This window comes from Salmo salar, chromosome 13 (assembly GCF_965601325.2).
Source record: "Salmo salar chromosome 13, fSalSal1, whole genome shotgun sequence".
NCBI lineage: Eukaryota > Metazoa > Chordata > Actinopteri > Salmoniformes > Salmonidae > Salmo > Salmo salar.
Window position 1 is genome coordinate 76,611,069 of NC_138303.1, and position 556,025 is coordinate 77,167,093.

At 43.8% G+C, this 556,025-nt stretch overlaps 11 protein-coding genes, 1 long non-coding RNA gene and 1 other non-coding gene across 24 annotated transcripts; 5 read left to right on the plus strand and 8 right to left on the minus strand.

Moving 5' to 3' along the window:
- Positions 1 to 477: 477 nt before the first annotated feature.
- On the minus strand, positions 478 to 240,734 carry LOC106568027 (homeobox protein cut-like 1). 5 transcript variants are annotated; one of them, XM_014138028.3, is made up of 24 exons: positions 240,623 to 240,734; positions 161,432 to 161,542; positions 113,901 to 113,948; positions 96,196 to 96,274; positions 92,393 to 92,530; positions 88,312 to 88,471; positions 86,250 to 86,326; positions 85,297 to 85,363; positions 51,811 to 51,859; positions 48,870 to 49,163; positions 47,785 to 47,843; positions 46,259 to 46,307; positions 46,082 to 46,175; positions 41,570 to 42,355; positions 38,849 to 38,929; positions 35,717 to 35,818; positions 35,194 to 35,283; positions 34,206 to 34,720; positions 33,039 to 33,416; positions 31,120 to 31,279; positions 20,247 to 20,546; positions 13,138 to 13,326; positions 10,753 to 11,056; positions 478 to 10,573 (listed from the first exon to the last, which is right to left on the minus strand). In XM_014138028.3, the coding sequence occupies exons 1-24, from the start codon at positions 240,683 to 240,685 to the stop codon at positions 10,126 to 10,128; spliced, it is 4,641 nt and encodes a 1,546-aa protein (XP_013993503.2). In that variant the 5' UTR covers positions 240,686 to 240,734; the 3' UTR covers positions 478 to 10,125. The 5 variants fall into 5 exon arrangements, with proteins under 5 accessions (XP_013993503.2, XP_013993506.2, XP_013993507.2 ...); XM_014138031.3 differs by lacking the exon at positions 38,849 to 38,929; XM_014138032.3 differs by lacking the exon at positions 35,194 to 35,283.
- A 6,919-nt stretch (positions 240,735 to 247,653) lies between these two features.
- Positions 247,654 to 252,233, plus strand: LOC106568026 (myosin regulatory light chain 2, ventricular/cardiac muscle isoform). The gene is made up of 6 exons (XM_014138027.3): positions 247,654 to 247,761; positions 248,964 to 249,129; positions 250,417 to 250,521; positions 250,739 to 250,817; positions 251,251 to 251,299; positions 251,995 to 252,233. The coding sequence occupies exons 1-6, from the start codon at positions 247,759 to 247,761 to the stop codon at positions 252,097 to 252,099; spliced, it is 507 nt and encodes a 168-aa protein (XP_013993502.1). The 5' UTR covers positions 247,654 to 247,758; the 3' UTR covers positions 252,100 to 252,233.
- A 2,495-nt stretch (positions 252,234 to 254,728) lies between these two features.
- On the plus strand, positions 254,729 to 257,339 carry LOC106568025 (uncharacterized). Of its 2 annotated transcripts, none has more exons than XR_001320217.3 (4): positions 254,729 to 254,805; positions 254,931 to 255,018; positions 255,124 to 255,190; positions 255,345 to 257,339. It is a non-coding gene; the product is annotated as an uncharacterized LOC106568025 (long non-coding RNA). The 2 variants fall into 2 exon arrangements; XR_001320216.3 differs by having other exon boundaries at positions 255,129 to 255,190.
- Positions 257,340 to 258,609: 1,270 nt separating this feature from the next.
- LOC106568024 (collagen alpha-1(XXVI) chain) lies at positions 258,610 to 303,670 on the minus strand. Its single transcript, XM_014138026.3, has 14 exons — positions 303,194 to 303,670; positions 302,420 to 302,542; positions 301,267 to 301,370; positions 272,473 to 272,534; positions 272,233 to 272,359; positions 271,935 to 272,042; positions 271,648 to 271,770; positions 263,884 to 263,967; positions 263,647 to 263,699; positions 263,451 to 263,513; positions 263,295 to 263,330; positions 263,145 to 263,189; positions 262,816 to 262,900; positions 258,610 to 262,629 (listed from the first exon to the last, which is right to left on the minus strand). Exons 1-14 carry the CDS (start codon positions 303,352 to 303,354, stop codon positions 262,472 to 262,474), a joined length of 1,332 nt encoding a protein of 443 aa, XP_013993501.1. The 5' UTR covers positions 303,355 to 303,670; the 3' UTR covers positions 258,610 to 262,471.
- Positions 303,671 to 304,262: 592 nt separating this feature from the next.
- On the minus strand, positions 304,263 to 319,904 carry LOC106568023 (matrix metalloproteinase-28). Its single transcript, XM_014138025.3, has 8 exons — positions 319,532 to 319,904; positions 315,431 to 315,507; positions 313,475 to 313,677; positions 308,013 to 308,234; positions 307,313 to 307,558; positions 305,674 to 305,823; positions 305,168 to 305,335; positions 304,263 to 304,950 (listed from the first exon to the last, which is right to left on the minus strand). Exons 1-8 carry the CDS (start codon positions 319,697 to 319,699, stop codon positions 304,553 to 304,555), a joined length of 1,632 nt encoding a protein of 543 aa, XP_013993500.3. The 5' UTR covers positions 319,700 to 319,904; the 3' UTR covers positions 304,263 to 304,552.
- A 2,630-nt stretch (positions 319,905 to 322,534) lies between these two features.
- Positions 322,535 to 341,462, plus strand: LOC106568022 (mitochondrial fission factor homolog B). Of its 5 annotated transcripts, none has more exons than XM_082960343.1 (8): positions 322,535 to 322,879; positions 324,185 to 324,412; positions 325,413 to 325,552; positions 330,423 to 330,514; positions 331,320 to 331,505; positions 333,502 to 333,576; positions 333,725 to 333,797; positions 339,959 to 341,462. In XM_082960343.1, the coding sequence occupies exons 2-8, from the start codon at positions 324,202 to 324,204 to the stop codon at positions 340,088 to 340,090; spliced, it is 909 nt and encodes a 302-aa protein (XP_082816469.1). In that variant the 5' UTR covers positions 322,535 to 322,879; positions 324,185 to 324,201; the 3' UTR covers positions 340,091 to 341,462. The 5 variants fall into 5 exon arrangements, with proteins under 5 accessions (XP_082816469.1, XP_082816468.1, XP_013993499.3 ...); XM_082960342.1 differs by having other exon boundaries at positions 324,188 to 324,412; XM_014138024.3 differs by lacking the exon at positions 331,320 to 331,505 and having other exon boundaries at positions 322,536 to 322,879; positions 324,188 to 324,412.
- An 814-nt stretch (positions 341,463 to 342,276) lies between these two features.
- amot (angiomotin) lies at positions 342,277 to 393,986 on the minus strand. 2 transcript variants are annotated; one of them, XM_045693545.2, is made up of 14 exons: positions 393,614 to 393,986; positions 370,355 to 370,564; positions 369,735 to 369,793; positions 369,546 to 369,606; positions 367,315 to 368,317; positions 359,582 to 360,164; positions 359,277 to 359,421; positions 354,151 to 354,243; positions 353,667 to 353,812; positions 350,843 to 350,992; positions 348,525 to 348,853; positions 347,966 to 348,201; positions 347,078 to 347,320; positions 342,277 to 346,413 (listed from the first exon to the last, which is right to left on the minus strand). In XM_045693545.2, the coding sequence occupies exons 4-14, from the start codon at positions 369,604 to 369,606 to the stop codon at positions 346,298 to 346,300; spliced, it is 3,105 nt and encodes a 1,034-aa protein (XP_045549501.2). In that variant the 5' UTR covers positions 369,735 to 369,793; positions 370,355 to 370,564; positions 393,614 to 393,986; the 3' UTR covers positions 342,277 to 346,297. The 2 variants fall into 2 exon arrangements, with proteins under 2 accessions (XP_045549501.2, XP_045549504.2); XM_045693548.2 differs by lacking the exons at positions 369,546 to 369,606; positions 369,735 to 369,793.
- A 9,411-nt stretch (positions 393,987 to 403,397) lies between these two features.
- LOC106568020 (phosphoglycerate kinase) lies at positions 403,398 to 420,956 on the minus strand. The gene is made up of 11 exons (XM_014138014.3): positions 420,779 to 420,956; positions 412,332 to 412,382; positions 412,046 to 412,201; positions 411,690 to 411,834; positions 407,371 to 407,474; positions 407,040 to 407,159; positions 405,769 to 405,883; positions 405,343 to 405,522; positions 404,789 to 404,966; positions 404,352 to 404,450; positions 403,398 to 404,128 (listed from the first exon to the last, which is right to left on the minus strand). The coding sequence occupies exons 1-11, from the start codon at positions 420,841 to 420,843 to the stop codon at positions 404,088 to 404,090; spliced, it is 1,254 nt and encodes a 417-aa protein (XP_013993489.1). The 5' UTR covers positions 420,844 to 420,956; the 3' UTR covers positions 403,398 to 404,087.
- A 6,292-nt stretch (positions 420,957 to 427,248) lies between these two features.
- On the minus strand, positions 427,249 to 428,843 carry cox7b (cytochrome c oxidase subunit 7B). Its single transcript, XM_014138012.3, has 3 exons — positions 428,578 to 428,843; positions 427,750 to 427,868; positions 427,249 to 427,504 (listed from the first exon to the last, which is right to left on the minus strand). Exons 1-3 carry the CDS (start codon positions 428,612 to 428,614, stop codon positions 427,421 to 427,423), a joined length of 240 nt encoding a protein of 79 aa, XP_013993487.1. The 5' UTR covers positions 428,615 to 428,843; the 3' UTR covers positions 427,249 to 427,420.
- Positions 428,844 to 428,898: 55 nt separating this feature from the next.
- On the plus strand, positions 428,899 to 429,009 carry trnal-caa (transfer RNA leucine (anticodon CAA)). Its single transcript has 2 exons — positions 428,899 to 428,936; positions 428,964 to 429,009. It is a non-coding gene; the product is annotated as a tRNA-Leu (tRNA).
- A 16,223-nt stretch (positions 429,010 to 445,232) lies between these two features.
- pgrmc1 (progesterone receptor membrane component 1) lies at positions 445,233 to 448,215 on the minus strand. The gene is given in 3 exon segments (NM_001146359.1): positions 445,233 to 446,215; positions 446,855 to 447,010; positions 447,888 to 448,215. Coding segments are annotated over 3 exon segments (546 nt in total). The 5' UTR covers positions 448,183 to 448,215; the 3' UTR covers positions 445,233 to 446,120.
- A 1,215-nt stretch (positions 448,216 to 449,430) lies between these two features.
- On the plus strand, positions 449,431 to 455,869 carry LOC106568018 (ras-related protein Rab-24). Its single transcript, XM_014138010.3, has 9 exons — positions 449,431 to 449,840; positions 450,583 to 450,763; positions 450,904 to 450,972; positions 451,171 to 451,249; positions 451,728 to 451,795; positions 451,903 to 452,002; positions 452,185 to 452,235; positions 452,357 to 452,416; positions 452,589 to 455,869. Exons 2-9 carry the CDS (start codon positions 450,650 to 450,652, stop codon positions 452,651 to 452,653), a joined length of 606 nt encoding a protein of 201 aa, XP_013993485.1. The 5' UTR covers positions 449,431 to 449,840; positions 450,583 to 450,649; the 3' UTR covers positions 452,654 to 455,869.
- Positions 455,870 to 457,823: 1,954 nt separating this feature from the next.
- nsd1b (nuclear receptor binding SET domain protein 1b) lies at positions 457,824 to 488,787 on the minus strand. 2 transcript variants are annotated; one of them, XM_045693551.2, is made up of 23 exons: positions 488,591 to 488,787; positions 485,638 to 486,284; positions 482,978 to 483,119; positions 482,566 to 482,738; positions 480,495 to 482,433; positions 480,149 to 480,261; positions 479,801 to 480,056; positions 479,502 to 479,599; positions 476,018 to 476,063; positions 475,587 to 475,789; positions 475,195 to 475,332; positions 471,852 to 471,975; positions 471,396 to 471,596; positions 469,346 to 469,525; positions 468,954 to 469,110; positions 468,433 to 468,638; positions 468,163 to 468,275; positions 467,111 to 467,380; positions 466,470 to 466,586; positions 463,715 to 463,856; positions 462,135 to 462,241; positions 461,690 to 461,891; positions 457,824 to 461,418 (listed from the first exon to the last, which is right to left on the minus strand). In XM_045693551.2, exons 2-23 carry the CDS (start codon positions 486,265 to 486,267, stop codon positions 460,697 to 460,699), a joined length of 6,279 nt encoding a protein of 2,092 aa, XP_045549507.2. In that variant the 5' UTR covers positions 486,268 to 486,284; positions 488,591 to 488,787; the 3' UTR covers positions 457,824 to 460,696. The 2 variants fall into 2 exon arrangements, with proteins under 2 accessions (XP_045549507.2, XP_045549508.2); XM_045693552.2 differs by lacking the exon at positions 488,591 to 488,787 and adding an exon at positions 487,032 to 487,404.
- Between the last annotated feature and the right edge of the window lie 67,238 nt (positions 488,788 to 556,025).

A 556,025-nucleotide genomic window follows, 5' to 3' on the forward strand; every position in this document is an offset into this window, starting at 1 on the left:
ACCTCCATGGGTTGATAAATTGGATTTCCATTGATTATTTTTGTGTGATTTTGTTGTCAGCACATTCAACTATGTAAAGAAAAAAGTATTTAACAAGATTATTTCATTCATTCAGATCTAGGATGTGTTATTTTAGTGTTCCCTTTATTTTTTTGAGCAGTATATATATATATATATATATATATATATATATATATATATATATATATATATATATATATAATATACACACACACACACACACACACACACACACATTTGTAAAAATGTCTAAAAACCTGTTTTCACTTTGTCATTGTGGGATATTGTGTGTAGATTGATGAGAAACATTTTTTATTTAATCAATTTTAGAATAACAAAGTGGAAAAAGTCAAGGGGTCTGAATACTTTCCCAAATGCACTGTATGTAAAACTGTTTATACCTGTTAATAACATGCAACAGACCAATATTATAGCAAAAAAAGACACCACACCAACTTTGTGTTTGTATAAAAGATATTTACTTCAATTATCACACCTAGGGTGCTAGTGAATAATAATAACAATAATAATAACAACAATAATACATTGTGAGTTTCATACAGTGATATTGCCTCTCCATATTCTATAGGGACTGTCTTACAGTGCTGAGAACAGACTACATGACTTAAATGACCAAATAAAAAGGAACCAGATGAAAACAACAAATGAGAGAACAACTGAAACTGGAAGAGATACATTTTTTTCTGTGAAGGAAGAGTCACCCTCTCATTGCCAATGATCATGAGGCCTAGAATCACGTCATAGAAAAATATATCAGCGGACAGCAACTAGCTACACCTCTCTCTGGACTGAAGAGGGGGAGGAAGAGCACTGTTGTGGCCAGTGATAGTGACAAGGACTCTGCTAAAAGTAGTTTCCACCTGAGCTTTGAGAGAGACACAATTAGACCAGCTGAGATGGTGGGAGTGTTCCTCACTTCAAAAGCAGTCAGTAAAAAGAGAGGACACAAACTAAAAGATAAGGAAACTACAGCCCTTAACTGCATAAGAGCCGCTCAATGCGCCACAGACATATACACACGCAACGTCATATAAATGCCTAAATCCCCACCGGGTGTCATTTTACCCCATGTCAAGCTAGAATTGAAAAGTGAAGTGTTGGAGAAAAAGTGAATTGCGCTGTAACTCTTCGTTTAGAAAGACACTTTTTTGGTTGAAGGGATTTTTTAAATTTATTTTGCAACATAGGGTAGCTTCAATGTAAAAAAAACTAATCACATAACCTTCAAAAATAAATGAAATTGCACAAATCAAATGTCTATGGAAGCCATATCTGTACAACTCAGGTCTCCAATCACACTGGCATTTATTTTGCCAAAACAAGAGCTCTGCAATAAACATATCATTCAAGGGACTTAAAGGTCTCTCCAGCAGTGGAAAAAGAATCAAACAATACGGTATAAAATCTTGATCTTCTTCCACCCATTTAAGGAAACGCAAACAAACAAAACCTGTTTGTCTCAGTTATTTCCGAAAATCAAGTGTCTATAGCAGTGTTTCCCAACTCCTCGAGTACACCTGACAGCACACATTTTTGTTGTAGATTAACTTCATTGAGGGCTTGATGATTAGTTGACAAGTTTAATCAGGTGTGCTTGTCCAGGACTACAACAAAGATGGGTACTGTTGGAGGTACTTGATGACTGGAGTTGGGAAACACCGGTATATTTTAACAGGCATTCTCAAGTTCTGCTATTGAATGACAGTTGACCAACAACATGACCTATGTATAATCAGATATTATATACAATGTACTGAAAGTCAGCAACTCGACATTACAGTAGATAAACTGATAGTGAGATGGCAGCCTGACCAAACACAAGAAAGTTGGAGACCTCTTGCACTTTGAAGGAGAGAGTGGGCACACACTCTCAGACTTCTCCACATGCTTGGTAAAAGTAGGGTCCCAGTTTCAAACTCATCACCTGAAAATAAAGGAAGGTTGCTTATAAACCTGGTAGGGCAATTAATAGTAAAGGCGAGGAGCCAAAACCATTGGCGAGTACGGCTAGCTTTGTTCTGAACGAAATTAGTCAATGAGAATCAGATTATACGACAACAAAATCAATTATCTTAGACTCGGATATAGCACATGGCTAAACAAAGGTGAATAGGAGTTGAGAAACCAAGACAAACTTGATGACTTCAGCAGTTTAGAAACATTTTGTCTGGTTCTAAATTCATACAGTCAGTTGAGGCTTTGGGAGCATGTAAATGTGAAAATGGAGACAGATCTGAACTTAGGGAGGGGACTCCATGGACACCCATCTTATATAGGTCTTAGACAATGCCATCAAAACATCTTCTCATTTGACTAGACAGCAAGGTAGCAGCAAAGGACTGTGGGTGATGTAGTTCTACCATGATTCCTTCACTAAAGCTCTAAAAACGCAGCTTTCAAAAAACACAATATTGGTTGTCAACTATAGGGAGCCAAATGAGTTGTCCATTTGGAGTTGGCCGAGAATGGTTCAAAACCCATGGAGAATGGTTCAAAACCCATGGAGAATGGTTCAAAACCCATGGAGAATGGTTCAAAACCCATGGAGAATGGTTCAAAACCCATGGAGAATGGTTCAAAACCCATGGAGAATGGTTCAAAACCCATGGAACACAAAAAACAGTTAGTCAATGTATCATATAGTTAGTTATTCATTGTAACCTATATGTCAACTACCACTGAGTGATGGATTCAATGGACATTGGTTGACCTGTAATGCATAGAGTATTATGAACCTTACTTACATAATCCAAATTGAATATGACATGATTCATGCTGTTGTTGTTGACCATTATTATAGTCTCCCTTTCCAACGTCACTGGCATCCAAACTCTATTCACATGCCACTTCTGAATCCTCACAATCACAATAAGCCTACTGTCCCTGGCTGACTTCTGAGACTAAACACAAACAAAAAGATACGAGAGTAAGAATGAAACGTATTCATGTTCAAATCAAATCTTCAATAAAAATGGAAAGGCAAATCAAAAGCAAATAAATTCAGATTTTCATCAAACTTTTGGCAAACATTGTCAAAAATCTTTTGTCACTACCAGTGGCTCTTGACATTGAATAAGGAGATCCAATAAGGCAAAAGGAGTGTATATAGTATAAATAAAAGTAAGTATAGATTGGGGATGGTGATGTACAATGACATTATATGATTCTGTATATGCTTCTATGAGAATCAAGGCATTGGTCTTAATGTGTACTAGGTTAAAGTTTGTCTCACAAATACCGCAAGGTTATGAAATGATTGAAGGGTCATATTAGAAATGTGAATTAATGACACACAAACACCATGAGACCAACGCTGGCTAATGCTAAAACTTCTGCAACAATCCTTGTAGTCCATCTTACAGAAGTGTGAGGTTTTCGTAGTCCTAATATAAAAAGAAAAAATTAAAATCCTAATGGACACAAACCCTACAGAGAGAACTACCAATACGGTGACAGTAATAACAAAAAACAAACCCATTGTAATGCTTAACAACTTGCTCTAAGGATATATTTCATCTGTACAATTTTATATGACAGTGTATATAATATTGATAGCAATCTGCTTTAGTTCTATAGAAAAATATTTGCAAAGGGCAAATTCCTGAAATTCGTCCAAAAGAATCGTATAGATTCTGCAACAAATTATACACTTTAACTGAACATTGGACTCGAATGGAACGAACTGTGTTTTTCTTAGCAACAGAAAAATAACATGAAAACACAGAAGGGAATTGTAGCACAAAATAACTGCACAAACACATGCAAAATGCCCTATTGTACTGTATAAACCAGTGTAGCTTTGGGTGCTTCCTCCAGGGTTCCACTGAAATCCCATCCCCTAATTCTTCATGATATTCAGAATCTAACCCATTCATTCAGAAAGCTACAGACAACTCTGTGTCTACAAAACTGACCAACACTTAAAGAAAACCTTTCCCTGTCAATAGCAGAAATATACACATGAACAGGAGAAGAGAAAAGAGGATCGACCTCTAGCTCTTGGACTCCCTACAACATAAACACTTTATTAACTTGTGACTGATAAGAGTAGCCTGTTCTATATGATCTTTACATGGACATGTGATAGACAGTAACTCACAGACAGGTAGTCAAGCCTGATTTGGTCCTCTTTCAGAAGTTGTATTGCTCATGTATTGGTGTGTTATATCAGTCCGTGTCTATGTTCTGTGCCTTTGTAATCAGCATTATTTCCATGACTGTGGCCTTTAGGAGCATTGTGTCCTTGAATACTGGAGTCTGACAAAGCAATGTCATATATGTGAACCAAACCTATGGGGAAAAGAGGTGTGGTACACATCAACAACAACCAATGACGTTCAGACGGTTTGAAAACTGGGAAAAGGTAAAAACTCATTCAAGCACTTTGCTTCTACTACAACCAGAACGACTTCCATTAGCTCAGAGTGCACAACCCCCCTTTAATGATCACGATAAAATAATAATCCAAAACACATTGACCTATGAATAATAAAATCCAATTAAAGTTCATGATGGTTGATCAAAAACATTTCCCTCTGGGCCAAAAGACCAAACTACACTGAACAAAAATATAAATACAACATGTAATATGTTGGTCCCATGAGCTGAAATAAAAAAATCCCAGAAATGTTCCATTCGCACAAAAAGCTTATTTCTCTCAAATGTTGTACACAAATTTGTTTAAACCCCTGTTAGTGAGCATTTCTCAGCTGCAAAGATAATCCATCCACCTGACAGGTGTGGCCTATCAAGAAGCTGATTAAACAGCATGGTCATTACACAGGTGCACCTTGTGCTGGGGACAATAAAAGGCCACTTTAAAATGTGCAGTTGTTGTCACACAACACAATGCCACAGATGTCTCAAGTTTTGAGGGAGCGTGCAATTGGCATGCTGACTGCAGGTATGTCCACCAGTGCTGTTGCCAGAGAATGTTAATTTGTCTACCATAAGCTGCCTCCAATGTTGTTTTAGAGAATTTGGCAGTGCATCCAAACGGACTCACAACAGCAGACCACGTGTAACCATGCCAGCCCACTAACTCCACATTCGGCTTCTTCACCTGCGGGATCGCCTGAGGGGGAGGTGTTGAGGACGATTTCGGTCTGTAATAAAGCCCTTTTGTGGGGAAAAACTCATTCTGATTGGCTGGGCCTGGCTCCCCAGTGGGTGGGCCTGGCTGCCAAGTGGATGGGCCTATGCCCTCAAAGGCCCACCCATGGCTGCACCCATGCCCAGTCATGAAATCTATAGATTAGGACCGAATTCATTTATTTAAATTGACTGATTTCCTTATATGAACTGTACCTCAGTATAGTCTTTGAAATTGTTGCATGTTGCCTTTATATTTTTGTTCAGATTACATGCAATGTTTCCAAAATGACTGACAGCAGAACATGATTTGGGGAGAAAAGTGAGAGAACTCCTGTTCAAATCTTCAATTAGCATCAAATGAGAAACAAATAAAGGAAAACAAATCCACACAAACTCAAAAAGCACTGCCTGTCAGGTATGTCACCTGTTCTAACCGGGCAATAGCTGGGAACAGTTGACATCATGACAGCACGACTTGACATGTTAGTAATAGTATCAAAGTGAAATCCCTCTGGGACCCTCGCATACCGTTGATCAACTCCATTAGTGCCTCTACCAGACACTCAAGCCTGCATCGTTCTTAATGAGGGCCATACCAACTATCTGCGTGGGGGCTTTTGATTGTGGACCTCCTACTAAATCTGTGGCCTACAAGAGTCTGCCTTGGCATCACCTCTGGAGGAGCCAGCCCAGGACTGTAGACAGTCACAAAACGGTCCCCCCCTTTGTTCAACAGCAGTGAAGTATTTCCAAACAAAATAACTTTGCTACAGATGTCAACAGCTAAGTTGAAGACGCAGCATGTGGGAGACCAATCAAAATGATTGCTTGTTTCCATGTGGTGCCTGCACAAGACTTGGAGAACAGTGATGAAAAGTCTCACGAGAACGACGACGGGATGGGCGCAAGACTTCAGTCCAAGAGACCGAGCCAGCTTACTGCATTCGTTTAAGAGCAATCCTGAAAAGAAAAGCAACACTTCGGTCTGGATCACTTTAAGGCAAAGGCAATCCTATGAAAATATAGACTGAAGGAAAAGGCTTGCAGACGGTTAAGTGCTAAGATGTCTCTTTAATAGTGCTAAAAGATCAATACATTTTTTGAAAGGTAATGTTTTTGGGTATGATCAATTTAAGCTTTACGTGTCAAAAGCCATTATATATAAATATTTTTTGCTTAAACTTGTCGATGTACTTGTGCTTTTATCAAAAGATCAACACTCCTTGATTTTTTTGTTTTTGTTCAATTGATCACATTTTTTCAATGAAATTCAGTAGAAAAGTGTAAGCAGCGGATAGGGACTGCTGTGGCTTGGCCAGACTGGCAGTGTGTCACTTGAGGGAGCGTGGTTTGGAACCATGCAGGACACAGGGCTGTTTAACAGTGTGCTAACATCACTCCCCTCCAGAGGTGATCCAATCACCACCAGCTTCGCTGTAGGAGGGGCAGCTGAGCAGTAACCATTCAGGACCCAATTGTGTTCCAAATGCTCACAATTTAAAAAGTATCCAATAATCTCTTTCTCTTTAAAGACTAAACTTATTGTAAAGTCAGAACGGCACAGAAAATATTCATGAGCGTGCAATTAAATCTTTTCAGGTAAAGTTGCCTCCCCCTTTTTAAAGAGGTTTTTGGTCAGTAGTGCTTGTGCTTTACACACCTGTTTGTGTTATTGTTAGTATAAAAATGTCATTTGATCAGTTTTTTTTGTTTGAGGGAACTAAACCTATATTTAGCTAATAATAATTGAGGAAATATGAATCTTCTAAATAGTCGGTGTACATAGTAGTAAGAGCTTCACAAAATGCCAAAGTCAAACTCCTGCTGGATCTAAGCACATATATAGTGATGTGATCACTGCTTATTTTGGATAAAATCTACCTGACTTTATGCATCTCAAACAAAGCTAGGAAATCTTAAGATAAATGTCAGATTCAGAGGTGATGCCAAAGGACAGCAGTTCCAGGCCTTCAGATGCTACTGGTTCTTGAGCCCCACCACAACTTCGGTCCTGTGCTGGGTTCAGTAATACACGGAAAATGTACAAAATAGAATATAAGTCAACCTGATTTCAATCATGCTTGATGAAATGAAAGAGGAAAATAGAAATGCAGAGACTCATTAAATCATGAACGGTGAATGCACCATAATGCTGTAGACGACGTTGTCGGGTTGCTCTCCCATTTCAGCTCAAACAACATAAATGACACTGTCAAAACGTCTTCAAAGATCACTAAATATACATGTATGACAACTAAATCTCGTACATATAACCCAATACTGCCGGCAGTCTATCAGTCAAAAAAAACATTATATGACCCCTTATAGTCCCTTCCATACAATAATAACAACAACAATAATGAACAGAAATCAAATAAGACATTAACATGTCAAATACAGCACCTATAAATAAGCATAACAAAAACATGAAACAAAAAAACGTTATGTTGAAGTGATCTACTGCTTGTCTTTAATATGGCAATAAAGGGGACCTACTGTATTTGTGAGTCTGCTATGCCGTAAGCCGTATCATTTAGAAAACAGCTTAGAAGAAACAAAGAGTGGCAGTTGTGCACTCTACGTGTGTGCAGGTATATACAAATCAAAGCCACACAGACTTATAAAACACACACAGACACACACACACACTCAAGGGTGTGTATGGCAGAGCAGGGAAGCTAGTCCTCGCTCACACCCTCACACCCCCTTCTTACGGTACGTGGATACAAAATCACACACACCTACTTAAGTACACGTACGTGTGTGCTCTCACACACTCAAACACACAGGGAGAGGCAGTGGGCGGGCAGGCACTGTGAGCTTGTGGCATAGGAGGAGGAAAAAGGGGAAAAGGGAAGAGGTTGCGATGTGTGCGGGGAAGGGGGGGGGGCTATTGTTCTACCATATCTGTGGAAGGGAGGGTGGGTTGAGGGTTAAGTATAAAACTAATGTCTTTGTTTTCTTCCATTGACCCGTGTCAAGTGATCTTAACCTCTGAGATATATTCACATGGGGCAGGCCAAGAGTTACAGCTGAAGGTAAGAGGACTTGTTGTGACCAGTGGAGAATGGAGATGCTACGTAACAGTCATGAATTGATCATAAAACTGGTCATAATATAAGGAGTGAGCGCATCAAGATTGGTGGGAGAATCAGCTTGACTTTGAAAGAGACAACCAAATTGGATGGGGGATGTCACATCGACAGTACTGTGGATATAACTTTTGGTATTGGTTATTCAATTAGTAAAAATGTACCTTGAAATATCTCTACTAAGCCTTGGCACTGTTTCGTACATTTGACCTCTGAGCAACACAACATGGCAGCCTGTGGAGAATATATGTCAAAGGGTTTTAAAGGAGTGTGACTGGTTGACCATGACCAGGTCAGTCTTGTAGCTCTGTATGGGAACACACAAGCAGAGGAGAGTCCATCTCTTCCTCAGACTCGTAGTGCATCGCATGTGAGGACCGACACGTAACAGCTGGGGTTTCTTGTCTTTCTTTTCTGTCTTTTTACAATGTACATATATACACACAACCGTAGGTAAAGAGTTGAGAGCAAAAGAGCCAGATGCTTGGAATATACAGTAAAGTGAGCTGTGCATCTCCTGGCTTTTTCACCCAATGAAACGCAAGCCTCCCCATCCGAGGGCCAGGCTGTGAAGTGCAGCGGCCGTCGGCTCTACTGTACATCCTGGTTCTGAGGTCTTAATAGTGTGGTTTTTGTGGTTAAAATAGGTTAAAAAGCAAGTTCGCACATTTTTTTTATTTTTTTTAATATCTAGACTGAAATTGTTTTTTTTCTCCATGAACTTGTATCCAACTTTTTTGTTTATTTTCTTTTTTTCTCAAACCTGATTTTGGCCTAAAATGGAGTGTATTAAACAAACGCTCCCGGTGCCACCAAAATGGCGTCCCCCGGAAGTCAGTTAAAGCTATGAAAGAAATGTACACTACTTATCAAAGAGCTTCTAGATCACTCACGAGAAAGAACACAAAGTAAGCTACCACAAGATGTTTTTCAGATTTTTCCTTTTTCCTGACATGACCGTTGCATTTTATGTTGGACGTTGAAAAACTGTGAATTAAAGTGATACTTTTTTTTCAAAGTTCCTTTCAACTGATAATGAGTATTTCACTTCAGATTTTACCCTTCCCAAATATTTAGGAATCTGAAATAGCATTGTTTAAAGTCGACCGACTGTGCAATCTCTTACTGGCAACCAAATTGCTATAAAGTTTATTTTTCTTTCTCAGCGGAGAAAAATAATTTGATAAAAATGTTAATTATTTTCTCAATAGAGTCCATAGCATATTAAGAGTTCCAGTGCCATTACATGGCAACTTTTGGGGCACAGAAAGGAACATTGCTTGGGAATGGGTTCTCCTCTCCTGCAGACTAATTTTCTAAATGCTTGGCTTTTCATTCTCTTTTTTTGTTTGACGATCCTATCAGATAGCCAAAGAACTGCAATGGAGTTATGAGGAGAAAGAACCTCTTACAAAACTGAAAAACGGGAAAACATTGTAACAGTTAGTCTACTAGATGTGAAAACTCACTGAGCGAACAAGGTTAGAAAAACTTTGAGGTGGTGAATAAATCTCTCAAAGGGAAACACACACACACACACACACACACACACACACACAAATAAAACACATAATTGCTTCTCGTGACATTTTCCTCCTGTGGAGTGACGCTTCTTTGTGAGTAGCGCAAGTCTTTCGTCTCTTTCGCACCTTTGGCCGGTGGTGTCAGGGCCCTGTGGCCAGCAGGGCTGTTAAGTGCTTTATCTCCAAACAAAGCCAGGTTGTTGCTGCTGTTTCGCTTCTTGAAAAAAATCTATGAACCCTCTTTGATATGAAAACTCGTAAAAGATGCCAGTTCTTCTCTGGCAGCACTGCTCCAGTCTTGGCCTTGGAACTGTGCAGTCAGGGCACTAGAAAAATAGTAACTCTCTCTCTCCCCAGCAGCAGTGGGTACCGTATCAGAACTCCCACTCGTGGGGCTCGTCTTTACCGGCAGCCTTCTCCAGGCGGTGGATGATATTATTGAGGTTGGCGGCTTTCTTCTTGCGCAGGCTGCTGTCGCGGGGGTTGCGGGCAGCAGTGGTGGTGGCCACAGACGCAGAGGAAACATGGGTGCTCTCGGGGAAGCTGAACAGGCTGTCCAGGGCGCCGCCCTTGTGGTGGCCGCTGGTACCTGCAGCGTTGCTGCCGGTGGCTGACGTGGTGCCCTCGTCTCTGTGGTCGGACCCCCCCTCGCCTTCTGAGGCCGGGTGGTGCTCGTGGCCGGGGCGTGTGCCCTCCACCGTGCCATCTGACTCGGTACCGTCACAGCTGTCGCCCTCACTGGCCTTGCCTGCCCTGGTGGACGGGGAGCCGCCCTCACCTCGCTGGATCTCCTCGATGAAAAGCTCCCGTCGGATACGAGACCTAGAGGCCAGAGAGAAAGAGAGCAGAGGAACCCCAACATCCCTCAGTCAGACACAGACACAGAGCTGACAGTCTCTCACATCAACACAGCAAAAAGCAAGTATTTGGAATAAAATAAACTATTTAGACCCAGGTCTGCATCCATTCCCAGCCTTCTCCCCCTGTTCCTCTCCACCCACCTATAGTTGTGGAACCAGTTGATGACGGTGCTGGTTTTGAGGTTGAGCTGTGAGGCCAGCTCCTCAATGGTCTTGGGCGAGGGGTAGGGCTTTTGCTGGTAGGCCCTCTTCAGGGCCTCCTTCTCCTCAGGGGCCAGCACCACACGGGCCTTCTTCAGGTGCTGCTGGGGAGGCTGCTGCTGGTGCAGGTGGTGGCCGAGGCCGTGCTGGGGGCTGCCCCCCTGGCTGAAGTCTCCCCCTGACAGGCCCCCGCTGTCCGCCGTCTGGCTCTCGCTCACAGAGCTGTGGCGCCGCTTCATGTACGCTGACGGGGAGAGACGGGAGGGCAAAGGGTTGAAAATATATGAGCCCTCTACAGAGAGAGATGGAAGGGTTAACTATAGTATGAGGATGCCATGTAAACTCCATGTAGACTTGCCTGACTGGGCTTTCAATTCCGCTTTAAATTCACACAGACAACATGATATCTGTCCACAGCAACTGAAATATTACAGCATTCAACAAATGTGGATGTGATCTTTTATAAGGTTCACAGGTGTAGCTAAATACACTAATACAAGAGTCACAAAATCAAAGATAAACATTGCCACCAGGGGGCAGTATTACCATACACATGCTAAGGAGACAGATTCCCTACCATAAAGAACAATTGAAAGAGGAAATTGACTGTTCGACTCCTCTTGAGACCTGCTTGATACATTTAAACATGTTCACATGGTATGTGTGACATGGAAGTAACAGATAAGTCACATTACGGACCAAAATATAAACATGATTTATGAGACGTCTTCATGTATATATAGCAGCAACACTTAATAATCTAAACAAAAGGCTCCATGACTGTACATTTAAGATGCTAGCTTCAACATGCTAATGGTTAATGGCTATTGGCTAACCTGTTACCCTTAAGCTTGAGATGTATGACGAGTTTACTTAAGTGCTGATAGGTCAGCCTTGTTTTTTTTTACCTCCAAAATGGTTTTGTGAGGAGAGGACTGGGTTAGTGTTAAGCTTATCCAAGATAATCTGTTAAGGGGAAACAGAGCTTCCATTATGCCTTAATAGCCATCCATATCAGCTGCCCTATCATTTGACCACACAATTTTAAGTGCTTTTAGACCTACCAAAAAGCACTATATAAAACACACATCATTATCATCACGCATACAGAGTGCAAAACCCCGTAGCCCTAGCTGTGTTATGAGCAGAAGTCCCTGTCGCCTGGTCGGGGGTCAGGCAGGGAAAAGAACATCCAGGCCGTAGCGTTAGCAGGCTAATGAGGAGTCTCCCTGCAGTTATCCTCCGTGCTTCGCTACGGTAACGCTACCCAACACACTTCGCCAGACTGGGCTTTGACTCATAACCAGCCTAGCATCAGCCCCAGCCCCAACGGAGGACCAATATATGCCACTTTTACCCCGGGAGAAGTGTTAATGGCCTAATCACTCCAAGAATGTTCACTTTGCTTATGGAGAGGAGGAGGAGTGGAGGAGGAGGAGTGGAGAGCGGGAAGGGGAGAAAAGAGGGCTCTGATGAGTGCATTGGACTTTGAATAAGCAGGCCCCGGAGAGACTGGGGCCCGTCATGTCTGATGAGAGCGTTGACGTCTCGTGCCCAGATTGATCTCGACAGCGCCGAGAAACACATATCCCCCACCCCTCCGACACACACACACACACACACACACACACACACACACACACACACCACACACACACACACACACACACACACACACACACACACACACACACGTCTCCACCCCCTTTTCTTTTTAACCAGGAGCACTGGGCATGTGCTGTTTGACTCGGCAGCCCGGGGACACATCTGGGCTGTTAGAGGAGGAAAAAGAGCAATCAGAAATGCCCCCCCATGCTCTTCTTCCTCTCCGTCCCTCCCCCTTGCTCGCTAGCTCGTCCTCTCACTCCATCTCGTTCTCTCTTGCCATCTTGTTTTACTTTATTCTCTCTACTTCAAGCCCCACAGAGTGTTTAGGACGGTTGCCTGGCGGCCTTGAGGGATGGTACACTCCCAGGGAGGGGTGCAGGGACAGATGTTGGTGGGTAAAAACATGGCCTATGGAGGTAGCTAGCTTGTAGCTACATCAGTGTTCTCTCTATCCTAGTCTCTGTCTTGAAAGCAAGGACATAGGACATGAAGGACAGACTCATGCCTAACTCTAAATCCCATCCAAGGACAACGTGGCACAAATTCTGCCTTTCAGAGTGCCAGGCGGGGAAAATGCCATACTGTCCCTTGGCTTTAACCATTTTATATTCAGATGTGTAAAAGGATAAGGGCTAGGTTACAGAGGTGAGGTAGGGAGGGAGGTAAAAAGAAACAGAGAGATGGAGGAAAGAGGGATGGAAAGGAAAAAAGGAGTACCTTTCTTCTCCATGCGTTTCATGTCCATGAGTTTCTCCACGTTGCGCGGGTCCTGGAGCCAGAGCTGCATGCGGACGAAGGGCTCGCGTCCCTTCAGGCTGAGCTTGTGCCAGGGCTTGGGCCTCGCCAGTAGGTCAGACACCGAGCCCTGAGTAAGACCCAGGATGGTTTCCCCAAACAGACGCTGACCTGGGGGGGGGGGGGTCAGAAAGAGAAAGAGAGGAGGGGGTTAGATTCACAACTCAGAGAAGGACAGAGAGGAACGTCACTAGAAGGCAACTAGAATCAGTAGACCACGTCGCCTGAAGTATGGATAGAGCAATATTTGTAAGAAGAGCGTACAACTCTTAAACAGTGCCTGAAATCACTTCTAAAAAGGATGATAATTAGGGCATGACCCAGTTAACAACAAGCATTCATGTGTCCAGTTGTTTTTCATTTTATTGAATTTTTTTAAACTTTTACACCTTTTTCATATCCAAATGGAAGTTACAGTCTTGTCCCATCGCTGCAACTTCTGTACTGACTCAGGAGAGGTGAAGGTCGAGAGCCATGCGTCCTGCAAAACACGACCCTGCCAAGCCGCACTGCTTCTTGACACACTGCGAGTTTAACCCAGAAGCCAGCCGCACCAATGTGTCGGAGGAAACACCGTACAACAGGCGACCGAAGTCAGCTTGCAGGCGTCCGACCCACCCCGCCACAAGGAGTCGCGAGAGTGCGATGGGACAAGGACAGCCCGGCTGGCCAAACCCTCCCCTAACCCGAACGACGCTGTGCCAATTGTGCGCTGCCTCATGGGTCTCCCGGTCACAGCCGGCTGTGACACAGGCTGGGATCGAAACCGGGTTTGTAGTGACACCTCAAGCCCTGCGATGCAGTGCCTTAGACCGCTGCACCACTCGGGAGGCCCATGTGTTTTCTGAGGGTTAGGAGAATATTCCACTAATATCTCCCCAATCACAAATTGTTCATTTATGTGTCCAAAGAAACATTTATTACACATCACGTCTTGTTACCTTTGCAGAGCCAATCAAGGCCCTGAGAACCACTGATCCAATCACAGCTCTTTGTCTGTTGGCAATGTTAGGGATACTCACACACGCAGTGCTTTTAACATAGTGTTTTCAACTTCCATATGTGACATACATAATTACATTGTGCATGTTCATTTATACAGTAATTATTATTCAACATGTCCTCACCAGGGATTTGAACTCACAACCTCTAGGTTCACGGTACTCCGATCTTCCTGCTATGCCACCATGTCCGTATCATGTATAAGTTCATCTGACTCTTCTCATCATTGATTTAGCCCATTTCAACAACTGAAGGGCTTTCTGTATAGTTGTTTAAGGTTGGTGAGGTATATTAACCTGTTTTAATGACTCCTGAATCACTATGATCAATAAATTATTTCCTTGAGTGTACTTTTAACAGAGCTGAGATTTTAAAAATGCATTTACCCTATTGCTTACACCTATCAAGTTGTTAGGGGTTACTTCTGGACAGAGCCTAAATATACTGGCCCATCCTTTGTTGGCACAGTGGTTATGGGTTCGATACCTACTAGGGGAGTCACCCTACTCTCACATTCTTAGCAATATACACTGCTCAAAAACATAAAGGGAACACTAAAATAACACATCCTAGATCTGAATGAATGAAATAATCTTATTAAATACTTTTTTCTTTACATAGTTGAATGTGCTGACAACAAAACACAGAAAAATAATCAATGGAAATCCAATTTATCAACCCATGGAGGTCTGGATTTGGAGTCACACTCAAAATTAAAGTGGAAAACCACACTACAGGCTGATCCAACTTTGATGTAATGTCCTTAAAACAAGTCAAAATGAGGCTCAGTAGTGTGTGTGGCCTCCACGTGCCTGTATGACCTCCCTACAACGCCTGGGCATGCTCCTGATGAGGTGGTGGATGGTCTCCTGAGGGATCTCCTCCCAGACCTGGACTAAAGCATCTGCCAACTCCTGGACAGTCTGTGGTGCAACGTGGCGTTGGTGGATGGAGCGAGACATGATGTCCCAGATGTACTCAATTGGATTCAGGTCTGGGGAACGGGCGGGCCAGTCCATAGCATCAATGCCTTCCTCTTGCAGGAACTGCTGACACACTCCAGCCACATGAGGTCTAGCATTGTCTTGCATTAGGAGGAACCCAGGGCCAACCGCACCAGCATATGGTCTCACAAGGGGTCTGAGGATCTCATCTCGGTACCTAATGGCAGTCAGGCTACCTCTGGCGAGCACATGGAGGGCTGTGCGGCCCCCCAAAGAAATGCCACCCCACACCATGACTGACCCACTGCCAAACCGGTCATGCTGGAGGATGTTGCAGGCAGCAGAACATTCTCCACGGCGTCTCCAGACTCTGTCACGTCTGTCACATGTGCTCAGTGTGAACCTGCTTTCATCTGTGAAGAGCACAGGGCGCCAGTGGCGAATTTGCCAATCTTGGTGTTCTCTGGCAAATGCCAAACGTCCTCCACGGTGTTGGGCTGTAAGCACAACCCCCACCTGTGGACGTCGGGCCCTCATACCACCCTCATGGAGTCTGTTTCTGACCGTTTGAGCAGACACATGCGCATTTGTGGCCTGCTGGAGGTAATTTTGCAGGGCTCTGGCAGTGCTCCTCCTCGCACAAAGGCAGAGGTAGCGGTCCTGCTGCTGGGTTGTTGCCCTCCTACGACCTCCTCCACGTCTCCTGATGTACTGGCCTCTCTCCTGGTAGCGCCTCCATGCTCTGGACACTACGCTGACAGACACAGCAAACCTTCTTGCCACAGCTCGCATTGATGTGCCATCCTGGATGAGCTGCACTACCTGAGCCACTTGTGTGGGTTGTAGACTCCGTCTCATGCTACCACTAGAGTGAAAGCACCGCCAGCATTCAAAAGTGACCAAAACATCAGCCAGGAAGCATAGGAACTGAGAAGTGGTCTGTGGTCACCACCTGCAGAACCACTCCTTTATTGGGGGTGTCTTGCTAATTGCCTATAATTTCCACCTGTTGTCTATTCCATTTGCACAACAGCATGTGAAATGTATTGTCAATAAGTGTTGCTTCCTAAGTGGACAGTTTGATTTCACAGAAGTGTGATTGACTTGGAGTTACATTGTGTTGTTTAAGTGTTCCCTTTATTTTTTTGAGCAGTGTATTTTAATGTCATATTGTATTCTGAGAACATTGCAACCACGTCTCATACTGAACAAAAATATAAACGCAGTCAATTTAAATAAATTCATTAGGCCCTAATCTATAGATTTCACATGACTGGGCAAGGGTGAAGCCATGGGTGGGTCATGGAGGGCACAGACCCACCCACTGGGGCGCCAGGCCCACCAAATCAGAATTTGTTTTTACCCACTAAAGGGCTTTATGTGTTGTGTGACAAAACTGCCCATTTTAAAGTGGCCTTTTATTGTCCCCAGCACAAGGTGCACCTGTGTAAAGATCATGCTGTTTAATCAGATTCTTGATATGCCACACTTGTGAGGTGGATGGATTATCTTGGCAAAGGAGAAATGCTCACTAACAGGGATGTAAACAACATTTCAGGGATTTTTTATTTCAGCTCATGAACACTTTACATGTTCAGTTTATATATTTGTTCAGTGTAGATAAGTTCTGCTTGACTTTAAGGGAATGTTCTCCTAACTTTAACACCAAAACACGTTAGAGGTTATCTTAAGGTTTTTGCTAACATACCGTAATTTCCGCACTATTAAGCGCACCTGAATTAAAAAAATATATATATTATTTTGAACATAAATAAGCCGCACATGTCTATAAGCCGCAGGTGCCTGCCTACACAGGCTTTAACGAAACACGGCTTGTAACAAAAATAAATAGGCTTTAACGAAACACGGCTTGTAACAAAAAATAAAAAATTAGCAGTAAGCTTTAGTTGTCTTTTTGCACTGAGTCAATTCCTCACGCTGCTGTTTCCAACGTCTTATCATCGACTCATTAAGACCAAGCTCCCGTGCAGCAGCTCTATTTCCTTTTCCAACAGCCAGATCAATCGACTTCAACTTGAAAGCTGCATCATATGCATTTCTCTGTGTCTTTGCCATGATGAGGGTGACAAAATGATTACCGTAATCAGAATGATGGGAAGTTTGAGAGCGCTCGATTTAATCTAAACAGTAAACAAAAAAGTTGTTTGACCTTGACCTGTTCGGCAATTTCATTGGTCTAATGAAAGCTTCATGCCGCCAAAAAACTGAGCACGTCACAGAATGTTTTTTTTTTTTAGAAAAAAAAATTGAAAGCGGGAAAAATCCATATATAAGCCGCGGGGTTCAAAGCGTGGGAAAAAAGTTGCGGCTTATAGTCCGGAATTTACGGTAGTTAGAATGCTCCCCTAACTAACAGAAAACTGGACACTCAAATATTAGGGTAACAATATGGGTAACATTAAGGGTAATATTACAAAAATGTAATCTGGAAAGCTATTGTCAACATTCAACATTTAATTCACCTTTTTTTCATTTTGCTTGCTATTGGAATAAACTTGAATTCCACGCACGAACACGCATCAACATTACATGTCCTTTAAGTTTCCAAGGTACAGGGCAGGGCGGCATTGAAAACTTGCCATCAGAAGTTGGCAGCGTTTAGTCTGTTGCAACTGTGGCTGACTTCAATCAGAGAAGAGACAGTTTAAATAGTCTTTGACTTGCGTTTGAGTGCCTGAGTTGTTTTAAAGACATTAAAAAAAAGGTCTGGATTCACATAAATAAATAAAAAACAACAACCGAGGCCTCTCTCTCGGTTCGCAGCATAAACATTCACCACAGCAGAACCTCAGGTTCTTGAAAGGCTTCAAAGCTGGCGAGCTCTCACACAGAGCGCCGTGGAGCTACATTTCAGCACACTATGTCCCAGGGGACCCCTCAAACATGCCTTTGGCAGCGAGGAGGGAGGGTGGTGTTGCTCTTCACTGTGCTTCTCACAGTGTTTCATGCCGGGGAGCTGAGCGTTGGGGCAGCTGAACAAACGCAGGCAGCGTGGCGGTGAGAGAGAGAGGCAGAGATGTGAAGCGCTACTGAAAGGCGCTGGGATTTGGGGAGCAGTTCCTCTAAAGGGAAGAGAAGTGGATGAGTAGACAGCATGAGGCTGGGAGACAGAACAGGTGACGCCAGTCCCGCTGAGAGAATCTCTTGGGGTATGTGCGTGTGTGTTGCACGGAGATGGAAGGGCTGCTTCACCATTCCCTTCTCTCACCGACTCCGACAGGGCTTTGTTTTGCGCCGAACACACACATTCTCTCTTATAGTACTTCCCCCCACACACACACACACACACACACACACACACACACACACACACACACACACACACACACACACACACACACACACACACACACACACACACACACACACACACACACACACACACACCTCAAGCCCTGTTCTTATTGCAATTGGATGCAGTGATGCACACAGCAGCCCTGTGGAGCTCAGCCTGTGTATGAAAGTAAAGTCAAGTACAAGGGGTAAACTTGTTCATCTATTCTTAATGAACCATTAAGGTCTAAATCAAATCACACAATTCCAACGCCATAAATCAAAGGACCTAAGAAAATACATTATTGACCACCAGCTAATATAATGTGCCACTAAAAAAGATTAGATTTGGGTACAAGCAGCAGGTGCAAACATGTTCATTGAGAGGCATCCTTTGTGCCCATATTTCCTAAAACGTGTGCGAAAGAAAAAATCATAATGATTGGCCACATTTGCACGCACCACTTCGAGTCCTATAAAACAAATCTGATTTGGCTGTGTGCATCATCGGTGTCGGTGTGAATCTCAAAACATGTGAATTACAAAGCTAAGAAATCATGCGCCTAATTCACCCAATAGAGTGCCACACCAAAATGGATACCTACATTGTTGATTGCCATACCGATATCAGGGAGTGAACTATATAAGGTAGAAGAGTGACTAGGCTATACACATTACTATTTGTATTACCTTTAAATATTCAGGTGAGGAAGTGAAAACATTGCATTTTACAACAACCCAGCCAAGAGGGTGCAGTGCTACAGTAGTTGACAGACAAGGGAGTTTAGCTGAAGGGAGCTGCTAAATGACACCATCCATCACTGGCCCTGGCCGCCTCACTGCCCTGACAGGGGAGAGGAGGTGAGCTGTGGCTAGGTCTAGGGAACAGATGGAGGGAGCTCTTCTCTGTGGGGCTAATTGAGAGGTCTGGAAACGAGGTGGAGTGCAGCCCTATGACAACCAGGCTTTGTCCCAATATTAATCTGGCTAGTATCATCTGATAGTATCGACCATACTGTAACTCAATGTTCAACAGATAAGTGACCCAAGTTATCCAACTGGCTCAGAGGCTAACCAGGAAACACTTAGTCTTGAAGCACGACCACATCCCAATAGTGCTGCTACACAGACTGTGATAGGAGCTAGCTCCAGATTTGGGTCCTCCCAGGACAGTGTGTAAACTGTGCTCTCTGTTCCTTTGCTGTGTGAGTTGATAGTTGGGCTGGTTAATTTTAGCTGAGGGAACAACTAACGAGCTAGCTGGCCAGCTTGTGGAACACGGCAACTGGTTTAATCCTGTTTGCCTTGGCAGCCCAGTGTGACGCTGGTGGGGTAAAGAGCATTTCCCCGTTCTGGAGCGGAGATACTGTGTAAAATGATGACACATGCACCGAACCCAGCACAACATTATTAGTTTAATGTGTTGCAACTCTAATCTAAACTAATTATTATCAGTGGGAGGGGAGAAAAGCTTGTTAGGAGTTTGTGCTTCTTGGTGAGCAGTACACAGTAGCATTGGCACAATGTTACAATCACTCCTCACCTCTCCACTGCGATAGCTCATGTGTGGCCACTGGTGAATGTTCTGGCCCAAAATGGCTGCCGTGGCATCACCCAGGTGGGCGCTAGACACATTAGTAGCAGACGAGGTGAATAAGGCGAGTTGCACAGCTCGGGGGAGAAGGGGGGAACTGAATGCTTTGTTGTGCTGATCAATTGGAAAAGAAGACTTGAAGGAGTGACTGTTGAAAGACAAGACCAGAGTGGTATGATAACGCCACTCCAACTCACCGAGGTTGTTGTCGGTCAGCACCTCCTTGACCTTCTTGGTGATGACATAGGTGTCCAGCTCCGGGGACATGGCCACCATCTCCTGGATGCTGAGACCTGAGTGGCCGGGGACGGGCAGTGGCGTGCCGGGCTGGGACTCAGAGGGCTCGCTGGGCTCCCTGGGGGGGACCTGGGATGATCCTCCTCCACATCCCCCTCCTCCTCCCCCCTGCTCCCCAAGGCTCTTCACGGACTCCTCGGCTGAGCTGAGGGGGGACTCCGGGGCCGGGCTGCAGCTGGCTGAGGTCTTTGGGGTGTTTTCTGTGGAGACATGAGAGAAAGAACCAAGGGTCAGAGAGAGACAGGCAGTTAAAAACAGACAACTTAATTTTTGGGGGGACACTCAAAATTTGCACATTTAAACCCTTAGGAGGGGGGACTCTCAATCTGCAATTGATTGAATTGGGACCCAAGTTATTCTCTAATCACAAGCAACTCAGTATGATGAGGTTTTTACTGTATTTCCTACAACATTACTACTCATTCTGTCTATCAGCTAGTCTCTAGCTAACTCTATGGGCTACATGTACTCTGCTCCAATGCTCCGTCAAACAAGCAGTCATTCCAGCATGCACACAGACAGAATGATTGGCGCTAACTTGTCGCTGTGATTCTGTCATCTCTACCAGCTCCCCCTCCCACTCCCCCCCCTCTACCCAATGGCTGTGTGATGGCCCATTGCACGGACAATCAACTCTCCCCATGAGACAGCAGTCTGTCAGATATGAACAGAGAGGGGGGGAGAGAGAGAGAGAGAGAGGAGGGAGAGAGAGAGAGGAGGGAGCGAGAACGTGGAGCAGTTGAGTAGAAAATCACCGCATGTGCAATTTTCTTCCTCTGCGCCGCCTCAGTAGGAAAAGTGCACGTTGAGTTGCATCGACGGGAAAGCGCCCGTCAGTAGATCAGATACGTGTGTACGTGTTGGCTGTATGCGTTCTGAGTGAGATTTATGATTCTGTTCAAGCAGCGTGCTTTACAGTAAATCAACTTGAACACAAAACATCTGACGTGAATTAAAATGGACTTGTCTGTCACATTTCAGAGCTGATGATGTGAGCATGTCCAACACGCTCGTCTTGGCACTCCTAGGCCCGTGACTACAAAAAGGAAAGAAGTTGTGTACCCTGACGTGTGTGTAGCTACAGTTGAAGTCAGAAGTTTACATACACCTTAGCCAAACACATTTCAACTCAGTTTTTCCCAATTCCTGACATTTAATCCTAGTAAAAACTCCCTGTTTTAGGTCAATTAGGATCAACACTTTATTTTAAGAATGTGAAATGTCAGAATAATAGTAGAGAGAATGATTTATTTAATATTTTATTTCTTTCATCACATTCCCAGTGGGTCAGACGTTTACATACACTCAATTAGTATTTGGTAGCATTGCCTTTAAATTGTTTAACTTGGGTCAAACTTTTCAGGTAGCCTCCCACAAGCTTCCCACAATAAGTTGGGTGAATTTTGGCCCATTCCTCCTGACAGAGCTGGTGTAACTGAGTCAGGTTTGCAAGCCTCCTTGCTCACACACGCTTTTTCAGTTCTGCCCACAAATTTTCTATAGGATTGAGGTCAGGGCTTTGTGATGGCCACTCCAATACCTTGACTTTGTTGTCCTTAAGCCATTTTGCCACAACGTTGGAAGTATGCTTGGGGTCATTGTCCATTTGGAAGACTCATTTGCGACCAAGCTTTAACTTTCTGACTTGATGTCTTGAGATGTTGCTTCAATATATCCACATCATTTTCCTGCCTCATAATGCCATCTATTTTGTGAAGTGCACCAGTCCCTCCTGCAACAAAGCACCCATACAACATGATGCTGCCACCCCCATGCTTCACGGTTGGAATGGTGTTCCTTGGCTTGCAAGCCTCCGCCTTTTTCCTCCAAACATAACGATGGTCATTATGGCCAAACAGTTCTATTTTTCTTTCATCAGACCAGAGGACATTTATCCAAAAAGTACAATCTTTGTCCCCATGTGCAGTTGCAAACTGTAGTCTGACTTTTTTTATGGCGGTTGTGGAGCAGTGGCTTCTTCCTTGCTGAACGGCCTTTCAGGTTGTGTCGATATAGGACTCGTTTTACTGTGCATAAGATACTTTTGTACCTGTTTCCTCCAGCATCTTCACAAGGTCCTTTGCTGTTGTTCTGGGATTGATTTGCACTTTTCGCACCAAACTATGTTCATCTCTAGGAGACAGAACACGTCTCCTTCCTGAGCGGTATGACGGCTGCGTGGTCCCATGGTGTTTATACTTGCATACGACTGTTTGTACAGATTAACGTGGTACCTTCAGGCATTTGGAAATTGCTCCCAAGGATGAACCAGACTTGTGGAGGTCTGCAATTTTTTCTGAGGTCTTGGCTGATTTCTTTTGATTTTCCCATGATGTCAAGCAAAGAGGCACTGAGTTTGAAGGTAGGCCTTGAAATGCATCCACAGGCACACCTCCAATTGACTCAAAGGATGTCAATTAGCCTTTCAGAAGCTTCTAAAGCCATGACATCATTTTCGGGAATTTTCTAAGCTGTTTAAAGGCACAGTCAACTTAGTGTATGTAAACTTCTGACCCACTGGAATTGTGATAGAGTGAATTATAAGTGAAATAATCTGTCTGTCAACAATTGTTGGAAAAATTAAGTAGATGTCCCAATCAACTTGCAAAAACTATAGTTTGTTAACAAGAAATTTGTGGAGTGGTTGAAAAACGAGTTTTAATGACTCCAACCTAAGTGTATGTAAACTTCCGACCTAAACTGTGTGTGTGTGTGTGTGCGTGATACTAGGACTTTGTCCTGTCCTGCTCTGTGGAGAGGGATAGCGGATAGAGCAGACAGACATCGTCCTACAGTGAGAGGGGTATCCTACACTACATTGTGCCTGGCTGCCAGCACAGCACAGGAGGGACAACTCATCAGTTATCCCCAGCCGAGGCCAGGAGGGAGGCTTCAGTTGTTTGCTAAAATGATTTCTGAAGTCTGGAAAAACAGTGACTTATTTTGATGAGTCAGAGGTTCCAAATGAAGCTCCCGCTCTCTCTTCCTCCATTCTCCCTCCTTCCCTCTCTCTGCCCACCCTGTGTGGCAGGGTGTATGTGTGCGTGTGTGGGGTATGTGTATGCTGTGTTTGTGTGGTGAGCACGCGTATGTGCGGGGTGAGTGTGAGGGTGCGTGTGCATGTTATGCGTATTTATGTGAGGGTATGTGCATGAGCTGTGTGTCTCTGTGTGTGTGCGGCTGGCTGCGGCCCTAAAGTGAGCAGCCGAGGGGAGCCGTCACTAGTGATTACCTCCCTGCCGTGCTGGGGGAAACAGCTGAGGGGGGAGTATGTGGGTGTGTGTCTGGGTGTGTGGAGGAGGGAAGCAGTCAGCTCGCATCTCCCGCCCGGCTTGCTAAGCCTACTGGTGACATTTTATCTGGCAGCGTGGCGCGAGGGGGACGAGAGGGGGACAGGGGAGGGAGGACTAGGGATGGGTGGGGTTCTCCACATGACAGGTTGTCCTGTGACATGGTGCCAGTGACCCACAGCCCAGCCATGTCACTACCCCAGTGGCCCCCAGGGGGACATTGCAATGGGGGAGGGAGGGAGGGAGGGAGGGAGGGAGGGAGGGAGGGAGGGAGGGAGGGAGGGAGGGAGGGAGGGAGGGAAGAGGGGGCAATGTTTTCTGCTTTCCCTCACAGGGCACTCTGTTTTGTCTTCACGCCAGAAGATGGATTGATAGTAGAGCGGATGAGGGAGAGAGAGAAAGAGAGAGATAGCTGCATCTGGATGTACAGCTGCTTGCTGCTTTTAACTCTGACACTGGTGACACTAAAAATACCTAAAACGGCTTTCGCTGGCTTTTAGATAAACACATTGTTCCATGACTGGCCCTGTTCAACTGCAACCAAAGGCTTTTAGTTCCAAAGATACTGTACCGTGGCACCAATTTAAATACCAATGTATGCCTACACTAGATATATATAAACATTTGCATATGCAAATGCAGCACTACATTTCGCCCCAAACTACATTTTTAGATCAAATATCTGTATGAGGTAACACTCAACTCCGATATACGGACAAAGCGTTTGGAAATAACGTTGAACATGCAACACGGTAGTCATATGACCCTTGGTTGGTGTCCGGGATAAAGCTGGCACCGGTATAAACAGTGTGTCTTCATGTTTCCCTTCCCAGTGAATCTATCTGTGTTCCTGACAGAGTGAGGGCATGTTAGCACTGAGGGGAAAGGATGAGCAGAGACAGATGAGGGGGAAGGGAACACTTCACCTAACACACACACACACACACACACACACACACACACACACACACACACACACACACACACACACACACACACACACACACACACACACACACACACACACACACACACACACACACACACACACACACACCTGGAGGGTGTGTACTCTGTATGTAGCTTCCACACACACCCCTGGGGAGGGCTACTTATAGCTGGGCAAACTGTGCTGTGTTCTAATGAGGGGCAGTGAGGACGTTATATGTGCTTGGTGAAGAGCATACACTGACACACAATAACATACTCCTACACAATGAGGTATAAACTAACACAATATGGCCTTGTGGTAGTTTTAAAAGCTTTTGATCACTTTTCACAGCTTTTAGAGGGTACTTTTACAGTGCTCCCACAGTGATTTTACAGTCCATTCCATATGCGTTCCTGAGAATACATTTGGATGAAGTAAATAAACAATGGAGCTGTCTCTCCCTCTTTCTGTTCTTTCTCTCCCTCCATTTCTTTCTCTTCCATCCATCTGGGCTGTCCTATTTAACAGGGCTGTGTGGCCTCCCCTCTGCCAGAGCTCAGAGACACAGATTGGGACAATGTCCTGTGAGAGATGCATTATGGGCTTCTAAAGCCTGGCCCATTACACCGGCTAGTCACATATTCCACCAAATGGGACTTTTTTTTTAACACACTTTGGGCCCCACTGCCATGATTGCCTGAGAGTGTGTGTGTTTGTGTGTGAGAATGTGTGTGCGATTAAGTGTTTTGATTGTGTTTGTCTGTGGGTGTATCTATTGGGGAGAGTGTGTGTGTGACAGAATATATGGGATTCTCCTCTTATTCCAGGAAATGCCTTCCCCTCCCCTGCCCTGTCTGCTTGCCCTGCTCCATATCTAACAAGTGTCCCATTAAACCCCATCCCAAGAACATCATGTACTTTGACATTTTCTGGCCAGCCCTGGATTAAGCAGACAGTCAAGCTGACATTTACATTTCTATCTAATCTACGGGCCCATTTTAAAAGCCATTAATTTCTGATCTTCTCTCCCTTCCTCTCTCTCTCTCTCTCTCTCTCTCTCGCTCTCTCTCTCTCTCTCTCTCTCTCTCTCTCTCTCTCTCTCTGTCTTTCCCTTTCTCCCTCCCTGCGTTCCCGATCTCCCTCTTCGGATCTAAAGTCTCTTTAATCTATATATTGTCGTGGCTAATTTGTGGTGAAAATGATGGAGAAAGGGTACTTAATGTAGGACAGCCAGTAAATGTAATTCATCATGCCTCTGCCCCGGTGCCGACAGAGAGGGGTGTGTGTGTATATATGTAAGAGGTGGGGGGTGATGTAGCCCTGCACAGCAGAGAGGCTGTGTGTGTGTGTGTTTATAAGTCGGTGTGTGTGCGTGCGTATGAATGTGTGTGTGTGCTCGTCTGCGAGGGGGAGGGGGTCTGTCTGGGAGTAGAGAGCGTGGGGGGGGGGGGGGGGGGGGGCTCATAGTAATTATCATACATCAGTGTTCTGATGCTGTAATTGATTACAACAGCTGCGGGAGGCCCTCGGGAGAGAGAGCGCCAACCCCCCACAATGCCCTCCCTCCTCATCCTGATCCCCCTTTGCCTCCCCCTCATCCCTGGCCTGTGTGTGTTTGTCATCGAGCCGCTTCCCCTCCTCTCATCTAGAAGGTGTGACAGCTCTAGAAACAGGGCATGGTGCTTCCTCACATTAGATGCTCATTAAGAGGCGTGGCTGACTATCCTCTGGTGCCACTTCATCACCACAAATGAGCTGGCGTCAGCTTAGCTAGCGCTGGCACGCTATAAAAAGATCAACCTTTACCAGATTCGGAGTGTATGAAGTGCGTACATGCTGGTGGTGCATATGTGGATGGAAATATTTATCCATGTTGTGTGTCTATAGATGTATTAGTGTGAGGTATGGTTCTACAGATACTGTGGATTGGGGGTGCAGTGTATGGTCTTTTTCTAAGATTGGGTAAATTAAGTCAGGTTTAGTCAAAGTCCAAAAACCACTCACTGTCAGTCTTTATCGCGGCTATGATATGTGTTTACACAGGACGAGTCCAGACACACACACACACCACAAACACCAGGCTGGCTAAGCTCATGTCGCGTCCGTTCGCCGTCATGTGGAGTGGGTCGCTGTGTGTTGCTCAGCAGAGAGCTGCCATGACGACTCCAGATCTACCCTGACACACTGGGCACTGCAGCATTCTGGGATAGTAATCTCACTGTCTTTCTGGAAGACTCCCCGAGGTGACCGGCCCGACAAAACAGCAACGGTCGAGAAAAGAGCTCGCAAGTTCAAAAGAGGCTTGGATTTTGAACAGAAAGAGTTCTCTTTCTTATCTTTACCAACACTTAAAACACTTTCTTCATCGCCTCTTAACCTAGTTTGAAAAGCCACAAAGACTTTGCATAAAGAAAAGCTCATAATCTTCGTTAAAAACACCAGTGCCATTTTAACTGATCTACCAAGGGTCAGCGATGCAAAAGAGGCCCCAAATTTGATTAGCCAGTAGCTTTATTCGCATCAACCTGGGGACAATAACAACACCAACACGGTGGCTGGCAACAACAATGTCCTTGGGTCTTCCTGGCTGTCTTTTAGCAGTCATCACTTCCCTAGCGCCCGCTCTTTAATTAGCTAGTCATAATTAGAATCCCTGTGGTAGCTAGCTCCAGCTTCGACCAGTCGGGACTCACTAGCTCAGACGGGATGGCGGCGTTACCCATAAACCCCCTCACCCTAGCACATACGTTATCACTCTTTGGCTAATGAGAAATTAGTGGAGGCCACAGGCCTTTGATTTCAATGGTGTTGCTAAGTCTTGCACTAGTCCTTTTAATGTTGTATCGAAATGAGACGGTTTATTGAATCTAGCTGAAATTATTTATTGCGTTTGATAAAGATGTATTTTAGGCTAGTTTTAAAGAGTCTGGGTAAGAGGCATCGGTTTCTTTCAGTTCTGAAAGCAGACTTGGATCAGCTCTTCGTGACCCATTCCAAACCTTAACCAATCAGATAACGGCTCCTGGGACCGCTTTTTTGCAACGAAATTGAGACTGGGAACAAGGAGAGTTTGAGAGTGAGTTAGAAAGGCAACAGAGAGAGCGTACTGTATGTGGTGTGTGTGCGTTTACAGTATGTATGAGAGTAGGTATGTGTGTGTGACGGTGGTGTCAGGAGGTGGACACAGACAGATGACTGTGGGGAGGCCTGACGGACAAGTTCACACACACCCCTGGCTGATGGATGAGTCCCTCTCTGTGCTTAAGCCCAATGCTCCAGACAGGGAATAAAAGCTAGAAAAGATTTTCATTTCAATACAAGGACAGCAGCCGGGGAGAATTTAATCGGTGGGCAAGGACAGAGGCTCTCCCTGCTCTCAGTGGCCATCAATCAGATCACACACTGGGACACACACACAGGCTACGAAACGACTGTGAGTGAAGAGTAAAATAATCCTAACATTTCCACAGCCTAATTGTAGCCTAACCAATATCCTAACGGAGATTCAACGAAAAGAAAAATCTGACATTGACATCAAGGGTGGATGGCATCTATTGTATTGAAATTTATTGGAAAGGCTGCTAAACTATTTCCACCTGGCCAACAGCGTTGTGGCGTACTTACAGTACGATGCCCTTTCACTCCATGCTCTACCAGACGCTTCTTTCTATTGTTGTTATCTGTTCAGTAACATTCCACAAGTAAATGTAATAACTAAAACAAATCAATTAAATAGATTAGTTCATGAAAATATGTGAAACCTTTTTTTGAGTTGTATTTTATCTGTGCCTAGTAGCCGAGGCTATATGACTGCGGCATCAACTTGTTTATTTAGCAGACATCACTGGCTGCCTATATTCAGTCAACACATATATTTTAAGAATATCGTGGAATATAAATTAACATTTTAATTTCACTTAGAATAAAAACCTTAGTGTAACAGTTTTAGTAAGTAATATGCTACAGTCTAGTTACAGCTTCTTCTGACCAAGTAGAAACAAAACAATATGTGTATTTTTTTGGGTGTGTGTGCGGGACAGAGGAATAGCAATTCTTACACTATTGTTCTAAATTGAATCACCCTCTTCCTCTTCAGCCTCATCATTCAGTTAATTCAAATTCAATTGTGAAGTCGTGGACAATTATACGTTTCTATTTGGTTTATATCGCCCATTCATTCGGGGAGAGACACCTTAGCGCCTTGAGACCAACCCTTTACACTGTACCCAAAAGCATAATAGCACTCTAACTCCCTCTTGAGGTGGTCTGGAGCAATGAAGCAGTGACACAGGGTAACGTACTAAACCACAAATTACCTTTAAGTCCCGCGGCATCATCTCAAAACGTTTAATTGAGGAACCACTGTTCATTCAGGAACCACTGTAGGTGGATGTATGCACACACACGGGCATGAACGCAGATACACACATATGAAAGTATTCATACCCCATGACTTTTAGTTGTGTTACAGCCTGATTTCAAAATGTATTCAATTATTTTTTTCCCCTCAACCATCTACACACAATATCCCATAATGACGACTTTAATTTTTTTTATTTTTAAGTTTGCAAATGTATTGAAAATTAAATACAGAAATATTTAATTTACATAAGTATTCACACACCTGAGTCAATACTTTGTAGAAGCATCTTTGGTAGCGATTACAGTTGTGAGACTTTCTGTGTAAGTCTCTAAGAGTTTTTCACATCTGGATTGTGCAACATTTGTGCAAAAAATCTTAAATCTCTGTCAAATTGCTAGACAACCATCTTCAGGTCTTGCCGTAGATTTTCAAGTAGATTTAAGTCAAAACTGTAACTCGGCCAATCAGGAACATTCACTGTCTTCTTGGTAAGCAACTCCGGTGTAGATTTGGCCTTGTGTTTTAGGTTATTGTCCGACTGAAAGGTGAATTAACCTCCCAGTGTCTGGTGGTAAGCAGACTGAAGCAAGTTTTCCTCAAGGATTTTGCCTGTGCTTTAGCTCCATATCGTTTCTTTTATATCCGGAAAAACTTCCCAGTCTTTAACGATTACAAGCATACCCATAAAATGAAGCAGCCACCACTATGCTTGAAAATATGGAGAGTTGTACTCAGTAATGTGTTGTGTTGGATTTGCCCCAAACATAACTTGTATTCAGAACAAAAAGCTAACTGCTTTGTCACATTGTTCACAGCATTACACTGAACAATATTAACCCAACATGCAACAATTTCAAAGATATTACTGAGTTGCAGTTCATATAAGGAAATCAGTCGATTTAAATAAATTCATTAGGCCCTTATCTATGGATTTCAAATGACTGGGAATACAGATATGCATCTGTTGGTCACAGATACAGTGCATTCGGAAAGTATTCAGACCCCTTCAATTTTTCCACATTTTGTTACGTTACAGCCTTATTCTAAAATTGATTAAATTCATTGTTTCCGTCATCAATCTACACACAATACCCCATAATGACAAAATGAAAACAGGTTTTTAGAAATATGTGCAAATGTTCTGCAAACCTTATTAACATAGGTATTCAGACCTTTTGCGATGAGACTCAAAATTGAGCTCAGGTGCTTCCTGTTTCCATTGATCATCCTTGAGATGTTTCTACAACTTGATTGGAGTCCACCTGTGGTAAATTAAATTGATTGGACATGATTTGGAAAGGCACACCTGTCTATATAAGGTCCTACAGTTGACAGTGTATGTCAGAGCAAAAACCAAGTCATGAGGTTGAAGGAATTGTCCGTAGAGCTTCGAGACAGGATTGTGTCTCGTCACGGTATCTCTGTGCATTCAAATTGCCATCAAAAAAATGCAGCTGTGTTTGTTGTCCGTAGCTTATGCCTGCCCCATACCATAAACCCACCATGGAGCACTCTGTTCACAACGTTGACATCAGCAAACTGCTCGCCCACATGAAGCCGTACCCGTGGTCTGCGGTTGTGAGGCCGGATGGACATACTGCCAAATTCTCTGTGAGAATGACGTTGGAGGCGGCTTATGGTAGAGAAATTAACATTCAATTCTCTGCCAACTGCTCTGGTGGACATTCCTATAGTCAGCATGCCAATTGCACGCTCCCTCAAAACTTGATACATCTGTGGCATTGTGTTGTGTGTCCTTTCATTGACCCCAGCACAAGGTGCACCTGTGTAATGATCACGCTGTTTAATCAGCTTCTTGATGTGGCACACCTATCAGGTGGATGGATTATCTTGGCAAAGGAGAAATGCTCACTAACAGGAATGTAAACAAATGTGTGCACAATATTTTTGAGAAATAAGCTTTTTGTGCCGATGGAACATTTCTGGGATCTTTTATTTCAGCTCATGAAACATGGGACCAACACTTTACATGTTGTGTTAATATTTTTGTTCTGTATACTTTATGTATACTTCTTGTTGCAACGCATGATTTGGATTTTTTAAATTCTGTACAGGCTTCCTTCTTCTGTTTACACATGTACCTTGTGGTCGGCCCTGTAGGTGCAGTACATTCTAGCAGTGTGTGTGTATGCCTGGTGTGCATGTCCAGTGTGTGTGTGTGTGTTTACCTTGTGGCTGGCCCTGTAAAGGCAGGACATTCTGGCCCAGCTCTCCGTTGAGCCAGAGCTGCATGCGGATGAAGGGCTCCCGGCCCTTCTGGGTCAGCTTGCTCCAGGGCTTGGGCCTGGACAGCATGTCGCTCACACTGCCCTGAGACAGGCCCAGCACCTGTAACATGCACGCACGCACACACACAGACAGACACACATACACGTCAGTCAATAAATATTTTAATATACCATCACAGTAAAACAACACTAATGTGTAACTATACCGCTCAGAACACATGCCAGAATAAAGCATAATATTAGCTACAGTAATCAAACAAAAGGATAGAGTTAAAAAGAAAGCTGAAACAATTGTCCTTACTGCACATTACATATCGACAATTGGTCGATTCCATGCCAGCATGGCCCAAAAATATATTCGTTCTGGAAATTGTCACATAGAAACTTTACTGGGATGAAGGACGTTTTTATACGCTTTTTATATTTGTAACAGAATTCTTGAGAAAATCATGATGAAAGTGGTAAGACCCAATGATCCGTGAACCGTACATGACATAGACAACCCCTTGGTGTCAACATTCTCATAATAGTGAGCGCTAAATTATGGAATATTGCTACATTCTGAAATACAAAGTTACTCATGAATTTATCCAACATTAAAACTATAAATATCTCAAAAGCACCCTTTTTTGACTTTCTTCATTTTTATACATATTGTTTTAAACAATATAATCTACAAGTACATCACATTTCCAGAGTGGGCTTTCTGCTACTATTAAAGTTATGATACATTTTATCACCACCACCAACACAGTGAATGGGAAAATGGGTTCAAAGCCAACTCCCTCTGCTGGTGATTTGCTGAATGTGCAATCCTACAGGATGGCTATGATTGGTTAATGACCTATAATGTCATTTCGATGTATAAAATGGGTCATATCATTAACAGTAGCAGAGAGTCATTCTGGAAATGTGATGTGTTTGAAGAGTGTATTGTTACAAACAATACGTCTAAAAATAAGATAAATCAAAAAATTTAGTTTTGAGATATGAATATTCTTAATGTTGAATAAATTCATGTGATACATTTTATTTCATATATAGACATACTCCATATTTGAGAGCACGCTACATGGAGTATAATGACACCAAGATGTTGTCTGTATCATGTACTGTTCACAGATCATAGGGTCTTACAGGAGGCATGTATAGGTATAAAAAGGTCCTAGAATAGCCTCTTGACTTTCGTCATGATTTCCCCCACAAAAATGGTGATACAAATGTAAAACACATGTTAAACACACCCATAAAAATAAATGTTTTATCTGAGAATTGCCAGAACAATCTGTGATACCAAAAATATTTTCGGGACATGCTGGCATGTAATCACCCAATTACAAAACACACATGCATTGAGATCATGCACTTATTCCTTCAAACCACTGAGATCTGTACTGTACACCCTGACACCATCTGTACCAACAGGGTGTATAAAGGAGTTTTTGTTGGTGGAATCCTGGTTGGCAGCCCAACACTATTAACTAGCTGACTGCTGAGAGAGACACAGGCTTGGATGTGTTTTAAATGGATGTGACAACTGAAGCTTAGAGAATCACATATGTTTTATGTCAAAGGTGACGGTTTCCTGTTTACACACAAATCTATTTACACACGTATGAATGGATTCATTAAGCAAACACACTATAACAGAGAGCTGAGCTAGCATAGTACACCCAGTTTTGAAATGTGCTGACTGAGGGTGGAAGGCAGCTGGGCGGAAATGACAGGAAGGGAGAGAGGGAAGGGGAGCAGTATTACAGGGGGGGATGTGAGTTGACACTATACTGGCGCAGGATGGGTATATTAGGCAGTATAAGGACACAGGTATGGGGCGGTAGGGCGGTCTGTGTCTTGCACACCTTCTCTCCAAAGATGCGCTGGCAGATGCCGTTCTTGGCCAGCTTGTCTTTGACCTGCTGCGTGAGCTCGGCCGTGTCCACCTCTTGGTACATGTAGAACTCGTACTGCTCAGGAGTGAGCGGCACCACCACAGGCTTGGCTTGTTTGGCTGCGGGGGTCAACAGGGACCCCAGAGGCCCCAAGCTTAGGGGAGAGAGACTGCTCTGGGGTGTGTCGGCACGGCTGGGCCCCTGGGTTTTGGTGCCCCCGCCAGGCTCAGAGCTGGCCTGGGAGTACGGGGACTCGGCCCGGGGCCAGTCCTTCCAGTAGTCCAAGGAGGAGATGGAGACGGAGGACGGTGCCAGCACCGAGGATGAGCCGGCCAGCCGGGGAGGCTTCTGGCGGAGACACAGAGAGGCACAGTCAGTGGGGAAGTGGGGATGGGGCTGGCCACTAAAGGCTAACAGCTAATTGCTAACGGCACAGTCACTGTGGAGGGAGGGCGCCACCCTCTAACGCCAGCGTCAGGCTGTCGCCGGCTATGAATAGGCATGAGTGGAAGGTAGGTGGCTTCTCTTCCCCCTATAAAGGAGTAGGACACAGCCACTGTCATTGAATGGATCCAGGGAGGGTATGTGGAGCAGAAGATAGGGGGGAGAGAATATGGCGATGATTTCAATGTTGTGAAGAAACGTAGTTCCCATGAGTTGCTGGGTTATGCCATGTTCTGCCTCTGAGAGCTGCGAGCCTAATATCCGGTTTGTGGTGTTGACATGGACCTCACACACACACATACGCACTACGAGCACCTCGTCCTGTCGGAGAAGCTGCACGCTACAGATGAACATAGACAATGGCCTTCTGTTTGTCTTCTAATACGACTTTCATGATACATTTCAGTTGCACAAGGGCTGTGTACACAGAAGCTGATTTGAGTGATGGCAACCAACAAAAACGACAGTAGTGCATAACAAATCTCAGCAGTTTAAGGAGAAGTAGCTAACAACTTACACAAACAGCATGTATATGTTCCATCAGAGGGAATGAGCCTTGAGTGTAGAACAGTGATGAGTTCTAATGATATGACACATTCTCAAAACATTTTGAACATTGTGGGGGACACCATGGTTCAGAGGTGAGAGAGAGGTCATGAAGGCAGAGAGTGTGTGGTATTAATGTTACTGTACCTCCTTACTGTCCTCCTGACTACGCGCATCGTCATTCAGGCTAGCTGTGGCTCCCTGCCCCCCGGGGTGCATACTGCTCCACCATTGATCCCTCCAGGAGCCTCGCCCCTGCTTGGTCCCACCATCCATTAGCAACCCTCCTCCCCCCCCGCCTTCTCCCACCACCTCTCCTGCCTCCTTCTTCACCATGGCAGAGTGGAAATCCAGGAGGGAGGAGGGCGAGGGAGAGGAGGTTGGGGGGATGGAGGGCTTCTTGAGGGAGAGGGCCAGGGGCGAGTAGGAGGCCGGGAGGATAGGCGCGCCCAGGAGTTTGGGGGAGAGCAGGGCCAGGTCGGAGGGGCCCATGGAGGATGCCTTGAGGATGGGCTCCAGGGCGGCCTGCTGGGCCTCCATCTCTCTCCTGGCCTGCTCTAGGATGGAGCGGATGGTCTCGTCTGAACTGGAGGATCCGCCTGAGCCGATACCACCTCCACCACCACCAATGCTGGACGAGGGAGGGGGCTGGGACGAGTCTACTGCAGGCAGAGACAGAGAGGATAGACAGACGTCATCAGACAAGGCTATGAACGCCATCTGCACTCAACCTCAGATGACGCTCCATGGCCACACTATTTGAAGTAGAGAAGAATTCTGTGAGGTTTTGGATTTTCTGTTTGATGTCTGAAGTTCAAAACAAAAGGAAAACGTAATATTTGAAAAGAAGGGATTTCTTACGAAGTCTTATAAACATATTCTAAGTGCTTGATAATTTATACAATAACAGTCCATCACTTAAGAATTTCAATACAGCCACATTCGTCTTTCTAATGTGTTTGAGGCGAAAATAACTGCTCCCTAGTAGAATCATATCCCTTAGATTTAAGACATGGATGGTCAGGGAAATGTTTTCTCCCTCCCTGACAGAAAAAGGTGGTCTTGCAGTCTGTATTTGGTTTGTATATTCCCGGTGTGGGGCCACACAGTGTGTAAGGTTAAATCCATTCCTCACCGAGTCTGAGACTTTGTGCATATTTTGCAAAATAGTTGCCCATGCCTCGGGGGTAACCTGTCTGTCGTCGCTGTCTGTCCTCCACACCATCTGTAGTGGGTGGCACGGCGTCAAGAGGGGGTTAGCACGAGGGACATCTCTAAGACATTCTAAAGGCAGTGTATGGGGCACTCACTAGCACTGTTTGGCATTAGCAATTTAGGAATAATTGTATGACCAATAAGATACAAAATGGGGAAAGCTTGAGTCAACCACATCACATCCTACTGTATGTTCATCCACTTTACGGGCTGTATGAGGTCAAAACACTGGGAAGGAAACTCTTTATACTGCAAATACCCACCATCCCTATCATTTCTGTACAAGGGTCATGCAGTGTGCTATGAGGGTTGGGGGTCAGACAAGAAGCATCAGACAACTATACAGCAGGGTTGAAGTTGGGTTGAGGTCAATTATTTTTGCTCTATCAATAACCAGCCCCTGCTGTAGAGTAGTGTCTGTCAGAGAGAGAGCAGCCACTCACCAGCCTTCTGAACCTGCAGCTCTCTCTTGGCCTGTTCCAGGATGGACTTGATGGCCTCATCTGAGCCACTCTCCGAGGTGCGGATCCGCGTGGTGATGTTACCTAGGGAAGGGCAAAAAAGGTCAGGGGTCAATGGACTGTACCGAAGGGAGGGATGGCAGGAGGCAACGGGGGTGATAAAACCTTTGGGTAATTAATATACAGTACCTTCGGAAGGTATTCAGACCCCTTGACTTTTTCCACATTTTGTTACATTGCATCCTTACTCTAAAATTGATTTAAAAAAATGTTAAATCCTCAGCAATCTACACACAATACCCCATAACGACAAAGCGAAAACAGGCTTTTAGACATTTTTGCAAATGTATTAAAAATAAAAAACAGAAATACATTATTTACATAAGTATTCAGACCCTTTGCTATGAGACTAGACATTGAGCTCAGATGTATCCTGTTTCCATTGATCATCCTTGAGAGGTTTCTACAACTTGATTGGAGTTGACCTGTTGTAAATGTAATTGATTGGACATGATTCAGAAAGGCACACACCTGTCTATAAAAAGTCCCACAGTTGACAGTGCATGTCAGAGAAAAAAACCAAGCCATAAGTTCGAAGGAATTGTCCGTAGAGCTCCAAGACAGGATTGTGTCGAAACAGATCTGGGGAAGGGTACCAAAACATTTCTGCAGCATTGAAGGTCCCCAAGAACACAGTGGCCTCCATCATTCTTAAATGGAAGAAGTTTGGAACCACTAAGACTCTTCCTAGAGCTGGCCACTCGGCCAAACTGAGCAATCAAGGGAGAAGGGTCTTGGTCAGGAAGGTGACCAAGAACCCGATGGTCACTCTGACAGAGCTCCAGAGTTCCTCTGTGGAGATGGGAGAACATTCCAGAAGGACAACCATCTCTGCAGCACTCCACCAATCAGGCCTTTATGGTAAAGGGGCCAGACAGAAGCCACTCCTCAGTAAAGGTACATGACAGCCCGCTTGGAGTTTTGCCAAAAGGCACCTAAAGGACTCTCAGACCATGAGAAACAAGATTCTCTGGTCTGATGAAACCAAGATTGAACTATTTGCCTGAATTCCAAGCATCACGTCTGGAGGAAACCTGGCACCATCCCTATGGTGAAGCATGGTGGTGGCAGCATCATGCTGTGGGGATGTTTTTAAGCAGCAGGGACTGGGGGACTAGTCGGGATCGAGGCAGAGAGATCCTTGATGAAAACCTACTACAGAGCGCTCACTTTCCAACAGGACAATGACCCTAAGCACACAGCCAAGACAACGCAGGAGTGGCTTCGAGAAAAGTCTCTGAATGTCCTTGAGTGGCCCAGCCAGAGCCCGATCGAACATCTCTGGAGAGACCTGAAAATAGCAACCTGACAGAGCTTGAGAGGATCTTCAGAGAAGAATGTGAGAAACTCCCCAAATACAGGTGTGCCAAGCTTGTAGCGTCATACCCAAGAAGACTAGATGCTGTAATTGCTGCCAAAGATGCTTCAACAAAGTACTTCTGTAAATGTGATATTTCAGTTTTTATTTTGTATAAATTAGCAGAAATGTCTTGTTTGCTTTGTCATTACGGGGTATTGTGTGTAGAGTGATGAGGGAAAAAAATATTTAAGACATTTTAGAATAAGGCTGTAACGTAACAAAATGTGGAAAAAGTCAAGGGGTCTGAATACCTTTCGAAGGCCCTATGTTGCTAGTATTTTACTTTTTTGAGTCTGACTACAGTATGTCACAGGTTCACAGTCATAACATAGCCAGTGAAATATAAAGCTGAATGTTCGAGTTAGAGAAAAGTGCTCCTTTTCCAATAAATATCCAGTAAAAAAGTCTGAAGTTTGAGTCTACTGACTGTCTCCTGTCTAAAAGGAACCCAAGGTGATGTTGAACCTTCTCCTTCAGTGAGTTCTGACATCAAACCGCCATGGCTCACCCTGGCAACAGCACCAGTGTGTGTGTGTGTCTGCTGGCAATACTCCCCTGGGGGCTCCCTTTACAACACAGCTCAATCCTGTTAACACAAGAGGCCACGGCTACACATGTTCCTCATGAGCGCTGAACAGAACACTTCCAGCAGCCAGCCAGCCAGCTACCCTACGCAACAATGGAAAACAGACTTTGGACAGACTCCATAAGAAACACAAGACCTGGTGTTTTGGATGGGCTTCAGAAGTGAGGGCTAATTGCTGTTTGGAGTTAAACATGGAGGGGCCTGACAAACGTGGCTCCCGAGCTTCCCAGCTTCCTCGCTCTCATTTGTCCTGAGTGAGTGGTCAGAGTAATTGGGCAAGGTCGCGCTCGCTCATGTGTGTGAGTGAGGGGGGGAGCAGCTGGGTACAGGGGGTGAACTGGAAGTAAATCATGACAAAAAAGGGGTCAGACAGGGCAAGGATGGGGGACTCCGTAAGCCCCTCCCAGCACGTTCTAACTCACACACATACACAGTGATACACACACGCACAACCATGGTGGTGTACAGGCACAGCTGCCGGGTCATGGGGAGAGGATGTTATTATGTTTTTCTAAGGACCTCTGTTTTTAAAGTTTTACAGTTTTGTCAAGGCCACCACCGCCTGTGAAGAAAAAGGGGTTGAAAATGATTGTGTATGCGGCCTTCCGAAGTGCCAAACTGCATGTAAGCACCACACCCTTGGCCATTTTCATAAGGCATGGGTTTGGGGAAAGTACATAGCAAAGCATATAAAGGAGCTTTTTAAAGCCTAAATTATACAAATGAGGTTTCGCCCTGATGTCAGACAGGGAGAGTTTGCGTGGGCTGGTTTGGACTGAACGTTTTAAGACGCACCCTATGCGTCAAAAGGGTGCCTTTATAACCCCCTTCACGTTTGCCTAATCCCGTGTTTCTGCCTGAGGTAGAATGTGTCCTTAACCACAGATCTAGGATCAGATAAACCAACCCCTTAATGGGGAAGAAAAAATATCTGACCCTGTATCAGTGGTTAGGGTAAACATCAACCTCCTCCCTCTATTTTCAACCAGACTCCAGGCCAGAAGTGGTAGAGTGACTTTGACAATGGCTAACTGACACAACAAATTGTACAACATAAAAGCCGACCAAAACACTAAACCAACCACGATAGGGAAGGCAAAGAACAGACCTGGCCTCGAGGAGCCTTCGGAGCCGGTTCTTCGCTTCGGAACCTCCTGAAACACTCTGTTCAGGTTCTGGCCTGGGTTCTCTGTTGGAAAACAAGTGGCGACAGATAAGATAAGTGTCAGAACCCTGAACTGCCACATGGAGGTGGATATAACCCCTAGGCACAGATCTAAGATCAGCTTACTCTCCCCAAATCCGAACCGTTAACCATTAGAGTGAAAACGCAAAATTGACAATTGATCAGTGTCTAGGAGCAGCTTCATTCTACTCAAATTGAGACAGGATATGGTGGTGGTAGTCAGGGCCTTAGCTATATAGAGCTATAGATCTACAGTTACTAGACCAACTCCTCAACATCTAGTCATCTGAGCAAAAACCCTAACATTTGGGCAAAACCAATTCAACAAGGACAAAACCTTTAAGTGACTTACTTAAGAACGCAAATATAGCTAGAAGCCATATGGTTCAGTATGTCAGAATACAATGCCTGGAAACGCACACATGCTCTTTGTTAACACTTCGGCCAAAGTAATACACACAGTAGTAGGCAACAGTATCTTATTGTCAAACAGCCAGAAACAAAAGTGGATTGAAGACCACTCTACACAGTCTTAAACTGCCTTCTGAGAACCCTTGAGTCAACCCACATGTTCTACCATTGAAACCCACATGTCAAACTCTCCACATATTCGAGAACAGACATTGATGGGGATTTGGACTCACTGGACCGTGAGTTGTGGGTTCAGTTATTGAGAACATAAATGATTGAAACGGAACAGAACTACTAGCTACAGCGCATAAGAACCACATTACATTTCTCCCCAGCATGATTCTATTAAACTTCTGTTAGACTTCTCCCCTGGGCCGACAGGTTTGGTGCTTGCTGCCAGACCAACTCCTTGAAGCCCGTCCAAACAAGTACAATAGACAAGAGTGCAGAGCAACAGTGTGCACATTCATCTATACTCACTACTCTGCTTAACACAGAGGGGAACAAATTTCACCCGAGCGCAAACTTTCACATCACCCCTGCCCTGACTGCCAAGTGGGCCTGTGCTGTTTAACGCAGAGAGTCTTGACTGCGGTCGTGTTTCCTAATACCCCTTCTGTTTCGCATCGCTCTCGTCCAGGGCTGCTGACGGCAGCAGCTCTCATCTTGCCTTGTGACGCTACTGACTGAGCACCAAGCTCCAAATGTATCAGTTCCTCACCCAGAGACAGAAAGAGAGGGAGAGCAGAGAAACAGACACAGCCAGAGGGATGGATACAAAGAGATCGAGAGATTTACAGGGGGGGGGGGGGGGGGGGGGCAGAAGGAAAAAGAGAGAGCAAAGAGGAGAAATATGGAGTCATTTAATAGGACCCCAATGTACAGGTTTGCGTTTTGTAATCTGTCTCAAATTTGACGTAATTGCTTGTGAAAGTGTCCGCATTATGAGCAGTTTGGGGTGAAGAATGAGGGCTTTGCAGCAGGGGGGGTGCAGCTACAGTCTGAGTCGCCATGTGTACTGTCACTACTGTGGGGCATGCTTTTTTCAAAGACTTAAAGCACTATCCTCAGAACATTCTGTTCTGCATGACTGGCACAAACACACAGTACACACAAACACACTACACACCCCTCTGCACCACTGCCTGTCCAGACATGCATGTTATTGACTGCTGTTTGAGCCTATTCAGACAGATCTTTCTCTGCAATCTGACGGGATCAGCTTGCCTCCCACTCACTGACTCAACAGTACAGGCTGCATTCCCAAGCAGCAAGCGGCAATGTGCCATTTAAGACGGTAACAAAATCAATAGCAAAAAGCAGTGGGCCGACAGCGCTAAGTGATGGAACCCTGAGTGGCGCGTGCGACGATGACATCTTGATAGACTAGCTTGTAAATGCTCCCTCCCTCTACTGGGTTTGATTCCTGGGACGGTTGCTATGACGACAGGCGAAAGACGATAACAACGGAAAGGAAACATGTCTGCGAGGTTAATCTGGGCATTTTAGCAGGCTGGCGACAGGAGCGATAAAGATCGCTGTCCATTCATCAAGGGCCCGGGCTATGGCCACACTGCTGAAGTGTGTGGGGGGGGGGGGGGGACGTCTAAAGGTCTGTTAAAGAGACAGCGCTACCACCAGTGACCAAAAATGCCCCCGTTTGTGAGGTCAAAGGTTTAAGGTTAGGGTCGTGCACTAACTGAGGATCACATTGAACGGGGACGTTCTGAATGTTGTATTTTGCTAATCTGAATAGCATCAGTGTGTCTGACAACATTCAATGTACCATTTAGCACCAATTTTCCCATTGAGTACATATATTTCTGGGATAGCACAGCATGACCATACTGAAGCTACTGTAACACAGAAACAGAACACCTGCCTGAACCTGGGGCCGTTCTACTAGCCTCGCAAGCTGCTTAATCTCTCGAGTTTACATGAATGGAATCAGTGGTAATCAGTCTGGTAATTACGAGGTTACCGTTCTATACTCATCAGAAATATCTCACCTAGGAATTGGAACTTGATGTATGATGCAAAGCACCTGGAGGCAGAGACATCACTAATATGTGTGTATATGTGATGTGCTCAGCTATGTGTGTGTGTGTGTGTGTGTGTGTGTGTGTGTGTGTGTGTGTGTGTGTGTGTGTGTGTGTGTGTGTGTGTGTGTGTGTGTGTGAGCAGTTGATGTGTGCTGTGTGAAGTGTGTGTATACATTTCCGTCAGTCTCACCTCTCTGCCTCCCCTGGATGCTGCGCAGTGCCAGAATGTTCTGCTCGTCGGACAGGAACTGCCTCATCTTGTGGAAGGGCTCCTTGCCCCGGATGGTCAGCTTGTTCCAGGGCTTGGGCCTGGCCAGTATCTCACTGACCGAGCCCTGGGACAACCCCAGCACGTAGTGGCCAAAGATCCTCTGCCCGATGTTGTGCTTGATCAGCTGCTCCTTGACCTGACGCGCTATCTCAGACGTGTCCATGTCTTCACCTTCTGAGACGCTCCCCGCCCCTTCTGACTGGCTGGGCGAGGGGGCTAGGCCGTTGACATCCGGGCTGCCCGCTGACGGGTGCTGGGATTGCGACTGCAAAGACTGATGGGGTGGTAGGGGGCTGGCTGAAAGGGAATTATGGGTGGGGTAGTTGGAAGGGGAGAAGAGCAGGGCCTGGCCGGAGGCGGACACTGAGTCCTGCAGGGCTTTGGAGTAAAAGGTCTGCATGAGCTGGCGCTGCAGCAGGGAGTTGAGCACCACCTTGCCCCCCAGGGGGAAAGCGGTGCCCGCCGACGCCAGAGAGGAGGGGCTGAAGAAGTCCTGCCCACCCAGCCCGCCACTCGTGGGCGAGAAGTGGTGTGTGCCATTGGCGGCAGTGACAGGGGTGGTGTCGGAGGAACCACCTGAGCCAGTGCGCAGTAGGAGCTGAGAGGAGGGAGGGGGAGGGGAGCCCTTCAAGTTGGTGCCCATGGGTGTGGTGCAAAGACGTTGTTGTCCCTCTGATGACTCTTTGACCTTTCGCTCTCTCAAACCTGTGTAACCAGACAAAACATGACACAGATCAATACATCATGTGGCGTCAACAAAGTCCAAAATAAAAAACTAAATATCTAGACTGGGGGGTGCAGTGTACTCCAGTGGAGTAGCATAACATTAGAGTGGAGAGGCACTGATGGAGTGTGTGTATTTGCCAGTCGGGCTTCTGGCTGTGGAAAGGGACACTGAGCAGTAGTGAAGGGAAGCATCTGGCAGGCATGTCCCAGGATATGGACACAGGCAAAGGTGCCTAGCTTACCTGCTGTGTGGTGTATGCCCTGCCTACCCTCCTTTAACCTGCCCCTGCATCTCACCATCTCCAGGCCACCACTCACTAAAGGTAGAGTTGGGATTCGCATATTTCATGTTGGGTTAACATCAGTGGTGTGTGTGCCTGTGGTGTGTTCATCAGAGTGTGGGGACAGTAGCAAAACTTACTATACAGCAATGATAAACAATGGCTGCCAAGCAATAATTGCTCTTTACGTACTTTTCCTTGTGCGCTTTGATGAATGTCAGGTATAGCCATAGGCCCAACACCATTGCAAAAGAGACCATGATCATCAGGCACATAACATTTAGTTATTCTCATGAAACTGATAACATTTTACAATCATTAACATGAATTAATCCAAAATCACATTGGGAAGTAACCAAGTAAGATGCTGGTCCGACCTGTAGCCAAACAGCACCTTTGGTTTCACAGACATGATCTGGTAGGACAACGAGAGATCCCATTAGGAATACAAATGAAATGCTTCATTTTCGAGGGCGGGGGAGGGAGGAGAGCCGAAGCCAATTGGGATGACATTTCCAGAGCGACCGAGTGGTAAAGGGCACATTGGTAGGAGAGACTAACGGGGCTTCATTAGCATACTGGATCACTTTGTCTCCACCAGCGTCTGACCTCCAGTGGCCCCCTTCTCCTCGCCCAGGGTGGGCTGCACTGTGCCCCTCCACTCCCCCACCCCCCGACACGCAACTGCAATCTGTGTTGTCACAGATGCACTACCCAAACAGCCCTGGGAAGCAAGCAAACTGACCTTAACCCGTAAAGATGAGATGTAGCCTCCAAACACAAGCAGGGGTCGGTACCTGTTTGTCTAGTTAGAGACCCCTAGCCTGTGGTGTGGTTAGAGACCCCTAGCCTGTGGTGTGGTTAGAGACCCCTAGCCTGTGGTGTGGTTAGAGACCCCTAGCCTGTGGTGTGGTTAGAGACCCCTAGCCTGTGGTGTGGTTAGAGACCCCTAGCCTGTGGTGTGGTTAGGTCATTTTTTGGAGAGGTCAAATCTTGGAGTTTAGGGTAAAATAAACTAAGGAGAGATTTTAAAAGAGAATACTGAGGTAAATTAGAACAGAAAGCTAAAGCTCTCCAAAGTGGAAGACACTTACTTTTTTTCAACTGAAAAAAGGCAAACTGATCACCAGCTGGTGTAAAACTAGTACCAAAAGGTTGGTATTGTACACCAAGGACCTACAAGTCCCCAATCTTTTCATCCCCAGAGTCTAAGCAGTTGGGTAGCAGATGTAAAGTCAAGGCGTTTAGAGAAATGGAGATAACAAGGAACTTCAGAAAGTGATCCTGTTGAAATGTATCACAGAAAATGTTACAGTTTCTCTCAAATCCCCATGTTTAAAGGGCTGATTCTCTGAATGAGATAAATCGAGAAGCCAGACAAGACGAGTACCGCGCTGAGGAAGCAGCAGCACTTCAATCTTAATGGTGTGAGCAGACTGTCTGCATCGAACCCTTCAATTCAAATCTATTATACATTAACAGGCCAGACAGATATTTGTTTTCTTTGTATCAAATGTGGGAGTGTGCCAATGGAAACAGTTGACACATTCTTTAGAAGTGTGTCTCTATACTTGTAGAAAAGAAAAAGCTCCAAGAGAGATAACTGTCTTTCCTTTGAGTCTAACAGTCTCTTCTTTTGCTGGCAGAGATAGCTGGCACTGCTTCCTGTTTGACTACTGGACTTCCTGTCTATAACCCCTCTAGGCAACTGACAGAGTAAAGAAACAAAAGGACTGTGTGTCCTTTTAAGTTTGAAGCACCCTGGCACACACACAGAGGCACAGGCCCATGAAGGCTAAGATGTACCTTTTCTCCCCATTACAGTCTGGTCTGAGGTAAATTCAGCTCAGACAATGTGTACACTATCAAAAAGCGCTTTGTGACAGATATCCTTCAGTCTCAGGATTGTAGACAAGGAGACTTAACAGATGAAAAAAGCCATTAAGTTTGTGAGTTTATTAGTGTACGTCTATGGGTCTGTGTAAGGCCACTGAATATGGGGTATGCGGTTCAAAGAGCTGGCATGTCGTGACAAGAGAGGACGATAAGGGATCATAGATCAAAGGTGGAATACTAGGGCTCTGTGTATCACTGAATTAGGCTCAATGAGTTCAACAAAACACCAGCCATCTCTTTGTAAACAACTCTATCAGTGCTTAAGGGCCTGTTCTGTTCCAGCCTGTGAATAAGACCTTGACAGAGGGCAGGTCACACCAGGAATTGACTTCGTGGTTGTGTCTACATGTATATCACAAAAAAAATGTATCTGCTGATATGTGATCGGCTGTTCTGATACTGGTTAACCCTTTACACTTGTGGAAATTGGCCTATAGGGCTAATTTAAATGTTTTTTTTTTACAGAATAAATATGAAATGCATAACCCTGGTAGAAAGTGAAAAGGAACAATTTGGAGATCATGGGAAAATAATTAGAGTTCACCAGACAAGACTAAATCCAGACATTACACTGTTGATTTTATGTGCATTTTACATTTACTGTACTTTTGCGCCGCATTTGTTAATATCGAAATCTGAAAATACTCTGGATACATTCAGTAACATCTGGGGTAGGTGCAACATAAGTAAGACCCAAAAAGACAAAGGGAACTGGTGTCAATGCACTTTGATGACTCAAAGAAGAGTCTTCATCTATAAGGTGTATTATTTAGCTCTCCTAGCTGTGCCGTTGAGGGTATCTAGAGCAACCTGGCATCCCCGCCATCACACAATTACTGTTGTTGCTGACGGCCTCCTGGGAAGGCCCACCCTCTTGGTAGCCAGGCCCAGCCAATCAGAATTCGTTTTTCTCCACAAAATACTACTCAATTTCATCAGCTTTCCAGGTGATGAAGAAGCCAGATGTGGAGGTCCTGGGCTGGCATGGTTACATGTGGTCTGCGGTGGTGAGGCCGGTTGGACGTACTGCCAAATTCTCTAAAACGACGGTTGGAGGTGGCTTATGGTAGAGAAATTAACATTCAATTCTCTGCCAACAGCTCTCGTGGACATTCCTGCAGTCAGCATGCCAATTGCACGCTCCCTCAAAACTTGGAGACATCTGTGGCATTGTATTGTGTGACAAAACTGCACATTTTAGAGTGGCCTTTTATTGTCCCCAGCATAAGGTGCACCTGTGTAATGATCATGCTGTTTAATCTGCTTCTTGATATGCCACACCAGTCAAGTGGATGGATTATGTTGGCAAAGGAGAAATGCTCACTAACAGGGAACACTAATGTCAGTTGGCAAGTTCCCAGGTTGCAAAGAAACACTACATAGTCCACAGCAGATGTCTGATTGATAAGTCACCTTCATACATCCTATACGTGCATGTGCATGTCTGTGTATGTGTGTGTCTGTGTATGCGTGTATCTGTGTATGCGTGTATCTGTGTATGCGTGTGTTGGTGGCTTGAAAGACTCACTACTCAGCTCACTGTTGTTCAGGCGCAGGGAGGAGCTCTCAGAATGCAGGCCTCGACTCTTCTCCAACAACAACTGCAGAGGCTTCTTAGAGTCCTGACACAGAGTACATTGTTAAACATTGTTTTGATAAGATATACTGTCTAAATATTGTTCAATGCAACATTCAGCCTCCATACCTGTGTTGAAGAGCAGTTTGAAGAGCTGAACTCTACGGACTTGCGGAAACTGTGAAGTGAACAAGGCAAAATGGACCACTTGATTACTGCACCCACTACAAAAAGGAGATCACAAATAGACACAGCACCATAGGACTGAAATATATCTACTACCAGCCCCAGAGAATATCTAAATCAGCGACAGGCAGTGGCAAAGCGATATGTCACAAAGAGAGTCGGCTCAATACAAGTCCTTCACTCCTCTCTGACCATCGAAATCTGATAATGCAATGAAATCCTTAGAGCCAATCATAGTAATTAAAATGGGTTATTCAATCATGTGCTGGGTGCCAATTGGATTCCAGGCGATATTATCTATAAAGGAAAAAGCATCTATGAAAAGGTTGGTAGGCAAATAAAGACACTTTGGTCTATTAGGAGAGGAACGCTTCCCTTTGGGATTCCAGGCGGGCTATCAATACACATTCACACAAACCACTCTTTGGCTGACCATCATAGTGGCTCGAAAAACTCTCACAAACAGAACCATTCACTGATACTACCTTTATGACTTTTTCCAATTGGGAAAATAATGCCTGAAAATCCAGTTACCAAATTAATGTCCAGACGGCCCCTTCCTCAGATGAGCGGAGACTGTTAAATCCTGGCAAGACAACGCCCCAGTTCCCTAAACATGGGCAATTATCTTATCGGCCAAACTTAACATAGTCAGCCTTCTTGTTACTGGCTTGGACAGAGATAACACACAGCACAACACCAAACAACGGAAGAAACTGTTCACCGTCTTGAGATGCCAGACCAGAAACGCTAGAGCTTATACAAGCCACTGACATAAAAAAAACGAAATACGCCGCAATAAAGCTAAGGACATGAATGTTGTTAATGAGTGAAGATTAAAAATGACATTTATCATAACAGATTTCCTTGGTTTATTCAACCTTTTTTATATTAACAAATATAATTTACTGAGCAATACACAATATATTTCCCAACTGCAATCAATGGTTTCAAAAGAGTTACCTTTAAAAGTAGCTATACTTTTAAAAGAAACGAGAAGACCATGTCAATAAACCCACATGTGGGGAGAAAGCATCCAGTACATACCTCTTTAATGAGTCTACAGCACAGCCATGTTAGCATCCCATCTCCAGACCCCAAAACATCCAAATCAGATAAGAAAGCAGTGGCAAACAGAGGTTGAACGTGAAGGCCTGCTGTCCAATCAAACTAGCTTCTCTGATGAGCACTACCAGTGCTTAGCCAATAATACTCGGACTCTGCACATCCACATTCAGGGGCTAAATCTAAAGGTTAATGATAGTCTTGAGGGTGGTTTGGCAGAGTGTCCGAATGGCATTAGAGTGAATCCGTACCGACCCGACCTTGGACGAAGCCACGTCTTACATACTTGCACCGGTGGCATCACAAGTTTAGGCTCGGAATGAATTTATCCTGGTTAATTTGTATGGTTTATTGAAATGACGCCTGTGGCTGAGGGGAGGGAGACAGAGGGAAAATGAATTAACCTGAGCTCTTTCTTGATGTCTTCGTAGTCTGCCTGCTCCTGCAGTTTCTCCTCCAGTTGCTGAGTGGAGAGAGAGACACTTCGTTACTCTCATAAAGTAGTGAGGACCAATGCATGGGGAAGCAAACATTTTGAGAGTCATGGTATACTCTTCAAAGAGTATCTTACCCCCCCAAAAAAAACAACTTGCACTTGTCTTTTCCTACTAGCACCGACTTTGCTGACTTCTTTATTGAGGAAAGATGTACTACAACTGTGATGTGGCTGTGTCACCTAGCTATCTTAGGTGAGACAGTCAGTCGCTCTGTATAAGAGAGTCTGCGAAATAACTCAAATGTCAATGTAGAATATGTTCTCGAGGAGTCCCAGTGTATTAGCATGTGCACATTTTCGATAGCTCAGTGCATTGGAACATGTACATAACGACTCTACTCATTTGTCTTTCTGCAGTCTCTAAAAACACATCACCATGAAGCTACACTTGTCGCGACAAATTCTAATAAAGAAACACTACAGCAGAGGTAGGCAACTACAAAAATCCTAATTGTATATATATAAAAAATAAATCACTCGGAGGCCGGTTTTGGCCCGCGGGCCGCCTGTTGCAGACCCCTGCTCTACGGTCTCTGTGCATAAAGCTCACTGGGTATGACATGTCTGTTCAGTCTCCATGGATACAAAGACGTGTCAGTCAAGTCCTAAATGTAGAGTCTTGTGTGAGGTGCCCTGCAGAGTTCAGTAAAACCACTGTGACGTTTAGGGAGAGAGGGTTCAGGGCTATGCATTAGTCAGAGGGTCCTGACATGTTTCATTTGTAAATGACTGTTGTTCTGAGTTCAAGCTGAAAGGTAGAGCTCATCTTGTGCACAATATCCAAATGCATTAACGGGATGCACATGGACGCATTATAAAGTACTACTGACAACTTCAGTTTTTCTTACCATGGCACACAGTGTGGTTAGGCCTACTCTTCATAACTGACTAATGTACAGGACTAACCAGGGCCCTCAGTGTTATGGGACTAACCAGGGCCCTCAGTGTTATGGGACTAACCAGGGCTCCTGGAGGTGGTGTGACAGGGCTGACCTTGAGTGAGCTCTCCTTGGTGCTGAGTTGCTGCTCCAGCTGGCTGATTTGCAAGGCCGAGTTCTCACGGACGTTGGCCAGGCTGGCCTGCAGTCTCTGCACGTCCTCAGCCAAGTGCAGTACCTCCCGCTCCTTGGCGCTCAGCTCCACCTCCAGACTGGAGCGTGACAGAACCTCCAAGGCTTGCTCCATGTCAGGGGCCTTCTGGATCTGTGTGGCAAGCTGGAGAGACTTGTTGGCGGACGTCAGCTGTTCCCGAAGAGCCTCTGCTTCCCTCTCCGCTACATCCGCTCTCTGAAGGAGAGAGAGTCAAGTTTCCCCATTATCCCACCATTCGCTGTCATGTACTGTCTACAGACAACCATAAGATAAATCACTGTAGGTCTCAAGCCATTCTTCAAGGACCAAATCTAAAGTTGAGATCTGCTAATATAACCTACATGTTTGATAGACATTTATGATTTGTGCTAAAATCTGAATTGCACACACACACACACACACACACACACACACACACACACCACACACCTCCAGTTCCAAGATAGTAAGTACAGAATTTAGACCCACAGCGATTTCTCTGTCATGGTGGTGTAATACATGCATACCCCCCTCCATCAGACAATCTCTGACCCACAAAAAGAAGACAAGGGGGAGAAGAACACAATGCATCCTAATGACTCATTACATGTTGAAGGTGCTTAAACATTCAACCTTTAGATATATCAGGCGCTAAAGCCTTCATCTTTATGGAATTATGGAGATTTAACATTTTTCAGGCGGCTAAGTTATTCCAAAAGTTTGGGTAATGAGGGCGCCATTTAATATAATGACAAATAATTGTTTTGGGTGATTCTATTTACAAATTCTAATCAGCAGGCTCCCTTTAATTACGTGGTAGCCAGAGAAAAACAAGGTAAGCAGACACACAGTAAAACCTTCAGGGAGATTTTACTTTTAAGTGTAGGTGTAAACTAATGTATATTGAAATGTGATGAAAACAGATAGCCATACATTATAAATATACTTTCAAAGAATACCATTTAACAGTGTGCACTACAGAAACATGTTTCTCTTCCATTGTCTCTCGCATAAACACTGTTACACAGCTACGTGACCATGATTGGAAGTGCTTGTACCACCATATATAGCGTGATGGAATGGCACTGCAACTTGCCCAGTCATTGGGAGGGGAGTGAATGAAGTGTCGTCTGTAGAAGGCTGACACCAGCGATTCTCCCCCCCCCCCCCCCCCCCCCCACCACCTCAACCACTCTGTCTCTCTGATAGCAGATATGAGGAGTGTGCGTCTGCTGCGCCGAGGTGGATGAGACGGGTGATTACAAGAACAAAGTGACAGCGAGTGCGTGTGCACACACAGACACACAGTGCGGATCCACAGACGGGTGAGGAGAAGAACGGGAGCATGACAGCTGATAAGGGGAGACACGCGCCCAGAGTGGTACAGCTGACGGCACGACACCGTACTGCTCTGTTCTGTACTGCGGGATGGGGCCCTCATCTGTCTTGTGAAGGGCGGGCACAGCGACAATGCCATAACTGGCATGTCATAGGGGGCTACAATTGAAAATGACTGAGTTAGCCCTGCTAAGTGAAGTCCTACCTGTACTATAAGGAAACCCTGGTGCTGGAGTGTTCCAGGTACAGCAGGGTTTTGTTCCAACCATGCCACCTGACAACTAATCACCTCACCAACTGAGCTAATAGATCAACATCAGCGACCGGCTTATTTCCAACAACCTGGGCCAAGATTCACAAAACATTTCATACACAAAAATTTAAAAAGCTCCTTAAAAAGATAGTTTGTAAGTACAATTCCTCAAAAATATCTTAAGATTATTTTTCTTACAAACTTCTCAAATATTTTCTTACGGAATTCTTAACTATCTTCTTAAGATCATTTTTGCTAGGCAACCGATCTAGCTTGCTATCCAGCTAGCAATCATGTTAGCATATTTCTTACTGATATTATACTGCTCTAAAAAATGTTTAGGGTTTAAAATAATCCATATTGAAACTTTCAGATGAAGTGTGAGAGTGAATGAAACATGTTCAATTGCTTTTATTAGCTTATTCTCTCATTGCCCTGAGTTTAAGACGAGGGTTTAGCCATCTTGGAATTAAGAACACTTCCAAGAAGAAATCCATTAACTTCATTTTCAAGAATCTAATTTCTTCTTAACTTTGTACTTAATTAGAAACATAAGAAATAATGTAAGAACATTTCCAATAAGCTTTTTGAGGAATAGCAACTTTGCTTAACTTTCTTCATAAGTCTATAGTTAAGGAAATAATTGCAGTCTTGTGAATCAGGCCCTGGTCTCCAGCAGTCAACATGAACTCCATGCCAACCTGCTTGGATGACACACACAAACGGAACGCGTTCACATTCTAACTAATCTGATATAAACAAGATCACATGGTAACGGCTGCGGCAATAGTTTTCAACTGCAGACCCAAAGCCCATATAGAGTAATTACACTGCTGCGCATTATCTTGCCTTGACTTCTTGGCTGATATCAAAGGGTCGTCTCAGTGTAAATAATGGCTAATCACCACCGTGATGTGTCTGGGCGAAAAACACGGAGAAATACATTAAAGGAGGCCAAAGATAGAGGCAACGCCAGATTAGTCACACTGCAGAGCCTCTAATAGTGTAGTCTGTGTGTCTTCATTGTTATTCAAGAGGCTAGTTTCACTTAGATATATTTCCTTCCTCATAAGATATTTATCTCAGACTTCAGTATGTTACATACTTTGTGGAACAACATTTGGAATGCATTTCAAACAGAGCAACTCCTGTATCAAGCCACCTCTACAGATACATTGAAACTAAGGCCAAAGGGTGTAAGAGTAGTATGTCTGTTTGGATCCTTCGATAGGACCCTTTGTGAAGAGGTGTTAAAAACAGCCAGGAACTCACCTGATTGGCTCTCTCCAGGTCTGACATCACCACCTCAATCTCATTGGCCCTGCAGAAAGAAGAGGCACGCAATCAACAAGGAGGCAAACAACAATAGGCTTGGCACACAAGCAACAAGAGAAGTGTTCACATGAGTGGGACTGAGTGTTTGCATGCCCTGTAACGTTCTGTAGGTGCATTTCCACACAATTGTGTATACAGGTAGACAATGTATATTTACATCCATGACTGGATTCTTACTGTGTAATATGTTCCTACTGTGTGTCTGTGTGTGTGTGTGTGTGTGTGTGTGTCTGTGTGTGTGTGTGTGTGTGTCTGTGTGTGTGTGTGTGTGTGTGTGTGTGTGTGTGTATGAGAGAGCGCGCCCATCCTCCAGAGTTGGCTTGCTGCTTGTTGCCTTTCCTCCTGGTCTGTCCCATTAAGCCCCTCTCAATTACACCCTAATCCTGCAGTCTCCCACCCTGCCACTGGGTCCCTTCCTGAGCCATGCGGACAAGCCCTGCCGTAAAACAGAGGGATTACACTAATATCGTCTTAATACACACTGATCTCATATCATATTTTTCCATTATGTTTAGCGCCGGGCTCAAGCTCACAAATGGCTTTCGGCTTAGGTGTTTATTCACATCTCTCCATGCTTAACCCCAGGGTTAAAGGGATGCTCTGAGGGTTAGTATTATCCCCCGCTTTATGCTCCTCCGCCAGCCACTGGACTAGTGTTCATAGTGACTCAATAGGATTTACTAGAGTCCGAACTGAATGGGCACGTTTGAATTTGACATTGATATTCACTTTTCGGCAATAGGGGAACAGGTGTTAAATCCACTCTCGCAAATAGAAACACTATGGCGTGTCAACCAATTGCAAGGGTGTGAGAGTGTGTTTGTTGGGACGACGGTGGTACTTCTACCCTGGGTTTTTTAATTACCCTAGCCAGTCAGAATTGCAGGGCTCAGATAACAGTCTCCTCTCAGTGGGCCCCCTACACTTAGGCAGGCTCAGGCTGTGGCACCGCTCGCACGCCGAGTGGAGCCAAATGTTGCCATGCTTAATTTAATGGCAACATCTAATTACAGATAATAACGTTTAAAAGCTTTTAATGAGGTAAATTGGGTTTCGTGTCACATTTTAAGTGCAAGGCATATTTGTAATGAGCGGGGATTATCATTGAGATGCATTGTTATTAATAATACACTGGAGATCAACTGCTTCTATTAAACATTGCAATGCTATACCGATACTGCTGATTGAGATACGGCAATAAACAAATAGTGTTGTGGATGGAAACGACACACACGGGCCAATAGAACCCTCTGGCTGCAGTCCAAATCATATAACATTACCTCTCCTCCACTGTTAAAAGCATTCTGCATTTGGACAACACAATCCAATTGGAAAAGCTGCTGGAGAGAAATATAAGGGAAGAGCTTTCCCAACCAGTCGGTATTGTGATATTAACTAGACAGCCAGGTATAAACAGTGTGTGCTGCTCTTGATACTAATGCAACCCAAATAGCTTTGGAAATTGATAGTTCAATCAAGGTACAGATGCAAAGTATTATTAAATACCTGTGTATTTGCATGGATTTGTGAATTAGGGAAAGGAAATGCAGCTGTAAGACAGAGTGGAGGATCAGTGATTAGGTTTAGAGGGAAAAATGATATGTATTACCAGCGTGTGATCTGTGGTCATGGCACCGATGCACAATCCCCCCTCCTTACCCAAGAACACAATTGAGTTTATGTCAGAAGTGGGTAAGTCAGGAATCCCTGATAATCAGGAATCTAAGGCTGAGACTTAGGGATGTAGAACAGACAGGCAGCACCTTGTATGGAACTTGCCTTGGCTGCAACCGTGCCGAGGTCTGGGAACCCACATCATCCCCACACAGTAGTCCACTACCTGATCGCGGTAAAACCTTAGTAAGACCACAGTGAGAGAGAACAAACATCTCCCTTCCCTGTGTACAGTGAGCCACAGTAAACCGTATTCACACCGTACGGGCCCTGACCCCAGACTACAGAGGACCGGTGAGGCCTGGGCCTCTTGAATCCACTCCAAGGTGTTTGCCCTCTGCGCCTTAAGATGGGCTCTGCTGTGAAAACACGCTGATTAATGAAGTCCTTAAGGACGGAGTGTGAGCGGCGGGACACACCTGAAAACCCCCAATATCCCCTTTCCTGGAGGGTTTCCTGTCTTGGCGTCTGGTGGGGCTCCCAGACGGGAGGGTTGAGTAGTAGAGAGTGGTAGCTTTCTCTCTCTTCAAAATACATTAGCTAATGGCCACAGGTTCAAGTTCAGGGGTTCGGATTCAAGTTTAAATTCACAGCTCTCAAGTGTTGAATATGGAACTCAAATGTCATGAAGTTATGAACAAGACTCCCAGCGACTTTGGGAACACTGCAGTAAGTTAAGGTGTTGGAGGCTCCACAATTACTCTACAACTCATTCAAAAAGCTTAATCATAACTATGCAAATGTGCTGAATATGGTTTAATCCGTTGAGCTCACCCTGGATGTATTTTGAACCCAGATAGCTGACATTAAAATGTCACCACCTCAGCTGACTTAAACTAGAGTGAACCAAAGTTGTGCAGATGACGCCTGTAGCAGTGCTGGAGGTATGTGTGTGTTTTCTGGACTGAACTAGGGGCCGGGGCCCTCTCCTCTCTGCCCTTTCCATCGCCAACGCCTGTCAGAAATGAGCTGTTAACCCCTCTGGTCAGGCTCTGTGGCCGGATGAGTCCGGAACACTATGATATGCCTCTGGTAATCCTTTCCTCTTCACCACTATCCCTCCCCCTCCATCTCTTCCCTTCATATCCTGTGCCCCTTTTCTCCCAGCCCAATCCCCCTGGGCCAGCACGACATTTCACAGATTTAGCCCATTAGATTTTCATTTTCCTCCCTCTCTCTTTCAGCACAGTCTCTGTCGGCTTGGAGATGTTTGCTTTCCTCCCTTCTCTTTTTTTCCTCGCTCACTCACTCACTCACTCACTCACTCACTCACTCCTCTCTCTCTTCTGGTGGAGTTGCTTAACCTTTCTGCGACTGGAGAGGCAAAATGGCCCCCGGGGCTTGGTTCTTCTCGCTCTGTGTGTGTAGTGTGTAGTGTGTGTAGGAGGAGAGGAAGAGAATAGAAGGCCATGATAACGCGGCCATTCTTCACACTGCTGTGGCCGGGCTGCTCGTCACAATATTGCTCTCTGCTTTTAATACAGTTTCCACCCACAACAACCACACAGACCCAGGAGACAATGGTACTGTTGGAGCCTTAACACAGCTAGCACAGCCAATGCAGGAAGTAACATTTAGTAAAGCACCATTTTGGTCAAAACACCCTGAACCATTATTTTCCTATGTGCCAGGTTACAAAGTCCAGCGACATGAATGGGACGGGATATATCATACATACAAACACTCCATATGACCCCATTCTTCCCGACATATGTTAACGTCTTTTTATCTGTCTTCAGAGGAAGGAAATAGCATAGTTCTGATAAAGTATTGTTGCCCCGTTGATGTGCTCGCCCAAAATAGCGCTCTCGCTAACATCTGGAGTGAAACGCTCCAGTTCTGTCCGGCTGGTGCTACCACACACACACACACACACACACACACACGTTTTACTATCCTTCTGGGGACCAAACAAGTGATTCACATTCAAAATCCTATAATCCCTAACCCCTAGACCTAACCTTAAACCCTAACCCTAATTGTAACCCTAACCCTAAACCTAACCCCTAAACCCAAAATAGCCTTTTTCCTTGTGGGGACCGGCAAAATGTCCCAACTTGTCCGAATGGTCCTTGTTTTACTAACCTGGTGAAGACTTCTGGTCCCCACAAGGATAGTAAAACCAAACACACACACCACAGAGTGTGTTCTGCTGCCTGGCCTGCCATGCTCTGCTGCTGAATCGCTCTATCAATCCAGTGCTGTGTTTATACTGCTCCAGCCCCGGTGCTCTGCTTACAGTGTCACCGTGGGGGTTTGCAACAATATTGTCAAGGTCCGCCTGTGCCGTCCTTCGTAGCATTGTAGAACACTATAAATAGGCTCTTTTGGGACGGCTCGCCAGTCCTAATGTAATAACTTAGAGGAAAAGTGTGTGTGGTGTTCATTAGCCAGTCCCTGTTCTACAGAAGCAGAAGGAGAGGAGGATATCTCATCTGCCAGCAAGCCATTCTGGGTGTGATGGTGATGAGTGCAGGGACATGGGCTGTGGCATATCATAAAGAGAGTGAGAGACAGACAGAGAGCAGTAAGCAGTAAAAAAGAGAGGAGAGAGAGAGAGAGACCGAGAGAAAGAGTAAGCAAAGCAGAGATAGGAGAGATAGAATTGAGCGAGAGAGAAAAGGCCCATCCTAGCACGATGCCAAATCACAACACATCAGGGCATCAGGGAGCGAAGGGGCTCCGGCCGAGCAGAAACAACCACCGTCGTCAAAGGCAACCGCCAGCGCGCCCGAGACCATGTCACAGCACTGTGCGGGTGTCTGGATGGGACACACACACAACCCGCGTGTGACGGGTTGGGGGGATAGGCGTGAACAAACCTGACATTTATCGGTTGAGGAAATGGGACTGACTGCTATCAGGGTTTGTGGCTTCTCATTGGAGCGCCTGTCGACATGCATCCCGAGCTCAACTCCCATAAATCCCCAGATACGCAAAAACAGCCACTCACAAATTACAAGGATAGGGCTGGGAACTGCCAGGGACCTCAAGGTACAATATTATCATGATACTTAGGTGCCGATACGATATGTAATGCGATTCTCATGATTTTATATGTATTGTGATTCGGTATTGTGATTTTATAGCGATTCGATGGTCCAAATATACCGCTCACCATATGTCTGCTGCAGAGGGACAAGAGAGAGCCATGAGAAAACGTTTTGATCAGTAATGGAAAGAAAAGGGCTGAAAACAAAACCGGCACCCTATCTAAAAAGAAGATGGAGAACAAGTGATGAAGGAAAAAGAGAGTTTTGATGCAGGTACAGCCAACTAGCGCAAAAATAAAATTGCAATGTCAAAACGATACAATATATCGTCAAAAATAATATCCCGATATGTAACTGTATCGATTTGTCCCCCCATCACGCGTGTACATACACACAGCCCCCCTTCTCCAAACAGATACGCTCTAACATACCACCTCCATCTCTCTCCTCCTATCACTTCCTTTCCCTTCTTCCGCTTCCTTCTCTCCTCCCTCTCATCTATCCTCTTCTGTTGTTCTCTCCCTGTCTCACCTCCCCTCCCTCTCTCTCGCCTCTCACTCCCCCCTCCCCTCTCTCTGTGGGCCTGTCATGGTGCTAGGCTGATGTTATTAATGTGCACAGCTCTGGTGAGACTGAGGCCCTGCCTGCACCAGCTCAACTAGCTCTGGGCTCTGTGAACACACACACACACACACACACACACACACACACACACACACACACACACACACACACACACACACACACACACACACACACACACACACACACACACACACACACACACACACACACACACACACACACGCACACGCACACACGCACACACGCACACGCACACACGCACACACGCACCCCGTCTGTCTGCTCCGCTAAAGATGGAGACTGGGCAGGAGTGGGTGTGGGAGAGAATGGGCTCTCCATAGAACAGCTTGAGAGCGAGCGTGTGTGTGTGTGTAAGACACACACAGAGAGAGAGGGGGAGAGAGTGTGATAGAGAGAGTATAAGCCCTCTATGGAACAGCCCTCAAAAAGTATTCATAACTTCACATTTTGTGTTAGACAATTTAAAATCGATAAAATGCTCACTCATCTACACACAAAACCCCATAATGATAGTGTTATTTTTATTTATTTTTTTACATTTTTTACATTTTAGTAAATGTATTGAAAATGAAATACTGAAATAGCTCATTTATATAAGTATTTACACCCCCGAGTCAATACTTTGTAGAAACACCTTTGGCAGCAATTACAGCTGTAAGTCGTTCATTGGTAAGTCTCTAAGAGCTTTCACACCTACTCTAGATTGTGCAACAGTTGCCCATTATTCTTTTCAAAATTCTTCAAGCTCTGTCAAATTGGTTGATAATTGCTAGACAACCATTTTCAGGTCTTACCATAGATTTTCAAGTAGATTTAAGTCAAAACTGTAACTTGGCCACTCAGGAATGTTCACTGTTTTCTTTGTAAGCAACTCCAGTGTAGATTTGGCCTTGTTTTTTTTTGAAAGGTGAATTGTGTGCTTGGCCCTCCTATGTTGAACATAATAAACGGCTCTCATTTCACCGGATGTGTACCAAACTCACTAAAAGTGGCAGTAATTAAGCCTCTCTTGAAAAAGCCAAACCTTGACCCAGAAAATATTTTAAAAAAACAAATCAGCCTATATCGAATCTCCCATTCCTCTCAATTTTTTGGGAAAAAGCTGTTGCGCAGCAACACACTGCCTTCCTGAAGACAAACAATGTATACGAAATGCTTCAGTCTGGTTTTAGATCCCATCGTAGCACTGAGACTGCACTTGTGAAGGTGGTAAATTACCTTTTAATGGAGTCAGACCGAGGCTCTGCATCTGTCCTCGTGCTCCTAGACCTTAGTGCTGCTTTTGATACCATCGATCACCACATTCTTTTGGAGAGATTGGAAACCCAAATGGGTCTACACGGACAAGTTCTGGCCTGGTTTAGATCTTATCTGTCAGAAAGATATCAGTTTGTCTCTGTGGATGGTTTGTCCTCTGACAAATCAACTGTAAATTTCAGTGTCCCTCAAGGTTCTGTTTAAGGACCACTATTGTTTTCACTATATATTTTACCTCTTGGTGATGTCATTCAGAAACATAATGTTAACTTCCACTGCTATACAGATGACACACAGCTGTACATTTCAATGAAACATGGTGAAGCCCCAAAATTGCCCTCACTGGAAGCCTGTGTTTCAGACATAAGGAAGTGGATTGCTGCAAATGTTCTACTTTTAAACTCGGACAAAACAGAGATGCTTGTTCTAAGTCCCAAGAAACAAAGAGATCTTTTGTTGAATCTGACAATTAATCTTGATGGTTGTACAGTTGGCTGAAATAAAACTGTGAAAGACCTCGGCGTTACTCTGGACCCTGATCTCTCTTTTGACGAACATATCAAGACTGCTTCAAGGACAGCTTTTTTCCATCTACGTATCATTGCAAAAATCAGAAACTTTCTGTCCAAAAATGCAGAAAAATTAATCCATGCTTTTGTCATTTCTAGGTTATACTACTGCAATGCTCTACTTTCCAGCTACCTGGATAAAGCACTAAATAAACTTCAGTTAGTGCTAAACACGGCTTCTAGAATCTTGACTAGAACCAAAAAATGTGATCATATTACTCCAGTGCTAGCCTCTCTACACTGGCTTCCTGTTAAGGCAAGGGCTGATTTCAAGGTTTTACTGCTAACCTACAATGCAAACAGCTGGAGGCAGGGCTTTCTCCTACAGAGCTCCATTTTTATGGAATGGTCTGCCTACCCATGTGAGAGACGCAGACTCGGTCTCAACTTTTAAGTCTTTATTGAAGACTCATCTCTCCAGTAGGTCCCATGATTGAGTGTAGTCTGGCCCAGGAGTGTGAAGGTGAACGGAAAGGCACTGGAGCAACGAACCACCCTTGCTGTCTCTGCCTGGCCGGTTCCCCTCTCTCCACTGGGATTCTTTGCCTCTAACCCTATTACAGGGGCTAAGTCACTGGCTTACTGGTGCTCTTCCATGCCGTCCCTAGGAGGGGTGCATCAATTGTGTGGGTTGAGTCACTGACCTGATCTTCCTGTCTGGGTTGGCGCCCCCCTTGGGTTGTGCCGTGGCGGAGATCTTTGTGTGCTATACTCGGACTTGTCTCAGGATGGTAAGTTGGTGGTTGAAGATATCCCTCTAGTGGTGTGGGGGCTGTGCTTTGGCAAAGTGGGTGGGGTTATATCCTGCCTGTTTGGCCCTGTCTGGGGGTATCGTCGGACGGAGCCACAGTGTCTCCCGACCCCTCCTGTCTCAGCCTTCAGTATTTATGCTGCAGTAGTTCATGTGTTGGGGGCTAAGTTCAGTCTGTTATATCTAGAGTATTTCTCCTGTGTGAATTTAAGTTATCTTTCTCACACACACACACACACACACACACACACACACACACACACACACACACACACACACACACACACACACACACACACACACACACACACACACACACACACACACACACACACACACGACCTGAGCCCTAGGACCATGCCTCAGGACTACCTGGCCTGATGACTCCATGCTGTCCCCAGTCCACCTGGCTGTGCTGCTGCTCCAGTTTCAACTGTTCTGCCTGCGGCTATGGAACCCTGACCTGTTCACCGGACGTGCTACCTGTCCCAGACCTGCTGTTTTCAACTCTCTAGAGACTGCAGGAGCGGTAGAGATACTCTAAATGATCGGCTATGAAAAGCCAGCTGACATTTACTCCTGAGGTGCTGACCTGTTTCACTCCCGACAACCACTGTGATAATTATTATTTGACCCTGCTGGTCATCTATGAACATTTGAACATCTTGGCCATGTTCTGTTATAATCTCCACCCGGCATAGCCAGAAGAGGACTGGCCACCCCTCATAGCCTGGTTCCTCTCAAAGGTTTCTTCCTAGGTTCTGGCCTTTCTAGGGAGTTTTTCCTAGCCACTGTGCTTCTAAACCTGCATTGCTTGCTGTTTGGGGTTTTAGGCTAGGTTTCTGTACAGCACTTTGAGATATCAGCTGATGTAAGAAGGGCTTTATGAATAAATTTGATTTGATTTTGATTTGAATTAATTTCCCAGTGTCTGGTGGAAAGCAGACTGAACCAGGTTATCCTCTAGGATTTTTCCTGTGCTTAGCGCCATTTCGCTTATTTATCCTGAAAAACTCGCCAGTCCTTAACGATTACAAGCATACCCATAACATGATGCAGCCACCACTATGCTTGAAAATATGGAGAGTGGTACTCAGTAATGTGTTGTATTGGATTTGCCCAAACATAACGCGTTGAATTCTGGACAAAAAGTGAATTGCTTTACCACATTGTTTGCAGTATTACTTTAGTGCCTTGTTGGGAAAAGGATTCATGTTTTAGAATATTTTATTCTGTACAGGCTTACTTTTTTCACTCTGTCAATTAAGTTAGCATTGTGGAACAACTAATGCTGTTGATCCATCCTCAGTTTTCACCATTGGCCTCATGTTGAAATCACGGAGCGGTTTCCTTCCTCTCCGGCAAATGAGTTAGGAAGGACGCCTGTATCTTTGTAGTGACTGGGTGTATTGAACACCATCCAATGTGTAATTAATAACCACAATGCTCAAAGGGATATTCAATGTCTGCTTTTATTTTATTTTTTTACCTATCCTACCAATAGGTGCCCTATTTTGCGATGCATCAGAAAACCTCACTGGTCTTTGTGGTCGAATCTGTTTTTGAAATTCACTTCTCGAGTAAGGGACCTTACAGACAATTGTATGTGTAGGGTACAGAGATGATGTAGTCATTCAAAAATCCTGTTAAACACCATTATTGCACACAGTCCATGCAACTTATTTTGTGAAATGTTAACTCCTGAGCTTATTTAGGCTTGCCATAACAAATGGATTAAATACTTATTGACTCAAGACATTCAGCTTAAATGTTTTATTTATTCGTAAACATTTCAAAAAACATAATTCCACTTTGACATTATGGGGTATTGTGTGCAGGCCAGTGACAAAAAAAATCTCAATTTAATCAATTTTAAATGTAGGCTTTAACACAAAATGTGAAGGCACTGTATGTGCAGTTGAAGTCGGAAGTTTACATATGCTTAGTTTGGAGTCATTAAAATTCGTTTGTCAACCACTCTACAAATTTCTTGTTAACAAACTATAGTTTTGGCAAGTCGGTTAGGACATCTACTTTGTGCATGACACAAGTAATTTTTCCAACAATTGTTTACAGACAGATTATTTCACTTATAATTCACTATCACAATTCCAGTGGGTCAAACGTTTATATACACCGAGTTAACTGTGCCTTTAAACAGCTTAGAAAATTCAGCTTAGAGAATTATGTCATGGCTGAAGCTTCTGATAGGCTAACTGACATAATTTGAGTCAATTGGAGGTGTACCTCTGGATGTTTTCAAGGCCTACCTTCAAACTCAGTGCCTCTTTGCTTGACATCATGGGAAAATCAAAAGAAATCAGCCAAGACCTCAGAAAAAGAATTGTAGACCTCCACAAGTCTGGTTCATCCTTGGGAGCAATTTCCAAACGCCTGAAGGTACCACGTTCATCTGTACAAACAATAGTACGCAAGTATAAACACCATGGGACCACGCAGCCATTATACCGCTCAGGGAGGAGACGCGTTCTGTCTCCTAGAGATGAACGTACTTTGGTGCAAAAAGTGCAAATCAATCCCAGAACAACAGCAAAAAACCTTGTAAAGATGCTGGAGGAAACAGGTACAAAAGTATCTATATCCACAATAAAACGAGTCCTATATCGACATAACCTGAAAGGCCCCTCAGCAAGGAAGAAGCCACTGCTCCAAAACCGCCATAAAAAAGCCAGACTACGGTTTGTAACTGCACATGGGGACAAAGATCGTACTTTTTGGAGAAATGTCCTCTGGTCTGATGAAACAAAAATATAACTCTTTGGCCATAATGACCATTGTTATGTTTGGAGGAAAAAGGGGGAGGATTGCAAGCCAAAGAACACCATCCCAACTGTGAAGCACGGGGGTGGCAGCATCATGTTGTGGGGGGTGCTTTGCTGCAGGAGGAACTGGTGCACTTCACAAAATAGATGGCACCATGAGGAGGGAAATTATGTGGATATATTGAAGCAACATCTCACGACATCAGTCAGGAAGTTAAAGCTTGGTCGCAAATGGGTCTTCCAAATGGACAATGACCCCAAGCATACTTCCAAAGCTGTGGCAAAATGGCTTAAGGGCAACAATGTCAAGGTATTGGAGTGGCCATCACAAAGCCCTGACCTCAATCCTATAGAACATTTGTGGGCAGAACTGAAAAAGCATGTGCGAGCAAGGCCTACAAACCTGACTCAGTTACACCAGCTCTGTCAGGACCCAACTTATTGTGGGAAGCTTGTGGAAGGCTACCCGAAACCTTTGACCCAAGTTAAACAATTTAAAGGCAACGCTACCAAATACTAATTGAGTGTATGTAAACTTCTGACCCACTGGGAATGTGATGAAAGAAACAAAATATTAAATATATCATTCTCTCTACTATTATTCTGACATTTCACATTCTTAAAATAAAGTGGTGATCCTAACTGACTTAAGACAGGGAATATTTACTAGGATTAAATGTCAGGAATTGTGAAAAGCTGAGTTGAAATGTATTTGGCTAAGTTGTATGTAAACTTCCGATTTCAACTGTATGTGTGTGAGATAGCGAGAGTATGGCCCTCTGTCAAAGCGCCAGAGCTGCTATGTGCGGAGACTTCTCAATCAATAGGACACAAACACACACAGACGGGCGCGCTCAAAGAGCCCAGCTCGCCATGATCTAAGACCTCTCCCATCCAATCTGGGCTGAGGAGAAGCAAGAGACTGCGCTTTTCTTAACCACACACACACAGCATTTGCAATGAGGTCACATAGGGTGTGTGAGCGTGGGGGTGAGTGTGTGTGAATGTATATGTGTGTCTTGGGTGAGGAGCCAGGTACGTCAAAACCCACTGGATGACGGATTCATTCTCAGTTCAAACACAGTATTTTACAGGAACATGATGTACTATGGGTGAAGTTTTTACCAGAACTAATTCCATCTAAAGGAGCCAAGTGAGCATGAAAAAGTAGTGCCTAGACTGAGGCACAGGTTCTGTCACCCAACGTCCTTTGCTCAGCAAGAGGAGGAAAAGTGCCCTGACAGCTGGAGCCACCTGGGCAGCTGAGTGTGTCTTCACACCCCCCCCCCCCCCCCACCCCCCCCCCACACACTTCCCCAGGTGTTCAGTCAGCCTCTCCCCTGTACAGCGGGCCTGACACTGCAGTCACTAGCTATTCTACTCACTGGCCTACTTTTTCTCTCACCGTCTCTTTCTCCCTCTCCATCACGCCCTACCTTGCTCTCTCTACTTATTCTACCTCTTACAGAATGGGACTGAGGATGCATGAAACACACACACACACACACATATATATATATATATATATATATATATATATATATATAGTCACGCAAGCACGCACATCTTGTACATACACCTGCACACACACACAAACAGCAAACACGCATGTACTGTACACACATCCGCACACACACAAATTCAAAGTGTTTCCCATGTATTCATTGAATTGTTGCGGCCATTATTTCTTTGGAAATACATTTTCGGGATAGAAAAATGCTTTACGTTTAAAACGTAAATGACTAAACCCAGACAGAGTGTATGTAGAAAAGATAATTGAACTATATATATATATATTTTATAATATCATATTTGGGAACAAGAAATCACCCAAATAAAAGCTAGACAAAACATTGCATTTAGGAATATTTTTGGCATGGCTGGATTACATAACCAGGGGCCCCATTGGTTTTCGTATAATGTTTGAGAACCAGCCATGGCCAAATGTGTAGAACTGCATGAAATTAGCGGTCACACCGCAACATTTCCTCTCGGCTCCACGGACAGCCCATTTTCCTCTCGGCTCCACGGACAGCCCATTTTCCTCTCGGCTCCACGGACAGCCCATTTTCCTCTCGGCTCCACGAACAGCCCATTTTCCTCTCGGCTCCACGGACAGCCCATTTTCCTCTCGGCTCCACGGACAGCCCATTTTCCTCTCGGCTCCACGGACAGCCCATTTTCCGCTCGGCTCCACCGACAGCCCATTTTCCTCTCGGCCCCACCGACAGCAAATTTTTTCTCTCTGCCGCCAATTCCAGACCTATTTAAGGCACCCCCCCACTGCACACACTTCCAAAAATCCTCAGTCTACATAGAACAGAAGGAAGCGTGCGATGGTCTGTACTGTACATCAAAGTACAGTTGGGTGTTTGGTTTTTTTCTAAAACGGACTCCACTGGAGCGATACACGGTGGCATGCTGAGAGCCAGGTGTGCTGTAGCCCTTAGCAACACTAGCTACCTTACATACATGAACAAGCACACACATACACACCTCCCTCCCTCTTAATCGATAGGACTGTAACATTTGCCTTCATGGGGTTCTCAAAAGCACTTTAGTGAGTCGAAAATGTGGAGTTGAATTCAAATGAGGCTTTCAACAGTTCCCCAAACAGTGCTCAATAGAAAGAGTACCAATATTTGTAGAGTCCCGCTCAACAATACTGGCTAAATACTTATTACTAAAAACAACGATTTTTAATAGAAAGATCTTGTATTACTGTAATATCATAAGTGATGAAAGCTAGCTGTTGTCTGTGCCCAATAATGTTTGTACCATGTTTTGTGCTGCTACCATGCTGTGTTTTCATGTGTTGCTGCCGTGCTGTCGTCGTCTTAGGTCTCTCTTAATGTAGTGTTATCTTGTCGTGATGTGTGTTTTGTCCTATATTTTTATTAAATATTTTATTTTTAATCCCCAGTCCCCGTCCCCGCAGGAGGCCTTTTAACATTTGGTAGGCCGTCATTGTAAATAAGAATTTGTTCTTAACTGACTTGCCTAGTTAAATAAAGGTTAAATAAAATAAATAGCTAAAAACACCAGGAAAGGCTAAGAACATTTTGACATGCACCTGTATTAAATGTAAGCAAAAGTCAAAACATAAATAGCAAGAATAAAGTATTTTGCGGTGTGCGGACAGCATTCATCTACTATGGGGAAATCAGGTAAGTCAAGTGTATCAGCTGTGTTTTGCAGGGTAAAAGTGTTTTTGTTTATACTGTCATGCTAGCCCACCGCTAGGAGGAGCATCCACTGTACACACACACACACACACACACACACACACACACACACACACACACACACACACACACACACACACACACCCTCACGAGTGACTCACAGCAGTGCTTGTTACTCTCTCATACACAGACAGGGCACACTAGAAAACAAAAGCAAGCTAGCTCCTCTAGGTGAGCAGGTGTGAGCGTGTGAGAGTCAGAAGGAGTGTGTGTGTGTGTGTGTGTGTGTGTGGGGAGAAGGGATAAGTCAGACAGTCTACGCCTGATCCAGGGACTGCGCCTGTGTCTGCGCCTGGGCGGGCGGGCTGCGGTGCTCATCCGAGCGGTAAATATGGAAGGCTCGGGGGAGACTGACCCAGCAGCCACCGCGCTGATAGTGTGTGTGTGTGTGTGTGTGTGTGTGTGTGTGTGTGTGTGTGTGTGTGTGTGTCTGTGTTGTAAAGCAGTGCATTAAAATTTCAGATCGCGGCACGCCAACACTGAGGCCTGGGCTTCTTTCTGCATCAATGGAGAGCCCCGGGCGTGAGAGGGAGGAGAGGGGGAGAGCAAGGGATGGGGTTGGAGGGAAGGGGGGGGACGATAGACACCTTGAGGGCCTGGGCCAAAACAGTGACATTCCTCCACAGACAAGGGATGAGGAAAGGAGGGGGAGGGGGAGGAAAGGAGGAGGGGGAGAGAAGAGGGAGAAAAAGGAGGAGGGGAGGTTTGGGAGGGGGTCGTACCCGAACGGCGTAGCGAATTGATGCGTTCCATTATCACGCTTCAGCAGTTCTCTCTCCTTCTCAAACACTCCTACTGTACACTACTCCTACTGTACACTACTCCTACTGTACACTACTCCTACTGTACACTACAGCAGTTCTCTCTCCTTCTCAAACACTCCTACTGTACACTACTCCTACTGTACACTACTCCTACTGTACACTACTCCTACTGTACACTACAGCAGTTCTCTCTCCTTCTCAAACACTCCTACTGTACACTACTCCTACTGTACACTACTCCTACTGTACACTACTCCTACTGTACACTACAGCAGTTCTCTCTCCTTCTCAAACACTCCTACTGTACACTACTCCTACTGTACACTACTCCTACTGTACACTACAGCAGTTCTCTCTCCTTCTCAAACACTCCTACTGTACACTACTCCTACTGTACACTACTCCTACTGTACACTACTCCTACTGTACACTACAGCAGTTCTCTCCTTCTCAAACACTCCTACTGTACACTACTCCTACTGTACACTACAGCAGTTCTCTCTCCTTCTCAAACACTCCTACTGTACACTACTCCTACTGTACACTACTCCTACTGTACACTACAGCAGTTCTCTCTCCTTCCCAAACACTCCTACTGTACACTACTCCTACTGTACACTACTCCTACTGTACACTACAGCAGTTCTCTCTCTCCTTCTCAAACACTCCTACTGTACACTACTCCTACTGTACACTAATCCTACTGTACACTACTCCTACTGTACACTACAGCAGTTCTCCTTCTCAAACACTCCTACTGTACACTACTCCTACTGTACACTACAGCAGTTCTCTCTCCTTCTCAAACACTCCTACTGTACACTACTCCTACTGTACACTACTCCTACTGTACACTACTCCTACTGTACACTACTCCTACTGTACACTACAGCAGTTCTCTCTCCTTCTCAAACACTCCTACTGTACACTACTCCTACTGTACACTACAGCAGTTCTCTCTCCTTCTCAAACACTCCTACTGTACACTACAGAACAGAGGGAGAGAGAAAGAGAGAATGTGGGTGTGTGAAAGAGAGGGAGAGAAATAAAGAAATATAGCGAGGTGGGATAAAGAGTGAGAAGGAGTTTAAAAGAGAAAGAAACAGAGGTAGAGAGTGAAAGAGCGAGAGAGGAACAAAAAAAAGGAGACAGAAAGAACGAGGCGGTTAAAGGAGAGGAGGAGAGTGCGAAGAACAAAAGAAGAGCAAAAAAGAGAGGGAGAGAAAGAAAGCCGTTCTGTGAGGACTAAAGAAGTAGAGTAGTACACTACAGCGGAATCAGCTCATCAAGGCAGAAACCCAATTGAGAAGTCAGACGTGGTCAGGTCTAAATCAAAATCAATAGCACAGATAATTTGACAGACATGAAGACAGCCAGTCACAGCTGCTCTAAGGACGTCAAACAGAGGTGGATGCTAATATTGACAGGTCTGAGAGCTGGTGTGATCTTTACCCTCTAGTGTTACAACACAGAGACAACACAATAACAGTGCAGTCATTTGCCACAATGCCACAAGCTATTTATGTACCAAAAGGTCTCAAAGCAAATCAAAAACGAGATAAAAAAAGACAGGATCACTTCATCTAATGCATCTAGACCTATGCAAACAAGAAGAATGCATTAACATAGACATCATATGGCCTTAATGTCAAATATCTCTATAAGCTGCAGATGGACAGAGTATGAGGCGTTGGGTGAATACAGAGTTCTGTGGGGTTGTGGGATTGAGGAGACCCCAGATCAAAGCACTGGGACTGGGGCCTCTGAGGACTCCCGTTCGTCTCCTCCTTTCTTTTCTGCTCATTACCACACGACACACACACACACTTGTGTTTATTTAACATACGGCTAGCCTCCGTTGAGACAAGTCGACAACAACCCTCTACTCTCTCATCTACAGCTCAACCTTCCCCCATACAACCACTACACACACACGACACACAGTATCGACTGAAGAGAGGTGGAAGTGACGGCCACAGGCAGACACACAGCGGGGCCAGGCGGAAGGAAAGGTGTCTAGTAAGAGTATGCGTGTGAATTTGTGTGTGCGGTTTGCTCGTGTGTGAGAATGAAGCTGCATGGATTACAAAACCTACAGAAGTAAGATGGACACCAGGAGTAGCGCAATCCACATAAAACATAGAAACTGTGTGTGTGAACGAAAGTATGGGTCTGGCTCCCAGCTGTGACCATTACTGCACCTGACCCCAAAGAAAGAAAGAAAGAAAGAAAGAAAGAAAGAAAGAAAGAAAGAAAGAAAGAAAGAAAGAAAGAAAGAAAGAAAGAAAGAAAGAAAGAAAGAAAGAAAGAAAGAAAGAAAGAAAGAAAGAAAGAAAGAAAGAAAGAAAGAAAGAAAGAAAGAAAGAAAGAAAGAAAGAAAGAAAGAAAGAAAGAAAGAAGAAGAAAGAAAGAAAGAAAGAAAGAAAGAAAGAAAGAAAGAAAGAAAGAAAGAAAGAAAGAAAGAAAGAAAGAAAGAAAGAAAGAAAGAAAGAAAGAAAGAAAGAAAGAAAGAAAGAAAGAAAGAAGAAAGAAAGAAAGAAAGAAAGAAAGAAAGAAAGAAAGAAAGAAAGAAAGAAAGAAAGAAAGAAAGAAAGAAAGAAAGAAAGAAAGAAAGAAAGAAAGAAAGAAAGAAAGAAAGAGAGGGGGTAGTTGGTAGGTAAACAAGGAGCCCAGAAGTGAGTAGTGGGTACCTGCAGCGTAAGTGCTCTGGGCAGGGATTTTAGGCTTGCTATCTCGAGCATGCTAACAGGCGTACCACCACTCCCATTGTTTTCCACCCAGGAATGCTAATGCTAAGCTTTAGCTGAGAAAATGTTCTCTAGTCTTTCTCCAACTTCACCTAGATCCAAGATTTTTTATTTATTTCACCTTTATTTAACCAGGTAGGCTAGTTGAGAACAAGTTCTCATTTGCAACTGTGACCTGGCCAAGATAAAGCAAAGCATTTCGACACATACAACAACACAGAGTTACACATGGAATAAACAAAACATACAGTCAATAATACAGTAGAACAAAAGAAAACAAAAAGTCTATATACAGTGAGTGTAAATGAGGTAAGTTAAGGCAATAAATAGGCCTTGGTGGCAAAGTAATTACAATATAGAAATGAAACACTGGAATGGTAGATGTGCAGAAGATGAATGTGCAAGTAGAGATACTGGGGTGCAAAGGAGCAAGATAAATAGTATGAGGATGAGGTAGGTAGATAGATGGGCTGTTTACAGATGGGCTATGTACAGGTGCAGTGATCTGTGAGCTGCTCTGACAGCTGGTGCTTAAAGCTAGTGAGGGAGATATGAGTCTTCAGCTTCAGAGATTTTTGCAGTTCGTTCCAGTCATTGGCAGCAGAGAACTGGAAAGAAAGACGACCAAAGGAGGAATTGGCTTTGGGGGTGACCAGTGAGATATACCTGCTGGAGCGCGTGCTACAAGTGGGTGCTGCTATGGTGACCAGTGAGCTGAGATAAGGCGGGGCTTTACCTAGCAGAGACTTGTAGATAACCTGTAGCCAGTGGGTTTGGTGACGAGTATGAAGCGAGGGCCAACCAACGAGAGCGTACAGGTTGCAATGGTGAGTAGATATCATACTAAGCTTTATGGTGTGACGGTGTGCCGTCTTGTAGAAGATGAAGCGAGGAGACTCAAAAAGAGGAGCACAGTGCATTTATTGAGAGAGAAAATAAATACTGTAGAAGTTATGAGAGGAATGGAAATGAGGAGGATGGCCCTGCCAGAGAGGAAGTGAGGGAGGAGGATGATGGCCCTGCCAGAGAGGTAGTGAGGGAGGAGGAAGAGGAGGATGATGATGGCCTTGCCAGAGGTAGTGAGGGAGGAGGAGGATGGCCCTGCCAGAGAGGTAGTGAGGGAGGAGGAGGAGGAGGATGATGATGATGATGGCCTTGCCAGAGAGGTAGTGAGGGAGGAAGAGGAGGATGGCCCTGCCAGAGAGGTAGTGAGGGAGGATGAGGAGGATGGCCCTGCCAGAGAGGTAGTGAGGGAGGACGAGGAGGATGGCCCTGCCAGAGAGGTAGTGAGGGAGGAGGAGGAGGATGGCCCTGCCAGAGAGGTAGTGAGGGAGGAGGAGGAGGATGGCCCTGCCAGAGAGGTAGTGAGGGAGGAGGAGGAGGAAGATGGCCCTGCCAGAGAGGAAGTCAGGGAGGAGGAGGATGGCCCTGCCAGAGAGGAAGTCAGGGAGGAGGAGGATGGCCCTGCCAGAGAGGTAGTGAGGGAGGAGGAGGATGGCCCTGCCAGAGAGGTAGTGAGGGAGGAGGAGGAAGATGGCCCTGCCAGAGAGGAAGTCAGGGAGGAGGAGGATGGCCCTGCCAGAGAGGAAGTCAGGGAGGAGGAGGATGGCCCTGCCAGAGAGGCAGTGAGGAGGAGGATTAGGCGCAGAGAGGCATGTTTTTGGGACACCCGGTCTTCACAGAGTGCTGTCTGGTACTGTGGCGGTGGGGGACTGGTTTCCAGGGCGCACTCTCAGCTCCAATGTAATTCGCCCTCAGAGACTGAACAAGGAGCCATTGATAAGGTACAAGGCCTTCTGTCTGAGCACTGAGACAGAGTGTGTGTGTGTATGTGTATGTGCGTGTGTGTGTGTGTGTGTGAGTGTACACACACAGGACGTGGGTGATCTGTCCGCGCTTCTGTAGGGAGTTTGATGGTGTGTGTATGTGGGCATTCTGTCAATGTAAAGTAAGTGTGTGTTAAAGGGAGTGAATGTATAATGATGAGGGGGACCTCCACAGGGCTTCAGTAAACTGTTGCCACCCCTGCTCTCTTTCTCTCTACGGGACCCTCTATCCCACTTACCCTCTTCTCTGCCTCAAAGACGACAACATCTCTCAATGAACCAAAGACTGGAAAAATATTTTCTTAGCCAATTCCAAACATCTTGTGTTTTCCCAACGTGATTAGTGTTACATTCTAAATAGCTGGACACTAACCGTTGTCCTAAATTGGCAGCTGTAACAAAATCATTTGGCCTATAATGTGTGTGTGTTTAAATCAGGGGTTCTTAAACTTTTTCAGCCTGGGACCCAAATTAGAAATTCTGTTTTCCTGGGACCCAAGCTTTAGGAAAATATGCTACTATACGTAAATATCGGTACATTTCATTGCCCTTATGCCTAAAAAAAGAAATGCATTATAGACAAAAACAAATAATAAAATATCCATAAATATCTTTTCATGTTTATTTTTCCACATTAAAAACACTTACATACCTGTCTAGGCTGGAACTGTTGCTGTTAAAATACAATAAATAATGTCATTCGGAACTGGAATAAACAGATTGATCACATCACACAGATGTTTTACGGAACACACAAACACACAGGCCTTTTGATCGTGCAACCCTAAGTAACAGTACAGATAAATATTCTGGCCTACTCTACATCTCACTGTATAAATTATAGTTGATAGAAAGTCTAGGTTGGAACTGTTGCTATTAAAATACATATTTTTTATTCTGAATTGGAATAAACTGATTGATCACATCACACAGATATAGACCAGAAAACACACACATACAGATGAAGTCGGAAGTTTACATACACTTAGGTTGGAGTCATTAAAACTCGCTTTTCAACCACTCCACAAAGTTCTTGTTAACAAACTATAGTTTTGGCAAGTTGGTTAGGACATCTACTTTGTATATGACACAAACAATTGTTTACAGACAGATTATTTCACTTATAATTCACTGTATCACAATTCCAGTGGGTCAGAAGCTTACATACACTAAATTGACTGTGCCTTTAAACTAGAGGTCGACCGATTCATCGGAATGGCCGATTAATTGGGGCCGATTTCAAGTTTTCATAACAATCGGTAATCGGTATTTTTGGCCACCGATTTGCCGATTTTTTTTTTTGTGTATTTTTTTTCACCTTTATTTAACTGGGCAATTCAGATTAAGAACACATTCTTATTTTCAATGACGGCCTAGGAACGGGGGTTAACTGCCTTGTTCAGGGGGGATTCGGGGATTAGTTTTTACAACCTTCCGGTTACTAGTCCAACGCTCTAACCACCTGCCTTACATTGCACTCCACGAGGAGCCTGCATGGCAGGCTGACTACCTGTTACGCGAGGGCAGCAAGAAGCCAAGGTAAGCTGCTAGCTAGCATTAAACTTATCTTATAAAAAACTATCAATCTTAACATAATCACTAGTTAACTACACATGGTTGATAATATTACTAGTTTATCTAACGTGTCCTGCGTTGCATATAATCGATGCGGTGCCTGTTAATTTCTCATCGAATCACAGCCTGCTTCGACAAACGGGTGATGTTTAACAAGCGCATTTGCGAAAAAAGCACTGTCGATGCACTTATGTACCTAAACATCAATGCCTTTCTTTAAAATCAATACACAAGTATATATTTTTAAACCGTCAAATTTAGTTACTATTGCCTGCTAACATGAAATTGTGTTCATTGCCTGCTCTTGCGTTCATTGCCTGGCTCGTTGCGAACTAATTTGCCAGAATTTTACGTAATTATGACATACCATTGAAGGTTGTGCAATGTAACAGGAATATTTAGACTTAGGGATGCCACCCGTTAGATAAAATACGGAACGGTTCCGTATTTCACTGAAAGAAAAAAAAAACCTTTTTGTTTTCGAAATGATAGTTTCCGGATTCGACCATATTAATGACCTAAGGCTCGTATTTCTGTGTGTTTATCATATTATAATTAAGTCTATAATTTGATAGAGCAGTCTGACTGAGCGGTGGTAGGCACCAGCAGGCCCGTAAGCATTCATTCAAACAGCACTTTCGTGCGTTTTGCCAGCAGCTTTCGCAATGCATTGCGCTGTTTATGACTTCAAGCCTGTCAACTTCCAAGATTAGGCTGGTGTCACCGATGTGAAATGGCTAGCTAGTTAGCGGGTGCGCGCTAATAGCGTTTCAAACGTCACTCGCTCTGAGACTTGGAGTGGTTGTTCCCCTTGCTCTGCATGGGTAACGCTGCTTCGAGGGTGGCTGTTGTCGATGTGTTCCTGGTAAGAGCCCAGGTAGGAGCGAGGAGAGGGACGGAAGCTATACTGTTACACTGGCAATACTAAAGTGCCTATAAGAACATCTAATAGTCAAAGGTATATGAAATACAAATCGTATAGAGAGAAATAGTCCTATAATTCCTATAATAACTACAACCTAAAACTTCTTACCTGGGAATATTGAAGACTCATGTTAAAAGGAACCACCAGCTTTCATATGTTCCCATGTTCTGAGCAAGGCACTTAAACGTTAGCTTTCTTACATGGCACATATTGCACTTTTACTTTCTTCTCCAACACATTGTTTTTGCATTATTTAAACCACATTGAACATGTTTCATTATTTATTTGAGGCTAAATTGATTTTATTGATGTATTATATTAAGTTAAAATAAATGTTCATTCAGTATTGTTGTAAATGTCATTATTACAATTATTTTTGTATTTATTTTTTAAACCGTCCGATTAATCGGTATCGGCCTTTTAGGCCCGCCAATAATCGGTATCGGCGTTGAAAAATCCGTAATCGGTCGACCTCTACTTTAAACAGCTTGGAAAATTCCAGAAAATGATGTCATGGCTTTATAGAAGCTTCTGATAGCCTAATTGACATCATTTGAGTCAATTGGAGGTGTACCTGTGGATGTATTTCAAGGCCTACCTTCAAACTCAGTGCCTCTTTGCTTGACATCATAGGAAAATCAAAAGAAATCAGCCAAGACCTCAGAAGAAAAATTGTAGACCCCCACAAGTCTGGTTCATCCTTGGGAGCAATTTCCAAATGCCTGAAGGTACCACGTTCATCTGTACAAACAATAGTACGCAAGTATAAACACCATGGGACCACACAGCCGTCATACCGCTCAGGAAGGAGACGCGTTCTGTCTCCTAGAGATGAACGTACTTTGGTGCGAAAGTGCAAATCAATCCCAGAACAACAGAAAAAAAACTTGTGAAGATGCTGGAGGAAACCGGTACAAGAGTATCTTTATCCACAGTAAAACAAGTCCTATATCAACATAACCTGAAAGGCCGCTCAGCAAGGAAGAAGCCACTGCTCCAAAACCGCCATAAAAAAGCCAGACTATGGTTTGCAACTGCACACACACAAAGATCATACTTGTTGGTTAAATGTCCTCTGGTCTGACGAAACAAAAATAGAACTCTTTGGCCATAATGACCATCGTTATGTTTGGAGGAAAAAGGGGGAGGCTTGCAAGCCGAAGAACACCATCCCAACCGTGAAGCACGGGGGTGGCAGCATCATGTTGTGGGGGTGCTTTGCTGCAGGAGGGACTGGTGCACTTCACAAAATAAATGGCATCATGAGGAAGGAAAATGATGTGGATATATTGAAGCAACATCTCAAGACATCAGTCAGGAAGTTAAAGCTTGGTCGCAAATGGGTCTTCCAAATGGACAATGACCCCAAGCACACTTCCAAAGTTGTGGCAAAATGGCTTAAGGACAACAAAGTCAAGGTATTGGAGTGCCATCACAAAGCCCTGACCTCAATCCTATAGAACGTTTGTGGGCAGAACTTGTTACGTTCCCTAGTTTCTGTGTTGTGGTTTTGTTTGTATGTGTGTGTTTCAGGATGGCTTCCTGAAATTACCCCAAGCAGCTGATTGGTCGGCCCCCATTGCTAATTGGAGCTGACCCTGCCCTCTCGTCAGAGGATACAGCTGTATCCCATTAGAGACTCCATCTGAAGCTAGAAAAGCCCGTGTTACTTTGTTAGTTGCTGCTGATGGGTTATGTTCTGTGTTAGTTGCTGCTGATGGGTTATGTTCTGTGTTAGTTGCTGCTGATGGGTTATGTTCTGTGTTAGTAGTTTCTCAGTTTTTTTTTGGGAAGTATTTTGTAGCCGGTCCTGCGGAGGTATGTTTTTATGTCCAAAGGACTGTTTTGATTATTGAAATTGTTTGTATTATTCTGTTTTAGATCCCAGGGGTTAAGGGGAAGGCACCTATGGAGTGCTTAGGCAAGAGGCCTGCGGGCATACATAACTCATAGTATTTACTGTCAATGCACACTAGGTAAGACCTGGGCGGACCACCCCCTGTATTTTGGTTAGCGCACCAGGTGGTGCTAAAAGATTAGGTAAGTAGTGGGTAGGCAGGTGGGGCTCTTTAACTTTTACTTTCTTTGGTTCCGTCCAGCCCCTTTTCCCCAAATTTACCATGTGAAGGAATAAATAAATTCCCAGTAAACGGTAAATTCTCTGCCTTTGTCATCCTTACCCGCACCTACAGTCCCATACCTCTTTCACTCCACGGGGAGTTGAGTTGTAGCAGGGTGTTGCGTTCCCTCTTCCTAGAGGCGTACGTAAAATAACTGAAAAAGCGTGTGCGAGCAAGGAGGCCTACAAACCTGACTCAGTTACACCAGCTCTGTCAGGAGGAATGAGCCAAAATTCACCCAACTTGTTGCGGGAGGCTTGTGGAAGGCTACCCGAAACCTTTCACCCAAGTTAAACAATTTAAAGGCAATGCTACCAAATACTAATTGAGTGTAGGTAAACTTCCGACCCACTGGGAATGTGATGAAAGAAATAAAATCTGAAATAAATCACTCTCTTATTCATTTCACATTCTTAAAATAAAGTGGTTATCCTCACTGACCTAAGACAGGGACTTCTTGCTAGGATTAAATGTCAGGAATTGGGAAAAACTGAGTTTAAATGTATTTGGCTAAGGTGTATGTAAACTTCCGACTTGAACTGTACACAGTTCTAATGAGAGGTGTGCGGCTGGTTGAAGTTTTCAACAAGCATGTCTATTCTGGGCTCAGTTTAACAGTGCAACACTGAGGTCATGCTCAGCATTGACACTATTTCTGTACTTGAGAACCCTGACTTGCATAGGAATGTGGTGCCAAACTGGCTCAGAACATCTCCTGCTTTCTCAGTCAGGCAGGAGACTGCTTCATGCTGCAGATGAGCAACCCAGAACTGTGTGAGTGTTTGTTTCAAAATCATCTTGCTTCAATCAATTTTTTCCAGTTCAGAATAAAAAATATTACTTGTAACAGGAACAGTTCCAACCTAGACTTGTTTTCAACAATAATTTCTACAGTAAAATGTACAGTAGGCCTGACAGTTCTTCATCTTCATAGTTACTGTTTCTTAGGGTTGCACTATCAGTAGCTAGTTAGCTGTGTAATGTTACAAGGCCAGGGGATTGTTTGAAACAGAAACTCACATCTACTACTATGAGATAGTACTCCCTTATTTCTGCTGATCATCACCTGTTATAAAATGACAACAATGCCTTGCTAGTTGACTTACTTTTCCACTTTCGAAGCACTGTTTCATGAAGCATTCTGCCCTGTTCTGAAAGAACTCCCTGGGTTTACCGTCATGTTGTGCCTGGATGTTTGGTCAGGACGTGTCGTTTTATTAATTTGTTCACAAAGATGCGTGAGGGAGGGCCGAGCCAACTCACTCAGTCACACACTTAGCAGCCAAGGAGAGAGAGGAAGGATAGCTTGAAAACAACAGCTGGAAGATGAGTCAGAGGCACAGTAGCATTTGGATGCATTTTAATAATCTAGACAATGTTAGAGCACAGTGTAGAATTTGCCAAAACAAAATCTCATATAAAGCCGGTTCTACGCACAACCTACACCGGCATATGTGAACTGTGAAGCTAGCTGTAGCAGAGCTTCGAGAAACTAGCGGGTCTGCTAGTGATAGTGGTGGAGCCAGTATCCACTCAGTCAAGTAGGCCTACTCCACGACCCACAGCAACGCAGTCTTCTATGGACCAGTTTATGCCAAAGTCTATGTCTGAAGCAAAACAAGACCAAATTGATATTGCATTGGCTAAAATGATTGCCACCGATTTCCAGCCATTTTTGATCGTGGAGGACAGAGGTTTTAGAAATTATAGCAATGGTCTAAATCCAATGTACACAATACCTAGCAGGAAAAAAACTTTCAAAATCACTTATTTCACAACTGTATGAGAGCACACAGGCTTCAGTGTGGGAAAGAGTCCAAAAAGCTACTGCAGTTTGCCTTACCACTGACTGCTGGACATCAAGGGTAACCACTTCTTACATGTCACTTCATTGAAGGTTTTTTGATGTCTAGCTGTCTTCTGGACTGCTAGACAGACACACCTCAGAGAACTTGGCAGAGGAACTGTTGAGAGTGGCAAGTAGATGGAAAAGTAGTCTGTTGTGTTAGCGACAATGCAGCTAACATAACCAAAGCCATGAATATTTTAAAATGGACCCATCATTCATGTCTTGCCCACACAATCAACCTGATTGTAAGAGATGCTCTGAAGGTGATGAAGCCCACTGTGGACAAAGTGAAAGCAGCTGTGGAATACTTACACAGGAACTCAGTAGGTGCTGAAAAACTAAAGTCTACACAACGCCAGATGGGGATGCCTGAGCTGAGGCCTAAACAAGACTGCACTACAAGGTGGAATTCAACATTTTATAAGTTGAAGCGGTTTGTTGAGTTAAAGGATGCCATCATCTCTACCCTGGCCATTGTCAATGCGGATGTTGATGCTCTGACCCAAGAGGAATGGGAGGTGGTGTGCAGAGTCCTGGAACCCTTTGAGCAGGTCACTGTGGAGATCAGTGGAGAGGTACAGTAAGCAGTTATTATTACATCATTATTTAATCCAGTATTATATATGTATATGAGCAGTAGATGAGAATGTAGTATCAGTAGACAAAACATGAACCTGAACTAATAAGTTACTGTTCTCTCTTTTCAGCTATGTGACAGCCTCAAAAATGATACTCCTGTGTAAGGGTCTGCAGCGAATCACAGCCAGCCGCCAGAGAGAAGCAAATGCAACCACAGGACATGTGACAGAGTTGATGGACACCCTATGTTCATCAATGGACAGAAAGTTCCACTGAATGGAATATAATCACGTGCTATCAGAAACCGCTGCACTTGACCCCAGGTTTAAGAAGTTAGCATTCAGTGATGCCAGAGCGATTGATGAGGCTCTTCAAAGAATAACCCCAGCAGCAGGGTGGGACAGCCCCAGCAGTCAGCTGGCTCAGGCACCAGGGCAACAGGAAGAAGAGGGATCAGATGGAGCAGAAGCACCAGCAGTAGAGCCACAAACGTCTGCTGTTTGGATGCTGTTTGACGAGAGAGCAACTGGGGATGCAGCACGAAGGAATCCCTCAGCAGATGCCATAATGGAGCTCCAATCCTATTTGGAGGAGCCCCTCCAAAGATCTGCAGATCCTCAGCTGGTGGAAGAACAAGGCCTCTGTCTACCCACGGCTTACTAAAGTCATGACAGGGAGACTCTGCATGGCCACATCCGTTCCCTCTGAGAGGGTCTTCTCAAACGGGACAAATAATTACTGAGAGAAGAAACCGCATCAGCCCTTCGAAAGTGAGGCAGCTTGTATTTCTGAATGCAAATCTCTCATATGCAAATATGGTCAGCATTGCTGTGTGCTGCTGGTTATAACATGGCAATAAAGAAGAGAGAAAAGAGGGACCAGTTTAATGTTTTAAGTGGGATGCTGCAGTTTTGCACATTGTTATTTATTTTTCTTTGATATGGTGCAATATTCTATTATTATGTTGTTCAGATTGTATTAGTTTTGAATGGTTAGATTTATATGCACTTTGTTTATATACATTAAAAAGTTATACTTTAAACGCAAATGTTTAATAGCAATCTTTTTCATAACAAACCAATGCATTTTTAAATACATCGTGGTTAAGGTAGAGTATGATTTCATTAAATAATTGAATTAGAATTGTTTTAACACCAATCATAGTCAAACTATCGCAAACGGTTTGACTTTTTAAAGAGCCGTTTGGGAGCCAAAAGAGGCGGAATGCCCATCACTAACAACAAGTCAGTGGCTTGAACGACAGCGCTGCAGCGTGTGGGTCACGGAGTGATCTTCAAGAAAAGAGAGAAAGCTGATAAGCAGAGACCGCACTGAACCAAGAGTGCAGTTGCACTTGGCCAAATCAATCCAGTAATTCCTGAAATAATTATACATTTACGTCGTGACCCACCATTAACAGGTCCGGGTCGCGACCCATACTTTAAGAAACGCTGGTTTAAACCCAACATTTTGAAACATTATGCGGACAATATTTGTACATTTGTTGACCCTAGATCCATCTTGGAAATAATATTTTAGATCCAGATTAATGAAGACTAATCAACCTGGATAGATTAACTACTGTAAGTCACTCTGGACAAGTGCGTCTGCTAAATGACTAAAATGTAAATGTAAGAAAAAAACAGAATAAATGATCCTGGCAGTTTCAGAGTCAGTCGGTCTGTGTGTGTGACTTCATCAGAGGTGACAGATAAACGCTACCTAAATGGTCTACCTCAGAGGATAGAATTCCTCCCTTCGTCAATCACAACGTCCTGTTTGTCAAATGACATCACTGCACTCACAAAATGAAGCCTTGTATTTCAAGAAACTAGCCGAAAGCCCTCTAGACCTCTAAGCCACAGAATTGAATTAAGTAACTTGAGAAGACATATTGAGAGTTACATACAAATATGTTATGAGTAAGTTATATATTAGCACATATAATGCTCCTGAACTTCACCACAACAATATGTCACCGTTGGCAGGAAAAACAACAACTATGATGGTCAAATGACCGGTAGAAAAACGTATTCTCTGCTCTGATAAGAAACACAAAAGAGTCAACGAAGCAGTATCCTTTTCCCTCAGGTGAGAGGAATAGAGTTCAGTCATGTCTTTGTAAAGATGGGCAGGTTGTCTGTGTGAGAGAGATTGTCTGTGTGAGGTGAGAGCCAGTCTCCTGGAAGCCCTGAGCAGGAGAATCCACTCTCGCCTCACCTGGGAGAGAGCAGTGCTTTTCTCTGACCACCAACTGCACTCTACCAGGAGTAGGGAGAGACAGCAAAACACTAGACACCAAGGTCCAGTTGCCCCCAAATTGATGCATTCGTTTCTGGGGGCTCGTCCGGGATGAGGAACTATAGAAGACTAAACGCCCAGATTATAGACTACACACCTCCTTGTGCAAACCATAGTTAACATCCCCAGACGACAGGTCAGCATAAGACTACCCACAATACTCTCTAGATTCTAGACCACATGTGACCTCACTGTGGCAGACACTGGCAGTGTCTAGATAAACTGCCAATGTCTGCCAGGCACTTCCACACTGTGACAATCTGCCCAGAGCAGTCGAGCTGTCACAGACCGCCACTAAGCACAGACTCCAGACCTGTAGCTACAGCCCCAACAGTGCTGGCCTGTCACAGAGGGCAACTCTAAACACAGACTCCAAACCTGTAGACAGAGAGAATTGAATGGTGGGTAGAAACTGCAGTGCAGCAGGGCCACTCCAGGACAAGAATACAGTGGCCCAGATTCAGCTACATGGTGAAAGGAAGGGGGGGGGGGGGGGGGGGACAGAGAGAGTCAGCTATCTGCAGCTCAGAGAGAAGATACAGTCGTGTGTGTGTGTGAGAGTGAGTGAGTGAGCTGCAGCAATAACCTGTCACTCTAATGCGGGAACTTGTTCTGTTCCTCTGAAACAGAGCAGCGCTGGTGTTTAGCGTCGAGAAGAGACAAGGTTCACTAGTTCTGAAAGACAATCAGAGTGACACACACACACACACACTTACTATGACAGCACTGTCTGCTAGACAGAAAGCACTGAACTCAAGGAGCACATTGTTAGTATGCAAAGCATGCGCAAATACACACACACACGGTCACAGACAAACCCATTCTCTATCCGAAGGACGCGAGCACGTACACACATACATCTCTATCCTGTGTCTCTCACTGCTGACCAGAAACGGTGTAGGTGTGACTGACACTGCAGCCCCGGCTGATACCATGGGGACTTGGATAACTTCAAAAGCAACCCGGGTGTGAGTGTTTTTATCTGCGTAGATGGCCTGGCAACAGCACCTTTCATTTGGTTAGCACTGCTATAATTAAGTTGCTTCCAGGAGCCTGGCTGGGTGGGATAGGGCCCCTGAAATAGCTACGCGAGACCAAGAGGAGGAGTGTGGGTGTGCGGCTGGGCGCAGCAACAGGCAGCATTCCACTGTGACAGGCTGACACGCAAATTACCGCCTCCTCACTGCCTGTCCCGGGACCACAGGCGGTGCCACAGACACCAATATTACAGTCAGAGAGTCTGCCATGTTAGTTCGTACTGTACACTGTATGGGCATAGGCACATCGCCATAGAGACACATACAGTAGCTGTATGCATGCGCCAAGGTTATTATAGTTATGTGATTTAATATTTGTTTTTATTTCTATTCGTTTTACATTTTTATTTGAAATTCAGTTTGGTTTCAGTTCGTTTTTTAGCATTTGATTTAATCGTTTTTATTTAGCTTCAGTTTGATAAAAACATTTCTATTTCGTTTTTATATGATTTAGTTTCAGTCTTAGTGTTAGGGACAGAAAGTAGCCTACGCACGGGATGCTAGGAGCCATTTAACTCCACAATGGCGCTGCCCATGCTAACACAGGCTTAAGCCATTACATAGGTTTGGTTAGGTTTAAATTATAAATCAATCCTAATCTGACTTGGATTTAAAGGATAAGCGCTTAGACTAATGGAAGAAATATGGTGGAAGGAAACGCTCTTGCCAGGTTGACACCTATTCAATGTTTTAAAAAAAAACTTTAGTAGTAGATGTAAAAAGAATCAAGTACCTTTACCTTTATCTGACAAAGAGAGAGGAAAAAAATAAATAAATGAAGTCATGGCACATTTGACATGATATGTTAGTTGAATGCATTCAGTTGTACAACTGACTAGCTATCCCCCTTTCCCTTTAGGTAATATTAAACATGCATCACTGACTAACCCCTTCCAATAGGGTTCTTAAAAACAGCTGCAACAGCAAAAACATAACCAACACAACACTTCTATTAGTTCACGGCCAGCCAGCCAGCTTGTGTGTGTGTGTTCCTTTTCAACCAAACAAGATTTTCTGGTTTATCTTCAAGGCTCTGCGTTCCAGATAGGTGGTCGTTCGGTTCCTCAAGCCTGATGACAGTTGTCCACAGAAAGAAAATTCTCTCTCCACACACGGTTGGGATGCAGGGGCAGAAACCAGATCCAGTGCCACAGGGCACAGCTTTGGATAAACAACCATCCTTGCCTGCCAGAAGTGGAGAGGTGACTCTGTACCTATCCCAGGTATTTCCGCAGCTCACACGGGACACTTAATGCCCAGTCAGTTTGACCCTCAGACACAATCTTTGTTGCGAGGAAGCTATTTCTGAAGTACGGTGGTCGAGATGCTTGCTCGATTCATTGTGCTGGCATCTTCCTGTGGTCCTGCTGCTACACTGCTGTACTCTTTGATTTGCTGAAGTACAAAAGACTCCATCTCTGTTAAGCAAAGTGCCAGAAACGCACTCGGGTCCATCAGGCAAGCTGATGCAGGGGTTGGATGGAAGATAGCTGCCAGAGGATTCAGTATGCATGCGAAGCACTCACGCAATGACTTCAGGAGGACCTGTGCCAACTGTTTTACAACAATAGTTGACTGCAAGTGTGCCTCAAGGTTGAGAAGGCACGGCACCAGATCAAGACAGTGACTTGCTGTTAGTTTTAAGTTGGTCGGTGTTGATTGCGACCGGCTCCAGCAACTTCACAAGCTGTTCTCAGTGCTCGGCCTCATATCTCTTCCCTGTTAACTAGTGATAGTGATGCAAAAGCTAGGCCTATTTGAAACATTGATACACGACATGGCCAAGAGTATGTGGACACCTGCTCATCGAACATCTCATTCCAAAATCATGGGCATTAATATGGAGTTGGTCCCCCCTTTGCTGTTATAACAGCCTCCATTATTCTGGGAAGGCTTTCTACTAGATGTTGGAACATTGCTGCGGGGACTTGCTTCCATTCAGCCACAAGAGCATTAATGAGGTCGGGCGATTAAGCCTGGCTCGCACTTGGTGTTCCAATTCATCCCAAAGTTGTTTGATGGGGTTGAGGTCAGGGCTCTGTGCAGGCCAGTCAAGTTCTTCCACACCAATCTCAACAAACTAATTCTGTATGGACCTCGCTTTGTGCACAGGGGCATTGTCATACTGAAACAGGAAAGTGCCTTCCCAAAACTGTTGCCAAAAAGTTGGAAGCACATAATCGTCTAGAACGGCATTGTACGCTGTAGCGTTAAGATTTCCCTTCACTGGAACTAAGGGGCCTAGCCCGAACCATGAAAAACAGCCCCAGACCATTATTCCTCCTCAACCAAATTTTACAGTTAGCACTATGCATTGCGGCAGGTAGCGTTCTCCTGGCATCCGCCAAACCCAGGTTCGTCCGTGGGACTGCCAGATGGTGTGATTCATCACTCCAGAGAACGCGTTTCCACTGCTCCAGAATCCAATGTGGGCGAGCTTTAAACCACTCCAGCCGATGCTTGGCATTGCGCAAGGTGATCTTAGGCTTGTGTGCAGCTGCTCGGCTATTGAAACCTATTTCATGAAGCTCCCGACGAACATTTATTGTGCTGACGTTACTTCTAGTGGCAGTTTGGAACTCGGTAGTGAGTGTTGCAATCGAGGACAGACGATTTTTACGAGCTATGCGCTTCAGCACTCGGTGTTCCCATTGTGATGTTGTGTGTCCAACCAAATTGTGGCTGAGACGTTGTTGCTCCTAGACTTTCCACTTCACAATAACAGCATTTACAGTTGACCGGGGCAGCTCTAGTAGGGCAGACATTGTGACGAACTGACTTGTTGGAAAGGTGGCATCCTATGACGGGGCCACGTTGAAAGTCACTGAGCTCTTCAGTACAGGCCATTCTATGCCAATGTTTGTCTATGGCGATTGCATGGCTGTGTGCTGGATTTTATAAACCTCTCAGCAATGGGTGTGGTTGAAATAGCCGAATCTACAAATTTTAAGGGGTATCCACATACATTTTTTGCGTATCAACTGGCAGTATTTACCCACCAGATTCAGAAGCTTGAAAACGCCATTAGATTTTTGCCCAAAGTTTAGAATAAAAAAACTAAAAGTAAACATAATTTATGAGGTTTTTTATTTTAATACATTTTGCTATAATAATTTCATTATAGTTTTACAAATGTTTTTCGTTTGTATTTTTATTTCAGTTTACTAAATAATTCCACTTTTTATTTTAGTTTTAGTTTACTATAATAACCTTGGCGTGCGCGTACACACACACACACACACAACTTGTATGTACATACAGTACATGTAACCACAGTATATTTAGTAGACACACACACACATACACACTAAACCTTGTAACTAACAATTTTCTACCCATCCCAGACTACTCCCAGAGTACTACTCCTCACTATTACAACAACAACTCTTCCCACTCATTCAGGTTGAAGAGAGCTAAGAAGCCTCCATGTCGATTATGAATACTTTGATATGAATCATAGAGACAAACAGTGATAAATCCTGGGGACTACTTTGTACTCAGCATCGTTATGGTGAGCAATTATAGGCATTATATTCCATTCCTTTCAGGGTGGGCAGGGCTGGATGACTAACAGCTCACCGATCTAGGATCAGATGAGAGAACATGACTGAGTATGAAAGGGTAATGTGATGTATGATTATAGAATGAGGTGGGTTATTACAGGGGATCAGATTTTCCATAGATTCAGGTGCAATTACTGCAGATGGCAACCACAGGGTTTTTATCTCCTAATCAAAGGCGCACAGCAACCAAGACTCTGGGGATTTCGAGAGTGTGTGTGTCACAAATGCAACAGCGTGAATCAAAGGAACTGGGACCTACTTTGATGTTGACTCTTTGTCATACTTGCTCTTCAGGTCCAAAAGCTCTGCCTGAGTTGCTTCAAGTGCTGAAAAAACAAATGAAGCATTTTGAACGAAGACCAGCGGTGGTTGGATGGAAGAAGTACAACTGCTATGCCCTAACATACTGCCCTCTATAGATTCCTGGAAGGACTGAGGGAGGCCTTTCTGCCTCCAGCTACATGAGGTGAGGCTTCTAGAAAAGCCACATCTTAGGTTTCACAACCTAAGACAACTTTGGTAACTTTAATTTACAGTCCTCTTACAGCTGCTATTTGTAAGTAAATTACATATTAGTAGTTAGTACTTTTCTGATAGTTTGTTTTTACTATTTCTTAAATACCCAATCAAATTGTTAGTATCTTCATGTACCAAATGGTACTATTTCAAAGGGTATCTATTATTAGGCTACAATAATATAACCATCATAACCATCTACTGCCTGATTGGCCAACCTGGCCACCAACTTCATATGGTGATAAAATTATATTTTAAGCATAAACCTCATAATTAAGCATGGGCCTTTATACTATAAGCTCTCTCTCTCCTCTCTGTCCTCAGCAGGCTACAATACTAGGGTGAGTGGCTGGGCCTGGACTCGAGCTGATGTGCTGTGACAGGGGACTGTCAGTCCTAGAGCAGGGAGAAGGCTGCATAGGGCGGGGACTGGGACAGTGTTGACAGGCCTGGATTAGTCACTCACTTGGACAGATAGAAAGAGAGAGACAGAGGAGAATCCACCATCTGATGCTACCTTCTGGGTCAACATAAAGACATACTGCCAGCTGAGGAGTGTGTTGACACCAAGCGAGCCTTAACTGTGCCACATTTGGGGCATTTATACAAAGGTTTGGGACAGTATACGTGTGGATCTCAAGTTAGGATTGGGCCTGTGAGACTATAACTGGGTGTAGAAGGTTAGCAACGGTTTACCTGTCTGTAGGGACTGGGCCTTACTGTCGGCCTCCTCCAGCTTTGACCCCGCAGACTCCTGGTTCTCCTGTCGTTGACTGTGTGGACAGAGGAAGAGATACAAGTTAGCTATGAGAGGGAACAGGCTAGCTGAGCAACACCTCGTAAGAAACATTTTCGCTTAGCAGCATTTCAAAAGGCTAATGTAGCATAACTTGGGGCTCCCAAGTTGTGCAGCGGTCTAAGGTACTGCATCTCAGTGCTTGAGGCATCACTAGACACACCATGGTTCGATTCCGGGCTGTATCACAACCGGCCGTGATTGGGAGTCCCATAGGGCGGCGCACAATTGGCCCAGCATCGTCCGGGTTTGGCCGGGGTAGGCCGTCATTGTAAATAACAATTTGTTCTTAACTGACTTGCCTAGTTAAATAAAGGTTAAATACATAAATAAATAGATAAATTATAGTGAAGACACCCTCTGTTCTGCTCTGTCTGTGGGTTATTACTTTCATTTTTATTCATTTTACCTTTATTTAACTAGGCAAGTCAGTTAAGAACAAATTGTTATTTACAACGACGGCCTACCCCGGACGACGCTGAGCCAACTGCGCGACACTCTATGGGACTCCCAATCACGGCCGGTTGTAATACAGCCTGGAATCGAACCAGGGTCTGTAGTGACGCCTCAAGCACCGAGATGCAGTGCCTTAGACCGCTGTGCCACTCGGGAGCCCGCTTGGGACATACGGTTTTATAATCTGGGATGTCTACCGTCTCTCTATATTTAGGTTTAATAGTGTGTGAGACACCACCAGATATTACATCTCCTCAACCTGGCCAGAGTGTGTGGCCTAAAAACAGAGCTGGTGAGATGCTAGAGTGTTCAGGGAGTTGGGCAGTGTGTCCAATCACCATATGCATCATTTTAGTGCCCACCACTCGTGACCCTGCGCCCTGTGGAGAGTTGTCATGCTGTAATCTGTCCTTACTGCTACAGTCACTACAACTCGCAACACCACTTAATGCCAGGCAGAAACCCCCAGCAAGACCCTGAATCAACACAACACAGCCGGCCCATGGAATGGTTGTGCAGATTTTGACCACTCTCTCTCTCTTTTCCTCCCAGGAAACAGAATATTTCAAGGTAGCAAAATGGGGTCGTGCTCTACGGTGGCGGCTTTGTAAAAAAAGGTGACAGCGGTGACAGGTTACAATGGCCTGTATTGTTGCCCTCTGACGTAACAGATAACAGAGCAGAACTGTGTCCCTGTCCGGTGAGTGACAGTCTGGCAGCAGTAATGATCAGGAGGCTCAGTGCGGTATTACCATCCATGCCGGGGGGTTTAGGAGTAAACAAACAGCAGTGAATTAAAAGGTATTACGGTGCAAAGGGATTATAGCTAGAGTTGGTCGGTCCCAATAAAATCCTTGTGTAAAGGCCGCATATGCCTCCATCAGGAAACACTGATGGGATCATATAATATTGTGTGACATTGAGGGAAAGCCGGTTCGAGTTGAAATCGGGATATCTCACATTCAGTTATGATTAGGAGCAAGTTCAATAGGAATACAATGGTAAAACAATGTAAAAAACAAAGTGTGCCAGTTATCGCTCATTCCGTGTTCAATATCGGCTCAGCTCCAGTGCTGAATGAAAGTGTAAATGTCAACGTGATAGGGAGTCCGTTTCAGTGCCCTTCACAACAACCCTGACATATCTGACAACCTTCCAGTGAGCCATGGGCGTAATTTGAACTAAAGTTGGTCACCCACTTACCTACAAAGCAAACATATAGGAGACTGACCATCGTTAAGGCCAGACGACTGAAGGGACAGAATTTAGAGAACCATTGGTTCACCATGGAAGTATGGAAATATTTAACTAAATGCTGCTATAGTACAAGAAGATATAATAGTTCTATTGATTGAATATGCAGACAACAGCTGTAAGGGTATTCCGTCTGGGCCTAACCATCGCTGTCTGTTGGCAAACACTAGTAAGCCTATCCTCCACAGCCAGTCCTCACTAGCAGAGTAGTGGTAGAGCACGGTACAGGCTACAGGGGGCGTTCCTGCTTACCTCTCCTCCTCTGCATGGTTGTTGTGGAGCTGCCCATCCTCTCCCTCTTTCTTCTCCTTCTCCTCCTCTCTCCTCTCCTCCTGACCCAGCTCCTCAGCCTGCTTCTTCAGGGTCTCTTCATACTCTTCTATCTTCTCCTTAAGTGCTTTAATTGTGACCTCTGAGAGAGAGAGAGACAGGGAGAGAGAGACAGAGAGACAGAAAACTCAAAAAGTCAGTAAGTGATTGGTTTCTCTCTTACCTGTTAACCTGAGTGCCAACATGATATTAGGTACCAAGCCATAAGCATCCTGATGTGCTCGGTCTGGATTGTCAGTAACACTGAGAGCGTCTGAGGGATCCTCCAAGTAGGAGAAGGACGGGGGGCTCTATTCCACCGTGTGCAGAGTGTGTATAGGCAAAGCCCTTGCGCTTGCTAATAGATCACGAGATCACAGTGTATTACTGACTGAGAGCTCTCAGTTTCCCTCCCACTTCGTACTTGTCTTGTCTTCCTTTTTTTCTCTAGCTCACTCGCTGGTGCTCTGTCTCTCTCCCTCTCTCTCGCTCTCTCTCTCTCTCCTCCTCCTCTGCGGTGATTTAAACTCCGACGTTTCAGCCCTGACACATAATCAATGGCGATGAGTCCCCTCTGAGCCCTTTTCCCCTTAACTGTTAAATTGAACTTTAAACATTTAGGTTGCAGGGGATCAATGGCCTCGGCTGGGCCGGGATGCGCGAGAGAGAGAGGGAGAGAAAGAGAGAGAGAGAGAGAGAGAGAGAGAGAGAGAGAGAGAGAGAGAGAGAGAGAAAGAGAGAGAGAGAGAGAGAGAGAGAGAGAGAGAGAGAGAGGGGGTGATTCTCCACTCCACCACCGCGGAGGTGGGAGATCTGCAGCTTAGCCGGAGCACAGGAGAGAAAAAAGAAAATCAATGGCAAAATAAAATATTGCCGCTATTGAGCTGGGTCAATTAGCTCTTGGTGGGAGGGGAATTCCAAAGACAGAGAGGGCAGCCCCCACCCACCTCACCCTTTATCCCCTCTTCTCCTCCTCTTCTTTCACATGCTATTCTGAAAAGGAGACAAAAAGCAGTGAAGGCTTTAAAGGCCTATACAATGGAGCTTCACCTGAAAAGACTGCCCAGGGGCTACTTTCATAAAGGGGGCTATGGAGGAGGTGAGCCATTATTAAAAAGGATCTATGCTGAACAAAAATATAAACGCAACATGTAAATTGTTGTTCCCATGTTTCATGAGCTGAAATAAAAGATCCCAGAAATTTCACATACGCACAAAAAGCTTATTTCGCTCAAACGTACATCCCTTTTACTGAGCATTTCTCCTTTGCCAAGATAATCGATCCACCTAACAGGTGTGGCATATCATGAAGCTGATTAAACAGCATGACTATTACACAGGTGCATCTTGTGCAGGGGACAATAAAAGGGCACTTTAAAATGTGCAGTTCTGTCACAACAATGCCACAGACATCTCAAAGTTTTGAGGGAGTGTGCAATTGGCATGCTGACTGCAGGAATGTCCACCAGAGCTGTTGCAAGAGAATTGACTGTTCATTACTCTACCATAAGCCGCCTCCAACGTCATTTTAGAGAATTTGGCAGTATGTCCAACCGGCCTGACAACCGCAGACCACGTATAACCTCTACAGCCCAGGACCTCCACAAGCGGCTTCTTCACCTGCGGGATCGTCTGAGACCAGCCACCCGGACAGCTGAGGGGTATTTCTGTCTGTAATAAAGCCCTTTTGTGGGGAAAAACTCATTCTGATTTGCTGGGCCTGGCTCCCCAGTGGGTGGGCCTATGCCCTCCCAGGCCCACCCATGGCTGCGCCCTTGCCCAGTCTTGTGAAATCCATAGATTAGTGCCTAATTTATTTATTTTAATTGACTGACTTATATGAAGTGTAACTCGTTGAAATTGTTGCATGTTGCTTTTATATTTTTGTTCAGTATTTACAGTATATTTTTGGGTTATGGAAGGACTTTGGGGCGACTGATGCTCCACTAACTTGATGTTAGCCGTTAGCTATTTTACGGCGTTTGATGCGAGGTTCTGAAAATTGTAGCTCCATGCACATCGGCCATTGAAACGGTATCTGTATTACAGATGATATCTTCTTCAAACTTTTAACATAGCACATATACTTTACTATTCTTAACCAGATCGCTGTGGTGTTCCATCCCTTTCCAAGACAGCTGAACATTGATAAATCTCTCAATGGAGAGTCTTTGCCATCGTAAGCGGGTCAGTGAACTATGCTTGTGTTAGCTCCCTGAGCTAATGCCTATGGCTTTAGCTCAGCAAGCCAACCATTTTTTGTGGCCCACCGGTTCAAACCCAGTTGATCACTCTGGTCCAGTATACAGTGCATTATGAAAGTATTCAGACCCCACAAATTTGTCCACATTTTGTTACGTTACAGCCTTATTCTAAAATGTATTTAAAAAACAAAATCTACACACAATACCCCATAATGTCAATGCAAAAACAGGTTTTTATTTTTTTTGTGCAAAATGTGTATATATAAAACTTACATTTCACATTGACATACGTATTCAGACCCTTTACTCAGTACTTTGTTGAAGCACCTTTGGCAGCAATTACAGCCTTGAGTCTTCTTGGGTATGACGCTACAAGCTTGGCACACCTGTATTTGGGGAGTTTCTTCCATTCTTCTCTGCAGATCCTCTCAAGCTCTGTCAGGATGGGTGGGGACTATCTCTGCAAGGCTATTTTCAGGTATCTCTGGGCTCTGGCTGGGCCACTCAAGGAGATTCAGAGACTTGTCCCGAAGCCACTCCTGCGTTGTCTTGGCTGTGTGCTTAGGGTCGTTGTCCTGTTGGAAGGTAAACCTTCACCCCAGTCTGAGGTCCTGAGTGCTCTGGAGCACGTTTTCACCTTTGCGCAGTTTGCACAGTTCATCTTTTCCTTGATCCTGACTAGTCTCCCAGTCCCTGCCGCTGAAAAACATCCCCACAGCATGATGCTGCCACCCCCATGCTTCACCGTAGTGATACTAACAGGTTTCCTCCAAACGTGATAATTGGCATTCAGGCCAAAGAGTTCAATCTTGGTTTCATCAGACAGAGAATTCTGTTTCTCATGGTCTGAGAGTCCTTTATGTGCCTTTTGGCAAACTCCAAGTGGGCTGTCATGTGCCTTTTACTGACGAGTGGCTTCCATCTGGCCACTCTACCATAAGGGCCCGATTGGTGGAGTGCTGCAGAGATGGTTGTCCTTCTGAAAGGTTCTCTCTTCTCCACAGAGGAACTTTGGAGCTCTGTCAAACTGACCATCGGGTTCTTGGTCACCTCCCTGACCTAGTCCCTTCTCCCTCGATTGCTCAGCTTGGCCGGGCGGCCAGCTCTAGGAAGAGTCTTGGTGGTTCCAAACTTCTTCCATTAAAAAATGAAGTCCACTGTGTTCTTGGGGACCTTCAATACTGCAGAAGTTGTTTTGTACCCTTCCCCAGATCTGTGCCTTGACACAATCCTGTCTCGGAACTCTACGGACAATTCCTTGTACCTCATGGATTGGTTTTTGCTCTGACATGCACCGACTATGGGACCTTATATAGACAGGTGTGTGCCTTTCCAAATCATGTCCAATAAATTGAATTTACCACAGGTGAACTCCAATCAAGTTGTAGAAACATCTCAAGGATGATCAATGGAAACAGGATGTATCTGAGCTAAATTTCGAGTCTCATAGCAAAGGATCTGAATATTTATGTAAATAAGGTATTTCTGTTTTCGCTTTGTCATTATGGGGTATTGTGTAGATTGACGAGGAAAACAATTAATTGAATCCATTTTTAAATTAGGCTGTAACGTAACAAAATGTGGAGAAAGTCAAGGGGTCTGAATACTTTTCTAATGCACTGTAGGTACAAAGAGTATGTGAAGGAAAATATACCTAATAAAAAAAAAAATTACAAAAAAATATTATATATATATATATATAAAAATGGATATGGGTGATTGGAAATGTTTCAGACAATTACATTGATAGAAGCCACAAACTGCAATATCAAAGCTGATCTACCCAAATAAAACCAAATAAGAGTGTGTCTCAGTCTCACCGTGGTTCTTGACCTCAGCGATCTCCTGGGTGTAGCCCTCCAGCGTCTCGCGGAGCTTCTGGTTCTCCGTCTCGATGTCGTGCATCCTCTGGACCTTCAGCTGTAGCTGCTGGGTAGCCTCCAGGGCCGACACAGGGTCTGATGGGACGGGAGAGGACACTTATGTTACTAATCATTATGCATCACAAATCACAAGAAATCACTAATCACTATACAAATCCACAATATACATTACTAATCATTAGACTACACAGGGTTGGGCTATGCACATCCACAAAACAGGTCTGACAGCAGGGTAGCCTTTCAAAGTGGAACAGCTTAGTGTATATATGACTAGTATTAGTGTAGCATGTTTTGAAGATCGGTTCATTGAGGAGATCCTAAGACCCACCCGTCCATTCATCCCTCCCTACCACTATCTCTCTGTCTCTAACCTCTCACTCCATTCAAACATCAATCCAGGCACTGCAACAATAAGGTGTATTGTGGGGTTTGTGTCCCTGGCAGTGACCATGAGTGGCCAGGGCGAGTCACGTGAGGCTGACTGATGATGAGTCCTGTGTGTGTGTGTGTGTGTGTGTGTGTGTGTGTGTGTGTGTGTGTGTGTGTGTGTGTGTGTGTGTGTGTGTGTGTGTGTGTGTGTGTGTGTGTGAGAGTTGGGTGCCAGAGCAGCAGAGCTATGTATAGCTGCCCCCATTCGTACAGAGTAGAGCAGGAGTGCTGAGACAGCGCTGCTGTGGTTGCAACACACACACACACACACACACACACACAGTCACGTGAACAAGTAGCCCAGACAAAGGAGATAAAGAGAGGCGAAGAGAGGGAGAGAAAAAGGGCAAGAAAGGGAGAGGCAGGGAGAATGAATGAGAGAGGAAAATAGAGATAGGAAGAGGGGCGATAGCTCGGATTCAGGACAATGATGATGACTTTCTTATCTTTGGGGCTTGGGCAGAGAAACCCATGAGACAACAATACATTCCTGTAAACAGACTGAAGTGGGTTTGTGTGAAAATAATATACACCCTTGCAAAACATATATTGCACAACTACACTCTTGACTGCAGCGCCTATTTGTGATAGGTCCTCAGCCAATGGCACCACCCACAGTGGTGGAAACTGTGGATTGATAAATGTATATATTGATTAACTGAATTAAATCAAAGCTGTAAAACACATTGCGGATGACTCGAAAAAGTCAATGACTGATTGTGGTCCTCTTATGAATCAAGGTCAGAAGTTGTGGTGATGGGGATGGTTAAGGGAGGCATTTGGAGACTGGCAGGGTATTCTAACCCTGAGCCCCCCCCCCCCCCCCCCACTCCCACGTTGGGCGCTGCCAGTCCTGGCCTCATCAGTGCCCGGCATCGACGCGGCCGCTAATTGCCGTATGACTAATTATGCCCCAATTCCAGTTGATTTTCTTTAATGAGACAGCTGGGTTAATTATGTAATCATATGATTACATTAGCCCCCCTGGCCCTGAGAGAGAGAGAGCAGAGAAGGAGGGAGAGAGAGGGAAAGGGGGGGAGGAAGAGGAGGGATATGAAAAGAGTGGTAGAGAGGGGTAAACAATGGGATATAAAAGGAGGAAGAGCGAGAGCGAGAGGGAGCGTATAAGAGCATATATTCCAGGCCGACATAATTCCACATTGACATTATGGGGTATTGTGTGTCGGCAGTGACCAAAAAAATCTGAGGCTGTAACACAACAAACTGTGGAAAGTCAAGGGGTGTGAATACTTTCTGAAAGCGCTGTGGAAGACACACACACACACCACGTCAAACACGCCAGCGCATTGTGAATCTGATAAAACTCCTCTCCCCACTAAGATAGTCCTTCTGTTACGTGAAACAAGGGCCAAGTTATCTCCACAACGTCCTTGGAGGGAGAAGCCAAACCGCTGAGGACACACAGCATTATCAAAAGATCTGTTATGTCAACAACGGCGCGCGCTGTTCTAACACCCTGCGTCATAACACAAAGTGTTCATCTAAGACTCTGAAACATTGGGCTGATAGAAGAGCTCTGGTCTGGCCATGGACAGCCTGTTCCCATGCTACACCAATCCCTATTTGATTGTGAAAACGTACTTTGACTTCTGGTCATAAGAAATTACAGTAGTACCGACATTCTTGAAGGGTTGGATGGGAACTAATCTTTTAATTCCATTTCAATATTATCTATGATGATACCCTCTCGTTAAGGGTGCTTTGAATGACCCCATATGATTAAAAAAACGACTGTCAATGTGACCTACAGTGTGACAGGAGAGAAGGTCATAATGTGACATTATGGTGATGAGTGCTGTATCACATCTAGCCTGTCTCAGTCGGCCTAGTCCCAGTGCCTACCCCTCTATTGCTACTCTCTCCAGAACAGACGGACTGACTACAGTGTGTGTCAGAATCTCTCTCTTCCTGTCCTCCCTGGAACTTATAACTGGGAGATTGTCCCTTCACTAGACAGGCAGTGGCAGCACCAACACTGTCTGGATGGGCGAGGTTCTGTGTGTGTGCGCGCGTGTGAAGAGGGCGAGTGAGTATGTGTGTGAATGAGTGAGTGAGAGAGTGTGTGTGTGCTCGGAGCAGGAGTGAGACTGAGTGCCAACTGCTCAGTGCAGCCACTCCAGCCTGCTGCAGAACACTGGGCTGTCTGTGAGAACAGTGTGAATATTAAGGCTTTATGAGAAGGCTAGAGAGGGAAGACAGTAGGTGGAGACACCTGTCAACTTTGACATTTTACTCCCAAGTGTCATCAGGGTGAGAGTCAGGTAGGGGTGTGTGTGAGGGTGTGTATTTTCCCTGGTGTGTTCAGCAGAGCTCCAAGGGGTGGATACACACTGACATTAAGGTGTGTGTGATTACACACACACACATCTATGAGATAATCAGTGGAGTAGTGATCATTCATCCTCAGACATACAGACGTGGAGACAAGAATGGACAGGCTCCAGATTACACTGATAATACACAGACATTCCTAGACCCCCCCCACACACACACACTTGGAACACGGACTGATGTACGGGAGCCAAGGCGAAGGTCTCTAGGTGCTGCTTGTCTGTCTTGGTAGGCGTTGAGCTGTGTGTGAATGCGTGGTGTGGTTTAGAGATCCTAGGCAGGGCTGGGATCTCCAAACCACAACAGCAGTCATTTACGCATGTACTAAGTGGTTCCCCAAGCAGGCCGGCTTGCTCCTACAGGCCTGTGTGTGTTCGCATGCGTTTCCATAAGGTTCACTAAGGAGAAAATGGACTGCAGGCAGACAAGGCTCCCAGACAGCCTCACACACACACACACACACACACACACACACACACGAGCTCAGAAGTCCCAGTCCGTCACAGACTAACACATACTCCAGTCACCCTCCCCTGTTGACTGTCCCACTATTAGTCTGCCTAGCCAGGAAGTCGCTCAGTGCTTTAGTTAGGTGGAAAATACACAGGAGATCAGGAGATCTCCATGGACAACACTGGTATTAATAGTGACTGTGCGTCTGTCAGTGTGTTGAAATCATCAATGTCCTCCCCATCCCTTCATTTTCCCCTCTGCCCACTGGCTCCTGGAGGCACATTGTCTCAGGAACATCAGGAAAAGAAATCAGAAGTGTGTGTGTGTGTGGCGCAAGAGACGTGTGTCTCATAAACATGCCGGAATTGTTTAGGGTGCCTCGGCTGCTGTGGAAATCCCTGTGGTGGATTCTCTATTCTCACACACACACACACACACACACACACACACACACACACACACACACACACACACACACACACACACACGGTTGAGCTGAGACTTACCTGGGACATCGATGAATCTCTTGTACACGCTTAGGAAGGCAGCCTCTGACTCCTTACTTCTTTTACTCACCGCGTCGATCTGAAAGGAAAGATGGAAATATTGCTTAAGAAAAGAGAGATGGGGGAGAGTAGTCGAGAGGAGATCCAACTTTTATCAGAGAACACGACAACAATCATATCAGTCAAATGTTTGTGTCTCTGTGTACAGTAAGAAGGAATTTAAGAGGTAGTTTCGCAAGCCAATGCTAAGTAGCGTTAGCACAATGACGGAGTTTCTGGGTATCTGCTAGCGTATTATGCTAGCAGATACCCATAGACTTCCAGTCATTGCGCTAACACTAGTTAGCAACTTCCTTCAAACTGCACGCAGACACATAATAAATGGTATCCAAAATCCTGAAGTATGCCATTAAGGATAAAAAAGAAACGGAATGGAGCTAAAGCACAGGCAGAATCCTAGAGGAAAACCTGGTTCAGTTTGCTTTCTACCAGACACTGGGAGATGAATTCAGCTATTAGCAGGACAATAACCTAAACCACAAGCCCAAATATACACTGAGCATATAAAACATTAGATCTGAAAACGGTTGTCTAGCAATGATCAACTCCCAAATTGACAGAGCTTGAAGAACTTTGAAAAGAATAATGGTCAAATATTGCACAATCCAGGTGTGGAAAAACTCACAGCTATAATTGCTGCTTGGGTTGCAGCTATAATTGCTGCTTGGGAAACTTTCCGGAAATTTTCCATGGGAAGTTAAGCCCGGGAATTTTGCTTAAATTCATCAAAAAAGTTAGCTGATAACAGTGAACCTTTTTTGTGGGATACACACAAGGCAATTCTAGGTCTTGTGGCATATTTTGGTTAAACTATCCCCAATTCAATGGAATTGCAACCCTCTGCAGGCACAGTGCATTCTTCCATCACATGTACAGCTGATTCTCAAGATCTTGCACACTAATGAGATGCTATTGAGCCCACACTACTACACTGTCTGAACCAAGGACTACATGCTTTCTGGTAACTTTTGATTACAATACTGGGTGGGGTGAATATATTTTATATGACACATTTTTTGTTATTAACTAGTAAATAGTAGTCTACAGCAAAGTGTGTTTAAATCATTTCTAACTTGTTAACAATTTCTGCTAGTTAGTTTTGCTACCTTGTAGGTTTTAGCTTGCTTGAGCCTGATAACTGAGGAGTGTTAATTCACCTGTTTCCATACATATTTCATTTTAAAACATTTATCTTACAAAGGAGTTGTTTAATCTAACTGCTTAACTATTCATCTGTACATGGGATTTTTTTTTTTGTCATTTCTTTCTAATCTTTACAAGAAAATGCCACGGGGACTATCTGACGTGTGGAGACATTTCACTGCAGCTAATGTAGGAAAAGCTGTGTACATTTGCAAATACTGTGCCAATTCATATATCAAGAATGCAACAAAGATGTCAGAGGTGAAAATGATTAAATCAGACATCTTATCGATAGCAACAGCTCATGATCCTCCTGGAATCATTTGTTTTTTTGACACAATGGAGGAACGTAGTCAGAGAAATGCTGATGAATGTCATGCTTGAGCTGTGTATGCAACTGGTTCACCTCGGATGCTCACAGGCAATGTGCGTTGGAAAAGATTTCTGAATGTTCTTCGCCCAGCATACACCCCTCCAACCAGACATGCTTTATCTACTAATTTGCTGGATGCAGAGTTCAACAGAGTTAGGGTGCAGATCAAGCAAATCATAGAGAAAGCAGACTATTGCAATCATCGCTGATGGGTGGTCGAATGTTCGTGGGCAAGGAATAATTAACTACATCTCCACCCCTCAACCAGTATTCTACAGGTGCACAGACACAAGGGACAACAGACACACCGGTCTCTACATTGCAGATGAGCTGAAGGCAGTCATCAATGACCTTGGACCACAGAAGGTATTTGCACTGGTGACAGACAATGCTGTGAACATGAAGGCTGCTTGGTCTAAAGTGGAGGAGTCCTACCCTCACATCACACCCATTGGCTGTGCTGCTCATGCATTGAATCTGCTCCTCAAGGACATCATGGCACTGAAAACAATGGATACACTCTACAAGAGAGCCAAGGAAATGGTTAGGCAGTCTGGCGAAGTACACTTCCAAGCAAGGGCTTTGGGATGGAGATGCAATATGGCAGTCGTGCCAACATATCTCATCAGCCACCTGGTGGAAGGGACTTTGTGGATCTGAGGCTTTTTCCCCTGTTGCCTCCACCATCCTCCAAATCCCACCAACATCAGCCGTCTCAGAGCGCAACTGGTCCTTGTTTTGGAACACACACACACACACACACACCCCCCAAAGCACGCAACAGGCTGACCAATACAAGGGTTGACAAATTGGTGGCCATCTGGGAAAATGTGAGGCTTTTTGAGCCTGACAATGAGCCATCCTCAACAAGGTTGGAAAGTGACAGTGAAGATAAGGCCTCAGTCTGATGTTCAAGAAGTGGACATTGAGGAGGTCCAGGGAGAAGACATGGACGCCTGAGGGGAAGACAACCAAAGTTTTAGTTTAGACTTTCAATTTACAGATATGTTGAAAACATTTTTGGGAGATGCGATGGATCAGTGGGGATCATTCAATATTCCCTTTCTTTTGTTGTTCAGTGAAATCATCCCATGTGAAGAGTCAACTCATTTAATTAATGTTCAATTCGTAACTATTTTTATTTTTTTTATTTCTATTGGAAGGATTTAATAATTTGCAATTATGTCTACTTATGATAAGGTAAAAGGTTTATGTTTGTCTCCATATGATATGGTATATATATCCAATGCAAAAAACAGCTACATTGAAATGGTATTAATATTACATTTCCATTAATTCCCATATATTCCCGTTAATTCCCATGGAAAGTTTCCACCTCTGAATATTCCCCAAAATGTACAATCCTAATTGCTGCTAAAGTGCTTCTACAAAATACTGACTCAGGAGTGTGAATAGCTATGTAAATAAGATATTCTGTATTTCATTTAATAGATTTGCAAACATTTCTAAAAACATGTTTTCACAGATCACTGCACCTGTACATAGCCCATCTGTAAAACAGCCCATCTATCTACCTACCTCATCCTCATACTATTTATCTTGCTCCTTTGCACCCCAGTATCTCTACTTGCACATTCATCTTCAACACATCTAACATTCCAGTGTTTTAATTGCTATATTGTAATTACTTCACCACCATGGCCTATTTATTGCCTTAACTCCCTTATCTTACCTCATTTACACTCACTGTATACAGACTTTTTGTTTTCTTTTGTTCTACTGTATTATTGATTGTATGTTTTGTTTATTCCATGTGTAACTCTGTTGTTGTATGTGTCAAATTGCTATGCTTTATCTTGGCCAGGTCGCAGTTGCAAATGAGAACTTGTTCTCAACTAGCCTACCTGGTTAAATAAAGGTGAAATAAAATGTAAAAAAAATGGGTTATTGTGTATAGATGGGTGAGAATTTGTTTTATTTCATCCATTTTGAATTCAGACTAACACAACAAAATGTGGAATAAGTCAAGGGGTATGAATACTTTCTGAATGCACTGTTTGTAGTTTTGGGCTGTCCCCGACTAAAATAAATCTTGGTCGACCGAGAGTCGCCTTGTTCTTTCCACCAATTGATTGGTGAAATTTTTTTAAACGTATTTTTCCATATATAAACACACACCCTATGTGTTTGAATAAATCAACTAAATATGCACTGAGCTTGTCTGATGCTTTAAGCACACAGTTTGATTAAATAATTAAAACACAAATTACTCAAGAAAGAGCCCGATGATCACACTGTAAAACAAATGACAGCGAGTGGCTGTGACTGGCACACGTTGTCTCGCTCTCCTCCATACTGCAGCGAAAAGGCAGCACAGGAAGTGTTTATTGAGCTGTCCGTGCTGAAGCTGCAACAACATTTCAGCCATTTAGTTTCTTACTTATTTCTGACTGAAAAGGTGTGTTACTGAAATCCCAAATTTGTTTAGGAAAAACATTCCCTCAAACCCTTGCTCTCTTTATGTGAAACATGTAAGCATGGCTTGCATGTGACCAAAAGGACCTGACCTGTCATAATCACATTAATAAATTGGTTATAACAAACTCCGAACACAGTAACCGCAAAATGGATGCGGAGGACGTGAAAAAGAAACTCGAAACGGGCGAATGTTTGCTGGTTGCTCAGGAGGGAAAGGGGAAGTCAGATCTGTGGAAGACATTTGACTTTTGTGGAAACTACTGGAGCTCCAGAAAAATGAGGGTATCAGAACAAGCTTTGCGTGAGTATTATGTGTACCAAACAGTTGCTGTTAGATTACAATATTATAATTTTTTCTGACCATTTGGAACAGTGTAAACAACTCTAAATAAATAAATGTACCAGAGAGTCTGTTCTAATGGGAAACAATGACAATTTAAAGCCTTTATTACAGCAGACTAAAAACAGTTGCATGCGTTCATGAATTGCAGTTTAGTTACTGTTTGGGCTAATTATTGAAAGCGGCCTTTGTTATTTAATTTTAAAACTAAAATGCTTGTTTGCATTTCAAAGCATGAATGTATCATATGCTGTGTGATGCATGAAGGAAGTAATGAGTGATTGATTGATTGATTGATTGATTGATTGATTGATACAGTAGCCTATATATTGAAATAAGCCTAAGTAAGTTATGGTATCAAGACTAAACAGGACGCGCTCTTAGGCCTACAGCTCGATGGTGGTTATATACAAGGATACTATATAAAGCCTACTAATGATAATGACATTACTTATTATTATGGTGATCATAATAACTGTAATAATAACAATAAGAAGGAGATCAAGAGAAAGGCGGATATAAGAGAGAGAGCTGCATGCATATTATGTGTGACAAACAGGTGCTGTTAGATTACAGTATTATTTTTCTGCCTGTTTGGAACAGTGTAAACACCAAATAAATAAGTAATACCAGTCTGTTCTAATGACAAAAAATACTAAAGCCTTTATTACAGCATAGCAAAGATTAAAAACAGCCCAATCGGTGAAATTGCTTTATCAGACAATTTGCCGTGGCATGAGGCTTGGTGCTCATGGAATCAGTAGGCTTTTAAACAAACACTCAAACAGGCAACAGAAACAAGACCTCTCTTATTTCTGTAGATATATATGGATGATTTATAAAGCCAGGCACATTTAACAGTTAGGCTATTGATTTTACAGTAGACCTAATTAAGTTGGGGTTTCCTCGCTCCTCAATTTTCTTAAACAATTAGGCTAAGGCAAGGGCTGTTTTCTCGTCAATGCTGCTGCTGCCTCCGCTGCATTGTTCTCAATCCCAATAGGCTGGTTAACGTCGCTATTAAGCACATACAGTAGCAACATAGGGAAATGCGCCAATTCTAAGGCGCACTGAAGATTATGTTTCAGAACCGCGGACAGTGACCGTATCCAACGCGAGAGGAAGCGCATTTGTTATAAAATAATATTTGATTTATTAGTGTTGCACCATTACTTTTTACATAATATAACCATATAGAATGTTAGTACCACATGGCCTCCGCGATGGATAAGTACACATACACAGGTGCTTGTACAGTTTTATAAGGTGCTTGTTTTAAATAATACAAGTAATATGATTATTGTGGCAGATGTTTGTGTATGTATTACATTTTATGTTTAGGTTTTCAATTTATCACAAACTGTTTCTGCATTTGTATAAAATAATACATTTTACAGTCTGTACAAGAATAATAGTTCAGCAGTAAAGTAAAGAGATACAGAGAGCCTGGGAAGGAGGGGTAGGGTAGGAGGGAGGGGTAGGGTAATAACTAATAATAATACAATAAAAAAAATAAAAACTCCATTGGATTAGAACTCATGACATTGTTTTTTTTAACATTGCGACTGAAGAAATCTCGGTCGACCAACAGGCTTTCGACTAAACAATCGACCAGTCAACTAAATGATGTCAGCCCAAACGTAGTTCAACATGAATGGGATTGCAGGTATATATAGAAATGAATTCATCCATAACAGCGTCAGCTCCAGATATTTTAGAGCTGTAATACTTCCACCACAGAATTTCTGTCTTATAAAGGCATTAATAGCAGTGTCGTTATGTCATTAACCAGTAACAACCTGCTTAAAGATATTGAGCTTCCAACCCTCTCAGTTCATGATGAAGACCGAGTGCTTCTCTGCTGTGGACTGGGAAGACAGACAGACAACTGGAACGCACCAAGGCAGCTAACCAATGAGTCATCAAGGGGGTGACGTGATTTGGCGTTGGCCCAAGAGGCACCACAGCTCTTGCATTGAAGTTCATCAACACTAAAGTATAGGAGTATAGTGCTGATTCATAGCCATGACATTGCTTTAGTATGCTGGTGATATGATACAGCATTGCTTTTACATTAACTACACTGTACTGCATCAGGCTCAAAAATCATAATATTTATGATTTAAATATGTTATGAAAACTGCTGTTTTTAGCTCCAAACCCACACTATACATCACAAATACCCGCCCATACGGCAAAAACATTACAGCTTTCACCAAGGTACTTCATATAGAACATAACATCAACAGTTTGTGTGGCTCAACATCAATTCCAGATTGCCTCTGAAATACTATACCGTCTAAATGATAAAGGAAACACACTCTGGACACGCGTCACGGACCAAGTCAAATACTGCATCATATTCCTCCGTTGCCCTTGGAGAGGTAGGGAGAGGTGGTCAAACTCAGGTCACAGATTACTCTTCCCTGAACCCTCTCTCGCCCTCAATACCACACATTGGACAACAGCTGGCGAGAGAGGAGAAAGGGTTTTGTCCAAACCTATTTAAATAGCATGGTTGGTTATACATATGACACAAATAATAATCCACCCCTCTCGCTTTGATGCATTTTTTATCAGCTTTCCTTTACATGGAAGCAGCTATATTAGTGGTGAGTACTCAATGTACACCATCACACACCCTTTTATATGATCTGTGGCACACACACACACACACACACACACACACACACACACACACACACACACACACACACACACACACACACACACACACACACGTAAGCCTCAAAGCCTCAGCTGTGCTCTATACATTAAACCACCTCATTATCATGCGCTGTCAATCAAATCATTTCCTCACGTATAGATAGCCGTTGTATGACGTTTGGATCTAATAGGAGCGGTACCAATCTTCAGAGGAAAATAACACACTATATCCTTTATTCAACAAGATTTCAAAAATATCTGTCAAAATGACCCATTGTACTGTTCTTCTGCAAGTAAACATTTTGTTGCACCGTGTATAGCATGTGTATCCTGTACATATGACTGATAAAGCGTAAAACCTACGTTTTACTCACCATTTAACCTTGGTAAACTTTTGTATACACTTGAGGACTTCTACCTGTAGTGTATCAGAGTAAGAAAGGTGTCCCATTGGCCTAGCTATGTGAGCTATTGATTGACAGCAGGATCTAACTCCCGCCTACTGTGGGGTTCAGAGGCTTCATGTGTATGGCTGTTGTTGAGGTTGCACCGAGCAGCCCTGAGGCAGCGTGTGTGTGTATGTATCTACTGAATCTGTGTGTACTGTATGCGAGTGTTTAGGTCTATGTGTGTGTGTGTGTCTGCGGAGGTGTCACATGTCTCCTGAGAGCCACGTCCGGGTCTTAGCATTGCTGCTGACTGCGCGTTCCTCCACTGCTCTGGGAGTGTGAGCAGCCAGCCAGCCAGTCCTGGCATTGCCGCTAACTGGGTCATCCTTCGGTAGAGGAGGGGATGGGAGGAGGATGAGAAGGGGAGGGAAGGAGGGGGGAAGCACGAGAGGAGGAGTAAAGAGCTACTGTACATCCCAAAAATATATACACTGAGTGTACAAAACATTAAGAACACCTGCTCTTCCATGACAGACTGACCAGGTGAATCCAGGTGAAAGCTATGAGCCCTTATCGATGTCACTTGTTAAATCCACTTCAATCAGTGTAGATGGAGGGGAGGAGACAAGGCTTAAAATTCCTTCTTTAACCTAAGACAAATTGAGACATAGATTTGTATGGTCAAGACAAAATATTTAAGTGGCATGGGCAGGCTCTTCAAGGTTTCAACAAGGTGTGGAAAGCGTTCCACAGGGATGCTGGCCCATGTTGACACACGGTTTGTGTCAAGAACAGCAACCCTGCTGGGTTTTTCATGCTCAACAGTTTCCTGTGTGTATCAACAATGGTCCAACACCCAAAGGACATCCACCCAACTTGACACAACTGTGGAAAGCATTGGAGTCAACATGGGCCAGTATCCCTGTGGAACTCTCTACACACTTTGAAGAACCCATGCCCCGACGAACTGAGGGCAAAAGAGGGAGGTGCAGCTAATGTTTGGTATACTCTGTGTGTGTGTCTGTGTGTGTGTGTGTGTGTGTGTGTGTGTGTGTGTGTGTGTGTGTGTGTGTGTGTGTGTGTGTGTGTGTGTGTGTGTGTGTGTGTGTGTGTGTGTGTGTGTGTGTTTGTTTGTTTGTTTGTTTGTTTACCGGACCCTTGCCAACAATGTGGAGAGAAAAATAGAAAAATAATTGAATGTTAATAATATCACTAGGAATAAATACACAATGAATAATGATCACTATATACACGGGGTACCAGTTCCGAGACGATGTGCAGGGGTACGAGGTAATTAAGGTAGATGCGTACATATACAGTGCATTCAGAAAGTATTCAGACCCTTTGACTTTTCCCACATTGTTACATTACAGCCTTATTCTACAATTGATTAAATCGTTTATTTCCCTCATCAATCTACACACAATACCTCATAATGACAAAGCAAAAATTGTTTAGAAATGTTTGCAAAATGTATAACAAATTAAAAACTGAAATGTCAACTTCACATAAGTATTCAGACCCTTTACTTTGTTGAAGCCCTTTGGCAGTGATTACAGCCTTGAGTCTTCTTGGGTATGACGCTACAAGCTTGGCACACATATATTTGGGGAGTTTCTTCCATTCTTCTCCACAGATCCTCTCAAGCTCTGTCAGTTTGGATGGGGAATGTCACTGCACAGCTATTTTAAGGTCTCTCCAGAGATGTTCGATCAGATTCAAGTCTGGGCTCTGGCTGGGCCACTCAAGGACATTCAGAGACTTGTCCTGAAGACACTCCTGCATTGTCTTGGCTGTGTGCTTAGGGCAGTTGTCTTGTTGGAAGATGAACCTTCACCCGTCTGAGGTCCTGAGCAGGTTTTTGTCAAGGATCTCTCTGTACTTTACTCTGTTCATCTTTCCCTTGATCCTGACTAGTCTCCCAGTCCCTGGCGCTGAAAAACAACCCCACAGCATGATGCTGCTACCCACCATGCTTCACCGTAGGGATGGTGCCAGGTTTCCTCCAGAAGTGACGCTGGGCATTCAGGCCAAAGAGTTCAATCTTGGTTTCATCAGACCAGAGAATCTTGTTTCTCATGGTCTGAGAGTCCTTTAGGTGCCTTTTGGCAAAATTCCAAGCGGGCTGTCATGTACCTTTACTGAGGAGTGGCTTCTGTCTGGCCCCTTTACCATAAAGGCCTGATTGGTGGAGTGCTGCAGAGATGGTTGTCCTTCTGGAATGTTCTCCCATCTCCACAGAGGAACTCTGCTCTGTCAGACTGATCATTGAGTTCTTGGTCACCTCCCTGACCAAGTCCCTTCTCCCCCGATTGCTCAGTTTGGCCGGGTGACCAGCCCTAGGTAGAGTCTTAGTGGTTCCAAATGTCTTCCATTTAAGAAGGATGGAGGCCACTGTGTTCTTGGGGACCTTCAATGCTGCAGAAATGTTTTGGTACCCTTCCCCAGATCTGTGCCTTGACACAATCCTGTCTCTGAGCTCTACGGACAATTCCTTTGACATCATGGCTTGGTTTTTTTCTCTGACATGCACTGTCAACTGTGGTACCTTTTTATAGACAGGTGTGTGCCTTTCCAAATCATGTCCAATCAATTACATTTACAACAGGTGGACTCCAATCAAATTGTACAAACATCTCAAGGATGATCAATGGAAACAGGATATATCTGAGCTCAATTTCAACTCTCATAGCAAAAGTTCTGAGTACTTATGTAAATAAAGTATTTCTGTTTTTAATTTTTAATACATTTGCAAAAATGTCAAAAAAACTGTTTTCAAATTGTCATTATGGGGTATTGTGATGTCATTATGGGGTATTGTGATGTCATTATGGGGTATTGTGATGTCATTATGGGGTATTGTGATGTCATTATGGGGTATTGTGTGTAGATTGATGAGGATTATTTTTTGTTTTAATCCATTTTAGAATAAAGCTGTAACACAACAAAATGTGGAAAAAGGGAAGAGGTGTGAATACTTTCAGAATGCACTGTAGGTAGGGGTAACACACTGCTTGTGTCAGTCAACAAATATCACTCCCACACACACACACCACCTCCCCCCAATATTTAAAGTTTCCTTCCCAACCCATAGGGTGGCAGTGTTTGCTCAACCTCACTAAAAGATGTGGCACAGTACAACTGCAAGTCAGCAACTTACACACACACCAAGTTAAAAGCGTCCAGAAGAGACATATAGTGTTTACAGACACCAAACAATGGGTTCCAAAAAGGAGAAATCAAATAAAAACAGTATTTTGGACGTCCGCTGCCAAGACTCTGTTAGAGGTTTTGTTTTATGGAGCGAGGCAGGCAGTTGCCACTGACAAACGCCAGTGAGCCCCAGTCACTTTTCGCTACTATGGGAGAGAGAAATTATACATTTTCAGATGGGCTTTTGCTTGAAAACATCTGGATCAAAGTACACAGGGCCAAGTCCCCCCCCTCTCTCGTCCCCCCCCCCACCCCTCATCCTCTCTCTCGATCGCAGATGGAGCAATTAAAGCTCACAGCTTACTGGGCAAAGGGATCTGCCAGACACCATTTTAAAAGGCTGCTTTCCGTCTTTGGTTTTCTATTGAAAGTGATGGGAAGGGGGAGAAGGTGAAGTGGGATAGATAGTTACTGGGGGGAGTGAGGAAGGAGGGAGAGGTAAGGTAATGGGAGGGATGGCACCGGCGTGTGTGTGAATGTGTGCGCCAAGGCCCTGCGTGACTGTGCGGCCATGGCAAAGTGCAGATTATCTGTCTCGCTCTCCAATGCAGCTCCATGCACATTCTGACAGGGGAGGGCATCTGGCAACGCCGGCTGGGCGGCCTTCTGAATGATTACACAAAAACACATATAATTGTGTGTGTGTGTGTGTGTGTGTGTGTGTGTGTCGAGCTCACAGGTATACCATAACGCCCCTCTAATGATCTGGACTCTTTAGGGGTGCGGGAACAACTTAAAATAGCATGACAGTTGCTAACCTAATGACGCTAGTAGAAGCTATATGAAACAAGCAAGGCTTTGGCACTGGCTTAGGGTCCAGGGGACACCGTTGGCCTCGTCTCCGTCTGTGACCTGGCCTAACCCTGTAATTGCAGAGCAGGTTTGAAGCTGTGGATAACTGATCTAGAGTGCTGTGTGAGTGACAGAGAGTTTGAGTGGGTTTCTTTTTGGGCTGGGTAGGAGGCATTACTGGCTTTGCAGCTTTCTTTTAAGCAGGGAATTATAGTCTGAGAGGATGGTGACTTAAGAGCATAGAGTTGGGCTTCCCAGGGAAACAGGAAACAGCTAGCTCGCTCCATCTCTGTTACCTGGGGTTGTCGTAGCTGCCTACACTACTTCTAGGCAGCTACAGTAGTATGGATATCTAGTTCTACTAACTATCCTCAACTCTGTAGCCTAACATTAGAAAAACAGATTGATGTTTCTCTAACCACTAGTCCAGGGTCAGATGTTTTCGTAATCCCCCTAATGCTGGAGGTGAGTATCGGGAGTTGGGTAATCTGATCCTAGATCAGTTATTACGAGTGACTCTAGGATAGGATGGGCGAGCGGAGCGGCGACACAGTGATGGTCTGTGACGGCTGACACGTCGCTCTTCTGGGGCAGAGCGGGCGTCGCCTGGCATCAGCGTCAATGTCATAGGGAGATCAGAGAGCGGGCACCACCCTGTGCCATCATCACAGTCACCCCTGTCTCTGTGTGTCGGGGGAGGGCCACTAAAGAGAGGCTAGCTAAATCTTATAAGGGAGGGACACCTTATTCAAGGATATGGTGGCGGAGAGGAGTGGGTTCGAGGACAGGCATGCATTTACACAATCACACACATATTGTATGTGAAATTCACACAATATCCTCTTGAAAAAACACTTTTAATGACCTAAAAGGTTGAGGCCCTTCCCAGTCATCCCTTTTTATTGTACGCCTATGCTAACACACACACACACAGTCAGTGAGTGTTGCACTAATCCCAGCGCTGTGAGAGCTGCCAACTTCACAGCCTTCTCCCTGGGCTCCCGGTGCCCTTACGAAGAGACAGCCGTCCAAAATTACACTGCAATTATGCAAAATCAGTAGTGACTTCCTGCATTTGTCCCACTCCTATGCCACTTTGTACATGTCTCTCTCTGCCACAGCCATCACGTCTCCTGAAGGTCTCGCTGTATCATTCGGTTGCCTGACTAGGCTTGGTGGGGTTTGAATGAGTCACACTGATTCTGTCTGCCCTTAAATAAAAGAATAGCCTACACGGCATACTAAAGATTTACTCACATTTAAACCTCATTCCTTAGCGACTGATTTCTTTCCATGCCGCTGAGTGACTCGATCTATGTTCTTTCTTCCCAATTTCATTTACAGTGACAATTTGTCATCAAGATACATTTTACTGCCACAGCAAATATACACTGCATGACCAAAAGTATGTTGTCACCTGCTCGTCAAACATCTCATTCCAAAACCATTGGCATTAATATGGAGTTGGTCCCCCTTTGCTGCTGCAACAGCCTCCACTCTTCTGGGAAGGCTTTCCACTAGATGTTGGAACATTGCTGCAGGGACTTGCTTCCATTTAGCCAAGGGCATTAGTTAAGTTGTGCGATTAGGCCTGGCTCGCAGTCGGCGTTCCAATTCATCCCAAAGATGTTCGATGGGGTTGAGGTCAGGGCTCTGTGCAGGCCAGTCAAGTTCTTTCACATTGATCTCAGACAAACCATTTCTGTATGGACCTTGCTTTGTGCACAGGGGCATTGTCATGCTGAAACAGGAAAGGGCCTTCCCCAAACTGTTGCCACAAAGTTGAAAGCACATAATTGTCTAGAATGTCATTGTACGCTGTAGCGTTAAGAATTCCCGCCACTGTAACTAAGGGGCCTAGCCCAAACCATGAAAAACAGTCCCAGACCATTATTCCTCCTCCACCCAACTATACAGTTGGCACAATGCATTGGGGCAGGTAGCGTTCTCCTGGCATCCGCCATACCCAGATTCATCACTACAGAGAACGCGTTTCCACTGCTCTAGAGTCCAATGGTGGCGAGCATTACACAACTCTAGCCGACGCTTGGCATTGCGCATGGTGATCTTAGGGCTTGTATGTGGCTTCTCAGCCACGGAAATCCATTTCATGAAGCTCCCGACTAACAGTTATTGTGCTGACGTTGCTTCCAGAGGCAGTTTGAAACTCGGAAGTGAGTGTTACAACCGAGGACAGACTATTTTTATGCGCTTCAGCACTCGGCGGTCCCGTTCTGTGAGCTTGTGTGGCCAACCACTTTGCGTCTGAGCCGTTGTTGCTCCTAGACGATTCCACTTCACAATAACAGCACTTACAGTTGACCGGGGCAGCTCTAGCTGGGCAGGCATTTGATGAACTGACTTGTTGGAAAGGTGGCATCCTATGATGGTCCCACGTTAAAAGTCACTGAGCTGTTCAGTAAGGCCATTCTACTGCTAATGTTTGTCTATAGAGATTGCGTGGCTTTGTGCTCGATTTAATACACCTGTCAGCAACGGGTGTGGCTGATATGGCCAAATCCACTAATTTGAAGGTGTGTCCACATACTTTGGTATATATAGTGTATCTGGGATAGACTCTGAGCGGTGTCTTAGAGAAGAAGAGGTGGTCCAGGGAGAGACCGAGAACACTCTGGTGGCGTCACACATGACATATACACGCGTCACACTTCACGCTACATGTAAGGACGGGTTCCCTCAGAAGTTTTGGCGACAGTAGGGGCAGAATCAGAAGATGCCGGGAATGTGTTTGTGGGCATGCATGTGTGTGTAAGTAGACAAGGGGATGCTACAGCCGCAGCGTGGGGGGGGGGGGGGTATAGTATAGCAGAAAGACCCACCCTCCTCTCCCCAAGAAGGGATGCCATTGAGCTCTCCACCGCTCCCTCCCTCCCCCACCTCCCCCCCCCCCGCTGTGGTGTGTGTCCACATGGGCCTGTGGGCGCCGCATGCTGAGCTCTGTTCCCCATTGTGTTCTCATTTCCTGACAGGAAAAGAAGCGCTCGCTCATTTCACAAATAAAAAAAACGGAAAGAGATCTGGCTGCCTGGCTTGGCCCTTTCCCTAACCCTTGAGGCCTTCCAGAAGTCGTGGAGCATCTCAGATATTCTAATGCACCGCACGTCATGCTCTGCCTTGTAGATAATGAACAGAGGGAGCAGAAAAATAACCTTATTTCTCTTGTTCCCCCTACGGAGAGCCGAAATGCTTGTGTACTACATCTTCTGCATCTGACAATCTGCATCTTTGAATCACACCAAGAGTATCCATTTTGTCATTTGTTTTCCTTCCTATTTAAGCAGTGAACAATAGTGCTTTCACACGAGAAGCAGTTGCTGAGCTCTACAGTATATCGTTATCTCTCACCCAGCTGATGCTCATGGAAAACAAAGTGGAACCCTAAATTCCCGTGATGATAAGTTGGGACTTTGCGAAGGTCAGGGACTTCTCCTGTCCTTGCCAATCGTCCTATTTATTCACAGAGGCGATAAATGAAAATGGCTGCAGGAATCTGACTGGTGCCTGTGAGCCGGGCCGGTGTGACGTGGGTGATGGGTATTTTTAAACCTGGGTTGATTTAAACAGGGGCGATTACCTCCGTCAATAATAGGCCTGGGGGCCCTTGCGCCAACCACAATGAACGCTAATGGGCCAGACGGGCTGCAGTGCGGTTCCGCCCTGCCTGAGAGGGGTGTACAGGGAGCCGTCTTTCCAGCCCCTTTAACTTCATGAAAGTTACATGGCGCTCCTCGCTGCTGAATTATAAAGAAATGCTTTTAGTGGCTTAAGAAGCTTCTTTACTGGGAGGCGTTGGCGAGAGCCATTTTGAGATGGTTCGAGGATGACAGACATTTGAAGCAATGCTGGGGTTACTGTACTTTATTTCTCTTCTCTCTTACTTTATTAAATCCCATCTGCATTCTGTTTCTTATTGGGCATTTCCTGTCCAGAGGTCTATATTTCGGCATCTATAGCAGCCACTGACCAATTACTGAGTCATGTCACGCAGTAGTAGTTAGGAGTTTTATTTAGCAGCCATATAGAGGGCAGCCAAATTCTTGGGCCTCTTCGTGAGAGAGTGGGCTTTGTTTTAGAACACTTAAAAATAATAATTTAAAGAGCCGACAGGAATATGAATATAATTAAGTAATGGTGACTAATTATGGTCAGGGATATGTATCTGACTGGGTTACTGGGTGTACTGTGGCAACACAATGGTTCTCATAGGGAGCGTTGGGAGATGCGTGCTCATCAAAGTGATCAAAACGAACATGTGTGACAGTTTGATTTCAAGACACACTCCCAGAATTATAATGAACGGTTTCTCTGAAGGGATTTCTCTAATACTCAAATTTCTCAGTGCAGTGGAATTAACTTAATATGCATCAAGTTAAAAGTAATAGAATATCTTTGAGCATGATAGCAATTTGTTGTAAACACAAATAAGGTAGCAAACAACCAATCAAAAGAAAGGCGCACCACAGGGTTCCATTTTAGGGCCATTTCTTCATCAAATTGTAAGAATGTTTGTTCCACTAAGTAACACTGGACAGTACTAGTAAATCCTCCTGGAACAGGAAAATTAGAAACAGGACAGTACTCCCTGAAGAGAGATTACTCACGGGTCAGACAACTAGTGATGCTCTGTCTGTAGTCTGGACACATCATCAGGGTGAGAGTTGTCATGGACACAAGTACTACACAAGGAAGAGAGCTCCAGACATAATTTAAATGCTTGCTCCTCACTTTATATGTAAATGTTTAGACTGAATTCAAAACATTTTATATCATGAATTAGCGCGGGAGACTCACAAACACATGTTCTGAATGTAAAATGCAATCTGACATAGTGATAAAATCTTACTGTCCTCCATCATTACCAAATTAAATATGCACTGAGCAAGACACATTTGAAGACGGCAACACTTGCATCTGTCTCCTAAAACGGTTGACAGTTTTACGAATGCCACTTCCTTTGGACGAGAAGAATTAAAGTCCCTCAAACAAACATAAACAATTACTTGTTCGCAACTGTGACCACATCAGTACATATTCAATACAGATTTTCCTTTATAATTGATTCATAGAATTTCTATTCAATACATCTCCTGATTTGACAAAGATATTAAAAGTGAATTGACTCAGCCGAGGCAGGAGGCAGGCCCAGCAGTAGCAGAATAGCAGTGAAGCACTCAGAGGAGTCAGGCTGGGCCTGTATTGATGCTCGCCATAAAGCCTCAAATCACTAAGCCCTTATTTACTGCAGGAGTGGCACTCGAGGAGGAGGAATTAAGAGATGGTGCCAGAAACACAGCTCTCACTCGCACACCCCTCCTCCCCCTTCCCGCCTCAAGTCTCACAGCTCACATTATTATCATTAAAGTCCCCTAAATCAATGCTGAAGTTACCATACTTTCGGAGCGGCACAAGGGCTCTCAGGACAAAATGTTAAATCAGCAGGGCTGCTCTTCCCTGTGGCTGGCCTAGGCTGTCAGGGCGTATTTTCAGGGTCAGGGATTTAAACCCGGTGCAGGCATAGTGGGCATTGCGCCCCCTCGTGTGAGCCCCCCACCCTCCACCAGACTAGAGAGTTAAAGTGCCATCAGCCCCCCCTCCCCCCGTGAATCCCCCCCTGGTCTGAACTGGCTCATTTACTTTAATCTACATACCCGTGTTCACATTTCCGAGGCAATGATACCACAATATCACACACACAGAAAGGCAGAGCCTCAGTACAGGAGACACAATAGGCAACAAGTTTCTCCCAATACGCAAGGAATGATTCAGGAGGCCAATGACATTCATTTTGGCAGATATCAAGAGGAGCTTTGCATCAGACGATGTGACACATAGCCATAATGGGGAGGTTGGGGGTGGTGAGTTATGAAACAGAGAAAGGCATGTCTGCCTGGACTTTCAGATTGCAGCTCTGATCAGGAGTGGTTTGGCTGGAATCTTTTAAGGGGATGCAATTTAAACATGGCTGGGAGCTAGAGAGCCTCATAAAAGGACACAAATAATGGACTCCCCTGGCGAGGGCTCCACTGAGGTAGGGAAAGCTCCTCCAGCAGGAGAGCAGAGCTGCCAGCCAGCAGCAGTCTGGCCAGGCAGAGACAGCACATGTCAGCCTTTATGGGGTACGTCAGGGAGCCACTGTTCCCCCGCAAAAACAAAATGGCCACCATCCCTCACTACATACACATTGTACTGTAGGCTACACACAAACTCATCCATAATGGATAAAGAAAAGCTAGGTATAAAATGATCTAGAGTTTTAAATAGCACTCACCTCCGCTTGGAAGCCTTTGAGCAACGGAGCTACCAGCTTTCGCAGATCCTGCAATACAAAAAGTGAAAATGATTAGCGTCTCATAACAATGCTACTTTGTGGGAGAGCAAAACACAATACATTCTCATATGGTGAAAAATGGCCAAATCCTCCGTTTCCATAGTCTTTAATACCTCAGACACTGGCTTTATCACCACAGTATTGAGCAGAAACCTCTTACAAACTAACCATGTGTTTAGTTTAGAAAAGCCAGACCCCATTCTCACTACATTCTAAAAAAAAATCCCTGCTGTCAACTCTGATAGATGAGGCAGTGTTACCTTTTGTTCCCAGATCCGGAGCATAGAAATACGTTAAACATATGAAATTGGGGTCCTGATTTGTCAAAACCCTCCCCGAGGGTAGGCTTGTTCTCTGGGAAAAGGTGGGAAGACAAAACAGAGTATATCACCTTGTGCTACCCTTGAATGAGAGCAGAGAGGACGCTCTGTGTACCCTTTTCACTCGTACCCGTATATGGGTTGAAAAAGGCAGATTTGGGGCCTGATAAATAACTAAATTGGACAGTAACAAGCTCTGGCTCTGCGTTTCACAGCGCTGTCTGGGTTTTGACTGACAGCCGTTCTGGACAAAAAGTTGCCCCCCCCCCCCGGGCAACTTTTACACATGTTTGGTTGTCTGAGTGAGGGAAATGCTGTAAATGAAGAGGACTATGTATTTTCAAATATGAGACGTTAACGATTATAATAAAATACAGCTTGATGTCATACAAGCAAGCCGTGAGTCCTACTGGGCGGGCACCTCAAATTTCCACATCATAAAACTCATGTCATATACAGTGTCAACGTTTATGATCCCCATGTTTGATATACAGTTACAAGATGACATGGCGTCATACCCAGAATGTTTGTCTATTGTGAAGAAACTTTGCCGCGGCACACGCACCTGAACGCACTCATGACACATTTCTATGCGTAACAAAATTACAATCTGTTTCCCTGAATTGCATTGTGAAAGCCTAACACTGTAATATCCTATTTTAGAACTTAGCTAGTCATTTCGGCAATACAATAGGCTTTCAAATGATGCCCACCTGACCAGCAGATTGCCATTTATGACAGAGCGTTTTTGGATTGCGTAAAGAACAACTGTAATTGTGTGATGGCAGGGATGCAGGGCTGTGTTCCAAACAAAACAACACGTGCGTTTGCACTAGTTCCTCAACAAAACAGCTATGAGAGCTTAAAGAAGCACTTTATATTTGAAGACTCTTCTTTGAGTCATAAAAGTGAATTAAAATGATATGTTGTATCTACCCCACATTTCCGAGCAGTATTCTTATGTTACTGAATGTATCCAGAGAATTTTCAGATTTAGTTATCAACAAATGTACAACAGAGCAATGTAATGTCTGGATTCAGTCTTGTGAACTGTTGTGTCCTCAACTTTGGTCTAATAATTTTCCCATAGTCTCCAGACTGTTACCATGATTATGCATACGCTTTTCATATTTGTTCTGTAAGAAACATTTAAATTTAGCCCCATCCATATAGGCCAATTCCCACGAGTGTAAAGATTTAAAGGAAAAGCGTAGAGGGCAGGCAGCATACATTTATTAGCACATTTTCTCTCTCTCTCTCTCCACACACACACACACACACACACACACACACACACACACACACACACACACACACACACACACACACACACACACACACACCCCTCTCTCCTCCTCGTGCCCTCTTTTCCCCACTGCACACATTCTGCATGACTCAGTTGTTTCTGGTTAAATTACCATTCATGCGAAAAGTAGCGACGCTACATGCAAATGTGAGCTCTGTTCATTAATTAACTTCTAAAAGCACTGTTAGGCCTGAAAAACGGGCCAACTTCAACAGCCGGCTATTTCTGTAGCATTATGTGCCTGCTTAACTTGTGAGAAACTGGGTTGAGTGTCGAATCTGCAGGCTGCGGTAGATGAAAATAAAACTAATTTGAAATGAAGTCACAAAAATAAGAGAATATAGAAGCGCTCCAATCAAAACAAACTGCTCCGTTGTTTCCGACCTTACTCAACCAATGATGAATCTCATCTTGGGCAGTGGAGCGACTGCAACGCCTCGCCATTAAAGTATATCTGATTATGGCCAATTTCAATGTCCATTTGAACAGAGCAGGCGTGTTTGATAGTAAAATTTAATTAAATACGTCTCTGAATAAATCTCAGCTGGGCACAAAAAGGCCTTACATGAGGCCTCCCTATTGGAATGCACAGCATGCTCCAAAACAGAACTGTCCACTGTAATGGAGTTAGCAGCAGCCAGTTAGTGGAGTGCATGCGCCTACACACGTGTGTACACACACACACACACACACACACACACACACACACACACACACACACACACCACGTACACACACACACCACGTACACTTCTAAATGACTGGCCCACATTAGACAAGTGGACATTTCAGTCACACTCAGGATACAGCAGAGGTGTACTCTGTGACAATAGCAAAGCACATGTGTCCTGTGACACAATATAACCTCTGTAACCTATTACTGAAACCTTGCGTCATATATTTTAAGGTGATCAACCCTAACTTGCAGGGTAGGCATAACAACTACGTGACATTAAGAGCTTTTAAATGCCTGGGTCTCTGTCGTATCCTCTCTCCTCGTCTCACTTTCTCACACTCCATTTTGATAATGTGTTTAGGTGTGCCTCCTTCGACTGGCTGTTGTGTTCACCAGTGTGCCCACTTTTCCCCCTTTCCCTCCCTCCCCTGTTCCTCCGAGGAGCCTCTCTGTCAGACGCTGGGGGCCGGCTGACACAGGCCGTGCTTTGCTGAGCTAAGCTAACGCTAAGCTAACGTTAGCTAGCGTGTTGGACTTTTCCCACTCCCGGGGAGGGAGCAGCTGGGCCTGCTAATCGCCCATCGGCACTGGCTACTGTACAGATGACATTTATGTAAGGGGCCACGTGACAAAGAGGAAACATCGCTCAACATCTGGTTTCAACATAACACTCCTGCCCTGGCCAAGAGAACTCAAGTCTTTTTGGATCTCGACAGGGACACACGCACTCACACACACACCAAGACAATCTGCTTGAGAACTGCAAATGCAATTGTCCCGAATTTGATAGACAGCCCTTCTGCATAAAACTGATCTTCACATTCTGACTGATGGATAAAAAGGCTTAATGGTAATGATCAAGTGACCAATAATGGCTAGCCCAGTAAACACTGATCTTCAGGCCAGAGTGACTGAGGACACACGATTCACAGCAGGGGTATTCAACCTGGGGTCCTGCAGGGGGCCCGCAAAAATATAGATTTAAATTGATTAATATTTATTATTCTTTCCTATGTGTTTTTATGAATATCGCTAGAAACAGAAAATGAATTTTGAATTAAACACCTACAGCAGAAAATAAGTGAATATGTTCTTCATAATGTCATCTTTATTTCTCAACTTCTAATATTGAGCAAACTACATTAATTGGAGCTAATTACACTTGGAGTACGTAACGTTGGCTTTGAAAAAGCAACCGCGTGTACTAGTCGCGGAAAGTGCCGCTGGCTGCTGCTAAGCTTTTTTGACTTGGACATACATTTTTGCCAAAACATGGCTAACCTTTATTTAACCAGCTAAACAGCTGTCATTAGTGAAAAGGTGTTGGGCGTTATCTTCCCAGATAATAGGCTGTTAGATTTTCTCAGAAAACGTTATAAAAATGTATTCGTCACACGCTTCGTAAACAACAGGTGTGGACTAACAGTGAAGTGCTTACTTAAGGGCCGTTCCCAACAATGCAGAGAGAAGAAAAGAGAAATAATAGAAAAGTAAAACATGTACAAATAATCGATACATGATGAGTAACGATAACTTGGCTATATACAAGGGATACAAGTACCAAAATGAGGTGCAGGGGTACGAGGTAATTGAAGTAGATATGTACATAAACTATGAATAAAGGGACAGATAGTCAACAGTAGTAGCAGCGTATTTGATGAGTAAAAAAAAGTTTGTGTAAAAAAGGGTCAATACAGATAGTTAAAGAGTTAACCAAATAGCAAGCCCGACAAACTATTTAGCAGTCTTATGGCTTGGGGGTAGAAGCTGTTCAGGGTCCTGTTGTTCCAGACTTGGTGCATCGGTACCGCTTGCCGTGCGGTAGCAGAGAGAACAGTCTATGACTTGGGTGACTGGAGTCTTTGACAATTTGTAGGGCCTTCCTCTGACATCACCTAGTATATAGGTCCTGGATGGCAGGGAGTTCGGCCACAGTGCTGTACTGGCTCATACGCACTGCCCTCTGTAGCGCCTTGCGGTCAGATGCCATGTAGTCAAAATGCTCTCAATGGTGCAGCTGTAGAACTTTTTGAGGATCTGGGCCCATGCCAAAACTATTCAACCTCCTGAGGGGGTGGAGGAGTTGTCGTGCCCTCTTCACAACTGTGTTGGTGTGTTTGGACCATGATAGATCCTTATTGATGTGTAGACCAAGGAACTTGAAGCTCTCGACCTGGTCCACTACAGCCCTGGTGATGTGAAGGGGGGCATGCTCTGCCCTTTGTTTCCTGTAGTCCACGATCAGCTCTTGTGTCTTGCTGACGTTGAGGGAGAGATTGTTGTCCTGGCACCACACTGCCAGGTCTCTGACCTCCTCCCCTATAGACTGTCTCATCGTCATCGGTGATCAGGCCTACCACCGTCGTGTCGTCGGCAAACTTCATGACGGTGTTGTAGTCATACGTGGCCACGCAGTCGTGGGTGAAAAGAGAGTACAGGAGGGGACTAAGCACGCACCCCTGAGGGGCCCCCATGTTGCGGGTCAGCCTGGCGGATGTGTTGTTACCTACCCTCACCGCCTGGAGATGTCCCATCAGGAAGTCCAGGATCCAGTTGCAGAGGGAGATGTTCAGACCCAGGGTGCATAGCTTTGTGAGGAGCTTTGAGGGCACTATGGTGTTGAACACTGAGCTGTAGCGAATTAACAGCATTCTCACGTAGGTGTTCTTTTTGTCCAAGTGGGAAAGGACAGTGTGGAGTGCAATAGAGATTGTGTCATCTGTGGATCTGTTGGGGCGGTATGGGAATTGGATGTCTGGGACGGTGTTGATGTGAGCCATTACCAGCCTTTCAAAGCATGTCATGGCTACAGATGTGAGTACCGCGGGTGATAGTCATTTAGACAGGTTACCTGTTTGATGGTTTTGTCGGCGGGCATAGCGGGATTTCTTATAAGCATCCAGGTGTCCTGCTCCTTGAAAGCAGCAGCTCTTGTCCTTAGCTCAGTGAGGATGTTGCCTGTAATCCATAGCGTCTGGTTGGGATATGTACATACGGTCAACAGTGGGGACGACATTGTTGACGCACTTTTAATGAAGCCGATGACTAACGTGGTCAACTTCTCAATGCCATCGGATGAGTCCCAGTACATATTCCAGTCTGTGTTAGCGAAACAGTCTTGTAGCTTAGCATCCGATGGAAAACCAGCAAGACAATCGATGTCCTTGTTCAGCAACATTTTTGAGAAACATAGGATATTACAGTTCTTCAGGTTCTGTTGATAGGATAATTTTGAATGGAGCTCGTCCAGTTTGTTCTCCCGCGATTGTATATTCGCAATAGAACAGAGGATAGAGGCAGTTTATTTACTCGCCGCTGTTGTTTCATCAGGGTGCCCGTAAGTCAGCCTCTATATATTCGCCGTCACTTTGTCTTCCGAGTGTCGAGGATTAGGTCCTGGTCCGGGGTGAGCAGTATGTCCTGCACCGCCGACTCATTGAAGTAGAAATCTTTATCCAAATCGAGGTTAGTGATCACGGCTCTGAAGTCCAGAAGCTCTTTTTGTCATAGGAAACGATGACAGAAACATTATTTACCAAAAAAGTTAAGATCAGTTTAAAAAAAAACACAAAATAGCAAGTTTGGTCAGGAGCCTGTAAAACAGCCTCTGTACATTCCAGCAACATTCTCTGAGAAGAAGGGGGTTAAAATAACGAAATACTATCTACCAAATCTATTAATTTTAAGATGTTGATTACTTCTCCTTTCCAACCACTTAATAAGGGTTGTTATGGCGGTGGCACTGGAGATATCTTTTTTTAATGGTATATGGTAGATGATGCTGTTTGATCAGGCCAGAAGAGACAGTAGGGTGAGGTATGCCAATGTATATGGAGACGAATGAAGTAGGGATGGCAGTTAAACCTGTAGGCAGCATACAGTACGCAGGCAGGGTAGTATGGTAAATAGCTCCAGAGCGCAAGAGATCGCGAGAGAGGAGTAAACAGCAGGGCTTCCCCTCTCTCTCTCTCTCTCTTTCTCTCTCTCTCTCTCTCTCTCTCTCTCTCTTTCTCTCTCCACCACCAGGGAGCTCCCAGTCCTGGAAACCAGCCCAGAACTCCAGGGAAGCAAGCCTGCAGGTCCCCACACACACACACACACAGTCTCAGCTAGCTGGAGGGAGCAGCGGGAGAGGAGGAAAGAAAGAGGGTGAGGAGTGTAAGGGAGGAGAAGAGGATGAGAGTCTGATACCAAAATGAGTTCACAAGCTTTACTTCAGACATGGCGGCCATCACCTAACCTTTCCTCAGGGATCCCTCCACTGGCTGCCACCATTTAACCAAATATAATCTAAGCACAACGGCCACGGTTTCTTCTAGGCCTGCCTTTCTTTCCCCCGGTGACAGTCCAGGACATAGACAATGGCTTCTTTTCATATTCAGCTTTTAAGTAACCCTCTCTCCTCTTTTAATAGTCGACCCACTGAGTGGCTCTCGTTTTGTGTTTGAGTGCACTGGACCTGTGCGGTCATTGTTCAATGAAATAAGCAGCGTACGGTGGAGACCCGGAGGGTGTACTACTCGGACCTACTAGCTCTCATCTCCACGCATCCCTGCTCTCCACTATAGAGGTGGGGCTACAGCATTAGTCTACGTCATGAAGAGGAGAGAGAAAGCGCCTGGGTTTAGGAATATTGCAGCATTATGGTTTTTTTGTTGCCTGTGTTGAGGGTTTCAAGCGAGGGCACTTGTTTTGTACAGAGCATAAAATGGTATTTGAACTGAAGTGAGAAAGAGGGAAATAGCATGTCTATTCCTTGAGGGTGGAGAGCTGCTCTCCCTCCATTTCTCCCTTTATCTTTTTTTCTCCCCTCGCCATCCCTACCACGGGGTTAATCTCGGTTAACCCAGAACTAAAGTCTTGCGTAACTGGTCAGCTTCTCGATTAAGTTCTGGGTCCATACGTGTTAAGAGAAGAGATGCTAGAATGATGAGTGGAACCGGAACCCTCTTTGTAAGTGAAGGGCACATTTTTTATTTATTTAACTCGGCGAATGTCCCCTCCCCTTCCGAAATTCGAAAGATGCTAACACCTGCGAAATCGGGATTTGTCCAAATAACCTGTGACGAAAAACTCAAACCCAGGAACTAATGCTGCTCGTTATCCCACACATTCCATTCCTTACCGACAGATTCTATGGTACCAGTTATGTTTACGTAAATCTGTCAACGAGAGATTAAAAATGGGGTTAGCACCATGGATGGATTTCTCGCTCTCTTCCTCCCTCTTTCCACCACTCCGTCCTTTTGCCACTGGGTCACTGTTGCACCATGGCAAGAGTTCTCTCTCTTTCCCCCACTCTCTGCCACTGGGTCTGTAAGCCAAGTGGCTGCTTGCCAAGCCTCACACTGGCTGTGGCCTGGCCTGGCTGAGGCTAACCCCCGTGTCTGGGCTACAGGCTGGCTACAGGGGGCAGACGAGTCAGCGGTCAGGGGCAAGGGGGCTCATGACTCAGCCAATGCCCTGCACATCAGTGCCCGCGAGAGAGGGTCCCACCGGCCCTGACATGACAGAGGGCAAAAAGAGGAAAGACAAGAGGATGAGACAGCGAATGAAAGAGGGAGGGAGGGAGCGAGAGAGAGATTGAGATTGACTGAAGATGAAATGGAAAAGGGGGAATATGAATGAGTACACAGGGAAAGAGTTGGACGAAACATCCTTTACATCTCTCTTTCCTCAGAGACCTCTCAGCTAAAACAATCTCCCACTTCCGCCAATAGCCAGCACCCCCCCCACCACCACACACATACAGCATATTTAATGCAGGGCCATGAATGGAGGAGGGTTGTGTTGGTTGGTTCCAGAGAAATTATGGAGTGAATAATTCATGACTGACGAGGCTTTCTCCTCAGGCGGCGTCTGGCGCTCCCTGCTCTCTATTCGTACCAGTGTGGTCCCGGCTCTCTCTCTCACTTTCTCTTTCTCTTTCTTTTCCCTACCCTCCTCACCATTGCGCACGACTCCAACAACATCATTAAGTTTGATGACGACACGAAGTTGGTAGACTTGATCACTGATGACGATAAGATAGCCTATAGGGAAGAGGTCAGAGACCTTGTGTGTCCACATCACTAAGGATCTATCATGGTCCACACACCACAACACAGTCGTGAAGAGGGCATGACAATGCCTCTTCCCCCTCAGGAGGCTTTTGGCATGATCCTCCAAAAGTTATACAGCTGCACCATTGAGAGCATCTTGACTGGCTGCATCCGCTTGGTATGGCAACTGCTTGGCATCCGACTGTAAGGTGCTACAGAAGGTAGTGCGTACGGCCCACTACATCCATGGGGCCAAGCTTCCTGCCATCCAGGACCACTATACCAGGCGGTGTCAGAGGAAAGTCCTAAACATAGTCAAACAGTCCAGCCACCCAAGTCGTAGACCGTTGTCCTACTTACCGCACGGCAATCGGTACTGATGCACCAAGTCTGGAACCAACAGAACCCTGAATAGCTTCTACTTACAAGCCATAAGACTGCTAAATAGTTTGTTCAATAGTTAACCAAAAAGCTACCCGGACTGTCTGCATTGACTCTTTTTGCACAAACTTTTTTGACTCATCACATACTCTGCTGCTACTGTTTAATATCTATCCTGTTACCTAGTCACTTTATTCTTAGTTATATGTTCATATCTACCTCAATTACCTCGTACTGCTGTACATGGACTCAGTACTGGTATCCCATGTATATAGTCAAGTTATCGTTACTCGGTGCATTGATTATCATTTGTATTATTACATGTTATTATTATTATTATTTTACTATTTTCCCTCTCTGCATTGTTTGGAAGGGCCCGCGAGTAAGCACTTCACTGTTAGTCCACACATGTTGTTTACCAAGCATGTGATTAATAACATTTGATCCCCTTCCTTTTCCACTCCCTATGTTTTTAATTTCCTCACCACTTTCTCTTTAATTTTCTTCCACTCTTGTACTCTCTTTGATGATCACCTTGCACTGGCTAAGGTGATCTTTTTGTAGGATGTGTGGTGGAGGGTGAGGAAACTGGTGTCCTGAAGCAGAGCGACTGAGCTGCCCGTGTCGGTGCCTGCAGTGTGTGTCTGCTGAACCGTGTCAGTGTGACAGCAGTAGAGTTACCAGGGAGTGAGTGAGTGAGTGAGTGAGTGAGTGAGTGAGTGAGTGAGTGAGTGAGTGAGTGAGTATGTACAGTTGAAGTCGGAAGTTTACAAACACATTAGACAAATACATTTAAACTCAGTTTTTCACAATTCAGTTTTTCACAATTCAGTTTTTCACAATTTAATTCGAGTAAAAATTCCCTGTCTTAGGTCAGTTAGGATCACCACTTTATTTTAAGAATGTGAAATGTCAGAATAATAGTAGAGAGAATTATTTCTTTCAGCTTTTATTTCTTTCATCACATTCACAGTGGGTCAGAAGTTTACATACACTCAATTAGTATTTGGTAGCATTGCCTTTAAATTGTTTAGCTTGAGTCAAACGTTTCAGGTAGCCTTCCTCAAGCTTCCCACAATAAGTTGGGTGAATTTTGGCCCATTCCTCCTGACAGAGGTGGTGTAACTGAGTCAGGTTTGTAGGCCTCCTTGGTCACAGGCGCTTTTTCAGTTCTGCACACACATTTTCTATAGGATTGAGGTCAGGGCTTGGTGATGTCCACTCCAATACCTTGACTTTGACTTCTAAGGTGTATGTGTAACACGTGTGAAATGGCTAGCTAGTTAGCGGGGTGCGTGCTAATAGCGTTTCAAATCGTTGATGTCACTCGCTCTGAGACCTGAAGTAGTTATTCCCCTTGCTCTGCAAGGGCCGCAGCTTTTGTGGAGCGATGGGTAACGATGCTTCGACGGTGGCTGTTGTCGATGTGTGCAGTGTCCCTGGTTTGAGCCCAGGTAGGGGCGAGGAGAGGGACGGAAGTTATACTGTGACATATGTAAACTTTCGACTTCAACTGTACACACACACACACACACACACACACACACACACACACACACACACACACTTGTGGTCACTTAGAAATGTCCTTGTTTTTTTAAAGAAAAGCACATTTTGTTGTTCATTAAAACAACATTAAATTGATCAGAAATACAGTGTAGACATTGTTAATGTTGTAAATGACTATTGTAGTTGGAAACAGCTGATTTTTTATGGAATATCAACATAGGCGTACAGAGGCCCATTATCAGCAACCATCACTCTTGTGTTCCAATAATCAAAGTTCATCTTCTTAAAATACTAATTGATCATCATCATTGATCCTTTTGCAATTATGTTAGCACAGCTGAAAACTGTTGTGCTAATTAAAGAAGCAATAAAACTAGTTGATTATCTGGAGCATCAGCATTTGTGGGTTCGATTACAGGCTCAAAATGGATAGAAACAAAGCACTTTCTTCTGAAACTCGTCAGTCTATTCTTGTTCTGAGAAATGAAGGCTATTCCATGCGAGAAATTGCCAAGAAACTGAAGATCTGGTACAATGCTGTGTACTACTCCCTTCACAGAACAGTGCAAACTGGCTCTAACCAGAATAGAAAGAGGAGTGGGAGGACCCGGTGCACAACTGAGCAAGAAGACAAGTACATTAGAGTGTATAGTTTGAGAAACAGACGCCTCACAAGTCCGCAACTGGCAGCTTCATTAAATAGTACCCGCAAAACACCAGTCTCAACGTCAACAGTGAAGAGGCGACTCCGGGATGCTGGCTTTCTAGGCAGAGTTTCAAAGAAAAAGCCATATCTCAGACTGGCCAATAAAAATAAATGATTAAGATGGGCAAAAGAACACAGACACTGGACAGAGGAACTCTGCCTAGAAGGCCAGCATCCCGGAGTCGCCTCTTCACTGTTGACGTTGAGACTGGTGTTTTGCGGGTACTATTTAATGAAGCTGCCAGTTGAGAACTTGTGAGGCGTATACATTAACTGTATACATTTCATACACCAGGGTATTTTTTAAATGTTCTATTTATATCTGTAAATCAACCAATGAAATCAAGCCACACACGGCCATGACTACAGACACCTGTGCGTGTCTTTTCTAAGTATATAAATAGGTGACCCGCAGTGTTTGTCACTATACTCTGATGAAGACAGCTTGTCTGTCGAAGCGCTGGTTATAGAATTATTGCATCTGAGCTCCTAGAGCGTGAGGCTCTCCTTTTCAACTTCTGATCGTGACAAATTCAAATGATCTCAGACATATTCGTCCATGTAACCGGACAGCATAATAGTCCCTTCACATTGATCAGAATCCCAGGGAGAACAGGAATGTGTTAACAGGAGAAGATCAGAGGTCGGGTTATGCGTTCTGTTCCTGCACTAACGTGTCTCCACTCCATTGCATCCCTCCATTTAACAGGCTAAAAACACCACTGGTTCTCTCTATATTTCTGAAGGAACCAGTAGGGAAGGAGTAGATAGGCCTAGGTAGTGGGTTAATTCTCCACCTCCGTCGTTGAGGGGGAAGGCCTGACCCCTGCTTGTCTTCCCTTGCTGATTGGGTTTGCCGAGCCCATCTGACAAAGTCAGAAGACATTAGCCTGCTTCTTATTCCAGGGGGCCGGGCAGGCCAGGCTGGGTGCCACACAGCTAGGCTACACCTGCTACACCTCGGCAGGACAAAGAGAGCAGAGCAGGAAGCAGTGATGAATGAGAGGAGACTCCAATGATAAGAGAAACGCCGCCCGCCCTTCGCCGCTACAGGAAATAGAACCTCGACACTTCTGGGAGAGCGCCAATTACAGAACTCGTCCCTGTCAACGACCCCCCCCCCCCGATAGCAAACACTTTAGAAGTCGTTTTACAAAATGGTGACTCAATGCCACCAGACGTTTTACACACACAACCTTGGATGTCAGACACTTTATGGGTTATTTTACTAATGCATTCTCAAGTAGCAGACAATTCACAGAGTAGACTAGGCCTATTCTACAAACCCCTATCACAATACCAAGTCCTTTACATGTTGTTTCACAAACACCGACTGAACGGAATATCAGACAATTTATATGTTGGGGTTAGACAGACAGTCTCCACAATACCAGAAGACAGAGCTATTTTACAAACATTGGCAGAGGCTACACAAACACTATTCTGATACTAGACACTTCACAAACACCACTACCCCAATACCAGACGCTCACTGCTCAAATATAATACAATCAACTTCAAACACCTAACTGGCATACAATGCATTATCCTCACAGCCGGCTACAGACATACAGACACCCTGACAACACATCTCACTATGTCTCTGGAGACCCCCAGACACAGACTCAATCCGTTTTATTATCAATAGGCAGACCCCCCCCCCCCCCCCCCCCCACTGCTCTGCAAACACCATCCACCGTGCCGCATCTGGAGGTGGCCAGATCCACTCACAATTAAAGGCCCGGCTCTTTGACCTCCCCTCATTGAACTTCTGCCAAAGGCCAACAACCATTATGTCAGACCGGGGTGAAAGAGCCTGATGTGGGAAATGCCAGACATTTAAAGTATACCGCCCCTAACTTTGTCACAGAAAATGACCAACCTTGGCTATTTCTGTGTTTGACAACATGTAAGACAAAAATGAGAGAAACATGGGTAGTTTAAGGAATAATCCACCTCACTATTGTGGTTGTAAATTGATAACTAACGAACAGGGGGGTTGAGGGGATGGGGTAGTCTCAGGGTCAAGTGGACTGGGGGAGGCTGGAGGGAGGGGGTACGTGAGAGCCGGCCAGAGAAACAGACACCCCTCTCCACCCCCCTGCTGCCCTCTCTTGCCCCAGACGCTTGTCTAGGAATGAGGTCACGACTCTCCCATAGTCCCCACACAAAGGGCTGTAGTGTCGGGCTGCCCCGTTGGTCCCCAGAGCTGGCCAGCCAGCCTGTCAACCAGCCAGCCTCATGGCCAGCATCTTCTCCCCACAGATGCTATGCTGGGCTGGGCCACCATCCACCGTCCTCAACACCCCAGACAATACAATCAATCACCACCGCTCCCAATGAAGAGACACCCGTCCTCTGCCCCCACGCCGTACCACAAACAAAAGCTGTCCAAGGTTTTTGAAATGGCAGGGTTGGCCCGTCATCGCGGCTGAATTTTATTAAGAATTTAGATGCCCCCATCTTGGCAGTGTAGAGACATTTTAAACCCCCTGCAATTCTAAGGGGCCGGGTTGGGTTTCTACTAGCTAACATATGGAATTGTTTTAAGATGGTCGAACCAAGGATCATTTAGCTATTTGATTTTGAATTGTAGGACCCATGTAATTATTTTAAAATATATATATAAACAATTACTTGATGAAACATTGAATTTGGCCTTACTGCTATTAGCCAATAGAAACGCATTCAATTACATATCCATACATGGCAAAACATATCTGAGCGATATAAGAAAGCTCAGGAAATGATTCTTATTTAGCCATATTTAACAGCGCCTTCAGAAAGTATTCATACCCCTTGACATATTCCACATTTTGTTGTGTTACAGCCTGAATTCAAAATGGATGAAAAATATATATATTCTCACCCATCAACAAACAATACAGAAATATATAATTTATAGGTATTCACACCCCTGAGTCAATACGTTACAATCATCTTTGGCAGCGATTACAGCTGTGTGTCTTTCTAGTTAAGTCTCTAAGAGCTTTGCACACCTGAATTGCACAATATTTGCACAGTATTCCTTTATTTATTATTCAAAGTCCATCAAGGTGGTTGCTGATCATTGCTAGACAACCATTTTCATGTCTTGCCATAGATTTTCAAGACGATTTAAGTCAAAACTGCAACTAGGCCACTCAAATCAAATGTATTAGTCACATGCGCCGAAAACAACAGGTGCAGTGAAATGCTTACTTACAAACCCCTAACCAACAATGCAGTTTAAAAATTACAAATAAGAAATAAAAGTAACAAATAGTTAAAGAGCAGCAGTAAAATAACAAGAGGGAGACTATATACAGGGGGTACCGGTACAGAGTCAATGTGCGGGGCGACCGGTTAGTTGGAACATTCAGGAACGGTTAGTCCAAAACACTTAGGAACATTCAATGTCATCTTGATGAGCAACTCCAGTGTATATCTGACCTTGTGTTTAAGATTGTCTTGCTGAATGAAAACTGAATTTGTCAGTGTCTGATAGAAAACAGACAACCAGTTTTTCTAGGATTTTGCCTCTGATTAGCTCTATTCAGTTTCTTTTCATCCTAAAAAACGACCTAGTCCTTGCCGATGACAAGCATACCCATAACACGATGCAGCCACCACCATGCTTGAAAATATGAAGAGTGATACGCATTGATGTGTTGGATTTTCCCGAAACATAACCCTTTGTATTCAGGACATAAAGTTAATTCCTTTGCCACATTTTTTGCAGTTTTACTTTAGTGCCTTATTGCACAAATGTTTTGGAATAATTTTATTCTGTACAGCCTTCCTTCTTTTCACTCTGTCATTTAGGTTTGTATTGTGGTGTAAGTACAATGTTGTTGATCCATCCTCAGTTTTCTATCACAACCATTAAACTCTGTTTTAAAGTCACCATTGGCCTCATGGGGAAATCCCTGAGCGGTTTCCTTCCTGTCCGGCAACTGAGTTAGGAAGGATGCCTGTATCTCTGGGTGTATCCAAAGTGTAATTAATAACTTCCCCATGCTCAAAGGGATATTCAAGTGTCCGTCTTTGTTTTTTATTTAATATTAAAACACACAATCTACCTGCAGTGAAGCCGCTCAACATTTACATTACATTCAGTGATCTAGCAGACACTCCATCCAGAGAGACTAACAGGAGCAACCAGGGTCAAGCGCCCCGCCCAAGGGCACGTCGACAGATCTCCAACAAGTCAAATCTGGGACCCGAACCAGCAACCTGTCGGCCACCGGCCCAAGCTCCCAACCACCAGGCCACCAAACATCCCCCCACAGTTCCCCCTCAACCATCAAAGACCTCCCCCCACAGTCCTCCCTCTGAAAAAAACAATGCGCCAACAACATGAACAAAAGAGAAAAAACAAAAACAGCATTACAAAAACAAAAGACATCAAGGACAACAAAAATGTAACTAGCAAGGCCGACTGTATAGGTTTGAGCGCATGTGTGGCACTATTTACATGTGTGTATGTGGGTTTGAATGAGAGTGTGTGTGTGTGTGTATGCATGCATGTGTACTCGCGTACAAGCACCTGTGCAGATTCAGCCTAAGGCAAACAGGCATTGGATGTAACAGCGGCCCCCCTCAGCGTCATTCAAACATACTTTTTGTGTTTATTTTGACTTTATTTTTGACTTTTATCTTCAACCGTCATTCTACCCCCGCCCACTCCCACATCCCAACCCTCAGTTTACCTCAGCCCATCCCACCTATGTTCATTTTTACCGGTCTACCAATAGGTGCCCTTCTTTACGAGGCATTGGAAAACCTCCCTGATCTTTGTGGTTGAATCGGTGTTTGAAATTCACTGCTCGACTGACCTTACAGATAATTGTGTGTGGTAGAGATGAGGTTTTTAAAAAATCATGTTAAACACTATTATTGCACACAGAGTGAGTCCATGCAACTTATTATGTGACTTGTTAAGCACATTTTTACTCCTGAACTTATTTAGGCTTACTATAACAAAGGGGTTGAATACTTATTGACTCAAGACATTTCAGCTTTTCATTTTTTATTATTTGTAAAAAATCTAAAAAAAATCTAAAAACAAAATGTGGAAAAAGTTTCTGGAAGGCACTTCGATTCATTTTTTAAACTGGTACCGGGCTACCTTCAGACGAGGCTTGTGAGGCTTGTGGGCGTCCTAGAGCAAAACAAGAACCTCACCTTTCGATTGTGGGGTCATATTAGTGTGTAGTCCAAACTGTTTGGACGCTACAAACAGAAGTTTACAGATCGGCGGTACAGACTTCAGATGCTACAGACGTATTCGTAAGAAGACAGATTTTCGGGATGTCTCCTGGTCTGACAAACATCGCTGTAGCTCTGCCACCTTCCACCGCAGATGTGGAAGGCCGATATTGGCGGATGCGGTGGATTGAGACGCAGGCCATGCAACAACAAAAATCTGTAGCTTTGACGGATTTTGATGAGGATATCTTTCAATTCTCAAAGGAGCAGAGATATATTTTTACAGTTTTAAAGCAAATTTCCTGCAATTCTACATATTCTACCATGGAGCTGAGAGAAAATGTTGCACTTTTAAAACACATTTTCTGCAATTGTATGCATTTTGCCATAGCAAATAGTGTGTTATTTTTCTCAAACATAATAACAAAACATGTTCTATTCTCCCTGACTGTCTAGCTTATTGACTGAATACTTGTTTTTTTTAGTGAGCAGTTTCTAGTCCAGCAAGGAAAAGTGATTTACGATTACGATGCAGTTAGCTTACTAACCTTATTTGCTGTTAGCTAGCTTGCTGGCTAACTTCTGCTAACACACTACAATCCGATGCACATGTCGACTACTAGAATGCTTAAGACAGCGCTGAATGAACACGTATTCGATAAGAGCTACCGGCTTTGTTATGAGACTATAATCATATATATATGCTTTGTTACTGTGGACGTCATGCATTTAGCTTACTAATGTCGGGCAACTGTAGATTCGATGTCCCTGCCTATGTGAAAATAAAGCGAAAACAATACCTTAAAAACGTATCACTTTTGTGCAATATATATATATATATGCGCTACACTGGAGGTTTTTCTTTCATTATTTTAAGCCATCTGGCATAATACGTAAACCTAAGCTTTAGGGCATAACTTAAGTGTGCCAAATAGCCTACACGCCAATTGCCAAATGTTTTTGGGAACGGGCAGAAAAAATTGAAAACGTTGATCCACGGAGGCAAAAAGGACAATGTCAGAGTTTAATTCAATAAGAGAAAAGCTGCGAAATGGAGAGTTGAAAATAATGAGAAGGGAGGGCCAGAAAAGTAATGTTTGGGAAACATTTGGTGAAGTGGTAAAATAGGATGATAACAGTGTTATGCTGTGTGATGATTGTGAGGCGCTATACAAATTCCACAGCCACAAGACGGGGACTTCAAATAGGCCTATAGCACGTCAACGGAACTGTAGCCTACTGGTCAGATGGTTAAATGGAAACGTATATCTGGACACTGACTTTAAGTCTATAACCTCTCACATAGCCTAAATATTAACTCCTGCAGAATTAAGCATTTCTTGCAGTAAAATGATACACCAAAAAGTAGTCAAAATGTGGACTCGGGATCAGGTACAAGAGCGGAGAAATAAGATTTATTTCTTTCAGCATTTTGAGAGAATGCAAATGTGCAGTTCGATACCATCTGGGGAGGTACTGTCTTTATTAGCATCATAAAAGCGGCTTGCATTTCAACCACATAAAATATGCATCCAAACCGAACTGAAATCTTATCAGAGACGTGTTGAGTCGTTTTCACAGCTATCTATTTCCTTACAACCGGTCAAACTGATGTCATTTGGAAATTGTGCACAGAAAATCTTTACTTTTTTAAATGTATTTATTGCATTTTTACCCATCACTATACTTCTGCGAAAGAACCAGACGTAACAGAGAAATGTTTACCGATGTCAAATAGATTAAAGCATTCATTCCATCGATTTACGACATTCTGGTGAGCAACGGTTAATTTAGTCTTCTTGGGCAACATATATTGACAGAAGAGAAGCTGCATCTATCTAATTATAGACAAGTTGATTAACAAATAGCCTACCAAAATGTTGAAAATTATAAGCAGAAACATTTCTAAATCAGGCCCCCCAAAAAATCATTCTGGCGTCTCTGATTGTAGTTTATAGCGCATTTTCTATATTAGCGGGTCGGAGGCGAGCTTCAGATTTTCACATACAGTCGGGCGGTTGCGGATGGGTGGGTTATTAGCAATTGCAGGCGGGTGCAGATGAACAAACATCTGACCCGCGGACCACTCGGGCGGACGCTCTACCTTTGTTATTTCAATATGGTTGGGGCCACATCTCAGCTTGTTATGAAAGAATGTTCATAACATCACGTTCAGCCAGGTTACCTTACATCGACATGTTAAACAACGTTGTAGGTTGAGTTTTTCAGATCCACTTTAAATTTACACGGAATGCGTTATTCCATCCCGGATTATTATTACTAATAGACGCTTAGGTAGCCGCCCAAGGATTTCAAGGGCAGACAAATGCCTGATCTTAAAGACTAGAGGGGGGAAATATAGGTCTGACCATTTGTTTGGTCTGCAGAGAATGAAAATAGGATATTCTATACAGAGTAAACAAACACGAAGGATGGCAAAAGGGGAAAAACGGGGGAAGGGATATTTTCTGTTGCAATTAGTTCTGATGAGCAGGTCTGCTTGGCAGTCTGCTTTTGAGGACCTATTTTTAGCCATAGCTTCAGAAGAAAAACCTGTGATGCAGCCATGCAGATCAGAATGAGGGGAAGAGGAGGAGAAGTGCATGCCCCTCTGCTGCTGGGCAGTGTATGTGTGTGTCAATGCAGTCGGCACCATGCTACATCAAGGGCCTTCAGATAACCAAAGGGGTAGGCACCGCACCACCTCTGCACCATGCAGTGCACTTTTAGCCTCTTCCCCACTCTATTCCTCTGTAAACCTCTGCCTCTTTCCTCCCATCTCTCTCCTTCCCCTGTTCTAGGCAGCAGCTGGTAATGCAGAGATTACAGGCTGACTGAAGTGCCGAAACATCCCAATGTCATTAACAGATCAGGCTGTAATGTTCAGTTGCTTTCCTTGACACACACACACACACACACACACACACACACACACACACACACACTATTTACCAACAGCTGGAGCGTTAGAAGGACCAAGTGTCAGACAGGGGAACATGTGGCAACGATCTGTGAGGTACCAACTACAACATACTGAGAGAGGAGAGGGGGGGGGGGGGGGGGTTGGGGTGGCTGCATAATTGTTAGCAGTCACTTCAAAAGGTTACCCAGTGGAAACAAGCCCCAGTCCTCGTAAAACCTTCAAACACTATTTCATTTTGCGTGATGATCTTCGGCTGCCCTGTAATTGTGTTAGGCAGGAGCGCAGACGGCCATACCTGATGAATAAATAACAGCCCATAGTCCTCACACTGAGGATAGTCATTCTACTGTGCTGGTAGAAAACGACCGGAAGAGAGAAAGAGTGGATACATCGAGAGGAGGTGGTAACTCTTCGGGACGTGCTGAGTAAATGTTCCGAGCAGACACTGAAAAGAGGATTTGGGGGGGTAGAAGGGATGGAAATGTCAGGGAGAAACATTTACAGAGAAACTAACATGGACCACCTCTGAAATATTTAGGGACGGAGAGTGCTATGACTGTAGAGGGAGAACGCACATACTCATACTGACATGACACACACACACAACGAAAGAGCAAGAGAGATGGACCAAAAAAAGACAGGGTTACACCTAAGAGAGTGAGGTGTTTGCCCTGAGGAATGGCATAACAGAAGTGGTGAGACAGGTGTGGTGAGACAGGACATCTTTCTGTGGGCTGAAAGCCTACTCTGGGAGAGGAGGCCTTCTAGGGTTTATAATGTACTGTATGTACGGCAGGGAGACAGCTAGTGGGGGAATGTATAACTAGCAGGAAGAGTGTAACCTGATGACTGAAAACACAATACACATGGCTAACGTAACCACAGCACAACAACAGTCCTCATTTGTCACCCGGGCCCCCCTCCAGAGCCATCAAGGGATTGTCACCAGAGAGGCGTCCAAAGGAGGGGGGGCACCAAATGCCCATACCAGATAAGAGACACCCCCGATTGGATTGGAAATCCCTACTTCCTCAACAGGGTGAACAGTGTGCCTCTATCTGCCAGCACAAACCAGCCACACACACACACACACACACACACACACACACGAGCAGCAGGACCCCGGCTCGCTGCAGGATCCCCAACCACCAGTGAAGGTGAAGTCAGCCCAATGCCAAGACTATATATACACTGCAATTTGTTACCGCGGAAAAACCATCTGTTTCTCCGTATCGTCATTCTCAGAGGGCAAATTACGGCCAGCGCTCAAAATATAACATCAATTTCACCCATTAGCTATTCATAATTTCAAAATCAGTAACAAGCACTGGGGCATTGCCGGCAGGCAGCGCAACAGACGGCTTCTTCACTGTCGCCTGGGTCCTAGCAACCGGTGGGGACAGAGGGGAGGGAAACACACACGCAACCCGCTTAATGTTTAATTGACAATGGCAGTTGTTGGGCAACGGAAACCAAAAATCGCCCAAAGTCCTATCCAGTTATTGGAATAAGCCTCCTCAGACGTCAGCAGCAGAGTACAAATTTTTCAATCAATGTTTTTATTTTTCTTGGCAGGCCTCTCTGGGGGCAATTACAAAGGGGGAGCGTATACTGTATGCATGAATGTCAAACGTTAACCGAGGAAAAAAGACTCCCTGGTAGACATTGGCTGTGAAAGTAATCTGCTTGTTAAGAAAGTCTATATCGCTTCAGTCGGTAAGTAATTAGTGAAGTAATAGTCAAGCAATAACTTTTCCCTCCATGGTAACTAGCAGCAAAAAAAAAGAGATTTTAAGACCAATAAGACAAATTGGCGGTTCGCTACTGGTATTTTCAAACCATCAAAAGGCCCATTGCTAGTGGAAAACTTTTCAGTAAATCTTTCACCTTCACCTCAGAGAGCTCCTGACTCACGTCTTTGGGGGGTTTGACTTACAGAGGGCTTCATATGAGTCCCTGGGAAACCAGAAATTAGCCAATTTGTTGCCAAGCTCTTTCAACCAAGGTTACATTTATGCACTCTTAAGGTCAGGGGGGGGGGGCAGCCGCAGCCAGGACTTATTCTTGGCATAGGGGTCTGACCTTGTGTGTGTCTTTGGAGAGAAAGAGTGTGTGTGTTTCAACCCCCCCACTCCTCCCTCTCTACCCAAGTTTACCAGTAACTCTGGAGCGTTGCTGCACCTTGAGACCTGCCTAATAGATGAGCCAGTGAGAACCGCTGGGTGCCATTCCTGCACCGACTGCACTTTCCCCCCACAAAGTGTATTCTTTATTTATCGCCAAAGTAAGTGGTCAGAGGGGTGTCGTGAAAACCCGGAGACCTCTCAAAAAATGTCTGAGAGGATTCCTCTAAATTGGGCAAGACACAAGTGAGAGAGAGAGATAGGAGAGACTCCCTTCACCCCAATGTCACCGCTGTGAGAGAGACTTAATAAGTGGGAAGGGGCCAAGACCGGGACTGGAGCCCTGGACTCCATTAGAGGGTCATGGCGGCGCCCTGTAAAGGCGCAGAACAAACAGAGTAAACACATTAACGTCACTCTTCGCCTCTACGGATGGCTGCATTCACAGACACTGACTCATCAGCACAATAATGAGAAATGGAGGAGGCTTGGCCAGGCCGGGCTGTGCTGGCAACCCCCCCCCACCACCACCCCACACACCAGGGTTTCCATTAGCCGGTTAATTGCCTGCATTTGTTTACGCTTATTGGTCTATAGGTTAATTTTCATAATTTCTTTTAATTAAATTGGCCTGTGTGAATTTTCGTTAGTCATTACGTATCTTATTTATCCAACAGAACTATTTCACATGCACAAAGCCTATTTCGAGCTGGATTTCTCCTGCAGCTCCTCAGCTGGTTGCTGCTGGAGTAAAACGTGCTTTTTTAAGCCCATTCATTGTTCAACAATTCTAAATGCAATCTGTTAAAAACAGTTTTGGTGCTACTATTTATATTTCCCAACTGGTAATTTAAGCGGGACTCCCATTCACCATTCAACTGCAGGCAACAGGCTATCAGTGTGTCACCCACCACTTTACAATGTGAGTTGGAGGCAGTGTGCATTTTGAAAACATACATAATTGTTTGAAACCTGAATGTTGTATTTCATATTATCAGGCATGCCTTTAAAGTAGCTTATAGGCAAAATCCAACCATGAAAACGTGGAGGCAATTATTTTCAAAAGCCTACCATATATATATATATATATATATATATATATATATATATCTCAATGTGATACAGTGAAGACGGACACTATCAGATGAGATGATAGCTAACCTAGTTTGTCTAACTTGTGTGAGTCGGATTGGCTACTGTCTCGCTCTCTCTCTCTTTCTTTCTCCCTCCCGCCACAATTGGCCGACATGAGGAAATCAGTCAATTGTAATAAATGCATTAGGCCCTATAGCTTATGCCTGCCCATACCATAACCCCACCATGGGGCACTCTGTTCACAATGTTGACATTAGCAAACCGCTCACCCACACGACGCCATACACATGGTCTGGGGTTGTGAGGCCGGTTGGACGTACTGCCAAATTCTCTGAAACGACGTTGGCGGCGGCTTATGGTAGAGAAATGAACATGGACATTCCTGCAGTCAGCATGCCAATGGCACGTTCCCTCAAAACTTGAGACATCTGTGGCATTGTGTTGTTCACAATTTTGAGTGGCCTTTTGTCCCCAACACAAGGTGCACCAGTGTAATGACCATGCTGTTTAGTCAGCTTCTTGATATGCCACACCTGTCAGGTGGATGGATTATTTTGGCAAAGGAGAAATGCTCACTAACAGGGATGTAAACAAATTGGTGAACAAAATTTGAGCGAAATAAGCTTTATGTGCGTATAGAACATTTCCGGGATCATTTATTTCAGCTCAAGACCAACACTTTACATGTTGCATTTAGATTTTTGTTCAGTATACAATATAATAATATACATCATATTATTTGAATAGTGAAATCATTTCAAATACCCAACCCTACACATCAATGATTGGCAGCCATTTTGTTCAAGCTCAAAAATGTTTATTTTTATATCAGTATTGGTGCCAAACGCCTCGCACCCCTACCCAAACAACCCTGCGGCAGGTGGATAATCATAGTGGCGGTTCAGTGGAAAATGTAGCTACTACACCTTTTCCCACAGCGAGAAACAATATTATCATTCATAATAATAGAGTTACTGTATTCTGCAAAAAACTCAATTCCATTACAGCCACAAGAAAACAGTGATCGCATTGAGTCATGCGTTTCTGGCTGGCTAAAAATACAGTGCTGTTACTTGCTAATAACCTGTGGCCATGCCACCTCAGAAGAAGGGAGGGTGGCACATAACATGGTTTTGGGATATAGAGGGAGGTGGGGGTGAGTGGGGGCTGGATGGTGGACAATGGGTGTCATTGCTGGACGGCCTGCTACTTATTGCCATTTATCGACGCAGAATGTGCGAGGAGTAAAACACACATTTACCTAAACCACACACTCATAAGATGTCACAGGAAGGCCAAAACGATCATCAAGGACAACAACCACCCGAGCCACTGCCTTTTCACCCCGCTACCATCCAGAAGGCGAGGTCAGTACAGGTGCATCAAAGCTGGGACAGAGACTGAAAAACAGCTTATATCTCAAGGCCATCATACTGTTAAACAGCCATCACTAACACAGAGAGGCTGCTGCCTACATACAGACTTGAAATCATTGGCCACTTTAATAAATGGAACACTAGTCACTTAAATAATGTTTCCACATCTTGCATTACTCATCTCATATGTATATGCTGTATTCTATACTATCTATTGCATCTTAGCCTATGCCGCTCTGTCATTCTTATTCCATTCCTTTACTTAGATTTGTGTGTATTAGGTATTTGTTATGGAATTGTTAGATATTACTGTTAGATATTGCTGCACTGTCGGAACTAGAAGCACAAGCATTTCGCTACACTTGCAATAACATCTGCTAACCATGTGTATGTGACCAATAAGATTTGATGCACCAGGGGCGGACTGGGACAAGAATTCGGCATTGGCATTTTGTCCACACCACATCACTGCACGCACCGCCAACTCCTCCCCCACCCCCCCGCGGGCCACCAGCCATACACACCCAATCCCTGCACTTACACCCAGTCGTCCTGACACATACAGTAGCATTGGCAGTACAGTACATTTCTTAACTATTTCTGTACCGTGACTGGTGAGACACGGCCCTCATCTTTTTTAACCAGATCATGTTTAAAACAAATACAATATGTAAAAACACCACTGGAGATACAACCACTACAAGTGTGCCTCTGCTCTAGCCATTTGTTTGCCTCCCTGTTGTTCTGTCTATCGGTCTCAGCATCTTCTCTGCTGTCACTCAGTGTGTCTTCTTGTTCTCTGTCTGTCTGCCTGTCTTATATGTTATAAAAGCCAAGCTAATGACTTAGGCTACATATTGCAAATTAGTGCCTGCCATACGTGACCTGTTTCAGGAAACTAGGCGTATGTCGCAAGTCATGACTTCACAGGAGAGACATTTTAACGTTTAGTTTTTTTTTTTAATCAAAATGCGTTTTTGGGCAGAAATGCCTTCTGGAACATGTGAACTTCAATGTGCCTTAATAAAAATGGTATGCCATCTGTAAATAAGAATACAATTGTTAAATTACGAGCCTTGTTGGTTAATCCACAGAAAAAGACGGCAACCTTCCCACTAGCCATGATTGGCTGAGATAATGAGTGGGCTGGACATGCCGAGAGAGGAGTTCGGATTGGTCTGCCAAAAAGAATGCTTCTGTCTATTTGAGCTGGTCAGTCTGTGTTGGTAATCCTGTCGAACGCAGCTTTTTAAAAAAATGTATTGTGTAGTGGAGCTGCATAAGTGTTGCTCTCCACTTTCTGGAGGATCGAGTTTTGAAAATCAGTGGAATTAGAGTATGATAGCTAAAGAGATGGACACCTGTCTCCGGATTACATCTTCAAACTAAGGGCAACCGGGGCATGGCATCCGTGACAGGGAGACGCGTCCATCATGCATGATGTAGTATACGGGTAAAATAGTATAGCGTTAGCTAGCTACAGTTTTAGATATTACACATTTATAGTTTTGACAGAAAGTGGTTTCATTTAAAGCTAAAATGTACTGTTAGCAAGCTAGCTAACGTTAGCTGGCTGCCTCCTTAGCTAAATCTAAGAGTATGATATTATTCATATCCCAGAGCCATTTGCTTGGCTAGTTAGAGCCTAATGTTAGCTAGCTAACATTGAACCTGGTTGGTTAGCTCCCAGCAGATTCATGCAGGGTAGTCACGACATGATTTGGAACTATGTTCATTGTTGTTTAATTAGCTAACGTTAGCTGGCTGGCTCATTAGCTAACGTTACATGACCTTACACGTTGCTTACCTTGCTAGGTTCATTGTTTACCTAGCTAGCTAGCTACCTACATGTCTTAAGCTAAAGTGTACAACACCCAGTGTCAGTTAACGTCGGGAAAAAATTGTTGACAGCAGTGCTGGTTAGGCTGTTTCATGTTATCCAGAGGTAAACAAATCATTGGCCAGAGCGTCAAGTGTGCGCTCTGAACGATCTGAGGTGAAACTAGATGGGTGGGGCTTAAGAGGGTGTAAATGATGCTGAATGGATTTAGACAAAGAAGTGCTCTTCACTAGATACCAAAACATTCAAAGGCCATTTTCTCAAAAGTGAGTTTACAAGTTTATCAACTTCCAAAGCAGAATTACTTTCCCATTGTCCCTCAAATGCAGTGTATGATATACCATTTTGTAGCACTGAGTTTTTACTTTTATCCAATGTAAAAAACACAATTTCAAATTTTGCTACGCAAGACTGAATCCAGGTGGTGAGTCACATATGCGTTCCCCTGAATCAACACCTAGCCTTAAGTGTTAATTACTGTTACAGGGCTCCAGACTAACATGTTTCCCTTGTGTCTCTGGTGCCACTAACATTTGGTGGCACCATGCCATGATTTGGTCGGACCCAAATCACGAGTAATCATCTTATAAAGTAATTCATAATGCTTTATTAAAAAAGGTCCAATGCAGCGGGTTTTATCTCAATATCAAACCTTTCTGGGTAACAATTAAATACCTTAGTGTGATTGGTTTCAATTGACATTGTCAAAAATAAACAAAAATAGCTTCTTAGCAAAGAGCAGTTTTTCAAGCAAGAATTTTGCTAGGACTGTCTAGGAGGGGTTTGAGTGGGGAACTGAAAATGTGCTGTTATTGGCAGAGATATTTGGAACTCCCTACCACCAAACAGCTCTTACACTAAAAAGGCATTATCATAATTTTAACAATTTCACAGTATTATTATAACCTCATAGTGTGGATATATACAACACAGGAGAATCATGGTTTTGACTGCACTGTGCCTTTAAGAAATATAATAAATAGACTGAGGTATTAAAAAAAGAATTTGTTTCATATAACATGTCCAAGCAGGAATGCATGATTCAATATGTTGATGTGCAACCTAATCCAGTTTATGTCATGAATTGTCAGTTGACAATTAGACTATACCTGCTATTTTACGGTCCAAATAGGATAAAGATAAATTACATGCATCTTTACGTCAACAATCTATTATCACAGGCAAATTCATTTTGGGTACAACACTTGAGGAAGTGGACACTCACAACTAGATGTCTAACTCTAAATATGCTGAGTATACCAAACATTAGGAACACATTACTAATATTGAGTAGCACCCCCCTCCCCCCCCCCCCCACATCTCAAAGCCATATCAAATATATTGTTTGTAGAATAGTTGCTTGCTATTGAGCTGAATATTGACAATAGAGAGAGAAATACAAATTATACCTACAAAAAGCTGAGACCATCCTCTCTTTCGACAGGGACAAGGGGACGAAGCTTCCAAAGCAGTGTTTTTCCCGCAATTGCATTTTGAAATGCTATATGATCAGAATACATTTTTCTCTCGAGTGCATGGGGGGAGAGAAGAGTGTCTCGCTTATTGCAGCGGCAGGCCTAGCGAGGGCACAGAGACAGGGAAGACACTTTCCTTACAGGAGTCGTGAGGATAATGCACTTTACTGTTTGACCACATGGTTTTAGCCACCTAAAAAAAATAGGACTTACTTACTGACTTTATTGTCCCCATGGGGAAATTTTGTTGCAGTGTCATGTACACAAATAAAGTGGTGTTTAAATACAAAACAAAATTGACAATACAACTTTCATAACAGTTACATACCAATAAAAAAATAAATAATTATAATTATAATAAATAAAGAAATAAAACATTTTTTTTAAAAGACTAGCCTGCTGGCCTTATGGAGTCAATAGGAACATTAGCCTGAGCTATATCACACCTGGCACAAATTATTGTCTAGTTGTGTTTTTCCTGATGAGGGGTGCCCTATACCTGCGCCCAGAGGGGAGTAGTTCAAAGTCCAGGTACAGGGGGTGGGGCTTGGGTCTAAAATGATTTTGTGAGCCTTACGGAGGACCCTGACTTTTGAGTGAGGTCAAAAATATTTTTGTCTGTCTCAATTTCGACCAGCCCACCCACAAAAAAAATAATAAAAATAAAACAAATAAAACAAATTCGCATTTTCCAGAATTGCCAGATGGCCAATCCGCCCGAGACGCACACACACCTACCACAACATCCCTGTAGTCTAAACTGACCCAGTCGTCTGAAGTGTCTTGTTCTTGCTGAGGTAAAGGGTTAAGTCTGGATTTTAAACCACCTCAAAGCATCCAGCTGCATTGTGGCTTCCAAATGTGCTTACACAGTTGACCAAGATAGCTAGCTAGTGCTATTTTAGCAGAAAAACACTCTCTATCCAAACAAAATGGAGGATGATACCTTTAAAAAAAAAAAAGTGTGTTTGATTTTAACTGCTAACCACTTGTGTCCTTCAGAAGGAGGGATGGGTTTTCGAAAAGTCCAACAGTCTGAAGTTCACAGTGACTTTGAGAAAGTACCAGCAGGATTTTACACATTCTCTCCTCCGAGGTAGAGCACTTGTGACTTTTCGGGTGGCCCACCTGAGGGGCCGTTTAACTGCCTGTGTTTCATGCTAATGGGTTCTGAAAAGGCTTCCCAACAGACACTGCATTTAGCACTGTAATAATCGCTGCAACCTTGAACTCTTTGACGCACACATTTCATTCAGGGGAGACAGAAGGATTTATGTACCTCTTCTGTATATTTATAAAACGTACCAAACAGAGCCCAGCCATACCGTCTGAGCAAAAGACAATGGAAAATAAAAATAGCTTCTTAGCAAAGAGCAAATTTCTCAAGCAAGAGATTTTCTAGGACTGTCTGGGATTGATCTGATTTGAGAGGGGAAAACAAAAAACTACCGGTTATTGGCAGAGATGTTTGGAACTCTTTCTTATTGGTCTATTATCTAATTTACCGCCTGGTGATGTCACCAGGCAGGCCAAAACTCCAACCCACCAAAACAGGCTGCAATTTCAGGCAGTCTTTTCTAACAGCTCTTACATTAAAAGGGCATGAGGTCTGATACCAACAGGCTCAGAGACAATTTCTATCTACAAGCTATCAGACTGCTGAACACTTGAACTGGACTGACCACCTGTTCTGATTCTCTGCACTTCAGCAAACATGCACTCACACACACACACACACACAAATTGCTGCTACCAGACTCGTATTATGATTGCTAAATACTGCACATTTTAAATACTTCCTCAAAACACATGTAAATATTGGACTATAAATTGTTCCTTCCTGTACTATACTGATAAAAGGTTTATTCTATTCTACTGAGCCATTAACTTTATGTTTGTATTCTTATCTTTTACTATTTATTATTGTTGTTGCATTGTCAAAAATGAACCCGCAACTAAGCATTTCATTGGACGGTGTATACCATGTGTATTCTGTACACAAGACTAATAAAACTTTAAACATTATCATTTTCCCAATTCCCAGTATTATTCCAATCTCAGTGTAGAAATGTATATAAAACACAGAAAATCGGATTTTTGACTGCACTGGGCCTTTCACTGATTTACAGCCTGTTGATGTCACCAGACAGGCCAAAACTCCATTCCACCAAAACAGGCTGAAATTTCAGGCGGTCTTTTCAAACAGCTCTTACACTAAAAAGGTATCATAATTTACCAGTATTATTCCAATCTCAGTGTGGAAATATATATAAAAAAACAGAAAATTACTTTTTGATAGCACTGGGCCTTAAAAGGAAGTATTTAAATGAGACATGGGTTTAGTGGGTACACTGCAATCGCAGCAGCTCCCTGTAACACCAGGGTGGGGGGCATTAGGGCCAGACTACACCTGTACACCTAATGCTAACCGCTGAGTGACTGACTGGAGCATGGAGGAGAAGAAGATAAAAGAGCGATACAGACAGATTGAGGAAAGAGAAAGGAATAGACAGAAAGAGAAAGGGGAGCTGCTGTTGTGTGAGAAAGAGAGAGAACAAAAACAGAACGAAAAATAAAAAGGATAGCGAAACACACAGACAAAGAGGGGGGCTGGCTGTCGTTGTCAGTGAGTGGGGACATATGGGGGCCAGTGAGGGCCGGGGGGGGGGACTGGTGATGAAAGGCACAGGAAAGGCAAGCACACTGTTGACTGGCTGTAAGAGGAGCCTGTGTAAATATAAAACCTGGGCTGGGGGAGCGCAGCAGTAACACAGGGGGTGTGTAGTTTGTGGGTCTGTAGTGCGTGTGTGTAGAGGGGGGGCGACCATGACAGAGCTCTGGGCCTCCTCTGAGTGACAGAAGCCAGCCTCCCTCCAGCCCGCCTTGAAACCAGATCTCCGGGCTCCCACTCCTCGACCACCCACAGAGGGAGATGACGCGCAGAGTGGAGGGGGGGCGCCTGTACACACATGCGCACACACACAAGACCCAGACTTTGCAACACACATACACAAGCAGACGTTCAAATGAGACAGACACTATTAGACATGCATAGTCATAAACAAACACAAAACAAACAAACTATTCATTATAGCCTTGGATTAACGTAAAATGGCATATTTGGAAAAAGAGTCTCAGACTCTCAAGGGGTTTTGAATTGTGCCTTCTTTTTCACACCCACAAATATGGATAAATGTATTGGGTGCCATGTAGACACTAAGTGTATAAAACATTAAGAACATCATCCTAATATTGAGTTGCACCCTCTTTTGCCCTCAGAACAGCCTCAATTCGTCAGGGCATGGACTCTACAAGGTGTCAAGCGTTCCACAAGGATACTAGCCCATGTTGACTCCAAGGCTTCCCACTGATGTCATAAGTTGGCTGGATGTCCTTTGGGTGGTGGACCATTCTTGATACACACAGGAAACTGTTCAGAGTGAAAAGTGTTGTAGTTCTTGACACACTCAAACCGGTGTGCCTGGCACCTACTACCATATCCTGTTAAAAATGTAATGCACTTCAATATTTTGTCTTGCCCATTCACCCTCAATGGCACACATACACAATCCATGTCTCAGTTGTCTCAATGATTAAAAAACCTTATTTAACCTGTCTCCTCCCCTTCATCTACACTGATTGAAGTGGATTTAACAAGTGACATCAGTAAGGGATCATAGCTTTCACCTGGATTCACCTGGTCAGTCTCATGGAAAGAACAGGTGTTCCTAATGTTGTGTACACTCCATGTATATGTGAATTGTTGCCAGCTTAATATTAAAATCTGCAACAAACAGCTGTAGGCCTACACATTCATTCAAGGTAAAACATCCAATGAACAACATACACATGCAGACACACAAAAACATGGCTCTCAAGGAAAAACAAACAAATCTCGCCTCAAAACTAACGGTCAAATTTGATCACAAAAGCAAATATTGACGACAGCAATTGTGCGCGTGTATATGGGTGCAAACTGCGTGTGTGCGCATACAGGCGTGTATACGGGTGCAAACTGCGTGTGTGCATACAGGCGTGTATGTGTGTGTGCTTCAGAATATTATGAGCTGCTTCATCCCATACTGACCAGGACCCAGCTGCATTAGTGGAATCTTATCTGCTGGAATGAGGAGGGGAGACACAGGAAGACGGATGGCCAGGCCCCCTCGGCATGCTGGTTAGAGGGGGGGCCGAGGAGTGCAGCTGAATTCCAGAGGGAGAGGCCTAATCCCAGTCACTATGTAATCATTCCTCCGTACTGGGGGGCTAGCCAGAGCCTAGCGGGACCGTATCCAATTCCTACTCTAATCGCCTGATCTGGAGAGTACTCTGGCCCCCTCCTCTTCATTTGGATTCAAAGCTCCCTCGTCACCCCCATCGGTCAGTGTAGACCAGAGGGCCAGCTAGCATCTAGTGTGGTGCTGAGATGCTTTCATTTAAAGTGGGTGCCACCGTGTTATTGTCAGTCAGTGGGTGCATTTTTTATTTACGCAGGGGCACCAAGTGTTACAGCAAGGTTTTCAGGTAATACCAACCTTTCTTGTATATGAATGGGGGGAAATGCCATGTGTCTGGGCTGTGCACTCGTAACTCTGCATTTACACTAATAAGCTGTATCACTCGGTGAAACATTTGAAGCCATTCACTTTCAAAGGAAGGAAAGTGAGAGAAGTGGAGTGGACAGGGGAGGTACTGTTGAGTGAAGTTGGGGAAAATTTTACTTTATTCAAATCCTCCGCGATATCGCGATGTGAGTGACAAATTGAAGCTCACCATAGCTTCCAACCCCTACTGGATTGGCTGACAATGGCTGTTGATACATAGCACTACCTTGCTTGCTTGCTAGTTAGCTTGTTAGCACCCACATGAGGGTGAAGCTAGCATGGCTAGGTGAGTGCTGCTTGTAAAGTGTAAACAGCCAGTAAGTCATTGGAATACAACAACAATAATCTGTTTTATGTCGAGGGAAACCAATTAAACCAAAATGTGTTGAATGGAAGCTAGATTATGACATTTGAGATGCTAATAATGCCACATTTGTACCTGTAGCTGCTAGAATAAGAGGCCTTACACCTTAGTTTGTAACAAGAGCACTCGAAGACCAGCCTCATGTCTAACAATGATTACTCTTATTGTTGATTGACTGCCTTCAGAGTACATGTCAATGGGCAATACCACCAAGGCGATTTGGAGCCAAAATGGGTGCTTTCTTAGGGATCAAAATGGAGAGAACCTTCATTTAGCCCTGTCCTGCAGCAGAATGGCATGATGACTGGGCTGCCATCCAGTGTCTGGTACTGAATGCTGTCATAGCCGCAGTGAGGGATGCCCCCATGCCCATCAGTCCTAAGAACCCCACCTCTTTCTGTCCCAGAGAGTCTGTGGAAAGCAATCACACAGTCCCAGCGGAAGAGGAAATGGCACACGCTCAACTCCTGTCAGTTCCACTCTTCCATCAACCCCAGCATTAGCTGACCAGATGGACCAAATCCTTTAGGCAGATATGCAATGTACCAGTGCATTAAACAAGTGAGCTTAAAAAAAAGAGAGGGAGAGAAAAAAAAAATACATGAGTTGGGGCATTTGAGATGGAAAATGCATCAGCAGTCCACATGTTCCACCAGTTTTTTTTTCCCCTCCAGAGGGTTTTTAGGCTCAGCGTTACAGCTGTGAAGCACCATCAGGTATGGAGGCACACTGAGGCATGCGCTTGGTGCACGAGGCCCAAAATGGCCGCACCTGATAGACAGATGAAGGGAAAGCTGTGGGAAACACCAGACTGACCTGCGACTCACTGACTCCCCCAGCTGGCTCTGTGCTCCACACCCCTGGGGGCAAAGGGCTCTAAACCCATCACTGCTAGGGCTGGCACAATAATAGTATAATTTACAATTATAATCGTCTTAATATATTCATTTTAGGGAGGGGGTAAACTTTATTTTCAAGTAGATGTAGTAATACATTTTTTGAGACTGGGGTGTCACCAAAGCTGTGTTGTATTCAAAGCTGTGCTAGATTGTATTACAGTGCCTTCAGAAAGTATTCATACCTCATGACTAATTGCACATTTTGATCCGTTACATGTAGAATTCAAAATGGATTAAATTATTTTAAGACAGATTTCAATATTTAATTTGCAAAACTATCGTTTATAGAAGTATTCACACACCTGAGTCAATACACGTTAGAATCACCTTTGGCAGCGAAAGTCTAAGAGCTTTGCACACCTGGATTGTACAATATTTGCACTTTTTATTTTTTCATTGCTAGAAAGACATTTTCCAGTCTTGCCATAGATTTTCAAGCCAATTTAAATAAAAAAAATATAAAAAATAACTAGACCACTCAGAAACATTCAATATCATCTAGGTAAGCAACTCCAGTGTATATTTGGCCTTGTGTTTTAAGTTATTGTCCTGCTGAAACTGAAAGGATAATGTCTTCCAGTTTCTGTTGGAAAGCAGACTTTCCCAGGGTTTCCTCTAGGATGTTGCCTGTACTTAGCTCTATTACATTTATTTTTATCCAAAAAAAAAACTATTGTCCTTGGAGATGACAAGCATACCCATAACATGATGCAGCCACCATCATGCATGAAAATATACTCAGTGGTACTCAGTGATGCAGTGTTGGATTTGCCCCAAAGATAATGCTTTGTATTCAAGATGTAAAGTTAATTTCTTTTCCACATTTTTTACAGTTTTACTTTACTGTCTTATTGTACAAGCTTCCTTCTTTTCACACTGTCATTTTGCAACTACATCCATCCTCCGTTTTCTCCAATCACAGCAATTAAACTCTGTAACTGTTTTAAAGTCAACATTGGTAACGTGGTGAAATCTCTGAGCGGTTTCCTTCATGAGGAAGACATCTCAGTCGAAGGCACTAGGTATCCCCCTTTCCCTTTCCGGCAACTGAATTAGGAAGGACACCTGTATTATTGTAGTGACTGGGTGTATTGATGCACCATCCAAAGAGTCATTAATAACTTCACCATGCTCAAAGGGATATTCAATGTTTGCTTTTTTATTTTTACCCATCTACCAATAGGTGCCCTTCTTTGCGAGGCATTGTAAAACCTGCCTGGTTTTGTGGTTGAATCTGCTGGAAATTCACTGCTCGACTGACGGACCTTACAGATGATTGATTAGTTAGGAAAGTTAGGAAAGCTAAGGCTAGCTTTTTCAAGCAGAAATATTGCATCCTGTATCACAAACTCAAAACAGTTATGGGACACTATAGTCCATGGAGAATAAGAGCACCTCCTCCCAGCTGCCTACTGCACTAAGGCTAGGAAACACTGTTACCACCGATAAATCCACAATAATTGAGAATTTCAATAAGTATTTTTCTACCGCTGGCCATGCTTTCCACCTGGCTAACCCTACCCTGGTCAACAGCCCTGTGCTCCCCACAGCAACTCGCCCAAACCTCCCCCACTTCTCCTTCACCCAAATCCAGATAGCTGATGTTATGAAAGAGCTGCAAAATCTGGACCCATACAAATCAGCCGGGCTAGACAATCTGGACCCTCTCTTTCTAAAATTATCTGCCGAAATTGTTGCAACCCCTATTACTAGCCTGTTCAACCTCTCTTTCGTATCGTCTGAGATTCCCAAAGATTGGAAAGCTGCCGCGATCATCCTCCTCTTCAAAGGGGGAGACACACAAGACCCAAACTGCTACAGACCTATATATATTCCACCCTGCCTTTCTAAGGTCTTTGAAAGCCAAGTTAACAAACAGATTACCGACCATTTCGAATCTCACCGTACCTTCTCCGCTATGCAATCTGGTTTCAAAGCTGGTCATGGGTGCACCTCAGCCACGCTGAGGTGCATCGACCTGGCTAAGGCTTTTGACTGTCAATCACAACATTCTTATTGGCAGACTCAACAGCCTTGGTTTCTCAAATGACTGCCTCGCCTGGTTCACCAACTACTTCTCCGATAGAGTTCAGTATGTCAAATCGGAGGGCCTGTTGTCTGGACCTCAGACAGTCTCTATGGGGGTGCCACAGGGTTCAATTCTCGGGCCGACTCTATTCTCTGAATACATCAACAATGTCGCTCTCGCTGCTGGTGATTCTATGATCCACCTCTATGCAGACGACACCATTCTGTATACCTCTGGCTCTTCTTTGGACACTTAACTTCTTGTGGATTAGTGGGACGCTAATTTCCAGTGAAATTGCAGAGCGCCAAATTCAAATTAAATTACTATAAATATTAAACTTTCATGAAATCACAAGTGCAATACATCAAAATAAAGCTTAACTTGTTAATGCAGCCGCCGTGTCAGATTTCAAAAAGGCTTTACGGCGAAAGCAAACCATGCGATTAACTGAGGACAGCACCCAGCTCACAAATGCATAACAAATCATTTTCAACCAGGGAGTTGCGACATGAAAGTCAGAAGTAGCAATATAATATATGCCTTACCTTTGAAGATCTTCTTCTGTTGGCACTCCAAAAGGTCCCAGTTATATTACAAATGGTCCTTTTGTTCGATAATGTCCTTCTTTATTGACTGAAGCTGGCGCGCTTCAGTCAATAATCCACTCGGTTTCCCTCCTTAAAAAATGCATACAAAATGAATCCCAAACGTTACCAATAAACTTATCCAAACAAGTCAATCAACGTTTATAATCAAACAATAGGTACCCTAATACACAAATAAACGATCAAATTTAAGACGGAGAATCATTATTGTCTTTACCGGAGAAAAATACCAAAGAATGCCCTCTAATTCACGCGCTTGGAAACACTACAGCCAAAGTGGGAGCCACCTAGAAAAACTACAATTTCTGGCTCATTTTTCCAAAAACCAGCCTGAAACTCTTTCTAAAGACTGTTGACATCTAGTGGAAGCCCTAGGAACTGCAATCGGGCACAATTTTGCCCTATTATAAAAGTGCCAGCCATTGAAAAATACATTTTGGGGGGATGGTTTGTCCTCGGGCTTTCGCCTGCCATTTCAGTTCTGTTATACTCTCAGAAATTATTTTAAAAGTTTTAGAAACTTTAGAGTGTTTTCTATCCAAATCGACCAATTATATGCATATCCTAGCTTCTGGGCCTGAGTAGCAGGCAGTGTACTTTGGGCATGCTTTTCATTCGGACGTCAAAATACCGCCCCCTAGCCCAAAGAGGTTAACTAACTAACTTCCAGATGAGCTTCAATGCCATACAACTCTCCTTCTGTGGCCTCCAACTGCTCTTAAATGCAAGTAAAACTAAATGCATGCTCTTCAACCGATCGCTGCCCGCACCTGCCTGCCCGTCCAGTATCACTACTCTGGACGGTTCTGACTTAGAATATGTGGATAACTACAAATACCAAGGTGTCTGGTTAGACTGTAAACTCAAGGGGTATTCTTTATTTATTTTTTTACTATTTTCTACATTATAGAATAATAGTGAAGACATCTAAACTATGAAATAACACAGTGAATCATGTAGTAACCTCCCCCCCAAAAAGTGTTAAACAAATCAAAATATATTTTATGAGATTCTTCAAAGTAGCCACCCTTTGCCTTGATGACAGTTTTGCACACTCTTTGCATTCCCTCAACCAGCTTCATGAGGTAGTCAACTGGAATGCATTTCAATTAACAGGTGTGCGTTGGTAAAAGTTAATTTGTGGAATTTCTTTCATTCTTAATGCGTTTGAGCCAATCAGTTGTGTTGGGACAAGGTAGGGGTGGTATACAGAAGATAGCCCTATTTGGTAAAAGACCAAGTCCATATTATGGCAAGAACAGCTAAAAATAAGCAAAGAGAAACGACAGTCCATCATTACTTTAAAGACATGAATATAAGTCAATCTGGAAAATGTAAAGAACTTTGAAAGTTTCTTCAAGTGCAGTTGCAAAAACCATCAAGAGCTATGATGGAACTGGCTCTCATGAGGACCGCCACAGGAAAGGAAGACCCAGAGTTACCTCTGCTGCAGAGGATAAGTTCATTAGATTTGCCAACCTCAGAAATTGCAGCCCAAATAAATGCTTCAGAGTTCAAGTAACAGACACATCTCAACATCAACTGTTCAGAGGAGACTGTGTGAATTAGTCCTTCATAGTCGAATTGCTGCATAGAAACCACTACTAAAGGACACCAATAATAAGAAGCGACTTGCTTGGGCCAAGAAACACAAGCAATGGACATTAGACCGGTGGATATCTGTCCTTTGGTCTGGTGAGCCCGAATTTGAGGTTTTTGGTTCCAACCGCCATATATTTGTGAGATGCAGAGTAGGTGAACGGATGATGGTGGGGGGGTGATGGTGTTGCAGGTGCTCTGCTGATGACACTGTCAGTGATTTATTTAGAATTCAAGGCACACTTAACCAGCATGGCTACCACAGCATTCTGCAGCGATACGCCATCCCATCTGGTTTGCGCTTAGTAGGAGTATCATTTGTTTTTCAACAGGACAATGACCCAACACACCTCCAGGCTGTGTAAGGGTTATTTGATCAAGAAGGAGAGTGATGGAGTGCTGCATCAGATGAGCTGGCCTCCACAATCACCCGACTTCAATGCAATTGAGATGGTTTGGGATGAGCTGGAGAAGCAGCCAACAAGTATAAAAATATCAAATATATTTTCATTTAACAGTTTTTTTGGTTACTATATGATTCCATATGTGTTATTTCATAGTTTTGATGTCTTCACTATTATTCTACAATGTAGAAAATAGTAAAAAATAAACCCTTGAATGAGTAGATGTGTCCAAACTTTTGACTGGTACTGTATGTGTGTGGGGTATAGAGATGAAGTCGTCATTCAAAAATCATGTTAAACACTATTATTGCACACAGAGTGAATCTATGCAACTTATGTGACTTTTTAAGCATATTCTTTTACTCCTGGACTTATTTAGGCTTGCCACAACAAAGGGGTTGAATACTTATTAACTCAAAACATTTCAGCTTTTAATTTAGTAATTTGTAAAACAAATTAAAAACATAATTACACTTTGAAATGATGGGGTATTGTGTGTAGGCCAGTTACACCAAATCTAAATTGAATCAATTTAAAATGCAGGCTGTAACACAACAACATTTGGAAAAGTCAAAAGGGTGTGAATACTTTTTGAAGGCACTATAGGTATGCTGTAGCTAATTTTCAAAGATGCATTACAAGCTCAAAACATTTTTTTCAACAAAAATGACAACTATGACAATAACCCTAGTCATTTGCATGAGAATTAGGCCTAATCGTTATGGCAAACTCCATAATCGTCAGAGCCCTAAGCTCTGTTAAGAGCAGCTTCCCATCATCGGTCTATGGGAAATACAGTATGACTCGTCTGCACAGAATCAATCAACTGAGATTAGATCATTTTGCATAACCTTTCAATGCATTGTGACATAGTGAAATTAATTTGGGTATATTGTTACAGTAAGTGACATTCAAGACAAAAAGTAAACTGTATTCAGTGAGCACAGTGCTCAGGGTAATAACTAATGATTGGGGGCTTAAAGACGGTAAACGGAGAGTCTGTGTGTGGGGAAGTTCCATAGGGATTAACTATATTATCGGAACCCTTTCCATTCCTTTTGGGGTCTGTGAGCGAAGCTGGAATTCAGATTTACAGCTGTGTGTAGGAAGGGTGTAGGAGGCCCCTGATGTTGGGCAGGGGTCAGAAAGAGGGGTCACTCTCTGGTGTGCTGGTGTATGTCACTGACGCCATGGCTCTCTGATGAACCCCTCACACATACAAACGACCCTCAGCCACACAAGCACTCGCACAGACATAATATTCTCCTAATTTATGTATAGGTCTCTGTATTACGCAGTTAGCGTTCGCTCACCCACTCGGCCCATTCATTTAGCATAGTTGAGATGCAGACTCTATGCGTCAGACAGACTGCTGCCCTACAGAGTACAGTACTCTGGGTAGCACTCATCCAGGAGATGTCCCCCTGCCACGCTGTGTGTGGGAGACTGGGAGAGTCAGTCAGACAGACCTCTCCCTCCTGTCCTCCTTCCATCCTCCCACAAAATTCCCCAGTCAGGCTGGATTACCAGGCCCGCCTCTGAAATCAATAGCCAGGGTTTGAAGGCAAAGAGGCGAACAGGAGGCGTCGGCGGCTGAGGTTTTCTCTCATCTCTCATTGGTTCATTGGCTGGCTGTCTGGCTGGTAAATATCCCTGCGTCGTGTTAAAGAGGAGGGCTATAATTAACTGTGTGAGACGCCAGTCAGCCAGGGGTTGGGCGCTGTGCCAACGGATCAGCCCTAATTACTATATTCACTTTGTCAGGAACGCTCACTTTGCTGCTCCCTCTGATAGGCCATGGCAGCCTCAGAAATCCCCCGGCACTGCACAGCGCACTCAGGCAGGCAGACGGGGCCGACTGGCAGGCAGGCTCGCAGTCACAGGGTGATGAAAGCCTGGTTGGGTGGAGGCCCGCGCGACTGCAACTGGAGAAGACACCCCAATGGCCGCCAAGCTCAGGGACCAAACAAACACAGGGGCCACCAGACTGAGCAAAAATAGTCCTATACACAGTAATGCTGCTCCCAGCCGCCCTGATTGATTTTCCCATTGATTGGATCATGTACATATGTCCTTTTGTCAGGTACAGTACCACAATATGGTGCCTTAAACCTGATCCGAGGCCCCGTGTTTAGTCAACTCTGATTTCAGATCAATATAAAACACCAATCTAAAAACAGACATGTCTGCTTCCTGCAGTGTTTCCACAAATGGCTACAGTGCTATTTTGTGGTGTCCATGTTGTTGAGCAGAGGAGTCATATTTTTCACACGGTTTGTAAACACCCTTTTAGTACGCATGGGGTTTGGCTACGATTAAATGCTCGGAATGGAGTTCCTATCAAAAGGCCAACTTAGGCTGGTGGAGGTATTTACATGTGGTGAAATTCACTGACAAATATTTTTCACAAAACGTGGCCTGCTATCAATGCTTCTAATACATTACTGAACTGGAAATATGTGAGCTCGACAGGCGGGGGATGAATATGGCTTTATTTAAATAGTTTTACTGTGGAAGCGGCTCAGACAACCATTTCAGGGCAGTTTATCACATAAAGCCTCTTTCACACTCCTGGCCCAAACTGTTCACATACGGGCAAATCACAGTCCAAAGCCTGTTTCAACACAGCCACAGCCAGAGAGGGATAAGGATCACTTGCATACGTGGGCGTATTCATGGGGCACCACTGAGGGAAGCTTGATGGCAGAGATACACTGAATATAACAAACATTAAAGTTGCTTCCCCCCCTTTTGTCCTCAGAACAGCCTCAATTCGCCAGGGCATTGACACTACAAAAAGTGTTGAAAGTATTCCACAGGGACGCTGGCCCATGTTGACTCCAATGCCTCCCACAGTTGTGTCAAGTTGTCTGGATGTCCTTTGGGTGGCGGACCATTCTTGATCCACACGGGAAACTGAGTGTGAAAACCCCAGCAGCGTTGCAGTTCTTGACATGGCACCTACTACCATACCACGTTCAAAAGGCACTTATATTGTTTGTCTTGCCCATTCACCCTCTGAATGGCACACACACACAACCCATGTTTCAATTCTCTCAAGGCTTAAAAATAATTATTTAACCTGTATCCTCCTCTTAATCTACACTGATTGAAGTGGATTTAACAAGGGACATCAATAAGGGATCATAGCTTTCACCTGGTCAGTCTATGTCATGGAAAGAGTAGGTGTCCTTAATGCTTTGTATACTCAGTGTAATTACATACAGTATGCACACGCAGACGACGGCATTCATCCTGATGTGCTTTATATCTGACTACTGTGAGGACGGAAAATCTTCAACAAAACTATTTGAGGTAGACCTGTGATTAACATTCATTTCTGGGGTTCTTGAATATGGTCTGCACAAGTCCTATTCCATACATTTTGGCTTCAAAACATACGTCCCCGGTCGGTTAGAGTGCGCTATTGAAACCTGTTTCTATTTCAGGATACAAAACAAACAGATGACAGTAATTATATGAAGTCCTCTCTCTCTCTCATTTCAGGTCAGACACTCAGCTCAGTCCTCACTCTCTCCAGCGGTTACCTCTTAGCTACCAACACTCACATGAAAAACAGTAGGTCAACCTGACAAAAGCACTTATGAAGTCTTCCCACAATTCTGGTGATGCCATACGGTTAGACTCTTACTCAGAAGGGCGTCCTATATCACGAGGCAAATATCAAACTCAAATATTATCTGACAAACTTTGAAAGGGCAGTGAAAACTCCTGAACTCTGTCAGAATCAGGTGAACCTCTTCCACACAGACATGTCTGGAATGATTTAATCTACTGAAAGCCCTTGTGTCTTATCCACAAAGCGTGTCCCTGAGTTTAGTCCATTTCTCTCTGATGGCAACAAAGCCTATTGAACAGGAGAAGAAACAGGCCCTGTAATTGAATTGTTGGAAAACAAATGCACCTTCCAGCAGAGAGAAAGAACGTGTGGCCTAGGGTCGTCTAGGAGTCTAACCGCTGCCTCCGGAGCACATACACCGCTGCAGCATGGATTCGAATCCGGCCCACTCATTTTTCAGCACACTCTCTCTCCTTTATCTTTCCCACTGTCTCTGTATCCAATAAAGCATCAACATTTCAAAAATAGGACGGACATATCTCTTTAAGGGGGGGGGGGGGGGGAATTGGACATATCAGGCCTCTATCAGACATAGACAAATTGCAACACTGTACAGCCGTGAGGTCAAACAGTGATAACGCCGCTAGAAATCCCCTTCTTCATTAAATTACCTGTTACATCTTATCATTCCACCAAAATAAAGGACCGGGAACGCTCATGCATTAAAGAACAGTCTACATAGCATTCGGAAAGTATTCAGACCTCCCCTTTTCCACATTTTGTTAAGTTATAGCCTTATTGTAAAATTGATTAAATTAATTGTTTTCCTCGTCAATCTACACACAATAGCCCATAATGACAAAGCGAAAACAGGTTATTCGAAATATTTGCAAATGTATTAAAAATCAAAAACAAATACCTTATTTACATAAGTATTCAGACCCTTTGCTATGACACTTGAAATTGAGCTTAGGTGCATCCTGTTTCCATTTATCATCATTGAGATGTTTCTACAACTTCATTGGAGTCCACCTGTGGTAAATTTGATTGATTGTACATGATTTGGAAAGGCACACACCTGTCTATAAGGTCAACAGTTGACAGTGCACGTCAGAGCAAAAACCAAGCAATCAGGTCGAAAGAATTGTCCGTAGAGCTCCAAGACAGGATTGTGTCAAGAGACAGATCAGGGGAAGGGTACCAAAAAATGTCTGCAGCGTTGAAGGTCCCCAAGAACACAGTGGCCTCCATCGTTCTTAAATGGAAGGAGTTTGGAACCACTAAGACTCTCCCTAGAGCTGGTCGCCAGGTCAATCTGAGCAATTGGGGGAGAAGGGCATTGGTCAGGGAGGTGAAGATGGGAGCAGCTTCCAGAAGAACAACCATCTCTGCAGCACTCCACCAATCAGACCTTTATGGTAGAGTGGCCAGACAGAAGCCACTCCTCAGTAAAAGGCACATGACAGCCCACTTGGAGCTTGCCAAAAGGCACCTAAAGGACTCTCAGACCATGAGAAATAATATTAAAACCAAGATTGAACTCTTTGGCCTGAATGCCAAGTGTCACATCTGGAGGAAACCTGGCACCATCTCTACGGTGAAGCATGGTGGTGGCAGCATCATGCTGTGACAATGTTTTTCAGCAGAAGGGACTGGGAGACTAGTCAGGATCGAGGGAAAGATGAACGCTCAGGGCCTCAGACTGGGGTGAAGGTTTACCTTCCAACTGGACAACGACTGTAAGCACACAGCCAAGACAACGCAGGAGTGGTTTCGGGACAAGTCTCTGAATGTCCTTGAGTGGCCCAACCAGAGCCCAGACTTGAACCCAGTCTAACATCTCTGGAGAGACCTGAAAATAGCTGTGCAGCGACACTCCCCATTCAACCTGACAGAGCTTGAGAGGATCTGCAGAGAATTGGAGAAACTCAAATACAGGTGTGCCAAGCTTGTATTGTCATACCCAAGAAGACTCGAGGCTGTAGTCGCTGTCAAAGGTGCTTCAACAAAGTACTGAGTAAAGGGTCTGAATACTTACATAAATGTGCAAAAATGTTTAAAAAAATGTTTTTGCTTCGTCATTATGGGGTATTGTGTGTAGACTGAAAAACTATTTAATCAAATTTTAGAATAAGGCTGTAACGAAACAAAATGTGGAATAAGTCAAGGGGCCTGAATCCTTCCCGAATGCACTGTATAATGAGGTGTAGAAATCTCCCTATTTTCAATTGCAGACAACTCCTTTAGAAGTTATATCGGGCGGAATCTGTAACAAAAATCTGAAGTAATCAATACCTTATTTTACCGCCTTCAGACAGAAAACGGTTTGTGAGAGAGAAGTCACAAGCACCACTAGCCAAGTCTGCACTCTGAGCCAAAATGGAGGTGAACCAAACAACCCAAAAATATCTTCACCAGGAGTGCAGAGAAGGAAGAGACACTAAGCACTTTGAGAGGGTGGCCAAAACTCCCCTTCTCAGAGTGACGAGATGAAACACTACAGTGAGTTAGCAACCCTGAGCCCCCTCTGAACAGCTCAGTAATTAAGGTAGCTTTCCAGCTCCAAGCGACAGAGGGATGAAATTTCCACCCCTCTGCCGGAACCCCTTGATGTTTTGTACCTTGGGTTCTGGGCCCATTTTGGCAACCAGATCGGTTCTTTTTTTTCTATTTTTTCTCTCTTACGGAGTTCACAGAATCCCAGAGAACACAGCCTCCCAGCCAAAACCCCAGCACGATTAATTTAGTAACGGGTTATTAAGCTCAAACATAAATTGTAGCCCTGGACAGTTTAAATGGAAAAGAAGCCTGATTTATTGGAGCCGGAGACAAAACAGGTTTTTATTGTCCATTTATTCATCAACACTCATTGGGAGTGGTAACTCTGGAGGAATTTTCTGACAAAAAAAAAAGGAGGGAAGAAAGAGGGGAGTGGGGGCAGCAGTAATGGCTGCCGTAATCAAAGACAGAGCTTGCCGGGGAGAGGAGCACAATGCCCTTGACATTCTTATCCCAGCTCTTCCCTGGACAAGACTATATTTGTTTGGTAGAGCACTGCATCAGCTGAACAAATATATCAATAGTGTTTGCTGTCGCACTGTATCCTTATATCTGTTCTTGACTTCATTTCAGGAGATTATTCATCGAGGCTGGCTAACGGCCTTCTCTGAGCAGTCAGAATAACTCCGGGTTCATCTGAAGTCCCCAAATAAAATTCTCAAGCCATATCTGAGGGAGGATAGACTAACAGAACTGACACAATGTCACTCTTAATGAAAGAGACGATCTGTAAGTTATGTCACCAGTAATTTCTACTCACATCAGTGTCATCTCCTATTCAAGGCCCAATTCTACAAAGTGATCCATCATTCCTTTGAGGTTCAATGGACATTTTCAACATAATTTATTACGAACTCAAACCAAGGAGTTCCATAAACTTGACCATTATGTTGAAAGTCTTTTTCTTAGTAGACTTAGCAGTTTATGACTTTGGGGGCATACTCCTCTGACTAAGAAAGGGGCCATTGGGGCAGTGAGCCAATGATTGTACCAAACACTTACAGTGTACCCTGAATCTGTCTGCTGCAGACGGACTGCCTCTAGTCACCAGAGAAACCACCTGCCAATGGGACGTCATACATACAAACAGACTTATACTGAATCAAAACACACAACTTATCCAATAGGTTATTGTAAAAGGATTCTGCCATTTACCATTCCTTTCAACTGGTACGTTTATTCCCAATATTCTACAACAACAACGTGGGGGTGTAGTGCTGAGGTATTGAATAAACATCTCTGAATGACGTGCTGACTTTCATGCATAGGAGGGATTTAAATGAGCCAAATGGAAGCTGGTTCTCAGTCCACCCCCCTCTCCTATCCTCTCCTCTCCCTCTGTCCTGTGGAGGTGTTGTCCTCAAGCTTTCAAAGTCACACCATTCCTGACCTCTGTGTCTGTCTGCTGTGCAGTAGGTCTGCCTCTGTGTGCCAGTGCACCATGGGTCATCAAGGCCCAGAATGAGGCATGGCACGGATGTTGCTGACACAGCACATAGCATTGGTGCGCTGCTTTGTGTGTGTGTGTGTGTGTGTGTGTGTGTGTGTGTGTGTGTGTGTGTGTGTGTGTGTGTGTCTGTACACAAGTTTTTTGCCCATGTGTGCACGCATGCGCTTGTGTGTGTGTTTAGGAGGGACCAGACAGGGAAGGGCGGCACTGCTCTGAGAAAGGGGGATACCTAGTCAGTTGTACAACAATGCATTCAACCAAAATGTGTCTTCCACATTTAACCCAACCCCTCTGAATCAGAGGCGCGGGGGGCTGCCTTAATGTCCACGTCATCGGTGCCCGGGAAGCAGTTGTTGTTGGGGGTTAAGTGCCTTGCTCAAGGGCAGAACGGAACCAATGAAATGACAGTAACCTGGCCGGCAGAGAGAACTACTGTAACGCTACCAAACAGATGAATGGATCCTGAGGACAAGCTGACTCAGGTGTGTCCAGTTGTAAAACGCCAAGCCGTAGTCAGACTGTACGCAGGTGAAATAGTACATCCAGTATATCTGATGAGTATTTTTTGTTATCCATTTTAAATTCAATACTGTTTGAACGGATACATTTCTGTATCAACTACAGTAGTAAATGAAGCTGAAGTGCCTGGTAATATCCACTCGTCGGTCCTCCCACCTGCAGTCTGTTTGTTCTTCTCGTTCGCTTTCTATTTTGCATGCTCTATCCTGTGCTCTCCTCTTTCCCGCTGTCACCTCACTCCTCTATTCTCCCCCTCCCCTCTGCATTCTGTGCTCTCTTCTCCCTCTCTTGCTCTCTCTCAGCTTTGTTTGAGTAGAGAGCCATGGTGACGGAGGAGCCACACAAAAGGGTCACATGATGCCGAGGCGAGTCTAGGCGGGCGGGTGGACACAATGACCGCACCACTCCACACAGCTGGAGTGTCACGCATTCCTGGTGTTTACAAGATTTCGGGGGAAAACTAATCCACCCCCCTGAGGAACTCTGCGGCGCAAAATTGGCCCATTTTCTGTCTGAATAGAGGGCTTATGTCATCGCTACGATGCATTTTAGGAGCATAAGAAAATGGCAACCTGCAAAAACAATGGCAGTGGTGGTAGGAGGGTTGAATCACAGACGAGGCAGAGGAGAACAGGCTAAATTGTGGTCACTCCTCAATGGGAACAGTTGAGGGAGCCAAGGGTAGAAGGGATACGAGTCTTCTTGTATATTTCTTTGGTTAAAATAATATTTGAAAAAAAATATCAAAACATCTGTTTTATAATCTACAACTGTGGGCCTCCAATTCAGTTGCTATTTTTAGAATCACAGTGTCGTCATCAAAGACAGGGTTCAAAAGCGCCACTGTTTATCTTGTGGTGAAATATGTTGACATATCGTTAATTGAAGCCTCTATTGGACGTTGTGCCATCGTTGCCGAGGCCTTGCCAACATACCTAAACCCTGGCAGCTTAATCAGATCCACAACAGAGTTTCCTGTAAATAAAGATCCGCTCACTCCTTAAAACATCTCACACGCATGGCTAGTTTTTACCAATTCAGGACATGACTTCACAGAAAAGCAGTGGGGCCGGTCGAAACTGGCCAGAACAGCCTTGACCAACCATGCGACAAGCATATTCCCTAAAAGGTGGTCGTAGTGGAGTAATAGAGTTCAGTTTGAGGGGGTGGATGGGGACTACTGACTACCACGGTCATCTTTTGATGGGATGCCCAGAGGGTTTCAGATTGTACTGACAAACCTGAATAGAGTAGGAGTTTACAAGAGGGGGCACAGAGTAACCTAAGTAATGCCATGTAATGAATGGTGCTTTAATAAACTATGCTAGCATGGGCTAATGTAAGGATGGGCTAATTGGAAAGCATGGGAAGTGGAATCCCAATGAGGAACAAATGAGGAGTTCAGCCAATCAAAAGGACACTGTGTCCAAAAGGTAAATAAACACAGCCCACGATGACACGAAATGCCAGTGGAACCAGCTGAAAGAATAGCCGGGGGGAGGGCCTGTGAACAATGAGAGGACATTGTCTCCTCCGCTTGAATGGGCATCATTTCCCCGACTAACCCCACCCCCAACCCCCCCTCACCAGGACGGGTGGTGCGGCCCATCGGATGACAATAGAGGCATTGATGACTGGGTATACAGACACATACATACATACATACATACATACATACATACATACATACATACATACATACATACATACATACATACATACATACATACATACATACATACATACGTCCAGCTATGATGCTGCATGTCCGTTACGCCAACACAGACGTGTCCGTGTGTGTGTGTGTGTGTGTGTGTGTGTGTGTGTGTGTGTGTGTGTGTGTGTGTGTGTGTGTGTGTGTGGAAAGACGGGCAGGCAGAAGCAGAGCAGATACTCACCTCTGGTGTGTTTTTCTTGAACTCACGGCTTTGGTCGATGAGCTTTTTCCTAGACTGCTCGCTCTCATCTTGTCTGTTGGCCAGGGCTGTGGCGGTGGCATCCAGTTCTCTCTGTGGGACCAAGAGGGGGGAGGAGAACGGACAGAATGATTACACAGGGCTCTGTGGGGGATGACCGCCATTTACATTTAACTCTCTCTTTTCCTCTCCCTTTGACCCCCTGCAGTCTGGCACCACTAGTGCCAAACTGGGAGCATGAGAGAGAAGAGAAAGACTGGTCTTAGTCAACCTCAAAGGAGGATTCATCTCCTGAGACGGACAGACCGGACAGACCGGACAGACAGAGACCACTAGCACCATGACTACTCAATGTCTGGCATCACACACCCCCCTATGGAAAAAAACAAAACACAGCCACAGAGTTGGACACACATACTGTACTGTGTACACACACACACACACACACACACACACACACACACACACACACACACACACCCTCTCTCAGCACATCTTCTGCAGACAGAAGTGTGAAAAAAGCCATAGAACCACTTGGATCCCAGCAGCATTTGTGCAGCTTATACAAATCTCTGTTCGAGAGAGAAAGAAAAAAAACGTATGGGACGAAAGAGCTTTTCTCACAGGCTCCAGCCTTTATGGTCGCTAAGCATGTAAATGTCATAGGGCAGATCCCAGATTATCAATATTGGGACAGAGGTGCCAGGAGAATATAAACACAGACTCTAGATCAGCATGGACAAGCCAGGCTACTACCCTTAGAATATCCACACTGATACAGCTGAACCTATAACGCCTATACTCTCAGAATGTAAGCCACGAGAATCTATAGTTAGTATCAGACGAAGACATATTTCCCCATTGGATTTGGATGTGTGAAGTGACTGACAAGCAGTCTCAGGTGGGCCTTTGATGAGGCTTTGTGTGTGTGTGTGTGTGTGTGTGTGTGTGTGTGTGTGTGTGTGTGTGAGATGTCTCTGAGAGAAAGAGGCAGAGAAGCAGAGAGTGAGAGGCAGAGCGCGAGTGGCAGCGCACGAGAGGCAGAGCGCGAGAGCGAGAAAAAGAGAGAGAGACAGTCGAGGCTGACATCTGGAAGCCAGATGCAGGGAACAAATCAAGTTAATTAGGCTGGAACTGAGCGAGCCAGACTGCTGCCCCCACTTTACTCCACACAGCCACCACCACCACGTCTGGGGGGGGGGGGGGGGGGGGGGGGGACTAGAGCATACAGTACACACAGCAGACTGGCTAGAGCACAGCTCTCTCCGTCTCTCGCCCCCCTTTTATCTGCACTCAGATCCTCCTCTAGTCTAGTAGGGATGAATTGTCGAAGAAGGGCCACAGCAAGTACTGTAACAGCTGTTTCACTTACTACTTGGGCTTCAAGCCTAAAATGATTTGGTAAAAAGTTAGCGTCTTAAAAAAGGGCTTTTGTGTGGTGTGTGTGCGCGTCATATTTCAAGAAAGTCCATTAAAGCAGTGACATCAATTGATGCATCGCCTGCTCACCAGTCATAGGGGTGTTGCTGCATAGCAACGGGACGTCAACCTTTGCCCCCAACTCCTGTGGCGCCACCTCTGCCACACACGTTGTGGCCCGCGGCGGGTATGCTAATTCCAGCTTTGTGGGGTGGGTGTTGGGGGAACTGTTCCCAGGTCAGGGTAAAAGGTTTGGTGGGCTGCACCTCCACTCCGCTGCCTCTGGCCGCTAGCGGCAGGGGGCCCATATGACAGAAAGGCTACAGCAACCAAGGTTCGCCACAGGGGTACTGAGCAGAGGTGAGCAGAAGAGAAGTTCAAAGAATATATATCGAGTTAGCTAGTCCTAGGAGCTAACGCACAGAGTTGGAGTAACAGATTACATGTAATCCGTTACATGTAAGGGATCACCAAAAAACGGTAATTGTAATCAGTTACCAGCAAAAATATTGTAATCGGATTACAGATGCTTTTGAAAACCTAGATGATTACGTCAAGGATTACTTTTAAATTCAGAAAGGATGTTTGCGAAAAACTTCTGTTTTCTCAATGACATTCAAATCAGCATTGAAAAAAGGTTTAAGTTTGTTCCACGTGAATGGGTCTGACCACAAGTCAGAGACCACTATGATGACACACCAAATGGGTTTGATGGATCACGGGAAAAGAGCAGGAATAGGCTTTTGTAGGCTACAGTCCAAGCTATGTCTTCCAATGGTGTGACTGCTGTCTGCATCCAAAGATTATCCAACTTGAATAAACACTTGGAGGTAAGGATGACAGCAGTGGTTGTAGTCTACAGTGATACGGATATCACTTATTATTGATATCTACATAGATCATTGATGTGAATCACACTGCTGCTCTCTCGTTAAGCTATTTGCGCCTTACGGATTGTGGTTATTGTGGATGGCTGTTCACAAATCTAAATGTGTATTTGAACCCAATAATGGTTGAATTCAAGAAGTTTAACCTGCCTATCAATCATTGTTTTTGAATCCAGTGGACAGCCGCGTAGTGCAGATCCCAGCCTATGGAATAATAGTGGGGCTTAAAAAAAACTAATGGACACATACTTAAACTCGCACACTTTTGATTGAACCCTTTAAGTCTCCGTAGTTACTATATAAGTCAAAAAAAGGATGTAACAACGGATTACATTTAGGAAGTAACCTACCCAACCCTGCTAATGCATTGGCTAGCTGTACAGCAGCTCTCAGCAACTGTATTCCCTCTTCACCTCTCCAGCTGGATCTAGACTAGAGAGGAATGGAGAAACGAGGGGCGGAAGGAGGAGGGGGGTTCGGAGAAGTGGAAAGGAGGAACGCCCCGTTCCCCAAAAAGCTTCTGTCAAGTTAAGGGTCTTGAGACTGATTAGCAGATGCTGCCGTTAAGCCCATTATGCAAACGATTTGGCTAATCACTTCAAATTGATTAGAGCCAGGCTTCCCAACCAGTTTTAATGCGCCACCGCGTCTCTGGGACCCCTCTGAGCCCGTCCAGGGGAACAGGGTGGGGTGAGTAATTAGGTTTTTATCAACAGGAATTCATAGTCAGACCAACCCCAGCCTGCACACACCCACAAATATAGGGAGGCAAATCCTTCAACACACAGGGTAGCTAAATCTATTAAAAGCAGCAAAGTGAATGTGTACAGGCTATATGATATTAGCAGGCCTTGGTGTATAGACACAGGCATTTTTTGTTCAGGCTATAAACTCTTTTTATAATCTAAGAAGTGTATGAAAATTGCCTAGCCCATATTCTGCCCAACGTCTCTACTGTATGTCATTGTAGCAGCTATGGGCACATGCTAATGAGAAGGCCAGCACAGCCGGCCACGACCGGGAGACCCATGGGGTGGCACACAATTGGCCCAGCGTCGTCCGGGTTAGGGGAGGGTTTGTTCAGCAGGGATGCCCTTGTTCCATCGCATACTAGCGACTCCTGTGGGGGGCTGGGCGCAGTGCACGTTGACACGGTCACCAGGTGCACGGTGTTTCCTCCGACACATTGATGCGGCTGGCTTCCGGGTTAAGTGGGCATTGTGTCAAGAAGCAGTGTGGCTGGGTTGGGTTGTTTTGGAGGACGCACGGCTCTCGACCTTCGCCTCTCCCAAGTCTGTACGGAAGTTGCAGCGAAGAGACAAGACTGTAACTACCAATTGGATACTACGAAATTGGGGAGAAAAAGGGGTAAAAGTAAGAAAAAAAAATATTTAAAAAAAGAAGGCTAGCGCAAATACATTAACACACACACACACACACACACGTTCAAGACCACTGCTTAAACTACTTAAAGAGATAATCCACCCCAAACCACTAATTCCTATTATTAACAGTGTTAAATAACACTAATATGGACAATATTTTTTGTGAACAAATGTTTCATTTTGTCGTAACAGCAAGATTGGTAGAATCATGTGAAAACTGTTTTGGGAAATCTGTTGCAGCTCAAGTCTACTACAAAACCCACAATGCAATGTTCTCTCTCTCCCTGGGCTGGTTGGCTGGCTAGGTAACTAGCTAGAAAGCATTGCTACACAATAATACCAAAGTCAATATGAAGTATTGTGAAGTAGCTAGCTAGCTGTAATATCTCCTATACAAACTGCACAATCAACTTAGGAGTCTCTCACAAGTTCAACTTGCAGTTCGTCTCTGCCACTGAGCTATAAATGGCGTCTCTGCCTAGAGCGAGAGCAGCGTTACGTTGCTTTCCCACAGAGGTAATTAGAATCGCATTGGATGACTATTAGGTCATCAAACGCATGACAACGTGAATGCGATTGGTCGACAGTCAGTTGGGTGGGATGTTTCTCCATTCATTGCCCAATGGGATTCCTATCTCCTCCTTTCTGTAATATCTCTGTTTCCTACAGACGTGGCGGATTGAGACATGATACTTGAAGGAGAAACGGAGGTGAATACATGGTACACATCTAAGAGCAATCTATACTTTGTCATGCCGATATAAATGGATGGATGTGTTCTAAACAAGTATGGCCATATCATCTATTGGCTGATTTGCTGATCTGGAGTGCAGGTAATTGTTATAAAAGAGTTATGTGCTAGTGTGTAATCCCCCCGTGATGAGAATTATATAGCTATGACGTGCGTTCCTACACAATTTCCTGATTTTCACAGGCAGATCACTTAGAAGTAAAATCATGGGGTCCACCAATAGAACATAGGCTTTCACCAAATTGACAGGAGTTTCATGATTTTTATTTCTGGCAGTGGATTATCCCTTTAATTCAGCATCACAAATGCTGACTATCCCATCAATGTGGGGGGCGTGACCAACCTCGCCAACACCCCTAGGCTCCATAGCATCGGTCCTCTCAGACATTTTGCCGTCTGCCTGCATCGGGCCCTGCCACCTTTCTCATCCAGCAGCAGCGCTTGAATAAAGGACCAAATTGTACTCCATAATGGCTTCATAATTTTGCTAATGAAAGAATTTTGCTGGCTCAGGCAGCGGTGCTTGTCTTAGTTAATTTGTTCAGTAGTAAACGCTGATGGAACACATTACTGTGCTCCCTCGAGAGCTCGCCTGTGCCAGATGCTATCAGCTGTATGCTCGGAGGGGAATATTAGAGGGGCCGTCTCTCCTCTTCTTTTATCTCTCTCCTTTTTTCTCCTCTCTCTGGTCGAATGACTAGAAAGGATCCAGACAGTGTTTACTAAAAGACAGACAATCCTTCCCACTCCACGCCTACTCCAACCAAGCTACTCTCAAAACATACCGGATCACACTTTTTCTTATTAAGAAAAATGTATAATTAGGGGGAGATCAGCTTTAATATTGCAGATAGATCGTGGCTTCCATCAATGTATTTGTCTGCATCATTTCCAATCCTCTATAACTGGTACTGTATGTATGTATGTATGTATGTATGTATGTATGTATGTATGAATACACACACACACACACACACACACACACACACACACACACACACACACACACACACACACACACACACACACACACACACACACACACACACACACACACACACACACACACACGCGTGTGTGTGTGATATATATACACTGCTCAAAAAAATAAAGGGAACACTTAAACACAATGTAACTCCAAGTCAATCAAACTGTCCACTTAGGAAGCAACACTGATTGACAATAAATTTCACATGCTGTTGTGCAAATGGAATAGACAACGCGTGGAAATTATAGGCAATTAGCAAGACACCCCCAATAAAGGAGTGGTTCTGCAGGTGGGGACCATAGACCACTTCTCAGTTCCTATGCTTCCTGGCTGATGTTTTGGTCATTTTTGAATGCTGGCGGTGCTTTCACTCTAGTGGTAGCATGAGACGGAGTCTACAACCCACACAAGTGGCTCAGGTAGTGCAGCTCATCCAGGATGGCACATCAGTGCAAGCTGTGGCAAGAAGGTTTGCTGTGTCTGTCAGCGTAGTGTCCAGAGCATGGAGGCGCTACCAGGAGACAAGCCAGTACATCAGGAGAAATGGAGGAGGCCGTAGGAGGGCAACAACCCAGCAGCTGGACCGCTACCTCCGTCTTTGTGCAAGGAGGAGCAGGAGAAGCACTGCCAGAGCCCTGCAAAATGACCTCCAGCAGGCCACAAATCTGCATGTGTCTGCTCAAACGGTCAGAAACAGACTCCATGAGGGTGGTATGAGGGCCCGACGTCCACAGGTGGGGGTTGTGCTTACAGCCCAACACCGTGCAGGACGTTTGGCATTTGCCAGAGAACACCAAGATTGGCAAATTCGCCATTGGCGACCTGTGCTCTTCACAGATGAAAGCAGGTTCACACTGAGCACGTGACTGACGTGACAGAGTCTGGCGACGCCGTGGAGAACGTTCTGCTGCCTGCAACATCCTCCAGCACGCCGGTTTGGCGGTGGGTCAGTCATGGTGTGGGGTGGCATTTCTTTGGGGGGGCCGCACAGCCCTCCATGTGCTCGCCAGAGGTAGCCTGACTGCCATTAGGTACCGAGATTAGATCCTCAGACCCCTTGTGAGACCATATGCTGGTGCGGTTGGCCCTGGGTTCCTCCTAATGCAAGACAATGCTAGACCTCATGTGGCTGGAGTGTGTCAGCAGTTCCTGCAAGAGGAAGGCATTGATGCTATGGACTGGCCCGCCCGTTCCCCAGACCTGAATCCAATTGAGCACATCTGGGACATCATGTCTCGCTCCATCCACCAACGCCACGTTGCACCACAGACTGTCCAGGAGTTGGATGATGCTTTCGTCCAGGTCTGGGAGGAGATCCCTCAGGAGACCATCCGCCACCTCATCAGGAGCATGCCCAGGCGTTGTAGGGAGGTCATACAGGCACGTGGAGGCCACACACACTACTGAGCCTCATTTTGACTTGTTTTAAGGACATTACATCAAAGTTGGATCAGCCTGTAGTGTGGTTTTCCACTTTAATTTTGAGTGTGACTCCAAATCCAGACCTCCATGGGTTGATAAATTGGATTTCCATTGATTATTTTTGTGTGATTTTGTTGTCAGCACATTCAACTATGTAAAGAAAAAAGTATTTAATAAGATTATTTCTTTCATTCAGATCTAGGATGTGTTGTTTAAGTGTTCCCTTTATTTTTTGGAGCAGTGATATGTATAGCACACACACACACACACACACACACACACACACACACACACACACACACACACACACACACACACACACACACACACACACACACACACACACACACACACACACACACACACACACACACACACAGTACCAGTCAAAAGGGTAGCTACTTTGAAGAATCTAAAATATATTTTCATTTGTTTAACACTTTTTTGGTTATTACATGATTCCATATGTTTTATTTCATAGTTTTGATGTCTTCACTATTATTATTATACAATGTAGAAAATAGAAAAATAAAGAAAAACCCTTGAATCAGTAGGTGTGTCCAAACTTTTGACTGGTACTGTATATATAAAATATACATACACACTACCATTCAAAAGTTGAGTCACTTAGACATTTCACTGTTTTTGAAAGAAAATACATTTTTCGTCCATTAAAATAACATCAAATTGATCAGAAATACAGTGTAGACATTGTTAATGTTGTAAATTACTATTCTAGCTGGAAACAGCCGATTTCATGGAATTTCTACATAGGCGTACAGAGGCCCATTATCAGCAACCATCCCTCCTGTGTTCCAATGGCACGTTGTGTTAACTAATCAAAGTTTATCATTTTAAAAGGCTAACTTTTTATTTTATTTTTCCTTTAACTAGGCAAGTTAGTTAAGAACAAATTCTTAATTTCAATGACAGCCTAGGAATAGTGGGTTAACTGCCTTGTTCAGGGGCAGAACAACAGATTTGTACCTTGTCGGCTCAGGGATTCAATCTTGCAACATTTCAGTTACTAGTCCAACACTCTAACCACTAGGCTACCTGCCGCCTAACTGATCATTATAAAACCCTTTTTGCAATTATGTTAGCACAGCTGAAAACTGTTGTTCTGATTAAAGAAGCAATAAAACTGGCCTTCTTTATACTAGTTGAGTATCTGGAGCATCAGCATTTGTGGGTTCGATTACAGGACCAAAATGGCCGGAAACAAAGAACTTTGTCTATTCTTGTATATATTCTTGAAGGCCAGCATCCCGGAGTCACCTCTTCACTGTTGACATTGAGACTGGTGCTTTGTGGATACTATTTAATGAAGCTGCCAGTTGAGGACTTGTGAGGTATCGGTTTCTCAAACTAGACACTAATGTACTTGTCCTCTTGCTCAGTTGTGCACCGGGGCCTCCCACTCTTTCTATTCTGGTTAGAGCCAGTTTGCGCTGATCTGTGAAAATAATTAGCTAACACAACGTGCCATTGGAACACAAGAGTGATGGCTACTGATAAATGGGCCAGTGTACGCCTATGTAGATAATCCATAAACTAATCAGCCGTTTCCAACTACAATAGTCATATACAACATTAACAATGTCTACACTGTATTTCTGATCAATTTGATGTTATTTTAATGGACAAAAAATGTGCTTTTCTTTCAAAAACAAGGACATTTAAGTGACCCCAAACTTTTGACCAGTAGTGTATATATTTTTTACATTAATTTTCCTTTATTATTTTCCCCTAACCCTAGCGTCCCCCCCTAACTGGAGTAAAGTAATGGCCAAAACTTAGGATTCTACTTCCAGCTTATACATACTATATACTTTTGTTTGTTTTCATTCCCATCCTTCAGCTCCACTCAACCTCTCCCATCTATCTCTGAACACCAAGCTTTGATTTCTTTTTCATTTTCAGATCACACATTTTATTACAAGCTCATTAAGGGTAGTTGAGGGGCGTGGGTTCGGCCCAATAGAAACATTTACTGTGATTGAAACCAATAAAGGCAGAGGGCATTTTATAAAGCTGGTATTGTTGTGGAGAACCGCTGACAAACTTCAGATTCATGCAAAAAGCTCTCAAGATGCAGCTTTGAATCTTTCCAAATAGATTATCGTGATAGTCTAAATAAAAAGTTAATTGGGTAACAGCAGACAAAACAAAGTTGCTGTGCGCATCAGCTGACCCCATTTCTTGAGTGTAAGCAGGTGCAGATTTTCAAAAAGCTCACTTCATCACCCGCTGGCGATGTGCTTAAAAACGGGCGCCAATTTATCCTCTGTTAAATTGCCTTAGTGCAGCAAAGACACAAAGGCATGTGTAGCCCTCCTGTATGTGTGTAACACAAAATGAATGGGGAGCAGAAATTGCCTCTACATTGTTGGAGCTGATTTCTTCCCATTAGGGATGAAACGACTCACCTACACGCATCGGTCCCGATTAAAAACTTTAAGTCAAATGTTTAAGATACAAGTGTGTCCGCGGACCCCAAACCGATCCAAATGTAGCATGCATTGGTCAGAAAACTGTTGAATCAGTTCACTTTTTCCCCTCATATTACATTCTTTCTTCATTCTGAAAATACCTCTCATCTTTTGTGAATAGGGCTGTTGCGGTGACTGTATTACTGCCACACCGGCAGTCTTGAGTTACGACCGCAGTAAAAATCTATGTGACCGTTGAGTAACAGTAATCTCTTATGCACTCTGGACATGCTTTGGTGGTACCCAACTTGCTAACTACCATCAGGTCCTAATGGCCTGGTACTCCGAGATCTATTGTCCCTCTAACGACTCTGATATCAATGCAAATGAAATCATCAAAACAGTATCGTGCTTTTAAAACTCACCTCACTGGGATGATCAATTTGAAGAAAGAAGTTCAACAGCAGGTTGAAAGACTGTAAAACAGGCTTTGAAACAAGGTCCGCAACAACCAACACAACGAAATGGACAGCGCTCTCTAAGGTGATAATTAATTCAAAACACCCATACGCAAATTAGAGCTGATGCATACACATAGGCTTATCAGCCCAAACCTGAAAAAAACATTATTAAAATGATGATTGTGCCGTTATACAATACATAGTTTACCGCTTATTACTCATGTCAGAAAAACATCAAACAAAATGGATTTAAGATGTCTTTGGTACATAATTGGTCTAGCCTATACTCCAAAATTAAACACATTTGAGTAACCGCCTTTGACTTTGGACTATATTCATATGCATACTAGATGGCCTGATTACCTTATGCTACGCTCCAAAAGGTACACCAAACAAAAATATAAAACGCAACAAGGATCATTCCTACGTAGATTTGTGTGTATTGGGTATATGTTGTGTAATTTGTTAGATATTACTTGTTAGATATTACTGCACTGTCGGAGCTAGAAGCACAAGCATTTTGCTACACCTGCAATAACATCTGCTAATCACGTCTACGTGACTAATAAAATCTGATTTGATTTTGTAAAGTGTTTCATGAGCTGAAATAAAACATCCCAGAAATGTTCCATATGCACAAAAAGCTCATTTCTTTCAGATTTTGGACACACACGTGTTTACATCCCAGTTAGTGAGCATTTCTCCTTTGCCAAGACAATCCATCCACCTGAAAGGTGTGGCATATCAAGAAGCTGATTAAACAGCATGATCATTACACAGGTGCACCTTGTGCTGGGGGAATATAAAAGGCCACTTTAAAATGTGCAGTTTTGTCACACAATACAATGCCACAGATGTTTCAAGTTGAGGGAGCCTGCAATTGGCATGCTGACTTCAGGATTGTCCACCAGAGCTGTTGCCAGAGAATTTAATGTTAATTTCTCTACCATAAGCCACCTTGGTCCCATGTCATAAGGATCTGTACACAAGGCAACTTCGCACACAGCCATTGAAGAGTGGGACAACATTCCACAATCAAATCAAATGTTATTTGTCACATGCACCGAATACAACAGGTGTAGAACTTACAGTGAAATGCAAGTAACACCGTTATCAACTTTATGCGAAGGAGATGTGTCTCACTGCATAAGGCAAATAGTGGTCACATCAGATACTGACTGGTTTTCTGAGCCACACCTCTACCTTCTTTTCAAGGTGTCTGTGACCAACAGATGCATAACTGTACTCTCAATCATGTGAAATCCATAGAATAGGGCCTTATGAATTTATTTAAATTGACTGATTTCCTTATATAAACTGTAACTCAGTAAAATCTTTGAAATTGTTGCATGTTGAGTTTATATTTTTCTTCAGTATATATCCACTAATCTGGAAGAGAACGTAAAGCCCTAGGCGATGCTGTTGGTTCATTGATTATGCAGTGCGGCTTACAAGTAGCCTACAATTAAAGTGAATTTGTATTTGAATAGTCTAGTAATAGTTTGTTTTGTCAGCGTGTCAACAACAGGCTGACAAAAAGTGATGAACGCCACAGACCTATTTGTGACAACTGATGCTTCCTCTCTTTCAGTGTCAAACTGCATATAACTGCGTTGTCATTGACCTACAAATCATTTTGCATGCGTGCCGAACAACCCCATGCAATATCAGTAGGCTAGCCTACTCAAACTGCTGTGCTATAGAATTAGTGAATTTTCGTGTAATAAATTCTATACATTAGTGTATACTGCGTTAAACGTACATTTTCGTTAACTGTAATTTCGTTAGTTAGGTTCAAACATTCCTGCCATCTTGTGCCAATATCAGTTATTTTTAAGTCTTACATTTCATCTCAGTTTCACAATTTCTGACATTTAATCCCAGTAAAAATTCCCTGTCTTAGGTCAGTTAGGATCACCACTTTATTTTAAGAATGTGAAATGTCAGAATAATAGTAGAGAGAATGATTTATTTCAGCTTTTATTTCTTTCATCACATTCCCAGTGGGTCAGAAGTTTACATACACTCAATTAATATTTCGTAGCATTGCCTTTAAATTGTTTAATTTGGGTCAAACGTTTTGGGTAGCCTTTCACAAGCTTCCCACAATAAGTTGGGTGAATTCTGTCCCATTCCTCCTGACAGAGCTGGTGTAACTGAGTCAGGTTTGTAGGCCTCCTTGCTCGCACACACTTTTTCAGATCAGTTCAGTTTCAGTATAGGATTGAGGTCAGAGCTGTGTGATGGCCACGCCAGTACCTTGATTTTGCCACAACTTTGGAAGTATGCTTGGGGTCATTGTCTTTTTGGAAGACCCATTTGTGACCAAGCTTTAACTTCCTGACTGATGTCTTGAAATGTTGCTTCAATATATCCACATAATTTTCCTCCTCATGATGCCCCCATCTATTTTGTGAAGTGCACCAGTCCCTCCTGCAGCAAAGCACCCCCACAACATGATGCTGCCACCCCTGTGCTTCACGGTTGGGATGGTGTTCTTCGGCTTGCAAGCCTCCCCCTTTTTCCTCCAAACATAACGATGGTCATTATGACCAAACACTTCTATTTTTGTTTCATCAGACCAAAGGACATTTCTCCAAAAAGTACAATCTTTGTCCCCATGTGCAGTTGCAAACCGTAGTCTGGCTTTTTTATGGCGGTTTTGGAGCAGTGGCTTCTTCCTTGCTGAGCGGCCTTTCAGGTTATGTCCATATAGGACTCGTTTTACTGTGTATATATATATACTTTTGTACCTGTTTCCTCCAGCATCTTCACAAGGTCCTTTGCTGTTGTCCTGGGATTTATTTGCACTTTTCGCACCAAAGTACGTTCATCTCTAGGAGACAGAACGCATCTCCTTCCTGAGCGGTATGACGGCTGCGTGGTCCCATGGTGTTTATACTGGCGTACTATTGTTTGTACAGATGAACGTGGTACCTTCAGGCATTTGGAAATTGCTCCCAAGGATGAACCAGACTTGTGGAGGTCTACATATTTTTTATGAGGTCTTGGCTGATTTCTCTTGATTTTCCCATGATGTCAAGCAAAGAGGCACTGAGTTTGAAGGTATGCCTTGAAATACATCCATAGGTACACCTCCAATTGACTCAAATTCTAAACCATGACATCATTTTCAGGAATTTTCTAAGCTGTTTAAAGGAACAGTCAACTTAGTGTATGTAAACTTCTGGAATTGTGATATAGTGAATTATAAGTGAAATAATCTGTCTGTAAACAATTGTTGGAAAAATTACTTGTATCATGCAAAAAGTAGATGTCCTAACCGACTTGCCAAAACTATAGTTTGTTAACAAGAAATTTGTGGAGTGGTTGAAAAGCGAGTTTTAAATGACTCCAACCTAAGATTATGTAAACTTCGACTTCAACTGTATTTTACCTATCATATGAATAGCCTTTCTGACTCAAATAGGATTCCCTAAAAATTGCTCTGATGTCCAAAATATTTAAAATCAACATGTCTTGATATGAGGCTTTTAAGTTGCATGCATTTGAATTTTGGTAAGTCCAAAATCGCTTTTTAATTCTGCCATGGAAATAAATGTATTTGCCATTACCAAGTCAGTTATGGTTTCTATGCATTTAGTTTTCCATGTGGAACAAGCTATCCAAGCATTGATCGACAGGGTTGTGTTTTTAGGAAGTGATATTGGTTCTTGTAAAATACATTTCATTTTCTTCCATATTGTTCTAGTGTTCTTATCTATGAAGTTGTTAATGTTATTAGCTTTATCCTAGGAAAACAGAAATGTGAAAAGCTTCTGGGGATGAGGATTCACATCTTCAATATGTACCCATTGTTCCTCTTTAGTGCATTTACAGTAACTATGTGTTGCAAGTAAAAGCCCTGGGTGGCGTGTAGATACAATTCCAAGTCTGGAAGGTTAAAACCACCCTCAGACATACAAAGATGTAAAACTTGATTTTTTATTCTTTTTTATTAGTTTTATTTGTCCATATAAAAAGTACGTTATGACCGAGTATACCTTTTTAAAGAATGCGTCGGTAATGTAATTGGTATTACCGAGAATAAATATAACAACTTTGGGAGCCATGCCATTCTGAAGAGGTTTATTCTATCTTTATATATTTGTTGTTTGTTGTCACTTATTAAACATCCTTAAAGGATTGCTGATGAGTTACTCATTTTTCTTTTTGCCAATATTTCGTTTTTTCCAAGTTAATCTCAGTGCCAAGTTAATCTCAGTGGACCCGGTGAGAATACTTTCTAAAAGGCACTGTAGATAATTTACACACACACCACACACAGGCCAAGCTCATAAACTCCATCAGCAGCAGATTTTGATTTAGAATAGATGGAAAAATGTGTTTATGCAACAAATGTTAGTGCATCGAAATCGTACAAAAATGTTTCAAACTACGCTTGGGCGGTATACTGTATTTAAAAAAAAAAATACATTTTAATATTTGTAGCTACTTTCTAAGTAAATACCTGCAGTCAAATTGTGCAATACATTAGGAGAAAAGATTGCGTTTTTCATTTCACCTGTCACATAATTTGACTGGTAGTCCCCAGTCATGTGTTGTTTGTTTACAAGCACACAACTAAGAAAGACCAGAGCCTTGTGAGCCACTCACTGTTGTGCAGCACACGCCAGGTGATCTAGTTATTAGAGGTCGACCGATTAAATTGGAATGGCCGATTAATTAGAGCTGATTTCAAGTTTTTCCATAACAATCGGTAATCGGTATTTTTAGACACCGATTTGCCGATTTTTTTTATTATTATTATGTTTTACACACCTTTATTTAACTAGGCAAGTCAGTTAAGAACACATTCTTATTTTCAATGACGGCCTAGGAACGGTGGGTTAACTGCCTTGTTCAGGAGCAGAACGACAGATTTTTACCTTGTTACTAGTCCAACACTCTAACCACCTGCCTTACATTGCACTCCATGAGGAGCCTGCTTGTTACACGAATGCAGTAAGAAGCCAAGGTAAGTTGCTAGCTAGCATTAAACTTGTCTTATAAAAAACAATCAATCAATCATAATCACTAGTTAAACTAGTAATATCATCAACCATGTGAAATTATCTAGCCTGTCCTGCGTTGCATATAATCGATGCAGTGCGCAATCGCGAAAAAGGACCGTCATTGCTCCAACGTGTACCTAACCATAAACATCAATGTATTTTCTTAAAATCAATACACAAGTATATATTTTTAAACCTGCATATTTAGCTAAAAGAAATCCAGGTTAGCAGGCAATATTAACAAGGTGAAATTGTGTCACTTCTCTTGCGTTCATTGCACGCAGAGTCAGGGTATATGCAACAGTTTGGGCCGCCTGGCTCGTTGCGAACTAATTTGCCAGAATTTTACGTAATTATGACATAACAGTGAAGGTTGTACAATGTAACAGGAATATTTAGACTTAGGGATGCCACCCATTAGATAAAATACGGAACGGTTCCGTATTTCACTGAAAGAAAAAAAGTTTTGTTTACGAGATGATAGTTTCCGGATTCGACCATATTAATGACTCCGTAAGCATTCATTCAAACAGCACTTTCATGCGTTTTGCCAGCAGCTCTTCGCAATGCTTCAAGCATTGCGCTGTTTATGACTTCAAGTCTATCAACTCCCAAGATTAGGCTGGTGTAACCGATGTGAAATGGCTAGCTAGTTAGTGGGGTGCGCGCTAATAGTGTTTCAAACGTCACTCGCTCTGAGACTTGGAGTAGTTGTTCCCCTTGCTCTGCATGGGTAACACTGTTTCGAGGGTGGCTGTTGTCGATGTGTTCCTGGTTCGAGCCCAGGTAGGAGCGAGGAGAGGGACGGAAGCTATACTGTTACACTGGCAATACTAAAGTGCCCATAAGAACATCCAATAGTCAAAGGTATATGAAATACAAATCGTATAGAGAGAAATAGTCCTATAATTTCTATAATAACTACAACCTAAAAAACTTCTTACCTGGGAATATTGAAGACTCATGTTAAAAGGAACCACCAGCTTTAATATGTTCTCATGTTCTGAGCAAGGCACTTAAATGTTAGCTTTCTTACATGGCACATATTGCACTTTTACTTTCTTCTCCAACACTTTGTTTTTGCATTATTTAAACCAAATTGAACATGTTTCATTATTTATTTGAAGCTAAATTGATTTTATTGATGTATTATATTAAGTAAAAAAAAAGTGTTAATTCAGCATTGTTGTAATTGTCATTATTACAAATACATTTTTAAAAGAATTGTCCGATTAATCAGTATCGTCTTTTTTTGGTCCTCCAATAATCGGTATCGGTGCAGCAATCTGTGTAGCATTTGTTAGTTACTTGTATAAATTTATGAGCTGGGATTCCTGTCCTGCAAATACATTAGGTCAGAGACGGTATAAAATGTTCACAATGCTCTCCTTAGCATTTAGTTAGCATTCTCTATGGGATTTACATTTACTTGTTAGCATTGGTCACACTTTTGGATTACAAAGGCTCAGTTGGGTTTGAAAAAAAGCGGCCCTTGTGTTCAGTGCCGGTATTACCGAATATCTTGGTATGGCACAAGGTCGGTATGAAGGTATGATAATCTGGATACCGCCCAAGCCCATTTTAAACTAAAACATATCGTTCCTGTATTGTATCGGAGCCATGTCTCTCTTCGATACGTATCGAAATGTCTTGAAAGGGAAAGATGCACATCGCTACTTCCCAGTCTGGCTTGGTATGTGTGTGTGGCTTTTATCTTGTATGACCTCTGTATAATGGTGTTTGGAACACACCACGCTGCCAGGACTGAAACAACCCTTCTGTTCAGGTGCACTCATTGTACGACAACATCACCAATGACTACCAGTCTGCAATCACCTCTGTGCCTCACACACACATCACACTGCAGTCTGGGAATGTAATGTACTACTGCACAGCGCTAAGCAAAACCAAAACGTTACAGAAGGTTAATGAGGTGCAACTAATTTCCAGAATTACAGTTATGAAAGTGGCCGACGGATTTCTATTCTATTTTGAGGCAATGACTTTGCGGAAATGACTTGGCACTGGTGTATCGCTTTATTTAAAACTCCTTATCGGTTAATTCCCAGGTCCTGATAATCTAATGTTCTTTAACTACGTGGACAGACATTCTACTCTTTTCTCAGTCCATGTTCACAGATATGAGTCAGAGATTGCAAAGCTGTAGGAGTATGTGTGTGTACCGTATAGGAGTGAGGGTGCATAGTGCAGTTGAGTTTTGTTATACTTTAGCATATAGGCATTCACTATATATTATATTGCCAGCTTTACTAATAAGACAGCCCATGCTAACTAGACTAGAGCATTGGGCTATTATCAAAACACATGGAGGAGTGAGTAAGCGGGAGGGAGGGAGGGAGGGAGTAGTAGTGTAAAAGGGTGCTGTCTAGCCCTGGGTAACACTTCAAAGGAGCTTTAGACAAATAGCAAACACGAGTGTCTGCTCTTTCCTGGCTGCTCTAACAGCTGCTGTTAACATTAAGAGGTCTAACCTATTTGCAATGAAGTGAGTCCGTTATCAAAGCCTTTTGTTTTGTTTTCGCTAATGCCACCAGTAAAAACAGACCTTGCTTTGTTGCCACGCTAGCAGGGGCGGTTCTGGGGGGGGGGGGGGGGGGGGCAGTGCCCCTTTGACAAAATTTTGGACCCCCTTGTGGCCCCCCTAAATGTGGAGTATGAAATAATTTTTGCTTAACACATTTTTGCTATCGTTCTTTTTTTTTTTACATCCGTTATTAGACAGTGGCAACGCGGAACACTAATGATTATGAACATGGTCTTTTGCCTGCTAATGAAGTGAAGAAAACGATATGACAACAAAAACATCTAATGTAACTGGCCCCTCTAACAGTACAACTGACCCCAGCTTGGCCCCCCCAGTTGAAATGGTCTAGAACCGCCACTGCACGCTAGGCTAATCATACTCGTTGACCTAGCCTCAAAAGCTAGGCTGTAGTTTACACATGATCCCAGAAGTCTTGGAACAAGGAGGTCCGATTAAAATCCATCAACAACACGCATTTGGCAAGGCTGGTACAAACTTCACCTTGACATGTTGGTGTGTACGTATGTGTCACGGTGTAGAAGATAACTCAACCTTCAGGCCTAATCTGTTGACTTGAAGCAGCAGGTAAAGAATTCTCCTAGCACTCCTAATGGTCTGGTCAGAGTGAAGTGTGCATTGAGCCGAATAAACTGGAGGCTATAGATTGGCAGTTCAGTTCAACCTACATGGAGAAGGGGGGAAATCACATTAACATCGTTTTCTAAAAAACAGCCCAGTGTTCAGACAGCGCCCCGGTGACAGATTTGTGACGGATGTTTTAATAGACCGTGAATCATACATCAGCAGACTGGGGGGAGACGGCTGGCTGGGAGGGGGGAGACTGACAGTATACTGTAGACAGGGACGTACTGAAACACACTTCCCCACAAGGGAGGAACACATGGTCTTCATAATACAGTCCTTCTTGGGACCGTCCTTAACGACAACTTTAAAGCAATTTTTATTGACTCCATAACTCTGGAAAATAAATGAACTCATATTTATGTATTCTTATCTGGGGTTTTTATTGTTTTTAACAGTGGTGTGATCTAGGAGTGCGTGTAAATGGAATTTCCCTACCAGGATGACTTCACTTAGCCAAGCATGCCCACAATGGCATCATTGTGCCTGTACAGAGCTCACCTTGGCTCCAACCTTCCTCCTGCCTGATTGACTACCAGAGCAACCAATCAAAACCAACCAATTCAGTGGAGGTGGACCCGGGAGAGCATGATGCTCAAATAAGAGAAGGAGATGAGAAGATAGTAGTACCAGCCATACCTCATAACCAAGAGGGACTGTTCTTTAAAAAACTGCAGTGGTCATTGAAATGTCATTGGCCTCCTTCGTAACAACTCCCACAGAGTACATTCTGTGCACAGTCTCTCAGAATGAGTGCTGGTTCTCAGAAGGAGTTGACCACCTCCGGGCAAAAACTGAACCACTCTATCCAATTAAGCGACACAAAGGCCATTATCATACATTTGTACGCTAATTCCCAGCATGTAGCGTTACGGTAAGAACAATAAGGTGGTTGTTGACCGATGAAAACACTCATTCAAGAGTAAGAGTACAGAGGTTTATGGCACTGCATTCCGCCTGTTAGTAATTCATTGTGATGGCGTGGACTACAGTCATAAAACCAAATTTATTGAGAATGCATCAGCTGACCCCTATATGGGCCTATAGATTGGCCAATATAAAACTCCTATCTGAAAACCCTATGAAGTTTGTCTGGGTCATGAAACTAAGAAGAATCATGTATTTTGTGATTAACTGGATACGTGAAGTAAAAACAACAACGATAACGAGTGATTACTCGTGGCATTTATGGTACTTCAACCCTTCAGAGGAAAACAGTCATTTGAAGTAATGGACACATGGGTTTGGCTGATCTCAAACTTCCACGTAACATCAAGTACCAAGGCTTTCCATTTTGCATCAGACCATAGCTGCGTTCGAATACCCATACTAACATACTGTATACTACATACTTAACGAGTACATACTAATAGTTCACTTTCGTATACTGTAAACAAACAGTATCCTTTCAGTTGAGCGTACTAGCGCTTCGCCTGTCTACTGGAAGTTGATGCTGTTGCTATGCAACCTCTTGCTAGCTTGTTAGCATAACAAATTACTAGCTAGACTTTGGGTGTGTTTGTCAATTCAATCTAAAGTGCCAGAGTGCGCTCTAGGTGTATGTCAATTCAGGGCATTGTCAGATTGTCCATTTGTAAATTCAGAGCGTTTCGCTCTCTGAGCGTTCAGAGCGCACACTGGACGCTCTGGCCGAGGAGTAGGGTTGATCCGAGCGTTCTGACCTCACAACGGTAGTCAAGCATCCAAGCTAACTGGCTAGTGTTGTCTAGCTTGCTAGCTACTTCCAGACACAAATGAGAGAACATTTTACTTGCCCTAGGAGAGCTGGTTAGGTAGGTTTCATGTTATCCAGAGCGTTGGTGACTAACTGTGCTGCTAGCAACAATTTAATTACGCTTTTTTGCCGACGTTTACTGACACCGGCCACATTCAATGGGTGTTGAGCGTTCGTAAATTCATCAGTTATTCTGAGCTCTGCCTCTAGCAGTCAGACGAGAGTGCTCTGAAATCGGAGTAGATATTCAGAGTGAATTTACAAAACAGGAGCCGAACGACTATATCACTTAGCTAAGCTATGAATGATATGAATTATCAAGTCAATAAATGTTGGGTAGTTAGATAGCATAAAGTAAATATACTGGCAAGTTCGATGTACTAGTAGCCAACTAACATTACAGTAGGTAGCTAACATACCGGCGGTACATACTGCTGTAATGATATGTGGTTTGTAAGGAGAGCATAGCTAACAAATTGTCAGCCAACATAACATGTAATGTAACTTATTTGAAAAGTCAATACTTTATTACATTACTTAACATTTTTAATTAGTTAAAGCAACTAATTTGTATCCGCTCTCGGACTTCGGCTGCATATTTTCCGCCATTTTCCTCAAATCTGAAAACGATGTGAAGCCATGCCCATTTTCTAAAGAATTGCATTATGGGCCCTAAAAGCACGGAAATAGTGTCCATTGCTTGTATACTTCGTATTTTGGAGAATGTAGTACGACATCCGGGAACTTTTGTCATACTAACTATATCCATACTATGACTAATAAGCATACTACATACTCAATGTATGTCACAAATAGTATGGTTAGTGCGGTGAGCATGAGTATTCGAACACAGCTCAGGTTTTAGCTAACGGGCACAGCCTACGCCACTGTGATTTAGGCTAGTACCCATTCAACTTGACCAATTCGCAAATTTCCGCCATGTTTCTTGAGCAACCAAACATTGTTTGATCTCTCAATCTAAGTGATCTATAAAATCAGGCCTAAGGTTAAGACGTTCCCTCCACTTCCAACTGAGCCAATCAGGAACCACAAACTTGACAGCAGCCTAACACTCCCCGCCCCTGTTGCTTCGGAAGCCCCAACCAGGTTATGTGAAAGGTTTGATTGACTAGTCTGAGGGGCTGGTGCTGCCTGCTGTTGAGTGGGGCGTGTTGTAACATCAAACTTGCGTGAGGCTTGTTTACATGTGAGCATTATGTATTGGCTATAATCAGTCTTTAATCACAAGCTTTATGGAGGGCTCTTCAGTTGTGAAGGATTTGATTACGAGAACGAACTGGGAGAGAGAGAAGTAGGAAGGGGAGTGGAGGAGAGGGGAGAAAAGTCTCTTTAGGACAGAAGCTTGATTAGTGTGAATTAAACACAGTGCTGCTGTGCAGATTGTAGCGCTCTGCTCTGCTAGGGTCTATGGGCGGATCAATCCTGGAGGGTTCTCTGCGATATCAAATGCGCTCCAGCCCTGTAATGACTGGGGACTGATTTGCACGCTCTCCGACAAGACTCCCAATCTCTTCACCCTCTGATTTATTATGCAACAAGAGGGCTGTTTCTCTTGAAAAGGTCCCCACTCAGCTTGACGAAGAGACTTAGTGAGCTGAGCTCCACAGCAGAGCAGTGGATGTGGCCCAGCCAGCATGGTTCGTGATCTGCAGCTGATGTTTAGGCTGCTTCTAATGGCGCAAATACCAGAGCTTTGAAACGTCGGGGACAGAGTGAGTGTGGGCATAATAAAGTTGTCCAAGTTCTCTCAAGTCCTTGAACGTCCCCACAATGTACCTGCTGGCAAGACAATGAACCTGCTAAACCAATTAAGATTCATTGACTTGACCATGGTTGCATGGAGGAGAAGGCCAATGACAGACAGGCTCTTGGGGGCGAGGGGAGTGGTTGAGGCAGTGTGTTTGACTGACTGGCTGGACACTAAAGGGTTAACAGGGAGATAGGAGACTGAGGAGGGGGAAAAAACCTCCATGTTTTAACATCTCCCTCAATTACAATGCAGAGATAAGCCAATGCTGCTAAAAGACAGGATGTGGTGGGGGGAGGAAGGGAGCGGAGGGCAGACGTTCTTAGCTCATCTATATTTACAATTGGGTGTAATGGCGTGCATACACACAGACGTAGGACACACACACATGCACACTGGTAGAGGGAGCTGGTGGTAGCTGGTAGCCTCCACCCACATCGATATCGACATTCCTCAAATACTTTCCAAGCTTTACAGTGACTAATTAGAGAAATTATACAGCTTGCTAAGAGGAGAGTTAAACTAGACCTCTTTGAGAGAGGGGGGGGGGGTTCAGTTTTACTGACAGCCAGGCTAACATTCGCAGAGTCCTTGGGGTAAAGTTGGAGAAACAAATAAGCACTAAGCAAGCAGCAAGCACACAGTGTTCTTCTAAGTAAGACAAATATTCACTCCGGGTAAATGTTTGATTGCATACATCATGTCTGCCTCCGAACGGAGATGAGTGCAGATTTCAAACGGCATAAGACAGCACACTGGAACAAAGCAAGCAGAAAGAAAAACAATTGCCCGTCCTTCATTTCCTCTCAGTGGGAATAGGCTGGGCAATAGGAGGAATATAAAATGCGTACAGTGGCTTGAGTGCACCGTCTCTGCCTCCCCCTATCTCTGCCATTGTTAACTCACACCGGAGTGCCACATACACAACCCAGGCCAGACTTCTCAGCGCACTGCACCGCTCCACCAAGACAAACAACTCACTGTCACAGCGAGCCCCGCAGTGCTGTGTACGCTCCCAACGGCTATGACAAGATCCCACAAGCTCTCACCAGCTTTCCATCTATTACCCTGCAAAGGGAATGAAGCCCTTCACAGTGCTGACAGAGACAGACAACACTGTTTTCTATTGAGAGAAAGAAAATAATATTGTGTGTGATGTCATTGTTAGGAGATGGATTCCCTGCTTAATAAAGCACCTTTATCACAGAGACCATGCTTTTCTATGATACCCACAGTCACAGTATTAGAGTCTCAAACTAGGGCTGATGTGACAGCTCTCTCCGCGATCCAGTGTTGCTGGTGTCTCTTTGCTGAAATGTACATATTGTCGCTGTCTGATAAAAACCTAATTTCCAAAACAGAAATTTTCCAAACAAATACTAAAAATAAATCCCATTAACGAACATACAATTATTCAACTTCAGAAGCTATTTTAAATACATGTTTTTGGTCCTAGAGTCATGAAATGTACAGAGTACATTGAGAGGGTTATTGCTTTCAATAAATGTACAAAAATATAAATTGGTAGAAATGTAGTTACAAGGTTTTCATCAGACAGCGACAATATATTTTTTGACTAGTGTGTCGGGTTTAAAGTCCCATCACTCGTCAGTAGGTGTTTTTCTTGGAGCATGTGATCGTGGCTAGACAGCCTTAAATTCCTGTCAGGAAGCTAACTGAAGCCGATTACAAAATCAATAGCAAAACAATGGAGGAGCCGGGGCCTTGTGCAGGGAAGAGGAACCCTTCAGACGGAGCCTGTGAAATACAGCCTCTCATAACCTGCCCCTATAAATCTGAGACAGAGGAAACTAAAGAGGGGAGCAAGAAAAAACGGGGGAAACTCTGGCAGTACAGCAGGATGGTTATACTGAGTTCATATAGTCTTATAGTAACTTATACTGAGGTGGTTGTGTTAATGCAACTTCCACAAGCTTATCTAAACTCAGCACTACAAAAGTACATTGATTAAAGATCATAGTAAAAAGATTGCATCTGCGTGGAAGGTCGATCTTGGCAGCAGGTAGCCTAGTGGTCGAATCCGCTTGGCTACCCCGAGCCAGCAAGGTGCAAAAATCTGCCGCCCAGCCATTGAGCAACAACAACTGCTCCCAGGGCGCCGTGGATGTCGAATAAGGCAGCCCCCCCGCACCCCTCTGATTCAGTTACATGCAGAAGACCTATTTCAGTTAAATGCATTCAGTTGTGCAACTGACTAGGTATCTCCCTTTCCCTTCAGCCACAATTTGAATGCGAGCTCGGCATGCAATGATCTTTCTGTCAATCTCGTCTTGCTTCTGATCTTGCCACCATCTTTTTTGTTTAACGGCAAAGGAAATTCCTTGGATGTAATTTGATCTAGTTGTAGTTACTGTATGCAAAATACAGTTGAAAATGTTTTAATACTGGTGTTTGACTGTAAACAGTGTTTGCCCCTAATCATTTTCCTTGGGAGTGTTCGCTGGTGGCTATAAGGTCTGGTTTCCCTCCATAAGGGTAATTGGCCAACAGAAAAACGAAGGTATTCTCACTACGCATGATGACAAAGTTACACAGTACCACTATAAGACCAGGCCTCCACATTATGAAATAAAAGTAACCGAAACAAAACAGTCACCTGCCAGTAGTAACATTTATTAGCAGCCTAATTTATTCTGGTTCAGGGGAAGTAAGGGCCTAACATTCTGGCTACAAGTCTGGACCAAGGTCTCCACAAAAGCCTTGATTCAGAGCGAGGTACAGTACACGAGCGAACAAGTGCTACATTATATGGAGGAATATTCCGATGGCATCTCACTCACAGGCTCTGCTGCTCAGCCCATTTTAACACGGGTGGGGAGGAATGTGTTTACTCTGATGGCTGGGGCTATGCGCTGCATTAATTATGATGCAGAATTATAATTGAATATTAGCAAAACCACGGCACACAATGAATGAACAGAGGGGAGCGCTGGGCAGGCTTGTTTATGCCGGGGCAGAGGAGACAACAAGCGGGTGATTGTTGCCAGACGCAGACGAGAAGCAGACGAGATGCTGTGGGTTGGCTGTGACCTGGATGTGTGATGTGTGTGCCGTAGTAGTGGCGGTCGGGGCGCTGGTTGGCAGAGGCTGTGCAGTGCCCTCGCCCTGCTTTAACCTTGGCACAGCACCCTCAAGAGTCCCAGCCTCCGCTTTCTCACAGTTGTGTACTGTAAACAAGAGATGCACTGGCAAACAAGCTGACATCCGAAAAAACTATTGCGTTGGAAACTATCACTGTTTCAGTAGTGAAATGTGGGTGGGATAAGTCGTAAAAGTAGTAGAGGCGGTGGTTGAGAGACCTGAATGAGCGTTCGGTCGTCGTTATCTTCCCTGGAGACGGCGCTTCCTGCTCGGCTGCTCTGAGAGGCGAGACGAGTGTGCTGTGGTCTGCGGTCGGAGTCAGGTTTCCTTTTCCGCGTCACACCAGGGCCTGTGAAACGCAGCCTTTGTTTGGATTTGTGTTGGTTCTAACAAAGCACAATGTGTAGACCCCACCGTCACACACTCCACTGTAAGGCCTGTGTGGACTTCTTAGGGTTCCTCATCTGGCACTGGGAGAGTAATGGGACACATTAGGGGAACAGGATAGTGCAGCATGACTAGCCTCTCTACAACATCTAAGCTAAGGTGTAGATTCAGAGGTAGGCTATGCTGAGAGTCGCTGAGATCATCTCCTTTCACCGAACTGAGAATATAGAGCTACATTATGGAAATTACCACATAGGCTTTCACACTAGTGCATGTGTATGCATGATGTGGTGTATAATCATCACGGCACAAACTCTTCACCTCTGAGGATCGGTCTGCCTTGAGTTTATAAGAAACAAACTTATCGTCTCGACAGGCCAGCTGCTCACGAGTTGTTTTATTTATCGATACAGCTCGGTATTTTTAGTAAACTGCAGGAATATGCCTAGGATGTTTTGGTTTGGTCTCCCTGAGTCAATGTTAGTACCTTCCTGAATTAACCCTTTTTTGATGATTATGACGGGCCTCTTTTCTCCGAGTGAGGCAGACATCTCCCTAGAACCCGGCCAGGCAGGGGAGAGACTAAGGGAGATAGCCAATTCAGTGGAGTGGAGAATGGAGCCACTACAAGAGGCACCAGGCTAGCACTGAAAATAGAGGGTCAATTACAGTAGCGGGATTGGCCTTCCAAACGTTTGATTTGAATTTAATTCGACATTGAGAGGATGAGAGGATAGGGAGGGAGGTCTGGACAACAAAGGGCCCCTACGAGGACTTAACGTAACTTACCGGGGGATGGGCTGGTAGGGATACTGAGAACCGGAGATATGATCTGGGAATAGCAAACTGTTTCAGGGATGATAAGAGCTCGACTTTCTACATGAGCAACAAGAGAATGGAGACAGGACTATTGGAGTATAATACAACAACAAATGGTTCCACTAAGCTCATCTGAATGTTCTGCCATTAAACTCCAGTCAAAAGAGATACATTAAAAAGCACAGGGAGAGAAAGAAACAACATGAGATTCTAAAAAGCACTGAAGCAGTCAAAATAATTGCATACAGATAAAGGCCTAGGGAGGCGGAGAAAAACGCGAAGGGGTCAAGTCATTCCGAGGTCAACGGAACTGCACAGACCGCTCAACCAGTCATGGTCAAGGTCAAGTTCATGTTCATCTCACCCTGCCTTAGACTAAGGGAATACAAATTGGAGGATTAAAAAGGCGAAACAAAATGGAAAATGCATTAGCTACCCACTGGGGCTTCTCTTCTCACGACATCCATTTTGAGTGAGAAACAAAAAGTGAAAACATCCATTTGCAGGACTGGAGACGAGCGACGAGCGCTCAGCTAGCCAATTAGCGCAGTGGATGCGGGGACTGGGCCAGATTAGTGGGCTTAAACCTCTCTCTCTACTCCGTCCACCAGAAGTTGAAGTGTTATTACGACTGACTGGTTGAGATGAGCCCTTATCGCTTGTGGAGCTCCCTGAGAGCCCGAGGAGCTGGGCCGCTGCACTAAGACATGTGAATTAGGGGCCAGGACCAGCACCATCAGATAATACCTGACAAAGGAGGGGGGGGTAACCACAAATGCCCTCCCTCCCACTACCAACACCACTAGCTTCCCCTCTACCTTTCAAACCCCCACCCTCAGCTCCCCTTCCTGCAGGGACCTGTCAGGCCCTGACTGAACACCTCTCCCCCGTTCTTCCCTTATCTGTGGAGCAGCCTCTCTCCCTCTCTCCACAGTCGCCTGCCGTTGCGATTCATAACCCAGAGATGGGAGGACAAGGGGTGAGAGAGAGAGAGAGAGAGAGAGAGAGAGAGAGAGAGAGAGAGAGGATGGGAGTAGATACTCCAGTATTCAATGATGAAAGAACACTGTTAGAGCAGACCATTTTAGGAGTGGCCATACCTGCATCTGTACCAAAGGTCAAACAGAATAGCAATCTGTACCCCCACCATCACCCACAGGCGACTCAACACACCCAGTGCTGGGTAGGCTACTTCAGAGCTGCTCATTTCACAAATAATAAGGTTCCTTGAGGTATCCAATCTCATGTACAAACCGGTTTGTCAAGCTACTTCCACCCTCAATTCGTAATATCATCCCAACACAGACCAGGGGGGGTTGAGAAGCACCTGATAATCCCAGTCCTTTGACAGGCGGCAAGGGAGGATGTGTACAAAACAAGGAATCGTCCAGAAACAGACATCCTCCACTGAGCTATATATTATTACACACCACTCTGACACCACCTGGCTTGTATCCTACAGCAGCCCAAAGTCAAGGGGACCGCCAGGCCAAGGATACAGCTCCATTTAGTTAGCAAGGCATCAGTTTACCGGATATAGCATATAGGGAAGGGAAGAACCACCCAAGACATCCTACACAACCACTTCTTAGTTAACATTATGAATAACTGGGACAGCTAATCATTCACTTAACAGGGATTAGATGCGACAGCGTGACATTTTCACATTTCAGTTTGGGCAGCCCTTTTAAAAGGCTATACAATCGAGTTCCAACCACTATCAACCGTGCAATTCCAAGCGTGCACTCAACCAAATCTAAACCCAACAGTGCAGGTGTTATTCCTGATTTGTTTGGGTTGTCTGTTGTGTGTTTGTTTGCCTGGGATTGGGTTCGGTAACGGGGGCTGCTGTGTTGCATGTCAGAAGTGGAGAGCGGTCTAGCAGTAGCAAATGGATTGGGACGTGCTTTGGCGGCTTGAGCAGATAGGGTGGATTGGGGAACTGTTAGCTACGGCGCACATCTCCAGTCGCCACGGAAATGGGATCCAACAGGTAATCAATCAGCCAATGCGCCCTCTCAGAGGCGAGGGTGGGGGCGGGACGGACGTGTGCTCTGGAATTCATCTGGGGGATGGAGAGGAGAGGAGGCTGTAGGTGTAGCTGTGTGGCTACAAGCCACACGATCACGATACTTAGGTGCCGATATGATACATATCGCGATTCGATACTGCAATTCTATTGCGATTTGATGTTCTAAACATATTGTTCACTATATGTCTGCTGCAGCTAGAGAGAGAGCATGAGAAAATTAGTTTTGATCAGTCAGAAATATAAAAGTGCATGTTGGCATACTTTTTTAAAAGAAGATGGAGACAAGCTATTGGATGAAACATACAGGCGTTTTAACCAAGGTGTAGATGACTTTACAAATCGATACTTGGAGTCAAATATAGTCCAAAAATAATATTGCGATATGTAACTATCTATTTTCCCCACATCACTAGCTATTAACACTAGTTTTTCTATCGTGAACTTACTCCAGCAGCACAACTCCTGTATAGCACGCTACAACCCACGTCACAGAAATGACTCACACAGACTAATGGATTTTCACATTTCTTTCATCTTTCATTCGCAGTGTCATGGAAAGAAAACAGTTTGTGTGTCTCTGTGTGTGTGTAACGCTACATATCCGTCTCTGGGCCTTTCTCTGCCCCCTCTAAACCCCTGAATAGGGCTTTTTTTTCCCAGAACCAGGCTTCCAATCCACTTGTCAGCACATCTCCAGCTCTCCCTGAAATTACCTAAATCGCTAATCATAATACTCTGGGACGTTAATTGACCACCATCCCATTCTCAACCATAGGGCCAAATGCACACAAAAAAAAGGGAAAGTACAGACGAGGAGAAAAAAAAAAACATGTCAGCAAAACGCATTCCCGATCCTATGTGGAAAACGTTGGCCCGCATGCTGATTCCGGCCTTGTGCGCGCTTCAAATTTTAGACCCACAAACCCCCATCCGTACACACAGTCATTCTGCACATTCATCTGATTTGTCCATATTTTGTGTTTGGAATTCTCTCTCCCTCAGTGCAGATTAGTGAAGTCCCTTTAAAGATGCTGAGGTGAGTTTCTACACTATCAAACGGTTAGAATCCAACAGCCAGACCTGTTTGAGAGCGTGAAAAAAGGCAAACATAAGGTGCCCCATTGAAATATGGAACAAAGTGCAGGTTGTCTGTCAGATGCTTTCCAAAGTTTTACACAGAATAAAAAGAGTGAAAGAAAATGAAGGGAAAAACTCAAGCTTGTCAAGGAAATCAATAGGGACAGTTTGATTCAATGTGGACCTACAACACTAAAGCATTTATTCTATAATGTTAAATAGAGATGCATGTCCCAAGATGCACATCTTAACTCACAGCCTGAGATGAGCGCCAGGGGGATACCTAGTCAGTTGTAAAACTGAATGCATTAAACTGAAATGTGTCTTCCACATTTAACCCAACCCCTCTGAATCAGAGAGGTGCGGGGGGCTGCCTTAAATCGACATCCACGTCATCAATGCCCGGGGAACAGTGGGTTAACTGCCTTGCTCAGGGGCAGAACAACAGATTTTTACCTTGTCAGCTCGGGGATTCGATACAGCAACCTGGGCTCCCGAGTGGCTCAGCGGTCGAAGACACTGCATCTCAATGCAGGAGGCATCACTGCAGTACCTGGTTCGAATCCAGGCTGCATCACATCCGGCCATGATTGGGAGTCCCATAGGGCGGCGCACAACTGGCCCAGCGTCGTCCGGGTTTGGCCGGGGTAGGCGGACATTGTTAATAAGAATTTGTTCTTAACTTACTTGCCTAGTTAAATAAAGGTTAATGGCAGTTATGTATATATATATATTTTTTTTTACTTTTCCTAATTTTCTCATTTAACTGTAAGATGTAAATAGGTGTTTTTTATTGTTCCTGGAGGCTGTTGCCATGTTGATAACCAAACGATACCTGTATTACTGGCCCAACGCTCCTACCCACCAGCAGGGGATATTTTGTTTTGTGCCTTTAGCGGTGGAGAAGAGGAAAGAGAGGACCACAGGAACACCTCAACTCTCAGTTTAATAATGCATGAAATGCGCTGGAGCCTCCAGACTGCGCTAGCACAAGCGCTTTAACTATTTATCATTGAACAGAACGCTAGTGCGGCCATTTTAACCAAACCTATTCCCCCTCCACCCAGCCCTTTTCATTTGGGTTAGTTAATTATTCAAATGTCATGTTGATCTTTGGAGAAATAACTGACTAAAACTCTCACCCCCCTCAGTCCTCCTTTCTCCACGGGAGACATCTTTGGAGCATCTGCCGATGCGATGTAGGGTCACGCGCCAGACTGACGGTGCCCTCGTGGGCTTGGGAGAAGAGGTTTTAGAACAGTAGGCCTAGCAGCCAGAAATGGATGTGCATTGTTTCAAAAGGGTGCAAAGTGAAGCTAGATGGCAACGAGCACCATGTTGGCAGAGTGGAGCTGTGGGAAAGAAGACAGGACAGAGAAGGAGGGAGCTCTAATGTAGCCCAGTTACACCTCTCAAGTCTCACTCTGGACAGATTCCACTTTATGCTTAGCCTAAGCACAGATCTAGGGTTGGCTTAAGAGGTAGGCCTAGGCTACACAAGGAGGTAAGAGGTAGGCTTAGGCTACACAACAAAACTGACTTAAGATCAGCAATTAAGAACAACTTCAAATTGTGCTACTGAACTACAGTTCTATGGCAACACAGTGCAGGGGACGCAGTACAGTCAAACCTATTATGTAGTGGGACCTTCGAGGTAGAACCTCTTAGCGGTTCTGACTACAGAGAGAGAGAACAGCTGGGGAACCTGCCAGTCAGCAGGCCTCACTCCATTCCACTGGGCCGGGGGGAGAAACACTGAAACATGGGGTTTATTTTCAAGAATTTGTATTCCCCTTAACATTCGAGTTTGCCGTTTCACCAGCCGTCGGTCTTAATAAAGGCAGACGCGGCCCAGCCAGTAGAATAGGAAGGGAGGGAGAGCGGTGAAGAGGGGGGTTTCCCCTTGGAAGGGCTCCAGTGAAAACTGGTTGGAACATGGGAAACATGGTGTTAGACCAGAGGAGAAGAAAGAACGCGTCTGGCTTGCGGTTTCCCCCGAGCGTGTTCCGTCGTGACAGTGCTCTCGCTGCCCGTTCCAGGGGCTCCCCTTTCACTACAATGCCTCCCAGGGCATCGCGCCACTGCCAAATCCACACGCACATATACACATCCAACAAACACACACGCACACACGCTGGCTCCAACCTCTCTTCCACAGCCTACTCTGCCACAATGGCAGTCAGATTACTCAGCAAAAACACACGCTTGTTCCCATCAAACCTATTTCCTGTGGCTGTTGGTAGCGAATGGCTGAACCTTCAAAGAACCCCATAGTGGGCGGAACTGGATAGATCACATGCTTCGAGTGGAATAGGAATGTAAACTAACAGCTTTACTGTGAAGGCACTGTGAATCGACAAGACGGAAATAGACAGCCTGGTCTGAGACTAAACATAACATAGTAAACATAAATCCGGGACACTCAAATTATTATGTTAAATTACATTTGGTATGGTTACCTAAGACAGTTAAAGGTAAATGGGTAGGCGTATAACCCAAAGGTTGCAAATTAGAATCTCATCACGGACAACTTACTACTTTTTTAGCAACTTCTCAACAACTTACTACTTTTTAGCTACTTAACATGTTAGCTAACCCATCCCCTAACCTTAACCCTTTAACCTGGACATCCACAAATTAATACATACCTTACGAAACGTAATATATCATACTAAATGAGAGTCTCAGATTTACATACAGAATAATACGAAATGCTCTGAGACCAGGTTGAAATAGAACGCCTTATGTACAGCTTGTCTCTCGATCCCATCTCTCACTCAATAAGAGTTTCTTGATTTTAAACTGAACCGCATACAGCCCCTATTACAGAGGCAGGTCGGATACCGTAGAAGTCATTGCTAGGTGAATCACATCCACGGTAGTAGAGTACAGCGTAGAGGCTTTAGCTCTTCATATGGGGTCTCTGTGAGAGGGCAAAATAAATCCTAGTGTGGGAGAGAACAGGCCTTTATAACGACTAGGGAGAGAAGCCTAAAGCCTGAGGTTGCCTTTGGTGCTGCCCTGTGTGTATTACAACCCTCACCTCGTAACCACTGGTTTTATATTAAATAATCCAGGGCAGTGAAGGAGGGAGCAATCACAGGCCCCTGGCTGGACTCCTCAACACTGGGTTAGAGTCTTCATGATGCCAGTGAAATAGGACTACTAGGCAGTTGAATGAGGCTGGGAAGAGGGTTTCTTTGAGGGGATGCAAGGTAGCAGTGGGCTGGGCAGAATACACTGGGGCTGTCTTTCATGGTTGGCTCCTCGACCAGGAGGAGTGTGAGTTTAAAGTGTGAATACTGAGGAGCAGGCTCCATTTTGGCTCAAAAGTGGACCCAGTTTGCACTGGCCTCAGCAATTCCGGTAGAGGAAATGGCTTGTTTTAGCAAGTTGCATAGCAAAATCAGTCAGGAATACAGAGGTCATTACGGAATAAAAACCCTAACACATTGGCTGAAAACTGAGCTAAGTCAACACTTGAAATTTCACAGGGGCTTCTCTCAAATGCATAAAAAAATTTGTCAAATTAAAATGTAGTGAATATTTTCTGCAGCAACAACGAGCTGAACTCCCTGCCCCCGAAAGAGCGGGTGCGAAGGAGAGATTTAAAAGGATATTTTAGGATTTTGTCAACGAAGCCCTTTATCAACTTCCCCAGAATAAACTGAACTAGTGGATACCATTTTTATGTCTCTGGTTGCAGTTTGAAGGAAGTTGCTAACTAGGGTTAGCGCAATTGCCAATTAGTATTAGCACAATGACGAAGTCTACGGTAACTGCTACGATGCTAGTAGATACCATAGACTTCCAGATATTGTGCTAACGCTAGTTAGTATTGGCATGAAAAACTACCTCCAACTTCCTTCATACTTGATGCAGAGACAAAAATTGTACCATGAGTTCATCTGACTCTGAGGTAAATAAAGGGCTTCATTACCAAAATCCCGAAGTATCCCTTTAACGTTACATTCCGATATAATACATCAGGGATCTAAACATAATGGATGTTCCTGGATGCATTTACACAATAATCTGGGTCCTGTCGTGGGGGCCTAACTGAGTTAACATAGGCGAGAGCACAGTAACTAAGGCTCCGGATTAAAACTTAATCTGAACCGTCTGATTATCCCCAAAAAATAAAAAATAAATGCTTCAATGAGGGATTGCAATGGTTTAGATGAGCTGATCTTAAAAATCACATAATACTCATTTTCTGGCTCACTTTGGCATTATTCTGTTGTTTATGTAATGGGTTGAGAGACATGCCTCCATGAGAGAAAATGGGGGTTCATACTCTTTAAAAGGGGGTTAATCTAGAAGTAAGAGAAGGCAGGGGACAAAACTGCATCTCACATATGCTTTACAAGTTCAAACACAGGTTAAGATAGACAAGACCAGTGTTTTGTCTGGCTGGTTGGCTATTAATAACATTTTACATGGATTCTGAGCTATTCAAGTCACCCTGGATAAGGACAAAGAACGTATCCAACTTAGATCATTGGATCTCTTTCCCAACTGTCTCCTTTCATGCTTCCATATCAGAGGACACTATTTCACAGTGCAAATGGGGAGTGAGACCCTTGAATAGGGACACACACTTTTCCCGCCATTTCACCCGGTAGGCGGTGTTATACCTCACGGTGAGCGTCGGTTTCAAAGTTTAAGGACTGTTTACCATATTATCCTGGAGGCATAATGTACAGTCCCTTACTTGGCGTGAATGATATCTTAACTTTAAAGCTGCAACATGTAACTTGTTGGGCGACCCAACCAAATTCACATAGGAATGTGAGTTATAGCGCTGTCATTCTCATTGAAAGCAAGTCTAAGAAGCGGTAGATCTGTTCTATGTGCATTATTTCTATGTTTTCCGTTCTTAAAATTTAGTTTTTGCGTTTTTTACTTTCGGTTTTGTACACCAACTTCAAAACAGATAAAAATACAATATTTTTGGCTATGGAAAACATATTTCACAACGGTTTAGATGGTACAATGATTCTCAAAACTATACTTGATTGTTTTGTCACTAACTGAAATTAGACAAACTATTAGAATTTAAGCAACCAGGAAATGGCAGAGCGATTTCTGCATAGTGCATCTTTAAACAATGCGAAATTCGAATACAAAATACATTTGTTTTACTTTTTACTATTCTGTGGCTGCATGAAATAACAAACATAATGTGAATTCACTGATGACATTTGTTTACTTCATATTTGTGGCTCCCTGATGAAACAGCAACATCCATTACAGGACAACTACAGGAAAGATGGTCGTTCAGTGTGAGAGGCTCAGTGATGTTCGGATTCTGAAAGTCGTGTAGTGTACGCCCGACATTAGCAAACCTGTAACAGTGTGTTGAAAAGATTCCACAATCCAGAGTTGATATGTAGTGTACCACAGAGGCAGAGCTCAATGTTACACCGACTGACATCGAGTACGTTTACATGCACGTTAACAATTTCAATATTAAACTGATTATGACACTAGACTGAGTATGGCAATAGTCATGTAAAACACTTTACTCTGCTTATCTTAAATCGGCGTAAGGTCAAAATTAAAGTAAGCATACGCTGATTAAAACACCTGGTTTTCTGAGCAATCTTTCTAATTAAATTGCTGAAATCATCTTTCCAGCAATGTATTTGATCTGCGCATGTGTAAGCACTGGTAGCGCAAGCCTCACTCCTATGAGAGAGTAAAAAATAAAACTTTACGTATGCATCTTAAAATAGTTTACACATACAAACTTTATACGTCCGAACTCGGAATCAAATATGCTTGGCAAAAATAACATGGTTGCTTCAGTTGAAAGTTTTTGGGGATTGCAGATTTCCTGCATTTATTTATGTTCCATCAGGTAGCCTGATTTCATGTAACAGGTCTATTAGGGAAATCGTTATTCTTGCAAAGCATGTAAACGTTTTAAAACAAACGTACACAGTGGATGTGACCCAATACTCTGACAGGACCTAATTTCCTTGTCTCTTCTCCTTCATGACCACAGATAAATGAAAGGCTAAGAGACAAGGATCCAGAGTAATCTCAGTCATGTTGACAGTCAGGAGGATATGGTAAAAACTCCAACCTGCCTACCAACGACTAATAGCTGGGAGGAGATCATATTTCTTCATCTGAATAAGGTTAATGAAGGTTACAGCTGTAATTTGATGAGAGATAAAGACAACGGTTTACAATATTCACAGGAATAGTTGAGACAGAATGTGGTAGAAAACAGAGGACAGTGAGAATTTCAAAATTCGAGAGATCATCATCAAATCTGATTTCCACATGCCAACAAGCCCCCAAATGGAGAGCAACAAGGGCAAAAACTCACTGGCGTAAGGTCACATTTGCAGTGGCACAACCACCTTCCTTCGCTGACAATATGGCACTTCAGTGAACCAATGCAGCCTTTGTCAGTGTTGCTCATCACTGTTCTGGACATAAACAATATCCTATGAGGGGATAGCCATTTTAATGGGGTGGGGGACATAAGGTTTTGCACAATGATCCTCCCAGCGCTAGGCTAATGTTTTGTGAGGAGAAAGGCCTTCCTGCCTGCCTGTGCCCCAGACTGCTTGGCTGCTAGGCTAATGAGGACACCAGGGTAGAGGCATTGCACTGGGCTGGTTACCTCCCAGCAGCCCCCCCCCCCCTCCCCAATCACCGCCTGCCTGCACACACACAGACCCCCAACCTGCAGGGGCTCCTCAAAATAATTCTTAGAGGTGCACTGCTAAAGGAGGCCTCGGGCCCTTGATAGGAGGGAGAGCCCGGTTTATTATGTTTAACCTGGGAGATAGCGATGACAGGGACGGTCTATTGTTCTACGGTTTGGCCTGCTCTCATCCGCCATAGGGGCACTTGTAGAAACACAGTGGCAGTCTGTCTGGAGTCCTGGGTTGATAAGCATTAGAAAGAAAATGCCAGCACAGGAAGAGTCACCTCAAATATCTCCAAAGATGTGACTGATACAAAGCACAATGAGGCTACGCAAGAACAAAGAACTGTGGTTTACCTGCTGAGGTCAAGGGCAAGGGCAGATATGGCCACGTTTACCAGAGATGCTAACTCAGCAGAATAGGCTAAAGGGCTTTGACGCACACCCAGATTCCTCAACACACTCTCACGCTCTCTCCCTAGCAGTAGCGAACTTGGAGTGTTTCAGAGGTAGAATAGAAGTCTTCATCTCTTTTCCAGTCTCTAGCTACATCATTGGAGTACATAAGCCAGTATAGCACCACAGGAGAGGTGGCCTTCCGGTAGCCGCAGAGCGGCCCCAGGCTGTGGCTGCTGATGTGCAAGCTACGGGGAGAGGAAAACACGCCCCTGGCCAGAGCCCCCCCCCCCCTCCCCCACCAGCCAGGGCTGCTCTTCCATCCCCGACATGGAAAAACATGTCAGCCCCTCTCGCTCTCTCCCCATTCAAAAGGCATATCATAATTTTCCAGTCACTAACGGCATCTGGCTTTCATTTCCAGGACTCTTGGAGGTTTTCAGGTCACTAATAATAACTATTTCAGGCAAAGGCAAGAGTTCAGCCAGAGTCTACCTCCATGCCAGAGAGCTGTGAGTTATACCATTGACGGGGTGAACGAGGAAGGGGATGGTCCGACTCCCCTGGGCCCCTAGAGTCCCCCATTGGGGAGCTGTTTTGGTGTGTAACTGCAGGGCCTGCCCCCTGGTCTGCCTGATGAATGTCTGTCTGGGGACTGAGGAGGAGGGGAGGCTCAGAGGGCCAGGGGAGACAGGCGTAGATGAAGGTCCTCTCCCCAGCAAGCCAGCAGCCCTCAGTGGGAACCGTTACTTCCAGCACTGGGTGAGAACTCCGACTGGGTCTGAGGCCCTGGAGGCCCCAGACGGCCCCCTCTGACATCACGTAGTAATGCTGATGTAGCCTAGCCGGGCTGACGTGCGACCCACGTGACTACACAGCAAGATGTGACTCAATGGTCTGGTATCTCAGGCTTGTAAAAGGGGATGTTATTGGTTCTCAAATGCACGTTATTTGCATGCGCAACGGCCCCCATGCTTCCTCGTCAATTTGCTAAACACCCAATAGAGCTAAACAAGCCAAGATAAAGTTAACTAGCTAGGCTAACACTAGCCTAACTAAAACTGTGGGGAGAAAAACTTGGTGATGGAGCATTCTGAAAAAGAGATAGAGACAACACAATAGTAACAGCCAACGTAGAGATTCATTTAAAATAGGAGCAACTTGAAGCATTTCAAGTCTTTCTGCGAGGGGAGAATGTATTAGCAGTCTTGCTAACAGGCTTTGTGGAAAATGGAAAATACTAATTTACCAGATAGCAAACTAGTTCTAGTGTTCAAGAGGCACGGAAAACAGCCTCCAATTCTGACAGTCTTGTCCCCGCTAAAGGCGGACGAATCACCAAATCCGTGAGGCAACAGCCCTGGGTCTCAGAGCGGTGGCTGTGGATGAGGACAAGAACGCTATATAGGAGGGTGCGTGCAACCTCGTCTTCGGAAGTCCAGAGAGTTGGTTGGGGGAAGACCGGTGTGTGTTGGCCTCAGTCCTATACAGCTCCAAAATCGTTGTTGGTGAAGTCCATATAACCCATAATGGCAAAGCAAAAACAGTTTAGAATTTTTTGAAAAAGTATATAAAAACAAAATCTAACTGAAAAATTACATTTACATAAGTATTCAGACCCTTTACTCAGTACTTTGTTGAAGCACCTTTGGCAGCAATTACAGTCTCGAGTCTTCTTGGGTATGACACTACAAGCTTGGCACACATGTATTTGGGGAGTTTCTCCCATTCTTCTCTGCAGAACCGCTTAAGCTCTGTCAGGTTGGATGGGGAGCATAGCTGCACAGCTATTTTCAGGTCTCTCCAGAGAAATTTGATCGGGTTCAAGTCCAGGCTCTGGCTGGGCCACTCAAGGACATTCAGATACTTGTCCTGAAGCCACTCCTGCGTTGTCTTGGCTGTGTGCTTGGGGTCGTTGTCCTTATTGGGAGCGCTCCGGAGCAGATTTTCATCAAGGTTCTCTCTGTACTTTGCTCTGTTCATCTTTCCCTCGATCCAGACTAGTCTCCCAGCCCCTGACAATGAAAATAATACCCACAGCATGATGCTGCCACCACCATGCTTCACCGAAGGGATGGTGCCAGGTTTCCTCCAGACGTGACGCTTGGAATTCTGGCCAAAGAGTTGGTTTCATCAGACCAGAAAATGTTGTTTCTCATGGTCTGAGTTCTTTAGGTGCCTTTTTGCAAACTCAAAGCGGGCAGTCATGTGCCTTTTACTGAGGAGTGGCTTCTGTCTGGCCACTCTACCACAATGGCCTGATTGGTGGAGTGCTGCAGAGATGGTTGTCCTTCTGGAAGGATCTACCATCTCCACAGAGTAACTCTGGAGCTCATCGGGTTCTTGGTCACCTCCCTGACCAAGGACCTTCTCCCCCGATTGCTCAGTTTGGCCGGGTGGCCACCTCTAGGAAGAGTCTTGGTGGTTCCAAAGTTCTTCCATTTTAGAATGATGAAGGTCACTGTGGACCTTCAATGCTGCAGACATTTATTGGTACCCTTCCCCAGATCTGTGCCTCGACACAATCCTGTCTCGGAGCTCTACGGACAATGCCTTCGACCTCATGGCTTGGTTTATGCTCTGACATGCACTCTCAACTGTGGGATCTTATATAGACAGGTGTGTGCCTTTCCAAATCATGTCCAATCAATTGAATTCAACACAGGTGGAGTCCAATCAAGCTGTAGAAACAAGGATGATCAATGGAAACTGAGCTCAATTCCGAGTCTCATAGCAAAGGGTCTGAATACTTATGTAAATAAGGTATTTAAAATCATTTTTACATGGCAGGAGAGTAACAATTTCAGCCAGAATAATCTACTGTTTTTTGGCAAACTTCAAAGTCCTCTGTTAATAGTAGTCCCATGTGAATCGACATCCCTGTGTTTTGAGAGAAATCTCTGTTTGACAGGTGTTGCTTGCGGTTTGTGCAAGAAACCTATATATGAATGGCTTACATGTAGCCTATCAACTTTCACAGTGAACGCTTTCGTTTATGTTTTGTGCGTATGATTTGAATATTGGCAAATGTATTAGTAAAAAAAGAGCCTATTTAAATGCAACCTTTGCGGTTAATAATCCGCCAGGCAGCATACAACTGACCAAAACGTTTGGAAATGATAAGTTAACTTTCTCATCCATAGCCTTAAAACGCATCTCAAGTGCAATTGCACTGTTTAGCTCACATCTGAAGGCTGGGGGGCATTTACGATGTACTGCAGATTGCTATAATATCCTAATGTTTATGATCACACATCCTCAATTTAAATATTATGGCGACACTATACCAAAGATGGTTTAGAAACTTGGGAATGAAGCTCAAGTTATCAGTGTAGCCTGTTATTACCAGGACTGGTTGAAATATCTTCCTGCCTAGAAAACAAACACCTCCAGGCTTCCGTTATAACTATCAACCCGCCCGAATCGTCCTCTGGAATAACGGACATTCTGGGGTAATACATACATAACCAAAGTTCTCTAGTAATACTAGCCCTGTGCGATTAGGGCTATACGGTGCCGTCAAAAAGTATTCACACAGCTTCACTTTTCCATATTTTGTTGTTACAGCCAGAATTTAAAATGGGTTACATTTAGATGTTTGTCACTCGCCTACACACAATATCCCATAACGTCAAAGTGGAATTATGTTTTGAGAAATCTTTACAAATTAATTTTAAATGAAAAGCTGAAATGTCTTGAGTCAATAAGTATTCAACCACTTTGTTATGGTAAGCCTAAATAAGTACAGGAATAAATATTTGCTTAACAAGTCACATAATAAGTTGCATGGACTCACACTGTGCAATAATAGTGTTTTAACATGATTTTTGAATGACTACCTAATCTTTGTACCCCACACATACAATTTTCTGGAAGGTCCCTCAGTCAAGCAGTGAATTTCAGAACACAGATTTAACCACAAAAGACCAAGGAGGTTTTCCAATGACTCAAAGAAAAGCACCTATTGTAAATGGCAAAAAAAAAGAAGCAGACATTGAATATCCCTTTGAGCATGGTGAGGTTATTAACTAGACTTTGGATGTTGTATCAATACAAAGATACAGGCGCCCTTGCTTTCTCATTGCCGGAGAGGAAGGAAACCGCTCAGGGATTTCACCATGAGGCCAATGGTGACTTTAAAACCGAGTTTAATGATTGCGATAGAAAACTGAGGATGGATCAACAACATATTAGTTACTCCACAATACTAACCTAATTGACAGAGTGAAAAGAAAGAAGCTTATACAGAATCAACATTTTCCAAAACATGCATCCTGTTAAAACAAGGCACTAAAGTAATACTGCAAAAAAATGTCCCAAAGCAATTCACTTTTTGTCCTGAATACAAAGTGTTATGTTTGGGGCAAATCCAATACAACAGAGTATCACTCTCCATATTTTCAAGTATAGTGGTGGCTGCATCATATTATGGGTATGCTCGTAATCGTTAAGGAATGGGGAGTTTTTAAGGATTAAAAAAAAGAAACAGGACCTCCCGAGTGGCACAGTGGTCTAAGGCACAGCATCGCAGTGCTTGCTGTGCCACTAGAGATCCTGGTTCGAGTCCAGGCTCTGTCACAGCCAGCCACGTCCAGGAGACCCATGGGGATGGCGCACAATTGTCCCAGTGGCGTCCGGGTTAGGGGAGGGTTTGGCCGGCAGGGATGTTCTTGTCCCATCGCGTACTAGCGACTCCTGTGGCGGGCCGGGCACAGTGCACGCTGACACGGTAGCCAGGTGTTTCCTCCGACACATTGGTGCGAATGGCTTCCGGGTTACGTGGGCATTGTGTCAAGAAGCAGTGCGGCTTGGCAGGATCGTGTTTAGGAGGACGCATGGCTCTCGACCGTCGCCTCTCCCGAGTCCGTACGGGAGTTGCAGCGATGGGACAAGACTAACTACCAATTGGATACCATAGAATTGGGGAGAAAAGGGGGTAAATTATATATATTTTTTAAACAGCATGGAGCAAAAAATAATAATTGCACAGGCAAAATCCTTGATGATTTTGAGACTCACAGCTGTAATTGCTTCTAGAGAGTATTGACTCAGGAGTGTGAATACTTATGTAAATGAGATATTTCTGTATTTAAATTTTCAATAAATGTGCAAACATTTCTAAAAACATGTTTTCACTTTGTCATTATGGGCTATTGTGTGTAGATTTTGAATTCAGACTAACACAAAATGGTGAACAAGTCAAGGCGTATGAATACTTTCTAAAGTAGATAGATCGATAGATAAGAGAGAGACTATATAGTCAGGTTTAGGAAGGGAATGTCTATGTAATGGTTTATGGAAACAAGGTTATCCTCAAGTACTGCAAGAAGTACTGGCAGAGGTGGTTTAACTTAACAACAGAAGCCCAAGTACGTGTTTGTGGCGATGTCTGCCCACTTGTCCTTCAGCACAGGCATCATGAGCCCCAGCACGGCCTTAAAAATGTTTAACCCCCTCCCTCTCCCCCCCGCCCCATCCCTCTTGCTCTCTCTTCTCCTGCTGTAGGACGCAGAGAAGATGAAGAAAGTAGTACCTGCAAGAGGGTGTTGTGGATGACAACATAATGAAAAAGCTCAGAGATCCAGGCCAGCCGTCCGCCACTGACATTACAAGGTGTGCCACAAATGCACTGGCTGGCTAGGCTACCAAGACCTTTTCATTCCAAAATATTGACTATCAATATAGTGATGACATACACTGAGTATACCAAACATTAGGAACACCTTCCTAATATTGAGTTGCACCCCACCCTTTTGCCCTCAGAACAGCCTCAATTCATCAGTGACATGGACTCTACAAGGTGTCAAAAGCATTCCAAAAGGGATGCTGGCCCATGTTGACTAATGCTTCCCACAGTTGTGTCAAGTTGGCTGGATGTCCTTTTGGTGGTGGACCATTCTTGATACTCACAGGAAACTGTTGAGTGTGAAAAACAGCAGCGTTGCAGTTCGACATAAACCTGTGTGCCTGGCACCTACTACCATACCACATTCAAAAGGCACTTATATTTTTTGTCTTGCCCATTCACCCTCTGAATGGCGCGCGCCCACACACACACACACACCACACACACACACACACACACACACACACACACACACACACACACTCCATGTCTCAATTGTCTCAAGGCTTAAAAATCCTTATTTAACCTGTATCCTCCCCTTAATCTATATTGATTGAAGTGGATTTAACAAGTGACATCAATAAGGGATCATATCTTTCACCTGTATTCACTAGGTCAGTCTATGTCATGGAAAGAGCAGGTGTTCTTAATGTTTTGTATACTTAGTGTGAATAACTTTTTAATTAGAGGTGCATACTAGACGATGCACTCTGTATAAAGCAAGCTCAGCCCTATTTGTTTTATTGTCCAATTGCAGTTATTGTCTCTGTGTGTGTAAGGGAACCCCCCCTCCTCCCTTTTAGTCTGAAAATCATATGAACAAGTGCAAGGTTGCTGTAGTTCGACTGGTCATTCATCCTCCCTAGGGTCTCAAGTTGGAAAAAACGCATAGCCCACTGAGTGTTTTACAATGTTATGGTTGGAAAACTGTCCCATAGACATCTAAATGTCCCTTTGCTAGTCACAGGAGTTCAACTATCCAGAATCATGCTAATATGAGGCTGAACAAGAATTGTTCCACTGCACCAGGGTACAGAGAAGGATGAAAGACACCTTCACTCGACATCTTCACTGAGTCAACACCTTCACATTTCACTGTCATTCCATGTTTGCGTCATGCATTATATCATCCTGTAAAATAAAGTTAATTTTGTACATGCTGTTTTCTTTACCTTAACATTTGCAAATGTTGCATTAGATAGACATTTTATGTTGACTTGATGAAAGATGATGAATCACTCTTTTGGTTCTGTTGGTCATACTTGCTGTAGTCTAATCTTTTTGGGCCAGACTATGATATATTGATGTTTAGGGTACTTCTTGTCCAGGCATTGCCAAAATTAGGGGTCAGGGAGGAAACTTGTCAGAAGTGAACATGGTAGTACAGTAGTAGCTAGCTAGCTAGCTAGAATGCATGGGTGATTCACATCAATGCCTTACTATGTAAACATACGACATCCAAGAAGGAAAATTAATAACTAAAGTGGGGTAAGGAAATGTTCAGCCTATAATTAGCCAACTAGTTAATTAACTAAAACATACATTTGATAAGCAAGCCAATTTCGAGTTGATAGCAAACAAGCTAAAGTTATTAGCTGGCTGGTTTCGATGGGCTGAACAATGCTAGCTATTTCTACTTGCTAGCCACAAGATCGTAATGTTTAACAGGTTGCAGTTGTCAAATATGTCAATCGTTTTCACATAGGAAGGGTTGTTATGTTTTGAAAATGTGTGTGATGATTTATGCACCCTATTTATGGATGTTAGTGGGAAACGATGCCAGAACTCTGAAGGTTTGTGCTATCTAGCTAGCTACTGTTTGCTTGTCCAAGAAGGGCTGGCTGGGAGCGGAAGAGTTGGTGCAGTCCTACGTAAAACAATAGATTATGATTTGTTCAATTCGAAAAAGGGATATCCAACCAGCGTATGGTTCCACCCTGAAGTCTGAGAGCACAGCTCCTTCATGCTGACTCAAAGCAACCTTTCCAGACTCTCTCTCTGTGAGTGAGTGAGTGCATATGAGAGAGGAGAGAGAAAAAAAACGTAATCTAGTCTTGCTAACACCCCCCTCTTTACATCCTTGACTTCAGATGAGGCTGGAAACCATACTTCTCCAGCTGAGCTGCGGGGAAAATGAGGGGAGAGCATGGCTGAGGTCTTAATGCTCTCTGGGGCGTTTAAACTTGAGGCTTAGCAGAGGCTAATATGGCAGTCTCTACCTTCCCCTCAGACTAACGTGACAGGTTTAGAGGGCCGGGAGTCACTGGGCTAACATGAGTAGAGGGGGGGGGGGGGTCAAGGCAATGTCTGTCAATGGGCCACTGAGACAAGTCATGTCTCCTATGACCACCACCTAACCGGATAAGGGAAAGAGACAAAGTTTGAAGCACTTTGGGTCGAATCAAAATGTGAGAATAGACAAACTCCAATTTCAGTGCCGAACTCCCATTCACATGAATGCATGATTTAGGCCTGTGTCAGAGTCCAAGTTAGGCGCACTTACCTCAAGTTAGGATTTTGACCTAAGGGACTATGTAGCTATTCAACCTAATTGGACTACTTTTTCAGTCTGTGAACATAAACTAGTGTGCTGAATAGTTGCAGCTGCTACTTGATGTAACACCTTGATCCAGTGCATGGGAAAAGTAGTTATGTGCCTCAGTGATACAGGACCCTATTACTCACACAAGTGTATGATTACAGAGCTCTAAATTTAACACTGTTGCTATTGCGCCCCATTTTAATGTACTAAACATCTGGGCCTGTAACTTGGTCATGTCAAAAAATGGAAATGGAATTTCACACACACACAAGACCACTTTCCATTCTTCAAGGCCAGTTTTCTCTCGTCAGCCAGACTATTCTGAGTCGTGAAGACAGAAAACCAGGAGGTTTTACCAGAGGACACAGGGCTATCTCCCACAGCTCTTCTAATTTCTCAACCCCCATTTGGATCCCATCCTCAGTTTTATCCTACTATGTCTTAATGACAAGCAGAAACCAGGCTAAATCCCCTTTATCCACCATTCTCAGGTTACTGCTAAGGATGTGCGTAACTGTCAGCCATAGGTATGGCCTACAGATCGATAAGAAACAGCTAAGAATTGCCACATCAGCAGATAACTCATCAGTGGAACAGGGCAGTCAATTAGAATTCAAATCAGCTGTACTTTCAAGCACAAAATCCACTTCCATTAAGTGTAGAACAGCCAATTAACTGTAAAATGGGCCATTAGTGCGCTTCTAAAAAGAGAGCTTAGACAATCTCTCACCTTGACAGTCTGGGTTGCTGACAGTACATAAACTGCATTACCTCAGAATGTGTCGGACAAGAAGTCAGCATCTGTGTGAGAGCGTACAGTTGTACTAATAAATCAACTGAGGGATAAACACAGTGTTTCACTTCACCAAAAGATAAATGTTTGTAGGCTCGGCCCTAATTTATGTGCTCTATGTCACCTGGAGCTGCATGGCAAATGGTCCAGGAACACAAGGAAAGCACAAAGGACAATGCCCAAGGACTATACAGCCCTTCCCCCTCTGATCGGGAAAATGTCAATCTGTCTGTTACCGTATCCAGAGGACTGACTATTGAATGTGTGATAGAATAATGCTGAAGTGGGGCCTCCCGAGCGGCACAGTGGTCTGTGCCGCTCGGCGACACTACAGACCCGGGTTCGAAACCAGGCAGTGTCGCAGCCAGCCGCTATGCCACACCTATCAAGTGGATGGATTATTTTAGCAGGGATGTTAACAAATTTGCGCACAAAATTTGAGAGAAATACGTTTTTTTGTGCGTGAAAATTTCTGGGATCTTTTATTTCAGCTCATGAAACATGGGACCAACACTTTACATGTTGCATTTATATTTTTGTTCAGTGTAGTTCCCAATTAAACAACTGACATAGCCTAGTTGAATATGTAGTGGCATAAATCACACACACACACACACACACACACACACACACACACACACACACACACACACACACACCACACACACCTACCTACCTGTCTAACGTTAGGCTGTGGGTTTTTAGATTGCTAAATAAATAGGTACGGTGCATCCGGAAAGTATTCAGACCCCTTGACTTTTTTCAAATTGTTACATTACAGCCTTACTCTAAAATTGATTCTATTGTTTTCCCCTCAATCTACACTCAATACCCCATAATGACAAAGCAAAAACAGATTTTGAAAATGTATTAGGAAAAAAAAAAAAAACACTGAAATATCACATTTACATAAGTATTCAGACCCTTTACTCCAGTACTTTGTTGACGCACCTTTGGCAGCGATTACAGCCTTGCAAGCTCTGTCAGGTTGGATGGGGAACGTCGCTGCATAGCTTTTTTCACATATCACCAGAGATATTCGATCAGGTTCAAGTCCGGGCTCTGGCTGGGCCCCTCAAGGACATTCAGAGACTTGTCCCAAAGCCACTCCTTGGCTGTGTGTTTAGGGTTGTTGTCCTCTAGGAAGGTGAACCTTCGCCCCAGTCTGAGGTCCTGGGCGCACTGGAGCAGGTTTTCATCAAGGATCTCTGTTCTTTGCTCCGTTCATCTTTCCCTCAATCTTGACATGTCTCCCAGTCCCTGCCGTTGAAAAACATCCACACAGCATGATGCTGCCGCCACCATGCTTCACCGTAAGGAGTTTCATCAGACCAGAGATTCTTGTTTCTCATGGTCTGAGAGTCCTTTAGGTGCCTTTTGGCAAACTCCAAGCGGGCTGTCATGTGCCTTTTACTGAGGAGTGGCTTCCGTCTGTCCACTCTACCATAAAGGCCTGACTGGTGGAATGCTGCAGAGATGGTTGCCCTTCTTGAAGGTTCTCCCATCTCCACAGAGGAACTCTGGAGCTCTGTCAGAGTGGCCATTTGGTTCATGGTCACCTCCCTGACCAAGGCCCTTCTCCCCCGATTGCTCAGTTTGGCCGGGCGTCCAAATCTAGGAAGAGTCTTGGTGGTTCCAAACTTCTTCCATTTAAGAATGATGGAGGCCACTGTGTTCTTTGGGACCTTCAATGCTGCAGAAATGTTTTGGTACCCTTCCCCAGATCTGTGCCATGATACAATCCTGTCTCGGAGCTCTACAGACAATTCCTTCGACCTCATAGCTTGGTTTTTGCTCTGACATGCACTGTCATCTGTGGGACCTTTATATAGCTAGCTAGCTGCTAGGAAGATATAGTCATTAGACGAGTGGACGACTCCCCCCGCCCATATCGCTTTTCTGTGGCTCCAGCTAGAGATGCAGGTGTCATTTGATTAGCTAGCAATAAATGTGAATAACTTTTATAGCTAACTATGCTGAACTTGAACGGCTGTTATCCACAGTTAGCATATATCTTAGTTGTCAATAAAATGTATTTTGTCATCGATCAAATGGGCGGGCAGGCAGGTTCACATTGAGTTGTCAGAATGTGGGTTGGGACAGGCATGCATTCACAGGGAAGCTGCAGAAAGGCGAGCAGGCAACTATTCCCCATCGTTTTTATCAGTTCAACTAGCTGAAAAGGTTTGAGAGGGTTAATTTACTGTTTCCTCGCTCTGGCGAACATATCGCTCTGGCTAACAGTTGTTGATGTGCATAGGCAACTGTGGGAAGGATAGCATACATTTTCATGGTTGTTTTATCAATAGGACTATAAAGTTCCCAAAATTAAGAGAACTCCCGTGGTATTTACATATTTGCAGAAATCCATCAATTTGCATTTTGTGGCTTTTGACGAATACTTTCTAATAATCTAAAGTTGCGCTGTGGCTACTTCCTGTAAACACACAGTCCAGTTCAAAGTGAATGATGGCAGGCCCATGTGGCAAAAGGCTTATTTGCATGTAGGCCTACTGTAGCTTTGATTGGCTATGGCACACAGGTCTTTGTAGACTCCGGTCCTGGACAAGACATGTTTTTATTAGGTTTTATTTACTGCAGTGTCTATTAATTGTCCAAACGCACGGCCGCTTTCCCACTCTATATTGCTATAGAATTTCCCCAAATGCATCCTATGAATCTATGAAAAGGTGAAACATACCATATCTAAGGGCTTGCTTGTCAGAAAATGTCATTTAAAAAAATATATAAATAAAAAGGCGTCATTGTTCCTGGGGGTGTTGATGAACAGATTTTAATAAGATTTAATGTTGCTAAAACGCTGTCATTTCCACTTTAATTTGCAACATACAATAAAAATATCCAAATCAGTTAAGGTTGTGCATTTTACTTGACTTTGATTGAGTAAAAAGTAAAAAAATGACATACCGGTAGCCAGATCATACGGATAGAATGACCATCCATCACAGTCATGACATGTCTTGCCTCCTTTTATTGTTAAGTATTGGTATAGGCTAGTACGGTAAGAGGAAAGAAAACTATAACAAAAGGCCCCTGTGTCTGTAGCGTAGACAGTCAAGCAGTGCCTGTCCGTGAGCATGTCATGAACACACTCAGTCAAGACATGCCAGCGCTCCGTCACAGGACGCTAATCAATTCAGCCGGGTTAATAATTCATAAAGCAGGGAGAAGAAAAAATGTATAATGTTATAGCTGGACTGAGACAGCAGCGGCAGTTCATGCTGGAGGCAGGGAACAGCGAAGCAAGGGAGGAGAGGTGAATCTTATTGACAGCTAGCCTGCCATATTCAAATGGCAACTGATACTGGCAGGCTGATGGGTTCTGTGAATGGAACATTGAAGAATTTTGATGTCCATATTCATAATACTGCAAACTGTACAGAAAATGTCTTACAATTTCAGACTACTAACATATTTTATGATTATAAGGATGACCTAGAAATATCAAGATCAACGAAGATGTATACCTATGGATGTGGACAGGGCCATTTGAGAGGTATCAATGAATTTAAATTGTGTGGCATAATAGAACGCTTTTCCAGAGTTTAAGAAATGACTGATGTGGTTGTTCAGACACTTCTTTCCCCCCCTCATCATTAAGCAGTCTATGTTCATCCCTCTTCCGCTAAATTACTGCATTATCCAAGGGTACATGTCTCTATAAGGAATTAGGCCTAAAATACATTGGTATCGTATCTACTCATTGGTAAACATAAGTGTGATGGCTTATCTTTTCACTGCTTGTGATTAACAGCCTTGTCGTGGACATAAAATCATGGTCATCATGGAGTAGGCTATAGTGTGACGGAAGACGATGCAAATTCGACAGAATTATCTATTTTCAGTGCAGCCCCACGTAATGAGAAACTAAACATAGTATCGCTGTGCTGAACAAAACATTCTGTGCTGTTTTATATTTAGAAGGCTGACTGATACAGAGGGAGGGGCTGCTTCGGCACTTTCTAACTTGGCAATCAGAGTGAGGTAACCCTGCCAGCCAGAGAAAAAGAGAGCCGGTTGTATTCCCAGACAGTTGACATCTTGTGTAACCTGACGCAACCTTGATTCATGGCTAATGTGGACACCAGAGCTGAGTGGAAGCAAGAACAGAACATAGCCCCCTCCTCCCTGGTCACCTGCCCATCCTCTTAAGTACAAATCCAGAGACAGTCACACAGAGAGAGAGGCCTCACATGCACCTACAAAACACATTAGCAACATCCCATGGATCAAACGGAGGATGGAAGGAGGTAGGCTACATCTGGCCTATTTATTCACAAGTCACCCATCCGGACTTCCCACTGGCTGGCGTTTCCTGACAGTCTTTGTGGTCGGCTGCCGAGGAGGTGCTGTGGCGTTACAATTCTGTTCACATTTGCCGGGCTCTGATGGGTAACGTCAGACTTCTCAATCATTCCTCGTGGGAGCCGAGAGGGCCGTTCCGGAGCCCAAATGGAGGGTGATTTAATGGCTCCCCGAGCTGCCCCCCTCTGATTAAACATGTCATGCGAGTGAAATACTCACCCTGGAAGAGCTGGCCCACTCCTAAAAAATGTACATCCCAAGGGTGGAGTGCCCATGGTTACTACAGCCCCCACGGGGGGAGTGCCCGGGGTTACTACACCCCAACCCCCATCCACCCAAAAAAATCTATATGCCCAACTCTGCAATAACTCAGCCCACATATTGAGAAATATTCTCTCGAGAAACATACCTGGAGGAGAAGAGGTTTTTGGAGAACATTAGCCAGTGAAGCGTAGTTGTGGATGAAGTTATTTGAAATTCTAATTCCACTTTATTGAGATAGATTGAGGCACTGGGAGGTATTTTACAAGAAATACAAGTAAAAAGTGTACTGAATGTGCAGACATTTGTAGATCAACAGAAATCAACAAGTTCATTTTTCAAATTCAAGTAGGAGCTGTGTGTATATAATCTGACTGTTACCTAGGTTGGGGGGGGGGAACCAATGACTGACTAAGTAGCATAATAATATTTCTCCCAAATGAAAAATAATAACACTATGGTGTTATTGCAGACATTACTGTAGTATTCATTGTAGTGTTTTTGTGGACTAAAGTCCACAAAAACATTAGTGAATACTGTAATATTTATTTACTGTTGTAAACTGTAGTATATAAACTATAGTAATTACTGTCAAGTTTTTACAGATTGCTGCATACTGTAGTACATGTACATGATTCATCAACTAGATGATTCAGCCATGGCCCAATTTTTCTTGAGCTGATGTTCAGGGGGCAGGAAAATAATTAGAAATCATTTGTAGCCTGCAAATTGATCAAAAGAAGCGCAAAAATAACATTTTACTAAAACATAATAATTTCAAACCTTCCTTACATTTGTATAAGACCACATACAGTACCAGTCAAAAGTTTGACACCTACTCATTCCAGAGTTTTTATTTTTACTATTTTCTACACTGTAGAATAATAGTGAAGACATCTAAACTATGAAATAACATATGGAATCATGTAGTAACCTCCCTACCCCCAAATGTTTTAAAAATCAAAATATATTTTCTGTGAGATTCTTCAAAGTAGCCACCCTTTGCCTTGATGACAGTTTTGCACAATCTTTGCATTCCCTCAACCAGCTTCATGAGGTAGTCAACTGGAATGCATTTCAATTAACAGGTGTGCCTTGGTAAAAGTTAATTTGTGGAATTTCTTTCATTCTTAATGCGTTTGAGCCAATCAGTTGTGTTGGGACAAGGTAGGGGTGGTATATAGAAGATAGCCCTATTTGGTAAAAGACCAAGTCCATATTATGGCAAGAACAGCTAAAAATAAGCAAAGAGAAACGACAGTCCATCATTACTTTAAAGACATGAATATAAGTCAATCCGGAAAATGTAAAGAACTTTGAAAGTTTCTTCACGTGCAGTCGCAAAAACCATCAAGCGCTATGATGGAACTGGCTCTCATGAGGACCGCCACAGGAAAGGAAGACCCAGAGTTACCTCTGCTGCAGAGGATAAATTCATTAAATTTGCCAACCTCAGCCCAAAGAAATGCTTCAGAGTTCAAGTAACAGACACATCAACATCAACTGTTCAGAGGAGACTGCGTGAATCAGTCCTTCATGGTCGAATTGATGCATAGAAACCACTACTAAAGGACACCAATTAGAAGAGACTTGCTTGGGCCAAGAAACACGAGCAATGGACATTAGACCAGTGGAAATCTGTCCTTTGGTCTGGTGAGCCCGAATGAGATTTTTGGTTCCAACCGCCATGTATTTGTGAGATGCAGAGTAGGTGAACTGATGATCTCTGAATATGTGGTTCCCACCGTGAAGCATGGAGGAGGAGATGTAATGGTGCTTTGCTGGTGACACTGTCTGTGATTTATTTAGAATTCAAGGCACACTTAACCAGCATGGCTACCAGAGCTTTCTGCAGCGATACGCCATCCCATCTGGTTTGCGCTTAGTGGGACAATCATTTGTTTTTCAACAGGACAATGACCCAACACACCTCCAGGCTGTGTAAGGGTTATTTGACCAAGAAGGAGAGTGATGGAATGCTGCATCAGATGACCTGGTCTCCACAATCAAATCACCAAACCTCAACCTAATTGAGATGGTTTGGGATGAGTTGGACTGCAGTGAAGAAAAAGCAGCCAACAAGTGCTCAGCATGTGGGAATTCCTTCAAGACCCTTGGAAATACATTCCAGGTGACTACCTCATGAAGTTGGTAAAGAGAATGCCAAGAGTGTGCAAAGCTGTCATCAAGGCAAAGGGTGGCTACTTTGAATAATCTTAAATATGTTTTGATTTGTTTAACACTTTTTTGTTACTACATGATTCCATATGTGTTATTTCATAGATTTGATGTCTTCACTATTATTCTACAATGTAGAAAATAGCAAAAAGAAAAGAAAAACCCTTGAATGAATAGGTGTGTCCAAACTGGTACTGTCTCTCTCTCTATTATGTGTGGGAGAGACCAACTGTGGCTCAGTTGGTAGAGCATGGTGTGTGCAACGCCAGGGTTGTGGGTTCGATTCCCACGGGGGGCCAGTACCAACAAAAAAAAGCATGAAATGAAATGTATGCATTCACTACTTACTGTAAGTCGCTCTGGATAAGAGCATCTGCTAAATGACTAAAATGTAAATGTAATACTTTGGAACAGATTTCCAAATTGAAAATCACTTGGAGGTGATTTGCTGGTAGTTTTACAGTCTTATGTACAACAAAATAAACATTTTAAACGTTTTTTGGGCCAAATAAAATCACCCATGTGCCAAATACGGCCCGACAGTTAGGGAACCATGCTGTAGTATGTACTGTAGTTTTTTTTTCAGACATTACTGTAGTATTTACTATAGTGTTTTTTTAAAATACATTTTTCATGGAGAAATACTAAAAGAGCATATTTTCCATAACCTGCAGGTAGGAAGGACTGGGGTCTGAACGGATAGTTCAGAGCTTCTGCTATTTTCTATAACCTGTAGGGGACACAATACACTGCATTCGGAAAGTATTCAGACCCCATGATTTTTTTAAACATTTTGTTACATTACAGCCTTAATCAAAAATGTATTAAATTGTTTTTCCCCTTCAAATCTACACACAATACTAATTGTGCAAAAAACAAAAAAACAAAAACGGAAATATCACATTTACATAAGGATTCCGACCCTTTACTCAGTACTTTGTTGAAGCATCTTTGGCAGTGATTATAGCCTTGAATCTTCTTGGCTATGACGCTACAAGCTTGGCACACCTGTATTTGGGGAGTTTCTCCCATTCTTCTCAGCAGATCCTCTCAAGCTCTGTCAGGTTGGATGGGGAGCGACGCTGCACAGTTATTTTCAGGTCTCTCCAGAGATGTTCGATGGGGTTCAAGTCCGGGCTCTGGTTGGGACACTCAAGGACATTCAGAGACTTGTCCCGAAGCCACTCCTGCATTGTCATGGCTGTGTGCTTATAGTCGTTGTCCGGTTGAAAGGTGAACCTTTGCCCCAGTCTGAGGTCCCGAGTAGGTTTTCATCAAGAATCGCTGTACTTTGCTCCGTTCATCTTTCCCTCGATCCTGACTAGTCTCCCCGTCCTTGCCGCTGAAAAACATCCCCACAGCATGATGCTGCCACCACCACCCCCATGCTTAACTGTAGTAATGGTGCCAGGTTTCCTCGAGATGTGAAGCTTGGCATTCAGGCTAAAGAGTACAATCTTGGTTTCATCAGACCAGATAATCTTGTTTCTCATGGTCTGAGAGTCCTTTAGGTGCCTTTTGGCAAATTCCAAGCGGGCTGTCATGTGCCTTTTACTGAGGAGTGGCTTCCATCTGGCCACTCTACCATAAAGGCCTGACTGGTGGAGTGCTGCAGAGGTGGTTGTTCTTCTGGAAGTTTATCCCATATCCATAGAGGAACTCTGGAGCTCTGTCAGAGTGACCATCGGGTTCTTGGTCACCTCCCTGACCAAGACACTTCTCCCCCGATTTCTCAGTTTGGCCAGCCGGCCAGCTCTAGGAAGAGTTTTGGTGGTTCCAAACTTATTCCATTTAAGAATGATGGAGGCCACTGTGTTTTTGGGGACCTTCAATGTATACCTTCCCCAAATCTCTGCCTCGCCACAATCTTGTCTCGGAGCACTATGGACAATTCCTTCGACCTCATGGCTTGGTTTTTGCTCTGACAAGCACGGTCAACTGTGGGACCTTATATTGACAGGTGTGCACCTTTCCAAATCATGTCCAAATCAATTGAATTTACCACAGGTGGACTCCAAACAAGTTGGACATCAAGGATGGTCAATGGAAACAGGATGCAAATGAGCTCAATTTCGAGTCTCATAGCAAAGGTTCTGAATACTTATGTTAATAAGGCATTTCTGTTTTAAATGTTTAATACATCTGCAAAAAAACGTAACAAAATGTGGAAAAGTTCTGAATATTTTCCCAAATGCACTGGATATGTTCTATACTTGGCATGTAGGTTTCTCAGTTATGGGTGGCACAAATGTTGACATGGAGTAGGGGAATGGGCAAAGTATATGCAAATGAAATACTATAGTATTTTACGAGAGTTTAAAAAGTGTGTTTTTGTGGACATTACTCTAGTATTTACTAGTGTTTCTTTTGTGGATAATACTGTAGTATTTATTATAGTATTCTACAGTATAGAGGTCGACCGATTATGATTTTTCAATGCCGATACCGATTATTGGAGGACCAAAAAAAGCCGATACCAATTTTTTTTTAAATACACAAAATTAAAAAAAATATATATATATATATAAAAATAGGCCAATTTATTTTCATTTATTTATTTGTAATAATGACAATTACAACAATACTGAATGAACACTAATTTTAACTTAATATAATACATCAATAAAATCAATTTAGCCTCAAATAAATAATGAAACATGTTCAATGTGGTTTAAATAATGCAAAAACAATGTGTTGGAGAAGAAAGTAAAAGTGCAATATGTGCCATGTAAGAAAGCTAACGTTTAAGTGCCTTGCTCAGAACATGGGAACATTTGAAAGCTGGTGGTTCCTTTTAACATGAGTCTTCAATATTCCCAGGTAAGAAGTTTTAGGTTGTAGTTATTATAGGAATTATAGGACTATTTCTCTCTATACGATTTGTATTTCATATACCTTTGACTATTGGATGTTCTTATAGGCACTTTAGTATTGCCAGTGTAACAGTATAGCTTCCGTCCCTCTCCTCGCTCCTACCTGGGCTCGAACCAGGAACACATCGACAACAGCCACCCTCGAAGCAGCGTTACCCATGCAGAGCAAGGGGAACAACTACTCCAAGTCTCAGAGTGAGTGACATTTGAAACGCTATTAGCGCGCACTCCGCTAACTAGCTAGCCATTTCACATCAGTTACAGCAGCCTAATCTTGGGAGTTGATAGGCTTGAAGGGGTGGGTATAATTTGTGGAACGTTCCAACAGGAATCTGTTCCAAAAAACGTAAAGTAAAAGGTTGCCAACCAACAACACATACAAAGTAGCAACGCATACAAACCTAGCTAACTAGCTGCCGAATAGGCATCAACTCACCACGTAGCTTATTCTTAATGTTTGTCCATAGGCAACCAGATTGAGGACAGACATTTTTTGGAATAAACTTTATGAGTGAAAAACGCAATGAAATAGACCACTCCCTACCCGGTATCTTATTCTGCCGCTACACAACTTTGTATGCGTTGTTTTTTGGCAACCTTGTTATTTACGAAGTGTTTGAATAGATTCCTGTTGGAACGTTCCACAAATTATACCCACCCGGCTTGAAGTCATAAACAGTGCAATGCTTGAAGCATAGCGAAGAGCTGCTGGCAAAACGCACGAAAGTGCTGTTTGAATGAATGCTTACGAGCCTGCTGGTGCCTACCACCGCTCAGTCAGACTGCTCTATCAAATCATAGACTTAATTATAATATAATAAACACACAGAAATAAATACGAGCCTTAGTTCATTAATATGGTCGAATCCAGAAACTATCATCTCGAAAACAAAAGTTTTTTCTTTCAGTGAAATACGGAACCGTTCCGTATTTTATCTAACGGGTGGCATCCCTAAGTATAAATATTCCTGTTACATTGCACAACCTTCAATGTCATAATTACGTAAAATTCTGGCAAATTAGTTCGCAACGAGCCAGGCGACCCAAACTGTTGCATATACCCTGACTGCGCGCAATGAACGCAAGATAAGTGACACAATTTCATGTTAGCAGGCAATATTAACTAAATATGCAGGTTTAAAAATATATACTTGTGTATTGGTTTTAAAGAAAGGCATTGATGTTTATGGTTAGGTACATTGGTGCAACGACAGTGCTTTTCTCGCAAATGCGCTTGTTAAATCAACACCCGTTTGTCGAAGTAGGCTGTGATTCAATGAGAAATTAACAGGCACCGCATCGATTATATGCAACTCAGGACACGTTAGATAAACTAGTAATATCATCAACCGTGTGTAGTTAACTAGTGATTATGTTAAGATTGATAGTTTTTTATAAGATAAGTTTAATTCTAGCTAGCAACTTACCTTGGCTTCTTGCTGCCCTCGCGTAAACAGGTAGTCAGCCTGCCATGCAGGCTCCTCGTGAAGTGCAATGTAAGGCAGGTGGTTAGAGCGTTGGACTAGTAACCGGAAGGTTGCAAAAACGAATCCCCGAATCCGCCCTGAACAAGGCAGTTAACCCCCGTTCCTAGGCCGTCATTGTAAATAAGAATGTGTTCTTAATCTGACTTGCCTAGTTAAATAAAGGTGTGTAAAAAAAATAAAAATAGGCAACTCGGTGGCCAAAAATACCAATTAGCGATTGTTATGAAAACTTGAAATCGGCCCTAATTAAAATTCGGCCATTCCGATTAAAATCGGTCGACCTCTACTACAGTATACTACAACATTCTATCGTAAGTACTACACATGATTAAGCGACACTACAGTATAGTAATTCTACAGCATACTACAGTTTATGATTCCTAGTTTATCTTATGTAAATTCAGTCAGTGTAGATACGTAAAGATTGCATTTGGACTACTGTTACAGTAATATTTGGGTTGTTAAATTGGATTTGTTCCCGACATTTCTTAATTTCTCTCTTTTTACTTATTGAATTGTGTGTATTGTTTTGTATTGCTAGGTATTACTGCACTGTTGGAGCTAGAAACAAACATTTTGCTGCACCTGTAATAACATCTGGAAATCTGTGTATGCGACCAATAAACTGATTTGACTTACATTATTCTATAGTAAGTACTGTATTATTCAATAGTAAACTGAACAATTTTTTGATGTGGCCTGTGTTAAGACTGCATTTTTGCCACTGACAAGATCAGCTATCCATGGAGGCACAGGGATATTGGACAAGATGAGACAGAGATTCAGAGAGTTGCAGCTCATTAGTTCAAGTGCAGCAAAGTTACTGGCTTCGTTGCTGGCTTTGATCTCAGTGTTTGTGCTTCTTTAAAATATCTGCTTTAAATTGGCTGAACAGGCCATCCAATAGAGAATTTGACATAGCAGGCATAAAAGAATGTCTGTTCAACCAGCTAGTTTCCTGTGAGCTAATAAATGTTCACATTATAGCAACAGTTACAATTTGCCTAAGTAAAATAAGGATGGTTGGAGAATGACTGCAACAAAACCCTGAGAAAATAAATAGGTCACATTGTTATATGGTAAAAACAGAAATGGAACAAATAAGCCTACAGTGACTTTCAGTTGTTGTCTACTTATCTTTTAGTTACTTATTTCAGGAGTACAAATATTATAGAAATGCAATTGTCGAACAGAATGATACTGGTCTGAAAATGACCTTGTTTTGGAAGAGCAAGAATCGGGCAAGAACATCTCACAGTTTTATCATCAAGAACCTGCAAAGCCAGCTTGCAATGTCCTGTCCTGTTCTCCACACATGAAATCTCTCGCTCGGGAAAATGTGGGGGAAGGGGGCCGATTTCTTTCCCATAGCTCTTAATTCCCAAGTACTTCAGATTCCCTCATTTTCTCCAAACTATTTCCAGATGTTTCTGCACAGAAGCAGATAAAATGCTGCTCTAGTTTTTTTCCCTTCCTATCACAGCGACGAGCCCTTTGTTTTCACTGTATGCTTACTGTTTCAATTTAGGCGTTGATACTTTTTAGACTCTCTTACAAGCCATTTTACGTTGCCTTACATATTGTTTTACTTGACCACAGAGTGTGAGCCAAATTCCCAGTAGTCATTTATTTTTTCTCTCTGGGTGTAAATTCAGTGGATCAGACCATAGCAAAAAAAGATAATAACAATAAATAGGAAAAGATCACAAAGAGAATTGTATCATCTCCTGGTCTTGAAGTGCTGTCGCTTCAAAGCAGTCTAAACTGGAAACAAAAAGACCTGTCAAAAGGTCAATATTAACATCTCCTCAGAAGTTTATGTGGAATAGAAACATCCCTTTCATGGTGTGATATAATACAAGAGGTTGTCAAAGAAGTTGCTGACTCACGTCATTCTTGTATCGTCTAGACCTAAATGTACCTGCGTTAAGAGGGGACAACATGGCCTAGGTGATAGAAGTGGCGTCGCACAGACATCATACCTCAGTCCCGGAGGTAAACACACTGAAAATGAACACTATCCACAATCTGCATTTCCTCTGAGTAGGCTACATAAAGATGATCAAAAGGGGCAAGGACAAGCTGTACGCGTTCATCTTCAAGCCTTTATACATAAGTGTCTCTTCCGTGACGTGCCTGTGTGCGACACTCATAACTGATACATGTCAACAAGCAGCTTCAAAATGCTTTTCTTAAAGCTCCACTCCTTCCCATGACAATGTTCCTCCACTTACTCTCAGTATTCATCTATTTTCCTGCCAGTTACAAAACAGTGAAACAGAGACTGTGACTGCCAGACATTAGCTTATGTGAAGCTGAGAAAAAAATAAACATATAGTTTTACAAAAGTCCATAGTAAATTAAAAACTTTGAGTGAATAGTGAATGGAGGCTGGGTGCAATCACAGTGCGTGGGCATGCTCTGCAGTGTAGCCTTTATGTGAGAGCCAGTGGGCAGAGGGAAGCGAGTGAAGAGGGGCCAATTCTCTGGATCCCTCCCCTCCATCTAACCCATTCTCCCTCCCCGCCTGAAATGGACAGCACATTCCAGGCTAATTATGCCGTTGGCGTCAAGATTTCTATAAAACTGTGTGAGGCAGAAGGGGCCCCCCATGAAACCCCAGCACCCAGAGAGAGAGGGAGAGAGATATACAGTGCCTTCAGAAAGTATTCACACCCCTTGACTTTTTCCACATTTTGTTGTGTTACAGACTGAACTTAAAATGGATTAAATAGAGATTTTTTTGTCACCGGTCTACACATAATACCCCATAATGTCAAAGTGGAATTGTGTTTTGAGAAATGTTTACAAATTAATACAAAATGAAAAGCTGAAATGTCTATGGCGATCCTAAATAATTTCAGGGCTAAAAATGTGTTAAACAGTCACATAAGTTGCATGGACTCTGTGTGCAATAATTTCATTTTAACATGATTTTTGAATGGCTACCTCATTTCTGTACTCCACACATAGTCATCTATAAAAGGCCCTACAGTCGAGCAGTGAATTTCAAAAATATATTCAACCAAAAACACCAGGGAGTTTTTCCAATGCCTCGCAAAGGGCACCTATTGGTAGATGGGTAAAAAAAAAAAAAAACAGACATTGAATATCCCTTAGAGCATGGTGAAGATATTAATGACAATTTGGATGGTGTTCAATACATCCAGTCACTAAAAAGATACAGGTGTCCTTCCTAACTCAGATGCCGGAGAGAACAGAAACCGCTCAGGGATTTCACCATGAGGGCAATGTTGACTTTAAAATAGTTAGAGTTTAATGGCTGTCATAGGAGAAAACTGAGGATGGATCAGCAACATTGTAGTTACTCCACAATACTAACCTAAATGACAGAATGAAAAGGAAGCCTGTACAAAATAAAAATACGTGGCATTCGTGAATTGACCCTCGCACTTGACTTTCCTTGCTGATATTAAGTACATTTTTCCTCAAAGTAGCTATGACTGTCCTACCTAGCTATCTAAAGATGAATGCACTAAAGATAAGTATATTTATTTGTTTATTTGGATCCTCATTAGCTTTTGCAGAAGCACCAGCTCTTCTTCCTGGGGTCCACAAAACACAGATACAATGATAGTAGTGCTGAGCATTTAGTGCTTTTTGAGGTCGGTTCGGTTTCGGTTCGATTATAATATTGAACAAAAATATAAAAACCTGCTCCAGAGCACTCAGGACCTCAGACTGGGGTGAAGGTTCACCTTCCAACAGGACAACGATCCTAAGCACACAGCCAAGACAACGCAGGAGGGGTTTCGGGACAATTGTCTGAATGTCCTTGAGTGGCTCAGCCAGAGCACGGACTTGAACCCGATCGAACGTCTCGTGAGAGACCTGAAAATAGCTGTGCAGCAATGCTCCCCATCCAACCTGACAAAGCTTGAGAGGATCTGCAGAGAATGGGCAAAACTCCCCAAATACAGGTGTGCCAAGCTTGTAGCATCATACCCAAGAAGACCCGAGGCTGTAAACGCTGCCAAAAGGTGCTTCAACAAAGTACTGAGTGAAGGGTCTGAATACTAATGTAAATGTGATATTTCAGTTTGTTTCGTTTTTTTGGGCAAAGATTTCTATAAACCTGTTTTTACTTTGTCATTATGGTGCAGTGTGTGTAGTTTGAGATGTTTTTCTTATTCCATTTTAGAATAAGGCAGTAACTGGAGAAACTGGAAACACTTATCTCCCTCACTAGCTTTAAGCACCAGCTGTCAGAGCAGCTCACAGATTACTGCACCTGTACATAGCCCATCTATAATTTAGCCCAAACAAATACCTCTTCCCCTACTGTATTTATTTATTTATTTATTTAGCTCCTTTGCACCCCATTATTTATATTTCTACTTTCTTCCACTGCAAATCTACCATTCCAGTGTTTTACTTGCTATATTGTATGTACTTCGCCATCATGGCCTTTTTTTGCCTTTACCTCCCTTATCTCACATCATTTGCTCACATTGTATATAGACTTATTTTTCTACTGTATTATTGACTGTATGTTAGTTTTACTCCATGTGTAACTCTGTGTTGTTGTATGTGTCAAACTGCTTTGCTTTATCTTGGCCAGGTTGCAATTGTAAATGAGAACTTGTTCTCAACTTGCCTACCTGGTTAAATAAAGGTGAAATAAAATAAAAATAAATAACAAAATGTGGAAAAAGACAAGGGGTCTGAATACTTTCCGAATGCACTGTAGATTAAATCAGTCAATTGAAATAAATTAATTAGGCCCAAACCTATACATTTCACATGACTGGGAATACAGATAAGCATCTGTTGGTCACATATACCAAAAAATAAATAAAGTAGGGGGCGTGGATCAGAAAACCAGTCAGTATCTGGGGTGACCACCATTTGCCTCAACATGACATCTCCTTCGCATGGAGTTGATCAGGCTGTTGATTGTGGCCTGTGGAATGATGATGTTCCACTCCTCTTCAATGGCTGTGCTTAGTTGCTGGATATTGTCAGGAACTGGAACACGCGGTCGTACACATCAATCCAGAGCATCCCAAACTGCTCAACGGGTGACATGTCTGGTGAGTATGCAGGCCATGGAAGAACTGGGTCATTTTCAGCTTCCAGGAATTGTGTACAGATCCTTGCAGCATGGAGCCTGCATTATCATGCATTATCATGTTGAAACATGAGATGAGGGCGGCGGATGAACGGCACAACAATGGGCCTCATGATCTCGTCACAGTATTTATGCAAGTTCAAATTGCCATCGATAAAATGCAGTTGTGTTCGTTGTCTGTACCTGCATTCGGAAAGTAGTCAGACCCCTTGACTTTTTCCACAGCCTTGTTCTAAAATATCACATTTACTTAAATATTCAGACCCTTTACTCAGTACTTTGTTGAAGCACCTTTGACAGCAATTACAGCCTCGAGTCTTCTTGGGTATGACGCTACAAACTTGTGTCTGACATCAACCAGTTCATCACTGGGGTCAAGCTTCCTGCCATCCAGGACCTCTATACTAGGCAGTGTCAGAGGAAGGCCCAAAAAATGGTCAAAGACTCCAGTCACCCAAGTCATAGACTGTTCTCTCTGTTACTGCATGGCAAGCTGTACCGGAGCACCAAGTCTAGGTCTAAAAGGCTCCTTAACAGCTTCTACCCCCAAGCCATAAGACTGCTGAACAATTAATCAAATGGCCACCCAGACAATTTACACTGACCCCCCCCACCCCCCCCTTGTTTTTACACTGCTGCTACTCACTGGGGTTTATGATCTATGCATAGTCATTATACCCCTACCTACATGTACAAATTACCTCGACTAACCTGTACCCCAACACATTGATTCAGTACCAGTACCACTTGTTTATAGCCTCATTGTTATTTTATTGTGTTACTTTTTATTAGATTTTTTACTTTTGTTTATTCCTTTAAAACTGCGTTGTTGGTTAAGGGCTTGTAAGTAAGCAATTCACGGTAAGGTTGTATTCTGTGCATCTGACCAAAAATTTGATTTGATTTACTTGGGAATTCAGAGACTTGTCCCGAAGCCACTCCTGCGTTGTCTTGGCTGTGTGCTTAGGGACGTTGTCGTGTTGGAAGGGGAACCGTCGCCCCCAGTCTGTCCTGAGCACTCTGGAGCAGGTTTTCATCAATGCTCTCTCAGTACTTTGTTCCGTTCAGCTTTCCCTCGATCCTGACTAGTCTCCCAGTCCCTGCCGCTGAAAAACATCCCCACAGCATGATGCTGCCATCACCATGCTTCACCGTCGGGATGGTGCCAGGTTCCTCCAAACGTGACGCTTGGCGTTCAGGCCAAAGAGTTTTCAATCTTGGTTTCATCAGACCAGAGAATCTTGTTTCTCATGGTCAGAGTTGTTTAAGTGCCTTTTGGCAAACTCCAAGCGGGCTGCCATGTGCCGTTTACTGAGGAGTGGATTCTGTCTGGCTACTCTACCGTAAAGGCCTGAATAGGGGAGTGCTGCAGAGATAGTTGTCCTTCTGGAAGGTTCTTCCATCTTCACAGACGACCTCTGTCAGAGTGACCATCGGGTTCTTGTTCACCTCCTTGAACAAGGCCCTTCTTCCCGACCGCCCAGTTTGGCTCTAGGAAGAGTCTTGGTGATTCCAAACTCCTTCCATTTAAGAATGATGGAGACCACTGTGTTCTCGGGGACCTTCAATGCTGCAGACATTTTTTGGTACCCTTCCCCAGATCTGTGCCTCGACACAATCCTGTGTTGGAGCTCTACAGACAATTCCTTCGACCTCATTGCTTGGTTTTTGCTCTGACATGCACTGTCAAGTGTGGGACCTTATATAGACAGGTGTGTGCCTTTCCAAATCATGTCCAATCAATTGAATTCACCACAGGTGGACTCCAATCAAGTTGTAGAAACGTTTCAAGGATGATCAATGGAAAAAGCATGTACCTGAGCTCAATTTCGGGTCTCATAGCAAAGGGTGTGAATACTTAGGTAAATAATGTATCTGTTTTTTATTTTTAATATATTTTCAACAAATACTAAAAACCTTTTTTCGCTTTGTAATTTTGGGCTATTGTGTGTAGATTGATGAGGATTTTTTTTAATGTAATCCATTTTAGAAAAAGGCTGTAACGTAACAAAATGTGGAAAAAGTCAAGGGGTCTGACTACTTTCCAAATGCACTGTATCTAGATGTGCTCCCAATACTGTACTGTCTTTAGTCTTCCTATTTAGCTAGCATGCGTAAGTATGAGTCAGACAGCTCTGCAGCAATCATTTTACTAGTTCTTCAAAGTAGATAAGGCATACTTTCACGACCTGGCTCTGTCCCTCTCGACGTTGTGTTGTGTACTTTCCTCTCTCAAGTGGTCTATGCGGTCTGTATGCATCTAACCTAACGTAGCAGGCGCAAAAGTGTACCCTTCCAAAAATCTGTATAAAATGACAAAATGCTCATCTCTCCACCCTAACAATGGAAGTCGTTGTCCCAAAGGCGGGAAAGCAGTCGACAAGCTTAGGTCCAAAATAAGGCCATAGAAATGTATTGGGCTTATTTTGGTGATAGTGAAACCTTTCGCGTCGCCTCTTCCTCTCTGATCAGTCTCTGTTCGAGCCGGGAAAAGTAGGCGCAAATTATGGTCATTGTAGTCAATTACGTTTTTTTTTTTTTACGCTCAACTAGGTAAAATATTTGCTTAAATGAAAACCACAAGTCCCTTCAGCCCAGTGTCCCACATAGTTCTTGACTTGATGGGCACATTTGAGTGGTAATGGCGAAAGCAACCGACTGTAGACGAAAGTCGAGGAGTAAAGTTGGGGGAGGTGCATCTGTAACAGCCGAAAGTCGGACACTAATGTGGTTTTCCAACAGCAAAGCTTAGATCAACATGGCAGTGTTTTCATTGTTTATAAAAGTTTCTTTATAAATGTCAAATTTAACATATCACACACACAAACTGAAATCATGTGTGTACATTGTACAATTGGTAACAATTTACTTGACACCCAGTGGAATGACGGGGTCATAACTATGTCATAATATGTCATAAAAGTTGACATAACTTTATGACACTGTCAAGAAGCATTATGACCATCATAATCATATAAGCCAGATAGGCCTATCACATACATGCCCTTATAACAGTCATCAGTCAAAAAGAAGGGGGCTTGTCCTGCTCCTGAAATCTGCTCCTGCATCCAGCGCTGTCATCAGCAAACAGAGCATTGGGGTAGGTGCATGTCTGACATCAATGTGTGTGTAATTACAATGATAATTTAATATGGTCAATTAAAAATATACTGCTCAAAAAAATAAAGGGAACACTTAAACAACACAATGTAACTCCAAGTCAATCACACTTCTGTGCATTCAAACTGTCCACTTAGGAAGCAACACTGATTGACAATAAATTTCACATGCTGTTGTGCAAATGGAATAGACAACAGGTGGAAATTATAGGCAATTAGCAAGACACCCCCAATAAAGGAGTGGTTCTGCAGGTGGGGACCACAGACCACTTCTCAGTTCCTATGCTTCCTGGCTGATGTTTTGGTCACTTTTGAATGCTGGCGGTGCTTTCACTCTAGTGGTAGCATGAGACGGAGTATACAATCCACACAAGTGGCTCAGGTAGTGCAGCTCATCCAGGATGGCACATCAATGCGAACTGTGGCAAGAAGGTTTGCTGTGTCTGTCAGCGTAGTGTCCAGAGCATGGAGGCGCTACCAGGAGACAGGCCAGTACATCAGGAGACGTGGAGGAGGTCGTAGGAGGGAAACAACCCAGCAGCAGGACCGCTACCTCCGCCTTTGTGCAAGGAGGAGCAGGAGGAGCACTGCCAGAGCACTGCAAAATGACCTCCAGCAGGCCACAAATGTGCATGTGTCTGCTCAAACGGTCAGAAACAGACTCCATGAGGGTGGTATGAGGGCCCGACGTCCACAGGTGGGGGTTGTGCTTACAGCCCAACACCGTGCAGGACGTTTGGCATTTGCCAGAGAACACCAAGATTGGCAAATTCGCCACTGGCGCCCTGTGCTCTTCACAGATGAAAGCAGGTTCACACTGAGCACGTGACAGAGTCTGGAGATGCCGTGGAGAACGTTCTGCTGCCTGCAACATCCTCCAGCATGACCGGTTTGGCGGTGGGTCAGTCATGGTGTGGGGTGGCATTTCTTTGGGGGCCGCACAGCCCTCCATGTGCTCGCCAGAGGTAGCCTGACTGCCATTAGGTACCGAGATGAGATCCTCAGACCCCTTGTGAGACCATATGCTGGTGCGGTTGGCCCTGGGTTCCTCCTAATGCAAGACAATGCTAGACCTCATGTGGCTGGAGTGTGTCAGCAGTTCCTGCAGGAGGAAGGTATTGATGCTATGGACTGGCCCGCCCGTTCCCCAGACCTGAATCCAATTGAGCACATCTTGGACATCATGTCTCGCTCCATCCACCAACGCCACGTTGCACCACAGACTGTCCAGAAGTTGGCGGATGCTTTAGTCCAGGTCTGGGAGGAGATCCCTCAGAAGACCATCCGCCACCTCATCAGGAGCATGCCCAGGCGTTGTAGGGAGGTCATACAGGCACGTGGAGGCCACACACACTACTGAGCCTCATTTTACTTGTTTTAAGGACATTACATCAAAGTTCGATCAGCCTGTAATGTGGTTTTCCACTTTAATTTTGAGTGTGACTCCAAATCCAGACCTCCATGGTTGATAAATTGGATTTCCATTGATTATTTTTGTGTGATTTTGTTGTCAGCACTTTCAACTATGTAAAGAAAAAAGTATTTAATAAGATTATTTCTTTCATTTAGATCTAGGATGTGTTGTTTAAGTGTTCCCTTTATTTTTTTGAGCAGTATATATATATATATATATATATATATATATATATATATTATATATATATATATATATATATATATATATGGCAGTCACAACACCCACAACCAATCATTGTGTTACAGTACAACCAATCATTGAAAGAAAACATCAAATATGACATTCATTTGAGGCATTATGTGTAGGCCAGTAACAAACAAAAAAAATCTACATTTCATACATTTTACATTCAAGATGTAAAACAACAGAATGTGCAAAAAGTCGAGGGGTGAATACTTTCAAGGCATTGTACCTGGTGGCTTGTCACTATTGATGGATAACAATAGTTTTTCCACCTAACTTGACCCAATTCAAAAGCGCAATCCTTCTCTTTCATTATTAGATATTTTATACAGAAATACAATGGTTCATTGTTCAATGTTCAATGTTGTCATTTCACTGAGTTTCCACTTTACTAGTTAAAGTCATTGAAATGATTGGCAATATCGAAAGATTTTGTTATAAATGACCCATCAACTTCAATTAATGATAATGAATTGAGTTGAGTTCTGTCCATGATATCATTTAATTTATTTTTTAATCCCAGCCCCCGTCCCCGCAGGAGGCCTTTTGCCTTTTATTTTTCTTAAGTTTAGTAACAACATTTCTCAATTTAAAGTATGTCAATCAATCAGCTGAGCAGCTGGACTTGTTTGCCACCTCTTTTGCATAATTTGAACCATTACATTTTTCAATTAATCATTAACCCAGGGGGCTCTAACTGTTCACAGTTCGTTTCTTAACAGGTACATTCTTTTAAACAATTGGAATGAATAATTTTACAAATACTTCCAGTGCTGCATCTGGATTCCCTTCCTACACAGATCAACATTTTACATCTTCAACAAAATAATATATGAATTACTTTAGGCCCAACCTTTGGCGCACTGGCTTTACTTGTTATTGCCCCAATGTTATGGTCACTACAGCTAATGGAAACTGATAATGCTTTGGAGCAAAGCTCTGCAGCATTAGTGAAGACATGATATCTAAGCTTTACAGGAATATGGCTCTGAACATATACAGCAAGAACCTCCATAAACATTCCTGTCTTCTGTAGTTATATCCCTGTATTGCTACTGCTGTATCAAAATAATTATCTAAGTGAGTTTCAGAGATGGCTAATATATGAATCCTATCCGATGTTAGCAAGTTAGAAATAAGCTTAATGAAATCTAAGGCTACATATATTAATATGGGCTATTCTTAGCACTTCCCACGTAGCTTATAATATGGAGACAAAATACGTGTAAGTGTGTAATGTTGGGCTGAAGCTACTGACCCTGAAGCTTGGCGCCCTCATTCCTCCCAGGCTTTTGGGAAGGAGGGTGGACAATGAGCCTGTCGTAGCAGATGTAAGCAATGTTCCTTCCCATGCTCTCTGGCAGATTGCACAGCTTCAGAGAAGTCCTTGTTGAGGACAATGTTGGTTCCTCTCAAGTTCTTGGCTCTCTGCAGAACAGCCATCTTGTCCTTAACCCTTCGACGCGTACGATCACATATTTGTGATCATTGTTGACTGGTCCCTACAGCATACCGTCACAAATATGTGATTGGAACAGTATCAACAGAACGTATGACGCAACAAACGCATCTAAACAGCATTGCTGCTACTTGCTGTTTATTATCTATGCATAGTAACTTCACACCCTACCTACATGTACAAATTACCTCTACTAACCTGTACCTCCACACACTGACTCAGTACCGGTACCCCCTGTATATAGCCCTGTTATTTTATTGTGCTACTTTATTATTTTTTACTTTAGTTTATTTGGTAAATCTTTTCTTAACTCTTTCTTGAACTGCACTGTTGGTTAAGGGCTTGTAAGTAAGCATTTCACAGTAAGGTCTACACTTGTTGTATTTGGCGCATGTGACAAATAAAGTTTGATTTGATTTATTGACCGAAAAGCATCTAAACAATGTTTTGTACTGCTGGAAAATATTGGTCTTTACAACTTTATTCCTCAATAAATGATACAGGCGAACGTCATCATACAAACATCACACAGAACACATCCACAGCAAAACTCATTCCATAAACCAGTCTAAATAACAGGTTGCGCTGACGAAAAAAAAAAACATAAGTTAGCGACCTAACAGCCAGACCTGTTTACAATGTACCACATCTCAGGTGAGCACAAGGGAGAAATTTAATATTGTTTAGAAAAGAGATGCATGTCAGCAAAGTTAACAGGAGCTACATCATTATGATGGCAGCCATGTTTTTTTAACGTTTGACAAGAGAAACCTCCCTAATCCCAGAATGTCAGTCGCTATAAGACGCAAATAAACAAACTCAAGGTGAAAGATGGCTGGGCCCATTGCCTGAAAAATATGAACTTAGTTTGGCCACTTTTCAGCATACTACAAATCTTCAATGTACTTTTTACAGTGTATACAAGAACCGGAGCACATGACTTAACAAGTCGTTTACTGTTTTTGACTAAACAGAAAGCAAATCAAATGTAGTCACCTCACAGATCTTCACCCCAAATACAAGCCTACTGCCTAGCCTAGTCCATGGGGGGTAGAAATCGGTGAAGATATCGTGGGGGGATATGATGAAGGAAATATTACTATGATGGGGGATTTATCAATAAATGGGGGACAAGCACAGGAGAAGTTTATAGGCAAAGGGGGGTCTGAGCTGGTATGCCATATTTAAAATCAGATGCCGTGTTCAAAACAACTGGGAAATCGGAAATCTCCGACTTCCACTTCAGTGCGTTCAAGACAACTGGGAACCCTAGGGGGGGAAAAAATTAGCTCCGTTCTGGGGAAAATTGTTTTGAACTGTCATCTAACTCGGAATCTCTGGCCTCTATCTAGAGCGCCAACCTGAAGATCACTGATGTCATGATTTGACCTCAGACTTTGAGTTCCCAGTTGTCTTGAAAGCGCCATAAGTCAGTCGAATGAACTATCCCTTATTATAACATCTTTGGTCTGATAAGCGCTTACATGACAACCAGAATGCATTGTATAACATCAACAAACATGGCGCCACACATATCTGGAAAAAAGCTTAGCATTAGCTCATCATAATCAGTACAGCCTTCAAAAAAGTATTTTACACACATCATGTGTGTCCATTACAATCTACGCAAGAATCGGAATGCATGATTTGTCACCAGTACTTGAAAACATGAATAAAACAGTAAATACATTATGCTCCATACGGTATGCTACAGTCGAAACGACAACATGATATACATAAAATAAGGCACTTACTTTGATAGGAACGCACACATGTCCAAAGTTACTATTTCTAAGGAAAAGAACAGACAATGCGGGGGCCAGTCAGAAAATGTGCCAGGGGGAAAACATTTGTGCAACTAGAGACGTGCAATGTCTTCATACTTGATCTGGGGAAACACTGGGGAAGTGCTTGGGCTCTCGTTAAAGAGAGAAGTTTGTCCAGCTCAGTAAAGCCTCAAACATAAATTGTCCGCAACAGTGAAATGGGATAGTTCTTATGTAAATTAATGAGGAGGCGGAACACACCTCAATTCAAACTGTTGGTAGAAAATAAAACTTCTTCGAAAATAATTTGAAATTGACCAGTTGAAACACAGCCTATAGATAATTAGCAGGCAGTGTGCCTTGGTTTGAGGGCAGCACGGGTTAACTGTCATGTTGCATAACGCACACGTGAAAAGGTAAAACCTCAGGATCTTCACCACAATCGGCTTGGGTCTGTCACCAAGACTGGTTACATGTTTACCAGACCTGTGGGCTTGCTCCAGCTCAAGGGCTAAACGCTTCACGGACTGTGTTCAAGCTGTCAAGGAAACGTTGCTAGCTTGACAACTAGTTAGCAGCTGGTCTAGCTGCTACGCCAAGCAGCTCGCCAAGCAAACTTTTGGTTAGCAGGATCCCTGGAGATATAGCAGTACCAGCAACTGAGGCTAACTGCGTCGAGCGATCCAAATTCAAAAAGGTAGCTAGTAACCAAACTTTTTCAATAGAACACCTTTTCAGAGACTTTCAAAACAACAAACCGAGCTCTCCATCATTCCGCATTCAACGCATGACATGATAAGCATGTCTGCTAAATTACTAAAATGTATATAAACCCTGGATAAGAGCGTCTGCTAAATGTTTGGAGGACAAATGTAAATGTATTTAAGTATTTTTTGTTGTAGTGAGGAAAATAACAGTACTTTCAAAAAATTGTACTTAAAGGAAAATGGTTATATATATTTTTATATTTTACATTTTTTAGGTGCATCTCACAATTTCATTTAAGGGTATGCATTAAGGTGTCTGTAATAGAATAAACGTGGCAAAATCAAAATGTAGACATTAATAAATGCATTTCTATAGCTTCCAATATATTTTTTACTATGGTGGGGTAGTGCCATGATCGAGGCGCAGTGGCTTAAAAACAGCACCCCCTGACAGTCATTTAGTGTATAAATCATTGGTCTGGACCTATTTGTCTGACAGTGGAGATAAACCACTGACAGCTGAACACAGCTCGCTACAGAACAAAAAAAATATGACCAGGCAAGGGGTACAATTCAATTGATTTGTTAATCCAGTTGCGTTCCATATTTCAAGAACATTTTTTTTAAATGATTTACTCTGCATCATAAATATGACCACAGACGATGGAATTTCTTCTGAGCTTTTACAGGCATGTCTGACTAGTCTTCTTTCACAAAAGAGGGATAAAAAGATACTGAACATAAGTTACGTCGAGTACGTCTTACAGCATTTAACTGTGCAGGGAGACAAGGAGTTCCAGCTGTGAGCATTCAGCACTGCTCACAGACTGATCGGGAGAGAACCTTGTTGCCTCGGAAAGAATTTGGTAAAAAGAATACTGCAGGTCCCAAATGCTATGTGGAAATGCATAAATATCAAGTTTTCCTTTGCAATTATGAACTGCCAGGGAAAAAAAAAAAAGAGGCAAAGACGCTTGGGCTAAATTTGGATGGGGACATGCAAATGTCTGTCTTGTTTTGTGCCTTGTTTACAAGCTTGTTGGGGTTTGAAGTGGTGTGGATCTGACAGGGGAATCGACAGGGGACGGGAGTATGTGGTGGGGGGGGGGGTTGAGGGGTAGCAGAGCGCTGAGGCACAGTTCTCCTTTAATTTCTACATTAAGGAGTTTTCTAAATTTAGTCCTGAGTGCAGGCTCCTGCTTTTTCACTGACATGTGGCAGAGCTAGTCAGGAATTTGCCTGTTTCAGCATGGATGATTCATACTCAGGTGCCTGTGTATCTAAAATCCTGCTGTACAAACATGTGACCTAAGGGACCAGAGAGCATACAGCTCTCACTTTGACTTAGATTAAACAACTTCATAGAAACTTGAACATAATATTTTAGAATGGATCTTTCTTGTGTGGCTTCAAGGCATCTTTAAATCAAGACCTAGGTCAATACTCTAGTCTATGTTGAAGAGCACAGAGAAAATAATCCTTCCATCAAATTATTGGCAGTGGTGCATATCTCGACAAGACGCACCCATGTCTGTGGCAATTCTGTGGAAACAGAGGGTTAAAAATAACACAGGGGAGCCAAAGCCAGCCTGTGTCTGCCACATCGTAAATATCAAACTGATATGTTTACAGCCAACGGCAGGCCAGCACAAGTTTAGGGCGCAGGGGAGCTCAAATCTCCATGGCGCGGTCATGGGCGACATTGCTTCCTTCACTAATCTCCATATGTTGACGTGTAAAATGCAGGACCACACACAGGCCCGAATACCTCAAAACACAGCATCTCACCTACAGTTGGACACCTTCCAACCACATGGAATCAACACAGGTGGTATGCTGAGGGGCCGCCCAACGCCACGGGACCCTTTGAAATGGCTGAGAACCTATATGGGAATGGACGTCTATGTGGAGAGGTGGAAAAATGAGCTCAGAGGCTGGTCTAAGGGCAAGAGAACTGTACCAGACAAGCTTCTTCTCTCAAGTAAACCAAACATCTCTGTACGGTAACAAACACTTAGCTAGCTACTGCAAACCAGACACTCCAACCATGCTCTCACTATAATTGAATGTAGGCCCACTATACATAATAAAGCTCATTCACATAAAGATGTTACAGTCTTCCTTAAAGGTGTTAATAGTTTAAAACATGAATTAATTCTGGGAAAATAATAACCCGAAAATGTTTACATTTTCCACATCAGAAATTTAAGTTAAAAGCAATGTTCAGTGGAAAAACATTAAAACATTAAACATGCTATAACTACAGATTTTACGACAGACGCCTCAGAGGGATAATTTCAATAAAGCACTATATCAAAAACAGATTTGCGACATTCGGTAGATAAAAGCCTTGGAAAATAATAATATAGATTAGATAAACACCATTTGTTCATTCATGGGGAGGATTGTGAACAAAGTGGCTAATGAAGACCAGACTGACAATCTGACACGGAGAGGAGAGCAGGCTTTCTGAGGAGGCCCTGTCTGAGGGCTCACATGAGAAATGGGATTGGCACATGGGGGACAGAGGCAGCTTTTGGCCCACAAAGAATGTAAACAGCCAAATCAAACTTAATCAGGAGAGCAAGGGCCTGAATAGGAAACTGTGGGCGTCCTTTCAACTTCAAAAGGCAGCCCTGTAATGGTGCCATTTCAAAGTTTCACACTGAGCTGCCTACTGTAAGCAGCGTAGGAACATGTCCCAAAAAATGCCTGACAAGAAACCCTTTTATTCCAAGCTTCAAAGGGCAAGCTCCCGTGGGCTGTCTGTCTGAGATGAGCGGGGAAATATTGAAAGTCACCACACCTGAGAGACGGGCTTGTAGGGGTTGTGTGTGTGTGTTAATTTCCTTCAAATTCTTAGCCCCCAACTCTGATCTTTGCACATGCACTATTTGTAGTGTGCATAAACTAGTCTCCCTGTTCATTTGTTGAATGACCTTAGACAAACACCCAGGACATGAGGATATAATGATAGTGAAGTGGGAGTAGCATTTGTCGATGGATTGGTTCCACTTAGACTGAGTTTGAGCATTGAGTCCCCAAGAAACTATGCAGTTTGTAGCTGTGGGGGGGGGGGGTCCCTTGCAATTCCCAGCCCTAATATGTAGGTCAGGGGTTCCCAAACTTTTTTGACCCGCGACCCCATTTTGACAAAAAAAGTCACCCCAGCATGTCAAAAGAGGCATGTAATCAACGGCCAATGTTAACTTTTTTTTTTTTTTTTTAATTGGGGTTATGACAGTCTATTACAACTCAGTCTGACAGTACTTATGACAGTATTTCAATCTGAAGGATGATTTGAAGTGACAAATGCATTACAAAGGTATTGGGAAGTTCAGAAGATCAGTCAAATATGTATGATCCTTTGTGTAGAAAAGAACATCGATGTTCTTTCCCCCCCATTCTGATTTAGTGTCTAGTCTCTCTGTTAGAATTAGTAAAGTGTGGCCTGATGGCATTCAAAGGGAAGCAGAAGACACATACATGTTCCTGAGAGTCTCATCTTTCAGTGATGGTGATGGGGTCATAATATTGTGTAGCTTAAACTGTTCAAAAGTCACATTTGTAGGAAGAAAACAGAAACCGCTCTGTTTATCACCACCGCATCCAGCGGCTACCGGAGGTTACTGGCGTAACCCAGGTTCTAGAAACCAAGCAGTGGTTTTTTATTTTATTTTTTACTTTTTCCTCACGACCCCATTTTCAAATCTGCCGACCCCACATGGGGTTGCGATCCCTAGTTTGGAAAACGCTGATGTTGGTGGTCTTTCAGACAGGATTGCATGAACGTACCCGTACACCTTGAAGAAACATTCATCTTGATCCTTGTAACTCATTCAATGCCTGTAACACTGACATGCTGTAGACATAAGCTTACATTCCAGGTGGAAATAAACTGCTTTAGAATGTCTGGTGGTATCACCATTGGGTCTACTACAACATCTTGGATTCACATTATCTGATGTGCTTCCCAGGTGATCACTGAGTGGAAAGCAGCAGTTGCCTTGTTTGGGATAGTGGCTCAGAGACAGAAATCCTATTTCTGCCGAGCCATTTAAGGTTTGTCTTGAAGCTTAATGTCTTTCCCATTTGGAATGCACCAATTTGAGAAGGCCATAAAAACAGAAACAATATACTGGTTTATTACTTGTAACATGTACATGTGGTATCACTAGCAACTCCTTATTCTGGGAGTCCAATTAAAAGAGGCTGTGGCTGCTGGTGATGAAAAGGCCATACCGCAGTGCCTGACAAGCCTGAGCATACCCTGTCAGAAAGACTCACCGGTGGCAATACTGCAGCGAATTAAATAAGTTGTCATCAATAATAGAGGTGGAATCTTGAGTCCACCCTGCTGTCGGGTCTGGATCCTCCAGACAGGGCCTCGCCTCGCTCCTCTCTGCTGAGCAGCTGTCTTGACTAATATCATTGGATGGGTCTTAACATGATTATTGCTGGGCTCTTAACATAACCCTACGTGACGCATACTTTATGCGGGAACTATGTATGGCTGTCAAGAGTCAATGCACACTCATTAAATGGATACCATAGGTAGACGTGTAGTTAACATGTTTTACTTTCTGGGAAGCGCGGCAGTTCTGAGTGGCGCAGCGGTCTAAGACACTGCATCCCAATACAAGAGGCATCACTCCAGTCCCTGGTTCGAATCCAGACTGTATCACATCCGGCCGTGATTGGGAGTCCCATAGGGCGCTGCACAATTGGCCCAGCGTCATCCGGGTTTGGCCGGGGTAGACCGCCATTGTAAATATGAATTTGTTCTTAACTGACTTGCCTAGTTAAATAAAGGTTAAATAAAAGATGAAGACTTTTGTTCAGAATGATTGATAATAGTAGTTCAGGTTTGACTAGATTAATGGTTCACTCTTTCTAAACATAAAAAATACCCCACAAAACATTCAGTATGAGAGTTTAACAAAATTAACCTAAATAATGCAAGATATCTACCTAAATGTATTACTTAAGATATAAACTATATAGACAAATTATAACTGAACTTGAGAATACATTTCTTAACCTGTCGTTTCAGAATTCTATTTAACTGTTTTTTATGTTCCTATTAGTAAGGGATAATCAATGAAGGGCTATGCGTTCTGGAAAATAATGAATGACGCGCTAGCAGAGTGGAACTACCCTTCCACAAAGTTGCATTATTTTCCAGAGAACGAATAGAGCCCCGAGTTAACTATCCCTTTTAGACCATGGCTATAATTTAGCACATTTACCCCTGGATGTGTGTTCATTTGCAGGTAGAAATGTGTTCAACACTGAAGTCGATTGCAAGTTTGCTAGATAGCGACAGTAGTTGCCTCGCTAACCAAACAAACAGACTTGCTAGTTTAGCTAACCAAACCATCAGTCCTACCTTGCTATTAAGAAAATCTAATTCAACAATGCCAATAATGTTTTCAATTAGACTTTTGCTTTCAAAAGCAGCTCAAACATAGAACATGTAATAATGAACTATATATATTTTTTTATTTAACTAGGCAAGTCAGTTAAGAACAAATTCCGATTTACAATGACGGCCTACCAAAAGGCAAAAGACCTCCTGCGGGGACGGGGGCTGGGATTAAATTATATTTTTAAATATCATATAAATATAGGACAAAACACACATCACGACTAGAGAGACAACACTATAGCCATTGAATTCTACCGTGCAAATATAACGTGCATTATACAGAAATAATGCATGCTCTAGAATGCCCTTCAAGCCAATCAGAAACTAATATTCAACAATGCCATTGGTATAATTAAGCAATAAGGCCACAGGTGTCTCAAGTTGAGGGAGCGTGCAATTGGCATGCTGACTGCAAGAATGTCCACGGCTGTTCCCTGGGAATTTAATGATAATTTCTCTACTATAAGCCGCCTGCAAAGTAATTTTAGAGAATTTGGCACTACGTTCAACCAGCCTCACAACCGCAGACCACATGTATGGCGTTGTGTGGGCGAGTGGTTTGCTGTTGTGAACAGACTGCCCCGTGGTGGTGGGGTTATGGTATGGGCAGGCATAAGCTACGAACAATGAACACAATTGCATTTTATTGATGGCAATTTGAAAGCACAAAAATACTGTGATGAGATCCTGAGGCCCATTGTGAGGCCCATTTTTTCTTAAGGTAACTTTGATCAACAGATGCATAACTGTCATGTGAAATCTATAGATTAGGGTCTAATGAATGTATTTCCTCATGAACTGTTACTCAGTAAAATCAATGAAATTGTTGCATGTAGCATTTATATTTTTGTTCAGTTTAAATCAAATGGAATTTGTAATAGGCCTACCTTATTTAAGCAATAATGCCCGGGGGGGTATATGGCCAATATACCATGGCTAAGGGCTGCTCTTTTGCACGACGCAACGCGGAGTGTCTGGATACAGCCCTTAGCCGTGGTATATTGGCAATACACCACAAACCCCCCGAGGTGCCTTTTTGCTATTATAAAACTGGTTACCAACATAATTAGAGCATTAAAAATAAATGTTTTGTTATACGGTCTGATATACCACGGCTGTCAGCCAATCAGCATTCAGGACTCAAACCACCCAGTTTAAAAATGCAATTAGAAACTGGGTTGTTCAAGCCCTGAATGCTGATTGTTAATAGCTGTGGTATATCAGACCATATACCATGGGTAAAATAAAACATTTATTTTTACTGCTCTAATTACATTGGTAACCAGTTTATAATAGCAATAAGGCACATTGGGGGTTTGGGGTATATTACCAATACACCATGGCTAAGGGCTGTATCCAGGCACTGCACACTGCATAAGAGCAGCACTTAGCCATGGTATATTGGTCATATATTGACCACCCCCACCGGCCTTATTGCTTAAATAAGGTAGGCCTATTACAAATTCCATTTGATTTACACTGAACAAAAACCGGGGTCTGTAGTGACACAGTGCCTGAGACTGCTGCGCCACTCAGGCGCCTTATTGTCCCCAGCACAAGGTCCACCTGTGTATTGATCATGCTGTTTAATCAGCTTCTTGATATGCCACACCTGTCAGGTGGAGGGATTATCTTGGCAAAGGAGAAATGCTCACTCATGTTGTGTATATTTTTTGTTCAGTGTAGATAACTGTGGCCATAAAGTCATATGAACTTAATAACCATTTCAAAATGAAATGTAATCAATGTTGACTTTATTGCTAGACAGAATTTGAAGCAGAACGCTTTAACTATTTAAATAAAGACACAATATGAGCCTATGTGCAACTCAATTATCGGGGGGTTAGGCTACAGTGGGTACAATATCAGGCATTATATTCGTGGCGCCAAAAGCACACCTCGCGTGAGAATCATAAATCAGTCATAAAAGCGTAAGGCTATTTTCCTTCTACAACAAAAATATTTCAGACCGAGAGCCTAGGTTACATGGAAATATTCCTCCGGAAAATCCCTGAACCAGTTGAACGCAAAATAGAGTGAACAAATTCAGATAGGGAAAGAACAGTAGGAGCCTGCCGTCAAATACACCCACATTGTCTTTTCAAACATAAAATGATTTCAAGAGGCAATGGTACATGTCGCACGGGGAAAAATAGCTGAGAAAACACGTCCCTGTGATTGAGATCAACCTGTTCCCTGGCCGCAGAAGACCATGGCGGACACTCCGTAGCATGGAAAACAATGGTCGAAAATAAACGGCATACGGATGAATAACAAAATATTTTCGGCACCTTTTAAATAGACTTCATTCTAATCTTGGGATGGAAATATTGTCCATTGAAAAGGGCACGCATTGTCTCATTCCCCCTCCTGACATGACGTGCAAAACCCGTGAGACTCAGTGACGTGTACATTTCAAACATTCCTTTGATAGTAGCCTAGGCCACCTGAATCGATATTACACCCCCTATTAATTTGAGAATCATTAGCCTACTTTTGTAGGCTGTAAAATACGTGTAAAACGACACCTCCACGAAATTGGAGTTGAATAGGCTTTTAGTAGGCAACTAGGTTCATTGAAATTTACCAATCAGAATAAAAGCCCAAAAGGAAAAAGTAACCAAATATTGATTTTAAAGGATTAACCAGACTATATAAGTTACATAAATACGTATGTTGTGATTGGTAGTAGTTTGTTTAAATGTAACAAATAGCCTTCACAATGAGTGTATCCCTCATGAAAACATGACCAAATCCCATTCATTGGGACTATTCAATAACACCTTAATTCTATAGGCCTATTGATTAACCAATCACGTTTGCCTAATATGCAAAAATGACACTCCCAAGTTGCTGTTGTCGATTAGTCAACAGTAAATTCAAATTTCAGTCTTAGATAACTTTAACCTGTTGAAATCAAAATAATAAGCGATTTATCAAATTTGGGTAGGCCTATACGTGCTCAATTTAAACGGCAGTATTTGCTCATACAGAACTATAAATTATAAAGCAGATAAACATTTTATGGAAGCAAAAGTGGCTCGAGCACTCAATGCATTTAAAATCTATTGAGCGCACAATTCAAACGAAATAAAACATACAACTTGGTTATTTAGTTAATGGTAAACTATTACAGATTAAAATAACGCAAACTTGAACTTGGGTAAGAATATCCATGTCTACAGCCCATGGCTACGCATAAAGAGTAAAAATCCCAATTTCGCTGGCATGTATATCAAAACACTTCTTTTTTCTACAGATTAACACAACCACGACATCAGCAAACTGTTTTTGTTATTAAAATAGCTACCGAGTTGCCTAGGTGCAGGCAAAACACTTCGCTAAAAAAAGAGCACGAGGCTTCGCGATAAGCTTTCCTCGAAAATAATAACTATAAAACAGCTATTATGAAATGTATGCTATCACAACATTTTGTATATTTCTTATTCAAAAGCAATATTTCCCAGTGTAAAACAGATAACATAAGTCACCTAACTCTTCGGCACCCAACTCGTTTCAGCACCACAGCGCCACCCGCGAGAGCTCGAGACAACCAATGCACTTATTTTCTTTAACCAAATTATTCAAACAAAACGCATCAAGAACATCAAATACATCCTCTCAAAGGTATTAAGTTTCCAGTTTTGCACTAGAATAGTCTTCCATGAGAGTGGAATCGCCTTTGCTCCCGGAATTGCCATAGTGACCGCTTCCCTGCGGCCATGATGTCTGATCGATGGGAATTGAACAAAGAGGATCAATTTCCGATCAACGAGAGAGCCGCTTTAATCAATGGGAGAAGAGAGCTCCAAAAGCGGCTACAAACACCGGCAAAGAGGGGCTCAAGAGCGAAGCCACAACTCGACAACGGTTTGCCACGCATAAGGCTTCAAGAAAGCAGAGAAACTTTAAGGAAAAAGGCTGACCTGCAGCTGCTGTAAATCAAAGCGCTTCCAATATTGAAACATCGATCCCGCATTGGCCGCCATCTTGAGACATATTGAGACGGAGTGAGAGGCTGATACAGAGAGAGCGAGGGGCTGGAGTTCAGTAGAAAGGAGGGGGAGCGCGCGCAAAACACGGAGCGGAGCAATTGAACAGGGGCATCGCTTATTGAACATGGGCGTGGAATGGAGTTATTGAACATGAACCTGTGATATTGAATAGGGCCACAGAATAGAATTATTGAACGGGAGTTGGCAATTTCTTTAACAGCTAAAACATGGGATGGATTTTCCATGTAGATCGTGAACAATGCTGAAAGATTTGTTGTCGAGTGTGTGTTTTGGACTGATTTTATTCGTTTTTCGACATGTGATTGCCAATATTGCTATTTCATATAGGCTACTATCCATTAGATTAGTCTATGCATGCTAAATGTAGTATTAGCCTACTCTTGTTTTACATGTAGCCTATTATTTCTGCTATTCTTTCTGTAGCCTAATTTCTGTGTGCTACTTATTTATCATTGCTCAAATGCATTTATTAATTGTTGGATTAAGATTATCATTCTATAATATTTCGTTTTACACTAATCATGTTAATAGTTTTGGTGTTGTAAACCGTTAGTTCTATTTCATGTAATTATTATCTTATTTATTGAAGTGTTTTTAAGAATAACACTGTGAAAGGTGGTTAGAACTATTTTATTGTAAATCATTTTTTATTGTAAATTCTTTACATGGACTTTATTTAGTAAATGTAGTGACTAAGATGTATAGTTTGCATTGTGAAAACATTTTAATTATTTGACGGCATGGCCGAATGTTTTATCAATATTTCAGCGTTCTCAGCAATGTGTGCTTGATTTTTGAACTTCAATTTGGGAGAACAGCGCCCCTGTCGATCTGAAATGGGAATACAAGCAATCTGCTGCAATCTAGTTTTCATGTTGTGCTGTATATACTATTCTACTTTCGATTGGAAAGTTTCCATATTTGTTCTTTAAAATCCATTCACAACACCTTTATCAGTCTTGTAGGTAGAAAAATAGCCTAACATCTACTTAAATGATTTAATCACAACTTTGATGTTTTTGTTTATAGAACAAAGAAACACATGTCAAGTAACTAATGCAAAACTTTAACACATTTAAGAACTTGAATATTGCTGGATTTCAGTTAGAATTATTTAAAAATCACCAATAAAAATAATGTGATCACAGTGATTATAAAACCAAGTATTGTTCACTGCTAAACAGTATACTATTGACAAAATTATTTATTTGCCTTGGCCTGAATGTAGTGTTATATTTTCATATATATTGTTTCCCTTATTCACACTCTGTTCCACATTGTTATGCTGATAAAGGTTATTTACATAAAATACATAATATAAACTTGCATTTGTATGTTGCACTTCTGCTAAACCCTGCACAGTGTATAATGATACATTTAGCTGTTATAAAAGCTACCCTTTTTCCAGACTATTTGCATGTCATTTTACAAGAATGTTTGCTTCAATGATAAGCTGGGAAATTTCCATTCTGTTTCATTTGCAGGAAGTAATATTGCCTGTCTAAGTTACCATAGAATCAGCGGCTGTTTTGGCCAGCCACAATTACTCCTGTTGAAAATCCCTGGCTCTTAAAATAATTTGGCATATAAGTGGCAGAATAACTTGTTGAAAAGTAGGGGCTATTGGGTAACGAGAAACACCAGACACATTTAACATTTAACACAATCCCATGGCACTGCATGCAAGCCAACTTGTAGAGAGGGAAATGCACACTTGTTCGACCTTGTCATTTTATGCATGTAATCGTACATGTATTTAAGATCCCCCATAAGACCATTGGAATGCAGACCAAACTAGTCTGTTCTCCTGAACATATGAAATGTATAATCCCACTCGCTCAGACAGACATTATGTTATCTAATGAATCATTCTAAGAAGCAAAGAGTACATGAATACCTTTAGGTGAAACATCTGTGGATTCTATTAAACTACAAAATTGCTTGCCAACTTATGCAGCCGATGAACTGATGTACTCAAACAAGTGATCTTTGACTACTTCATTTCAAATTCCATACATTCGGAAGACTAACAAATACATCACACACCTAAGCCAACCATACGATAGAGTCAATTTATTCATAGTGAGTCTCAACCTCCTAAAATCCCTCATAAAACTCCTGTCAGCTCATTCATGGCTGCACTTTCCGTTTATGAGTGACTTTTTCCCCCTTCGCCCATATACATTTCCTGTCAGTTAATGCTTGGGCTGGGTGGGGTGCACAGTGATTAGAAATCAAACCTGAAAGACAGGCCAGCTTTCATGGGTATCATTAGTGAAAGAAAGAGAGAGACACCTTGTCAGTATTATCTCACCATGTCTGTTGTCATGCACTTTCCCCCACTAGAACCCTCCCAGGGAGTGGTCTCGAACAATCTCAATTAAATGAGTAGAGTAGAAGAACATACAAAGGCAAACAAACAATCATACGTACAGTACAGACAGATCGGTTGACAGATAGACAGATGAGACACACACACACACAAACACACAAACACAATGACAATCATAATCATGGAGAATATATAGCTATGACACTCGCATATGTATCTCACATTCCTTCTCGCTTTCTCTTTTAGACTATTTATTACAATGAAATGCTCAACTCGTAATGAGACTAATGGCTCTGTTCAATCCATAGTTTCATTTCTGAATGGAGTAAAGATGAGTCTCAATTAAGCTAGACGTGTGCAGAAGTGTTGAACAAATGTATACTGTCCTATCTCCAGAAGGAGGCTTTAAAGAGGATCAATTACAGTAATAAAAGACAATCCTGGAAAAAAACCATTTTGAAAGCAGTTCAGATTTAAATGCATGTATCACTTTTTCTCTCCACACACATATAATATTTATTTTAATAAAATTACTATGTTGGCCTTATTCTCTCTCACTCTCACTCTCTATCTCGCTCTCTCTCGCTCTTTCTCCATCTCTTCTTCTCTCTGTCCTTCTCTATTTCCCTTTCTCTACATCCCCTCCTCCCCCCTCTATCTCTTTCTCTATCCTTCCTGTCTCTCTTCCCCTCTTTCTCGCTCATTTCCTCTGTCTCTCACTCTCTCTAAATGTTGAGTGAGTCTGGTAGATCCACAGCGCCATCAGACCTGGCCTTACCAGGGCAGTCCATTTAAAGGTAATCATGCGTGTGAGTGCGTCAGTATCGCAGGGACCAGCTAGCTCCTCTTTTTCTCTCTTTTAGCTCCAGGAGCTATCTTTGACTTAACAAGGAGGCCCATTGCTGTGACGATTGTGTTTGCGCAGGGGAAGATGGGAACTGAACAGACATGGATGGGCAAACTTGATGGAGGAGCGTTCCCCAACGTCTCCTGTCACAAAACAAAGAAATAGAGAGAGAGAGAGGCAAGAAGGAGAAAGGTGGGGATAGATGTGGGGGAGGGGGGCTTTCTGATGATTAATTATGTTTGGGATTCCCCAATTAAAATGGAAAATTACAGTTAATCAACATGCGAATGCGGTGTGCTGCGGTGAAGAATGGTATCAACGTTGGCTTAACATGTAGAGGAGGACGTACAGCAGTGAATATCACTCAAAGGGGTATTAATAATAGCATGCACACATCATATTTCTTTAAATGAAATTCCTATTCAAAATGACAGTACAATATGTACTGAAACTGTAGAGATAAAAATATAGAAATTGTGCCATGGGCTAATTCAAACAAAGCATTGATGTGCCAATGGAACACAACAATAGCTGTGACATGCTGAATGAACACAGGCCATGAGGGAACTAAGAAGGAGACGTTTTCCTGTCCCCATCTCCCCTGGCTGGGCTCCCTCATATGACTGTCAGACAGTCACACAGGGGGGAGAGGGGGAACAGAGGAAGCAGTGTAACCCAGGAACAGTAAGAGGAAAGAGGGAGAGAGGTGCCGTGTGGAAGTATAACTCAGAAGGGAGAGGAAGAGAGGGAGCAGAAGTATAGCTCACACATGAGGAGAGAGGGAGAGAGAGAAAGGGGAACGAAGAGAGCGGAAATCATACAGGGGAAGAGAGGGAGAGTGCAGCAGAGGGAGCTGTAGCAGACAGTAGTCCAGGCGTGCAGTGCAGTGAAGTGCAGTGCTGAGGAGGGCATTGGGAGTTGAGGAGGGCCCCAGAAGACTCCTGCGGCTCTATGCTCCTCCCCTCTCCTCAGCGAGGGGCTCAGGGAGCGCTCATCGCAGCGCCTTCCTCCCCACTGGCAATTTGTTTTCCTAATCCACCAGAGCCTGGTGCTACCACTAACCCCCCCCCCCCCCCCCCCGCTCTCTCTCCCTCCCTCTCTCCCTCTATCAGGCAGGGCCCCCTTGGGAGCCCAATTAGGGCCGTCTCCCCCACACGCAGATCTACCCAGGACTTCTCCTCCTCGTCTTTTTTTAATCAAATATGACTCCTCTGGAGGCTAGTCCTCGTTTTAAGGAGACGGCATTCTGGATTAAATTTTAATTAAGGAAATGCTAGCCTTTTAGAAGACATCGGAAATGAATGGAATTGGGAGGGCGAGGGGAAAGCCACCCAGCGAGGTTTGTGTGCTTCTCTGTGGGAGTGTTTGTGTGTAGATGGAATCTGAATCATATTGTAGTGCCATTATTGGTACAAGTAGAGGTTCATCATTGGAATAAATTGATAGCTTATTAATGTCACATAATTGTGCATTACTATAAATCAGACAGAAATTATTATTTATTTCTGTGGGGTAAATAGCCATATATTTTTTTACAAGATAATCAGGTGCTTACTACCTAAATATGCAAACAAGGTGAATGGATTAACATCTAAAATGGAGGTTCATCCACTCTACCTGGTTATGTCTAGTTTCACTCTAAATTGAGATGGTATTAAGAATGACCAGTGCCTTTCTCTGGGAATACGTTGCCATCTACTGACAATCATGTGAAAATACAATTTAGCTGAGGTAAATATAACTAAACCATTTACAGTATACATAGTCATAAACATATTTTTACCTTCCAAAAAAGCTTTGTTAATGTCCAGTACTGTACCTTTGCCTTATCTTGCATTATCTCTGCAGAATCTAGGAGTTCTCCTTTTCATTCACGCTTTGTAATTTTTCAAGCTTGCCCTCCTTGGCAGAGGTTTTGCCGTAATGCTTACTCTTATCAAATCCTCTCAGATCTCTACAAGTGTTAAGGGGGCAATTAAGTATAGGGGGTCTGTCTGTACAGTACGAGCTTGTTGTCAATTTCATAGTTACCTACTGCAGTTTAATCACCAGGGGGCGCCAAACACCTGACTGATAGAGTAGCCTATAATAAATTCAGCCGGCCAAAGCCCTTTGACAACAGAGTGAGCTGCAGGTGGTTCAGATGGATCCTTGACCTTTACCTCTGTCAGGGGATTAGCCAACACACTCAAAACATTTACTGGGAAAGGTTTAATAATAGGGCCTAATCTCAAAGGTGAGCATACTCTCACAAGACTAAATACTAACTTGAGAGATGCATGAAAAAGTAAGGGGAGAATTATTGAAGTGATTGACATGCCTGGTAGTGTGTTCCTGTTGGCCACACAGATTATGTGAATACAGTGATTGACAAGGCTGGGTGGTAATGGGGGAGGGCTTTGAGGGTGCAAGAATAATGAAGTGATTCACAGCGCTGGCCAGTTTTAATGCGTCCGTCACATGCCAGGAAGGAGCCCAAGCCGTCTGTGTTATTGGAGGAATGCAATGCCCATGGCATTGTTGCCCCTGGAGACCTTGACTCCTCTCCGCTACCTCTGCTTGGAGCAGCACCCAACATGGACACAACCCCCCAGTGGTCCTCTGGGCGAAAATATCTTCACCCTGTTGGTTCACGCAATGGCGTGCCAGGGACCACAGCAAATAGGACATTCTCCACAGTCTCCCCAAGCCCATTTTCTGAGGCGCGTTATACCAGAACGTTTTATTTTACTGTACACGCACGCACGCACGCACGCACGCACACACACACACACACACACACACACACACACACACACACACACACACACACACACACACACACACACACACACACACAACCTATCACTCAGCTAAAACAGGCCTCTCTCCAAGGTTGCTTAGCTGTGGAGATGAGTTACTGCTGTCTGACAGAACAATGGTCACCTGTTTTCCACACAAACATAAAGTGCCGCCAGCACAACAGGGGTCCATATCTGTACAACTGAGGTAAATAGGAGTTATTTTCTTGCTTGACTGTTCAATTTAAAGGGCTTATGTTTCTATCAAGAATCTGGTGTTTGGCTTATACAACCCAGACATCTATAAGCTGCCAATAATGACATACTTTGGTCCCAAAATACTGTTTCAGACACAAATGTTGAGCAGTGAGCACAACTGAATTGGTTGACAATAGTGAGCTATGTTGAGAGTGCAGCTGACATGAGCTGTGTCAATGTTATTTCCTGTATTCATCTCTGTAGTGATTGCTAAATGAATTGTTCACCTCCCTAAAGAAATATCTTAGGGGTTGATTTTAACGTTTAAATGTGAGACAATCCATTTGTTAAGTGATCAACAAAGCCCGGTGACTTCAGTGACCTTAGCCATTCCATGGTGGCCAACACTCCTATTAATGAAAAGCCACACAAGAGCTGTTCAAAGCGTGTCCTTCCACCGCAAACTAGACACGCGCATCAATTCATTACCGGGGTAATCTGGCGGGCTGAGACGCGGTGTCGCACCCGGCCTAACTACAGGATCTGTGAAGTCTGAGGCATTGACACATACTCACAACTACCCACAACCTCCCCTCCTCGAGGATATGGGCCTGATTTGACTGTCTGACCGTGGCCCCTGCTCCTAAGATAAGGTGTCACATAAACAGTTCAGAGCCACAGCACCCCTGCATGGGTCGATTATAATGGGGGGCTGGGGGAGGTGGGTGTTAGTCCTCTATATGGCTGGCATGCCTTGGGTGACGCTCCCCCATTGTCTAAACATAGAGCAGGTGGGCAGAGGAGCCAAGTGTGTCGCTATATAAGTGACCAGGGTCATTTTTTAGTGTCCTCTCAAGCGTAAGTGAACAACTGAGAAGCTCCTGACATAATGGTAAGAATGACACCTCCCTCACTCTCTGCTCTCTACTTGTCTTCGTCTTCACCTTGGGGTTAACTGAGTGTCTCACTTCCATGGTGTATAGGATGCTTAGAGATCTTGGAGAAGCTAAGCTTACTTCAGAAGTAGACAGGTGTTGATGTTCTTAAATGCATTTATTAAGATTCTATTTAGTGAGGTAATCAAGGAGCGATTGTATATTTGATAACAGCTGTGGGGAATGGTAAATGAACAGAGTAAATTTCTTGCCAATCGTAATTAAAATCCCAAACTGTAGTGATGGGGGAGCTTGATTGCATACCAAACATGTTTGAATGATAAGAAGACAGAATATCTTGGAAGGTTAGTAATAACTGTGATTATTAGGTCTTATAAAAGTAGGACCTAATAATAATATGCCCTAACCATCTCCACAGTGTATCCAATCAGTGTAAAGAGCAGGAACGCCATTCAAATAGTTCATCATTTTTTGGGGTACCCGACTCTGTTGATTGCAACACTTGACCTCTACTACAGTGTTGTAAACATTTGTGAACTGTGGCTCTTCAATATTGAAAGCTTGCATGCTCTAAAAGTTATACGTTTAATTAGAGATATTAATAGCCATGTAGTTCTGTGACCGCATGCTGTGCTCTGTAGTTCAATGTTAGATGTTCATAGTTTTGGTTATGCATTTGAAATGAGCAAAACCCAGTAAATGTAATTTATGTCATTAGTCTTACTTATTATTCATGATTATAACTTATGGAATATAATTAAGCAATAAGGCCCAAGGGGGTGTGGTATATGGCCAATATACCATGGCTAAGGGCTGTTCTTAAGCACGATGCAACGTGGAGTGCCTGGACACAGCCTTTAGTCGTGGTATATTGGCCATATACCACAAACCCCTGAGGTGCCTTATTGCTATTATAAACCGGTTACCAATGTGAATAGAGCAGTAAAAAATAAATGTTTTGTCATACCTGTGCTATACGGTCTGATATACCACGGCTGTCAGCCAATCAGCATTCAGGGATCGAACTGCCCAGTTTATAACAGTCATTATATTATTACTGTTATATATCATGATACTGTCAAATAATTCAATAATTCAATAATTCAAAGTCAATGTATGCAAACTTTATCAAAATGCATGTACGCTGTTGTTATTCATCATAACCTCAAAGTAATAGCCATTTCCCTGTGTATCTCAGGCACCCAAAAAGGCAAAGAAGAAGGCAGCAGAGGCCAGCTCCAATGTGTTCTCCATGTTTGAGCAAGCCCAGATCCAGGAGTTCAAGGAGGCTTTCACCATCATGGACCAGAACAGAGACGGTTTCATTGACAAGAATGACCTGAGGGACACATTCTGTGCACTGGGTGAGCTAAGGCTAACGCTTACTCCTCTGGAGAATGGCCCTTTGCAGTATAAAATTGGTGGTGAAGCTTTCTTCCTTGGACAAGAAGTTACCCCTCCCTCTGTCCTCCAGATATCTCCAATGAGTGTAATGATTGTTTCCACAAAACACAAACATTTATATTGAGAATGACTGATCCATACAACAATCTCTGACCATAACACCTGTACTGCTCAGAGTCATGTATTTAGAGAGTTGGGCCATTAAGGTTTCGACAATATGATGCACTTACAGTACCAGTCAAACGTTTGGACACAAGCCAACAAGTGCTCAGCATATGTGGGAACTCCTTCAAGACTGTTGGAAAAGCATTCCAGGTGAAGCTGGTTGAGAGAATGCCAAGAGTGTGCAAAGCTGTCATCAAGGCAAAGGGTGGCTACTTGAAGAATCTCAAATATAAAATATATTTTGATTTGTTTAACACTTTTTTGGTTACTACATCATTCCATATGTGTTATTTCATAGTTTTGATGTCTTCACTATTATTCTACAATGTAGAAAATAGTCAAAATAAAGAAAAACCCTGAGTAGGTGTGTCCAAACTTTTGACTGGTACTCTACATGACCCAACATTCTATGGCAGCCATGTTAGCGCCTCATTAACATTACATGGGGAATATAATGTCTGTAATGAGCATTATGAGCCATTTACATGACACTTCAAATTATATGGCAGCCATGTTAGCACCTAATTAACATTACATTAACGTTCAGAGAGTGCCACTTTCTCCTCCATAGCCATTGCTAAGTAATAATTGACACTTCTGCATTGTGCTGTTTATTTCTGCTAGTTTGCAAAACCTATGAAGATGTCCAGTAATACCATATATGCAATTTGTTGACACCACAAGTCCACAACACAGTACAGACTTGGATACACATGACTCTGAAAGCTAATCAATAAATAGTCTGTTAAATTCGCTGCTCTGTTTTGATTATTTACAGTCGGTCATTCCATAGGGAATTGTCAGAGGCGCTCTTATCCTATTGTTACATCACCAACATTTCGAGAATAAAGGTGTTAACATGGCAGCCGTTCTAAAACCTGGCCAAACTATATATGACTCTGATGCTATGTAACTGAATGTTCAGAATTAGAACAATATTCAACATTCTAAAAGTTGGCCCAACTCTATAAATAATACATGGCTCTGGTGCTGCTGTACTTTCCCACTGTCCCCACCTGGTCATGTGAGTGGTCCCACTGACCTCTGACCTCTATCTCTTCCTGTCCTGTGTGTCTCTGCAGGCCGTCTTAACGTGGGTAATGATGAGCTGGACGAGATGCTAAAGATGGCCCCTGGACCCATCAACTTCACCATCTTCCTCTCCATGTTCGGCGAGAAGTTGAAAGGTCAGGCAACACCACTGTATGGCCCACAAAGGGGTGCACATGTCATATATGGTTCATCACATGTAAACTGAAATATTATGACTAGCTATTGCTTATAACAATCACATATTCAGACCGACATGAGGCAAATAAATTACTATTTTCCTCAGTGATATTTTTTCACGGTGCACTGTTTAGACAGACCAGCTGTATGTCTGAAAAAAGTGTTCTCTCTCAGGTACTGATCCCGAGGAGACCATTATTAATGCCTTCAAGATCTTCGACCCCGAGGGACAGGGAGTCCTCAAGGGAGAGGAGTAAGGACTTTATTCATTCTAATACCGTCAAACCTTACAACAGTACCTGTCGCTCTATCCCCTCATGGGTATACGGTACAGTTAGTAATGATCAAATTCCTAAAATGATCTAATTAGTCGCTTTAGGAATTATTCAAGAAGTCAATAACTACTACAGTAATGGATAAGGTATTAGAATGTTTTTCTTTTTTAATTACTACATTCTAATCTATTGAACCTCTCTTTTATGGTTGCTGATAATTACCCATCAATGATAGTTTCAGTAGCTTTATAGATTCTTGTAGAAAAATTTGACCTTTTCTTGTGGAATGTCACATGTGTTTTAGGAAATAATTAAAGAAAAAAGTGTAACTTCTTGGAGCCAACTCTGAGAAAAGAACTCACTGTCACGGTTGATGTACTGTACCTAACAAGTCATCATTTTCCTTTCCAGTATCAAATATTACATCATGTCTCAGGCGGACAAGTTCACTGAAGCTGAGGTAATGTCCTTCTCTCAGGTTTCTGAGGCTCAGTGGGATTTGGGTTTGGAATCAGTCAACTTTCACTGGTTGACTTATACCTCATTTCCTGTCAGAGTCTCATCCATCACACAAGTCCATTTCATAGACTATATCTCTAACCCACTTATCGCTGACCCTGAGCCCCATCAGGGCCCAATAAAGCTATGGAGCAAACGTTTCCCTCAGACCATCTGCTCCTCACAAAAGTGATCCTGTATTCCATCACAAAGACAGTGAATCTGATCAGAGCCCCCATCCAGAGCACTGTCCCCTTCTAACTATGTACAGGAAGCCTATCTACTTCCAGTGAGCTTACGCAGTACTATTATGAGACCCTATAAGGCAATGGCATTCCATTCTTAAAAGCATATTGATGTACTCACAGAAATAACTTGCATTCATTTTGAATGAATGTGTATCATGGTTTGTTTTCATAGCATAAAGCACAACCGTGAGCGGATATTTCGGTCTCATCTCGGCTTATTCAAAGAAGGCCATTTTGTGACTTGAGATGCATGTGTGTTCACTTTTATTTCAATTAACGATACAGACCAAGTTCAGCTTGGAGTGCTAAAGGGCTAGGTTCATGTATTATTAGCATAAGGTGAAAACAGTTACCAATCAGTTTTTCAACCCATGACATTGCATGACCTTTGTGTGCTTCACCCTTCCAGGTTGAAGACATGTTCACAAACTTCCCCCTGGACGTCGCCGGGAATCTGGACTACAAGAACCTGTGCTACGTTATCACCCATGGAGAGGACAAGGAGGCGGAGTAAATGAGCCAATCACAAGCTCTCAATCACCCAACCAATCACCTTGGACTGCCCACTACACATCATCGCCCTGTACACATGACCCGTTTCCTTTTCCACATCTCACTTTCCCCACAATAAAAAACAAATAAAAAGGACTTTGGTGTGTGAACGAAGCATTGTGTCATTTGAACTCCAACATGACAGTGTTGAAAGTGAAGAGTTGACTGGGATCAGAGGTAATGCTTAACAATGTCTTGTATGTGAGATGGGAATAGCCTTACGCATATTTCAGACACCCTCAAGTCGCAGGGGTTCACAGAGGTTAAGTGCAAGAAGAAGAGCGCTAATAGGGATACACATAGGAGTTTGGTGACTGATAAGTCTATATTCAGATTCAGCCTCTCTGTCCCATTTGTCTATTGTGTTACAAAAAATTACTAGGAATTTGAGACTCAGATTGGACGAGCAGCGAGCCAGAATACATTGCATTGTGCATGTAAAATATCACAAGTTCTGCCGAAGATCAACAAAAGACAGGTGTCACACCCTGATCTGTTGCACCTGTCCTCGTTATTGTCTCCACCCCCTCCAGGTGTCGCTTGTTTTCCCCAGTGTATTTATCCCTGTGTTTCCTGTCTCTCTGTGCCAGTTCGTCTTGTATGTTTCCAAGTCAACCAGCGGTGCCTGCCTTGACCACGAGCCTGTCTACGACCATTCTCTTGCCTACTCCTTTTGGATTAATAAACATTGTAAGACTCCACCCATCTGCCTCCTGTGTCTGCATCTGGGTCTTGCCTTGTGCCTTGATAACAGGATGTTATATCATTTATATCTAGTAAAAAATAGGGCTCATTTATGTGTCGCAAAATAGGCTACATTTAGAATTCCATATTTACACTTTTCAATACATTGATTGTAATCTGAACAGTAGAGCCATATCAATGGTGCAGCAAAAAAACAGACAATGAGTCAAAATTATAGTAAACATCTTTTCAAAATACTGTGCCCCCCCCCCCCAAAGGTATACTTAAAAAAAAGGGAAGATACTGTAAAACTGAACCGTTTACCACTTGGAACCTCACCACAAAGATTGAAAAAAATAACTCATGTAATGAGTCAGGATATGGTCAGAGAGACATGCTCTAGAGGGAAGGACATAACAGTTGAGCTGCAATAATAAACTGGCTACACGCTCTGCAAAGGAGTTGGCAAGGACTCCACACTTAATATAGCAATGGTCATATGAGAGCAGCCAACAGTCTGACAGGGGTTAATTCTATTAAATCTATTTATACATTTGGTTAAATAGGTTTAATAGGTTTTCAACAGGTGCAGAAAAACCATTATGTAATGTAAAAATGTGAGCTTATAATAACTCCAGACTGAAAGAAAGAGAGAAAAGGTGGTGATAAAAGTAAGAGAAATAGGTCACACTTTATTTTACAGTTGGCTATTCAACTGTTTCACCTGCTTCACCTGCCTACTTGTTGACACAGGACTGCACTCTTAGAAGAACCCCATAGGATAACCGTTTTTAGGTCCAGACAGAACCCGTTTTGTTTCAGGTAGAACCCTCTGTGGAAAGGGTTCTTCATGGAACCCAAAAAGGTTCTTCAAAGGGTAGACAGCCAAAGAACCATTTTAAGTTCTAGATAGCGACAAGGATATGCAACAGAGTGGCAGATACAAGATCACCTAATGCTTCGGATAAATAATTACTATAAACATAAAACGTAAAGAAAACTATTTTTTCCACGGTTGTGTGCAAATCAAATTCCAACCATTAAAAACAGAAATAAAATCTTCACAAACCGTGTAAAAAACAAAGTACATATATTATTCAAAAGCAGTCATGATATTTTTACTGGCTACAAAAACAACTGTTATATATTCAACCCACTGGCTAGACAATCTCCATGAAACTCCTTGTACACTTGGTACACCCTACGGTTTCCATCCTTTAATAGGAGCAGTGGCGACCATTCAGGGCAGGTGGGGCTGTTTTCAGCTTTGCACACTCTGGGCATTCTCTCAACCAGCTTTACCTGGAATTATTTTCCAACAGCCTTGAAGGAGTTCCTACATATGCTAAGCACTTGTTGGCTGCTTTTCCTTCACTCTGTGGTCCAACTCATCCCAAACCATCTCAATTGGGTTGAGGTCGGGTGATTGTGGAGGCCAGGTCATCTGATACAGCACTACATCATTCTCCTTCTTGGTCAAATAGCCCTTACACAGCCTGGGGGTGTGTTGAGTCATTGTCCTGTTGAAAAACAAATGATAGTCCCACTAAGCGCAAACCTGATGGGATGGAGTATCGCTGCAGAACCCTGTGGTTGCCATGCTGGTTAAGTGTGCCTTGAATTCTAAATAAATCACAGACAGTGTCACAAGCAAAGCACCCCCACACCCTCATACCTCCTCCTCCATGCTTCACGGTTGGAACCATACATGCGGAGATCATCCATTCACTTACTCTGCATCTCACAAAGACACGGCGGTTGGAACCAAAAATCTCAAATTTGGACTTTACCGGTCTAATGTCCATTTGTAGCCAGGTGGTAAAACTGCATAGCTGTATTCATTTATATCCACTAGATGGCACTGTCCCTTCAAGAGATTCTAAATAAGGTGTGCAAGCCGTTATGGGATTGCGCATGTGCAGTGAGAGCAAGCAATTACACTAGAGCGCTATTGAAATCAAATGTGGGTCCAACGTTACTTTGGGTAAATAATACTTTTTATCTTACTATTGTACCGGAATATATCATATTTGCATCATCTGCAGTGTATAAGAGTTTGTTTTGTATTATTTCTGCCAGATGGTCATGTTAGCCTGTTGATACTTTCAGATTGACATGAGGATGTTAGCTTCTTCCTAGCTGAATACCAGTGCTCTCAGAACCACGTTGTGGAGTTGATGATAACGTTATTTGAAGCGTGAGTAATTATCAGAATTACATTCTATTTTGTGGAAAGTTTCAGGGTGTTGTATAGTTTCATTTTTGAATTGTAACTTATCTGTTGATATGACATTTCTCCCAGTGCAGTATGGGTGAGATGAGGATCTACTGTTCCATGTGGGTTAGGGTATCACGTGGACAGTGTGTTTGTAAGTATTCATATTGTTTGACAAAATGTATTTTTGTTTTTCATGCACAATGTCATTTTATTTATGGACATCTTGTACCCAGATATTTGAAACGTTTGAAAGTCCATTCTAACTGTGAACATTGTGGTCTCTGTATTTTCTTGTTTTTCTATAGAAAGCAGAGCCACTACTGTTTATTCATTTCACTTTGTACTTATTGTACTCAGATTGTTTTATGCACTTTACTAACAGATTTATTTCACTTGATTGTGATTTAGACTGAACTTTATTTTATGGTGACTTCATCTTGTGGTGATTTCCCTTATACATGATCCTTTTTAAATTTAAGCTTTGACAGAATAAACAACCCTAATTAGTTTGTGTCCTGTGCTGGGTTTACTTTCGCCAGGCTACACATTTTGGTACCAGGAGTGGGGTTTTGATAGCTTTGTTAGGGTAGTGAAGTGCATAATTATGGTAGTGGTGAAGAGTGGTACGGGGCCAGAGAAATCTGACGAGGGACCAGGGGATCTGACAACAGGCAGTGAGGCCTGCCTGGGGTTGCTGTCTGTAACCAGACTGCCGGGATCCAGAGAATGCCGCGAACCGTTGTAGATTATCACAGATCGTCACTGACCATCACAGAGGACCATCTGCCATCATCTCCATCCATCCAGAAACTTTCAGAGACTGTTTCTACTCTACAGTATATCCATGAACTGAGTTTGTGTACAAACATTTCACAATGTCAAAGCCAGCAGGTGATGGGGAAGTCGCCCCTGGTGAAGAGGGTAACCCTGTAGTTGACTTACAGTCACAGATTGCAGAGCTAAAAAGGAAACATGACGAAGCAATGGCAACTATTGCCGCTCTGGTTAATGGATCCACAAAGGCATGCGTGTCTGTACTAGAGGTCGACCGATTAATCGGAATGGCCGATTAATTAGGGCCGATTTCAAGTTTTCATAACAATCGGTAATCGGTATTTTTGGCAACAGATTTGCCGAATATTTTATTTTGTTTGATTTTTACTTTTTTAAATATTTTTTTTAACTAGGCAAGTCAGTTAAGAACACATTCTTATTTTCAATGACGGCCTAGGAACGGTGGGTTAACTGCCTTGTTCAGGGGCAGAACGACAGATTTTTACCTTGTCAGCTTGGGGATTCAATCTTGCAACCTTACTAGTCCAATGCTCTAACCACCTGCTTTACTGGGTACTGGTAAATACAACACAACAAACTAACAGCATAACTCATCACACACAGCTGTCTGTGCGGGTCGCTACAATATTTACTTATTATTCATTACCAAGTGAAAATACCTTCAAACAAAAGACGAACTTCTACTTTAGTCAACTTTATTGCAACATGAAAAAATCCCTTAAATCTCTTACAAAATAAGGATTTTTATTGTTAGATATTTTGATTAATTAGATTAAACAAAGATATAGACCTACTCAATAACATCTGTAGCCCATAGTATGGTGAGTAGCCTAGATCGCTAATTATTTTTCTTCTCTTTTTAATATTACAAGTAACAATGAAAATCACCAACTCTGACTCTGTCTTAATCTGTTTCTTTCTTCTAAGCATTTTTCCATCCTGGAGTCTGAGACCTTGTGGGAATCTGGTAGACAAGAAGAATGTATGACAATTTAGCATAGCATTACCCCTAATTATCATCATCATGATTTCTGTGGTTTAGGCATATAGCTAGCTAGTTGTGTTATCCAGCTAGCAATAATAGTGTGCTTGCTAAAAACAAAGATTTTATAACTAACCCATGATAGACCAGAGCCTGTCGTTTCCAATGGGAGCAAATGAATCATAGTGGACAGAGAGATCCTATTGGTGCGTTCTAGCATTTATTTCCGTTAGGCAACACCTACTCTGTGAAGTGTGCGTGTGCAACAAAACATTTTTAAACTTTGGCAAACTCAGTCCACTCTGTTTGTTACAGATTAGCGTTTTGGAAACAGAAAGCTGTATGGAGATCAAATGTTTCATCAATGAGAAAATTTATTTCGAGAGTGTTGTGCAGATGGGCATCTCTTGACATGATGCCATAATAAATAATTGCACCAATGCATCCCATCCAAAAGTGAGAATGTTCCTCAACAGTGAAACTCTTGCAAGGTTATATGATGGAATAAAAGTTTTTCTTGTGACCATTTTAAGAGCATTTATAAACCATTATTCAGCCATGCAACAAACGCTGACACTACACATCTAAATATATCTGGCCAATTTATGAAAGACAACAGTTGTCATTTTGAATCCTGTAAAGTGAGTGTGGAAGAGGTGGGGGAAAAAATATGTTTGTCTATCAACAATGACAAGCTGGGATAGAAAATTACTGAGGATAATAACAAACGATTTTGCCACTCCTATTTGCCATATCTTCCATTTAAGCCTACTTGAAAGTGTGTGCCCTCAGGAAGCAAAAGTAATTCCGCTACCTAAGAATTGTAAAGCCCCCTTTATTGGCTCAAATAGCCAACCAATCAATCTGTTACCAACCCTAAGTAAACTTTTGGAAAAAATTGTGTTTGACCAGATACAATGCTATTTTACAGTAAACAAATTGACAACAGACTTTCAGCACGCTTAGGACATTCAACAAGCACAGCGTGTCTATGTATGCGGATGACTCAGCACTATACCCGTCAGCTATTACTGTGACTGAAATGACTGCAACACTTAACAAAGTGCTGCAGTTAGTTTCAGAATGGGTGATAAGGAAAAAGTTAGTCCTAAATATTTCTAAAACTAAAAGCATTGTATTTGGGACAAATCATTCACTAAACCTGAACTAAATATTGTAATGAATAATGTGGAAATTGAGCAAGTTGAGGTGACTAAACTGTACAAAGTGGAGGGGAGATTGAATTCATCACTACTTTTTTCTGAAAGAATTGTTAACAAGTTGAATGCACCGAGCTGTCTGTTTAAATTACTAGCACACAGCTTGGACACCGATGCATACCCCACAAGACATGCCACCATAGGTCTCTTCACAATCCCCAAGTCCAGAACAGACTATGGGAGGCACACAGTACTACATAGAGCCATGACTACATGTAACTCTATTCCACATCAGGTAACTGATGCAAACAGTAGAATCAGATTTAAAAAAGCATAAAAAACATCTTATGGAACAGCGGGGACTGTGAAGAGACAAACACACACACACAAGTAACACATGCTCTCTACACACACGTACATTGTAATATTGTTGTATGGTGGTATTATACATTTGGTATTGTAGATATGTAGTGGTGTAATAATGTTATATGATGTTCTGTTTTATTTTTTGTTTTATGTGTAATGTAAGTGCCTTAATGTGTTTGGACCCCAGGAAGAGTAGCTGCTGCCATGGCAACAGCTAATGGGAATCCCTAATAAATACAAATTTAACAAGCACGAATGACAATATCACAATTTTAACCATAACTTTTTATTAACGTATCAATTTTTTTGACCCATTGTCAAATGCACCGTTAAATGATTTAACAATTTTAAATGATTTTTAGGCTCCCGAGTGGCGCAGCGGTCTAAGACACTGCATCTCAGCGCTAGAGGCTGCAGCACTGGTTCGGTCCTGGGCTGTATCACAACCGGCCGGGATCGGAAGTCCCATGGGGCGGTGCACAATTGGCCCAGCGTCGTCCAGGTTAGGGGAGGGTTTGGCCGGGGTAGGCCGTCATATAAAATAAAATGTGTTCTTAACCTTTATTTAACTAGGCAAGTCAGTTAATAAACCTTTATTTAAGCAAATACCCCCAGTTACGTGTTTTTATTACAGTGTAACTATGAATTATTACAGTTAATTTCAGTAGTTATTACAGTGTAATTACATATGTAATAACATTGTAATAAGGACCCCTTAAATTCAAGTGTTTTTGAATTCACTTTTTGCTGCTGGCTTGCTGATGTTCCCTCAAATACGTATTTCCACATGTAATTGATGAAATTTGATTTTTATTCTATAAAGATTGTAATTGTGTCATTATGTTGTGAATATTGTAGAAAACCCTCACAGCCGTTTTCCATACTAAAAAGTGAAGTGCCACTTATAGCTTACCATGTACAGTAGACTACAGACAATGTTCCACCCTGTACAGTAGGCTACAGACAATGTTCCACCCTGTACAGTAGGCTACAGACAATATGTTCCTCCACCCTGTACAGTAGGCTACAGACAAAATGTTCCTCCACCCTGTACAGTAGGCTACAGACAATATGTTCCTCCACCCTGTACAGTAGGCTACAGACAAAATGTTCCTCCACCCTGTACAGTAGGCTACAGACAATATGTTCCTCCACCCTGTACAGTAGGCTACAGACAATATGTTCCTCCACCATGTACAGTAGGCTACAGACAATATGTTCCTCCACCCTGTACAGTAGGCTACAGACAATATGTTCCTCCACCATGTACAGTAGGCTACAGACAATATGTTCCTCCACCCTGTACAGTAGGCTACAGACAATGTTCCTCCACCATGTACAGTAGGCTACAGACAATGTTCCTCCACCATGTACAGTAGGCTACAGACAATATGTTCCTCCACCATGTACAGTAGGCTACAGACAATATGTTCCTCCACTATGTACAGTAGGCTACAGACAATGTTCCTCCACCATGTACAGTAGGCTACAGACAATATGTTCCTCCACCATGTACAGTATGCTACAGACAATATGTTCCTCCACCCTGTACAGTAGACTACAGACAATGTTCCACCCTGTACAGTAGGCTACAGACAATATGTTCCTCCACCCTGTACAGTAGGCTACAGACAAAATGTTCCTCCACCCTGTACAGTAGGCTACAGACAATATGTTCCTCCACCCTGTACAGTAGGCTACAGACAATATGTTCCTCCACCCTGTACAGTAGGCTACAGACAATATGTTCCTCCACCCTGTACAGTAGGCTACAGACAATATGTTCCTCCACCATGTACAGTAGGCTACAGACAATATGTTCCTCCACCCTGTACAGTAGGCTACAGACAATATGTTCCTCCACCATGTACAGTAGGCTACAGACAATATGTTCCTCCACCCTGTACAGTAGGCTACAGACAATGTTCCTCCACCATGTACAGTAGGCTACAGACAATGTTCCTCCACCATGTACAGTAGGCTACAGACAATATGTTCCTCCACCATGTACAGTAGGCTACAGACAATATGTTCCTCCACTATGTACAGTAGGCTACAGACAATGTTCCTCCACCATGTACAGTAGGCTACAGTCAATATGTTCCTCCACCATGTACAGTAGGCTACAGACAATATGTTCCTCCACAAATGTACAGTAGGCTACAGACAATGTTCCACCCTGTGCAGTAGACTACAGACAATGTTCCTCCACCATGTGTGTCATATACAGTTGAAGTCGGAAGTTTACATACACCTTAGCCAAATACATTTAAACTGAGTTTTCACAATTCCTGACACTTAATCCTAGTCAAAATTCCCTGTCTTTGGTCAGTGAGGATCACCATTTTATTTTAAGCATGTGAAATGTCATATTAATAGTAGAGAGAATGATTTATTTCAGCTTTTATTTCTTTCATCACATTCCCAGTCGGTCAGAAGTTCACATACACTCAATTAATATTTGGTAGCATTGCCTTTAAATTGTTTAACTTGGGTCAAATGTTTTGGGTAGCCTTCCACAAGCTTCCCACAATAAGTTGGGTGAATTTTGGCCCATTCCTCCTGACAGAGCTGGTGTAACTGAGTCAGGATTGTAGGCTTCCTTGCTCGCATACGCTTTTTCAGTTCTGCCCACAAATTTTCTATAGGATTGAGGTCAGGGCTTTGTGATGGCCTCTACAATACCTTGACTTTGTTGTCCTTAAGCCATTTTCCCACAACTTTGGAAGAATGCTTGGGGTCATTGTCCATTTGGAAGACCCATTTGCGACCAAGCTTTAACTTCCTGACTGATATCTTGAGATGTTGCTTCAATATATCCACATAATTTTCCTTTCTCATGATGCCATCGATTTTGTGAAGTGCACCAGTCCCTCCTGCAGCAAAGCACACCCACAACATGATGCTGCCACCCCCGTGCTTCACGGTTGGGATGGTGTTCTTCGGCTTGCAAGCCTCCCCCTTTTTCCTCCTAACATAACGATGGTCATTATGGCCAAACAGTTCTATTTTTGTTACATCAGAGGACATTTCACACCAAAGTACGTTCATCTCTAGGAGACAGAACACGTCTCCTTCCTGAGCGGTATGATGGATGCGTGGTCCCATGGTGTTTATACTTGCATACTATTGTTTGTACAGATGAACGTGGTACCTTCAGGCGTTTGGAAATTGCTCCCAAGGATGAACCAGACTTGTGGAGGTCTACATTTTTTTCTGAGGTCTTGGCTGATTTCTCTTGATTTTCCCATGATGTCAAGCAAAGAGGCACAGAGTTTGAAGGTAGGCCTTGAAATACATCCACAGGTACACCTCCAATTTACTCAAATGATGTCAATTAGCCTATCAGAAGCTTCTGAAGCCATGACATCATTTTCGGGAATTTTCCAAGCTGTTTAAAGGCACAGTCAACTTAGTGTATGTAAACTTCTGACCCACTGGAATTGTGATACAGTGAAGAAGTGAAATAATCTGCCTGTAAACAATTGTTGGAAAAATTACTTGTGTCATGCACAAAGTAGATGTCCTAACCGACTTGCCAAAACTATAGTTTGTTAACAAGAAATTTGTGGAGTGGTTGAAAAATGAGTTTTAATGACTCCAACCTAAGTGTATGTAAACTTCCGACTTCAACTGTACATTTCTCGGCAGTCTTCATGTATTTTATATGCGGTGAGCATAAATTGTACAGTTGTAAACTAACAAATAGTGTTTCAAGTTAGAACCCATGTATTTAAGTTCATATACAGCACCAACTACATAAATATCTGATAGGGTCCATTGTCTGCTACCTAGACTTTAAGAATATGCATATGTTGAGGCCAGTGCCAGCACCAAAGTTACACAATTACATTGGAATAACATGACTACGATAATGACAACAGTACTAAAAGTCAATGTATAAAACACACATTATAAACAGGCCAAATTCAAGAATCTGAGTAAGAGAAGGGGTCATTTTGCAGACGCTAGGTCGTCCAAAGCCCAGACTGATGGAATTCTGTGCTTCCATGAGGATTGACTGGTCATACACTCTGGCCCAGAGAACACATGGTACATCCATCTCAGTCTCTTAAACAATCACAGTTCATATACAAACCATGCTCTTTACACCCATTGGCATGACCATCTACTTGTCCCCCCTCCTCACTCTTTCCTCTCCATTCAGCTTCCGGTCTCCCGTGGCGAGAGAGTGAAGCAGGGTATTGGGTCCCGCCCTTTTGTTTTTAAACATGGGCACCAGGTCTGACAGGATGTCCAGGCCAGAACCGGGTTCTAGTGGGTTCTCTGAGAAATGACCAAAGAGAGGGAGGAATGGATTGGGGATGGAGACAGAGGGAGAACAATTTAATCTCACGCTCACAAGGGCTCTCCAATAGAAAATGACTTATCACTGAGAGACACAGTATAAATCTCTAACAACACTGTAATTCCTAGAGACCCTGTTGTTCTCTGAGTAAGGGTGTCTCTCACCATGAATGCCGATCATGTGCTCCAGAATGAGAACCCTCTCAGCCAGGATCTTCAGAGCCTCTCTCAGCTGCTGCACCCCCTCCCCCTGGACAGAACCACATCACTATATCAAGTTCGGCTTCAAGTTTACCTACCAAATTCAGATTAAGCTTCCATCAGGAACTATATGTTAAGGGCTGTTTATTTATCACAGTACTATTATGATATACTGTATGCCTACTGCATACTACTACTGTGCTACTACTATGCCCGCTTTTTCAAAAGCGTGAGGTATGGAAGATGTGTCTCTGAGGACTCTTAAATCATATAGAGGGAATGTGTAGGGTCACCTCAGCCTGGCTATCTCCTGGTTCACCCTTTGGCCCTGGTACACCCTAAAAACAGCATCACAAATGGGAAAAACACAGGTGGTTGGCAAAGAGTAACTAAATGTATATGTGTGTAAGAGCAGAAATGTTGTACTCTCACTGTGTACTCACTGGCTGGCCATGTTCTCCCCTGAGTGCTGGGGGTCCCTGTGAGGAGAGAGAAGCTGTATGAACGATGTAGACTCATGTCATGTATAGACTGTACAAAGAGCATTTCAGAGTGGAATTGAAAGGGGTCTCTTTAAAGGCAGTTCTGCCAAGCCTCACCCTTTCACCAGTGTCTCCTTTAGGTCCGCGATCCCCAGGTTTGCCTGAGGGACCAAACCCAGCCTGGAACACAGAGATAGAACTTCTTGAATTAATCTCCCGTTGACATCAATGCATGATTTACGAGAGTAACAAGCACATATATCAAGTTGTACATCAGGATGCACATTAAAGTCCAATGTTATACTGTACATACGTTTCTGCCTGGGCTACCTGGGTTTCCAGCAGGCCCTGTGGGTCCAGGCCGGCCTGAGGAGTTGGAAAATGGAAATGATAGTTTTCCAAGTATTCTTCCAATATCCACTTAAAGGTCACACTACGTGGCTAGCTGATATGGCGAAGAAGTATTCTAATTTCCCCTTAATAACATTATTACACAATTATCATTATGGCTTCATGGCCATGCCAGCGGGAGTGTGAGTGTTTTTTTTACCTGGGGGTCCAGGGGGTCCGATGGGGCCTGGGGGACCAGTCACATCTCTCTGGTTATTCCGTGAAGGGAGCGCAGCCTCTTCATCTGTACCCAAAACAAAAAATGTCATGGTTTAAGTACAACAGGTGCTCACTGTGCTCTAAAGCAGAGGTTGTCAACCTTTTCTTTCCCAGGGACCCCCTCCCAGGTAAACCGACGATCCAGGAATCCCCATCATACGTTAACAAAATGTTTTTTTCATGTCTTGTCTTATCATCAGGTGAATGATAAGGTCAAGGAGAAGTAATCAACATTTTAAAATGAATAGATTTGCTAGATTGTTTTTCATTATTTTGACCTACCTACATTATAATTAGAAGAGGAAGTGTAAACTCTAACATAGCCTATTAGCTAGAAAGGAAATCTCCAAACACATTTTTGCTAAAAGCATCTGTTTAGCAGGTTAAACAAAGTATAGCCATGTGTTGGCAAAAATGATATCAAGGAAAGTTACCAGCAGTCAGCAGCACTTGCCACACCTGTAGCCTATTCTATTCATAGGTGTTTTTTCAAAGCCCATGTCAGATATTCCAGTGAGTGTAATTGGCTCAACATTAGGAGTTCAGAAATAAAGTTGACATCCTTAGAAAGAAGATATTCTCCTATTTTCTACTGTAGGTATGTCATTAAAAATGTGTTTATTCTGTTGTTGCTAGCGATATTCATAAAAACAGTTTAAATATATGTTTAAGCGCCCCCGGCAGTTCCTCCGCACCCCGGTTGAATAGTCCTGCTCTGAAGACATACTACATGAACATACTGCAGGGATGGGCAACTCATCATGAGGGGCCACAATGATAACATGTTTAGAAAGCTGGCCGCTAAAATGTACCTGACATGGCTAATTGACTGACTATCAGTCATTGACAAGAGGAAAACTGATGATGCACAGCCACATTTCTAAATTGCACCTTGTGTATTCTACTATTCCAACTCATAACAGTAAGTTGAGAACCCAAAGTAGTCCCCCCCAAAAAAAGGGAAATTGGGGAAAGGGGAAATTGATCCGAGGGCCCATCCCTAATGTACTGCGTGTACAGTATGTACTACAATTTGAGTTAAGAGTAGCCTATTTCCATTATTGACATAGCTCTGGTGGTTTTTTGGGTTGTGAATTATTTTCAAACATTGGAGATGATAAGCTGTCTTGGTTGCTTGTCACTGTGGGTGTGCTGTGGGGTAAGGCCACACTCCTTATGGTCATTGGTTGAGGTGGGGAGCAGTGGCTCTGGTACTAACTAGTTCAGCATCCCACCACAGATAGGGATACACAGGTGGACAACTTCAATATCCTTTGGAGCAATCCCACTGGAAGTCATTTTTCTGGTGTACCATCAAGTTGTCTGAAGTAGACTACTTCATGTAGTAAACACACACCACACACACACACACTACTCCTCCTAACCCCAAACTCCCTGCAGCATTGGGGTTTGACTTGAAAACCTTGCCTTGCCGTTTTACTGAGCAGGTTTCTGGCTCCAAGGCGGCCGGGGTTGCCAGATCAGGCTGCTGTGCTGACAGGTTACAAATTGGGTCTGACTTACAGCAGGCAGACTGAAGCCAGAGCCCAGGCTTAAACAAAGCCAGTCCACCACAGTAATCAAATACAGCTTTCCATAGACATCTTGCGTGGGAGTCTGCTGCCCTCTGCTGGTCAAAACTAGGAAGTGCCTGAGATGGAGGTCAAGAGATCATGTCTAGACTTCTACAGCTTACAGTTTTACAATCCATATAGTTCAGCCAGAGTTATCTACTAAATGTTACAGCATGAATTAATTCTATACACGTTAAAATATTAGACTGTAGGGATACATATGCTGAGTGTTTTGTTTCACATTAGGTCATTTTCCCTCTAACACTCATATATCACTACCGCTGACTGCCCTTCAAATCAAATTGTATTTGTCACATGCGCCGTGAAATGTTTGCTTACGAGCTCTTCCCGACTATGCAGAGTTAATAATAATACACAAATAGTAACACAGGAGGAATAAAATACACAAGAATGGTGCTATATACAGGGAGTACCAGAACCAGATTAATGTGCAGGGGTACGAGGTATTTGAGGTAGATATTTACATAAAGGCTGGGTAAAGTGACTAGGCATCAGGATAGATAATAATTAGAATAAAAAACAGAGCAGCAATAGCATATGATGGGTGTGAAAATGTGTGTGTATGTGTGCGTGCGTGTGTGTTTGTGTGTGTGTTGTGTTGGAATGCGTGTGTGTTATGAGCGCGTGTGCGTATCAGAGTATGTGAGCGTAGCGGAGCGTGCCCAATTTGACTGGAGCGCGGAGCGAGATTCCCAAAGGCTGGAGCGTCCACCTTCTCGCCGGCTCCAAATTCGCTCAAGTAGCGCTCACTTCAAGAGCTCAGGGCATGCCCGGACCAGCATGCATTTGTAGTCTCCTTGTGTGCTGCTATAGCCCCTTGTTGTAGCTACTGTCATGGAGTTCACTAAATATTTTCAGAAAACTGATATATCACACAGGTGCAAAATCAAGGTGACTTACAAAGATGAGGACTTAAAGCAAGAGAGAGAGTGTGGTGATGTAGTGCCCACTAAAGAGTCAATGTGGAATCTGAAAAGATACATATTCCGAAAGCATGATGGTGTACTTACTACATGCACATGCTAAAAGAAAGGAACGAGGTGGGTAGGAATCTAATCTAATTGTGTCATTGTAGCGAAGCATTTATAAACTGAAAAGCAGATCTCTTAAATGTTTCGTTCATTTTTGTTTTATTATCTATACAATAGGCCATAATTGATTTTGGCCCAATAGGCCTGGCATATTCCCACGTTCAAGAAGCTTTCCGTTTTGATTGGGTTATTTTGCCTAAAAACCTGTAGTATTGAAAGTAATATTGAAAAATACAATATTGTCTGCTGCATTGCATGAGCCTGAAGCCACAGACGGGCCAAACTCAAGTTTCTAAAAATGAATTCAAAAGGCACTAATAAGTCGTTTTTCGTTTAATTTGTATTTAATTCTAAGTAAGGCACAGCCTATAAACCCAATTTATAGACTATAATGATTTAATACAACAACATGTTTAAATGTTGAGCGGTTTATGTCCCTACTAGCCAATTGTGTTGCACTCGCAAATGCTTCACAATGTATTTATTTGTCGGCTATAGCCTTGAAATAATTGAAATAATATAGCCTAAATAATTCATTTTAAGCAGCTAATAGGCTCCCTGCCTGGCTCCTGGCCTATTTAGAATGTTTATATGCATGTAGCCTATTTGAAATTTGTATTTGCATTTATTATGGATCCCAACTAGCTGGTGCCAAGGCAGCAGCTACTCTTCCTGGGGTCCTGAAAAATTAAGGCAGTTATACAATTTTTTAAATATTAAAATACATTCATTACAGAATTCATAACACTAAGTGTGTGCCCTCAGGCTCATACTCCAGTACCACATATCAACAACACAAAATCCATGTGTATGTGTGTAGCGCGTATGTTATCATGTGTGTTTATATGCATGTGTCTGTGCCTATGTTTGTGTTGCTTCACAGTCCCCGCTGTTCCAGAGATTAGCCAGAGATTGACATGCATATTATTAATGTTTGCTCTCTGTGTTCATCTAAGGGCTAGAGCCCATAGGACCTGCCTTGTTGATAGTGCCAGGGTCACTCCAAGCAGTTTAGTCACCTCAACTTGCTCAATTTCCACATTATTTATTACAAGATTTAGTTGAGGTTTAGGGTTTAGTGAATGATTTGTCCCAAATACAATGCTTTTAGTTTTTGAAATATTTAGGACTAACTTATTTCTTGCCACCCATTCTGAAACTAACTGCAGCTCTTTGTTAAGTGTTGCAGTCATTTCAGCCACGTACATAGACACACTGGCTTTACTCAAAGCCAATGGCATGTTGTTAGTAAAGGTTGAAAAAAGTAAGGGGCCTAGACAGCTGCCCTGGGGAATTCCTGATTCTACCTTGATTATGTTGGAGAGGCTTCCATTAAGGAACACCCTCTGTGTTCTGTTAGACAGGTATCTCTTTATTCGCAATATAGCAGGGGGTGTAAAGCCATAACACATACATTTTTCCAGCAGCAAACTATGATCGATAATGTCAAAAGCCGCACTGAAGTCTAACAAAACAGCCCCCACAATCTTTTTATCATAAATTTCTCTCAGCCAATCCTCGGTAATTTGTGTAAGTGCTGTGCTTGTTGAATGTCCTTCCCGATAAGCGTGCTGAAAGTCTTTTGCCAATTTGTTTACTGTAAAATAGCATTGTATCTGGTCAAACACAATTTTTTCCAAAAGTTTACTAAGGGTTGGTAACAGGTTGATTGGTCGGCTATTTGAGCCAGTAAAGGGGGCTTTACTATTCTTAGGTAGCGGAAGAACTTTTGCTTCCCTTCAGGCCTGAGGGAACACACTTTCTAGTCTGCTTAAATTGAAGATATGGCAAATAGGAGTGGCAATATCATCTGCTATTACCCTCAGTAATTTTCCACCCAAGTTGTCAGACCCCGGTGGCTTGTCATTGTTGATAGACAACAATATTTTTCTCACCTCTTCCGCACTCACTTTACAGAATTTAAAATGACAATTCTTGTCTTTCATAATTTGGTCAAATATACTTGGATGTGTGGTGTCAGTGTTTTTTCCTGGCATGTCATGCATAAGTTTGCTAATGTTGCCAATGAAAAAAAGTAGTTGGCAATATCAGTCGGTTTTGTAATGAATGAGCCATCTGATTCAATGGAGCCGAGTTTGCCTTTTTTCCCAACATTTCATTAAAGGTGCTCTAAAATGTTTTACTATCATTCTTTATGTCATTTACCTTTGTTTCATAGTGTAGTTTCTTCTTCTTTTTATTCAGTTTAGTCACATGATTTCTCAATTTCCGGTAAGTTTGCCAATCGGTTGTGTAGCCGATTGTGAGCTTCTTACGTTTACCTTTTCATGTTTATTCAAATACTTTTCATTAAAATCTTATGGTTTTGTTTCCATACTTCAAAAACAAATGGTAGGTCCAGTTAGTCACAAAAATAGATTGGTGTTGGTTAAATAGTTATTTTAGTGAATGGAGTGAATTTGGAATTACTTCCTGTGAGCATGGAGCGGTTTTTAGCAGAGCAGTTGGAAAGGATGTGGAGTGCCAGAGCCACGGAGTGGGATTTCCAACCGCTCAACTCCGCTCACATACTCTGGTGCATATGTAGTTTATGTGAGTGTGTGTGGGTTTTATGTGAAAGTGTCAGTGTAGTGTGTGTGAGGGAGTGTGTATATAGTGTGTGTGTATATATAGTCTTGTGAGTGTGCATAGAGTCAGTGCAAGATAGGTTCGATGCAGATAGTGCGAGAGCTAGCTATGTACTGCCCCACAAAATTGTTAAACATAGCAAGCCATTCGCTGAAGGCAAATTCATTAAAGAATGTTTAATTGACTCTGCAGCAATACTTTGCCCCGACAAGAAAGAGCTGTTTGAAAATGTTTCCCTGTCAAGACGAACAGTGACACGGCGTGTTGAGGACATCACTGAGAATATGGAACAGCAGTTGAAAGACAAGGTAAAGGATTTCACCTATTTCTCCTTGGCCCTTGATGAGAGCAGTGATACACGTGACACGCTGCAGTTGTTGATATTCTTACGAGGCATAACCCCAGACTTTGAAATTACAGAGGAGCTGAATTTCAAACTACAAGGGAAGGGCCTTTTTGCACATCAGATGTACAGCCTTGTCAAAGCCTTCAAGGGAAAATTACTCCTCATAACCCGCCAAGTAGATGCGAACAATCTCACCCACCTTCCGACACTACTAGTCTGTTCCCTATCAGATGACCAGCGGGAGAAGTATACATCGCTGCTGTGTGCTTTGAACGGTGAGTTTTCCAAGTGTTGGTTTCCTCTCCTTTCACCTGCAATGTGAATAACGCTCCCACTGACCTGCAACCTGAGCTTATTGATCTTCAGTCTGATGCTGTGATTGGAGAACTATTCAAAACAATGTCACTGACAAGGTTCTATGCATCTCTCGATGAACAAAACTTTCCAAAGATTAGGGGTCATGCTCAGAAGATGTTTGTACTGTTTGGGTCAACCTATGTATGTGAACAGACATTTTCAGTGATGAAATATAACAAGTCAAGGCACAGATCGTCTTGTACTGACTCACCTCTCAGCAATCCTGCGCATAGCGACGTCAGAAACTATACCTGAGTTCACTGCTCTAGTCAATGCCCATCATAGATTTCACTCCTCACACTGATTGAGTAGTTTAAATGTAATATTGAGCTGATGTACATGATGTACATTATGTCACATGATGTATATTCCTGTAATATGATTCTGGCCCGCGATGGCCAAAATATATTCTAATGTGGCCCTTCATGGAAAATAATTGCCCTGGCCTGTCCTATTGTCACGACTTCCACCGAAGGTGGTTCCTCTCTCTGTTCGGGCGGTGCTTGGCGGTCGGCGTCGCCAGCCTACACGCCATCACCGATCCTTTTTTCCTTTTCCGTTTGTTTTGTCTGTGGTTCTTTCACACCTGGTTTCATTTGCCTTAATTTCTGTGTGTATAATTAGCCCTGCTGCCTGCCTAGGTTTGTGCAGGATTATTCATGAGATGTTGCTCGTTAAGGTTGTGCCTTATTTGTTTTCACGTATTATACCAAGTGTGTATAAGTTTAGGAGCGTTGTTTTTTTCCCCCTCCTTCCGTGAGTACTGGTTTCTCTGTTGTCTAGGGCGTTTATTTTGGTATTGTACCTGACCTGTATGTTTGTGGACTTGCCTATTAAATAACGCATCTCTGACATCTCTGCTCTCCTGCGCTTGACTCTTTCACCTACCTCTAAACACACGCTTGTCACACCTATATTGTCCTTCTCCCTTAGTGTGCATATTTATTTCTAGTTGTAACTACTATTCACTATTAGACTTCACATGTCTCACCCACTAATACTACTACAGGAAGAAGGTAATAAGACTCCAGGATTACAGGAACATTCTAGTCATCCACACAGAGGCCAACTGACAGGCTTTATGGGGACTCTTGCTTGACTGATAAGATATAAAACCTACAGGTATAGGACTTTTTCCAAGGCCTTGTGAGGGCTCAGTATGCTTAACTAAACTCTACTTCTTCCTCTGAGTGTGACTATATTATAGCTCTTGGCAGACCTGTTGCCTGTTGTCCAATGAGGGTTCTTTGATTAGGAACAGAGAGTTTTAACAGGCAAAGAGAGGGCTGTTCCACTGATGGACTTCCCAGATATGGGCCAATGGGACACCTGGCATGCTGAACTATACTGTACACAGGCCCTATAACTTCATAAATGGTCCGTGAACTCCGGGCTATAGGTGAAACTGCACTATGCATGTCAATTGGCTTTAAGGGGTGTCATGACATGTTTCTCTTCCTTCCATAATATGTCCCCCAGTTGGTAGAGGAAATAGGTGAGAGAGTAATGTCTCCAAATATTATCAATTGATTGCTATCAGACCTTTGAAACAAGGTCTCCACATATATGTTTGGCAGATGGCCCGGAAATAATGGATATTCCAAAATGTCCTAACTGTCAAACTGCCAATGGCAAGAAAGGGGTCAAAAATCACATGAGAGTCCTAAAACACTTTCAGAATGAACCATCAGTCATATAAATAAAACTAGTATCCCTATAGGGCTTATGACTTTCATTTCTTGGTGTAGTTCTTGGATTTCGTTTCTTAGTGTAACAGGGATACTCACACTGGCCCAGCTCCCTCAGACCAAACACATCTCCTCTGTGAGAGAAGGGAGAGGCTGGCCCCGGAGACCCCGCTGGCCCAGGTACACCTCTCTCCCCTGGGGCTCCTCGCTGGCCCTGGGGCCCTGTGGGAACCACAGCACAGTCTGCCTCAACACAACACTGTCTTTACACATAACATACTAATCGAATGTGTGAACATGCATGCTGTATGTGCAAGTGCCAAACTGCTTGGTACCTTAAGTGGTAGTGTATGGGTGTGATACAGATGTGGGGGTAAGACTTATACCTCTGGGTCCCATGGGTCCAGATTTCCCTATGAGGCCTGTCTCTCCGGTGCGTCCAGGGGGTCCCGCCACACCTTGGGGTCCAACTGGTCCTGGGGGGCCTCTTGCTCCTTGAACAAAAACTAGTTAACTCAGTCAGAATCCCACCTGATTCAGACACTTTTCTTTTTATACTTGGTGCACTTTTCTGTAAATTGATAACACAACAGAGTCAAATAGCTGCCATGTAAAACTATGGAGGAAGAAAAGTGAATAGTTAACCATCTGAGGTTCATGAGGTCCTGCAGTAAAGTCTCTCACCTGGAAGGCCAATGGTGGGGGGAGAGATGGGGGTGGGCTGGGCTGCTCCCACCTCGTTATCTGAAGACCTATCTGGGGAGGATCTGAATGGGAGAGGTGGTGGTCCTGCCTCCTCCAGTAACACAATCTGACACAAAACAAAGTAAGATTAGTGTGTTGAGATATGAGATATGAGGCCTTGTTAATAGGTTCATGTATGCAGTATTGTTTAAATAACATGTTTGGTTGATGCAAGCTTACCTTGGACTCAAGAATATTCAGTCTATTATTCATATCAGTATAGCCAGTGCAGTTCATACATTCTAGGAAGAGAGAGCAAAAGAAAGAAAGAAAGAAAAAAATTAAGAAAAAGAAAAAAGAAAGAAAGAAAGAAAGAGGGAGGGGAGAGAGAGAGGTAACAGTTAGTAAGACATTGTAGCTTGTTGCTTTAAGTGAGAGATACCATATTATCTCTCAAGTTAGCAGAAACAGATGAGACTCATACCTTTGTCCTTTCAATACATCCATACCAATTCACAGTGCAATGGTGTGCATTTGCAATAATGCAATTCCAATAGTAGAGGACATGGTTTGGCATATGGTTTGGCTTAAGAAGATACACATTTTCTAGCCAGACTAGCACAAAAGATAAAAACAAACACACAGTGTGTTGCGTCAGACTGTGTTGTTGTAAGAGACAGAGAGAGGGTTCATGTAGTGGCTGGGACATTATGAAGTGTGCCAGTCAAAGCAGCAGCACAGCGGCATGGTGACACAGGATGGAGAGACAGCAAACGCCCTGTGCTTAGATGACATACAGGCTGGAGAGAGGGAAAGAAAGTAGTGAGAGGGAGGTGAGAAATTGAGAAAATGACGGCGAGAGAGAGAAAGAGAGATGGATAGACGAAGAGTGAAAGAGAATGATGTGAAGCTTGCCTGGCAGCCTCCCTGACCATCAAGCTTCTCTCTTTGCCAGAGAAAAAAACCTTCCCTCCTCCTTTTCCAATTCTACCAACTCCTGGCCAAAGTGTCCTTCTCTGTCAGGCAGCTCTGAGACTTGGCATCAGCCATGTGTTCAAACGGCACTGCCACTCTGGCCCGCTCCAGTGCTTGACAGAGACACCCACCACGGTCTACCACCTCTGACAGGACAGCCTTACCGCTGCCTGCTGCCCGGTGCCCGTCTCTCTGCCAACATGCCATAGCAACATCACGCTATGAAGGGCAGAGAGGGGCCAGGGCCAGGCTGTCATGTCCTAAAATGCTCTGGGATTTGGAATGGAACATAGTACAACCACCCTTAGTTCATCTACTGATACTGTATGATACCTACTGTCGGAAGTTTACATACACTTAGGTTGAGGTCATTGAAACTCATATTCAACCACCATATTTTTGGCAAGTCGGTTAGGACATCTACTTCGTGCATGACACAAGTAATTTTCCAACAATTGTTTACAGACAGATTATTTCACTTATAATTCACTGTATCACAATTCCAGTGGGTCAGAAGTTTACATACACTAAGTTGACTGTGCCTTTAAACAGCTCGGAAAATTCCAGAAAATGATGTCATGGCTTTAAAAGCTTCTGATAGGCTAATTGACATCATTTAAGTCAATTGGAGGTGTACCTGTGTCACGTCCTGACCAGCAGATGGAGCTGGTGTAGTAGTTTGGGGGTCAGGACGTGGCAGTCTGGTGTGTGTCTTGTGACTCCTGATCAGGAACAGCTGGGAATCGTTGTTCCTGATTGGGAGTCACATATGTAGGAGTTGTTTGTCACTGGGGTTTGTGGGTAATTGTTTCTTGTTTAGTGTGTTTGCACCTGACAGGACTGTTGGCTGTCAGTTTCCAGTTTTTGTTTGTTATAGTGTTCTTTCTAATTAAATTGAAAGATGAATACTAACTCCGCTGCATTTTGGTCCATTCCTGAAGACAGCCGTTACAACCTGTGGATGTATTTCAAGGCCTACCTCTTTGCTTGACATCATGGGAAAATCAAAAGAAATCAGCCAAGACCTCAGAAAAATAATTGTAGACCTCCACAAGTCTGGTTCATCCTTGGGAGCAATTTCCAAACGCCTGAAGGTACCACGTTCATCTGTACAAACAATAGTACGCAAGTATACACACCATGGGACCACGCAGCCGTCATACCGCTCAGGAAGAAGACGTGTTCTGTCTCCTAGAGATGAACGTACTTTGGTGTGAAAAGTGCAAATAAATCCCAGAACAACAGCAAAGGACCTTGTGAAGATGCTGGAGGAAACAGGTACAAAAGTATCTATATCCACAGTAAAACGAGTCCTATACCGACATAACCTGAAAGGCCGCTCAGCAAGGAAGAAGCCACTGCTCCAAAACTGCCATAAAAAAGCCAGACTATGGTTTGCAACTGCACATGGGGACAAAGATCATACTTTTTGGAGAAATGTCCTCTGGTCTGATGAAACAAAAATAGAACTGTTTGGCCATAATGACCATTGTTATGTTTGGAGGAAAAAGGGGGAGGCTTGCAAGCCAAAGAACACATCCCAACCATGAAGCATGGGAGTGGCAGCATCATGTTGTGGGGGCGCTTTACTGCAAGAGGGACTGGTGCATTTCACAAAATAGATGGCATCATGAGAAAGGAAAATTAGGTGGATATATTGAAGCAACATCTCAAGACAAAAGTCAGAAAGTTAAAGCTTGGTCGCAAATGGGTCTTCCAAATGGACAATGACCCCAAGCATTCTTCCAAAGTTGTGGGAAAATGGCTTAAGGACAACAAAGTCAAGGTATTGGAGGGGCCAACACAAAGCCCTGACCTCAATCCTATAGGAACTGAAAAAGCATGTGCAAGCAAGGAGGCCAACAAATCTGACTCTGTTACACCAGCTCTGTCAAGAGGAATGGGCCAAAATTCACCCAACTTATTGTGGGAAGCTTGTGGAAGGCTACCTGAAACATTTGACCCAAGTTAAACAATTTAAAGGCATTGCTACTAAATACTAATTGAGGGTATGTAAACTTCTGACCCACTGGGAATGTGATGAAAGAAATAAAAGCTGAAATAAATCATTCTCTCTACTATTATTCTGACATTTCACATTATTAAAATAAAGTGTGGATCCTAACTGACCTAAGACAGGGAGTTTTTACTAGGATTAAATGTCAGGAATTGTGAAAAACTGAGTTTAAATGTATTTGGTTAAGGTGTGTGTATGTGAACTTCCAACTTCAACTGTATATGTGGGAATTATATTTCTTACGAAATTTAAAACATAGCCAGGGATGTCCTAGGGGTTGATCAAGGAAAAGCATATGTCAGGCCTATGCTTAGAATCATCTTCATGAACTGCAGTGTTTTGTGTACATGGCATTTCCATAGCATTTCACACAAATTCTCAAAGCACTTTATGTTGTCTGTCTGGCGTAACTCTATGGAACTGGTTCCGAAACTTTTTGGGGGTTGAGAACCATTGTAGCTTTTTGAGTTCCCTTGTGACACACCAAGTACACAAACAAAATGGGTTCTAGACAGCACTCCATCTTAGGACACAACCCCAAAAAGAATTAGCTGCAAACCACCCCAACCCACCCCAAACCATCCCAACCCATCTATGAAAAATACATCACTATGTTGTCTGGGAAAACATTGTCTGTCATTCAGCTACAGACTACATCAAAGTGTGCATTGTTGACTTGGCATAAAATAAAATAAAATGCTACATCAAATTATGCCATGTGCATGTGGTTATTAATAAGTGGAATTAACATTTATGGCCTAAAAGTCGTGTTTTTCCTCCAGTTTTCTGAGTAATGAATGTGACATCAGCGTGAAGGTGTTTGTTGACACGTGGAATATGTGCTGGGAATCATGGAACATTGCAAGACCTGAGGTGGGATGCCAAGAGACAGACAAGGGAATGAACAGATCAGAGAGACCCTAAAACACATTGGTTACACTGTTATAAAATGTGTTTACACTGTTCTTTTCAACTCAAATCAAATTGTAAGTTTCACAAATCCAATTGTATGAGCTCATTTTTTAGGCGGGTTAGTCGCTGCCATGTACACAAAACACTGCAGTTCATGAAGGTGATTCTAAGCATAGGCCTGACGTGCTTTTCCTTGATCAACCCCTAGGACATTGTCAATTTTGAATCTTTTCTCTCCTTTGCTGTTTTCAATCTCGTAATAAATATAATTCCCACATATATACAGTAGGTATCATACAGTATCAGTAGATGAACTAAGAGTGGTTGTACTATGTTCCATTCCATTCCAAATCCCAGGCCACAGAATACGCATGGCAAGAAGACAAGAAGAGAAAGGAGGGTGATGATGATTATCCATTGTCTCCACTGTCAATCAAGACAAACTCTGCACTGGGTTCTTTAGTCTGATGAGATACCAAAATAAAGAGGTTGATTCAAGAGATTCAGGCCATCTGCACAGCATGTGTGTGTGTGTGTGTGTGTGTGTGTGTGTGTGTGTGTGTGTGTGTGTGTGTGTGTGTGTGTGTGTGTGTGTGTGTGTGTGTGTGTGTGTGGTGGAGTTCTGTGGTGGCCTTGGCAGGTTCCCCCAGCAGCCTGAGTGATCTTGAACAGTAACATGACTAATTCACGCACTCAAGCTGCCTGTTGCGTTGATGCACAATCAGGCACTGAAAGCACATTTGCAGCTTTTCCCCCCACACACATTCATATTGCTATATAATGACTGCCAGGAGGCCAGTACAGAGAGAATGGTTATGTTTCTCCTGGCATAGGTACTGCAATAACATAAGACAACCTTTTATGGTCACAAAAATGTGCTGTGGGTTTTTGTGGCGTGGTTAGGGTTAGGGTTAGGGTTGTGTTAGGGTTAGGGTTCCCATGACTATGGAAGGGAATCAAGGTCTGCAGCAGCTGGATACAGAATGGAACCCATGCAGTGAAGAGGAGTGATAAGACAACGTCGAGCCCATAACTTTGAAAGTCTCTTGTTGCATGTATACTGAAAACTCAAGGATCATCTTCAAATGTAGCTCAAAATCTACTCCAAAGTTCCTTTATTCATTTTTAACGGATTACCCATGAAACATAATTGACTCAAGGTGAAATGGAAATGTGCTGCCGGGAAAATATTAAATTCACGCGGCTCTCCTGATGACTGAAGGACAAGTAGTCCCAGCCGCTAGCTGAATTACAGCCTGGTGTAAAACCTGTAATATGATAAATACAGGCCTGGATGACACTACACATAGCAGGGACGCGATGCTGCCGCCTTGTGATTTTTATTTGAAATGTTTCATTTAACTAGGTGATGACAAGAGTCGGGCATTTTAGCGAACACCACCGTTAACACTTGGCATGAGAGGCACCTCTGTAAGTCTGTGACTCTGTTGTGCGCACACTGACAGCTCTGCACCACACCTCAACATATAAAGACACACAGGAAAAGCTAGATATTTGAGTGTACTGTATTATATATATATATATACACACACATGTACAGTGGTAAGAAAAAGTATTTGAACCCTTTGGAATTACCTGGACTTCTACATAAATTGGTCATTAAATTTGATCTTCATCTAAGTCACAACAATAGACAAACACAGTCTGCTTAAACTAATAACACACAAACAATTATACGTTTTCATGTCTTTATTGAACACACCGTATAAACATTCACAGTGCAGGGTGGTAAAGTATGTGAACCGTTGGATCTAATAACTGGTTGACCCTCCTTTGGCAGCAATAACCTCAACCAAACTTTTTCTGTAGTTGCGGATCAGACCTGCATAACAGACAGGAGGAATTTTGGACCATTCCTCTTTACAAAACTGTTTCAGTTCAGCAATATTCTTGGGATGTCTGGTGTGAACCGCTTTCTTGAGGTCATGCCACAGCATCTCAAATCGGATAGAGGTCAGGACTCTGACTGGGCCACTCCAGAAGGCGAATATTCTTCTGTTGAAGCCATTCTGTTGTTGATTTACTTCTGTGTTTTGGGTCGTTGTCCAACTTCTGTTGAGCTTCAATTGGCGGACAGATAGCCTTACATTCTCCTGCGAAATGTCTTGATAAACTTGGGAATTCATTTTTCCATCAATGATAGCAAGCTGTCCAGGCCCTGAGGCAGCAAAGCAGCCCCAAACTATGATGCTCCCTCCACCATACTTTACAGTTGGGATGAGGTTTTGATGTTGGTGTGCTGTGCCTTTTTTTCTCCACACATAGTGTTGTGTGTTCCTTCCAAACAACTCAACTTTAGTTTAATCTGTCCACAGAATATTTTGCCAGTAGCGCTGTGGAACATCCAGGTGCTCTTTTGCTAACTTCAGATGTGCAGCAATGTTTTTTTTGGACAGCAGTGGCTTCTTCCGTGGTGTCCACCCATTAACACCATTCTTGTTTAGTGTTTTACGTATCGTAGACTCGTCAACAGAGATGTTAGCGTGTTCCAGAGATTTTTGTAAGTCTTTATCTGACACTCTAGGATTCTTCTTTACCTCATTGAGCATTCTGCGCTGTGCTCTTGCAGTCATCTTTGCAGGACGGCCACTCCTAGGGAGAGTAGCAACAGTGCTGAACTTTCTCCATTTATAGACAATTTGTCTTACCGTGGACTGATGAACATCAAGGCATTTATAGATACTTTTGTAACCCTTTCCAGCTTTATACAAGTCAACAATTCTTAATCTTGGGTCTTCTGAGATCTCTTTGTTTGAGGCATGGTTCACATCAGGCAATGCTACTTGTGAATAGCAAACTCAAATTTTGTGAGTGTGTTTTAGAGGGCAGGGCAGCTCTAACCAACATCTCCAATCTCGTCTCAATGATTGTACTCCAGGTTACCTGACTCCTGACTCCAATTAGCTTTTGAAGAAGTCATTAGCCTAGGGGTTCACATACTTTTTCCAACATGCACTATGAATGTTTAAATGATGTATTCAATATAGACAAGAAAAATACAAGAATTTGTGTGTTATTAGTTTAAGCACACTGTGTTTGTCTATTGTTGTGACTTAGATGAAGATCAGACCTCATTTTATGACCAATTTATGCAGAAATCCAGGTAATTCCAAAGGGTTCACATACTTTTTCTTGCCACTATGTGTATATATATATATATATATATATATATATATATATATATATATATATAGAGCGAGAGAGAGAGAGAGAGAGAAAATATAAACATAACTTGCAACAATTTCAAAGATTTTACTGAGTTACAGTTCCTCCCCTCTCCACACCACTGCCACTCTCTGTTGTCATCTATGCATAGTCACTTTAATTAACTCTACCTACATGTACATACTACCTCAACTAACCGGTGTCCCCACGCATTGACTCTGTACTGGCACCCCCCTGTATATATTGTTATTTTTTACTGCTCCTCTTTAATTATTTGTTACTTTCATCTCTTATTCTTATCCATATTTTTTGAAACTGCAATGTCGGTTAGGGGCTCGTAAGTAAGCATTTCACTGTAAGGTCCACACCTGTTGTATTCGGCGCATGTGACTAATAAAATTTGCTTTAATTTGTTAAGGAAATCAGTCAATTGAAATAAGTTACTTTAACTGGCAGAATAGCTATTGTCAAAATGAATATATTGCCACGGCTGAATTTTAGTAGTTTAATGCCTCCATTGTCTCCCTCTTCTGGTTATTGGGATAAAATCCATAGTGTGGTTTAGAAATGTACATGGAAAGGTAAGTGATCCCGCATAAAATTAACACGTTTACAAGAGAGAGAACGAAATAGGAGGACAATCCGTACCAAACTTGAAATGATATTTCCAGGCACTAGCATTTCGTCCCATCCTAAATGGGTTTAGACATGATTCTTCCTGCCCCTGGCTGAGTTTACATTTAGTTTAAAGAGATATATGATGTCTCCTACTGACCTGGAAGAGGTGGTCTTCTACGCTTTGGTCCTATTATTGCTCACACAATCTCTATTTGGGGCAAAATGTTAAAACAATGTAACTGGGAATCAAAATGGCATACCCATGCTCCAATATTTCACAATAATGCCTTGCGATCTGCAGGGTGGCCTTTTGCATCCCCTCAATGGTCCAAATGTGGAATTCGTACCCTTGCAAATATCATGGACAGAAATGGTTCGAGAACATTCCAAGATTTGAGAACTATATTCTATATTTACAACTTAGGTCATTTATCCTGGCCTATGGAGTCTCTTGGGAACACAACTATCGAACGATCCAATGAGGGTATTTATAAATAAATGATCTGGGCTCACGAAACGAATGATCTGACGTGGGAGTGCCCTGTAGTTAAATGTTTCTGGGACAAAGTTACAAAATGAAGCGCATGAATGTTAATATTCAATGCTTTGCATCTACTATGTTACTTAACGATGATAGCTCCTTGAATCTCTCAATAAATCAGAGACAATTGCTGCTGGCAGGCAGCACTGTTGCAAAAAACATATGTTGGCTCTGGACAAATACACTTGACTCTGTAAAGAATAATCTCAGCTAAAGCCCAAAATCTATAAAGCCCAAACATAGAAATAAAATATACAGTATATAGTGGTGGTATGGGGGGAGGGGTCATTGACAAGCAACCTTAGTTGATGGGGGGGTGAAGCCATGGATGGCTTCTGGCGTGGGGGGGGGGGGGGGGGGGGGGGGGGGGGGGGGGGGGGGGGGTAGATGGTTGGATGGAGACATGTTGGATGGGTGAGGTTGGGGATGGAGGCTCACTTCTTTTTGTTGATTTTTTTCCTTTACATGCTATATTATATTGTTACTTCTTGTGATATGATCATGGTGATCAATACTTTGTATGTGTGTACTTAAAAAAAGCTTTATTTTGAGTGGCAGCCCACAGGTGGATGCGAGCAAACAATGAAATTATATGAGTTTGTGGATTGTGCCCCCCCCCCCCCCCCCCCCACACACACACACACACCAGAAAATGACAATATGAATAAAGATTTGGTCACAAAAAAATAAAAGTAAAAAAAAGGAGACATGACAGGAGATGCAGTTTCAGCACAAAAGAAAGTTGACATTTTGGCGCGTTAGAGTGAAAGATAGATGAGCCGCTAAACTAACAGCCAGACTGTGGCCTGTCTAACCTCATAAAGACCTGTTTTCACTTACCCCTGAGGAGAAACTCCCAGCCACATATTGACCTGAACCCCAGAGCCTCCTCCTCCTGCTGCCTCACAGAGGTCAAGGGTGGACGTGCAGGATGGGCAGAAGTGAAGAAACTGGCTCCTCAACACAGGAACAAACTTGAAGAGTTATAGGCTGTAATTGCTGCCTCATTTGGCATCATGTTAAACAGATCACGTCCAGCAGGATGGAGCCTAGATTACTAGCCTATACGCTAGTATTTTGTCAGTTCGCTCAAGACTATCATTGCCATCAATGCATGATTACACAAAAATGATGCCTGCACATCTCAAGTTAGGATTTGGCCCAGTGTGCAATAGGGGGGTGACTGTACAATGTCTATCCCTAGACAAGAGGAAGATACCGATCATAAACAGCCTTGTAGACAGATAACTTATCTTCCACACCTGCTAGTGTTTTTCATCTCATGCGGTGTAGCTATTAGGGTTGATTCATCTTGTCTTTTAAAGCCATTATGATACATAGTTCTGTGATGGATTTACCTCTTGCTGTATTTCTTTGGTCTTACTTTGTTACAGATACCGTACAGTCAACGTCTCCTCCTTCCTTCCTCTTCCTCAGTAAGAGATATGAATTCATGAACTGTTGACCTTGACGGTGCTTGTCTCTGCTCCATGGATCTGAGGCTCAGGTAAAGTCTATAAGGGTCGCATTTCAAAAGATGAAGTGTGCCCAGAGTCCGACATCCTGGCACAGACTGCTGTCTGGTCTAAACCCAGGCGTGCTTTTCCTGCGGTGTAGTGTACCACTGGGTAAAGGTCTACCTTTAGACCACTGGACAGGAGAGAGGAGGTGGAAAATACAGATGTTCTCTTCAGTCAGCAGTAAAAGAGAGCGAGAGAGGGAGACACCCCCTGAAGACAATGAAGTATGCAGACCCAGAGAGGTGAATACTTTCCCAGATGGAGAGATGGGGTGGAGGACCCATTGGACATTTTTGGCAGCAACACGAGAGGCAGTAAGCAGATGATAAGGACAGTTGAGGTTTTGAAATGTACACACCATACGCATGCACGCTTTGCACATATGCCCAAACACACACACACACCGACTTCAATAGAGGAACAGAAGAGTTATGAAGCATCTTCACGGTGAAAAGTTCATTGCAATAAACTACACGCAAAACAGATACACATAAACAATCTCACCACACTCATGGAACACACCCATCGACACATAGTTGTGGAGGAAGATGTTTCTGGAAATGTTGCTTTGCAGCTCAGGGCATAAAAACACCAGTCTCCCTCATCGACAGAGCTGGGCTAATAATAGCACATCTCCCAGACAAAACAAATGGGTCTACAACCTCTTCCTATGCCTATTTTACAGTATGTACAGTGTGTAAAGCACAATATTTATACTGCATGAGTCCAGCTGCCAGCTAATCCTGATCCAGACCATTGTATACCCCTCCCCATGCAGAATAAGATTGTTAGACTAGGTCTCCCTGGTGCAGATTTGACAGACCACTCTGAGGTGGTCTCTAGCTGCCTGACTGTACCCATAAACAAAATAGACTTGATCACACAAACACAGCTCAAAACAAAGCACAAGCCACTACTTAGTGGTGAAATTGTCATAAAAGACCAAATGGGGGACATTTCCCTCTTCTCGTCCCCTATGCGATGTCTAGCCCCAATCCAACTAACCCAAGCCACAACAACAAGACGAATTCTAAACAATCACTCACAAACTCGCAGATCCTGTGTCTGTCTTAAAACTAACAAAACCTACATTGTTAGTGATTCCATTGACATGAACTGTTCTAACAAAGTTTTCTTGTTTCAATGGCTGTTGTGCCTGATGAGATGGGTTATCGGCAGATAATATAAGGCACTTAGAGACCTTGCGGATACCATTCATTGTACTTCATCTACTTTATTACTGCGTTATGCGCCACCATTTAGAATAAAGTGGTGGTATCATCTGACTGAGTCAGAGTCAGAGATGTAAACGGAGCTGGGTGGATCTGGCAGACTTTATCAACGTGAGGGGGAGACCTCCCTGCTGAGGAGCGTTCGACACATTTCTCAGCTCGAACACTCAAAGCTATGCGAAACTTTAAATGCTCAAAGGAATGAATGATTCCATGCCTTGTGTAATTCAGACCTTCTGGTACTGTACAGTAACAGGGGTCATATGCTCTCACTTAACGGCCCTTTTAAGGTTTACAACTCACGCACTATAATGTACATACGTACGTACTCACAGAAATCTTTAAGAGTGCTTTGTGTTTAAGAGTAAGATGGATGGACTGTTGACAAGGCTGATTGTGCTATCTGATTAAAACAGGGAGTCATGTAGCCATCATTTAAAGCTCCTAAATGAAACTAGCAGTCTCTTCTGTAGGCCTACAGACATCAAAAGGGGACCATCGAGCTCTCCCAGAAGTTTGGTTGGTGCATAAAATCTGAGAATTCAGATAAATAAAAAGGTGTGATGGGTCCGCACTCAAAAAGATGTTGCATAAAGCTTACTACATTTTTGGATTGTTGTATTATTTTCACTGCATCAGGGATAGCGTACACAGACGTTTTGGCTTTGCAGCTTTCTTCAGTGTGTAGGTACACATCTTTTTCATTCATAGACACAGAAAGGTCACTGTGAAGTATTAACTGTGTTTAGTTACTCGACAGATGGGTACGCCAGCTGTTTTGCGAAGTATCCCATTCCCAACAGTTGCTTATAAAGGACATGTCAAAATTATGGCAGATTCTGGAATTACAGTATTACTTGAGTTTGAGGAATGAGGCTTGATTAAACTGCTGGCTTACTTAGAGCTCTGGAATCAGCTGGCATGTGGCTGAATGCTAAATGGATCTCCCCAGTAGAAGTGGCCAGCCCACACCCCTCCCTCCGCGGTCAGTCAGAGTTGGGCCTGGCTGTGTCTTCTCAGTCTTCTTAGTTCTGGCAGATTTACGGGAGGTCACAGTGTGGCAAGTTTAGGCACACTTCCTGGTGGACTGTCAATTCCCCAACATACTAACTCAAGGTAACTCAAGGAGTCAAAGTGATTTGAGTAAAGACTAGCTGTGGAAAAATGTGCTTTCAGTTTGGGCGAGCATTGCACAAAAGATATCTGAACCCTAGTGGAGGATACATATGCTAAAGTAAAACTTTGTCAGGGGATACTTTTAGTAGTCATTCTACACTCCACGTCCACTGTCCCCAGCCATGATGCTTCGATGGAAGATGGAACTTGAAGTCAAACCATAATAAGTAATTGTGTCCTGCTTGTTTTCTCATAGCTCTCCACATCGGCATACAGCAGTTTCCTACAGTGTGCAGCTGCTCCTCTTATGTCTTTATCATCCAAACAACATTCTCAGTGTTCTCCTGTTTCCCATGCTACAAGCCCAAGCAAATAACATCAGGGAGAGGATTTGATCGTGCCGCTATCACAATGAGTCTGCAGGAATTTATGGGAAAACAGGTTGGCCAAAAATTGTCTGCATTGAACACCATCTTCTTCATAACTCAAAGTGGGACTAACCGTACCCCAAAACACATCAACTCCATGATCCCAGACTAACTCCAATTTGCATACAGTCCCAACAGATCCATAGATGACGCAATCTCAATTGCACTCCACACTGCCCTCTCCCACCTAGATAAGAGGAATACTTATGTGAGAATGCTGTTCATTGACTACAGCTCAGCGTTCAACGCCATAGTCCCCTCCAAGCTCGTCACCAAGCTTAGGACCCTGGGACTGAAAATGGCGCTTCAGAGGGTGGTGTAGACAGCCCAGTACATCACTGGGGCTGAGCTTCCTGACATTCAGGACCTGGCCATCCAGGCGGTGTGAAAAGAAGGCCCAGAGCATGGTTAAAGACTCCAGCCACCAAGCCATAGACTGTTCTCTCGGCTTCCGCATGGCAAGCAGTACCGGTGCATCAAGTCTGACACCAACAGGCTCCTGAACAGCTTCTATACCCAAGCCATAAGGCTGCTAAATGGCTACACAGACTATCTGAGTTGACTCCTATATTTTATTTTACCAGGTAAGTTGACTGAGAACACATTCTCATTTACAGCAACAACCTGGGGAATAGTTTCAGGGGAGAGGAATGAGCCAATTGTAAGCTGGGGATGATTAGGTGACCATGATGGTATGAGGGCCAGGTTGTGAATTTAGCCAGGACACCAGGGTTAACACCCCTACTCTTACAATAAGTGCAATGGGATCTTTAATGACCTCAGAGAGTCAGGACACCCATTTAACATCCCATCCGAAAGACAGCACCCTACACAGGGAAGTGTCCCCAATCTGGGGTATTGGGATATTTTTTTAGACCAGAGGAAAGAGTACCTCCTACTAGCCCTCCAACACCACCTCCAGTAGCATCTGGTCTCCCATCCAGGGACTGACCAGGACCAACCCTGCTTAGCTTCAGAAGCAAGCCAGCAGTGGGATGCAGGGTGGTATGCTGCTGGCAGTACAAAAACCTCTATGCACACTCACAGGGTCCTACATACTCACACACACTGATACTCCAACACACACACAAACACTCCATAATTTACTCACACACACATAATATGCACATACACTTATACTGACTCTACACACACGCACATCCACTCACATACAATCATATTCGCTGCTGCTACTCTGTTTATCATAAATCCCGATGGCTAGTCACCTTACCCCTTTATATACAGTTGAAGTCGGAAGTTTACATACACCTTAGCCAAATAACATTTAATCCTAGTAAAAATTCCCTGTCTTAGGTCAGTTAGGATCACCACTTTGTTTTAAGAATGTGAAATGTCAGAATAATAGTAGAGAGAATGATTTATTTGAGGTTTTATTACTTTCATCACATTCCCTGTGAGTCAGAAGTTTACATTCACTCAATTAGTATTTGGTAGCATTGCCTTTAAATTGTTTAACTTGGGTCAAACGTTTTGCATAGCCTTCCACAAGCTTCCCACAATAGGTTGGGTGAATTTTGGCCCATTTTTCCTGACAGAGCTGGTGTAACGGAGTCAGGTTTGTAGGCCTCCTTGTTCGCACACACTTTTTCAGTACTGGGATAGTGTGAGTCTATGTCCCACTCTGAACCTGAACTCTAACCCTTAACCTCTAGGGAAGTGAGCCGGATCCCTCTCTTATGGCCTGTGGGGCCACAGTGTGTCCACCTGTCCCGTTCAGCTGTCTTCTACCATTTCTTGCTCTGCAATCCACTGCACTCCACTGTCTATCCGTCTGTCTGTCTGGTTCTCATGTTCCTTGGTGCAATGTGTCATGCCATTCCATTTTGATTATCACTTACCAAAGCTGATATATATTGGCAGTTGGATGAACAACTGACGGAAGCTTAATGGGACAATTTATCTTTTCCAGTCTAAGGTTGTGGTTATTGCTTGCTACTAAGCGATATGGGCCGGTCCAGCTTGGGAACTTCCTATTCAAGAAAAATACAAACTTGGTTCTCACAATCAAACAACTGTTTGCGCGTATAAACCGTATCTCTGTAGTGCGTTAATAATAGTAAACTAATGTATGTTTTTCCTTACAGTAGGTAGAGCTAGCATCTGTTTATGTTTTCCATACTCATATCAATCAGTAAGTTGCAAGACGAGAGCAATATGTGGAATTCATGTGAATGGTGGAGAATGTTCTCAGATGTTAAATTAGCCATGCATGCTGTGTGATATGAAACAAGTTATGGAAAAACAAATAATCGGCATTAGAATCAGTTCACTTGAGGACAAACAGAAACAGAGTTTACATGGCAGATTTCCAAGCAAAGGTGCAAGGTTGTGTGAGTTAACCCTGTTACATCTGGGGTGCATTAATGAACTACCAACACATATCCACTCAAACCACTTACCAAACACGTCTCTACATTGTAACTCACACACTCACATTGATGTGGCTGTACATGTTGCTGAACTACAGAGAAATATATGGGTCGACGTGACCCAATGCAGCCTAACACGACCCAGTCTTGGGAAGTCTGTTCGCCAAAACCATTAAACATATTGACCTGAAAAATAACAATGGGGACTCAACATGTGTAGATCTGGGTTTCATGACAGAGTTATCAATCACTTCCAGTTACCATGAGGGAAAAACCCTTGAAATGTAATCAAACATGTTGACTGTTTGAGCTTCCACATAAGAATAGCAATAGGGCATTTCCCAAATTTCGATGATCACCTTTTCCCAAAAACATAAAACACAGGTGAAATAAATTGGAAAGCCAGTGTTCACAAAGCAGCACCAGGGATGGATGGATACCTGGCAGAGATGGGGGCACTGAGGAGCACTGGGGAGGTCCTGGCACAGCCCCAGTTGAGCTCTTTAACTACAGCCCCATTAATGTTTTAGATATGGACTACAAAATATCCCCGGACATTGCTCAGCCAGAGATAGGCATCAGAAAGGCCGTGTCGGAAGACGAGGGAGGTTGGGGGGACCGAGCTGGAAGGGGAAATGAGAACCAGGCTCCAGAGTCCCCCAGCGTTGTGATTCCCCTCCAGTCTCACAATCAGAGGGGATGGAAGAGCTCATCTGGACCTTACATAAACACTGCCTGGTTCTCTCTACAACACACCCCAAGATCACTGCTGGAGAACTCCATCAAAACCCCATCAGCAACTAAAACAACAGAAAGAGTTGATGATCTGTGTATCTCAGAAGGACTACTGCTTACGGTCATTGTGGTTTAAAGTGGTGATAATCTCTTGATTGGAGATTAGTTTTATGCTCTTACATTTCCGCAGCACATAGGCTTGTCTGTGATCAGAGAGTTAAAAGGAGTTAAAGGGACAGGCACATCCCCCTCTTTGGAAGGCTGACCGCATTTCCCATTAGAGTGTTCACAGTAGGGGAGCACATCACTAATGTCTTGCGATGAGGGGGAATGTCAAGACATGGCCCGGAGTACTGCATTTCCATCCCATGTTTGATGTCACTGAAACACGCAGGCTGCGTCTTGACGCAGTGGGGCGGATATATTTAGTCTAACTGAAAATTTTCGAGGAGGATTTTGCCCTTAATTGGTAAAGATGGGATCTGCTGCCGTCAGATGTCCGTGTTGGTCTCCTATGGAGCAGAGGAGGAAGTGGCCAGCCGGGGGCTGTTTGGGGGCTGGAGCTGACCAACTCTCCATGGAACATCCTTTCAAGCAAGCGCCTCACCAAAATATTTTCTTAGATAAACCGAACACAGAAGGTCACAAGTTCTGAGAGGCCCTTTGGCGAAGGCCTTGAGCCTTGAGTACAAAAGTAGAGAGGAGAGAGGGAGTGAGAAAAGAAAAGAGAAAGACGAGGAGAGGGTGGAAGCTTGATTGATGGACCATACCAATAGAAATTGGTCTGGAAGGGTGAGAAGGAGAACTATGCCTATCTGTCTTTTATGTTGACTTCTAGGGGGTGTCTGTACGTAAGCTCAAGGTACCTAAGTCACTATCGTTTGACTGTCAAAGACTAACAATCGTCACAGGCACTCACTTTCTTTCTTTACTATCAAATGGAACCTAGAGTTGAAGTCGGACGTTTACATACACTTAGGTTGGAGTCATTAAAACTCGTTTTTCAACCACGCCACAAAGTTCTTGTTAACAAACTGTAGTTTTTGCAAGTTGGTTAGGACATCTACTTCGTGCATGACACAAGTAATTTTCCAACAATTGTTTACAGACAGATTATTTCACTTATAATTCACTGTATCACAATTCCAGTGGGTCAGAAGTTTACATACACTAAGTTGACTGTGCCTTTAAACAACTCGGAAAATTCCAGAAAATGATGTCATGGCTTTAGAAGCTTCTGATAGGCTAATTGACATCATTTGAGTCAATTGGAGGTGTACCTGTGGATGTATTTCAAGGCCTGCCTTCAAACTCAGTGCCTCTTTGCTTGACATGATGGGAAAATCAAAAGAAATCAGCCAAGACCTCAGAAAAATAATTGTAGACCTCCACAAGTCTGGTTCATCCTTGGGAGAAATTTCCAAATGCCTGAAGGTACCACGTTCATCTGTACAAACAATAGTACGCAAGTATAAACACCATGGGACCATGCAGCCGTCATACCGCACAGGAAGGAGACGCGTTCTGTCTCCTAGAGATGAACGTACTTTGGTGCGAAAAGTGCAAATAAATCCCAGGACAACAGCAAAGGACCTTGTGAAGATGCTGGAGGAAACAGGTACAAAGGAATCTATATCCATAGTAAAACGAGTCCTATATCAACATAACCTGAAAGGCCGCTCAGCAAGGAAGAAGCCACTGCTCCAAAACCGCCATAAAAAAGCCAGACTACGGTTTGCAACTGCACATGGGGACAAAGATCGTACCTTTTGGAAATATGTCCTCTGGTCTAATGAAACAAAAATAGAACTCTTTGGCCATAATGACCATCGTTATGTTTGGAGGAAAAAGGGGGATGCTTGCAAGCCGAAGAACACCATCCCAACCGTGAATCACGGTGGTGGCAGCATCATGTTGTGGGGGTGCTTTGCTGCAGGAGGGACTGGTGCACTTCACAAAATAGATGGCATCATTAGAAGGAAAATTACGTGGATATATCGAAGCAACATCTCAAAACATCAGTCAGGAAGTTAAAGCTTGGTCGCAAATGGGTCTTCCAAATGGACAATGCCCCCAAGCATACTTCCAAAGTTGTGGCAAAATGACTTAAGGACAACAAAGTCAAGGTATTGGAGGGGCCAACACAAAGCCCTGACCTCAATCCATAGAAAATCTGTTGGCAGAACTGAAAAAGTGTGTGCAAGCAAGGAGGCCTACAAACCTGACTCAGTTACACCAGCTATGTCAGGAGGAATGGGTCAAAATTCACCCAATTTATTGTGGGAAGCTTGTGGAAGGCTACCCAAAACATTTGACCCAAGTTAAACAATTTAAAGGCAATGCTACCAAATACTAATTGAGTGTATGTAAACTTCTGACCCACTGGGAATGTGATGAAAGAAATAAAAGCTGAAATAAATCACTCTCTACTATTATTCTGACATTTCACATTCTTAAAATAAAGTGGTGATCCTAATTGGCCTAAAACAGGGACTTTTTGCTAGGATTAAATGTCAGGAATTGTGAAAAACTGAGTTTAAATGTATTTGGCTAAGGTGTATGTAAACTTCCGACTTCAACTGTACATACCATCTGCATGTTGCGGCTCAAACCTTTCTTGCCCAGGAATTGTCAATAAAACCTCAGATTTATCCCTGGTCACAGTTCGTGTTTTCCATTGTCCAAAAACCCCTTTCCAAATGGTTTTCATTAGACTATCTTTTCCGAAGAAGATAAGTGAGGAGAAATCAGTGGCTCCATGACTGCACGGTCCTGTAAGTGCTCAGGGACGCCTCTTGCTTTTGGCAGGATGAGCTACAGTGTAGCTGCGCTGGAGACTCGCCACCGGCAATCTCCAAAAACCAGCGACAATGTTCCGCCTCAGATTTATTGCTTTATAATGGGGATATCCTCCTCAGTGGTCATTACCACAGACAGAGTCTCAGGCTCCAGCTTCGTTAGCAGGCTTTTTCCCAGCCATTCAAACAATCTCATGAGAGACTTAGGTGTGCCACAAACCAAGTTAACTGGTGATTTAAACAAACGCAGTGGGAGTTTAGCTGCTATTTGATTTATGGAGCCGGTCAATAGAATAGCGGTAAGTGTAGGCTGGGATAGTACGGTAGGGTGCAGGGGCTGTAGGGATGCTGTTACCGACAATCTGTGCCTGTGGACGTAACGAGCGGTGATAACAGTGTGCTGGCTTACATGGACTGCTGTCTGGGAACCCTACAGCACACAGACAGATTAACAGTCTGGTTATTACTGAACTGACTCCCATCTTCAGCTCTTTACTGGTCCATTTTGGCAGAGACAGGAGGAGAAGACGGGATCGGGAGAGAGAGAAACAAAGAGAGTGAAGAAGAGAAGAGAGGGAGCTACATACTACAGGCCACAGTATAATTCATGCTCACACAAAGTTTAAAAAAACGTGCACACATACTGTACACATTCACTCACACTGAGCAGTGAATGCACTTGGAGGCATTTAGTACCGCTTGCCTGCCGTGTAATATGTAGGTAGCGAAAGGACCATCAGAATGAATCAATTGTCCAATGGTCCTTACCTACTGTACACAAAGTGTTTATGTCTGCATGACCTCTAATTCAAATCCAGAACTTCAAGAGAAAACAAGCAGATGTCACTGATTTGTAAATAATCAGCTGACATTGAACAGTCAACTCTTCTTGTGTGCTTAAAAGACAGTAAGCTATTTTTTCCCAGTCAATTGTAGTTGGAGTGTGACAGGAGGTGATACCCATGACTAGAGGCAGTGATTTCCTAACTTTTTTTCTTTGTGACCAAACTAAATCCTGTTGAATAGACAAGACAATTAACTTCAGCTGCACAACCAAGAGGTACTGGTGACAACCCACTGGGAGGATTAACCTGAGGTCACAGTCACAGTGACCCACTCAGCTCTCGCTTGAGAGGAACTCCAGGGTCAAGGTGCCTCCCACCCATCCACCCCAACACTGGCATGCAGACCCTGCATATCATGTATTCCTACGCTATCGGATTTGGACCAGGGCCAGAAATTAAGTCTCTCTTTACCTTGCTCCATTACACCACCACCCCTATTCTGTATTTCTCTCCCTCTCTACTCATATCCCTTTCTCCCTCTCACCCTTAGCCAGACTGTGTCTGACACTTCCTTTTGACAGGCCATCTCCACAGTGACGAGGGCAGGCCCTGCATGGCTCCATATGGATGCAATTATTCCAGGCATTTCGACCACTTCTAAAAATGTTAGCAGACACATTTCTAAAGGTTAAGCAAACATCGAAAAACACGCACCTTTGATCATATCTTATGGGACTTTGGCTGAAATGCACCTTTCGCAAAGACATTCATTCCGACTCAAATGGGGCCAATAGCAACTGAAACAATTGAAAGCTGCCAATGTATTCAGCATTATGACCTAAAAAACCAAAGGCTAAATCTGACTATCACTCTATTGCCCGAGCCAGTGATTTATGTTAAATTGAACCTACTATACAAACATCATTCTGTAACATACATGGCCAAGTGTCTGCCACGATACATCATTAAATTAGCCACTACTTTACCAGTCTAAGGGGTATTTAGTTGCATCTGGAATTCAAGCCACTGACTCATACCACTGAGTGGTGATGATGATTTGTGACTCTCACGTACAGACAAAGCTTAAGATATTAGTCTAGACTCCAGACCCCCACACTACACTGAGAGAGGTCTATTACGGGTGCTTTCCCAGGGATATCTCAATGCCTTACAGTCTGTGGATGGGAATGGTGGGCTGGGGGAGGTTAGGAGGGTTGAGTTAGCAGGACGTGAATCAAAACAAAGCGGTTGGCATGTTCCTGTGAGAGCAGCTCCAGCCACGGCTGAAATCTGGTCACTGTAACCCAAGTTGAGTCTGGGAGAGGGGCTCCCTCTGAGAAAGGCAACCCGCGTCCCGAGGGGGCTCAGTCTGTCCAAATATTTGACCAAACACGCAGATAAGTGTCTGTAGCCTGCAGACAATCACAGAACACTGCTCTCTCTGCTTGCTTCCACTTACAAGAGATTTTTCACTCAAAATAAGTTTGACTTAAAGTTCCAATACAAGTTGCTGTGGAGTTCCTTGAAGGATATTTTCATGTTTGTTTTAGTATAGCAAAAGTATGAAAAAGTGTTGCACTCCCTCTGCAATATCTTTGGTCTCCAAATGGTGTGGGAATGAAGACACAGCATCAAAGTAAGTAGAAAACCCCTTAAACCAAGTGTTTCCACTGTAGATCATGAAGAACTTAAGCCAAGCAAAGTAGCGAGATGTTCTCAAGCCATGCTGGAAAAGCAAGTGGGCCTCTCTTTCAAGGACTTATCATCCAAATCCCTCCTTTGGTCACAACAAAGGCTGTGGCGGGTTTTCCTGGGTCTCATTCCTTCTGTGGACAAATGCATTCCAGGCTGGCCCACAGAAGTCAGGGAACCGACCAGGCCTCTCCAGCTGGTCCCGCTGCCCCTCCATAAATCATGCCTGCTGCCACTCAGAGCATAACACAGACAGACACACTTCAGAGCCATGCCAACGCCTCGCCTCGCAGGCTCCTGCCCTTTAGCAGACAACACATTTCAGGTCAGCCAGGTCAGTGCCTTCCCACTGGGCACGCACTGGTTGAATCAATGTTGTTTCCAAATCATTTCAATGAAATTACATTGAACCAATGTGGCATATATACGTTTAATTGACATTTGTGCCCAGTGGGTTATTTGTTTATAAACGAGAGGTACGTGGCTTTTTGAAGGTTGTTTTGGGGAGTCTGGAATAGTTCACTATATGTTCTTAGACTCTCCTGAAATAGTTGTGCTCCTGGATTTCCAGACAAAACAATACAAATGTTTATGGGGACTTGGAGATGAATGATTCTAGTATTTCATGTCTCTATTCTTAGTCTCCTCAGATGCACACTTGTTTGGTTGTTCTGCACTATGGGGATGATTTGTGTCCTTTGGTTGGTGAGTAGGGAGTTCTGGATAATGTAATGAGGCACTGGAGGAAAATACTCAGTCCTTTCCCAACTGTGGATCTAAGGAACATCCTATACAGTGCCGTCAGAAAGTATTCAAACCCCCTTGACTTATTCCATATTTTGTTGTGTTACGGCCTGAATTCAAAATGGATTACATACATTTTTTTCTCACCCATCTACACACAATACCCCATAATGACAAAGTGAAAACATGTTTTTAGAATTTTTTGCAAATCTATTTAAAATGAATTACAGAAATATCTAATTTACATACAGTACCAGTCCAAAGCTTGGACACACCAGGGTTGTCTTTATTTTTAATATTTCCTACATTGTAGAATAATAGTGAAGCCATCAAAACTATGAAATAACACATATGGAATAATTTAGTAACCAAAAATTTGAGATTCTTCAAAGTAGCCACCCTTTGCCTTGATGACAGCTTTGCACATTCTTGGCATTCTCTCAACCAGTTTCATGAGGAATGCTTTTCCAACAATCTTGAAGGAGTTCCCACATATGCTGAGCACTTGTTGGCTGTTTTTCCATCACTCTGCGGTCCAACTCATCCCAAACCATCTCAATTGGGTTGGGGTCGGGGGATTGTGGAGGCCATGTCATCTGATACAGCACTCCATCAATCTCCTTCTTGGTCAAATAGCCCTTACACAGCTTGGAGGTGTGTTGAAAAACAAATGATAGTCCCACCAAGCGCCAACAAGATGGAATGGTATATCGCTGCAGAATGCTGTGGTTGTCACACCCTGATCTGTGTCACCTGTCCTTGTGCTTGTCTCCACTCCCTCCATGTGTCGCCCATCTTCCCCACTTATCCCTTGGGTATTTATACCTGTGTTTTCTGTCTGTCTGTGCCAGTTTGGCTTGTTTGTTCAAGCTTACCAGCGTTTTGTGTATCAGCTGCTGCTTTTTCCAGTTTCTCTTTTCTCGCCCTCCTGGTTTTGACCCTTGCCTGTCCCTGACCCTGGGCCTGCCTGCCGTCCTGTACCTTTGCTCCTACTCTGGATTATCGACCCCTACCTGCCTTGACCTGTCGTTTGCCTGCCCCTGTTGTTACAATAAACATTTTTACTTCACACACAGTCTGCACTTGGGTCTACCTTGATCCCTGATAGTGGTAGCCATGCTTGTTAAGTGTGCCTTGAAATAATAAAAATAAAGAAAAACCCTTGAATGAGTAGGTGTGTCCAAACTTTGGACTGGTACTGTAAGTCAATACTTTGTAGGTGCATATTTGGCAGTGATTACAGCTGAGTCTTTCTATCTAAGTCTTTTAGAGCTTTCCACATCTGGATTGTGCAATATTATTATTGAAAACATTCTTCAAGCTCTGTCAAATTGGTTGTTGATCATTGCTAGACAACATTTTCAGGTCTCGCCATAGATTTTCAAGTAGATTTAAGTCAAAACTGTAACTTAGCAACTCGGGAACATTCACTGTCATCTTGGTAAGCAATTCTAGTGTAGATTTGGCCTTGTGTTTTAGGTTATTGTCCTGGTGAAAGGTGAATTCATCTCCCACTGTCTGGTGGAAAGCAGACTGAACCAGGTTTTCCTCTAGGATTTTTCCTGTGCATAGTTCTATTCCGTTTAGTTTTTATCATGAAAAACTCCCCAGTCTTTAACGATTACAAACATACCTATAACATGATGCAGCCACCAGTATTCTTGAAAATATGGAGAGTGGTACTCAGTAATGTGTTGTGTTGGATTTGCCCAAAACATAACAACTTGTATTCAGAACAAAAAGTTAATTGCATTGCCACATTTTTTGCAGTATTACTTTAGTGCCTTGTTGCAAACAGGATGCATGTTTGGAATATTTTTTATTCTGTACATGCTTCCTTCTTTTCACTCTGTCAATTAGGTTAGTATTGTTGAGTAACTAATATGTTGTTGATCCATCCTCAGTTTTCTCCTACCACAGCCATTAAACTCTGTAAGTACTTTAAAGTCACCATTGGCCTCATGGTGAAATCCCTGAGCAGTTTCTTTCCTCTCTGGAAACTAAGTTAGGAAGGACGCCTGTATCTTTGTAGTGACTGAGTGTATTGATACACCATCCAAAGTGTAATTACTAACTTCACCATGCTCAAAGGGATATTCAATGTCTACCAATAGGTGCCCTTTGCAAGGCATTGGAAAACCACCCTGGTCTTTGTGGTTGAATCTGTATTAGAAATTCATTGCTCGACTGAGGAACCTTACAGATAATTGTATGTGTGGGGTACAGAGATGAGGTAGTCATTAACAAATCATGTTAAACACTATTAATGCACACAGAGTGAGTCCATGCAACTTATTATGTGACTTGTTAAGCACATTTGTCACATCCTGGCCAGTATAAGGGTTAATTGTCATTTTAGTTTGGTCAGGTCGTGGCAGAGGGTATTTGTTTTATGTGGTTCAGGGTGGTGTGTTAGTTAGGAGGGCGTTTGATTTATTATTTCCGGGTTTTGAGTTATGGTCTATGTTGATGTATTTCTATGTGTAGTCTGGTTGATCTATTTCTATGTTGAGTTAATTGGGGTGGACTTCCAATTGAAGGCAGCTGTGTGGTGTTGCCTTTGATTGGAAGTCCTATATTAGTTGGGTGTGTTTGTCTGTGTATTTGTGGGAGATTGTTCTGTGTTTAGCATTGTGCCTTGCCAGACTGTCTGTTGATTGATCGATCGATCGATCGATCGATCGATCGTTCGTTCGTTCGTTCGTTCGTTCGCTTGTTTGTTATTTTTGTACGTTCTTTCTGAGTTAATAAACGTCAAGATGAGCTTACACATACTTGCTGCGTTTTGGTCCTCCATTACCAACGACAATCGTGACAACATTTTTACTCCTGAACTTATTTCGGCTTACTATAACAAAGGGGTTGAATACTTATTGACTCAAGACATTTCAGCTTTTCATTTTTAATTACTTTGTAAAAATGTCTAAAAACATAATTCCACTTTGACATTATGGGGTATTGTCTGTAGGCCAGTGACAAAAAATCCAAATGTAAACCATTTTAAATTCAGGCTGTAACACAACAAAATATGGAAAAGGTAAAGGGGTGTGAATGCTTTCTGAAGGAGCTGTAAATGCACGTCAATGCAGCAACCGTAAATTGGTCACTTGAGTTCCCTGCTCACATTTTGGAATCAGGGTAATAAATAATAACCTTTTGACCTCTGACAAATTGTGCATGAATAATAGCATTACCAAATGCATATGCTTATGTCTAGTAATACTGCTCAACAGTCATTTGTTATGGTCACTTAAAATACAGTCCAGGGAGTATCAATCAAGTAAGAATCATGCCAAATCCAGCAAATAACAACTCACTACAAAGCCTGGGTTTTAGTGGAGGAAAGCGGATGATTGAGGCAGCGTTCTCAAGGCCCTGTCATGAAAGCCATCGAAGCAGAACAAAAATATGAGTCAAGTGAAATATTATAGCCACAATGCTATTTTTTTCCCTTGACGTAAAATTAAATTTAACAGAGACTATGAAGCCTTAATGGATTGGATGCATATGGGAACTCAAAAGGGCACGGGTGAGTATGGGAAGCACATAGCATATGAAGACAATTCTGTGAAACTGATTGAAAAAGAATCTGTTTTGTTCCCTCAACATTATGGACAGCTTGAGTCACAATGTGTGTTCCATTGGCTCTGGACCTTCATAGACTCTGTGCCTTTATGACTGGGTTCCACTGGATGCTTGAAAGGGCAGAAGTATGTCCCCTTTGAAACATCTACTTCTCATTGCTACGGGCAATACATCTATTGTCTGCTTCACCACCAAAGACTGATTTGTTCTGGTTTAAGTCTGACAGAGTTAGTGCACGCACATCCAGCCAATTTCACAGGTGCAATTTCACAGCTTCTAAACCTGACAAAGACGTTTAAAAAGCTGCACAATATAACTATATCTTTTATTTTTTTCCGATGAAATCGGACACTTGCCATGTGCCTGCAACATGCTCATCTTGACACGGACTGGCAGTTCATGAGAACACTTGCTTACAAAGTCCCATAATAGGCTCCCTGTCCAATGGCTCCAAAGAGTGGATGTCGTGATGACTCTTCTCTTAACCGGCTGTTTCCATAGACCAGTGAAATCTGGGGTACAGCAGCTGTGCATGCACTACCACAGACAGCTGGCTGAGACCCAGCTTTCACATCCACCAGGTTATCACACACACACACACACACACACACACACACACACACACACACACACACACACACACACACACACACACACACACACACACACACACACACACCAAGGCTAAATGACACATTCGCCGCCCAGCGCATTACGGCATGACGACAACCTGGAAGAGCTCACTCTAGAGGAGTCGCAAACCTGAAACAACAACTACGAGCTGGTTTCAATTAACGCAATGGCCCTGGGAGCGAACGCTGTCTGAAACAACTGTGTCGATAGAGTGGGGGGGAGACCTCCCAACCCCAGATGATGTCATTTCTTTCCCTCAGAAGCATATGCTTTCTGGGTAAAGACGGGAAAGGCATGTGGTTCTTGCCACAACAGTAAGTAGGCTGACTTCTGCAACTGTGGCTTGCCTATCCAGGGATAACATTGCCTCCCGAGCACTGATCCTGGGGTGCTTTGCTTCAACAGTCGAGAGACGAGGCTGTGAATAGCACCTTGCTCTTTGAACTGTTTTTGCCATTCAAAGCACATTGGAGTTTTGCAGTGGGTATGTGTACGGCTCCAACTGCTGATGTTCCAGGAATAAAGGACAGGTTACAAATCTCTAGTCTCTGCATTTCCATATCTCCCTCTTCCTCTATTGCTTTATACCGGTATACTGTATGTCGTTTGGCAGACACTTATCTCCAAAGCGAATAACAGTAGTGCTTGCACACTTTTTCATATGGGTGGCCACAGCGGGAATCGAACCCACGATCCTGGCGATGCAAGCGCCATAGGAAAACCTTTTAAATAACCCTTTTTGTTTCCAGGTAGAACTTTTTTCACAGAGGATTCAACATGGAACCCAAAAGAGTTCTACCTGGAACCAAAAATGGTTCTTCTATAGAACAGCCAAAAAAACCTTTTGGAACCCTTTTTTCTAAGAGTGTACCAACTGAGCATGACAGGACCACTCTCCCATCTCTTGCTGCCAGGTCCTTCACCTGAAGCTGCAACAAGGCTACACTGGAGAATTCCAGATCAACATTTTATACCTTTCAACATTTTGATTCAGCAATTATAACTGAAAAAAATGTTTTTTATGACTAGCACTCATTTTCTTCACCAAAATCAACAGATCATGTTATGCATGCAGGACATGATATCTGATTGCCATGGTTGAGTTCCCATGCCAGTGGATTCCACAGCCATGTGAAGAACTGCAAAGATGGAGATGTTTGGTGATGGGGCCAGAAGCAGATGTTCAAGAATCATGGCTGAATCCTAATTTGTAACGGGTGCTTGAGATTCACGCAAATCTCCCAATGACAGTTTTACATGATTTACTGTAGGTGAATGTTAAGTGAAGCTATTTGCATGTGGCATATGTGTGTGTGTGTGTGTGTCTGTGTGTGTGTGTGTGTGTGTGTGTGTGTGTGTGTGTGTGTGTGTGTGTGTGTGTGTGTGTGTGTGTGTGTGTGTGTGTGTGTGTGTGTGTGTGTGTGTGTGTGTGTGTGTGTGTTAGAGCTGAGCTTCCTGCCCTGAGACAGCCAATCCCTGGGGTTCCTAGTCTGCCCTGTGAAGACATCCGCTCTAACAGGGGAGAGGTAGAAAGAGAGAGAGTTTGGGTAGGGGGGTTTGGTGCATTAACAACAGCTGGAGCGGATGACCTTGGTTCCCCTGAAACCTAAACAAGGCTCTCAGTAGAACAGACCAGTTGGGCCAGGGGGTTTACTTTACCGAGGGTCGCCCCACTCCACAACAGTCTGGCTCTGTTTACCCATTCACAGGGAAAGCACTTCCAGTCAGGGAGAGGCCCCTATCCAGTCAGTATGTGGAGGGGTGTGTGTATGTGTGAATGTACTTGTGTGTATCACTGCCATAGAGATTGATAGAGGACTCTTCATTGTATCTGTCTCATTATGGCGTCTGTGACTGCACGGGCAACGCCATTGAAGCCATCTCCATTTTGAAGTAAGTAGTCCATTTTCTTCTTCTACTACTTCTATGAGTTGGTAAACAAACTGAAAGGGTGCATATAAAGCCAAGGTTAGCGATTGACTGCAACCTGTTATGGAATGTTTATTCACAAGTATAATTAATTGGCTGATCCCTCTTGATGACCTGGATGGAATTATGTGCTCCTTCCTTAACCCATAGGAAGTCCCACACAGTTGACTACTTCAAAATGGTGAAAGTCCTCAATGGCGCTGCCCATGCTAAAACAAGCTTTTGGGCCTTAGAGTCTTCTATCACTCTCTATGGTCACCGCACAATGCCTTACAAATATGACAACAACATACTGTTTTTGGTACAATTGTAGGATAGAGTGCAGCATCATCAGGGGTAGCCACTGGAACATAAAGATATAAAAGATAGATAGCAGTGCATACAGACAGAAACAAGTAAACAACAGTAAACATGTCGTCCCCCACGAATGATACAGCGCCATTAACACTCATTTCACATCTTCATGACATATACTTTCCTTCAGTAAGTTGACTCCTCAGAGCACAGAGGAGGGTCATCCATCCTATGTTGAACAGAGCTACAGTCTGAACTGGGGAGCAGAGCCATGTTCTCTGTATCAGACACCAGTCATAAATCTGAACCCCCATATCGGTGACATGAGAACAGAAGAAACACGGTGTCTTGGTCCATTAAGTTACAATGAGGAACCTTTTCCCAAGAAGAAGCAGAACAGTGAGTCCAACCAAGAGGGAGGACCAGTAAGTATAATCTGTCATTTAGAGCCAAGTTGAGCTTTTGATTCAGTGCCTATCCCTATCTATTGTCTTCCTTACACCACAGTCAGGAGATTCAATAAACAAAACAAAACAAACCACAAAAACAAAATGCTCAGCCAAGAATACAGAGCATGAGCGGGTGATGATCGGCCATTGTTTTTCAGCCTGTGATTTTGATGTTATTCATAGCAAGGAGTTTAGGATGAAACCAATGCATGAGGTACACAATGGGGCTACAGTTTTGACTGCAGTGCCCTTGTGGCATTTCTACCTCCAGCTCACCAGTTCTCTGAGTGTAAAAGAAAGACAGACAGACAGACAGACAGACAGACAGACAGACAGACAGACAGACAGACAGACAGACAGACAGACAGACAGACAGACAGACAGACAGACAGACAGACAGACAGACAGACAGACAGACAGACAGACAGACAGACAGACAGAAAGTAAGTACTCACCCTCTCTGCAGTTGTCGCCCATAAAGCCTGGGCAGCACCTCCACTCCAACGCCGTCACCTGGCGATACGTCAGCATGTATGTGGGCCGGACAATGGTCCTGTAACTGAAAGCAGAGCATAGTCACTAACTAGGGCAGATGTTCACTTCACAGACATAATTAGAGGCTTTTACAATGATTTCAGTAACATTAACAACAGACAAGGGAGAGAATACATTGACCTCTACACGAGAATAACTCTAAATCAAAAGATGTTGAACCTGTCTATAGCGTAGGGATAAAATAACAATGCCGATCCAAGCTTAACATTATGACCGAATACAGGGAACCCATTAAAGCAGTCTTTCTGGATAGATCCCAAAGACATAAAATAACCAAACAGTTGCAAATCACACACATCTATATAATAAATGGCTATGGTCTTACATTAGTGTCTTTTCTGGGAGCAATGGCAGACCTGGGAATACTGGAATGGGAAAAATCATATTCATATGCCTTAATGGTGGATGACTTGTTGCTCTGTGTGGTGGTCGAGGAAGTAAATCTGCCTTCTTCAATCAACAAACAAATAATATTTCCATGGGGCTTAATAATTAGTCATTAGACTGTCTGCAGTCAAAGTTGGATGACATTAAGGACCCTTTAGGCTACAAATATACAAACACCATAATTATGACCCCTGTGTAACATCTGGCCAGACTGGTGGCCAGCTGAACTGAAACCAGAATCAATGACCTGCTCTTTTCCATCAAGATGGCTTTGTCTTCAGGATATGTAGAATTATGATTCTGAATACACTGTCAGCAAAGGCCACCAAAATGTATAGTGGCACTTGACCCATAGCTGTCCTAAAGAGAACCAAGGGAAACCTGGAAATGGTTGCCCTTCCCTCAAAGCGTTTCGCTCAGCAAGATGGTTGTAGCCTACTGCAACCCATTAGGATGTATATCTATATAGTTCTTTGATGGTGAATTGACATTGTGGGGCTACTGCGCATTACCTTTTTATTTACATGCAGTGATTTGAGCAGATGATCCCTCAACACGAGATGGTCCCAGCGCAACTCTGAAACCAGAACCTCTCATGTCTGAAGTTGTATTTTCCACTGCATGAAGGGCCTGTTGGAGTGAGTGAGTGAACTGTGCTGACCATACCTGATGAGGTTAGAACAGGGTCCAGGCCACCGGCAACTCTGAAACATACGCTGTACCAGCGTCTCTGTCCCGTTGTGCACCTGGCATGACACAGTCTTCGATACTGTGTACTGACACCAGTTCCTGCCAAAGGAGACCATAGGGAGGCAGAGGTTTAGTGCGAGTGTGTATGTGTGTGAGTGTGTTTTTGTTTTAGTGCGTGTGTGTGTGTGTGCATGGTATCCGGGAGATGGGGATCAAAATACAAGGCAGTCAAAAACGTTTTTTCCGTTTAACTTTGAATAATAAACTAAATCTTTTTTTCCTATTCATCATTATTAAGGACATCTCTCTGGGCGGTCTGCTTTTGTCAATTGACAAATAAAAGGATGTGAGGATGTGAAATTGGAAATAAAGTTGTTTATCGTGTCATAAACTGGAGCTGAGAGGCAATTCACATACTAAGAGAGAGTATTACATTTGGCAGCAATGTGCAACTTGAACGTCTGCTCCATTCAATCCAAACCCAGAACCAGATCTTAATGCTCTCTTCCATTATTGCCAGTACTGCTTTTCACTTCGTTACTCTTAGCGGGCAAGAAAATAGTTATACCACAGTTATATACTTTTGGTTAAAGTCAACGCACAAGCTCATGCACAGTAGCATACAACTTCAACAGGATTGATAACGATATAAAAATGTATATTTCTACAGATCAGTAGCTGTTTAACATTGAACAACAACTTGAACTCATAAGCACTTCTCTGATGAATATTTGCTTGAGGTCCACTTACCTGCGAGCCGCATTGGTGCCTGCAGGGGGTCCAGCGGTGTGTTCAGTGTGGATGCGTTGCAATGTCACACCTGGAAACTGATAGATAAACCCGGTCCCTCGTGACAGACTGGGTGAAAACATCCAAATACAGAGAATGCTAAAAATGACTGAACCTGTCATTGTCCGAGATTTTAGGTTTCTGTTCGAGTGAGAGGTTGAACACTACCTGTATTGCGAGGTGGACAAAGTTTGGAGACGCGCGTCTCAGAAGTCAAAGCCGCGGCGCACGAATATATCGTCCTAATATATCATTAAAGTAAATTCATACCATATAAATCTGCAACGTCGTGAGACATTCTGGAGCCTACTGTTCTCCCAGTCACCGCCTTTGTCGTGTTTCTAGGCTTCTGCCTTCCAAGTCTGGAGGGATTGTCTGTCTGCAGGAGCGTCTGAGAGCTATACGCACTGTAGTTTGGGAAGCTCGACGCAGTCGTTTTTGCGCATGGTTTATTATTACCGCTTGGTTTATTATTACCGCTGAGTAATGTGGAAAGGATAAAGTTCCCCACCATCAACAGAAAAGATGGTGGTGTGCTAGATATTAGGTTTACATGTATGGAATAGGAAGACATCAAACGTTATCCATACATCATTTACGAGGCACCACCATTAAAACATAGGCTACTGAAGTGCATACATTCACAGGTTCAAATCAAATGGTTATGCAAATCATATCGATTTCATTGGTAAAAAGTGTATTGTGTATTGATAAGGCGCTTTGGCTCTGATATGTCACCAGGAGAACTAGGAGCCTACATGAAAGAGTGCATTAGACATTGTTACATAGTAGCCTACTTACGACTGAACTAACTCTCTTTTGATCTCACATGATCAGAATTTAAGAATCCTTTTAATAAAGAGGAGGTCCCTGTAACTGCCCTTTGTCACATCATCAGCACATCAAGGAATTGCCGTAAATGCAAAAACAGTGGCATATGTGGTATTTTATGAAATAATTATACAAAAGGTCTTTATGAATGCAATAGTCTACTAAAGAGTCCAGAGACTTCATCTCCAACAACAACAACTTGTCTGAGAGAAAACATACAAACATAATTTATTTGTGCAACAATGCCACATGTAATTTATAACTCAGATTGGCTATGCCATACAGAATATCTTAATACTGTCTAAAACAAAACAAACACATTACAAACAAAAGCATTGGTTCACTGGATTTAGTAGGATCAGGAATACTTATTTAATAATACTGTATGAACTTAAAAAATAGGAGTTCTGTCATTGCTTAGTCTGAGTATATCCATTGCACATTACCTTCGCCAACCACTTTAATCAGTTAGTTAGCACCCTCTTGTGGTCACAGTATATTATTGCCTCTGTGGTGAGTTCCCAAACAGCCTGTCCACTCCAGCTCTGTGTCCCACATCCCCTCTCCAGTCACCTGCACTTTCTCTGGATCAAATCTCCAGTAGTGCCGCTCCTTGAAGAAGTACACTTGTCCATCAGGGTGGCTGATGGCTCCGTTGGTCCCCCGGGGGACCCCTCTCCAGTCGTCCAGACTGCGGGGGTAGTATGGCTCAGGCCTCAGGGTCCCCAGGTTGAGCACAAAGTAGAGCTGGCCCTTGAACACCACCAGGTGGCCCAGGCGGGGGTAGTAGAAGGCCTGGTCAGGGTGTCCAGGGAGGCCCAGCTCACTGCTCCTCAGGGGGAAGCCTGGGTCCACACCACTGCTGGAGTAACGCCACACTCGCCTACCTGGGGGAAGAGACGCAAGGAGGAAGGTGCTGGTAGTGTGAGATGTGAAATTACAATGTGAGGACACAAACTGAAAAAGCAGTCTGTGTGAAACATTTCTGCTATAATCTACCGGAACTATAACCCAGACTATGATACAGGCCAGTTTTTACTACAAGAACAAATCATTTCAGGTACGTTTATTGCTGGCTAACTCGTGTCTTCATTTTCACACTACCTTTGAAAAAGTAGAACTTATTGTCCATCTCAGAGTAAGCAGCTGCCTCAATGGCGAGGGGTAGTCCTGGCCAGCGGTTCTGCAGAGGTAGAGGGGAGCTGGTGTTGCCTGCAGGAGACACAGTCCAGAACAGCCCCCCACGGAATACTAGGCTGGTACCATCTTGGTCTGCAAGGTAATATAAAATGAATTATTTACAGGAATCAGAGTATATCACTGTCTTCAGAAGTCAATGAAGAATTCTCAACCTACTGTTCATGTAAATTGCTAAGATATTACCTTATGTTCCAAAACAATCATAGGCCAAAATCCACCAGATGGCGCTGCTTACTTGTCATATTTGTCTTGTTCGAAACCTCAAATCTTATCCAAAACTTGCTTCTAGCCTCAAATATGCTAGGTAAGTACAACTTCCAGTCTGGTGACAAAGGGCCATTCATTTCAATGGGACCTATTTTTTTTGCCTTTCTAGCATGGTCAGATAGTGACCACCAATCAAGTCCTACCCATGGTGAGTGTATCAAAGAATCCCCTGCAGTATGGAGGTGGGGTGGAATCAGGCTTCCAAGTACCACCTTCAGACAGCTCCCAGTCCCGTAGAGCAGAGCTGAACACCTGACCAGGCAACTGGATTACCTGACCGCTCTCTGGCTTCCCTATGGAGAACATTCAATGACAAAAAGGACAGTAGCTTCAGTAATGTACAAGCTTTTCTGACTATACGTAATGTACATGCATATTCTTCTATGTTACTACAATAGACCAGGTGCATCTGCAAAAAGCTTGACTGATTGATGTATTTCTGACTGCACATTTACAAGTGGAGTACCATTAAAGCTTTCTGCTATGGACAAGTACCCACTGGGCACAGACGTCAATTCAACATGTAGTTTTGATTTACATTGGTTGAGTTGTCAACTAACGTGAATTCAACGTGAAATCAACAAAACATGTCACCATGTCATTGGATTTGGGCTAAAAGCTGGCTAAAAAATGACCAAATTCCCTTATGTTGATGACTTTTTTTCAAATCGAATCATTTCCCCACGTTGATTCACCGTCATCACATTACATTTTTGGGTTGAAATGACGTAGAAACAATCTTGATTCAACCAGTTTTTGCCTAGTGGGTGCAGATAAGACCTATATACCTGTTTCACAGCAAGTTCGAGAGGTAACATACACAAAAGACACTAATTGTCAGATTTGGCACGCCATAACATCGCAGAATGGAAAACCCAACACATTCCAATGCCAAAAGAAGTAAAGAGAGCCAAATGATTTTACAATGCCCGCAGACACAACGTTTCCTTTGATTTGTCTCCAGATGTTGCCCACCCGTTCTGTTTGGAAAACGTTGCGCAAACATTTGTGTAAAGGTCTGATAAAATCGGCATCCCTAAGGAGAGCGAGACAAAACATGGAGAGATAGTTTGTCTGGCTTCTCCCTGTTATACTGTCTAAATGGAAACGCTGATGTATGAGGAAGTTGCTTGTTTACTTTGGTGTGACCTTGAGAGGATGGGAAAAAACACTGATCAACACTGTCTCCAGCTGCCGGAAGCCTGGCTCTGGGATATACTGATCTCTGGACATCCCTCTGCGTACAGCATTAGAGCGGTTGGATGGAAAAATGGACGTTTAAATGGTAGCATGTGTGATTCCCTGTAATGAATGCAATAGCTTAAGACACACATTTAATATGAAGAGTCCCTCCTTTAGCTTTTTCAGTTGATGCTTCATATATCACAGGGCGGTCGGGACTGTGGGACACTATGATGTCACGGTGAATGACAGCACAGCAGATGGTGATGGGTTAAAGAAATGGATGCTGATCCAATCTCTAGTCAGATCTGTGGACTAAGTTCAGCATGAGGTCTGTGTCATTTTATCATCATCTTGTCACCCTCGTGTAACCTTGTTCCCTCCTCTACCTGACCACTGACTATTACCTCCATATGTTCTCGCTCCTCTTCCTCAACTTTTCTTCTTCCACTTCAGTGGAACTTTGCTTTGGACAAGGCAATTTTCTTTGTACAGCAGTAGTTGTCATGTAAAGTGACTGGTTAAAAATAATGTTCAAATTCAAACTGAATTTCAAATAACTTTAATGTTCCTCTCTCAGAGTGGAGTAGGCCTACACACCATAGAGCTGCTGTACAGCAGTGATGTCATCCCAGCTCAGCACCGTGGCTTTCCCCAGCTTCTTGTAGTAGGGGGACATGAGCGCGTGGCGCACAGGAGAGTGCTCCAAGCCCAGCGTGTGGCCCACCTCGTGGGCAATCACCATGAACAGGTTGTGGCCCTTGTAGCCATTCAGTGTCCAGCGCTCTGCCATGTCAAAGTGGGCCTCCCCTCGGCATGGGAAGAAGGCATGCGCTAGGGCGCCTCCTGCGGGGTAAAAACAAAAACATACAGAGGGTTCAGGGGTGGAAGAGAAGCTTCCAAAAACAACCCCTTGCCCTACCCCTTCAAACTGTGCAGATCTGAAAGAGCCAGGCAGGTATAAGAAATATAGTAGAAGCTTCTCGACTCTCAGTTTCAGGCTAGGTGGAACCATCAACATGTTTCTTATGATTATCTGGTCCATTAAGATCTGGAAACACTAAAGAGGTAGATGCTAGTGGCTGTTTTCAGACCAGGCAAGAGGGATCTGTAAGCATGTGAACATTGTGATAGCTGGGGCTAGTTCCGGGCGAGATCTTTCACAGCTGAACCCAATTGATCTTTGGAAATTGCCCTGTTTGAAAATGCATTCTCCCTTCCTTTAGGTAAACTATGAACTGACAGGAATCAGTCAAAATGTCAAACCACTACTAAAAGGTTATACTGCTATGCTCCCCACCTGGACCATCAAAGGCGTTGCCCATGCCGTCGTTGTGCTCCCCCTCGTAGAAGGCCAGCCGGATGTCAGCTGACCCCTGGGTGACCTCTCTGAAGGCCAGGGCCGATACGTTACTCCACAGCTGGAAAGCGGTGCGTACGGCTAGGGCCACCTGACCCCGAGGGAGGTGGCCAGGCCAGTTCACCACCTGGTAGGTCAGGTGACGCTTGTGCCACCTCTCACCTGCAGAGAGATGAGATAGTGGACTGATGAATATAGAGGAGCAAGGGGGACTCATGACCAAGAAGTGAGATATTATATGAACGTTGAAAAAGAGTAGCTATGGTAAATGAGTCACTAGCACCCACTTTTGGGAGCACTGTTGTGCTGGGAAAGATTCAGATTGTCATTCATGCAGCTGGGAAAGAGGAGGATAAGGGGGAGGGAGAAGGAGATAGAGAGAGAGAGAAAGAGGGAGAGGGAAAGAGGAGGGAGAGAGAGAGAGAGAGAGACAGAGACAGAGACAGAGAGAGAGAGAGAGAGAGAGAGAGAGAGAGAGAGAGGGAGAGGGAAAGAGGAGGGAGAGAGAGAGAGAGAGAGAGAGAGAGAAAGAGGGAGAGGGAAAGAGGAGGGAGAGCGAGAGAGAGACAGAGAGAGAGAGAGACAGAGAGAAAGAGAGAGAGGGAAAGAGGAGGGAGAGGGAGAGGGAAAGAGGAGGGAGAGAGAGAGAGAGACAGAGAGAGAGAGAGAGAGAGAGAGAGAGAGAGGGAAAGAGGAGGGAGAGGAGAGAGAGAGAGAGAGAGAGAGAGAGAGAGAGAGAGAGAGAGAGAGGGAGAGAGGGAGGGAGAGGGAAAGAGGAGGGAGAGAGAGAGAGAGAGAGAGAGAGAGAGAGAGAGAGAGAGAGAAAGAGGAGGGAGAGAGAGAGAGAGAGAGAGGGAGGTTTGCAAATCACAGTAATGGGGATGAGTGTTTCTTTTTGAACAATAAGGGTGAATCCTTTGGCGAAGTGCAGAGAGAGTAATGTTTATTACATTACTTGTGGTTACAGCAGTGACACAACTTTAAAAAATGTTATCAACTAATTCAGAAGAGCTCTTGCTGTGTAGGATTGGTAGGAGTGGTTGTCTAAGGCAATAAATCAATTATTTCTGTGTCAAAACAACTCCATGCATCTTTGCAATAAAAATAACCTTGTCAATTGACTGCAGCAGATTATTCCTCAATAAGACACATTCATTAAGCAAGGCCACCTCACACGTGTCTGGAAAAACACTGGTTTCTAACAGAGGCACAGACCAGTGGGAAGAGATGGTCTTCGTCACCTGTATGAGCTTAGAGCCAGAGTGTGACAAACACATTTCAAGAGCTTGTGTGAAAATCACATAGAGGAAAAAATTCTACAAGGTTGAACCTTTTTGCTAGCACTCCTTGACAGAAAATTTATTGAGAACAATTCCACAGGACACAAAAAAACCTCTCATATCTCAATGTTTAGTGTGTTCCAGCATGCCTCATTGGTGAGACTAGATGAGCTAAGACTGTTCCAGCATGCCTCATTGGTGAGACTAGATGAGCTAAGACTGTTCCAGCATGCCTCATTGGTGAGACTAGATGAGCTAAGACTGTTCCAGCATGGCTCATTGGTGAGACTAGACGAGCCAAGACTGTTCCAGCATGCCTCATTGGTGAGACTAGACGAGCTAAGACTGTTCCAGCATGCCTCATTGGTGAGACTAGACGAGCTAAGACTGTTCCAGCATGGCTCATTGGTGAGACTAGACGAGCTAAGACTGTTCCAGCATGCCTCATTGGTGAGACTAGACGAGCTAAGACTGTTCCAGCATGCCTCATTGGTGAGACTAGACGAGCTAAGACTGTTCCAGCATGCCTCATTGGTGAGACTAGACGAGCTAAGACTGTTCCAGCATGCCTCATTGGTGAGACTAGACGAGCTAAGACTGTTCCAGCATGCCTCATTGGTGAGACTAGATGAGCTAAGACTGTTGGTGCAATAGTTGGCGTCTCTCTGGTACTCGACCAACGAGCCAGTAAGAGCCAGCCCCTGCCTTGACTTCTGCTGGCTGCCTTCACTACTGTACTGTAGATGGACAGATAAATATAACTATTCTCCTCTACCTCACTTACATTTGAAAGAATGCCATGTTCTTCCACTAAAACTGCCTCTTTGCAGAAACTGTCCTTCAATATCCTGTCCGTGTGTGTAATCCATATTGATGGGATGTCTCTGAAATAGGATTGCTCCAGAGAATCCTGAGCCGTCCTTCCATGGACTCTCTCCCAGCGTCTTTGCACAGGGAGCAGGTGGCAGCTGTCAGGTACAAACTTGCAGCTGGAAAAGTGGGCAGTATGACGCCTGCGTCTGCATTCTTCTAGTATTATCCAATCACTTCAGGGGCTGTGTGAAATTACATACTTTTCTCCATCCAGACCACAAACACCAGCACCCTAATACCCCAAAACAGCTCCATTTACCACTGAGCATGTAGGCCTATCTATCACACAGTGGAGATGTGTTGGACAGTCTCCATATGGCCCTCGGAACATTGAAAAGACTGTCGTATATCTTAATAATTTAGGCAGTGGTTCTCACAGACTAAAAGGGACTGGGGAGCTCCTTTAAGATGAAATAGGATGTGTGTGCAGAGAGTTTATATCTAATTTAGAATGTGCTTCCCACACACAAGTGGAGATTGGAGAATTCCCTGAAGATATATCAATGGCAGTGTGTGTAGATAGCCTACATACAGATGTAGGATCTTAATTTTTTTCACCCTGTTGCAGAACATTCCTGCAATGCAGGACATTTCAAACTTGTTGTGTATTTGAGGTTTAAAAAGGCTTCTAAAGTTTATAAATTCCACCTTGAACTTTCAGACTTGTAAATGAATCAAACCCTACAAAAATGTCCATTAATTATATCCACATAATAATTCACATGTCCTGTCGCTGCTTGATTATTTTCCTGCTGTAGCAAACTGGCTGAAATTATGATCCTACATCTGTACTATGCTGGCTCGGATTTACAGCAGTGGAGGCTCCTCAGAGGAGGAAGGGGAGGACCATCCTCATCAGTGAATTTCACAAAAATAAAATAGTGAAACATTGAAAAAGTTATCCTTTTTAGATAAAACTATGCTAAATATATTCACGTCACCCAAAAAATTGAATAAAACACTGTTTTGCCATGAAGGTCGAGAGTAGCCTTAGCAACACTCTGTAGGGTAGCACCATGGTGTGGCCGGAGGACAGCTAGCTTCTGTCCTCCTCTGGGTACATTGACTTCAATACAAAACCTAGGAGGCTCATGGTTCTCACCCCCTTCCATAGATTTACACAGAAATTATGACAATTTTCAGAGGACGTCCTCCAACCTATCAGAGCTCTTGCAGCATGAACTGACATGTTGTTCACCCTATCAAAGGATCAGAGAATGAATCTAGCTTCCAAGTGGCGCAGCGGTCTAAGGCTCTGCATCTTAGTGCTAGAGGCGCCACTACAGACCCTGGTTCGATTCCAGGCTGTATCACGTCCGGCTGTGATTGGGAGTCCCATAGGGCGGCGCAAAATTGGCCCACGTCGTCCGGGTTAGGGTTTGGCCAGGGTAGACTGTCATTGTAAATAAGAATATGTTCTTAACTGACTTGCCTTGTTAAATAATGGTTAAATAAAAAAATCTAAACATTAAAAGCATAAGCTACAGCTAGCTAGCACTGCAGTGCATAAAATGTGGTGAGTAGTTTACTCAAAGAGAAAGACAATAGTTATAACAGTTTTGAACAAATTAATTTCTTCCAAAATTAAGGAGAAGCGAGTGAGAGAGAGAGAGAGAATGAGAGAGAGAGCTAGCTATATTTTGTAGTACCGTATATACTTTTTAAACTTTCCCTTACTTAGCTAGCATCGAATGCAGCTACAGTAGCTAGTTTACCCTACTCAAACACCCGGTTCAAACAGAGAGAGATACTATGTTAGCTAGCTGGCTATGGATATCCAACACTGGAACTATTCCAAGTCAAGGAATGCTTTTGGTTTTATAAATGTATTGCCACCAGGGCCTGCTGGTGTAACTGCTAAACTGCTTGCTGTTGACTGTACACTGTACTGCATGATTGTAGCGGGTTTACTAATGTGTTAGTTCTAGTAGCTATGTTGACTATGGCGTGACAATGATGTACAGTAGGCTGTGTGTGGTTAGCGATTGAAGGTTTGGCTTGAAAAGGTTTTTTCCACCTGTTCACAGACAGCTGATGTGTTGTGCACTGAAGTCCACAAGGGAAAAGGTGAGAGGAGAGCGCGTAGATAGATATGAGAAGGAATAATATATACATGGAGCCGTTTGTATGTGGCTGCTATGAAAGTGAACTCTGTTTGCATGCGATCCGGGGTGTATTCATTGTGCCAATTCTGTTGAAAAACATTTCTTAAACGGAAGCAAACGGAACGAAACGGGGATAAACATACGTACATTTTTCCAATAAAAACTCTTGTTTGCAACTGTTGGACTAATGATTACACTCTAGATCAGCTAGATGCAGGCAAGATGTGTGCAAGGCGGTATTAAATGTGTCAATGTCTGTCACCTTGATTACCCATAATTCTCTCAACCTGTGCACCTACGTTGTAAACTTTCATTCAACCTCATGATGGGTAAAGGGAAAATTGTAGCATCATGTAGTAGCTTAAACCTATGGATGTTACATTGAGCTGGGTGAATGGAATATGAATGACAGTTATCCAATATGCTGTAATAGAAATAAGGCCATGCTCAAAAAAAAAAAAATATCATCCTCCCTCATCTTAAACGGCACGATCCCCCCACTGATTTACAGTTTGTAGTGAACTCCCTAACAGAGACCAACCACAGAAAGCACATGGCCATGGATGTTGACCGCCACTAGAGAGTCCTTCAATGGAGCTCTCAAAGCCCATTTTCCCAAATTCGGACTTCGAGGCCAGTAGTAAGGCTGATTTTCCTTGTTTTCCTCTAACCTGGGACTGATTCAAGGAAAACCAGCCATGGATTTGAGACTTCCTGCCTAACAGTTGATAACTCCCTAAAAAAGAATTTGGTCATTGAGGAAACCAACAGAGCAGCTTGCCATTGGGAGTCATTGAGCAAACAACAATGTTATGACCTCAATCAATGGTAATAGTTGATTAGATGATCATTTAATTGAGGATGCAGTATCGAGTCACAGTGCAGCTGATGAAATTAGTTAGCCTGACAACATGTTTGACCTCTCCATCCCAGACAATAAAGTCACATTGGCATTGCTATAGCAGTCTATTCTTGAAATATGACCTGTATAACCAAGTCCATCTGTATGGGCCAACTACATTTCAATCAATCATTTGATCTTCAAGGAAGGAATAAAAAAGGAGTAATATCTAGGAGGTTGGTTTGAAGCTGGCCAGAAGTGAGCACAAATCAGCTAAAGGAGGTCCATGGATTGGCCACTAACCTAGCTGGCTATGGCGCTTCCTGCGTAGACGCCGTCCACTGTTAGGTTTGGTCAGACCTCCATGGAAGATGCCGTTGACCTTCTGTGCCCAGGCCTGCTGGCCCCTGTCGTCCCTCACCCCACACCTGGGCGCTGCCATCTGGTGCCGTGTGGCACTGTCCAGACGCCCAGTGACTGGCAGGTGGGTGAGCCACTGAAACTCCCTGAGAGGCAGACAGAGGAGAGATGGATGAATGATAAAAGAAGAGTGAACGGCAAACGAAGATCGGAGAGCACATCCAGAGAGCAAGTAGAATCAAAAAGTTGCAAACCCTATGAATGTGGTGCAATCAATACAGCACTTTACAAGTAATCCACATGTGATGATGGTAGTGTGTGTTCTTTACAACTGAAATCAAACCTTTAAATTAAATCACATTTTAATAGTCATATACACATATTTAGCAGAGGTCATTGAGGGTGTAGCGAAATGGTTGTGTTCCTAGCTCTAACAGGACAGTAATATCTAACAATACACAACAATACACACAAATCTAAAAAGTAAAATAAGTAAATTAAGAAATATAGAGTATGTATTGTGAGGGTTCAGTGACCAGCCGGAGGAAGACGACGCGACAGCACCCTCCTCAGGGGATAGGTACTCAGTGTAAAGCCAATTAGTACACACCTGGGCCCACCAATTGGCTTGGTGTCTCCTTCTATATAGGTGTGCCAGGAGATGAGCTCGAGGTGGATTGGGAACAGACACGGGGACTGGTGAGGATGTCGGCCTTTCCTACCTCAGAGAAAGCGGCTTCATCTGATGCACCTTGGCTATATGTTACACAGGGCAGGCTATAGATCGAGGGAAGCATCCCCCCTGTAAATATGTGTAGACAATAGTCTAAAGAGAAGGGGAGCCGTTTGTTGTTTTGTGTTCCCTTTTTGACCTTTTGGTCAGCTGCTTAGTTTAGATTTATTCTTTTTACGCTGTTGTTTCAGCGTTGGACGCTACCTTGTACTGGCATTATTTTGTCGGGCGAAAGAACGCGTTGAATGACAGTACAAAAGGAACCACAACCACTGCCTCTGGTCTGTTCATTTCACGCCTCCCGCCTGTGTTAGGGTGTTTCAGACTAGCTGATCATCACACTATATATACACTATATATACACACACACACACACACACCACACACACACACACACACACACACACACACACACACACACACACACACACACACACACACACACACGTGTGTATGTAGTATATTTGAGGAATGTGTAAAATAGTGTATATATACAGCAATAGTTTAATACGATGGCCTTGACTAGAATACAGCATATACATATGAAGTGGGTAAAACCGTAAGTAAACATTAAAGTGACCAGTGTTCCATTGAAGGTTCTAAACCTGCTGAGCATGGGGGTAATGCAGCGTCTAGCTCTTCATTAGTGTCAAATGCGTGTAGTTTAAATATCAGCATAAATAATAGCTGTCACATCACCTGGATAAATAACAGGCTCTGGTGGCAGACTGTTACTTCCATTAGGGAAACCAAGCTTTGCTTCGTGATAGAAAATAAACATGCAATACATTTCGATAAATCTTTTAAATGAGTTAGGCTTTTCTTCTCCAAATATTCAGTAACTCACAGTGCAACTGTGAAAACAGAGACGTGTGCTTGCTTTTTCACTCAAGCACAACTGGGGAATGGGACACACTTTTGGTAAAGCTATGTCAACACAACCTCAAAAACATTTTCACAGAGAATTAAACGTTTTTCCTCAGATTTGATATTCTGAGAAATTAGTGAGTACACAAAGTCAATGAAAAATGTACATAGCATATTCTGTAACAACCAATACATTGTAATCAATCATTGACCACACTCGATTAAAAATGGCCCTAATTTCCCATTATTAATGTAAAGTGCTCTTTCTGGTAGGTTAAAAGATGCCAGCCTTATTGTACCTGAGAGCTGTGTTGACCTCAGTATCATTGTGTTGGTGATTCTCCTCCTCAAGGTATCCATACTTCTCCAGAAAATTCTATACAGGAAAACATAGAACATACAAATTCAGAATGTGTTTCACACTCTCTCCTGGACCATAGACTATGTTCAAGGTAAGGAAAGGGAACAGAGCAATAGGGGAGATTGGGGTAAATTGAGCCAAAGGGGTAAGTTTAGCCACCCTTTTTCTAGGAAACCATACACAAAATTCATCATTTGACCAAATATTTAAGAAAGGGTTGTCATTTCACAGAGTCTGTGAAGGAAGAAGCCACATGGAAAAAGTGGTAAGGAAGTTACGTCCATGATGCTTGTATCTTAACCAAAGTAGATCATTTTAAGTAAATCATTTTAAGATTGTTCTATACATTAGTTGGGGTCTCTATAAGCTTCAATATGAGGTCCTAAAGCCTGCATGAAAGTGCATCCTTGTAGCTGTGTGGGCTAATATAGTCAAAATGTTTGCCTTGGGGTAAGTTGAGCCAATAGCCATGGGGTAAGGTAAGCCAATGGCAAGTTTAGCAAATGTAAGTGTTTTCTTCCCAGGCGTAATGGAAATCATCAGAAATCATTATCGCTGGGATATGAGGTAACAACAGGGCCTGGCCTACGTTAAAAGTGTGCCAAAAAAAAGGTATAAAGTGTTTGTTAGGTGTTAAGCGTGTGTTAAAATATGCTTAAAATGTGATTATGTTGAATTGTGTTTGGGAAATAAAGATAGACATGGTTTAAAAAGGTATAGAAATGTGTACCAGGGTAAGTTGTGCCAAGAAACCACCTTTTTTGGACAAGCTATGTTTTCAAAACTGTAATGATTAGATGATTTTTGAGGATTTCCATGGATACACAACATCCTGAAATATATGTATGTTAGATGGAATGATGGTGAATGTAAAAACAGCTCAACTTTCCCCACTCTCCCCTACAAAGTAATTTAGTAATTTGTAGACTACAACACTTGAATGATTTAGAATACCATGGTCAAGACAGCCTGGAGGGGAGAGAGGAAAGCATTGGGCTGGTATGAAAGAACCTGAAACATCATCAAGCACTGAGTGAATGCAGCGGAGGACTCAAATTAGGGCTAAGTGGTCTTAGAATCATTATAGCAGATGCTACAACCAGAGATGCCATTGAGAAGTTTCACACCGCTGCCAGAGATGTTTGTGGTGGGGGAACAACCCATCATACTTTTCTATGATTGGATTGATTAGACCCTGAGGGCCGCCAGCCAGGGCTGTTCCCATGAGCAGCTGGGAGCGAGCAGAGTGCATTGTGGGATGTGGCACTCAGGCCCACTTCTGCAGCTGGGTGATAATAAGCGGCACTCCCCTGGGCCTTCCGTGGCCCAGGTCCCTTAAATGGCTGCCTAATGGAAACCAGCCAGCACAGCTGGGTAGAGACTAGAGAGAGGGCCTCTGCATTAGAGTGGAACTCCACAGACCATTTTAATTGCAAAGAAAACCAGACGGGTTGATTTGACTGGGTAGTCTTGGGTTTTGAATAAGGCTGGATCTAACGCATGCTAGATGCAACAGAGTTCCAACAGACAAATACAATGGACCATTGGTAGGTCAGAGTGCCAGGGCGAAATCCTAACTTGAGATCAAGTGACAGGCATGGATCTAACATTAAAATTCAGCCCGGCAAATGAGTCAGTTCTCTGTTGTTTACTATACTCTTCGTAATTTGTGTGACCAAAAACTATAAAAGTGGAAAATGGGCTGTACTGTACTGGGTAAATTGAGGAATAAGGCTACAATTAGGCTAAACCACAAAGAGCTCACAATGTAGCCTACTTTGTTGATCAAAAGCTCAATTCCCAATAAAGGAATGACAGTTGTGTGAAGTAAAGAACCATGAAACTGGGACCGACATTTTATGACGCAACGCAGACGTAAAGAATGAAAACGGAGCCATTCAATCTTGTCGTCTCTATGAGAAAGAAAACCAAAGGTTGACATTTTCCAGGCTTCCACAAATACAGACCCTTAGAAGTTTTAGAAGCAGAAAAATAGCTACTTGTTGGTTTTAAAAAAATCTCAATTCACAGGCTTTGTTTCCAGTTAGACACTTCTTGTGCTTTAAACAAGATGAAGGCTTCTTCGGTGGAAGGATGCTCAGTGGAAGAAAACATTCCTCCAGCAGGAGAGGCCTAAAATTCCAGTTGCCACTTGCCTCCTAGTTTACACCAACACAATGAGCCTTTCACTTGACTTTCACTATCTGGAAGGTGAACAACCATAGGTCAAATGGAACAGAAAGCTCATGACCCCTTCAACCTCAAATATAGTTCAGTGTTGTTTTGGACATCAGGGTTCTCTGTCAATTACTTATTTCAACAGAAGTGCATGACAACGACAGTGAAGTGTGCAATGATGGACAATAGAAACTCAAAACAAAAGAGGGGACAGGGGAATAAGTAAATTGGATTGAGTGGGAAGTATCACAGAACAAGAGAAGTGACCAGTATCACACATTTAACACTCCTAAATGAATCTAAACTCTACAATTCCAGAAGCATATCTGTAGTCAATATATGGAGACAATAAGGCCACAAGTAAACCTCATCTAAAGGAGTCTACGCCTGGCAACAGTTTGTTGACTTGAGTGTTCCTGTGTATGCAACATGGTCTCTTGGAAACTTGTATTATTCTGTATCTAAATCTGTGACACTCCATTTAGTATGATATTACATTACTTTAGGTTACATTACGAATGGAATAGCGATCGTACAATATCATACGCATTAAAAGACATACAGTATCATACGTCTTATCTGGTCATACAATAGCATACAAATTGGATGAAGTAACTTAACATGTCTTGTATTACGTATAGTATTCTACATCTTTCTCTGAGAGCAGGTTGCTTGTTGCACCATAACAACAAAGGGGAGAATTTATGGGGAGAATTTATGTTGGTGGTTAGGAGAACTAAAACTACAAAGGTTAGGTGAATTTACGTAGCAGGTTAGGTGAATTATCTTACGTTTAGAATAATGGTTAGGTGAAGGGTTAGCTAAAATTCTACAGTTGACCTGATATGACTCAAACATGCAACCTTTAGATTGCTAGATAGTCGCGGATTACGCCTACCCATCCTCCCCGACCAACCTCCCTACTTTCATTTCTGTCTATAGTAACTAGACCATTAGTAGGTATCATACGTCTTGGAGGTGCTCAGAAATACATAAAGTATGTTTCGTATGGCTCGGAGGCCAGGCTGGTGTACGACATGCATTTCCCTAAGGCGAAGGTACTCTCCCTGAACATCATCGAAGGATTTGATGCCCTAAACCCATACAGTAGTAGGTTGCCTGTCGTGTAAACATCATGTTAAACGGCACCACATCTAAAGACAGACCCATGTTGTGGTGAAACATAATGAACATATAAATGTGTTTGTGCTAAGCAGGCTGCACAGTCATCCAAATGAGCCCTAGTCACAATACTAGTGTTACTGCCCCTCCATTTTCTTATCCCATGTTACCCATGGCATGTGTTTGGGACTAAGGGTGTGTAGAGCCAGGGCAACAGAGGGTACAATGTTGGACTGGCGGGGAGGCCAGGGGAGGAATCCAAAGGGCAGATTTACTGAGACTTAAGGTCAGGGAAGCCAGGCAAGTTGGGGTCAGGAACAAATTCGGTTTTGTGTGCAAAGCCATAATACCCTGACTGGGTCAACTAACCCTGAGCTCTGCTTACAACAAAACGTGGTAAAGCCTTGCTGAGAGTTATCCAAGCAGTGAGGGAATCATAGTAACTGTGAGACTTAAAATCATAAAGATAACATGCCTCATACATAGCCTAGTTACCACATACAGTAAGGTGCATCCAATAAAAAAACTCTCAGGAATAGAAATGATAGAATTTTGAATAAGAGTAAGACATGGGGAAGAAGTGGGGAAAGTATTCGGTGAAACTGTAATGTCAGGAAAGTAAATGGCAGTACAATACCCGTTGCCTTCTTCAAACAATTGAGCATAATTTATTACACTGAAATGTGAAATCCAGTCCTCGCCATAATTCATGATTTCCCAGGTAATTTGCATAACCTACCTCAGCACGAGTCTCAGGTGGTGGCGGGGGATTTAGTAGCACAGGTGAGCCAACGGTAACGGTTGCCTTCAACGTGAGCAGCACACAAGAAAGCTGCAACACGAATATCCACAAGCTTTTCTCAGGTAAAATGTTCATCTTGCCGACAACGACAACGCAAGTCCTCATACTTGGCCACGTTAAATGACTGACATATGTGTTGACAAAATATCCTGAAAGACATAAACTTGATATCGAGATGTCTACATTTCGCCGTCTGTATCTGGAGCCACACTGCGAGGAGTCTGCTCAGAGACACCGCCTCCAAAGTTGAATGATGTGCCTCGTTTCCAACAGAATTCCAACTTCAGTCTTGGAACTAAATATGGAGTTCCATAGCTGCATTCAATTTAGATTAATAACGCCTGTAACGTCCTGGAAAGAAAGGTTGGTAGCACCTGACCTTACAGCAGGAAATAAAGAAGTAATAACATGGTAATAATTTATGCGCCTGCTGAATAGTACTATTCCTTATACTAAACTACATACTATAGCTGAAGCCAGTGCACACATTTTCCTGAAGAAATACCTTTCTACACTTTACTACTTCTAAAATAACTTAATATTTCCTGATGTATTAAAGACAAAACAAAACGGTGTTATTATTTGTTCAAAATGTGTTAATCACTTGTTGTTATTTCTGGTTTTATTATTTTCATTCTTTACCATTGAAAACTGATATTTATTTGTCTTTTTATGCAATCAAAATATAATGATTTGCCCAGATGGATTGCTGCTGAATAAAATGTAAATTTCAAATAGTTCACAATTTGATTGTTGAAGACCAAGTCCCATAAACTGTGCATCAAGTATCAAGTTTTTCTCTGGACATTTAAAAAATTGCCATTTCAAATAGTTGGCACTGGCAGGACAAGTTTACAATCTCACTGGATTTTTGAAGACCACTGTTCGCAGCAGAGAAGGTTAGGACCCCTGGTATAGAAGTGGCAAAACACAGATGACGTAACTGCATGTGGTAACTAGTGATGACCATTTTGAAACGTTGTCAGGGATTTTTGGCTGGGAATGTGGCGACTCCCAGTGAGCGTTCTGGGGATGACAAAGAGGAGACCTGGCTGATGACTGTGCCACGTTTTGTGAGCAAGAGATAGCCAGACTACTAAATTGGGCTAAGGAACAGAATTTGGGTATTGTTGAAAGGCCATCGGTGTGTGTTCTGCAAACAATAGGGCAGATGAAGGTGTGGCATGAGTGTGATGAACAGATAGATGTGGTTATAGACAGTGAGGAAAAAGAAAAAGTGCAGAGGGAAGATGTGTGTTGCGGAAGATTTGGGCCAAGTACTACAAACCGCACTGTGCTGTCTCTGATGGCTTAGAATTGAACCTGATGAGATTGAGGATGAATTACCTGTGGTGGCAGATGTGGTGAAGACCGAGCCTCGACCAGATGGTCATGCAAAGGATGATTCTGAAAATGTTGCTGGTTCGAATCCCTGAGCCGACTAGGTAAACAATCTGCCAATGTGCCCTTGAGCAAAGCACTTAACCCTAAATCAAATCAAATGTATTTATAAAGCCCTTTTTACATCAGCTGATGTCACAAAGTCCTATACAGAAACCCAGCCTAAAACCCCAAACAGCAAGCAATGCAGATGAAGAAGCATGATGGCGAGGAAAAACTCCCTAGAAAGGCAGGGACCTAGGAAGAAACCTAGAGAGGACCCAGTCTCTGAGGAGTGGCCAGTCCTCTTCTGGCTGTGCTGGGTGGAGATTATAACAGTACATGACCATGATGTTAAAACGTTCATAGATGACCAGCAGGGTCAAATAATAATAATCACAGTGGTTTTAGAGGGTGCAACAGGTCAGCACCTCAGGAGTAAATGTCAGTTGGCTTTTCATAGCCAAGCATTCAGAGTTCGAGACAGCAGGTGCGGTAGAGAGAGAGAGTCGAAATAGCAGGTCCGGGACAAGATAGCACGTCTGGTGAACAGGTCAGGGTTCTATAGCCGCAGGCAGAACAGTTGAAACTGGAGCAGCAGCACAACCAGGTGGACTGGGGACAGCAAGGAGTCATCAGGCCAGGTAGTCCTGAGGCATGGTCCTATGGCTCAGGTCCTCCAGGAGGGGAGGAAGAGCGAGAGAGAATTAGAGGGAGCATACTTAAATTCCCACAGGACACCGGATAAGACAGGATAATTATACCAGATATAACAGACTGACCCTAGCCCCCTGACACAATACTGCAGCATAGGTACTGGAGGCTGAGACAGAAGGGGTCGGGAGACACTGTGGCCCCGTCCGACGCTACCCCCGGACAGGGCCAACCAGACGGGATATCCGCAAACCACCAACTTACTACCCTGAGACAAGGCTGAGTATAGCCCACGAAGATCTCCCCCACGGCACGAACCCGAGGGGGCGCCAACCCTAATTGCTCTTGTAAGTTGTTCTGGATAAGAGCGTCTGCTAAATGACTAAAATGTAAATTTAAAACGTAGTAGGCCTAGGCCAATACAGAGTGATACGAATGTGTGCTTCAGTAAGGTTGGCTTCTTAACATTCGTTGCCATGGTTATCAAATGTACTGCAGAAATGTAACTTAAATCACAGAGAATTGATGTTGTGGTGGCAACTGCAGAGAAGTACTTGGGTCAAGGTGTTTAATTAAAAAGCCCTGTCCTCCCAGGCCATCGGATCAGTTATGGTCAAAGTAGTGAAATGAGGTGGTGTTTTCTTTTATGAAACAGTGGTATATATGTGTTGGGTTGGTGGTGGTGCAATTTTTTTTTTGTGTATCACAAAATGTAAAGCTGACAATGAACTGACAAGGTAAATATCTGTCGTTCTGCCCCTGAACAAGACAGTTAACCCACTGTTCCTAGGCCATCATTGTAAATAAGAATTTGTTCTTAACCGACTTGCCTAGTTAAATATAGGTTAAATAAAAAAATACAAAAAGTTATGGACCACACACTCCCGCACAGGAGGTGGCGGCATGCACGAACAAATGATACCAAAGAAGAACGTTAGTAGGGTCGCCAGCGAGCTAATGTCAACTTTATAAAGTTTAGCTACATAGCGTGCTAGTACCCTACGCTTTTATCTAAATAGCTATACTTTTTTTTTTTATTGATAAACTGTCAAGCTACGTTGTTGTTAAAGATAATGTCAAATTGCTGCTGACAACTTCGTGATAGTTGACCAACTTATTTGGCTATCAGCGATACTCCAGCTAACTTTAGCTACTAGCTAGGTCGCTTGCATTCTAACTGACAAGCTAGCTAGCAAAGCTACTCGCTAATTTAGCTGGCCAAATATCTCTGCCCTGCAAGTTACTCCTCAGGTCTGTCATCTTTCTAGCTAGATATATCTTGCATTTATTTTACTGTAGAAAGTGTGATGACGACAGGACAATGATCAAAGTATGATGACGAAAAAACGATGAATAACGTTAGCCAGCTAACGCGCTAGCCCTTGGTGTTTGAGTGCAACAAGTAGCTAGCTAGCACTACTTGCCAGCACTTTTTCAGGCTTGGTAGCTTGATTGCTAGCTAACACTGGCTTACCATAACCATATTGTGTTGCCATAGCTAGCTATTTAGCTTGTCATGAGCTATTCTCACAACTAATTTAACTAACTACAACAATTGTCTTCAGCCATAGCTATCCAGTAGTGTTTCATACCTAGCCACCTAACTTTAGTCTGATTAATCAGGTTGTAACGTTAATACACAATTAATTGGTATGTACAGCTAGAAACTAACGCCTACAAAATCGTGTAAATGTTCCTTACAAGCCAGAATGTTGAATACAATTACATTTGAACTTACTCTACCGGGACAAACTATCCATAGGAATGTATTGTTTACCCGATTTTTTAGAGAGTAGTTAGGTAACGTTATATGGTTATGTTCAGCACCGAGGTAAAATTATTTTATATTGGATGTTCAGTTTTTAATCTTGTCAATATGCCTAGCTATTGAACCAAGCGTGCCATGACAACGGAAATGGTGGGCTATTATCTCAATCAGGGGAGGGTGGAGAACAATCAACATATTTTTTTTGTGTGTGAATTTCAAAAACAAATATTCTGATTTTATATCTACACAAAAATCTGCAATTCCCCAAATAGTGTGGATTGTTCTCCGTACTCTACCCTGATTCAGAACCATTTTCACTGTCATGGCATGCTTGGTTCCATAGAGCAGTTGAAGACAAACTGCACAGACAACCGGTATAGTAAGTTTATTAAACATTCTGTCATGTAAGGAAAATGTACATGATTTGCAGGCATTACTTTAAGGCTGTATATACCAATTCAACTAGCCACCTAGGTACGCAGCTCTCACATTAATTGAGTTGCCTGCCATCTGCAATGATTTGACAGGCCCCTAGCCAATTAAACTCAACAATTTACGATGGAGTTGGGCGGCGACCAGTGTGGGCGGACTGGATTTAAGCACCCAAAGAATAACATAGGATAGTTCCAGCTAATCCACACTGCATGAAAATGAACCTACTAACATTTGACTAATCCTGTTGCATAATCAGCTAACAACATCCAAGTATAGTCTTACAAGGGTAGTATAGGCTTGTCAAAGATGCACTGTGACTTCAGAAGTTGTAACACATTTTGATCTTAAAACAGCAGCTGCCAGTGCTACCATGGCCTCTTCGGGGTTTCGGGGAGACGTTTCCCAGGTGCGTCGTGGCCGTGACCCCATCTTCTCTGAGGCCATCAACCAGAAGATGCGTGTCCCTGACCGGCTGAGAGTGGGGCCAGGCATGGGACAGAGATGGGAAGAGGAGAGGCAGGAGTGTGCTGACTGTCCCGCTTCTTACAGCATGCACATCCCAGACAGGCTGTCTCTCACAGGTGGGGACATGGATGGTCTGGAGGTAGGCCTATTGATAAAGACAAAACAGGCTTAAGTTCAAATCAAAATCAAGTTTTATTTGTCACATGCCCCGAATACAGCAGGTGTAGACCTTAAAGTGAAATGCTTACATACAAGCCCTTAACCAACAATGTAGTTTTAAGAAAAATAAGTGTTAAGTAAAAAATAGACAAAAATAAAAGTAACAAGTAATTAAAGAGCAGCATTAAAATAACAGTAGCGAGGCTATATACAGGGGGTAATATGTGCAGGGGTAATATGTCAATGTGCAGGGGTAATATGTACATGTAGTTAGTTAGTGACTATGCATAGATAATAAACAGTAGCAGCAATGCAAATAGTCTAGGTAGCCATTTGATTAGCTGTTCAGGAGTCTTATGGCTTGTTAAGAAGCCTTTTGGACCTAGACTTGGAGCTCCGGTACCGCTTGCTGTGCGGTAGCAGAGAGAACAGTCTGACTAGGGTGGCTGGAGTCTTTTACAATTTTTAGGGCCTTCCTCTGACACCGCCTGGTATAGAGGTCCTGGATGGCAGGAAGCTTGACCCCAGTGATGTACTGGGCCGTACGCACAACCCTCTGTCGTGCGGTCGGATGCTGAGCAGTTGCCATACCAGGCAGTGATGTTCAGCACCGATGCTCTCGATGGTGCAGCTGTATAACTTTGAGGCTCTGAGGACCCATGCCAAATCTTTTGACTCCTGAGGGGGAATAGGATTTGTTGTGCCCTCTTCACGACTGTCTTGGTGAGTTTTGACCATGATAGTTTGTTGACGTGCACACCAAGGAACTTGAAGTAGAGTTGCGATAGAACAAAGACGGGTCAGAAGAAAAACTCATTTAGCCACATAACAATGCTGGTCCAAAATGCTCTGTTGATTCCTTTTTTTCTTCAGGATTTGAGTCGGAGCAATAATGGGATCTGTGTGTGAGTCCCTATCATATCTCAGTGTTCTTATATCTTTGTGACTTACTAATAGATGCCCCGGACATGAGCCCCCATCCACTGTTCACGTCATCCAAGCAAGGCTCAGCCCTCCCTCTGGGGCCTGCATGGGAGGCACAGCAGCACAGTGCCTGGAACAGAGAAAGAGACCCCTACATGAGGGAACCAGTGCAGGTATGTGAGAGTGGAGACTGGACCTTTTCTTTGGGAATGAGTTGTCTGACAATAATTGGATAAGTGTAGTGTCACTGATACATGTAGTGTCAAGCCATTGCTCTGAGTGTCATTCTTTAAAGTGTTCAGAATCGTGCTTAGGGAGAGCATTTGATGAGATGGAGTTAGCAAAAGATTCAATATGCAGGTACCACCTAGATTGAAACATTCCCAGCAGCTTCCATCTGGCCCTACCCTCACCATCGAAATCAGGGATGGCCAACTTTGATGGGGGTGGGGGCCACCAAAAAGATCTGGACTCAACACGGGGGGGCTCGCGGTTCTGCATACCCATATCTATACCTAAGCATTCAGTCAGCCGGCACTAGCCTTTTGGTGGGCCTAAGCAAAATTCAAAGTTTTAGTTAATTTCATGCAATTGTACACATTTTGCCTAAATTGCACCTTATGTATTCTGTTCTTTTACCTGACGGAGACCCCCCTCCCCCAAAAGAGATTTGCAGGGATGCAAACTAGTCACCTTTTCCGCGAAATTCGTCGTTTTGAATCCAAAATAGGTGACCTACGTGATTCGTGTAGAATCGTGCAACTGGAATTTGGAAAGTTTGAGGTGAGGGAGAAAATATTGTTAGCAGTGTTAAGTACCTTGCTACAGTAGCTGGATAGAATTCTCTGTTAGCTAGCCAGAGAAATGTTGAGCAACATTAGCCAACATAACTGATCAAATAATTGAGTTTATGGAGTGAAAATTAGCTGGCTAATAACGTCAGACAGCTAACGTTACAACATCAGATGAGCTAACGTTAGTAACCTAACCATTCGCTATAGTATTAACTGGTATACGACTCCTTGTCGTTCCTCAAGTTCTAACGCGATAGTTGCTTACTGGACCCTGGCAATCTGTGTGAAATGTTATCAAGTTAACAAACTGTTTTCAAATCAAATTCTATTAGTCACATGCGCCGAATACAACAGCAACCTTACAGTGAAATGCTTACGTACTTACGAGCCCCTAACCGACAAGCAGTTAAAAAAAAAAGATAAGAATAAGAGATAAAAGTAACAAGTAATTAAAGAGCAGCAGTAAAATAACAATAGCGAGACTATATACAGGGGGGTACCGGTACAGAGTCAATGTGTGGGGGCACCGGTTAGTTGAGGTAATATGTACATGTAGGTAGAGTTATTAAAGTGACTATGCATGGATAACAACAGAGTAGCAGCAGTGTAAAAAAAGGGGGGGGGGGGGCACAATGCAAATAGTCTAGGTAGCCATTTGATTAGCTGTTTAGAAGCCTCTTGGACCTAGACTTGGGGCTCCGGTACCGCTTGCCATGCGATAGCAGAGAGAACCGTCTATGACTAGGGTGGCTGGAGTCTTTGACAATTTTTAGGGCCTTCCTCTGACACCGCCTGGTATAGAGGTCCTGGATGGCAGGAAGCTTGGCCCTGTTGGGGCTGTATGCAAATTAGAGTGTGTCTAGGGTTTCTGGGTTAATGGTGTTGTGAGCCATGAGGAGCCTTTCAAAGCACTTCATGGCTACAGACGTGAGTGCTACGTGTCAGTAGTCGTTTTGGCAGGTTACCTTAGTGTTCTTGGGCACAGGCACTATGGTGGTTTGCTTAAAACATGCTGGTATTACAGACTCGGACAGGGAGAGGTTGAAAATGTCAGTGAAGACACTTGCCAGTTGGTCAGCGTGTGCTTGCAGTACACGTCCTGGTAATCCGTCTGGCCCTGTGGCCTTGTGAATGTTGACCTGTTTAAAGGTCTTACTCACATTGGCTGCAGAGAGCGTGATCAGTCTTTCGGAACAGCTGGTGCTCTCATGTATGTTTCAGTGTTATTTGCCTCGAAGCGAGCATAGAAGTAGTTTAGCTCATCTGTTAGGCTCGTTTCACTGGGCAGCTCTTGGCTGTGCTTCCCTTTGTAGTCTGTAATGCTTTGCAAGCCCTGCCACATCCAACGAGCGTCAGAGCCGGTGTAGTACGATTCGATCTTAGTCCTGTATTGACACTTTGCCTGTTTGATGGTTGGTCGGAGGGCATAGCAGGATTTCTTAAGCTTCCGGGTTAGAGTACCGCTCCTTGAGTTCCAGCTCTAGCCTTTAGCTCAATGCGGATGTTGCCTGTAATCTATGGCTTCTGGTTGGGGTATGTACGTACGGTCACTTTGGGGACAACGTCATCGATGCACTTATTGATGAACCCAATGACTGATGTGGTGTACTCTTCAATGCCATTGGAGGAATCCCGGATCATATTCCAATCTGTGCTAGCAAAACAGTCCTGTAGCTTAGCATCTGCTTCATCTGACCACTTCTTTATTGATCTGGTGCTTCCTGCTTTAATTTTTGATTGTAAGCAGGAATCAGGAGGATAGAATTATGGTCTGATTTGCCAAATGGAGGGTGAGGGAGAGCTTTGTATGTGCCTCTGTACGTGGAGTAAAAGTGGTCCAGAGTTATTATTTTTTTATTTGGTTGCACATTTAACATGCTGATAGAAATTTGGTAAAACTGATTTAAGTTTCCCTGCATTAAAACCTGTTAGGGCTAGGGGGCAGTATTGACACGGCTGGATAAAAAACATACCCGATTTAATCTGGTTACCACTCCTACCCAGTAACTAGAATATGCATATACTTATTACATATGGATAGAAAACACCCTACATTTTCTAAAACTGTTTGAATGGTGTCTGTGAGTATAACAGAACTCAAATGGCAGGTCAAAACCTGAGAGATTCCTTTACAGGAAGTGGCCTGTCTGACCATTTCTTGAACTTCTTTTCCATCTCTATCATTTACTAAGGATCTCTGCTCTAACGTGACACTTCCCACGTCGTCCATAGGCGCTCAGAGCCCGGGAAAAAACAGAATGTCGTCATTCCAGCCCCAGGCTGAAACACATTATCGCCTTTCTCAAGTGGCCGATCAAGGGACACGGGCTTATGCGCGTGACCCCGACCGCCCCCGCCTTTGGGATTTTTTCCTCTGTTTGCCGAAAAGGAGATTCCCTGTCGGAATATTATCGCTTTTCTACGAGAAAAGTGTCGTAAAAATTGATTTTAAACAGCGGTTGACATGCTTCGAAGTACGGTAATGGAATATTTAGAATTTTATTGTCACGAATTGCGCCATGCGCGTGACACTTCTTTACTATTTCGGATAGTGTCTGGAACGCACGAACAAAACGCCGCTATTCGGATATAACGATGGATTATTTTGGACCAAACCAACATTTGTTATTGAAATAGCAGTCCTGGGTGTGCATTCTGACGAAGACAATAAAAGGTAATCAAACTTTTATAATAGTAAATATGATTATGGTGAGTGCTAAACTTGCCGGGTGTCTAAATAGCGAGCCCGTGAAGCCTGGGCTATGTACTTAGATTATTGCAAAATGTGCTTTCACCAAAAAGCTATTTTAAAATCGGACATATCGAGTGCATAGAGGAGGTCTGTATCTATAATTCTTAAAATAATTGTTATGCTTTTTGTGAACGTTTATCGTGAGTAATTTAGTAAAATGTTAGCGAATTCCCCGGAAGTTTGCGGGGGGGTATGCTAGTTCTGAACGTCACATGCTAATGTAAAAAGCTGGTTTTTGATATAAATATGAACTTGATTGAACAAAACATGCATGTATTGTATAACATAATGTCCTAGGGTTGTCATCTGATGAAGATCATCAAAGGTGAGTGCTGCATTTAGCTGTCTTCTGGGTTTTGGTGACATTATATGCTGGCTTGAAAAATGGGTGTCTGATTATTTCTGGCTTGGTACTCTGCTGACATAATCTAATGTTTTGCTTTCGTTGTAAAGCCTTTTTGAAATCGGACAGTGTGGTTAGATTAACGAGAGTCTTGTCTTTAAATGGCTGTAAAATAGTCATATGTTTGAGAAATTGAAGTAATAGGATTTTTAAGGTTTTGAAAATCGCGCCACAGGCTGGCAGTGGCTGTTACGTAGGTGGGACGCAAGCGTCCCACCTAGCCCATAGAGGTTAAAGTCCCCAGCTACTAGGAGTGCCGCCTCTGGGTGAGCATCTTGTTTGCTTATGGTGGAATACAGCTCATTCAATGCTGTCTTAGTGCCAGCCTCTGACTGTGGTGGTATGTAAACGGCTACGAAAAATACAGATAAACTCTCTAGGCAGGTAGTGTGGTCTACAGTTTATCATGAGACACTCTACCTCAGGCGAGCAATAGCTCGAGACTTCCTTAGATATCGTGCACCAGCTGTTATTTACAAAAATACATAGTCCGCCGCCCCTTGTCTTACCAGACGCCGCTGTTCTATCCTGCCGGTGCAGCGTATAACCCGCCAGCTGTATGTTGATAGTGTCGTCGTTCAGTCACGTCCATGAAGCATAAGATATTACAGTTTTGAATGTCCCGTTGGTAGTTTAATCTTCCGTGTAGGTCATCTATTTTATTGTCCAAAGATTGCACGTTTGCTAGCAGAATGGAAGGAAGTGGGGCTTTATTCGATCGCCTACGAATTCCCTCTACAGTATGTGGTTAATTTACAGAATGAGAGAATTAGGTGAAACTGAGGCGTTGCTTGTTAAACAAGTGGATTCGGGGATCAAGTGTAGCTGGAGCTGGGCCTGGCTTAAGCTGGAAGCCACTATAGAGTTGAAAGGAACACCATACACTCTCCCTTTTTTTCAATACAGTGGATAAAAAGGGGTATGCCAGATGTACTTTGCATGTTTCAGTGCATAAAAAAGTGTCCCCTTTTTGGGCCCTCACCAGTTTGCATCCCTGGATTTGGAAATTGATCCGCAGGCCTACCAAAGGGGGCCACCAGTTGCCCATCTCTTCCTTATCGAACTCATGTTACTCTTTCTCTCTTCTGTGACAGAGTCCACTGCGTAGGTCCTACAGTGACCAGGCTTTTGGCAGGAGCAACCCTGGCACCCCCACCTGCAAACAGACACCGCACACCCCTATCTCGTAAGTACAAGACACATTGGATTAAACACTTCTGAACTCCTTTTAAATGTCACCATAGAGATCCATCTCTTTCCTTGGACCAGACTGAGTGGCTTACTACATTTGTCATTTAGTAGAAGCTCTTATCCAGAGTGACTTACAGGAGCATTTAGGGTTAAGTGCCTTGCTCAAGGGCACATCGACAGATTTTTCACCTCGTTGGCTCAGGGATTCGAACCAGCGGCCTTCCGGTTACTGGACCAACGCTCTTAACCGCTAGGCTACCTGCCTCTCTGCGTGCTCCTCTGCCCAGTGAGGGGGTTACATGTACAACGCTTCCTCAGAAGTGGAGAAAAAAAGCTAAACACATTACAAAAAGCTCCCAAAACACATGGTGCTGAATGTTTTTAAAGCATGATTTTTGTTGGTTTTCATCACCTTGTGGACGAGACAACTCGGCCATATGTAACTAGAGTAGCATGAATTACTTATCAAAATTCTTTCAACACAACGCTTGCCTTTCAAGCCTGGAACATTTCACGAAGACAAAGGGAAAGTTGCATTGTTGGCTTGGGACACATTCTATTGACGTTGCGCTGCCTCAGGCCCCATGCAGTGTTGTCCTCCTATTCTTCACCAGTGTTTCCAGCAGAGAGAGACGCATTGGTTTCTCTGATCTCTAGCCTGTCCTTACATGTAGGTTATATTTGAGGCAACGTGAAGTTGTGGCGTTGTCACTATGCTTGGTAAGTGTTGTGCTCCTCTGTCTGTCCTGTCTTTTGTGGTGACCCAACCCACCCCCACCCCTCACTCGTGCTTGTTGTAGTTGCGGCGGTTCAGGATGCCCCCCTCAGCGCTCCTCTACTGCTGCTGTAGACACCATGCCCATTCCCCTGGTGCTCCCTGCCACCCTACCCAGCCTCCTGTCCCCACAGACCATGCTGCAGGCTGCCAAGGAACTGGGCCAGCAGGCCTCACAGTGCCTTCTGCAGACTGTCACTCAGAAATACAGGTTAGGGGATAGCGGCTAATCCTACCTTCTACAACCTGAGTGACCCCTGCCTACCCAAACCGAAATCTTAACAAATGGCACCTAACCTCCTTCCATTTCTTCCTTGCTTGGGCTTGCATTTATGTCCTTACACTACTAGTTCTCACTTTCTTTGCTAAGCTTTTGCCTCAATAAAGGATTCATTCTTGACTACAGGATCACTTCCTTTACTCACAACTTAGGTTGAAATCATACTATTTTTATTTGACCTTTATTTAACTCTGCAATTCAGTTAAGAACAAATTGTTATTTACAATGACGGCCTTGGAACAGTGGGTTAACTGCCTTGTTCAGGGGCAGAATGACAGATTTTTACCTTGTCAGCTCGGGGAATCGATCTAGCAGCCTTTCGGTTACTGGCCCAACGCTCTAACCACTAGGCTACCTGCCGCCCCAAGTATACCATGAAATGCTTGCTTATTAGCCCTTCCCAACGATGCAGAGTAAAAAAATAACAAAATAAGGTATTTGAAGTAGATATGTACATAAAGACAGGGTAAAGTGACTAGGAATCATGATAAATAAGAAGAAGAATAATAAGAGTAAAATGGTGTATGTATATACAGTACCAGTCAAAAGTTGACACCTACTCATTCAACGGTTTTCTTTATTTTTTATTTTCTACATTGTAGAATAATAGTGAAGACAAACTATGAAATGACACAAATGGAATCATGTAGTAACCAAAAAAGTCTAAATATATTTTGATTTGTTTAACACTTATTTGGTTACTACATCATTACATATGTGCTATTTCATAGTTTTGATGTCTTCACTATTATTCTACAATGTAGAAATAAAGAAACTCTGGAATGAGTAGGTGTCAACTTTTGACTGGTACTGTATATAGTGTATACACTGAGTGTACAAACATTAAGAACATCATCCTAATATTGAGTTGCACACCCCTCCCCTTTTGCCCTCAGAACAGCCTCAATTTGTCAGGACATGGACTCTACAAGGTGTCAAGCGTTCCACAGGGATACTGGCCCATTGTCAAGTTGGCTGAATGTCCTTTGGGTGGTGGACCATTCTTGATACACACGTGAAACTGTTGAGTGTGAAAAACCCAGCAGTGTTGCAGTTCTTGACACAAACGGGTGCGCCTGGCACCTACTACCATACCCCGTTCAAAGGCACGTCAATATTTTGTCTTGCCCATTGTTAAGCCTCCGTCTCGAGGCTTAACAATCCATCTTTAACCTGTCTCCTCCCCTTCATCTGCGCTGATTGAAGTGGATTTAACAAGTGACATCAATATGGGATCATAGCTTTCACCTGGTCAATCTGTGTCATGGAAAGAGCACAGTCTGTGACTAGGGTGGCTGGAGTCTTTGACAATTTTTTGGACCTTCTTCTTACACCGGCTGATATTAGAGGTCCTGGAAGGCAGGGAGCTCTGCCCCAGTGATGTACAGGGCCGTCCGCACCCCTCTCTGTAGCTCTTTGCGGTCGAGGGCGGTGCATTTGCCATAGCAAGCGGTGACGCAGCCAGTGAAGGTGCTCTCGAGGGTCCAGCTGTAGCACTTGTTGAGAATCCAAGGGCCCATGCCAATTCTTTTCAGCCACCAGAAGGGGAAGATACGCTGTTGTGCCCACTTCATTAATATGCGTGTGGGTATGGACCATGTTAAGTCCTTAGTGATGAACTGTCCTGTCCCTCTGCACTCTAAACTCTGCTTGCTGCTTCTCCCTGCTTTGCTCTTGCTTCGGGTAGAAGTTGCCAGTAGGCACACATCTTGGATCAGCCCATTGTACCCTAATCCTAACCTTAGCCTTTACAGGCAACAATGGAAACTGATCTTAGATCAGCATCCATGGGACAACTTCATCTTACTACTGCTTTGTGCTGTCTTTTGTTGCCCACTTCTGGTTGTTTTTCCTCATGCTGGGTTCTTCTATTTGCCTTGTGTTGAAAGCCCCTTTGCAGACTGTGGTCTCTCTTCCTGGTTTAAAGGTTCAGCTATCCTGAACACCCAACTACCGCTGTGGTTGAGGAGCCCCCTGTGTATGTCGAACCAGCCAGGAAAAGGTGACAAGTTCTGGCAAACCATTGGCATTTCCTATTATTGGGCTTGTTTTGTGGTACCAAAAACACATTTCTGAAGCCTAAAGCATTGAAGTGTGGGTGTGTGTGCACATGCACCATTTACCTTTATCCCTGTTTGTGTGGTTGGCAGTGCCATGCGGGACTCCTGGATGAGCCCAGATGAGGGAAGTGCAGCTGTTGAGTTCATCGTACTTAGGAGACAGGTAAGCAGGCTAATAACCCCTATCGCGGGTGAAAACGTCTGAATGACAATGTCTGATTGACACCTGCATCTGAACTAGTCTACCTTATAGGATAATGCTAAATCAATATAATATAAATTGACGTGGAAAGTTAAGGGGAAGCTATAGGAGACAGCTGTGATCTAGGCCTAGGCTATATGAAGATGAAATTGACAACCAATGGAAAATAGAACACATGCACTCAACCATAGCCTATTGATACATTTTAGTGAGCAGTGGGTGGTTATGTTGACACTGGGCCTACATTTTTATTTGATTAAGTATTTTATGTAAGAGTAGCCTATACTCTGGATATTTCAATTTCTTTGTCTTTCACGCATCTCGACAGGCAACTTGCCTATCTCTTCCCCCTTTCTCTTAAACGAGTAGCATATCAACTCAGCAAAAAAAGAAACGTCCCTTTTTCAGGACCCTGTCTTTTAAAAGGTAATTAGTAAAAATCCAAATAACTTCACAGATCTTCATTGTAAAGGGTTTAAACACTGTTTTCCATGCTTGTTCAATGAACTATAAACAATTAATGAACAGTCATTAAAACACTAACAGCTTACAGACGGTAGGTAATTAAGGTCACAGTTATGAAAACTGAGGACACTAAAGAGGCCTTTCTACTGACTCTGAAAAACAACAAAAGAAAGATGCCCAGGGTCCCTGCTCATCTGTGTGAACGTGCCTTAGGCATGCTGCAAGGAGGCATGAGGACTGGAGATGTGGCCAGGGCAATAAATTGTCCATACTGTGAGACGACGCTACAGGGAGACAGGACGGACAGCTCATCGTCCTCGCAGTGGCAGACCACGTGTAACACCTGCACAGGATTGGTACATCCAAACATCACACCTGTGGGACAGGTACAGGATGGCAACAACTGCCCGAGTTACACCAGGAACGCACAATCCCTCCATCAGTGCTCAGACTGTCTGCAATAGGCTGAGAGAGGCTGGACTGAGGGCTTGTGGCCTGTTGTAAGGCAGGTCCTCACCAGACATCACCGGCAACAACGTCCCCTATGGGCACAAACCCACCATCGCTGGACCAGACAGGACTGGCAAAAAGTGCTCTTCATTGACAAGTCGCGGTTTTGTCTCACCGGGGGTGATGGTCGGATTCATGCTTATCGTCGAAGGAATGAGCGTTACACTGAGGCCTGTACTCTGGAGCAGGACCGATTTGGAGGTGGAGGGTCCGTCATGGTCTAGGGCGGTGTGTCACAGCATAATCGGCCTGAGCTTGTTGTCATTGCAGGCAATCTCAACGCTGTGCGTTACAGGGAAGACATCCTCCTCCCTCATGTGGTACCCTTCCTGCAGGCTCATCCTGACATGATCCTCCAGCATGACAACGCCACCAGCCATACTGCTCGTTCTGTGCGTGATTTTTTGCTAGACAGGAATGTCAGTGTTCTGCCAGGGCCAGCAAAGAGCCCGGAACTCAATCTCATTGAGCACATCTGGGACCTGTTGGATCGGAGGGTGAGGGCTAGGGCCATTCCCCCCAGAAATGTCTGGGAACTTGCAGGTGCCTTGGTGGGAGAGTGGGGTAACATCTCACAGCAAGAACTGGCATATCTGGTGCAGTCCATGAGGAGGAGATGCACTACAGTACTTAATGCAGCTGGTGGCCACACCAGATACTGACTTACTTTTGATTTTGACTCCCCCTTTGTTCAGGGACACATTACGCCATTTCTGTTAGTCACATGTCTGTGGAACTTGTTCAGTTTGTCTCAGTTGTTGAATCTTGTTATGTTCATGCAAGTATTTACACATGTTAAGTTTGCTGAAAATAAATGCAGTTGACAGTGAGGACGTTTATTTATTTTTTGTTTTTTTTTAAATATACACTGCTCAAAAAAATAAAGGGAACACTTAAACAACACAATGTAACTCCAAGTCAATCACACTTTTGTGAAATCAAACTGTCCACTTAGGAAGCAACACTGATTGACAATAAATGTCACATGCTGTTGTGCAAATGGAATAGACAACAGGTGGAAATTATAGGCAATTAGCAAGACACCCCCAATAAAGGAGTGGTTCTGCAGGTGGTGATCACAGACCACTTCTCAGTTCCTATGCTTCCTGGCTGATGTTTTGGTCACTTTTGAATGCTGGCGGTGCTTTCACTCTAGTGGTAGCATGAGACGGAGTCTACAACCCACACAAGTGGCTCAGGTAGTGCAGCTCATCCAGGATGGCACATCAATGCGAGCTGTGGCAAGAAGGTTTGCTGTGTCTGTCAGCGTAGTGTCCAGAGCATGGAGGCGCTACCAGGAGACAGGCCAGTACATCAGGAGACGTGGAGGAGGCCGTAGGAGGGCAACAACCCAGCAGCAGGACCGCTACCTCCGCCTTTGTGCAAGGAGGAGCAGGAGAAGCACTGCCAGAGCCCTGCAAAATGACCTCCAGCAGGCCACAAATGTGCATGTGTCTGCTCAAACGGTCAGAAACAGACTCCATGAGGGTGGTATGAGGGCCCGACGTTCACAGGTGGGGGTTGTGCTTACAGCCCAACACCGTGCTGGACGTTTGGCATTTGCCAGAGAACACCAAGATTGGCAAATTCGCCACTGGCGCCCTTCACAGATGAAAGCAGGTTCACACTGAGCACATGTGACAGAGTCTGGAGACGCCATGGAGAACGTTCTGCTGCCTGCAACATCCTCCAGCATGACCGGTTTGGCGGTGGGTCAGTCATGGTGTGGGGTGGCATTTCTTTGGGGGGCCGCACAGCCCTCCATGTGCTCGCCAGAGGTAGCCTGACTGCCATTAGGTACCGAGATGAGATCCTCAGACCATATGCTGGTGCGGTTGGCCCTGGGTTCCTCCTAATGCAAGACAATGCTAGACCTCATGTGGCTGGAGTGTGTCAGCAGTTCCTACAAGAGGAAGGCATTGATGCTATGGACTGGCCCGCCCGTTCCCCAGACCTGAATCCAATTGAGCACATCTGGGACATCATGTCTCGCTCCATCCACCAACGCCACGTTGCACCAGGAGTTGGCGGATGCTTTAGTCCAGGTCTGGGAGGAGATCCCTCAGGAGACCATCCGCTACCTCATCAGGAGCATGCCCAGGCGTTGTAGGGAGGTCATACAGGCACGTGGAGGCCACACACACTACTGAGCCTCATTTTGACTTGTTTTAAGGACATTACATCAAAGTTGGATCAGCCTGTAGTGTGGTTTTCCACTTTAATTTTGAGTGTGACTCCAAATCCAGACCTCCATGGGTTGATAAATTGGATTTCCATTGATTATTTTTGTGTGATTTTGTTGTCAGCACATTCAACTATGTAAAGAAAAAAGTATTTAATGAGATTATTTCTTTCATTCAGATCTAGGATGTGTTGTTTAAGTGTTCCCTTTATTTTTTTGAGCAGTATATATATATATATGTCTCAAGTTTGGACACCTACTCATTTTTACTATTTTCTACATTGTAGAATAATAGTGAAGACATCAATTCTATGAAATAATACATATGGAATCATGTATTCACCAAAAAAGTATATATTCAGCTCAGAAATTGCAGCACAAATAAATGCTTCAGAGTTCAAGTAACAGACACAGCTCAACATCAACTGTTCAGAGGAGAATGCGTGAATCAGGCCTTCATGATCAAATTGCTGCAAAGAAACCACTACTAAAGGACTTGCTTGGGCCAAGAAATACGAGCAATGGACATTAGACCGGTGGAAATCTGTCCTTTTGGTCTGATAAGTCCAAATGTGAGATTTTTGGTTCTAACCGCCGTGCCTTTGTGAGACGCAGAGTAGGTGAACGGATGATCTCGTGTGGTTCCCACCGTGAAGCATGGAGGTGTGATGGTGCTTTGCTGGTGACACTGATTTATTTAGAATTCAAGGCACACTTAACCAGCATGGCTACCGCAGCGATACGCCATCCCATCTGGTTTGCACTATCATTTGTTTTTCAACAGCAAGAATGAGTGATGGAGTGCTGCATCAGATGACCTGGCCTCCACAGTCACCCGATCTCAAGCCAATTGAGATGGTTTGGGATGAGTTGGACCGCAGAGTGAAGGAAAAGCAGCCAACAAGTGCTCAGCATATGTGGGAACTCCTTCAAGGCTGTTGGAAAAGCATTCCAGGTGAAACTGGTTGAGAGAATGCCAAGAGTGTGCAAAGCTGTCAAGGCAAAGGGTGGCAATTTTCAAGAATCTCAAATTTAAAATATATTTTGATTTAACACTTTTTTGGGGGGATTACTACGTTATTGCATAGTTTGTCTTCACTATTATTCTACAATGTAGAAAATAGTAAAAATAAAGAAACCCTTGCATGAGTCCAAACTTTTGACTGGTACTGTTTGAGTTAGTTCATATAAGGAAATTAGTCAATTGGAATAAATTCATTAGGCCCTGATCTATGGCTTTCACATGACTGGGAATACTGTTATGCATATGTTGGTTTAAGATGCCTTAAAAAAAAGGTCTTGGGGTGAATCAGAAAACCAGTCAGTATCTGGTGTGACCACTATTTGCCTCATACAGCATGACACATCTCTTTTGCATAGAGTTGATCATGCTGTTGATTGTGGCCTGTGGAATGTTGTCCCAGTCCTCTTTAATGGCTGTGCGAAGTTGCTGGATTTTGGCGGGAACTGGAACATGCGGTTGTACTCGGCAATCCAGAGCATCCCAAACATGCTCAATGGGTGACATGTCTGAGTATTCAGGCCATGGAAGAACTGGGACATTTTAAGCTTCCAAGAAGTGTGTGCAGATCCTTGCGACATGGAGCCGTGCATTATCATGCTGAAACGTGATAGCGGGAGATTTAACGGCACGACAATGGGCCTTTTGGATCTTGTCACAGTATCTGTATATTGAAATTGCTATCGATAAAATGCAATTGTAAGTTGACCGTAACTTGTGCCTGCCCATACCATAACCCCACTGCCAACATGGGTCCATCTGTTCACAATGTAGATGTCAACAAACCTCTTGTCCGCAAGACGCCATACATGTGGCCTGTGGTTGTGAGGCTGGTTGGACGTACTGCCAAATTCTCTAAAATGACGGAGGCGGTTTATGGTAGAGAAATGTCCACCAGAGCTTTTGCCAGAGAATTAAAATGTCCATTCCTGCAGTCAGCATGCCAATTGCATGCTCCCTCAACCTGAGCCAACTGTCGCATTGTGTTCTTTGACAAAACGGAACATTTTAGTGGCCTTTTGTCCCCAGCACAAGGTGCACCTGTGTAATGATCATGCTGTTTAATCAGTTTATTGATATGCCACACCTGTCAGGTGGATGGATTATCTTGGCAAATGAGAAATGCTCACTAACAGGGATGTACACACATTTGTGCACAATCTGAGATTAAGCTTTTTATGAGTATGGAACATTTCTGGGATCTTTTTCAGCTCATGAAACATGGGACCAACACTTTACATGTTGTGTTTACATTTTTGTTCCGTGTAGTTTGAAACTTTTTAGCAATTTAAAAAGCATCGATCAATCCTCTTGCTGGCTGAATTGCAATAAAATAGGTCAGTGTTGGCAATGAACTGGTGGGGAAGTTTGAATGGCGAAAGTGACATGTAGCTCTGGTGTAATGTAATCACAATGGCTAAATTAATACATTGCTGCAGAGAAATGTAATTTATTCATTCACACAACAAACTCAGACCTGTCAGTGGCAGGCTACCCTGTATTTGTATTCTGCCATTGTATCCAGTCAAAATGTAGTAGGCTAGAAATTGCATGAAATGTTTATATAGGCCTATATTAATTCATGACAGTATCTTATGGTGCTGGTAAGACGTTAGGGGACTTGGTGAGTGACATCAGTAGCATCTTTAGGCTTAATTTGGTCTTATTTCTCGCAATATACCTGTTTACTGTGAGTGCGGCCAAATGCGTTGGTTCCATCAGTGCCATCATGATTGTGTAGCCTGTGTTCAACCAGTAGATGGAGCCATAACTTCAATATTTTCTTCTGGCCATTGAGTTACTAATGTTATGGATACTTGTAAGATGTCCTTTCTTTTGAGTCTCAGAACCTGAGGCCATCTTTACACTACGACAAATGTTGTGTATAAACAAAAATAATCGGTCACTTACAGTATAACAGCTCAGGGCCTTTCTCGTGTCCAGGTGGTGAAGATGAGTCGTCGTCTGGCGGGTCTGGAGAAGCAGAACGCTGAACGCAGACAGACTGAGCTGGTGCTCTTCTCCCTGCTCCTTTCTGCCTGCCTGCTCAACGGATGGCTCTGGATACGCAGATAAGACACACGTCACTCAAACAGCCCGCTCATCTGCTCTGCAACACTAGGTCTGCTCCAACCAGCGACTTTGCTCAACTCTGCATTACACATCCACTCAGCTGGGTAGTTTGTCAGTGCACTTATTCTTACACACATGTTGGTGTTGAGCACGTATAGATCTCAATGGCCCATCTCCTTTCTTTCAAGGCCAGGGCCCAGATTCACTAAACACTTCTTACGCATAACCATAAGGTTCCTCAGAAGGAAAATATGTTCATAAGATAGTTTAAGTGTAATTCCTCAACAATATCTTCTTACAAATCTTCATTTCTTGGCAACTTATCTAGCTAGCAATGGCAATCATGTTAGCATATTTCTTACTGAGATTACTGTTCTAAAACATGTTATTGGGTTTAAAATGATCAATACTGAAACTTTCAGATGAAGTTTGTGTGAATTAAACTGCTTTCATGAGCTTTTTCTCTCACTGCCCAGAGTTTAAGACAAGGGTTTAGCTAACTTGGAATTAAGAACCACATTTCTTCTTAAGGAGAAATAGAGAAAGAAAATGTCCAATAACCTTTTGAGGAATAACAACTTTGCTTAACTTTCTTCTTAAGTCTATAGTTAAGGTTCTGTGAATCTGGGCCCAGGAGAGGAAGCTATTTCGGCAACTGTTAAGGTAGGGCCTTAGGACTATGATGATAAAATGAAGGTGTTGAGCATTAGTGGTGTGCATAGGTCACAAATATGGACTAAGTTGATTGTCAAGGTGGATGCTGGCATATTTCAACATTATCAGGGATTGATCCATGTCATGTTTGCCTAAAGGATTGGCCATCTCTGTGACTTGAACAGCTAGTGTTTACCATGGTTGGAGGTGGTGATAGGAAATGATAGTGTTACTGCGGAGGCTTCTATATTGTTTTAGTTGAGATGGATAATCAGATTTACGTCATAGGTCTGTCAACACAGTTTGTGTAAACTTAACATTTCAATCTAGTTGGTAACCACTGGTGGAATGCCATGAGTCAGTTGGTAACTGGTCCAAAGTATCTAGTATAGTATGATTTACTTGGAACTCTTCAGACTTAGAAGCCTAAATTGTAATCCGTTTGACAGTACATGGGTAATAAGGTCCTTCTGTAAGGCCTCTATTTAATCGAGACATGTCTGCGTTTGAATGCCTGTGACATGAAGTGCTTTGAAGTTGGCTGCCTCAGTGACTGATCTTTTCCAGACCAGTTTATACTATGAAATTATATGTTTCTCAGAAGTCAAATGACATTAACCATGAATGTAAACTGAACACTAATTTATTACATGGGGTTTCTTGTTCTTTTTCCATTTTTGAAGTTGTACTGGGTTTTCAATAAATTAAATATAAATGTTGAGTGAGGTTTGTTTTGTACGTTGGGCCTTTCACCTGCTTGAACCTTGTCTGGGGCCGTATTCATTACGTCGATTCTGTTGCAAACGGAACAGAAGTGGTTTTTTTCCATTGGAAAACTTCCGTTTGGAGTAAACATGCGTACCCTAACAGCAATGGTTTGACATTTGAGTCATTATTTCTAACATCGATAGTGCCTACACTTTCTAGTGCCGTTTTGAACTTCTAACACAATAGGGATAATAAGGGAGTGGTTTGACACAAGAGCAAGTGCTCACACCGCTGGAACATCTGGGTGGTATTCATTATGCAGATTCTGATGCATGGGATTTGTCAGTTGTGGTTTGGTTGCATTCAATGGCAACAAGCTGCTTGTGGATTTGACAGCTCTAATGCTGTTCCACCAAGACACTGCATTTCAATCTGATTGAATCTAGCCCTGAGATATCGAAGAAGTCAACTAGTCTAGTTCCACTGCATGTTTTCATTGTTCCCCTCTAATCAGGGACTGATTTAGACCTGGGACAACAGGTGGGTACAATTATCAGGTAGAATAGAAAACTAGCAGGGTGGTGGGAGGCTCTTCATGGAGGCTGTGGCGTAAGCAAATGCATTGTCCTAGAGAGATTTCCAGGGTTATCGAAACGTCACACCAGGGTAAGCCTACAGGAAACAGTCCTTAAGTGTTTCTAAAATCCCCTATGGGGAAAAATGAATAACCATTTGACGGCTAGGTTTTATAGCTCATACTGTGGTACTATATACCAAAAAAATACATGTAGTGTACATTCTGAAAGAGCAAAATGCACAGAACAAAGTCGCATTGTATATTTATTTAACAAAAAAATGTAATACTAAACCAAGTAAACTCACTATCTGAAACATTTGGAACTTTGTCAGGAGTACATAAATTACACCCCCCCAAAAAGTTGAACCACAAATAGAAACGGCATGAAATTATATTTTTTTGTAAAAACCAGATGGTTGATTAGAAATACAATTTAATTAAACATGAATGGCGATTGTACAGTAATGACATTGTCAAGCAGCATCTATTTTACAGATTTTGAAAAGGCACAAATACTAGACCTTGCATCTTTAAAAAAGTAACATTCATAACTACCAGAGATTCCGGTAAACTCACCAACTCTCTGCTCTTGATTGACCAAAAACGTTAATACATAGTTTGATTATAATTATTCCCATCACCACACTGATAAGGCAGGTCTACAGGCTCACTTTGACTTAAACATGTAAATGCTGAGCACTTGTAACATGAGAGAACTTGCGAAATCTGTTTGACAGTAATGAAACAGGACACCTTATGAAATTTAAAGCAAGACCCAAGGACTGGCATTTGGGTGGGACCGCAAAGAGTTGCATATTGTAAAGGGAACACCTTTGCTTTAAGAGTTTAATTAATTTATGTATAAATGACATTTTCTGAAGCTTCAGGTGCAGGCTGGTACAGTACTTGATAATGGGGACTCTGACATGTCTATATGATTGTTAGTAACACCATGAAAAAACATTTGATGCTCTCCCAATAAGTTGAACATTAGATCCATTGGCCTTTTGAAAATGTAACCATTGAAAAGTGTCATTTTACAAACAGTAAAACAGCAAGTGCAACTACTTGCCATCCAAATGAGCCTTAGTGTAAAATTAACACAAAACAAATTAAAAAAATAAGCGTTCAACCCTATAGTCCCCACCCAAGGTTCAGTCTCCAATCCGAAGGGTCCATTGTCTATCCTGGACAAACAACTTGACACTACAAGGAGAGAAATTGCCCCCTGTGCTGGACATTTTTAATTTCTTAACACTAATTGTGCTTTTTATTCAGTTATAAAACTGACATACTGTACACTATATATACAAAATTATGTGGACACCCCTTCAAATGAGTGGATTTGGCTATTTTAGCCACACCGGTTGCTGACAGGTGTATGAAATTGAACACAGCCATGCAATCTCCATAGACTAACATTGGCAGTAGAATTGCCTGACTGAAGAGCTCAGTGACTTTCAACGTGGCACTGTCATAGGATGCCACCTTTCCAACAAGTCAGTTTAAATTTCTGCCCTGCTAGAGCTGCCCCGGTCAACTGTAAGTGCTGTTATTGTGAAGTGGAAATGTCTAGGAACAACAACGGCTCAGCCGCGAAGTGGTAGGCCACACAAGCTCACAGAACTGCCAAGTGCTGAAGCGCGTAAAAATAGTCTGTCCTTGGTTGTAACACGCACTACCGAGTTCCAAACTGCCTCTGGATGCAATGTCAGCGCAATAACTGTTCATTGGGAGCTTCATGAAATGGGTTTCCATGGCCAAGCAGCCGCACACAAGCCTAAGATCACTATGCTCAATGCCAAGCAACGGCTAGAGTGGTGTATAGCTCGCCGCCATTGGACTCTGGAGCAATGAATCACGCTTCACCATCTGGCAGTCGGACGGACGAATCTAAGTTTGGCAGATGCCAGGAGAACGCTACCTGCACCAATGCATAGTGCCAATTGTAAAGTATGGTGGAGGAATAATAGTCTGGGGTTAGCCCCTTAGTTCCAGTGAAGGGAAATCTTAACGCTACAGCATACAATGACATTCTAGACGATTCTGTGATTCCAACTTTGTGGCAGGCTCTTTCCTGTTTCAGCAAGACAATGCCCCCGTGCACAAAGCGAGGTCCATACAGAGATTTGTCGAAATCGGTATGAAAGAACTTGACTGGCCTGCACAGAGCCCTGACCTCAACGACAACTGCGAGCCAGACCTAATCGCCCAACATCAGTGCCCGGCCTCACTAATGCTCGTGGCTGAATGGAAGTAAATCCCCTCAGCAATGTTCCAAAATCTAGTGGAAAGCCTTCCCAGAATAGTGGAGGCTGTTATAGCAGCAAAGGGGGGACCAACTCCATATTAATGCCCATGATTTTGGAATGAGATGTTCAACGAGCAGGTGTCCACATACTTTTGGTGATGTAGTGTACTTCTTTTAAACACTGGCCTAACTCCATCAGCCAGGTTGGAGAAATGTAGATACGAGGAGACAGTTTGTTTGAGCAGGTGAAGTAAAATTTTGTTCAGAGATATTATTGACCTCAGTGTTGCGTTTTTTTTTTTTAAACGTCCACTTAACCTATTGACAATAGTGGGGTCAGGCCAGGAGACGGGCTGGTGGAGAGTTTCTTTGGTCCCACATTTTTGGTTTGGATTAAAAATGCTCACAACTGCTACCTAGATTATGTGGGTGGATATTTCAGTCACTGTTAGAAAGTTTGATGTGATATCTATGATACAGACAAGGATCATAGATATAACATTACCACATCAAGCCACAGACAAACTCATTGTTACCTTTGGTCAAAAGAAAGGGACATGTGCGGTTGTGAAACTGGCTTGGATTTCAACTGTTAACATCACCACATAGGTTGCGTTTAACCAGGAAAAAGATCAAAATTGGGCTTCCTTTGTAAACGGAAGCCATATAGTTTCATAAATACAATGTCAATCGATGTAGAAAGACAGTTGATTACCAGATTGTCTGATCATTGCATAAACGAGTAGTTAAAATCCTAACGGACTATTTCAGGCCTAATATAATTTGAAGCAAGTCTGGGCGGAAGACCCTTTCAAACCCAGCATGACTGGAATGAAGGACACTTAACAGGTATAGTGGACAACCTTAACTGATGCATAGGCACATCGGTGAACACCAAACCTCTTCTACTGCTGCACTTCGAAAGAGACAGACCCCATCCAGTGGGGTCACACAGGCAGCACATTGGACCACAGTAGAAATGTGAGTGTCGCTCCCCCAAGTTTCACTGTGACATGGGGGGCCGGTCCCCCAATACTTTAAACAGTGCATTGTGGTCCTTGGCTGGCAGTGCCATGTAACCGAATGGCTTCTAAAAACCTATTCCATTCAGTTCAGTTAAATGATACACATGCCATACATACAGTATTTACAGGTTAAAATGTTTTGTAGTTTACAATATCACTGATTACCCAAGTGCCACATCTAACATTGGTGAATAATGTACTGTTTACTACATATAAATAGAGGACCTAAGTCAGACTTAACGTAAAAATATATATTTTTAAACACACTCATGAAAGTAAGTAGTGCAATAGATGGTAGCCAATACATTTGATCCAAGGGGGCTAGTTAACCAATAGATGCAACGTATGGTAGCCAATACATTTGATCCAAGAGGGCTAGTTAACCAATAGATGCAACGTATGGTAGCCAATACATTTGATCCAAGAGGGCTAGTTAACCAATAGATGCAACGTATGGTAGCCAATACATTTGATCCAAGAGGGCTAGTTAACCAATAGATGCAACGTATGGTAGCCAATACATTTGATCCAAGAGGGCTAGTTAACCAATAGATGCAACGTATGGTAGCCAATACATTTGATCCAAGAGGGCTAGTTAACCAATAGATGCAACGTATGGTAGCCAATACATTTGATCCAAGAGGGCTAGTTAACCAATAGATGCAACGTATGGTAGCCAATACATTTGATCCAAGGGGGCTAGTTAACCAATAGCCTCCAGCAACACTGTTCAAGAGTTCACTGATCATTCTGATGACACTAAAACCTCCCGAATCAAACCGTACAAAGTATTGTTCATTAATAAAGCACATCTAAAAAAGTTGTGCATTTGAACACACCCTCGGTCACCCGACAACTATTTAAACACCAAACGTTGAAAAAAAGAAACAAAAAGAGGAATCCTCCACCTATTTTGAAAGTGTGTGTCTAAATGTTTGTGTGTGTATTGATTGTGCACAAACACATATTGTCCTGTGACCTATAGAGGCCATGGTTCAGATGAGAATCTCCACCATGTCGTTGTCCTCCTGTTGAGGGGCTGATGTGGCCTGGGGGTGGGACTGTGCCAAGGCACGCCTCTCCAGGGTACTGCTGTGGAACACTGGTACATCTACAGAAACACCGGGAGAAGGTTGGTCAGTTGATCAAAGGGAACATCTACCCCCAAAACAAAGATTCGGCCTATTCCCCAATCCCCATATAATGCACTACTTTTGACCAGAGATACATAAGTAGTGCACTATAAAGGGAATAGGCTATTTGCCTTAAAGAAAACAATATCCTGCACACTATATTTGAATAGGCCGATTTGACCCCATATTGCCCATCCAGAGCATCTGACCCACTCCTTAACCTCTCCCCCCAGCTACTGCTTGGTTGAAACAAATGTGTAGTTCCTGGATTAGTCTCGTACCACGTCAAAACAGATTTTAAACAAAAGCCCATTTGCGTTTGGTTAGATCATTTTCCTAGAAACAATTCAGTTCAGCCTAAAGTGATGGGCTACACTGACAATCACAAGCGTTGTTTGCCATTCTGCTATGTTAGCGCTGCACATTGCAGAAGCATCCTCGTTGGTCACATCTAGACTAATTGAAAGTTTATATTTCTCAAATTGCAGGCAGCGAACACTCTAAAATACTTGATATTAACTGGGTCTGGAAAAACTCTGGACTCTAAAGCATATAATTAGGACCTGTGGTCAGGACAAACTGCTAGCCCTGCTTGTGTCCACGGCAGACTACACTAATGTAGATTGCACTGTCCTACTGTACCTGCGATGCGGTCAGGTATGTAGACGGGGCTGGGGCTGGAGAGGCGGCTGGGCAGGGTCGTGCTCTGCAGGGCTGGGGTGCTGGGCTTACTGCTAGCCTCCTGGCTCTTGTCTGTCTGGGTGCAGCTGTCCCTGCTGCCGGTCTTAGAGTGTCCTGCTGTCAGGGGCAGGACCGGGGAGGGAGATGACGAGATGGACTCTGTCCTCAGAGAATCGGTACGGTACTCTGGACCCAACAGAACTCCTGAGGGGGAGGGAACAGAGAAGACCTGTTAAGTATGTGGTGGTGCTGGGTTACCCATGACAAGTTGTTTATTGATACACATGGAAGCAAGTTGAAGTAAGATAAAATAGTTGACAGTAACAGACAGTGCATTCACACAACAATTAAGCAGGATTCAATCAGCCTGTACCAGCAGCACAGCACCATTGATAATATTAAACTTCCCACCCTCCATCACCAGCAGACTATTACTCAGCCTGATGATTTAATGTTACTATTGAACTCTAAGTTACATTACAAACCCACAGCTGAAGACCATTCATGTCAATGATACCCTCCACACCCCTTTGTCTCTCCGTCATCACGCTCTGACCCACACATCTCAGGGGCCTGTGAATCAACTTCCTGTACCCTCCCTGCCCTCTTCCTCCTAACCAGACTTCGGGCTTTTGTCCCTCTACCCTGCATCTGAAATGACACCCTTATAGTGCACTACTTTTCACAAGAGCCCTAGGCTGAGTCTAGTCAAAAGTAGTGCCCTCCCTATGTCTGCAGTTCCAGTATCTAACCCACTTAATTGAAATGAATCCAAATATAACAAGGGAAAACTCAAATAGCCTTCATCGTGTGGCACATAACACAACCTAAAACCAATAGAATTCTTACCCAGGCTGCCCTTCCAGCTGCTGTCCTTGCGCTCTTCTGTAATGGGGGAGCTGCTGAGGCCCAAGCTGTGTGAGAGCAGGCCCGAGCCGCCCGTGTTGGCGATGGACATCAGAGACTTGGAGGGTCGCATGGTGGCCGCGGCGTCCCGGTCCTTGTTGGGATCCTTCCTGGAACGCTGGTGGAGCACTTTGATCATGGCATCCTTCTCAATGATCTGGGCATGCAGGTTCTTGATCCTGTGGGATGGGCCATGAGTATAGTTCTTAAAATAAAAGGAAGTACAACATCCTGCAAAGTGCAGACTGCATTAATATTTGAATGTGATTGTGTTCTGTATGATCAGTGAGAACAATGGGAGTTATAGACTGGATTTGACTAGGGTCACGGTTGCACTGAAGATCTAGGGTAAGTGGTTGTGTTAGGTTGTTAAGGATCGTGTCTGTACAGTGCATGATTATTATTATATGAAAAGGATAGGTTTAATGCCTCTCGACATTTTGAAGATCAGTTGACCTGAATAGACCTGTGCAGAATGTGTCTCAAACACACAACTATTTACCTGCTTTCCATGTCTAGACAGCGGCGGTTGGCCAGCAGGATCTCCTCCTCCTCCTTCTGGATACGAGCCTCCACTGACAGCTGCTGCTCATAGCTGCTGCTTGCGGAGTGGCTTACCACTGACGACGACGTGTCCCTCTGGGTGGCGACGGAGGCAGCAGCGTCTAAGGCAAACTGCCTCATGACGCTCTCCTCCAGGTACTTCTGCTCCCACTTGGTCATGTCTGCCTCCAGGGCCAGGATCCTCTCCTCCTTCTCCCTCAGGTGCTCCATCAGAGCCGTGGTGTTGTACTCCTGACCACTGCTGCTGCTCTGGGAGCCGCCTTGTCTCTGAATGGGTGGAGGGGAGAAGAGGCAGGGAGACAATGGGGGTGGAAGGTGTGGCCGTCAGTGAACATAATTATTCAAGAGCTCGACCGCCATCCAAGTGAGCAATCAACTCACATTCACATTTGTATTACCAATACACACAATTTCTGCCTACATCATGGCCTATAGCAACACTGGCTGGTAGAGAGGCAGGGCTCCAAGTATGTCTGTAGTCTCTGTAGACCAGGCAATCTGTCTGCTCCCAAAGGCTCTAATGGAATATACAGTACCAGTCAAGTCTGGACACACCTAGTCATTCAAGGGTTTTTGACTGGTACTGTACATCTCTCCCTTCCCCTCCGGTGTTCTGTCATCTACAACCTTTCCCCCACATTCCCAGCATCCTTGAGGACCTGGCTGCGCTCTAGTAATGAGAAAACATTGTGGTGCTCTGCTCGGATGGAATTTAAGGAAGAGATCATCTCTGTTGGGACTGGGAGAGAGAGAGCCTGGAATTCTGGGTCAGGTCGCCCCGCTGACGCTGAATGCAGCTGAGATGCTGCACTGTCTCATAGGCAGGTTAGTGTTTTTCATCATGAATCTATTTCTGGAGGCCTTTCTATGGAGTGGTCACTAGCTGGCACAGCCACAAAGTCATAACATCAGATTTAAAGTTAACTCTAACCACACTGCTAACCATAAATGAAGACCAAAATGCACATTTTTCTTCACAATATAGCCAATTTTGACTTTGCAGCTGGCCTATCTAAGGGGAAATTGCTCAGTTCTACCTTCAGGACCAGACTCATGACAATAAACATCAACATGCGTCTCAGTGTCTTTAACGCTGTTTATCCATGTATGAATCTGTTATTCAATGCGTTTCTATGCCCCCCCTCCCCCCTCCAGTGAACGTTTAGTGTTTTTGTCCTAGCACAACACAGCTTCAAATAACCAACTCATCATCAAGCTTTGATCATTTGAATCAGTTGTGTAGTGCTACGGTAAAAACTAAAACGTGGCCCCAGGACCGACTTTGGGAAACCCTGCTCTGGAGGAGTTCGAAAGGACCTTTGTTTTGAAGTGTCTGACCTATCAGAGATATGAGAATGATCAGGAAACTCTTTTTTGACACATATTTAACCCCTTTTAAGCTACTAAACTACTTCCATATATATAATATCAGTAAAAACTTTGGACACACCCTACTCATTTCAAGGATTTTTCTTTATTTTTACTATATTGTAGAATAATAGTGAAGACATCAACACTGAAATAACACATATTGGAATCTCGTAGTAACCAAAAGTGTTAAACAAATATTTTATATTTGAGATTCTTCAAAGTAGCCACCCTTTGCCTTGAAGACAGATTTGCACACTCTTGGCATTCTCTCAACCAGCTTCATGAGATAGTCACCTGGAAGGCATTTCAATTAACAGGTGTGCCTTGTTAAAAGTACATTTGTGGAATTTCTTTCCTCCTTAATGCGTTTGAGCCAATCAGTTGTGTTGTGACAAGGTATGGGTGGTATACGGAAGATAGCCCTATTTGGTACACGTGTTATTTGATCATTTTGATGTCTTCACTATTATTCTACAATGTAGAATATTATATTTAAATATATTTTTTAAAAATTAAGAAAAACACTTGAATGGGTAGGTGTGTCCAAACCTTTAATTGGTACTGTACTTCCATTCATTTTTTAAACTGGTCCCAGGCTGCCTTCAGGTGAGTGTTGTGAGGCTTGTGGGTGTTCTAGAGCAAACCAACCGACATGAACGTGTTCGTGAGAGGGTCACCTTAGTATGTAGCCCAAACTGTTCAGACGTTTTCGTGAGATGTTGTGGATTGAGACGCAGACCATGCAACAAAAAAAATTATATTTCTATCTTAGACGGATTTTGCTGGGGATTTTTTTAAATTCAAATTAGATTTTCACGGGGCCCCGGGAATTTACTCAAGTAGGTTAACACACCATGTGTGTCTGAGTGTGTGTGCTTCTCTCACCTGCTGCATGCGCAGTGACTCCAGCTCCCGCTCCAGCCGTGTGCGTAAGCGGTGCTCCAGCTGCTCTCTCTTCTCACAGGCAGCCTGGAGCTGGGCTAGGGCCTGCTGCATGCGCTCCACCTTCTCCACATATACCTGCTTCTTCTTCAGCTGCAGCCAGGGAGACAAAACATACAGACAGGATGTGGTCAGGGCACAGACAGGAAGTAGACAGGAAGTGGGGGGTTTGCATTCCATTCTAGAAACCTGCTCCTCCCTTTAACCCGACTTGTTCACTCCCCTTCTGACTGGGTTGGTGAAAGCAATGGTTTCCCCTTGTTTGCGCCACAATATAATTGCTCTCATCTAAGGAATGAAAAGACAGGAGTTGAAATACGGCTAGGGAGGAAACAGGGAAACAGGTGAGACTTTGTTTCACCCATGCCCCCCTTCCTCCAAACATCCCCCACCCAGCACCCAACTCCAACCCCCCCAATCCAAGATAATGCAGTCTGTATCCACAATACCCATGTTTCAATGTCCCTCTGCAATGCAGCCCCTTTGAACTGCAGCAGGAGCTGTAATTGGCTCTACTCAATGGACTGATTTAGCTCAGGGACACTCTTCTTTCTTTAAAAAGAGAGGAAAAGAGGGACAAATAGAGGAGCATATACAGAGTTCCCACACTGACAGAGAGAGCAGGCCAATAATCTGGCACTGTTCAGAGCTCTTTCATGGCAGATATAAAACTCCAACTCAACAGCCTTTGTTCAAGGAAACAAGCGTGGGTTTGTGGCGGTGTCGGGCAGAAGTGGAGCAGCCCTGTGCTTTTTAGGACACTCCAGGTCTGTTTCCTGCTTCGCTCGGCCCCAACTGGCTCACTAGCCGTCTGGGCTATTTCAGACACATTACCAGCCAACCAACAGAACCAACCAGCCAGGGGTATCAAAGCTCAGAGCAGCTCCACATGAGAGTTTTATCCAGGTCCACACAGAGGCCAGTCTTTTGGGCCATTCCTCTGGCCTCTAGGAGGCTGGGCCATGAATGATGTTTTGAGTAAATATAAACAACCCATTTTGCAGTCGTTTGTCTTATCTTTTAAACAGTCCAAACCAACCCCATGAATCACAACTCAACACATACCAGACCCCGTCTTCAGCCAATGACGTCATCAATACCAGGTGATAGGATGGATGACACTGTGGTTCAATACTAATATTCTCAGGCTATCAATCTTAATGGTGACACAACCAGAGAACATAGAGGTCGACCGATTAATTAGGACTGATTTCAAGTTTTCATAACTCGGTAATCGTCATTTTTGTATGCCGATTATGGCCGATTACATTGCACTCCACGAGGAAACTGCGTGGCAGGCTGACCACCTGTTACGCGATTGCAGCAAGGAGCCAAGGTAAGTTGCTAGCTAGCATTAAACTTATCTTATAAAAAACAATCAATCTTCTTCTGTTAATTTATCATCGAATCACAGCCTACTTCGCCAAAAGGGTGATTTAACAAAAGAACATTCACGAAAAAAAATCACAATCGTTGCACGAATGTACCTAACCATAAACATCAATGCCTTAAAATCAATACGCAGAAGTATATCTTTTTTTAAACCTGCATATTTAGTTCAAATAAATTAATGTTAGCAGGCAATATTAACTAGGGAAATTGGGTCACTTCTCTTGCGTTCATTGCACGCAGAGTCAGGGTATATGCAACAGTTTGGGCCGCCTGGCTCTTTGCGAACTAATTTGCCAGAATTATAACATAACCTTGAAGGTTGTGCAATGTAACAGCAATATTTAGACTTGGGGATGCCACCCGTTCGATAAAATGCAGAACGGTTCCGTATTTTCCTGAAAGAATAAACGTTTTGTTTCCGAAATGATAGTTTCCAGATTTGACCATATTAATGACCAAAGGCTCGTATTTCTGTGTTTATTATAATTAAGTCTATGATTTGATAGAGGAGCTTGACTGAGCGGTGGTAGGCAGCAGCAGGCTCGTAAGAATTCATTCAAACTTTACTGCGTTTGCCAGCAGCTCTTAGCAATGCTTGAAACACAGCGCTGTTTATGACTTCAAGCCTATCAACTCCTGAGATTAGGCTGGCAATACTAAAGTGCCTATTAGAACATCAATAGTGAAAGGTATAGAGAGAAATAGTCGACGTGTCATAATTCCTATAATAACTACAACCTAAAACTTCTTAACTGGGAATATTGAACCACCAGCTTTCATATGTTCTGAGCAAGGAACTTAAACTTGAGCTTTTTTTACATGGCACATATTGCACTTTAACTTTCTTCTCCAACACTGTTTTTGCATTATTTAAACCAAATTGAGTATGTTTCATTATGTTAAAATAAAAGTGTTCATTGTTCATTCAGTATTGTTGTCATTATTACAAATCATTATTTATTTTTCAAAAAATGAATAATAATTCGGCCGATTAATCGTATCAGCTTTTTTTGGTCCTCCAATAATCGGTATCGGCGTTGAAAAATTATAATCAGTCGACCTCTAAAACAAATTGTAGCTCGATTATTTTACACTCAACAGAAACTCATGCCTTGTCCACCAGGGGGCATAAATATACCATCATTCAATCAACTGAACTAATGCCAGGAAGTATCCAAGACATTTCTGATATCACCTATTCATGAAGCAACAGCGAGAACATCATGGCTGCGTTTACACAGGCAGCCTAATTCGGATCTTTTTCAAATATAATTGGTCTTTTGACCAATCAGATCAGCTCTTTTTCCAATAATTGGGCAACATATCAGAATTGGATTGCCTGTGTAAACACAGCATATGACAGTCAGATCCTCACCTCCTCCTCCAGTTTGACTACTTTGGCCTGGGCGTTGTTGAGAGCCTGGTCCCTGATCTCAATGTGTCGTCTCTGGTCGTCCGTGGAGGAGTGCAGGGAGTTCAGCTCTATCTCCAGCTTCTCCTTCTCACGCACCGTCTCTTTGTCTGGGAGACACAAACAACACACTGAGGTCTAGCCCTTTAAAAAAAGTGATCTTCCTTTCATTCACTAAAAATAATTCTGTCATGAGGTGACTTTTTTAAATGGCATTCTCCATATTAACTAAACATCTTAAACAGTGTTTTGTGTGTGTAATTTTTGTTCAAAATATGCAACTTGTAGTGAATAAGTAGTGTTTTTACAGTACATGAACCCCAGACCCTTTGTCTGGTTCTTTTTCTAACTTATGAGGCCACACAGAGGTATGTTCAGAGTGGATGTAGAATGTCAGAGAGGCTTGGTCTAGCCTGGCGTTCCCTGATAGTGTGAGTGATTTGCTCACTCTGGGTGAGTAGCTGAGAGATGGTCTTGCGGTTGTCTTCCGTTCCCTCCCACTCCTTAGCAGCTAGCTGCTTGTTGGCAGTATCCATGCGCTCTGCAACAGAGAATGGCATTGCCAAAGTCAGGTCCGAGCCAGCCTGAGGGCCTAGTGGCCAAAGAGACACACACACGTAAACACACAAACTTGTGCGTGCGCACACGCATACATAAATATGCTCTTATTTTTGTAAATCAAATATTTGCAGGAATTAGATCATAATATGGCAACACAACCTGGTCAAACGGGAATAAAGCTCCTTAAAGAGAACACTCATAAATTCCATGTAACCAGCCTCTAGTTAATATGCAGGATATGCGTGGTAGGTATGGGGATTTTGGTGCTATTAAACAGCTCAAACAGACTTTCAACATACGGCTCTGTGATTGTGTAAATGTAGCCGTACAGCCCATGGAATTAAGGGAATATGGAGGTGGAGAGAATTTATAATCCCCTGAAGAGAATTTAATAGGCCCGGAATCGACGTGGAAACGGCTCTAAGTTCTTAAGATCCCAGCCTTCGTTCCACTCACATTAAACGCCTTGGGACCCGGTTGCTTGGCAAAATGGAGCAAGCAAAAATAAAAACACTTTATATGCGCACATTTCCCCGCAGAGTTGTTGGTGGTGGTCATCATTTTCTTTGGAGGACAACTTTATTATTTATTTGTAATTTTAAAACATGGTGCAAATTCATCACATACTAAATATATATCAGAATCAGTACAACAGGCACCAAATATTATTTAGTGTCCTCTTGATACCCACTCCGGTCCCACAACTCTTCAACCTCCTAACCCTCCCTAAGCCACCATCCCATGTACATACAATTACTTATTGTAGGTAAACTACAACCAAAAAGTAAGAAAGAACTGAAAAGTATGGTAAGAATTGAGTCAATTCTTACCATACTTTTCAGTTCTTTCTTTTGTCCTGAAACAAAACACGCCATTATTTCTGGGCCAAACGAGCAAATTCACACAGAAATGTGAGTCATAGATCTGTCATTCTCATTGAAAGCAGGTCTAAGAAGCGGTAGATCTGTTGTATGTGTGCCATTTCTATGCTTTCCGTGCTTAAGTTTTGTTTTTGCTTCTTTTACTTTCAGTTTTGTACATCTTCAAACAGCTGAAAATACAATGTTTTGGATTATTGAACAGATATTTCACAGTGGTTTAGATGGTACAATGATTCTCTACACTATACATTGCTTGTTTTGTCACAAACTGAAACAAGGCGAACTATTAGAATTTTAGCAACCAGGAAATGGCGGAGCTATATCTGCATTTTACACCTTTAAAATAATATTTTGTTAAGTGTTAAGTCAACTAGGCTGGGCCATGAAACATACAGAGAGCATTCCAGAAACAAATATTCAGTTGTTCCATTTCCATTCCGTGTTTCTCGAAACACAATAATGACTGGGGTATAAGTTTAGCCTAAACCCCCAAACGTGGAGCAAGATCCATTTCACATGTGTACGGCTGCCAATACGATAGGGGGAAAAAAAGAGAGGAAGGAAAGACCCCCAAAAAAAGTTATATGCGATTTGTTGTAAAAGCTTGGAATCTCCCCATGGACCCGGTCTGGGCAGGGAGCCATGAATGGAGATTTTTCTTTCCTCTGCAGGACTGAAGAGCCCAGTGAAGTAGAGACTACAGACATGAAACTGCCACCACCCACTCAGCTTCAGCTCAGAAATTCCTACAGAAACAGAGTGTGAGGATTGGAGCGCTAAGGGTCTATGGTCTGCTTTATAGTAAAGATATGAAATTGAGACTTTGGACTGCCTGTAAACACTAACATATCTAATTTATTAATCATATTGATTAATTGACAGATCGACCAATTGACTGCTCTTTTGCTCAGTACTTTTCCACTGTGCCAAAGTCAATACTAGGGCTGTGCCGGTCATGAAAATGTGTCAGCCGGTTATTGTCATGCAAAAGTCTACCGGTCTCACGGTAATTGACTGTTAAGGAACATAAACACATGTAGCATCTCCAAGTCTCCATGCATACAAGCCGCTGATGTGCGCCTTTGGAACGTCTACATTTAAAAAAGTAAAATAAATCAATTTAATAAAGCTGGCCGCCCGCCAAACTGAGCAGTCGGGGGAGAAGGGCCTTAGTCAGGGAGGTGACCAAAAACCTGATGGTCACTCTGACAGAGCTCTAGAGTTCCTCTGTGGAGATGGGAGAGTCTTCCAGAAGGACAAACATCTCTGCAGCACTCCACCAATCAGGCTTTTATTGTAGTGGCCAAAACGGAAGCCACTCCTCAGTAAAAGGCACATGACAGCACGCTTGGAGTTTGCCGAAAGGCACCTAAAGACTCTCGGACCATGAGAAACAAGATTCTCTGGTCTGATGAAACCAAGATTGAACTCTGTCCTGAATGCCAAGCCTCAAGTCTGGAGGAAACCTGTCACCATCCCTACGGTGAAGCATGGTGGTGGCAGCATCATGCTGTGGGGATGTTTTTCAGCGGCAGGGACTGGGAGACTAGTCAGGATCGAGGGAAAGCTGAACGCAGTAAAGTACAGAGAGATCCTTGATGAAAACCTGCTCCAGAGCGCTCATGACCTCAGACTGGGGCGAAGGTTCACCTTCCAACAGGACAACGACCCTAAGCACACAGCCAAGACAACGCAGGAGTGGCTTTCGGGACAAGTCTCCGAATGTCCTCGAGTGGCCCAGCCAGAGCCCGGACTTGAACCCGATCAAACATCTCTGAAGAGACCTGAAAATAGCTGTACTGAAACGCTCCCCATCCAACCTGACAGAGCTTGAGAGGATCTGCAGAGAAGAATGGGAGAAACACCCCAAATACAGGTGTGCCAAGCTTGTAGCGTCATACCCAAGAAGATTTGAGGCTATAATCACTGTCAAAGGTGCTTCATATTACTGAGTAAAGGGTCTGAATACTTATGTAAATGTGATATTATTAGAATAAAATTAAATAAAATATTAGCAAAATGTCAAAAAACCTGTTTTTGGGGTATTGTGTGTAGATTGATGAGGGAAAAAAAACAAGTTAATACATTTTAGATTAAGGCTGTAACGTAACAAAATGTGGAAAAAGTTAAGGGGTCTGAATACTTTCCGAAGACACTAATTCCTGTACCATTACTTTATATTACATGATTTTATAAGCAAGAATATAACAGAAAGGATATTTTCCCCATTACTGAGCGAGTGTGCATGTGAAGTGACTATGTTGAGCGTAAAAGTGATCATTTGAAACAGGTCCTATTTGCTGGATTTAGAGTTATTTGGCAACTTTAGTTGTGAACGATACCAACCTTAGAATGTCTTAGAAATCAACACATATGGGCTGCAAATGCTGTTCTCTCATCAAATTATCATATTAATCAGACTATTCTCAATTTAAACTCTTCTTTACCAATATGTAAACATTTTTTTAAATGATTTAGAATGGCCCATTATCAAATGGGCAGGCACAGTGGGGGGGGACATGTCATCCATATGCACTCCAAGAGGCTGCACCACAGGTGATACTCTGTCTGTATGCCATGGGCTCTCCAACCGTATGCCTGCAACTACACATTGTTTAATTTGGGAAGCCAAGTGAAATCTGTTGGAGAACATTGATAGTAACATGTTTTCATAACAAAACATATTTCATTAAACTGTTGACAGCCCCTCTCTCTGCGCGCTGGAGAAAGGAATGAAGGAGAGAGGAGATGGAAATGCATGGTGGTGAGCTATTCTGTAGCTAAAAGGTAATGTGTCAGCCTATTCATTATGAACATATAAAAAATTCCCTACTACTAGGCTATTCAAAATCAAATACAAATTCACTATAATTGTAGGCTAAGTTTGTAAGCCGCCCTGTACAGGGTCGGCAGGTAGCCTAGTGGTTAGAGCGTTGGGCCAGTAACTGAAAGGTTGCTAGATCGAACCCCCGAGCTGACAAGGTAAAAATCTGTCGTTCTGCCCCTGAACAAGGCAGTTAACCCACTGTTCATATGCCATCATTGTAAATAATCATTTGTTCTTAACTGACTTGCCTAGTTAAATATAGGTTATAAAATAAAAAAGTCAATGAACCAACAGCATCGTCTAGGCCTATACGTTCTCTTCCAGACTCACGGATTAAAAGTTTGGAGCGTAGCATAAAGTAACCAGTCCATCCAGTATGCATAATAATACACTCAAAGCCGATTACTAGAATTTGTTTAATTTGAGTATAGCCTAGACCAATCATGTACCAAAGACATCTTAAATCAGTTTTTTGTATGATTTTCTGCCCTGCGTAATATGCGGTAGGCGTTATTGTATAACGGCACAGTCTATTTTAACTGGGTTTTTTTGTTGTTTTTTTCAGGCTTGGACTCATATATAGGCCTATGCCTAGTGTTTTGAATTAATCATCACCTTATAAAGTGCTGTCCATTTTATTTGTGTTAAGCTTTGAAACAGTTTCCACAACGACCATGTTTTCCACTCAGTTTCAACCTGTTGTTGAACTTCTTTCTTCTAATTGATCAATCACAGTGAGGTGTTTTAAAATCACGATACAGTTTTGAAGATAAGTGTCTGCTGTGATGTTAGTGGGACAATAGATCTCGGAGTACCAGGCCATTAGGACCTGGTGGTAGCTAGACAGTTAGGTACTACCAAAGCATGTCCAGAGTCCATAAAAGGAGATTCCTGTGTCTCAGTCACGTGGAATTTTACTGCGGCCATGACTTATGACTCCAGGTATGGCGCTACTACGGTCACCGCGATAGCCCTAGTCAATACACAATAGTGACATTATGAACAACACCAGCTTCAACAACATCACAGCACTCTAGTCAAATGCTTATAAATTGAACCAGACGGAATTGGTGGAAGCTGGATATCTCCAGCTAAATCAAACGTAACAATGGAATCGATGCAAACCAAACATGTCTTCTGAACATGAATAAATGCATATTACTGAACAAATATGCAGGCTAAGCTGAAGTATCCTAAATCGAATGCAGAAAGGACACACTTTTTGTTCACAAAAAGTAATACATGGAATAGGTTTAATCCATGAACAGGTATCCTTGGATATTCCAGCTGTTTATGACCTCTCACCTCTGAGGTCCCTGTTGAAGTCGTGCAGCCTGCGCACCTCCAGCTCCAGCTTGTTCCTCATGGTTTTCTCCAGAGCCTCCCTCTTAGTGGATGACTTGGCCAGGTTTTCATAGGCCTCTGACACCAGCGTGATCTCTGTCTCCAACTGACCAGGGAGAGAAAGAGGGGGAGGGGCTAGCCCTTAAGCACGTGCTGATCTAAAAGGATTGGATTGGTGTATGTAATATGGCAGAAGAAGGTGGAACTATAACCATACTGCTTATACCCATTGAAACCTTTCAGATCTACATTTGTCCCCCTTTTACCTTCTGCAGCTTGGTGACCTTCTCACAGCACACCTCCATCTCCTGCTTGAGCAGCCGGTTCTCCTCTGACACCATGTCCACCATCTGCTGGGCGCGGGACATCATGGCGAAGGGGTCCCCCTGGGGGTGGGGGTAGTGCTGGGGAGGGTGGCCCTGGGATGACTGGGAGTGGTACTGTTGGTGCTGGTGTTGGAGTTGTTGTTGTTGCTGCTGCTGCTGCTGTTGTTGATACTGGTGGTGCTGCTGCTGGTGGTGCATCCTGGAGGTGGAGCCGTAGGGGTCGTGTGGGAAGCCGTGGCCCCTCTGAATTGGAGGGTGCATGGGCCCGAGACAATATGGGTCTCCCTGGTGTGATCCAGGAGCCCCCTGGTGTGATCCAGGGCCCTGGGGACTTCGGGGAGCCATGGAGGCGTAGGGGTCCCCCTGGGGGTGGGGGTGTGTGTGGGAGGGGTGGGAGGCGCTGAGGAGACTACTGAGGGTGGAGGACTGGGCTCGGGACAGAGAGCCCACTGAGGTGACCGAGGAGGTGGGGCTGTGGTGATGGACAGACCTCTGGGAGTGGACGGAGCTCTCCTTATTGGACCTGTGGACACGACAGCCAATCAGAGAGGTTAACACTACTGGAATGTTCGTTTGTTGACTGTATGTGGGTCTTTGGGTCACTCAAGCACAGCTGACTAACAGTCCATAGATATTATCATAACTTCTATCTTAGTGCTTGTTTATATAAATATATCACCAGGCAAAACATAGACAATGATACTATCTGTTTAACGTAAACTATGGTGATTCACCTGCCATAAGCCAACAAGTTTTTTTTCAACTGACCAAAAAACTATTGGGAACCACTTTGGAAATAAGCAAACATTCCGGTCTACATGAGACGTCATCAGAGAGCGAACGATCGTGTCGCCACAGGTTTCAGCTGATGATTAAAATGCTGTGGTATTCATAGCTGTTTGCCAATTATTTACTTTCAGGTAAACAAATGATCAAGCAGGAGGGGAAACAGGCAGAACCGGATGTGTCTATCCCCTCTATCCTGACAACTGGCTCAGCGTGTGTGAGAAACAACAGGCCTTCCTCATCAGCCTTCCAGCTAATCAAGAAACCTGTTCCCCTAAACAGACAGCCTGGCAGGTAGGGAGGGATGTAGGTGGACAGGCAGATAGGGAGGGACGTAGGTAGGCTGGCAGGTAGGGAGGGATGTAGGTAGGCAGGCAGGTAGGGAGGGACGTAGGTAGGCAGGTAGGGAGGGACGTAGGTAGGCAGGCAGGTAGGGAGGGATGTAGGTAGGTAGGCAGGTAGGGAGGGATGTAGGTAGGTAGGCAGGTAGGGAGGGAGGGACGTAGGTAGGCTGGCAGGTAGGGAGGGATGTAGGTAGGCAGGCAGGTAGGGAGGGACGTAGGTAGGCAGGTAGGGAGGGAGGGACGTAGGTAGGCAGGCAGGTAGGGAGGGACGTAGGTAGGCAGGTAGGTAGGGAGGGATGTAGGTAGGCAGGCAGGTAGGGAGGGAGGGACGTAGGTAGGCAGGCAGGTAGGGAGGGAGGGACATAGGTAGGCAGGCAGGTAGGGAGGGACGTAGGTAGGCAGGAAGGGACGTAGGTGGACAGGCAGGTAGGCAGGCAGGTAGGTAGGTAGGCAGGTAGGGAGGGATGTAGGTAGGTAGGCAGGTAGGGAGGGAGGGACGTAGGTAGGCTGGCAGGTAGGGAGGGATGTAGGTAGGCAGGCAGGTAGGGAGGGACGTAGGTAGGCAGGTAGGGAGGGAGGGACGTAGGTAGGCAGGCAGGTAGGGAGGGACGTAGGTAGGCAGGTAGGTAGGGAGGGATGTAGGTAGGCAGGCAGGTAGGGAGGGAGGGACGTAGGTAGGCAGGCAGGTAGGGAGGGAGGGACATAGGTAGGCAGGCAGGTAGGGAGGGACGTAGGTAGGCAGGAAGGGACGTAGGTGGACAGGCAGGTAGGCAGGCAGGTAGGGAGGGATGTAGGTAGGCAGGCAGGTAGGAATGTATGTAGGTAGGCAGGTAGGTAGGTAGAGATGTAGGTAGGCAGGCAGGCAGGTAGGTAGGGATGTAGGTAGGCAGGCTCTCTAGGTCATGTTAGGGCAGTGTGTTTCTCTAGGTCATGTTAGGCGTGTGTCTCTCTAGGTCATGTTAGGCGTGTGTCTCTCTAGGTCATGTTAGGCGTGTGTTTCTCTCTAGGTCATGTTAGGCGTGTGTTTCTCTAGGTCATGTTAGGCGTGTGTTTCTCTAGGTCATGTTAGGCGTGTGTTTCTCTAGGTCATGTTAGGCGTGTGTTTCTCTAGGTCATGTTAGGCGTGTGTTTCTCTCTAGGTCATGTTAGGCGTGTGTTTCTCTCTAGGGTCATGTTAGGCGTGTGTCTCTCTAGGTCATGTTAGGCGTGTGTCTCTCTAGGTCATGTTAGGCGTGTGTTTCTCTAGGTCATGTTAGGCGTGTGTCTCTCTAGGTCATGTTAGGCGTGTGTTTCTCTCTAGGTCATGTTAGGCGTGTGTTTCTCTAGGTCATGTTAGGCGTGTGTTTCTCTCTAGGTCATGTTAGGCGTGTGTTTCTCTAGGTCATGTTAGGCGTGTGTTTCTCTAGGTCATGTTAGGCGTGTGTTTCTCTAGGTCATGTTAGGCGTGTGTTTCTCTAGGGTCATGTTAGGCGTGTGTTTCTCTAGGGTCATGTTAGGCGTGTGTTTCTCTAGGTCATGTTAGGCGTGTGTTTCTCTCTAGGTCATGTTAGGCGTGTGTTTCTCTAGGGTCATGTTAGGCGTGTGTTTCTCTAGGTCATGTTAGGCGTGTGTTTCTCTCGGTCATGTTAGGCGTGTGTTTCTCTAGGGTCATGTTAGGCGTGTGTTTCTCTAGGTCATGTTAGGCGTGTGTTTCTCTCTAGGTCATGTTAGGCGTGTGTTTCTCTAGGTCATGTTAGGCGTGTGTTTCTCTAGGTCATGTTAGGCGTGTGTCTCTCTAAGTCATGTTAGGCGTGTGTCTCTCTAGGTCATGTTAGGCGTGTGTTTCTCTAGGGTCATGTTAGGCGTGTGTTTCTCTAGGTCATGTTAGGCGTGTGTTTCTCTCTAGGTCATGTCAGGCGTGTGTTTCTCTAGGTCATGTTAGGCGTGTGTTTCTCTCTAGGTTATGTTAGGCGTGTGTCTCTCTAGGTCATGTTAGGCGTGTGTCTCTCTAGGTCATGTTAGGCGTGTGTTTCTCTCTAGGTCATGTTAGGCGTGTGTCTCTCTAGGTCATGTTAGGCGTGTGTCTCTCTAGGGTCATGTTAGGCGTGTGTTTCTCTAGGTCATGTTAGGCGTGTGTTTCTCTAGGTCATGTTAGGCGTGTGTTTCTCTAGGTCATGTTAGGCGTGTGTTTCTCTAGGTCATGTTAGGCGTGTTTCTCTCTAGGTCATGTTAGGCGTGTGTTTCTCTAGGTCATGTTAGGGGCGTGTGTCTCTCTAGGTCATGTTAGGCGTGTGTCTCTCTAGGTCATGTTAGGCGTGTGTCTCTCTAGGTCATGTTAGGCGTGTGTCTCTCTAGGTCATGTTAGGCGTGTGTCTCTCTAGGTCATGTTAGGCGTGTGTCTCTCTAGGTCATGTTAGGCGTGTGATCCTCTCTAGGTCATGTTAGGCGTGTGTTTCTCTCTAGGTCATGTTAGGCGTGTTTCTCTCTAGGTCATGTTAGGCGTGTTTCTCTAGGTCATGTTAGGCGTGTGTCTCTCTAGGTCATGTTAGGCGTGTGTCTCTCTAGGGTCATGTTAGGCGTGTCTCTCTAGGGTCATGTTAGGCGTGTGTTTCTCTAGGTCATGTTAGGCGTGTGTCTCTCTAGGGTCATGTTAGGCGTGTGTTTCTCTAGGTCATGTTAGGCGTGTGTCTCTCTAGGTCATGTTAGGCGTGTGTTTCTCTAGGTCATGTTAGGCGTGTTTCTCTAGGTCATGTTAGGCGTGTGTCTCTCTAGGGTCATGTTAGGCGTGTGTTTCTCTAGGTCATGTTAGGCGTGTGTTTCTCTAGGTCATGTTAGGCGTGTGTTTCTCTCTAGGTCATGTTAGGCGTGTTTCTCTCTAGGTCATGTTAGGGCAGTCTGTCTCTCTAGGTCATGTTAGGCGTGTGTTTCTCTAGGTCATGTTAGGCGTGTGTTTCTCTAGGTCATGTTAGGCGTGTGTTTCTCTAGGTCATGTTAGGCGTGTGTCTCTCTAGGTCATGTTAGGCGTGTGTCTCTCTAGGTCATGTTAGGCGTGTGTTTCTCTAGGTCATGTTAGGCGTGTGTTTCTCTCTAGGTCATGTTAGGCGTGTGTTTCTCTAGGTCATGTTAGGCGTGTGTTTCTCTCTAGGTCATGTTAGGCGTGTGTTTCTCTAGGTCATGTTAGGCGTGTGTTTCTCTCTAGGTCATGTTAGGCGTGTGTTTCTCTCTAGGTCATGTTAGGCGTGTGTTTCTCTCTAGGTCATGTTAGGCGTGTGTTTCTCTAGGTCATGTTAGGCGTGTGTCTCTCTAGGTCATGTTAGGCGTGTGTCTCTCGGTCATGTTAGGCGTGTGTCTCTCTAGGTCATGTTAGGCGTGTGTCTCTCTAGGTCATGTTAGGCGTGTTTCTCTAGGTCATGTTAGGCGTGTGTTTCTCTAGGTCATGTTAGGCGTGTGTTTCTCTAGGTCATGTTAGGCGTGTGTTTCTCTAGGTCATGTTAGGCGTGTGTTTCTCTAGGTCATGTTAGGCGTGTGTCTCTCTAGGTCATGTTAGGCGTGTGTCTCTCTAGGGTCATGTTAGGCGTGTTTCTCTAGGTCATGTTAGGCGTGTGTCTCTCTAGGTCATGTTAGGCGTGTGTTTCTCTAGGTCATGTTAGGCGTGTGTCTCTCTAGGTCATGTTAGGCGTGTGTTTCTCTCTAGGTCATGTTAGGCGTGTGTTTCTCTCTAGGTCATGTTAGGCGTGTGTCTCTCTAGGTCATGTTAGGCGTGTGTCTCTCTAGGTCATGTTAGGCGTGTGATCCTCTCTAGGTCATGTTAGGCGTGTGTCTCTCTAGGTCATGTTAGGCGTGTGATCCTCTCTAGGTCATGTTAGGCGTGTGTTTCTCTAGGTCATGTTAGGCGTGTGTTTCTCTCTAGGTCATGTTAGGCGTGTGTTTCTCTCTAGGTCATGTTAGGCGTGTGTTTCTCTCTAGGTCATGTTAGGCGTGTGTCTCTCTAGGTCATGTTAGGCGTGTGTCTCTCTAGGTCATGTTAGGCGTGTGTCTCTCTAGGTCATGTTAGGCGTGTGTCTCTCTAGGTCATGTTAGGCGTGTGATCCTCTCTAGGTCATGTTAGGCGTGTGTCTCTCTAGGTCATGTTAGGCGTGTGATCCTCTCTAGGTCATGTTAGGCGTGTGTTTCTCTAGGTCATGTTAGGCGTGTGTTTCTCTCTAGGTCATGTTAGGCGTGTGTTTCTCTCTAGGTCATGTTAGGCGTGTGTCTCTCTAGGTCATGTTAGGCGTGTGTCTCTCTAGGGTCATGTTAGGCGTGTGTTTCTCTAGGTCATGTTAGGCGTGTGTTTCTCTAGGTCATGTTAGGCGTGTGTTTCTCTAGGTCATGTTAGGCGTGTGTTTCTCTAGGTCATGTTAGGCGTGTGTTTCTCTAGGTCATGTTAGGCGTGTGTCTCTCTAGGTCATGTTAGGCGTGTGTTTCTCTAGGTCATGTTAGGCGTGTGTTTCTCTAGGTCATGTTAGGCGTGTGTTTCTCTCTAGGTCATGTTAGGCGTGTGTTTCTCTCTAGGTCATGTTAGGCGTGTGTCTCTCTCTAGGTCATGTTAGGCGTGTGTCTCTCTAGGTCATGTTAGGCGTGTGTCTCTCTAGGTCATGTTAGGCGTGTGTCTCTCTAGGTCATGTTAGGCGTGTGTCTCTCTAGGTCATGTTAGGCGTGTGTCTCTCTAGGTCATGTTAGGCGTGTGTTTCTCTCTAGGTCATGTTAGGCGTGTGTTTCTCTCTAGGTCATGTTAGGCGTGTGTTTCTCTAGGTCATGTTAGGCGTGTGTTTCTCTAGGTCATGTTAGGCGTGTGTCTCTCTAGGTCATGTTAGGCGTGTGTCTCTCTAGGTCATGTTAGGCGTGTGTTTCTCTAGGTCATGTTAGGCGTGTGTTTCTCTCTAGGTCATGTTAGGCGTGTGTTTCTCTCTAGGTCATGTTAGGCGTGTGTTTCTCTCTAGGTCATGTTAGGCGTGTGTTTCTCTAGGTCATGTTAGGCGTGTGTCTCTCTAGGTCATGTTAGGCGTGTGTCTCTCTAGGTCATGTTAGGCGTGTGTTTCTCTAGGTCATGTTAGGCGTGTGTTTCTCTAGGTCATGTTAGGCGTGTGTTTCTCTAGGTCATGTTAGGCGTGTGTTTCTCTAGGTCATGTTAGGCGTGTGTTTCTCTCGGTCATGTTAGGCGTGTGTCTCTCTAGGTCATGTTAGGCGTGTGTCTCTCTAGGTCATGTTAGGCGTGTGTCTCTCTAGGTCATGTTAGGCGTGTGTCTCTCTAGGTCATGTTAGGCGTGTGTCTCTCTAGGTCATGTTAGGCGTGTGTTTCTCTCTAGGTCATGTTAGGCGCGTGTTTCTCTCTAGGTCATGTTAGGCGCGTGTTTCTCTCTAGGTCATGTTAGGCGTGTGTTTCTCTCTAGGTCATGTTAGGCGTGTGTTTCTCTAGGTCATGTTAGGCGTGTGTTTCTCTAGGTCATGTTAGGCGTGTGTCTCTCTAGGTCATGTTAGGCGTGTGTTTCTCTAGGTCATGTTAGGCGTGTGTTTCTCTAGGTCATGTTAGGCGTGTGTTTCTCTAGGTCATGTTAGGCGTCTGTCTCTCTAGGTCATGTTAGGCGTGTGTTTCTCTAGGTCATGTTAGGCGTGTGTTTCTCTAGGTCATGTTAGGCGTGTGTTTCTCTAGGTCATGTTAGGCGTGTGTTTCTCTAGGTCATGTTAGGCGTGTGTTTCTCTAAGTCATGTTAGGCGTGTGTCTCTCTAGGTCATGTTAGGCGTGTGTCTCTCTAGGTCATGTTAGGCGTGTGTCTCTCTAGGTCATGTTAGGCGTGTGTTTCTCTAGGTCATGTTAGGCGTGTGTCTCTAGGTCATGTTAGGCGTGTGTCTCTCTAGGTCATGTTAGGCGTGTGTCTCTCTAGGTCATGTTAGGCGTGTGTCTCTCTAGGTCATGTTAGGCGTGTGTCTCTCTAGGTCATGTTAGGCGTGTGTCTCTCTAGGTCATGTTAGGCGTGTGTCTCTCTAGGTCATGTTAGGCGTGTGTCTCTCTAGGGTCATGTTAGGCGTGTGTCTCTCTAGGTCATGTTAGGCGTGTGTTTCTCTAGGTCATGTTAGGCGTGTGTCTCTCTAGGTCATGTTAGGCGTGTGTCTCTCTAGGTCATGTTAGGCGTGTGTTTCTCTAGGTCATGTTAGGCGTGTGTTTCTCTAGGTCATGTTAGGCGTGTGTTTCTCTAGGTCATGTTAGGCGTGTGTTTCTCTAGGTCATGTTAGGCGTGTGTTTCTCTAGGTCATGTTAGGCGTGTGTCTCTCAGCTGAGCCAGGTGTGTGTCATTCAATTAACCAAGACTATCAGTTTTCGTTACATAAGTACTGGTAGCCACATCAACAACATGGCACTATTAAAAGTTTGATACTATCGTAAAAGTGATATAGCTCAAACAGGCAGGATGTTCCTTCAGACACTCAGACAGCCAGTGAGTCAGTACGGCCAGTGAGTCAGTACGGCCAGTGAGTCAGTACGGCCAGTGAGTCAGTACGGCCAGTGAGTCCGTTTATCTTACTCACCTGAAGGAGCCGTACTCTGGCGGAGGCTGGTAGCGGACGTGTGGCACCTCGTTCCTGCCCTGCTCCCTTGGCCGATGGTCCTGGTAATAGTGCCCTCCTTGCTCCTGATGCTGCGGCAGCTGTTTGGGAGAGGAGCCCATGTTCTTGAAGGGGTAGTCAGGTGGGGGGCCCCGGTGCTGGCCCGAGGGCTTGTAGTAGTCCCCCGGCGGACCCGGAGGGGGAAGCTGGGGGGAAAGAGGGGCACTAGTGACAGGGGCGTGGGCCTTGACCCCGCTGGTGGCCAGCGAGAGCTGCATGAGGCGCTCGGAGAGGGAGCGCACGTGGCCCTGCTTCAGGTCCTTGAGCCCGTCGTCCTGGTGCACCTTTCCCCCACTGCTCAGACGCTGAACCGTGGGACGCCCCTCCGTACGCACCTTGCCATTGTTGGTTACGGCCGTCACGTAAAATGCTGCGCCCACCGACGGAGGCAACTGTTGTTGTTGTTGTTGTTGTTGTTGTAGCTGGTGGTGCGGGTGGCCGCGAAAGTACTGCGACTGCACCTTGGCCTCCTCGTAGGTGGGTAAGTCCTCTGGGTTGGGACCCTGGCCGCTCCCTCCCCCAGCACCACTCATCCCTCCTCCTCCACTACTACCCCCACCGCGGGAGCCCAGTTTCTCCATGCCACTGTCCGCCTGCAGCTCCTGTCCCTGGGGCTCCTGCCGGGCAATGTGGGGCACCATGGAGTCGTGCCTGTCGTCGTTGGGGCCTCCCTGGCCCGGGTAGCCCCCGCTCACCCCTCCTTCCTGCTGCTGCCGCTGTCGTTGCTGCTCCTGCTGTTGCTGCATGGCCAGCTGGTAGTTGCGTCCCTCGTCATAGCGCATCTGCTCCTGGAGGAGTCGCTGCAGGACGGTGTTGCTGCTGCCGCTGCTGCTGCTGGACGTCTCGTCGGCCGCCGCCCTCATCTCAGCCTCCCGAAGACCACGCACCTCATGGAAGGACGAGCTGCGCCCGCGGTCGATGTTCCCTGAGAGACGGGAGATTGGGATGGAGAAGGGTGGGTGAGGGGAGGAGGGCGATGAGTCAAGAAGGGATTGAATAGAGGGGTTGAGATGGAGTGGGTGACAGCAGGGAGAGAGGAGATGGGGGAGAGAAGGGTGAACGGTGGAGAGAGTGAGTGAGCGAGGAGGAGAGGCAGTCAGAACACACAAGCCATTTACCAACCACCCCCAACACTCATGAGGGTCATAGCTGAGCACACTGAACACCAGACATAAGTGATGTTAAGGTGAAGCAGAATGGAGATGAAAACAATGACAAACGGACTGAACCACCACTATCCTCTGAGAAAAGTGAAGATGTGAACCGCCCCACAACCACTCAAGAGGTAGTTCAGCCAAAACCAGAAAAAAGCATATCAAACCAAAACTCACTTTGACAAATGAGTAGCATTGGAAGGTATTTTATGGGTTTTAAAGGCCAAATCGGGTGTTTACAAATGTCGGTTTCCAAGGCTATTTAGAGCCAAATTAAACATATGACTATACAACACCATCGTCAGCAGAAATACTGACTTATGGTCAGGCCAAATTGAAGGTCACCCAAACCAACCGATTACATGGTCCTAAATCCCAGAGTCAGAGCGTTAAGGACCACCCCGGAGCATATACTGTAACCCCACTCCCCTTGTGCAGGACAGGACAGGACATCAGACTTTTACTGTTAACATGCAGAGAGCACTACTATCGTCGAATGAATCGTGCCCATTTTAATTACTCCCGACTCATTTTATCATTACCCAGCAGATCATTCGCAGAAAGCAAAACCGTCGATTCGAAAAACTCTTTGATCCCAAGCTAGGCATTGTGATTGGTAGACATATGACAATCATACAGTAGGGGAAGGCAAACGTGTTTTAGTAAAAAAAACATACAAAGTCATAAAGTAGAAACCACCCAGGGCATGTTAGCTGTTAATTAGCTAACACGCAGGTCTAAATCAAACACACTCATTTCCGGAGAGTTAAAATGTACTCTTTAACTTCATCCAATAAAAAGCCACAAGCAAGTGTTATGCTTTAAGGGCTTCACTAGATTAAGGAGCTATTTAGAAACTCAGACTTTCATGTTTTTGGTTTTCTTCTTCTTCAAACTGGGTTCTATGGAGTGGTTTCCACTGACAACCTTGAATGCCATTTAAGAGATCTAGTGGTTAAAGAGGCACCATCTACAAAGTAATGAAGGTGAAATTATTACATCTATTGCTTTCTGATATTCTTCTCATTCTCAAGGAGGACGAAGCTTTTTTCCGAAACATCTGTGGTAAATAAATAAATATAAGAAAGTCAGCTTTGGGCCCTCCGCCCACGGGGCTCTCTTCCAAGTCGAAGAAGGAAAAGAGAGAGAAATTAATGTCACAATGGTAGTATACTCTCCCCGACATACTTCCACTGCTATTTCCTGCCGCTCTTCTCCTTTTTCTGACTCGCCCTCTTCAGAACCAACTAGTACCAACCAGGACAACGGACAAATGGAGGATGGAACAGAAACAAAACACAAACAACTGAAAATAAACGGGGAGAGAAATGAAGGATGCAGTGGCATGACAGAAGGCATTGGTTTGTGACACAGCGAGACACAGTGATTGATTTAAAAAGCTGCTGCCTGCGTCCTGTATACAGAGGAAGTAGGGAATCTGACAGGCAGGAAGGCAGCACACTAGACTGGACACCAAGTAGGCGGGGGCATTTCTTAACTCCCTTTACTTTCACATAGTAGTCTCTACACTATACTGATGAAAATTCATGAACTAACATTGGCATTCAGAATCATCTACTTCTGCTCAATCAAATTCATGAAAAGGGTAAAACTACTACTGTGCCAGATGAATTGTGTTGGGTTGCTTGAAATCAAAACTCAGTCTTACTGTACTGGCTCGTTTAAAATCTGCTCGTTAAATATTCCTCTACACCCCCCCCCCCCCCCCACCCCACTGTGATTTCGTGACCCTTGCCATCTTCTATACCCCCCTAGACTTATTCTACTCCCTCCCTCTGGTCACCTACCTGTGTGGATGCTCTCACCGCACTCCTCCGGCACTGCCCTCACTGGGCTCTGCTGCTCATGATGCTGCGGATGCTGGGGAGGACAGGTACCGAGATGGGGGTCTCCGGGGGGTCCGGGGGGGGTCTCCTGCTGGTCCTGTAGCGTCACCAGTTCCTCCAGGCGCTCCAACACGTAGAGGCGCTGGTCCACGTCGCTTAGCCCCAGCCACTCTGCAACAGGAAGAGCCACTCTCAACCAACCAGCCTCAATAATGGGGGTGGGGTCCCACACGCATGGCCGCAGGGGCCGCTCAGGGGAGGAGGAGGGGCGAGGGTTTTGGGAATGTGAAATGGGGGGGGGCACTTTCAGTCAAGTCGTTTCCTCCCTCTCAGGTTTGGCCGTGAGCAGATAGAGTGAGCCTTGCCCCCTACAGCTGTGTGACTGGCTGTGCAGGGGTTTGGGAAGTAACTGCGTGTGTGTGTGTGTTGGCCTTTGGCTGGAATCGAACACAGGATATGAGGATGTTCAGGATTCGGTCAGAACATAGACTGGAAAGGGGATCTGAGCTTTCTCTTGACAAAACAAGACAACTCCCATCTCTGTGTGAACCAGGGGTGATTCTCTGGACACAATCTTTGGCGGAGACGTTACTGAACATTGGTGAGAGACAGTTACAGCTAAAACAAGTTCAAGTATTCGGAAAAACAACTTTGAAAGAGAAAGTCCGCTTAAATGTTCTTCCCTAGGTTCTTTGTCAACAGGCGTTCAGAAGTGGGTGAAATCCCGGAGAGAGTCAAACTCTCCACAGAAATGGGTCCTACAGACCTGGCAGCCATACCCCGTACATGCACTTTCCTTCCTCTAACACAGCGAGAGCAATCAGTGCTGATAAAGCCAGATTTGGTTTCTCAAAACACACACACACACCCAAGACACGTACATCCACTTGCAGACACACGTACATACATGTAAAAACAAATGTAAGAGTACACACACACACACACACACACACACGATAGGACAGTATGATGAGAAAGACAATCAGTATCACAACAAGGACTAATCACCCTCCCCTCTGAATAATGACTTCCAGATGGTCCCATCAACCCCCTCTCCCACCGTTTGCTGGCACTCAAACTGTAAGTTCCTTGACGGTTTCAGATAAACAGTTTATTCCGTAGCCAGAGCTGGCCGCAGTGGATTCAGGGAATCTGGCATTCCGGTCGTTCCTCAGATAGGTCTCCCTGTAAGTGTTCCCAGTGGCTTTGACCTCTGTGTGTGTCATGTCAGCCACACACACACACACACACACACACACACACCTTGCTGACAGTTTAAGTGTTGGCCATGGTGTGTGAGTCAGTCGTGACTGAAAACAACACCTACAGAGAGTCAGAGGCCTGGCGTACCTTTACACATACCTGAGCTAGCCTGGGTCTGGCCTGGGTCTGGCCTGGGTCTCAGCAGGCACAGCATGACATTCACCTCAACACGCACACTGTTTGAAATTCCACTGTCACGATTTGAGAAATAACATTCAAGTTCATGTCTCACATCCATCCACCTTGTTTGAAATACCACTGCCATGATGGATCTTAACTGCAAATTGACACAAAGTATTATAAAGGATCACATACCAAGGGAGCAGTAGGCTACAATGGAATTTTGTGAGATATTCCACAGAACCAAACAACGCCAAGAGATCCAGCCTACTGTATTCAATCCAAGTCAATCTTTCCCACGAAGCAGCTAACACACTCAGTATCACACACTGCTCTCAGCTCATACCTTCGTTCTGCAAAGAGCTACCACGGCACACCTCTTCTTCCCTCCCTCCCTCCCACTTTCCAGCAGGTGGGGCTTGGACTAGGAGGACAGGTGGATCTGGAGGACCTCCAGGATCTCGTCACACCCTCATACCTGCGCTCTGGTGTAACCGTTCCTTTACACCGTTTACCATTATACCATTAACCCGCCAGCCACCTGCTGCTTCACCACACACACTTCCTCTTTAGAGGGCCAGCCCTCACCTGTCGTACCAATGGAGGGACAGACAAACAGGTGAGTCAGGAGAGAGAGAGAGAGGCAGAGATGGGGGAGACAGAGGTAAGAGATATGAGCGAGATGAGGGGGAGACCAACAGACCGGTACGATAAAAGGGTTAGATAAAAATGAGTCAGGCCAGAGAGACTCTCACAGACAGGTAAGAGAGTTGAGTAACCTAGCTAAAAGGCAGGTGATTCAGATGTGACACCAAAACATAGTCATATTATGAAACCCATTGAGGGACAATCACTAACAGATGATAATGGGTTTGGGGCCAAAACAAACTAAGGGTGACTCAGGTCGGCTAAATAATATGGACTCAACATCACAGGAGAAAGGGAGAAGATTCGTCCAAATTAAGCTGATTCAGGTCCTTTGATCCCTGATGAGGGTCCTGACCACCTGTGTGCGGTGTGTGTGTGCGTGTGTCTAAACTCTCGTTAACTTCTCTCCTTGTCTTTCATCAGTAGCCAGGCTGGGGGAGCCAAAGTCAACCCTGGCAGGCAGGTCTGGAATCAGTTGGAGACTGGTGGGAGTGTGAGTGGATGGGCACAGGTGCAGACTCCCGCTGGCCCCAGATCAGTGAGTCAGACAGGGACAGACAGGCCTACACAGATAGAATGGCTGGGAAAGCTGTGCAAGAGTTAGTCAGTCTCTCTACAAAAACCCTAAAGGGAGAGAGAGGGAAGAGGAGGAGAGAGAGGGAAGAGGAGGAGAGAGGGAAGAGGAGGAGAGAGAGGGAAGAGGAGGAGAGAGGGAAGAGGAGGAGAGAGAGGGAAGAGGAGGAGAGAGAGGGAAGAGGAGGAGAGAGAGGGAAGAGGAGGAGAGAGAGGGAAGAGGAGGAGAGGAAGAGAAGAGGAGGAGAGGAAGAGAAGAGAGAGGGAAGAGGAGGAGAGAGAGGGAAGATGAGGAGAGGGAGGGAAGAGGAGGAGAGAGAGAGGAGGAGAGGAAGAGGAGGAGGAGAGGGAGAGGAGGGAGGAGGGAGAGAGGGAGAGAGGGAGGAGGAGAGAGGGAAGAGGAGGAGAGAGAGGGAAGAGGAGGAGAGAGAGGGAAGAGGAGGAGAGAGAGGGAAGAGGAGGAGAGAGAGGGAAGAGGAGGAGAGAGAAGAGGAGGAGGAGAGGAAGAGAAGAGGAGGGGAGGAAGAGAAGAGGAGGAGAGAGAGAGAAGAGGAGGAGAGAGAGGGAAGAGGAGGAGAGGAAGAGAAGAGGAGGAGAGAGAAGAGGAGGAGAGAGAGGGAAGAGGAGGAGAGGAAGAGAAGAGGAGGAGAGGAAGAGAAGAGGAGGAGAGGAAGAGAAGAGGAGGAGAGAGAGGGAAGAGGAGGAGAGAGAGGGAAGATGAGGAGAGGGAGAGTGTGAGTGGGAAAGAGAGAAAGAGCGAGTGAGAAAGAGAGTTAAAGGGAGAAAGTAAGACAACAGATTTCCCTCTCTCCATCTCTCAGAGCTCCATTGAATTAAAATGGCATCAATCATTGATAGCCAGCCACGTTCTAAGACCTACAGGCTTATGACCAGAAACATATCTCATCTGAGTGAGGCATTCAGCCTGATCCCAGACCTGTGTAGAGAGAGACTGTTTCAACCTCTGCTCCTAGCTTCAGCCAGCGATTAACCGGGAGCTTTGAGATGCACTGATATACAGCAGTAGCTAGTTATGCCTATTATGAAATGCCCCTTCATATTTTGAATGGAGCCTGAGGTTGCACTGTCTTATGTAAATATTTGCCTTCAATGCGCAAGTTTCCCAGCACCCCCACACACGGCCTGTTTATTCTGCTAATACACCAGGAATGCAGAGCGGGATGAGCAGCAGTGGGAGAGAGGGGGAAGGGAGAGAGAATGGAAAAGGAAAGAGGGGTGTTGCCACTGGAAAGTAAGCATTTCATTGGACGGTGTATACCATGTGTATCCTGTACATATGACTAATAAAACCTGAAACTTGAAACAAGACAGGAAGGAAAAGGAGAGAGAACTATAGTGTGGGATAGATGGAGGGAGACAAAGAGAGAAACGGCCCCTGACAGTAAGGTTGACGTTTGACCTCATCACTGTGAGACACTGCAGGTTTCAGCCCTTTTTCCCCTCAGAAGACATACTGCAGGATACACACACTGGCTCCTGAAAGCGCACCACACGCACACAGGGTGCGTATCCTGCCGTCTCCAGAGAACACATTGTACACACAAGTCCTTTTTCCCTCAGGAGAGAGTGCAGGTTACACATACAGGGGTCCTGGGATCACCTCACACACCCCACCATGGACACATGGTTTCCCTGGAGAGTCATACTACAGGTTACATATGGGGTCCTGAGAACCCATCACTAAGTACAAACACACACACTTAGTTTTCCCCAGGGAAATCATGAACACAGACTTAGTTTTCCCCAGGGGAATCATGAACACAGACTTAGTTTTCCCCAGGGGAATCATGAACACACACTTAGTTTTCCCCAGGGAAATCATGAACACAGACTTAGTTTTCCCCAGGGAAATCATGAACACAGACTTAGTTTTCCCCAGGGGAATCATGAACACAGACTTAGTTTTCCCCAGGGGAATCATGAACACAGACTTAGTTTTCCCCAGGGGAATCATGAACACACAGACTTAGTTTTCCCCAGGGAAATCATGAACACAGACTTAGTTTTCCCCAGGGGAATCATGAACACACAGACTTAGTTTTCCCCAGGGAAATCATGAACACAGACTTAGTTTTCCCCAGGGGAATCATGAACACAGACTTAGTTTTCCCCAGGGGAATCATGAACACAGACTTAGTTTTCCCCAGGGGAATCATGAACAGGAGCAGTAGGTAAGATGAAGATGACTCACACTCTATTCAGACCAGGAATAGAGCTAGGGGCAGACCTGGGTTCAAATACTACTTGAAATCTTTCAAATATTTCTGGCATTTGAAATAGCCTGCCTGGACTGCCATGCAAGCAGGATTTGCACCTTTAGGACTTTTCCATTGATTTCACTTCAACAGGCAAGTGCAATCAACCAGCCAAAGTATTTACAAATAATTCTAATAGTATTTGAACCCTGGTCTGCCCAGGGCTAGGGGCTGGGAAACTAGGATGCTACGCAAACACTCAACCATTACTTCCCTGTGTCTCACAAGAGTCCCAGCCATGTTTTCTCAGAAGGGACTCCCACTCAGCCCATATACACATGCAGCTGTAGAGGGCAGAGAACAGTGTCCTAGTTCCCATCTGCTTCAGGTCCACTGTTTGCTCTGCCTACGTAGAGAGAAGGGACTGAAGGAGATGACTGTCTTTGTCCTGCATCTGCCTTCTGTCCACTGCACAGTAACAAACACTGTATAGTCGCACACTTAGCCCCAGGGAACATTCCAGGGAATGTGTGGGTTTTTGATCCCAATATGACAACCCCCTTCTGACACACAAACACACTGGGAGAGAGAGAGGCAACTGACCCCAAAGAACCCTGTTGCTAAAGCATACTGGCCCCCTTCACTCACACACACGCGCACACACACAAACGGTCATCTTTCTCGGCAGTGTTTATGTAAGAGTGGAACATTAGTGGAAGGCTTCCAGTGGTTTAATGAACTCCAGAGAGCTCGTCCACGTTCAGCTTTTCTCTCAACTTGATGTAGGACAAGATAACACTGACAATATTGTTATGGGAGAGAGGAGAGAGGAGAGAGAGGGATGGGGAGGGAGATAGAAGGGTGAAGGAGAAAAGCGGGCTAGAGCAGAGAGGAGAGAAATATGTAGGGAAGGTCACAAGAAAGGCATGAGGGGAGTGAAAGAGGATATTTGGTACAGAGCGAGAGGAGAGAGAGAGAGAGAGATTGGGGGAACAAGGGAAAACAGAAACATGGCAGGAACCAAGCAGGAAATGCAACATTCCAATCTGGAACGGCCACCCCTCTTCCTCCCCCGGCGGTAGAGAGCATGAAGCCTACTCTCCCTTGGCGTCCTTTACACTGGGCTCTGGCCTGGGAGATTCTCCACCGCAGCACAACTGGGGAAGACAGAAACAGGCCAAGAAAATCTGACACACACAGACATATCTGTACGCGCTCTTCCTTTACCTCTTTCCATAACCCCTTCTCCCCCCGTTCTCTCCACCTCCCTCCCCCCTCAGTCGCTCCAAGGCTGGCCATTGCAAGGATTATTATGAGGAGCTGGATCATGTTCCATGAAACATGGGAAGGGGGTGGACAGAGAAAGCAGAATCCTCCACAGGGCCCACACTTCCTCAGCTTCAGTGAGGATACTCTTAGAGGAGTAAGGCGGCCATTGTTGTGACCTCTGTCACAATACTGCAATCTGTCAATCAGCGCCCTTCACTTTGCCTTTCAAAAACAGCAGCCCCACGCCAGAGTATTCAACTAATTCAACATGGGAATTTCCATGAAAAAGCCCCATGAGCACTAACATGTAAAGTTCATAGGAACACATCAAATGTGGTGTCAAATGAAAGCTAAGAGTCTATATTTGAGAAATTAAAGCATATACAGTGCATTCGGAAAGTATCCAGATCCCTTGACTTTTTCCACATTTTGTTACGTTACAGCCTTATTCGAAAATGTATTCAATTGTTTTTCCCCACTCATCAATCTACACACTATACCCCATAATAACAATGCAAAAACAGGTTTTTAGAAATGTTTGCACATTTCTTTGGACTTTGTCGTTCTGTTACCAAATCGGTAACATAAATACCCCAAAAATCTTTTACAGAAATACTGCAGCTGAATTGGCTACATTGAGAATTCATAGTAGTCACAAACCAGTTGGATCACCTGCTACTGTCCTACCTCCCATTAGCACACTGTTATGTTCAGCTCATAACTGTTCTTTCTGTCACGTGGTGGTCAAAGCAAAAGTGTGAAAACAATCCCTCCCTCCCATGAGCCCCCTCTCGTTCCATTTACTGTAACCAGCCCTCTCACCCACTGAGCACCGACTGACACCGAATGTCTATTGACGTTAAAAAGTTGGTTAGTCCAAATCTGAACCAATCAGAAACCTCTTTCACAAGTTTGGACGGCACAGTACAGTAAAGAAAAGTAGAGTATAGGTCAGTACAATACAGTAGAGTTTAGTACAGTAGAGCACACAAGTATAATTTACAGTGTTGTACTGTACTATACTGAACTCTACCGTACTGTAATGTCCAAACTTGATGTCTCTGATTGGTACAGTTTTGGTTCGGTCCAACCAAGTTTGGTCTTATTATTCATTACAATAATAGCCAGAGTAGAATAATAACCAAACATGCAAAAGAGGAGATAACATTTTTCTACTTTTGTGTACCTATTCAGGATAGATAACCATGAAGAGAATGACATTCATAATTATGCATTTCTGTGAAGTACAGATCAGGGACACATGATGTTATTTACTGTACTGTTACTTACTGTAGTTCAATAACCAAAATAGACTTTTTCAACTCAAGGTGTTATGTCATCGCTGTCACCCCACTCTTTCTGCAGAAACCTTTGAATCTTAATCTGGGCAAGATATTTAAGAGTTTTTGGAAAATGTGGTGCCATAAAAAAGCTGATCAAGATTGTACCAGCATTCTACTACCAAATTATACATCTGAGTAAATGTGTTTTTGGAAAATGTTCAGTGGAAATTGTTAAAAGTATTCCTTCTGCATATAGTTGCATAGTTTCCCACCTGGACAAAAATAACACCTATGTGAGAATGCTATTCATTGACCACAGCTCAGCGTTCAACACCATAGTGCCCACGAAGCTCATCACTAGGCTAAGGACCCTGGGACTGAACACCTCCCTCTGCAACTGGATCATGGACTTCCTGACAGGCCGCCCCCAGGTGGTAAGGGTAGGTAACAACACATCTGTCACGCTGATCCTCAACACTGGGGCCCCTCAGGGGTGTGTACTTAGTCCCCTCCTGTACTCCCTGTTCATCCATGACTGCGTGGCCAAACACGACTTCAACACCATCATTAAGTTTGCTGATGACACAACAGTGGTAGGCCTGATCACTGATCACTGATCAACGATGAGACAGCCTATAGGGAGGAGGTCAGAGACCTGGAAGTGTGGTGCCAGGACAACAACCTCTCCCTCAATGTGAGCAAGACAAAGGAGCTGATCGTGGACTACAGGAAAAGGCGGGCTGAACAGGCCCCCATTAACATCAACAGGGCTGTACTGGAGCGGGTCGAGAGTTTTAAGTTCCTTGGTGTCCACATTACCAACGAACTATCATGGTCCAAACACCAAGACAGTCGTGAAGAGGACACGACAACACCTTTTCCCCCTCAGGAGACTGAAAAGATTTGGCATGGGTCCCCAAATCCTCAAAAAGTTCTACAGCTGCACCATCGAGAGCATCCTGACCGGTTGCATCACTGCCTGGTATGGCAACTGCTTGGCATCTGACCGTAAGGCGCTACAGAGGGCAGTGTGTACGGCCCAGTACATCACTGGGGCCAAGCTTCCTGCAATTCAGGACCTATATAATAGTCGGTATATAATAGGCGGTGTCAGAGGAAAGTCCATAAAATTGTCAGACTCCAGTCACCCAAGTCATAGACTGGTTTTCTCTGCTACTGCACGGCAAGGTGTACCAGAGCACCAAGTTTAGGTCTAAAAGGCTCCTTAACAGCTTCTACCCCCAAGCCATAAGACTGCTGAACAATTAATCACTGGATTGTTACATTGACATCCCCCATTTGTTTTCTACACTCCTGCTACTCGCTGTTTATTAGCTATGCATAGTCACTTCACTCCTACCTACATGTACAAATTACCTCTAACCTGTACCCCCACACACTGACTCGGTACCGGTACCTCCTGTATATAGCCTCGTTATTGTTATGTTATTGCGTTACTTTTTTATTATTTTTTACTTTAGTTTATTTGTTAAATATTTTCTTAATTCTTTTTGAACTGCACTGTTGGTTAAGGGCTTGTAAGTAAGCATTTCACAGTAAGGTCTACACTTGTATTCGGCGCATGTGACAAAGTTTGATTTGAAATGGTTTAAAGTGGAAAAATGGATATCTCAACGTCATGCTGTTACCGTGGAATTGCTCATATCGGTTCACTGTTTTTTTGAAAGTTCTTTGTTGGGGAAAAGGAATTCAATAACCCTCCATTTGAATGGCTAAAGACTCTAGTTCTGGTTGGTCGGGGAGGGTTTGGGGAGAGGTGTTGACATGGGTAAAGTGATTTTATCTGATGAGTTGAAGATCTTTGGCCCTCTTCCTAAATGAGAATCAGTCATCATAAATGGACCAAACCCAGCAGCAGCCATTTTGACAACGCTGACATGCTTCCTCTCTGGAGCCTCTCTCCATCGCTCTCTTTTTCCAACTCAATCACAATCTCTGTAATGTGGTTTCATTCTCTCCGCAACACACACACAAATGTTCCTGATACAGAGCCAACCTTTCAGACACCAACCCCCCCCCCAACCGCTCATATACAACTCCCTAAACCTCTTACCACACACACACACACACACACACTTGATGGGAAGCATGTGCTGTAGAGATGAAATCGCTTTTTCTCTCTGTCACACTGGATGTGGAATGATTTGGTCTTCCTCAACAGTTACGACAAGGAAAATCAACCTCTCATCTTCTTTACCCTCTCCTCGCCCCCTACTCCCTGGCTCTACCTTTCTTTCCCCCTCCCCTCAACCCCCTCCCCTTTCAGCTCAACCCTTTCCATGTTTCTGGAACAACAGTGTGAAGAAAATCAACTATCTGGGTTTATAATGCCAGATCTACAACTCAACAGTCGATCACGAGACTGACAGCAATGGCGGACTCAGAGCTCCGTCCTACTCTGTCCCAGTAGACTGAATTACACTACCACCGATTACTACTTCATCGGGATTCGTGAGTGAGCCCTTGACAGAAATGCTCCTGTGTCCAAAACAAACTCCATCTGGAAGTGGAGCCGGACCAAGGGATCACAGCTGGGAAGTGCTGGGATGGTTTTGCCCAAAACACTGATACTGTACTGAGTGACACTTCCACCTGGGGACCTAGTGAATGATGTGTCTGTAAATGAGTCAGTATCTGGCCAAGCATTTTGCATCACACCCCCCCCCCCTTGAAGTTGCATTTTTCATTCATTAATTAATGAGTGTGCTGATATTACTGAAAAGATTATTATTAAGCAGATTGTGGATAATCTACACCCACTGTGGATGTCGCGTGAGCTCGGAGGAAATCAAGAGGCATTTGGATTATTCCTAGGCTGAGTCAGCAGACATGACTTTGGGCCTCCTCTAGAGAAAGAGAGGGGAACGGAGGGAAGGCGGGAGAGGGAATGAGAGAAAAATTTGGGACTGAGGTTGAAAGCAAGCGGCTATGGAGGGAGATAGAAGGGGAGGCTGAGAGAGCAAACTATACAGAGAAAGAGCACTACAGAGAAAATGAGCGAGAGAGAGAGAGAGAGAACGAGATAGGAGAGATAACGAGAGAGCGAGGCAGAGTGAGTGGAACAGTCAGAGACATTCCAGTGCTGTGAGTCAATGGTGCTAGGCACTGCTCTGGCAGACACTCACCACCACCTCTAAGACTCAAAGGCCCCCGGCTCCTTGGCTCCCCATTGGCCCAGGCAGGGCCACCATACAGAGGAAGGAAGGGGACAGGACAAGGGAGGGATAATCAACACTGGCTCAGATCCAAACAGTCAGAGACCAGAGAAGGTCATTGTTCTTTGTAATTTGAGCATTTCTTGGAATCCTGTCAAACGGAAGGAACCAAATCACTGTGGTCAAAGAGAATAACCCTAGCTTTCCCTCTGGAATGCATCTTAACAAACACACTTTCATGTAATATAAAAATATTTCAATGGGTTAGGTATGAATTGGGCAGATGTAGGCTTAGAATCACAGAATTTGATAAAATAAAATTAACTAATATAATCCACTTCCCTCAAAAATCCAATAAGAATAATATCATTCCATGAGGCATCACTGTGTCAAGTGGGTGAATTAAGAACATAAGGGTCAATTACAGTTAGACTAACGAGTGTGTAACCAGAGCAGACTGGACAGACCAATCCACAACTCCAGCTCATATTTACCTTAGTATGATCAGTGATCACATAGAAATAACATTCTCATTTCCATTTCCATGTGTGATCATTACATGTAAATCATTCTTAGTCTATAATGATAAAAGTTATTGAACGTGTTGTTTCGGTCTACGTACAGTTTCCTTCAAACTACACCAACAAGGCCCGTCCCTTGTCATAGCGGACAGCATGTGTGCCACACCAGCTACCCCCAGGACTACTACTAGTCTACCACATTCCTGAGGAGCAGGGGGACATCTGTCCACACTAATTGAAACTACAGGGGTATAACATACAGGGGCATTCAGCTTAATAATGGAACAGAAGTCTCCTCACAGGCAAACAGAGCTGCCAATGGTACTGTCACACAAAGGCTAGAGGATGAATGTGAGTGAAAATAGACTGGGATAAGGCTCGTTCATCTGCCATGAATGGAAGGACTGATTGTTGTTATGAAGTTGGAAAGCTTTTTGAGGACCTCCACAAGCAAAGTGAAATGGTCCCATGTCTGTCTCAAATAATGTATAATAAAAAGCATAATTAAAAGAATAAAAGGTTCAAAACTGAGCACAGGACACAACAATGCATGAAACATGCAGTAATCAATTACAGGATTTATGACACATATGAAAGGGACAAAGGGGGTGGGGTAATGTATTGGGTAACTACAGTAATTGTAAAACGTGGGATAGGGCACCATGAAACACTGTATGCTGTCACTTAATCTCAATGTACTTCATGAAAAATAATATTATAAACTCAACCTGCTACATCACATTCATCGAGTGAGATTCGCTTCTTTATTCTGTAATTGTGTCTACCACCATCCGTGCATATAGTCCACATAACTCAAACATAATTATGATCTGTAAATATTTAGTAAATAAAACAATCCGTAAAAAATATTTCACAAATATTCACCATGTCACAAATAAATGGATGATCTGTAAATATATTCAACATAGCTCACAAATAAAACTACAATGTGAGCAAATGTTCTGAATTCCCTAACATTTACAACGGTAGAATGTGCATTTGCGCATTCAAACAGTGCTTGTTGATCTGTATTCTGTGCTATTTTTTTGGTAGATGTATTGTAATCCACAAATGTGGCTTCAGATGAGTCGACAAGCTCCAATCATTGCGATAACCTGTGTGTCACGGCTGTGTCCTTCCCAGGAGAACGCTTTCTAGCTAGAAGAAGAAAGAACAACTTCATGAAATATGAGTGTAACATTTATTTATTCATTCAACAAATGTTAACATTTTCAACAAATGACTTCCATATGAATGTTAAATTTGTCTATTGGAGCATGCAACAGGTTCATCATCCACTTCAAATTATACTTTTATTTAAAAAAAATGTACCTTTAGGTTGCCACTCAAAAGAATGAAAAAAAAAAACTAAGAAATGCATAGCATAAGTGATAAATTCAGTATCAACAGAAAAGGAACAAAAAAAAGCAAGCCTCCCCAACCCCACGTCTCCATCAGACAGACTAGCCTACCTCCTCCTATTCCCTGTGTTCAAATGGCAATGGCTGTTAGGGGTAAAGAAGTGTTGGTACATGTTGGTCTTGACAGTGGAGAATCCATCCTGTCTGACTGTGCCCACCCTTTACAAAATGAGCAAAACATCTCTTATATTAGCAGCACCCACTCGTAGCACGCGCTCCAGCAGGTATAGCTCACTGGTCACCCCCAAAGCAAACACCTTCTTTGGCCGCCTTTCCTTCCAGTTCTCTGCTGCCAATGACTGGAACGAACTGCAAAAATCTCTGAAGCTGGAGACTCATATCTTCCCTCACTAACTTTAAGCACCAGCTGTCAGAGCAGCTCACAGATCACTGCACCTGTACATAGCCCATCTATCTACCTACCTCATCCCCATACTGTATTTATCTTGCTCCTTTGCACCCCAATATCTTGCGCACGCCCGTCTCATTGTTCTCAGATCGACAACTATCCAAATGCGCTACTGTTTTTCAGCCAGAGACTGCAGAGTCATCATTCAACGTTCTGGCGCCTTCTGAGCGCCTATAGGAGCCTTAGAAAGTGTCACGTTACAGCAGAGATCCTCTGTTTTGGATAGAGATGACAAAGGCGGCCAAGAAATGGTCAGACAGGGTACTTCCTGTACAGAATCTTCTCAGGTTTTGGCCTGCCATTTGAGTTCTGTTATACTCACAGACACCATTCAAACAGTTTTAGAAACTTTGGAGTGTTTTCTATCCAAAACTACTAATTATATGCATATTCTAGTTTCTGGGCAGGAGTAATAACCAGATTAAATCGGGTACGTTTTTTATCCGGCCGTGAAAAATACTGCCCCCTATCCATAACAAGTTAAAGGGAGTGCTCCTAACCGCAGCTTGTTACCTGTAAAAAAGACACCTGTCCACAGAAGCAATCAATCAGATTCCAAACTCTCCACCATAGCCAAGACCAAATAGCTCTCCAAGGATGTCAGGGACAAGATTGTAGACCTACACAAGGCTGGAATGGGCTACAAGACCATCGCCAAGCAGCTTGGTGAGAAGGTGACAACATTTGGTGCGATAATTCGCAAATGGAAGAAACACAAAAGAACTGTCAATATCCCTCGGCCTGGGGCTCCATGCAAGATCTCACCTCGTGGAGTTGCAATGATCATGAGAATGGTGAGGAATCAGCCCAGAACTACACAGGAGGATCTCGTCAATGATCTGAAGGCAGCTGGGACCATAGTCACCAAGAAAACAACTGGTAACACACTACGCCGTGAAGGACTGAAATCCTGCAGTGCCCGCAAGGTCCCCCTGCTCAAGAATACATATACATGCCTGTCTGAAGTTTGCCAATGAATATCTGAATGACTCAGAGGACAACTGGTTAAAGTGTTGTGGTCAGATGAGACCAAAATGGAGCTCTTTGACATCAACGCAACTCGCCGTGTTTGGAGGAGGAGGAATGCTGCCTATGACCCCAAGAACACCATCTCCACCGTCAAACATGGAGGTGGAAACATTATGCTTTGGGGGTGTTTTTCTGCTAAGGGGACAGGACAACTTCCCCGCATCAAAGGGACGATGGACGGGGCCATGTACCGGCAAATCTTGGGTGAGAACCTCCTTCCCTCAGCCAGGGCATTGAAAATGGGTCGTGGATGGGTATTCCAGCATGACAATGACCCCAAACACACGGCCAAGGCAACAAAGGAGTGGCTCAAGAAGAAGCACATTAAGGTCCTGGAGTGGCCTAGCCAGTCTCCAGACCTTAATGCCATAGAAAATCTGTGGAGGGAGCTGAAGGTTCGAGTTGCCAAACGTCAGCCTCGAAACCTTAATGACTTGGAGAAGATCTGCAAAGAGGAGTGGGACAAAATCCCTCCTGAGATGTGTGCAAACCTGGTGGCCAACTACAAGAAATGTCTGACCTCTGTGATTGCCAACAAGGCTTTGCCACCAAGTACTAAGTCATGTTTTGCAGAGGGGTCAAATACTTATTTCCCTCATTAAAATGCAAATCATTTTATAACATCTTTGACATGCGTTTTTCTGGATTTTTTTTGTTGTTATTCTGTCTCTCACTGTTCAAATAAACCTACTATTAAAATTATAGACTGATCATTTCTTTGTAAGTGGGCAAACGTACAAAATCAGCAAGGGATCAAATACTTTCCCCCCCCCACTGTATGTATGTATGTATGTATGTATGTATGTATGTATGTATGTATGTATGTATGTTTCTTCACATATATTTAAAAAAATACTTTTCTTACCTCAACGTACTCTCCTGCAATCCGCCTCACCCAATGTGGTATGGCCCTGCAATTTTCTTTCATTTGAACTGGAACCCCCAACAGAAGCTAGCCAGCTAACTAGCTACTAGTCAGCTAGCGGTCATCAGCTAACCTTTAGCCCGGACAACTCTAGCCAGTCCGCACAGCGCATCTCAAACCAGAGCAAATCGGACTTATTTTTCTCCATATCTCCAGATTCCTACCGCAAGTTCTGAACCTTTTCACGTGGATCATCGCAGCAAGCTAGCTGCTATCAGAGTGGCCACTCCTGCCTAATGTCTCTGTCCCGAAGCAAGACCTAATTAGCTTGGAGCTATCCAGGTCTGTGCCCAAACAATGAGCTTCTACTTTTTAAAATTCACCTTCCCAGAAACAAGTCTCTCATTGTTGCTGCATGCTATAGACCACCTTCTGCCCCCAGCTGTGCCCTGGACACCATATGTGAATTGATTGCCCCCCATCTATCTTCAGAGCACGTGCTGTTAGGTGACCTAAACGGGGACATGCTTAACACCCCGGCCATCCTACAATCTAAGCTTGATGCCCTCAATCTCACACAAATTATGAATGAATCTACCAGGTACAAACCCAAATCCGTAAACACAGGCAACCTCATAGATATCATCCTAACCAACCTGCCCTCCAAATACACCTCTGCTGTCTTCAACCAGGATCTCAGCGAGCACTGCCTCATTGCCTGTGTCCGTAATGGGTCTGCGGTCAAACAACCACCCCTCATCATTGTCAAACGTTCCCTAAAGCACTTCAGTGTGCAGGCCTTTCTAATCAACCTGGCCCGGGTATCCTGGAAGGATATTGACCTCATTCCGTCAGTAGGGGATGCCTTGTTATTCTTTAAAAGTGCTTTCGACACCATCTTAAATAAGCATACCCCATTACAAAAATCTAGAACCAGGAACAGATATAGCCCTTGGTTCCCTCCAGACCGGACTGCCCTTGACCAGCACAAAAACATCCTGTGGCGAATAGCCCCCGCGATATGTAACTTTTCAGGGAAGTTAGGAACCAATATACACAGGTAGTTAGGAAAGCAAAGGCTAGCTTTTTCAAACAGAAATGTGCATCCTGTAGCACAAATGCCAAAAAGTTCTGGGACACTAAAGTCCATGGACAATAAGAGCACCTCCTCCCAGCTGCCCACTGCACTGAGGCTAGGAAACACTGTCACCACCGATAAATCCACAATAATTGAGAATTTCAATAAGCCTTTTTCTACAACTGGCCATGCTTTCCACCTGGCTACCCCTACCCTGGTCAGCAGCCCAACATCCCCCACAGCAACTTGCCCAAGCCTACCCCATCTCTCCTTCACCCAAATAGCTGATGTTCTGAAAGAGCTGCAAAATCTGGACCCCTACAAATCAGCCAAGCTAACCAATCTGGACCCTCTCTTTCTAAAATTATCCGCCGCAATTGTCGCAACCCCTATTACCAGCCTGTTCAACCTCTCTTTCGTATCGTCTGAGATCCCCAAAGATTGGAAAGCTGTCACGATCATCCCCCTCTTCAAAGGGGGATGACCCAAACTGCAACAGACCTATATCTATCCTACCCTGCCTTTCTAAGGTCTTCGAAAGCCAAGTTAACAAATAGATCACCGACCATTTCGAATCCCACCGTACCTTCTCTGCTATGCAGTCTGGTTTCCGAGCTGGTCATGGGTGCACCTCAGCCATGCTCAAGGTCCTAAATTATATCATAATCGCCATCGATGAGACAATAATGTGCGGCTGTATTCACCGACCTGGCCAAGGCTTGACTCTGTCAATCACCACATTCTTATCGGCAGACGCCTCGCCTGGTTCACCAACTACTTCTCAGATAGAGTTCAGTGTGTCAAATCGGAGGGCCTGTTGTCCGGACCTCTGGCAGTCTCTATGGGGTGCCACAGGGTTCAATTCTTGGGCCAACTCTTTTCTCTGTATACATCAATGATGTCGCTCTTGCTGCTGGTGATTCTCTGATCCACCTCTACGCAGATGCCACCATTCTGTATATTTCTGGCCCTTCTTTGGACACTGTGTTAACTAACCTCCAGGCGAGCTTCAATGCCATACAACTCTCCTTCCGTGGCCTCCAACTGCTCTTAAAATGCAAGTAAAACTAAATGCATGCTCTTCAACCGATCTCTGCCCGCACCTGCCCGCATCACTACTCTGAACGTTTCTGACTTAGAATATGTGGACAACTACAAATATCTAGGTGTCTGGTTAGACTGTAAACTCTCCTTCCAGACTCACATTAAGCATCTCCAATCCAAAATTAAATCTAGAATCGGCTTCCTATTTCGCAACAAAGTCTCCTTCACTCATGCTGCCAAACATACCCTAGTAAAACTGACTATCCTACCGATCCTTGACTTCAGCGATGTCATTTACAAAATAGCCTCCAACACTCTACTCAGCAAATTGGATGCACTCTATCACAAAACCAACCGTTTTGTCACCAAAGCCCCATATACACTACCCACCACTGCGACCTGTATGCTCTCGTTGGCTGGCCCTCACTTCATATTCGTTGCCAAACCCACTGGCTCCAGGTCACCTATAAGTCTTTGCTAGGTAAAGCCCTGCCTTATCTCAGCTCACTGGTCACCATAGCAGCACCCACCTGTAACACGCACTCCAGCAGGTATATTTCACTGGTCACCCCCAAAGCCAATTTCTCCTTTGGACGCCTTTCCATCCAGTTCTCTGCTACCAATGACTGGAACGAACTGCAAAAGAAATCCCTGAAGCTGGAGCCTCAAATCTCCCTCACTAGATTTAAGCACCAGCTGTCAGAGCAGCTCACAGATCACTGCACCTGTACATAGCCCATCCAACTACCTCATCCCCATACTGTTATTTATTTTGCTCCTTTGCACCCCAGTATCTCTACTTGCACACTCATCTATCACTCCAGTGTTTAACTGCTATATTGTAATTATTTCACCACTATGGCCTATTTATTGCCCTTATCCTATCTCATTTGCACACACTGTATATATAATTTTTCTATTGTGTTATTGACTGTATGTTTGTTTATTTATTCCATGTGTAACTGTGTTGTTGTTTGTGTCGCACTGCTTTGCTTTATCTTGACCAGGTCACAGTTGTAAATGAGAACTTGTTCTCAAATAGCCTACCTGGTTAAATAAAGGTGAAATAATAAAATAAATAAAAAACAGTAAAGAGGCGACTCCAGAATGCTGGCCTCCTAGTTGCAAAGGAAAAGCCAATAAAAAGAAAAGATTAAGATGGGCAAAAGAACAGACACTGGACAGAGGAATTCTGCCTAGAAGGCCAGCATCCCGGACTCGCCTCTTCACTGTTGACGTTGAGACTGGTGTTTTGCAGGTACCATTTAATGAAGCTGCCAGTTGAGGACTTGTGAGGCATCTGTTTCGCAAACTAAACACGAATGTCCTCTTGCGCAGTTGTGCACCGGGGCCTCCCACTCTTTCTATTCTGGTTAGAACCAGTTTGCACTGTTCTGTGAAGGGAGTAGTACACAGCATTGTACAAGATCTTCAGTTTCTTGGCAATTTCTCACATGGAATAGCCTTCAATTCTCAGAACAAGAATAGACTGATGAGTTTCAGAAGAAATGTCTTTGTTTCTGGCTATTTTGAGCCTGTAATCGAACCCACAAATGCTGATGCTCCAGATACTCAACTAGTCTAAAGAAGGCCAGTTTTATTGCTTCTTTCAAATCAGCACAACATTTTTCAGCTGTGCTAACATAATTGCAAAAGGGTTTTCTAATGATCAATTAGCCTTTTAAAATTATAAACTTGGATTAGCTAACACAACCTGCCATTGGAACACAGGAATGATGGTTGATGGTAATGGGCCTCTGCACGTCTATGTACAGTCGTGGCCAAAAGTTTTGAGAATGACAAATATTAATTTCCACAAAGTCTGCTGCTTCAGTGTCTTTAGATATTTTTGCCAGATGTTAGTATGGAATACTGAAGTATAATTACAAGCATTTCATAAGTATCAAAGGCTTTTATTGACAATTACATGAAGTTGATGCAAGGAGTCAATATTTGCAGTGTTAACCCTTCTTTTTCAAGACCTCTGCAATCCGCCCTGGCATGCTGTCAATTAACTTCTGGGCGACATCCTGACTGATGGCAGCCCATTCTTGCATAATCAATAATTGGAGTTTATCAGAATTTGTGGGTTTTTGTTTGTCCACCCGTCTCTTGAGGATTGACCACAAGTTCTCAATGGGATTAAGGTCTGGGGAGTTTCCTGGCCATGGACCCAAAATATCGATGTTTTGTTCCCCGAGCCACTTAGTTATCACTTTTGCCTTACGGCAAGGTGCTCCATCATGCTGGAAAAGGCATCGTTTGTCACCAAACTGTTCCTGGATGGTTGGGAGAAGTTGCTCTCGGAGGATGTGTTGGTAGCATTCTTTATTCATGGCTGTATTCTTAGGTTTGATTGCGCCCACTCCCTTGGCTGAGAAGCAACCACACACGAAAGTTCTCAGGATGCTTTACTGTTGGCATGACACAGGACTGATGGTAGCACTCCCCTTGTCTTCTACGGACAAGCTTTTTTCCGGATGCCCCAAACAATCGGAAAGGGAATTCATCAGAGAAAATGACTTTACCCCAGTCCTCAGCAGTCCAATCCCTGTACCTTTTGCAGAATATCAGTCTGTCCCTGATGTTTTTCCTGGAGAGAAGTGGCTTCTTTGCTGCCCTTCTTGACACCAGGCCATCCTCCAACAGTCTTCGCCTCACTGTGCGTGCAGATGCACTCACACCTGCCTGCTGCAATTCCTGAGCAAGCTCTGTACTGGTGGTGCCCCGATCCCGCAGCTGAATCAACTTTAGGAGACGGTCCTGGCGCTTGCTGGACTTTATTGGGCACCCCGAAGCTTTCTTCACAACAATTGAACTGCTCTCCTTGAAGTTCTTGATGATCCGACAAATGGTTGATTTAGGTGCAATCTTACTGGCAGCAATATCCTTGCCTGTGAAGACCTTTTTTGTGCAAAGCAATGATGACGGCACGTGTTTCCTTCCAGGTAACCATGGTTGACAGAGGAAGAACAATGATTCCAAGCACCACCCTCCTTTTGAAGCTTCCAGTCTGTTATTCGAGCTCAATCAGCATGACAGAGTGATCTCCAGCCTTGTCCTCGTCAACACTCACACCTGTGTTAACGAGAGAATCACTGACATGGTGTCAGCTGGTCCTTTTGTGGCAGGGCTGAAATGCTATGGAAATGTTTTTGGGGAATTCAGTTCATTTGCATGGCAACGAGGGACTTTGCAATAATTGCAATTCATCTGATCACGCTTCATAACATTCTGGAGTATATGCAAATTGCCATTATACAAACTGAGGCAGCAGACTTAGTGAAAATTAATATTTGTGTCATTCTCAAAACATTTGGCCACAACTGTAGATATTCCATTAAAAAATCAGCCGTTTCCAGCTACAGTGGTCAATTACAACATTAACAATGTCTACACTCTATTTGTGATCAAGTTGATGTAATTTTAAAATGGACAAAAAAAGTGCTTTTCTTTCAAAAACAAGGACATTTCTAAGTGACATCAAACTTTTGAATGGTAGTGTATATGCTGAAACAAAATGACATTTAACTATATTCTTTAGGTCAGCATTTCCAAAACTCCAATCTGGGGACCACAAGGGATGCGCATTGTTTTCTTTACTTCATTACACAGCTGATTCAAGTAATCAAAGCGTTATAACTTGAATCAGCTGTGTAGTGGTGCTAGGGCAAAACCCCCAAAAACCCACCCCTTGGGGTCCCCAGGACCGAGTTTGGGAAACACTGCTATAGGTCCTTGGCCGAGTCAGCAGTCAGAACAAACAACTCACGAAGGGCCTGAAAAAAACGAGAGCTTGACTAGTGGGGAGTTGCAGTAGGATCCAAAAGCAGCTGGTCAGTGGTAGAACAGGCCAAGGGGGGTCATGGTTCTAGATTGACTCAGAATGGACAGCTCTGTAAGAATAGAGTAACAATATTTAGTTGGGCAGCACACACCACTTGTTACACAAAACATTTGAAATAGCATATTATTAAGCTATTTGGTCAACCTTATAAACAGAGTCACTCAATAAATGGAGGCAAGAGGACCACATGCTGGAACCCAAGCCAATAGCACACGGTTTCTGTTCCTGATGACTTGTTAACTCCTTCCCTGTGTCTGAATGGATGACAGGGTGTGTCAATGTGTGGGAATCAGTGCATATATTGTTTTTGCACTTCCATGTGTCATCATTATGCAGTTTTACATATTCATAAGTTTGATTCAAGTTGTAATAGGTTTACTTTTAAATGGGTCATTTCATGCTTCAAAACATGTTAACAAAAATTATCAGATTACATTGAACCATCATAATGGCCTTTGCATTGTTACACAATTAAACCCTCAAGTTATTATTGTCAGGTTAATCATTTTTACTGATAATAGTCTTTACAGTATGAGTAGAATAACTTTGCCTTTTATTCAACTGGTAACATTGCCCAGCCCCTCAACAGTGCAACACAATACAGAGAGGGATTGAACTGACCATAATCAGACACGGAATGCATATTAATAAATGTAGGTAAGGATGAACAACAAATTATTTGGCTAGCTTGCAAGCAAGCTTACATGGAGCAAAGAAAATAGCTAGCTGAATTTCCAACGTTTTTTAATCAGAGTTACAATTTCTTAACTCCACACCAGTTGGGAAAGAGTGATTAGTCCTGCCAAAGAATCAATTGCCCTGTTTAGTCCCTGAAAAGAAAATAGATTGAAAAAGATAATTTGCAACATCTCATTAGCTTGCTAGCCAGATCGCCAATTCAGGACTTCAAAACTGAGCAGTTCTTTAAAATTGACACATTCCTGAATTAACAACTAATTAGTAAGTTCAACTTTGGTTGTTTGTCTAAACAGCTGATAAGATCGAAGTGTGCAACTGCAGTCCGCAATTCAGGGCGTGTCCGAAAGCTGCAGGCAAAGGACACTGTCTACCGGTCGCCACCGTCTTCCGGGTGCTAGCTTGCGAGTTAGTGACACTATGTGCTAGCTTGATAGTTAGCTAGCACACTGGGGCGAAGGACACTGTTTACCGTTCATCCCTGCCTCCCGCTAGCACAGCAGGTGGGAGGCTGGGGCAACACAGTGTGCCGCCCCCACCTCCCCTGTAGCGGAGTCCTCCTTAGGACTAGCTGGCTAAGCTAGAACAGTGTCCTTCACTCCCGCCTGCCCTCGCCGTCGTTAACAGAACTGTGGGAAAACAGTGCCCGACTGGCGGGGGCGAAGTACATGGTCTACCAGTGTACGGCTATTCCCCCACCCCTTCTGTGGGGTTTATCGGCGGCTGGCATCCAACATTATTCTGCATTACCGCCACCTACTGTACTGGAGCACCCCCACCTGTCCTAAAAACATTTACCAAGTATAAAGAGGGGTTCCTGCAGATGCAGGAATGCTAATAATGCAGGAATGCCCCGATTTGTGGGCCGCGATTGCACCCTTCTCTCGACTTACCTGATAGCTATCAGTAACGTTAGTGTCCAAAGCACACACTCGGCGTTGCATGTCCCAATGGTTGAATTTAACATTCATATGAAAGTCAGTTTCTAAACATTAACATAATTTGTTTAGTAAATAAACGTTATACTCACATTTCATGAAGTAATGTTCTCTTCTAGCTAGAAAGGTTCTCCTAAGGACACAGACGTGATCTGATGTCCCCACTCCGCGCATCAAGTAACAAAGATTATCCCAATTATTGGAGATAGCCGACTCATGTGAAGTAACATTTGTGGATTGTAATATATCGACATGCAGAAGAAAAAAAATCTCAATTCTGTAAACAGAATACAGATCCACAAGCACCTTTTGAATGCGCAAATGAGCATTCCACAGTTGTAAATGTTAGGGATTTCTGAACATTGGCTCACAAATTGTTCTACATTTGTTGAAATTGCAACTTTATCTGTTAGACATGTTGAACATATTTACAGATTTATGGTTTAATTTAGGTAATATTTTTACGGATTATGGTTTTTACGAAATTGTAATACATTCACAGATCATGGTTTTATTTTGAGTTGTAGAATTAAGAAAAACAAATCTGACTCATACACAAGCAATGGAGCCAGAAAGAGGAAACACGGCCAACCCTTTCAGTGCCAGTACATAGGTGAGTCCAAACATGAGCATCATTGAACACTGTTCCACTGTAATATCACTGTTATGCCACCGAAGTGTCTACAAACGTATCTTGGACTACTGTTTTGTTCTCTTTCATAAACTACACAAACCTACTTCTGGTAGAGTGACCAACCAATAGCATATATCATACACTTTTACAAGTTATGGCAAACAATATTCCGTTATGTAGTCGTGTTTACCTTTCAATTAAACTTCACGTAGAAACAACTGCTACTCCGTTGTCGACGTCCCTGCTCGGGTATTTCCATAGATTTGATACAGATCGGATACCGTGCAAAATTCCTCAAACAATTCTATAAATTCTGATATGACTAATCCATGTTACTTCACGAGTTTCCTTCGAATAGCAGGCTGTTTGCTCTTTTTCACATAATAAAGCGTATGCTTCTGTTCCCATTTCATATTTAATCTGCTGAAAAAGTTGAGGAATCTTTTTTCCACTTGACTGCGCTATGAAGGGAATGCATAAAAGAACGGCCCCGAACCGCAAAGTCGCGGTAGCAGTGTATGCATCTGAGAGCCGACAAGCGCAACCCCCAACCCCTTCCTACCAAAGAAGTCAAAAGATTTCAGGAAGAAAATCCCTCCTTCTCCAGTCTGCTATAGGAAGTAAGCCAATTTTGCTGGCGTTTCGGTTGGCTTTTGGAACCGTCACTCAGGCAAAAAATAAAAATAAAGAAAAAAATTACAAAAGCCTTTTGTATGTTAGGAGATCAACTCCTTGGACCTGTCCAAAGCACCTACACGACCGAACTTGGTAAACCTTATCGATATGAAAATGGTTACAACAGTAAAATAATTATCCGTAAATTTATCTAGGCTATATGAGCAGTTTACCGACTTTACAAACGCACATAGACCTGTCCTGGTAGTATTGTTCTGGTATTATTGTTCTCTGTCTTTTATGAACTCCTGGGTAGGCCTATATATTCGTATGGCTACAGTTCATGCAAATAGTCTACTGGGAGAGGAAAGTGAATTGCACCATGGAATCCCAATTTGATTCAAACTGTTTTAATAGAGAGTTGACTCCTGGGTCCTGATAAGTGCACTTCGGGAAAAATGCAAACTCCTTTTTAATACAATACAGCTTTTTAGTCACAATTCAATTATTGCCCCTGATGACTGACTGCATGTTCCTGTCACACCAGACCAAATTAATTGCAGTTACCAACACTCAACTGTAGCCTAGGTTATTAATATGCATAGCCTAAATTACTTAAAATCAAGCGTTTCAATAATGTTAATAAAATGTTCAGTCAAGTGTGTATTATCTGGGAAGCGGTCTATGATGCATCATCACCTTTGTGTACACTACCGGTGAACCGAGGAAGAACACATGATTAGACAGAAACATGGAGGAATGTGCACATCCAAGACAAATTAACTGCAAAAACATCACTGACAAGACTCATTACATCATTCAACAAAGGACATAACACACCTCAATCATCATGTGATAAGTAGGCCAAGGTAGTGTTTTTTTCCCCCCATTGAAAAATATTCTCCTACCCACAATAGTATGAATGTTTTGACAAAAATCCCACTCACTGAATTTCGATGGTTTCCTATTCAAGCTCACCAAAGGATGGCAGACCTTTACTATTCCTTGTGTGCTTTCAATATGAATAATACATAATTAAAACCTCAATGTTTTTGGGGGGTGATATGTCTGAAAAGATAGAATGTAGGCTATAACTTAACTCACCTAACACTGAATCAGTGATTTCCAAGAGATCCACGCCAGTTATTGCATTTTCTGTGAGAGAAAAAAGAAATGTCTATCAATGTGTCACAAATTGTTTGAGGACAATGCTGAACACAGCACTGTGTGATCTCCTGTAGACTACATTATTGCCAAAATGTAAGCTAGAGAGCAGGGATGATATGGCCAGGACTGGGCCTTCTGCCGCCCTCAGTCAAACAAGACAATTTGCTGCCCCCTGCAAAAATTGAATAGTCCCGTAAGCAACGGTCATTAAAACACTAACAGCTTACAGACGGTAGGCAATTAAGGTCACAGTTATGAAAACTTAGGACACTAAAGATGACTTTCTACTGACTCCAAAAAACACCAAAAGTAAGATTCCCAGGGTCCCTGCTCATCTGCGTGAGCGTGCCTTAGGCATGCTGCAAGGAGGCATGAGAAATGCAGATGTGGTCAGGGCAATAAATTGCAATGTCCGTACTGTGAGACACCTAAGACAGCGCTACAGGGAGACAGGACAGACAGCTGATCGTCCTCGCAGTGGCAGACCACGTGTAACAACACCTGCACAGGATCGGTACATCCAAACATCACACCTGCGGGACAGGTACAGGATGGCAACAACTGCCCGAGTTACACCAGGAACGCACAATACCTCCATCAGTGCTCAGACTGTCTGCAATAGGCTGAGAGAGGCTGGACTGAGGGCTTGTAGGCCTGTTGTAAGGCAGGTCCTTACCAGACATCACCGGCAACAACGTCGCCTATGGGCACAAACCCACCATCGCTGTACCAGACAAGACTGGCAAAAAGTGCTCTTCCCTGACGAGTCGCGGTTTCGTCTCGCCAGGGGTGATGGTCGGATTCGCATTTATCGTTGAAGGAATGAGCGTTACACCGAGGCCTGTAATCTGGAGCTGGATCGATTTGCAGGTGGAGGGTCCGTCATGGTGTGGGGCGGTGTATCACAGCATCGTCGGACTGAGCTTGTTGTCATTGCAGGCAATCTCAACGCTGTGCGTTACAGGGAAGATATCCTCCTCCCTCATGTGGTACCCTTCCTGCAGGCTCATCCTGACATGACCCTCCAGCATGACAATGCCACCAGCCATACTGCTCGTTCTGTGCGTGATTTCCTTCAAGACAGGAATGTCAGTGTTCTGCCATGGCCAGTGAAGAGCCCGGATCTCAATCCCATTGAGCACGTCTGGGACCTGTTGGATCGGAGGGTGAGGGCTAGGGCCATTCCCCCAAGAAATGTCCAGGAACTTGCAGGTGCCTTGGTGGAAGAGTGGGGTAACATCTCACAGCAAGAACTGGCAAATCTGGTGCAGTCCATGAGGAGGAGATGCACTGCGGTACTTAATGCAGCTGGTGGCTACCCCAGATACTGACTTATTTTTGATCCCCCTTTGTTCAGGGACACATTATTCCATTACTGGTAGTCACATGTCTGTGGAACTTGTTCAGTTATTGTCTCAGTTGTTGAATCTTATGTTCATACATATATTTAAACATGTTAAGTTTGCTGAAAATAAATGCAGTTGACTGAGAGGACGTTTCTTTTTTTGCTGAGTTTATTTTCCGAACGTTGAAATCGGTTTCCTTTTCGGTTCTGAATGAAAGTTGAAAATATGTAATTTATAGACATCCGTTTGGACTATATCAAGGCCGGTCCAGACCGGACCAAACATAGATGTCGCTAATCACATAAATCCTCCCAAAAACAATGCCAATTTCGCATAACCAGTGGCATATGGGCTTTTTAGCGCTGATGCCACCCTGTGATAAGCAATGCCCACTTTTTTTTTTTTTTAACCCCTTTTTCTCCCCAATTTTGTGGTATCAAATTGGTAGTTACAGTCTTGTCCCATCATGGCAACTCCTTTACGGACTCGGGAGTGGTGAAGATCGAGAGCCGTGCATCCTCCGAAACACAATCCAACCAAGCCGGACTGCTTCTTGACACAATGCCCATTTAACCCGGAAGCCAGTCGCACCAATGTGTCAGAGGAAACACTGTACACCTGGCAACTGTGTCAGTGTGCACTGCGCCCGGCCCGCCACAGGAGTCGCTAGTGCGCGATGGGACAAGGATATCCCTGCCGGCCAAACCATCCCCTAACCCGGACAACGCTGGACCAATTGTGCGCCGCCCCATGGGTCTCACAGTCTTGGCCCGGCTGGACTCGAACCCAGAATCTCTAGTGGCACAGCGATGCAGTGCCTTAGACCACTGCACCTCTCAGGAGGCGAGCAGCGCCCACTTCGTCAAAGGCAGGGGCGCAACATATTTTGCTTGTCCATTCCCAGCGCGCCTCTCCATGGTGCTGTTGGAGACGCGCATCGCTGTGGCTCTCATCCAACGTTCCGTATAAATTTCCAACATAAATCCTGTAGCAGATATAGCTCACAGTGCATTCGGAAAGTATTCAGACCACTTGACTTTTCCCACATTGTTATATTGCAGCCTTATTCTAAAATATATAGATTAAATTGTTTTTCCCCCCCTCAGCAATCTACACACAATACCCCATAATGACAAAGCAAAAACAGGTTTGACATTTTCGCAAATGTATTTAAAAATAAAAAAAGGGAAATCACATTTACATAAGTATTCAGACCTTTTACTCAGTACTTTGTTGAAGCCCCTTTGGCAGTGATTACAGCATCAAGTATTTTTGGGTATGACGCTACAAGCTTGGCATACCTGTATTTTGGGAGATTCTCCCATTCTCTGCACATCCAAGACATGTTCGATTGGGTTCAAGTCCGGGCTCTGGCTGGGCCATCCAAGGACATTGAGACTTGTCCCGAAGCCACTCCTACATTGTCCTGTTGGAAGGTGAACCTTCACCCCAGTCTGAGGTCCAGAGTGCTCGGGAGCAGGTTTTCATCAAGGATCTCTCTGTACTTTGCTCTGTTCATCTTTCCCCTCGATCCTGACTAGTCTCACAGTCCCTACAGCTGAAAAAAATCCCCATAGCATGATGCTGTGACCACTATGCTTCACCGTAGGGATGGTATTGGCCAGGTGATGAGCGGTGACTTGTTTCCTCCAGATGTGACGCTTGATATTCAGGCCAAAGAGCTAAATTTTGATTTCATCAGATGAGAGAATCTTGTTTCTCATGGGCTGAAAGTCCTTTCGGTGGCTTTTGACAAACTCCAAGTGGACTGTCATGTGCCTTTTACTGAGGAGTGGCTTCCATCTGGCCACTCTACCATAAAGGCCTTCCCCCCCCCCCCCCCCCCCACCCCCCTTTATTTAACCAGGTAGGCTAGTTGAGAACAAGTTCTCATTGACAACTGCGACCTGGCCAAGATAAAGCAAAGCAGTGCGACACAAACAACAGAGTTACACATGGAATAAACATAGTCAGTAACACAATAGAAAAAGTCTGTATACAGTGTGTGCAAATGAGGTAAGATAAGGGAGGTAAGGCAATAAATAGGCCATAATGGTGAAATAATTACAATTTAGCAATTAAACACTGGCGTGATAGATGTGCAAGTAGAGATACTGGGGTGCAAAGGAAAATAAAATAAAAAACGTATGGAGAGTGCTGTGAGCCTGATTGGGGGAGTGCTGCAGATGGTTGTCCTTCTGGAAGGCTCTCCCATCTCCACATAGGAACTCTGTCAGAGTGACCATTAAGTTCTTGGTCACCTCCCTGACCAAGGCCGTTCTCCACCGATTGCTCAGTTTGGCCAGGCGGCCAGCTCTAGGAAGAGTCTTGGTGGTTCCAAACTTATTTCATTTAGGAATGATGAAGGCCACAGTGTTCTTGGGGACCTTCAATGTTGCAGAAATATTTTGGTATCCTTCTCCAGATCTGTGCCTCGACACAATTCCGTCTCTGAACTCTACGGACAATTCCTTCGACCTCATGACTTGATTTTTGCTCTGACATGCACTGTCATGTGTGGGACCTTCCAAATCATGACCAATCAATTACAGTTACCACAGGTGGACTCCAATCAAGTTGTACAAACATCAAGGATGATCAATGGAAACAGGATGCACCTGAGCTCAATTTCAAGTCTCATAGAAAAGGCTGTGAATAAGGTATGTTTTTTTTTCAATTTTTAATTCATTTGCAAAAATGTCTAAAAACCTGTTTTTGCTTTGTCATTGTGGGTTATTGTGTGTAGCTTGATGAGGAACATTATTGAATCCATTCTAGAATAAGGCTGTAATGTAACAAAATGTGGAAAAAGTCAAGGGGTCTGAATGCTTTCCGAATGCACTGTATAGTAGTAGTATGTGGCACAGACTGACGTCGACGTCTTATTTCCACATCCACAGATGTTGGTTTTAGGTCCGGACCGCACCAAATCTGAACCAAACAGACGTCTATGTTTGGGCCAAACCAAGGCTGGACCAGACCGGACTAAATTTGGAACCAAACAGACATCTATGATTGGTTCAGATTTGGTCCGGATCCAAAATCCAACATCCATGGAAATAAGAAGTCGGTCTGTGCTTACTGAGGTGTAGCCTACAGTGCGGAATGACATTTTAATTTTATGAATGCCCATCTGTGGTTGGCCTACAGTTTGTAAAACACAAAAAAAGACAAACAAAATACTTCTGCATTGATCTGTGCTTACTGGGGTGCAGCCTACAATAGCAGCCACAATGGCATTTTATGAATGCCCATCCATGTGATAGGTCTACCGTTTGGAAAACAGGCAGTTGCATTGGTTTTATTAGTCCTGTTTACAGTGAATAATTCATTCGATTATTTTTTGGACGGAACGTTGGTAGAGCGCCACAACGACGAGTCTCTCCCATCAGCACCCAGGAAAGTCGTGCTTGGGAATGGACAAGCGCCCCTGCCATTGACAAAGTGAGCACTGCTTATCACAAGGCGACATCAGCGTTAAAAAAGCCCATATGCCACTGGTTGATTGAAATTATCATTGTTTTTGGGCAGAATTATGTGAAGTTGGAGGTGTTGGAAAATGCCGCCCTGGTCAATCTAAATGACGAATGAGCGGGCTGGTCCTGGGGATGCTGTTTGGCGTACGATGTGCACCACTATGTGGTGGATATATGAACTGTAATGGGGCCTGGAAAGAATGTTGTGCCCTCCTTCAAAGTTTGAAGAGAGCTATGTAAACCCGGGATTTACCATGTTCAATCATCAGTGGTTATTAATTCATAGTGGTTATGAATTTGGATGCAAGTTGCGCATTATTGAACTCACCGAGAAAGCTATGTGAGCATTCTGTAAGCCCAATGAGATGGATCCATTCCGCCACCTCCTCGGGACTCCAATGTTCGACTGAGATCATTGTAAATTGTTTTCTTCAGATCTCACCGCCATTCCTCCCTTCAAAGGAACAAACGAACGAAATGTTACATAACGTCATAGGCCTACTGTCCGGTTCCCTTGTTGGGCAATACCGCTAAACTAGGCTACAGATAAGGTTGACAAAAATGTTGCCAGCTCAGATGCAAAGTTTAAAATCGCCATTGAAATAGCGTAGGCTGTCACGTTGTCACTACGGTAGTGTAGTCAATTACCGTGTATCTCCCATTATTCAAAGGTCACGCAAATTACAATGGGGAATGGGCATGTAAATCAAGAATATAAGCCCTCATTGGGCTATTTTTAGGCTTCCAAAAGAACGCCCCGGTGTAAAACTATTTGCAACAATTGTATTTCGTGAACACATAAATACGCCTAGTGCGTGCACACCTTTGTAAAATGTACCATCGTTTCTCAACAGTAAAAGCTAACAAATCCACATTTTTCCTAGCATAGTCAAGAGCTGTGATTGCTGCACAATGCACACCTCGCCAGGTAGAGGGGTGGAGCCTGAGAGAAGGCTAACCGTTCGGTGCATTGTAGATAGTGTAGTTTTACAGCCCTACTGTATTTGCCAACTCCTTCATAGCCCCTGATATTATGAAAATGTATTCATACCATGCATCATGCATGCATCTCAGTCCTTTGAAATGTATGATATATGGAATCATGCATATATACACATCAATTCATACAAAAATAAAAGGCTACCAGTATGTTGCCTTTCTTGAAGTTCATGACTTCATCTGGAGAGCCCCTGGCCTCAATGACAACATCATGGGAGCAAAACTGTGTAAATCAAACTGTTGTCATGTTCATTTCTGTTCATTCTCACTTCAAAAATATGTAGACATAGTACCTGTAGTAGCAGGGTCAGGTAGGTTACTTTCTAAATGCAATCAGTTACTAGTTACCTGTCAAATTGTAATCGGTACCTTTACTTTGTTACTTTTGGATTACTTTCCCTTTAAGAGGCAATAAATAAGAATTTGTTCTTAACTGACTTGCCCAGTTAAATAAAGGTTAAATTGTAAAAAATTAATTACACTAAAAAAAAGATCCATCAAAAGCATTTGGTGTGTAATCATGATCAGACTCACTCATGTTGAACAAACTTAAACTTGCACCTTATTTCAATGCTGAATCAAATGTAATTTAGAAAACAGTAGTGCTAAGCAATTAACGGAAATGTTGGTTATTTTTTGGGGTTTTAAACAACTAATTAACCAAGGTCAGTTCGGACGACTGTGTGATCACGCTCTCCGCAGCCGATGTGAGTTAGACCTTTAAACAGGTCATCATTCACAAGGCCGCAGAGCCCGACGGATTACCAGGACGTGTACTCCGAGCATGCACTGACCAACTGGCAAGTGTCATGTTTCAAGCAGACCACCATAGTCCCTGTGCCCAAGAACACTAAGGTAACATGCCTAAATGACTACAGACCCGTAGTCTGGCTCATATCAACACCATATCCCAGAAACCCTAGACCCACTCCAATTTGCATACCACCCCAACAGATCCACAGATGATGCAATCTCTGTTGCATTCCACACTGCCCTTTCACACCTGGACAAAAATAACACATGAGAACACTGTTCATTGACTACAGCTCAGCATTCAACACCATAGCGCCCTCAAAGCTCATCACTAAGCTAAGGACCCTGGGACTAAACACCTCCCTCTGCAACTGGATCATGGACTTCCTGACAGGCCGCCCCAGGTGGTAAGGGTAGGTAACAACACATCCACCACGCTGATCCTCAACACGGGGGCACCTCAGGTGTGTGTGCTCAGTCCCCTCCTGTCCTCCCTGTTCACTCATGACTGCACGGCCAGGCACAACTCCAACACCATCATTAAGTCTGCCAATGACAACAGTGGTAGGCCTGATCACTGACGACGAGACAGCATTTAGGGGAGGTCAGGGACCTGGCCGTGTGGTGCCAGGACAACAACTTCTCCCTCAACGTGATCAAGACTAAGGAGATGATTGTGGACAGGAAAAGGAGGACTGAGCACGCCCCCCATTCTCATCAACGGGGATGTAATGGCGCAGGTTGAGAGTTAAGTTCCTTGGTGTTCACATCAACAAACTAACCTGGTCCAAGCACACCAAGACAGTCGTGAAGAGGGCACGACAAAACCGTTTCCCCTTCAGATTTGGCATGGGTCCTCAGATCCTCAAAAGGTTCTACAGCTGCACCATCGAGAGCATCCTGACTGGTTGGATTTCTGCCTGGTATGGCAACTGCTCGGTCTCTGACCGCAAGGCACTAGACGGTAGTGTGTACGGCCCCGTACATCACTGGGGCCAAGCTTCCTTTCATCCAGGACCTCTATACCAGGGGGTGTCAGAGGAAGGCCCTAAAAATTGTCAAAGACTAGCCACCCTAGTCATAGACTTCTCTCTGCTACCGCACAGCAAGTGGTACCAGAGCGCCAGGTCTAGGTCCAAGAGGCTTCTAAACAGCTTTGGTTAAGGGCTTGTAAGTAAGCATTTTACTGTAAGGTCTACACCTGTTGTATTCAGCATATGTGACTAATAACATTTGATTACATGTAATCAGTTACTCCCCAACCCTGTGTAGTAATGCCATGGTATTCAGCATAATAGTCACTATTCAGCATAAGCATAGTACATGTTTTGAGGAGGCAGGTCCCCTATTGGTTAGAGTGTTGGGCCAGTAACCGAAAGGTTGCTGGATCGAATCAACCGGCTGACAAGGTAAAAATCTGTGGTTCTGCCCCTGAACAAGGCAGTTGGCCTACCGGGGAACAGTGGGTTGTCATTGTAAATAAGAATGCTCTTTATTTAACTAGGCAAGTCAAATAAAGGTTAAATGTAAACAAATAAAATGTAGCAGTGTTCAGCATACACACTTATAATTAGCAGTGAAAATGACACTTACGTACAAATAAATACAGTCAAATATATTATATTTTACACCAAGTGTTTTATTCCGTGAGCATCTGCTCAGGTCACATGACTTACAGTAGCTCGACCCCTCTGAAACCCCCACTGGGGAACGACTATCTTACAAGCCACAGGGTCACAAGAAGGATGACATAACAGGTGGGAGGACATGGTTGAGAGAAGGGGGGCAACTGACAGAGCCAACATTTTTTGTGGAGGCTGAGGACAAATATAAAGGTCTAGATAGAGCTACAACACACAATGTTACGCTAGAAGGGTTGTAATACTCCCAGGGCTGGCTGGCTAAACAAGAGTGATGCCCACGCAGGCGCTCTTTAACACATGGCACATTCCCAAATTCCTGTATGGTGAAAACAACTAGCTGCAGCTGACTGGTCTCTGGCCCTCGTCTCCTAGAGAAACACAGCAGGAAGGAACATAAGTGCATGTGAGGGTGGCTTCAGCTACGAACGCCTCCACTTCCTCAGTGATGAAGATATGGGGCAGGTGCAGGAGTGAGGGAGAGCGCATTCCCATTTGTGCCAGCCGTCTGTACAGTAGTAGACTAGAGAGCAGGTGATTTGACGTCTGGGTCACTGGATGATGGTAGAGGTGCTAATGCAAGGTGGGAGACGGAGCTTTTTCACTTGGGAGTCCAAACTCTGGCGGGTCAATTTGTCTTCACTCCCCCCTCTCCTCGGTGATGGGGCTTAGGCGCTGCTGAGGGCATCCACACCGGGCAACACTTTACCTGTGGGCAGAAAGGAACGACATGCAATGTGGTCACTGCTTTGGAAAAACTCTTCAGCATTACTTCTTAAGTCATCATACCAATAGTTACAGCATACATGGATAACAGTAACAAAATGTAATTTTGTTCTTTCTAGCCTGCATCCCCTTAGACACTGATTTTGAACTGGGCATAGGTCAAAGGTCAGCGTGAAGCCAGTAAGGATTAGACCGCGATCACTCACCCTCCAGAAGCTCCAGGCTGGCTCCGCCTCCTGTGCTGACGTGGCTGACCTTGTCCTCTGTGCCCCATTTGGCACAGCATGTAGCGGTGTCGCCTCCACCTGGGCATCACCAAGACAACAGATGGGTAGCATTCAAATCAGAGATCCTTCACTGTCATAGTGATCATTCACTACTATAGATGTGAGGAAGAAAAGGTGTTTGGCACCATCTGGCGGTGAGAATGATATCAAGAGTGGATGAACCAAACCTTCCAATCAAAATGGCAGGGCAAGTATAAACTTGAATAAATTATTTTAACATGATGCGCAAGAGCAGGCTTTGTTTAACGAATGATCTCAATCATATGTGTATTTACTTGCAAAAGTTGGGATTAGGTGCAGGGTCAAATACATGTTTTTTGGTCATTGTATATAAACACGATGGTCGAGGGTCTTACCAATGATTGTGACGCAGCCTGACTTGGTGACCTCCACCACTTTGTCCATCAGGCTCTTGGTTCCTTTGGCGAAGTTCTCAAACTCAAACACACCCACGGGGCCGTTCCACACGATCTGCTTGGCTCTGCCTACAGCCGCAGCGAAGTGCTTGTTGCTCTCTGGTCCACAGTCCAGACCCTGGAGAGAACAGAAGGTGACACAGGGACACAGAGCTCAACCACAGTTTTGTGTGTTGAGGGTATTCATCTACAATATTTACAGTAAAAAAAGATCCTATAATTAATCTGGCTCTCAAAGTGATACAGTATATAACATTTCTAGCTAGCACAAGAACTATCAGAAAAATTCCCATAAAAACCCTTCAAGAAGACTATAAAACCCGATCAGTGTTAAGTTTATTAGGCATCAAACGGAGGGGAAAAAAACTAATCAGGTTGGGATAACACTGGATTTTTCCATTAGGAAGCACTTATTTTTGTATTCTGTAACAAAATGTTTAAAAACGCTTTACGTTGCGTGCCCCAATGAACATGACCTAGGTTGCTCTCCTCACCATCCAGCCTGCAGGGATGCCAGCAGCCACGGTTGCGGTGCCAGTCTGGGCATGCTCGTCAAACTTGTCAGCGGTGATGAAGTCGACGGGGAGGTTGATCTTGACCTTGTTCTTCTCAGCCTTGGCCATCAGCTCCTTGACGATCTTGGCACCCTCATCATCGTACAGGGAGTTGCCGATCTGGCAGGGAGGAGAGGATCACTCATTGTAAGATGTAAACTATAACCGTGATATACATCATAGTCGAACATTAAACAAATGTAACTACATTGTGCAGAGTGACAAGCGAGTTCTGAATTATATTCATTTAAATTAGGTTAAAATCCTGATTTAAATACAAATTGCCAATAAAGGGGTAACATCTCTCCATTTCTCCCACCCACCCTCCCTACAGCCTTCTCCCCATCTTCCTCCCTCTGTCCTCACCTCCATGTTGTTGAGGACCTTGAGGAAGGTGAAGGCCATGCCACCACCAATGATCATCTCATTGACCTGGTCCAACATGTTGTTGATCAGCTGAATCTTGTCCTTGACCTTGGCTCTGCACACAACAACAGACAAACTATTTAAACATAGTAAAACATTGATAGCCCAATAATATGAAGCCCGTTTATCTAGAATCCATTATAAAACACTTAAGTGGAGTTATAATGCATACATGGTAAAACATTATGGAAATGTTTCTAGTTGAGGAAGATAGTCATATTGGGACAGAAATGTTTGTTGTAGTTGACACTTGTTCCTTTTGTCTAATGAATTTAGTGCTAAATCCTACCGTTTTCATCCATTGTTGAGGGGCTTATCATTAGCCAATTCATATCAATGTCCTTTGTTACTGGCAGATGTCCAAAAAGGCTGAACTGGGTAAAAAATCTTTGAAAATACAGAACTGTGGCAGTGAAAGAACCCGATTGGCTGCACTCACTGACTGGACATGACGGTTGCACAATGCCCAGCTGAAATGGGCTCGACACTGGGCCAATTTCGACATGTGAGCAATGTAGTTACCTGTGTGTGCGCGCGTATTTGTGTTCTTTAGTTTTCCCACTGTGCTAGGCTGTAAAGAGCTCAGTCACAGGAGGCTGGTGGCACCTTAATTGGGGACAGGCTCATGGTGATGGCTGGAGCGGAATGAGTAGGATAGTATCAAGTACATCAAACACAGTTTGATACCATTCACTTCGTTCCAGCCATTATTAAGAGCCGTCCTCCCCTCAGCAGCCACCACTGTGCTCAGTAGTAGGAAAAGACAGTACTGTTACACAGATTGAGGTGTTACACAACACGCTTAAGGTCTCAATTCCTGGACTGCCTTCTGTGTATTTAAAAAAATAAAAAATGTTTTTAAAAAATCATCCTGCACTTGAGAATGACACTACAACAGCCCAAGGCTGATGTATCAACAGAGAAAGAGAGATAGAGTGGTAGAGAGAATAGAAAGAGAGCAACAGTGAGAAATATTTAAGTGAGGTTGCATGGCTTTCATTGACTTTCATTGTGCATATAATACGACCAGACCCGTCTATTTTAGCTGGATCAACCAGTTGAAGAGCCAGTCCCCAGTAGTGATATCATAGAAGCAGATGCAGGCCTCTGGGTACTTTATTCTTAACTCATCACAGAGCCATCCCTGCCCCGTTGACAATCAGTGACATGGTAAACTAAAGCATCAAACGGTCCTTTGAGCAGTTACTTACCCTCCGAGGATGGCCAGGAAGGGCCTGGCTGGTTTCTCCAGAGCCATGGCAAAGTAGTCAAGCTCCTTCTTCATCAAGAAGCCTGCGGCCTTCTGGGACAGGTTCACTCCAACCATGGAGCTGGGGGAAGAGAAAGTCAGTCACTTTATATTATTTAATAAAAAATCTTTATCTAGGAGATGACAGGAAGGGACAAAGTATTTTCAAAATGAAAGTATAGGAGAAAGGGATTGGCAATAAGTGATGGCTTCCATTTTTCATTAAAACAGCGGATACCAAAAAAATCAGAGTTTATGCTTGACTCCTCCACAGAATGTGTGGTGACCCCTACCTGTGGGCTCTGTGTGCTGTGCCGAAAGCATCGTTGACGTAGACGTCTCCCAGTTTGGACAGAGAGGCTCTGAAAGAATCAATTTGCTCCTGGGTGGCTTTGGTCTAGAAGATAAAGGAGAGAATAGACCGGTTACTACCAGCAGGAGCGGTTTCCACACCTAGCAGACAGAACTGTATGGCCTATTGTGCAGCAAACAGAGGCCTCATTTATTCATATTGATGACATCAATTAATAAATACTACATGGGAAGATACAAAATAAGCCATTTTCCACATTCATCAATATAGCCCATATCATCTATCCATGTTCAGCAACTGTATTAAGGGTTTATAATACGTGTCAGAACACTTGTAAGCACCTGGGAGCGTAGTGATATGAGACAATTCAGAGGCTCAACACACAATTCAAAACCAGGCAGAAGCTGGTGTATTTCTTAAATCAAAAGGTGAGTTATAGAAATGGTCCAAACGTGGTCCAATCATTTGAGCGGTCTTTGTTGTGGCGAATTGGGTGCTGGCAGCTGAACCTTTTGGGAGGTGAGACTCGCTTCCACGGTTGTTAGTCATACATCCTTCTTCCTCTCTGGTTCTGAATGTTTCCCATAATCGTCCCCATATGAAAATGGATTCACTCACCGAGTTTGTGGGTTCCTGGTAGTTGAGCGCATAGCACTCATCATCCATCTCCCGCTCAGAATCCCACCACCACTCTTCTTCTTGAGTGCACTGGGCCTTCTGCAGTGCACTGGGGTCATACTCACAGGCATCATGGTTAACACCAACATGTGATGGGAAGCTCTGAGATACTTCATTCTTGTGAGATTTACCAAGACCGTCTGTCTGATTAATCACAGAGATCAAATATGCTTGGTTGTCCGTCTGTCTGTGACCATCTATTAATGTGCTGGTTTGGCAGCTTACATCTTGAGAAACAGTTGAAGACTCCCCAGTCTGGGTTTGTTCATCTTGACTCTCAGTTACCTGCACCAGTTCTACCACTTTGGCTTGCAGCTCACCCTTCTCCCGCTTCAGGTTCTCAATGCACTCTCTCTGGACTGTGCATTCTTCATTGAGGTCTTCAATCTCTTCTCGAAGACACTTTTTCTCCTCTTCAGTTTTGCAGAGGAGATCTTGAAAAATCTTTAGCCTCCTCTTCAACTCTTCAGCTTCATCATGTGGAGCACATTTTCTTCTAGTTACCCATTTCAAAGTTTGCAGCTCCTGCAAAGTCTCGCTCCAATACTTCTCCAGCTTGGTGACTCGCTGTTGCTCTTTTTGTAGAGCGACTCCTTGTTTCAGCAGGCTTTCTTCGGCCTTCTTCCTTTTCTCAGCTTCGGCAGTTAGCTGAGCCTTTAGCTCATTTGCCCCATTATCTGGCTTGCTGACAGAAACTTGGCCTTCTTTCCCAAACCCAGCCCCTTCTTCCTCAGGGGACTGGATGATTAAGTGTCCATTCTCCATGCTGACGATACACTGTAGAGTACCACTATTGGCCAATGCATCCGGTTCTGCTTGCCAGGCCTTTTGGTGCACATCTAGCGCCACATCCATCATGTTATTTAGAGCTTTCCATAGCTCCTTTGACCCTTTATCCATCTCACATCTCTGGACACCTGGTGGTTTCTTCAGGATGTTTAGGAGGAGCTCCCTTTGAGCTTCTGGCAGTACTTCTATGCCTTCTCCCTGCAGCCATAGAACAGTGAGGGGATCTGTCATCCATCCATGAATGTCTGCGGTTATTTTGGTGCAAATGTGTGAGCGCTCCGAATTCTCTCATGCACTACACCTCTAGGCCACCAGGTAAAGCTGTGCCTGCATTACCTCCACCAGTGTGGCAGAACACTGGGTGTGACATAGGGTTGCAAAGCGTCGGAAACTTTCCAGTAAAATGTCCGGAAATGTTCCATGGGAAGTTAAGCTTAAATTCATCATAAAAAGTTAGCTTAAAACAGTGAACCTTTTTTGTAGGATGCACATAAGGTAATTCTAAGTATTGTGGCATATTTTGGTTAAACTATGCCTAATTCAATGGAATTGCAACTCTCTGCATGCCCAGTGCATTCTTCCATCACATGTACAGCTGATTCTCAAGATCTTGCACACTAATGAGATGCTATTGAGCCCACACTACTACACTGTCTGAACCAAGGACTACATGCTTTCTGGTACCTTTTGATTACAATACTGGGTGGGGTGAATATATTTTATGACATACATTATTTTTTGTTAACTAGAAAATAGTAGCCTACAGCAAAATGTGTTTAAATCATTCCTAACTTGTTAACAATTTGTTAGTTTTTGCTACCATGTGGGTTTTAGCTTGCTTGAGCCTGCTAACTGGGGCTTAATTCACCCGTTTCCATACAGTTTTCATTTTAAAACATTTATCTTACAAAGGAGTTATTTCATCTGCTAACTATTTATCTGTACATGGAATTGTATTTGGTCAAACGCTGGGCTCCACTTAGAGCATTAAGTCAACATTAGCACTGAGCGATTAACCGAAATTTCGTTCAATTATTTCAATTCATTTCCTTCGTTTTGTCTGTGAGCTCAATGCGCAGTTTCTGTAGAGATAAATCAGATCAAGCCTGAACTGTGCATGTAGTAGGATGTTGTAGTTTCCAACAGGCCAATATTCTACAGTTTAGCGCAAAAAAAGTGGTAATTATTTACAATGACCATAATCCATTGCACACGCGCCTACTTGTCCAGTCTGTGTGGAGCACTGAGCTATAATACCAACGGTGTGGGGCAGGCACAGAGATTGAGAGAAGAGAGAATGCGTGATCAAGAGGGATAGAAAGCAGTTGCTTCGCGAGGTATCTCTACCTGAAAATATATTATCTTAAGTGATTGATAGTTGGTATTCAGCAGTACTTTGAATTACTACTCAAATTGTGATTTTGTTAGACAGCATAGGTAGCAGCTCTATAGATATGAGATGACTGGAATGAAATAAAAGTCAAATAATTTACTTTAATAAAATAGTTTTATGGTTAATAAGTGATTATGGGACATCACTACCATTCATTAAAATGTTTTACAACTTCTATTAATTGTTTCATTCTGTGTGACAGCATTCAGCCCACAATGCATAGTGCATTTATAGTCAAAAATAATTATGGAAACCATAAACTGTAATTTTGTCATAATCGAACCTCAAAAAAAAGCTCTAATCGCTCAGCACTACTGAACATAAACTCAAAGGGGAAGTTCTGTATTTTACAACCTAATATTAATGTTAGAGGGTCCCTCACTCTGAAAGTATATGGGCCAGAAGACTGTAAACCCATGGTTCGGCTTTCTTTGAACAACCAATTCTAGATAGTGTATCTATAAGAGCACGTGGTGAATATACTGCAGTGATGCCAGGGAAGTGGACTGCATGACGAGGGTACTGTAAGTACTTTATAATTAGGTTCCTACTGACCTTTAACAGGCAAAGTTCTTGACTCTTTCACAGAAAGGTCACAGAAAGGTCATGGCTGATCTATGGTGTCCCATCCAAATGCCAGGCGTTGGCACTAGTACAGTTCAACCAGGTCATCATAGAACTTGCCCTTAACCACAGACCTGGGATCAAATTACACTATCCCCCAATCCTATCCTCAAGCATTAGATGAATGAAAAAGATCTGACCCCGAATCAGCGGTTAGGGGTAACATCTAGACTTACCTACTCTGTCGCCTGCCACCCCCCAGCCATCGAGGGATCTTGTGAAAGGTTGAAAGCTACCCCCCTTCCCAATCTCCTCCCTCCTCTAAGGGTTGCATACCAGCCAGGGCTCACAAGACAAGAAAAGCAAAACGCTAGACCCGAGACAACCCACTACCCTTCACTCAAATGTCAGCAGGTCAGGGCTGCATCTCGGGTAAATGAGAGGAGAAGTAGAAGTAGAATCCTGGCCATTGATACAGGCAGGCACAGATACTACAGGAAACTCATCCTATAAACCTATGCATTTACATAATACTCTCAGTGGTGCAACCTTCTTAAGAGCTGCTAACAGTTTTAGTATGGATGTACTCAGTGACGCAGTAATTTGTGGCTGTACTCCTCAAACAGATGAGATGCCATTTTCTGTACCCTGGTCTCCAAATGACAAAATTCCTGCTTTTCAGGTCAGATGGCTGACTGGTGTCTCATTATTTTGCAGCTTGGCTTTATTTTCTTCTCTGCGATGCCTTTAGCAGCTCTGCTGACGCCAACACCACAGGAGTGACAGTTTCAGCTTGGGCCTCTGCAGGGTAGGAGCCCTCATTTTATGTAAATAGGAAGGGCCTCTGGGAATGGCTACAGCAGTCGTTGACCAACCTTGTTTCCGGAGGCGTCCTTGCCCTTGCCCTCCTCTGCAACGTGGAACCTCAGGTTCTCCAGGAGGATGACTGAACCGGCGGCAGGGTCGGCACAGGCCTTCTCTACTTCAGGACCTACGCAGTCCTTCAGGAAGTGCACGTCCCTGAGAATGGGTGCAACACATGCACGATTGAGTACTTTATTCAGATACCCCACTGAAACATTGTCAGTTGAGCGAACCAAAGTGTGTCAATAGAGGTCAAACCAATTCATTCATTGGTACAACTCAGTCAATGGCACAGTAACATACATGCAAGTGTAATATTTCACTCGCAGCATGGTAATAGCCAGCTATGCCATGAGGTCTCACTCACTTGCCCAGCAGGCTCTTGAGCTCGGCGGCCACAGGCTTCAGGGAGAATTTGTCAGGCATGGGGTTCCCATCAGGACGACCCAAGTGGCTCATCAGCACCACAGCCTTGGCCCCATGGTCAAGACAGTGTTTGATGGTGGGGACAGCAGCCTTGATCCTGGAATAAACAGGCACACAGTATGAGCCAAGGCTGGAATCGGGCTCCTATAGAATGAACTAGTAGCATTGGGTCTAATCATGTGCATTACTAACTGAAGATGATAAAATTAAAACAAGTTCATTATTACCTCTGATTGTTTGTTATGTTATGGTCCTTCATTGGCACATTGAAGTCAACCCTGCAAAAGACATTTATAACATTCAGCTTTGGGCACAGTAATAAGTGTTTTGAGCATTATAAAATGTATGGTTCAAAAGGAAGGGTATATTACTGGAAACTAAGTTTACCAGTAAACTAATAAAATGTTGGATTTTATGTAACCTATCACAAGACATCTAGTAGCCCTTTTGGGTGTCTAATCATCTCTGGCCGTCTGTGTGGCCTTATCACATGTAAAATAATTGAATACATTAAAATGAAAAATAAATAGAATGACAAAGCTGTAAAACATTATCCTAAATATAAATAAGCTTAGTAAATACAATGGGTGTTTAATATGAGGGTAGATTTTCTGATAAGAACCAAAATTACTTAAGATTCTAGTAATTTTGGTAAGTTACCAGTGGCTTTGCAGCCCTTATAAAACATGTCCATGACACTGGGCTTAGTATTGAAACGAAATGATTCAACAGCCAAACACTTTCCTGTATGACACACAGTGCCATGAGAACATGCTGCATCCCTCATTCTCCTGCCCATTACCTAACTCTACCCCCCCCTCTCGGTTTCTCCTCCGGCCCACTTGATGCAGTGAAGTGCAGGACCAGGCAGTGTGTGCCACAACCGTACTCTATTATACTAGAACCCTACGGTCAGCACAGGGGAAGAATGATACTGCTATGGAATGCCTTTGTTAGCAATGACCCCTTCAATGGGTAAATGGGAACACAATTCACAGCCGCACTAGTGATGCCCTTGTGATAGGCTACCATTTGTTTAACCCGCACCTTACACTACAGGGCCGTAAAGGCAGGTGTTTTATACGAGGGATAAAAGACTGGAAGTGGAGCAAGGATGTGCATATACGCAGAATAAGGCCAGCACATTGACTGCTTGACAGGCTTGGCACAGGTCTGCCAGACTGTTCGCTCTACCACAGCAAAGTCTCCATAACAGCACAAGGTCCTGACAGTCAGTCACAGTTGGTCCTATTCTGCACAAGTAAGCAATGCCGATTCATAGAAGTAGGATGTACATAGACAAATATGCATGTTATATAGACAGACAAATATGCAGGATGGAATGTAATGAGATTTTCATAGTAGTTTGTCTACCCCAGGGTTTCCCAAACTCAGTCCTGGGGCCCCTGCTGGGTCCACGTTTTGGTTTTTACCCTAGCACTACACAGCTTGATTATGACTTGGTTATTTGAATCAGCTGTGTAGTGCACTCAAGGGGAGTCTTAGGACAGAGTTTGGGAAACCCTGGTCTACCCTCGCTTTAACTTGTTATGGATAGGGGGCAGTATTTTCACGGCTGGATAAAAAAAACGTACCCGATTTAATCTGATTATTACTCCTGCCCAGAAACTAGAATATGCATATAATTATTAGCTTTGGATAGAAAACACTCCAAAGTTTCTAAAACTGTTTGAATGGTGTCTGTGAGTGTAACAGAACTCATTTGGCAGGCCAAAACCTGAGAAGATTCCTTACAGGAAGTGCCCTCTGACCATTTCTTGGCCTTCTACACTCTCTTTATTGAAAACTGAGGATCTCTGCTGTAACGTGACACTTTCTAAGGCTCCCATAGGCTCTCAGAAGGCGGCAAAACGTTGAATGATGACTTTGCAGGCCATGGCTGAAAAACAGTAGCGCATTTGGATAGTGGTCGATCTGAGAACAATGAGACTGGGGGCGCGTGCACGAGAAGACTCCATGTTTTTATTTTCAGTCTTTGAACAAAAAAAAACAGACTCCCGGGCGGAATATTATCGCTTTTTTACGAGAAAAATCGCATAAAAATTGATTTTAAACAGCGTTTGACATGCTTCGAAGTACGGTAATGGAATATTTTTACATTTTTTGTCACGAAACGCGCCGGGCGCGTCACCCTTCGGATAGTGTCTTGAACGCACAACAAAACGCCGCTATTTTGATATAACTATGGATTATTTGGAACCAAACCAACATTTGTTATTGAAGTAGAAGTCCTGGGAGTGCATTCTGACGAAGAACAGCAAAGGTAATCCAATTTTTCTTATAGTAAATCTGAGTTTGGTGAGGGTCAAACTTGGTGGGTGTCAAAATAGCTAGCCCGTGATGGTGAGCTATCTACTCAGAATATTGCAAAATGTGCTTTCACCGAAAAGCTATTTTAAAATCGGACACCGCGATTGCATAAAGGAGTTCTGTATCTATAATTCTTAAAATAATTGTTGTGTTTTTTGTGAACGTTTATCGTGAGTAATTTAGTAAATTCACCGGAAGTGTTCGGTGGGAATGCTAGTCACATGCTAATGTAAAAAGCTGTTTTTTGATATAAATATGAACTTGATTGAACAAAACATGCATGTATTGTATAACATAATGTCCTAGGTGTGTCATCTGATGAAGATCAAAGGTTAGTGCTGCATTTAGCTGTGGTTTTGTTTTTTGTGACATCATATGCTAGCTTGAAAAATGGGTGTCTGATTATTTCTGGCTGGGTACTCTGCTGACATAATCTAATGTTTTGCTTTCGTTGTAAAGCCTTTTTGAAATCGGACAGTGTGGTTAGATAAAGGAGAGTCTTGTCTTTAAAATGGTGTAAAATAGTCATATGTTTGAAAAATGGAAGTTTTCGGATTTTCGAGGACTTTGTATTTCGCGCCACGCCCATCATTGGATATTGGAGCAGGTGTTCCACTAACGGAACGTCTAGATGTAAGAGGTTAAGTCATCTGTGCTGATGGGAGTGTGGATTTGACCTTTAGGAAAGAAAAGGCCTCATGCATCTCCTGCAGTCATCATGGGTACATGGAGCTGGGGACACCAGGATGCCCTATGACATTTAAAAGTGGGTGTCGTTTTTCAGTGTACTGAAGCACCCCTGGGAGCCACACATGACAACAATATCTGAGCAAATACCATCAGCTAAAATGGATAGGATGGTGTTTATAAGATTAACTAGCTAATTGAATAGAAATACAGTAGAATGTATCCTCAGCTTAGAGATGTGTACTTAGACTCGGATATCATCTTAATGCAAAATAAAAACAGTTAAAATTGGTGCAATTAACATTTTAGGGATGCTTGCATCCATTCTGCATCACTCCTATGGCACGTAATTGGTTTGAATAGGGAAAACGTGAGACGACAACTGCCTGTGTTCTGTCACGAGTGGTGGCATGCATCACCTGCTGAAGTACCCAAAATATACCTATTAAAAATGTCACCTAGTAAGACCATTATTACTGTTCCAGCTGGCTGATGTGTGTCATTAGGTAGGTAATGTTAAGTGTAACAGACATTTTATACCAAGCTTTACTTGGCGATACGTCCTCAATTCCCAACTTGGAAGATAACACGTCTTCTAAACTTCCATGATTAGTTGCAGGGGGTTCGTTTGAATTGTTAAATTAAATACATTTGCTCCAAGAAGTAATCCAACGATGTGTACGCACTTTCGATTTTGGGGTGGAAACCAATAACGAATAAACACTGGATTGATGATGCTATATTGGCCATTGAGAGGCTTTGAAGACACGGTCGGACATATTTGCACTCCTCAGTAGGAGCAGTCCTCCATAGGAATGAATGGAAAAGGCAACACATCCGCCACGCTAACCCTCAACACAGGAGCGTACGCTTAGTCCCCTCCTGTACTCCCTGTTCACCCACGATTGGGTGGACGTGCATGACTCCAACACAATCATTAAGTTTGCCAACGACAACGGTGGTAGGCCTGATCACCGACGACGATGAGACTACAGGGGAGTTCCGAGACCTAACAGTATGGTGCCAGTACAAGGAGCTGATCGTGGACCGGGAAATGGGGGGCTGAGCATGCCCCCATTCACGTCGACAGGGCTGTAGTGGATCGGGCAGAGAGCTTCAAGTTCCTCAGCGTCCAATATCAATGAAGACCTATAAGATCCACACTATAGGTCTTTTACCCATCCAAAAAGTTGGACCCGTTCCAACATGGCCCTGGGGCTTCTCCACCCGGACGTGCATAAAAAAATGTAAATATAGAGACACGTTCCAAACAGACCCGAGGACAACTAGACCCGCTCTGTATGAACCTGGTCGGATCCAGAACCAGTCCGAGTGAGGGAAGCAGCAGAAAATGATTTTGTGTCACTTTATTAACCGGAGCTGATAAAGCACAGAGGAGGGAGAGGGGTGCCGCTCTAGCAAGCAGGGGAGGGGCTGTACTGTGAGCGAGTGACATGGGAGCAGGGAAGAGGGAGGGAGAGACAAACCAACCAAGCCGACTCACACTATAGATTACTTATTTATTTTTTTACCTTTATTTAAAGGTAGCCTAGTGTCATAGCGAGGTTATTTATCATCAACAATGATTACGTAATACCTGTCTTGGACTGCTATGAACCAGGAGAAGTAAGTTAAGCTAGCTAATGTTAGCTAGCTAGGCTAACTGAGGCTGCAGTGTAGCCTACAGTTACAAATAACTTCATTAAAATATTTAGTAGCAGCCTGCCTAAATGTTGGCTCTTGGTCGTTGTACCCCATCCTCCTTTTTGTACTACTCTCTTGCACTGGCTCTATGCACACTCACTGGACTCAACCCACACATACTACACTGACACTCCAACAAAAGAGATGCATATTGACGCCACACACACTGCTGCTACTCCGTTTATTATCTATCCTGATCACTCTGCATTGTTGGGAAAGGGCTCGTAAGTAAGCATTTCAGGGAAAAGTGTATAGTGTATTCGGCGCATGTGACAAATAAAATGTGATTGGATTTTGACCATACCGATTTGAAGCTAGCCATAATAACTTAGCCACAATAGTGGAATTTGCAGTTCACCTTCAAAAAAGGTCCTTATTGAAAGTGATACAAATAATGGAATCATGCCATATTTGGACTAGATAACGCTGATTGCAATGTTAAATAATTTAAAATGTAAACACAATAATTTGATAATAAACAGAAGAAACAAAATCCCAATGGATGCATTATACTGCATAATTGCATTGGGGGAATACTTCTATGCACTGTACAGCCTTACCTATGATTTCCCACAGTCAAAGTCCTGCAATAAGAGCTAAGAAGCTAATATTTGTGTTGACTTTTGAGAATTGTGTTCTGTTGGTGTCACCGATTAGTCCGATTCCCTGTTTCATGGGTGCACAATCTATAGGTTGCCCCCAATTCAATTATGCAGTCTAATACAGTGGGATTAGTTTTTTTCTGTTTATTATCAAACAAATAATGATATATATCTACTGCCCATGTGCAGGCCATCATATATATAACAAATTATGTAACATTCCAACATTGTTTAGTATTATCTAATCCAAATATGTAATGATTTCACTATTTGTATCAGTTTGCATCACTTTCAATTAGGGACTTATTTTGAAGGCGAACCACAAATTCCACACATGGAGGATGACAGCTGCCAGTGACCATAGCAACAGAGTCAAAAAAAATATAGAATCAACATGTGAAAAGTGAACTATAACCACAGAAAGTACAGTAGGAAGACAGGCTAAAACTGCTTCTTCAATAGAAATCCCAGATCACACCTGTAGGCGATGTCATGGCGTTGTTGGCTAGCTAAGCGCATGCACATCATTAGGTCTAACGGTCGTCTCGCGCCGAACTGCCCATGTGCAGGCCATCAAATCAAAGACACTCCTTCGACATGGAGTAGTTTGACGAAAATGTGTCCGTGTGTCACTTTCACGAGGTTGGAGTAATAACATGCCCAAATATTTAAGACATTGGCTCGAATCTAGGTTGTGCCTTCAGATTTCTAGAAAATGTACAACTAAGGAAGAATTTTTCACTTTTCAAACCCCGGCCTGGTCTGTTTCGCAAGCGTTTGCGGAAGTCATGCAACGTTGCGCCTCTGGGTTTAGAAACTCTGTACATAACACCATAAGCATGTTAGACATGACTCTGTAAATCTATAATGTTAGCCAGCTAACTACCTAGCTAGAGTGGCAAGCTTGGAATCGGTCACATGTTAGTTTATAAATAATACATAAAAAAAAAACTTGAAATCCCACTGGATGTATTAGATTGCATCATTTAATTGGGGTATACTTATATGCACTGTACAGCCTTATATGGATTGTACACCCATGGAATGGGGTATCAGCATATTCAGTGACACCCAAATATTGTCTTAGCTCTTATTGCAGGACTTTGACTGTGGGAAATCACCTTCCCAGTCAGCCTATTGTGCATATTGAATATTCAAATTGCACTATACAGCCTAACCTATGGACTGTGCACCCCATGAAATAGGTTAACAGCCTACTCAGTGACACCCACAGAACACAATTCAAGAGTTAACACAAATATTACCCCGGAAATAGAAAATAATGATTTGTATTGTTAGATGTGACTCTGTAAACCTATAGTGTTAGCCAGCTAATTACACTGAACAAAAATATAAAATGCAACATGTAAAGTGTTGGTCCCATCTTTTATGAGCTAAAATAAAAGATCCCAGAAATGTTCCATACTCACAAAAAGCTTATTTCGCTCCAATTTTGTGCACAAATGTGTTTACATCCCTGTTAGTGAGCATTTCTACTTTTACCAGATAATCCTGCCACCTGAAAGGTGTGGCATGTCAAGAAGCTGATTAAACAGCATGATCATTACACAGGTGCACCTTGTGCTGGGGACAATAAAAGGTCACTAAAATGTGCCGTTTTGTCACAACACAATGCCACAGAGGTCTCCAGTTGAGGGAGTGTGCAATTGGCATGCTGACTACAGGAATGTCCACCCCACCAGAGCTGTTGTCAGATAATGTAATGTTAATTTCTCTACCATAAGCCGTCATGTGGGCAAGCTGTTTGCTGATGTCAACGCTGTGAACAGAGTGCCCAATGGTGGCGGTATGGTTATGGTATGGGCAGACATAAGTGTGTAATTGTTCACCATTTTCCACAAATGTCAAAAATGTTTTTTAAAAAATGGAAGTGGTATATTTTTTACAGATGTAAAAACATTTAACACTTCTAAATTCCCCTTGTCTTATGTTCAGAACCTTTAAGCAGTCATTGGAGTTGAACACATCTTTCCCACGGGGGGCCAGCACAGAAAAAAAATGTATGAAATGTATGCATTCACTACTGTAAGTCGCTCTGGATAAGAGCGTCTGCTAAATGACTAAAATGTAAAAAAAAATGTAAATAAGCTATGGACAACAAACAATTGCATTTTATTGATGGAAATTTGAATGCACAAAGGTACTGTGACAAGATCCTGAGGTCCATTGTCGTGCCATTCATCCGCCGCCATCACCTCATGTTTCGGCATGATAATGCACGGTCCCATGTCGCAAGGCTCTGTACACAATTCCTGGAAGCTAAAAATGTCCATTTTTTCCATTGCATGTTTGGGATGCTCTGGAACAACATATAAGACAGCGTGTTCCAGTTCCCACCAATATCCAGAAACTTTGCACGGCCATTGAAAAGGAGTGGGACAACATTCCACAGGCCATATTCAACAGCCTGATCAACTCTATGCAAAAAGGAGATGTGTCGCACTGCATGAGGCAAATGGTGGTCACACTAGATACTAATTGATTCTGATCCATGTCCCTGACCAACAGATGCATATCTGTATTCCCAGTGAAGTGAAATTCATAGATTAGGGCTTAATGAATTGACTGATTTCCTTACATAAACGGTAACTCAGTAAAATCTTTGAAATTGTTGCGTTTATATTTTTGTTCAGTATAGCTAGCTAGAGTGGCAAGCTAGGTGATGTCACATTGTGGCCTACATGCTGACTGCACATGCATCACCGGTTTTCAGTAGTTACAACAGCCACAAGGTCAAAATTGGCTATATGATAAGAATTCATTAAAATAAAAATGTCCTTTGTTCTTCATTTAAGGTTAGGGTTAGGCAGAAGGTTAGCAGTGTGGTTAAGTTTAAAATAAGATTTGAAATAAGCGGAATTTCTGACTTTGTGGCTATGGTAACTAGTGAGGACCAGTATAACCACGAAGAAACACTAATAACGGTCTGGACTAGGCGATATTTTTAAAAGCCAACCAAATGAAGTTGCAATGAAGTTCAATGTAGCTCTTCGATAACAATGTATCGTGAATGTTTCCAAAGTGAAGTATCAAGCGTCTCTCAGTTACTGTCTTGTTACGAATCACAATGCGATGTCTAATGCTGCGTTCAAGACAACTGCGAACTCGGAAAAACCGAGTTCCGACTAAGGAAATCGTTTAACGGTTATTCAACTCAAAATTACAAGTCGGAAAACAATTACAAGTCGGGAAAAAATGACAAGTCGGAAACTCGGGCATATTTCTAGAACTCCGACTTTCCGACCTGAAGATCACTGATTTGACCTCGTTTTCCCAGTTGTATTGAAAGCACCAATAACCCCCTTTCCGATGGCACAATTAGAACTCACCTCATGATCACGCGCTTCCCCTTCACGTCCACCTTGTCCAGGGTGAGTTTATTTGACAGCGACATTTTGGATATTTTAGATGCACCTGCTTTTCTGCCTTTACCTCACTCTGCTGATGGGTAGTTCCCGAATGAAATCACATTTGCTCAGCGAGGAAGCACTTCGGGTGGGCGGGACGTTACACGCCCATCCACGGTGTATTGGTCAAAAGCTAGTACGGAACTGCTGCATCAGCACTGCCATTGGGTTATGCCAGTGGCAGTCATATGAGCTATGCCCTCCATTTAAAGTTCAATTTAACGGGAAACGGCGTGTGTCGAAAGTCACGTAACGTTTTGCTCGAAGACTATTTTAATTATTTAAAAATAAATACAAATAATTGTAAAGCAATTAAAAATATACAATATAGAAAAACAAAGAGTATGCAGACGTTGCAAACAGCCAGGGGAATACAAACAATACATTATATGAAGACCTTGTAAAAAGTACAAACATTTACATTTTGTATTGCTTTTTTGTTATGAGAAGAAATTGTTTATATATTGTTAAATTTCATTCTCAAAAATAAGAGGTTTATTACTAAAATGTAAGTAATGAATATGGAATTTAGCAAAAATAACAATGAAGTTTAATAAGAAGAAAGGCTTTGCATAGTCTTTGCTATATTTTGTAAAACCAAATATCACATTTTCAAGTAGAAGGGCAAAATTAGCATGTATATGATCAACAGATATCTTGTCACAGCTTCTTGTTACTTTGTTATTACTTACTCGTAGCTCAAAGTAGCCTATGGGGTTTTTTTTTTTTTTTTTACTTATAAAAGCTAATAAAGTCAGACTACTTCTATGATAAGAGAAATACCAAAATAAATGTAAAACAGACTCCGGTTGTTCATTACAGAATGTACAAGAAACAATATATTTTTCAAATTTTTAAGATAATGTTTAGTAGGGTAGCACTAGTGGACTAATTTATATGAAAGTTATTTAATCATATTAGTTCAAAGAAACTTCTAAGAGACCAGACATTTTTCCAATTAATATTTATTAAAATGCCATTCCAGAAATGACATATGGGACTTAAAACAACATCGCATTGAAATAAGGCATTCTGCTCGAAGTGGCGCTTTGAAGACAACTGAGGTTCTGGAACAGACTTTGAGGTACGTTTGCTCCCGTTTGGTTGGTGTGGCTTGAAGCAACGAGTGACGTATTTAATAAAGGGTAGCGCCTATGCTAACAGCGTTCCCTAACTGGTCGTTCTGTACAGCACCAGTTCCGTTCCAGAATGTACTAAACACAGCACAGGGTGTCATGTAATATCTTTCCCAATCGTCCTGGTTGTGACGTCATGTTGTGAAATTTCTCACAGCGTGAAGATTTTCCCAGTTCAATAATTGCACCCGCGTCTGGTTGAGCTCGTGCAGATGTCTCTCTCTCTCACCCTCAGTTCTGTGGGCGCTTGCATTTGCTACATCTGCCAATACGGACTCGCGCATCAGTGGGTTGATGTAAGGAGATGTTTTGCGATTGCAAAGACTTGGCTCTAGTTTTTAGATTGACAGCCGTCTTGAACAAATATGCATCTCAAAACAGAACATGGGAACATCTGCTGAAGGAAACTATCTACTAGGTAAGTGCTAACTTTCTAAGTCACAAGTCATCACAAGCTGACATTAGTTTCATCTTACTGTTAAGGGGTCTGCTTCTTGTTACTTTGTTAGTACTTACTCTTAGCTTAAAGTAGCCCCATGTTTTTTTTTAACTTATAATAGCTAATAAAGTCAGACACTACTTCTTTGATATAATGACTGTCCGCAAACCAACGTTAAAGGTGCATACCGCCACCTACTGTGCTGGAATGTGTGGTCAATCACTATTTACAACATTTCTAAACCCTCTTACCTAACTCAGTACTTCCGAGAAAATAAAAAAAACAGCCCTACTAACTTCTAATACACCCTCCCCCAAATCCCTTCCAAACCCATCCAATCTCAATGACCCTACACTTCAATCTTTCCCTCTCTTCAACAATAAAACAGCACATGCTTCACCGTTTCATTGACCATACACAAACCAGTCAAATGCTTGCCAACCAGATGTAATGACAAGTTCAGTGTCCTAAGCGCAATCGGGCAAACATCACCTCTTCCTTACTAATCTGATCTTTGAATCTTGGTCCACCGACCTTTCTTTGGAGGGCAAATAAACTCAGCAAAAAAAGAAACGTCCCTTTTCAGGACCCTGTCTTTCAAAGATAATTCGTAAAAATTCAAATAATTTCACAGATCTTCATTGTAAAGGGTTTAAACACCGTTTCCCATGCTTGTTCAATGAACCATAAACATGCACCTGTGGAACGGTCGTTAAGACACTAACAGCTTACAGACGGTAGGCAATTAAGGTCACAGTTATGAAAACTTAGGACACTAAAGACGCCTTTCTACTGACTCTGAAAAACAACAAAAGAAAGATGCCCAGGGTCCCTGCTCATCTACGTGAACGTGCCTTAGGCATGCTGCAAGGAGGCATGAGGACTGTAGATGTGGCCAGGGCAATAAATTGCAATGTCCGTACTGTGAGATGCCTAAGACAGGGAGACAGGACGGATAGCTGATTGTCCTCGCAGTGGCAGACCACGTGTAACAACACCTGCACAGGATCAGTACATCCGAACATCACACCTGCTGGACAGGTACAGGATAGCAACAACAATTGCCCCAGTTACACCATCAATTCACAATCCCTCCATCAGTGCTCAGACTGTCCGCAATAGGCTGAGAGAGGCTGGACTGAGGGCTTGTAGGCCTATTGTAAAGCAGGTCCTCACCAGACATCACCGGCAACAACGTCGCCTATGGGCACAAACCCACCGTTGCTGGACCAGACAGGACTGGCAAAAGGTACTCTTCACTGACAAGCCGTGGTTTTGTCTCACCAGGGGTGATGGTCGGATTCGCGTCTATCGTCGAAGGAATAAGCGTTACACCGAGGCCTGTACTCTGGAGCGGGATCGATTTGGAGGTGGAGGGTCACAACATCATCGGACTGAGCTTGTTGTCATTACAGGCAATCTCAACGCTGTGCGTTACAGGGAAGACATCCTCCTCCCTCATGTGGTAGCCTTCCTGCAGGCTCATCCTGACATGACCCTCCAGCATGACAATGCCACCAGCCATACGGCTCGTTCTGTGCGAGATTTCCCGCAAGACAGGAATGTCAGTGTTCTGCCATGGCCAGCGTAGAGCCCGTCTGGGACCTGTTGAATCGGAGGGTGAGGGCTAGGACCATTCCCCCCCAGAAATGTCTGGGAACTAGCAGGTGCCTTGGTGGAAGAGTGGGGTAACATCTCATAGCAAGAGCTGGCAAATCTGGTGCAGTCCATGAGGATGAGATGCACTGCAGTACTTAATGCAGCTGGTGGCTACCCCAGATACTGACTGTTACTTTTGATTTTGACCCCCCTTTGTTCAGGGACACATTATTCCTATTCTGTTCGTCACATGTCTGTGGAACTTGTTCAGTTTGTCTGTTGTTGAATCTTGTTATGTTCATACAAATACTTACACATGTTAAGTTTGCTGAAAATAAACGCAGTTGACAGTGAGAGGACGTTTCTTTTTTTGCTGAGTTTACATGCCAGCCCTTGTGCTCAGAGTCCCATCTCTTCTGCCACACATCTATCAAAATGGCTCTGATCTTACCTCTACCCAGTGGAACACTAATATTAATTATATCTAGTTTCAAAGCTCTTTTGTCTAACTGGTCTACAATTTCATTCCCTTCCACACCCGAATGATCTGGGACCCAGCAGAATCTCACTAGTACACCCATTCTCTCAATTCTTGATAACATTAATACCTCCAATAGTAGGTCACTCCTATTAGATTTACCAGATGATAACTATTCCACACAGACCGATAATCTGAGCATACTATAATTCTAACAGGTTGTACATCCTCACCCACTGGAGGGCAACTATTATCGCCAACAGTTCAGAGTATACTGACAGTTCATCTGTTAGTCTTCAACATATCTGCACATCAAATTCAGGAACGTCAACACCTGATCCTGTGCGCCCACTATCTGCGTCCTTGGAGACATCTGTGAAAAGCTGTTTAAAAAAATATAACTTCTACCAATGGAATTGTCAACCAGTTTCCCTATATCATGGACTTCTGACCAATCTTTCCTTTTCTTTACTAAGGTTAGATCAACAACAGGATCTGGGAGTAACCATGGAGGAACATCCCCCATCACCACAGAAGGGCCAACCTCCAACTCCCTCAAACCACTCATCAGAAAGCTTTCCAACTAGCCAACCAAAGCCACTACCTTGTCTACTAGTATATATTTAATTTGTTTTATTTCACCTTTATTTAACCAGGTAGGCCAGTTGAGAACAAGTTCTCATTTACAACTGCGACCTGGCCAAGATAAAGCAAAGCAGTGCGACACAAACAACACAGAGTTACACATGGAATAAACAAACGGCAATGGCAATAAAGAGGCCGTAGTGGCGAAGTAATTACAATTTAGCAATTAAACACCGGAGTGATAGATGTGCAGAAGATTAATGTGCAAGTAGAGATGCTGGGGTGCAAAGGAGCAAACATAATAATAATATGGGGATGAGGTAGTTGGATGGGCTATGTTCAGGTGCAATGATCTGTGAGCTGCTCTGACAGCTGGTGCTTAAAGTTAGTGAGGGAGATATGAGTCTCCAGCTTCAGTGATTTTTACAGAGAAGGCAAAGCTCCACAGCAGAGATTGGAGTATCTGTACATAGGACCACTTTAAGCCATACACTTCACAGAGCTGGGCTTTACGGAAGAGTGTTAAGAAAAAAGCCATTGCTTAAAGAAAAAAATAAGCAAACACGTTTGGTGTTTACCAAAAGGCATGTGGGAGACTCCCCAAACATATGTAAGAAGGTACTCTGGTCAGATGAGACTAAAATTGAGCTTTTTGGCCATCAAGGAAAACGCCATGTCTGGCGCAAACCCAACACCTCGCATCACCCAGAGAACACCATCCCCACAGTGACGCATGGTGGTGGCAGCATCATGCTGTGGGGATGTTTTTCATCGGCAGGGACTGGGAAACTGTTCAGAATTGAAAGCTGTCGCTAAATACAGGGAAATTATTGAGGGAAACCTGTTTCAGTCTTCCAGAGATTTGAGACTGGGACGGAGATTCACCTTCCAGCAGGACAATGACCCTAAGCATACTGCTGGCTTGATGTGCAAAAGAATGCATAGTCCATGTGCCACATTGCCGTTTGAGGGCTACAGCACGGAGACTGTTTAGGTGGCGGGTGGTTTTGGTCACGATTGACCTGAACCGCCTGCCAGAGGAGAGATTTTGAAAGAGAGTTCAGCAAAAATCTTACCCGCATGCCTCCATGCCCGTGGAGTCGTGCAGTACCGCGATGGAGGGAAGGTGGCAGCTGATGCATTGCATGCCCACACACGACCATTTTCACCATAGTTTTTGCTATACAATTAACTGTACAATGGAGCATTTAAAACGAACAACAGGGTCGCGTCCATAGATACAGAACAAATAGACTGAACGACTCTGGCCACGGAACCAATAGAATGAGCGACCAGCCGTGTTGAGTAGCAACCCTAGATTTGTTTCGGGACTATCTTGTGGAAGGATTAAATAATGAATAAATTCATCAAAGCGTTAATGAAAATATGTCGCTAACCCATTGTATAAAAGTGATAATGCCCCCGAAGCCGGTGTTTGTGCCAATTTCCTCAACACCGGCTTCTCGGGCATTATCATTTAAGTAAACACGGTCTGTATGTCTAAATATTCTGTCACGAGCAGCACCATATTACCTAATAATTCTGAGTGTTTGTGTAAATGTACTTTGTGAATAAAGGTGATTCTGATGAGTGAGCATTGCCTGGCTGTACATCTCATGTCTATCTGTATCAGACATGTGGGAAAACATTTACAAAGCAACAGCACCCTCTCAGTTACATATAGGTCAGGCAATTACGGCATGTCAGAAGCGTTTCCTCCGACACATTGGTGCGGCTGGCTTCCGGGTTGAGTTGTGTCAAGAAGCAGTGTGGCTGGGTTGGGTTGTGTTTTGGAGGACGCACGGCTCTCGACCGTCGCCTCTCGAGTCCTTATGGGAGTTGCAATGGGACAAGACTAACTACCAATTGGATACCATGAAATTGGGGAGAAAAAGGGGTGGGGGAAAAAGTCAGTAGTGACAGGACATGCATCTAAGCCTGAACCTCCTTAGAATCACAGAATGACATCCTTAAATACACGGAACATTGACAAATAAGATCTGAAAATACCTTCACATACACATCTAAACATTGAGCAGGTATTGTACATAAAGTTCTTGACTTACTTTCCTGATTCCATTTGACAAGTGAAGACCTTTCCATTTGAAAAGGTACATGAAAGGGGACACAGTGTGCTCAAGTAAAATAATCAGTCAACGTTTTTAGTTTAAATTTAATGTACATATAGGTAATGCCAGAGCGGTAACAAGCTGAAAACGAGGGTATCCATCTGTACAACCAGAATGTTTATAGGGATATCTGGGTTAAGGGTTGTGTGGTTGACTGTGGTCTATCTCCACAGGGGAAAAGGGAGCAGCCTCAGCCCATTATTCTTCTACCTCCCTCCATGGTTTAGGCTGGACCTTGCCGACTGGAGACAGATTCCATGTGATGCCGGTTTGTGTCAGTACCTGAAAACGAGGAGAGTGAGCATCACAAAACACAACTGATGTGTGTACATAGCAAGTGAATGAATACTCAAGTGAGGATTTCTGTATAAGCACTTTGTAACAACTGCTGATGTAAAAAGGGCTTTATAAATACATTTGATGTTGATGCATAACTTTTGGGGGAGGAATAATACACACAAGACTATACATTGTTCTATACCACAAGGTGTTATACAAGAAATGTGCACAAAGAGATTAAAACGTACAAATCCCCAGACAGACACACAGAACGCGAATCCTCCGATCATCAGGCCGGTGCCATACTTGGCATGGAATTCGGGGGAGTGCGTCGAACTGAGCCTCACTTGGCGGGCACCTTGTCCTGCTTTGAATATATAAAACAAAATATAGCTGCATTATTGGCGCAGGGCACAACATCCACACAGTGAGTGATTGTCATTGATTCAGAGGTTATGAGCCCTTGGTTACACCGTTTAACACAGGCGTAAAACAATTAACAGGGTTATGGAACACAAAACTTGTTAGAGCCCAGGACTTATCTTATCGAAAGAGTCGTGGGATGGAAAGTCAATGTGACTTCTCCACTGACTATCACATTGTCATGTTCGATCTTTAGTATCCGACTTTCACGTATGTATTTGTATGCTAAACTGGTGCAATAGCCAACCTAACGCCTGGCTTTGGGGATGAGGTGACGTAAGTCTAGCTAACAAGCTAGGAGGGAAGTTGACATTGGAAATGACCGTCTGATTGTTCCCCTCACTGTTAAGTTAAGCTAACAATGACAAAGTTACAGAATAAAAACAGACATGACCAATCAAGCTAAAGTTTTTTTTGTTAAATAAGTAAGCAGCTAGCCAACTAGTAGCGCTAGTTTGGCTGCTACATTCACTCAGTCAAAATTACAAGCGCTAAAGACTTGGTACCGTTAGGTAGGCTAGCGAGCTAGCTTCAGACAGCTACTGTTAGCCATGTTGCTAAGCACAGTCACACAATAATTGCTCGTTTACAGAAATGTTCAAACAAACACAAGATGAAGGATCAGATATCTATAACTTTAAACGATGTCTTACCGGAGACGTTCATCGCTGCTTTAACAAACCGAAACATGTTGGCTCAACTGGAGGTTTGTGGATACCCTTGAAGAACAAAATGGAAGAACGTTCGCGACAAAGTACCGGAAACTATTTATTAAAGCATTCCTACGCTCATGCGCATAACTAACGCTAACCGATGAGCGTTTTTTTTTAAAGGTTTTACTGTCGATTTTGGACTATGCTGTAAATGAACATTCAACAATCTATGTAGTTAATAATGCACAAAATAATAATTAACTGAAATTATTGCTGGCTCTAATTTTGAAATACCATTGTTTTCCTTCTTTTAACATCAGTGTCAGGATGGCCGAGTGGTCTAAGGCGCCAGACTCAAGGATCAGCTCCTTCCGTATGAACGGGAATTCTGGTCTCCGAATGGAGGCGTGGGTTCAAATCCCACTTCTGACATATGTTTTGTCACATTTTATAACATACAGGTCCTGTACTTACCTGATAAAATGTTTTACACACTGTAGAGAACTCGGACATTGTGACGAGTAAAGTGGTTTAAAATACTTAAGTTAAAGTACTACTTAAGCAGCTTTTTGGGGTATCTGTACTTACATTTACATTTAAGTCATTTAGCAGACACTCTTACCCAGAGCGACTTACAAATTGGTGCATTCACCTTATGATATCCAGTGGAACAACCACTTTACAATAGTGCATCTAAATCTTTTAGGGGGGGGGGGGGGGGGTTAGAAGGATTACTTTATCCTATCCTAGGTATTCCTTAAAGAGGTGGGGTTTCAGGTGTCTCCGGAAGGTGGTGATTGACTCTGCTGTCCTGGCGTCGTGAGGAAGCTTGTTCCACCATTGGGGTGCCAGAGCAGCGAACAGTTTTGACTGGGCTGAGCGGGAACTGTGCTTCCTCAGAGGTAGGGGGGCCAGCAGGCCAGAGGTGGATGAACGCAGTGCCCTTGTTTGGGTGTAGGGCCTGATCAGAGCCTGAAGGTATGGAGGTGCCGTTCCCTTCACAGCTCCGTAGGCAATCACCATGGTCTTGTAGCGGATGCGAGCTTCAACTGGAAGCCAGTGGAGAGAGCGGAGGAGCGGGGTGACGTGAGAGAACTTGGGAAGGTTGAACACCAGACGGGCTGCGGCGTTCTGGATGAGTTGTAGGGGTTTAATGGCACAGGCAGGGAGCCCAGCCAACAGCGAGTTGCAGTAATCCAGACGGGAGATGACAAGTGCCTGGATTAGGACCTGCGCCGCTTCCTGTGTGAGGCAGGGTCGTACTCTGCGAATGTTGTAGAGCATGAACCTACAGGATCGGGTCACCGCCTTGATGTTAGTGGAGAACGACAGGGTGTTGTCCAGGATCACGCCAAGGTTCTTAGCACTCTGGGAGGAGGACACAAGGGAGTTGTCAACCGTGATGGCGAGATCATGGAACGGGCAGTCCTTCCCCGGGAGGAAGAGCAGCTCCGTCTTGCCGAGGTTCAGCTTGAGGTGGTGATCCGTCATCCACACTGATATGTCTGACAGACATGCAGAGATGCGATTCGCCGCCTGGTTATCAGAAGGGGGAAAGGCGAAGATTAATTGTGTGTTGTCTGCATAGCAATGATATGAGAGACCATGTGAGGATATGACAGAGCCAAGTGACTTGGTGTATAGCGAGAATAGGAGAGGGCCTAGAACAGAGCCCTGGGGGACACCAGTGGTGAGAGCGCATGGTGCGGAGACAGATTCTCGCCACGCCACCTGGTAGGAGCGACCTGTCAGGTAGGACGCAATCCAAGCGTGGGCCGCGCCGGAGATGCCCAACTCGGAGAGGGTGGAGAGGAGGATCTGATGGTTCACAGTATCAAAGGCAGCAGATAGGTCTAGAAGGATGAGAGCAGAGGAGAGAGAGTTAGCTTTAGCAGTGCGGAGAGCCTCCGTGACACAGAGAAGAGCAGTCTCAGTTGAATGCCCAGTCTTGAAACCTGACTGATTAGGATCAAGAAGGTCATTCTGAGAGAGATAGCAGGAGAGCTGGCCAAGGACGGCACGTTCAAGAGTTTTGGAGAGAAAAGAAAGAAGGGATACTGGTCTGTAGTTGTTGACATCGGAGGGATCGAGTGTAGGTTTTTTCAGAAGGGGTGCAACTCTCGCTCTTTTGAAGATGGAAGGGACGTAGCCAGCGGTCAAGGATGAGTTGATGAGCGAGGTGAGAAGGTCTCTGGAAATGGTCTGGAGAAGAGAGGAGGGGATAGGGTCAAGTGGGCAGGTTGTTGGGCGGCCGGCCGTCACAAGACGCGAGATTTCATCTGGAGAGAGAGGGGAGAAAGAGGTCAAAGCACAGGGTACGGCAGTGTGAGCAGGACCAGCGGTGTCGTTTGACTTAGCAAACGAGGATCGGATATCGTCAACCTTCTTTTCAAAATGGTTGACGAAGTCATCCGCAGAGAGGGAGGAGGGGGGGGGGAGGGGGAGGAGGATTCAGGAGGGAGGAGAAGGTAGCAAAGAGCTTCCTAGGGTTAGAGGCAGATGCTTGGAATTTAGAGAGGTAGAAAGTGGCTTTAGCAGCAGAGACAGAAGAGGAGAATGTAGAGAGGAGGGAGTGAAAGGATGCCAGGTCCGCAGGGAGGCGAGTTTTCCTCCATTTCCGCTCGGCTGCCCGGAGCCCTGTTCTGTGAGCTCGTAGTGAGTCGTCGAGCCACGGAGCAGGAGGGGAGGACCGAGCCGGCCTGGAGGATAGGGGACAGAGAAAATCAAAGGATGCAGAAAGGGAGGAGAGGAGGGTTGAGGAGGCAGAATCAGGAGATAGGTTGGAGAAGGTTTGAGCAGAGGGAAGAGATGATAGGATGGAAGAGGAGAGAGTAGCGGGAGAGAGAGAGCGAAGGTTGGGACGGCGCAATACCATCCGAGTAGGGGCAGAGTGAGAAGTGTTGGATGAGAGCAAGAGGGAAAAGGATACAAGGTAGTGGTCGGAGATTTGGAGGGGAGTTGCAATGAGATTAGTGGAAGAACAGCATCTAGTAAAGATGAGGTCAAGCGTATTGCCTGCCTTGTGAGTAGGGGGGGAAGGTGAGAGGGTGAGGTCAAAAGAGGAGAGGAGTGGAAAGAAGGAGGCAGAGAGGAATGAGTCAAAGGTAGACGTGGGGAGGTTAAAGTCACCCAGAACTGTGAGAGGTGAGCCATCTTCAGGAAAGGAATTTATCAAGGCGTCAAGCTCATTGATGAACTCTCCAAGGGAACCTGTAGGGCGATAAATGATAAGGATGTTAAGCTTGAAAGGGCTGGTAACTGTGACAGCATGGAATTCAAATGAGGAGATAGACAGATGGGTCAGGGGAGAAAGAGAGAATGTCCACTTGGGAGAGATGAGGATTCCAGTGCCACCACCCCGCTGGCTCGATGCTCTAGGGGTATGCGAGAACACGTGGGCAGACGAAGAGAGAGCAGTAGGAGTAGCAGTGTTATCTGTGGTAATCCATGTTTCCGTCAGCGCCAGGAAGTCTAGGGACTGTTGGCTGCAGACCGGCAGTTCCAGAGGCTGCCGGAGACCTGGAACTCCACGTGGGTCGTGCGCGCTGGGACCACCAGGTTAGAGTGGCAGCGGCCACGCGGTGTGAAGCGTTTGTATGGCCTGTGCAGAGGGGAGAGAACAGGGATAGACAGACACATAGTTGACAAGCTACAGAAGTGTTGTTTCTTGTATTATTGTCTCTTGTGTCTTTAGAGAACTGTTTCACTTTGATATCCTTTTTCTTCTGTCCTGATTTTCTCTTTCTTTTCTTCTGTTAACTAGATATTCTTTGTTGTTCTTCGTTAGCTAGCTAGCTTCTTCCAAAAGAGTCCCTAGCAACTGCACATTTGATACTTTACTATTTATATTTTTGACAACTTTTACTTCACTACATTCCTAAAGAAAATAATGTACCTTTTACTCAAAACATTTTTCTTGACACCCAAAATGTATCGTTACTGGGGACCTGTACGGAAAAAATGTATGAAATGTATGCATTCACTACTGTAAGTCGCTCTGGATAAGAGCGTCTGCTAAATGACTAAAATGTAAATGTAATAGCAGGACTGGAAAATGATCCAATCCAGACACATGTCAAGAGAACATCCCTGGTCATCCCTACTGCCTCTGATCTGGCGGACTCACTAAACACACATGCTTCACTTGTAAATGATGTCTGAGTGTTGGAGTGTGCCCCTTGCTATCCGTAAATAAATAAAACAAATCCGTTTGGTTTGCTTAATATAAGGAATTTGAAATGACTTTTACTTTGAATACTTAGGTATATTTTATCAATTGCATTTACTTTTGACACTTATAGTGCATTCGGAAAGTATTCAGACCCCATGACTTTTTCCACATTTTGTTACTTTTCAGCCTTATTCTAAAATGGATTAAATAAATAAATAAGCAGCAATCTACATACAATATCCCATAATGACAAACTGAAAACAGTTTATTTTGTGCAAATGTATTAAAAATAAAAAAAAACAGAAATACCTTATTTACATAAGTATTCAGACCTTTTACTATGAGACTTGAAATTGAGCTCAGGTGCATCCTGTTTCTATTGATCATCCTTGAGATGTCAACTTGATTTGAGTCCACCTGTGGTAAATTCAATTGATTGGACATGATTTGGAAAGGCACACACCTCTCTATATAAGGTCCCACAGTTGACAGTGCATGTAAGAGGGCAGACGTTTGGAGAAACGATGGCTGAGAAGCTGTCCACGTTTGCTAAATTAGGATAGATAAACAACGATTATTCAATATAGCAAAGTTAATAGATTTGAACAAAGATAAATGAAACGGAGAGGAAATCTGGTGGAGGTGGTTGAGCAACACTGGGCTGTGACTGGAGCAGAGATGGAAGGAAAGGTAGGGAGGTTAGGAGTTGAGGAGTGGAAAAAGGTGGAGGTATAGTAAGAGTAAAGGTTAAGAAGAGGAAGCCTGAGGAGCCTTTGCAGGTCTTGTCAGAGGAGAGCAGTGATGAGGGAGGTTCGGGTCGCAGTGTTTTACTGAAAGAAGTGGAGTTCAAGGTGTTGGTGAAATTTAAGAATCATGGTGGAGTCACGGCGGTCAGTCTGATCGCGTTGGCTAGGGATTTGGAGAGTAAAGTTGGAGAGGTTGACTGCTAAAGTTCTTCATGATGGAAGTTTGGTGGTGGTGGTGTGTATCAATGCTAAATAGTATAAGGCACTCAAACTCAAGCAGTTATGAAATGTATGGTTGATAATAGCATGCCGGATCAATCTGGACAGAAGTGGGTGAAGGCAGTTATTACTGGAGTTCCAGAAATTGTTAACATGCAAGAAATAAAGGACCATTTGAAGGGAGGCTCTCTTATTGAGGCAAAGCGCCTCCAGATGACACGAGATGGGGAGAAAGTGGATAGCTTGTCAGTGCTACTAAACTTTGAGGATCTGTTATTGCCAAGAAAAGTTAGGTTTGGGTATATGAGTTACTAAACTCAGCAAAAAAAGAAACGTCCTCTCACTGTCAACTGTGTTTATTTTCAGAAAACGTAACGTGTAAATATTTGTATGAACATAAGATTAAACAACTGAGACATAAACTGAACAAGTTCCACAGACATGTGACTAACAGATATGGAATGATGTGTCCCTGAACAAAGGGCTAGTCAAAATCAAAAGTAACAGTCAGTATCTGGTGTGGCCACCAGCTGCATTAAGTACTGCATCTCCTCATCATGGACTGCACCAGATTTGCCAGTTCTTTCTGTGAGATGTTACCCCAGTCTTCCACCAAGGCACCTGCGAGTTCCCGGACATTTCTAGGGGGAATGGCCCTAGCCCTCACCCTCCGATCCAACAGGTCCCAGACGTGCCATGGCAGAACACTGACATTCCTGTCTTGCAGGAAATCACGCACAGAACGAGCAGTATGGCTGGTGGCATTGTCATGCTGGAGGGTCATGTCAGGATGAGCGTGCAGGAAGGGTACCACATGAGGGAGGAGGATGTCTTCCCTGTAACGCACAGCGTTGAGATTGCCTGCAATGACAACAAGCTCAGTCCGATGATGCTGTGACACACCGCCCCAGACCATGACGGACCCTCCACCTCCAAATCGATCTCGCTCCAGAGTACAGGCCTCGGTGTAATGCTCATTCCTTCAACGATAAATGCGAATCCAACCATCACCCCTGGTGAGACAAAACCGCAACTCGTCAGTGAAGAGCACTTTTTGCCAGGCCTGTCTGGTCCAGCGATGGTGGGTTTGTGCCCATAGGCGACGTTGTTGCCGGTGATGTCTGGAGAGGATCTACCTTATAATAGGCCTACAAGCCCTCAGTCCAGCCTCTCTCAGCCTATTGCGGACAGTCTGAGCACTGATGGAGGGATTGAGCGTTCCTGGTGCGTTGAGCGTTCCTTCACGCAGATGAGCAGGGACCCTGGGCATCTTTCTTTTGGGGGTTTTCAGAGTCAGTAGAAAGGCCTCTTTAGTGTCCTAAGTTTTAATAACTGTGACCTTAATTGCTCACCGTCTGTAAGCTGTTAGTGTCTTAATGACTGTTCCACAGGCGCATGTCCATTAATTGTTTATGGGTCATTGAACAAGCATGGGAAACGATGTTTAAACCCTTTACAATGAAGATCTGTGAAGTTCTTTGGATTTTTACGAATTATCTTTGAAAGACAGGGTCTTGAAAAGGGATTTTTCATTTTTTGCTGAGTTTGTGCGAGCATATGTTCCGAAACCATTGAATTGCTATAAATGTTTGCCCAAAGGTTTTGGCATGTGGTGTGTAAAGACAAAAGGAGATGTACGAAGTGTGGGGGAGAACATGTATGTGGAGATGGGGTTCAGTTAAAGTACTGTAACTGTGTTGGCACCCATAGTGTAGTGTATGGGGGTTGTTCAGTGATGAAAAGACAGGTTGAAGTGCAGCAGGTGAGGTGTGAGCGTAACATCTTGTATGCAGAAGCAGTGAAGGTAGTTCACGCAGAAACAATCGAGGCACCTAGGAGAGCAGGTATTCCAGGGCAGATTGAGATGCAGGTTGGGCGTGATGGAGGGAGCAGAATGGGGGAGAACACAAGACTGGTAGGAGACATGAGGAAGGTTGTTACATTTGTGACATCAGCAATCAGCACAGAAATTACAATCGAGGACTAAGAAGATAAAGATATTTTGGGATTACAGTACTGACATGGGAAAATGTACAGGATGACCTCAATAAGATTGAGAATCAGTCCAGCCTGTGACGTGGTGAGGTTGGACGCAGGTGCAGAGAAGAGACCAGATGAGGAATCAGTGGTTAAGGATTAACATAATACTTTACTGAGAAACGGTAGCTGCAGGATCACAGTGCACTTGAAAAACAACAAACACTAAGTACTGCCACCATACTCAGGAAATGACCGCACATGGTAAACAATTCAAGCTTCTGCAAAGAACAACAGAAAACACACCACTTTTAACAGGGAAATCATAATGAGTAAATAGGACACACCTGAGTGTCGTTAATGTCTCTAGGACGGTCTCTGACGCCCTTTGTTGACAGGTGGAACCATGACACAGCCAGGAAACATGTATTGGTTCATTTGCATTATGGTGTTAATCCTTTAATGGAATGCCAGACGTTTGATGGCTAATGGGCAAGAGTTCAAACAGTTTCTTGAGGAGTTACCAGCCAAACCTGATGTGATACGTCTCCAGGAGACATGGCTAAAGCCTACTCTAGATTTTGTATTACAAGGTTATGTTGCAGTCCGTAGAGATAGGGTGGCAGCATGAGGAGGAGGGTGTGCTACCTTTATAAAGCGGGCGATCCCATATAGGTGTGTGGGAGAGGGAGTGGAGCAGGAGTATGTAGTGGTAGAGGTGTGGCTGGCAGGGGGGATATGGTAATAGTGAACCTTTACAACTCATGTAAGAGACTAGAGGTGCTGGCCCTTGGGAATGTAGAAGGTCAAGATAGGAGACTGGTAATGTGGTGTGGGGATTTGAATGCTCATAGTTCACTATGGGGAGGGTCATGGAATGATGTAAACGGACAAGTGTTGGAGGAACTACTGGATGAGAAAGGGCTTGTGAGTCTTAATGACGGCCGGGGAACCAGGATTGACGGAGTAACTGGAAATGAATCTGCTCTGGATCTTACTTTTATCTCAAGTTCAATGGCAGGCAGATGTAGATTCCTCCAATACCTCCCAACTACAGAGGGCAGTGATCACTATCCTATCATGTGTACTGTAGGAATGAGGGTGGAAGTTTCAGTAGGAAATGGATTGAGGAGATGGATTTTTGGGAAAGCGGAGTGGCGTCAGTTTCAGGAGTTGAGTGAACAGGAGCTGTCTCAGGTCAATGATGGAATAAGAGGAGCAATAGTAGGGGCCTCAAGGCAGGTGATTCCTATGGGTACAGGGGAGAAAGAGTAACGCAATCCCCTGGTGAAGAGTGTAGGAACAGCGCTTTCAGAATGTTGAAAAGGTCCCATAATTACCAGCACCTGATTCAGTATAAACAAGCACAAGCAGTATTAAGGAGGATCATTAGGACAGCTAAGAGGGAGTATTGTCGCCGGTTCTGTGGAAACATAGGAAGGATCACTCCTGTGGGAGAAGTACGTGGGATTATTAAGAGGATGAGTGGGGTCAGACGAGATTGGGATCTCCCTGTGCTGAAAAGTGGGGAGATTGTTGCAGTGAGAGATACTGAGAAGGCAGAGATGTTAGCCCAGGCATTTGTGAAGGTGCACAGCTCAAATAATCTGACAGAAGAGGGGCTACGTTGTGGATCAGAGAGAGATGGTCGGGGATACATTGAATGGCCCTTTTGCTTTGGCTGAGATGAAGAGAGAATTAGCTAAAGCTGGGGTAACATCTCCTGGGAAGGATGAAATGTGTTACATCATGATGGCTCATCTCAGTGACAATGCAATGGGGAAAGTATTGGGCCTTTTCAATAAGGGGTGGCAGGAAGGGAAACTGCCTGGAAGTTGGAAGCAGGCGGTAGAGGTGCCAATACATAAACCTGGGAAAAACCCTAATACTCCTTCAAGCTATAGGCCGATAGCGTTGACATCTCATGTATGTCAATTTATGGAAGGGATGATAATGGAAAGGCTGACTTACTTTCTGGAGAGTAGAGGACTGTCACCTGTGACTTTTTATTTTATTTATTTTAATTTTATTTATTTCACCTTTATTTAACCAGGTAGGCAAGTTGAGAACAAGTTTTCATTTACAATTGCGACCTGGCCAAGATAAAGCAAAGCAGTTCGACACATACAACAACACAGAGTTACACCTGGAGTAAAACAAAACATACAGTCAATAATACAGTAGAAAAATAAGTCTATATACAATGTGAGCAAATGAGGTGAGATAAGGGAGGTAAAGGCAAAAAAGGCCATGGTGGCAAAGTAAATACAATATGGCAAGTAAAACACGAATGGTAGATTTGTAGTGGAAGAAAGTGCAAAGTAGAAATATAAATAATGGGGTGCAAAGGAGCAAAATAAATAAATAAATACAGTAGGGGAAGAGGTAGTTGTTCGGGCTAAATTATAGATGGGCTATCTACAGGTGCAGTGATCTGTGAGCTGCTCTGACAGCTGGTGCTTAAAGCTAGTGAGGGAGATAAGTGTTTCCAGTTTCAGAGATTTTTGTAGTTCGTTCCAGTCATTGGCAGCAGAGAACTGGAAGGAGAGATGGCCAAAGGAGGAATTGGCTTTGGGGGTGACCAGAGAGATATACCTTCTGGAGCGCATGCTACAGGTGGGTGCTGCTATGGTGACCAGTGAGCGGAGATAAGGGGGGACTTTACCTAGCAGGGTCTTGTAGATGACCTGGAGCCAGTGGGTTTGGCGACGAGTATGAAGCGACGAGTATGAAGCTCAGTTGGTAGAGCATGGTGTTTGCAACGCCAGGGTTGTGGGTTCGATTCCCACGGGGGGCCAAGTACGAAGAAGAAAAAAAAATGTATGAAATGAAAATGAAATGTATGCATTCACTACTGTAAGTCGCTCTGGATAAGAGCGTCTGCTAAAATGACTAAAATGTAAAATGTAAATGTAAGCGAGGGCCAGCCAACGAGAGCGTACAGGTCGCAGTGGTGGGTAGTGTATGGGGCTTTGGTGACAAAACGTATGGCACTGTGATAGACTGCATCCAGTTCATTGAGTAGGGTATTGGAGGCTATTTTGTAAATGACATCGCCGAAGTCGAGGATCGGTAGGATGGTCAGTTTTACGAGGGTATGTTTGGCAGCATGAGTGAAGTATGCTTTGTTGCGAAATAGGAAGCCAATTCTAGATTTAACTTTGGATGGGAGATGTTTGATGTGAGTCTGGAAGGAGAGTTTACAGTCTAACCAGACACCTAGGTATTTGTAGTTGTCCACATATTCTAAGTCAGAACCGTCCAGAGTAGTGATGCTGGACGGGCGGGCAGGTGCAGGCAGCGATCGGTTGAAGAGCATGCATTTAGTTTTACTTGTATTTAAGAGCAGTTGGAGGCCACGGAAGGAGAGTTGTATGGCATTGAAGCTCGTCTGGAGGGTTGTTAACACAGTGTCCAAAGAAGGGCCAGAAGTATACAGAATGGTGTCGTCTGCGTAGAGGTGGATCAGAGACTCACCAGCAGCAAGAGCGACATCATTGATGTATACAGAGAAAAGAGTTGGCCCAAGAATTGAACCCTGTGGCACCCCCATAGAGACTACCAGAGGCCCGGACAACAGGCCCTCCGATTTGACACATTGAACTCTATCAGAGAAGTAGTTGGTGAACCAGGTGAGGCAATCATTTGAGAAACCAAGGCTATTGAGTCTGCTGATGAGGATGTGGTGATTGACAGAGTCGAAAGCCTTGGCCAGGTCAATGAATACGGCAGCACAGTATTGTTTCTTATCGATGGCGGTTACGATATCGTTTAGGACCTTGAGCGTGGCTGAGGTGCACCCATGACCAGCTCTGAAACCAGATTGCATAGCGGAGAAGGTACGGTGGGATTCGAAATGGTCGGTAATCTGTTTGTTGACCTGGCTTTCGAAGACCTTAGAAAGGCAGGGTAGGATAGATATAGGTCTGTAGCAGTTTGGGTCAAGAGTGTCCCCCCCTTTGAAGAGGGATGACAGCAGCTGCTTTCCAATCTTTGGGAATCTCAGACGACACAAAAGAGAGGTTGAACAGGCTAGTAATAGGGGTTGCAACAGTTCCGGAAAGAATGGGTCCAAATTGTCTAGCCCGGCTGATTTGTAGGGGTCCAGATTTTGTAGCTCTTTCAGAACATCAGCTGACTGGATTTGGGAGAAGGAGAAATGGGGAAGGCTTGGGCGAGTAGCTGTGGGGAGTGCAGTGCTGTTGACCGCGGTAGGGGTAGCCAGGTGGAAAGCTTGGCCAGCCGTAGAAAAATGCTTATTAAAATGTTCAATTATAGTGGATTTATCGGTGGTGACAGAGTTTCCTATCCTCAGTGCAGTGGGCAGCTGGGAGGAGGTGTTCTTATTGTCCATGGACTTTACAGTGTCCCAGAACTTTTTTGAGTTTGTGTTGCAGGAAGCAAATTTCTGCTTGAAAAAGCTAGCCTTGGCTTTTCTAACTGCCTGTGTATATTGGTTTCTAACTTCCCTGAAAAGTTGCATATCACGGGGGCTGTTCGATGCTAATGCAGAACGCCACAGGATGTTTTTGTATTGGTTAAGGGCAGTCAGGTCTGGAGAGAACCAAGGGCTATATCTGTTCCTGGTTCTAAATGGGGCATGCTTATTTAAGATGGTGAGGAAGGCATTTTTTCTGACTTGAGTCAGTCATACGTAAGGCACAGGCAAATAAGGTGGTGGTGGTAGCCGTTTTCTTTCATGTAGGAAGGCTTTTGATATGATGTGGAAGGAAGGCCTCCCTATCAAGCTGGATAACTTGAGGGTTGGAGGAAGGGTTTTTAACTGGATAAAGGATTTTCTTTTTGGTCGATCAATATAAGAGAGGGTGGGGAGCTCTATGTCAGAAAGCTATGAGCTAGATAATGGTACCCCCCCAAGGAAGTGTCATTAGTCCTTTGTTGTTCTCCATTATGATTGACAATGTATTCTCTCAGGTGAGACCTGATATTGGGAGGTCATTGTTTGTGGATGATGGAGCGCTGTGGGAGGGAGAAATGTTACCCATACAGCCATAAGAGTTCAAGAAGCGATTAATGAAGTTGAGCAATGGTCCCTCAGGTGGGGCTTAAAGTTTTCAGTTGAGAAAACACAGACTGTGTTTTTTTCTAGAAGGAAGGTTGGGGAGGAAATATACTTGAAGTTGTATGGAAGGAATCAGGAGAGGGTGGGAATGTTTATGTTCCCTGGGGTCAGGTTTAACACTTGAATGACATGGGCGGAGCATATTAACAGAGTAGTTGTCAATGGAAATACAATTTTGAATGTGATGCGTTGCTTGTCAAGAATGGAGTGCTGGGCAGATAGAATGACATTGAAAATTATATATATATATATATATATATATATATATTAGAGCTGTTAAGGTCATCAATGGATTCTGGAAGTATAGCAGATGGATAAGCCGCTCAGACATCTTTATAAAAGCTCGATGTTATCCAGTCCCAAGCCCTAAGAATATGTTTTGGAGCACTCATGGCCTCCCCGGTGGCAGTGATGCAGGTAGACATAAGGTTACACATCCTACAAAAAAGGTACTCCTAGAGTGCTGGGAACATGAACAAAATCTGAAATCAAGCTTTGAGTAGGCAATTGCGTGGCGAGAGAGATGGGGTTGTTTGGGAGGGAGTTTAGTCTCTCTATGGTTCTTCCTGCTATCCCACCTTGGTTTCTCCCTCAGCCAGTGATAGATCTAGGGTTGCTTGAGAGGGTAAGAACTGTTGAGGAAGGAGTAGATTCAGTTGTAAGTGAACATTTAAGAACACAATACTATGCTTTCTTAAACATATTCACAGATGGAACTAAGGACCCTAAAACAGGGAGGACAGGAGCAGCTTTTAGTGTTCCTGAGTTTAAGGTGGCAGTGACGAAAAGAGCTACGGATCATTTATCTGTTTACATAATGGAGTTGTTGGACATAATATTGGCTGCAGAGTGGGTGGAGGAGGTGAGGCCAAACAGGGTATCATCTGTTCTGACTCCTGTGCAGCACTAATGAGCTTAAATTCATGTGTGTCTCAGAGCAGACAGGATGTATTGTATGTGGTTTTGCAGTGTTTGTATAGGATGAAAAAGATGGCTCATGTGGGAGTAGAGGGGAATGAGGAGGTGGATGTTATCACCAAGCAGGCTCTTAAACATCCTAATGTTGAGAAGGGAATTGTCAATCAGTAAAGCAGAGGCCAAGGGATTAATAAGAACAGTAGTTAAAAATAAGTGGCAAGAGTTGTGGAACAGGGAGAGTAAGGGAAGACACCTGTATAAGATCCAGGAAAAGGTGGGGCAGGGAGGTCCTCAGGCTGAGAGAGAAGGGAGGAAAGGGTATTCACAAGGCTGAGACTGGGACACACAAGGCTAAATAGTACATTGAAAGTGGTGGGGAAACATTTGACTGGGAGGTGTGATCTGTGATCATTGTCAGGAGGAGATGGAGACAGTGGAGGATGTTCTACTTCAGTGCCAGAAATATGTGAGAGAAACGGAGCGATTGTTATTAGATTTGAGGAGTAATGGGGTTGAAGAGCCAGGATTACGTGAACTGCTGGGGAAATCTTCAGGGGATGTAGTATTTAATTATGGAGACCTTCACTGTCTCTAGTCCACACTCCAGTCCAGTTGGTGGCGGTAATGCACCTTAAAGTTGGTTGCCAACAGCTGTATAAAATCCACAGAAGAACAAGAAGTGCATGTTAGAGCAAAAACCAAGCCATGAGGTTGAAGGAATTGTGTCGAGGCACAGATCTGGGGAAGGGTACCAAAAAATGTCTGCAGCTTTGATGGTTCCCAAGAACATAGTGGCCTCCATCGTTCTTAAATGGAAGAAGTTTGGAACCACCAAGACTTTTCCTTGAGCTGGCTGCCCGGACAAACTGAGCAATTGGGGGAGAAGGGCCTTAGTCGGGGAGGTGACCAAGAACCCAATGGTCACTCTGACAGAGCTCCAGAGTTCCTCTGTGGAGATGGGATAAACTTCCAGAAGGACAATTATCTCTGCAGCACTCCACCAATCAGGCCTTTATGGTAGTGGCCAGATGGAAGCCTCTCCTAATTAAAAGGCACATGACAGCCCCCTTGGAGTTTGCCAAAGGGCACCTAAAGACTCTCAGAACATGAGAAATAAGATTGTCTGGTCTGATGAAAGCAAGATTGAACTCCTTACGGTGAAGCATGGTGGTGGCAGCTGTGGGGATGTTTTTCAGTCGCAGGGACTGGGAGATTAGTTAGGATCGAGGGAAAGATGAACGCAGCAAAGTACAGAGAGATCCTTGACGAAAACCTGGTCCAGAGCACTCAGGACCTCAGACTGGGGGCGAACCCGATCGAACATCTCTGGAGACCTGAAAATAGTTGTGCAGCGACGCTCCCCGTCCAACCTGACAAAGCTTGAGAGGATTTGCAGAGAATAATGGGAGAAGCTCCCCAAATACAGGTGTGCCAAGCCTGTAGCGTCATACCCAAGAAGACTTATTTATTTATTTTATTTTATTTTTTATTTTATTTTTACAGGGACAGTGCACATTAATCGACGTTTCAGTAAAAGTGCCGGTTTTAGCCAGCCGGCTAATTTTCAACCGCAGTCCCTGGGCAGGTTATTAAAAACAATTACAATATAGACAATCATTGAACAGTGAGCACACGCAGAGTAACATAGGACAAGCAAGACATAGCATACAGACAGAGCAACATAGAACAAGCAAGACATAGCATACAGACAGAGCAACATAGAACAAAAAGAAACAAGACAAAATCCATAAAAACAACAAAGTGTTTCCACACCTCACAAGCTACAGACAACAGACAACATGGAAAGCGGCAATACACAGCTAGGGATTGTGTTCACAAATCTGATTGACCTTTAGCCATGTCTTCATGCATTTTGTGAAAGTGTGATATGTGGTGCAGTTATGTGTGTCTGATGGCAGTGTATTCCAGACATGGGACAGAGAAAGCGGATTTACTAAAGGTGCTTTTCCTTAAGGGAACTATACAGTCACCTCTCATGGCAGACCTTGTGGATCTGCTGCCATATGTTTGGGTTTTCTGTTTAACAAAAATACTGAGTGGAGGGGGAGCCAGGCCATTTAGGATCTTGAATACAAAACATGCGTCCATGTATTGCACAAGATTTTCCCAACTCAGGAGCTCATGCTTTCTGAGGATGTAACAGTGATGATGGCTATTGGGCTTCCTATCGAGCACTTTGAGAGCCTGTTTGTAGACAGACTGAATAGGTTTTAATGTTGTATAGCAAGCTTGGGCCCAACTAGTCAAGCAGTATGTTAAGTGGGGGAGTATCATCGATTTGAAGTACAGTCTTGCTACCTCTGTGGTCAAACAATTTTGTATAAATCGGAAATTAGCTAGGTTGAATTTGGTTATTTGAATGACCTTTTTCACATGCTTTTTAAAAGAGAGGTTGGAATCAAGTATGATGCCAAGGTACTTAAAATCAGATACCACCTGGAGCTTCTCCCCTGACACATAGACATCTGGCTCAGTAGCATCTGTTGCCCTCTTTGTGAAGAACATGCAAACAGTTTTTTTCACATTGAGATGCAAACACGAGTCACTGAGCCACTTTGTAACCTGGACCATTACAGTAGTGAGTTCTTGTGCAGCTTGTTGTTTGCTCTTTGCATGCACATATATCACTGTATCATCTGCATACATTTGAACTTCAGACCCAGCGCAGACAGAAGGCAGATCATTAATGTACAGGCTGAACAGGAGGGGCCCCAGTATTGACCCTTGGGGCACGCCCACATCATAGCTAAGAGTGGGCGACAGCTCATTGCTCACTCTGACACACTGAGTTCTGCCTTCAAGGTATGATTTCATCCATCTCAAGGCATCGGGGGAAAAGTTGAACTTGGACAATTTTGTGATGAGAATCTCATGGTTAACAGTATCGAAAGCCTTCCTTAGGTCCAGAAACACAGCCCCAACAACGCCCCCTTTGTCCATCTTGGACTTCACTTGAGGCTGTAATCGCTGCAAAAGGTGCTTCAACATAGTACTGAGTCAAGGTTCTGAATACTTATGCAAATGTGATTTTTTTTTATACATTTGCCTAAATGTCAAAATGTGTTTTTGCTTTGTCATTATGGGATATTGTATGCAGATTGAGGGGGGAAAAACAAATACATTTTAGAACAAGGCTGTAACGTAACAAAATGTGGAAAATGTCAAGGGGTCTGAATACTTTCCGAATGCACTGTAAATATATTTAAAACCAAACACTTTTAGACTTTTAGTCAAGTAGTATTTTACTGGGTTATGTTCACTTTTACTTTAGTAATTTTTTATTAAAGGTATCTTCACTTTTACTCAAGTATGACAATTGAAAATACTTTTTCCACCACTGAGTAAATACTGTTCAGAATTGTAGACTAAAAAACACCTATTATTTCAGATGAGCTCCATGCACACAATCCTGCCCATCATCAATCCAAAGCTTTGTCACAAGTGTGTCCTGAATATATCATACCCAGGCCCAACATTCATAAACACACAACAAAAAACACTGACAAACACCATACAGTTTGATTAAACATTTGGGTAGATTTATTTATCATATCAAAATATCAGTGTCATGATGACACAAACTAGGACATTCCTTTGTAATGCATTTTGTAGAGTTCCCTTCCTGTGTTTACCAGTATGTGAGTCCAGATTCTGGCCAATTCCAGGGAGTATTTGCCATGGCATACATAATTGGTACAGGAAGCACCTTAGTTCACTTGGCATTTTTTATATTGTGTGCTACAGTATGAACATCCTAAAACCTACTTCATCCAGTGCAAGCCCTACATTAGTAGTGTGTGGAATTATCAGACCAATTGTGTTATTATTACAAAGTTATGCTGAAAGTGAATGCTAGAGTGAGTATATCAAGCATGATCTTCTCTAACGTATATGAGAAACTAACTGCAGTTCAGTCAGACCGAGTATGTGATTTTTAGCTATGCTTAGTGATGGATAACTCAGAATGGCCAAGTCAGAAATTTTTATAGATCCTCTAACACCAGAGCCAAAAAACAAACAAAAATATTTCTGATGGAATGTTATCGGCTTCTGTGTTGAAAATCTGTGGTCATCTCATGATTACAAAAATGAAATATGTTCATCTCAAGCTACAGTAATAGATCTTCCATCAGCATCTACATGACAACTAATACAACCTATATAACTTTACAAAGACACCACAGAATTCAAGAATTATTCAAACCTTAACCAAAAATCCGCTAGATTTTGGTAAATTAAGGTCTGTGGCATTTTAAATGAGCATAAGAGGTGATGGTCCATGAAAATGTGATAATACAAAAACCATACAGGAGAAAGCATTTTGTTCAAATGCAGCAACACAAGGCAATATCCATAACATTATCCTGAAAAAATTAAGGCATCTGAATTTCCCTTGTGTACTTGAGTTCTAGTCCTTCTTTTTGTCCTTGATCTCCTCGTCATCTGTGTACTCGGTAGGTTCTTCTCCAGCTTTCAGAAGTTTGCCGACGTAGTCATACTTTTCTGTGAAAGGCAGGAAGAAGAAGAAAATTACATTGTGTCCCTCAGAGACCTTCGCCAGACACAACATTAGAGCCATTATCAAGGACATGGTATTCACTGGGTGGAGAACAGCCTTGGCCCAGAAAGACTCCCATGTGTGGGTTTAAATTCACAGCACTACTCAATGGAATGTAGATGAAAGTGTATCAAAAATATTAATTTTGATGCAAAGTACTATTACATTATGCCCTGGCATGGCACTATACTATTGCTTGTGATATAGTGAACTCTTCTATCGTTGCCAAGCCATACAACTGAGGAACACAGAGGAGTTGACTAAAGCACAAAAAGACTGGATCACACCAACACTAGCTATGCCCTAAGGCGCAATACAGAAATGGATTTTAAATCATTCTAAGCCATCAAAACTGTTCGGGGGCATGAACAACTTGCACTGGGCCATCATTGTAAATAATAATTTGTTCTTAACTGACTTGCCTAGTTAAATAAAAAAACATTTTGTTTTTAAAGACTGTTGAGTGGTGTGTGTGATGTTCACTGCAAGAGGTTCATTCCGCTTGAGGTAGAAGTAGAAAATACAGTATCAGAATTTAAACCAGTGTTTCGTAGCAACTTCTATCAACTCCTGCATCAACTCACGAGTGAACTGGGTCTCCCATTCGTTGAGGCTCTCTTGCTGCATGGCGTTGAGGTCCGAGAGGTCGTCGTGGGTGTCTTTCAGGGCCTCCTTCTCCAGACAAAATGTGGCCAGGCCCCTGGAGGCATCTTTACCAGCAAACACTCCATAGGGACCATCTGGAAACCATCACACAGACATAAAGTTTGATTTGAAATTCAGCCAAGTATTTTATGAACTAAAATGTGATTGTGAATGGACAGGTTTTAATAAACTATCAGCGTGTATACATTGGCTGATGACTACCATTTTCTGAAAGTATGCCGTTTTTATTGTGTAAATTAAATTCCACAAGCTCCCCAACAGACATAGCTGACTGTATTCTATGACAGCTTCAGAGATAGCCCCAACAGCAACCCCCCCCCTTTTTTTTTTTTTAATAGATGTTGAGGCTGACAGAAGGGACAGCCTGAATCTGTGAAATGAGAACTAGCATTGCTCTCCAATAGGCCTCAAAAAGCCTAACTTTGTGCAACCATCTGGTCTGGTTGAATTTAATTTTAAACCTTTGTGCAAGGCATTCTCCTGTGTCAAACTATTTCTTTTAAAATGGAATGAAGGCAACTGAAACACAACATCATAAACGAGGAGCAGCAATAAGGGTCATAGACTATAATAACCTGAAAATATTGCAATTTATACATATTTTCAGGGAGGACGTTCCTCAGGAGGGGTTGCGTGACAGTGCAAGATCAATCAACTCGGTGAGAGGTTACATGCCAACTAGGCTGACCACGTCACTAGCAGCTCGCGTGTTGTGAAATTCAAACCTGGGCAAATTATTCATGAATAAGAGAGAGGGGGAGTGGCGTTTTAGAATGGTCGCAGTTACAATGTAACAACTTAGTAATACACACATACATATAATTAACAAATTTAGGAATAAAGTCGACAGACCAGCAAGCCACTTGGCTACAGTTGCGCCAACCATTATTTTAGGCGGAAATAGCCAAGACCTTGCTCGACGGACAGCACATGAAAACAAACGTATTTTACCTGGCCCGTAGAATTTCTTTCCTCTGGTTACATCGAATACCTTAAAATTGACAGCCATGAGAATTCTTGGATTTTGCAGCCCATCGTACGGTTGCAGCTCCGTTAACGTGAAATCTCTTTTCTTGAGTTTAGGCAGAGGTTCCTCGACCTCGCCCATATCTGCAGGTTTGTCTCCGCGGAAGATTTTGTACAAAAGAAATATACAGAGGCCTAGCAGACTCAAATTCAACGGGGAAGTAAAAATCTCTTGCAAAATTCCTGGATAAATTTCCTCGGCTCCCTCTGTATCAGCCATGTTTGTTTCTCTATGCTTGGTTGGGACTGTACTGGAACATGAGGCTTTTCGAGGGTGGGATCAATGCACCAATCACAGTGACCAAAAAGACACTGTTATGCAGTTTTAACCAATGGGCTTCGTGTTGGAACTGTAGTTTTGAGAAATGTATTACTTAAGAAATAATGCCTGAGAACCCGGGAATTATCGTGTGACAACTCACGAGTTCCAACACAAACCATGATCTCATTAACTATGCACTATATGGACAAATAAGCATAATGTTTTTTATGTAGGCCTACTAATAGCAGAAACTCATTGCTCATCGAACGTTGCGACAAGGGGTGTTCTGATTCCCGGCAGGACACAGCCCTTGGGAGGAGTTGTCACACGATAGATAATACCTGTGTTCGATGGCATTCTTGCATTTATACACCGTTTTTGCCGCTACAAAAAAAGATTGCAGTTTTGAAACTGCAGTAAAAGTGCAGTATCTGCAGTCGACTGTGGTATTTTGGACGCAGTAATTGCAGAATAACTACAGTGTAGGTATTCTGCAATTACTGTGTCCTAGTTATTCTGCAATTACTGCGTCCAAAATATTTCACTGTAACTGCCGTTACACTGAAAAATTACTGTAGTAACAAAAACAGTGTTATTTTGGACGCAGTATTTGCAACATAATGCAGTTAGACTGCACTTTAACTGCAGTTATACTGCATTGTACTACAGTTATACTGCTCTCTGACTGCAGTCTTTTTTCGCAAGGGTGGTAGCAAACTCAGCCTGCAATATTTTAAAAGAGTGCTGGTCGTTAGTTATTTTCTCATGTTTTGAGCCAGTCCTTAATTCCAATCATTATATTCATTCGACGTTGCTATTCTAAACAAATAATTGACATGTAGCTAGCTAGCAGAGGTTCAATGATGATGAGAGACAAGAACTACAATAAATAATGATCAAAGGGCTTTGTGTTGGAACTGTAGTTTTGAGAAATGTACTACATCAATTTGATGCATATTTCACATATTAATCTATTTTATATAAAATGTTCAAAGCATAAATACATTAAAATTAGAATTTTGGGAGCAACTCATATGACCGTAATTCATTGAAGAATGATCATCTTGCCTGGTAAGTAGGGCATGTTTAAAAAAAAAAATCAAACAACATTTAACTGTAATTAAAATGATTTGAACCATTTTGCGTTAAAAAGGGGGACTTTGAATACGACGTCATCGTAATGGTGATTAATGACATCACATCCTGTATATTTATTTATTTAACCTTTATTTCTTCTGAAGAATGTCTCTCCTCTAAGTAGTTCCCCATAACAAAGCCTCTTGCAAGCTAACGAATGAGGCTGAGCCTGCCAGAAATGTATGTCGAGTACGATTTGCCATACGACAGAACAATGGCATAGACAATATACAGTACATGTTAGGGATCTTTCTGTAGCCTGTAATTTTAGTTTGTAGTACAATTGACGTTGCGTAAGCTGACAACAACAAGAGCAACCTCGAGTGGCTCAAACACTGGCTAGCCAGCTTCAGTTAGATAGCTAACTTTAACTGTAACGAAATGTTCACATAAGAGCTAGCTATTACATTTAGCTTAGTATAATCCGACTCGGTTCTTATTCTTCAATTTGAACACATTTAGCCGAGTTTGCCAAGCAGGTAAGTGTTTTGGTTTTAGAAAACGTCACCTAGCAAGTCATCATTAGCTAATGTAACGTTTGAATGCAAACGTTGGCTAGCTAGCTAATGCTATTGCCACTGTCAAGCTAGCTAGCGAACAGTTAATTCGCATTTTGTGTAATATTTCAGGTCTGCTAATTGTGTGTACCATTTTGTTGATTGTTGAGCTCTCTAACGTTATCGTATTGGTAACATTACGTGTATTTTAACTACCTAGCTACACACCCATGCCCATTTGAACTTCTTGGAAATTGTTGACAGGAGCCACAAATGTAATGACATGAAATGTGTGCCGCTCTCTTGAAAGAAATTCTGCTGTCGCAATTTATGATACAGTTGCCGCGTTCACATACTAGTCTGAACTAAGAAACTCGGAAATGTCCGACTTGCTAACTGGTTGAATGCGGCACGTGTATAACTACAACCTGTTAGTAAATCGGAAATGTCAGTTTCCTAGTTCCGACTAGCAGATTAACCCGTCATTCTGTTGGTGCTGTGGGTGGCTGCCACCCATTAAATTGAGTGTCACTTCTAATTTTTAAGAAGTTATTTTCAATTGGAGATTACATTAGGGACCAAGCTTGAACAGACAGTTTGATACCACATCTTACAACAGTTTTGTTTCTTCACTCAGCATGGGTTTACAGGCCCAAGTTAATCTTACTAGCAACTTGCTGCTGAATAAAATACGAATCATATTGTCTCTCTTTCTGTTGCACAGCTTTTCAGCATCCTGGTCTACCCCTCTCCAGCTCCTCCTCTCCTATCTCATCTTGGTTCTGTGCAGTATGACAATGCGTGTGGATGCCAAAGTAGTTATGCTTGGGAAGGAGAGTGTAGGCAAGACCAGCCTTGTAGAGAGATATGTCCACCATCGCTTTCTCGTTGGCCCCTACCAGAACGTGAGTATCAGTTAATTTCCTAGGGCAGTGTGGGATTCCAACTGGATGTGTGGGATGCTCTCTCTGCTTGTGTGTGAAGATTCTTTCTCAATATTTGACTTGCTACATTTTTTTTCTTGCAATCTGCCTTTCTTCGATAGACTATTGGGGCTGCATTCGTTGCCAAACCAATCCAGGTGGGAGACAAGGTGGTTACCCTGGGAATATGGGTGAGTGACGATGACTGATGTCATCCTACGTAAAATACAAAGGCAAATACATTTGCATGAGTCTCTATACGCCTTATGGCATTGCCTGGTGAATTATAATCCCTGGAAAATAAATGAATGAATCCATTGTAGCCTGATATGGGGGAGCTACTGGCTATGTGTGGATAGACTATAAGTGATTCCTTCTCTGCAACCCAGGACACGGCTGGATCAGAGCGCTACGAGGCTATGAGTAGAATCTACTACAGAGGAGCCAGGGCTGCCATTGTCTGCTATGGTAAATCCTCATGAATGACACTGTCAGTAGCACTCTGTCTAGGTTTATTATTGTTTACGTTTTTGTCATTGTCTACGTTTTATTTTTATTTTGCTACTATGGAGTTCTTATATCTGAAATGTTTCATTGAGGAAATTCTTGTTGAGAGCAATTAACGTTTCTGCATGTTGTGAATTGTGCTCACATGTCCTGCACTCATATTTCCCTCATTGGGGGAATTTTCATGGTTTGGAAAATATCTGATGAGGCATTTACCACAGTTGATGACTCAATTTGTTCTGTTTCTTTTTTAGTTTTAGATGGTTCTGTTTTTAGTGTGGTTTTTATGGGCTGATTTACATTGCAACAGTACTATCTAGTAATGGTAATACAGAATATTCTAGGTTGAATATACTTTTATAACTATGAAAACATATCATGTTTTAGTCAAGTTCTGTGTTGTCATTGATCTTTATTTGTGTGACTTTCGCTCCTGTAGATTTGACAGACACCGGCAGTTTCCAGCGAGCTAAATTCTGGGTGAAGGAGGTGCAAAACTGTGAAGAGGTTAGAGACCCTTTCATAAAAACACAACTCACTTGCCATGATGGGTATTGCCCTGTATATTATCCTATGTAACTGCTCACAATTTCCTCTTATGACCTCCATTGAAGCACTGCAAGATATACCTCTGTGGCACAAAGGTTGACCTGATTGAGAGTGACCGGGGCCTGCGGCAAGTAGACTACCATGACGTTCAGGACTTTGCTGATGGTAAATTGCTATGATAATCATCATCACTAACTCCCACTTAATCATGGAGTCTGAGTGTCTTACCAGACATCAATCAATCAATCAAATCTATTTATAAAGCCCTTTTTACACCGGCAGATTAGTATAAGGACTGGCTGCTTTAGCGTAGTTTATGTTTATTCTTTCTTCATTCTCATCTACAGAGATTGGGGCTCAGCATTTTGAAACATCCAGTAAAACAGGCAACAACGTGGGTAAGTGACACCTCATATGGTCAGTTCATTTCAAATCTAGTGTATAGTCTCATTAAACTACATTTCCCGAAAATGCATCAGTGCAGCAGTAGACTCACATTCTCTTTTAACCACATTCCAGATGAGCTGTTTCAAAAAGTTGCAGAGGACTTCAATAGCATCTCCTTCCAATTCATGACCGGTGAGACTTTGGCTCTCTTCTTAGATATTGCTTCTATAGTTTAGCTGTCAGTGCACATTTAGTCTGCAATGGTAGTATTACTATCATGAATTGTCATTCTCAATCTCTACTGTGGTGAGTTATTGCTCTCCTGAATAGGTCTGGTTGATACTTCTCTGCTCTCTCTTTACAGAAGAGACAGGTATTGACTTGGGTCAGAAGAAGGACTCTTATTTCTATTCCTGCTGCCACAATTAAACCTTTACTGGTAGACAGCGGTCACTTGCCCTAAAACCAACCTGGAAATGTTGGATGGATGCTAGACATCCCACCTGGAGCCTGTTCATTTAAAATCAGAGAAAGAAAGAGAGGAGTCCAAGCAGTACTGTGTTTTTTTGGTTGCTTTTTTCAGTTGTGCCATAGAAGGCTAAATGCTCACTGCATTTAAAGGAGTGCTCATAATGATTGGACTTCCCCTCTCTCAGGACAAAATACCTGCCAAGGGGGATATCGGAATGAAGCAGACAAGGAAATAGCACTTCAACCCCACTTTTAAAAAAGCCTTGTTTTCCTTAGTTTCTATCAACTCGCCTTAATGCCGCTACACACTTCATGCAAACAGAGCAACGGAGCATCGCATACGATCCATTCCCAAATTTTTGCCAAACAAAAATACGTAGAACTATGTGTGACAAGTACTCTCTGTTGCTGCGTTTATGTAGTTGGATAGAAGTGTATAGGGCCATTTAGGAACAGTTCAAAGTTTACTGGGGAGGGGTGGGGGAGGGGGGTTAGAGTGTCCAACTCGAGGTGTCAGAAAACAAAATGTACGACCACAAATAACAATAACTATGTTTATAAATGTGGATATGGACTTTGCCACTTCAGCATGGTTTTGTGGCAAAGTCGATGCACTACGATCAGAGCTGGCTGCAGACAATGCTCAGCTAGCTAGAAATCTAATTTCAAGCAGTTTGACGCTATAATTATATACAATATATGCAACACATTTTCCACCAATAGGTTTCTGTGCCAATGCACCACACAACCCATAAGCAAAGCATACCCATTTCAGGCGCTTCAAGTTCATGGTTTGTGTTTTCAACACCACAATGAAATATACTGTCAATCTCGACAAACAGAAAATAGGCCTAAATCCTGCCCTACCTTGCAGGCCTACCCAGTATCGAAGGCTTGGCTTGACAGTCTCCAAATGTCATTACACTTTTTGGTATTAAACAGATGTCTCTTTCCGTTCATCAAATGGCTGCTGCACCGTTTGGATGCTGGAATTACATTTAGGACGAACGTGCGCAGGTAGCCTACAGGATACTTTTGATTAAAACATTGTGACTGGTTGTGTTCATGCCACACATAAACTTCAATACATTTTTAAAAGTGAAATGACAAATATTTAGGCTACATTGAAGTGTTAGGTTCTAGGTGCGTGAGGAATAGCCGCTGGGATGGATCTCTTGAGGCAGAGAACGTGTTAAGCTTTCCTGAATAACTGGGCCTGCTGGGAGCATATGTGGCCACATTTTTATTATAGAACGACTTGGGAGAATGATGATCCGCAACAGACAATGCATGTCAGTATCAGAACTTAAATACAGCCAGACTGGCCTGCTACTCTGCCTTTCTATACCTTATAAACAGGCGAGTAGACCCACAAGTGATCCAAATGGAATGAAACATTCAAATCACAGGGCTTTTGCACCATTATTTAAATAACATTTTCACTGCAGTTTATAGCCTAGAGTAGAATTTTGTACTTGAAAACAATAATGCAATTTCTCATTGCATTGTGGTGTTATAGGCTAGTCTATGTAGGATAATTGAAACATAATTGTCCCTGAACCAGATGACATGGGGAGCTTTTTGAGTTGCGTGTCTCATTTCTCACAGTTCTTTCTGGCGCAATGACGCACCTGGCCTCTTTGCTGATAGTGAAAATTGGTGCAACTTTGAATGATTTTTTCTGTGGTATGATGCTAGTTAGCCTATTGTAGATCTGGACAAATGATCCACCTAGCGCTATTGTCACTATGAATGGTGGATAGAAGGCAGGATAGACTGGTATACTATACTGACCTGTGGTATAGTAAAAGTTAGCTCACGGAAAAGCATAGTGCATAAGAGAAGTACCAAAGCAACTTGATATAAGGGAGGCGCATGCAAGCGGAAGAGGAGATTTGTCTAGGATGGAAGAAATTATATAGTAAAACCTGCAAAGGGATGAATGTAAACCAGGAGAAAAAAACGCACTACCCTGTGCCCAATAAAAACAACCCTCCCAAAAGCAAAAATAAATAAGTAAAAAAACATTAGACAACACTCCCCTATTTTGGACCACCCCACCCCAGTAAATCTCAAGCTTTCCCTTATATATATAAATTATGCCAATGACATGTATAGCTTTTATCCCATAATCAAATGCCTTGAGTGAGTGTGCTTCTTTTTAAGTACTTGATTTCATTGATCATTCTGTGGGTTTTGGGGCTTTAAACTATAGACTATTTTCATTGTCTACTCTAGGTTGCAATGGACTTGCCATACTATGTACCTGCACATTTATTGTCATGTAACATATATTTTTCTTTTGTCATAAGCTCTGATACAGTTGAACGTATATGGAATGCACCAACACAGGAAAAAGTTTATGGGTAAATGTTGTAATAAGAGAGTTACGTCGCCATGGCTAAAAGTACTAGATAATGCCATTGCAATAAGAAACCCTATAAACAGACAGCTATGTGTAGCTAATGTACAATTTAATATCCAGCAAGTCACTAACTTAATGTTTTATGGACACCTCATCAAACCGTGGCTGACCATTGTCGTTACTTCACACACAATGGGAAGTTTAAACTTTCTGTGAATGTATTGTTAATGTTTACACTTTGAGACACCTTTGACCTTTTGAGACAGTCTAGCTAATGGCTGATTTTTACTTGATTTTACCAATGTGTGTTCAAATTAGCTTAGTTAGACCTACTATTGAATTTGAGTGCAAAGATAAATGAGAGGAAATACTGAAACCTCACTGAGGTTTTTTCTCAGTCCCACTGAAGTTGTGCATGTAGGAGACTAGTAGTAAGCAGAGTAATGAATCACATATCCATCATTAGCAGTGTATAGCAGGCTCCATTGTTGTTTACACACGCAGCATCTTCTATGTTGTCACTCCCCAAGGACACAGACCTGGTGCCTGAGAAAGAGGGATAGTTCACATATTTCATTTTATGAATGGTTTACAGGACTCTGTTATTAGAAGGTGCAATGTGTACAAGCACAAAGCCAGGAGGTTGTTTGCAGTCCCACATCTGTCTGAGGCCTTGTAGATAACATGCATATATTTCCAACACTACAGGTCCACAGGGTCTGCTGATATGATCATTCATTGTGTGGACTCCAGTGACTGTGTTTTCTAGCATGTTGTAAATTGGAAAAATAAAGATTCAATTTCTGCAAGTCTCTTGGTTAGTGTGACACTTACAGTACATTAGCCTGGTCAACCAGATTGACCGCTGCATGCAATATTGTTTAACTTCACTATATCATATACAGTTGAAGTCGGAAGTTTACATACACTTAGGTTAGAGTCATTAAAACTCATTTTTTCAACCACTCCAGAAATTTCTTGTTAACAAACTATAGTTTTGGCAAGTCGGTTAGGACATCTACTTTGTGCATGACACAAGTAATTTTTCCAACAGTTGTTTACAGACAGATTATTTCACTTATAATTCACTAAGTTGACTGTGCCTTTAAACAGCTTGGAAAATTCCCGAAAATGATGTTATGGCTTTATAAGTTTCTGATAGGCTAATTGACATAATTTGAGTCAATTGGAGGTGTACCTGTGGATGTACTTCAAGGCCTACCTTCAAATTCAGTGCCTCTTTGCTTGACATCATGGGAAAATCAAAAGAAATCAGCCAAGATCTCAGAAGAAAAATTGTAGACATCCGCAAGTCTGGTTCATCCTTGAGAGCAATTTCCAAACGCCTGAAGGTACCACGTTCATCTGTACAAACAATAGTACGCAAGTATAAACACCATGGGACCACACAGCCGTCATACTGCTCAGGAAGGAGACGCGTTCTGTCTCCTAGAGATGAACGTACTTTGGTGCGAAAAGTGTAAATCAATCCCAGAACAACAGCAACGGACCTTGTGAAGATGCTGGAGGAAACAGGTATAAAAGTATCTATATCCACAGTAAAACGAGTCTTATATCGACATAACCTGAAAGGCCGCTCAGCAAGGAAGAAGCCACTGCTCCAAAACCGCCATAAAAAAGCCAGACTACGGTTTGCAACTGCACATGGGGACGAAGATCGTACTTTTTGGAGAAATGTCCTCTGGTCTGATGAAACAAAAATAGAACTGTTTGGCCATAATGACCATCGTTATGTTTGGAGAAAAAGGGGGAGGCTTGCAAGCCGAAGAAAACCATCCCAACCATGAAGCACGGGGGTGGCAGCATCATGTCGGGGGGGTGCTTTGCTGCAGGAGGGGCTGGTGCACTTCACAAAATAGATGGCATCATGAGGCAGGAAAATGACGTGGATATATTGAAGCAACATCTCAAGACATCAGTCAGGAAGTTAAAGCTTGGTCGCAAATGGGTCTTCCAAATGGACATTGACCCCAAGCATACTTCCAAAGTTGTGGCAAAATGGCTTAAGGACAACAAAGTCAAGGTATTGGAGTGGCCATTCACAAAGCCCTGACCTCAAGGCTATAGAAAAAGTGTAGGCAGAACTGAAAAAGCGTGTGCGAGCAAGGAGGCCTACAAACCTGACTCAGTTACACCAGCTCTGTCAGGAGGAATGGACCAAAATTTACCCAACTTATTGTGGGAAGCTTGTGGAAGGCTACCCGAAACATTTGACCCAAGTTAAACAATTTAAAGGCAATGCTACCAAATACTAATTGAGTGTATGCAAACTTCTGACCCACTGAGAATGTGATGAAAGAAATAAAAGCTGAAATAAATCATTCTCTCTACTATTATTCTGACATTTCACATTCTTTTAATAAAGTGGTGATCCTAACTGACCTAAGACAGGGAATTTTTACTAGGATTAAATGTCAGGAATTGTGAAAAACTGAGTTTAAATGTATTTGGCTAAGGTCTATGTAAACTTCCGACTTCAACTGTATGTGAGGTGAAACGGGTGAGCACAGCGGTCAGTTTTATTAACAAGGCTAACAGTACACTGAGCAACTGCTAAAGCCAGTTGCTATAACATAAGCACTTCTATTGTGAATTATTATCTACCCCAGCCCAATGCAATCATTTGTTAGTTATTACAGTAAGATTGCTTTTAACTTAAATGTACCTTCTTAAAAATAACAATACAAATGCGATCCAAAATCAAAATGCCAAAAACAGTTGAAGAAAAACGTTCAGATCATGTAATTGCAACTTAGTTTTTTCTTTATTATGTACAAAGAAATACAACACCTTTCAATCTCCTCACAAGGCAGAAGGATATTATTGAACTCTCAACAGTTACATTTTGAACAGATGAATTACACATGTCTGAATAAGGCAGAGAGGGAAGGGAGTCAGAAGCTAAGAAGCATGACAGCAAAAAAAAAAGCTTTGTTACATGTGTATGAATGTATATAAAACAGTGATACAGCCTCCCAACTCTTTGTGCATTATCAGACAACCCTTCAAAGAGGACGGAGGGGTAACTGACAATGTAGAAAAAGATATACAGCTCATTATCGTATCACAAGTTCCAAAGTACTGTGCTGATAGTTGGGAGTTTCATCTCCCTACTCTTCCGATTTCCGACTCGTGATGTGACCAGAAATGACCCTCGACCTCCTCATACTGTGCTATCATAGCCTACTATTATCTGCTTGATGACTGTGATATTGTTACAGCAATATAAAGTGTTATTTACCACATCTGTTGACAGCAACTCAACCAACAACCAATATGTATTAAAGTTGAAGTGATCTTGTTTGTTGGACAGGTTGATGACAGAGCTGAGACCAGAGAACGCATATCCTCTGGGTCTAGACTTATTTGAAGCTCATGTTTTTTTTACATTCATCATATTTAGCTTTTATATACAAATGTTATGTATATACATATTACATATGATTTTGGAAGGACAGGCACAATTATTCTTCCAACAGATGTATTAATCAGTTAGGATCTTATATCTTTGTTGTTAAAATTCGTATTTGTTTTAGTGCTATTAAAATACAATTATGAGTTACTGTATAAAGATGGGTAAAGATGTTCAAGTCAGGCCATGACGATGGTGCCTTTATCTCTATATTGGAGCAACAGCAGTGGGCACCATGGCAACCTTCACAGTACAGTATATGGATAAGAAGGGACAGAAATGTTTCATACATTTTTCAAATCATAAAAAAAAAACTGGTTGGATTTCTATTCAAATGTAAGAAATTGCACATCTTTGCATGATGAATTAAAACTAAGACAGTTAAGTTTTAATACATAAAGGCTGCTAGAGATACTTCGACATGACTAAACAAAATTGGGCAATATTAAGCACTACAAATATTGCTTATTGTAAAGGCATGATACAAGCTTCAGAAATGGAAACACAACATTCCCATAACTGGGAAATGGGAAATCCACTTCATTCTGTTCTATGGCCCTCCAGAATCAACTCCACCTCCCTTCTTTCACAGAAACCCCAAAACTGATTTGACTCAATTGAAAAGGCATAAGTAGAAATGAAAAACTGACACAAAAAAGACAGCGAGACAGAGACAAGCTTCAAGAGGGACAAAACACATAGCAGAGACAAACATACTGTGGTGAAAGCATTTTAGCAGGGGAACAGACCAGACCTGTCATTTTTAGTGCTAAACCAAAGGCAGGAGTATAGCTTTTCAAATGGAAAGTATGGATGACATAAAGAGACACAGCAATGCCACTACTATAAATCAGTCCCGTCTTAATTTGTGCGTTATAAAGGTCTACATAAATACGTCATAGAGAATATAATTCACACACAAGAGCTAGCGATCTTAGTGATAAGGTTACGTCAAGCAGCTTACTCAACAGCTGAGTACAATGGCACTTTCACATTGAAGGTTCAGTTCAGTTTCTAGACAAAGCTCCACCATGTGAGGAAGCTTGTGTTCAAAGACCTACAGTACAGCCAACTGCACTCAAACAGATATCAGTACAGAAGAGCTAATGGCGATGCAATGCCAGGGTTAGGGGACGATGCAAAGTGCTGTCATGGATTAGGATGTGGGCATGTTCAATATCAAGCCATCTCCTTGATGTACTACTACCCACATGTACTAACTAAGCCATTTGATTGTATGTGTATTGTCTAGGTGTCTGTATCATTTGGGGTGGTAAGGCAGAGGGCAGCAGAGACAGTAGATTAATGATCATCAAACAGATATGGATATAGACTGTGCACTGCACAACAATGACAAGGATGAAAGGACTGGTTGATAGTGTGACTAATCATTTCCATGGCTGACGTACTCATTTCACAGCATTACTCATTTGTGCCATGCAGGAGAGTTGCTTCAGAGAGAAACAGTTTGACAGGCTCATCTAACACACAATAGGCTACTTGCTCATGAGGGGATATCCGTGCCTTTGACAGTACTGTCCCGCTTCTCTTCAGTCTCCCCTTTGAAAAAGATGACCCTTCAGATAAGTTAGTTGCTGTGTCCTCCAAGAGGAGGTGCAGAAGTGTAAACGTTCTAAAACAAAAACCAGCAGCTTTGACAACGAACCACAAAGAGATCCAAATGGGCCTAGCTATATGAATACAGTTCCCATCATACTCCATTGTGCCCTTAAGCACAGATCCAGGATCAGTGTACCCACCCCAAACCGTAACCTTCACTATTAGGGGGAAAACGCTAGACGTGACCACAAATCAGTGTCCAGGGGCAACTCCATCCTACTCCGTTTCGACACACCAGCTCCAGACCCCATTGTAACATCCTGCTCTTTCTCGGGGGTCTGACTGAACAAGGCGGTGTGCGAATACACAGATCTATAAATCCTCTGGACAAGAACAGATCCTTATATACTACAAAGAGGAGTGAATCTACATGATGCTGAGCTCAGGCCCACCCTCAAGAACGAGCAGGTAGCCCTTCTCCCCACATGGTAGACCTTGAGGACAATCACATGCTCACTAGACAATAAGAACAGTGATTGACAGGGCTATTCTGTGGTTTGGCTGATCAGTGTCCGTGTCCCCTCCCCCTGTATGGACTGTGTGGAATGATAAGCCACCATGCAGAGTTGTAGAAAAATTGTCTTTACTCCTCTTCTTCTTCCTCCTCCACCTCTTGTTCTTCTACTTCTTCTTCCTCCTCATCCTCTTTCAACTCAAGACCCTCCATCTCGCCATCCTCCAACTCTCCCTCCATCCCCTCTCCATCCCCCTCTTCATCACCCAAAGGATCCTCAATTTCTTCTTTCTCATCTTCGTAGGAAGAGATGGGTGAGTACTGGGGAAGGAATAGGTGAGAGCTATCGGGGGCCTCAGAGCTGGGTAGAGGGGTGCTGATGGGGCCAGAGAAGGGGCCAGAGAAGGGGCCAGATATGGGGCCAGAACAGTGACCAGAGATAGGGCCAAAGGAGGGGCCAGAGATTGGGCTAGAGATGCTGCTAGAGATTGGGCTAGAGCTGGGGAGAGGGGGGAAAGACTCAGACTCAGGGCAAGGCTGGGGGTCCCCTGTCCCTGTGGTAGTGACTGTAGCAGCAGCACCAGCCACAGCAGCACCAGGGATTACTACGCCAGCCCCCAGTCCCGGTGAGAGAGCACAGATGTCGGGTAGGTGCTCCCTGATCTCCCCTGGCTCCAGGGGGTCTGGTCCACAGGGATCGTGTTCGCTGCAGGACAGCCGTCCGTCCAGCTTGGAGATGAAGAGCATGCCGTCGCGGTGCAGTGTGCAGTAAGAGCTGGGACACATCTCACAAAAGGAGGCTGCCTCCTTACCACACAGGTCACACTGGTGCCACGGGCACTCCCACCGACCTGCAGGACAGAGCAGGGAGATAGATACAGTATATCAGACAAGGGCAGTCAGACACAACTCCATCAGCAGTAACACAGAGAAGTAATCAGCACACTGAGACTGCTAACCAGGGATCTGACAGACTTCAAACAGTGAAAATGCATGAAATATGTCATGCATATCATTCAATCACACAAACCAACAGTAACAGAGGGGAAATAGAACAAACCACTACAAGCTATAATACTACGATATCATCTCCTCTGACAGGAATCTAACTGTGCCACTGACCTGCAGGCCTTTTGGCGAGGTTGAGACAGTCTGCGTGGTAGACCTTGGGACAGCCTGGTCTCTTACAGGACACAATTTGTCCCCCGTCCCCACAACTGAAGCACTCGTCCTCCCTCTCCTTGGTCACCTCCATCTTGTTCTTCCGTTTAGCCAGGACCTTCTTCTTCAGCTTGCGGCCCTTGTCATCTGCTGGAGGGTGGTTCTGGGGAAGGACGAAGCGTCAGGATGTTGAAAGAGACACGGAAACCCAAACTGAAGATGGCCCTTTCATTCAAATATCTCATTCCCATTGACATGACTATTTTGACTACTGTATCAAGGGCCTCTTGGATTTGTGGAAAGAGATTTTAAAATAGCTATCATGATTGTTTCTACTATTGATGTATCTTATTCATCCTGTAGATCATGTCATCAATAACAACATCTGGTTCCAGTGTCTCCTCACCTTTGGCCGAACTCCTAGGAAGCCGCTGCAGTTTGGAGCTTCACATTTACACACAGTCTTCCCATTCCCCAGGCACTCCAAGTTGTAGTTGAAAGTCAGCTCTGTGTCTGGAGACAGACAAAATGACCCATAGAAGACAGATATAAACCAGTATCCACAACAAGTGATGGAGAGATGGACATGAACTGCTGATGGAATAACCTATGTAATTACCGTGTAAAAAAAAATTAGTTCTGTAAATACACTAATTATGGCCTACTTTGCCCTCACAGTGGTAAATATTATGCAACTTCCTTTTCTTATACCTGGTACAATGCTACCCTTATACACTATATATACCAAAGTATGTGGACACCCCTTCAAATTAGGGAATTGGGCTATTTCAACCACACCCGTTGCTGACAGGTGTATAAAATTGAGCACACCGCCATGCAATCTCCATAGACAAATATTGGTAGTAGAATGGTTTTACTGAAGAGCTCAGTGACTTTCAACATGGCACCGTCATAGGATGCCACCTTTCCAACAAGTCAGTTTGTCAAATTTCTGACTTGCTAGAGCTGCCCCGGTCAACTGTAAGTGCTGTTATTGTGAAGTGGAAACGTCTAGGAGCAAAAACGGCTCAGCCGCGAAGTGGTAGGCCACACAAGCTCACAGAACGGGACCGCCGAGTGCTGAAACGCGAAGCGCTTAAAACTTGTCTGTAACACTCACTACCGTGTTTCAAACTACCTCTGTAAGCGACGTCTGCAAAATAACTGTTCGTTAGGAGCTTCATGAAATGGGTTTCCATGGCCGAGCAGCCGCACACAAGCCTAAGATCACCATGCGCATTGCCAAGCGTCAACTGAAGTGGTGTAAAGCTCGCCGTGGAATCACGCTTCACCATCCGGCAGTCTGACTGGTGAATCTGGGTTTGGCGGATGCCAGGGAAACGCTACCTGCCAGAATGCATAGTGCCAACTGTAAAGATTGGTGGAGGAAGAATAAAGGTCTGGGGCTGTTTTTCCATGGTTCAGGCAAGGCACCTTAGTTCCATTGAAGGGAAATCTTAATGCTACAGCATGCAATGACATTCTAGATGATTCTGTGCTTCCAACTTTGTGGCAACAGTTTAGGGAAGGCCCTTTCCTGAATGCCCCCATGCACAAAGCGAGGTCCATACAGAAATGGTTTGTCGAGATTGGTGTGGAAGAACTGGCCTGCACAGAGCCCTGACCTCAACTCCATCGAACACCTTTGGGATGAATTGGAACGCCGACTGCGAGCCAGGCCTAATCGCCCAAAATCAGTGCCCTCACTAATGCTCTTGTGGCTGAATGGAAGCAAGTCCCTGCAGCAATATTCCAACATCTTGTGGAAAGACTTCACAGAAGAGTGGAGGCTGTTATAGCGTCAAAGGAGGGACCAACTCCATATTAAAGCCAGTGATTTTGGAACGAGAATGTTCGACAAGCAAATGTCTACATACTTTTAGTCATGTAGTGTAGTTCTCCTGCCAATGCCTATATAATGAAAAGTGTTGCCAAAATCCAAAGCCGTAATATAGCACAAACTCCTTAAGCCAAAGCTCCGCTCACCTGCAGGGACATCTATGAGAGTGAAGAGCCCCACACGTGTATCTCCATTCACCGTCCACTTCTGGGTCTCACAGTTGGGCTGGCAGCTGTGGTTCATGAAGCGGGCCTGGTTCCCCTTTGGCCCGGCATCAATGATCCGATCCTAATCAACACACCGACATGGGCAACACTGTTCAATCATCATTACATTTGGGTGTCTTTATGATACCATGCAAAGCAGATGCAATTTTCTGAGATGAAATACAAAAACCAAAAGAATCCCCTCTCTTGAATGATAGGGCAAACTGTAGCTTTCTGCCTAAATAGACATACCCAAAAGTAATAATTTTTCATAAGATGGCCATAAACATAAATGGTAATGCTGCATAATTTTAGAAAGGTGTACTACTCACCTCTCTGGTACTTTTTAAACAATAAATAGCTGAGCTGTACTCACTTTTGAGGACCTAAGCTCAAGTACAAATATTATGAAATATAAAAAATCATAAATATGACAGGACTGCCAACTTTTGAAGAAAGCTTGGAGTAAGATTTGCTATGTGAATTTCATTACCCCCTGGCACAAGCCCTAGATTGGGGACTGGGTGTCCTCCCCCAGGAAAATGTTACTGTTTGTAAGCTAATTTCCTGCAATTCTACGTATTTTGACATGACATAGGCCTATGACCAGGGTGGAAAAGTTTAAAATAAAAACCACAGGTCAGGTATATTCAGGATGCTTTCAACATTAAATTAACACTCAAAATTTGATGACTTTTTTTTTTGGGGGGGGGGGGATGACATAAAGTATGCTGATATTTTTTTGTAAACATATTTGTAGGTGGTTTGATGCTTTATACAGACAGTAATGAAATGAGATAGGGAGACAGGCAAATTCTACAAATAGTGGGAAGGTTGGAAAAAGAGATTGATCCCTGTTCTCATGTGACAAATTACATTTGATTTCTGGAGCATTTAATATCCAATAATATGACTTATAAAAAAACGGTCCATGAATGGCTGCATTAATACATAGCCTCATACAATTCATTTTCAAAAGACACAAGTAGTCATATCAGATTTCAAATATGTGATTACACTGGCAAAATTGTGAAGAAGTGTAATAATAAAATAAGTGTGGGGAATAACACTAATTACCCTATATTTTAGCCCACTGTTAAGAATGAGAATTGTTCCACTGATCAGACTAAATGAAGTAAATACTGTAGATAATAAAATCGCCCGAAGACAAGATTACATAAATCTGCCCCTACACACTAACCAAATTATAGTCTAGAATTTGTATAGTCTAGAATCAAATATACACTTTTCGGTTCACAGTCTGTTTGACAAAATTATTTTCATAGTTACAAATCAGGTCACCCTACCACACTTCCCTGATAAAACATACTGTAGGTCTGTCTGCTGCCTTATCGTTGTCATAGTCTAAAAGGCATGGTTAATCTGACGTCTGTATTGGCAGTGCAGCATTTATGGCGATATGGCTTCCGCAGAAGCCAGGGCATTCATACTTCTTGCGCTCCGCGAAGCAGCACAGAGCTGTTGTGAAGGAAGTTGTCAAGGAAGTGAGTTTGTGTTTCAACAGGACCTCCCGCCCCCACCTACCGTTAACCAATCATGTAAATGCGGAGCTATACAGAGCTAAAACAAACCCTCTGCATTGTTACCAAATTTGGGAGTTGTATGGCGATGCGGTATGGAGTTAAATGTGGCCTCTGCATGTCTCCAGAGGATCCACGATTGCGTCACACCATCCATACGGAGCCTCCGACCCCATTTTGGATCAAGCATAAATGAGCTTTTATCCTAAAAGCCAATCACCAAACGAGGGGACTAATGCAAGTGCGGATTAAATCGACTTAAATCGATTTTAGTACATGCTGTCAAAAGGCTGCATTCTGCAATACGGACCGGAGTAACAGCCACCTAATTTTGTTGACAACATTGTACATAAAACAGCGCTACATTGCAGCTCTTTTTACTCTAATCTTGAGGGGTGTATCTTTAAAACATGCAATCAACCCAATTGATCCCTTACATAACTAGACCAATCATATGCTTCAATGTGCCGCGGTTCACAGTGCTGTGGCAGGACAGGACAACGATAGATGTTCCGCTCGTTTATGATGATAAATTGAAGGTGCAGATGCTCCGATTTAAAAACGATTTGGAGCACAGATGAAATGTTAACGCGCTGACTATGGAATGGACTACATAAAAGCAGTACTTTTCAACGCGTGAAATAATAGTGTGCCGTGAGAACGTGAGAAGAGGGTCAAATGCGTGTCTCACGGCCACTGCGTTAGAAACCACTGTTGTTGCATCCGCTTGACTTTTTACATGTGCTATTGCAAGCACTGCTGTGAGATTCACAGGCAAAGAACATGTGACGCGTCGCTCCCTATGCAAATACCAGATTTCCTGTGTCCGTGAAACTCACAGCTGCGCTTGCAATAGCACATATGAATCAGGACAACCAGCGTTTCATGGAGTGTATGTAACGCCGTTCACAGAGCGGGTTGTTCACAGAAATATCGTTCGGGAATCGGGGATTAACATCTAAGAGAACAAGAAACCAACAATTGTCAATAGTAGTGATAATAACCAATAACATAGCCTATAGCATTAATTACCCATGACAACTTCCTGTAGCTAGTTACAGAAATCGTGGTTAAAGGTCATAAGATTACAGAGGTAACTTCAGGCCAAGAGACAGTCCCACTAGAGCTCTGAAATCCTGACTCCTGAGCCCCACCTTGTCCAGAGTCAGCATGTAGAAGTTACAGATGTCGTTATCCTGGGCATGTTTGATCCTGACCCGACACTCATCCTCATCGATCACTTCTCCTACGTACTCATTCACAAACTCCCCCTGAGAACACAACCATGACCGTCAGCATGAGAGATACAGTGGAACACTCATTCTACTACCAATCATTCTACTACTCAAATAATTACTCTTGGATTGAACTCTTGGATTCATCTGAGAGCTCCCTTGGGTTTAACTGACTTTTGAAAGGGTAATTTACATGTAAAGATCATAGCAGATAGACTTGTGCAAATCAATGTTTCAAAGCCATGATGGCCATTGATGACAGGGCTTTGTCCACTTTATGGTTTGATGATTAGATTAACATATCACTGATTACCATTTCAAAAGTCATTATACTTCATCTTAACATGGAGATGATTCCTTTAACATCCAAAATATTGCTTACACTTTCTAGAAAAAAGTCTGCTGAGATTGAAATCTGTCTGGATTGAAGAGGAATCAAACAAAGCCCCGTTCAAATCCATAGCTTTTTGAAAATATAGTTTAAGCCCCAGGGGATACAGTTTCATGGTGGCACATTGATCTCTACTTTACATGATTAATGCGAAAACCTCCACCATTACCTTCTTGATGTCGTGTGCACAGCGGAGGCCCCAGCCTCGTGCCAGCGTCCTGAAGATCTCCACCTGGCTGTACTGGCGTTTGGTGAAGGCCTGGTTCAGGCAGCCATTGCCTGCCGGGCACACCTGGGGGTGGCACTCGTACATCAGCATGCGGTTAATACACTCAGAGTCAATGCCACACGGGTTCTCGTCTGACGCCTTGCAGTTACAGCGTGGGATCTCTGATAGGTCGGCCGTGATGAACTGCACCTTCCCGATTGGCCGATTCACCTGAGGGGTTAGGCGAGTGACTTCAGAGGAATGAAGTTGCAAAGGGGGTGTGGTAATACTTAAAATTTCAGGCAGTCTTATCAAACAGCTCTTACATTAAAAAGCCATTATTATAATTTTCACAATTTTACAGTATTATTGCAACTTCAGAGCGGAAATACACACTGAGTGTACAAAACATTAGGAACACCTGTTTCCATGATATAGACAGACCAAGTGAATCCAGGTGAATCAAATTACACTTTATTGATGTCACCTGTTAAATCCATTTCAATCAGTGTAGATGAAGGGGAGGAGACAGGTTAAAGAAGGATTTGTAAGTATTGAGACATGGATTGTGTATGTGTGCCATTCAGAGGGTGAATGGGCAAGACAAAATATTTATGCCTTTGAACGGGGTATGGTAGTAGATGCCAGGCACACTGGTTTGGGTGTGTCAAGAACTGCAACGCTGATGGGTTTTTCACACTCAACAGTTTCCAGTGTGTATCAAGAATGGTCCACCACCCAAACTATATCCAGCCAACTTGACACAACTGTGGGAAGCATTAGTCAACATGGGCCAGCATCCCTGTGGAACACTTTCGACACCTTGTAGAGTCCATGCACCGATGAATTGCGGCTGTTCTGAGGGCAAAAGCGGGTACAACTCAATATTAGGAAGGTGTTCCTAATATCTTGTACACTCAGTGTATATAAAACACAAGGAAGTCATGTTTTTGACTGCAATGGACCTTTAATGTATACATTTTGTGTGGCAAGAGGTGTGGCAGTTATGGTACCTTGATGTGTCTGTATGGAGGGGGTTTCTTGTCATTCCTCCTGTCCTCCTGAAGCTGTCTCAGTTCTTTCTCTGCCTGTAGTTTCAGAAACCTGCGAGCAGCTTCCTCCAAAGCTGGGGAAAGATTAACATTAAGTCAACGACAACCTTGTCACAATTCACTTCGACAAAACACTCTTACTCTCTGCACACACCCATGCTACACATACTTACACAGCTCAAGCCTCCCCTTCAAATTTCCTCTACTGCCAATCAAAATTGGTGTGAATACCTTTCTTGTAGATGGCGTCTACACCCTTCCCCATCTTCTCCTTGTTGTTGGTGTCTACGTCCATGTAGGGGAAGACTCTGGCTTGGTAGGTCCACAGGTAGTCGTTGGAGCCAAAGAAGTGCACAGGGAACTCCCCTACGTCGTGCCTCATACGTAGGATGTTCTCCGGAATGTTCTTGGGATGGTTGACCTCCGCAGGCCACCACCTAGACAGAAGATAGGAAGGGAAAAGACGATATGAATGAGAAAAGGAAATGGGCCATGGCAGAAAAACCACTACCATTTGCAACCACTGTTATATTGTGAAGAGAAATAGAGGTGCATTTCGGTTCTCAGTACCTTTGTGGTTTTGTAATGTCAGAACACCTAAAGGACACTTTATCATGAGGAATGTGGTTCAGACAGGGGAGGCCTTTTACTAATATCCTGGATGCCATCTGTTTCTTCTTTAGGCAACTTGTTGTTGTTTTGCCAAACCAATGGTGAGCCAGTGAGGTTGGTACCCAGGCGGCCGTACTGACCTGTACCGGCCCACTTTGACCCACAGGATGTCCTTATAGTGGGGCTTCTTCCCGGCCTGGCAGTCGTTACAGAACCAGCTGCCCTCGGGCATGTCGATGTTCAGACACTCCCGGTGGAAGGCAGCAGGACACGATTCACAGCACAACAGACTGCCCCCTGGAGCATGGGAGAGGAATAACAGTTTGTCTACTGGACTGGTCTATGAGATTGAAAACTCAGATGAGCAAACAGAGATGTAACTGGGCTGTAGTACATATGAACTCTGATCATGTGTTCTGCGAAAATTGTACCCTGATCATGTAATACACATTACATATGTAGGTAAGTATTTACTGAGTGTATCTATGCATATCGGACTCTAACAACCCAACATATGTGGAGGCCGGCGTACCTTCAGAGCAGACAAAGCACCAGCTGACGTTGACGTGTTCATGGTTGCGGATTCCCCTGCGGGGGGTGAAGTGGTTGGGACACAGGAAGCTGTTGTTGGCCAGGACCACACTGCCCGCTGCCATGCAGTAATCGTTGGCATGGTACGCCACAGGGCAACGCACACAGCGCGTCAGACGACCTACAGGACACACAACACAGGGGAGACAGAATGAGCTGTACACATACAGAATATCTAGTACACATACAGTACCTGTCGAAGGTTTGGACACACCTACTCATTCAAGAGTTTTTATTTATTTTTTACTATTTTCTACATTGTAGAATAATAGTGAAGACATCAAAACTATGAAATAACAAATATGGAATCATGTAGTAACCCCAAAAAGTGTTAAACAAATCAAAATATATTTTATATTTAAGATTCTTCAAAGTAGCCACCCTTTGCCTTGACGACAGCTTTGCACACTCTTGGCATTCTCTTAACCAGCTTCATGAGGTAATTACCTGGAATGCATTTAAATTAACAGGTGTGCCTTGTTAAAAGTTAATTTGTGGAATTTGTTTCCTTCTTTATGCATTTGAGCCAATCAGATGTGTTGGGACAAGGTAGGGGTGGTATACAGAAGATAGCCCTATTTGGTAAAAGACCAAGTCCATATTATGGCAAGAACTGCTGAAATAAGCAAACAGAAACGACAGTCCAACATTAGTTTAAGACATGCAGCTCAGTCAATACGGAACATTTCAAGAACTTTGAAAGATTCTTCAAGTGCAGTCGCAAAACCCATCAAGCGCTATGATGAAACTGGCTCTCATGAGGACCGCCACAGGAAAGGAAGACCCAGAGTTACCTCTGCTGCTGAGGATAAATTCATTCGAGTTAACTGCACCTCAGATTGCAGCCCAAATAAATGCTTCACAGAGTTCAAGTAACAGACACATCTCAACATCAACTGTTCAGAGGAGAATGCGTGAATCAGGCCTTCATGGTCAAATTGCTGCAAAGAAACCACTACTAAAGGACACCAATAATAAGAAGAGACTTGCTTGGGCAAAGAAACACGAGCAATGGACATTAGACCGGTGGATATCTGTCCTTTGGTCTGATGAGTCCAAATTGGAGATTTTTGTTCCATCCGCTGTGTCTTTGTGAGACACAGAGTAGGTGAACAGATGATCTCTGCATGTGTGGTTCCCACAGTGTAGCATGTCAGAGGAGGTGTGATGGTGCTTTGCTGGTGACACTGTCAGTGATTTATTTAGAATTCAAGGTACACTTAACCAGCATGGCTACCACAGCATTCTGCAGCGATACTCCATCCCATCTGGTTTGCTTTTAGTGGGACTATCATTTGTTTTTCAACAGGACAATGACCCAAAACACAGCTCCAGGCTGTGTAAGGGCTATTTGACCATAGAGAGTGATGGAGTGCTGCATCAGATGACCTGGAATCCACAATCACCCGACCTCAACCCAATTGAGATGGTTTGGGATGAGTTGGACCATAGAGTGAAGGAAAAGCAGCCAACAAGTGCTCAGCATATGTGGGAACTGTTGGAAAAGTATTCCTCATGAAGCTGGTTCAGAGAATGCCAAGAGTCTGCAAAGCTGTCATCAAGGCAAAGGGTAGCTACTTTGAAGAATCTCAGATATAAAATATATTTGGATTTGTTTAACACTTTTTTGATTACTACATGACTCCATATGTGTTATTTCATAGTTTATTCTACAATGTAGAAAATAGTAAAAATAAATAAAAACCCTTGAATGAGTAGTTGTGTCCAAACTTTTGCCTGGTACTATATATTTACTTCCCACAGCTCATTTCAAGTAGTGGGTGTTTCTATCATGGTGTTGAAATTAACTAACTGAATTTCTTGTGCAAAATGAAAATTATTTTAGCAAAAATATGTTTGCAAACATTTTTTCAGTTTTCCAACTCTAACCTCATCCCTTTCTCCTGTAGAGTTACCAGGGTTAGGTGATTGCAATTGAGAAGATTTACAATTAAACTGAACTGTGCTAGGTGGAGCAGAGCAGCACACACCTTTGGGGACAGAGGGGTTGACAGGGTTAGTGATGAAGCAGGACAGACAGACGTGGAGGGAGCAGCGGAAGCCCCCGTGCAGGGGGGCAACGAGAGCGTGATTGGCGATACACCCTCCATGGTAGAACTTCCCACACGCTGGGATCATACAGCGCCTCACGTCCTCCCCGGGCTTTTTACACGCAAAACAGGTATGGACACCTAGCAACAAACACATCAAGTTTAATAAACTGATTTGCTTTTACAAGCCAGAGAGAATGGTGGATGTTAGGATGAGAGGATGACTGAGGGGAGAGAATCAGCAAAGTTACGTGTGAAACAATCAGACAGCACACTGACTCTATATGCAACTAATAATAGTCTTTCCACAATTTTGTCTGAGTAGGAATGAGGCATAAAAAACATGTTAATGAGGATACAGTGGTTGTGTTTTTACAGAATATATGCTTGACCCACCAGACTTGCACTCCTGGCAGACGAACTTCCCTTTCGGAGGCTCTGTGAGGCCGCTACACTGGAGGTGGAAGGCCCCACAACACTGGCCCTCACACAGTAGAAGCTTGCCAGTCTTCTCACATACCTATCGTACAGTCCATAAAGGTTTACGCAACGTTAGAACAATGTACACAGCTATCTGAAACTTTCTGATGGGCAAAGTGCAAATAAACTCCACAATCACTTATAGCACTTTAACCTTTTCACGTGTGAGTTCCAAATATCTCTAACGGTCACCCCAGCGTGAGTTGTTTTATGTACATTCCAAAATGTGATTGTTTCGCAACGCGATAGTTATCACACGCTGCCTGATAATTATCTGTAGGTTATGTTTCAACTTGTCAATTTCAAATTATTTTCTATCAAGTTGTATTCTCTAACAACAGTTTGAATTGAGGTGTGTTCCGCCACCTCATTAATTCACATAGAAGTAGCCCGTTTCACTGTTGCAGACAATTTATTTTTGAGGCTTTACTGAGCTGGACAAATTTCTTCAAGGAGAGCCCAAGCACTTCCCCAGTGTTTACGCAGATCAAGTATGCAGACATTTGCCCAGTCTTGCACAAACCTTTTCCCTCTGGCACATTTTCTGGCTGGCGCTCGCATTGCCTCTATTGTTGTTTTCCCAAAAAATTATAACTTTGGACACGTGTGTGTTCCTATCAAAGTAAGTGCCTTATTTTCTGTATATCGTGTTGTCGTTTCACAGTACAGTACCAGTCAAAAGTTTGGACACACCTACTCATTCAAGGGTTTTTCTTAATTTTTTTTTATTTTCTACACTGTAGAATAATAGTGAAGACATCAAAACTATGAAATAGCACGTATGGAATCATGTAGTAACCAAATAAGTGTTAAACAAATCAAAATCTATTTTATATTTCAGATTCTTCAAAGTTGCCACCCTTTGCACACTCTTGGCATTCTCGGAAACAGCTTCACCGGGAATGCTTTTCCAACAGTCTTGAAGGAGTTCCCACATATGCTGAACACTTGTTGGCTGTTTTTCCTTCACTCTGTGCTCCAACTCATCCCAAACCATCTCAATTTGGTTGAGGTCGGGTGATTGTGGAGGCCAGGACATCTGATGCAGGTCATCAGACCAAAGGACAGATTTCCACCCGTCTAATGTCCATTGCTCGTGTTTCTTGGCCCATACAAGTCTCTTCTTCTTATTAGTGGTGGTTTCTTTGCAGCAATTCGACCATGGAGGCCTGATTCACACAGTCTCCTCTGAACAGTTGATGTTGAGATGTGTCTGTTACTTGAACTCTGTGAAGCATTTATTTGGGCTGCAATTTCTGAGGCTGGTAACTCTAATGAATTTATCCTCTGCAGGAGAGGTAACTCTGGGTCTTCCTTTCCTGTGTTGGTCCTCATGAGAGCCAGTTTCATCATAGCGCTTGGTGGTTTCTGCGACTGCACTTGAAGAAACTTTCAAAGTTCTTGAAATGTTCCGTATTGACTGAGCTGCATGTAATGATGGATTTGAGTTTCTCTTTGCTTATTTGAGCTGTTCTTGTCATAATATGGACTTGGTCTTTTACCAAATAGGGCTATCTTCTGTATACCAACCCTACCTTGTCACAACACAACTGATTGGCTCAAACGCATTAAGAAGGAAATAAATTCCACAAATTAACTTTTAACAAGGCACACATGTTAATTCAAATGCATTCCAGGTGACTACCTCATGAAGCTGGTTGAGAGAATGCCAAGAGTGTGCGAAGCTGTCATCAAGGCAAAGGGTGGCAACTTCGAAGAATCTAAAACATAAAATATATTTTGATTTGTTTAACACTTTTTTGGTTACTACATGATTCCATATGTGTTATTTCATAGTTTCTACAATGTAGGAAATAGTAAAAAATAAAGAAAAACTCTTGAATGAGTAGGTGTCCAAACTTTTGACTGGTACTGTATGTACAGTATATGTGGAGCATAATGTATTTACAGTTTTATTCACGTTGTCATGTACTTGTGACAAATAATGCATTCCGATTATTGCACAGATTGTAATAGACACCTGTGATTTGTGTAAAATACTCTTTTAAGGTTGTACTAATTATGATGAGCTAATGCTAAGCTATTTGCCAGCTATGTGTGGCACCATGTTTGTTGACATTATACAATGCATTCTGGGTGTCATGTAAACATCTGTCAGACCAAAGATGTTATAATGAGGTGAAGGAATGGTTCACTTATCTTTCGAGTAAACTTCCGTAATTGAATGGAAGTGATTGATCGTAGACGACACACCCCTTCAACACTGCAAACAGACCAAACTCATCTTGTCTCCTCTTCATATCTTTGGTTGAAGCGAAAAAACAAACATGGTGGTGTGCACAAACTACATATCGTCGGATTACTTAAGATTTTTAGAAAGTGTTTTACTCAATTATTTTGATCAATGATGTGACGTATTGTAAATAGTAATTGTTATTAGCTAATTCATATTGTGGTTTCTGTCAGCCGAGAGTTAGCGCTAGGACTAATGTAGCCTACATTTTCCGGCTGGATGATTGTGTTATGCCGTCGCTACTTCTGTGAGTGTCTGAACATTGCATCCAAAAATAAACTGCTCACATTCAGGACATAACTTTGTAAGGAGTGTGTTTGTGCAAAATGTTTCTGTGAAAAAACAGTGTGGCCAGCTCAAACGCTAACTGTTGCGTCAATCGAAACTGGACGTTCTAAATACGCGTTCTAATCACACCGGTTTGAGAGTATGCTGCAGGGACCACTGTAGAATGATCACACCCGGTTGTTGGTACATGTCAAAGGGTTAAAGAACATAACCACTCTTTTTATAGATTTCTTTCCCAATTTCGTGGAATCCAATTGGTAGTTATAGTCCTGTCTCATCGCTGCAACTCCCGTACGGACTTGGGAGAGACGAAGGTCACGAGCCGTACGTCCTCCAAAACACAACACTGCCAAGCCGCTCTGCTTCTTGACACAACGCCCGCTTAACCCGGAAGCCAGCTGCACCAATGTGTCGGAGGAAACACTATACACCTGACTAACGTGTCAGCGTGCATTGCGCCCGGCCCGCCACAGGAGTCGCTAGAGCACGATGGGACAGAAATATCCCTGCCGGCTAAGCCCTCCTCTAACCCGGACAACGCTGGGCCAATTGTGCGCCGCCCCATGGGTCTCCCGGTCGCGGCCGGCTGCGACAGAGCTTGGACTCAAACCAGGATCTCTAGTGGCACAGCTAGCACTGCGATGCAGTGCCTTAGAGCACTGCGCCACTCGGAAGGCCCCTTACCACTCTGATATTGGTGATGTTAGACCTACTCACCTGACACACATTCTCCTTCAATGAGGCCACGCCCCCTCTGTCCACTATGATCTTCTTATTGGGGAAGAGTGTGTCATCGCACTGTGAAGACTCCTCCCTCATTGATGAAAAGCTGTCATCGAAACTGGATGTAAAACCCTTAGGAGCAAAGAAGACAAAAATCAGCAGGACAGTTCAAGCACCGAAAGCCACATTGCAAGCAATCATGCCGTAACACTATTCGATGCATAATTTTTTTTTTCAGGTACGTATTGATGCATGTTTTAGTGTAATTTTTTTCTTTTTTGGATCATTATTGTGTAATTACAATTTTTCCATGCAATTTCTATGTTATTATCGGGTAAAACATATGGACCATAAAATTAAGCTGCAGATTTAACCTCTTGTCTGACCTCTGGGTCTATGGTGTCCCTCCCATCGTCATGGAGATTAGTGTCCTTAGTCGGGGGCGTGGTGAGGTCGATGTCTGACCCCCTTTCCATGCAACTCGGGGTCTGGGGGCAGGGTGCAGGGGTGCAGGGCAACATTGTGGAGGATGCAGGGGTGGATGTCATTGGTTGCTTGATCTTTGATTTAAAGGAGTGTTGTCCAGAGCCTGGGGAAAAAAACCGTCAAGTCAACTTTGACCGCAAGGCCAATCAAGCCTCTGAATTAACACTCATGAGGTAAATGAAAGCAGTATTACAAAGCATTGTGATAAACAGTGTATAGCCTTACATTTCTTAATGCTTTTCCCGTACTCATCTTACACAACAGTGGGAAAGACGCTTAAGAACTGTGTAATGCGGACAGTTTGAGGGAGGTCCTTCCTGTGTAGACTGACCTGAATGAACAGCATGGCTTGATGAGCTGGACTTCAGGGACTTGACCTGTAATACACAATTAACCAGTCAACTCCTGCTGTAAGGCCTTCCTTACTGTGAAAATCAATGCACCCATAAGATACAAAAATCCTTAAAGGGGCAATCTGTAATTGTTACATTTTTTTTTAACTTTAAAATTAATTATATACAGCAATTGTTTCTTGAAGAATGTAACGTATAAATGCCTCATGAGCTTAATTCAACTGTCTAACCCCATCAGACCCAAAATATATATTTTTTTCCTCCACTGTTTGTAAACAATGTCATTGTAAACAAACACTGTATAGCTTAAAAACATGGTTAAAACCATAATTTTGATCTCATATATGGTCAGTCCTTGCATCCATTGCCCCATCTGTGAATTTAGTGGTTACATTTACATAGCTTCTACTTTTAAAAATCCACCTTTCCAGAAACAAGTCTCTCACCGTTGCCGCTTGCTATAGACCACCCTCTGCCCCAGCTGTGCCCTGGACACCATATGTGAACTGATTGCCCCCATCTATCTTCAGAGCTTGTGCTGCTAGGTGATCTAAACTGGGGCATGCTTAACACCCCGGCCATCCTACAATCTAAGCTTGATGCCCTCAATCTCACACAAATTATCAATGAACCCAACAGATATAACCCAAAATCCGTAAACATGGGCACCCTCATAGATATCATCCTAACCAACTTGCCCTCCAAATACACCTCTGCTGTTTTCAACCAAGATCTCAGCGATCACTGCCTCATTGCCTGCATCCGTAATGGGTCTGCGGTCAAACGACCACCCCTCATCACTGTCAAACGCTCCCTAAAACACTTCAGTAAGCAGGCCTTTCTAATTGACCTGGCCCGGGAATCCTGGAAGGATATTGACCTCATCCCGTCAGTAGAAGATGCCTGGCCATTCTTTAAAAGTGCCTTCCTCACTATCTTAAATAAGCATGCCCCATTCAAAAAATTTAGAACCAGGAACAGATACAGCCCTTAGTTCTCTCCAGATCTGACTGCCCTTGACCAGCGCAAAAACATCCTGTGGCGTTCTGCATTAGCCTCGAATTGCCCCCGTGATATGCAACTTTTCAGGGAAGTTAGGAACCAATATACACAGGCAGTTAGGAAAGCTAAGGCTAGCTTTTTCAAGCAGAAATTTGCATCCTGTAGCACAAACTCAAAAAAGTTCTGGGACACTGTAAAGTCCATGGACAATAAGAGCACCTCCTCCCAGCTGCCCACTGCACTGAGGCTAGGAAACACTGTCAAGACCGATAAATCCACTATAATTGAGAATTTCAATAAGCATTTTTCTACGGCTGGCCAAGCTTTCCACCTAGCTATCCCTACCCCGGTCAACAGCCCTGCACTCCCCACAGCAACTCGCCCAAGCCTCCCCCATTTCTCCTTCACCCAAATCCAGATAGCTGATGTTCTGAAAGAGCTGCAAAATCTGGACCCCTACAAATCAGACGGGCTAGACAATCTGGACCCTCTCTTTCTAAAATGATCTGCCGAAATTGTTGCAACCCCTATTACTAGCCTGTTCAACCTCTCTTTCGTATCGTCTGAGATTCCCAAAGATTGGAAAGCTGCCGCGATCATCCCCCTCTTCAAAGGGGGAGACACTAGACCCAATCTGCTACAGACCTATATCTATCCTACCCTGCCTTTCTAAGGTCTTCAAAAGCCGAGTTAACAAACAGATTACCGACCATTTCGAATCCCACCGTACCTTCTCAGCTATGCAATCCGGTTTCAGAGCTGAGCCACGCTCAAGGTCCTAAACGTCATCATAACCGCCATCGATAAAAGACATTACTGTGCAGTCGTATTCATCGACCTGGCCAATGCTTTCGATTCTGTCAATCACCACATTCTTATTGGCAGACTCAACAGCCTTGGTTTCACAAATGATTCCCTCGCCTGGTTCACCAATTACTTCTCTGATAGAGTTCAGTGTGTCAAATCGGAAGGCCTGTTGTCCGGACCTCTGGCAGTCTCTATGGGGGTGCCACAAGGTTCAATTCTCGGGCCGACTCTTTTCTCTGTACACATCAAGGATGTCACTCTTGCTGCTGGTGATTCTCTGATCCACCTCTACGCAGACGACACCATTCTGTATACTTCTGGCCCTTCTTTGGACACTGTGTTAACTAACCTCCAGACGAGCTTCAATGCCATTCAACACTCCTTCCGTGGCCTCCAACTGCTCTTAAATGCAAGTAAAACTAAATGCATACTCTTCAACTGATCACTGCCCGCACCTGCCCGCCCGTCCAACAACACTACCCTGGACGGTTCTGACTTAGAATATGTGGACAACTACAAATACCTAGGTGTCTGGTTAGACTGTAAACTCTTCTTTCAGACTCACATTAAGCATCTCCAATCCAAAATTAAATCTAGAATCGGCTTCCTATTTCGCAACAAAGCATCCTTCACTCATGCTGCCAAACATACCCTCGTAAAACTGACCATCCTACTGATCCTCGATTTCGGCAATGTCATTTATAAAATAGCCTCCAACACCCTACTCAAAAAATTGGATGCAGTCTATCACAGTGCCATCCGTTTTGTCACCAAAGCCCCATATACTACCCACCACTGCGACCTGTACACTCTCATTGGCTGGCCCTCGCTTCATACTCATCGCCAAACCCACTGGCTCCAGGTCATCTACAAGTCTCTGCTAGGTAAAGCCCCGCCTTATCTCAGCTCACTGGTCACCATAGCAGCACCCACTCATAGCACGCGCTCCAGCAGGTATATCTCACTGGTCACCCCCAAAGCCAATTCCTCCTTTGATCGTCTTTCCTTCCAGTTCTCTGCTGCCAATGACTGGAACGAACTGCAAAAATCACTGAAGCTGGAGACTTATATCTCCCTCACTAGCTTTAAGCACCAGCTATCAGAGCAGCTCACAGATCACCACACCTGTACATAGCCCATCTGTAAACAGCCCATCCAACTACCTCATCCCATACTGTATTTATTTATTTATCTTGCTCCTTTGCACCCCAGTATCTCTACTTGCACATTCATCTTCTGCACATCTACCATTCCAGTGTTTAATTGCTATATTGTAATTACTTCGCCACCATGGCCTATTTATTGCCTTACCTCCCTTATCTTACCTCATTTACACACACAGTATATAGATTTTTTTCTACTGTATTATTAACTGTATGTTTGTTTATTCCATGTGTAACTCTGTGTTGTTGATTGTGTCGAACTGCTGTGCTTTATCTTGGCCAGGTCGCAGTTGTAAATGAGAACTTGTTCTCAACTAGCCTACCTGGTTAAATAAAGGTGAAATAAAAAATAAATAAATAAAACATTTCTCCAGCTCCATTCCTAAGCTCTTTACCCAAAAAAGTGGTGGGGTGTATGCTTTGTTATTGATTGAACTGCACATTGTCCCTTTAATGCACAATGCACAACCATTCCCTAACCCCTCCATACCTTTTTCTTTGGGATTGTGGCAGCCCCCGAGTATTCCAGAATCTTCAGTGTGGGTTTTCTCTGTCTCTTACGGATGGTTTCCAAGTAAGGAACGTCACCTGCCACAGGACAGTGTTGTTATGGACCTTTACACACATCTGGGATAATACGGTGTTTAGGATCTAAGACCACTACTACAGAGGAGTAATGTAATAAAAACAGTATTTTCCTTGGTTTCACGGCACATTCCTTCCGAAAACATTTAGTAATTTTTTGCAATTCAACCAAAGTATACATTTGATATGTAAATGGTTTCTCACCAACATTCTTTGTAAGACTGTCACACAACATCGAAGGGTCTGCTTCAGGAGGCAGGGTTAGAGTATCTATGGACAGGATAGGTGCATCCTGAGGGGGAGTGTTCTCGATTAGGGGAGGGGCTTGTCCATTTGGGGTCTTGGATGGTTCCTCTGGGGGCAGGGATTGTATTTCAGGAAGTGGGTTCAGAGGGGCGTGGTCATGTGTGTTTTTTTCTGATGGTAGGGGATCTGGTTTGTTGCTGTTGGACTGTGCCACCTGGAAAAACATGAAGAGGGTATACAACTGGTATCATGATACAAAACCCTGAAAATCCAAGAGATGTAATACTGTATGTTTGAATGAGCTACCTTTCTCAAAGACTGGAGGGCCTTTTTCTGTTTCTTCCTTGTGGAGAATATCTGATCATACTCTTCTGTCCATTCTATGAGTCTTTTGCTTGGTTTTCTAATTCGTTTATGTGCTGATGAAGGACAAGTGTGCAAAAAGTATGAATATACCACACATGTAAAAACCATGTCATTTCATGATCTACAGAATTTGGCATCATGGCCCTGAATCGGACGCTTTTACTTCATAGCTTTTGATATTTTCATTATGGTATAATTCCTGAAGCAAAGTCAATGCATTGATCAGTCATAATCTACTTTGGGATACCCTTCTGTCAAACCAAGAAGAAAAAAACCTATTCCTTACCTGTGGGAGCCTCCTGGCCTTCCCCAGTACTTTGTGTAGTTTTTGCAGAATTGATGGCAGGTATAATCTGCTGGTCCAACCTTGTCTTTGTCTGAAAGGACACCGATGGGTCTGCACCACCCTGCTCCAAAGGCACCATGTTCTGTAGTCTCTCATTCATTAGCCCACTGCAGCCCTCCCCCAACCCCCCTAATGTCCCTGAATCCTGGTCAAACTTCTGCCAGGCATTGCTCGAAAGATGGTGTGAGGCCTCCATCCCAAGGTAGCCAGGTCCAGGAGACCTCTTACCACAAGGCTCTTTTCCATTAGGTTTATTTTTAGTCCCAGACAAGCCTCTCTTTTTGGCTGGCCTTTTCAAGTCCTGGTTTATGCTGCATTCAAGTTGTGGGATTTCTACTTTCAGAGAAGACTTGAGCTTGGGTTTGGCCTTTGTTTTGCCCTTGTACTGTTGACTTTTACTGAGACTAGGGCCTTGACCGAGTGACTCCTCTCCTAGTAAGGGTGGAATCACTGAAGGCTCTTCTTTTACATGGTCACTGGGTGGTCCGATTTCCAGCTCCAAGGGTGTACCATCTTTCTCCCTGGTATCGTGCTCGTCTTTCAGCAGCATGAGGAAAGTACTGAACTTGTAGTTAGTGTCTGGTTTAAAAGACACATGTTTTCCATCACCATCACTTGATTCCAGGGACTTGAAGGATAACTCTTTGATGTCTTTGAAAACGTCCATGGGAGAGAAGCATGGTGAGGGAGAGGAACAGGACATGTGAGACACACAGTTCTCTTTCTTTTCCTTCCCAGAAGTTAGAGGTATGAGGTCTGCAGGCATCTGGGATACAAAGAAGCCCTCATTTTCTGTCTTAACCTCTGCCTCAAAGTCCTTCGACCTGGTGAACTTTGATGAAGAGCAATTTGGCAAAGCTATGATCTGATTATCGTTGTCAACCTTTGAAGGTTTGTCCTCTGTATAACAGTTTGTTTTGGTCTCTGGTTTATCAGAGGGAGTGTTTGTGGAAGATGAGACCTTCCGCTCAGCTTCCTCCATAGCTTTAAGGGCTCTGGTCATGAGGCGGTTGCTAGCGGGCAGATGCGCAGGCTGCTTGCCCAGGTCCTTCGACTGATCCGAGAGCTTGGGCACACTTAAGACTGGAGTCTTAAACTGATCACCAGTCATTTCTTTGACTGTTGCATTGGACACTGGAGTCTTCGACTGATCAGCAGGGCGTTCTTTGACTATTACACTGGACACTGGAGTCTTCAACTGATGACTAGAGCATTCCTTTATTGCCACACTGGACACTTGTGTCTTTCTGTTGACAGCAGCTGCAGTTTGAGTATTTTTCTTGCAGGGGCCCTTGCTAAAGGAACTGTGTTTAGATATGGAGGTGGTAGTGATGAGTCGCCTGTCTTTTCCTGGTTTGCTGAACCACAGGCCAGTTTGGACTTCAGGCTGCGTTTTTACTTTTTTTACTACTAGAACTGAGGGCTGAGTCTGAGAGAGCTTGGATTGACGCTCAAGTGCTTTAGGACACAAAATATTGGGGATAGAGTCAAGGTCCAAATATGGACATTCTTCGATGTCCCCCTCTGGCTTGTCAGTGCTTCCATATGTTTCGGTGTTGAAGAACTCATTTTTTGATTTTGATGCTTTAGTTGGATTCTTCTTCCTCTGAGGCTTTTTAAAAATGCTTCCTTTCGTTGGGGAAGGTTTACTTTGTGGTGACACAGTTCCGTTTGTTATATGACTTGGTGCAGGGGATATAGAGGCGGATGGAATGGAGAAAGGGGGAATTGGAAGGACCTCATTCTCTGATGTGGACCCATCATGGAGGGTTGTATCTATGGAGTCAGGTATAGAGGCCACCATTTTGGGCCGCTCTGTGAGGACAGCTTCTGCCTCAGCCACACTTTTTTTCCAAGATGCTTTAAAACGCTTGGGTATCTATGGAGGAAAATAAAGTGTTTTTGTAATCACAAATATTTGTATTTTAGATACATCCAGGTAAAACATGATTGATTATTGTCCAACATACAAAAAAGCTGCGCCACATGTTTGATTCACATTAATAATTACAGTGTATTTGTAGTCTTTGTCTCTTTGCCTTCCTCTCCTGCGTATCAAGGGGAGCTGTTCAAACTCAAAGCCTCCATGAAAAGTGTGCGTAGCTTTCCCTGCGACCCAGGCAAGTTCCACAGGCTCTCCAAAGGTTCTGATGTGGTACTGCCGACAAGGCCTATCACTGGGCTCTGAAACATCACCACACAGGAGCAAAGGATCCGGGCCACTAGGTATTAGTGTTCGTAGATTTCATATTCATTGAACCTTTATCGCAGGTATAAAATACATTTTGCAAGAGAGATGTGTCCATTTCAATGTAAAGTGGATTGTGAAATATAACACTTCCAAGCTAGTACAAATCTGTTCTACTAGATCAGTTCAAACCAAACAATGGGTTGTTAAAATAATACCCAGGACCAGGGCCTACCTTTCATTTTGTGGTAGGTTCCCTGTACTGGGTCAACTGTCATCTCACAAGGCCACCAGGGTCTTCGGTTGAACTTTGCCCATATAACTTCTCCCTCTAAAAACTTTACAGGTGGAAGGGACTTCTTCTTTGGGCTGTCCATCTGTTGATAGACACCAAATAAATCAATATTTAAATTACTTCAAGACATGTTTAAAAAGGTTCAAATTAATGTAATATGCAGTACCAGTCAAATGTTTGGACACACCTACTCATTCAAGGGTTTTTCTTTATTTTACTATTTTCTAGAATAGTGAAGACATCAAAACTATGAAATAACACATATGGAATCATGTAGTAACCAAAAAAGTGTTAAACAAATCAAAATGTATTTTATATTTAAGATTCTTCAAAGTAGCCACCCTTTGCCTTGATGACAGCTTTGCACACTCTTGGCATTCTCTCAACCAGCTTCACGAGGTGGTCACCTGGAATGCATTTCAATGAATAGGTGTGCCTTGTTAAACGTTAATTTGTGCAATTTCTTTCCAACTTAATGCTTTTGAGCCAATCAGTTGTGATGTGACAAGGTAGGGTGGTATACAGAAGATAGCCCTATTTGGTAAAAGACCAAGTCCATATTATGGCAAGAACAGCTCAAATAAGCTAAGAAAAACAACAGTCCAACATTACTTTAAGACATGAAGGTCAGTCAATACGGAACATTTCAAGAACTTTGAAAGTTTCTTCAAGTGCAGTCGCAAAAAGCAATCAAGTGCTATGATGAAACTGGCTCTCATGAAGACCGCCACAGGAAAGGAAGACCCAGAGTTACCTCTGCTGCAGAGGATAAGTTATTTACAGTTACCAGCCTCAGAAATAGCAGCCCAAATAAATGCTTCACAGAGTTCAAGTAACAGACACATCTCAGCATCAACTGTTCAGAGGAGACTACATGAATCAGGCCTTCATGGTCAAATTGCTGCAAAGAAACCACTACTGAAGGACACCAATAATAAGAAGAGACTTGCTTGGGCCAAGAAACACAATCAATGGACATTAGACCGGTGGATATCTGTCCTTTGGTCTGATGAGTCTAAATTTCAGATTTTTGTTTCCAACCAACCGCTGCGTCTTTATGAGATGCAGAGTAGGTGAACGGATTATCTCCGCATGTGTGGTTCCAACCGTGAAGCATGGTGTGGGGGTGTATTGCTGGTGACACTGTCAGTGATTTATTTAGAATTCAAGGCACACTTAACCAGCATGGCTACCACAGCATTCTGCAGCAATACGCCATCCCATCTGGTTTGAGCTTAGTGGGAGTATCATTTGTTTTTCAACAGGACAATGACCCAACACACCTCCAGGCTGTGTAAGGGCTATTTGACCAAGAAGGAGATTGATGGAGTGCTGCATCAGATGACCTGGCCTCCACAATCACCCGACTTCAACCCAATTGAGATGGTTTGGGATGAGTTGGACTGCAGAGTGAAGGAAAATCAGCCAACATGTGCTCAGCATATGTGGGAACTCCTTCAAGACTGTTGGAAAAGCATTCCAGGTTAAGCTGGTTGAGAAAATGTCAAGAGCATGCAAAGCTGTCATCAAGGCAAAAGGTGGCTACTTTGAAGAATCTAAAATCTATTTGATTTGTTTAACACTTTTTTGGTTACTACATTATTCCACATGTGTTATTTCATATTTTTGATGTCTTCACTATTATTCTACAATGTATAAAATAGTAAAAATATAGAAAAACCCTTGAATGAGTAGGTGTGTCTAAACTTTTGACTGGTACTGTAAGTTAAAAAAAGTATTATATCAGAATTTACATGCCAATTTAAATACGCAAATGTAAACATAAACAAGCATTTCAATATTTCCCAAGACTATACGGTTGCTGAGTTGCCCTTTAAAATCCCTTTAACTCTATCCTAATTTTCACCAGATGCAAGATAGTGCAAATCCACATTATATTACCAACTATATTTTAAACACTGAAATGCATATATCAGCTCTGTGCACACTCTCTGGCCTAGATGTCAGTCAACCTTACTAAACGTGTATCAACTGATCATGTATAACATCAGCCACTAAACACCAGCCACTAAACAAAGCTCTGGATATGGCCTGACTAATGACTTTTATCTGTGCAGGTGTTTTATTAATTTCAAAAGGTACAACTATTAATTGTAATTCACCATATGATATGGTGGAATTACATGGATCATCTCCAGCTATGAGGATCTTATCTATTATAGAGGAAGTGACCTCGCTTGACCTTTCTAGCTAATTAGTTAGACTTTAGGCCTCTCACTATCTTCATTGACATTTCACATATAATCAAAACCAATAAGCTTGAAAATGTATGTTGCACAGTAAAACAGGTGATCTGGACTGAAAAGGAAGTACCCAGGCCAGAACTGTGATGTTACAGGATTAAATATGAGGGCTGTTGGGTACTGCATGATGTTGCTGTGAATAGCCATGTTATGCAAAAGGTTCATAACAGTACTAGGACTTGCCATTGAAGGCCCAGAGGGGCTATTCCCAAGAGAGGGCGGCTCACAGTCCCTCCCCCAGTCCTCGTCTGAACCTTCATGTGCCGTTAATGGGGGGACACTAGGGGACTGCAAGCCTTTACCCACAGATAGCCCTGGCTTCAGTAATTGCTTTACCTTCAAGTTTAAAAATTCAGGAAGTGGTTCAGGTGACTTTCCAACTTTTCTCTGTCTGTCTGTCAGAGGTAAAGCTGTATCCTCATCATCCTCTTCATCATCATCATCAAACAAAGTGGACTCAAAGTGCAGGCTGCCATTCGCAAAAGGGCTATTGCTATCCAGTGAGAAGTCTGGACTAGGTGGGTCAGAGAAGCAACAGTCACTCTTCTTCTCCACACTAGGATTAGTCTTACTGGTGTCTGTGTCTCTGCTGCTTGGCTGGGGAGCTGTGAGGGCCAAGGAATTCCCAAAGTCAGTTTTCCCAACAGCATTCCGGGTGTGCGAGAACTCCCTCTCCTCCTCTCCATGCTGTACCAGGTCCGGGTGGCTGACCATGGTGGTCAGGTGCTGTAGCCTTATCAGAGGACTGTAGGAAGAGGATAGGTCCTTGGGCATGAACCCATAGGTGGATGGAGGTTTGAGGGCAGGGGTGGTGGACAGCTGCATGGCACGTGGAGGGTCTAGTCTAGAATTGGGGTTATTGTGCTTTGAGGAGGGAGAGAAGGGGACATTGGGGGCAGAGGTCAATGTTGGGTCAGTGTGACAGGCCTGAGCATTACTGATGTGCAGTTCATAGGGCCGACTCATCCTGGCAAGGCTCCATCCTAAACATAAAAAAACAGAAATAGCCCCAAAAAATATTTAAAAAAATAAGTGATAGCAACTTTTGTTGCATGGATTTGCAATTATTGATCACATACAATTTGTTTTACTGTTCGTTGTTAGCTATTATAGAAAGTGGCAAAAATGGGGATGGTAATGGTATATTATTGAAAAGTTTTTTTTTTTTAAGTTATAAAAAAACAATAGTGTTGTAAAATTAGGAAAGTTTACAATTACTGGGTTTCGTTATACATAAAAGTGTGAGATGGTTATCTTGCCCCACCTAAAAAAAAAATTGAAAATAAAGTATTAGGCAACAGTGTCATCATCATTCCACTCCTCGCTACACCGCCAAGAACGTGGAATTGTGGCAACCTATTGCGCGTTTGGCAGGCCGCTGGTCATGTTAAAATTAGACCAGAGTACCTGTAATGACACGCTATCCTGCCCAGCGACAACGAAGGGTTAAGTTGATTTCAAAAGGCTGATGAAGAAATCGCGAAACCAAGAATAAAATGGACAGCTCTTGACAGCGCCTGTGCATCAACTCTGTGTGCCATGGCTCACGAGGCACCACAGAAATATAGGTTCACTGCATAGCTGGCACGCGAACATACAGTATCGACACACAAGTTCACACTGCCACACATACGTACAGACTTCCACCGACAGATGTATACTGTACACAATGACGGAATGTTTAAACAAATAAAAACGCGTATGACAATGATATGCCGCAAGAATCTTACCATTTAAACGTCGGTCACCGCAAAAACAACTGTCAACCCTTTCATTTCTATCATTAAATATGCTATTTTCGAATTTTGTGAAAGCGGATGAGGAGAATCCCAGCAGCAGCAATACTAGGCCAGGATCCTGTGGACATATACTCTACTTGCGATAGCTCTTACACCACCAGCGGCCCCTTCAAACGATAAATATATGCATGCATTTCACTTACTGAGAGAACCACCCATTTACAGCGGCATATCATACAGTGCTATAAGTTTCTAATTCCTTGTTACCTCATATTCAATGAATTATTAAATTATGACTATTTCCTAGCTGCCGACCTGCCCCTTGCAGCCCCTGCCTGCCCGTGTCTGTGTGAGAGCGGACCAATCGGCACTGCCTCCCAACCCCCAGCTTGGAGTATTGCTGAGGCTTTGAGTTCCACCAAAAATCCAAAGATATGTGGGATGGGAAAAATACGGGCATATTCCTCTCTACTGGTTTTTATTTATCACATACATTTTCAATTACTGTCATTCACATTAATCACTAAGACATGCCTGTCATTTGCTCAATCTGTGCCAACAATGGCATCATATCATACCCCATATGGACATCTCATGCGCTTTTAAATTATAGGATTATAATGTTTTCATGTAAATGCATTCTAATATAGGCTACCCAGAAAACAGATGGCTTCCTTGCCTTTAGACGAGTTGCAAAACCTTTTCTCTGCTCACCGGGTCCTTCAAAATGGAGTCGGTTCACAAAAAACAGGCCACAAAGTGTTAATGTGCTCGCTATGAAGTTCACATCAAAGCGAAAAAGATTGAACCGCAATTACGCACACATTTCCAATCCATCCAAAACATTCCAAAGCCTCAATGCAAAGCTGCATTCATTCATTAAACACCATTGAAGAAACCACTTTCCACAATCATATTTAGTGTATTTAGTGTATATCATATGTCAGGTTACAGAAGAAAGGTTCACGACGGGCAAATGTAACTGGTGTGTGTAGTAGGGGACAGTGTGCCATAATTCGCAGGCATTTCCATAGACTCCATCATGCCCTGAACGTCAAAAGAGAGTTTGAATCACGTATTTTCTTATTTGTGTGGATTGTTGCAAAGGAAATTATATGGTAGAGACCGTGGATAGGGGGTGGAGTGGAGTCGTCCTAGATAAATGCACAACCATTAAATATGCAAAGATGTTAATCAAATAACAGTTCTGTATTTCGGGAAGGCAAGCTATGTCTTCACACTCTCCACAAAATGAATATGCGATATTTTTGATCGAGGGGAAAATCTAAAGCCTACGGAAGAACTGCGCTGCCTGCTCAGCCTCGCTCGCATGAGCCTGGTGGGAGAGAGGGCCTGCAGTGTACGGCGATGGGCACACACAGTCAAAATAGCGCCCCGACAGATCAAACACGTTCATGCGTCTACAAGCCTTACTAAACGCGTCTTTCTTTCCTTTTTAGACTGCACTGTAACGATAAAAAAACATAACATGATGTAAAGCCTATCTATTTACATATCCGTAAAGAAATCGACTTAAAGTAAACTCTTACATCATCATCTTGTTGTGAGCCGTGTGTTCCTCTGTGCTGTGCTGTCTCTGTGTCTGTGCAGTTCGTAATGTCGGCAAAGTCAGTCATAGCAGAAGACAATGGTGGTTTGAGACAGGAGCACATGAGTTTCTGATTAAGTTAGTCAGGTTTAAGTAAGCCTTTTTATGGACAACTCTATTCGCATCTTATTTTACACCACATGCTGCCATGCCTGATTTATACACCTGTGCTCCTCCACCTCTACCCAAGCTGTTTTCACTCTTCACCTGTACAATGTGGACACTTACAAGTATCTTATCTGTAAAGGAGTCCATCATGCCTTTTTGTGGGAGAGTGATTGACAGGCCTATTCTAAAGTCTGTCACTGCCTATTAGCCTACTTACTGACAGCTCGATGTTGTCACTTATGTTAATGAACTGTCCTCTATGAGTCCATGACATGACTATAATGTAATTCAGTCATATGTCAGTCTTCATACTCATGCTTTATTTGGTAACCCTTTGCTAAAACTCTCTGTCATAAGGGCTACATAACACTGTTAGGCCTATAACACTTTTAACACTGCCATATGTTATTAACAGTAAGCTTTTGAAGTCGGTTTATAACCACCCTTAGCAGTGTTGTAAGAAAGCGTAAGTTGCCGGTTTTCAGGGATACAGTATTTCAAACCTAACTGCCGTTTCCCCTGAAAAAGGGAAGTGGGGACTCTGCTCCGGCATCTTTCTACGCCTGCTACATTAGTTTAGCTTGTATGACTTATGATGACATATGCCACAATGAAGTAATTGGCTAGGTTTAAAATAGCCCAACTGGCTTAGGCAATTCCGACACAGCCAGAAGAGGACTGGCCACCCTTCATAGCCTGGTTCCTCTCTAGGTTTCTTCCTAGGTTCTGGCCTTTCTATGGAGTTTTTCCTAGCCACCGTGCTTCTACACCTACATTGCTTGCTGTGTGGGATTTTAGGCTGGGTTTCTGTAGAGCACTTTGTGACATCAGCTGATGTAAGAAGGGCTTTATAAATACATTTGATTGAATTAATAGTGTCATGATGACAGTGCAAAGTCTGCTGTCACAAGCGCACACCAACAGTCATGACTGTTCATGACATATGTAATGTCATTTTTATAACAGTGTTATATGTAGTATAGTGTAACTCTGTTCATTACACTACTAAACGTATTGAAAACTGTAATTGGCTCATTGATAATTCGAGGTCAGTGGGTCAATCAGATCTAACCCCACATGTCCTCTAATCCCACAGCTATTGGTGGTGGTGAATGCAAAACCCTGAAAAGTAAACAACTCAAGATGTCATGTCAAGTCAAGTCATGATGCATTGATTATACATAATATGACGTCATGATTGCGTGAGTGTAATTGTGTAACTGCAAATTAGAGCAGTTACTGGTTAATTTAGGTTTTGTGCTCTGAGGATGGTGACAGTCACCTCTTCAAATCCACTGTGACACTGTCACCTTAATGATGATGCCACACTCCTCCCTGCCCACCATCACCTTCCCAACCTGCGTATGAGTTATGACTCATCTGGCAAAGGAACAGAAACTGTTCTTATTACAAGTAAATGACATGCCTCAGAGGAGTAACAGTTTCTATTTCTGTCATCTGTCACATTGCTACCAGTGTCTTTGAACAAAACAATCTCTCCTTCTCCTCCATAAAAATCAGTGCTTCATCTGAGCCATTGGAGCGTAATACCATAAAGCGTTCTTTAAGCAGACATTTATTCAGGTGGGGAAGGAAGAGGGCAGAACCATCATATGTACAGTAACATGTTGTTGTGTGTAAAAAACGGTGCATGCATTGCGTTATTATTATTGTCTATTGGTGTGGTGGATGCAGCAGTTTGTTAAAGCCCTGGGTGGTTTACTCACAGGCTCGTGCCAGGCTCCGTCGTTCCTGTGGAAGCCAGAGAGAAAGGGAAGAAGGGAGGACGTAGGGAGGTTGTTTCCTGCGGCCTTGGGAACAGGAACTAGGCCGCCGCTTAGTTAGTGGCGCGACATTTCTTCCCCCTTCCACCTGCAGCATTATGTATGAGACATGAGCCCGTTGGCTCAGAGGACATGCAGCTGTACTTGTGAACTTCAGTGCTTATGAACATTAGAATCACGAAGGCCCTACAACTCTACATCCAGTGCAATAGAATACATTTTAGATAAGATCCTTTAAAAAAAGGTTTTGCACTTTAATCATAAGTTCTTTGGTTACATAGAAAGCACTATACCTTTTCTGTATAACATTTATCTATTAAATGACACTATTATAGTGAGATTTCTACTATATTGCCAAAATACAACCTCTCTCATGCACCTCAAAAAAGAAGTAGACACTAGAAGTAGAAGAAGTAGAAGAGCGGACATACTGTACTTGTATGGCCTATCAGGTCACAAAAAATGTATTTAATTCAAGTTTGGAGGCCAAATGTCCCAGACATTCAGATCTGAACTAATGAGGCCTACTGGGCCCGCGGCCAACAGGCTCCACTGCACTACTCACTCCTTACTCCACCTAGTGGTCAAATATAAGCTTGACCTCTGCCACCCAAAGCTCTGAAGCGACTGTTATTGTTTCAGTAGGCCCTATTATGCCCTATAAGGGATGAATAGATATGGCTTTGTTCTCTAAAAACAAAAACATTCAATATGATATTATCACATAAGTATAATGAATGTAAAGATAATTAGAGGTAATAGTAAATGTTTACACATTTAAAAATATTATTTCCACCATCGTCGATCTACAGCAGAAGTATCTTGAATATTGGGTCCTCGCTGAACAATGTTAATAAAAAGGAATACAATACATAGGCTTACTATACAAACACAACTTTTAATTAAACCTGTGGTGGCATAATTCTACCACCAAGGGGCAGCACAACACATGGTAAAGGTGGAGGACAACGTCCCATCTGTTGTGTGTTGCTCGTACCAGTCCAGTGATATGAAGGACAAGACATTATGATGAAACATGAATGAAATAAACACAAATGATTTCAAACCTCATCTATCTACACTTGGGGTTGATCTCATTGGAAAATATACATAATATATACTTGAACCATTAGACCCTTTTGCTATAAAAACATCTGTATACAGTATATGCATGTATATATTCATCATGACAGCCTCCCTCCCTCTGCATATATAGGGAAAGGGGAAAGGGGGATACCTAGTCAGTTGTAAAATTGAATGCCTTCAACTGAAATGTGTCTTCCACATTTAACCCAACCCCTCTGAATCAGAGAGGTGCGGGGGGGCTGCCTTAATCAATGTCCACGTCATCGGCGCCCGGGGAACAGTGGGTTAACTGCCTTGCTCAGGAGCAGAATGACACATTTTTACCTTGTCAGCTCGGGGATTCAATCCAGCAACCTTTCGGTTACTGGCCCAACGCTCATACCCGCCAGGTTAGATATCCCCTCTGTAAATTCTATATCCTTACTGTAAATCACCTTATACTCCAGAGTTTTACGTTTACTGTATTCATATTGTATTCTGTATGTTGACTATGTTGACTTTATGCCTGTATTCTGTCTGTACATTGTCTATTGCTGGCATCACCAATTCACTGAGTCAAATTCCAGGTATGTGTAAACGTACTTGGCAAACAAAGTGATTCTGATTCTGAAAAACAATAAATCCATACGTTTACTCATGTAACAACACAGAAGTTGGTTTAACAAATATATGTCAGGTCAATATTGTAAAACAGAACGTGTTCTCAATGACTTACCTGGTTAAATAAATACATATTTTAAATTCCTTTCATTTGACGGCACCATATTGAAATCAAATATGTGTAATTAATACCTGTGTCATGTATTATGTGTAATAATGCAATATATACCATTGTAACAAAAATGGAAAAAAAGAATAATGCTTGTGTATTTGCCATGTAGATTGATTAGAAAAATAAATTATCGATCTCACATCAGGAATTATTTGAATAGGGCCCCAATGAATACATCAGTTCACAAACAACAGAAACGTTATTTCCAACACGACAACGTCTGAGTTAAAACTTTCATTAGGCACTGAATAGCAACTATAGCATTAAGCTAACACTGAATAGCAACTATAGCATTAAGCTAACACTGAATAGCAACTATAGCATTAAGCTTTGCACTGAATCACTAATGGGATGATGATTGGGTGTGTAGGCGTGCATATGTGTGTGTATGTGAGTGAGTGTGTGTGCGGGGTGAGGTCGCTCGTGAATGAAGTTTTAGGCGTCTCTCTGTCACCATATCACAAAGGAAAGTTTCTGGAGGATAACGCTGTCCTCCTCTCCCTCCCGGAACCCACTGTGTGGAAGACTCTTCCTGTTGTTTTAAATTCCGCTCCACTCCCCCACTGCTTCCAACCCCGATGATTCACATCCCCAATCCCAGCTGTCAGCTGTCCGTGCTTTTGACAGCTCTCTTCTCCTCTTTCTATCCAACTATCTCTCTCTCTCTCTCTCTCTCTCTCTCTCTCTCTCTCTCTCTCTCTCTCTCTCTCTCTCTCACCCTTCACATCTCTCCACATAGAGAACCTTGATTTACAAAGGTAGTTTCATGTAAACTGGGATTTGATTAATTAGGATCCCCGTTACCCGACGCCAATGGCGACAGCTAGTCTTACTGGGGTCCGACACATAACGAAAAATACATTACAGACAAAATACTTCACAATTTATATGCATTTAAAAACATTAACATGTGTGTGTGCATCTATCAGTTCCACAGACATGTCAGTACATACACACAACAAGTAGGTCACATGGGGGAGAGGCGTTGTGCTGTGAGGTGTTGATTTATTTGTTTTTTGAAACCAGGTTTGCTGTTCACTTGTGCTATGTAAGATGGAAGGGAGTTCCATGCACTCATGGCTCTGTATAAAACAGTACATTTCCTAGCATTTGTTCTGGACCTGGGGACTGTTTTGAGTGCATCATGGTGAATTCATAGAAAACATGGTGAATGAAAGGAACCCTGGACCCTCTCCCATCAAATCTGTTGACAGGACTCAAGTAATGAACCTCCGCTCCATTCATTCCAACATATCCCAATAGGCACAGTAGTACGCACGCACAGCTGATAAATAAACTGTAATGTGTGGAACTACAGCTTGTTGTGCCAATCTCTTCTCTACAATAGGCCAACTTTGTGAACCAATTAGGGTAAGCTCTGTCTGTATCTGTAATAGACATGCGGAATGGCCATGTTGAAATTCTTCAAGAGTTATGCTGATCAATCAATTAATGTTATCAAGATTGCTTTTAGCTTTCTCCAGTAGGTACGTGAATTCACCATGAAGGGGAGGTAAGGGCATCTCTTATACAGTAGCTGTGTTTACAAAATGACAAGCACTATTTATGGGGATGACAGAGGGGAATCTGAGCACTCCATCAAAATCCATTAGTACTGTATATTCAGAATGCAGATGGAATAAAGCATAGCGTTTTTTTTGGTGCATTTTAAACAGTGGCAACAGACTGGAACGGGCAGGGCACATCAACCCACTTATGTAGTGAAGCTTTAGAACAAGAAGGGCGTTGATATTCCATTGTTATTTTCTCAGAATTGTTAAATAAAATATAGAAATCAGCGTCATCGGGATTTTGGCATCTTATGTTTAAATATCAGCAAAAAGTTAGAAGCGGTAACAACACCCTCGGCTGAATAACTAGCCAGAGATGTTTTTAAAGTCTGCCATCCTCTCTGTCCTTCTCAGAGCTCTTCACTCTCTTCCATACACATGCATTGAGCCTATCGCTAACTTGAGTCAAGGCGCCAAAAAACACATTGTTTGATGTGAGTGTCCGGATGAATCCGCCCTCGCTGCTTCCACACCAAATATCTCAGGAGACCATTAAAAAATGTCACTTCAATTAGTCTTTTCTCTCCAACCCAAAGCTTGGGCCCTTCCACACACCCATACACATACACTCACACATGAAAATAAAGTGAAAAGAAGAGGAAGTCTTGAGGGGCTTTGAAAAGCACGATTGGGAGAAGCCTCTTGTGCCGGGAGAAAGGGAAGATGTGAATAACAAGCATTGGGAAACAGCAGCTAACACAAAGTGGACTGGAGTAGCCATTCTCTCTGCCCGGGTTGAGTCTCCTCAAGGGGGGGCCGGGGTCTTCAGGAGCCCGAGACCTGCGCTTAATGAGAAATTCCTGGGGATTTAGAGGGGAGCAGAGGTCTTCATTTTCTCACTGCGCCCACGGCCCCCCAATACCAGGAGGTGCGGGTTCCTTTTGAACAGCTCATTCAGAGAGCTGGGGGCCTGCTGGATTATGCATATGAGCTGTGTCTCATAGGGCCACAGCCTGCCACCTCGCTGAAGGAGCCCACGTAGGGCAGGGGTGCGGGGGGGGGGGGGGGGGGGTGCTAATTCTCTGAGTGTCTAATTAAAAGAATAAGCAGGCTGAGATGAGAGTGCTTGATACTGCAGCTGCCTGCGTTGTGATGGTGAGTGCCCAGTGCTGGCCCTGGGGGCCCCTAACTGAGAGGCCCCTACAGCTGGCCCCCCGAACCAGCAGGCTGGACATTGTGCCGGAGCTTTGCTGTGGGCCGACTCGTACCCATCACAAACAAACCCCACTGGGCAGCTGACGGCTGCATGGTTGGGCCTGGATCTGGAGACATTGTTCCCCCAGGACCCTGCTTCTCAGGATCCCAGAGAGAGTGCTGGTGCTGGCCCGCATGGTAGTAGTCCAGTCAAAACAACCAGAACCAGAGCACAAAGCACGACGAGGAGCTACGCCAGAAAAATTTGCTCCAGTTCTGCGCCGTGGACAGTGATGCCTCTGAATGAACAGTAGAGAGTTTAGCTTTGGGTGTTTTTACATCGATCAGGCAAAAAAAGAGAGTTGATAAGATGTTGAAAATAAACCTCTATGTTAAAAATGTTATAATACAATATTTTCTGCTTGTATAGTTGGCCCAATGACATTTATGTTAACATTTGTACTTAGTCTGGAACAAGATAGGCCAAATCTCTCACCGTGACCCCTAAATGTCCTTTATATGGCCTCACACTTAAACTTAGTCACCTGATCCTTTATTCATATCATCCTTCATAAACTTTTTTACATTTTTTTAAAGTATAATGATATATACGATTTTTATTTGAACAGTTTTTACCTTTAGCCATGGAATGTACAATTTAGGGATTTTCCTGAATTGTCTGGAATTGAATTGGAATTGACCCCAACTCTGATAAGCATCATAATCTCTCTGAAATAAACTGTCTGTCTGGCGTGGGTGATGGTGGACATCTTTAGCAGACACTCTTTTACCCTTCTGTCTCCTCAGTGACTAGAACAAAAGCGTATGGTGGGTCGTTTAACCAGCGTGTCTCTGAGACCAAGGTGTCAGCCTTCAACGAGTCTATTACCACCCTCACCAAAACAAAAGAACCAAATCTCAATCTGGACTGGAGCCAGACAAAGTCACAGATACAGACCGAGCACTATTCTCTCTCTCTCTCTGTTAAAACGATAAACATCCTATTTCTTCACAGGGTACGTTTTACCATTGGGTACAAATAAAAAGATTTGCACTAAGAGGTCGTTCTTCTAGAAACACGTAGTCCAATTAATTAGTTTATTAAGGGGAGAGAAAAACGTTTTTTGCCTCCTTTCGCTTGTTTCCAGACAGGTTTAATGTGCATTTAGTCCTGGACAATGGCCGGCCCATTCATATGCAAAGGCAAGGTATATGGAGCGAGCCAATTTTGCGGCCAATGACTCAGACTCTGATTGAGGGGCACTGGGGCATGACAGTGTCCCCCCCCCCCCCAACCCCACCCGCATCCTCCTTCAGGCCGTTGTGGTCATCCCCCACCCCCTGACCACCCCAAAAAAAACAGAGGCTCTGCACAGAGGGGTGCGGGGGGACAAAGCCTGCAGCCGTGAAAAGGTCCTAGTAAAAGACTGGCGCTGGCCTTTCATTGAGATGTCATTCTGCATCGTAGCACCCTGAGATGAGCTCTGTCATAGCCAGAGATGCACTTATAGTAGGCAGTCTTGATTGGGGGCTGGTATATAAGGGAGGGGGGGGGGGGGGGGGGTGATGACCTAATGCTAACCAAACCCCTCTCTATTCTTCCCTCTGGCTCTGCTAAAGAGGCCTGACTGACACTCCCACCGCCTCTAAATACGATCCCTGCAGTGCCATGGTTACAGAGACACCAGGTCCAAGTGTGGGGAGAGGAGGAGAAGAAGAGGCAGATCTTATAGGCTAGCTACCATACAGAGCCTTTCTCTTTCTCTTTATTCATGTGTGTTTCCAATAACATACTGTGTACAGACTCAGCACATGGGAACATACTTGGGAGAGAAACAAAACAATATTGCAAGATCTTATCTATTGATACTCTTATTTTAGAGGTCTAGTCTATCTCCTGAACATACAGAAATGCCAAGACAAAAGTAACGTTAAGTCATCAGGATGTATATTATTTGGCTCAGGAGTAATAAAGACTGGCCTGAGAGAATTCTGAAATATTCAAACCATATTTAAGGTTTCAGAAGCTGGATTAGAGTGCAAAAGTTCAGGGTTTAGGGTTAATCCAGGACCATAGTCTGGCTGTGCAGCCTGGTCTCATAAATTAGACGTAACATAGTAAACAAAACATCTGGGAAACTACATGTATTATGACATGTTACATTTGGTATGGTTACATAAGACAGAAGATCCTATGGTAAAAACGAAAGGATGGATTTATAATGCGAACATCTAGTAACCCGAAGGTTGCGTGTTCAAATCTCATCATGGACAACTTTAGCATTTGAGCTAATTAGCAACTTTGCAACTACTTACAACTTTTTAACTACTTTGCACCTACTTAGCATGTTAGCTAACCCTTCCCCTAACCCTTACCTTAACCATTTAACCTAACTCCTCACCCTAACCTTAACCCTAACCTTAACTTTAACTTGAACCCCTAACCCTAACCCCTAGCCTGACATTAGCAGTAGCCACCTAGCCACCTAACTAACGTTAGCCACAAGAAATTACAATTTGTAACATATCATACAAATTTGAATACGTAACATATAATTCTAAATGGATGATGGACAGCCACAAACTAATACATACCATACCAAACGTAACATATCATACTAATTTGAGTATCCCGGATTTTCGTTGACTATGTTATGTTTACCCCTGCTGCTGCAGGGTTAAATCTTCATCATGGTTGTCAAAACTGATTGACATGTAACGTTTGAAAGAACGTCTGTCAGACCCCAGACAATTGAACTTGCTGGACTGTGACGCGAGGGCAGCAGTGTGTGTGTGTGTGTGTGTGTGTGTGTGTGTGTGTGTGTGTGTGTGTGTGTGTGTGTGTGTGTGTGTGACCGAGAGAGAGGGCATGAGAGAGAAAGATACATGTCAAAATCCCACATCTATCAGGACAATAAGGCTGGCTGGGAATAGAATGTGGTAGAGACAGAGACGGAGACAGACAAAGAGATAGTGTGGGAGATGGAGACAGAGAGAAAGAGAGAGATAATTAAAGAAAAGCAGGGACACAGGATTGGATGAAAATCCTAGTGACAGAGAAAGTATCAGAGGTAGAAATAGACATATACATTGGGTTTACAGAACATTAAGAACATCTTTGAAATATTGAGTTGCACCTCCCCTCCCCTTTTCCTGTCCGAACAAGCTCAATTCGTCAGGGCATGGACTCTACAAGGTGTAGAAAGCCTTTCACAGGGATACTGGCCCATGTTGACTCCAATGCTTCCCACAATTGTGTCAAGTTGTCTGGATGTCCTTTGGGTGGTGGACCATTCTTGATACACAAGGGAAACTGTTGAGTGTGAAAAACCCTTGAAAAAGAAAAGGAGAGCCGCACACTCTGGGAGTTCAGATGCAATAATTTAATAACCAACATTCCTGACAGACAAGCTGTCTTCATCAGTGGGAAAAACCTAGCAGTGTTGCAGTTCTTGACACAAACCCTCTGAATGGCACACATACACAATCCATATCTCAATTGTCTTAAGGCTTAAAAATATTTTTGTAACCTGTCTCCTCCTCTTCATGTCCTCTGATTGAAGTGGATTTAACAAGGGACATGAATAAGCGATTATAGCTTTTACCTGGATTCACTTGGTCAGTCTATGTCATGGAAAGAGCAGGTGTTCTTAATGTTTTCTACACTCAGTGTATAGAGAGAGACAAAGAGAAAGAGGATGTATTGCATTGGTTTCATGGAAATATCTGTATTTGTTTAATGTAAAGTGCAGCCTATGCATGCAAACGTGAGACTTTGAATAGCTTTGAAGTGAGCTGGTGCAGGAAGGAAAGAGTCAGAGTAAGAGACTGACATGGCAGCATGTATTTGCATGGGGCCTCTGAGTTAGAGAGTAACAGGAGGAATGTGAAAGGAGAACAAATGTATCCAATATTGGATCAATGAATGTGGGATGCTGTGCTGACAGCTTTTGCATGGGACTCATGTCAAGAGATCTCAGAGAGAGAAGGAGAGAAAGAAAAGATAGAAAATAGCAGAAATAGAGGACTGACAAGGTTAAATGACAGTGGACAGCTCACGTCCCTGGGCAGTATAGGGTTAAGGTTAGATATACACATACACACACACACACACACACACACACACACACACACACACACACACACACACACACACACACACACACACACACACACACACACACACACACACACACACACACACACACACACACACACAAACAAACCCATTGACACCTGAGATGAGGCTAAGATGAGCAGTGTTTAGCTGACCCCTAAACTCTGACCTTGGCCACAGCCGGTGGAAAGACTCTCCCTTCCTGTCCCTATATCCCACTGACAGTCCTGACCTAGTTGAACACCGTCCTTCTCTCCCTACGGGTTCACTATTACCTCCTATAAACACGTGCACACATACACGCTAGCCTATCTCATCCCATCCTCCAGTCATAACCCATAAATCAATCAATCAATCAATCAAATAATATCAGTGGAGGATACACAGAGGAGGGAATGGAGGACCATCCTCAGTGAATTTCATAAAAATTAAAATAGTGAAACATTAAAAAAGTTATCCTTTTAAGATAAAACAATACAACATGTTGTATATTCACATCACCAAATAATTGATTAAAACACTGTTTTGCAAAGAAGGTCAACAGTAGCCTCAGCAGCACTCTGTAGGGTAGCACCATAGGGTAGCTGGAGGACAGCTAGCTTCCGTCTTCCTCTGGGCACAATGACTTCAATACAAAACCTAGGAGGCTCATGGTTCTCACCCCTTCCATAGACTTACACAGTAATTATGACAACTTCCCGAGGACATACTCCAACCTATCAGAGCTCTTGCAGCATGAACTGACATGTTGTCCACCCAATCAAAAGATTAGAGAATGGATCTAGTACTGAAAGCAAAAGATACAGCTAGCTAAAACTGCAGCGCATAAAATGTGGTGAGTAGTTGACTCAAAGAGAGATAAAGAAAATAGTTTTTAACAAATTAATTTCTTAAAAAATTAAGAGAGAGAAAGAGATAGCTATATTTAGGACTTTTTTTTTCAATTTCACTTTCACTTACTTAGGTAGTAAATGCAGCTAACTAGTTTAGCCTACTCAAACACCTGGCTCAAATAGAGGGATGCTATGTTAGCTAGCTGGCTATGACTATCCAACACTGGAACTCATTCAATACAAGGTAAGCTTTTGGTTTTAGATATGTATTGCCCCCGGGGCCAGCCGGTGTAACTGCTAAACCGCTTATTGATTGTACACTGTACTGCATGATTGTAGCGGGTTTACTAATGCATTAGTTTTATTAGCTATGTTGACTATGACGTTACTTTAGATAATATGATGACAATGATGTAGGCTGTGTGTAGCGGTTATGATATGAAGGTTTGGCTTGGAAAGGTTTTTTCACCTGGTCACAGACAGCTGATGTGTTGTGCGTTGAAGTCCACACGCGAAGGGAAAAGGTGAGAGCAGGAGAGCGCAAAGATCCGAGAAGGAATACAACAAGCTGTTTGTATGTGGCTATGAAAGTGAACTGTTTGCGTGTGATCAGTGGTGCATGCATTCCGCCAATGCTGTTGAAAAACGTTTGTTAAACGGAAGCAAACGGAATGATTCGGGGATAAACATACCTGAATTTATCCAATAGAAACCCATGTTTGCAGCTGTTGAACTAATGATTACACCTTAGACCAGCTAGATGCAGGCAAACGTGTGCAAGGCGGTATTAAATGTGTCACTGTCCATGTCACCTCAAATCTTTCTCTCAGCCTGTGCGCACCTACATTGTAAACTTTCATTCACAGGCTAGGTTGTAGCAACCTCATGATGGGTACAGGGAAAATTTGAGTATCATGTAGTAGCCTAAACCTATGGATGTTACATTGAACTGGGTGAATGGAATATGAATGACAGTTATCCAATAGGCTGTAATATAAATAAGGCCATGCTCATCACATTTCTTTGCATCCTCCCTCATCTTAAACGGCACCGACCACCACTGAATTCTACTCATACTGGAATCAATAACCTATCCCTCATACTCCTTATGAACCACTACTCCTAAGCATCTGTTCCAACCAACACCTACTGAAATCCCCTGATCCACTCCCCATAGCAATCAACCCCTACTCCCTCTTACCCCTTCTTCTCCTCTACTCCTCCGACATCATTGATTAGAGCTCACGTGTTCATGCAAGGCTCAATGTCTCCATCAGTGACCAGGGGACGGTTGACTGAGCCCCAGCTCTCCCCAGCCTTTGTCTTCTGTTTGGGGGTTCCGGGGGGACAATCACTGGACAATCACTACCCTCTTAGTCTGCTCTTTGTGCCGAGCCACCACACTGTTTCAAGACATCATTTAGAAACTGGAACAGCTCCTGGTACGAGATTCGGACTTGGGACCTGGCAGTTGCTGCTGATGGAGTTGTCTTCCTCTTTTGGTTGTTGTAAGGAGACACAAGAAGGGTTTTGGACAGAGAGCTGCAGAGAAAACAAAGTCTAGTGTCCTTCGAAGACGATGGGGTGACGGAGTGTCAATGTGGCTGGGATTTTGTTTGTTAAATAAATGAACCAGACTGCCATTTGAGGAGTCAGGAGTACAAGATAGGCTCTCTTTAGTGTTGTTAACAAGGCCCATTTTTATTCCAGATGGTGGATGAGGGAGAACAAACATTCTTTAAGTGGTGAAAGTGTTTTTCATTGCCACACTGGTTTTTGAATCTTGGCACAATCAAATTTGTGGGAGGAAATTTCAAGAATATTTGAGAAAAAAATTGGTCTCATAAAGTTTTATAGTATATAAAAATTCTGCAGGCCCAGTTTTTACAGGCATACTCTGCCTCTGTGAGCCCCCTTTGTGACACACATCTCTCACATGCACGCACACACGTACACACACACACTGGTAGAGAGAGAGACTGGCTTGTGAGATATCCCAAAGCAATGTAATGAAAGCTAAACATCCCAAGCAACAAAACCTTGAAACGTGACATGTGGAACAACTTTGGTCTCGGGCGGTGTGACAGAAAAATGCCAAACTCTTCCCCGAATCCCGCGTTTAAAAATGGACAATGTATATTTGGGTCCTTTCGGTGGCTAGGCTTCTGGGATTGGCTTGTTTGTTTAGACTGGAGGCAGTAGTAATGTGGTGAACAGCAACCCAGGAGACTGGCCAGGAATGTGTCCCATAGCGCTCCTCAGGCCACACCAAAGCCTCCGTGCACATCTCCCTCCCGGCCCAGGACACTACCATTCGTCTCAGGAGTGTCCCGCAACTCCTCTCTCCCTGTCCCCCTGTCTCCGCTTTCTCACTCCCTCCACCCACGGAAAAGAAAGGGGGGCTTTTCTAGGCCCTCACCCCCCTCTCTCCTCCTCCGCAGGTCATGACGCCTGCATGGGCCTGAACTAGAACAATGAGGGACAGTGTGGAGGGATCCAAGGAGCTCGCGTCTGGCTTCCAACATCCTGGACTTCCTCCCCTCTCACCTTTTAATTGGTCAAACTGCCTGGTGCTGTGTGATGCCTGTGTTTTCCACCAGTGGCGTTGGTTGCGCTAGGCTGGGGCCACTGAGCCTCCAGACAGTGGGGCTCCTGTACTGGCCTTATTGGGCTTTCTATGATGGAGCCTTGCTAGTTATTTACCTGTCTGCCTATGTATTATTGCTATTGTCAGTTATGGGTTCATATAAAAGTGTTAAGGGGGAAAAATATGAATTAGTCGTGTCGTTGTAAATGCTTGAGCAAGGTAATGGCTTGTCCAGCATTCATCAGAAGACTTCACCTCCCAGCTCAGTCTGGAGTGGACACCTTATCTTCTTTCTCCATCTCTCTGCTCTCTCAGTCTTGAATGACTGGGTTTGTCAGGACGAGACATACTTGAAGTCTCTCTGCTCACTCTCTCTTCCTCTCTCCTTCCATTTCTCTTTCAGTGTTTTTGCATCTCCATGCTCCCCTCTCTCATTCTCTCTCGCTTTTCTCTTTCTATTTGTCATCTCTCTCTCTCTCTCTCTCTCTCTCTCTCTCTTAACCCCATGCTCTCCCAACCCTCTCCCCGCCCATCCCCTCCCCCCTCTCTTGTGGAGCTGACCCATGGGCCTGTGTGGTCAGGTCGCTGAGCTCAGCTTGTCCCTGACAGCTTGACTCCCCCAGTCACGAGGCCTCTCGTCCAGGCTGTCTTTCCCTACAGCATCATCCTCAACCCTGGGAGATTGGCTGGGGGAGGTGGTTGGGTGACCTGTGTGTGTGTTTGAGTGTGTGTATGTGTGACCTGGCTTGGTGTGTGAGGAGGGTTACTCTGCTGCCCCATGGATGGTCACGACAGCTGGGTCTTGTCTTAAGATAGGGAGGTTGAGAAATGGCAGATGAAAGTAAAACAATGAGGTAGAACAAACATGTCTCCCTGAGAGGAGGGACACGGACAGGGCTTTCTCTTTCCCAGAGAACTCAAACAAACAAAGAAAACAACCTGATCACACACACACACACACACACACACACACACACACACACACACACACACACACACACACACACACACACAGCTTACCTGTCCTTGTTTGACGTCTGTCTATTTTGTATTTGTATTTATTAGGATCACCTTCCTGAGGTCCAAACACATTAACCCTCCTGTTGTGTTCGTTTCATGTTAATTAATTCTGTGTTCCCGGTCCAAAAGGACCGCCCCATTATAGTTGATTATGAATCCATAATAATCCATATATTATCACCTAATGTTGTGTTAAATCTTTGTATCAACTTTTGTTCTATTTGCTATTTATGGCCTGTAGGCCTCATTGACCTGAGCTCATACAACTCGTTTTTGAGTAAAAAAAGCATAATGTATGGATTATTTTGACTGTAACAAATACTCAGATGAAACATATTGTGCTATTTATCACAGACTACTTTGTGTCAAAGTTGAACAGTTGTCTTTAACAGTTGTCTTTGTAAACGCGTCTCCCTCCAAGTTGATTATGTTTATCACTATAGTTTCGACTGACTCTGTCAGGAACAGTACGAAGCAGGATTTTATGTCATCAACCCGGGATATGGCGTATCTCGTTGACCCTGGGGTCATCCTGATAACATTTTCAGCCGACAGCCGACCTCTCCTCTCAGGTGGGGATGAAGACCAGGACAAATTCCCATTCTTTGACCGGAATGTAACAACAACCTCAGCAGGGTCCTCTTCCTCATCACTGGATTGTTCCACATCGGTTGTCTCTTGGTCTGAATCATATTCTGTGTTGTCTTCAACTTCTGACACTTTCTCCTCTAATGCATCTTCACTGTCAGTTTCCTGGCCTCTCTCCTTCTCACCAGTGTCATGATCAAAGATATGATCAAGAGCCTCGCATACAGTATATCGTTTGGTCATTGTGCTGCCACAGAATGAACTGTAAGCAAGGCCTCAAAATCTTCATATACCAGAGCTGCGAGAAAAGTTCTATATATTATTGAAACAATGTTGCGACTGTTTGTTAGAATGCCAACAGGTGTGGTGGATGTACCTGTGGATGTATTTCAAGGCCTACCTTCAAACTCAGTGCCTCTTTGCTTGACATCATGGGGAAATCAAAAGAAATCAGCCAAGACCTCAGAAAATAAATTGTAGACCTCCACAAGTCTGGTTCATCCTTGGGAGCAATTTTCAAACGCCTGAAGGTACCATGTTCATCTGTACAAACAAGTGTATGCAAGTATAAACACCATGGGACCACGTAGCCGTCATACCGCTCAGGAAGGAGACGTGTTCTGTCTCCTAGAGATGAACGTACTTTGGTGCGAAAAGTGCAAATCAATCCCAGAACAACAGCAAAGGACCTTTTGAAGATGCTGGAGGAAACAGGTACAAAAGTATCTATATCCACAGTAAAACGAGTCCTATATCGACATAACCTGAAAGGTCGCTCAGCAAGGAAGAAGCCATTGCTCCACTTTTTGGAGAAATGTCCTCTGGTCTGATGAAACAAAAATAGAACTGTTTGGCCATAATGATCATCGTTATGTTTGGAGGAAAAAAGGGGAGATGTAACGGTCGTCGTAAGGAGTGGACCAAAATGCAGCGGGTAAAATGCTCATCTTCTTATTTATTAAAGGAAAAACACTTAAACAAAACAAACGACGAAAACAGTCCAGTAAGATGCACAGACTATACTAGGAACAACCACCCACAAAACACAAGTGAAACAAACCCCAACTAAATATGGCCTCCAATTAGAAGCAACAACAACCAGCTGCCTCTAATTGGAGGTACTACCCTAAACCAACATAGAAATAGAAAAACTAGATAAATACATGGAAATAGAAAATGTAGAACATAAACCAAAAAACCCGAACCACACAAAACAAACACCCTCTGCCACGCAGAGGCTTAAGGACATCAAAGTCACGGTATTGGAGTGGCCTTCACAAAGCCCTGACCTCAATCCTATAGAAAATTTGTGGGCAGAACTGAGAAAGCATGTGCGAGCATGGAGGCCTACAAACCTGACTCAGTTTCACCAGCTCTGTCAGGAGGAACAGGCCAAAATTCACCCAACTTATTGTGGGAAGCTTGTTGAAGGCTACCCGAGACGTTTGATCCTAGTTAAACAATTTAAAAGCAAAGCTACCAAATACTAATTCAGTGGATGTAAACTTCTGACCCACTGGGAATGTGATGAAAGAAATAATAGCTGAAATAAATAATTCTCTCTACTATTATTCTGACATTTCACATTCTTAAAATAAAGTGGTTATCCTAACTGACCTAAGACAAGGAATTTTTACTAGGATTCAGGAATTGTGAAAAACTGAGTTTAAATGTATTTGACTAAGGTGTATGTAAATGTCCGACTTCAACTGTAGCTGTTACGCGGAGCGGCACAGGGGAACCCAAGAGCGGACTTAGACGAGGAAACAGAGGAATGAACCAAGGTATTTATTGTAACACAGGGAGATATGGAGTGCAGATCCGGGGAAGCTTGGATGAGTTGTAGGAAACCAGATGTGGAGGCTGAGGTTGGAGTGTGCTGGGTTGGGACAGAGTAAACAGGTCCGGAGGGGAATCCAAGGGAGTGGTGGTGTGGCGAGTCCAGAACAGGGTAGCAGGGTGGTGAGATGTGGAACAGGAGCCAGAGTCAGGGCAGCAAAACTGCAGTGAGAGGATAAACAGTGTCAAGCAGGGAAATAGGTGCAGCAGGGTAACAGGATCTTGAGTAATAATAATGGCTAGAAGCATAAACTGACTGAGCAGAGATTATGATCTGGTAGAGTGGAAGTGGCAGAACTGAGTATTTGTAGAGGCCTTGATAATGGAACGAGTTGCAGCTGGTAGGGATCTGCTCTGACTCCAGCACACCTGTCTCCAACCACACAATCACATACAAACAGAAAGGGAGGGGGAGAGAGAGAGTGTACTGGGGGAATGGCTGCAGGTCAAGCAGACACCAGATGACCACTAGGAGGTGTGGCAGGAGCAGATGTCACCGCAGGTACTGTTGTATCAACATGTTTTGACCATGACAGTTTACAATCCAGGGTGACTCCAAGCAGTTTAGTCACCTCAACTTGCTCAATTTCCACATTATTCATTACAAGTTGAGTTTTAGGGTTTAGTGAATGATTTGTCCCAAATACAATGCTTTTAGTTTTTAAAATATTTAGGACTAAGTTATTCATTGCCATCTATTATGAAACTATATGAAGCTCTTGGTTAAACGTTGCAGTCATTTCAGTCTCTGTAGTAGCTGACGTTTATAGTGACGAGTCAGTGGCATGTCGTTAGTAAAGACTGAAAAAAGTTAGGGGCCTAGACAGCTGCCCTGGGGAATTCCTGATTCTATCTGGATTACTGTATGTTGGAGAGGGTTCCATTAAAGAACAACCTCTGTGTTGTGTTAGACAGGCAACTCTTTATCCACAATATAGCAGGGGGAGTAAAGCCGTAACACATAGATTTTTCCAGCAGCAGACTATGATCGATAATGTCAAAAGCCACACTGAAGTTTAACAAACAGCCCCCACTATCATTTGTCATACATTTCTCTCAGCCAATCATCAGTCATCTGTGTAAGTGCTGTGCTTGCTGAATGTCCTTCCCTGGAAGCGTGTTGAAAGTCTGTTGTCAATTTGTTTACTGTAAAGTAGCATTGTATCTGGTCAAACACCATTTTTTTTCAAAAGTTTGCTGAGGGTTGGTAACAGGCTGATTTGTTGGGTATTTGAGCCAGTAAAGGGGGTTTTACTATTCTTGGGTAGAGAAATTACTTTTGCTTCCTTCCAGGCTTGAGGGCACACACTTTCTAGTAGGCTTAGATTGAAGATATGGCAAATAGGAGTGGCAATATTGTCCACTATTATCCTCAGTAATTTTCCATCCAAGTTGTCAGACCCTGTTGGCTTGTAATTTTTGATAGATCCAGGTGGCGACACGCATCTCTGCGTGCCTGTCAGATATCTCTACTTGGTTGTCGGCCCACCTCCTCAAGCTCAACCTCGACAAGACCGAACTGCTCTTCCTCCCGAGGAAGGCCTGCCCCGCTCAAAGACCTCTCCATCATGGTTGACAACTCCACAGTGTTGCCCTCCCAGAGTGCAAAGAACCTTGGCGTGATCCTGGAAACAGGTTCATGCTCTACAACATCCGTAGAGTACGACCCTACCTCACACAGGAAGCGGTGCAGGTCATAATCCAGGCACCTCTCCCGTCTGGACTACTGCAACTCACTGTTGGCTGGGCTCCACACTTGTGCCATCAAACTCCTGCAACTTATCCAGAAAGCTGCAGCTGGCCTGGTTTCAACCTTCCCAAGTTCTCTCATGACACCTCACTCCTCTGCACACTCCACTGGCTTCCAGTCGAAGCTCGCATCCACTACAAGATCATGGTGCTTACCCACGGAACAGCAAGAGGAACTGCCCCTCCCTACCTTCAGGCTATGCTCAAACCCCACACCCCAACCTGAGCACACCGTTCTGCCACCTCAGGTCTCTTGGCCGTTCCACCCCTACGGGTGGAAGGGCTCCCGCTCAGCCCAGTCCAAGCTCTTCTCTGTCCTGACACCCCAATAGTGGAACCGGCCAGGACAGCAGAGTCCCTGCCCATCTTTCAAAAACATCTGAAAGCCTACCTTTTCAAACAGTATCTTAAATAATCCTCCTCCTCACCTCGACTCCCGCTGATAGCTACGTTATTTAGGAAAAATGTACTTTCTATGCCTGTGATATGTGGTTGTCCTACCTGGCTATCTCAAGAGGAACTGCCCCTCCCTACCTTCAGGCTATGCTCAAACCCCACACCCCGCTTTAGGGAGCGTCATCCTGGGTGAGTTACTAACAGGCCGTCTCTGTGGTCAAGCAGCACTCTGGAAAGACTCAGTAATACTCTTCAGTAACTGTTAGAGTGCACGAACTGTAATTCGCTCTGGATAAGAGCGTCTCCTAAAAGACTAAAATGTAAATGTAAAATGTAACAATCATTTGTTCACCTCTTCCACACTCACGTTATGGAATTCAAAATTACTATGCTTGTCTTTCATAATTTGGTCAGTTAAACTTGGATGTGTAGTGTCTGTGTTTGTCGCTGGCATGTCATGCCTAAGCTTGCTAATCTTGCCAATGAGAATTCATTAAAGTAGTTGGCAATATCAGTGGGTTTTGTGATGAATGAGCCATCTGATTCAATGAATGATGGGGCCGAGGTGCTCTAAAGTTTTTTTACAATAATTCTTTATATAATTCATCTTTGTTTCATAGTATAGTTTCTTCTTCTTTTTATTCAGTTTAGTCACATGATTTCTCAATTTACAGTACATTTGCCAATCGGTTGTGCTGCCAGACTTATTCGCCATACCATTTGCCTCATCCCTGTCTGTCTATCTAGGCAGAAGGAGAGAATGTCCCCTGCAGGGGCTCATTTGGGCCCAACTGTCGCCTCTCGACCTTGACTGCACCGTCGACAGACCCTCACTCAACCCCCACTTCGGCTGCCTCTTCCTGGGCAGAGGCTGAGCTGGGCCCTGCTGGAGAGACGAAGACTGGGCTCCTGTTTGTTCTCCCAGATCTGAGAGAGAGAGAGAGAGAGAGAGGGAGGGAGAGAGCCAGAGAGCTGCCAGTTTGTTTTAATTACCCTCCCACTGGGCCCCTCTCTGGTTCCGTATGTGAAAGCTGGCTCCTGCCCATCTCCATGGCTCCTGCAGCCCAGCAGCGGTGGGGCCGGATTTGGCAGGCAGGTGGGGCACACAGGCCTGGGTCTCTCCTGGTGCTAGGCTCTCTCCGGGTGGAGTCGGTCCTGGACCCCATGGTGTTGTTGCGAGTTCCCACGTAGGAGATGAAATGAATGGGGAGACACCCCCTGAGTCTTATCTCCCCAAACCAGATTGTAGGAGGTGGGGGGGGGGGGGGCTCATATTACACTCCTACTGTATGTGGTATTTGGGGATTAAAAAAGGCAACAAACAAGATTCCTGGTTTTATTCAAACCAGCCCAACTGCCTAAGCTGTGCATTCATTGATATTGAAAATACTGAAGGAATGAGGGAGTTATGTGCATTATACACATAGGGTGCAAAACACAAAAGTTTTAACAGTAACTTGCAGCTGCGAGTCAGCCAGCCAGCCAGTCATTCAGTCCACCCATATGGTCAGCACGGCAGCTGTGGGGCCTACGTGAGCAGGTTGACATTTATTGGGACGAGTCTTGTCCTGGAGGAAGAGCCAAATCTGTCTATATTGTAAAAATTCTCCCCAATTTTCTTTTGTAAAGTTAGTTGTGGGCATTAGGGTTAGTAATGTAGTTAAGGTTAGGGTTAAGGTTAGGGTTAGGTTTAAAATCAGATTTTATGACTTTGTGGCTGTGCCAGCTAGTGACCACTCGGCAGAGCTGCCTCCAGAACAAGATTCATGACGTTAACCTACCCTACGTGACCAACCTCAGTGGCTCAGTCTTAGGAACTATAATACCCTGTCATCTGACCGGCTCTAAAGCAGCTCTACCCGACAGGACCCAGTCCACCACAGCACCACAGTCACTTTAATTAGTCTGAAACTGTAAAAGTCTCACATTCCTGCCCAGACCTAATTACTAGCTGTTCCTGTTCCCTCACGCCACAGTGGTGAGCTTTCCTAGGGACATGAGTTTGGTCTGACCATGTGAGCTGACCAGGAAAAACACTGGGCCCTAGTCATTCCCTTAAACCTAACCTGTGCTGTCAGTCAGTCCGTCCTCCAGTGAGTCTGTCTGTCTGTCAGTCAGGCTCTTAATCCTGTGTGTCCGGGGCTCTGGGCTCTGGAAGAGAGAAGCTGTCCGGCTGCTTCCTAGCGTATCCGATGTGCCAGACACATGTGAACGGAGGAGAGGAGGGGAGGAGAGGGAGGAAAGGCGAACTGGGGGTAATGGTGGGGAGAGGAGAGGGGGAGCTGGGGAAAGAAAGGATAGAGGGAGAGATGGAGGGAGGAGGGAAGAAGAACGTGGACATTGGTGGTTTACTGTAACAGAGCTCATTAAGGCCACAGAAAGCACAGGAGGCAGAGGAAGTACGGCACTCAGTGGCCTGCTCTGTGTGTCTGCCCTGCCACTGCTGCTGCTGCCATGCTCTTTACTGTACTACCACTATTACTACAGCTTGCTCTAGTCTGGTGGCTCTCAGACTAGGGGAGAGAAGGAGGGAGAGAGATAGAGTTAGGGATAGAAAGAGAGAGAGATAGAGAGAGCGAGAGAGAGAAATGGAGAGAGAGAGAGAGAGGAGCTGAAACAGAAATAAACAGAGGGAGAATTGAAAGAAATGGAGATAGAAAGAGAGAGAAAGAGAGAAGGGGGGCAGAGTAAAAAAAGAGCAGCAGTTTCCTAGTCTGAAGCGTATGTGACTATTACGGAGGTATTAATGTCTGCAGATTGCATGCTTGTTCCTGCCCTGCATCCGCCCGCAGTCCTCCGTCCACAGCCGTGAAATTGGGACCATGTGTTGTTGCCGCACTCGGTCGCTATCTCTCTATCTCTCTCAATTTAATTCAAACGACTTTATGGTCTCTCTCTCTCTTTCTCTCTCTCTCTCTCTCTCTCTCTCTCTCTCTCTCTCTCTCTCTCTCTCTCTCTCTCTCTCTCTCTCTCTCTCTCTCACTCTCTTGTTACAAGCCCTTCTTCCCTTTTGCCTCCTTTATTCGTCCTTCCCTCCACTCTCATGCACACTTTCTCTTGTTCCTCAAGGGATCCAGGACTGGGACAGGGGTAGGCCAATTTCCTACTTCTCCCTATGACTGCCTGTGTGTGACATCCTACTCACAAGTTCACACAGCCTGTAATACTGTGACTGTGATACACTCTGTAGTTTGTGGGTTATTCTAACATGAACACTTGTTGTTATAACAATATATACTAACTAGTTGACATTTGTCTATTTGTTGTTAGTATGCTACTTGATTAGAACACCATTAGTGTTTCCTGGTCTGTTTTGGTGTTGATATTATGATATTGGGTTGTTTTGGGCAAGTGTTAATCAGTCACAGGGCATTGTAGTGGTATGATTAACCATATAGGCAATCAAGTGTTGATAGCACAGCTGACCAGGATCAGGCTCCGGCTGCATAGACCACTGACACCCTCCTGTTCGATGGCCCTGGGGCAGACTCATCTCTGGAGTGTGGGAACACGGGCGACTCCCACCCCTGTCTCCCCCCTCTCCCTCCCTCCCCCCTCTCTCCCACCTGGCTCTGACACTGAAGCAGATACAGATGGGATTGATGGATCCTCTCAGCTCTCCACCACCTCGGCCCTTTCACCCCTCCTCGGAAGGTCACCCTTTCATTCATTCCACACTCCCCTCCCTGCCTTCCTATCTCCCTACCTACCTCCCTCCCTTTTCCCTCTCACTTTCATTCTCAGCCCCCCCCCCCCTCCCTCTCTCTTCTTCCATGAACTTTGGCTCCTTCTCTAACCTGCTGTAATGATAACATTGGGGAGCTGGCTGGAGTTTAAAATAACTGGCTAGCCTGCGTGCACAAACCTTGCACAGTAAGACAGGGATATGGAAAGTTATAAAAAATATTGTGTTCGGCTAAAGCCCCTCTGGCTTGCTACTGTTATTAGATTGGATATTATTCAACAGAGGCCTCCAGACAGGAATAGTGGGAGAAAAGAGCGCTGCGTTTATGAGGTTAGCGTTGGCCATCGTCGCTATCACACAGACAGACCAGTCCCTTTCGATGAATGGATGGATTGAGACGTATGTGTGTTTTTACATCACTGCCACAGCTAAGGGCGTTATTATCGTGTTATACCCTATATCCGCAAGCCAAGTCATTGATTACACTATGCTATTCATTCAAAATCATTGATTAGTAAGGTATATCTTATCATCGCTGCTAGTGTGAGCATTTTGTGTTTAAAAAAACGAATCGACAGAGTGAAAAAAAGGAGCCCTATCCACAGTGTCATCCAATCCTCTTGCAGTGTGGGCTAGACGAGGGAAGGTACGGGCCACCTGGGTAAACAGGTTCTCCTGGGGGGGCTGTGGAATGTGGCACACAGGAGAGTAGTGGACACTGTGAGGATGAGGATGGAGGGGTGGGGAAAAGGAGGGGTGGAGGGATGGAGGGGAGGGGTTACCGAGGTGGTGGGGGTCACGGCTCGCCAGGATACGCGGGTCAAGTTTATTTTTCCTGTCAGGGGGCACTGAGAGAGAGGGATGCATGCGTACGTGTGAGATTGAGTGTGCGTGTGAGCATGTGTGTGGTATGAGAAGGTGGTTGGTGGGCCGGCGGGTAGGGGGGTGGTTGGTGGGCTGCACTCTGACCCTCCTCAAAGTGGAGCCATCTTGGAGCCTCACAGAGGGAGCGTTATCCTGGGTGAGTTACTAACAGGCCGTCTCTGTGGTCAAGCAGCACTCTGGAAAGACTCAGTAATACTCTTCAGTAACTGCTAAAGTGCACTTCTTACACAACGTCCGGCTGAGTCGCTGACCAGGCTACGTTATCTGGCCAACTCACTCCACACTTCACAGGTTCATCTTCAGAGGTCACCATAAACATCCTGTAGGAAGATCCTATTGGACACTTCCTTCCTTCCTCCTCTTCCTCGGTGGTCCACTCCTGTGTCATCACAGTTGAAACTGATGAAGGCCTGCCACTGAAATGTGACTGTGCATGTTAATAATAAATAAATGGCATCTAGCTTTTGGAGAGCACTGTCCTACTCATAAATGAACAGGGATTCAGTACACCACACAGAATAAGAGGGAGAACTTTAAAGGGAGCAAGTTATTTGCTAATTACCAGAGACGGCATGTTGATAAAGGGAGCTGACTCCCTAATTGGGAAATCATGGCTTCTGATCAATTATGTAGCTGATGTGGATACACACGTCCATGGAAGTGGCGGAGACACCCCACACCATAGACAGTAATGATATGAGAAGAATGAGAGGGAGTTTGTTCTCTGTCTGAGTCTGAGAGAGAAAGATCAATAGTAATGACACAGCTGGGCTAGTCTGGTCTGAGGTATGGCAAGCAGGCGGGGTCAGGTTGAAGGAGAACAGAGTTCATGTATGCTTGTCAGCCTGATCCGGCCCCACTCACACATAAGCTCAGTATTTGTTTGTTAAACATTGCAGAGGAGATTTTTCCCTCCTTGACAGGTCACAAAAACATCTTCTTGAGAAAAAGGGAAAGAATAAGGTCATTTGAGAAGGAGAAGTAGGTTGATTTGAATCCTGGAATGTTCTTATCTCATGAATGTATTATAAGGCTTGCTAATTCATACATCCGTGAACTGCAGTAACATGCACAGCCGCGTGCACTGTATCCACTGTTAAATATACATTTCGGTGCACTCTGGACATTATAAAATGTTTACAACGACTACACAACCCAAGTGCAGCAATCAAAATAAATGTATAATAAACAGCCTCAGCATCGACTAGACGAGAGAATTACATTCTTGTTTTATTCACTTGACATATCACAAGTTCTCGTTTCTTTAATTGCATAACAGTTGTAATTTCCTTCATCTAGACCTCAGTATCTCACTCACATGAAGCACCCTTTGTGTTTAAGGCTGTCCTAATATGGACACCCGTATAACAGGACTGACCTTACAGTTCTGCTGAATGTGGCCTTGGGTCAGCCTCAACCAGAAGGAGAGTGGTGTTGTTATGGTATATAGTGTTGCAGTGCCCTTGAGGTCGATCTGCCCTGGTTATTCAGTAACCCGGCCCATGACCATCTCCCATGATCCAACAGACCAGGAAACAATAGCCCATGGAGCAGGTCAGTGTGGCTAACCAAACCTTCTGCTACACCATGGTGTGAAAAAAACAACACACAACCACAGTCAATAACCCATCCACATATCCAGGGGACATTGAAACATGTGTGTAATTCAACAAAGTCTTGTGTCATATGAAACAATGAGAAACTAGGGTGAGGTGGATAAAAGTTCACAGTAGGATGAGTAGTTGTAGGCCAAAAGTGAGACCTGCTCCAAAACAAACGGTCATAGTTTGGTATCAATGTCATGTACACTAAACAGACATATGAAAACAATCTAACCTGGTAAATGTCCACTTCAATCAAACAAACATACTCAGATGATGATTCATATAATCAGATCATAGATTCTAGTTGCTCATTGAAATAATATTCAATTCAGTGGTTGTGCTAAATTTCTTTAGCGGTGTCCTTGAAGCTGAACCTTACAAATATTGTCCTTCCCTTTCTGATTTAAAGAGGTTGGTTTAAATGTGGGAGACATATTTCGGTTCCCTTTCCCTTTCCTGAAATCCTTACAAAAGGAGATATGACTGTTTACTGTGTACCACATAATTATCTACATTCTCACTAGCTAGCCAGTTGCTTTACCCCTAAACAACTTTATTATTTATTTCCACCATTGTTCTCCTCCCTTGAGCTCCTATCTGTTGGCTGAGGAACCGATCCTTGATGCTGCCCCTCCTCACTATGGAAATGGAATTGGGCAAATGCATTGAATGATATCGAAGCATTGTGCAACGGAAGTGCCAGGTCACAGATAGCCTGTTCAGGGCACCGTGAACTTCGGTGTAAAGGTTGTCCTGGCCTCCTAGTCAGCAGCCTGGTTGAGACACGGTTGAGATATGGTCACAGTGCGGCGGTGCCGTGGTGTAGTTTGTAGTTTACATCCCCAGTGTGTATGTGTAACCGCTGTGAAATGCCTAGCTAGTTAGCGATGCGCACTAGTAGCATTTCAATCAGTGACGTCACTCGCTCTGAGACCTTGAAGTAGTTGTTTTCCTTGCTCTGCAAGGACCGTGGCTTTTGTGGAGCGATATGTAACGATGCTTCGTGGGAGGCAGTTGTTGATCTGTCCCTGGTTCAAGCCCAGGTTGAGGCAAGGAGAGGGACGGAAGCAAAACTGTTGTGCGAGTGGGTGCTCTGGCTGCTCAGGTTGCTGTGATGTTGTATATCTCTGTTCTGTCGTATCTGAAGTCCATTTGTGTTTCCAATTAAAGCCGGGGGAGAGATGGAGACAGACAGGCTGCTGGGCGCTCTCTCCCTCCACCGAGTTACAACATTGTAGGGCGGCCCTTCCTTTTCCCTCTCTTCCTCCTAGCTCCCCGCCCTCCACAATCGTTCATCCCCCCCATTCAATATCCCTCCCCTGGGATGTGGAAAAGGGTTTTTGGAGTGGCTGAGGAGCAGCTAACGCGTAAGGAGAATGCTATGCTAAAGAGGAGAGCATGACAGAGGAATTCAGAGCCATGTGGCATGTTTTCAGTGAATGTGTGTGTGTGAGCGTGTTTCTCTCTCCTCTGTGTGATGTGCCCTGATCCCTCCGTTTTGGGGCTCTGTGATCCACCATCCAACTCCCCAAGCCGTTCCTGTAATTTCTCTCTTATTTCCCTCCCTCTAAATCCCTTTTCTCTCCCTCTCTCAATCACTCTCAATCCCTTCTTCCTCTCTCTCCTCCTCAGGTCCTGCTCCATCCGGGGCCGTAGATCAAAGGGGTTGGAGTTATCAGGCCTGGAGGGTCTGCTCTGGCCTGGTGCCCTGGCCTGGAGAGCAAGGTGAGAGGACATACCTCAGTTCTTATCTTCCTGCCAGGGTAGATCTCAGCAATAAACAGCCCTTCTCCCCCTCATCTGCTCTATCTCTCACTGGGCCACATTGTGACACATATTCATGGAATAGGGTATGATCCTGAACTATTCTAAATGGTTGTTCAGTCTCTTTTGATTGAAGGTAATTTTTTTATTATAAATATTTTTTTTATCCCTTTTTCTCCCCACCACTGCAACTCCCGTACGGACTCGGGAGAGGCAAAGGTCGAGAGCCGTGCGTGCTCCGAAACACGACCCCGCCAAGCCGCACTGCTTCTTGACACAATGCTCGCTTAACCCGGAAGCCAGCTGCACCAATGTGTCAGAGGAAACACTGTACACCTGGCGACCGTGCATTTCGCCCAGCCCGTCACGGAAGTCTCTAGAGCGTGATAGAACAAGGACAACCCGGCCGGCCAAACCCTCCCCTAACCCGGACGACGCTGGGCCAATTGTGCGCCACCTCATGGGTCTCCGGGTCGCGGCCGGCTGTGACACAGCTTGGGATCGAACCAGGATTTGTATTGACGCAGCTAACACTGCGATGCAGTGCCTCAGACCACTGCGCCACTCAGGAGGCGATTGAAGGTCACATTAAGACCTTTCCTGACTTTATAAGTTTGAGTCATATTTGAGCATATCCAATATATCATTGGACTGATTAGCTGTCTTTTAACCAGTTATAGGGATGAGAAATGTAAACCGTTACACCTGGACAATGTAAAGCTCCAAGGAACCCTCTCGATCCCAAACATCCCACCTCATTCCACTAGAACCACTCTCTCTCCTCTGAAGTGTTTATCAGCAGAGCCAGGGGAGCAGCGGCGGAACATAGACAGACCGTTTCACTCAGGAGCTTGTATTGTAGACCAGGAGACTGCCCCCCCCCCCCCCCACCCTCCCCACCCCCACCTTCCTCCACCTTCCACCCTAGCAGCCCCTGATAGGTCTGCCCACCAAAAGGTGCCCTGGCTGTGGGCCGGGAGCAGCAGGGCTCCATTGATAACCTCCTGGAGGGCCACATTACAGGAACACAAGCCCTCTTTGATAAAGGCCTGTGTTAGTGCTGCTGAGGATCCTCCTTTCAGGGCTCTGATGTCAGCTGGCTGGAGGGAGCTCTGCTGAACACTATCACAAGCTACACTCGTCCTCTTGGTAGTTTGGAACAAGGGGTGACGTTGTTGTTTTTGTGTTGTACTACTGTAACTCTGCATCAGCCAAACAGAGGCTGACGCCAGGTGTTGTCGAACCGCAATTGTAAGCACACTACCTACACTGTAATAACACAACACCTGCCTATGTAATGTAAATGCATGCAGTAGTTACAGCATCACTAAATATAAAGTTGGAGCAAGGTTACCAAGACCCAAACTGTTATAAACCTATAACCATCCTGCCCTGCCTTTCTAAAAACTTCGAAAGCCAAGATAACAAACAGATCACCGACCATTTCGAATCCCACCGTACCTTCTCCCCTATGCAAATCTGGTTTCCGAGCTGGTCATGGGTGCACCTCAGCCACGCTCAAGGTCCTAAACGATATCATAACCGTCATCGATAAAAGACAGTACTGTGCAGCCGTCTTCAACGACCTGGCCAAGGCTTTCGACTCTGTCAATCACTGCATTCTTATCGGCAGACTCAATAGCCTTGGTTTCTCAAATGACTGCCTCGCCTGGTTCACCAACTACTTCTCAGATAGAGTTCAGTGTGTCAAATCGGAGGGCCTGTTGTCCGGACCTCTGGCCGTCTATATGGGGGTGCCACAGGGTTCAATTCTTGGGCCGCCTCTTTTCTCTGTATATATCAATGACGTCGCTCTTGCTGCTGGTGATTCTCTGATCCATCTCTATGCAGATGACACCATTCTGTATACATCTGGCCCATCTTTGGACACTGTGTTAACGAACCTCCAAACGAGCTTCAATGCCATACAACACTCCTTCCGTGGCCTCCAATTGCTTTAAATGCTAATAAAACGAAATGCATGCTCTTCAACCGATCGCTGCCCCCACCCGCCCGCCCGACTAGCATCACTACTCTGGACGGTTCTGACTTAGAATATGTGGACAACTACAAATACCTAGGTGTCTGGTGAGACTCCTTCCAGACTCACATTGAGCATCTCCAATCCAAAATTAAATCTAGAATCGGCTTCCTATTTCGCAAACAAAGCCTCCTTCACTCATGCTGCCAAACATACCCTCGTAAAACTGACTATCCTACTGATCCTTGACTTCGGCGATGTCATTAACAAAATAGCCTCCAACACTCTACTCAGCAAACTGGATGTAGTCTATCACAGTGCCACCCGTTTTGTCACCAAAGTCCCATAAACTACCCACCACTGCGACCTGTATGCTCTCGTTGGTTGGCCCTCGCTTCATATTCGTCGCCAAACCCACTGGCTCCAGGTCATCTATAAGTCTTTGCTAGGTAAAGCCCCGCCTTATCTCAGCTCACTGGTCACCATAGCAACACCCACCCGTAGCACGCGCTCCAGCAGGTATATTTCACTGGTCATCCCCAAAGCCAACATTTTATTTGGTCGCCTTTCCTTCCAGTTCTCTGCTGCCAATGACTGGAACGAATTGCAAAAATCACTGAAGCTGGAGACTTATATCTCCCTCTCTATCTTTAAGCATCAGCTATCAGAGCAGCTTATCGATCACTGTACCTGTACACAGCCAATCTGTAAATAGCACACCCAACTACCTCATCCCCTTATTGTTATTTATCTTCTTGCTCTTTTGCACCCCAGTATCTCTACTTGCACATCATCATCTGCACATCTATCACTCCAGTGTTAATGCTAAATTGTCATTATTTCGCCTCTATGGCCTATTTATTGCCTTACCTCCCTAATCTTCTACATTTGCACACACTGTACATATATTTTTCTATTGTGTTATTGACTGCACGTTTGTTTATGTGTAACTATGTGTTGTTGTTTTTGTCGCACTGCTTTGCTTTATCTTGGCCAGGACACAGTTGTAAATGAGAACTTGTTCTCAACTGACCTACCTGGTTAAATAAAGGTGATATACATTTTTTTATTTAAAAAATAAAAAAAATACAAAGAAGACTGTTAGGAGGACTTACAACCATGTGATCTGTAGTTCCCTGTGCTCTGTGTTTAAGGTAATGTTTTAGGGCCTGGTTCTGTTTGCTCTGTGAGGAGAGAAAGATCCCACTCTCCCTCTCAGTCCAGGAGTGTTTCAACAAGCCCTGTTGCACACTACCTGGAGGTCAAGGGTCGCAGATAATCTGGTGAACAGACTTCTTTCTCTCACAACACCTGGGACCTCAGAGGGTGATACCTGAAGAGAGAAAGGGAAGTACCCCAATTAAAGATGCATTCTGGGTTTTTAAGCACAAGAAATTGGTTACATGTTGCACAAATGGTTTCGTAACATATCACACGAATTGCAACATTTGCATGATGTCATATGAATTGCAAAATTCGTACCATATCAAACGAAATGGATGATGTAGTACACAATTGGATGACATACAGTAGTACACAAAATGGGGACCCGTTTTGGCTCGTGAGCACCACTTTCAAAACTACTGTCTGAAATTATACGAAAGTTTGAGAGTGCATCTTTAAGATTATACAAATGAATACAGTAAATAGTTTTGTTGGGTCTGTGATATGACTGGTGCGTGTCTTTTTTCTTCCATTTATAAACATCCTACAGTTTCTTATTGGAGTAAGTTGAGGGAATCTGTGTGTAAGACTGTATAGCCCAACAGCATAATTAACACAAGTAAACATACTGCTCTCAACGATACACATCAAATATCCCAATATCATAGCTACAGTAGTAACCTTTATATACTAGGCCTACAGAGTGCACACTGCATAGATGCTTTTTGTGCTTCTGTGTCCCCCACCGTGACTTGAGTATCTGACCGATCTCCCACACAGAAGTAGTCCACAACGACGGTATGCCTGAACTATTTATACCAACAGCCATACGATTCAGTAGGCCTTTCACCAACCCTACAGGGATCCAAAAACGTTTTCGGTGGCCTCACACTCAAAGACCCCTCACTGGAGACGCAGAGTGCTTAAAGAGGCCCACAGACATGCAGCTTTGCTGAAAGGAGCCCTTAGTAAGTCAATAGAGCACTCTTAGTTAGAGAGAGAGGCTGGGAGGGAGGGAGAGAGAGAACGAGAGAGAGAGGAACAGGGGCTAGAGAGGTAAAAAGACTGACAGAGAGGGGTAAAGATAGAGAGAGAGAGAGAGAGAGAGGGGGAGTAGATGGAGGTGGTTGGGGCTGGCTGGCGTGATGATGTGGGGATGAGGGCTCTGGGCTGAGGTCCTGCAGGACTCAGTGTGCTTGGCAAAGCTGCTTCCCCCGGTGAGGACCAACCACAAGCACTCAGATCTCTGTGTGGTGCCCCTGCGTCAAAGCCCCTGCGAGTTCCTGTGCGTCGTGTGCCCTGCCCACAAATACACTGGCCTCAATGCTCTCCCTTTAATCTGTGGGGTATCACACATCCACGGTGGGCGCTCCAACCCCCAGGCTTTAATGATGAAAATAGCCCTACGCTGCCTGCCTGCCACTGAGTGTAAAGTGGCCTCAGTGTGTGTAGAACTGAGGTTCAGTTAGGTTAATACAGTTGACTGCTCTGACTGAGATGTTTGAGGTAGTGGTTCAACGTCTCCATCATTAAATGGTCTTTTGTAGGTATGTCACAACTCAAAGCATCAGGAGAGCTGGTTTTCGTACTGAAACTCACACTGTCCATCTATGTGGATAGTTATGCTGTTAACTATCAAGGCAGAACGGTGCTTTCTCTACCTCAGAATAATCACCTTTCACCCAACACAAAGAGCTTTATTATCTACAAATTTAAAGTGCGTGGGTAATGGAGAGAAACAAAATCGTGCTGTTTGAGGCCATGTGGCCGAAAGTGATACGGGCGCTGGAGATAAGGGTGAGGGCTTGTGGGTCTGGGCAGATGTAATGTAGTTGGTGTTTGTATGATGTTGTTGTTTGTATGTTTTGTATTGTTGATAAAATAAAAATGTATGAAGTGAATATGCATAAACACAGTGCTAAATATCACACACACACACACACACACACACACACACACACACACACACACACACACACACACACACACACACACACACACACACACACACACACACACACACACAGTGCAGTGTGAGTTTAAGTACTCCACATTCATCCCCACCAGGGGCTGTGTGTGTGTGTGTGTGTGTGTGTGTGTGTGTGTGTGTGTGTGTGTGTGTGTGTGTGTGTGTGTGTGTGTGTGTGTGTGTGTGTGTGTGTGTGTGTGTGTGTGTGTGTGTGTGTGTGTGTGTGTGTGTGTGTGGACAGGCAGGAAGTAGCTAAGCCCTATGCCCTATACAAGCCGTGGCTGTTAGAATCATGTGTCAGTGACATGCACTAAGGTCACAATAATCTGTCAGGGTGAATGATTGCAGTGCTCTCTCTTCCTCTCACACAGTCCCTCCGCTGTGTCTGTACGTCGGTGTGTGTTGTGTGTGTGTGTGAGACGGGCTACTGTTGGAGAAAAACGTTGCCATACTGCACAAAGCATGCTTTCAGACCGGGGGCCTCCGCTTCCTCAGCACTCTCTCTCTAAAACCTCCCCCCTTCCCTTCTTCCCTCCTTCCTTCTCTCTTAAGAAAGTGGCGAGGTAGGCTATATTATCAGGGACACCCTGATAAGGAGAGGGGTTTTAGTAGGGGGCGCCAGAGGAGGAAGACGTCTGACTGTAATTTATAGGCCTATAAATCCCCTGTCCTTACCCTCTAACCCCTATATCTACGAGCCAGTTCCCTAAAAACTTAATCACTTCCCAGCCGGTCCGTTGGCAGCCGCCCTCGCGGCGCCGTGACAGGGGCAGGATGGGAGTGCCGCGGCCATATTACTCCACTGTAAAAGCAAACTGCTTTCTCATTATCACCCGCCTGGCCTGCACAGCCAGCCTGCCTTCCTCCCAGGGCCCAGGGCCACCAAAAGCCCACCCTGCAGCCCCTAAATCTAAACCTGTGGAACCCCTAGACACGGAAGCCCAGGCAACTCTCCAGAACCGGGTATAGCCCCATAGGCTTTACTTAGGAGTCCCTAAACCCAAAAGCCCTGACACAGAGGCCCAGCCACACTCCAAAGCACCAGTCCTAGAGCCCCAAGATAGACCCTAAATCCAGAAACCAAGGCCCACTCCAGACTGAGCTCCCAGCTCCAGCTCCTGCCTGCAAATCAAATCAAATTGTATTTGTCACATGCGTCGACTACAACAGGCCCTTAACCAACAACGCAGTTTTAAGAAAAATAAGAGTTAAGAAAAAATATTTACTAAATAAACTCAATTAAAAATAAAAGTGTAACAATAAAATAACAATAACGAAGCTATATACAGGGGGTACCGGTACCGAGTCAATGTGTGGGGATACAGGTTAGTCGAGGTAATTGAGGTAATATGTACATGTAGGTAGGGGTAAAGTGATTATGCACAGATAATAGATAATAAACAGCGAGTAGCAGCAGTGTAAAAAAAAGGGGGAGCTCCTAAAACCCCAGCCACGCTCCACAACCACAGCCACCATCGCCCTTACCCCAGCCTAGAGTCCTGCACGGGTCAGCTTTTTGGAGCCACACCCTTCCTGTGCCGGCCATATAAATTCCGAGACCCACCCGACATCGTCATCAAGACAGATTTTTCTCCGCAACTCAACCCAACCCAAATAGAATTGTTCCGAGATCCGATCCATTACCCACCAATAACATAAATGTATTTAGCTAATTGTTTTTATGACTCCAGACAGTATGCTATTCCCCTTCCCTGCAAACAATTCATTTGTCTGTATATCAACTTTCTTTTCAAGTAGTAGATATACTTTACCCAAAAGCAGTAGTGTAAATGAATGATTATGAAGAATGTTTTCTTACCTTAATCCATCTATTTATCAAACTGTCTCCATCTCCTCCCAACACACGCTCTCCCCTTCAAAATGCACTCCTTTTTGCTGCAGTATTATCTGCAGCAAAGATGTAAAAATATGCAAAAATCCGACCTGAATTGCTGCTCTGTATCAGGACTCAGGATTGATTATTTTTATTTTATTTAACCTTTATTTAACTGGGAAAGTCAGTTAAGAACAAATTCTTATTTACAATGAAGGTCTACGAAAAGGCAAAATCCCTCCTGTGGGGACGGGGCTGGGATTAAAATATATATATATATATACGTAACAGTATAGCTGTCATGAATCCCACCGAAGGTGGCTCCCCTGCCTGTTCGGGCGGCGCTCGGCGGTCGTCGTCGCCGGTCTACTAGCCGCCGCTGATCCCTTTTTCCTTTTCTGTTTGTTCGGTCTTATTGGTTGCACCTGTTCCCTGTTTTGTTTCTTGATTTGTGTTTATTTAAGCCTGTTAGGCCCGCCCAGGTTTGTGCAGGATTATTTCACTGTTTGTATTTGGATGAGCTGGCTGGCGCCTTATTTCTCTCCGGACTGTTTTGCCCTGTGTTTTTGGGCTGGTCTACTTTGTTACGAGCCCTCTGGGTTTTGGCGTGACCGTTTTGTGCCGGAGAAATAAAGACGTTATACTTACCCTCTGCTCTCTGCGCCTGACTCCAACCACCACTCCTAGGAATCCCTGACAATAGCCTGCATCCCTCTCCTCGCCCCAACCTGGGCTTGAACCAGGGACCCTCTGCACACATTACAACTGACACCCACGAAGCATCGTTAACCATCACGTCACAAAAGCCACGGCCCTTGCAGAGCAAGGGGAACAACTACTTCAGGTCTCAGAGCGAGTGACGTCACCGATTGAAACGCTATTAGCGCGCACCACCGCTAACTAGCTAGCCATTTCACATCGGTTACACTCACCCACCTTTTGACCTCCTCCTTTTCCGCAGCAACCAGTGATCCGGGTCAACAGCATCACGTAACTCCTGTGAAGTGCAGTGTTTACCTGGAGGTTTATCGCGCAATCCCCTCGTCGATGAGGTGGTAATCGGGTCGCCCTCTTTTTATATATCATAAGGTGAATGCACCAATTTGTAAGTCGCTTTGGATAAGAGCGTCTGCTAAATGACTTAAATGTTAAATGTTAAATGTTTACAGAAGGCGATAGCCAAATCGGCATATTCAGAGGGAATGCGCACAGTGGAAACCTGGTCTGGACTCTCCACCGTCGTCGCACCGATGGAAACTCCTATGCACCTGCCTGAACACTCCTCTGACCACCCTCTGAGAGCCCCCTGTCTCCATGAAATATCAGGATTGTGATTGGCCAGCCAGGGAATCCCCAGCACCACCGGAAATGCAGGCGAATCAATGAGGAAGAGACTAATCCGTTCCCCATGATCCCCCTGCGTTACCATGTCCAGTGGAACCGTGGCCTCCCTGACCAGCCCTGACCCTAATGGTCGGCTATCTAAGGAGTGCACGGGGAAAGGTTGGTCCAACGACACCAGGGGAATCCCTAGCCTTAATGCGAGCCCACGATCCATACATTTTCCAGCTGCGCCTGAAACGAGTAGCGCCTTATGCTGAAAAGAGGGAGAAAACTCAGGAAAAAATATTAGCACAAACATATGGCCAAAAGGAAGCTCTGGGTGAGGCTGGTGCTTACTCACCTGGGGTGAACGAAGGAGTGCTCTGCCTGCCATCCCGACTCCCAGACGAGCTCCTCCAGCACCGGTCGGCAGTGTGTCCTCTCCGACCACACTGGGTACAGGAGGAGCCTCCTCCTCCGGTCCACTTCGATGCGGCCCCCCCTAGCTCCATGGGGATGGGAGCTGGAGGGCCTGGTGGTGGAACCAACAGGGCCCGTTCTGGACGCCCGCGGGCAGCCAGCAGATTGTCCAGACGGATGGACTTGTCGATGATTTCGTCGAGGGAGAGGGTAGTGTTCCGACAGGCTAGTTCCCGGCGGACGTCCTCCCGGAGGCTACAACGATAATGGTCCATCAGGGCCCTGTTGTTCCACCCCGCCCCAGCAGCCAAGGTCCGGAACTCCAGAGCAAAGTCCTGCGCGCTCCTCGTCTCCTGTCGCAGGTGGAATAGCCGTTCACCCTCTGTCCGGCCTTCTGGTGGGTGGTCAAACACGGCCCGGAACCGGCGGGTGAACTCGGGGTAGTGATCCCTCACTGAGTCTGGGCCATACCACACTGCGTTGGCCCACTCCAGGGCTCGACCTGTTAAGCAGGAGACGAGGACGCTCACGATCGTCTCTCCCGAGGGAGTCGGACGAACGGTAGCCAGGTACAACTCCAGCTGTAGCAGGAACCCCCTATATATAACCAATGTGAAATGGCTAGTTAGTTAGCGGTGGTGAGCGCTAATAGCGTTTCAATCGGGTGACGTCACTCACTCTGCGAACTGAAGTAGTTGGGGTAAGGCTGGGGTGTAGGCTGGGGTAAGGGCGATGGTGGCTGTGGCTGTGGAGCATGGCTGGGGTTTTAGGAGCTCTGCAGTGAGGGCTACAAAAAAGGCCCTAAAAATTGCCAAAGACTCCAGCCACCCTAGTCATAGATTGTTCTTTCTGCTACCGCACGGCAAGCAGTACCGGAGTGCCAAGTCTAGGTCCAAAAGGCTTCTGAACAGCTTCTGCTTCCAAGCCATAAGACTGCTGAACAGCTAATCATATATATACACTGCTCAAAAAAATAAAGGGAACACTTAAACAACACAATGTAACTCCAAGTCAATCACACTTCTGTGAAATCAAACTGTCCACTTAGAAAGCAACACTGATTGACAATAAATTTCACATGCTGTTGTGCAAATGGAATAGACAACAGGTGGAAATTATAGGCAATTAGCAAGACACCCCCAATAAAGGAGTGGTTCTGCAGGTGGTGACCACAGACCACTTCTCAATTCCTATGCTTCCTGGCTGATGTTTTGGTCACTTTTGAATGCTGGCGGTGCTTTCACTCTAGTGGTAGCATGAGACGGAGTCTACAACCCACACAAGTGGCTCAGGTAGTGCAGCTCATCCAGGATGGCACATCAATGCGAGCTGTGGCAAGAAGGTTTGCTGTGTCTGTCAGCGTAGTGTCCAGAGCATGGAGGCGCTACCAGGAGACAGGCCAGTACATCAGGAGACGTGGAGGAGGCCGTAGGAGGGCAACAACCCAGCAGCAGGCCTTTGTGCAAGGAGGAGCAGGAGGAGCACTGCCGGAGCCCTGCATAATGACCTCCAGCAGGCCACAAATGCGCATGTGTCTGCTCAAACGGTCAGAAACAGACTCCATGAGGGTGGTATGAGGGCCCGACGTCCACAGGTGGGGGTTGTGCTTACAGCCTAACACCGTGCAGGACGTTTGGCATTTGCCAGAGAACACCAAGATTGGAAAATTTGCCACTGGCGCCCTGTGCTCTTCACAGATGAAAGCAGGTTCACACTGAGCACATGTGACAGACGTGACAGAGTCTGGAGACGCCGTGGAGAACGTTATGCTCCCTGCAACATCCTCCAGCATGACCGGTTTGGCGGTGGGTCAGTCATGGTGTGGGGTGGCATTTCTTTGGGGGGCCGCCAAAGGTAGCCTGACTGCCATTAGGTACCGAGATGAGATCCTCAGACCCCTTGTGAGACCATATGCTGGTGCGGTTGGCCCTGGGTTCCTCCTAATGCAAGACAATGCTAGACCTCATGTGGCTGGAGTGTGTCAGCAGTTCCTGCAAGAGGAAGGAATTGATGCTATGGACTGGCCCGCCCGTTCCCCAGACCTGAATCCAATTGAGCACATCTGGGACATCATGTCTCGCTCCATCCACCAACGCCACGTTGCACCACAGACTGTCCAGGAGTTGGCGGATGCTTTAGTCCAGGTCTGGGAGGAGATCCCTCAGGAGACCATCCACCACTTCATCAGGAGCATGCCCAGGCATTGTAGGGAGGTCATACAGGCACGTGGAGGCCACACACACTACTGAGCCTCATTTTGACTTGTTTTAAGGACATTACATCAAAGTTGGATCAGCCTGTAGTGTGGTTTTCCACTTTAATTTTGAGTGTGACTCCAAATCCAGACCACCATGGGTTGATAAATTGGATTTCCATTGATTATTTTTGTGTGATTTTGTTGTCAGCACATTCAACTCTGTAAAGAAAAAAGTATTTAATAAGATTATTTCATTCATTCAGATCTAGGATGTGTTATTTTAGTGTTCCCTTAATTTTTTTGAGCAGTGTATATATAAACATAGGAAAAACACACATCACGACAAGAGAGACAACACAACACTACATAAAGAGAGACCTAAGACAATAACATAGCAAGGCAGCAACACATGACAGCACAGCATGGTAGCAACACAACACGACAACAACATGGTAGAAACACAACATGGTAGCAGCACAAAACATGGTACAAACATTATTGGGCACAGAAAACAGCACAAAGGGCAAGAAGGTAGAGACAACAATACATCACGCAAAGCAGCCACAACTGTCAGTAAGTGTCCATGATTGAGTCTTTGAATGAAGAGATTGAGATAAAACTGTCCAGTTTGAGTGTTTGTTGCAGCTCGTTCCAGTTGCTAGCTGCAGCAAACTGAAAAGTCGAGCGACCCAGGGATGTGTGTGCTTTGGCCGAATGGTAAAGAACATCAATCCGCTCGAGAGCACCCTTACCTGCTGATCTATAAATGATTTCTCCGTAATCTAGCATGAGTAGGATGGTCATCTGAATCAGGGTTAGTTTGGAAGCTGGGGTGAAAGAGGAGCAATTACGATAGAGGAAACCAAGTCTAAATTTAACTTTAGCCTGCAGCTTTGATATGTGCTGAGAGAAGGACAGTGTACTGCCTAGCCATACTCTCAAGTACTTGTATGAGGTGACTACCTCAAGCTCTAAACCTTCAGAGGTAGTATTCACACCTGTGGGGAGAGGGGCATTCTTCTTACCAAACCACAAAACCTTTGTTTTGGAGGTGTTCAGAACAAGGTTAAGGGTAGTGTAACGATGTACGCTGAGAGTCGGGAAACAAGTTCAGGGAGTGAATACATTTAATAAATAAACGAACACAACAAGAAACACGAACAGCACACCAACATGACACAGATACAGAAACAATGACGTCTGGTGAAGAAACCAAAGGGACTGACATATAAAGGGCAGGTAATGAAGGAGGTGATGGAGTCCAGGTGAGTGTCATTATACGCTGATGCGCGTAACGATGGTGACAGGTGTGCGCCATAACGAGCAGCCTGGTGACCTAGAGGCCAGAGAGGGAGTACACATAACAGGTAGAGAAAGCTTGTTGGACACTAAGCTTTGTTGTAGAGCGTTTAACACAAAATCTGGGGAGGGGCCAACTGAGTATAAGACTGTATCATCTGCATATAAATGGATGAGAGAGCTTCCTACTGCATGAGCTATGTTGTTGATGTAATTTGAGAAGACAGTGGGGCCTAGGATTGAGCCTTAGGGTACTCCCTTGGTGACAAGCAGTGGCTGAGACAGCATATTCTTTTACTTTATACACTGCACTCTTTGAGAGAGATAGTTAGCAAACCAGGTCAAAGGCCCCTCAGAGACACCAATACTCCTTAGCCGGCCTACAAGAATAGAATGGTCTACCGTATCAAAAGCTTTGGCAAAGTCAATAAAAATGGAAGCACAACATTGCTTAGAATCAAGGCCAATGGTGACGTCATAGAGGTTGCAGTGACACATCCATAACCTGAGCGGAAACCAGATTGCATACCAGAGAAAATACTATAGACATCAAGAAAGCCAGTCAATTGACTATTGACAAGTTTTTCCAACACTTTTATTAAACATGGCAAAATAGAAATAGGCCTATAACAGTTAGGATCAGCTTGATCTCCCCCTTTAAATAAAGGACAAACCGTGGCTTCCTTCCAAGCAATGGGAACCTCCCTAGAAAGGAGAGACAGGTTAAAAAGGTTGGAGATAGGCTTGGCGATGATAGGGGCAGCAACCTTAAAGAAGAAAGGGTCTAAACCTGACCCAGATGTTTTTTGGGGGTCAAGTTTCAGGAGCTCCTTTAGCACCTTGGACTCAGTGACTGCCTGCAGGGAGAAACTTTGTTGCGGGGCAGGGGAAAAAGAGGGAGAAGCATCGGGGATAGTCGCATTAGAAGGGGTGGGAGATGAGGAAATGTTGGACGGGCAATGAGGCATGGCTGAGTCAAATAGGAATCCTAACTTAATGAAGTGGTGATTAAAGAGCTCAGCCATGTGCTTCTTGTCAGTATCAACCACAACATCAACTTTTAGGGACATGGGCAGCTGTGAGGAGGAGGGTTTATTCTCCAGGTCTTTAACCGTTTTCAAGAACTTCTTGGGGTTAGACCCACAGAGAGAGAACTGCTCCTTAAAGTAACTAACTTTGGCCTTCCGGATAGCCTGGAAGGAGTGCACTTATTTCTCATTTGTCTGAACGAGAGCCAGTCAGCCTGAGTATGCGTGTGCCAAGCCTTTCACCAAATGCAATTCTTGAGATGGAGTAACTCTGCAAACTCACGGTCGAACCAGGGGCTGAGCCTGTTTTTGAATTCTCATTTTCTTTATGGACGTGTCTGTTAACAATTCCACTGAAAATATCAAAAAAGAAGGTCCAAGCGTCTTCGACAGAGGGGATCAAGCTGATTCTTTACCATTTTACAGAAGCCAGTTCATGAATGAAGGCTTGCTCATTAAAGTTTTTTAGCAAGCGTCTATGACAAATCAGGACAGGTCATTTCACTGTAAAACTGTAAAACAGTGATCACTAAGGTCATTACAGAAAACACCAGACTGATACCTATCAGGATTATTTGTGAGGATAACATCAGGAAGAGTAGCCTTTTCTGGGTGTTTGGAGTCATACCTTGTGGGATTGGTAATAATCTGAGAAAGATTTAGGGAGTCCCATTGCTTTAGGACTTGGTCAGGTGGTTTTAGCATGTCCCAGATTAGGTCACCTAGCAGGACGCATTCAGACTTAGTGTAAGGAGCCAGGAGAGAGCTTAGGGCAGGTAGGGTACAGGCCGGTGCTGATGGAGGACGATAGCACCCAGCAACAGTCAACAAAGAGCTATTTGAAAGTTTAATGCTTAAAACCAGCAAATCAAATTGTTTGGGGACAGACTTGGCGGAGACAACCGAGCACTGAAGGTGATCCTTGGTAAAGATTGCCACTCATCCACCTTTGGAAGATCTGTCTTGCCGAAAAAGGTTATAACCAGAAAGGTTAACATCAGTATTAAAAACACTCTTCCTTAACCACGTCTCAGTAATGACCAAAACATCTAGATTGGAGCTGTGAACCCACACTTTCAATTGAACCATTTTAGGTAATAAACTTCTAGTGTTAATGTGCAGAAAACCCAGGATTTTACGAGAGCAGAAATCAGTGAAGCAGATATCAGAGCACAAATAAGAATTGTGGCTAGCAACTGTAGATGGGCCAGGGTGTACATGTACATTTCCAGATATCATCAACAGTAATACAGTCAAGGCACGGCATACTACAGGGAGAGCTCTGCAGTGCTGATTTATGACATCTGAATGTGCATCAGATGGCAACAAGATCATATTGTACAGCAGGAGGGGGCTTCAAGGCCTCTGGGTTTGGGTGGGGTAGCCTGACCTTTGTTGGGCTCAAAGGCTTTGACACCTCTCGCTTCACATGTCAGTGCTAATTGAAGTTGTATCTCTTTGTCCTAGCAAGCTTGGTAGCCTTAGCATTCAGTCTCAGTTCCAGGTTGGATGGTGTTTTCAGGTTTCTGTTTGTTTCCCAGAGCATTTGCTGTATATCTTGGGAATAATAATCCTTGAGTGTAGGAAGCATTCCAGGTAATTCCAGGTAATTCCGTTAAAAATCAGGTTGTAGATTTGGAGTTGTGATTTGGAGTGAAGGTTATGTTGTTTAGGGTATCATCCTGAATATGTCCCTGCCAAAAATCTAAGTTTGTCAAACTCTAAATCTATCTCTTTTTTTAAAAACATGCTGGAAAATGTGGGAGCTCATCTGCTCATGACCCCCCCCCCCCCCCCTCTCTCTCTCTCTCTGTTAAGACCCAGATGGATAAGACCCAGATGGATAAGACCCAGATGGATGCAGACAGTTGTTTATTAACAAAACGGGGCAGGCGAACGACAGGTCAAGGGCATGCAGAGGTCAGTAATCCAGGGCAGAGTCAGTAAGGTCCTGAACGGTCAGGGCAGGCAGAAACGTCAAAACTGGAAGAACTAGAAAACAGGGACGAAAGAGAACAGGGGTACGGGAAAAAACAAGTTGGTAGGCTTGACGAAACAAGAAGAACTGGCCACAGACAAACAGAAAACACTGGTATAAATGCACAGGGGATGATGGGGAAAATGGGCAAAACCTGGATTGGGGAGGAGACAAGCCCAAGACAGTTGAAACAGATCAGGGTGTCACACTCTGTCTGCTGAAAATAGCTACCAAAAGTCATTCTTGGTAAGTGTGGATATTTCTAGGCAAAAGAAAGGGAATCATCAATAGCTAGATTTCCATCCAAATGTTGACAGATTTTCATGTGAATATTCAAAAATCTGCATAAAAACAATATGCGCATTTCCAAACTAGTTTCCATCAAATTGAATTGTTGTGGACAAAAGGCTGTGTGTGATGACATACTACACATTCAAATAACTTTTGCGGTTAAATTCCTATGTACCGAATAAAAATGACAAGTTAAATGGGTTTCCATTTTCAATGGTTTTGTCGCCGAGAAAATGTTGCGTTATAGGCTATAGGTCTTGGCACGGACGCTCTAGCCAACAGCTCGCAGATACAGTGCCAGTATAGCCTACATGATGAGATTATTATGGACAAAAGAGCAACATTATTTTTATTTGTCAACCAGCATCGATCATCAAGTCACCAGAATAAGACCCTCAATATTTATTGGAAAGGAGCATCAAGCTCATCACTGTGCACTTTCACCACCCTGTGAAGTCCATTTAAGTGATAATGCCCCCGAAGCCGGTGTTTGGAGGATATATTGGCACTGTGTTGTTATGCCCGAGACGAAGTTGAGGGCCGTCAAACCGTGCCAATATATCCTCCAAACACCGGCTTCGAGGGCATTATCACTTTTATACAATGGGTTACCAACATATTCAAATAATGATTGACATATTTTCATGATTGACATATTTTCATTAAAAACGTTATTTTGATGAATTTATTCATGCTATTTCATTCTTCCGCAAGATATAGTCCCGACATAGACCTAGGGTCGTTCGTTCTATCAACCCAGTCATTCAGTCTTTTTGTTCTGTATCTATGGACACAACCCAGTCGTTCATTCTAAATGTTCCATTGCCATACTGGCTGGCAACGTTCTTATCCCTTTCTTGCTACCTAGCCAAAAATGGCCAACTTACAGGCACGTCAAACAGTGTGCAAAGCTGTCATCAAGGCAAAGGGTGGATACTTTGAAAAATATAAATGTTTTTTGATTTGTTTAACACTTTTTTGGTTACTACATGATTCCATATGTGTTATTTCATAGTTTTGATGTCTTCACTATTTTTCTACAATGTAAAAATAGTAAAAATAAAGAAAAACCCTTGAATGAGTAGTTGTGTCCAAACTTTTGACTGGTACTGTATAATTCCCTTTATAAACTGGGTAGGTCAAGCCCTGAATGCTGATTGGCTGACAGATGTGGTATATCAGACTGTATACCACAGGTATGACAAAACATGTATTTTTACTCCGCGTTGCGTCGTGCGTAAGAACAGCCCTTAGCCATGTTATATTGGACATATATCACAAACACCCGAGGTGCCCTTATTGCTATTATAAACAGGTTACCAATGTAATTAGAGCAGTACAAATAAATGTTTTGCATTCCCTTTATAAACTGGGTAGTTCGAGTCCTGAATGCTGATTGGCTGACAGACGTCGTATATCAGACCGTATACCACGCGTATGACAAAACATACATTTTTACTCTGCGTTGCGTCGTGCATAAAAACAGCCCTTATCCGTGGTATATTGGACATATAACATACCTCCTCGTGTTTTATTGCTTAAATAACGCACAGAACCCAGCTAGCAATGAGGAATCGGCCCAGAAGCACCGGAACTGATTGAATCAGCCCAGAATCGGTGTTGGACTCGGCCCGGAATCAAAATGAATGACTGCCCAGAATCGGCCCAAGTACATGGGGCCATTTCCGTCTACCGGAATTCAGGCAACTTTGCCGGCATCTTACCAGAATCCCCTCAGATGCGGCCCGATGCAAATTTTAATAAATGTATACAAAATTAATCGCTGCAACTCCCATACGGCCTCGGAAGAGGTAAAGGTCGATGTGTCGGAAGATTACATTACTACTTAAACAGGACTCTTAAAGAATTTAATTTAAATTTATATTGTATTTTTTGATCACAGAAACAATGAGAAAATATGGAAAAATAAATCAATAATTAAATGTTAATTATATAATGCATTCCGTGTAATCATCTGCCAGAGAGTAGCCACAATCGGTCCGAGCCCCAAGTAATACATTTGGGTCAGATAACTCACACCAGAATTGGCCCGAGCCCTAAGCAATACATTTGGGTCAGATAACTCACACCGGGAATCGGCCGAGCTCAATCCCCGCATCCTAGCCATAAGTAATACTGCCGAAGGCGGCCCAGACTCGGGCCACATAAAGTCAGCTGAGTCTGACTCTCAGCCCGGAATCAGCCCATATCCACTGTGCTAGCTGGGTATATTTGCAAAGTAGAATTCATTGGCTATAGTTCATTATTTCATGTTCTATGTTTGTGCTGCTTTTGAAAGCAAAAGTCGAATTGAAAACATTATTGGCATTGTTGAATTCGATTTCCATAATGGCAAGCTAGGACTGATGGTTTGGTTTGCCAAACTAGCAAGTCTGTTTGTGTGGTTACCACGGCAACTACTGCAGCTAGTTAACTTGCTACCTACTTCAGTGGATGTTGAACACATTTCTAGCGGCAAATGTGTTAAATTATAGCCATGGTATAAAAGGGATAATCAACTTGGGGCCCTATGAGTTCGAACACACCTTCCACGTCGTTCATTGTTTACATAGAACGCAACCCCTCGTTGATTATCCCTTACTTATTTCATCTGTAGCCTAATAAACTGCATGCTTTCCCAAGTAATAGTGGGAGGACCACACAATTGTAAACTTGTTAACATAATAATTGTAAAATGTTAACATATCAACGTGGGACTCCAAGTTTACTCTGATATGATGGTTGTTATATAAATATTTGCCGATAAAGGCGTTTCCACCGCCATTACTCGCATAATTAATTTTACAGACACAAAAAGATCCCACATTGTCTAGTATCTTTTGTTTTGTCGACATTTGGAAAGTTTACCGGCAAATTAGCTATTTCCATCAGGCCTGTTTTTTATCTGAATGTTATATTAACTTGTACTTTACTAGCATAAACAGGTTGGATGGAAATCTGCTTAGAGTTAAACCCACCTTGAAATCAAAATAGCAAACTTCAAGTATGTGTGCATGGGACAGAGGCATGAATACTGCATGGTTGTTCACTCCGGTTGCTAGGCAACCCAATGCATAGGTGAGTGGCTGCTTACTGCTACAGCTGCAGCAGCACAGAGGAGAAAAAAATAGCATGCCTTCATTTTGCAATTATCTTGATTTATAACATTTCCGACCCGCAATATAATTGTTTTGAACCACGAACCAACCCATCGGTTGAAGGAATGTTTTCATTCCACCCACCAGCAGATTGTTTTGCAGGTGACCCACAGGGTGACCCCGTGGGACTCTAGGGCGCCTCTCCTCAGGTAACCGCTTTGCGCCACCCCTGTTCCCTCTCACTTCCCTCCTATTCCACCCTCTTTCCACCTCCCTGGTTCTTTATCTGAGAGCTGTTAAGTGGAGAGGAAAGGTTTAAATTATGATCTGAGCCATTGTAGCTCCAGAGGGAAGTCATAAAGGAATAGCTTGTTTAGGAGGGCTGTGGAGTGCTGCACATCTCTACTGACTCTGATGAAACTCAGGGACGGGAGTCATCCTGACTGCCAGAGAAGATTTATACATCTCCCCAATGAAAAAATAAATGGGGAATGGAAGGAATGGGGAAAATCTCAAAATCTCTCTCACTCTTGCTCTCTTTCTTTCTCTTTCTCTCTCGGTTTGTCCTAGGTTTAGGGGTTAGGGTTAAATGTGCACTCTAAACAGAAGATGCACCAGGTGGTTGTACAAGAATAAGATGCATCACTTTGTGTCACATTTGAAGCTTGCGGGTCACTGGGTCTGTGTCTTGAACAATCAAGGACAAAACCCACAAGATGAAGGCCAGTAATGGAGAATGGAGCAGGCCATGGCAGTTACAGTGTGGTTGGTTACTAGGAGACAGTCAGTCATGGGGAAACTAACTCCAGCTGCAAAGACAAAAGATGAACCAGGGGACATAAATCACTAGAAGACCAACACTCACACCCCTATTCACAACAACACTTCAAGACAACCACAACTTTCCAAACAAGCCAGAGAGTGCAATTTAAAGTGTGGGTGCAAAAAAAAGGGATTACTTAAACTTGACATTCTGATTTTCATCTAACATGTACATTTAGAAACTCTATGTGGCCTGTAATGCCTGTAAGTATTTTTGGAAGGAGGGCCCGGGGAATTTACTTTAGTTAGACGCCATTAAGTCAAAAGTGCGTCAAAGGGCCGTATAGAGAGTGTTAAAGGAGCACTTGTTCGTTCCAACCCTACACTTTCCTTCAGTCTTTCCTTAATGACCCTAGTCCAGGGTGCAGTTGGAACCTCTGATGTTTAAGTGTTTCCTACTGTAATCTATGAGCTCTATAATACCCTCATGTACTGTAAGCCCCACTCTTATTCAAACTCCCAGCCTTCCTGCACCACTACTAACTCAAACTACTTAGCCCCCCACACATTCAAATCTAGGCCCACAGTCTCCATGCGTGTCTACGTCTCACGGCAGCACATCATCCAGTCACGTTAGCTCTGATTGGGGAACGCTGGGGAGCTCTCTGACGGGGCCTTGTTTCCTCCATATCCTATCTCCTCCCATGGCTGTCTTAACATGCTATACTATCAGTCTGATACCACCATTCAACTGATTTACACTTCTACCTACTACTACTACTGCTATTACATAAGTAGGACTGCTGCTAGACACTGGGGCTCGGCCTTCTCCCAGTAAAAAAGTGATTTGTTTCTCCTTTTTTCGAGTGTGTGGTCATGCCTGTGGATTTGACCATCCTAAGAGACTGAAATGTTTAAGCAAGAGTTTGGCACACATACCATTTACTGAATGTACAGTAAAACATGTTCACAGAGCACGGTTGACCATCCAAGTCCTGGAGATGGTTTAGAAAACATGAGCTAAGTCCTATGGTTTACGGAAAATGTATCTTTATCTTCTCCATTGCAATTACAGAGCGCATGGATTGGCTTGAAAGGCATCTAGGAGGTTTACCAAAGATGTACTGTAGTCTTACAGGACTTGGTGGTTTGGATGAACTTTACACTTCTCTAATCATCCTCTCATTTCTGAGATGCGGTCACAACAATGTTCTGCAGAACCTATACTTTACAGAGAGAATGTAAGGAAAAGGGAAAGACACAAACAGAGATGGGGAGAGACAGAGAGAGTGAGAGAGAGAGAGTGAGCGAGTGAGGGAGAGGAAGAGTAGGGCAGAGAGGGAAAGAGAGAGGAAGGGAGAGGATGAGAGGGGCATTTTTGGACTATGCATCTTCCCTCACCTGTCATTTTTGCATTCACAATGTCTACATAGATATCATATAGGAGCTGTCTTCAAGCCCTCTGGATGTGTGCAGCTAAGGCCTATGCAGTACATCTGTAGGCCTACATCTGTGTGTGCGACTTTATGAGACTGTGTGCCTCTGCTCTGCATCTGGAGACCGCATGAGGCCCCATGGGGGTTGATGTTGGGCCGGGAGAGCGCTGTATTAGGGCCTGTGGTCGGGGTGTTCTCTCGGGGAGACAGCCTGACTGCAACCCTTCACATGAGGCTTTTCCAAGACAGATACCTCCCCACCATGAAACTGACTCCACCACCGTAGCCGCCAGAATATCAGCCGAATAACAACCCTCTCGCTAATTCATGCTCCCTCTCTTTCTCTTTTCTCGCTCCTTCCCTCTCACTCTCTCTTTCCCTCTCTCTTTCACACTCTCTCTCATTCCCTTGTTCTAATACTCTCTCAGTCTCCTTCCCCCCGATTCTCTCTCTCTGTTTCCCCCTCCCCTCTCTCTGTGTCCTAGTTTTACTGGCGAGGAGAGGAGGTTGAATGAAATGATCCCTAACCCACAAACTGATTGAAGATTAGGTCAGGAAGAAGATAGAATATTCAGAGCCTACCCACTGGGCACACCTCGTCATTTCAATGTGGATAATTGGGTTATATTTGGTTGAGATGTTGATCAATGAGATTACAACCTATATTCACCCACTCAAAAAGACAGCCAAGAGTTAGTAGAATTTCCAATGTGTTTTCGCTATGCTTTCAACCATTTTAAAGCACAACCAAATTCCAATGGAGAAACAATGTCTGATTTTTGATTTGGTTGTCACCCAAATGTCTACCACTGCGCTTTCAACCATTTACAAGAACAGCAAAGTTCAAATGAGATATTTTGTTTATTACAACAGATTAATGTTTTATCACTGTGCTTCATCTAATAGCAGAACCAAATGACATGGATTTCTGTTAAGATTACATTAAAAGTACATGGTGGAAGTGATCAATTCCGGCTGAGATTCTGTACAGATTATTACAGCATAATGCGACAACCTATGCCTGCTATCGTTAAACATGCAAACCTTATATGATTACATAAGAAGAAATGTGTTATGTGTTATTCATTTTAAAGTTGAATGTTACATTAACTTGTAAGAACGCCTAAACTTTAGGTTATTTACTTTATTACAATATTGTGGTTGGTTGACAATGCAACCAAATATCAACATTTAAAGGAGATGTATCTACTGCTTGGATAGTTCCATATGAGCTCTGGCTTAATCCCATTCTTTACCTTTTATTGGTTGAGTTGGAGACGTGAATTCAACATACACTGTCTTGCAAAAGTATTCCGACCCCTAGGATTTCTTCAAATTTGATTGCGTTACAAAGTGGGATTAAAATGTATTTAATTGTAATTTTTTGTCAACAATCTACACAAAATACTCTGTAATATTAAAGTGGAAGAAAAATGTGAAATAAAAAAAGATTAATAGAAATTAAAAAACGAAAACATAGTCATTGCATAAGTATTCAACTCCCTGAGTCAATACAGAAACACCTTTGGCATAGATTACAGCTGTAAGTCTTCTTGGGTAAGTCTATAAGAGCTTTGCACACCTGGATTGTGCAATATTTGCCCATTATTCATTTCAAAATTCTTCAAGCGTTGTCAAGATGTTGGGAATGACTAGACAGCAATTTTCAAGTCTTGCCATGGATTTATTTTTAATCCCACTTTGTAATGACTTCAATAGCAACAGTGAATCTATCTTGTTTTTAAGTGGAGATCACTCAGCAATCATTCTCACATTAGCACATTGGTAGTCATTGTCAAATATCATAGCTAAGCAATGCTGGACTTGGTTAAAATCCTGGATAGGAGACCATATTGTACAAATTCTTATTTACAATGACGGCCTACCCCAGCCAAACCCAGACAATGCTGGGCCAATTGTGCGCCACACTATGGGACTCCCAATCACGGCCGGATGTGATACAGCCTGGATTTTTTTTTTATATATATATTCCACCTTTATTTAACCAGGTAGGCTAGTTGAGAACATGTTCTCATTTACAACTGCAACCTGGCCAAGATAAAGCAAAGCAGTGCGACACAAACAACAACACAGAGTTACACATGGAATAAACAAACACTGAGTCAATAATACAATAGAAAAAGTCTATATACAATGTGTGCAAATGAGGTAGGATAAGGGAGGTAAGGCAATAAATAGGCCATAGTGGCAAAATAATTACAATATAGCAATTAAACACTGGAGTGACAGATGTGCAGAAGATGAGGGTGCAAGTAGAGATACTGGGGTGCAAAGGAGCAAAATAAATAAAATAAATAACAGTATGGGGATGAGGTAGTTGGATGGGCTATTTACAGAGGGGCTATGTACAGGTGCAGTGATCTGTGAACTGCTCTGACAGCTGGTGCTTAAAGCTAGTGAGGGAGATATGAGTCACCAGCTTCAGTGATTTTTTGCAGTTCGTTCCAGTCATTGGCAGCAGAGAACTGGAAGGAAAGGCGGCCGAAGGAGGAATTGGCTTTGGGGGTGACCAGTGAAATATACCTGCTGGAGCGCGTGCTATGGGTGGGTCATGCTATGGTGACCAGTGAGCTGAGATAAGGCGGGGCTTTACCTAGCAAAGACTTATAGATGACCTGGAGCCAGTGGGTTTGACGACGAATATGAAGCGAGGGCCAGCAAACAAGAGCATACAGGTCACAGTTGTTGGTAGTATATGGAGCTTTGGTGACAAAACGGATGGCACTGTGAAAGATTGCATCCAATTTGCTGAATAGAGTTTTGGAGGATATTTTGTTAATGACATCGCCGAAGTCAAGGATCGATAAGATAGTCAGTTTTACGAGGGTATGTTTGGCAGCATGAGTGAAGGATGCTTTGTTGCAAAATAGGAAGCAGATTCTAGATTTCATTTTGGATTGGAGATACTTAATGTGAGTCTGGAAGGAGAGTTTACAGTCTAAGACACCTAGGTATTTGTAGTTGTCCACATATTCTAAGTCAGAACCGTCCAGAGTAGTGATGCTTGACGGGCGGGCGGGTATGGGCAGTGATTAGATGAAGAGCATGCATTTAGTTTTACTTGCATTTAAGAGCAGTTGGAGGCCACCTAACAAGAGTTGTATGGCATTGAAGCTCGTCTGGAGGTTAGTTAACACAGTGTCCAAAGAAGGGCCAGAAATATACAGAATGATGGCATCTGCGTAGAGATGGATCAAAGAATCACCAGCAGCAAGAGCGACATCATTGATGTATACAGAAAAAAGAGTCGGCCCGAGGATTGAACCCTGTGGCACCCCTATAGAGACTGCCAGAGGTCCGGACAACAAGCCCTCCGATTTGACACACTGAACTCTGTCTGGGAAGTAGTTGGTGAACCAGGCGAGGCAGTCATTTGAGAAACCAAGGCTGTTGAGTTTGCCAATAAGAATGTGGTGATTGACAGAGTCGAAAGCCTTGGCCAGGTCAATGAATACAGCTGCACAGTAATGTCTCTTATCGATGGTGGTTATGAAATCCTTTAGGAACTTGAGCGTGGCTGAGGTGCACCCATGACCAGCTCTGAAACCAGATTGTATAGCGGAGAAGGTACGGTGGGATTCGAAATAGTTGCTGATCTGTTTGCTAACTTGGCTTTCGAAGACCTTAGAAAGGCAGGGTAGGATAGATATAGGTCTGTAGCAGTTTGGGTCTAGCGTGTCTCCCCTTTTCAAGAGGGGGGTGACCACAGCAGCTTTCCAATCTTTGGGGATCTCAGACGATACGAAATAGAGGTTGAACAGGCTAGTAATAGGGGTTGCAACAATTTCAGTGGATAATTTTAGAAAGAGAGGGACCAGATTGTCTAGCCCGGCTGATTTGTAGAGGTCCAGATGTTGCAGCTCTTTCAGAACATCAGCTATCTGGATTTGGGTGAAGCAGAAATGGCGGAGGCTTGGGCAAGTTGCTGTGGGGGGCGCAGGGCTGTTGACCAGGGTAGGGCTAGCCAGGTGGAAAGCATGGCCAGCCACAGAAAAATGCTTATTGAAAATCTCAATTATCGCAGATTTATCGTTGGTGACAGTGTTTCCTAGCCTCAGTGCAGTGGGCAGCTGGGAGGAGGTGCTCTTATTCTCCATGGACTTTACAGTGTCCCAGAACTTTTTGGAGTTTGTGCTACAGGATGCACATTTCTGTTTGAAAAAGCTAGCCTTTGCTTTCCTAACTGCCTGTGTATATTGGTTCCTAACTTCCCTGAAAAGTTGCATATCGCGGGGGCTATTCGATGCTAATGCAGTACGCCACAGGAAGTTTTTGTGTTGGTCAAGGGAAGTCAGGTCTGGAGTGAACCAAGGGCTATATCTGTTCCTGGTTCTACATTTTTTAAATGGGGCATGCTTATTTAAGATGGTGAGGAAAGCACTTTTAAAGAATAACCAGGCATCCTCTACTGACAGAATGAGGTCAATATCCTTCCAGGATACCCGTGCCAGGTCGATTAGAAAGGCCTGCTCACTGAAGTGTTTTAGGGAGCGTTTGACAGTGATGAGGGGAGGTCGTTTGAATGCAGACCCATTACGGACGCAGGCAATGAGGCATTGATCGCTGAGATCCTGGTTGAAGACAGCAGAGGTGTATTTGGAGGGCAGGTTGGTTAGGATGATATCTATGAGGGTGCCCGTTTTTACGGATTTGGGGTTCTACCTGGTAGGTTCATTGATCATTTGTGTGAGATTGAGGGCATCTAGCTTAGATTGTAGGATGGCCAGGGTGTTAAGCATGTCCCAGTTTAGGTCACCTAACAGCACGAGCTCTGAAGATAGATGGGGGCAATCAATTCACATATGGTGTCCAGGGCACAGCTGGGGGCAGAAGGTGGTCTTTTGCAAGCGGCAACGGTGAGAGACTTGTTTCTGGAAAGGTGTATTTTTAAAAGTAGAAGCTCAAATTGTTTGGGCACAGACCTGGATAGTAAGATTGAACTCTGCAGGCTATCTCTGCAGTGGATTGCAACTCCACCCCCTTTGCCAGTTCTATATTGTCGGGAAATGTTATAGTTAGGGATGGACATTTCAGGGGTTTTGGTGGTCTTCCTAAGCCAGGATTCAGACACGGCTAGGACATCCGGGTTGGCAGAGTGTGCTAAGGAAGTGAATAAAACAAACTTAGGGAGGAGGCTTCTAATGTTAACATGCATGAAACCAAGGCTTTTACGGTTACAGAAGTCAATAAATGAGAGCGCCTGGGGAATGGGAGTGGAGCTAGGCACTGCAGGGCCTGGGTTAACCTCTACATCACCAGAGGAACAGAGGAGGAGTAGGATAAAGGTACGGCTAAAGGCTATAAGAACTGGTCGTCTAGTACGTTCGGAACAGAGAGTAAAAGGAGCAGGTTTCTGGGCAATGTAGAATAGATTCAATGCATAATGTACAGACAAAGGTATGGTAGGATTTGAATACAGTTGAGGTAAACCTATGCATTGAGTGACGATGAGAGAGATATTGTCTCTAGAAACACAATTTAAACGAGGTGAGGTGAACGCATGAGTGGGAGGTGGAACTATAGGGTTAGCTAAGGCGTATTGAGCAGGGCTAGAGGCTCTACAGTGAAATAAGGCAATAATTACTAACCAAAACAGCAATGGACAAGGCATGTTGACATTAGGGAGAGGCATGCGTAGCCGAGTGATCATAGGGGTCCAGTGAGTGGCTCGGCGGGCTGGGGACATGGCAATTCAGGCAGCTAGCGGGCCGGGGCTAGCAAGCTAGCAGAAGGGCCTTAAAGGGATGTCACGACGGAAGAAGTCAGTTGTAGCCACCTCGTGCTGTTGCGTCGGCAGACCAGTCGTCGTGGATCAGCAGGGCTCCGTGTGGTAAAAGGGTCCAGGCCAATTGGAAAAATAGGTATAGTGGCAAAAGAATTTGTGCGATGGGCCTCTTAAGCTAACAGTATGATATTCTCTAGACAGCTAGCGGGCCGTGGCTAACAGGCTAGCAGATGGGCATTCAGGGGACGTCGCAACGGAGGAGCCAGTTGAAAAAACCCCTTGGGCGAATTACGTCGGTAGTCCAGTCGTGATGGGTCGGTGGGGGTCTAGGCCAATTGGCAAAATAGATATTGTAGCCCAAGGAGTGGGCTACAATACTAGCCGGGGGATGGGCCTAGCAAAGGCTAGCTCCAGGCTAATTGGTTCTTGCTTTGGGACAGAGACGTTAGCCAGGAGTGGCCACTCGGATAGCAGCTAGCTAGCTGCGATGATCCAGGTGAAAAGGTTCAGAGCTTGCGGTAGGTATCCGGAGATATGGAGAAAAATAAGTCCGATTTGCTCTGGTTTTAGTCGTGCTGTGCAGACTGGCGAGAGTTTTCCGGGCTAAAGGTAGCTGATGACCACTAGCAGTGGCTAGCTGACTACTAGCTAGTTAGCTGGCTAGCTTCTGTTGGGGGTTCCGGTTCAAAAGTTTAAAAAATTGCAGATCCATACCACATTGGGTGAGGCGGATTGCAGGAGAGTATGTTGAAGTTGAAGTTAAGAAAAATATAAAAAAATATATGCGAAGAAAAATATATAAAAAGATATATACACAATATATACACGGGACACGACAAGCCGAGGACAAAAGACATCTGACTGCTACGCCATCTTGGATCTAATATAAATTAACAGCTATGTTTCTCTGTGTGTCCTCCAGGTCTGTTTTAGTGCCAGGGCCTACATTAACAGCTATGTTTCTCTGTGTATCCTCCAGGTCTGTTTCAGTGCCAGGGCCTACATTAACAGCTATGTTTCTCTGTGTATCCTCCAGGTCTGTTTCAGTGGCAAGGCCTACATTAACCGCTATGTTTCTCTGTGTATCCTCCTGGTCTGTTTCAGTGGCAGGGCCTACACTAACAGCTATGTTTCTCTGTGTATCCTCCCGGTCTGTTTCAGTGCCAGGGCCTACAAACTTCTTAGGGATAGGGGGCAGTATTCGGAAGTTCGGATGACTGACATGCCCAAGGTAAACTACCTGTTATTCAGGCCCAGAAGCTAGGATATGCATATGATTGTTAGTGTTGGATAGAAAACACTCTGTTTCAGTGGCAGGGCCTACATTAACAGCTATGTTTCTCTGTGTATCCTCCAGGTCTGTTTCAGTGCCAGGGCCTACATTAACAGCTATGTTTCTCTGTGTATCCTCCAGGTCTGTTTCAGTGCCAGGGCCTACAAACTTCTTAGGGATAGGGGGCAGTATTCGGAAGTTCGGATGACTGACATGCCCAAAGTAAACTAACTGCCTGTTACTCAGGCCCAGAAGCTAGGATATGCATATGATTGTTAGTATTGGATAGAAAACACTCTGAAGTATCTAAAACTGTTAAAATAATGTCTGTGAGTATAACAGAACTGATATGGCAGGCAAAAACCTGAGGAGGATCCATCCGGATTTCTTTTTTTTTGAGGTGACCACTCATTGAAATGCCTGTCTATGGGAAAATCAAAGGAAATCCTGCCAGATTGCAGTTCCTATGGCTTCCACTAGATGTCAACAGTCTTTAGAAAATTAGCTAGAATTTGTAGTTTTTCAAGGTGGCTATCATTTTGACTGTAGTGTTGTGGCCCGCGTGGATTGAACCCTCTCCGTCTTAAATTTTATAGTTTATTTACATATTAGGGTACCTGAGGATTGATTAGAAACGTTGTTTGACTTGTTTGGATGAAGGTTATTGGTAACTTTTGGGATTCCTTTGTATGCATTTTGAACAAGTGGAACAGGTGGATTACTGAATGAAGCGCACCAACTAAACTGACTTTTTTGGGATATAAAGAAGGACTTTATCGAACAAAACAACCGTTTTTTTATGTAGCTGGGACCCTTAGGATTGCAAACAGAGGAAGATCTTCAAAGGTAAGTGATTTATTTTATCACTATTTCTGACTTTTGTGACACCTCTGCTGGTTTGGAAAATGTTTTAATGCTTTTGTACGCGGGGCGCTGTCCTCAGATAATGGCATGGTATGCTTTCGCCGTAAAGCCTTTTTGATGTATGACACTTGTATTTTCATGAATGTTTAATATTACGATTTTTGTATTTTGAATTTCGCGCTCTGCAATTTCACCGGATGTTGTTGAGGTGGGTTGCTAGCGGCACGTCTAGCCCAAAGAGGTACATTAACAGCTATGTTTCTCAAACCAGGGACTGTACTGACGCCTCTTGCATTGAGATGCAGTGCATTAGACCACCGCGCCACTCGGGAGCCCAAAAAAAGTTACAAACTTAACATATTTTATACATGATTTGTCTATGTTGACATGTGGTTACCATGACAACATAATCCTGTGGTTGAAATGTCACCTTCAAAACAACAGTTGATTACTTTTTTCAAATCCAATGTATTTTCCACGTAGATTCCATGTCACAAAACGTTGACAAATTACATTGAAACAACGATGATTCAACCAGTTTGTGCCCAGTGGGTAGTATTCAGAGCCAGGTAACCAACCAGCACATCACCCTGGCCCAGCTTTGAAGACTGAATAGAGTGGTATTCAGTACGTCACAAGAGTCTGAGGAACAGGAGTCTGGACATTTTAACTCCTTTAACTAACAGTCCCCTGGCTCACCCTGACTCACCTTCCCTCACCCGCCTCCCTATACTTCTCTACCCCTTCAGTCTCCACTCAGATTCTTGTGCCAGCTGCCATCGTTCACCACAGTCAGCTAGCATTTATGTGAAAACCTATCTGCTTATTACTGTCAAACGTGGATGGCTGTAATGCACCCTCCCTTCTCTCTCTCTCTCTCGCTCTCTCCTCTCTCTCTCTCTCCCCCTCTCTCTCTCTCTCTCTCTCTCATCTGTCCTCCAGATCTTGGCACAGTGGAGATTAATTAGATACCCAGAGTTGGATCCTACTCTGACTGCACTGACCACAGGTTATTCCAGACAACCAGCCCTGAATGCTGTAACATTTGCATGATGAGAGGCAAAACATGGCTTCTGTCTGTCTTGCACAGTCAGTTCTGTAAAAGTCTTCCTCATATGATAGTAAGACACTATATTACTAAGTTACTCTATATAATGTAAAGACCTGTAATACCATGAGACCTAGTGAAAGCACTATGGTGTATTAAAGCAATCCATTATGATGGTTTCTATGTGTTTGTCCCTTGGGATTAGAACTCCACATCCTGCATCCTACAGATAAACAAACACAAGTTCTAATATCTAAATGAATGCATGTGTACGTGTGTGTTTGCCGAAGGCACAAGGGCCTCTGTGTACAGTAGTGTCTCACGATTTTTGTCATGTAACTGGTGTGACTAAGATACTTTGTGTGCCACTTGTCTAAAAATACACCAAGTTTAACAACAATTGTGGCATAGAACTGAAAGAGTAAAATGACAGACTAATTTGAATTCCCCTCCAACATACTGTGAGAGCTTACGGGAAAGCAAAACTAATTGAGATTCTTCTAAACTTAGAAAAGTGCTTTTCAATTGACTGTACTGCACATTTTGAGAGCTTGGGGATTGTGTGAGGGTTGCGGTTTAGAGCGAGGCCCATCTCTGTGTTTTCGTTCCACTGAAGTACAGAATAATAACATGTTCAAAGAGAGAACTGTTTCAGGAGTTTATGACATTGTGTAAATAAATGAGAGTATTTTTATGGGTTCATTTTACAACATGAATACAAGCATTAAAAAGAGAGAGCGAGAGTGTTGCCACAGACTGGTCTCCGCTGAGCACATGGAAAGAAAGAACAATATGATCACCCCTTCCTTCATCCCTCCATCCATCCATCTCACCCTCCATCCATCCATCACATCCACCCTCCATCCATCCATCCATCACATCCACCCTCCATCCCTCCATCCCTCCATCCCACCCTCCATCCATCCATCCCACCCTCCATCCATCCCTCCATCCCACCCTCCATCAATCCATCCCACCCATCCTCCATCCATCCATCCATCCCTCCATCCCGTCCCTCCATCCCACCCTCCATCCCATCCCTCCATCCCACCCTGCGTCCATCCCCCATCCCACCCTCCGTCCATCCATCCATCCCTCCATCCCACCCTCTATCCATCCCTCCATCCCACCCTCCATCCATCCCTCCATCCCACCCTCCATCCATCCCTCCATCCCGTCCCTCCATCCCACCCTCAATCCCATCCCTATATCCCACCCTCCATCCATCCATCCCTCCATCCATCCCACCCTCCGTCCATCCCATCCATCCATCCATCCCTCCATCCCATCCTCCATCCATCCATCCATCCCACCCTCTATCCCTCCATCCCACCCACCCTCCATCCATCCCTCCATCCCACCCTCCATCAATCCATCCCACCCATCCTCCATCCATCCATCCATCCCTCCATCCTGTCCCTCCATCCCACCCTCCATCCCATCCCTCCATCCCACCCTGCGTCCATCCCCCATCCCACCCTCCGTCCATCCATCCATCCCTCCATCCCACCCTCTATCCATCCCTCCATCCCACCCTCCATCCATCCCTCCATCCCACCCTCCATCCCGTCCCTCCATCCCACCCTCAATCCCATCCCTATATCCCACCCTCCATCCATCCATCCATCCCTCCATCCATCCCACCCTCCGTCCATCCCATCCATCCATCCATCCCTCCATCCCATCCTCCATCCATCCATCCATCCCACCCACCCTCCATCCCTCCATCCCACCCACCCTCCATCCATCCATCCCACCCTCAATCCCATCCCTATATCCCACCCACCCTCCATCCATCCATCCATCCATCCCTCCATCCATCCCTCCATCCCATCCCTCCCTCCCTCCCTCCCTCCAGCCAGCCAGCCAGCCAGCCAGCCAACCCGCCCGCCTGCCCTCTAGCCCGCCTGCCCTCCCTCCCTCCCTCCCACCCTCCCTCCATCCATCCCTCTAGCCCTCCATCTATCCCTCCATCCATCCCTGCATCCCACCCTCCACCCATCCCACCCTCCACCCTCATCTATCCCTCCATCCCTCCATCCATCCTTGGAATATGTAATAATGAGTATCTGGTGTCCCTCTTTCCTGTTTATAATTCTCCCCTTTCCCTTCCGTGGTTGTGTTTGTTTTCTCAGGCGCCCCAGAATGTGTTCTAGCCCTCTTTTCCCCACACATCCAGACAACTCTAATCCCTGAGCCTTACCTCACTCGACTCTGATGGTGAAATGACTCTGGAGAAACATATCACCACCACAAGAACCACACCCACAAAGAGAGGCAACCCATTGCAAAACACAATAGGCCACCAATGGGATGAAGATGTAAGGCTTGGGTGTAGTGGGTGAGGAGTCAGGCGCAGGAAGCAGAGAATACAGGGTAGTGTTTTTAATGAACACAACGCCAAAACAAGCCACCCCAACAGCGATCCAGAGCGCACACAAAACCAAAGTGCCCCAAACACAGGGGACAGAAAATAGTTGGCGCAAAACACGCACTAGCACCTTAAACACAATGAGCGTGTACATAAGCAACACACAGATCAATAATCCCGCACACAGAGCAGGCGGGCCTACTGGCTAAAATAGCCCAGCTAATCAGCCCAATACAAAAACAGGTGCAAACAATAAACGGAAAGGGGGAAAAAAGGGAATCAGTGGCAGCTAGTAGGTCGGTGACGACGACCGCCGAGCGCCACCCGAGCAGAAGGGGGAGCCACCTTCGGTAGGAGTCGTGACAGAAGAGTACAGATTGTTTCAAATTGTGTTTTTGGCACCCACACCTCCTGGAAAGCAAACCCAACACTGGCATGCATTGAAAACCCAATGCTGGGAGAACAAAATAGCCTGCCTATGGGTTGAACACCTCAATTAACTGTAATTGACTCAACTGTACCTCACCTCAGAAAGAGTGGCTGCTGCTTTTGCAACAGCTAATGGGGATCCTAATAAAATAACTAAAATAACCCAGGTCACTTCCAAGCATTGTACTAAAGACATTTCAGAGTAATAACACTAATGCACTTGCTTTAACAGAACATGGACAGGACTACCATTGCATGGTGTGCTGTTATAGTGCTGTTATATAAGCAGGACATGTGGTGCAGGGATGGATGAGGGACTGAGCCCTGTGTGTTTGGAAGAGAAGCAGCCAGTCACTCCATCATGGTCATACCTCTCTGTCAGCCACTTAGCTGGAGGTTATTTCCTCTCGTACCAGCAGCTGCGTCTGGGTATCCGTTCCCAATTGGTTGCCACCTTCTCTCTGGGGGGCACCTACAGGGGGACGGGGGGCCGCTGGATGGAGAGTTGGGTTGCCTCGGCTCATGTGTTATGCCTGGAAAGCAAGTGTCATTATTAAATAGCTTCATGCCTCTCTCTAATGAACGGTGAGAGGTCAAAGCGGCTCTGGCCCTCATTTCAGGCCATGATTCTCTCTTTCCACTCCCCTTTCTCCTTTCTTATGCTTTTTATTTTACTTTCCTATCTGTTCTTCTCTCTCTTCTCTTCTACCTCTCTCCTCTCTGATCAGAGGGGCAGCATGGGGATCCATCACCAGAGGTCAGGGGAACGAGTGTTTCCACTCACAGACACCATCACTATTCTAGCCCTTGTACCCCTGTAGCTCTATACTCTGTCTCTATCTACCCAACACCTACTCTTCTATCCCCCTCTAAACCCCATTGGCCCATACCCTTTCTCAACACCCTCTACACCCCTATAATTGTTCCCCTCTTCAGCCCTCGCTCAACTATTCCCCTCTCGCTCCACTGCCCTACACTCTAGCCCTCCACACATACCCCCCACCCTAACTCTATTACCCTAAATATATAGCCAGCCTTTCTCCTTGGCTCCCTCCCTCAGGGACTGTTAGGAGAAGCACCTCTGGCTCGTACGGCACTAATGGACACACCGACCGTCAGACCGACCGATCTGTCCCGAGACCAGCCAGCCAGCCAGATCAGCCAGACCAGCCAGCCAGCCAGCAAGGCAGCCAGCCAGCCAGCGAGCCTAGAGAGACTCCCAGTGACCCCAGAGTCTGTGGCTTTAAGTATGCCTTGTAAATCTAAGTGGACAATGTGGTGCCTCTCAGTCTGTGCTATCCACTACCCAACCATGGCGGCCAAGACCACTTTCCTCTACAGCTCTCTCACTCTGGAACAGACCATAACCATGTTATTGGAAATTGGACTGGGCTGGGAGGGAAGATAAAAACAGACAGACCCAGAATGCTACTGCTCTTCCTTGGTCTGTCTGTCACACAACAACAGGAAGTGAATGTCTGTGGGGAAAGAGGTAAAGAGCATCTAGGTCTAAGGCGACCTCTATGCTTTCCCAACCATGACTTATTGTTGACATTTGTAAGTACTGAAAATGCACAATCTACTAAGAACGTGATTCAGCAGAGATCCCAAAATGACATAGCAGGGGTATCTACAATTATGCTGTATCATAACTCTTCTTCAGTATTCCAGTCTGTCACGGCTGTCTAGGACCAGTGGAGATGTGGAATCAGGAGCAGGAGGCAGAGGGCCGGAGCAACAGTGTTTTAATAATAAATACCAACACAATAGCCGTAGGGCACAGGGCGCGTGACAAAGTCCGCCAGGGAAAAACACATTCCCAAAATGTAAACGGTCCGGAAAAGCGCACGGGGTGCAGCCCGGCAATACAATAGACAATATCCAGCAAAAAAACAGCTATACTCGCAACTGTCTAGAGTAGACAATAAACAATCCCGCAGGAGAACCCCAACTGAAAATACACACTAAATAACCCCCCACTAATGACAGACACAAAACAGGTGCGGGATAGACAGACAAAACCAAAAGACACAGAAACAACGATCGGTGGCAGCTAATTGGCCGGCGATGACGACCGCCGAGCGCCGCCCGACCGAGGAGGGGCGCCACCTTCGTTAGATACTGTGACACAGTCAGCCGATACGGCCTCAATTCAGACAGATAAATGTGTGTAACACTAACAATCACAAATAAAAAACAAAGGGGGGGTTCACACTCCCATGCTCTAAGTACATTTTTAGAGGGCATTCTCTTGAGTATGTTCTTAATAGGACGAGAGTGAGGAGAACGCATACATTTTACATTTGAGAAGCACTGCGCAGTGTGCACTTCTGTGCTACTGCATTACCTCTGACCTTTTACACTAAATTGCATCACCAACATGCTGGCTTTTCATTTATGCTGGACTTTCCAGGATCACGACTACCCTCTGTAACTAATGTTAGCTATATGTCAAACATTTGTAGATCTGAGCATCTGATTTTGCTTAATATTACATTTTTTGTCAGTAAAGCAATTGAGACTGATAATCCGTTTATGTTTAGTTTTATTTAGCTACATAGAAATTTGGTTAACGAAAGTAGCTAACGTTAGCTAGCTAAGCTGGCACACCTGTATTTGGGGAGTTTCACCTATTCTTCTCTGCAGATCCTTTCAAGCTCTGTCAGTCTGGATGGGGAGCGTTGCTGCACAGCTATCTGCAGGTCTCTCCGGAGATGTTAGATCGGGTTCAAGTCCGGGCTCTGACTGGGCCACTCGAGGACATTCAGAGACTTGTCCCGAAGCCACTCCTGCGTTGTCTTGGCTGTGTGCTTAGGGTCGTTGTCCTGTTGGAAGGTGAACCTTCGCCCCAGTCTGAGCGCTCTGGAGCAGGTTTTAATCAAGGATCTTTCTGTACTTTGCTCCGTTCATCTTTGCCTCGATCCTGACTAGTCTCCCAGTCCCTGCCACTGAAAAACATCCGCACAGCATGATGCTGCCACCACCATGCTTCACCATAGGGATGGTGCCAGTTTTCCTCCAGACATGACGCTTGGCATACCGGCCAGAGAATCTTGTTTCTCATGGCCTGAGAGCCTTTTGGCAAACTCCTAGTGGGCTGTCATGTGCCTTTTACTGAGGAGTGGCTTCCATCTGGCCACTCTACCATAAAGGCCTGATTGGTGGAGTGCCTCAGAGATTATCCTTCTGGAAGGTTCTCCCATCTCCACAAGGGAACTCTGGAGCTTTTTGACCATCGGGTTCTTGGTCACCTCCCTGACCAAGGCCCTTCTCTCCTGACTGCTCAATTTGGCCAGGCGGCCAGCTCTAGTGAAGAGTCTTGGTGTTTCCAAACTTCTTCCATTTAAGAATGATGGAGGCCACTGTATTCTTAGGGACATTCAATGCTGCTGAAATGTTTTGGTACCCTTCCCCAGATCTGTGCCTCGACACAATCCTGTCTCGGAGCTCTACGGACAATTCCTTTGACCTCATGGCTTGATTTTTGCTCTGACATGCACTGTCAACTGAGGGACCTTATATAGACAGGTGTGTGCCTATCCAAATCATGTCCAATCAATTGAATTTACCACAGGTGGACTCCAATCAAGCTGTAAAAGTATCTCAAGGATGATCAATGAAAACAGGATGCACCTGAGCTCAATTTTGAGTATCATAGAAAAGGGTCTGAATACTTATGTAAATAAGGTATTTCTGTTTTTTCTTTTTAATACATTTGCAAAAAATCCTATAAAGCTGTTTTCACTTTGTCATTATGGGGTATTGTGTGTAGATTGCTGAGAAAATTGTTTTATTTAATACATTTTAGAATAAGGCTAAAACGTAACAAAATGTGGAAAAAGTCAAGGGGTCTGCATACTTTCCGAAGGCACTGTATGTTCCGCCTGAGTGAGTCTGATGCTGGGTAGATGTAGAACATAGAATATAGAAACTGCAGTTAGTATGATATGTTATGTTTCGTATGGTATGTATTAATTTGTGTATGTCCATTATCCATTTTGTATGATATGTTATGAATTACAATTCGTAAGATATGTTAAGAATTGCAATTCGTACAATATGTAATGAATTTTCAAAACGTATGAAATTTTACAAATTCCCGTTTGTTGTAGTTAGCGTTAGCTAGGCAGTTAAGTGGCTAAAGTTAGCATTAGCTAAGTGGCTAACGTTAGCTAGGATAGGGGTTAGGGATGGTGGGTTAAGGATAGTGTTAGTGTTAGGGTTAAGGTTAGGGGAAGGGTTAGCTAACATGTAGTCACAAAGTAGCTAAAAAGTAGTGAGTACAGTGAGGGAAAAAAGTATTTGATCCCCTGCTGATTTTGTACGTTTTCCCACTGACAAAGAAATGATCAGTCTATCATTTTAATGGTAGGTTTATTTGAACAGTGAGAGACAGAATAACAACAAAAAAATCCAGAAAAACGCATGTCAAAAATGTTAGAAATTGATTTGCATTTTAATGAGGGAAATAAGTATTTGACCCCTCTGCAAAACATGACTTAGTACTTGGTGACAAAACCCTTGTTGGCAATCACAGAGGTCAGATGTTTCTTGTAGTTGGCCACCAGGTTTGCACACATCTCAAGAGGGATTTTGTCCCACTCCTCTTTGCAGATCTTCTCCAAGTCATAAAGGTTTTGAGGCTGACGTTTGGCAACTCGAACCTTCAGCTCCCTCCACAGATTTTCTATGGGATTAAGGTCTGGAGACTGGCTAGGCCACTCCAGGACCTTAATGTGCTTCTTCTTGAGCCACTCCTTTGTTGCCTTGGCCGTGTGTTTTGGGTCATTGTCATGCTGGAATACCCATCCACGACCCATTTTCAATGCCCTGGCTGAGGGAAGGAGGTTCTCACCCAAGATTTGATGGTACATGGCCCCGTCCATCGTCCCTTTGATGCGGTGAAGTTGTCCTGTCCCCTTAGCAGAAAAACACCCCCAAAGCATAATGTTTCCACCTCCATCTTTGACGGTGGGGATGGTGTTCTTGGGGTCATAGGCAGCATTCCTCCTCCTCCAAACACGGCGAGTTGAGTTGATGCCAAAAAGCTCAATTTTGGTCTCATCTGATCACAACACTTTCACCCAGTTGTCCTCTGAATCATTCAGATGTTCATTGGCAAACTTCAGATGGGCATGTATATGTGCTTTCTTGAGCAGGGGGACCTTGCGGGTGCTGCAGGATTTCAGTCCTTCACGGCGTAGTGTGTTACCAATTGTTTTCTTGGTGACTATGGTCCCAGCTGCATTGAGATCATTGACAAGATCCTCCCGTGTAGTTCTGGGTTGATTCCTCACTGTTCTCATGATCATTGCAACTCCACGAGGTGAGATCTTGCATGGAGCCCCAGGCCGAGGGAGATTGACAGTTATTTTGTGTTTTTTCCATTTGCGAATAATCGCACCAACTGTTGTCACCTTCTCACCAAGGTGCTTGGTGATGGTCTTGTAGCCCATTCCAGCCTTGTGTAGGTCTACAATCTTGTCCCTGACATCCTTGGAGAGCTCTTTGGTCTTGGCCATGATGAAGAGTTTTGAATCTGATTGATTGATTGCTTCTGTGGACAGGTGTCTTTTTTACAGGTAACAAGCTGTGGTTAGGAGCACTCCCTTTAAGAGTGTGCTCCTAATCTCAGCTCGTTACCTGTATAAAATACACCTGGGAGCCAGAAATCTTTCTGATTGAGAGGGGGTCAAATACTTATTTCCCTCATTAAAATGCAAATCAATTTATAACATTTTTGACATGCGTTTTTCTGGATTTTTTAGTTGTTATTCTGTCTCTCACTGTTCAAATAAACCTACTATTAAAATTATAGACTGATCATTTCTTTGTCAGTGGGCAAACGTACAAAATCAGCAGGGGATCAAATACTTTTTTCCCTCACTGTAGTTGCAAAATTGCTAATTAGCAAAAATGATCCATGATGAGATTCTTGATGACATTCGAACACGCAACCTTTGGGTTGCTAGACGTCCCCAGTTTACCTCCACCCATCCACCCCGACCAATCACCCTACTTTAGTTTTTGCCTTACGTAACCTTCTGTTTTATGTAAGCATACCAAACATAACATATCATCCTAGTTTGATTGTCCCTAATTTATGTTTAATATGTTACGTATAGTCGATGAGACCAGGCGACCACAAGTCAGAGACCGCTATGATGACACCAAATGCATTTGATGGATCGCAGGGAAAGAGCAGGAATAGGCTTTTGTAGGCTACAGTCCAAGCTATGTCTTCCAATGGTGCGACTGCTGTCGGCATCCAAAGATTATCCAACTTGAATAAACACTTTGAGGTAAGAACGACAGCAGTGGCATAGTCTACAGGCAATAGCGCATTGATGTGAATCACACTCTGTTTGTGTATATATGAATTGCAAATCAGCCTTTAACTAGTTAAATCATGTTTCTAGTCTATTGCATAGTTACATTGGGTAGTCGTTGATGTCCCATGACCAGGATTGGTAAACACTGTTGAAGTGAATGATTGTAATACATACATGTAGACACAGCATCATTCAAAGACTGGAGTTTGATACTCCTGGTACTGGATATGACTGAAAAATAATATCTTACAGGCATTCATACCTGAACCGCACCTTTATTTGCCAAGGTAGAGTACATGATCCGTGAATATATTCAATGTACAGGCTACAATGTGGGGATCTTATGCTTGGTAATAACTACGTGTATATACGACTTGCAGCCTTGGCACAAAGTTATATTATATTCTACTCAATCCATAGGCTTCATTAATGTCATTTAGACTGTTTTGAAGTTGATAGCTGAGGTTCATAGCTAGGTTCTGAACTAATATTTATACCAAACGTTTTAGGGTCCATACACAGATCAGCTACATCGCTGGCTACACATCCACAGGCATACAAGCAAGAAAATAGTTAGCTACGTTACTTCAGCTGCCTTGTATGGCAAATATCAGTTAGGCAAGCTTACAAAATTGTACATTCAATTTGCAGGAAATGCTTTAGCTAGCTAGATTCTTTACATCCACTCTTTCACAAGACAACAGCCTAGTTTGCTGGTTGTTTCAGGACTCCCTAAAACATTAAACAACCAGAATTACAATTTCATACTCATGTCACAACGCCAATAAATTTCATTCCTCGGGGGCCTGATTGTTGTTACACTTTTCCCCCATGCCTAGCAAACACACCTGATTTAAACTAATTGCATCTTTAACTGAAGCTCATGTTTAGTTGATTATTGGAGTCAGGTGTGTGAGCTGGGGCTGGGGCAAAAGTGTGACACCAATCAGGCCCCCGAGGACTGGAGTTTCCTACACGATACTTGCTTGTTTTGTCACATAAACTGAAATT

What these genes read in the sequence shown, in the direction of transcription:
- LOC106568023 (XM_014138025.3), bottom strand. Translation starts at nt 319,699, where the DNA reads ATGAGGACTTGCGTTGTCGTTGTCGGCAAGATGAACATTTTACCTGAG. An exon ending in CAACGCCTTTGATGGTCCAG is followed by an intron (nt 307,559 to 308,012) that starts GTGGGGAGCATA and finishes TTTACCCCGCAG; the next exon opens with GAGGCGCCCTAGCGCATGCC. An exon ending in CTTTGATACACTCACCATGG is followed by an intron (nt 305,336 to 305,673) that starts GTAGGACTTGAT and finishes ATTACCTTGCAG; the next exon opens with ACCAAGATGGTACCAGCCTA.
- LOC106568018 (XM_014138010.3), top strand. Translation starts at nt 450,650, where the DNA reads ATGACAATGCGTGTGGATGCCAAAGTAGTTATGCTTGGGAAGGAGAGT. An exon ending in TAAAACAGGCAACAACGTGG is followed by an intron (nt 452,236 to 452,356) that starts GTAAGTGACACC and finishes ACCACATTCCAG; the next exon opens with ATGAGCTGTTTCAAAAAGTT. An exon ending in CTCCTTCCAATTCATGACCG is followed by an intron (nt 452,417 to 452,588) that starts GTGAGACTTTGG and finishes CTCTCTTTACAG; the next exon opens with AAGAGACAGGTATTGACTTG.
- cox7b (XM_014138012.3), bottom strand. Translation starts at nt 428,614, where the DNA reads ATGTTTCGGTTTGTTAAAGCAGCGATGAACGTCTCCG. An exon ending in AGCAGCGATGAACGTCTCCG is followed by an intron (nt 427,869 to 428,577) that starts GTAAGACATCGT and finishes ATATATTCAAAG; the next exon opens with CAGGACAAGGTGCCCGCCAA. An exon ending in GTGTGTCTGTCTGGGGATTT is followed by an intron (nt 427,505 to 427,749) that starts GTACGTTTTAAT and finishes CCTCGTTTTCAG; the next exon opens with GTACTGACACAAACCGGCAT.
- LOC106568026 (XM_014138027.3), top strand. An exon ending in GGACACATTCTGTGCACTGG is followed by an intron (nt 249,130 to 250,416) that starts GTGAGCTAAGGC and finishes GTGTCTCTGCAG; the next exon opens with GCCGTCTTAACGTGGGTAAT. An exon ending in GGAGTCCTCAAGGGAGAGGA is followed by an intron (nt 250,818 to 251,250) that starts GTAAGGACTTTA and finishes TTTCCTTTCCAG; the next exon opens with TATCAAATATTACATCATGT.
- nsd1b (XM_045693551.2), bottom strand. Translation starts at nt 486,267, where the DNA reads ATGAGTCGGCCCTATGAACTGCACATCAGTAATGCTCAGGCCTGTCAC. An exon ending in ACATGCTGACTCTGGACAAG is followed by an intron (nt 463,857 to 466,469) that starts GTGGGGCTCAGG and finishes TGTGTTGATTAG; the next exon opens with GATCGGATCATTGATGCCGG. An exon ending in CCTCGCCAAAAGGCCTGCAG is followed by an intron (nt 461,419 to 461,689) that starts GTCAGTGGCACA and finishes TCTGTCCTGCAG; the next exon opens with GTCGGTGGGAGTGCCCGTGG.
- amot (XM_045693545.2), bottom strand. Translation starts at nt 369,606, where the DNA reads ATGTTTCGGAAAAAAGCTTCGTCCTCCTTGAGAATGAGAAGAATATCA. An exon ending in AGTCACTGCGCATGCAGCAG is followed by an intron (nt 348,854 to 350,842) that starts GTGAGAGAAGCA and finishes CCACCCATTCAG; the next exon opens with AGACAAGGCGGCTCCCAGAG. An exon ending in CAGCTGGAAGGGCAGCCTGG is followed by an intron (nt 347,321 to 347,965) that starts GTAAGAATTCTA and finishes CCTCCCCCTCAG; the next exon opens with GAGTTCTGTTGGGTCCAGAG.
- LOC106568022 (XM_082960343.1), top strand. Translation starts at nt 324,202, where the DNA reads ATGGCCTCTTCGGGGTTTCGGGGAGACGTTTCCCAGGTGCGTCGTGGC. An exon ending in ACATGAGGGAACCAGTGCAG is followed by an intron (nt 325,553 to 330,422) that starts GTATGTGAGAGT and finishes CTTCTGTGACAG; the next exon opens with AGTCCACTGCGTAGGTCCTA. An exon ending in ACTGTCACTCAGAAATACAG is followed by an intron (nt 331,506 to 333,501) that starts GTTAGGGGATAG and finishes CCTGGTTTAAAG; the next exon opens with GTTCAGCTATCCTGAACACC.
- LOC106568024 (XM_014138026.3), bottom strand. Translation starts at nt 303,354, where the DNA reads ATGACAGGTTCAGTCATTTTTAGCATTCTCTGTATTTGGATGTTTTCA. An exon ending in GGCACCAATGCGGCTCGCAG is followed by an intron (nt 302,543 to 303,193) that starts GTAAGTGGACCT and finishes CTCCTTTGGCAG; the next exon opens with GAACTGGTGTCAGTACACAG. An exon ending in CGGACCCCCTGGACCCCCAG is followed by an intron (nt 263,700 to 263,883) that starts GTAAAAAAAACA and finishes CCAACTCCTCAG; the next exon opens with GCCGGCCTGGACCCACAGGG.
- LOC106568027 (XM_014138028.3), bottom strand. Translation starts at nt 240,685, where the DNA reads ATGGCGGCCAATGCGGGATCGATGTTTCAATATTGGAAGCGCTTTGAT. An exon ending in GACATCAAGAAAGAGCTCAG is followed by an intron (nt 46,308 to 47,784) that starts GTTAATTCATTT and finishes TTCACTTCACAG; the next exon opens with TTTCCGCAAGTCCGTAGAGT. An exon ending in GCTGCAGGTTCAGAAGGCTG is followed by an intron (nt 35,284 to 35,716) that starts GTGAGTGGCTGC and finishes CACCCACTACAG; the next exon opens with ATGGTGTGGAGGACAGACAG.
- LOC106568020 (XM_014138014.3), bottom strand. Translation starts at nt 420,843, where the DNA reads ATGTCGCTGTCAAATAAACTCACCCTGGACAAGGTGGACGTGAAGGGG. An exon ending in CTCAAGAGCCTGCTGGGCAA is followed by an intron (nt 411,835 to 412,045) that starts GTGAGTGAGACC and finishes ACCCATTCTCAG; the next exon opens with GGACGTGCACTTCCTGAAGG. An exon ending in AGGACGCCTCCGGAAACAAG is followed by an intron (nt 407,475 to 411,689) that starts GTTGGTCAACGA and finishes TTTATCTTCTAG; the next exon opens with ACCAAAGCCACCCAGGAGCA.